The sequence below is a fragment of the Zosterops lateralis genome (assembly GCF_965231275.1).
Source record: "Zosterops lateralis genome assembly, chromosome: 6".
Taxonomy (NCBI): domain Eukaryota; kingdom Metazoa; phylum Chordata; class Aves; order Passeriformes; family Zosteropidae; genus Zosterops; species Zosterops lateralis.
The window spans coordinates 55,592,005-56,079,370 of NC_139761.1; the positions used below are offsets into that span (position 1 = coordinate 55,592,005).

The 487,366-nt window shown below is 41.4% G+C and overlaps 9 protein-coding genes across 23 annotated transcripts; 7 read left to right on the plus strand and 2 right to left on the minus strand.

Annotated features, from left to right (window-relative positions):
• The first annotated feature begins 3,984 nt into the window (after positions 1-3,984).
• Positions 3,985-11,422, plus strand: LMO2 (LIM domain only 2). Its single transcript, XM_083862772.1, has 4 exons — positions 3,985-4,144; positions 4,251-4,428; positions 7,111-7,326; positions 10,465-11,422. The coding sequence occupies exons 1-4, from the start codon at positions 4,138-4,140 to the stop codon at positions 10,682-10,684; spliced, it is 621 nt and encodes a 206-aa protein (XP_083718898.1). The 5' UTR covers positions 3,985-4,137; the 3' UTR covers positions 10,685-11,422.
• An 8,165-nt stretch (positions 11,423-19,587) lies between these two features.
• Positions 19,588-31,233, plus strand: FBXO3 (F-box protein 3). Its single transcript, XM_083862973.1, has 11 exons — positions 19,588-19,744; positions 21,648-21,737; positions 22,189-22,352; positions 23,911-24,025; positions 25,603-25,807; positions 26,100-26,145; positions 27,211-27,295; positions 27,936-28,058; positions 28,455-28,570; positions 28,908-29,098; positions 30,153-31,233. Exons 1-10 carry the CDS (start codon positions 19,635-19,637, stop codon positions 29,093-29,095), a joined length of 1,242 nt encoding a protein of 413 aa, XP_083719099.1. The 5' UTR covers positions 19,588-19,634; the 3' UTR covers positions 29,096-29,098; positions 30,153-31,233.
• Positions 31,234-34,138: 2,905 nt separating this feature from the next.
• LOC310910982 (CD59 glycoprotein-like) lies at positions 34,139-39,474 on the plus strand. The gene is made up of 4 exons (XM_083864131.1): positions 34,139-34,255; positions 36,508-36,580; positions 37,302-37,403; positions 38,921-39,474. The coding sequence occupies exons 2-4, from the start codon at positions 36,517-36,519 to the stop codon at positions 39,112-39,114; spliced, it is 360 nt and encodes a 119-aa protein (XP_083720257.1). The 5' UTR covers positions 34,139-34,255; positions 36,508-36,516; the 3' UTR covers positions 39,115-39,474.
• A 6,254-nt stretch (positions 39,475-45,728) lies between these two features.
• Positions 45,729-80,039, plus strand: LOC310910852 (uncharacterized protein). Of its 3 annotated transcripts, none has more exons than XM_083863897.1 (29): positions 45,729-45,786; positions 48,141-48,198; positions 49,021-49,164; positions 49,913-50,059; positions 51,145-51,267; positions 51,856-52,023; positions 52,251-52,436; positions 52,737-52,859; positions 53,003-53,116; positions 53,228-53,549; positions 53,883-53,992; positions 54,348-54,465; positions 54,558-54,649; positions 55,130-55,280; positions 58,722-58,831; positions 59,639-59,762; positions 60,609-60,739; positions 61,908-62,017; positions 62,266-62,434; positions 62,774-62,878; positions 63,139-73,950; positions 74,226-74,377; positions 74,457-74,616; positions 75,886-76,038; positions 76,569-76,736; positions 77,630-77,727; positions 78,074-78,208; positions 78,826-78,940; positions 79,425-80,039. In XM_083863897.1, exons 2-29 carry the CDS (start codon positions 48,154-48,156, stop codon positions 79,581-79,583), a joined length of 14,544 nt encoding a protein of 4,847 aa, XP_083720023.1. In that variant the 5' UTR covers positions 45,729-45,786; positions 48,141-48,153; the 3' UTR covers positions 79,584-80,039. The 3 variants fall into 3 exon arrangements, with proteins under 3 accessions (XP_083720023.1, XP_083720025.1, XP_083720024.1); XM_083863899.1 differs by having other exon boundaries at positions 63,139-73,833; XM_083863898.1 differs by having other exon boundaries at positions 59,639-59,729.
• A 33,018-nt stretch (positions 80,040-113,057) lies between these two features.
• Positions 113,058-395,151, plus strand: SHANK2 (SH3 and multiple ankyrin repeat domains 2). Of its 5 annotated transcripts, none has more exons than XM_083862692.1 (24): positions 113,058-113,169; positions 120,900-120,991; positions 132,371-132,440; positions 145,188-145,407; positions 151,438-151,641; positions 153,259-153,330; positions 153,454-153,562; positions 153,816-153,967; positions 154,760-154,927; positions 157,012-157,128; positions 161,287-161,364; positions 177,222-177,288; positions 215,769-216,078; positions 220,504-220,673; positions 232,220-232,333; positions 261,325-261,400; positions 278,498-278,580; positions 280,243-280,367; positions 354,832-354,967; positions 356,689-356,769; positions 377,006-377,136; positions 377,618-377,729; positions 378,802-381,199; positions 390,308-395,151. In XM_083862692.1, the coding sequence occupies exons 4-24, from the start codon at positions 145,204-145,206 to the stop codon at positions 390,879-390,881; spliced, it is 5,481 nt and encodes a 1,826-aa protein (XP_083718818.1). In that variant the 5' UTR covers positions 113,058-113,169; positions 120,900-120,991; positions 132,371-132,440; positions 145,188-145,203; the 3' UTR covers positions 390,882-395,151. The 5 variants fall into 5 exon arrangements, with proteins under 5 accessions (XP_083718818.1, XP_083718821.1, XP_083718819.1 ...); XM_083862693.1 differs by lacking the exon at positions 113,058-113,169 and adding an exon at positions 113,200-113,227; XM_083862695.1 differs by lacking the exon at positions 120,900-120,991 and having other exon boundaries at positions 113,111-113,169.
• LOC310910903 (uncharacterized protein) lies at positions 366,747-372,080 on the plus strand (the record flags this gene model as incomplete). Its single annotated transcript, XM_083863976.1, has 2 exons — positions 366,747-366,846; positions 371,221-372,080. Exons 1-2 carry the CDS (start codon positions 366,768-366,770, stop codon positions 372,078-372,080), a joined length of 939 nt encoding a protein of 312 aa, XP_083720102.1. The 5' UTR covers positions 366,747-366,767.
• Positions 395,152-402,628: 7,477 nt separating the features above from the next.
• CTTN (cortactin) lies at positions 402,629-420,369 on the minus strand. 4 transcript variants are annotated; one of them, XM_083863404.1, is made up of 16 exons: positions 420,265-420,369; positions 419,937-420,010; positions 418,550-418,679; positions 415,863-415,973; positions 415,134-415,188; positions 414,514-414,624; positions 413,573-413,683; positions 413,206-413,316; positions 411,856-411,966; positions 410,167-410,222; positions 409,610-409,679; positions 408,956-409,104; positions 405,937-406,026; positions 405,663-405,852; positions 404,724-404,795; positions 402,629-404,446 (listed from the first exon to the last, which is right to left on the minus strand). In XM_083863404.1, the coding sequence occupies exons 1-16, from the start codon at positions 420,346-420,348 to the stop codon at positions 404,310-404,312; spliced, it is 1,662 nt and encodes a 553-aa protein (XP_083719530.1). In that variant the 5' UTR covers positions 420,349-420,369; the 3' UTR covers positions 402,629-404,309. The 4 variants fall into 4 exon arrangements, with proteins under 4 accessions (XP_083719530.1, XP_083719531.1, XP_083719532.1 ...); XM_083863405.1 differs by lacking the exon at positions 414,514-414,624; XM_083863406.1 differs by lacking the exon at positions 411,856-411,966.
• A 3,180-nt stretch (positions 420,370-423,549) lies between these two features.
• Positions 423,550-477,260, minus strand: PPFIA1 (PTPRF interacting protein alpha 1). 6 transcript variants are annotated; one of them, XM_083864479.1, is made up of 30 exons: positions 476,546-477,260; positions 475,202-475,465; positions 456,322-456,423; positions 455,656-455,820; positions 454,719-454,793; positions 454,152-454,253; positions 453,680-453,901; positions 452,830-452,976; positions 452,168-452,302; positions 451,004-451,087; positions 450,374-450,505; positions 448,947-449,009; positions 447,843-447,922; positions 447,492-447,621; positions 446,508-446,731; positions 445,673-445,904; positions 442,302-442,453; positions 441,524-441,696; positions 441,305-441,398; positions 435,240-435,321; positions 434,919-435,119; positions 434,087-434,149; positions 433,503-433,529; positions 431,932-432,107; positions 431,738-431,835; positions 430,708-430,883; positions 430,105-430,173; positions 428,478-428,643; positions 427,159-427,229; positions 423,550-425,970 (listed from the first exon to the last, which is right to left on the minus strand). In XM_083864479.1, exons 2-29 carry the CDS (start codon positions 475,463-475,465, stop codon positions 427,171-427,173), a joined length of 3,693 nt encoding a protein of 1,230 aa, XP_083720605.1. In that variant the 5' UTR covers positions 476,546-477,260; the 3' UTR covers positions 423,550-425,970; positions 427,159-427,170. The 6 variants fall into 6 exon arrangements, with proteins under 6 accessions (XP_083720605.1, XP_083720604.1, XP_083720607.1 ...); XM_083864478.1 differs by having other exon boundaries at positions 447,492-447,624; XM_083864481.1 differs by lacking the exon at positions 434,087-434,149 and having other exon boundaries at positions 447,492-447,624.
• Positions 461,731-464,829, plus strand: LOC310911179 (uncharacterized protein). The gene is made up of 3 exons (XM_083864484.1): positions 461,731-462,075; positions 462,193-462,280; positions 463,443-464,829. The coding sequence occupies exons 1-3, from the start codon at positions 461,971-461,973 to the stop codon at positions 463,679-463,681; spliced, it is 432 nt and encodes a 143-aa protein (XP_083720610.1). The 5' UTR covers positions 461,731-461,970; the 3' UTR covers positions 463,682-464,829.
• Positions 477,261-487,366: the final 10,106 nt, after the last annotated feature.

Sequence of the window (487,366 nt, forward strand, 5' to 3'; positions counted from 1 at the left end):
TTGGTCTTTGAATTATGTGGTGCCCTTCAAGCCATTAATATGACACTGTCACATCAGCATATGAGTAACTGTTGATACAGCATTAGAGATCCCCCAGTTCCAGCCTCCAAATTCCTCCTCAAATATTCTGTGTTCCTGAAGAGAGATCAAGGTTCTTGCTCTGTGGTGTCAAATTTGGGTTCAAAAAACCCAAACCAACCGAAAATTTCCATTACTTCAGAGCCTCATCCCATTGGGGCTGGCAGGTCAAGGCTTCAGTCCAGTATGTGGTGGGAAAGAGGAGATTCTTGCAAATAGGTGGATCGGAGTGGAGTAGTGATTCTATCACCAAATGGTGGCTCAGCAGCAGAAGACAGCCCAAATTACAGAAACCCTGGCTCCTTTATGCCACCTTTTGTGTTAATTGTTCACCCTTAGTCACGGTCTTGACTCTTCTCTCCCACAGAAAGCATTAACAGAAAATCTAGGCCACCGTCACCGAGATTTAATTCTTCCATCTATGCAGAGACTTCAATCTTCATAAACTGCATTTTTAGGCAACCAGCATTACTGGCTATTGAGGGCAGCAAAGTTAATCTTACTGAACACGGACTTCTCTAAATGAGGGTGACCTGAAATAGCTCAATAGTATCCATAAGCTATAGTGGGGATAAAGCTGGGATATACCAAGGGAATAAAGGTAGGAACAACCTGAGGCTGAGTGGTGATGATGATTTTGGCCTTCCAAAAGCAAGCTGAAAATACTCCCTGAGTGCAAGAGAGGATGTTTCTTTGGAAACAGACACATTGAGCTATTTCTTTAGATTACACCACTCATAGAAATGATGCAGCTTTACATTAAATTTCTATTGAGAAACATCTAGAAAAGTCCAGCTGACTTGTTCACGGCACATTATTCCAAGCCCTGAATTCTAAATGTAGTCCCTAACAGTAGATTTGACCTCAGCCATGCTCCAATAATTAGTCTATAGCCTGATCTTTATTAATAAAAGTTAATTGAAACCAAAACTCATCCCTCGGGATTTTCAATCAATGAACACACGCACGCACACACACGCACACATGAAAAAGAGCCACACTAAAGAGCACTGGAAAATCCAGCTTTACAGAGAAAGAAACAATGGAAAGAAAAGCCCTCACTAAAAATAGTGCTGGTCTTTTTGTGCCTGGGCAGGAAATGTCGGCACCACCAATTCCAGCGCTGAATAACGCTTTGTCTTTGGGAACGTTATTCAGCAGGAGGCAAAAGTAAATCAACAGCCAATTCTGCTGAGGAAAGTAAACATTTGCAGATGGGAAAATTGAGGCAAAGAAGTATTAAGGGACTTGCTCAAGGTGAAGAAAAAAAGAAGTCCTTCTTGATGACTTGGTCATCTGTTCTGGTGGGACACAAAGTCCTCAGCTGTAAAGGCCTAATTTCACTGTCCAGAGCAAGAGTTTATTACAGGTAAACCAAATAAATGAAAATGGAATTGTCCCAGAAAGGTGTATGGCTTTGTTCCTCAGAGGTATTTGAAGATGCAGCTCTTGGTCAGCATTCTGAGGACCTTCTTGCTGAGCTTTTTACTGCAAATCCAGCTTTTTTCCCCACTTTTCTTTGCTCATGACTTCGCCTGGAATCTCTCCTTCACAGGACCAAGAGAAAACAAGAAAAAATCTCACAGTTTTAATTACAATTACTTTAGATGAGGAGACAGATGGTGCTTGCAGGCCCATGGAGTGATCCCAGCACTGTCACGAGTTCTGTGCTTAAAGATCTGACAAGAAAAGTTTGTTCTGGATCTGACTGAAAAAATGAAACACATCTAAATTATCCTCTTCATCTTCTACATTGCACATTTCTCCACTGACTTTATGCAGAGAAGCTTTCTGCAGGTGAAGGGATTGATCTTGCAATGCAGGGAATGCTCCTGGTCTCTCCATCAGTGCACGTGCTCAACTATGAATAGGAGAAATATCTCATTATCTGCCACACCTGAGGTGGTCTGAGCAAAGCAAGAAATTGCAAAGCCTTAAAAATAGGGGTTTTTTCCCAATAATGACTGACCACTGTGTATTGTAAGTCTTCATTTTGATGTTGTTTTTCTAAGGAATTAAGTAATTCCTTATGTGCCAATGTTAATACTTTTGTCTCTCACCAAAACTTTTGAACTCTTTTAGATACACAAAGGCACAGAGGTATTAAATATATTAATTTCCTGTGAATTTTGGGAAAATAAATAGAAGGGGGGCAGCAGGCCAGTGAGTCTGCAGTGTGTGCACAACTTCTGAGACCAGAACATTTACTGGCATTATGGAGTTGCTCATATCATTCCATCAGGAGTTTATCCGAATATCAGTACCCCAATCATCAGGGAAATTTTGCCTTTTCTATTTTAGGAGTTTATATTTTATTAAACTTTGAGACACGGGAGAAACCAAGCTCATAGAACACAGAAATGCCTTGGATTTTTTAAAAACACGTTTGATGTCCTTCTGCATGTTTGTGAGACACCTTTAATTCAATTTCTGATTCTTTTTTTAACCAAGTGAAATTCTTGGAAGATTTTTTTTTTGGAGTCTTGCAATAGTTTAATTACTCAGTCTTCTGGCAAGATTTACATTTTACTTTGCTGATCACAGGGTAAACACACCAGAAATTAAATAGTTATCATATAATTCAGTCCTGTCTGCAAAAACCTCACAAAAGAGCCTTTTCCTTCAACTGAAATGAGAGTGACTGTCCTGCTGTAATAGCTTAAAATACATTGGAGATAATGTGCTTAAAGAAAAAGAAAGATGTGTTCTAATGACCACTGATAGCTCTAAAGAATTTCAAGAGCTTGGTTCAAAGCCCCTTGAAAGGAATAACAGTCCTTCTGCTGACATTACTAATCTTGGGATCGGGCTCATTAACGTATTGCAGATATTATATCCCCAGCTGCCAAAAAGCTGAAAAAAGGGGAGAATGTAGTCATAAAAATAGACATCAAATACATTTCTCTGCTGGGAATTAATATAGAAGCGAAATATTGCTGCTATTACTACTCTCTGGGGCTTTATTAGAGATATTTCTTTACTGTTTTTAAAGGCATTAACAGGGCAGGCAGTTCAGAACTCTGCCTCCAGCAAGGGCCAGCGCCTAATGCCACAGAGCCTGGCAAAGGCTCGGCTTGCTGGCAATAGTTTTCACCCCGGCGCTGTAAATCAGTCCTTTCCGGGATGTGCTGTGCTGGTGGACAGGAGGAAGGGTGGGAGGGAGAACAGGCATATTCAGGCAAGACTTTCCTCATCTTCAGCCTCTCTCGGGCTAATTACAGATCGATACTCGGTACTCGCCGGCTTTTATTGGCATCACACGGTGCGGGGTGTAAATTTGTTACACGGCTTGCCAGGAATCCGGGGAGTTGTCTGGACGCCAATGTCCACTCGGGGCTATCTATAAATGAGGCACAACTGGGCCGGCCAGCTCGGGCTCTGGGCGGACAAATGATGCTCGGGATCTCTACCTGTGGCTCTCCCGGTGCCGCACAGCCCCATGTGTGCGTGTGGGCATGTGCACGGCCGTGTCACACAGGGAGAGGGCGAGCACAGGGACGGTGAGTGCCGCTCCTGTGTGTGTGCAGCCGGGGAGGCGGCACAAGCCGGAGCCAGGCGCTCGTTTTCTCTCCAGCTCTTGGGATCGTTCTCGGGTCGCCCACCTGCCTGCCCGCAGAGACAGCCTTAGTAAGGGAATAATAACGGGAGGACGCCCCGGCAGCCCCCAGCCCCGGCTCCGGGGAGCCCCGCTCTGTCTCTTTAAGGAACCCAGCGAGTCGTGATGCTGCTGTTTGTATTGCCGAATCCCCAGGAGTGCAGTTAAGAAACGGGCAGCTGTCTCTTTAAGTGTGATTTCCTTCTATTGTATTTGAATCGTGATCAGGAAAAAGGAAATGAAACCAGAGAGCCGGGGCTGAGCCACGGAGTAATAATAATCGCGGGGATGCGGCCGCCGCCGCTCTCAGCGCTGCCGCCCGGGCGCGGAGCGTGTGCGGGGCTGCCCGAGCGGAGGCTCCGCTGAGCGCCGGGCGCGGATCCGCCGTGGCGGCCGCGGCCACCGCCCCCCGCCCGCCGCGGGAGCGGCCCCGCCGGCCGGGGCGCGGGGGGAGCGCGGCGGGGATGGGAGGTCAGCGCCGGGGGGGCCGTGCGGGGCCGGGGGTGGGGTGCGGGGAGCCGTGCGGGGCCGGAGCGCAGCCCCAGCCCCCGTCTCTCTCTGTGTCTCGGTGCCGCAGGAGGAAATCCTGTGAATGTCATCGCGGGGCGGCGGGGCAGCGCGGCCGGCGACAAGGCTCCGCGAGCAGACGGCCTCTGCGGGGGCGGCGGGGGCAGAGCCCACCAGCGGCACGCCACAAAGGAACCGGCCCTGCCAATGTCATCGGCCATCGAGAGGAAAAGCCTCGATCCTTCCGAGTAAGTGCGCGCTTTTTCTCCCCGCTCCCCTCCGCTCGCCATCGTCCCCGGGAGCCCCGCGGAGCCACCGACCTCCCCGACGGGGCCGGGCGGCTTTGTGTGCCCGGCAGCCTCGGGGGGCTTTGGCCGCAGCCCCCGCCCGCTCCCACCCTCCTTCCCCCGGCCCGGACCCCGGGCTGCCCCGGCCCCGCGGGGATGAGCGTCTGGGGGAGCCTGGGGAGAGCCCCCCGAGTTGTGGAAGGAGCAGCCGGGAGCGGGGAGGCGCAATTCCCCCCGGGCAGGGCACCTCGCACTCCTCATCCCACCGCGGGTGGTGGGGATGCTGGGCGAGAGAGAGAGAGAGAGAGAGCGAGAGAGCATCCCGCTTCCCGAGCTGTCAGGTTTTCCATCGCGAAGGACCCCCTGCCCCGTCCCCGATCTGCCCAACTCTGCGGCCGATCAGTGAAAGGTCAGGGCTGTTATCTGCGGGTGCCCAACTTCCACGTTTTCACAATGCAACTTCCAAGAGCTCGTAGAAAGCTGTGGTGGGGGCTGGGTGTTCTGCCAAGAGCGTGTAGACAGGCTTGATGGACGGGATGGAGGGGATGAGAGTTTCCCTGCCCGGATTCCCCACTCAGGGAAGGGACGGGCTGCCGTGCCCAGGTCCAGGCTTTGTCCCGGGATGTGCTCCCGCCGTCCCGTCCCATCCCTGCTGCACACCTGGGCATGGGAACTCAGCACACACCCAGGGTCACTTCAGCCCCGGACGTGCTAATGAACTGCACTTAGGCTTGTCTGAGATCGCGATAAGAGAGATGAAAACAGAAGTATATTATAAAATCTCCGTGTCCAGATAGTGCTTAAAACATCGCTCTCAGTAAATTGAGTCATTCGTGGTTTGTTTCCTGTGAGATACTAAAAATGCCATCGCTGGGAGCCCGGAGAGAGCACATGGGAACCGCTGCTTTTGGGGGTTAAATCACTTCAGTCCACGATGTTTTACATGTTACATTTTCTTTTAGGCTTTGTTTTGTTTTGTTTTGTTTTGTTTTGTTTTGTTTTTTTAAGAAACGCTAATCCCAGCTCCTAATGAGGTCCAGCTTTCAACTACAAGGTTTTGGGTTTTTTTAATCTTTATTTATTTACCTGCCTTGTGTTCTGGTGGCTTAAGTGCTGGCTTAGAAATGCACGGACATCAAAAGCCTAATGCGTAAACCAGGACTGCTGTTCTGCATAAACATCTGTCGGGGCTGTTCCGGAGCTTAGGGCTCTCACAGAAACCTGGCTTGGGATTCCCAAACACCCCTCAGAGGAAATATTTCGGGGTCCACTCCAGAGTTTCAAGTAATGGATAATAAAGGAAAATAATGTGTGCTTCTTTCTACTGGAAAGCTCTCAGAGGTTGTCAGTGTGGAGCCCATGAGTAAGGAAAGGGAGTATGCCACCCAAAAGGATAAATATGGGGAAAAGTAGGGCCTAATCATGAGTTCCCCAAGATTTTAATGAAAATTCACAGCATGGAGATCTGGCAGGAGGGAGGTGTTACGACATAGCTTGCAGGGCACAGCAGTTTAAACTTAGAAGGGAGAAACCAGAGCAGAATAGAACCAGATAATATCTCAGGGCTCAGCTCGCCTAAATAAAAACTGCAGGATCACTTTCTTAGCCCAGAAGTTCTTGACCAGAGGTCGTTCCTCCCTGCTGAAGAAAGTAATTTTTGCCCAGAAAACTGCTGATCCAGTAAATAAGCAGGAGTAATACAATTTTTTTTTTCCTGTTGCCTGCTGGAAACTGGGAGCAGAGCTTCTTCATCAGTGTAGGTCTCCTCTGCCCCCAGCAGCCCAGGGGAGGACAGGCCAATGACAGAAGCAAATTGCTCAGGGACTGTGCTGCAGCACTCATCCAATAATATGAAAAAATTTACTAGCCACTCTACTGGCCACAGGCTTGAAATGAAGCAATAAGGGGTGGGTCCAGTAGATTTTTTGATTGACTTCTCTGGCATTTGAGTGAAGCCCAAACCATTACAAAACTGAGTTCAGGCACCGTTCTTTTAATATTTTTGCTGTTCTTTTCTTTTTTTTTTTTTTTTTTTTTTTTTAAGTTATGAAATTACTCCAAAAGACACAGAAGTCCTTAAGAAAGTAGGTTTGAAGAAGATTCTCGCTTCTTTTACCAGAACTATCCTAGATCTCCAAGCTTTTTAGAAAAAAAGAACAAAATAAGGTGCATAAACAATCAGTGCTAATATCATAATAAAGATCTGTGCCTTTTTTCACTCATGGATGTGTAAATCTCAGATAATTGAGGTACGTTGGCACAGACCTATCCCAGGGGGTTCACGTCCTTGGCTAAGGGAAAAAAGAAGTCCTGCAGCAACATGAGGCAAAGTACTGGCTTTATTAAAACCAGCGGCGAGACTTAAACCAGCTGGGCAACAGAATCAGCTGTTGTGTTTATTCATTTTGTGCTGTTCTGAGAAGTGACACCGCCAAGCTTAGTCTCCAGATTTCCATTTCCCAACGGAAAGTGTAAAATCCCTTGGGTGCCTTTCTTAGTCCTGGTGAAAATGAGCAAAACCAAGGACACCACCCCTGCTGCCCTAACCCGCCCAGGCTTGTGATTTGTTTCGCTTTTCCTTCTTCTGGCGGGGACGCTCTCAGAGCAGGTTTCCCTCACCCAAAGGCTGTCTCATTCCCCCAGGGAGCCAGTGGATGAGGTGCTGCAGATCCCCCCATCACTGCTGACATGTGGGGGCTGCCAGCAGAACATCGGGGACCGCTATTTCCTGAAGGCCATTGACCAGTACTGGCACGAGGACTGTCTCAGCTGTGACCTGTGCGGCTGCCGCCTCGGCGAGGTGGGCAGGCGCCTCTACTACAAACTGGGCAGGAAGCTCTGCAGGAGGGACTATCTCAGGTAAGCATCTCGCCTCTAACAGCCTTCCTCCCTCCTCCCCGTCTTTTGTTGAGGACAAATGGGAATAAGGAATTCGTTTGGAAAGGCTTTCAAACAGGTGTGACAGCATCTGCCAGCTCAGGTTGGCAGTATGGGCTCCTGTCGTGAGATCCCTGAATTGTTTGGGTTGGGAAGGGACCTTACAGCTCCTCTCCTTTCAGCCCCTCTGCCACCTTCCACTAGGACAGGTTGCTCCAAGTCCCCTCCAACCTGGCCTTCCAGGGATGGGGCATCCACAGCTTCTCTGGGCAGCCTGTGCCAGGGCCTCACCTCAGGGAAGAATTCCTTCCCAATATCCCACCCTCTGTCACTTTAAAGCCATTCTCCATTGTCCCATTCCTCTATCCCTTGTCCAAAGTCCATCTCCAACTCCCCTGGAACCCCTTTAGGCACTGGAAGGGGCTCTAAGGTCTCCTCAGAACCTTCTCCAGAGTGCACAGCCCCAACTCCCTCAGCCTGTCCTCATATTTATGGGATCCCTATGTAGATGCTTTTAGTATTGCTGGGATTCCTCAGTAAATTATAGATAAAATTAGAGATTATCTGTGTTGTTTAGATAAACAACTTGGAGTTGTTTATAGCTAAATTTTTAAAAGTTTTTTGGGGAAAAAAAAAAACAAAAAACAACACATTTTAAATGGAAATGAAAGCAGTGCTACACATTGTGGACAAACCAGAATTATTTGATAGTGTGAAGAATACAGAAAGAGATCCTAGGACTCTCAGTTGTTGGCATCTGTCCTTCTGCACTCACATAACCCCATAGCTCCAGGTGAAGGGTCAGTGTGGCATTCTGGCAAGCAGAAATCGGGAAAAAGGGCTGAATTCCAGCAACCTCCCACTGAGCTGGCAATTAACTGATCCCCCTGAATGGTTTTAAGGAGTTTTCTGCTTCTCCCAGTATTGCCTTGGAGCTCAAAGGTGTTTAAACCCTGGTAAGAGGTGAAAGATCATTTGGGGCTTTGGCATTCTTAAGCCTGGTGCTGAAAAAGCAGGAACCGGCACATTTTGCAGAATCAGATCGTGCAAATACACTTGTTATAGGTATTTTCATCAATAACTCTCTGCCTGCCTGTTCTGCCAAAATTTATAAGTTAAGGATTAATTGGAGACTAAGATATTAAGATATTACACAAAAATTGATAACAAAGGATCTTTACATTCTTGATTAAAATGGATTTATCTTTGCTGTGCTGGTTGTATTTTCTTCTAATGGATCCCTAATATGTCAGGAGCTTTGTGGAACGGAATAATGATATTTGGTATTTTTCCAGCTTTTTTTCTGAAGGCTAATTTACCTGCCAACAAAAATGAAACCAAAATCTCAGTGGACTTCCTAATTATGCTGTCCCTGGGCTTTGCTGATGGGAATTTTGCTGAGGAAAAGTTAAGGACTGAGTTCTGCTAATGGGACCACTTGTGAATCCAGCAGTCATCCAGTGTTAATTACACTTCCCAGATATTCATTTCATCTTAAAATGGAAGCAACAGGAAGTATGGCAATACAATGAATGCATTTTCTTGCCGTGAAATACAATGTTTTTATTTATTTAATAATGCAACAGATAATATCTTCCCTCATTAATGAAAAATTTGGCAGCCTTTGTGTAACCTTAGCGTTACTTTCACTGGGCAGAAGTAAACACTGACATCTCCTGGTAGACAGAAGGAATTATGTTCTTTCTCCTTAAAGGTCTCCTAATTTACCAGACATCCTTTTTCCAATTCAGAAGATGATTTATATCAGGCACAGCACATGCAGGAGATGTGCGGGAGGTAGAAAAACTCTTTCCAGAATTATTATGGAAGTTTAGAAGTCAAACTCAATGAATACATCACCTGTAGCATTCATCCCTTTTAAGAATAAAATATCAATATATTCATGCTTCTTTATTACTGATTCAACTTAATAAACTCTGCAGGGCATTCATTAGAGGCTCTTTTTCATAGACAATATCATGAGGACCTCAGCAGGGTTTCTCCATGTGGATCACAGGATAGTCCACAGCATAAAACTGTCTCATAGGTATCTAGGAGGTCTTAGAATGTGTCCTTCTGAAACCCATCAGGGGTGACCTCGTGGATCAGGAGTGCCTTCATGCATATAGAAATGTTTGAAAGAATTTCCAGTGCGGAGGCACGGACAAAAGGCAGGGGAGCGTTAATGACTCTGTTTTACACCACAGCAACACAGACTTCAAACTTCAGAAGGCTGAAAATTACTCCTTTATTTTTGGGATGTGTCTCTCTTTTATACTATTCTACACAGACCAATTTGACTGGTGAAACAAAGACAAGCTTCTTCAATCACATTGGTCAGACCACAGGGACATCAAGAAGAAGTCCCTCCTAGGAAAAAGAATGAAAACAAAGTTACAAAAACACTTCTCTTGTTTACAGAACATTCCCTGGGAAAAGAATTTCAGAAAACCAAAACATCTCAGGCACAAAACCAGGGCTACACTTTAGACCATGGCTTATCCCAACTCCTTTCCATAAATTACAGTGAAACAGCTTAAGGAATGAAAAAATTATTAACAAAAGGTAATTTCTGTTGATCACAGAAGTGGAAATGTTTATATGGCGCAATTTTATTCAGTGCTCTGGGCATCCTTTGCTCCTCCAATTCAGGATAAGGTCATTGATCAGAGAAGCCAATTATACTGATAGATTTTTGAGTAGAGTTGGATTGGACATTAAGGAAAGAATTCTTCCCTGTGAGGGTGGTGAGGCCCCAGTACAGGTTGCTCCGAGAAGCTGAGCCTGTCCATCCCTGGAAATGTCCAAGGCCAGGTCGGATGGGGCTTGGAGCAACCTGGGCTAATGGCAGGTGTCTTTGCCCATGGCAGAGGGTGGCACAGGATGGACTTCAAATTTCCTTCCAACCCAATCCATTCTGTGATTTTATCCAAGGTGAGCACCTTGGATTTTCTGTTTGTTTGTAGTGTTGCAAAGTTTCCAGTTCTGCCAGGCAGCTTTCAACGTGACCTCTGTCTAACTCTTCACCAGTCCTAATGGATCAAGGGTGCTGTGCTCTGGTTTTGGTCGGGTTTTCCCCATCTGGCCAGCCGTGCTCACCCTTGTGCTGTGTCCCCACAGGCTCTTCGGGCAGGACGGGCTGTGCGCCTCCTGCGAGAAGCGGATCCGTGCCTACGAGATGACCATGCGGGTGAAGGATAAAGTCTATCACCTGGAGTGCTTCAAGTGTGCCGCCTGCCAGAAGCACTTCTGTGTGGGGGACAGGTACCTCCTCATCAACTCGGACATCGTGTGCGAGCAGGACATCTACGAGTGGACTAAGATCAATGGCATGATCTAGCACGGACGTGCCTGGCGCTCTGTGACAGATTCCTCCCAGGCCCAGCCACCCCCAGGAGATCATCCCTTGGGCTGTGGGCTTGGAAATGGGGGGGAACACCACGCAGTCGGCCCCTGGCAGGCAGTGCTATGTAGAATGTAAACTACACCCAGGTGAAGGAGGGAGAGCAAAGCAATAGTAGCTAGACTGACTTGTGTTCACAGTACGGACAGTAACTGACATCGGCTGGCAGCCGGGGACAGACGCAGCACCATAACCCATCCTCCCATCTGGAACAGAGTAGAGGCTTCTGTAAAGAGATGTTATGACGTTGTCACCTGCAGACTAGGATTGTGCAATTCCGTTTTCTTTCTGTCTTGTTTTCATTACTGAGTTTAGTTGACAAGCTCCCACAGTGGGCGTGACGAGGAATACTGGAAAGAAAAGAGTCATCCCTCACATGGTCATTCCATATGGCCTTACACTTTGGGTGGGAGTTATTTTTGCATGGATTTTTTTCTTTTTCTTTTGAGAATGAACAGTGCATCCTCTAGTCCCAAACTCTTCTTTTAAAAAACCCTGCTGAATAGTTGTTTTCGGGCACTGCTGTTTCAAGACAAGATGTTCCCCAGATCATTTCTATACAAATATAAATCTAAAGAGTTGTTCAACTATTTTATTAACTTAGATTATATCAATAAAATATTTGTTGTGTGTAGTAAGACTCTGCAGCTTTAATAAAAATAATGAAAAATTTGAGTGTTGGGGTTTTTTTTTTCTTTTTTTGAATTGTGCTGGATTTTTTTGTATGCATTATTAATTTTAATTTTTTGTAGCAGGATTTCTACTCTTTGTCTACAGCTGGATCCACTTCAGGTTGCATTTCAGAGCACAAATGTGAGAACACCGAGGGCTCAGTAAATCTTGTGCTCTTCATGCTAAGAAATGATTGTGCTGTAGAAGAAATTAGTGTTGTGTGACACCAAGGCCCTTTGGTGTTTATGAGGATGTTTTGAGGCTGGTTCTGGGTGTTTTGCAACAGATTGACTCTATCTGATCTTGGAGATTGTGTAAGATTTGGGTCTTTTAGAAAGGTAGCTCATCTTGATTTTGCTCTGGATCATGGAATCCAGGATAATATCACAAGAGCCAGTAAGTATATTTAGAAATAATTCATTTCAGTCATCTTTAAGGTCCCTTCCAACCCCAACCATTCCATGATTCTGTGATACCATTTTCTCTCCAACTTATTTTTCCTGAAGTGAATAGTCCAAGTTTCTTCTTGCCTGAAAGCTGTTTCATGCCTCTGATAAACTCTTATTTCTCATCTCTGACTCTACATTATTCTTCCTGAGAGTGGGACTACAACTGCAAATTGTGTTGAAGGGCACTAAAAATTAAAGCTTTTCCCACAACTGAGCAAGTCTGGCACCCACCCAGAAGGTGCTTGGCAGGTCTATTCACTCCATCACTACTGACACATCAGCAAAAGCACCTAAACCTGTGGGTATCTACTTGACTACTCTCAATAAACTTGTCACCCGGGGGTTGTCCCAGCCACTGATCAATGACAACGTTCTGCATTTTACAATGGATATTCTGAGAGCTCTTTTCTTTCTTTGCTGTCACAGTAGAGTTGGGGACAGACCCTTTAAATTTTGTTATCAGTGAAATTGGAAACTACACCCAATGAGAACAACTTGGAAAGTGTAGTTGGGGGGCACTGATATGTAGCTGTTTTCTAGTGATATGCTGACCTCTGGAGGCCACAGGCAGCGGGTTATAATTATAATTATTAGCCTGAATTCCTGCCAGCAGGGGCAAGGAAAGGCAAGGAAAACACAGCTGTCAGCTCTCTTTATTCACAGTGGCTCCTTACAAATATTCTGTCCAGCTAGAAACAAAGCCTGAAGTCATTAATGAAGTCATTTCCAAAGCTTGGTGGGTATAGGCAGGATGTTGAGGTAGGGTGGAAGTGCACAGTGGTTCTCAGGTCATGTCTATGTACACAGAGTGTGAACCATAACAAGGCTGATTTTCATGATTTCACCTCACAGAAAACTTTGACTGAAAATTTAGGGCAAGGGGCCTCATTTACATCTGGGCTGAGATCAGGGAAGAGTGCTAATAGCTCAGGGAGATCCTGTAGGTTTGCACTAAGTAGACCAAGACCTATGTTTTGTTCTCACCTCAGAAAGTGACTTTTGGCAAGGTAGTTCAATATTTTGCTTCTCATTTACCCACCTGTAGACTGGAGATGTTCTCACTTAGTCCATTGAAGTTCCTAATGCAAAAGCACTCATTATTTTGTGTCAGGTCTAGTTTACACAGGGAAATGTATTTTTTTTTAGACCTAAATGTATGTATTTGTAAAGGAAGGTTCCACAGTGGGTATTATTTTTTATAAGACCACTAGTTTTATTTAGTCCATGTTACTTCAGAAGGAGCTTAAGCTGAACTGGAAAGTGCCAGAAGAGCCACCACTTGAGCAGCAGTAGTGCTCTCCCCAAATAATAATACCAATCTGTTGCTGGACTTTTCCCTGACAGATTCCCAATTCTTGCTCTCTGAGCCCAGGAGGAGAGAGAGCAGATTTCTCTTGGAATTACTGTAAGCAACACTTAGCCTCATCTTGGTTACGTTCCTTCCAGTAAGGGCTCTCTCCTGCAAAAACAAGAAAATAAAATGTTCCAAAAACAACAGCAAAAAGGAAAGCAAAGCTGATTTAAAGTCCTAAGCAAAAAGCACAAAAATCTGAATACGACTTCATCAGTGATACTCAAATGCGTCGTCCTTTCCATGTTTTCGCTATCAGCAGTATTTTAAAAAGCGTATCATCCGTCAAGATTCCCCTTCTTTGTCCCCATTATTCAGTGTCATGGCAGGAAGATGAGAGCATTACCATCCATATCACTTCTTTAATTCCCTGCCCTTGAATAAGGGCAATAAGAGCCCTGCATAATAGAGTTTTCAGCGGAGAGAGTAAATGGGAATCGGTTGTTAATTCAATACAGGATCCAGAAGCCGTCTCTCCCTTCTCTTTTCTCAAGGTAATACTCTGCCTCCAATTGTCATTATAGCCGAGAATGAAATTATTTGAATTCTGGACACATCAGCACAAAACCCAAGACTCCCTGCCAATTTCGTTGCCTGCTTGGAGGAGAACATCAGAGAGCATCACTCATTTATACGACTGCCAGCCTGAGACTGTAAATTCAGAAAACAAGGAGGCCTCAGGTGCTGCACTTTAACAGGTCTTTCTGCTCCTGAATCTGCCCCCCTCACACACAAGGTAACATTTTATCTCTGAAAGGCAAAGCTTTCAAGCATCTGCCAGAGCACACGCTCTGTACGGCCTGAATGTGAATTGAAAATGAGACTATTAAGTTTATTAATTGGTATCAGTGACTTAAGGCTTTGAAGGAGATTCATGGCACTCGGGAAAATAATCTATAAAGATTTTTGTTGCTCTAAAAAGACAGTGCAGCATCAGCTTATTTCACTTGCAGCAGGTTCATCTCTTTTATGGAGCACATACTGCACTGCAGGCAAAGGGAATTTTAATGGACACTGGAAAAAATTATCTATTCCTCTGCCCCACAACAACTTAGAAAAACATGAAAAAGACACAGAACAGAGAGATTGAGATACGCTATCACGAAACATTTAAGGCGCTATAATTAAATTACGATTCAGAAGTCTGTCAGTGAGATGAAGATTAAACTGGCAGTAAGTTGAACCGTGTTTGAAGCAACTTGTTCCCTCCTGCTGAGGGTTGCTTTGTACCAGGCTAATGAGAAGGCACATCTCAGAAAGGTTCCTAACAAACCAGCAGATCGCTGATGGTAATTAATCAACGTGGTTTGCAGGAGCATACACCATGTGCCATTTTCAAGTGCCTTGCAAGCATTAATTAATGTGTTATTGTATTTCTTGCTCCCATTTTAGGCCACAAGCCCTGCTCCATATCAGGCCGTACATGACAAATTTCGATTTTTTAAAATATTTTCAGGGAAGAGATTTTTCCTTTTTTAGTGAAAAATTGAGTGCACCTTTTGCTAAGTGCTCTGTGATCAGCTCTGCTCTGTATCTTCTGGCGTCTTCTGGTTACATTTGCAGCTTGGCATCAGGCAGCAAAGCTGTAGCCAAGAGGGAATGGATGGCAAGAAGGCTGAATCCTGTGGAGGTGCTGGAACTGAGGAGAGGCAACAAGGAATGTTGTAAAAGGAACTGACTAGGGTGATGGAAAGCTGTTGCTTTGTGGTGGTGAGAGAGAAATAACTTTAGAAAGCCGTGACCCAAGAGAAATAACTCCTTCTGTAGTCCAGTAGCTCTGTACCAGCTATGTTTCATGTGATTCCTGAGATGTTTCCTCTTCGGGGCTGTAACTTCTGGGGTTGGCTGGTAAAACATTCATAGTGTTTTGGTTTTCTCTTCTCCTCAGATGTGTCTTGCATCTCATCTCAGACAACTTTACCAATGTATTTCATAACAGCTGTGAGCTGGTTTTGAGATACAGAAATGCTTCGCTTATTTACTTATATTTAAAAAAAAAACAAAAAAACAACACAATAAAAGTGAAATTCTCCTTCAATAAGGCACATAGTCTTGAGTCTGGCATTGTGACAGCTCCCCAAACCAGCGTTTATCACGTTGCTATCTCATTAAAAAGGTCCAAGACCTGCAATCATCAACCTAAAGATGCTTTGCAACATGGGGAACTCCTATTGGGCTCTAAGATAAGGCTCCACCACAAGGTGGCTGTGATTTTTTGCAGTCCATGGCTGCAAACGAGCGCCTAACGAGCCGTGATGCAGCCGCCCTGGAATTCCTGGAGCCGGCCCAGCAGCGAGTGTGACCCACCATGCAGGAGAAGCGTGCTGTCCAGCTGATAAGGAAACGAGCATCAGCAAATACGGCTTGTTTATCCCGTAAAAACCGCCTTGGAGGAGTGCAAGCAGAAAGAGCCCGGGTCTGCACTGCGCAGATAAGAGCTCTGACCAAAAGGAAGACCAAAGGTCGCACCAGGCCTCCTGGAAACTCCCAAAGAGCAGCTTTCAGTGGGAATGGATGACTAAGGGAATTGCAAAGGGCTTCTGGAGGCTTTTATCTGTGTGCTACCTCTCCAAATCCAGCTCAGCACTTCAGTCAGTTGTTGTTGCATGCTCTGATGAATGTGCTTTGGGCTGGATGAGTTGGTAGCCAGAAATCCTCCCCACCGCAGCCGTGACCGACTGCCCGCCTCGTTAACAATCTCAGCTAATGACCTATGGACAGCGTGTGCAGCTGGAAAGTGAGCTGCTATCTGGGTCATACACATGTGGGGTTTTTTCAGGTCAGGAAAGACTCAATAGCAGTTTTCTCCAGGGATGCCTCATTATTCTCTACGTTCCTCAGGTAAAGGAAGATCTGAGCTCCCACATAAAGCAAGGAGGGTCTTGGCACTTTCCATGGGATCATGAAATATTCCTGCAGCCCCTTTTGGCGTGGTCTTTCACACATCCCTCAGGCCATGAACCACATCATGACACTGGGAATCACAGGCAGTGAAACCACTGGAATTGTGTGAAATTAGAAATACTGCTGAGGCAATAATCATGCCTTTCTATGCCATCCATGCTCTCTACAATGAATAAACTTTGTTTTTTATACTTTCCCAGGTAATGCTTCCATTTGTAGTAGTATCTTCTATTTGATTTATGTGAGAGAATGATATGAATTGAAAACCAACTTGGAGCTAAGCCAGGCTGTGAAATAATAAAACTTGGCTACGCTGCTTTGTGCCAACATGGAATCTTTGATCTGTGGAAAAAAGCGCCGTCTATCAACACTGCTCCCCAAGTGGGATTCCAAGCTCTCCAAACATACATAAATATTTCAGCCCTGTTTTGGAGCTAAGCATCTGAGACAAAAAGATTCACTAATAACCAAAGACAAGCCTGAAGCCACCCTGATACAGAGTGGGGAGGACCAGACATGGCTTTTTGATAACCTCAGGCAACTGATGCAGGCAAACGCATCCATGTGGGAGATGGTCCAGAAGGATGAAAGCTGAGAGCAGACTCCAGGTGCTTTGTAAGCACCAGATGAAGTGCATTGGTTGATTCTTGGAGATTCCCTGGACTTCATTTGACTGCAGAGCTGCCAAGGCTAATTTACCACTGTGTGAGGGTTGGGAGGGGTTTGTTGGTTTTTCCCGGGTCTGCGTGGCTGTAACAAGGCAGGGATTTTTTCAGCTGTTGTTTCATTGTGTCAGGAGGCAGCTCAAAGCTGCGCTCAGTCAGAGATCCCATTTGTTACTAAAATGTCTAACAAGCTCCCGTGCAATACTTAGTTTATTCACGTAGACATTTCCCTGAAGTTGTGGCTCTGCTCCCTCCCTGTCATCTCTCACATCTCATCTGAGATTCACTCTTGTGAAGCCTGAAGATGCGATTTGTTATCAGTTCATATGTAAATCCCCCACTGTTCAAAGGACTGCTGAACTGTCTGTTTGTGTGATTCACCGGAGTCACGGCAGGATCTTACAGCTCCTGTTTTGAATTTTCCTACCCTGCTCTTTATTACGGTCACTCCTTGTGTTCTGGTTAATTTTACATGATCAGATTTCCAAGCCAAGGTCACTGCCCGGTTATTCCTGTGAAGCTCTGACCTTATTGCATCTTTGCTACAGCAAAGAACAAACTCAATAAGAACAGTATAATAACAACAAAAATTTTCTGGACCTCAACTTCTTTCTTGCTACCAATTCCCCAAGCTGTCTCCTCCCCTCAAAGTCTCAGTTTTGCCCATGTGCTGTTGTCCATTTGGAGCACTAAAAAGCTGGTCTTTTGAAGAGCAGACCATTCCCCAAAACCTTAGCACATTAACTGAATTTCCAGAGACACACAGCACCCGGTGGTTAAGATCCCCAGTGTGTCATTTCATTAGATTTTCAAGAAGTAAAAATAAATGAAGGATGCTAAAAGCCTCATCATCTCTCACAGATTAAACATGGGCAGCACGGAGCAATCTGAGCAGTTTTCAGCCGATGAGTACCTCTGATCTATTTGGCCATTTGGGATCCATGGCCCATGATAATGGAAGAAAAATTAGGCTCCATTATTAAACTGGAAAAAAACCCTCTATGTCTAGGCTGAGCTAGGAAAATTCTATGATAACTTACTGGTGTCACTGTTTCTGCAGCTGTCAGTTATTTGATGGAGGATGCAAAGGCTGCTGTGGGTAAAACATTGAAATACCACAATTTTACATGGGTTTATGTTTGCTTTTGGTTCTGTGGGTTTTGTTTGGTTGGTTGCTTTTTGTTTATTTTTTTTTTCCTTCAGTCTCAGCAACAGATATTTCTGTCTTACTATGGTTTTGTTTGTTTGTTTAAATAATTGTTAGGACATCCATTAGGAAAGTAAAATGCCAGCATTTCTATCAATTTTTATAACTAACTCCTATAGCTCCTCCACCTCCATCTTCACCACTGCCTAAGCCCTTGAGATCCAGCTTGGATCTATGCAAGTGCTAGAAGCAAAAGTATCCAGGCTTTTGGCAAAACCTGGAAGATACAAAGAATTACAGACCTTCTCTTGGCTCTGCATTATTAGATTTTCATGGGCCACAAACCCAAGGACAAACACAAGTAATACCATTTTATTTGCATTTTAAAGATACTTTTGCTATTGTATTTTCTTATCTACTGGGAATTTTACAATTATAGAAATTATACAGGACAAAAATTTCCTAGCAATGGTGCTGTCATAAAACACCCATTTCCAGTTCTTATTTGAGCCCTGTTGCTAGGACAATGAATTGTTTCATTAAAATCCTACTGATACCCAAAAAAGAAGAGAGAAAATAATTTCTAGGGTAAAATCATGCAGAAGAAATAATTCCTTCTCTCGTGTAAGAATATTTAACTCACTAAAGGTGAGTGGCATAAAAAGAGTAGCATCTATTTTTTGTAAAGCTGTCACACATTGAGTGGGTTTTTTTTCCTATAAAAAGTGATCCTGACAATGCAACACATTTTTTTTGTTGTTGTTTTGATGATTTTCCACTCAGTAAGTTCATTTTCCCAATCTCAGTTTTGCCCACTTATTACTACTGTCCATTTGGATCACTAAGAAGATGACCTTGTGAAAAGCAGATCATTCCCTGACCAAAACCCCTTGGCACATAAATTGAATTTCAGGGGCCGGCGGGTTCTGAGTTCTGAGGGCCGAATCCTGAGGGCTGAGTTCTCAATTCTAAGGACAGAGTTCTGAGAGTCGAATTTTGAGCTCTGAGGACTGAGGGCTGATTTGGGAGCTCCGAGGGCTGAATTCTGATTTAGGAGTTCTGACGGCTGAATTCACAGTTTTGAGGGCTGATTTTGGGAACTCTGAGGGCCGATTTCAATTCTGAGGACTGATTTCCGAGGCCTGAATTCTGAGGGCTGACTTTAGGAACTCTGAGGGCTGATTTCGGGGTTCTGAGGGCTGAATTCTGAGGGCCGATCAGGATCAGGGAATCCTGAGGGCTGATTTCGGAGTTACGAGAGCTGAATTCTGAGTTCTGATTTAGGAGTTCTGACGGCTAAATTCACAGTTTTGAGGGCTGATTTTGGGAACTCTGAGGGTTGATTTCAATTTTGAGGACTGATTTCCGAGGCCTGAATTCTGAGGGCTGATTTCGGGAACTCTGAGGGCTGATTTCGGAGTTCCGAGGCCTGAATTTTGAGAGCTGATTTCGGCAGCTCCAAGGGCAGATTTGGGAGCTCCGAGGACAGATATGGCAAATCCGAGGGCAAATTTGGCAGCTGCGAGGGCAAATTTGGGAGCTCCGAGGGCAGACATGGCAGCTCCGAGGTCAGATTCGGGAGCTCCGAGGTCAGACCCGGGAGCTCCGAGCAGGGCGCGCCCCCCGCCCCGGAGGCGCCGCTGGGGGGCGCGGAGGGAGGCGGAGCGATGGGCGGCACATCCCGGGGACGTCTCGCAAGATGGCGGCGCCCCCGGACATGGAGCTCTCCCCAGCCCTCAGCCTGGAGCTGCTGCCCACAGACCCGCTGCTGCTCATCCTCAGCTTCCTCGACTACCGGGATCTGGTGAGGTACGGGCGGCCCGGGGGGATGGCGGGGATGGCACGGCTACGGCGGGCGGAGCGCTGCCCGGGCTGTGCGGGGAAAGCGTTTGCCTGAGCAGAGGACACGGCCTGAGCACCCTTCCCCAGCAGCGGCAGCAAGCTTTCCTTATACAGTTCCTTATACATTTCCTTATATATTTCTTTCCCCTCCCTCCTTATACCTTCATATTTCTAACAAAACGAGACGTTCTCTTTTGCTGAGAAGGTGGTGAGGCCCTGGCACAGGCTGCCCAGAGAAGCTGTGGCTGCCCCGTGCCTGGAAGTGTCCAAGGCCAGGCTGGACGGGGTTTGGAGCAGCCTGGGATAGTGGAAGGTTTCACTGCTCATGGCAGGAGAACTGGCTGGTCTTTAAGGTCCCTTCCAACCCAGCCCGTTCAGTGAATCTGTTTTTCTCTCCCCCATTATGTGTTTGTACCTAAATGAAACAGTAAAATTGTGAAATCGGTATTTCCCCAAAGCTTGTGTTTCTGCGGGCAAACAAAGGGTGGTTTTGTTGCTAGTAAATGTATTCCACAATTTGAGGTAAGCCAAACAAAACGAAAGAAGGGGACTTTTCAAGGAGAAGAACTTGGATGGAAGTAGCAGGTGCCTCTCGGTGGCAGAAGGGTTGTGAGTCATACAGTGAAGATGAGAGTGTGGTTTTGGGTAAAACCTCAGCCGTCAAGAGCAAGGTTTGGCAGTGATTGAAACCACAGTGTTTAATCAAAGAGGGAGGGATAGGCGTAAGAAGGAAACAGAGTATTACCAGAAATGTGGGGGTTTGGGGTTTTTTATTGCCCCTAATAAATATTAGTCAAGAATGATAAGGGTATCAGGGAGGATTCTGTTAGGATATCAGCACAAGGAAAAAACTAAAGCCGTTTTTATGGTGGCCCTTAGGTATTTGATCACATGCCAACTTCTCCATTGTTTGTGCAATTAGTGAGAGTGGCTTTATTTGCACTTTTCTCACGTTTGAAGCCACACGTTCCTGTGATGCTGAGGTGACTTACTCCTTTCCAGAAATTACAGACCTGATTGATAAACACCAATGCAACAGATTTCCGCAAGGGCTTTTTGACTTTGGGATATTTCAGTTCCCCACCCCCCAAAAATACAAAAAACCCCCACGTCATGAAAGTTTTGCACAGTCACATGTGGAGGTGTGAAGTGAATGTTGTGGAGATGTGGATGGAAAGGGAATACAGGAGGATCGCTTTGTTGAGATTGATTTTGAGGTACTAATACAATTCTAGTTTAAACAGTTTCTAAAACGCCAAAACTGATAACTGGGACCTTGTTTAGTGCCCTCATTGGGGGTATTTAGATGTTAATCACAGCCTTTGAAAGAAACATAGTGGCACCGTAGAAGGAGCTACCAGAGGAAGTGATGTTGCCACACCTAAACTAATGATGTCTTTTAGATACTTCTTTCAAAGCTTGTTATTCAAACAATTTAAAGTGGGAAGTAAATTTGTAATACTCAAACAGCATGCTTTCTGTGGCTTACTGTGGAAAAGATAAGGCAGAGCCTGACCATCCAGATGAAAAGGGATTTAAATTGTAAGCTAGCCTGTGCTACTGGAAATGCTTTCCACTGGTAGAGTGGAGTCATGCTGGAATCTTTCAGGCACTGTTTACTCTGGTGTAGGTCTGCAGGGTGACCTGCTTTACGAAAGTACTTAATTGCTGCCAGTTCGTTAAGTGTGTGGAAAAGTAGTTCATGACTTACACAACTGTGATGAAGAGCTTTAACCATTGTAAGCATAGCTCTAAAAGGACAGCTAAATCGTTTTCAAACTCTGCATTTATCTCATGAGAGCGTGATGTGTGATACAGCATTTCTCTGTTTGTTTTGCTGCAATCACATTTAATGATTTTATATTTATAGTTGCTGTTATTTGAGTCGAAGATTAAATCAGCTATCAAGCCATGACCCACTGTGGAAAAGACACTGCAAAAAATACTGGCTCATTTCAGAGTAAGCAGGATTGTTTTTAAGCTTTTTTTTTTCCCAATGAAAATGAATTTCTAAGAGATGTTGTTCAGCTGATTTTCAGTCCATCTTACATCCAGCTCATACTCCCAGCTTCTCTATAGCTGAGAAAAGCTGAGCAGTGAAGGATGTGAATTAGCTTTTCACCAGCTCTGAGCTCCACTACCAGACAGAGCTCTGTTCAGAAGGCACTCTGTGTAAAGGCGTATTGTTTCTAAATTTTCCCCTAAGTACCCCAAATGTTTCCTAATTCTGTTCCAACTTGCTGTTGAATAGATGCTGGGATTAATTGAGTTTGTGTAGCTTCACATGGCACACAGTGTTCCTGGGTTAATGTTATTCATCCCGTTCCTGCCAAATAACAAGTCCCAAACTCCCCGGGTTTAGAGGACTCCTGAAGCTGCCGTTTGAACGTGTTTTCTCCGTGTCCCCTCAGCGAGGAGAAAAGCCGCCGGAATCAGGGCTGGAGAGCCATTTTCATCAGCACCTACTCTGACCTGGGGAGGTACATCCACTACTATGCCACGCTGAAGAAAGCCTGGGACGACCTGGAGCAGTACCTGGGGCAGTGGTGTCCGCGCATGATCGGCTCTTTGAAAGGTACCTGGCCCTCCTGGGAGAGGGTTGGCTCACCCAGCCCTGCCTGTTATTAAGCCTCATTCTGCTTTCCTGAAAGGTGTGTGCCTTAATTAGCAGAATCCTGAAAGTCAGGTAGTTGTGCTCTCCCTCCCTTGCAAAAACAGGCAGAGCCCTTGCCCAATTCCTACTGATCCTCAGATTCTCTGAAATCAAGGTGATTTTTTTTTCCTAGTGACCACTCTGTCTTTGTCACACTTTTAGGTTGCTCTGACCTGTTGCTTGTTATTTTTTAGTGTAATAACTCCATTTCTTCAAGGACCTGCTGGTGGGGTTTTATTTGTGAAGTTTTTGTAAGACCTCATTAGAACACTGGCACATGAAAGCAGATGTTTTAGTCTGAAGCCAAACAAAAAGGATCTTGTTGGGTTTTATTTTCTTCTGTAGGTCTTAAAGTGGTCCAGTGCTGGAACAATAGTTTTTCCTTTTTTCTCCCTTCTGAAATTCTATTTTCAGTTTCAGTTTGTATTTTAATACTTGAAGTACTTCCAGTGTTCTAGGTCATAAATCACAGCTACAGTGATTTGGGCTTTTCTGGTATAGGGGACAAAAAGCTTTTGCCTTTTCAGCTGCATTTCAGTTTTCTGTATGAAGTTGACTTTTAGACCATGATGTCTACTTTAACTTGATCTGTGAAATTAAGAGACAAATGATCTCTTAAGAGGCAATATTAAGAGACAGATTATCTCTTTCCTCTTTAAATCTTGCATTTTCTTGGTTCGCTTGGATTCTTACATTTTGCTAAGTGTTTTTTAAGATAGAATGTGAAGCTTTTATTTATGTACAGAAAGACAAAACCAAATTTTTAATTGCCAATTTCCACTCTCACGTAATGATGGCAGATATTAGATAAAATTTAGGCCTTTTTCATACCATTTATAAGGGATATTATTTCAATGAATTGTTAATTTATGTCCTGTTAATGAAACAGATAATAAGTATGAAAAGGGTTTTAAAAAAATGGATTGGAACAGACCACAGAGACCACCCAGCTGATTTTTGTTGGAAGTGAGGATGTTGGAACCCCCCTGAAGTGCACCTGGGAATGCAAGAATAGTTCTCCTTCACCCCTTTGTGTTGTTGATTGGAAAATCCCCCTTTTACAAGCCATTTATTGCTTCAGATTCCAGGTGAATGGGGGCTGCAGGCAGCATTTCTGTGTCACTGATTGAACTGGAAACTGAAAGAAGCAACCCTTAGGGTGATGAAAGAGTAAAATCAATACTGCCTGAGAGCTGTAACTGGGACTCAGTTATTGGCAGTGTTGTGGGGAAAAGGTTCATTCCACTTTATAAACATTTGCTGCTTTCAGGCCTGTTGAGGTTGCACTGGACTGAGATTATGAAATAATCAATTATAGTCACCATTTTCCTTTCAAATTTATGTGACACTCATTGTGTCACAGCACCCAGCATGCAGTAAAGCCACCAGACACTGACTCGAGTCCCCTTTGGTTGGATGAGGGCATTTACAGATTCCATGCTTTGTGTTTGAAACACCTGAACTATCCTTTCTTTTCCAGAGAGTGTGAGGGAGGAAGACCTGGATGCTGTGGAAGCACAAATCCACTGCAAACTCCCCGATGACTATCGGTGCTCGTTCCGTATCCATAACGGGCAGAAGTTGGTTGTTCCTGGGTAAGGGCTGAAAGCTACCTACCAAATATTAATTCCTTTTGAATTTCTTAGACACTTCACTTACTGAAAGGTGAAATGTCCCCTGAACAAGATAAATTAAGCATTTAAATGTATTGTGACTGAGTCACTGCTTAAGTGACACTTTCAGAATTGGCTGTCTTCTAGTCTTGGAAGTAATTGGGAGCCCAGCGTGGTTTTCTAATTGCTCAAATTACTCTTACACTTCTCCTTTTCCTAGTGAGAACCCTTGTCAGTTTTTTGCAACAACTCTAAACTTCCAGCTGTTAGACTTTTAATCATAGCACTGCAAGTTGCTCCCCTGAAGTCTGGCTTTGTATTACAGAAGTAAATTAGCCCATTGAACCCATCAGGCTTCATTCTTTAATGATTCTTTTATTCTTTAAAATTATTGGAACTTAGAACCGGTTAGTCATATTAAGGTGGAATCAAGTTTTCAGTTCTTCAAATTAAGTTCTCTCAGTAGAAGATTTTGCTATTTCATGCAGTTTCTGAAGTGAAAAACTTCCTTTTACATTAAGGTTAGAAGGCTGATGACCAAAGTTCCTGGTATTTCCACTGTAGAAAAATTGAAGCACCTGATGAAGTGCTGCAAACATAAACAAAAGATGGAAAACTGCAGCAAATCTTTGCAATGTCTGTAGGGAGGAATGCACTCTTATTGTTCTGCCAAAACCTGCCCTCATAAAGAAGGTGCAGCTTTCTCCAATTCGAGTGTTTTATGTGCAGAAGGGTATAGGAAACTGTTTTATGAAACCATAAGGATGATTTCTAGTTCTCTTTTCCAGGAGACACTTTAAAATTCTTTAGACAGGAGATAAGTGCCCTGTTTCTGTAGCTCTCACATGGTGCTCTGCAGGCTGTGTGCTTCCTCTCTTCCCGCTCCCATGAAGCCTCTGCTGTAATGATGTGGCTGTGGAGGGGCTGCAGGGACAGCCACAAGGTTCTGGGGAAGTCTTCCAGCTTGGAGAAAGGCTGCCAAGGGAAGGTGTGGTCCCACTGGTGGGGGATGAATACTGGGAAGATCAGGGGTAGGCAGTGAAAATTTGTACAGCAGAAAGTTTGTTGTTAGATCAGAAACAGAAATGATGTGGGGCTTGTCCTTGTTAGATGCTACAGGTTTCTGTGTTGGGATGTTGGCACTGCTTCTGTAGAATGTCTGGCTTAATTCCAGGCCAGACTTCCTAGGGAGAAAGAGGAATGGAACCTGTTGCCCAGGATGGGATCAGCTTTTAGCATGCTGACATGTGGCAGCTTGAACCTGAGTCACTGTTTTTATAACACCAGTGGAAGCTCAGCATCTGCATGAATTTCCATCTCCTTTGCCTTTCCCTGGTGTTCCCAGCTGGGAGTGTGGGTGTGGAGTGTACACTCAGGTTTGGGTGATGCTTACACAAAGCTTGGATGATGTGAACTAACAGCCGATATTCCACTTGGATTTCACCTCAGTCCGATATGCATCTAGAGCATTGAAAGAAGCAATTTCCAAAAGTTTACCAGCCAGCTTTGCCTTGTGGGTGACACCTCCTGTTGGTGTTCCCTGTTTCTGTTGTTCCCAGTCTGATGGGCAGCATGGCCCTGTCGAACCACTACCGCTCCGAGGACCTGCTGGACATTGACACGGCGGCCGGAGGCTTCCAGCAGAGGCTGGGGCTCAAGCAGTGCCTGCCCCTCACCTTCTGCATCCACACTGGCCTCAGTCAGTACATGGCCCTGGAGAGCGTGGAGGGACGCAATAAATACGAGATCTTCTATCAGTGCCCAGTAAGGAAGACGTGTTCATGTTTCCCTATTGACTTTGGTGCTGATTGGTAGTGCAGGAGCCTTAGTGGAAGTTGGAGCTGTAAATTCAGTGGTCATGGGAGCACTCGTGGGGACAGGAGTGTGAGTTTTACATGTCTGAGGGTCTGAGGGACACGAGGGGACTACAACGATGTGTCAAGCAGCCAGACTTCAGGTTTAGTGAATGTAGGGAAAGTGTTCTATGTGTTATTTAAATTTTAACCTTGGAAGTCCAGTGCTCTCTAATACATCCTTAAACTCCTTTCCCTTTCAGGACCAAATGGCTCGCAATCCATCTGCTATTGTTATGTTCATTACAGGTAACACTCTAGATTAAATATTCAAAATAAAATAGTGTGGGATCATCCAACATATTTAGAAGTATTCCACTTGGCATAATCTTGACTTACCATGAGGTGGAGGGGAAGTTCCATACACAGCATTTCTCTTGGCATTTTGAAGGTGATGGGTACATAGATCCACTTCCTCCATTCAGAGCTACTTTATACAAGGTTTGCATTTTGTGGATTAGTGGTAGAAAGGAGGATAATAAACTTGGAGTCCCTTAGAATCCCAAAAGATCAAAGGACAGCACACACAGCTCATGCTCCAAGGAAGAAGTGGTAAGTACACTTAATCTAGCAGGAGTGGGAGTACTTGATAACACATCAGGGAAGGCAAGGATAATAATTTCTTGGTAGCTGAGCTTCAATCCAGTTTTGAATCATTAATATTGACAAACAGTTTAACTTTCTACTTTTCTGTTGAACTCTAAATTGCAATGCTTGGAAGATTTATGGCTGGGAAGTTCTTGTGCAGAGAGCTGGTATGTGAAACTCTCTTCTTTGAGAATTAAATGTGACAGCGTGAGTGTCTGCAAAGCAATCAAGCTGTTCCAAAATAATGGCTGTGGGTGTATGAAAAGCTGTTCTCAGACAATGGCTGCAAGTGTATAAAACCCCAGAATGACTTACAGTTTTAGTGTTCTGAGGCTGTAGAGGAGTGCAGAGTGTGTCTCTGATTTATCCCTCTTTTAAAGGAGAGGATGTGCTGCAGTGTTCCTTAGAAGCTTTCCATATGGAATCCAGATGATGAAACACAACTGAAGACCCTGATCATAATGTTAAATACTTAGCTAAGAGATTCTTTGTTGGTTGTGTCATTTCTGGAGGATGCACCCCAAACTCTTTAGTTTTTAATTGGTTTCTCCAAATTGTCCTTGTTGGTAGAATAGTCTGGAATGGTGACTGACTCATCTCAGTTAGCCTGAGAGTTTTTTATAAAAATAGTCAAAGCTTTCAACTTTTTCCTTGAAGTATTCACTGTAATGTGCTTAGTGGTAAATTTGCCCATCCTTATGAATGCTTTTTTTCCTTGGCATCTAGGTACATCTTACTTGGAATGGTTTACATCCTATGTAAACAAAGTTGTCACTGGAGGTTATCCTATCATCAGAGACCAGATTTTCAGGTATTGTGACTGGGATTTGTAACCTCAGTGCCAGGTTCTGGTGCTGCTTCTACACATGCTCACCTCGCCCCAAGCAGTTTTGGGTATCTGATACAAAAGCTGGTGGTGGTGGAGGAGAAAGCCCATGAAACTACTGAAAATAAACATGAATGCTTAAAACAACTTTATTTTTAACCAGAATCTTCAGAGCTTGTAACTTTGCATTAATGAGACCAGGATTTTGCATTATAAGTGATCTGAAGTTTAGCAAACAGCATGATACTTCTTCTGTGTACCATGAGTGTGTTTTTGCTGCAGGACTGTTTGGAGTTATTAAAAACCAAATGTTTCAGCTAATTGGTCTCTTGATTATGTAAATAAGCAGGACTTGTTCTGGTGTTTGACTCTTTATACATGTTCAATTTCTTGTAAATATGATCAAGAACCTTAATTCTGTCAAACTGGGCTGCTGTAGAAATCCTTGGATGTGTAAATAAATTTGCCCCTAGAGTTTCTAGGAGTTATTTTAATGACACCTCCCTATTTAAACAAGTTTTTTTATTAATATTAATTATTAAGAATAATTAACCACTTTATGTGTTTAGATTTCTGTACTGAAAGTGCAGATCTGTCTGCAGAGTTAATGCTCTCCTCTCCATAGGTATGTGCACGATAAAGATTGTGTTGCTACCACAGAAGATATCACTGTGTCTGTGTCCACCTCTTTTCTACCTGAACTCAGTTCTGTACATCCACCACATTATTTCTTCACTTACAGAATCAGGTAAAAATAACTGAATTAATTCTTACAATGCGGGACAAACCTGTGGAATGTTCAAAGCAAATTTATGCACAGCATTCAAAAATGTTCTGAAGTGAACGAGACGTGTACAGCATGCTGTGCTTTTTAATAAAATAATCCTAATCATTACTTGGTCAGGTACACAAGGTACCAGTCAAATTAGTAATTGCTAAAATACAGTGATGAGTGGGGGAAAGAAGTTGCAAGCAGCTCTTGTGATTTAGAAAAGAGTAAAGACAGTAAAGCAGGGGGATGGATCCTGGCAACTAATTTGGGTTACCTTAGTGGGTGTTTTCTTTTCCCAGTCTACTTGGTGAACCCAAGGGCACCAAAGCATTTCTTGAAAGGAATGTATTACGTATGTTTTTTGCCTTCTAGAATTGAAATGTCCAAAGATGCCCTTCCTGAGAATGCCTGTCAGCTGGAGAGTCGATACTGGAGAATAACCAATGCCAAAGGTGATGTGGAAGAAGTCCAAGGTCCTGGAGTAGTTGGTAAGTGAAAAATTACTGGAGAGAGTGTTTAATGTTCTTGTTATTAAAATTCTCTTATAACCTGTTGGTCAGTTTGTGGGGTTTGTATCAAAAGTAGAGAAAAAGAGATGTGTCCGTCTGTTTTGGCTTTCAGGTTGTTTTGTAAGGGGTATATGAACATCCTGCTACTTAACGCCTCTCCAGTTTTTTATAATATCAATGATTGCTGAGCATCCATTTATGCATCCACTGGAATCCAAATTGATCTGCCTGAGTCTGTTGTGGAGTGCAAGTCCTTTAGCAACTGCTGAATGGTAGTTCTCCATTAGTCATTACTATTGCAATATTTTACCCACAGGAGAGTTCCCAGTTATCAGTCCAGGGAAAGTCTATGAGTACACCAGCTGTACCACGTTTTCCACCACCTCTGGATACATGGAGGGCTACTACACTTTCCACTGCCTCTACAACAAGGACAGATTCTTTAATGTCACAATCCCGAGGTTTCATATGGTGTGTCCAACATTCAAGGTGTCTACAGCATGAACGGTAAGCAGAGATGTTGGCTGAAACAGCCCCCAAAATTATAAAAATGACAAAAATCAGAGTGCTGAATAGTGTTCATATTGCTGATTCCATACACAATGTGCCCCATGATTCAGAGCTCCTCACTGGTGCCTGCAGACGTGGCATTGCATGAGCTGCTTAGGTTTCAGAGCTCCCTCCTTGGTGGGAGCACACTCAATAATGTATCTGCTCTATTCAGACATGCCCCAGTTAGTGACAGTTTAAAAACTGTAGAGTCTGTGATGTGCATTAGTTCTTGCTGAAAATGCATTTCATTGAGTCACTTAATGACTTTTCAAATCACCAAGGTACTTCACTTGCTGTTAATTATAATGTAATTTTAGTTTGTAGATTGTGTGTTAATTATTTCATTTCTCCCTTTTCTTTGACACATTGAGAGAAGAGCTCTTGATTTATTTTATCCCCAGTTTTTGTGCAAGCACAGAGGAGCTGTGAGCTTTCCTAAGGAGCAGGCAGCTGCTTGCACACTATGGCAGGTTTATCCCAGGATTTCAGATGCTCATTCCTAGTGGCTCTAACAGTAGGTGCCAGCAGATGTCGTGCTTCCAGCAGAAAGTGACATTTCTTGACTCTTGCTCATATTTTTAGGAGTTGTAACTGCCTTCCTTGTCTAACATCCTTCCCTTCAGCTGATTGGACAAATAATTTGCTTTTCTGTGTTGCTCCACCCCTGTTTTAGAAGTAGTAATGACCCTTTTGTTTTTGAGTTACTTCAGTAAAAGACAACCTGAACCACCAAGAAAATGGGTACAGCTGAGCTACTGAACTGTGGCTTTACGTAATTGTAGGTGTGGAATATTGAAACCCAATGGATCTTTAGGGAGTGAAAAGCCAAGTAGTTTAGCAAAATGACCTCTGTTGCAAATTAAACTTGGTTTTAGAACTAGATCCCAATGTCTGCTTCAGCTAATGGGTGTGATAATGCAGCCCAGATTTTTCTAGGCAATTAATAGTGCTTTCTTACAGTTAACTGGAAGAGAAGATTTTAATTAAATCTGGGTGTGTTTTGTATTAGGCAACAAATCCTAATGAATCTGCAGTGGATGAAGACCAAGATTCCACAGGCACTGATGACTCCTGAGATCCACGTAGAGTGTTGGACATTCCTGCACCCTCTGGATGCTGCCCATGGGATTTTTTCCCAAACAAACGGTTTGCATAAGCTTTGGGGCTAATGCATAGGAATATTTCTGACTGTTGTAAATGAACTCTGTTGCACATCAGGGCAACTAGCATGAATGTTGGTGCCAGTTCTCATCTTCATTAGAGTATAACTTCTATTTCCCTGGTTTGGAAGTGGGGGAAGAGGGAGGAAAACGAGGAGGGAGAGGAAGAGGAAGGTGTTTGGGCTTTGTCCACTTTTTTCTGAAGTGTGAAACAGCTTGACAGTCCAAGGTACTCATATCTTACATTTTTAAAGTATTGCCTATTTATTTATGATCATACTGCAAATACGGTGTGGGGCTTTGGTTTTTTACCAAGCATTAAAAGGGTGTATGCTGTTGTCCTTTCTTGGGAGTTTCTGCTCTGGATAACTGCTGCTAAGAATGAAACTTGCAGTTTGATCTGAATATCCCATTTGGATGAGATTAGGTGCTGTCATGCTTTTTTTTTTTTTTTTTTGTCTAATTAACATAGTAAGCAAAAAATTCTGGTCATCAAAATGTATAAATTAGGAGTGAAACTGGCCTTATTTTTAGACAATCTGTCTGTCAGCTGGATTTTATGCTAAGTGACTGACTGGAGAATGCCTCTGGGAATGTAGTGTCCATGCATAATCTGCCACTCATTAAGTAAGGAATTTCTCAATGACTACAGAGTATGGATTTGTAAATACATTTTGGGGTTTTTTTTCTGTTATATGATGTTTGCTATTGTCATAGGTGACAAATTTATGTTATGTATCATGTTTTCCTGAGCCCTGGATGGATTTTTGTAACTGAATAAAAAATAAAAGGAGAAAAAAATAGAGGAGGCTGGCAGAACAGCAGATGACTAGAAAATTTATATTTAAAGAAGTATCTGTTTGCTTTATCATTTTTATTTTGTTTCTGTTGTCATTAATAAACAACTTTACTGCCTCTTTTCTTCTCAAATGCTACATGAGACTGTTTTTGCCAAGACTTGAGCAATAATTTTGTGACCAGCACTGGTATAGTCAGTTCTTTCTTTTGACAGCCAGAATTTATAGGTTTTATGAGGTAAATTGGTATTTGTGATTCCAGCTCAAATTTTCCATTATTGACTAATTTCCAGATTTTTTTTTTTTTTTTTTTTTTTTTTTTGTAAGTCCAGGTATTGGATTCTTCAAGTGCTCAGCTCTCCCTGGTGGATTTTCCACAGTGACACAAGGTAGAAAAATACTGGGTTCAATCCCTACAGCAGTCATTAGGTGGAACATCTCCAGAAACAAAACCAGCCTGTGTTGTCCCTCACAGGAGTCAGAACAGCACTGACTTGCTGGAGTGCTTCCAAAACACGAGGATTTTTGAGGATTGCCGCACTATTACCTGTGAGGGATAAGAAATTTCCACAAAAGTTTTGTCAGGGATCAGTACCAGGGAGTTTTAGTGGAAGTAGAACTTACTGCAGGGCTGTGAGTGTGCTGTATGTTTCTGAGGACAGAGAACCCTCGTGGTGGGAGGCTGTTCTTGGGAAGTTTCCTCCCAGGATCTCTATGTTCTAGTGCAGTGGAATCAGCTCAAGGGCATGGGACTGCACACAACATTGCCAGCCCTTGGCAATTTCACTCGTTCTTAGGGAGTGGTTCTCCCTTGGATTGTTAGAGAGGAGCTGGAATTCTTGCTTTCTGTGGGAGAGGTTGAGATGCAGGACAGGGCTGTGCTCTCAGCCCCTGAGCACTGTGGGGCTGGGGTTTGAGGCCTCAGCTCTGGGCACAGCTGGGGGCAGAGGGCTCTGGAGTGAGGAGGGAACCAGGCAGGGAGCTGAGGGATTGCTGCTCCTGCCATGAGCACAAAGGTGTTTGTAGCAGGCAAAAGGGCGTTTCTTTGCTTCAGGCAGCTATTTTAGCACAGGGTGTGTTGCCTGGAGCTGCCAGCAGTGCTGCAGCTTCTCATGATGTACATTTGAAGATGGACTGAAGCCAGTTGCTCTCCTCACCCCTCCCCAGAGGGGTGAATCACAGAACCATGGAATCCATGTGAAATTAAAAACAAAGGGGTTGGTGATATTTGGCAGCACTGCTGGACTGTAGGAATACTCACTGAGCAGTGGGAGAGGACTGAGGGGAGGTGTCACTGCTGCAGACAGCACCTCGCTGCTCTGGGTGAGCACAGGTGTGGGGCAGGTGCCACTCCAGTGCCTCCAGCTGCCCAGCACTTCCGTGGTCACTGGACTCACTGGAATGTCCTTCCCTTCAGGGCTGTCCTGCAGGCTCAGCCTGAAGCTCTGCCACCTTCTCCTGACTCAGACCTTACTGATGCTTGGTGAGGACTTCACCTGGCCAGGTAAAACCAGCCTCACTGAACACCTTGTGGACAGCTTGTGGTGAAACCCTGGCATATCCAACACAGACATGTACCTGGTCTGCTCCTTTTTCTGCTCCTATGCTGACAGTCTCTTTATAATTGCTCTGTAGGATTCCTTCAACATTTTTGTAGGATTTTGCTGACTGAATGGTTTCATGGAGGGGACCTTTGGCCATGATTGCTTTGCTGTGATTGCATCACAGAGAGAAAAACAAGTGATGTGCCAGACAGTCAAATAAAAAAACGCAACTGAAAGTTCTTTTGCAAGTTATTCCAGTGTTCTGGTGCTGGCTTTATTTTTTTCCTGTCGTTGTTTAATTTCTCAAAATGTATGCAAAGAATTTATGGTGGAAACTCCCGGTCAAGTTTGAAATACCATTTGTATGTGATGATACAGATAAATGTGTGCTCTGTTGGAGCAGCTGCTGCCAGATTTTGAGAAAGGAAAACAGGTCAAATTCAGTTGTGGTTGAAGTTCCTTGTTACCAGTTCCTCATCTAAGTGAATAATTATGGGATTTTTTCCTATCATATTAATTGAGGGGATTCTCATTTAATAATCTGCATCCAGTAATCCACAAGCATCTTACTCTTACATCCCTCTGTTTATTTAGGGCTTAAACAGAGGCAAAATCTTTTAGACAGAAGGTCATATGCTGAGCTGACTGATAATCAACACACCAAGAGAATCTGATGTAAATTCTGAGTGATTTAGGGTTTACTTTAGGTTTTAGTGAGTAAATTGGCACTTTAGGTGGGGTAACAAAAATAAATCTAAGAATGCTTTTCAAATATAACTGGGACTTTTACAGGTATTTCTTATTGTCCTCAAGTCAGCACTGAACTTCTTTTTTTCTAGATAGCATGGATGCAAGTATTAGTAAAATACTTTTGAGGTCCTCATTTCTATTGCTGTTCAATGTTTTCCTGGGTTGTGGATGTTTAAATCTACATCCAGGTACCTCTGGGGGAACATGCCACTTTCCACTCCTGGTTTTTCCTTTGTGTATTCTAAAACTCTTCACTGTGTTCATTAATCCATTAATTCATGCCATGAGGTAATCTGGAGAGACCTTGGAGCCCCTTCCAGTACTTAAAAGGCCCCCAAGAAAGCTGGAGCAGGACCTTGGACAAGGACCTGGAGTGACAGGGCAAAGGGCAATGGGTTTTAAGTGATAGAGGGTGGGTTTAAACGCGATATAGGGAAAGAATTATTTAATCAGAGCAGGGTCAGGCCTTGACCCAGATTTCCCAGAGAAGCTGTGGCTGCCCCATCCCTGCAGTGTCCAAGGCCAGGTTGGACAATTGGAGCAAGTTGGGCTAGTGGAAATTGTCCCTGCCCATGGCACGAACGAGATGGTCTCGAAGTCGCCTTCCACCCCCAGCCATGGCAGGATGTAACCACAGAGCGATGGCCACGGGAGGCCGGAGGGAGGCTGGTACCCGCGTTCCCGAATCCCTCCCGCCCGGTGGGAGCGGGGGCCGCGCACGACCCGCCCCCGCCCGCCCCGCGGCCCCTCCGCGGCTCCCGGCCCCGCCCCGGGGGCGGCACCGCCGGCAGCGACAGCACCGGCCACCGCAGCATCATCGCATCCCCGCGCCCCGCGCACGGCAGGATCTGCCCGGGGAAGGTGAGCGGGACCAGCCCCGAGCGGCGCCGGGAGCCCGGCGGGGCCGAGCGGGGGGAGCGCGCTGGTTCCCCTCTTGGGGGGACAGAAGGGGGCAGAAAGCGGGGAGAAAGGCGCCTTTTCCCGGGAGCCGCCGAGGAGCGGGGAGCAGCGCTGGGGTGGGATGGTGCGCCCGGCCCGCGGCAGATGCGCTCCGGCCACGGCCGTGCCCTGAGTCACGGCGGCCGCACCGCAGTGCGCTGAGCTGAGCCGTGCTGTGCTGGGCTGGGCTGGGCTGAGCCGTGCTGTGCTGTGCTGGGCTGCGCTGAGCTGAGCTGAGCCGTGCTGTGCTGTGCTGCGCTGGGCTGAGCTGTGCTGGGCTGTGCTGCGCGGGCCGGGGCACCGAGCGGCGGGGGAGCGCGGCCAGGAGACACCGGCACCGACACCTGCCCCGCACGGGACCCTGCGCCGTCCCCTTCCCCTGTCCTCTCTCCTTTTCCCCCCCTCACGCTGTCATTTGCGGCGTTTGTCCTGCCCGCCTGCCTTCTCCCCGGTGGGACTGCAGAGAAATCCTGTGTCACAACCGGGCACTGAGCCCTCTCCGCGCTGTAGCAGTTGCTGCTTCTTGTTATTGACATGGGTCGGATGCTTGACTTACAAGATTAATTTAGAAAATCCAGTTTAGGAGATGTTTTCTCCTTTAATTTCTTCTAAGCCATGTTGTGAATTGCTGTTTATATATGTATATATAATAATTGTTTTCCAAAGGTCTGAATTTCCTGCTGTCTCACATGGAAACAGTTATTCATTTTCCCAAAAATAGATGCATTGAATTACTACTGTTTTGCTGGCTCTGATGACTTTTATTCATCTGCCTCACATTTATGCCGGTCATGACTTGGTGTTGCTAAAAGGCAAAGCTGTTTTCGTCTGCTGGCACACGGGTGACTGAGGACTCCTGGAAGCTGGCAATATTCCCAGGGTGGTTCTGTTTGCTATCTGGAAGGGATCTGGCTGTAACCACCAGGCTTAACAGTGCTCCCCTAGAGCCACATCACCGTGGGACGAGCCTCTGGCCTGGAAAGGCAAAGTTGTTTACCCCAGAAAATAAGCTCGTTTTGCACATTATGGTTCTGCTTTTCATAGTTTCCCCTGTTCTCAACAGTAAGTCATACAGAGAGGAGAAAAAAGAGAGAGGGCTGGTTTTTTTAATCATTGGTTTAGGTTCTTTTCTTAAGGTTCTTTTGGATAGGTTAGGGGGTTTTGTTTGATGAGGTTTGGGGTTTTTTGATAGACTTAAGGCTGAGAAGCATTTAAATACTTTTTTGCTGTGAACCCATCTTTCCAAGTACATGGTCACTGTCCTGGGAGGAAAAAGCTCCATGCTCACATGGTTAAGGTCTGCCATGCTAAAATCTTACAGCTGCAGGCAGAATTAAGAGCAGTGACTGTTCCACTACAGTTTTGTCAGATGTAAAACTTGTTATCTGAATACTTTTAATATTTTGGAACTTTGAATGCCACTTGGGCTTTAAAGATAAACAGAAATCATGTCCTGCAAGCACAAGTATGGTCCCTCTCTCCCTCCTGGGTCTGCTTGATGCCTCCTTGGAATATCTGACTCTGCAATAGGTTTTTTTAGTAGGAGCTGTGATTGTGGTTCAGAGTCTGTGTGCAGAAATCTGTCTGAGAACTCCTGTTTTGGAGCTGCCTATGTTTAAAAAATCCCTGACCTTCCCACCTGACTGCTGCCTATGGATTGCAGCAGCCATGGAGACCTGAGCCGCTGCTGCAGGCACTTGGTGAGTTATTGCCTCTGTCCTTTGTCAGTCCCTCTGAGAGGGACAGATTTTGGGAGAGGAGAGGCAAAAGCTCCTGTAGAGTAGCCAAACCTCTTGCAACCCCATGAGAGAGGAGAAAGGAGAGCAGTCTGGCTCCAGGGTTACTGGGGAATTGCTGAAAGAGAAAAAGCATTTGAGACATTTCTTTTTGTTAGGTGCATTTGTAGCTGTAAGAAATTGGGAGGCCTGTTGAATGGTGTAGTCAGAGAGGAGAGAGGAGACCATTCTGAGCCTGTCAGGGCTCAAATGTCAGTTCTGTGAATAAAAATTCTCTCTTGGAAAGTGCAGTTATTTTTCTTTCTTGTGTTTCCCTGTTTCTCCTGGACAGTGCTTTCAGTTTTATACTGTAACAAGTCTTGAAACCTCGGTTCATCACCAGGCACTTTGCTTTTAAACAGAATAAGTTTGTAATACCTCTTTATGCCCTTGAATTAGGGAGAAAGCATGACCAAGATGAACTGCATCCTGCTGACTGCCTGCGTTGTTCTGATTGCTTTTTGTGGCTCTGGTGAGTAGAAAAGAAGGACTTCATGGTTTAATGTTATGACAGAGGTTGAGAAAATCATGGGAAAAAATGCCAGAGGGAGGAATAACAGCTAGAAAAGCTTGGATTATTTAATACCACCATGGGGAATGTCAGTCACCATCGAAGCAGGGCTCAGTTTCTGTTCTGATTGTCTTGGGTCAGGAGAGAGAATCGGGGGCAGGATGTGGTGCTGCTTAACACAACAGAAAACTAGTGTTTTGCTGCTGGAAAATGGGATCCCTCTGGTGTGAATTGGAAGCCAGTGTGTAGTATGAAAGGGAAAGGAGATGGAATTAGGAAAATGGATAGAGTAAAACTCAGCTGCAAGTCTCTGTCATTGCCTGGGAAAGGCAGTCTTCAAGAGTGGATAAAAGGAGCGAACATTTAATACCTTGTTCTGCAGGCGGATAATGGTAAGTGTTTTTAAAAGTGACATAAATACATGCTTCAAGATGTGCCTATCAAAGCTGCCATCCTCAACTGATGCACTGATATAAGCTTGTCAATTTTAACTGAAGCCTTGAGTTTAACAGTTTTAGCAGAAGTCTTGAGCTTAATAACCAGTCGTATGTTTCGTGACAATTAGATGCAGATAAGTGATTCCTCTTCTTTTTTTTTTTTTTTTTCTTCTTCTCCTTTTTAATGCTGCTGCTGCTGTCTCAGTAGTTTATTAGTCAGTGAAGATAAACCCTTGTTGTCTTAGGTTACACCTTAAGATGTTACCACTGTGACAACAGCCCTACCCCGTGCAGGACCAACAGCACCTGCTTACCGACTGAAGACACTTGCTTGCAGTTGAAATTTGGTATGTACAGTGTCCCACAGACCTAAAATAAACCCACTTGGATCAGCTTTCATTGCCTGGACACCTCTAATCTGGCCCTAGCATGCACTTCTCAGCCTCACTCAAAAGGAGCTTGCAAATACTCTTGAAGGTCATGCTTAAATCCAAGCAGTAATGTAATGATTTAGGTGAGTTGTAGCTGCACAAGCATGTACATAGATAGCTGTATATTCAGATTTAAAAAATAAGCAAACAAACAAAAGCCCACACAAGGGAGCTGGAAAAAAAATAAAATAAAGCATTGAATTTAAAATACAGTTTGTAACTCTTTGAAAACAGATAAAGGATGTGTAGCCCACAAAATAAAGCTGCAGATGAATGGCTCAGTCATATGAATTGAAACTATTAAAATAAATTCTCTTTTCCTGAGGATGAAGTGATTTGTGTCTCAGGAAGGACATCTTTAACTAGATCAGATTGCTCAGAGTCTGGCCTTGAGTGTTTCCAGGGATGGGACATCCACCACCCCTCTGGACAATCTGTTCCAGTGTTCTACCACCCTTATCTACTCTTCCAGTAGATTAAATAATCTATTGCTTTCTGCACATTCTTCACTGAGAGCCTTGTCCAGTGCTGGCCCATGGTGCTGAGGGCAGTGCTGGAGTCCCCATTCCTGGAGGGATTTAAAGGCCATTCGGATGTGGCCCCTGGGGACACGGTTAGTGGAGGGCTTGGCAGTGCTGGGGTAAAGATTGGACCTGATGATCTCAGAGGTCTTGTTCAGCCTAAATGATTCTGTGAGTGCAGTCTGAGCTGGCTGGTGATGCCAGGTATCACTCAAGCTCCACCCTGTATTTCCCAGTGGGTGAATTGGATACACACTACTAAATTCCTAGTGAAAGCAAATTTGGAAACCTCTAAACGCTTGAACTTAAAAAACCAAGGACAGGGGTGGAGCAAAAACAAAACTATAGGGCTGATGCTGGGGGCACAAATGTCCCATGAAGTACAGGACACAAGACTTTACAAAAAGTGTCCCTTCTCGGGGTCGGGGGGGTGGGGGGGGCGGGGTGAGAGGCCAAGCCCAGTGATCTGTCCCTGACATCTCATGTTGAATTCTCATTCCCAGTTTGCTATGAAACTGGGGGTACATTTTATACCTCATTAGCCACTGCTAATGGGTGCAGAGTGCTGTGGGTGGGACTGTGGTCAGACCTGCCACTCTGCACAGAGTATTTCTTGGTAGGAGGTTTGTGCTGGGTTTGTGCAACACATTTCTGGGTGTGGGGTCGAAGAACCAGATCATGCAGCTTCTGCCTCCCTCCCTTGGCCCCGATGCCGTGGCAACACAGACCACAAGGCCTCCATCCAATTTCTGTGGTTACACCATGGGCACTGTCACAGATGAAGCTTTGTCTTCTCCTCACTGTTTTACTCTCTGGCAGTCTAAGCTCTGCTTCTCTCTGTGTACCAAAAATGGTGTTACTGTCAGTTCTCTCTTAATATGTTTAATTTTCTTTTGTTTGTTTGTTTCATAGGTAAATTGAGAACTTTCTCCTGCTGGAAGTCATCCCAGTGCAGTGTGAATGAAATTGCTGATTCTTTCTTTTTGGATAATTTTGATTTCTTTTGCTGCGAACACGACCTGTGCAATGAGAGTGCAATTACTGGGGTTAACAAAGCAGCCTTCAGTATTGCTTCTGTAATGGCCGTGTTATGGATGCTCCTGTAATAATCCTGATTTGTAAGCTGTCCCTTTCAAGATGAAGTTACGCAAAACCATTAACTCTTTTTCTATATTGCATATTTTCAGCTCCTGTCCATAGGCAGAAACATTCCCTTGTAATTTTGTTTCTCAAGGTTCTGTCTGTTAAATCACTGTCTCCACTCATGGGAAGGAGATGTGTGTTGTTACCCTACATCTGTCCCCCTGTTAATAGGGAAGATCAGCTCTTGTGCAGTCATGGTATTTTGTGGAGAGCCTGGGCAAACTCCAGTGGCTGATGTGAAGGAGAAGGAACACCACAGCTTTTCTCCTGGAAACTGTCATTTTTTTCCCTGTCCCATAAACTGTCGTTATTTTTGATTGGCATTTCTGTGGGTTATGATTTGTTTTGCTTTGGATCCTCCTTGTCACAAACCAAGCAGTGGATTTGCCCTCAACACAAGAAGTGTTGGATCATAAGTGTACCTTGCTGCAGTCTTTGTGATGAATATGGAAATATTCAGTTTCAAGTCACGTAAACACTTTGTTCCCATCACAGTACCTTTTTCTTTCCTACAAGCCAATGATTTAACCTTGTCAAGTGCTGTTATTTTGGGAGAGAGCATCTACATTTCTTAAACCAAAACCAAAATACTGTTGTAAGTTGTTACAGTTCTGCCTGGTTTATCTCAGCCGAGGTCAGGAGGAAAGACACAGGAAATGTAGAATCGAGTTGGGTTTTGGTTGTTTATTATATTTTATCTATTTACAGTATTTACAGCTTGCACTTTAACTTGCCTGTTAGAGAAACGAGGCAAAATGGAGAGCCTTTAACATACACCAAGGCTATTTAAGAGATGGTTACTCAATACTAAAGTGGCACCTCTATTATTTATGTTTTTGACTCAATAGTGACCATTTCAGGTTTGCAATGCAGACAATCCTTCACCCAGTTACAGAAAGCCACCCAGACCCATGAAGAAGAAGGAAGAGGAAGGTGAGGAAGAAGAACACAGACAACACCCTGAATCCTCCATCTTGGCCCACACACATACTATGTACTAAAAACCCCAAACCTAAGTTTTCACCCTGTGAGATCACACAACACCATTCTAAGTACATACCCACGACCCCTGTGCTATCACACAATCTCGGGAGCCTGTTCCAAAGCCTCAAGTCAAATGTGGTGCCTGCCTGAGGGTGAGCACCCCTCAGCTCAGAAAGCCTGAAAATTTCAGCCTCCAGGGTTCCAACAATAAGTGAGAAAAACTTCTCTCTCTTTTTTAAAAATATATATATTTCTGTGAGCATGTAGACAACATGTGATAGCTTCTTTTTTGATTTTCCTCATACATTATCCATGCTTAGGATTTTAAGTGAGCATGTGCTTTGCACTGAGTATTTACTGGCATACTGAAAATCAATTATAAAATGCTAAGGAGTTGAAATGGCACATGGAGGTTACTTCCCCACCTAGTTAGCTTTTGGGTTTTGTTGAAGACAGTGATGTGTAAACTTAGCCCTTCAAGCTTGCACCTAAGAGTATTAAAATCTTGTAGAACTTTCTTTCCTTAAATGCCAATGCACAGCATAGGTGTGTATTTATATAGCATGAATAAAACCTGCTCCATCTGTAGGTGTGAGAGGTCAAACACTGAAATACTTACATTGCTCTGCTCCATGGTGGAGACAGACCTTGGGACATCTCCAGTACCTGGGGACCGTCTTGGTCAGGTGGGATGCCAGATCCACCTTTTTCTTCTGGGGCTGCTGGCATATCCCTGCAGAGTTGTGTCCGTTGCCAATGGGACATCCTCTTCCTGCAGACTCTCGCTTGTGCTCCTGACACCAGTGACACCAGTGACATCAGTGACACCAGTGACACCAGTGACACCAGTTCACCAGTCACAACAAGGGTATTGTTCCAAATCCCCAATGTATCCCACAATGTACCTTTTGGTTTGAGCTTATTGTAGCTATGAAAGTGTCCTGGGATCTCTCCCATCGTTCGAAATATGGAAGTCATCCTGTCTTTGATTAATAAAAATGTCAAAAAAAGGAAGCACTTGGAGTGTGTGGTGATTTTTTGGTATTTACAGCTGGACAGAACTCCAGTTGTTTCCATGGGAGATGCATCCACGCTTCCCATCCAGAGACTCAGCAAGTTCCAAGCAGACTTCTTCCTTATTTTTCCCACCTGATTAAAAACAGACACTGGAAGACAGCAATTTCTGCACAACCACTTTTTCCATTGCTGCAGCACCATTTGTCAAACTCAGGCTCATTTTAGGTGAAAAAGTACTAAAGGACTGACTCAATATAAATTGGGGGAAGGTTTGTAGCAGAGAGGTATCTTTTGTTGGACAAGGTGATAGATTCTTCATGCTTAAATCATCCTGATGGCAGCAGTTTTTTCTCTATTATATTGTCAATGTCTCTTTTTTGATAGCGATACTTTCAAACTTGTTTCACTGCTGTATGGCCTACATACATAAAATATTCTTTTTTGATAAGTGCAAAAAGAAGCTCTGTATTTTGTGTGTCGAATCCTCAAGCAATCATTTTTACGATTTCTTTTTTGATAGCCTTGAACACTTTGTCTAAATTATCATTTTTTTTTTATTTCATTTCTCTTCTAGAAGCAACCTAAGCAATGAGGCCTTGTGCTTTAATTGTGTTGCTTTCTTTTCGTAAACATCAACCAGAACATGATTTAATTCCTGTAAGGTCTGCATTTTCCGAGTCTGGCTGTGCTGACGGCTGGGCTCTCTCCTGCAGTTTGTTGAGCAGTGAGTGCTCCTTGAGCTTTGCCATTTCTCCCCCTGCTGCTGCTGTGTTATGCCCAGAATTGCTGGCCAGTCCACAAAGAGGACCATGAAAACCAAGAGAGACATTAAAACTTTATTTCAAATATTAAAATATTAAAATCTGTTCAACTCTGAGTCCACCAAGACTCCCAAGTCCTCTGCAAAGCTGTTTTCCCCTTGGTCAGCCCCCAGCCTGTGCTGGTGCCTGGGGTGATTCCCAGCCTGTCACAAAGTGGTGCTTGAAACCCAGGCACTCCTAACTTTGGGCCTCCCTCAGTGGGAATATCAGTCAGATATTTTGTGTGCGGCAGCTGTGTCCTCTTAGGCCCAGGGTGATGCAAGCTAAACTCAGGGTGAGGGGCTGTGCCACTGTGCAGAGGTGTCTGTTGTCCCCTGCAGGGAGTGCTGGGTAACTTGTCACTGTTGCTGGAGTTGTTTTGGTTTTATTTTATTAATTAAAATAATAATTCACTATAAATTTAAAAAATTATTTTAATTGGTTTAATTATCTGAGTGGTTTGCTCTGTTCTGAATTAGTGGCATGACTAAAACCTCATCCCTTGAGTGTGCTTTTTATGCCACTACACATAATTTATGTACTAATGGCCATCTGATCATCCAAGAACATTCTTCCCTACATCTACCTCTCAGCTGCTCTCATAACCAGCAGTCTCTCTTTTTTGGGGGGACACACAAGTTATATAGGAACAAGAAGGAGAAGGTAACAAATGGAAGCTCCAGCAACAGCAGGAATTCATTCTTGTGATCTGTTTTTACCATTAATTCCTTCTCCAAGTCCTCATGTTGGTGACCTTTAACTTGGGCATGGGGAGAGCTTGGAAGCCTCCTGGTCCTGGTAGGAATGTGGGGCTGATACACCTGGTTGAGAAGGATTTGGCTTTATCCTGTTTGAAATCCTTCTCATCAAAGATGAGGTGAGATGTCTCCATGTTATTTCAGGATGCAGGAAATTGTGAAAAGAAACAGATGCACGAGGAAAAGCAGACAGGCAGAGCAAGCAATTTCCTCCCACTGCTTTTTGGTGTGAGAGGAAGGAGGAGGCTGACCGGTGAGCAGCTTCATTTTGTCAAAAGGAGTTGCTAAGATAACAGAATTGTCCCAGCAGGGAGCTGCACGTTAAATAACTTGCTGCTGCACTCACTGGGGTGTCTGGATACCACTATTACATAAATATTAAATGCATTTAAGAACAGCGGTGTTCCTCCAGCTGGAAGAGGGTTGAATGTATCTGAATCTCCCTGTCTCCAAGGGCTTGGATCTCACTGGTAAATACAGGCAGGCCTAAGCTGGAATCACAGCAGAAGAGTGTGGCTATGCCTAAGCATCCAAGAAAGCGTTGTCTGTGAGATCCCCATGTTTACTGAGGCAGAAACAAGCACACTGCACTTTCTGACTCCACACAAGGTGAACACTGCACTAGCAGCACAGTGCTAACACCATCCTGCATTTTAGAGAGTGAGAGGGCAGCGACTGATTGGCTGTGAGATCCCCAAAAGCAGCACCTTGCCATCGACACTCCTGTCTTTCCAAGAATAATTTATACACTGGGATAAAATGAAGACCTGCAGATATTATTTTTATGGGTATAACAACTTACAGCATAGGGGAAGCTGTCCTGGAGCCTAGGAAAGGGCAAATTAAAAATATTTTTTGTTTACTCCTCCTAAGAGGAATGAATTTAAAAAAAAAAGGGGGTTGGAGCAAAGTTTCCCTCCTGAATAACAAAATCTCTGTATGTGATCCAGTATTGGTTCTTTTTAAGGGATAAGCAATCTGGAATTGATTGAGATGCTCCTGAACCCATACCCCAGCACCTTGTGTGTCCAGCTGAGTTACTCATGGCACACCAGCACTGTTCAGGAATGACACCTTCACTGCAGGAGAAGGGAATACAGGTGACCTCACCCCTGCTAAGGAACAGCTGTGTTAATTACCCAGTTCAGCCTCGCCCCGGATGAGTAACAGCTGTATCCAATCAGGATGAGTGAGATAAAAGAGGGGGTTGGCTGATAAGGGAAGGATTATCATGGAGGAGGAACCTTGAGGAGTGTGCAGGAGAGAATTGTGGAGCAGGCTCCTGGGGAGAGAGAATCACTGCTGCGAGGTCTGCAGTCAGAGCCTGTTGTTGGAAACTGCAGCCACAGTCTGGCTGAGTAAAAACCTGTATTCAGTTTGCACACCAATCCCTGCAGTCAGAGGCTGCAAGGGAAACCCACAGCAGGAGCTGCTGCAGCAGAGTCAGGGAATCGTTGGAGTTAAGATGACTAAGCCATGAAGAGGAATAAACCAGAACCCTTTTCATGCTGCTTTAATAAGAAGTCTGTGTCTGGGGTCATTTTTACTCTCTAATAAGAGGGCTGCTGTAACACTTCACCATTCCTCACTGCACAGGGTTGGTTTGATGCTTGATGCAGTTCTAACCAGCCCCCTAAACCATTCTGGTAGATAGGGATGAGGGTGAAGCTCTCTGCACTCCTGTTTTCTCCTCTCTCACAGGTATTCAGAGGTGCTGCTGTGGGGGCAGGATTGGAGAAAAGTTATGGAGACACTGCAGGATGGGGATAAAATCACAAAGGTTACAGGTTGAGAGGATGGATGTTGTGGCCAGATTCACTATGGAATTTGTTCTAGAGGCTGCTGCAAACCACAGAAATCTTATTCTCCAGTGGATTCTCTCTCTGTGCTCTGCACCATGTGCGAACCTGTGGTTCTGGAGTTCTTTCCATGCTCAGACTCCTATTTCCAGAGATGCTAAAGTCTTCCAGGGAACTTCAGGCATCCCTCAGCATCAGCTGTCATGTTCCTAAGTGGTCAGGGCTTGGGTGAGAACATGCACAGTGTCATCATTTAGCTCACATCTGCAATGAGCGATGGGGGGAGTGTTACACCTGGAAAAGATTAAACTGATTAAAATGACAACCACATCCTGAAATCAAATGACTTTTAAAGCCTGATGGGTTTCTTCTTTTCTGCCCGCAGCCATGGTAATGCAGTAGGACCCTGTGAACTGAGGTTTATTCTCTGTGCTGTGGGATGAAGTGATGCTTGTCTGGGGAACGGTGGGGCTGTAGCCCAGTCACAGTCATCTCTAGAAAGCTGCAGTATGCACACAGATAACAGGACTGTCTAAAAGATTCCAAAATGCAAAATAAAAATGCTGCTGCTGTTAGATACAGGCACAGCTTCCTTTTGTACCTGCATGTTTTACCCTATAGCAAGCTGCAGGTGGTGTGCTTTTTTTCTCTTTAGAAAAAGGGTTTTCAGTCCATTCCTCTCCCTGAAAGTGAGATCAATACAACTATTGTAATGAAAATTCCCTTTCCTGACAATCCAGCAGCCAATTTTCCTAGTATGAAATTGTTTTAAACTTTATTTATAAATATCTCTCCATTACATTATACTGCAATGTACTGAGGTGGCGGAATTTTACTGGCGAGTTTAGCATTGCTCATGTGCAAAACAAACTAAAGGACAATCTAACCTGAAATTAAGACCTTTGCCTCGGGGAAATGCCTTTAAATTAAGGGAAGGTGAGGTTAAAGTAGATATAAGGAAGAAATTCTCTCCTGTGAGGGTGGTGGTGAAGCACTGGCACAGGTGAACAGTTAATAAATACGTGGTAATTTGTAGGGAGACTTACCTCTGGCATGTAGATCCCTGCTTGCTCACAGGAAAATGGGAAAAAAGTTTGTTAACGCCAGGAACTCAACAGGCCTCCGGCGGGCGGTCCTCCGCGCCGGCAGGGGGCGCTGCGGCGGGCCCGGGGCCGCTCTGGGCGGGGCTGCGGGGCCGCAGAGGCGGCGGCGACGGGGCCGCGACGGGGCTGAGGCGGCTCGGGGGACTCGGGGGCCGCCCCTCCGCCGCCCCGCAGGTGAGTGCGGACACCGCCCCACCCCTGCCCTCCGCCCGCAGCCCCGGCCGGTGCCGGCCCGCCCCGCGGAGCCCCCGAGGGGGAAGGCGGGGGAGGTGGGGGGTGATGCCCTCCCATTGCCGGGCGGCGGTGGAGCCGGGCAGGAGGGGCTGGGAACGTGGGAAAGGGTGGAAGTGACTCATTGGAGTCGCCTCAATGCACCTGCATTGCTCTGATGTGCTGCTTCTGCACTGGGTGGCTCTTATGAAATAGTGCTTCCCTTGTATTAATATATATATATATATATATGTATTTTTATATATATATATTGGAAAGTAACTAACAATTCATATTAGTATTTTAATATTTGAATGTGGTCAGTGTGACTAAGAGATGGTGTTTATAACAGGTGCAAGTAGCAGTGTCTCGATAAATTTTTACAGAGTGTGTGTGGTTTTGTTAATGCTGCTTCAGTTTGTGGTGTGGGTTGTACGTTCATGCAGATTTTGGCCAAGGTTTTGTCCAGGAGCTTTTAGTTCATATATGGCACAGATCTTTCAAAAGCAAATTTAGTTTGTTCAGCAGAAGAACCAGCATCTTGGGTGGGTAAAAGCAAAAGTGTGCCGGTACTAGGAGAAAGTAATTAAATAAAAATAGTTTTCTTTCATAGGGTGCGTTTCCAACACCAAATTGTTTTGGGGAATGGGTTTAAAATAATATCAGGCTTAGCTGGGTTGTTGCACAGTTTGTTTTCCTGCTCTAGGCCTGTACAAAGAGGAGGGAAGGCACTGCCATCACCTTCCCCAGCAGGGAGAGCTGGAACGAGCTGCTGCCTCAATCTGTCATGTGCCCCTTGTGCTGGGCCCTGTGCTCTCTGACTCAGGGGACTGAGGAGCTGGAAAGTGCCCAGATGAATAATACATGATTAATTTTGGGTTTTTTTTTTTAGCTGGATTTGGCCGTGGCTGTAGGGAATGAGTTAGAAAGGCAAAGCTGCCACTGGGACTTTTCTTTTTGGTGACATCCTGTTGTGATCAGAGCTGAAACCTCAGGTGTGCTTTAAGCATCAGGAGAAAGTTGTTTTATAAGATTAAGCGGCATCTGTTGCATCTCACGGAAGTTGTGGAAGATAAAGAGTTGAGGGATTGCAGCTTTAACTTGCTGTCTGTACCCTAGAAAAAAAAGCAAAGCCCATCCGTGGTTGATTTCATGCCGGGTAGGAAAAGCCTGGTCAGTTTTGTTTCCCAACTTGATTTGGAAAATTCTCAGTGTTTAGTGTCACTGATGTAAATAAATAAAAAACCAAACAAACACCAGGAGGGAGCAGTTGAGGGATTCAGGTAGGAATGCTGGCAGGTGAGACCAGCAAAACGATTCTGTCAGTCAGAGCTGGAATATTTACAAATGCACCTCCATGTTCCATCTGGTGAGTCACTCTGGCCTCTCTGTGCCCGGGTAACCCTTTAGTGTGTCTGGAGGTGAGCTTTTCCCTGGGAGCAGGTTTGATGTTGCAGCTCTGCAATAGTTAAGAGAGGAGGGCTTTACTTACAGGTTCTGCAATTCCCATCCCCACACCCATGGCTTGTTTGCTGATTTGAATGTTACCGAGGATCCAGTCTGGTCTTGTAGGTGATATGTGGGCCATAGGTTGCAGTCTGTGATTCCTGGGTTGAGCTTTGAAGTGGTGAACTGCTGTAAAAGCAGCCTCTGCTGTCAGGCTGCATTCTTTCCAAGATAAGCTGAGTGCTAATGCTTGCTGTAAACTGCTTTCCAAATTCAGGCCTGCTCTGTGGATGTGTACTTCAGAAATCTGTAACACAGGATGGAAAGCACACGTGGTTTCCCTCTGGGTGTTGCTAGTTGGGAGTGACAATTACTGGGCAGGTGCAGTGCTGGTTGTACTTTTCAGATAAGCAGCAGTCACAGCAATTCAAGCAGTTTGATGTTATTTAATGGTTTTATCCTTAATGTGTGATTTTTTTAGCAATCTGTGTTGGTGTAATCCCTGCTCTCCTGCAGTGACAGGCGGTGTGTAGGGTCAGGTTAAATATTAGCAAACTGTATGTGGTTTGTGTCTTCTATTTATATGCTGGAGAGGCAGCTGTGCTGAATAATACTCCGTGGCATTTACTCTTCTCTGGATTATTTTTGGAAGTATTGGCAGTTTTTAGAAAAGGCATGTTATGCATATTTTGTACATAATGAGGAGTGTTATTCCTCAACAACTGGTGGTGTAGTGGAGATCAGACATGCTGTCAGAACTGAGCAAATCACTCTCAAGCATTTTACAACGAGCTACACAGAAGTATGAATTAATTGCAGTTATTGGAGTCCCTGATACTTACTGTGGTATTATTTCATTTGTGTTTCCCTAGCCATCGTGGAATTATGTGGAAATGGGGCAGTGGAGATGATTCTCCTTCCAAAACAGCAGTAAGTACTGAGCTACCATTCATATCTTTTTAACACTCTCTGACACAGAGAATCTGTCATTTCTCATATGCTAACCATATATATTTTCTCTTTCATAAAGCAGTTGTTTGACTAGTTTTACCATGACAGTTTTATGGCTGTAAAAGTCAGGCTGTGTCGTTGTTTCTTATCTCCTTGATATTTAATCTCTCATGCCTGCCACAGCTGCTGTGCTTGTCCTCATTCTGCTTATCCTGCCTTAAGGAAACATCTGTAGGAGTTACATAAGCTCCATCCCCGGGGTGTCTTTGGGTAGAGTAGGTTCAATATCAATATTTTATGGGTATTTATTTTATTTAGCAGCACTTCTGGCTGTCACAACACAAATCCAGTGGATGAGGAGGTTCAGGTGCTCATACCTACAATGCTCGGATGGTTTTGCTGTATTCCAAGCCAATATTGTTAAAGCAGTTGATAAGGTTTAGAATTCCATGTGACTTGGTGTAAAGCAGCCTGCTATGAGTATATGTAATCCATGGAAGTTTTAGTATTGCATTTGCTGACTGTTGTAATAAACTGAGACACCAAGGGCAGGCATTTGAGGAGCAGTGCTGTGTGCCCCATTTGGCTGTTTGAAAGCACCCAGGATCTCCCCGGGCCGAGCGTTCTCCTGGATCTCCCCGGGCCGAGCGTTCCCCAGGATCTCCCCGGGCCGAGCGTTCCCCAGGATCTCCCTGGGATAAGTGTTCCCCAGATCTCCCCGGGCCGAGTGTTCCCCGAATCTCCCCAGGCTGAGCATTCCTCTGGATCTCCCCAGGCTGAGTGTTCCCTGTATCTCCCCAGGCTGCAGGCTCCAGGGACGTGGGAAGCGCATCAGTGACGGATCTGACGGAGCAGCTGACGAGCACTGAGCAGCTGCTGGCACAGCTAAAGGAGCTTGTCAGGGAGAAGGATGCTGAGCTCCGGAGCAAAGATCTTCAGTTAAAGGTACTCTATGTGTGTGTTCATGTCAAAATCACTGTTTAAAATCTCCCTTCAGTCCTTTTGGTCTTGTTTTACAGGCTTCTAGTCTGTTACAGCGGCTTTAGGATGGTCACAAGGAGCTATTCTGGGCTCTGGACATTGCTGCTTATTCCCAGCACGTGTTCTGTTCCAGGATTGAACTAGAAGGAATTTATATCTAATATCCTGCAGGCTTTTTTGGGGCTTGTTACTCTTTTAAAAAATAATAAGGTTGATTTCTTCCCAAGGCTGATTTCTTTCTGCCCTTTTTATCTGTGGATGTGAATAGCCAAATGTTAAAATACTGCGTGTTTTAAAACTCACTGTATATCGAGTTCTCTTTAAACAAAATGAAATAAGCTTTTACACTATCATGAAGGTGTCTGTCTTACTGTATTTTTTGATGGAAAAATAATTCATTATTCTTGTTAAAAAGTCAAGCCTAAGATTTGTGTTGCTATTAAAAAAATAGGGAAATTTATATCATAAGGTTTTGAACTCTGTACAGTAATAATCACCATGTGCTGAAAGCTTAAATAAAGAAGAGAAAATTGAAAAAAAATAAATAATTTTTAAAAAATTAATGAAAATGAAACATTGTAATGTCTCTTCAGGGAAGATACTTTTTGTTAATAATTTAGATTTCTGCCTCTCTATTTTTTTTTTAATGGAGGAATGGAAGCAGGCTGTTGTCCGTAGCTAATTTAGTCTGTCATGATTTTGATGTTTGTAGGAGGAGAAGGAATCTGCTGATGCCAAGCTTTCCAAGCTGAAGCTGCAGAACAAAGCCAAGGTTGCATCATTAACCTCGCAGCTGGAAGAACTTAAGAAGCAGTTACCAGTGGCAGGAGGCTTAGAGGCCAAAGCAGAACCAAAAAAGGTAAGATGTTCTCACATTTGAAAGCAGATACAATTCCTAGAATTGCTGTAGGCTGTTTTCCATGTTGGACTCAATGGGGAAATTAAAATTTTGGGCTGAGTCAGGTTAGGATCAGAGTAGACTGAGTGGGTGCTGTCAGTTCATCTCTGTTTCTATTTAATTCTTTAATTTTTCAATAGAAATTCAGAAAATTTCACATTCCATTCAAATTGTTTTAGTAAAAATTTCTCACTCCTTTATCCTGTTAGCAGCTGGAAGTTTTGACACATGTGAATCAGGCAGATAAGGTTTGGAGAAGAAGTGAAAACAAAGCCTGTCTCGTTCCTTAGGAAATGTAAAACTGTCCTTATTAGCAAAGTGTAAATTAGGTGTTGGTAAGGGACAGGTGTTTTACTGTTAACAAGAGTCTCAGATCTGTTTGTAGTAACACAGTTGTCCAAGTAGACTTGTATTTCTTTAGAGTAGGACTTCATGCAGCTTCTAAAACAACTTTAGTGAGGATTTAGTTTTTCAGGGGGATTTGTATTTTAAAGCTGTGCTGGAAGGGAATGGTAGCAGTTTGTTGCAGTCCTCAGTTTTCCTCAAAAAGTGCAGTAACTATTTATTCTTCTGATCTTTTTTTTTGGCTAACAAAACATGCCTAGCAATTGCACTTGATTTCTTGTAGTGGCAGATAATTTCTATAAAATGGCAATTACAGGTGTGGAAATCGTGATTAAAAACATGCTTAGGAATGGTTGAGTTTACATTTTGTCCCCCAGTAGTCCTGTTTTCCCTCTGATATATATGGGCTACACTTGCCAGATTATTTGAGTTTCAATTGCCAGAGGAAGTGAATCTCCTTGCTGCACATTCCAGTCCACTTTTTAGCAGTAATTATAATGGATAATTTTTAAATACAAAGACTTTTATAACCTTAATACAAATTCTGTGCCAACTTCTACATGGAATATGAAATATATAAGAGAACTGAAATACTGTCTATGAGTGAAGTCTGCTTTTTTCATCAATATTATCAGACTAGGGAGAGGTACAGAAGCCAGGAGTTACCTGTTCATGGAATGCAAACCTCCCTGTTTTTGCAGGCATCAAAAGATGGAGACCAGGAAAATGCTGCTGCAAATCGAGGGAAAATATTAGTGCTGAGAAGGAGAATTGAAGAGCTGGAATCTCAGATCACACAAAAAAATGAAGAGTTACAGAAAAAGGTGGTGTTTTATATGACATGACTTTTCACCTTTGTGGTGTAGGATTATGTTTGAATATGTTTATTTAAATATATTTTTAATTCTGTGCTACTGAACAGCCATTCTGGGAGTTTTGTTGAGGAATTGTTGTTACAGCCTCAGCAAGGGCAGTGGGAATTCTCTCATTGTGGCCTCAGTGGACAGGGAATCCTGCATGAATGGAGTAGGATATACAAAGATGAGCTCTGTGGGTCAATGTTGTATTTAAATCTTGCATTTTGAATAAAAATACTGATTTGCTTCAATTTTCCTCATGGAAAAAATAGGTCATAACAGGAATAAATGTAGGCAAGGGCTGATTTCATGTTGTGGTGTTTTGTGGCCATAACTTCCCGTGGTTATGGGATGGTGGCAGGGATGGGAATGCTGCAGAGTTTGAGAGAGAAGAGTCCAGTAAATGATGATTACACTTCAAACAGAACCAGTTATACTTCTGACTGTAATTTTTGGAGTACTCTAACACAGGTAGCCAGGGAATGATGCCAGCTATTCTCCTGTGCTGGAGATGGAAGCACAGACTATAGACAATTGTGCCTTTCCCCTCCTCAGGATGCTGAGCTGGAGGCGCAGCGCAGCCGTGGGGCCGACATGGATGCCATGCTGGCAGAGAAGGAGAAGAGGCTGGCAGAAAGGGATGCTTACATCAGGGATTTGCAGGTGGCCTGTGGATCTGGTGATGCTGCCAATGAAATACTCCTGCCCAATGAAGAGCTGAAGGTGTGTTAGCATCTCAATTATGAAATCTCTTAGATTTCAGTGAGTTCTGATGTGTTATGTAGAGTCCATCCCTCTCTGAAACACAGTTAATTCATGTGAATAAAAATTTCTTTACTGACTATCTTCATTTATACGTATTTACTTACTTATTTTGTCCTTACCAGGGAAAAGCTTCATGACTGCTGTATCATTTTTCTGCTAATTGTCTTTTGGTTTGCATTGTAAAGAATCAGCTGGCAGCTAAAGAGTCATCCCTGCAAAGCATGGAGATTCTGGTGCAGAACCTTACCAAGAAGGTGGGAGACAGTGAAGAAAAATGCAGCTTGTTCCAGGAGCAGATAGAGAGTCTGAAAAATATTCAAAACAAGGAAAGAGAACATTTCCAAGGAAAAGAAGCTAAATACATGGAAAATGTAAGTAAATGCAGGATTCCAAAAGATATATCTGGTTCTTAGGAAAATGGTAAGAGAGCTACAAATCACCTTGGGAATAGAATACAGGTGCTTGAGGAGGAGACTGCCATTTGGGCTTAGTTGATAGAAACTTGTTAGGAATGAACATAAGTGACTGATTAGTGTATTTCATGTTACTGGAAGCAAAATTCAGACTTAATTTGGAATCCATTATCTTGCTGTACCTTTAGTTAGATAGTTCAGTGTGATTTCACTATAGTTTGTGGACTGGTTTCATATTTGTTTTCTTTGTGGGTTTAGGTACGTTTGTTTCAAAATATTATCCAGGAAAAGGAAAAGGAGCTGGAAACACAGAGAGAAAAACATGAGCAGGAGCTTTTTAGATTAGCTGCTAAATCTGATGCAAGTGCTGACCTAGAACAGGTACGTTGCTCTGGAAACTCAGCAGCTTGAATTGGGAATCATGTAATTACTAAACTCTGTGACACAGTTCAAGTGTCTGGTTGGGAGAATAAAAATAAGTCTTTCATAGATTGCTTGATTATTACACTTTTTCTTTTTGGTAGCTACTGAAGGCTTTGAAACAGAAGCTCCATGAAAAGGAGGAAGTCATGCTGGGAAGAACACAGGTGATCGATGTCTTGCAGAAAGAGCTGGATGCCAAGGACCAGCAATTGAAAGTAAGAAATGCCATAAGTGGGAGTACAGGTATAGTGTTTGACAGTGGTAGGAAAAATACTTTGCATTGAAATTATAAATATTTTTTTGTACTGTGCTTTTTTTTTTAACAGGAGATTAATGAAAACCTGAAACGTCTTCTGTCTGAAAAAGAAAACCTCCAGTCTAAACTGGATGCTGAGAAACATGTAATGAGAGCCCAATTAAAAGACATGATGGAGAAACATGAGCTTGAAATGACAAAAGTTAAGGAGAAATACAATGCTGAACTGCATGAAATTCAAGAGAAACATGAAACTGAGCTGCAAGAGAAAGACCAGGCCCTGGTTCTGCTTCAGAAACAAGTGGCAGAGTTGAGTGGTGGTGGACAGAGTGAATCCAAAGAAGTCAAAGATGTGGAATCTATAACCAAAGAGAAAATGGAAGATTTGGAAGGTATCCTGTTTAAGCCATTGTCACTGACAATATTAAAGGTTTCTTTGCCCCAGACTTGTACGTATTTTGAGCCAGTCCAATACCTACTGCAATTAGAAGTACATGAAACTTGATGGAATATTATTGCCACAGTAATAAAAGTGATTAAGTACTGTAATAATGAGGGTTGGAGGACTACCAGGATAAACACATGAACTATAAATTTCTAATTCTTATGTTTTCCTGTAAATGCTGTTGTCTTGTGTAACTTCCAGTTGCTAAAGGAATTACACACAAGTTTTGTACTAATAATCTCTCTACAGTTTTAAATAATTCCTGCTTCTTGTTTCGTAGTCCAAGTGAAATTGAAAACAGAAGAGGCCAGCAAATCTGAAGCCAAGTTTTTGAAAATGAAGGCTTGGTCTAAATCAAGAATCAAACAGCTGGAGGATGAACTGAAAAATGTATGTGTGGCTTTGTGTTTAAGGCTTTGTGTCTTCCTCCAGCTATTGTGCTTGGAGATTTGATTGGGAAAAAGTGAACTGTGGGATAAATGGAATATTAAAATAGTTCACTTTATGAATTGAATATGAAAATGGAATGGACATAAAGTGTTGATACAAGATGTAGTTTAAATAAAAAAGTAGTACAAATTGTGTTACCGGCATTCAGGAGTAAATCTGTTAGAGATGAGCTGCTGTATTGCACTTTAAATATTAGAAAAACAGTTATTGTAGATACTACTAAAGAATAAGAAAAAAAAAGACTTTGCTATGATTTTGCTGTGTTTGAAACCCCCATAACTATGTTTTCTTTCAGTTGTCCTCAAAGAACAATGATGTATCTGATTTAAGCAATCGTGTGTCAGAATTAGAAGTTGAAAATGAAGAACTACAGTCAAAACTGCAGTCATTGCATGAAATCAGGACTCAAAATGGTAAAAGAAAATCTTTTGCAGATGATCCAAAGTAAAGAGACAGAAGTAAATTATTTGGGTCCTCATGAGACAAATTTATTATGTTTTTGTAGAAGAACTGCTGAAAAAGCTGGAGCTCTATGAAGAGCAGCAGAGGAAGCTGCAGGCTGACCTCGACCAAGTTACAAAGAGAGCAGCTTCACAGGTTGACTTGACAATTGATTTGCATGAGTTATTGATAATTGGTGCTAATTAGACTTTGAAAAGTGTATCAGCTGGATTTTGGAGCTGAGAATTAATTTATTGATGGGTGGAATTGTCAGTGGCTGTTCAACTGAAGAGCAAAGTGACAGGTTTCGTATTACTCAAAAAGATTGACTTCCGCCTACTTCTTGCACACAATTTAAATTACATTTTTCCAAGCAGTTTGCTATTTGTTCAGTTGTGTTTAACATGAGTCATCAAAGTGCCACTGTTATTTTGTAGACAAAATATTTTTAATATTTTATGAAGTCGTGGGACTTGTTTTTCACATAATCTACAATATCTACAGTCTACACTTACCAATTTCATAGATTTTTATTTATGTAAAGTGGTGAATTACGATGGTTTGCCAACTTACAATGCATTTGCATTTGCAGAGGGGTGTGGTAAATTTATTTTAACACAGAATTTCTCTTGTTAGGCCAGTGAATCAGGTAGTGTGGATGAATTGCAGAGTCAGCTCTTGGAATGGCAGGAAAATGTCCCGGAGTCAGAGGAGTCCCGGGATCAAGCCCGAGAAGAGAAATCTGCCATGGCCTTGAGAATGGCTCAGATTGAGGAGGAGAGAGAAGGTGATTTGCTTTATTTCCAGTACAACAATCCTGTTTTTATGGATCTGTGTGTGTCTGTTGTGCTTCAGACCGAATTGATAGCACACCACCGTGGCTCATCTCGTAGTCATAAAGGATATGTAGTTAGTGAAATTGCTGAAATTTGCAATTTCTGCTTTTTCTTGTTCCCTCGAGTTTGTTTTTCATACGTTCATCTTGTTTTATATGATTTTTAGTAGATGTGCTGTTCTGTTTGCCATTTGAGCTGCTGCTCTGTAAGACTGCTTGAAAGGCTTATTGTCTGCATATGATAAATGATAAAAATGATTTAAAAATCATATTTTATCAATGATAAATAGTTCCCCATTGAAGTAGTAAAGCTACCTGCCTAGAAAACTGGTGAAAGTGTGGGGGACTGTAGCATTGGTTTGAATTAGAGGAATCAAGGTGGTGCTTAAGCAAAATGTACCTGACTTGGAGTTTCTCTTTAGGAAGTTTCTCATTAATTCTGTTTAGGATATTTAGTGATCTGTTATTAGGTGCCACCTGTATAGGCCAGCTGAATAATGCTCACTGGCAGTGGCTTGGAGGTGCCTAAAAATATCAAATTACCTACAGAAAATAGCATTTCAGGTAATGTTCGGTTTTAGGGCTTGCTAAATTATTAATTAATCAGCTGATGAGAAGCTGAAGTGGCTTCTATTAGAACTTATAAAAGTCTGGTTAAATCTTAGATAGCTTTTACTGCTCTTTCCGTGACATCTGAACTAAATTACAGTTTTTGACCCCTCTGTTAGCCACGTGGGGAATAATGGCGAATTTTAATGCACAGGACCTACCATCATAATTAATCCAATTAGTTCATTTGAGCTTTCTCTTTTCAATCTGTGACTAAATTATTTTTCACTTCCATGATCCATTTGAAAGCTCAGTGTGTAAGCACAGAAATGTTTTAAGGATCACGTCTCTTCTTTTTTGAAGGATTTATGCTTTGGTATTGAAAGGGAATAATACCCCTCCATTAAATCTACCTGTTAGCTGGCCACAGAGCCACATGCAATATTAATAACACTTGTAAAATTTCCTCTGCCTCAGTCCAGGTTTAATTTTGCTTTTTTTTTTTGTCCCTTGGGAGTAGCATGACCTTTCTGTTTCTTTTTTTTCCTGCCGTTCCACCTGGTGAGCCCTGAGCGTCCCTTCCCCCTCCACTCCTACCCTCCACTGCGATTTGGGCAGCCAGGGAGAGCAGTTTCCCATCAGTTTTGTGCATGCAGGTTCCTGCAGCAATGGCCCCTTGCAATGTACTGTTGCTGATTTCTCCTGCTCTTGCTTCTGGTGGAGAAAATCGCCAGCAGTACCTTGCCAGGCCTGCCATTGGTGCTTTGTGGTTTTTAGCAGTACGTGTAACAACTGCTGGGTTTTAACTTGAGTTTCTCCTGCCTTGCAATACCTGTTTCTTCTTTTATATTAATGAAATCATCCTCATTTTCTTCACTGTAGTAACAGCTGACTCCATATTTATGTTCTATCTGGAGACAAATGTGTAGGCTTGCCAGAAGTGGTTGTGATGAAATAAAAATCAAATTCATTCTTAGTACCACCTGAAATTCAGTGGTATTTTTAAAAAAAATAATAGTCCAGCCCATAAATTGCTGAACTTTGCATGCATTAATATTAGCTACCAATATTTTAAGCCATATCTAAGTAATATGTAGCATCAGTAGTGACTGAAGGAAGTATAGACAGTACATACAAACAGTTTGTTTGTATGCAGTGCCTATCTGAAAAAAGGTGTTCTGGGAAGTTTTTCAGGTTTTTATGTTAGATAATTGCAAATGAAAAGCTTCCTAAGCTGCTGTAAAACATTAGAAAATATATTTACTTACTAATTGTTGTTAAAGCAATGCTCAGTTTAACTGGAAGTGTTTTAACACTTGTCTGAGTGTGCTAAATCATTCTAAAGCTCCAATTTTTATACTTCTGTTATTCTTGTGATAACGGTAATTTCATTGTTTTTTCATGATCAGATACTTAGGAGCCTAAATATATTGGGTTCTTACATTACAGTGTCAGAGGAGGGGCTAAATTTTTACCTAGAATAGATCTTGCTCTTTGAACTCCTTAACTGGCAGTTCCTGTAAACGGAGCTTTAAGCCCTGTCATCAAATTTAGTATTTAGTTTTACAGCCTTGAAAAAGTATGTATAATGATAAAAAATATGTATAAAATCTAGAGAATACACAAAGGTGTTTAAAACACGAATTGACAGTGCAAGAAGCCAAAGTGTAATTGAAATCAGAAGTATAATCCAGTTTATCAATCCCACTTGAAAAGGGTAATTATTTTTTTCTTTGGCTTTTTTACCCACTAATCTTTTCTGACAAGACATTAGGTGCGTAATTTTGAAATATTACAGGAAGAATTTAAATCTAGCAGGTGCTACAGAATTGTGAGTTAAGGAAGTCTGTGGTATAATAATCCTTGGCCAAGTCAGATGAAAGCAGACTATTCTCTATAGGGCCGAATCTCCAAATAGTTCCTGGTGTTGACCTCACAGATGTATTGACATCAATTCTCTGAGTTTGTGGTTAAACTGAAAGTCAAATTTGGAATTACCCAATTAATGTAACTTTCAATTAAAGTATGGAGCCACCTTTACTTTCCCTCCCTTTCCCTGGCTGTGCTGTTGTGTCTGCTTTGCATGGGACGTGTTGTTTCCTAATCTTTACCCTGAATGTGTTTTGTTGTATCACAAAACAGATGGGAATGCACTTCAGATGACAGATCATTTCTAACAATGAACAGGATGCATACCTAAGCTTTCATATTCTCAGTTTATTCAGTGTGTTTATTTACTAGTGATTCTGTATTTGTCCTGGAAAGATTGGTGTTACTAATTCATGATAAGATGGTTTGATGCCAGTTTGCAGTGTAACACATGCTTGTGACTTCCTCAAATGATCTGGCTTTAGAGCTCATACTAAAATCAAAAGTTTTTGTAAAAATGAATGTGATTGTTGAGATTAAAAAAGCATCAGCTGAAAAAGCTGTGGTTTTCATCATACAAATCAGTTATATTTGAACCTGGTAAATTGAACTGAGATGTAATTTGGCATTTTAATTGATTTACTTTCATTCTTAGTATGGTATAACCTCACCCTTTCCACCCTCCTGTAAAAAGTCTTCCTTTAGAGCTGATGAAGAAGTGAAATTAGACTGTGGTTTGCTTCTTCTTAGTGAGATACTCAGACTTTATGTTCTACACAGCAATGTTGGAGGGAAATCACAAGGTGAACGCAGTGGATTTTAATCTTTAATCTTGTTCCTGTCAGTCATTGGTAGGGACTTCACCCTGTCTCTGGTCTCTTTTCATGTAGTAGTGTCTGATATAAATGTAAATGCTTTCCTGTGGCACAAAACTGATTGAGGATGACTGGTTCTTTCCTGGCTGCTCCGATCCAGCCATAGTCTCAGGGCAGCAGGAGCTGGAGGAGGAACTGGCCACAGTTCAAGGAGTGGGCAGGCTGCAGCAGGCAAGAAGAAAAGGCAGTCAGACCAGCAGGAAGCTGCAGGTGGGTTCAAAGAGATATGAGTTTATTTTTACCTGTCTGTTAATAAAAACGTGGGAAGTACTGTTACATATGTGGTGCTTTAGTCTTTAAAATATTAGGCGCTTAAGAACATAGATTGGAACTGAAAACATTGATAAATTTAATGATCATGTACATAGCCAGAAGATGAAAAATTCCAATGGCATCACACCTCTTCCTCCTTTCCTCTGAAAAATCGCAAGGTTCTCTCTGGAGTAATTCCCATGCCTGGAGCCACATGCATGCTTCAGATGTTAAAGCCATTTTTGGCTTCAATGAAATCTTTACAAATCTTTTTGCTGGTGGAGCTTTACTGAATAATTAGTGCCACTTAATTCAGGTACACTTCTAGGTAGGTGGTGCTGTATCTTGCATGAAAATTCTATAAGAATTAGGATGTCATTGTCACGTTAACAGACCGTTGGAAGAATATAATTAGTTAACTGATACTTCAGAGACTCTTAACTTCAGAAATCAGGCACTAATTAAGATATCCAAACATTGTTATCCATTACCTTCTCAGAGAGCTGAGGGTATTTTTAAAGGCTTGCAGATGTCTTAAAAAACCTGTGGGAGACTTGGTTTTCCTGGAAGTAATAGCTGGAAGCTGGGCAGGCCAATCTAGGCCACAGCAATCCCACATACTTGCATTTAAAATCCCTTGCATTTAAATACCCAGTGTTGAGTTTTGGTATTTTTGATGGAAACTGTGGTTTTAGTAGCAGAATTATCTTAGCCCTGCTCACTTCTTTCTTTAAGTTAAACTTTGTTCTCCTGTTTTGTGTGTAGGAAGAATTCCCTTTTGATGGCAAACAGTCCTTCCAAGAGCTGAATGTCCCCTTGGATGGCACTGACTCAGCTGAAGGAGAAAACATGGGAGGTTGGTGGCCAGAGTACCCTTCACCCAATGCAGGTGTGACAGCGACCTAGACAGTTGATGAAAGCATGCACACAGCATCTGCATTTTGTGTCTATTTTTGTTTTCAAATTCAGCTAACAGCCCATTTGTGGTGTATTCTAATCTTTGTTGGATTTTTTTGGCTTGTGTTTCCTTCCTTTTCATTTCCAAGCATGTGCGTGCTGGATGAACTGCCTAGTTCTGGCTCACAAGTGGAGCATCAGTATGGCTGAGCACTGGAATTGGATGAGCTGTGATGCCCATCAATATCCCATGTGGCAAGATCATGTGTTTGTTTTAAGTTATGGAGTCTTGTTCCTGTGAACGTGTTCCCAGTGTATATCACAGTTATGTTGCAATCCAGAATTCCATTCCACTGCTGCTTAATTTAAAAATACAATTCTCAGTTTTTAATGCTGATGTTCTTATATCAGTGGTAAATTTTGCAAATACATCCTATTGTTAAGATGGAATGGGCTCAGTTGCAAATTGTCAATCCAGACCAGTTTATTAATAATTACTTAAGATACCCTGCAAGCCTACATCAACTTGTGGTTAATGTAGGAAGAGCCACACTATTGTTTGAGCCATAATAGTGGTGGCTCAATATTAGAAAGTTTCTCCCAGGTCCCCCGAGTTCATGAGCTCTGCAACTTTATTTTGGTCTTCCAGCAGTTAAGAGTACTTTTGCTCTCTTAATTTTGGGGATGTAGTGCCTCAGGCATTTCCACTGGAAATGGGTGAGATTTGTTTTTGCCCAACACTGATGAGAACTTTAAATAAAGAGCTGCAACCATTTCTAGACTTCAGAAATTTTGATGGACTTCTCTTGAAAGAATTTTCCTTCTTTGACCTGAGTAGGTTTACGGAGTGTGGTTGAAGAGTTGGAATTGGAAAGAAACCAACTACAGGAACAAATACTTTTTCTGGAAGAGCGTTGTCAGGACTTGGAAGACAGATTTCAGCTTCAAGGTAGAATGGAGGCTCTCCAGGTGAGCTTTGGAGATATGTAAACCTGATGATGCAAGAGAATCATTCTCTGTTTATGTTCTTTATATCACAGCCTACAGTAAGCCAAAACCATCAATTTGCAGCTGACAAAAAATGGCTGAAACCTAATTTACACTCATTAATTATGTTGTCAGAGAGTGTGCACATCCTATATTATGCTTTGAGGTTGAAGCTTGTTGCTTTTCTTCAGCACACGGAGAATTATGATTAGGATTAAACTTTATTTATTCTAGAAACATAATAAAAAGACAACATGATTTTCATAATTCTTTGTGGAGGTCTTTGCCAGAAGGTCCATAATCAGATTTGGTTATGACTCGTTTGAATTTCCCAGTTGAGGGATTTATATCCCTCAAGTTTCTTTTCTGTAAGAGTGTGTGTGTATTTAATTTTTCATATATATATATGTGCACATATTTAGCGAAGAAACTGCTTATAGAAGAATGATTCATAATTTTATATAAATACATACATGTGCAGTCTGAACCCCAGACATTAGCTAGACACATAGTTATGTTTTAAAACCATTCACTGAAGGCCCCACAGAGAACACTTGAGTTCTTTTAAAAGGAAAAGGTTTTTTTAGTGTTGCCTGACTGACAAATTACTGTGATAATTTGTGAACCATATTGTCACCAAGTGACACAACCGATTTTGTACTCAAACTCTTGGTGCATTACTCATAGTTCTTCATCTGTTAAGTTGCATGTGTGTAAAAAAGAATGACTGGTTTTAAGATGAGAGACAAGCTTACATTAATTACTGAGACTCTTGTAACAAAGCCTTTCAATACAGGTAACGTTTGGTGTAGAGGAAGAAGGGCAGCTATTGAGGGCGGTGCAGGTGTGTTCTGCCTCCTCCAAAATGCCACCTTCTGTTCATGAATGGTGACAAGTTTGCCACGTTTGTCCTACTTGCTGTTGATTCTGGATGTGTTTTGCTTTTGGTTGCTGTTGTACCTTTTTTTTTTTTTTTTTTTTTTTGTGGTTTTATTTTTGAATTGGTGCAGTGGATCTGACTAGAGTAGGAGATTTGTACTGTGTTTGAAACCCCCAAAAAGCTGTGTGAACAAAGCTTGCTTCCTTTTTGCTCCAGTTCTCTCGTGCTTCTCTGGGTGTGATAATGCTCTTCATTGTTACTTTGTTGCAGAATGAAAATGAGCGTTTTCAAACTCAACTCACCCAGCTGCGCAACCAACAAATGCGAGATGTGGAAAAGAATCAAATTCTGATCTCTGGCTTGAATGAGCAGCTTAAAGGGTAAAAAGAAGGTTCTTTACAACTCCACACACCATTGGCTTTCTCTGCTTTAAACTTCAACTTCTTGTGAGGAGTATAATCTCTCAAAACCTTAGTCATGTTTCTGTTTGCAGTTGTGTTGTTTTCATACTTGGAAGTTTAAGTGGAAAGTGTAAAAATAATGATTCTCTTAATTTGGGGTTAGTATGTTTAGAAAGCTTAATGTAAGCTTTGTTTTCAAAATGTCTAAATACGTATTTTCCTTTCAGATTAAGTGACAGAAATAGTTTCCTTGAAAATTCACTTGGAGAAAGAGAGCAAAAACTGGTGAGCACGACAGAAAAACTGGAACAAATTGAAACTTTGAGGAAACTGCTTCAAGAAAAGGATATTCTGAACAAAGAGCTTGGGGAAAAGTTTGTGCATGCTGAGCAAAAAGTAAGTTAAACTTATAGTTAGTATTTCACTTATTAGAACTGATGAGCTTTTTTTCATTTGTGTCCCAAGAGAATTATTGCTGTTTTCCCAGTCTGAAAGTTTTTACTGTCTTTACAGTTTTGTTCATTTAATTGCTTTGCTTTAAGTTTGGTGTAAGGATTTATTAGACCAAACACAGCTTTGCATAGAAGTATTTACATTTTATTGGAGTGATAAGTTATTGTTTATTAATATCAAAGTATAAACTTCACTGTTGTATAAACTCAATATTATAACTGGTAGCATCACAATTTTAATAGAATTCTATGTATTTCTGTCACATGAACTTCTACTTTTAAGTTGAATGAAGCCTTAAAGAAATGCAGTGTGTATGAAGTGGAGAATGTTGAACAGAAAACAGCCATCAGTGATCTCACGGAAAGAGTCGCTACACTGAAAGAAAAGGTAATTCATAAAAATAATGTAAGAGAAGAAATCCATTTTTCACGGTCCATTTAAATGTCAGCAAAAGTGACAGCATGAGCTGCTTTAAATTTCATACACTGAGCTTTCTGTTTGCTAAAGCAATCTAAAGAAGAACATCTTATGACTTTACATTGGGTACAGGCTGATTACCTTAAATGCTTGTTCTATGTATGGGGTTTAACTTCTCCCTCTAACAGGTATTTGGAGTGTTCTTGTAACATTATTTTCTTGCTGTTTAGACTTTGAAACAAGACAGCGTGGTGGAGTCCATGCAGCTGGACCTGGACCAGACCAATGAAGAGCTTGACAAGTTGAATTCAAGCCATTTGGAGGAGAGGTCTCAACTCATTCAGGATCTGCAGAAACGTGAAAGAGAAATTGATAATCTGAAAGAAGCACTGGCAGAAAAAGACAGGGAGATGTCTGTCCTGTCTCTGAACATGACAGAATATTCTGAGCAGGTTATGATCCTGAAGCATCAAGTGCAATGCAAAGAGGAGGAGATGCGAGGTTTGGAAGAGGCTTTATCAAAGTCTGAAAGGGAAATGCATTTGCTGAAGGAAGTACAGACAGCTGATGTGAGAGATGCCAGCGTGACGATCTCTGCCCTTTCTGAGCAGAGTGACACCATGAGAATGGAGCTGGAGAGAGTTAGAGCTGAGAATGAAGCTAAAACCAAAGAAAACGAGGAATTAATAAGGCAGAGCACTGAGAACAGCGTGACAATTAAGGATCTCCGTTCCGAAATCCAGGCCAGCAACGTCGCCTACCATAACAAGCTCACGGAGTGTGAGTCACAAATTACTCTGCTGAAAGAGCAAATCACTAGATCATCTGAAAAACTGCAAGAAACAGAGGATAAACAAAGAAAAGAAATGGAATATTTGAAATCTCAGCTTGAGGAAAACAATGCCCTGAAGGAAAAATGGAACAGTTTGCTTAAAGAGAAAGAGAGCAAAGCACAGGCATTGGAAAATGAGTTAAAGTCAATTAAAGATTCATACAACAAGCTGGTTTTGGAAAATGCTAAAAAAGATGAGGAGTTGGCTGAGTTATCCTTAAGGCTCACAGAACATACTGATCATGAGGAAAGAGCTAAAAAAGAGTTGCAAGAGAAACAAGAGCTCATTATTTCATTAGAGCAGAAACTTGGGGCTTTGGAGAAGCAGAATGAGGAGACTAAACTTAAATTAATTGGGGATCTGGAAGCCAAAGAGGCACATTGCAAAGAACTTAATGACCAATTAAATGAAATACATAAACAAATTAAAAAATGGGAGATGGAGGCACAGGAGAAAGCTTCAGCTAATAGCAAATTGCAGGCAGATCTTGAAGGGAAACAAGAAAAATTGGCAGAGCAAGTAAAAGCAAATGAATATCTGAAACAAAATATAGATACAATGGAAAAAGAGAAGGAACAGCTCATCAGAGAAAATGAGAATTTGTCCAAACTCCTGGATGTAAAAGAGTCTGAGTTGTTAAAGAAAACCCAGGCTGTGGCAGAATTGGAGAATAAGTTATCTGTTAGCACTGCTGAGTACGAAAATACTCTTTCAGTACTAAATTGTGATAAAAACACTCTGGCAAAAGAGATGGAACAACTGTCAGTAGCTGCCAAGCAAAAGGAAAGTTCAGTTGCAGAACAGCTGGGGGAGAAAACAAAGGAGTGTAATGTGCTGGCTGAGCAGTTGTCTGAAAGCAAGGAACAGACCCAACAGTTGCATGAACAAGTGCAATCACTGCTCATTCAGCTGAAGGAGATCAGAGATGAGGAAATAAAGAAAGAAGAAATGTTAAATAATAAATTATCTGAATGCAATGGTTTAATCCAAGAGCTCAGCCATAGCAAGGAAAAGAATTTACTCCTGCAGGAACAAATTCAAAGCATAACTTTGAATTTTGAAACTGCAAACAGGTCTCTAGAAGAGAAAAATCTTCAAAATGATTCATTACGTAAGGAAATGGAAGAAAGTAAGCTTTGTGTTGTAGAGTTGCAGGATGAAATAAAAAATCTTAAAGATGAAAAAACTAAATTAATTCAGTTGGTAGAGGAAAGAGACCTGGCTGTGAAAAGTCAGGGTTCAGAACTTGAGAAGTTTCAGAGTCAAATTTCTGAAAAAATGGAAGAAAATACAGTGTTAAATAATCAGCTACAGCTATTAGGCAAAGAAGTGGAGGTGCTTAGGCATGAAAAGGAGGACTTTTCAAGGTTATTGAGTGAGAAGTCGCATGAATGTAAATGTCTCCAGTCTGAAATTGCTTCAGCAAGGCACCAAGTGCAAACAGCAGCTCTAGAAAATGAAAAATTGAAAGCAGATATAGAGACAGTTAATGTTACAGTAATCAAAAAGTCAGAGGAAATAGCTGCCTTAACTTCACACCTGTCCCAACAAAGTCATCATATTTTAGATTTGAAGGACCAAATTGACAGCCTGATGATGGAGAAAGAAAACTTAAAAATTACCTTTGAGGAAAAAGAAACTCTCCTTTCTGAAAAGGAGGCTTTGATTCAGGAAGTGAAAGATAAAGTGGCAGGAGAGGAGCGATATGTGGAATTCATTGCGGATCTGCGGCACCAAATACAAGCCCTGAACTTCGAAACCGATGACCTCAGACGTGCAATGCAGGAAAAAGAAAGTGAATTTAAGTTATTAAAAGATAAATCTGAGGAGTCTGATGTGCTTAGGGTTCAACTGTCTGAGAATATGGAGGTTATTTCTAACCTTCAGAGTCAGCTTAAAAACATGACAGAACAATTGTCCCGGTTGAATGATTCAATTGTAGAGAAAGATGGATCTTTAAAACAAAAGGTACATGAATGCAACAGTTTAAAAGCACAACTTTCTGAGGTACAGGATTCTTGTGTTGTGCAAGAGAAACAGTTACAGCTTTTAGCCTCTGAAGCAGAACAGTTAAAAGTACTTGTTTCAGAAAAAGAAGCAGCCATCAACAGTATTTCAATATTCAGTGAGAATTTAAAGATGCAACTTCAGGACAAAGAGACTGAGTGTGATGTCTTAAAGAAACAACTAGTGGAGCTGCAGGAAATGAAAGAGAATTTCCAAAAAGAAGTAGAGCATCAGAAGAATGTAATAATTGAGATGGACCAGTCCTTATCAGAGAAGGAATCATCTCTTACAGAAAACAAAAGTCTCCTCGAAACTCTGAAGGAGAAAGCAAGGAAAGATGAAGAGAAGACACATTTAATTTCTCAGCTCCAAAGTCAGGTCCATGAGCTAACACAAGAACTACAAAACTCTAAAGAGCTCGTCCATGAGAAAGAAAATGCCTTTTTATCTCTTCAGGAGAAAATTGCAACACAATATGAGCTGAGAACTGAGTTGAACGTGGCTCTTGGGCACAAAGATGAAGTTATTGCTGGACTGCTTAATTCCTTAAAGGAGAAAGATGCCAGTGTGCAGTTGGCAGAGAGCAATGTTAATGCTCTTTCTAGTGAGATTGACATTCTCAGATCAAAATTAGAAGAAAGTGGAACAGCCATGAAAAAACTGACTGAGGAATTTCAGGAAAAGGACGAGAAGCTCGATAATCATCAGAAAAAAATCCATTCTTTGACTGTTGAGCTTGACTCTCTTAAAAATGAGCACCAGAAAGCACTAGACCAAATAAATACCCGGGAACAAGAACTGCAGCAGAAAGACTTGGCTGTGGAGTCTCTGCGTGTGACATGCACTGAACAGGCTGAGAACTTGGAAAGCTTGAAGTTGGAGTTGAACAGTGTAAATTCCAAATCATCTCAAGACTGCCACGACAATGCACTTTTAATAAATAGTCTGCAGTGTCAGGTGGAGTCTTTAGAGAAAGAAAAAAAACTGTTGCAAGATGATGTTGGTAAACTGATGGCTGAAAACACACAACTTACTGCATCTCAGACTGATTTGCAAAAGAAATTGGAAGACCTCCGGGAAATCCATGAAAAACTAGAAACCAGTGAGAATTATTCAAGGATGCAGATAGATGCTGTCAAACTGCAGATGAAGACTGAAAAAGAGAAGTTACAGATGCAGGTTAGTGTGAAGGGTGAAGAGCTTTCTAAATTAGAACTTAAATGTCAAACTCTAGAACAAAGTCTGCTTGAGTCAGAAAACAAATGGGTGACAGAACTTGATAGGGCGAATTCACAAAATAATGATCTTACTGAGCAATTGAGCAGTTTAGAAAGTGAAATGAAATCAAAAGATAGCAAAATCCAGTCTTTGCAGCAAGAGCTGGATCTTATAAAAGAGAAATTAACTCGGAGCTTATCTCCATTACTTAGTAGTAGGCTTTTATGTAAAGAAATGAAGGCACAGATTTCAGATTCTGAACTGCAGCCAATTGATAGTAAAACTCAGTTGGAAAAATTCTCCAGTCTGGTAACTGCTATTCTGAGCAAAGAAACAGAAGGAGAACGTTTGCAACTGGCACTTTTAGAAAAACAGAAAGAAATAGACACCATGAAAGATGAATTAAGAAGTATGGAGTCGCTTGAGAAGCAAAAGGAAGTGCTGCAGAGTGACATCGAAAAGATGAAGGGCAAATACACATCTGAAATGGAATGTCTGTCAAAAGAGATGGTCTCACTCAAGGAAACACTAGGTGAACAAGAGTGTCTCCTGAAAGAAAGGGAGGAATCTTTGGCAGAAATAAAGAAGCAGATGGAATTTCTTCGAGGCAAGATGAATGAATCAGAAGAAATGGTAAGAACTAGTCAAGAAAAGCTGCAGGCTGAAGGTAAAAAAGTAGCAAGTCTCCTTGAAGAAATGGGGGAAAAAGATCACCTCATCAAAAACTTAACATCCCAGGTCAATCAGCAGAAGGATTTAATTTCTGGTCTAAGCCAGCAAATGAAAGAAAAAGACTCTTCTGTTACCCAGGTCATGGAGTCATTGTCTAATGAAATGCTGAATTTTTCTGAAGAGAGGAGTACATTAAATGCAAAACTGCAAGATCTTGAAGCTGTTCATAATAGTTCAGTGGCAGAGCTAAACCGAGTATTGCAGGAACTTGGGGATTGTAAGAAAGAACTGGAACATAACCAGGTTATGTTAAGCAGTAGAGAAGCTGAGTTTAAAGATTTAATGAATGAAAAAGAGGAGATGAAGTGTAATCTTGAGAAAATGGGAAAGGAAAAAGAGAATCTGAAAAAGAAGCTTCAAGCAGCGTTGATAGTAAGAAGAGATCTAATGCAAAAAGTTGGGAAATTAGAAAAGAGTGGACAGGAAGAAATAGAAAAAGAGCAGAAAAAAGCAGAGGCGTTGTCAAAGCAAGTTAATGAGTTAACAGACAAACTGAAACTAATTGAAGGACAAAATAATGATTTTGAGTCTCATCTTGGAGCTTTGAATCAACAACTTGTAGAAAAAGATGCCAAGATAAGTGATCTGACCAAAACCTTATCTTCAAGAGCATCTTATTTAGAGGAACTTCAGCAAAGTATCACAAAACTGAATGATGCCATAGCTGAAAAACAAAATGTTTGTGAGCAGAACCTAAAGTCTTTAGAGGAGAAGGACTCTATGCTTGCTCATCTGCAATCTGTGCTTAATGAAAGAGCAAGGGCATATCAAGAGGAACGTTCTCAGTTGCTCTTGACTCTTGAAGAAGTGAAGTCTGAACTTAAAAAGAAGGAAGAATTGTTTAAAAAATCTAGTTTAGAAGAGGCTGGTTCAACTGCTGGAGACAGGAATGAGTGTCTGAATCCCAACAATGACATTAATGCTATGAATCAATTACAAAAAGAAAAAGAAGCTTTACAGAGGCAGCTTTTGGTCATGAAAGAAGATACAAAAAAATTCCAGCAAGAAAGGGAAGAGCACATGAAACTGGCAGTTGATTTTGATGAGCAAAAAACCCACCTTGATCAGCTCAGGCAAGAACATAAAGCACTCCAGGAAGTTCTCCAAACAAAATGTAAAGAGCTGGGCTTTAACCAGTTAGAAGAGAAGGAGCTGGTTCTACCCAAGGCACTGCTGGGAGAAGAACAAGCTGACCCAAGGAATTTGGAGTCAGACAAATCAAGAAACAAGGTTCAGGTTGCACTCTTGAAAGAGTCAGAAAACATGGTCACTGCAGTGCCAAGTGAAGACATTAAGCTAAAAGAACTAAGAAATGATTATGCAAAACTTCATGAGGAAAGAGAGATGTTAAAGAAAGAGTTGAGAACAATACTGGCTGAATTTGGTGATGATAAAGAAGAAGCAATCAGCTTAAAGTCTTTGAGGCAGCAGGAGCAATGTCAGGACAGCTTGTTGGAGGACATAAAGCATCTACAGATAAAGCTGAAAGCACATAAGACTGAAACTGTAGAGCTCAAGGCAGTGCTTGAACATGTGAATAATGAGAAAAAAGCACTTACTCAAAAAAGTGAAGAGGATTACAGGATGAGCCAGGAGGAACTGCAGAGGTCAAGAATTGAAGCTAAGCAGGAGGTTGCAGGAAAGAATGAGGAAATTGAAGCACTGAAATGTTCACTTACGGATTTAAAAGATAAACTTGGTCTGGAAAAAGAATTACTGAACAAAGCCATAAAGGAGGGCCAGGAAGAAGCCCACCATTACAAAACAGCATTTGAAGACATGAAGAGTGAAAAAGAGGAACTTCTCAGCTCTCTGGAAAAGTCCAATTTGGAACTAATTAAGATGAAAAAGGAGGTAGAACATTTCAGGGAAGAAAACAAAAATCTCGTGGCAGAGCTGCGTTTGCTGCGTGAGAAGGCAGAGATGAGTAAACCTGTGGTGTTGGGCAAAGAACTTAAGGAAGAAAATGGGACTGAAAAGGAATTGAGAGAGGTTGGTTCAGAAAGTAATTCCCTTCAAGGGAATTTGGAAGGAAAAGTCACTGCTTTTCAACTATCAGAAGCTGATTACTCTGGGAAAACTAAACTGAGGGAAGCAATAGAATGTGAAAGCCAGAAACAAATGCAAACAATGGAGGAGCCACTGGCAAAACCTGCAAATTTAAATGATTCCAAAGCCCAAGAGCAAAGAGCTGTAACAGAAGAGAAATCCAGAGAGCGCCTCCAAAGGAAACTGCAGGCGGCTTTAATATCGCGTAAAGAAGCCCTGAGAGAAAATAGATGTCTGAAGGAAAAGATTGATCAGCTAATGATGGAAAGAGAAGAACTGGTGAACAAGACAGGAATGCTGGAGCACTTGCTAGAGCTTGACAGAGAAAAGCAGAGTTCAAGTGCTGCAGCTTCGTTGTCCGGAGAGGAGAGCCTTGCTTCGGAGAATGCGAGGCTGCTGACTGAGAATGAAAACCTCTCTGCGGCGTGTGAAAGTCTGAAATCCACCATGGAGTCCATAGTTCAGGAAAAAGAGGCCTTTTCTTTCCAATTAAATACCTTAAAAGATTCTCAGACAGTTGAATTGACAGGATGGAAGGCTAAACATAGCGAATTAAAGCAGGAGTATGAATCGCTTCTTCAGGCGTATGAGAATATCAGTAGTAAAGTGGCAGATATGAGGCAAGTCATTGATCTCAGTAGGAAAGAGAAGCAAGAGGCTGTTCAAAGACTCAGGGAAGCACAGTCTGAAAAGGAGGCTCTGCAGAAGCATTTACAAAATCTCCTTGATGAAAATGAGGTTATTAAGAACCAACTGAAACAACTCGGTGAATCCAAGAAAATGGAGGTGGAGGAGTTACAGAGCAAAGCAGAAAGGCAGATCTGTGAGCAGGAGGCCAGGATGCAGGAACACCAGGATCGCCTGTGTGAGCTCACTGAGCAGAACCATCAGCTGATGGAGGAGAACGAGCAGCTGAAACAAACCTCTGAAAACCTAAAACAGGCATTAGAGAAAATTCAGAATGAGAATGATGTTCTTCATAATAATATCACTGTAACTAAAGCAACCTTGGGAGAACTGCAGGTTCAAATGGAAGTGTACCAAAACGATACACAATCCAAAATCAGTGATGCATTACGTGAGAATGAATCACTGTTAAAGGACATTAATGTATTAAAGGATAAATTCTCTGAAAAAGAAGAGGCTGTACTTGTCCTAGAACAAGAAAAAAAGTTTATTTCTGAAAAAGCACAAGAAACTGAGAAATCTTTACTCCACAAAACTCATTGTCTAACAAAGCTGGACATGGAATGTAGAAGTCTAACACAAGAAATTGTTAGTCTAAATGAAAAAGTTAAGATTTTAGAGGATGACAAATGTCTGTTACAGGAAGAATTAGAAAATGTACAAGAAAGTTCGTACAAAGTGAAGAGTGAGAAAGAATTTCTTGAGACAGAATTGCTTAACCATGTTAAAAAAGTTGATCATCTTACTGATAGGATGAAATCAGTACAGGTACAGAATAACTTGCTGTTGCAGCAGTTGGAAGAGTTAAAGGCAGAAAAATCTAATGTGGTTAGAGAAAAGGAAGAGCAGCAACTCCATCTTGTAAAGATCTTTGAGGAGAAGGTGAAAAGTGCTCAGAGGGATAATAATGGGACTAAAAACAAAACAAAAGAATTGCAAGAACTTTTAAAGGAGAAACAGCAGGAGATCAACCAATTGCAGAAGGATTCTATCAAGTTCCAGGAGCTGATCCTGGATTTGGAAAGATCTGTGAAATTGTCACAGTCAAAAAATGAAAAATTTGAAAAGGATTTAAGTAATGCATCAGAAAAGCTGGCAGAATCAAATGATAAAATACTTCATCTCAAGGAAGAGCTTTCTGCACAGAGGAACCTGTTGGATCAGTCAAAGAGGGAAGTGGACAGGCTTAAAGACGAGAATCTAAACTGGAGGAAAGAACTTCAGAAGAAGGGAGATGAACTGCAGCTTCAAAGGAGAGGATATGAGAGAGAATTGGAATTTCACCTCCAGCAGCTGAAATTGCATCACAAAAGTGAAATTTCGAACCTGGAGGAAAGACATGGTGCTCTTGAAAGAGAAAAGGATCGGGTGATGAGTGAGGTTCAGGGTTTGCAGGAGGAAATCAGCACAAAGGACTCTCAGAACAAGCAGCTGCAGGCAGACCTGAACGCAGCTCTGGCACGATTGGCTGCTTTCACAAAGTGCATGTCCTCCCTGCAGGATGACAGGGACAGGGTCATCACCGAGATGAAAACCTGGGAAATGCAGTTCAAAGAGGCCATTCAAAACAAGGAGAAACAGCTGGAAGACAGTAACAAAAGAATAGCAGCCTTGCAAGATGAATTGAAAGATAAAATTACTCAGATTCAAGAACTAAATATCAAATATTCTGTGGTAGAGGAAACAAAGGATGAACTGTACTTGAGGCAAAAATCTGTTGATATGCAGCGCTATGAAGAGCTCTGCAGGATAAAGGAGGAAAATACCTTCTTTTTTAACAGACAGCAAGAGCTGGAGAGTGTTCTTCAGTCTAAAGAAGAGGCTTTGCAAGCACTCCTGAAAGAAAATAATTCTCTTAATCATCTCATAGAGAATAGTAAGAGTGCAGGAAGAGAGATAAAAGCTCTGGAAAATAATTTTACAAGACAGGAGCAAGAATTGCAAGAGATTCTAGCAGAGAAGGAAAAAATGAGTGCTGAATTGCAAAAGCAGATGACCATTTCTGAGCAAATGAAGATCATGCTAAATAATAAAGACAAAGAAATTTCCTTACTCATTTCTTCAAAAGGGGATGAAATTTCAGATTATCTGACTCAGGTACAGACTCAACATAGGAATCAGATCAAAGAGTATGAACTTCAGGTAAGAGCTTTGCAGATGGAGAGACAACAAGCTGAGGAGTCCCGCCAGAGGCTGGAAGACAAGCTGCGAAATCTCCAGGTGGAAGCAGAAAAAGCAGGTCAGGATAAGGCTGCGATTGCCAGTGAAGTGGATGCCTTTAAAAAGTCCATGTCATCTCTCCAGAACGACCGGGATAATCTTTTCACCAGATACAAGGAGCTGGAACATCTTCACCAGGATGTCATAAACCAGAGGGACAGTCTTCTAGTTGGTAGTGCAAGTGAGACTAATGCTCTGAAACAGGAGATAAGGGTCCTCCTCAATAGGATCGATGATCTGCATTCTGAAAATGCAATGCTGAGTGCACAGCTGATAAAATACAGGGAAGATCTTAACCAGGTTTTATCTCTGAAAGACCATCAGCTGAAGGACTTACTTAAGCAGAAACTGGAGTGTATTAAAAGCCTTGAGCATGAAAAATACGATCTTCAAAAACAAATAAAAGAGATGCAGCTTTCCAGTGAACTGCAGAAGGGGGCTGCTGTGGCTTTGGAACATGAGAATAAAAAATTGGCATCTAAAGTAAGTGATTTAGAATCTCTGATTGCATCACTAAACAAAGAGAAGCTTGTTTCTGAATCTGGAGAGAAGCTGCTAAGTAGTGAGAGTATTCAGAAAAAAGAATCCAATGGGCAGCATGGAGAAAAGCTTCAGAAAAAGGTTCAGGAACTCTGGAAATCCAGAGGCAAAAATGCAGATGAGGAGTACAGTGGGACTGTTTTGAAACTTGAAGATGGAGATAAACCTGATGCTTCTGCAGAGATGTTGCTAGAAGTTCAGTCTCAAAACAGTGAGTTGAGATCCCAAAATGAGGCCTTTGGGAAGGCAATGACTGCTCTGCAGAACGACAGAGATCGAATCATAGAGGACTTCAAAGTTCTTCAGGGCAAGTACACCTCTGAGCTCAAGACTGAAAGAAAAAAAGGAGATGAACTCGCAGCTGAATTGGAGGGGTTTAAATCCCATCTCCTGAATATCCTCAAAGAAAACTCTCTTCTGCATGGGGCTGGCCTTGATGCTGCAGATCAGGTTACCCTGGCTCAGGTGGCTGATGGGATTGGAGGTGTCTGTAGGACTTTAGTCAGTCGGGAGCTGGAGGTGAGCAGGCTCTCAGCCGAGTGTGAGAATTATGTCCAGCAGATTGACGCCTTTGCCAAGGCTATGGCCAGTCTCCAGGATGACCGAGACAAACTGCTGCAGGAGCTCAGCCATCAGAAGGTAACTCCTGAAGCCAAGCAGGGCACGGCTTCAGTTCCCATTGATTGCAGCAGCATCAATGAGAGAAATTCTTTTAAAAGTAGTTTGGATGTGCCTCAGAACAATGGGGAAACTTTGGTAAGTTGTAATTAGCCACATGGCTCTGTAATTTTATTCTTTGTGAAGGGAATGCTCAGAGACATGATAGATTCTGATGATTGACTTTGTGTGAGTGCTAAGATAGCGCTGTGTGCCCAGAGTAAGTGTGTTTACAGTTTTGGGAGTTCAGGTAATTACCCTGTTAAACAAAGCAGATGGGGAAAACCTTAGTCTGTAATTAGAATTCTAGCACTAATCAAACTTCACCCATCTAGTTTTCATTCCAGTTCACTAATGATGTTTATTAAACCTAGGCTAAAGAAGGAGCCAGCCTTGCAGCTGTTGAAATATCCAAACTGAAGACCAAGGTTGATGATTTGGAGAAGGCTTTGCATCAGACAAAAGTCTTCCAGGCAGAAACTGAGAGAGAGATCACATCATACCAGAACGAGCTGGCTGGATTAAGGTATAACAGTAGAGCATTATCCTCTTCATTGATTTGTATAGAATATGGAATTACTTAACATCTGATGTTCTATGTTCAGAATGGAAAAAAAACTCCTCCTTTCCGAGTCCCAGGCACTGAGGAATCAGTGTCAGATCACAGTGGCTGAGAAAGACCGGCAGATTGCAGAGCTCCAGAGGCTGCAGCAAGACCTGATTGGGAAGAAGTCACTCCCTGCTGGCAGCAGTTATCCCGTCAAGGTAAAAAAAATGGAATGTAGCTGAATGTAAAGTGGAAGATAGCAGTTTACTGGCTGAAATTTACAGCCTGCTTCTCAAAAGAGTATAGTAATCCTGTAAGTTACTATCTTAAATTGGTTAAATCCAGAATATAAAAGGAAGAAGTTGAAAAGAAATTAAATAAGTTTATTCCATTCAGATTTATTATGGCTCTAACTCATTTTCAGGGACAGGCTTTTTAAGGGGATCAAAAACGAGCTTGGTGGTTTACATGGACAGCAGGTTTCACAGTTTGTGTAGCTGATGCAGAGAGTTTTTAAACACCTAATGAAGTTCATTCTTTAGAGCCTAAATCTGTGTCTAGTTACTGCAGATTGGACTATGACTGGGAGAGAAAGGGGCATGGAAGTGTTCTTGTCTTTCCCCTGAAGCAGCTGGAGCTGGTTTCTGCCAGCAACAAAATCCTGGATTTAGAAAGGCAGCAGCTGACACCCAGGCTGGCAAATGCTGGTTTGTAGATTGTCATGAAAGATTCAAGGAAAGTGCTATTATAGAATAATATTCTTACTTACGTTTTCTGTGCCAAAGAAAGGAAGCAGTGTTCGTTTTAATTTCATTAAAACCAGAACTTTAGTTGCTGAAGTTTGTATGCTGTTCATTTTCTGTGATTACAGTCATGAATAAGAGCTATTGACCAGTAATGTCTGTGGGTAATGGAGTGTTTTATGTGGTAAAAACCATTTATTTCACGATTGTATGGGGGAATAGAGTCCATAAAGCATTAGAGATGGCACATATCCCTCCTTTATTGGAGATAAATATCAAAGTGTTGAGCTGCCAGAGATAAAGAAGGCCAAAGCTTTGAATTGGTAACAATTTTTTTCATTTCAAAATGGGTTATTTTGGCTTTCAATTAATATTTACAAAACAGCTGTTTTAAAAGTTATGAATACAAGACTTTATTAGCTTGAAAATAATTTTGAAAGATGTTTTATATTAATCCTTTGTGATTTTCTCCCCTTTTTTCTGCTTCACATTCACATTGCCAATTAAAAATTAAGTTGGGTTGCCTTTTTATGGTAACTTTTTGTTATTTTTTAATGCAAGTATTAATACTATATATGTATTTTAAAAATCTTGTCTTTAAAGCGTCTTTCAAATGTGGTATTAAGTTGTGAGAAGAATATAATCTTGTGAAAAGGGAATTCTGTAGGGTATGTTTAGTGTTGGGGTTGTGGGTTATTTAGAGAACTCCGTACCATTTACCCTTGATATCCTGCTATTTTTAAGGCTTTGGAAACTGCCTCCCTTGCTAGAAGTGCAGATGGAGCAGAGGAAATCCAACGTGTCCTGGCTGAGAAGAACCAGCTGCAGGCAGAGCTGCAGCGCTGCCTCCAGGAGCTGCAGCAGAAGGATCTGCACTTCCAGCAGATTAATTCCAAGGTAGCTTGGAACAACAGCTCTGATCCTGAAAAGCTCACCTGAATCTGGGCTGGCCTCACATTGGAATATTGCTGAATATTAGTGGTGTCTTGCATGACTGAATGGTTTTTTAGTTTGAAACCTAGATGTTTCAAAAGAACTCAGCCTGGACATTCAAATTAAGTGTTAGTTTTCTTTCTGCCAGGCTTTCCTGAGTTGGTATTTGTCTGAGAGGTTTATTTCATGCTGCATTCTGAAGACATTGATGAACCTCTGAACTTCTACTCACAGTAAAATATCTTTCATTATAGACAGAAACAGGTGTCTGTCTTAGCTGGAACAAGATTTCAGCTTCTGGTTTGGATGTACTGATGGCAGGGGAAATCACTGCTCAGCTTTCATTATTTCCTCTGCTCATAAAGCATTTTTAAATCCCAACCTAACTGTCACCTTGCCAAAAAGTGGATGCAATTTTGAAACAGCAGGTCTCAAATCTGCAGGGATTTCCTGGGAGAGCTAATTTTAATGACTTCAACGTGAATTTCTGTCAGGTTGTGCAGTCAGCAGAAGAGAATGCTGTCCTGTCTGCCCAGCTGAAGACTCTTTCCCAGACTCTGAGGGACAACCAGCTTCATTACACTGATCTGCAAAATCGTTACTTAAGGCTGGAGAGGGAATATCAGGCAATGCAGGTGACATCTTTCCAAGGCTCAGTCCAGGTAACCAGATACATGGAAGGATTTTTAGGTTTCTTCCTTCTGTGCTTACACTTTTTTTTTTTTTTTTTTTTTTTTTTTTTTTTTTTTTTTTTTTTTTTTTCTAAAAATGAAATAAAGTACTTTTTGTTGTAGTGACCCAGTACTTTTGCTGGCCCATGGCTGAAGATAGCTGTCTCTATTGTTGTTAAGCTAGTCTAATTTGACTTTTCATTTAAGGAAGCTGTTTTACATATGTTTTTGTTTTGAAACATCTTTTTTGAGTTGGTCTGTAGCTGACAGAGAGAACTGGATGATCACTGCTCAATGGATCAGGAAACTTAGAGATAATTTCATATCAGTTGTGGATCATTTTACAATGCTTGAGTAATATTTTTGGAAGTGAGATCTATATCACCAGTTCAGCATTTCAGTACCCTTTGCCAAGCTCTCATACACTCCTTAAGATTATTATTTGGGGTTGGGACTTCATCATCTTTAAGGTCCCTTCTAACCCAGTCCTTTATGATTCATCATCATTCCTTTATTTTTAAAAAGCTTTCCTGTACTGCCTTGGTTATTGATTAACAATCATTAATAGAACACCCTGAAATAGCAGCATACGGATACATATAGAAAACAACCCTTGCTCTTCCATAAATGGAAATAAATCCAAACAAGAATTGTAAATTAAAAATAAATCAATAGCTGCCTTGCTTCTGGAATTGTGGATTTGTAGATGCATTTCTTTCCCCTCAGACATTGCTGAGAGATGGAAATGAAAACATTAAGTGGCACAAAGAATTATTTGTTCCACTGTTTTGCGGTGCTTATGGTTTCTGTAATTGAAATAATTTTGGCAAGTAGAAAAATAGTCACTTGTTTGGTGGTTTTTTTTCCCCCTTAATATCTTCTAGGATGAAACCAGAGCAGAAGTTCCCCCTGGAGCGCCACGGGAGCGATCTGGGATTATTGTGGAGATAGACAATATGGAGCTAAATGAGCTCAGGAAAAGGTCAGGACTCAGAGCATGTATTAGCAATATTATTTTCCTGACAGCTGTGTCGTGAGTGTGAAAGTAATGCTTTTCTATCCCTCTGAGGCATTTGTGTGGAGAAGGGGAAGGAGTGGATTTACAGTGGATTACAGCAATCATAAGCCATATTCTTGAATTGTTGTCATCTGCTAATACTTGTGGTTTGTATGTATGTACTGATTATTGCTGACTTTATCTCAGTATTTAAGATAAAACATCTCATTATAATTAAGTCCGTCGCAAAAAGGAAAATTTCCTAATAAAAAAAGAACAAGTAATTCTTTGAGTCCATAAAATACTGATTTCAGATTTTATTTTGTCCCAGGCTTGCAGAGAGTGAGCAGCAGTATGAAACACTGCAGCAGGGTCTCTCCCAGCTCACAGAAACACTGGCAGAGGAGAAGAGGAGGAGAGAAGCTGCAGAAGAAGCTCTTGGACTCTCTGAGGAGAGAAGTAACAGGTAAAACACAGATTATTTGTTTGCCTTTTATTTTTAGTGAGATTTAGTAGATTTCCCTGTGGGTCTTAGATTTGAGATGCTACTACTTGTAATAATAATAATAATAATAATAATAATAAACTCGTGTGTAAACCCACAGTGCCCAAAGTAGTGGAAATCCATATGTTAAAAAGCTTGATTAAGTTAAACACTTAATCAAGAAAGTATTACAGGCTTTGGGATTTTTTTTTTCTTTAATTTAATCTGTTAGACTTGCTAGTCAGTGCTATTTCTTTTTTTCCAGGTTAGGAAAAAACATTCCCATATAATAACTTTAGCAGAACCCCTGGTTAGATTGAAAATATCATTATGCACCTGCCTGAATAAAGTGTCCCTCATTACCATTGCCCGAAAATCAGTGTTCAGTCAGCTGGTAATGATGGGGATTAATTCTGAATAAATGAAACACCTTGAGAGTAGATTGTAAATAGAGCCTGAAAAAGACCTGGCAACATAAAGTGAGTCAGCTTTTTGTGGGGACCTTCCCTCAGTCATTTTAAGTATGCAAAATGATGATTTTTGTGTCAATTCAGTCCTTAAAAGAGGAGATAATTCTCTTTCCTTGAATTTTTCTGTAGATTTGAAGCAGGCAGTTACAGGTCTGTCCCCAGTGACTACACTGTCCAGATGGAAGCTGAGGAGGAGAGGGAAGCCTTAATCATCAATCCCAGTGAACATGTTGTTGTGAGAAAGGTAAGAGAATGAAGGCCTTTAAAAACCCTGAATTATCAGCTTCTTAAAAGTGGTACAAAAACGTCCTTCATTTCTTTCTGTTGGGGCTGTGAGTCCAAGACCAGCAGCTGTATAAACTGTGCCAGGAAACACACTGCATATGTCCAGGTTAAAAAATGTATGTAATCATATTTATGCTACATGTGTGGCCATTAAATAAAACTGTCTGCATTTAATTATGCATGCCCAAAATGCAATATGCATATTTACGTGTGGGGAGTTGCATAATGCACAGCTTGGATTCCTTCCTTTCCCCTCTCATTAATGCTGGGTTTGGGGCCTTTAAATCATTGATGCTTCGGTGTTTGGGATGGGTTGTGTTTTGTGGGCAGTTGCCATGTCAGAGGCAAAAGGTTTGTAGTGCCTGAGAAACACAGGCTGCAGTGGAACTGTTCCTGGTTTGTGTTCCTGATCCTTGCTCTGATAAGTTTTGTCTCTTCCTCAGATGAAAGGAGGAGCCCTCTCCTTGCGCCGCTGGCTCCGGGGGCGAAGCCTTTACTGCTCCAAGCTGCTGACGGCCCGAGCCAAATCCCGCTATTTATTCCTCACCTACCTGGTCACACTACACCTCCTTGTTCTCCTGTGCCTCACTGGTGTGCTCTGAACCCACTGCACCCCCTGGGGGGGCTCCTTTCCCTGCAGGAGTGCCAGTCCCAGCCCAGAGACTCCTCACACGCTGCTGTTCCGCTGTGCACTGGACACAAATCCCTGGGACACTCTGCACGGAATCTTGAGCTTCTCCCGTGAAATTCGTGCATATCACACTTGCTCCAAAGTTGACTTGAATTGCTCTTTAACAGTGGGATATTATATTTGCTAAGGAGAAAATATTTCCCTCTGCCCTCTAAGGAAACTGCTGCATACAAGTTATTTAATATTGTTTGTGGGTACATAATGGTTGATTACTACTGAATGGGTTGTAAATGATATCTTTTCTATACAAATTTTATTTTAAGAGTTAAACTATAAATTCTAAAGGAATATCACGCTATTACTGTATATTGGCTTCTTGATTATAGCAAGAAGTTTTATGGAGTGCAATAAAGGAAGAACTACTGGATTTTTGATTTTCTTTGGTTGGTTGGGTGGTTTTTTTGTTTATTTTTTTGGCTGAAAATAAAAGAGTTACAAAGGTTCTTCTTTCCCATTTAGTTTGTAAAGAAATCAAGATGCACAGATCTGTGTGACAGTGAGGTAAGGTGATGATTAAAGATTCAGTAACGATTCACATTTGAGATGACATAAATATCTCCAGCTTCTTTTATTCTTTTTGTAATATTTTCTTTCTGTAACTTGTGGTGGTTTGGTATTTTTTAAATTTCCTTGCACTTTTCTTGGTGGGGCTTAGTTACTCCCTGTCTTGGAGATAAAATGTTCCTCAGCTGCAGAACACATGAAATTCAAGCTTCTAAAGACACAACCTTACAAATTTTACATGTTTCAGCTTCGAGATATGATTCAATAAATTCAGCTAAGAATTTTGTGGGAAAAGGAAAATCCAGGGAGTGTGGAAAAGGAAGGATTCCATCGGTTTTACTGATGAACAGAGACAAGGTTGACTTGGAGATACTTTAATGAAGTGATTTATCTGCTTAAGAGGTAGTTACTGCTGCAGGTAAATACTGTAAACCACCCTCTTTTAATGATCTTTAACAGTTTTTAGTCCGGTGAAGGTCTGGATTTTTATATAAATCAAATATATTCTGCTATAATTCATTTTTTTGAAAAAAATAGTGATGGTTCATCTCCTTTGAGTTGCTGATGCAGTCCCTGTGTTTAGGTCTGGTGCCACCCAAATATTGAGATAATTCATAAACACCAGGTACAGTGGGAAGAGGAGTACTGGTGATGCTGACTTTTCCCTTCCCAGCCTGAAAATGGGTGTTAACAGAATGATAATGAGCTTTTCTTAGCTAATTATGTTATAATGAAGCAGAACATTTTCCAAAGGCAACAATGGCCCTTCCGTCCTTCCAGTCTCACTTATTCAGTGTGAGGAATTTTCGACCTGGGAGGAGAGAAAACGCCCCTCTGTCCTGAGGCTCAGTGGGTGGGAAAGGATCCAGAGGTGTTTGAAAGTCTGTCCTGCTTTCTCCAGAGCTTTGTGCTGTCACTGTAAAAAGAACAAGCTGGGAAAAAAAAATTCAAATGGCTTGACATGTAGATATCCTGTGAACTCCATTCCAGAGGCTGCTAAAAATGTTTTGGGAGGTGAGCTCATGTCATTTAGGAAGCAGCTTTTCCTGGATAAGTATTGCCCTGAAAGTGTGTTCATGTTACAGTTCATGATTTAAATGCTTGCCTTCATTTGGTCTGAGGTCAAGCAAATTGAGGAAATTTGTTTAAAATTCTCTACCTTCAAATTCCGGTGTCTCAGCTGATGTAATTCCTGATGTATTTAAGAACCAAATTTCCCTCTGGTTTGTAGTGTTGGAGCCAGAGTCTGGGTGCCCTGCTGTAATGCTGCATACTGCTGGTAGTTGTTTTATTGCAGTCCAAAGCCTTTTCCTGAGGGTTTGGGGAGAAAATAATTCATGGTCATAAGAATGAATGTTCAAAACCACCAGCTACTAGAGCTAAGGGATAAGCATTCCCACATTAAAGCTCTTTCCAAATTTATGTGATAAAATCCATTTTTGCCTTGTTATGGACAAGAACTTTGCTGGACAAGTGCTGTTTTTCATTCCTTTCCCATTTCTGAAGTGCCTTTCTTTACTCAGTTACTCAGTGAAGTTGCCAAAGAAGGAAAAATAGAATCTTTCCCTCATATCAACTGCCTAAAAAGGCAGTTTTCCAGTCCTAAAAATAACCCAGGGATCCATAACTGGGTCTGCCCTTGGTGAGGGTTTTGCCATGAATTTGACCAGGACTTTGAGGTGTTGGCAGCTCCTGAAGCTGAGCTGGTCCTGGGCAGTTGTGCCAGCTGCCTCTTGTTCTTTTTCCCAGAACAGCCCCTTCCTCGAAGTGTTTGCCACTTACAAATATAGAATAGGTCCTGGAGTGAGCTCTCCACATCACAGAGTGGCTGCCACTTAAAAACACCCAGCAAATACTTCCCTGAAACTTGTATTTTTATAAAATTGTTATTTTTAGTTGTTTGAGATTGATGATCACCCTTGAAAAGAAAAAGTGAATTTCAGCTTTCCATGAGGGAAAAACTGTAGTCTTTGAAGTAATGGATGTTTTTGGTGGTTTATTTACCATTAACTACTAATGTTACAGCTGGTATGTGCAGACAATCAATTTTAAGCAAAAGAACTTTCTAGAAGATAATTTCCCCTTGGAAGAGGTGAGTTATGCTTAAGTCCCAGTAGAGCCAAGTGTGTGTCCTGTAGCTGAGCTTGCCCATGGCCATGAGGCCAATTAACAGGATCACAGGACCCTGGAGGCTGCAGCAGAAGATTTCTCCTCTGGAAGAAACAAAAGGCTGTAAATATCATGATTAATTTGCTTTGTGAAATCCTGTACAAGTGGGAATTTATGTGGATACTTCACATGCTTGGTAAGATCCGCTGACTTTGCTGGTTAGGTTTATTCTGTCCCCAAAATACTGTGTTTTAATGATATGAAGGTGTCTTATGGAAGAAAAGCCCCACCTGTTGGAATGTGTTCATTTCATGAGTCAGTTTCTGATTTTTCTGGGCTGTCAAAACTCTGCCCTGAAGTTCTGTGTTATGAATAACATTTTACCTGGTATGTTGTGATATTATTTGGGGCAATCATGACAGACTTCCTAAGGCAAATGTGATAAACCTAATAAAATCAATACTTAATAAGGGATTTTTATTTTAGAAGATCTGCCTCTGCTTTGTATCAATCAATGAGTTTTTTAAAACCATTTGACTTCCAGCAAGGGGAAACCTCACTGTTTAAAGGCAAAATAGTGGAACTGCTTAGACAGAGAGCAACCAAATAAGTGAATCTAGAGCAGTCATAGATTATAGTTATATAAATTATAGTAATTAGTGCTGTAACTCTTTTCCACCTCTAATTCCTTCCCTTTATTCCTTTGTGCAATGACAGAGGATCCGTTCCTTGTGGAGATCCATGAGTTTGTTGTTGCTCACCTTGGCTGAGCTCCTGTGTGAGCATTAGCAGCACTTCCACTTTTGAATCTGCCTTGGTCTTTCTGGGGGCTTTATGAGAGGAATTATAACAAAGTGATTACCCACAAATTCACATTTTAGTTCCTTGCATGTTTTGGGAGTGCATTCTGTGAGGGCAGGAACAGAATTTCACAGGAAGTTTTAACTTAAAAATTGTATTTTGTCCCTGATGTTCCTGACAAACTGCACTAATATTGGAATAACGTCCTTTGCAGGGTGTTATGGTTGGAATGGGTCAAAAATACAGCAATGTAGGGGATGAAACACAAAGTAAAAGAAGGATCCTGGCACTGGAACATCCCACTGAGCGTGGAATCATCACTAAGTGGGGTGACGTGGGAAAGGTGGGTGTTGTATTTTATTTTATATTTACACATGCTAGTCAGTCATGAAGTTCCTACTGAGGCCAAACGTTTGACAATGATAGAAAGGAGCTAAAGTTAAAAAAAAAAAAACAAACCTAAACTGGTTGCAACTTATCAGAGGTGAATTGGAGAAATACTAAACTACTGAAATTGGGAGCAAAACCTGTGATGTGCAGGAGGGGGATTTTCTCTCCTCAGTACTGGCCTGCATGAACGAGAGGATGGATGGTGCCCACATCTCACATTCCATGTGGCATTCTCACATCCAGAGGAAAGGACACACTGGGGCTTCCTATCCCTATACTGATCCTTTGAGAGGGGGTTTTAATTTATTTTTTTTTTCCTGAAGCATGTTTTTCTGTCACCAAAAGTTAGCTTTTCATGTCTGGGTAGTCAGAAGGCATCTTTGTTCCACATCCAGCACCACTTCCTTGGCATTGTGCAATGAGCATTGCGGGAAATGTGGGACTATCAGTTCCAGGATGTCCCAGGTGCAAGCAACAAGGTGTGCTCGTGGAAGAAGCTGCTAAATTTCTTAAATAACCCAAGTGTCCCACTCTCTTTGGGAAGTATCTGGGCCTGTATGTGGAGAATACTGTACTGTCTGGGGGAGATGCTGCACAGGGAAGTGCTCCTGGTACTGTTTTTCTGTGAAAAATGCTGATGTGAAAGGGACATACAGGAATTGTTGTGTATTCTCTTTTTACCAGGATGAAGTGCAGTTATAATCCATATATCTGAACTCAGTTACTGTGCCATATCCATAGACCCAAGCTGTTCCAGATGGACAGACCAAAGTTGATCCAGGAGCAGTGGGAGTTTCCTCAGTTGATATTTGGAAATAAATTGCCCACCTACTCCTCTAGATGGAAGCACAGTACTTGGATTTCATTCTCTCCCTGCTTTGTTGCAAACACACTTTTCTAACTACATCCCATGATGTTTTTCTACCTCTGTATTTTCCTGCTGCCTGCATTCAGCAAGAAATAACATTTTCCTGTAGGAAAAAAAAAAATCAAATTGTAGGCCCATATTTTATGTTCCCTCATGTGCATCTGGCAATTGTCCTGTGAACAGCACACACTGGTGCATGTTCCTTCTCTGGATGCAAGAGCAGACAGACTGAAATTGAGTTAGAAGAAGGAATTAAGGAAGGTGAAAAAGGTGGGATATGCTTTCCTGTAGTGTGATTATTTTTTAGGCTGTATCATGATGGAGGCCTCAGGCAGTGCTGTACCTCAGACAATGGTCAGGTACTAAATGGGCTCTTGCAGCTTAAGCTTTCCTTGTTTTTGTCTCTTGGATACAGGAATTACTTGTGGAAGTGGCTCCCTAGCCCAAGCTGGTAGGGAAGAGACAAGTGCTTGGAAATCCTACTCCTGAAAGCACCAGGATGTGGAGGAAACAAGAGAATTCCTGGGTAATGTGCCAAAAACGGGACAAAAGCCCAGCAGTGCAGTGCCCAGCCATCCACAGGATACAAAAGGGGGGTCCCAAAGGCTGAGGGTGGGTGTGTGAGGGGGAAGCAGCAGTGGGAATGATGTGGGATGCACAGGGGGCCATGGGAGCAGAGGAGAAGCACAGGCAGCCATGGAATGGAACATTCCAGCTCTCCCATGCTTCAATTCACAATATTCCAACTGGAAAATACCACGGGCCATTGCCCATCCCATGGCATTTGTTCCCAGGAGCCGACCTGACAATGGATGGAAGGGAAGCCATCAGGACCCAGCATTTTCTGGCCCTGGTGACAACATAAATGTTTAATAGAAATGCTGGGATAATTTGGGATAATTCCTCCTCAGTAATCTCTCTTTGCTAGTGAACTTGCTGCTCACATTTAATTCTCATGACCTATGAAATCAACGCTGGATTGTTTTGGTTCTTGTAGAGCATCTCTGTTAACATTGTGGTTATCATCAGGTCAAGTTTAATGGGCTATGCAGGGCCTGATAGTGCCTGGTTTTGAGGGAAAACCTGGGAACTGCCACAGATTTGGGAAGGCTCCTGTTTTAGGAGTCCAGGTTTGTTCCTCACTGCTGAAACCACCAGTGCTTTGGGAGTTATGTAAGCACAGAGGTTTCCTTCTCTTCCCTTATTTCTTTCTTGTTTGAAGTAGCAGTAATTTTCTTCTTACATTGGATTTTATATATATATATATATATAAACTTCTACATAATTGCTTTCTGGTTTATTCAACTTCTCCCTATGTTTGTATTCCAAACCTTCAAATGAGGGACAGCCTGGCATTCCAAAGCCCAGTTCTGGAAACATCTGATTATTTCTTTTTCTTAGAAGGTTGATGCAGAATTAAATTGTTTTAAACAGCTGGTGATTTTAATGAATAACTCCAGCTCTGGACAGATGTTGATATTGTAGTGCTTCAAATTTAGAGAGGATCTCTTTTCCATTTAAGTTTGTTTTTGAGCATAATAATACTTGTTTCTAGGATGTAATACTTGTTTTTAGGATATTCCTCAAATAAATTTACCCATGAAACTATCCTGATGTTTTGTGTTATGTCAGGAAAAAATGAGCTAAAAAGAGAATAAACACCCAGCCCAGTGAATTTGGTCGAATTTGGTGGATAGATATGAGTTTGGCAGATTTGCTCTTGCACGCTTTCTGTCTACTTTAGTATGATTGTAAAAATATGAATAAAATTTAAAAAAAGCAATTATTTATATTATATGAAATATATTCAATGTATTTAAAAGATATTATTATTATTTAATATAATTTAATGTATTACTTACTGAAAGTAATATAATAAAAATACATTACTCAGGCTGTATTTGAAAAACTTATGGCTTTTGGCCAGAAGTCCACATTGTAAATTTAGCCAGGGCTAAAATAAGTGTGATTTAAATACAGAATATAGGTACAGAATCACCTGGGGAAAAGGAGATGTGACTCTACACTTCCCTTGAGGCCCACTTTTGGTAGTTATTTAATGGGAAGATTATGCATCCATTTAGCAACAGTGTAAATAAATTAATTAAGTTGTGAGCTTGACAGCAGGAATGACTGGGAGAGAATACAGCTGGGAGATAAAAACCACCAGCAGACCACCAGAACAGCCCAGTTTCTAACAACCAGGAGGTAGAGCTCCTACCGGAGACGTGTCTAGGGCTGTTTCTCTGTCATTACACTGGGATGATAAATTTGGGTTTCAAGATTGTTTAAAGGCTTGTTGTTTATTACTGATGGCATTAAATTCATTACAGTAATTATGAATTATTGGTAATTTGTGTGGTCTGTAATTGAAAGCATACTTTTCATTAAAAGTTGACTTTATTGGTGAAGGCAGTAACTTCTGAAGTTCAAAGCTGGAGTTTGTGTGTGTGTTTCTGTATATGTATAAACCTTAGATTGCTGCACTGTTCCAGCCCTGCCATCAGTGTAAAAAAAAATAGCCCAAAGTGTCATCTCCAATTAATATTGTCAGTAAAAACCTGATCTTGGTTAATGGAAAGCTGTCCACTGGCTTGGGTGATTTTCCTTTTAAATGAAATCCCAAAGAAAGCATGACACACTGTTCACAGGAGAATCACAGTTCAGGAGGGGACCCAGGAGTAGTAACTGTCAGTATTCATTAAAAAAAAGTAAAAATTGTCTGTCCCTTCAGTTCATGTTAAGTGTAGATCCTAAAGTTTTTCCAACTCTTCTTCCAGATCCTTTTGGAGACGTTCCATGTGCCAGCCATGTATGTTGAAAATCCAACTATTTGTATGCAGGCTTGGTATCAAAAATGCCTCATTCACTTGGAGTGGAAAACATGCTCTTCATTTTCTGTGGCACTGGATTTGGAAAATGAAGCAGCAGTTGCTGCTTCCTCCTCCTCTTCCTCCTCCTCCTCCTCCTCCTCTCTTGAAAAGGGCATGGAGCTTCCTGATGGACAAGGGAAGGAATTCATGGTTGGGAATGAACAATGCTGATGGCCAGGAGTATTTTGCTTGTAAAATTACTATGCTGAGGTTACAGAGGAGGTGAGTGGAAGGTGCTGTCCTTGTCCTTGCTCTCCTAGCCTCACACAGCTGTTTTTTTCCTGGAGTTTTTTTAGGGACACAGCTTGGACTAGTGAGTCTTCCTCTCATTTTAACAGTAGGAAAAAGAAGGGGATGAAGAGAGAAGTAATGTGTTGAAACTTCTTTCCACTCAGGGCTGGAATCCCCAGGTACCCACAAAACCACTTAAAACAGTATTGTTGAATGTGATTTTGACTTCCATAAAGATCTCTGTGGGAAAATCATTCTCTCTGGAGGAACCACTGTGTATCGTGGAGTTTGGGATCATATGCAGAAGGAGAGGACAGCTTTGCCTCCAAGTACTATGAAGATTAAGGTGATTTTAAACAACCTTACCTTTCCAGTTCCATCTTGAGGCGATTTTTCCTTATTCAAATGGTTTCTTAATGGTAAAAGCTGCAAAATCTGTCAAAAAAGGATTTTTCAAAGTTCTGCTCTAGCTACCTAAAAGTGAGAGGGGTTGATCTTACCTTCATTCCCACTTTTGAACATCAGTCAGCTCAAATTCCCAGTATCCATGTCTTCTCAAGCAAATGGAAATCATAAATTCCTCAGCCTCTGAGTGAATTTTACTTTATTATTCTGAGTTCAATTTGTATGACTGCTCGGGTTGATAATAAATCACCTTTACGTGTAGGAATAGCTCTATTAACTGGCCTTATCACCTGCCTGAGCAACACAAGTTACATTTCAATATTGACCTCTTGTAGGTGTGATGGTCAAGAGCACCAACCTTGCTCCTCAGATCTCTGCAACCAAGTTACACTTGCACTCCCCATGGGATCAAAGCAAAATTCCATTCAGTTTGCCAAGAATTTACCTGCCCTTGTTTACTATTAATGGTGAAGGATGTTATTTAGGTTTTCAATTTTTAATTTTGCTTTGATACAAACTTTTTTTTTATTTCCACAGTTGCTTCTTTTTAGTTTGGTAATAAACTTCCATTAATTCTCAGAATTGCTTTAACAACGAGTAATTGTCACCATCATTTAAGTGTTATTCTTTCTAAAGGGAAGAAAATCTATCCAATACAAGCAGAAACAGGCATTCCCCTGCACACATTTTTGTTTCCAAGGGGAAATGCCTTCTCTTCTTAGGAGTAAATTGTAGAGGGAGACATTCATCCGCATGAAGGTTACCTTACATATGACCCAGCCCAGGTGCAATGGCTTCTGGGGGTGCAATTTATTAAATCCACTGAGGATTTGACACTGAGATTTTAAATGGGAGTTTTGAAAGTGATTGCTGAGCCTTCAGCCTCCTCTAATTCTGCAATTCAATTCTGCATTTCCCATCAGGGATGTTTTCCTGGTAAGTGGTATGAGCTCTGAGGGAGGCACTTGTCATCAGTTATGTCACAGGTCTTGATGCTCACTCACAAAATGCAAAGAGCAATTTGAAAGTTTCTTCTGGGGAAGTTTCCCTCCATTTTTCCTTCCAAGTTAGATGTTCCATCTGTTGTGAAATTTTCTTGGAGTTAGTGAACTCTGTATTAGAGCTTTGCTGACATTATAAGAATCTCTAAATGAAAGAAAATACATTTTTTAAAAAGCAGCAGTGTTTTTGAGACACAAAATGGAAAGGGAAAATCCTGAAACTAATCATTAAAATATTTGCTGGTCATGTTAATTGGAGGTTATGGGCTTCAAAGAAGAAATGACATCTGCTTTACCTCATGTGTACTGAACAGGGAGGAAAGAGAGAAAAATATATAGTGGTGAAAGCAAATCACTTTGGTGGAAAACTTCTTGGGGTCACTGAGGACACCATGCTTGGGATAAACTGACCCTTTTTCCATCTAGCAAGCTTTTAATGAAAGAGGGGAAGGACCTGGTGATCTTTTGCTGCAGAGGTTAATAATGGATGATCCTGATGAGCATTTCATGTAAAAAGCAAAGCCTGCAGATCTCATTACCTGGGCCTCCCAATTGTGCATTCCCATCCAACTAGAGGAGAGGAAAATACACTTGACACAATTAAGAGGTTATAGTGGGCAGCATTCACATTTCTGATTCCACTCCCAGTGCACTTCCCTTCTTAATAGGGATAGAAGAGTTCATCCAGGCTCCCTTCCCTCACTGCTGGCTGAGACACGTGCCTGAATGGCAAGGTGAGAGCAACATTTGGGTCCCAGTTAATTGATTAGTAGTTGCTGTAACTCTGAATTGCTAAAATTCTGTTTTGCCTGCATTGATTTTTGATAAAGCTCTTGATTTCTCTCCAAATCTACAGCCAGAAACTCTGGGCAGAGGTGCTGAACTTTGTCTAGAATGTCACAGTGTGGCTGAGTCTCCTGACCAGAGTGCAAAGCACAGAGTAGTGAACGCCACCCAAATTCCACATCCCCCTGTGCTGGTTTAACAGGACACTCCAGAAAACAACAGTCTTGACACAAAGAAGACCAGAACTGTGACATGGTGACAGCAGACAATGAAAGGTGCAAGCTTTGAGGTGAATTAAATTTGCCAAGGTGGAAGCCGAGCCCAGCGACGTGAGAAGCTGCTGTGGAGGAGAATGAGATTAACAGGGTGAAATATCTCCTGTTTAAGGCTGGCCTTGGGCAAGAATGAGTTTGTCAGTGTAATATGTTGTTGAATTTTAATATGGAAATGTCTCCTGGCATGTATTTCAAACACACTACAAATAGTGATATTGATCTAACCTTCAATTAATGGGAGAGGTCCTCTGTGCAAATCGGATCTGGGTTTGAATGGCAAATAGCTTTAATATTCTGAGGACAGTGGATCATTTGCACAGCTCAGTAAGAGACTATAAATCACCAGGATTAGGGCTTTTTTTTTATTATTATCATTTTAATGCAGGCTTGCTTTCCCTGGAGCAAGGGACCAGGAGTGTGGTAAATCATTAAAAAATCATGGAGACAGTGTCAGTAGGTATGAACAACAGATAATCTTGTGCTAAATGGAATTATTTGAAATCCATTCATTCCTGCTCTCAGTTGGTGTGTTTTTTAGATATCTGCTCCCTTTTGGGATAGAATGAACACTCTTCCTTTATCTTTTACACAATCCATGGGTGTCTTTCCATATTTGGTCCTCACAGAGCATCCATCCTAAAGGCCATTTTTAGAGCAGTCTAAGACAGAACCAAAGCTGATTATTCCTTGAGATGGGAGTATCCAGATTATTCCTCATGGCTTCTTCCAGCTGTGTCTTCTGTACATTTTATGTGTATATGTTTTTATAAACCTTAGATTGCTTCATTGTTGTAGCCCTGCAGCAAAAAGAAAAAAAAAAAAAAAAAAAAAAAGAAAAAAAAAAAAAAAAAAAAGAAAAAAAAAAAAGAAAAAAAGAAAAAAAAAAGAATGCTGTTGGCAAATAACAACCCTTCTTAGCCAAGAAGTAACACATGGTTTCACTGAAGTTGATGCTGATATTGAGCAGTTTTCTAGAGAGCTGCTCATGATCAGGCTGTGCATTTAGCAAGTTTACTCTTAATTGATTTCCTATCTGGCCCAGAGAAACTTATGTTCTTAAAGGACTTGGAAGCCTCTAATTAAACCAGAGAAGAATTTCAACCAGTCCTGGCTCCCACTGCTCTGTGAAATGGCCAAGACAAGAGATCGACTTGAATATGTGCAATTCCCTGTCCAGCCAGCCTCTGCTAGGGACTGTCAGGCAGGATTTCCTTCTGGAAGCTCCTTCACTCTGGCTGTCCTGTAAAGAGCATTTTGCTCTGCAGGTTGCTCCCTAAATCAGCTGCTTGGCTCTCCCCCAGAGCTGCTGAATTAACGTGATGTGACCCAGGGATGCAAAGGGATTTCTTTTATTATTGGGGCCGGGATGCTCGGGAGAACACAGAGATGGGTTTCCTAGACAACAGCTGATGTCACTGGCAACTGGGAGAAAGTGCAGAGGCTGAGAGGGGAGTTTATAAGGAGCAGGGCTCAATTTAGGGAAAAAGAATTCTGAATAGCAAAGTTACAGATTTTTACAAAATATAAAACTCAGCAGAGAGACCTGTTTCTGAAGTCTGGGAAACAGCTCTTGGGGCGTGAGAAATAAGAATCCCTCACAAAGAAATGCAGTTTAAACCACAAGTCCATCACCTCCTCAAGTCTCTACATGCTGCAGCTTCAAGGTCACAATCTTCATTGAGCTTTTTCCCCAAAATAAAACAATTCAGAATGATAATCCTGCTGGAATAAACCCAGATGGCACCAGGGACATGATTTCATTTGGATGAAGTTTTACTTCAAATTCCATGCAGGATAAATAAACCATCTCTCCCCTGCTCTGGATGTGCTCATGGTAGGAAGGCTGCTGCAGAATTCTGGTTAATATTTAAGTGGCATTCCTGACAGCAGGGTTCTGTGCATCAGCTTGACAAACCAGCTTTTGTCTAGCCCTGTGGTTCACATCTGAAAAACAGGTTAGAAACTTGGATGCATCATTCATTTGCATCAGCAGCTAGAGGAGGATTAAATTTTCCTCCTCTGACCATTTTTAGATGATTTAAAATATTATTTTTCTGTCCTTAAAACAGTAGGCCTTTGGGCTAACAACTGCTTTAGAGAACAATTTTGGGATCCTAAAGGTTTTGAGGCTGCAGTTTCTCAGACTTCCAAGCTGATCTGTTGGCTTGTTGCCATCAGCCAGGCAGGGGCTTTTCCTCCCCCTTCAGTAGTTCTCCTGACATTCCTTTTGCCTGCTCTGGCCCAACAAAAGGTCTGCTTTTGCTCTGTGTTGACCAATTAGCTCCCAGATGGGTTAGTGAGTGGGATTGTCTCATGGATGGTCCTGGCAGCCATCACAGCTGATGCCAAGCAAAGTGGGAGAGCAGGGGGGTGTTGGCTGCCCCTTCCATTGGCAGGATTTAATTGCATTGTCCTCCTGTTTCACGGAGCTTCAGCATCAGGGGAGGGAATGTGGCGTGTGCTGAGGAACAGCAGTTCTCGTCTGTGCCCAAAATTCAGTAATGACTCTTTCTGTAGTCTTGGACTAGGACATTGCATCATTCACCTGAGGACTTTGTAATCTTTTACAATAAATTCTTGTGATTTAACTAATGTGACAGGAAAAAGAAGGATAGGAACCACAGGTCAGGCAGCCGTTTCTCAGTCCTTAGGAATATCATGGAGCAGTTCCTCATGAAAACTCTTTACTGGCACACGAGGAACATGAACTCCAAAGGCCTCTTCCACTCTAATTTTTTCCTCATCTGTCATCGCTTTGCCTCTTTTACAAATGTAAAGTAACTTTGACCAGTGCTGCTTTCAGATCTGTTTATTAGAAAAAGGAGAAATACCAGTAAACACCTCTGACTTTTTTGTTTGCTTTGGATTACATCTTTTTCTCTCTCCAAACTATTTCTTAGGCAAATATCACTCTGAGGCTCACGTTGGACAAATACGTTGGTAAAGTTTGTTGGAATAAGAACTTACATAAATTCAGAGCTCCAGGACACTGCAGTTTATTGAGCTGCTTGCTGGATCAATTTTCCTCTCCATTACCTGCCAGAGGATGTCACACTTACACAAAAATGGTGCAGCAATAAATGAGCCAAATTTCTACTTCTTGCAATAAAAAAAGTGTTCTTGCATTAAATCTTTACAGTCTCCTCCGAGAAAGCTTTGACTTCAGCAAGAGGGTAGCCTGAGGAAGGAAGCAAAATTCAGCCTAGACTGTGTATTCAGTGAGGATTTATTTTGTGCTTTATGAACCTGGACTGAAGGCTTCCTAACAGATGTGAGAGATTTTATTGGAAGGAATTGTCAAATCTCCGTGAGAAAAGCTCTCTCCCTGGTTTTATTAGTGACCTGTATCCCTGCAAGGGAATTCTGTTGTAAATAGGGCTAAAAATGGGTGTCACAGTAACAGTTTCATCATGACTTTATTATCAGGCCAATGCACTCTTGGCATTTGCTTCTAATTCTTTTCATTGTGACTTTCTGTGCTCTGTCCCAGCAAAACATAAAGGCAGTGAGGTGCTGCTGCTCCTGGGCTTCTGTGCCCTGGCAAAAGCGCTGTCAAGGTTATTGTGGGAGTTGTATTTAAATTGGGAAGCATTTCAAAATGAGCACTGCTTCAAATGGTGCTCCCTGCAAAAAGTGAAGTGTCCAAAAGCAGCTTCCAAAGACACTTCTGAGTGCTGGAGAGATTATTGCCATTCCCCAAGGCACTTAAGAGGCTTAACCAAAAACTGCAGGAGTTCATTGTGAGAACCCTGGGCTGCTGCCAGGAAAACGGAGCCATTTTTCTTTCTTTTTTTCTTTTCTTTTTTTTTTTTTTTTTTTTTTATTTCATTGCTGAAATCTCATGGCTAAAAAAACCCCCAAACAACCAACCAAAAAGAAACAAAAAACCCCAAGCACAAAAGAATTAGTGGCTAAATGATTTCTATTGACTTTGTGTCCAAGATCCACACTTGGAAACTGATTGTCAGAAGCTAAAATTAGATTGGCATCATATTTAAAGCCCTGGGATTTGTCTTGGTCAGTAGAATTGAAATAAAAACAGTTGGCAGCAACCTTTCTTTCCTACAGGAAGTATCATGTTAAAGTCTACTCAATTATATGTGATTTATAAATCATTCTGGTGTCATAGTTATTAATTAATTGCTAGGTTTAGTCAGACTAAACTTTATACCTCTCCAAAAAAGAGCTCTTTTATTATAACAAAAATCAATCCCACTTGTTAAACTTCAGCATTAAAATGTAGAAACTTCTCTGGTGTTTTTGTTTTTCCTCCTAGTACAGTTCAGCATTAACTAATACAGATGTTAATTAATTAATCACGCTTGCATAGTTCTCTGTTAAATTGCCAGCCTACTAAAATTCATCCCTTCTGTTCCCTAAGGGTATTTGGTATTTCAGCAAGGTCTTCTGTTAATTTTCTCTTTTCCACAGCATGTTTAACCTTCTTTTGCTTTCATTTAAAGGCATTATTATCTCAGTTATCCTCTCTTGAACCTCCTGTGTTGTCCATTTTTTTTCCCTTGCTCTAACCAGAGCTGTGTAGTTGTCCCAGATTCCCTTCTGATTAAGTGTAAAACATCAGGAAAAAAACCTGAATCAGGGTTAACTCTACTAGAAGTTAGATTGTAGAATTCAGACCTGACTTCTGGTTTATATTAAGATGCAATTGCTTTGATTGGCATTTATTTTTAATAAGATTTATCACTGTGTGGGATTAGGCATTGGCTAGTAAATTGTGTCTATTTTATGTGGAGAGAAAAAACCCCAAAACTTTGAAAGATTAGGAAAAAAAAAGATTTCAGAAATTATTTGGAATCTCAAAATCATAATCAGTAAGGAGAAACTAAAGAAGTCCAGCCTAGTCCAAGAAAAGGGAACTTGGAGAAAAGCTGTACAACCTTCAGGGAGAGGATTGTAGAGAGCTCTGAAATCAAGCAAAATGCAACAAATCTCAGAGTTTGAGAGCTGGAGACAGAGTTCAGGGTACATTTCAGACTGACTGAGTAATTAACCATCAGAACAATTAACTTAGGGACAGCATCAATTTGTTGAAGTACTTCAATTGACATGAAGTGTTTTTCCTAGATATGTGCTTGTGCACCCAGGAATTACTGGGTGAGATTCCTTGGCACTTCCTCCTGTGTGAAGTCAGGATAATTCATCACAGACTCTTTCAGCCTTGAAATTTAGAGCTCCAAATGTCATCTGCTCAAAACCTAATTTTATTTTATTTTTTTTTTCTTTCTAAACATTTGAAGGGAAACACAAAACATCTTCTCTCTTGGGATTCTTGCCTCCACACATTCCCAGCTGTTTTCCTGGGAATAGGGCAGAGTATGCCTTGTGATTCAAGACTCCTGCCCTGTAATGTAAAATATCTTCTAATTTATTCCTGGTTTATGCTATTACACTGGCTGGAGTTTGATGGTGGTGATTGCTCCCCTCTTGATGTTTCATTTCCAGCTGGTTTTATATACATATAGCTATAAATATGTATGTAAATAACAATGTTTCCTGCAGGCCATGTAATTATACCTGCAGGTTTCCTCTCTGCCAAACCTTTCCTGTTATTGCTGCTTCCTCAGTGAGGCAGTGGGAGATTTGTTAGGCCAGCTCTCTGTGGGTAAACCCATGCTGCAATTTAGGTATCATTTGCTAAGTGTTCCAAGCCAACTATCTCCTGCTATTTTTATTATTCAAATCATGCTTGTAGAGCTGTCTGGTTTCTTTTTTTTTCTCTCTCTCTCTCTCTTTTTTTTTTTTTTTTTTTTCCTTTTCCTGTTCTTCTTGATCTCTGTAATAAATGTAACACAGGTGTCATCCTACTGTTCTGTCAATCCCAAGGAATCCCTTCCTGCTGTTCCAGCTGCACAGCCTTGGCTGATTTCTGCCAAGTCAGAACTTGAGGTGCCATTTCTTTGCCTTTCCTCCCCCTTGGTTTTGTGAGCAGCCTCTCCTCGCTCTCCTTGTGTAAACCAAGTGAAGGATGATAAAGTTTTATGCCTCGTAGGACAACTTTCTTCCATTTCTACCTCTTTTTTGTCTGGTTTATTTATCCACAAACCTGCTTTTTTCATCCACCTGTTGCTCCTTGCCTGGAAGCACATCCTGTGTGGCATTTGGCCTTCACCTTGATTGCTCAAATCCCCTTCTCTCCAGTGTCCTTGCTATAAAACAGTGTTTTAGAGCTGCCCGTGCAGACAAACAGTGCCCACCCAGGGATGAAGTGCTCTGGCACTGAGCAGCTTGTAGCTGTTCCCTGCACCTCTGTGCTCAAAGTGTAACATCTCTTCAAGGAAAGGATGTTGTAGCTTCTTGCTAAGGCACTGATGACCCATTTTTGTTTTTCCCTCGTGCTGTTCAAAGACAAAAGAAGGTGAGCCGATCCGAGGGAATTCTCATGATTAATTGCTCTCTGCTACCTGTCCCAGAATGCAGATTGGAACTGGAACGCGCCGGCTCCCCAAGCTGAATTCACAGAAAGCAGCTGGGGGCTTTTCTAATGAACAGCAGCAACACACACCTGCCACTAAATGCCTGAATGGTCTTTGGAATACCGGCTTGTTTCAACCGAATGGAAGCAGCTCTGGCTTCAGATGCAGTTATTTAAGCCCATTTGCATCCCCTCCCTCATTGTCTGTGCCAGCCAGAGAGAGGCACTTTAAGAAGGATGTTTTCCTGTGTGATACATTCATGTTTCAGTTTAAAGCCACGGGAGGTGCCTGATTTCCATTCTTCTGCCTGCATCCTCCCTGATGAACTGATCCTTTGGCGCGTTAAGAACAGGGACTCAAGCTGCAGTACTTGTGCCATCATTGTGGTGCTTCAGCAAGCCACTGCCACGTGGGAATTTGTTTTCCAATACTTAGGAAGCGACAAAAGTGACACCCCCTTGACATCAATGGGGAACAGCAGCGCGGAGATGGGGAAATGCATCTGTGTCCCTGGAAAAAGGAACATTGGAATCAGCAGGCCTCCTCACAGCAGGCAAATTTAGCATTCAGATGAGTGTTGGGAGAAATCAGAGGAGAACAAGCTACATTTGCAGCCCAAGAACATAAAAAAGATTTGGACAGACGGGAAAGGGATCTCCAGAGCCACTTCCAAGGCCCCGTGGCCTTGTCTCACTTAAAAGGAGACTAAGTGGGAGAAGGGGCAATAGGAGATAGGGAATAATTAACTGGCCCTTTTGAAGTCTTTGAAAACATGGTCAGTAATTTGGTTGAAAAATACTTCGCAGTGACTTAATCTGCTCTAAAATGAGCCTGTTTGTTGATCCTTGTTTATGGGTTTGCTTCTGGGACGGGTGGGTAATGTAGGGCTCCTGATGGCACTTTTAAGGCACTTTTACTTTTTTTGAAGCTTCCAAGCACATAATGTGTGGTCATGCTCCACGAGCGTCACCAGGTTAGCAGATGTTGGCATTTGCAGCACATTGACTCGGGTCTTGCTGGAAATAACTGGGTTATGCTTTCCCTCAAAGCCTGAGGCTTTATCATGCCTGTGTTGCTTTTATGCCTGGAGGAAACTTAACTTCAAGTCAGAAGTGCTGGGTCACCAGGCTTAAAGTTCTTTATTTGCATGGAGGAGTTGTGCCTACAGGAGCAGGCTTTTGTTTTGGGACAGATTGCCCAAATTGCTCAATCCTTATCCCATGATGGGTGACTGAGTCAGAATTCCATCCTTGCCACCGTTCACAGCACTAGGAAGCAACTGATATCCACATTCCAGCCCTCTCTTTGAGGATGTGAAAGTGGAGACGCTTAATTATTTAAGGGTATGAAGTGTTCCAGGGGTCCAACCTGGCAGTACAAAGCCTTTCCTTGTTTTCAAATAGGTGCAATAAATAGGAAAGCATAAGACAATATAATATATATATAATAGATATATTCACAGAATCGTTTAAGTTGCAAAAGCCCTATAAAATCAGCAAGACAAGGCATTCCCACAGCACTGCCAAGCCATGTCCCCAAGTGCCACAATCACATGGATTTTAAATCCCTCCAGGCATGGGGACACCAGGAGTGCCCTGGGCAGCTTGTTCCAATGCCTGGATATCCAGATATTCAAATACATATATATAAAATATACATATGGCATTTCAGTAACTGCAGGTGGTGGAGAAGTGTGCCACAGTGGTACAGAAGACACCTGAAACAGTCAACACCTGGTTTAAAATCCCAGCATCAGGACAGAAGGGGTGAGTGCGGTGAAGGCTGTGGTGAGCACAAATAACACACTGATGCCTTGGGAAGGCTGACCTGGAACAGAGACTGGACAGAGCTGGAGAATAAAGTAGGGATTTATTGAAAGGCCTTTAGGGTACACCTTGGGCAGGACAGGAGCCTGACCGGGACTACACCCAAGGTGGGCCCAAAACGGTCACAAAATGGACAAACGGTCACAAGGTCTCACATTTTTATAAGTTTTGGTCCATTTGCATATTGGAGTTTAATTGTCCAATTCCAGCTGCAGGTTGTGAGGTCCCATCCTTTTTCCTCCCTTCAGCCCACCCTTGTTTGTGCTTTTGGGGTGAAAGTTGTCCTTGGTGTTCAGCAGGAAAAGGATTTGTTTTGTCTCCCTGCTCTGTAAAGTGAGCTCACCAGCACTTAATGTGAGGCTCAGAACTGTACACCTAGGCAGTACCGAATCTGAAAAACATGGAAGCTAAAACTAAAGGCATCACATCATGATGATGTTGTATATGGCTGGGGCTGTGTCAAACCCTGGGGAAACCCAATCTGGTACAGCCCTTCCAGAGACTTCTGTGCCACTGCTCATAAATTCATGTTATCTTTAACGCTGCTGGTGATACTCAGCACTCCTGGGGCCCATTGAGGATCAAAGGTGCATCAAATGCTTCCCATATTTCCTCCAGAGCTCATCCAGCCCATACCCTGTCCCTGTAGTACAACCCAGCTGCTGTCAGGAGTGTGGGGATGGCAATCAAGGGGAGTGTTTAGCTTCTTATTTCTGGGTTATCATGAAATGAGCTGTTCTGCCCTGCAATCCACAGACAGACAATCTGGGACAACAAGGCACGTAACATCATTTTGATATTTTGAGAAACAGGGACAAAAGAATTAGAACAGTCTTGTTGGCTGCCTGCCTTCAAAATTTCTTTGTGGCAGCCAGTAAGAATTTTTCAGTAGGGAAAAAAATTCTAAGCTTTTTAACTGTGATTTTTTTTTTGGAGCAAAAAGACTATTTATTGACATTTTTAGCAGTAAATGCAGCTATTAAAAAGAACTCCAAATTGAAAAAAGGTACTCTGAGCCCTCTAGCAATCAAACCATATGATTGCATTTCCCTCGTCACTATAATTTACTGCAAGGACAATGTTGATGAAAATTAGACAAGATTTTAAATTTTCTGTCATGCTGATAGGAATTTAGTGTCAGTTTTAATGGTATCACACATCCCAGTTTTATAACACAAATTTAACTGTAGAACTTGAAATCCCTGTTGGATCTAACACATGTAAAACTAATAAACAGATACAATTCAGTTTGACTTAATGAGTGACTTGATATCCTGTACAACAAATTGTGGATTATAGAAACAAACACCACTCTTATGGAATTTTTTTTTCTGCTGCTTTTGCTTTTAATCCACTTCACTGTTATTAACTTCTACCAATATATAAAACCTTATGAGCAGCATGAAAACCATACATCCCATGCAGGCCTAAGCTGTCTTTACAGCACAATTTAAAAAATAAATGATTACTTTAAAACAGGCAGAAAGCTGGACTCTGCTGTGCTGGTGATGAAGGAAAACTCTGAGAGGAGATCATAACTAAGATTTGAGGCTTTAGAACTGAGGCTTGAGTAACTTTGGTGATGGAGGAGGTTGGATGTGTCCTGTTCTCATTGGAACTGTGACCCTAAAAACCCCAGCTGGTATGAATAAAACTCTCCCAGACTCTTCAAGAACCTGGCAACATGCACAAAATGAATGCCACGGTAAATGAAACTGCATTTGGTTTCTTCCTATGAACAACTGTACAAGTTTTATCCTGGGATTTTGTGTGAAGACCTGCAAGAAGAAACTTGAGGTTAAGACCAAAATGCCCTGCTTTGCTGCTACCTATATGTGAGACCCAGCATTGACCATCCCATAAATTCTCTCAATTAAATGCTGTATCTGTCAGTCGGGATAAAACAGGTGTTCAGGATAATAACAACATGATTTATAAAGGAATATGTGTAACTCAGGAGAATTTTCAAGACAGCTGGATTAAATTGACTAATGGAATATTTTTACATACCTGAACATCACCATATTTTACTTGGGCAAGCACTTGGGCAAATAAACATCTGGTGAGGCATAGAAATACTCCCAGTTGGGTTTTCAGGATGCTTTTTCAGTTTGTTACTTATAGGCCAATTTGAATGTGAACTGCAAGTTGTCCTTAAAATCTGATTTTAGACCCTTAAAGAGTGCAAGGGAGATGCTTCATTGGCTTTAACAGAATTAATTTCTGCTTGATTTAGCTGTCTGTGATGCCAAGATACTTCCTTGGTGACCAGATTTCCTTTCTTCATTGCCTCCCTTACAGATTTCAGCTGGAGATTTCAAGAGTTAGTCAGTCAGTCAGTTAAAACCTTTCAGATCAAAAGCAACATTGAACTGTTATAATTATTTTTTAATGGCTAACTTAGTTTTATCTTCTATATCCCTGAAACAAGTCAAAGCACATTTTCAAGCTGTTCACAACAATCTGCAGTGGGCAATGACAAAAAAAAAAAAAAAAGAAGAAAAAAAAAAAAAAAGAAAAAAAAGAAAAAAAAGATTAGGAGTGAAAAAGAGAATTAAATAAGAAATGAATGTTTCTAGTCTAAAACTCAGCTTATTCTGAAGGAAGCATAGTGGGAATGTTGTGGTTTGAAAACACAAACCCCAGTATTTTGAAATTATTGTTTATAATTTTGTAATGGAAATGGAATCCCTGTGAATCTCTACTCAGTTTTAGGCAACCCCTAAAGAGGGGAAAGCTTTAAAGCTGGGCATACACTTATATATAACTCTATACTTTTATTTACTGACCTATTACTGTCCTTTATTGGGAAGATACTGCAAGTTACTTTTAATTAAGGTAGTGGTCCCTAGGGAAGGGACAGGGATAGAGGGAAATTCCACTGCTTGGGAGCCTGAAGTGAGGGAAAGGGCAGTTAGTTGTTAAATTTGGATTGCAAATAGCGAATCAGAGAAATTCTGCAGTGTAGAAAACTCTGACTCTGGAAGTTACATATCATTTCTCCCTGCTGAATTTTCTTGCTCCTTACAGAACTGCTCTGAAATGGATTCTGTAATTTTTTTTCAACGTCATGATTATTCATTAGTCATGAATATTCAAAATTTGAGCTATTATTTGAATGCAGTTGGCCAGATACATTGTATGTGCTGCCTGCTTCTTGATTGGAGAAAAACAGCAATTCTTTGTTCAAATATTTGCATCCACACATTTTCCATTTGTTTTTAAACAATAGTCACACATTTGAATTTAAAGTGGTCCTGACATAGCCCGATACTCAGCTAGGAATAAAATTCCCTGGAAGGATAACTTGAGTGTTGAACTTGGAGAGCAGATTCATAAATGACACAATTACAGGTGATGAGTTGCAGTGTCTGGTTTGTCTTTAAGCTCCTAATTCATAGACTCATTTAGGTTGGAAAAGACCTCAAAAATTATCAAATCCTACCACCAACCCAGCAGTGCCAAGGCACCATTAAACCATGTCCCCAAGGACCACATCCACAGGGATTTTAATTCTCTCCAGGAATGGCAACCCCATTGCTGCCCTGGACAGCTGTGCCAGGGCTGGAAAGTCCTTTTGATCAAGAAATTCCTGGAAGAATGAAAGGGGAAAACAGAAATAAGATCATTGCCTATGGAGACTATGGCAGAGAAGTTCTACCAACACCAGGACTCCTAAAGCAAAATAAGAAATTTCCTAAAAAATGAAGCTCCCTATTTCTATGTATATGTGCAGTGCTGGCCTTGCAGAGGTGAGGGCTACTCTTCTTATATTTTTTCCTTCTTTAATATTGAGCATTTGGGGTAACTTCTTGTTTCAGTAGTTGTTTTGGGGTTTCATTCCCTTCTTCCCTGGATATTTTGGTAATACATGTCTTGCTCCCAGTACATCGCTTTGGTGCTGAGGGAAGGAACACCCACAGAGTGTGACAGCCTGTTTGTGCCTCCCCAGTTAGGGACAAGACTGCACTTTCAGCTTGGATGAGCTGGTAAGGGGAAATTCAGGGGCTCAGGAGGTGAAATGGCCCTGGAAATCACCTGGCACTTCATTAGTCACGCTTGGATCAATTCCTGCCGGTGCCACCGGAATTTCCCATCTCTCCAGGCAAGATCCTGGTCCTTCCCTGAAGTGTCATGGCCTTGTGGGGTTTCTGCTGTCCTCCAAAATCTCTTTGGAGCTGTCCCACAAATCTCCTTGGTCCTGGAGGGCAGAGTAGGTGCACAGGCTGTGTGTGTCCATCCCTGTGCTCACCTCACCCCAGGGAGATCCAGCTATGGATCTCTGCTCTCCAGGGAATCCTCTCTGCAGCAATCCCTTGGCTGTCCTTGCTCCAAGGGCCTAGCAGGGGGCTGAGGCTCCCCAAAAAACCTGATGAATGCTCAGCATCACAGAATATTCATGGCTTCTGCAGTTTGTGACAAGCCAGGTTGCTCCTAGTGTGATGTAAAATGATCCCATGCTCAAGTTCGAGTTTTCTTCCTCAGCTTTCCTTCTTTTTCTAGTGACCCAGTGCATTCCTAAAGGGAAAGGGAAATCAGTCTGCACTGTCGGTTCTAGTACAGCCAATAACAGGATCGTTTTTGTTTTTTTTTCTGGGGGAAATAAAAACTGTATGAGATTGCAAAAGGTTTATGCATGTTTTATAGCAAGAGCACCCATCAGAGCAAAACTACATTGTTTTCCTCTTTCATGCTCCCTTTCTGCTTTCAGACCACATCACTGTGAAGTCAGGCAGGAGGTTCTTCAGCTTCACAACATGACTCAGGGAAAAAAAAATCAGCAGTAATGTTATGTATTTATGCAGCGGCATTAAGCAGGTTGTAAATGTTATAAATCAAACAAATAGGAGGTTAGGTATGTTAATGCAGAATGTTTCCCATCCAGATCCCCTAATCAAGCAGGAAACTCAAGGTGTAAAATATCTGGTGGAATTCACTAAAGTCAAAGGCTGGTCTTTGCCAGGTTTCCCTGGGTGGGTTCCACAGCTCACTCACTCCATCTTATTTACAGGACAACAGGATTTTCAGCAATTGTAGAACAGTTCAGATTGGAAAAGACCTCTAAGATCACAAAGTCCAACTGTTAACCCAGCACTGCCATGAAATGTAAAATTACACTCTGAAAATGCTCAGTGACAAGCCCAGAGACGGCATAAAGCGATTCAGATGGAGTTATGCAAGTTCCATGTCACTGCCATTATGGATGAGTGGTGGAAAAGCACAAAAGCTTAATCCCCCTGAATGTGTTGGTCGTGTGCTTTGTTTGGCTTCTTGCTGGAAACATTGCCAGGGAGAACTGATGTATGCTTTTGTCAAGGAATAGTGAAAGGATTTGCAAAATGCTGGGGCTGCCCGTGTTTTGTGTATGTTTTTTTCTGTTAGCACATGTTGTGGATCTCTCAGATTAGAGGTGTTGCTGATAAGTGCAGACAAGTTTTGATAGCAGGCAATTTTCCAGTTCCCAATTCTTCTGGAAGACTGGTAGGCTTTTGGTGCTGAGAAATCCTCTGTCAACTGCTCCTTCTCTGTTTCCTGAAGCCTGGATTGACTCCTGTACTCCCTAAAGGTAGGGTCAGAGGCAGGAGTGGAATGTGTGATTATGCAAAAGATATAAAAGTTAAGAAATATATAAAAGTTAAGAGCAAATCAACTGCTTCCTCCCCTTAAAAAATAAAAAATTAAATAACAGGATTTTTGGTAAAAACAAAACCCCACAAAGAATTGGCTGCATCACTGGCTCAAAGGATTGATGTCATGTAAATAAATCCCCATGGGAAGCTGTAAATGTTACTCTGCTCTACATCAGTTTGTCCTCAGATGGCCTCTGACAGAAGGAATATTTTTCCTATCACTGAAGTCACCTGGTATGGGAAATTAAAAGCCAAACTAAACTTGAGGCCTCTCCCTGTCCCTGAAACAAATACTGTAATAATTTACCTTTCCTTTAATACCCTAATAGTTGCAATTCAGTTTAAATGCTAATTAGCATCAAAGTACTCATTAATATTGGCATTTTCCATCAGAGACTAAAACATAATGGGTTCCTGCAAGTCAGTGTTGAATTCTACGGAAAACTGAGACTCTGCAGTGGCTGATCATCTTCTGTGACAAAACTAGGGAAAAAAATAAATCCATAAAACACTAGCATGCCCATTTTTCTTGTACCAGTTCCCAGGAGTTCAATGACACCCAAACCACTCTGTTACTCTGTTCTGTTCTGGGATACTTTGAATATGGGCAGTATTGAATTGGTGTTCTGATGCTTTGATAGTTTCAGGTTCATCCTGTGCTGGCCCTCCTCCTATGTGTTTTTTTAAACAGTAGTAAATCACTCTTTAGGACTGTAAAATAAACATTAAGAGGTCAATTCATTTACAGCTTGCTCTTTTGGAAATATTCTTACACAGGTCCATTACTTCGCTGTATTATGGAATAAGATCCTTAGCAGTCCCCGTCATAACCTTGGTTTTAGCATTGTTTGTCCTTCCAGCCTCCTCTGGGACTTTCTTTTTCCCGAAAAAGAGAAATATTCTCTATAGATAATTAAGCAAAACCTTTGGGTCCATGGGTGGTTGCTGAACTTGATACAAATCCATTCTACAGCCAGTTGTGGCATCAAAATTTCCCTGCTATGGCAAATAGCTTTAATTTCTGATAAACTTGAGAATTGTCCCATTCCCAGAGCAGCCCTGGAGCGTGTGACACCTGGGTTTGTGTTTCACAGCTCTGAAACCCAGCTGACATGACCAAAATGCTGTATGGACCTGAAAGCTTGTACTTCAACTCTGCATGTTCCAGGGGAAACTCGTTTGTAAATAATAAATAAAATAATTCATTTCACTTCAGTGTTTCTACTGTCAAAACTACAAAATCACTGACCAAGTTGGCCTTGCCTGTAGTTCAGATGTACCAATTTCATCCCTTTGGGATAGTCCCAGGACCCTGAGTGTCACAGAAAATAAAGTTTTTAGCAGTTTCTCATCCTGACTTCTTCATTTCTTAAATATTTTAGTTTCTCACTGCCTGCAGTTGGAGTTTTATTTTGTCATTGCCGTTGTCGTGGGTGTTTTCCTGGAAATATGAGCCAAGCTGAAATTGTGGGGCTGTTGCTCCTGGAATTTTTCAGTGCAGACTTTTGATTCTCTTTAGACACCCCCGTATTTTCTGCCAGTATAGGACTGTTCATGTTATGTACAAGCACTTGTATTAGCAGGAAATGCATGAAGTGCAGAAAACTAACTTTTTTTATTGTTGTTTTCAGTCATTTCACCCCCAGAGATTTATTTTGACACCGGGTGATTTTGCTCTTTCTTTACATTACCTTGGAAAAATAAGTTATTAAATGATGATTTGTCTTAACCTGCTGCTGGAGCCAGGAGCTGGCAGAGGTTGTCAAGGTGTCTCCAGGAGATGGTTGGTGACATTTTGAAGCTGGCACGTGTGGGAGTTGAGTTTCAGAGGGCACAGAGCCCTGTGAGCAGCTGCAACTTTGCTCTTTTAAGCTGCCTTTTACTTGCTTGAATAACTGTGGTTTTGATGAAACCAAGGAAAAGCAGTGGTGAAGGGAATTAGATGCAATGGCTGTAAAAAGAAGTGAAGGGGAAAGGGGCCGTCCACGGCCTCAGTGTAACTTATCTTTGACAAGCTGATCTGTTATTTCTCACTGATGGAAAGGTTAAATCCATTAACTGGTGGTCTTCCACTGAGGACAGGGAGCTGACAAGGCATGAAGGGCTTGGGCCAGCCAGACCACAAAGTACTTGATCTTTGAATGCAGGGCTTTTATTGTCAGCAGCAGAGACGACTTGACTTTCACATGTTCCCCCTACATGTGAGGAAGTGAACATAAATTAATAGCTACAGTAATTTCCTCTGGGTAAATCTATCTAAATGATCTGAAATACCAGGATGCTGAAAGGCTAATGCCTTCCCTGCCTGACATGATGAACATCTACAGCTGTTTGTGGAGCCAAAGGCTGGTCTGGGTGCTTGCTGTCTTTCAGAATCAGGTCACAGCACCAATCACGTCTTTCTGCACAAAATCCACTCGATTTCAGTAAAATTTACATGAACTGGATGACAGCCTGATGCACTGATGCTGTTTCTGACTTTCTAAATATTACAAGGCTTGGAAATGACTGCTCTGTTTGCCTTCTGAGAGATGTGGGACTGCAGGTGGAGTGCTTTTATTCCCAGCTGTTGAATGTGTCACTGTTTTGCACTTTTACCTATGCAACAGCCTGCAGTCAGATAATCAAAGCAACAAATTACCCAATCTGAGGGACTTGCTGCCCGTTAATGGTTGCACACATCCAGCCTTGCCCAGCAACAAATAAAATAGATTAGCTATAAAGTTCTAATTGTACACTTAATACATGGCTATTTAAATTAATGAGTTTACCTGCCCCTTTACTGAGCTGTGTAAGCATGTGTGAGTTCCTCCACCACTGCAGTGAGAAGAAGAGGTTCCTGTGATCTCCCAGCCCTTGTAATCCACAGACAGGACTCTTGCTCAGTGATTTGCTACTGTGGCATGTGTTTTCAATTCAAATGAAGGACAAAAAAAAAAATCAAGAGAGAAAAAAAAGGTTTGTGTCCTTTCGTTTTGCCCTGGGTCTCTCTGGTGACGTGGCAGCCATCAGACAGTACTCACATATATTTCATTTTTTGAAATTGATTTGCAGTTTGCAAGAGGCTGAGAAGCAATAAAGTCTAAGCTTCCCTAACACCTGGTAGCATTAACTACAGTTCAGAAACTTCCAACTAATATAAGAGAGAACATAATTTGGATTTAGCAAGAAGCAGGATTTATGAATTCTTCATTCACTGTGACTAACTCATGCCCTTGGGAAAGTTTCTCCATCTCTATTTTACCAGATCCATGTGGAAAGTGAACTTAGCACTGAAAGTATTTATGAACTTTGGAAATTCTATGTAAATAAACCCAAGTAGTCAATGATTGGTAAATACATTTAACCTTAAAATAATATTTTATCTGCTCTTGTTTAGCAAAGGTTGCTGAGATGTCCCTGAGGTCCTGGTAGGTGAATGCTGACCAGAAGAGGGTAGTGCTTTGCTTCGTTTACAAAGTGGAGATGATATTCCTGCATGATAAAAGCTGGCTTTAGCAGGGAGCATCTCTTCCCCTTGTTGAGCAGTCTCCTCTTTTGGCAGAGACAAGCTCCATGAAGATCAAGTGCATGTTCAGCTTGACAGCAGAGAGCCCTCATGGGTTTGATGAACTCCATCTTTTAACAACAAACTTCAATAAACTCTAATTTTTAAAGACGTGGAGTTCACATAGTCCCCACCTTGTATAATTCAGCTCTGTCATAATCTCATTGTGTAACTTTCAAGCAAACGCCAGCCTTAGCAAATGGGTATTTATGGCTGTGAGCGGTTAAATATGGCATATTCCTGATCCTGAGGAGTAAGTTTTGAGACAGAAAACCTTAACATGAAAAGAAATAATGTGAGTAAATATTCCTATTGGCAGGAAAAGGAGAACATCTGCTCAAGTCACTAGTGGTTTGTTGCCTGAGTTAGCAGCAGGGCAGCCTACAGCTAATTAGCTATGGCTTGATAGGAAAACAGGAGTGCAGTGGATAAAAATGTTTGTCATCTGAAGTTGCTTGAAATCCTTCTAAAAGCATTAAAACCATGACACTTGACTTTACTTTTAAATTCTTTCCTTGGTATCTTTGGAAGTTGCTGCAATGACTGCTTAGTTATGAGTGCAAACCCCACTGAAACCTCTGTGCATGAAATGCCCTGATTTGATCTGATTTTCATTAAAGCATTTCAGTAAGCACTTGTCCATTCCTACCCAGGAATTTGCACATTTGCACATGCAAAGCACTGAGCACATCTCCCAAACTCCAGTTTAAACACAGATTTTCCCACATATGCTGGGGCAACAGTGAGATCAGCCAGAATATGGAATTTGCATTCTTTTGAGCTTTCATTGTGGGTCTGGTCTTGAGAGCAGCAGAGCCAGGCTGAATTTGGGACCACAGGCTCCAAACACCTCTCCTGCTTTTTTCCTAAACTCACCTTGTGCAGGGATCTCTCAGGTTCAAAAGGGATCTTTCCATTCCAGCACCTTTGAATCTCAGATATCTTCAGCTGGCTTTGGTGTAAGAGTGAGGTAATTGTGGATGCCAACATAATTAACCTTGTACGTCAGTTATGGTAATTCCTAAGACAGGCCTGCTAATGTGTGGAAACAGGAATAATCTCCAGTATGTTTCACTCTTTTCCTCAGATCCCTGCAGTCTAACTCTGTAATTTATATTTTATATATGATGCTGCATTTTAGCATAGCTCCTGTGAGAGTTAAATGCTAAATTCCCTTGAGAAGAATATATATATATATATAAAGATACCTATTTTTATAGGCAGAAAAACTCCTTACATTTGAACAAGGTGAGTAATACTTGTTTTCCATTGTGTTTGTGACTGACACACACCTCTGATGAATCTTCTTTGGTCATCTGCACTCACTCAGCTTTGTCCTCAGTCAAAAGTGTGGTAAATGAGCTGCTTCTCTGATTATTTCTGAGTGCAGGGATGACTGCTGTCTTCCAGTTTTATTACTGCCCAGATACAGTAAAGAGCAGAAGTAAGTTGGGGAACATTGAGCAAAAGCCTGAGCTACCATATTTTAACCCCAGTTTTCCTTTGCTGTGTTCTGTTTTATTGTTCTCATTGATTTCAATTAGTTCAGACAGGAAATCTCATTGATTAGAGGCTTTCAGAGGATGTGGGATCCGAGTGAAGCAGAGGCATTGGAGCACAACATCTGCTGCACACAACAATAGAAGTGAGGAGATTATTTAAAAACTGCATTTATAGCTGGAGGAGGCTGTGCTGATGGGGAGGGATGGTTGGGATGGCTGAAGTGCAGCTGCTCTGGCCTGGGCTCAGGAGGGAGCTCCAGGGAAGAGGAGGAGGAGGAGGGAGGCCCAGTTCTGGATTAAACCACACTCTTCCTCCAGGGCTTCAGATGGAGCAAGGTGCCTTTGACACTGGCGTGTAAAATTCTCAGATTGCTCTACACACATTGCAAAGCCAATCCTGTTTCTGTGGCTCATTGTCCCTGGAAAAGGAGTGGCAGTGGAGCAACCAAGGCACTGTGGGCACTGAGAGGGACCAGGGGTCTGGGGGGTGGTGGTGATGTCCAACAGGACAGGCCAAGCTCTTAAAATAAACCATTGTGCCTCTGTGTCATTGGGCTTGTAACCTGATGAGGAAATGAATTAACCATGGAAATCAGAAGAGCCAAATCACAAAACCATCAGAAGAAAAAAAGAAAGGCACCCAAACTTTGGGTACAGGAAATGGAGATGATTTGTTGATTAATTTTTGCTGCATAGTAAAAATTTTTTTGCTTTTATACTAATTTGTAGAAGAATTATTTTATTCAATGTAAACAAGGTGAGAGGAAGTTAGGGAAGCCTTTGATTTTCTTTTTTAAATAGCCAGAAACTTGCAACAAATGACTCAATGGTGTTTTATCTGTAGTGGAATAGGAACAGATTTCTTTCCTTGTCAGTCATTAATTTTAAAAAGTATTTTATCTTGGAGAGCAAGGAACCTAGTACAACTTGACACAAAGTTTTTTATATTTAAATGCCAAATTATCTTAAAGGTCACAATAATCTCACATCAGGTGACATTCATGTATTTAACACCTCTTCCAGATCTGTGTCTAACTAGTGCTTTTAATGACTTCTATTATTCTCGAAGAACATTAAGAACTGCTGGAGGAATCTATTCACAGCCACAGGAGAAAAAGAAAGTCTGCATTAATTTAACTTTATATTGGTTTAAGCTTAATAAACTGGCTTACTAAGGCCAACTGATAAACCATATCTGAATAGAAGGGAAAATTACTGAAGAAGTATGGAAGCAGAGTACAATAATGGGATAAAGATGTCAACACATCTCTCCTAAAAAGAGCTTGGGAAGTCAGAGAGTGTTAAACAGACCATAGAAAAGGATTGGGAATTCAGTGGTGAAGGTCATATGGGCCTTAAGAGTGAGATGGTTGAGACCCTGTCGTGTGAGCCAAAGCATTCTTCAAAATTATTTGAAAGATTTAATTTGACCATGAGAGTACTTTCTGTGGGGTTCAGAAAAGGCGCATAAAAAGCTAAATAAAATTCCCAGCTAATTTATACACCTATATCTTCTATAAGATTTCATAAGTTTGGAAACAATGAAATGCCAAGGAATATGTAGGTGGTATTTTTTTAAAACAAAATATTTAACTTTTTATTTCTTGTACAAGAAATCTGAGTTTAGTCAGGCACATTACTGCTTTAGTCCTGCCTCAATTTCTTGTCAATCAGCTGATGCTGTTTGACAGTTTTAAAAAATCTTGTAATAAGATTAATGCTGGACTTGCACTTGAAATTACCAGAATGCACTGAAACCAGGTCATTAATCTGAAACAATGAGAGGTTGAAAGGTCGTTGAAACTTCCTTTGCTATCCCACCTGCCTCTCTCAGCCTACAAAATGTTCATTCTCCAGGCTGGTATAATTAATAATCAACTGTACCCATGGAAGGAAGTTCCCTGGAGCTGCACAGTTGTGTAATTCCTATGAAATATGGAGATTTGCTCTTGCTCCACCTCCTTTTTCTGAAGGATGAAATGTCACAGACAAAATTTCCTAATAGCACGTCCAGACTTTCCAAGTTTTTCAGGAGGTTGTAGTTGGGGGTGGCTGCTTTGCCCTGGTTTTCTTGGCTCAAGAAGCTTCTGAGGATCACCATAATGTTTTTTAAAAGACCTAAACCTCTGGAAATGGAAAATTTATTTAATTATAGATAAAGCTTCGGCAGGACTTAACAAGGAAAAGTTTTAGACATAACAGTCAAAATTTAGGGGATGTAGATCTGCGCTTCCAGCAGTATTTAGAATGTACTGGAAGGATGCTGAGTTTCTCTTGCATCTCAGGCATGGCAAAGATATGTGCTGTTTAGTTTGGTCATTCTTTGAGGCTATTCATGTGGAGTTTGATGAATTAGATGTCAATAAAAATATTTTTTGTTTCCACTTTCTGTACACTGGTCATGGGCTACAATATTGAGTTTTAAATGAAAGCATAAAAATTAATGAAAAACTGTTGTTTGTATGGTTTTTTCCCCCTCTTTTGTTGCTGCTCACTGTTTTCAAGTTTTTAATTGTAAAAGATGCTGGAGATGAAATTTTTCTCCTTAGCACTGCTGTCCTATTTTCCCCGTGATATCCCCGGGGGATCTAACATGAGTTTAAGTAAGTCCATTTTTTCTCGACTGACAGAGCAAATGTTCAGATGCTTTAAAATTTAAAGAGCAAAAAGTAGGCATGGGTAAATCAGCTCTGAAGAGGTAGGAAATTCCCATTCAAGCCAAATAGTCTTCTTTGGGGTTTTTTTGCTTGCCTAATTCTCCTCGGTTTTGTTTGGTTTTGATTTCCCATAAGGATGTTGCATTTTGAGAGCTTGGCATCCCCAATATCCTTCACTATCTCTAAAATCTCCATATTTCACCAGGGACTTGCAACCAGAAGGGAGAATGATGTGTGAACTTTGCCAGTGAATGCACCTATGTGCACAGGTCCTCTTGCATGAAAATTATTTTCTTGGCTGAATGTTCATTAATATTCATGAGGTAACATAGTTGCTCTGTCTATATTAAAGAATATTCCCCTTTTCAAGGACATTTCTTATTTGGAAAAGAGCTACCATAGTAAAAAAAAGTTTGGTAGCTGTACAAAGCAGTTCAGGAAGTCCAAGAGTGAGTTACTGAAGATATTTATGTGCATTTTCTGTTCTGTGCAGTTGGAAATGGCTTATGTGGAAAAAACTGTAGTGAGGGTCATTGTGCCTATGGATTGACACCTTCGAGTAGTCTGAAATCCATGTTCTTGTGTGGAGTAACCTGAGATTTGCTCTAAATGCCATTTTGATTCAAAGCTCGAGTCCTTTGAGGATAAAAAGAGTCCAGGATGTTTTGAGGACGACCTTTTGCCCTGGTCCTAACTCTGTTGCATCCAGCAAGGACTCGGGCCGTGGTCCTCGCGTCTCCCAGAGCTTCCAGTGGCAGGCAGAGATCGTGGCTGGGAATGTGAGCTCCAGCCCGTGCCGGGACAGCCCGCGGCGCCTTTGGGCTGCCCTGGCAGCAGGTGCGGGGCGGCGGGGGAGATGTGCGGGGACAGCAGCGGCAGCAGGAGCGGCGCAGTGGGAGGTGCGGGACCAGCACATCCCTGCCCGCATCCCCAGCCGGGATCGCCGGGATCCGCTCCACAGCCGCGCTCCCCGCGCCCTCCGCACGCCCGGGCTGAGCCTGGCGCCTCCCGTTCCTTGGGAAACCGGCGCGGCGGGAGAAGTTTCTGACGGAGCCGTTCTACCCCAGCAGCAGCAGCAGCAGCAGCAGCGGAGCCTCCGGACAGCCGCCCCGCGCCGGGATGCGCGGGATGCTCCCGCCCAGCTGAGGAGCGCCCTCGGGCCGGTCCCGGGGCAGCAGGAGTAAAGAACCCAAAAGACAACAAGCCCAAGAAGCGGAGTGCTTGGGGAGCGGCGCTGTCGGAGGGCCGAGCCGGGCCAGCCCCGGTAGGTCCGCGCGGCGCCGGGCGCGGAGCGGGCACGGCCGGGGCCGGGGCGGGGGCGCGGCGGGGCGGGAGCGGCGGGGGGCGGCCCGGGCGGCGAGGCGGGCACTGCCGGGGCCAGCCGGGGGGCGGCTCCCGCTCCGGCCCCCCGGGAAACGCGGCCCCGGCCAGCCCGGGCCAGCCGCGGGAGGAGGAGGCGGCGGTAGCCGGTGCCGGGGGCGTCGCGGCGCTGCCCCGTCCGAGGGACCGGCGCTGGGCTCCCCTTGCAGGTGAACCGGGGCGTCAGGGCGGGGCGGCGGCCGCCGGACCCCCAAAGGCTCCCCTGAGCTCGGCGGAGGAGTTTGGGAGGCGCATCCCCAGCCCGCGGCTGTGGCGGGAGGTCCGGCTGCTCCTTCCAGGTAAGCGGCACCTCCTGCCCCGGCTGCCGGCGGGGAGGGGGCGTGAGGGGATGGGCAGGTGGAGATGAGGGCACGGGCAGGGGGCGGTGAGGGGATGGGGTGGTGAGGAGATGGGCAGGTGGAGATGTGGGATAGGGAGGGGGCTGTGAGGGGATGAAGAGGACGCGGTGAAGGGACGAGGAGGGGGCGGTGAGGAGATGGGAGAGCGGCGGTGAGGGGATGGGCAGGTGGAAAAGAGGGGATGGGCAGGTGGAGATGAGGGATGGGGAGGGGGCGGTGAGAAGATGGGAAAGCGGCAGTAAGGAGATGGGGCAGGTGGAAGTGAGGAGATGGGGCAGGTGGAAATGAGGATATGGGGCAGGTGGAAGTGAGGGGATGGGCAGGTGGAGATGAGGGATGGGGAGGGGGCGGTGAGGGGATGGGCAGGGGGCGATGAAGGGGTAGGAGGAGGCGCGGCGGGGGCCGCACGGGCCGGTGCAGGTGGAGCCGGCGCTCACGGAAAGGCTAAGGGGGGGCACAAGGGTGTCCCGGCTCCTTCTCACCGAGGGGAGAGGGCAGGAGATACGCGAGGATGTGAGGAAGGATAAATCCTCGCTCGAAAGCAGAGCGAGCTCCCCTCTCGCTGTTTGTAGGAAGGACCGTGAGCGGCAGGGCGAGGTAGGAGAGGGGAATGTGAGTGTGGATATCGGGAAAGTGCTTCCTGAGGGCTTCCCACAGTAGGAAAAGCAGTGGGAGATTGAATCAGGCCTTGCTCTTTAACACAGGAGAAGTTATACAAGCTCCCTGCGAGTGAGTGAATGTGCTGGTGAATGGATTCTTCTCCTGAAAGTTTTTACATCCTTGCCTTTCTTCTATCTTCCCTTCCTCCTGTGGCCTTGGCTCTGTGTTAGTCCTCTCAGAATAACCTGCCTTGTTGAAGGGATTCTCTGTCAGGGGAGGAAAAAAAGAAGTCTTTGGAAACAAACGGTATCTTTGTTTAAAGCTATTTGTGGATCAAGGTTGTGACTTAACTGTGCAAGAGAATGGCTCTGCCTTGCTTACATTAAAAACACAGTAACACATTAGAACAATCCCAGTCTGGGGAGGTAACTGGGGGCTGAAATGCAATTCAACAGCAAGACCTTAATGCAGGTTTTACAGTACCTCAACTCTCTGGTGAATAAATAGGTAATTAGTGGTGGGGCTTTTCTTTTTGTGTGTTGTTTGAAGAAATGCTTCAGGGCAGAGGTGGTAATTGATAATATTTTTAATCTCTCTCACTTTCTTCCTGAGGTCTGTAGCTATGATCTTTAAAGTCCTTTTCAACCCAGACCATTCTGTAATTCTGTGATGCACAGGTTTAGATGGTAAGACAGGTGCACAGGTAAGACAGCAAGAAAAGGGTGAGATATGGATTCACACTTTCCAAGTTCCTGTGCTGTTTAAAAGTTGCAGCTACACTCGGTGAGCTGGAATACCTGCTGGTAAATATTTGGATTTATTGCTGGATGTCACCACTTGTTCCCAGTCTCAAATCTGATGACCCATATGATCTTACATTGATCAGGTATAAGCACTTACATATAACAGGTATTTGCAATAATTTTGTACAGGGAGGTACAGAAAATCCAAACTACAGGGCAGCTTTGGCGTTTCTTCTCTAGCCACAGTGGGCTGGCCTGGAAAGATTAAAGTTTGCAAAAAGTTGCAGCTGAATTCAGGTAGGAAGGCCTGAACACTGGCCACATCTTTTCTAGGTGTCCTGCTGTAAACCAGAATTAAGAGCCCATGAAAATACCTCTGAGGGAGGGGTCCTGCAGTGTCTGTCAGGGGAAGGCTGGGAATGGTTGTGCTCCTTCCCCAGCCCAGCCAGGAGCGCTCCAAAGAAAGTGAATTATGCAAGAGGCTCCCCTGGCTCGATCAAATGTCTGTCTTCAGTTTCTTTGGCAGGGTTGAGTTTCACAGCTCCTGAGGTCGGCCTGTTCTGCTGGGGGCTGGAGGAGAGTTCTCAGTCCGAGAGAACTCTGAGTTTCCAGAGAAGCCCCTCAGAGCCCCAGCGTGACGTAGGTCTTCTCATCAAACTAGTTTTCCATTAATTAAAAAAGTAGGCACCCTAGATAGTGTGAACTCCTTGGTGAGGACAGTGGAGAGAAGTTGTCTTCAGCCTTTTAATCCTTTCCTTTTTGTGACCTTTGCTTATTTTGTCTGTGTTAGTTATTCACGTCTCTGGCAGACCTGGAACAGCTTTGCTGAGACCTACAGGAGGATCACTGCTCTATTTTCTAACTTCTCAATCTTGTCCTAATCAAAAATGTAAATACATGCATAATGATTTGCATGTTATTAACTTCCAAAAAACGCCCTCATGCTAAAATCAATGTTTTTTGAAACTCAATTTTCCTGCCTGCCTGAGAAGTTACACCTGGAATTCACAAACCACGAATTCTGAGAACATAAACTGCTTTCAGCACTGCTGTTTGCTTTCTGCTTTGTTTTTTGTTTTCCATTCCATCCAGGGAAAGAAAAATAAGTTAAAAAATACGTTGATAGTGATTTTTCTAATCAGTTTCTTTCTTCAGTCTTCTTTCTTCAACAGAAAGTTTCAAAGGTAAAAATGAACTTGGTGTGTACTCACTGTACACTCATTTTGCCACCACTGAACTCATCATTACCATTTATGAATAGAGCTTCTAACACATTCCAGAAATTCCAGGGAAGTGTGGATAGGAGGTTGCACATTTCCAGGAATACAGAGAAAGCAGGAGAAAATAGTGTCCTTTGGAGCTAGGCTGGCATTGTAGCTGCCCCTGGATTTTGGTTTCCCTGGCACAGAGCTGTGTAACTGCCTGTGGATTTTGGTTTTCCTGGCACAGAGCTGTGTAGCTGCCCCTGGATTTTGGTTTCCCTGGCACAGAGCTGTGTAACTGCCCCTGGATTTTGGTTTTCCTGGCACAGAGCTGTGTAACTGCCCCTGGATTTTGGTTTCCCTGGCACAGAGCTGTGTAACTGCCCCTGGATTTCGGTTTCCCTGGCACAGAGCTGTGTAGCTGCCCCTGGATTTTGGTTTCCCTGGCACAGAGCTGTGTAACTGCCCCTGGATTTCAGTTTCCCTGGCACAGAGCTGTGTAGCTGCCCCTGGATTTTGGTTTCCCTGGCACAGAGCTGTGTAACTGCCTGTGGATTTTGGTTTTCCTGGCACAGAGCTGTGTAGCCGCCCCTGGATTTTGGTTTCCCTGGCACAGAGCTGTGTAACTGCCCCTGGATTTTAGTTTCCCTGGCACAGAGCTGTGTAACTGCCCCTGGATTTTGGTTTCCCTGGCACAGAGCTGTGTAGCTGCCCCTGGATTTTGGTTTCCCTGGCACAGAGCTGTGTAACTGCCCCTGGATTTTGGTTTCCCTGGCACAGAGCTGTGTAGCTGCCCCTGGATTTCGGTTTCCCTGGCACAGAGCTGTGTGTGTGAGCCGAAGGATCCGGCTGGCAGTGTCTGTGTGGAGCAATCAGCAGCCCGGGATACGGCCCGGGCGCGCTGCCAGCAGTTCAGAGGAGCGTGTTTTTGCCGGATGTTGGAGATGCTGGAGCGGGAGTTCCCGGGCTGTGGAGGGGACTGTCACTGTCACTGTCACTGCCATCTCGGAGAGCCGAGTGCCTGTTTGACGGAGGAGTCGCTGCACGTTTTAAGGATGAGCAGATGAGGTTGAATTCCCGTTAAAAACCCACGGTCTGGAATGTGCCTTTGCCACGCATGGCTTGCCCAGAACTCGGGGATTGTTTTAATAGGCTGCCTTCAAGTCAGTGAGTCTGAGAGCCAGCACAGGGTTACCCTGGATCAGATGCCAGAGCGTGTAAGGGCTCTCCCACTCTGGAAAAGCTTTGGAAACAGGATTAACAGCAGTGCTGCAAACCCCGTGTGCTGCGGGATGCGTTACACTGTGGTTACAAACACAAAATCCCTTGGGAGCAAACAGAAAAGTGCCACTGCCATTCAGTGTAGCAGCTTTAACATGTCCCTTCTTTCAGGCAGGCAGGGAAAACAGCGTGCAGCAGTTCTCTTGATACAAATAAAAGATTTGAATAGCAAGATAAAACGTATGGCAGACTTGGGATCAGCTTGAGGTTCTGGTGATATTTGAAAAAGCATTTTGGTTTCTCTGCTAGGACACAAGCAGCTCTCTGATGCCTGAGATAGATTTCACACTCAGCACTGCTTCTAATGAATTTTTGTGTTAAAAGCCAAAGGTGTACGATCTCCCACGTAGAAACTAGGTTTTTTTAGAAACAGTTAGGAAGGACACTGTGATGAGAAGAAGCAGGAGAGCACCCGTGCTCATTCCTGAGCATGGATTCTCCTGCTGTAGCATGTGAGGAATGTGCATTGTGCTCAGGACACTGGGAGCACCCAGGAGGATCCTGGTAGCTGTGCATGGTTGAGCAATGGGATGCTTAACGAGGGGGTGCTGAGCTGTGCAGTCAGCCTTGTGCCAGCACCACCTCACAGGCACCAGAGACTCCACAACTCACTAAAATAGGCCAGTGCCTCTGCTGCATCCCCAGGGCCAAAAGGCACAGCTCCCTCCCACGTGCTGAGCTTGCTGCTCTCCAAAACAGGGTGTGACTGACCAGGCTGGCTGTGTCCAGAAAAGGAGTGGGACTGACCAGGCTGGCAGTGTCCAGAAAGAGACTGGGACTGACCAGGCTGGCAGTGTCCAGAAAAGGAGTGGGACTGACCAGGCTGGCAGTGTCCAGAAAAAGAGTGGGACTGACTAGGCTGGCTCCTTCTAAAATGGACTGGGAGTGACCAGACTTGCTGTCAGTAATGGAGCCTTTAAATTCCTGTATTTGGATTCTGAATGTCTCTGATCTGGGTTTTGGTAGCACTGTTACACTTCACCTTGTACACCAGCTCATCACTGCAATTTCAGAAGCACAGTGCACGAGTGCTTTTGTTTAATTAAACTTTACTGGCAAAATATCAGCAGCGACAACATGAGAGAATTGTAGTGAAGATGCAGTTGGAAATACACTTCTGGGACTAATCCTGTCAATTACAGAGGATGTTTACTTTGTCTGAGTAAATTTTGAAAGTTAGAAAAGCAGTTAGTTAAACTCTCAAGCTGCGAAACCAGCATCTTAAACTTTAAATTTAAAGTTCAATCACCAGAGTGTAACAGAGAACACATTCAATAGTCCTTAATCTGATGTCTTATCAAGATATTACTCCTTTAATTTGCATTATTGCTTCAATATAAATATTTCAAATCATCCAGCCACTCCACTGTAATGAACTTTACCTGAGGATGTGAGAAGAGACTCTGCATCTTGAATAGTCTGAATTCTGCAGATAATACTTTCACATTGCTGTGTCTGGTAGGGAGATCTGCTCCTGGTTCATGTCTCATGGCTGGTGGTAGCAGCTGGAAAGAAGCCCAACCAGAGTATGGAGGGAAAAATGTAGGGGAGGAAAAGGGAGAAAGAGGTCAGATATTAAAGAAAAAGGGAAATAGAGATGGAGGGAAATGACCAAGAGTTACTCATAAACAGGGAAAAAGTGTTTGCAGTGGAAAAGGCAACCAATATTAGAAGTCCTTAAAATGCCACATATTTAATCCTACTGGTAAAAGAATCTCTTTTTCTAGTGAAAAACTGATATCTCTGTTTCTTAAGCATGTAACAAATATAAAATGCTTTCCCAAATTTAGCTTTACTCCAAATACAACCTTTTGGCTTCCTGCCTTTCTGATTGAACTGGTGCTCTCTTCCTTCATTAAGCTGTAAAAGTCAGTTAGTTTGCCACTAAAAATCTCTGTTGTTGCCTTAAGCATAAAAGATTCTTCCCTTCTTGGAGAATATTTTAAAAGTCTTGTCTCAGAATTTTTTACTAAGAAAGCTGGACCTATGTTTTGGTAGCTTGAGGTATCATTGATGATGTGTTTATATACCACCTCCAACTTCATTTTTTGTAGGAGAAGGAAACACAGGTGACCTTGCCCCTGCTAAGGAACAGCTGTGTTAATTACCCAGTTCAGCCTTGCCCCTGATGAGTCACAGCTGTATCCAATAAAGATAAGTGAGATAAAAGGGAGTGGGTTGGCTGGAGTGGGGAGAATCATGATGGAATCTTAAGGAAGAGGGAGTGAGAGGATCAAGAAAGATCCTGGAGAGAGAGACTGTCCCTGCTGTGAGGTTAGTCTGGGGCTGCAGTCACAGTCTAGCTGAGTAAAAGCTGCAGTCAGAGTTCAGCAGGAAATATCCAGCAGTCAGAAACTGCAAGGGAAACCCACAGCAGGAGCTGCTGCAGCCAGAGCCAGTGAATGGCTGGTGTTAAGATGACTAAGCCTGTGAACAGGAATAAACCAAGGGCCTTTTCATGCTGTAATAAACAAGAAGTCTGTGTCTGGGCTCATTTCTACCCTCTAACAAGAGGTCTGCTGCAGCATTTTTTATCCAAAATCTTCAATTAAACAAGATATGAAATATGACTTTTCTGGGTACAAGGAGAAGCTTTAGTGATGAGAAAAGCCTGAGCACAGATCCCATGAAAGCAATATTAAATGAGAGCTGATGGCAGAAACTGTGATGTGCAATGGCCTGGTATTGAATCATGCTGATGTTCCTCATATATTTTGAAAGCAGCTTTTCCAGGGTAAGAGAGTGATGTGGATAGGGTGTGTTGCTGGGAACCATGCTGAGTTTTGGTTAAATCACATTTTGGTTAAGATTTATGTGTACCAACACTTTTCCATCTTCCTGCTGTTTTAAAATGTTTTACTGTCACGCATGGAGATGTTTTTCAATTGATTGAAATCCAGTGCACTGAGTTCCATCACCACAGAGCATTCCCACCTGTGTCTTTCCCAATGCCACACTGTAGATGGGGAACAATGGGACACCTGCCTCTACTAGTCACCTCCTCTCTGGATCTGATAAAAAAATGAGGCGTATTAAAGCCTGTGCCACTTGGCAGCCTCTAGATTACTCCTAGGATGAGTTCTTACAGCTTAGGTATTTCCAGGAAGAGTAGATTTTAACCTGGCAGGTGAGTGGCCTGTGGAAATATTCCAGCAGGAGTTTCAGACCAGCTGCTTTGCTCTTGGAGCCTCCCAGAGCCTGGCATTGCTGGAGCAAGCTCAGCACTTTGGCCCCTTAATTTAGCCTGGTGTGTGTTGATGTCTGTGGCCGCTGCTGCTGACAGCAGATTCTGAAGCAACTCTAAAGGACCCTGGCTGTATGGAAACATCCTGGCTTCTGGGATGATCTCTATCCAACTGGACAGTGTTCTCATATGAACATACACAGGACTGGCTGTAGCACATGGCTATGAGTTTTGTTTCTGTGCATTACTTTAATGATGCTGCTGTCAGTGCAGTGGACTGGACAATTTCTGTCTCCTGCAGGAAATACTGGGGTATTTCTGACGCATGCTATAGCCTGAAAAACACATAATCCAGATCATGCCCATTCCTGCTGTTGCTGACCTACCCTTTGTTACCTTCTTTGGGTCAGACCTGGCAAAAATGAAAGGTTTCAAGTGGAATGGCAGTTTTTTAGTAGACAGGCTTGTCTCCCTGTCTGCTGCAGGTTTTAAGGATGTAACTCCTATTAGGACAAGCACAGTGTGCCAGCTGTGGGTTCCTGAGGGAAGGAATGGAGCTGTTCTCCTTGCCATCATCATCTCTCTGAAATGGGCCTGAAAACTGCTTGGGGAATCTTCAGTTCACAGAAATGTAATGCTTTCCCTGCTTCTTGCTTCCAGCCCTGTTCCATCCCCTTGGATCTGTTCTCTGCCCATTGGAAGGCACCATCCCATCAGGACAGACGAGCAGACTGGTCCTCGTGGGTGCAGAGGTGAGGTCACAGAGGCTTCTCACAGGGAGGAAGAGCCATTTCAGGGTCAGCACTGTGTGCCCCTCCTGGCCTTTCACCCCACAGGACTTGTCTCACACCTGTGGATGCTGGATTTTCCCTGTTTTCTGCAAAACTGAACTGAGCTCACCATTTTTCGTGCGTTGTAGAGGGCAAACATGCACCACTTTGCCATCAACATAGTGTTTAGCTGATAGTAAAGATCACCTTAAATGAATATTTGAAAATGTTATCAGGAGCATCTTAACTTCTGGCAAATTCAGCTTTTTTCCTCTGACCTTTGCACTTGTACAGTAAGGTCTGAAAAGTGTGAATGCCACTTTGCCTGTCAGTCAGGGAAACCAAACGTGCAGGATAAAGCCAGGTGAACTTTTTTACACTTCAGAACCCAGGGAAAACATTTGAGGAATGAAAGTGTTTGTTTTCCCTACTTGGAGGTCCTCAGCTGGTGTCAGCAGCTCTGCTCAAGTTGATTATTTATGCCAATATTCAGACTTCAAAACTGCAAGTGTTAATGCAGAGAGCTGCCCTTAAATGCCACATGGAAGAAATATATGTCAAGGTCCCTAAAAGATTCATACCACAAAAAAGCAGTCCAAGGCAATATTCTGTTTTTTCTTCTTCTTTTTTTCTGTTCTCTCCCTATGGTATCTCAATAATTCCTGTATTCCCTGTTTTTCTCCTGAGGAGAGTGATATTTCCCACACAGCTGTGTGATGTCATTGCAGTGCCTGATATCCCATGGAGCTGGATTCTTTATTTTCCAGGGATTATATTTTTAATCCCAAATGTCTGTACATCACAGTGTTGATGACTGGTGGCTTGTGCACTTCCACTGCTATAGAGGACGTGATCGTCATCTTTAATGAGTTCCCAAAATAAACACCTTCTTATGTTTCAAAGCACAGAAGAGAAAAAGGAGCCTTTTTCAAAGTTCAACTGAAAACTTAAACATTTCCTTGAAATTTTCTCTCCTGTGGTATTCCACCTGTTTGATATGATTTTCTCTTTCATTAACAAAGCTGGGCTAAAACTTTGAGGATTACTGTGAAACTTTCCGCCCATGAGACTTCAGATTGACAAAGAAGGTATAAAACTTCACAAAATTAAGCTCATCAAATTATGTTTTGTTCCCTTACTTGCCAAATCAGATGGGACAAAATACAGTGCAAATTATGCTGAATGCAGCAGTTTGACTCTCAGTAATACCTTTTTAAGAGAAAATGCAAATTGATTGTTTTGGTACAGTTTGCTCATGCTTGAGACTTTTATTCAGAGTGGCAGAATATTGTGTAGTACAAAATGACATATGCAGTAGTATATTCATTTAATTGCTATTTATTGATACTAAGAGTCTATAATTTTTAACATAAACTGAAAATAATATCCTACTGAGACCTTCAGATTAGCCACATTTTCTTACTGGTCAGCTGGAAGTGTGAAATGGTCCCATGAAGTGTAATCTAAATAAAAACTTCTCATAATTTATACTCCTTATCAGTGTAATCATTTACCCAAGCCTTGCTCCAAAATGTTGCTGCAATTGTTGTTTTTATTTGTTTCCTTCCTAGCCCTCTTAGCACTTGGCTGCAGCTGAATTGTTCATGAAATTGCTGATCAGTATTTCAGCTCCTCTCCAGTCTGTCAACTTCTGCTTTGAAAATTACTTTGTCTCTTTAAAATTAAAAACCTGCTTGACCTATGTGGTAGTTTTAGCTTTTCATTTGGAAATCTGGATTTTTAAAAATTTTCTCTTTTTTTTGTAAACAGTTTATTCTATTGTAATCTCTCAGTAAGTAACTATTTATGATAAATTTCAGTAAGTAACTATTTATGATAAATTTTATTATGGCAAAAAAAATATTTAAGTTAGGCTTTAGTTTGTTGTACCCACAGCACTGATATGCTGGGAAAAACCCCAACCCATGTCCACTGCTTTTTAAAAAGTGTAGTCAATATGAGTGAAAATTGTTCTGTTTTGTTTATTTTTTTAAAGTCTATATTGGACGAGTAGCTGATGCTTAAGGAAAGACTTTTCCAATAGGACAGATATGCTGCAATATCATGAAGGTGCCGGATTATGTTTGGAACCATTGTTTATTGGTCTCTGCATCATGAGAGAAGTAAGCTGGACTCTGTTGTTGAAATTTGGGTTTAAAAATTGGTTTAGAACAGATAAAGGACATTTTTGCACAGTGGGTGTTGTACTGTGTGGGCTTTGCAGAATGTGACTACAAAGACACAGCTTTTAACAAGGGTAAGAGTCTTCTTGGAACAGCACAAAGATTCCCACTGCTGCTCTGAGCAGACTGGGGTAAGCCCAGACCACTACACCCAGTGCTTCTGATCTGGGGAGTGTGCCCTCCTCAGCCTTGCTCTGCTCACTGTGGGGAAAAAACTTCAGTAAAGCTGGCAACAAAGCACTGCCAGCACAATGGCTGTTGGAAGGCTCTTAGGATTTGGGCTTTTTTCTGGGGAAAAGAGAAAGAGAATTTATTTTCTAAAATATTCTCTCTATGAAATGATGTCTTGATGGATGCCAGCTTGTCAGAGCTTCTAGGAACTCCAAAAATTAACCTCAGTGCATTATGGTAAGCTCTTAATTGAAAATATTACATCTCAGGTGGGACTTCTGCTGATAAGGCTTTATTCTAATCTGCTCAAAATATTGTTTGCAAATTGAACGATGGATAATGAGCAGGAATATCCAGTTTGCTAATTGTGCTGCTAATAGGTTATTAACACCTGATCCTGTTTGCACTAAGGGATGATACTTGTTTCAGGTTACTTCCTATTGTGTTTAGCAGAATTAATGAGACACACAAGGTGCTCGTGCAATCTGAAAGATCTCCCAGCGTGTCTGGGGTTGGTAATGCCACCAGGCTCACAGTGCCAATAGGAAAATTATAAGGATATGGCTGGTAGGAGCTGAGGTACTCTGGAGATGCAGCCACTCACACCACTCTGCTGTGCAGACAGGGAAAGAGTAGATTTAATATCTTAGACTTTGTTCTTTATTTCTTCCCCAATATCCCAGTTATTCCTGTGAATGCAGCATGGAAAACTGACATTTGCACAACACTGTCTTTTTTGCATTGGGAATAATCAGCTCCATTTCCAGTGCTGTGTGTTTGGAATTGGTTTTGCCCAATTCACTTCATGTGTCACTTCATGTTAAATCAGCTTCCTATTCAAATTGCCTTTTCCTTGCCCAGTCATCTTTCCCCTGCTGCTCCCTGTTGCCAGCTTCTCTCCTCCCTTCAGACTTCTTGCAAACCTTGCTGAAAGTTAGGCTGGAAATGCTCAGAGTGTGATGCAAGTTTTGCTATTTGCTGCAGCTCCACAGACAATTCCTGTTGTCCTGTTTCCCTGTAGGAAACAGGACCCAGAGCTGTTCTTGGAGGAAGGGCACTGGTGGGAATCCCCCAGGATAGCTCAGGATGGTTGGGCTGCTCAGATCTAACTCTGGATTATTGCCAATAATGGCTTTTGAAGCTATTCTGTGCTCCCTGCTGTTCCTTCTTTCTTTCACATAACCAGGAAAGCATTCTCTTTTCACCTGGAGATTAAAGAATTGCTTTAATGGAAGCCTTATACATCTTTCAGCAAATGAGTGATTTTGTGTTTCACACACACAAATGTGCTCTTTGAAGTTGCAGGGACTTTCTCTCTCTTTTATTTTTTATTTTTTTCCTGTGGTGCACCTTGCAATTGTGTCTCAGGTCAGGGTGACATGGTGCACATTAGTTTTGCTTTGTTCCTGATAGACACACACCTTGTCTTTTCAGGGCAAGGAAGGGAAGGGCTGTTTCTCTCTGAGGCTGCATTTGAATAAAAGCACTCTGTTTCTCAAGGTAATGATCACTCAGAGGCTGCAGCTACCCTGTGTATATTGAATATTAGAATTCACTTATCAGGCTGCATGGCCATATATTGCCATATAGGGACATATTAACATTCATTTTTTTTCAGCATGGAAGGTCAGTTCTCCATACAGCAATTTCCATATTTGTATAGCTGCTCTGTAATAGCTGAGTGTCTTTTTACAGGTGTGTGTTACTTCTTCAATACCTTGATTTTGGGGCATAAATTTTCTTAGTATTATATTAGTTCATAGTTTTTATGGGGTTAAACAAACATCTTTGTGGATAACAAAACTAAGTTACAAGGGCAAGACTGACTAACCTGGGCCAGGGAAGGGAAGGGAACAAACTGAATAGAAGAAACACATGACTAAAGACAGAGTGACCCATATCTGAAAGTGAGAGAAAAATGCATGTGCTTTAATTTTGTTTACACTTTGTGTACTCCAGGCAGTGCCAAGTTTGTGCAAATGGAAGACCTTAAGTTATATTGATACAATAAGTAGGGATGCAGTGCTAGATAAACCCCCTGTGGAAAGAATAGGTGGTGTTCTGTGCAGTGGATCTTTACTGGAAAATCCAAACAAATAAATCGATGCCTGGCAGAATTCTGCTGCAATGTGTTATGAGAGCAAGGAGTTTGTATCTGTGACTTAGATTATCTGATATTAGTGAGTTAATTTTCACTCTGGTGGTTCAGAGAATGGACAGTGTTCTTCACTTCTCCCCAGAGCCCAAGGCAGCAGACCTTAAATTCAGTACCCAGAGCCAGTACAACAAAGAGCCCCAGTGCAGGGGGAAGCCAGGGCAGGGCTGACACACTGGTGCCAAGCTCATGTCACAGCACTGGGGATGTCACAGCAGCACGGGTGACACTCTTAGGAGGATGATGTGCTCAGTGAGGGACAGTTGGCATCACACAGCCATGTCTCTCTGGAGTGGCTGCTACACTGGAGACAGCTGGAGTCAAGTGTCCTTTGTGTGAAATGTCAGGAGCTGCGTTCTTGAGGGTTTCTTTTCCAGCTGTAATTCTCCTGTAATGAGCATTTCAGTGTGTTTTCAGCAAAAGTAAATAAGCGTTGCATAATTTGCTTGACTGGCGTGGGTTTTATTGGTCCAGCTTGAGCTCTCCACTGAGGTTTGGGTACATCTGTCAGATTTATTCTCTTTTTTCCCATGCCTTTATCAGGGATGTATTTGCCTGGCAGCAGTGGCTTCCCTGGGGATGGTGGGTTGTTAAGGAGACTCAAAATTTATACCTGGTTGTTTTAAACCAAAATCGTTGTCTTAATGCATTGTTTGCATGTGGCTGTCCAAAATGCTCATGAATTTCTAAGTTGTGAAAGGCTTTATATTATTCCATTTGTTGTGCTTCCAGTTTCCTTGAACCTTGGTTGTTGCTGTCTCTGCTCCTGAGGGAAAGAACAGAATCCTATTTCAGTTTGGACTGGATTAGGGGGTCCATGTTCAGATCATGTTGATCTGGGAGAAGCTGAACAACCTGTATTCTGACAACCAACCTACACAATTTTTGTGTGGCTTTCCCTTTTTTTAACTTGTTTTGCTTGTAATTTTCTCCATGGAGAGCCTGCGAACCATCAGCTTAATTAGCCCTGATGAATTTCTTGAGATCACACGGCTGCAGCTCTTAACCTTTGTGGCTTGTTATGTGCATGGTGGTTTCCTTACTAGACCTTCACCAAGTTTTAGATTAGCACAGATGTTTTCCTTATTATTGAGATGACTGTCATAGTAGTTTTAGTAAGAACAGTTTAATATTTCAGGAGAGATTGATATACTTATTTGAAAATTATTTAATATATTGCACTTTGGAGTGCAATATATTGCGCTTCACCTTGCATGTCTCTTTCATTTAAATACTGCTAGTGATATAAACTGGTTTTGAACCCAATACCCCCCAAACTAACAATCCTGTCCACTTTCACCAACCTAAACATGTTGCAAAGAAACTGAACAGGATGGGGCTGGGTTGACCTGTGTCTTCCAGTGGAGCTGCAGGCAAGACCTGGCAGGTGAATAATGCATTTGTGAGCAGGGCTGTCCTTGCACGAGTCAGTCACGATGCTGGGCTCTCTCCCTCTCATTACTCCATCTTTCATCTCTCTCCACTTAGCATAGCTCAGCCAGCAAAGTTAATAGATTCCCATCTTTCACTGAAATCCCTGTCTTGAAGGGGATGACAAAGAAGCAGAGGCTGTAGCCGCCCTTGGTGATTTGTGATTTATAACTGAGGGGAGAGATCTCCCTCCTGTTGTTATAACAGTGACAAGTGTTGCCACAGTGCAGCAGTGGTTGTTTAGATGGGACATGTAAATGAAACAGAGCCATCTGGACTGCTAAAACTACAGCAAACACAGAATTCTGCTACTGGGAGTGAGTTCAGGCCGTTTCCTCCCTTTTAGGTGATCAAAATCTGTGGGTTTCATTCACTTCTTGGAAGTATTTTTTTCTTCTTGGTCAGCAGCTGGTCACATTTACGAGCCTTGGAAAGTGCTGAAGTCTAAAAAGCCACCAGCCTGCCTTTTTTGGTGCATACAATCAACAGGTTTTCCTTTGAGCTAAGGCTCAACATCCAGTTTCAGGATAGGTAGGAAATGGGTAGAAGTTTTCCTGTGAATCTGAATTTCAAAGTTCTCCACCTTCTCACAGAACAAAAGACCAGAAAATGTTCTGTGCAAAATTAAGGATTGAATTTTCTGAGTTGGACAGAGCTGAGGAGTTACATGAAAAATTATGTCCAAGCTGAGCATCTTCTGGCTCTTTAGAGAGCTTTTACTATTCAGCAGTTATCAGGGATTTTTGCAGTATTTGGGAAATGAAATCATTATGAGCCATGAACTGAGGGCACATTTTTTTTTCATCACTGATTGCTGATAATTTGCAGTAGTCCACACTACTTTAAATATATTGCCATTTTATATTTAGATAAGCAAAGGAGGGAGGGATTTTTCTTTTCATATCTGACATTTTTTAAACCTACTGTGATCAGGCAGCCAAAATGCAGGATCTGATGCTAGACTTATCTGGAATTATATTATTCTTTAAATGATGTGGCTTTAAGTGCCTTCAAAGAAGCAAGAGGTTTTTTGTCTTTAGTGTACACGAAATTAGGAGTGAATATTTATATTGTTGAGATTTGGACAGGAATTACATTTTGGTATTGACTTCTTTGCTGCTATCATGAATGCACTGCCATAAGCAGTGAATAATCTGAAGGCTCAAAGCATCTGTTGTTTCTGAGCATCATTCTTTGCTGCCACACAGCATACAAGCATTTAGGCCATTATGTTTAGGCTGCTGAAGAAAAAAAAAAAGATTAGAGTAGTGGAGCATAGAAAAAACACCAAAGAGAGACACAAATGTGTGAGTTCATTCCAGCAAGTGTTTGAGCAGCTGTAGACTTCATATTTAGTTCTGAAAAGGTCCATGTGGAATTCTATTCAGAATTTTAAATATGTGCCCAAATATGGTTCCTCCTGATAAAAAAATGAACTATCCTTGAACAGTTTTCCTGATTCTGTTTGCGTTTCCACCTTGTGACCAGGCTTTGTTTGCTCTGGCTTCATATAATGGCAGGATTAGCTGAGAGTAGCCTCCCAAAATCTCAGGTAGCCCTTCCCTTGCTACACTTATTTTTCAGCTCCTTGCCTCCTTCTTTGCTGAGCTGGAATCACACCAGGTTTGGTTATTACATCTCTCCTGGGCAGGATTTGAATCCGTCATGTGCTGGAGACACAAGCCTTGGTCTTGGTGCTTCCCTCAGTATTTGATCTCTCAGATTAACTTGGGGAAAAGTGGAGAGTTCAGTGTGTGTGTGTTTGGGGTCTATTAGTGCTAAAGACATCTGGGAGTCTCTGAGAATTGCTAAACTAATGGACTGCCTGCAGTCTGACAGTGCAAAGTGCCTTCAGCTCCCTATAAATTACATGAGGTTTTTTGTTAAAGCAGCAGTCTGGACTTCCATGCCTCAGAACTGGCCTGCTTTAGCAGGTTTTTAACTAAAATGGGTCGTGTCAAGTGTTCTGTACTCAAATGAACTCTGCTGGGATTCACATTTGTAGACATCAGGTATAAATCACCTTTGATTTCAGAGGCTGCTAGGAAAAACATAAGCCTATGTGGGCCTAAAAGGGTCTTCAAGCCAGATGACATTTTTATGTACCTGACAACAGGGAAAAGAGGATGCTGTGACAGTGCTTGTGTTCAGAAAAGTCAGGGTTAAATGGATGCAATGTGTCATTTGAGGTTGTATTAATTTAGGCATGCTCATCCTGTCATTGAATGCTCCCAAGTGCTTCATTTTTGTGTGTTTCAGTGTATCCCTTTTCTGTGCCATCCTCATAAATGAACAGGGAAGGATGTTTCTCTGTGGCTGTGCAGGCATCTGTGCAGATAAGCTGGCTGGTCAGCTGGGAGCCAGCTCAGCAACAGAACCTGGGAATTCTCTGGCATTGGAAGAGAATTAAGAAGTTAGGCAGAAATATTCCACTTGAGATTGCTGATAGGGTTGTATGGTCTTTGTTGACTTGTTTGTGCAAGTCAGAAGAAATGAATGCTTGTAGTTGAATTTATTTTTGGTTAGTAACTTTTACTTTCCTAGGTATTCCCTAGAGGTACACCCCCAAACAAGATTACCTTCTTGTGTGCAAATTTCCTCGAACTGTGATAAAAGGAATGGGAAAACCTTGACTTTTTCATCCCGCTTGCTAAAATTCACACAATTCTTGGAATGTTTTCTCGTTTTGGCAGAACTGAGGGAAGGTTTGCCCTGTGTCAGATCTTTAGGGAATGTTCCCTGTGCAGCACAGTGAAACAGCAAGGGCTTTCTTCCAGCAGTGGCAGCAGCTGGGCTTGGGAGGCTTCATCCCGGCTGATTTGCCAGGGGGAAGAGAGCAGGGAGGAGGAGCTGGGGAGAGAAGGCTATAAATACTGCATAGCTGCAACTCTGCTGCTCCCTGAACCGAGTTACTGCTGCTACAGTGCACTCTGCAAAAATGTCACATCCCTTCACTGCTCAGCACTGAACCGGGTGGAAATCACCAACTGCACCCTTGGCTTGGAGTCACCCCGGCATTTTTTAGAGATGGGTTTCATCAGGGAAGTGGCTTGTGTGACTGTGCTGTCAGCCTTTCCTCCCTGCCTTATCCATCTCCCTCCACTTTCCAAGTGGCTCTGGAATTTTTTGCTCAACTTCAGCAAAATTTTTAAAGGATCAGAAATCCCTGAAGGTGTTACATTCCTACGAACATGTTAGAAATGGGTGGTTAGGTGCAGGGGAGAGACCCCCACTGGAGCTCCCACAGAGGAAAAGCACCTTGCATGTCGTGATTGGTGTTTTTTCAGAGGAATGAGCCTGGGCATGGCCCTGCTCTCTTGTCTGGCCACACATGGAAGTGATGTCTGGAAGGGAAAGCAGGAGGAAGTGCTGGGGATGTGCAGTAACCGAGGCTTTCACAGCACAGATTTATTTAGGGGTGCATCAGAGGCACTGAGACAAAGAGGAGCTTCTGCTCCACTGATCCTGTGCTTGAGGAGAGGGAAAAGAAGGATCTGGGAGGGGACTTGGTTTTTGTCTGCCAGTGGATGTTAAGGGAATCCTTCTGCAGAAACAACAGAGAAGGCAGTTGTTCACTCTTCCAGTGACAGTGCCTTTCTCCACTTTGTAATGTATCCAGTCTCATAAAGCAGTCAGGATTGGCACCATTTATTTTTGTTTTCCTTTGAATTTTCAGTATATAAATACTCCCATTTAAAGAGCTTTCCCCACCTCTTGGCAAGCCATGGGCTTACAAGTTCTTTTGCTTATCCTTAGGGTTAGCTCTGGACAGCAGAGTGAAAAATAAGTCAACATGCAAAATGCAAAGTGGAATCATGCTGCTGGGTAACTTTTTTGTAAACAGAAGAATGGCTTCCACATAGAACCAGCTTCTGGCATTCCTCTCTCTTCTACAATCAAGTGCCAGCTTTTGCTGTGGTCTTACCTTAATTCAGTTGTAAAACTTTCCTAAAAGTTGAAATCTTTCCTAAAGGCAGCAAAGCCTGGTCTTGGAATATATTGAGCTGATGTGTCAGCTTTTGAGAGCAGTTTTGGAAAGTTTTCTCTCTGATATATCCAGTCCCAGGTTATTCATCCTCTCTCTCTGGATCAATTTAGAAACTGAAACCTGGTGTGTGTAAAAGAGAGAGTTCAAATGTAGAAGTGGTTTATCCCATCTCAGATTAAGAAACCTGTTAGGTCAGTTTATTTTCCTTTCCTTTCAACCTGCTGACTTCTTTCCTTGCATAGATTCTGGTTTTTGCCTTGTGAGAAACAGCTGCTGAACTTTTTATCTGCCTTTTCTGTAGCCCCAGTGATCATGGAGATCACATTTTTATCTCCCACCCTAAAAAAGCTAAACCTCAGGCTTAACCTCAAATACAGCTGATGCTGGTAGAAAATACAGTAGTTCAGTGTGGGAAATGTCCTTCAATAGTTTCTTTTGTTGCTGCTGAAAGAGCAGAATTACACAGGTGCTGCAGACAGATATGCAACTATTTTCTTCCTACTCAGGACATTTTGGATAGGAACTTTTTTTTTGGTGAAATATGTCAATGTCTATCTTTAAAATAAAGAATTGGCTTAAACACACTGAAATTATAATAATTCAGGAGTATTTTCTGATGGAGAAACATGCAGCAGAATATAACGCCAAGTAAAGTTAGTCAAACTTGCTGTTTCAATGGAAATACCTGGATTTTCCCTTCCATTTGTATCTGTAAAAAGAGGAAAATATGTAACAGGAAAGAATTTTGTTGAGCATGAGCTTCTAACCATCAATGAAGGCAATGAAATTTGAGTCCAGTCTTGCACACTTGGGAGCACAGCTGGATATGAACACCTGGATACATGCTGTGCCCAGAGCTGGACTGGGATGCTCAGCACGTTTGCTGATTTGGGGAATCCCTCTGGGGGCCTGCAGATAGCAGACCCTAATTTCAGGATCTCAGGTGGACTTTGGGAGGCAAAAAAAAGCAGTTTGCTGCTGCTACTTGGGCTGTTCAGCAGATACACATTCCTGGGATGCTCAGAGGTTTGGGAAGACTTAAGTGAAGGAAGATATTTGTGGGAAACAGCAGAGCAGAACCTTTCACCTTCTGTCAGATCTAGCCTGAAATGATGTCTTTCTTGATAAACAGAAGAGCCTATTTTTGTCTCAGTGCTGACTTCATGCTGCCAGAAGCACTCTGGAGTGAGTGAAGCCATGGCAGGCTCTGTCTTTGCCAAGCTGTGTACAATATTTATGTTACGGTATGAGGAATACTTTGGAAATGTGCAATGTAGTAAAATTCCTCTCTCCTTCTCCTATCAAAATCTCCTTTGTGGAAAAAAAATCTCCTTGAGCATTTCTGCTTTATAGCATTTAAAAAGGGTGGCCATTGGGTCACTTAATTTCTTTCTACAGCTATAAATTTTTATATCTTTTTGTGTTTTGTTCAGGAATCTGAGATGAAAGAGAACTAAATTCTGATGATCGTCTTGACACTGTTGCTGTCACCTGTGTTGACAGGTAAGTGTGCCAAGCTGGTTTTGGAGAGAAAATGTTTGAGTTATTTGTGTCAGATAGGCAAAGCTACTGCTACAGCCCAGGACCTCAACTGTGGGTTGTGCTGGACTCTGCAAAGGTGAGTTTTTCAACAAACAGGTGGTCAAAAGTGCTTCCAAAAGCTTCTTGATCTCCAGAAAAGGAAACTGTTCCTCCTGCTTTATGGTGATGGGTGGGTTACAAAAATGATCTCAGAGCAGAGGAATTTGCAGTTGAATTGCAGCCTGGAGTGAAGGTGGCTGGAAGATCTTGTTGACTTTTATCCTCCTCCCCGAAGTATCTGAAATATTAACTAGCAGGAGGCTGAAGTTATCATACTTCTTGTGTTAGATATTATAACCCCTGTTTTTATCTAGGAGCAATTTATCAATGAGATCCCTACAAATTTGCAGTTGATGTTAAGATTGGATGAAGAATTTCTTGGATTGTGTACAGTTGAGTGAGAACTGATGGACACTTGAGGCCCTTGTGATACAGCAAAATCATATTTCTTTTATCTCTTATCTTACCTAAAAGCTCCATTTTCAGTGTTTTCTATTAATAAAGAACTTCAAGTCCCTACTTTTACTATAAATATCTTTATCTTTGCTTTTCTCTGGGTCTTTCAAAATCCAGTCCAAAGAGTTTTGGCAGCGCTCTGGAGATGACTTAGAACTTCTTATGCAGAACAATTTCTTGAAGTAACATCCTCACTTTCTTGTCTTCCAGTTCAATTGTTACAAAATAAATTGAAACAGGAAACCCAGAAGACTAAAACAAAAAGGACACTGATTGAAACTTAGGTTTCCTTTGGTGAAGCATGGTGCTTCTGTATGATCTGAAAACTAAAAAACTCATTTTCTCTGTGCTCAGAGGAACTGAAGGTGCCTTTTCTTGCACTGGCCACTGCAGGTGTCTGTGTCCATGTGCATTTATGAGCACAGATCAAGGATTAGATTAGGCCCTGACAGTGCCTTTGGATGAGCAATGGAAGGAGAATGAAAATACAAAAATTATGTAAAATGTGTCAGATGGATTGCTGTAAAGTGTGTGGTTACATGAAGCAGTATAATTTGGATCAGTAGTCTGCAAAAATGGAAAAAGGAGAAAGATTTAAAAAAATATGTGTGCCTCAAAGCTCAGCCCAACGAATTTCCAGCTTATCAAGGCATTCAATAATTGACTGTTTGCTTGGTAGGGCCACTATCAAAGATAAGCACACCAGTCTAAAGAGAGAGGTGCAGAAACAGGTGTGCAAATTTGGGTTTTGTGTGTTGTGTTTGACAATGTGTTGAGTTGATGGGAATAGCTGTGTTCTATTGGCTGAAATGCTTAAGTTTGCAGGGACACCTTCCACTATCCCAGGGTGCTCCAAGTCCTGTCCAACCTCACCTTAGACACTTCCAGGGATCCAAGGGCAGCCACAGCTTCTCTAGGCACCCTGTGCCAGGCCATCACCAGCTCCTGAGTAAAGAATTTCTTCCTGATCTAAATCTCCTCTCTTTCAGTTTAAAAGAATTCCCCCTTGTCCTGTCATTATCTGCATGTGGAAAAAGTCAGTCTCCTTCTATTTTATAAACCCCCTTTAAGAAGCATGTAAGCAAATTCAGCTGATATCCAGAAATGGTCACTCTCCATGTGTGACTGAAAAAACAAGTGGAGAAGTGTGGATCTATTAAGAACTGTAAAAAACTTTTGAGGTGAGGCAGCCAGTGCTGGCAAGTGTGGAAAAAAACCCCCAAAACCAGCTGTGAGGGAGGCTACATAAAAGCTGTGGGAGAACACTAAGCAGACATAAAACCTAACAGCAAATCTCTTTTTAAAGCTTCTTTTTTTTTTTCAAAGTATGAAGAAAAAGTATTTCTGGTTCTATGTTAGTGCTGAAAAGGGCTTTTCTCCTGCCGGCTCTGCCTCCTTCGTTCCTTCAAAGGGCAAAGCAGAGAGAGGGTTTTGTAAATCTCATTAATGGGTATGTCCTGAGGGGCTTGGTTCACATGATGGGCTTAATTATTGCCTTCCCTGCTCAGCTGCATTACAGGGAAAGCAGAGCTGCCTGGATGCTGTTCCTCCCCTCTGACCAGGTGCAGGCACAGGTAGCTCTGGCAGCATCAGGAAATGAGCTTTGCATCACAATTGTTCCCACCAGCAACCCCCCTGGGGGCACTGGAGCACCAAAGTGAGGGGTGCCTCTTACAGGGTCACCCCAGCCGCCAGTTTCATAGAAACCCAGGAGTCCTTCCAAGCACAATGTTCCTGGGCATCACTGCTTGTCATTCCTAGTCGTGGTCACACATGGGTGTCCTTCACAAAGGTTCTGGTCAAATCCTCTCTCAGCAGCAGCTTCTTTGGAACATCTGATAAAATCTTTTCCTAAAGACTTGCTCTGTGGCAGAAACTGGTAGTGGTATGCCTGGAGTGCAAGTGATGCTGGCTTTCTTATTAGGATTATTTTCTATCCTGATTCAATCAAGTTGGAGCTTTTTTGTAAGTGCTTTTATATTCAGTTTGCATATCTTGATTAGACTGTGATAATTTCCATGGCTGGAATCTCCAAAGTGTGCTGTCAAGAAATTATAAATGGTAATGAATTCACTTAATCAGGACTTCCAGGAGTACAATCAACATGAAATCTAGTCAATTAGAAATAAATCTGTTTAAAGTATTTCTGGTCCTCCAATGGCCTCATTTGAGGCCTTAAGTTACCTGAGGCTGAATTAAGAGACCTACACAGACAGGTAGAAAATATGCACTTTGGAAGAAATCACTGTAAAGGGGTAAAAATGTATCCAGAAATTCAGGTGATGCTGAAATTTGCCTGAATCTTTATTATAAACTAAGTTGCACAGGCACCAGCTGGAGAAAAATTTTGGTACCAGCTGTGACTTGGCACTCTGCAGACCACATCTTGCACCTTGTGTCCAGTTTTGGACCCACCACAGCACAGGAAAGGTAGGGACAAAGTGGGGCAGAGTCTGTGGAGAGCCACCAAGAAGAAGGGGGCTGGAGCATTGTCCTGCAAGGAGAGGGTGAGGAAAGCCTGGAAAAGAGCTGGCTTCAGTAAGATTTTCCAGGCAAGCCTGGATGAAAGCATGGGCAAACCAAGCAGATCTCATTGCTGGACCTGCTCTGAGCAAGAGGTTGAAATAAAGTCCTTGGGAGACCCCTGTGACCCAAATGACTTGGTGATTCTCTAAGTCTAAGGCACAGCAAAGAATCCAAGTCCTTGTGTTCAGGGAGACTGATTTTATTTTGATTCTGCACTGAGAGAGGGATACTTCAGAAAAACAGCCTTGTTGGTATCCTAACCTGTCTCTAAATTAAAGGTATTGTGAGCAGTTAGCCCAGGGTGATTTAGCATGTTATTTATTTTTAATATTAAATTCCAAAGTAAACCTGGAATTTAAATAGTAAAAGCTGGAAGCGTTTATGAATCTGTATTTTCACACAATAACATTCTTTCTGTTTTTTGTTTCCTTTCTTTTGCCTAATGGTTACAAACATGGATCTCATTCTGTTTTCTTCTTGCCTAAAAAGTGATATTTTATTTCTCAAGCTGTTTACTGAAGGTAATAATTAAGCCTTGCTAATCAATGAGGAAACTGGCTCTTTTAATCCATTTAATTGGGTTGATTGCCTAATTTTTGGCTGGCTATAATTTGGTAAAAATGAGTTTCTTATCTGTAAAGTGAATTGAATAAAAAATCTCAAAGGTCAGGAAAATAATTTATTTCTCAGGTATTCTACAGAGTCACTGTGCTGCCTGGGTCACTTTGGCAGATCACTTAACCTTTCTGAGCCTGCAGATATTTTCTCCAGTCTGCCATCATCAACCTTCACTTACAAAACCCTAAAGTGTGTCCTTGGTTGTGCCATGAGCACAGCTGGAGTATTAATTAAAGCCCAACATATGCTTACCTTGGGTTACTTTAGAAAATAGTTGGGGAAGATGCAGGTAAAAGGTCAGCAGAGTTCCTTTTTCAAAATTACCTTTGAAAAAAAAATATCAGGGAAGTTTTTCTGCAATTAAGAAAAGCCTGGAGACCATCTGTCCCTGGGAAACAGGAGTATTTGCTGCAGACAGACACAGATGGGCAGAGGGATGGGGAGGACAAGGCACGTGGCTGTGCTTGCACTGGAGTTTAGATAAACCAAGGGCTGCTCACCTGCCCTGCTCCTCCTCCATCCTTTCTGGGTCACCATTTGTTTGTTGTTTCCCCCTGGATTAAGGAAAGGAACAAAGTTGGTGTGAAGGCCGGGGAAAATCTCCCCCTACAGGCTCTTTGGCAGGGGACTGGCCCAGAATTGCTGACCAGGAGAGTCTGAGCTCTGTGCCCCCAAATCCCACCTGTAGACACTTGGTGTCCTCTGCAAAGCTCAAGGGGTGTTTCCTGCTGAAATAGAAATGAGTTTGTTGAAGCTAAATGAGAAAAAAACCCCAACATGTGGAAGGAGAAAGGGTAATTGATTTTATTTGTTCTACCAGCTCTCAACCAAAGATAACTCATCCTTTTATAAGAAAAACAGAGCATCTATTTGAGAGGACACAGTCTTAAGCTGCACCAAGGGAAATATAGTTTGGATATTAGGAAAGAGTTTTTTTTATGGAAAGAGTGATAAAGAACTGGAATGGTCTGCCCAGGGAGGTGGTGGAGTCACCATCCCTGGATGTGTTTAAGGAAAGACTGGACGTGGCACTCAGTGCCAGGGTTTAGTTGAGGTGTTGGGGCATGGGTTGAACTCAATGAACTGGAAGGTCTCTTCCAACCTGGTCATTCTGTGGTATTTGAAGCTTTGCTTTTTTTTATCTGGCATGTTATTCCATTGATTAAATTAAAGCAAACAATAAGACTGTTTTGGTCAACACAGCAAATAAAATGACATAGCAGCCCCCACCAGGATCGCACCTGAGGAAAATTCAGGTTAAACTTCATAGCAAACTCTAAACTCTAACCTGTGTGCAAGGAGGAGAGGGAAGCTGCTTTATCTACTTTCAGGGCTTGATCTAATCTACATAACAAGACACCAGCAGTGCTTCTCTGTTAACATTTATTTCTGTTTGTATTTGAATTATCAGAAAAAAAATGTTTTATGAGTAAAGAGGAAAGAGGTTGATAAGCATCAAATGCAAATTAAAAAGCAACAAAGCTGCTTTGTCCATCAGAGACGTGAAACCAAGTTAAACATGTTCAACAAGCTTTGCTTTTTTTTCAGACTCTTGTTGTAAATCTTTTTAAATTCTCTTATGTCCTTTCCCTTCCAACATATCATAATCTTTTTGATATTTACGTAGCTAAGTGCAAGCAGAGGCTGGGAGCAGAAGGGCTGGAAGATAAAATGCCTTGCCCTACATGCTTCTGTTTGGTAAGGAAATTTGGTGGGCACCCCAAAATGGCCATTTTATCAATCTCTTTAGAAACAGACAGTGACCATTAAAAATGGAAGTGGTGTAATACTTCAGCATTACTTCAAGAACATGTCATAGCTACTCACATTGTAGCATTCTTGGTTTGGATGACTGAAGGGGAATATTTTCTTTCAGTCAGTGCATCTGCAATTTATTTCTTCATAGAAAATTTCCAGGATGGGGCACCCCCAGCTGCTCTGGGCAACCAGTGCCTCCCCAGCTTCACAGTAAAGAATTTCTTTGTAATGTTTAATGTAAAAGCTGTCATGCTATGAAGAAATGCCTTTCTGGATCTGGAACTGAATTAAACTGGATAAACTTTTCCATGTTTCGTGTTGGCTTTTCATATCTTGGCTGTTGTTTTGATCATTAATGCAATGTTGAGTCCAAGAAGACATCTCAGTTTTTGGATGCAGGTCGTGTATCTGGGACAATGTGCTTGGTGCATTTCCTAAAACATTTTGTTGTTTTCCACCCTATTTGAATGAATTATTTTGCTGCTACTTTTGTTGTTGTTGTTGTTTTGTTTTGTTTTGTTCATCTGTTAAAAGTGGCTTAGAATTCTGGATCAATACATACTAAACAGGTGAATTTTCAAACTGTTGCTTTTACAACTAAATGCTTGCAATTCCTGTAAGGATCTCATTTAATACTTCAAAGTGGTTATCATTTTGCCATAAGTAAACTGTAGTTTCAACTGCAAGGAGTATTTAAAGATTGCCTTAGGAGCACTGTTCTCTGTCTATTGGAGAACAGAAGTTCTAATAAATGTGAAAACTAGAGGCCATGCTAAAAGCAACTGTAGAAATGAACTGTAGAATGGAAGATACCTCTGTGAGGCTCATGGGGCTGGGCCTAATTCCTTGTCTAGAAGAAGGACCTTTAAATAAAGGTCAGTCAGAATTGCTCTGGAAACTTGCAGGGGCTTAAAAGAAGCCACTTAAGAACTTATATTGCCACTGGGAGTTGGCCTTTACTGCAAACTTCCCTCTGCTGGTTAACATTTATAAATACTTGCTATGTTTCCCCCTATTAATATGTTTGAATGATTTTTTAAAAACATTTTTAACCATTCTAACCAATTTTACTGCTCCACCCTGTGCTGAATCTTTATACCTGCTTCCTCTTCCTGCCAGCAGGTTCTGTTTTCTCATGTTGAAATCCTGCTTCAGATATTTTTTCATGTTGAAATTCCACTTCAGACATTCAAAAGCTTTTTCTACGTCTGCTTCTCTGCCTGTCTTCCAGCCTTCCTCATTCAGCAGAGGAAGTTGCTTGTGTCGTGTATTTGTTGTATCTATCCTTCCCCAAAATGTCTCTTTACATCTGCCTGGCTGAACTTCAGCCTTTCCGTGGGGATACCATGACCAGCTGAATAGTTTGCAGGGAAAATAAATGCTAAGTAGAAGAGACAGGGAACAAAGGAGAAACTCAGCATCCAAAGCTGCTTGGTAATGAAAGAAATTAAAAAAAAACTACTCTCTATTTGCAGAAATAGGCTGCTGGTGTAGATTTTGTGTGTGTGCAGCAGTGATAATAGCGAAGTGCCTATGTTTAAAAAAACAACAAAAAAAATCTGCCTAAAGACCCACTTTAATCATATGATGTTGGCATTTAAGACTCTAAATATCAAAAGTTAATGGGGCTTAGCCTCTTCTTGGCAGGTCTGTGCAAATATACAGGAACAAGAGAACTCAGAAATAAGTGTCAGGTTCAACATTTAATTTTCTTCACACAATTTTCTTTTTTGTTCCCTTAAAAAAAAAAAAAGGTGGGATGAAGTCTCACTCTTGAGCCCTTTTGCCAAACAATTTGACACTTGTGCTGATCACTTGTGCAAGGAAATCAAGGGCTGCATAAACCTGGTCTTTAACAGAGCAGTAAAAACAATTTCCTGGTGGTGCTGATGAGAACCAATGGATCTGACCATTGACTATGAATATTGATTTCCAATCAATAATTCAGTTTGGAAGCACGAGATGCCACACTGAGGAGCAACAGCTTCAGAGAAAAGCACAGGAGGAATTTTTGCTCGTCATTCTGGTACTGTGGTATTTGTGTCAGCACTCATAATCTAAAATATTTATCTGGGTGTTTCAGATAAATATTTTAAAAGAATAGTTATTTAACTGGAAGATCAAATATACATCACCAGGAAGTGAATTTAAGTGAGGGACTGGTGAATGGGGAATAAAGCTGTAACCAGGGGGGTTGGTGTCCCTGTCTGGTGGAGCTGTGAGAACAGGGAATCTCCAAGTGCCTTGCCTCCCCTGTGGTTTTGCTGTGGATTGTTTAGCACTCCTTGTGCATGTGTTGGCTTTCTTCTTGTAGATATTTTCTTTTAGGTTTTGCATTTGCCTGGCTGGGTTTTGTGTCTGTGGCTTTCAGCCCTACCCTGGTTGGAGTTGTGGAATTTGGGTGCTGATAACATTTCCGTGGGGGTTAATCAGATGGCTCTGCTTATGGGGATCTCTTTCCTGCCCCTGGGGCAGTGGTGTCTCAGACCCACTCCGTGCTGGCAAACATTAATGCTGCCTTTGGATGAAGTGCTTCTGCCCTTTTCAAGCCCTGGCAGTTCACTTCTGGCCCTGTGCCATCTTTCTCCTGCTGCTTCTGCAAACATTTGCATAGTGATCCAGTTCAGAGGCATGATGGATGTTGAAATTGACCTCCCAAAAGAAAAAAAAAGCTGGCATTTGACCTGGATCAGTGCTTTGTTTTGCTTCACTGTTCATGTTAAAGCAGTCTGGGGACAAGGGTGGAGTGCTCTTGGGTGAGAAGGAGGATGGGCTTGCTTTTTTGGGAGGCAATGCTGGTTACTGCCACCTTTAAAGTTGGAATGCAGAGGGAGCTTGAACCCATCAAATTGCAATTGCCCTTTGGAGTTGGTCTTCAATTCAAATTTTCCTCTGCATGGCCTTTTCTGCCCAGCCATGGGGAGATATGGAAAGCATGCCGTGCTGGGACTCAACTCCCCACCTTCAGCTCTGTCTGAAGTGCATTTTTACTTTAATATTATTATAATTAGAAAAGAAAATGCTTGATCTTCTCCAGAATTTTAATTTAGTACCTCATCAAGCTGGTTCTTGAGCTGATATGTGTAATCCTGAATAAAGCCACAGAATCCGAGTGTTGGGAGCTCTGACAGGTTTTACACAGAAATCCCTTTCCTGAATAGTTTTCCTTCAGAGTTAATTACTAAATACCTCTTTCTGGCAGTGACTGCTCCTCTCCCAGCAAACTTTTCTCCCAGTCTGGTTCATGGCATTACTCAGCCTGTGACAATGCCCACTCTGTATCCCAGATACTCCCACAGGTAGGTTTGTAACTGGCCTGACAGCAGCAGTCTGGAGGGCTTCTCCCTGCAGCCAACAGGGCTGCTATTGTGCAAACAGTGTTTATATAAAAATACATTGGTCTTATCTTGACTAGGAGCCTGTGACCCCTGAATCTGAAACCTTGCTCTGACACCTGCCCTTGGTGGCCTTGGACAAGATATTTGGTGTTTGTGCCTCAGGTGTATTTTAGGGACAAACAAGACCAGGAGGGTTTGGTACTTGGCAGGGTCAACAAAAACCACACAGAGCCATAATGAAACTGAAGCTTTTTCAAATGTGTTTTTTATAGTGGGTTTATCTGATAATAAATATGGGTGTTCAATGAAGATCCCTTGTCCAGTGTGTCTCCCCTATTGATGATTTCATACCCTTTCACATCAAGCTTACAATATCTAAGGCATAAATAAATGTAAACATATGTATTTATTAAATTCTTTTTGTGGGATGTTTAACAACCTTAAGGCTCCAAAGAACAGATTAATATGTTGCTGCTCTCTGTTTTTCCCTTGCTGTGTCTGTTTGCACTCGCTGGAGCACACCTTTCACCCTGAGAGGGAACTATGGGAGTTGAATTTTTTTCCTGCTTCATAACCTGTGCACTGTTAATTCCAGCGTTTTACAATGTTCTTGTAGGGTTTTTTAAAATTATTTTTTTAGAAAAAGGCAGTTTGATGGTCGTGGTTTGGTTTCCAACTCTCCTTAATGGTGTGGTGGCAACAAATGGCAGAATAAGAAATTCTGGTGGATTTTGTGAAGGCTGTGGGGTGGACTGGAGGAAAAAAAATATCTAAAAATAGGATCTGTAAAGGGAAGGCAGCAGTCTGAGCTCTGCTTCTTTCATCTGGTCTGTTGGTCTGAGAACCATCACCTGGCCATAGCCCCAGAGGTTGGGTGCACATCCTGCTGCTCCCACTGAGCTAAGGTGCAAGGTGCTGGGGGAAAAGCCCAATAGTAGGGGGAGCACAAAGCAATCCTTTCACTCTCTCATCTTCCTGCTTTTTTGTGGCCTTCCTGTGTCAAAAGGGGTGTATAACCAGCTGCAGCTCAAGCTTGCTTTGCTTAGGGGATGTGCAGAGGCCAGGGAAGGACAGTGCCTGGAGCTGGTACACACTTGGTGTCTAGAAGTTGAGAAATGTGGACAGAGGACATGAGGTGGAACAAACCCTGTTGGCATGACACTTTTCATTGTGTGTTTATTGCCAAGATGATAATGACATCTGTTTTTATTAATTTACAGCGAATCTTGTCAGCACCTATCACTTCTCTACACCAAAAGCAGCCACAGACAAAACACACGACCAGTTTAATTGTAGGAATCCTGTGATCTGTTGGGTTTTTGGGGTTTTGTTAAGAAAAGGAAAAAAAGCATCCCAGACAACCATGATAAACCTAATCTGTGTTTCTGCTGTATTGAACCAATGATTTGCCAGCTAGGAATTAGGAACTTGGGATGCAATATTTTCATGGGTTATGCAAGTATTAATCAGTAAGCCAGGCAACCTGCCTTGTTTTCCTGATGTATTAACTTTGGTTTCAGAAAATTTTTTTGGAATATCCTTGGGACAAAAGTGAAACAGTTCCTAAAAGATAACATTTTCCCTTTGGGAGCAGTGATAGACAGTGGCTCTGGTTAACAAATGGTGGGATCTCCCATCTCCACACAACTTGAGCCAAACAAATTGCAGTTTCCTCAGTATTCAAATAGTCCAGTTTCAAAAATGGTGTTTAAATGATCTGTTTCTCCAATGTGCCAGTGGGGCCCATATCCTGTTTGTTTTGCCACTGTAGATACAGACTTCCATTATCCTTTCCATGCTTGTGCATTATTTTCCAGAAGATTAGGTGTCTTGTTGATGAGTCCCCAAGGAGTTCTTTGTCCCACTATTTATTAAACTTAAAGGCTTGATTCCTGGGAGATACTTCTTCAGCTGGAGATTTCTCTTTCTTATTCTAGAATGGGATATTCCTGGGCAGTTTTTGCATGAAAGTCCACTTGCTAAAACCTGGGGAAGTTTTTTCCTTCCAACTCAACTCTTTATTTGGCTGCTGTATAACTGCAGTTTACTGCTTTCTGTCAAATCCACTGCCCTGGAGTATGTTGCACTCTCAGATGGCTTTAGGGACAGACAAGCCATGTGGTGGTCTTTGTCTTTCTGCTCACACTCACTGGCCTGTACCTCCCATGCCCTTAAATTCTGTGTATTGCCCTGCTGTATTTTGGCTTCACATGTTTTAGCAGTGGCAGATAAATAGAGAAGCCACAGAAATGTTTATGCTTTTTATTGACTTAAGGTGCTTTGGAGAGCAGCATTAATCTACAGTTCAGTGAAGCAGCAAAAAAATGAAATACTCCCTGCAGAGTTTTCCTTTGTAAATAGAGCCTTGCATTAAGCTGCTGTGAACTGGCTTGCTTTCAGATTTCTGAATGCACTGGTTTTGTCTTCATTAGTAATTATAGCTGAGGGTAAAAACACTGGAATTATCCTTCATGAGGAACAACAATAAGGCTTGATGATGTGGGGATGTGATGTGCTGTGGGGGTGCTTGTCCTTGACCTGCAGCCTCAGGCCTGACTCACCACTGCCCAGCCAACCTATGGGTGCCTTAAAATAGGAAATGACAGTGGCAGCCTTTGGTCCCTGCTCTGGAGTCACTGCTGGGACAGTGACAAGGGAATAACTTCAACTAAATTGGCTTAAACTAAAGTGTTAGACACAGCAGTAAAAATGTTCTTTTATCCCTTGCTGTTGTTGACTTTATTTACTTGGGCTGATCTGGCTGAGAGGTCAGTATAGAAAACCAGTATGTGGGTGCCTCATACAATCACCAGGTTTATAAGTGGTGATCTTGGTCAAGTCACTTCACCCTTCTGAACTTCACTTTTGCTTTACTGTCTCTTTTTAAATGTAAGCTGACAGTGAAATTGCTTGTTTGGTTCTTCATGTATTTATTTACTTATTTTATTTTTCTTTTAACTGTTTTTTAAAATTTTGCATTAAAAAGCAGAGGAATTGTCTTGGAAGATTACTCACAGGAAAAATAGAAAAAATAATAATACATTTTTTCTGGCCTTCTAAATCTGAAAAATTATATGATGTCCAAGCACTGCAGAGCTTATTATTGGTCTTTTCAATTTTTTCCACAATAAATGTTTTCCTCCATTTTTCCATACAATAATAATTTTTATATCCTGGAGCAGCTTTGAGTTTGTGGGACAAAAAAAATTTCTTTTGCTCTTGTAGGTGGAAAAACCCAGAAGGAAAATGTTCTGCTGTTCTTAGTGTGAGACCCCTGATTACAAATGTCTTTAGTCTGGAATAAACATGACACTCATTTTAGCCTAAGCTACATCACAGATTAACTGCTTCCAAACTCTGAGTATGTATAATGGACAGATTTGGGTGCTGTTGGTTTAAAATGAAGTTGTGTGAGCCACAAACCACAGAGCAGCATCTGTGTCTGTCTGGCTCCCTGTAGGTTTTCATTTTTTGGTTGGTTCCACTATTTGGGAATACTGACTTTTATGAAAGCCTCACCTGTGCAGATTCTTAATGTACAGGATGATGTTAGTTTAGCATTTATGTTAATTCCCTGAAATGACTTTTCACTGGGAGGAGGAGACTTCAAAGGCAAACCCAGCTCTTAGTCCAGTTTACAGCAGTGCTGGTTAGCACAGGACTGGGTAATTGTGCTGTTTTTTCTGGATCCTTTGGGAGGTTGGGTGTGCCTGGGAAGGATGGTCATCTTTTTTTATTACTCTTTTTTCCTTCTCCTGCCTTTCCTCTTCTCTAGTAAATTGGTAGCTAGATTCATTTCCTTTACATTCTGCCTACCCACATAATTGACAGAAAGAAATAAAAGGAGGATAAACTATAAAACTTCCTTGTTAAATGCATGTTATTTCCAAGAAGAAAAAAAAAATTGTAGCTGATTCATTTTGAAGACTTGAACAGTAACTTACTTCTTTCTTTTTCTCCTTTGTATTGGCAGGATAAAGAACTTTACCATGCCTCGTAGCCCTACATCAAGTGAAGATGAAATGGCACAAAGCTTCTCTGACTATTCTGTTGAGTCTGAATCAGACAGCTCCAAAGAGGAAACTATTTATGACACAATCAGAGCAACTGCAGAAAAGCCAAGCAGCAGAATGGAAGACAGTCAGAGCAACACTTTAGTGATTCGAATTATCATACCTGACCTGCAGCAAACGGTAAGGCAGAGTGCACTGCAATTAAACAGAGTGAAATTAATGATTAGCTTTGCTGGCTTCAGTCTGCAGTACATCTGTTCCATTTTCTTACTTTCTTTTTTGACATATTACAGGCAAAATTAATGTTTTATTTTAATATCTATGCTTTGTACCCCAGTAGTTTATATGACTGGTTGCCTCAACTAAAGGTGCCATCTCTTCCAAGAGAGTGGGTTTAGTGTGTTAACCTGATGAAAGCCATGCTCATAAAGCAAAATATTTCTCTGATCTGCATTCAGAGATTTTGGGTAAAAGAAGGAGACTTAGGAATCCATAACCTCATCAGAAGATGAAGATTGAATCAAAAAATTACATGTTAACCCTATTAAAGCCTCATATATATATATATATGTATATATATATATATATATATGGCTTCTCTAGTTCCTCTTCTCATGAGATAGTTTGTGATTGACACTAGACTGGGGTCCTGCAAGGTGTCATCAAATTCTCTCTCTTCACTATATTTGTTGTCTTTCTCTGTCACCCTGCCACACAAAAGACATCTTTTAGAGAGTCTGTGGCTTTTAGAGTGTAAAGATGAGGAAAGAGAAGCATAAAGAAACCTTTTCCTTCCTCCTTTGCTGCTGTGCCTTTACTACATTGTGTTGTTTCTGAACTTCCAGCCAGAGAAACCAACACTAGTGCTGTGATAGGATTAACAGTGTCATGCTGGGAAAGGTCTTGGGAGGGACTGATTCCACCTAGAACCACAATTTGAGTTTGTTATTAATTATCTGAATTACCCCGGGTCTCCTTGAATGCTGTTTTCGGGATTTTCATTGGTGGCACCAGCCTTTTGAAATTCCCAAGCTGATTATAAAAACACATCCATTTTATGGATGTGAGCCACATACATCATTCTGTGCTGACATCTAAGAGCTACATCATACCCTGCTGCCATAGAAGATCTATCTCAGATGAAACTCTTTCTTTCTTCTTAATTAAGTTCATTTTTAGAATGATAGAGATGGGCTGGCTGCAGCCTGACAGGGAAGAGCTGTTTTGACATTGTGCCCTCAGGTGTGGATCTGGAGCTTTTTTTTTTATGATCTTACCAGCTTGCTCTATCTGTGACCCTGCCAATGAATAGATCCATGGAAATGGAATGGAAATACCAGTTTTTCTTGCTATGTTTACTCTGCTGTTAAAACCACAGGGATAGTAGCTTCCTGAAGCCTCTTATTAAATTACTCTGGTTTTTAGATCAATAATAAGTTATTTATTGACTCTATGGAGACAATTTTTAAAATTAATTTTATAATTTGTTCATTTTTATTACTTTTTCCTTTTCAATAAACTCTACATGAAAAGTAACTGAATTGTTTTAAGCAGTTCTAAGGCAGCTGATGTATTTCTTATTTAATTTATCAGCCCACAAACTCTTGGTGCAGGAAAGTGAAACCTGGGTTGAGGTCAGCAAACAGGAATATATTGGTGGATTAAATGTAGTGGAGCAAACTGTGGAGAAGATCAGAGTTTGAGCTTTTGTACAGCTACAAGCAGAGCAAACATAGGCCCCATTTCCTGTATAATTATAATTAATTTAACATATGAGGTGTTTAAAATTAGTCTGTTTAATCAAAGAAGCATGAAATAACATAATTTAGTTTTCTGCCTTTTTTTTGGTTTTTGGAGAGTATGAGCAAGACTATATTTGTTCTAAGGAAGACAAGTTTAGGGGGTTAGATAAAATTCAGCCCACTGGGAAGTTTTAAAGTCTTAGCCAAACTCCCAAAGAATAAAGTTTACTCCTCTGCAGTGGCTGTGGTACAAACTGCCTTTATTTCACTGTGGATGTGAGATAAGCACCAAGCACCACGAGTAGGATGTGCTGCCATGGAAAACTTTATAAATTACCACTTATGGTAGGAAGTCTGTCTTGTTGCTCTTTTATTCTCATTTGAAACTTAGTAGACAATGTGAGCCTTGACACAGTTCATACAGAGCTCTTAAGAACAATTGCTTTTCAGTTCTTATATCAATTATTTTTTTGTCTCCTTCTCAGTTCAGGTGATAAGCCAATTTACTGAAACATTTCTTGGTATTAATGGTCATTTCTTATTGTCTCTCTGCATGACCTGTATTCAGTGTGTGTCATCCTTCTCACAGGAGAGTGGAGAATATTTAAATGAGCAACTCAAAGATTTCCTGAGCTCAGTGAAATTCCTGAGGGAATGGAGAGCATGGGAAGCCCTCCACAGTCACAAGGAGAGTGGGTAAAAAAACTGTATTAGTGGCATATATTATTTAGTCTGAATCCAGGCCCAGTCACCTTGTATCCATTTCCTTTTCCAGCCCATGTAGGAACAAATCCCAAGTGATGCTGCCTATAAGTGAGATCAGTCTGGCTCTTCAGGAGCTGTTGTCAAGAAAATCTCCTTTAGCTTGACATTCTGACAGCCATGGTGTTTTGTGCTTAGAATTGCTCTTTGCTACAGACACAGAACAGTTCTGTCAGCCAGTTGTTTTAAGGAATGTTTTCATCATTTTGTTATCAACACATGGTGCTTGTTCCACTCTTTTGTTTTACCCTGTACTTATGTGCTCCCTCTGGGTTATGTTTAAAGTCAAAAGGCTCAAAATGCTCCATACATTTTATTAAATTCTGAGGCTGAGATGGATTTGGGTCTACTGAAGTCTTTTCTGAGACTCTTTCTGGCCATTTGTTTTGCTGCTCCACTGCAATAATGAGCATTTACTGATTCCTCCCTCCCCTGGTTTTTGGAGATTTTAAAATTACATTGGACTTTCCATGCAAAATATCGTTTGGTAAGTGGCAGTTTGGTATAGCAACAGCTTAAATAGGTGCCAGTTTTGGGTGTTCTGTTTCTGCATGGCTTTTTTTTAAACTTTTATATCCTTTCTTTACTTTTTTATTATGTGTTGGTTTTTAGGATTATGAATCTCTTCCTTTAGTGCTTTTGCTTCTCAGATAAAACACTTTGTTTACTTTGTGCAATTTTTACCTTAGAAAAGTAGGAACCCAGTTGTCACAACTGTAGCTCAAGTCCCATTTTTCCTTGGGGTGGCTCCATTTTCACTTGTTTTCCAGTCTGTGCTGTCTCATAGATACTCCAGGTTTTCTTTTGCAGCTTTTCCCAAGTATTCTTCTGTATCCCACTTTGTGCCTGATTGTTCCTTGCTGCTTTCTGTTTGCTCGTCCTCCTTTAATCTTCAGTTTGAAAAGAGAAGTATTGTGCTGCTTGTATCAGTTGACATGCCCTTGATCTGGGCAGGTTATCTGCTGTCAGCCTGGCCAGACTGGTTTTTCTGACCTGTCCCTGATGAATTCTGTATTTCCTGAGTGCAGTCTGATGCAGGAGAGGAGTGTTTCAGCAGAGAATGAGGCTGAACACAGCACAAACCAAAATGAGGGACTTGCTCCCTTTTCTTTCCGTGATGCCAAGCTCTCATTTGTGTTTCCCACTTTTTGGCTGTCACGTCTTTCATATTAACATCTCCCATTGAAAGGAATAACTCATATTTTGATATCCTGGCAATCATATTTTTGGAGGCAGCTCTACAAACAATTTTGTCATGTCCCTCAGTCACAGCACAGTTTGAGTGATTGACAGCTGAGCAGAAAGATGTGTTTGCTGATTGATTTTAAGCAGATAAATATTATCCCTTAGACAATCTGTATCATGAGCATTATTCCTACTGAATTAATATCTTCCCTTGAGCTGGGAGGGTGTTGTATTTTCCCTGGCTTCCCATCCTGCCCTTCACTCAGTGACTTGCTCTCACCAGCATGCAGGAATGCAAGATTATAATTGACCGTGTCTCCTTGATCCAAGGAGCTTTCACATCCCAAACACAGGCCTTGCATCTCAGCAGCCAGTGCTGACGTGCTGTCTTGCTGCTACCACTTGCATTTTGAGGGGCCTGGTGTGGTTTTGACAGTGACTTTGAGCAACTCAGGGTTTTTTTTCAGCTGTTCTTTTTGGTTTTTTACAGTGAATGTATCTGTCAGTCCAAAACATCTTTGTTTCATGTGTTTCTATAGTTCCTTGTCACTCAACTATCCCTATTCTTTAATTTTTCCCTTGTCATTGAAGATTAGAAAAAGTTGTCCATCTTTTTGGCTCTGCTGCTGCCTCCTTTCCTTGTGGTCACCAGGCCATGTGTGCCTAGTGAGTTGTTCCTTATTTCATAACTAGAGCAGGCTGTGTGCAGGTCCTGCTGTGATGCAGCTGATGTCCCTCAGGGTGCAGAGTGTGGCAGTAAGTAATGACTTCTCTGCAGGATAGAGGGGGTGGCTGTGGTGCTCCCTGCCTGGAGGGCTGCCAGGGGGACACAGAAGCAGCACAGTGGAGTTGATCCAGGGACAGGCTGATGGAAAATGCACCTTAGGCAGCATCTGAGTGCTCCTTTTTATCCTCTTGGTCAGCACCTGCCTCTGAGAGTGTGGTAACAGCCCCACTTCTTTCCTGCCTGGCTTCATGGAAAGCATAAATAATCACCATTCTCACTAGTTTCATTTTTCTCAGTCTGAAACGTTTTGGTAGCAAGAATTTCTCCAGTTATTCATTACTTTTTACATAACTGGTCTTATTTAATTCTAAATTGCTAATGGGACCAGCTTTTTTTTTTTTTTTCAATAAGCCCACTTTTGTTTCTTAGGAATAACTAGAAGAGCTGGGGGTCTCACTGAATTAGTTTGTGAAATATTTGCCTGCCATCAAGAAGAGAGAGAACACAAGAACAGACTGAACAAAATTGAGCATGTTGGATTCTCCAAGTGCATTAAAAACCAGCAGACTTAATTACACTGTGATAAGAAGTAACTGCTTTGTATTTTTAAAATCAAAACAGTGTCAAACAAGTCCAAAATTAGTTTGTTTCATGTAAGAAAGACATTCCTGGGAGAAAAAAAAAATATATGTAATTTCAAAATTATCTTCCTATTTGAATAACACTCATTGTAATCTTTCAGGATGTGTGGATAATGTTAGGAGTTAAGCTCATTACACACCTTGTAACTGACAGTTGCTGAAAAGTGCTGATATTTGAGTCTGAATCTTGTATTGAAATTTGAACCTGTGCAGGAGTCATGGGGCAAATGAGGGTCAGAAGGAACATAGGGATTTCAAACAGATTTGCCTTGCTGCTAGGTCAGTACTGTAATTACTGTGATGTTTGGGAAGGAAAATACTTGTTATAATCTACTCTGAGTCCCTCTCTCCTTCCCTCCCACATGTAAAACCCCCAAACTTTTCACAAAACATCTTGAATTATAAAATAAGTAAGGAAAATGAAAGCTGCTTCCTAGCCAGCCTTACTTGTGACAAAGTCTAACATCTCATTTTACATTGAAGACTGTAAAGGATTAAAGCAGAAAACAGCATCGTGTGTTCAGGATGCACATCAGAGGCACCAAATTGCTTTCTAGGCATTGCCATCTGCTGGTACCTTGGAACCAGTGACTGCAGTGTGGGAAAAATCCCTAAACTCCTCAAGTCCCTGAATTCCAGCTTGGTAAGAAGCAGAGAACTGGAAAAATGTTGTCAAGGATTTCAAGTCTTTTGCTTCACATTGTATCATTCCTCTCATAAACTTACCTTCAGATAAATGTAGCTAAAAAGGAAGTAGAATTCTTGCCTGAGTACCATTTTTTGGTGAATTCCTTGTGGATCTAACTGATATTAGGACAGCCAAGGATCAGGTGGATGGCTAAACTCCTTGTAACATCCCTTTTGAACAGGTTTTCCATGACGATGCTCTCTCTCACAGAGGAAGGATGTGTCTGTAGCCTGATGTTTGTGAAAGGACTTGAAATGTCCTGTGTTTTCACAGTACTTGTGCATTAGGTATTATCAATGCACATCTGAAATACAGTTCTTGTTGAGCAATGTTTTGTCATGGAATTAGTATGTTTATTGTATGTATTCCTAGTTGCTCATGCCATTTGTAAACTTTAGAATATAAGATGCTGTTTAAATTTTTTTTTCCACTAATGAGGTTCCTTAAAATAATTTCTCTTTGCAGAAATGCATTCGATTTAACCCAGAAGCTTCAGTGTGGGTTGCAAAGCAGCGGATCTTGTGCACTTTGAACCAGAGTTTGAAAGACGTCCTGAATTATGGACTGTTCCAGCCTGCAAGCAATGGGAGAGATGGGAAGTTTCTGGATGAGGAGCGACTTCTGAGGGAATACCCACAGCCAGTCAATAAAGGAGTCCCTTCACTCGAGGTATTTTTAGATCTAACATCTGAAGTGTTTCTATTCTGATACAAACTGTGCAGAAAGCTGGATTGGAGGTGTCTGAATGTGCCTGAATTGCACCTGGGAAATGCTTATCTGCAAGTCTGAGTTTGAACCCGTGCTCACAGAAGTGCTGGCAATCCTTGCTTATGGAACTTCTCCATCGCCAAAAGTTGCAAAGAGTCAGCCCTTCTGAGACAGCAGATTTTGGAGTTTTTCTTTGCTGAGGACACAGGACATGTATCTTATTCAGTGAGTTAATAAAGAAATGTAAAGTTCTAGGTGAAGCTGTTTGATCTGTGATTAGGTTTGCAATAGCAATGTAGCAGTTGCTGGATGACAAGCCTTTGCTTTCTCCCAAAGGGAACTTGCTATCTCTGTCAAGCTTTTTTAAACCCCCACCTAGTTCCCTCTGTGCCATCCTTCAGAGTGCACAGGTTGCCTCTGTCGGTCTCCTGGGAAAATAGTGAGGGAGGGAAGGGTGTGTGCTGGGATTTCCCCCTCTCTGTTGCTCCTGCAGAGGCCCTGCAGTTGAAGATAAGCTGGGCAGAACTTTTATGGCACTGGAGAAACTTGGAGCACAGCCAGATCACGCAATATAGCAGGAAACTGGGGCATGAAACTGGCATTTAATTAATTTTGGTATTGCCTGTATGGTGGCAGATCAACCATTAATAATGTGCAGTTAATAGACTTACTCTACTATAACACAAATCCAAGAGAAAAGAACCAGAGTCCTGAGAAGGCTTCAGGTCTTCCCTTTTCTAGGAGTTGATTTCAGAGTTTCAGTCACTGATGATCACATTGCAGCTATAAGCAAATTAAACAGCCACTTTATTTTGTTTCTGTCACTTTTCATGAATGCTTACTGCAGCAATTGAGGTGTTAAAAGTGATCTTGTGGAAAGCTGGTGTTAAAGGTTCATTCAGTGCACTCCCTTGTCCAACAGACAGGCCGCATTCCTGGAATTCTGCATGGGACAATGAGAGAATAATAAATTATAGCTATGGAATCCCCCATGATTTTCGCTACAGACCTTGCTACTGCACCCAAGCTGTTCAGGATAAAATGTGACTGAGTTTCAGTCAAAAAGAGAGGCAATCCTCAGAACCTCATTCACAAAACCAGTCCTGTTCAACATCAGGAAAACTATTCCCATGTGCAAGTTCCTCTTCCTTTGACTAAGGGATTTTCATGTGTCCTTTTTTTTGTTTGTTTTCATATTTCAGATGTGCTAAGCTGCAATTTTGAAATGGATATATATTTTTTATTTAATATGCCTTCCCATCTCTTTTTGCCTGAGACTATAAATGATAGTGCGCAGAAATCCTTGGGGAAAAGCTCTTTTCAGTGTAATTCTTTCTTATTTCCGTAGATTCTAGAGCCTGATCTCATTTCCCACACATCTCCACTGATCTCAGTGTATTAGTACAAAATATGAATTTCACTTGAATGATATAAAGCTGTATGAAACACTGAGGCTATTTCTAAAATTTTAAAATTTTTGCTGAAATCTACCAACACTGTGGATGATACTTCCTGGTAAGGTCAGCAAATGATATTCTGAGTTTTAAGTTTAAAATTTCTCTTTTTTTCCTCCCTCAGTTTCGCTACAAGAAAAGAGTGTACAGACAGTTCAACCTGGATGAAAAGCAGGTGGCCAAGCTTCACACCAAGGTATCCCCATTTCCTGCAGGAGTTAGTAATTACCTACAGTGGGTCTTGACAGAGTGCTTCATTTTTAGACAAAATTTTATTTTTGAAATCACTGGATGATTCATTTTTCACTCTTTGTTTCAGGCCAATTTGAAAAAATTTATGGATCATGTCCACCATCTCTCTGTGGAAAAAATGACCAAGATGTTGGACCGAGGACTGGACCCAAACTATCATGACTTAGAAAGTGGAGGTCAGAACAACAAAACTAAGCAGCATAAAGGAGTACCTTGAGTTAGTTAAACTTAAATTGATTAACAGGGTGAATCTCACACATTCCTTCACAACTCTGAGCCACTGGAATCTGTAGGGCTTTGCTGTCCAAAGGAGATAATTGATAATTTTATGCTTTTCTTTGAACAGTATTTTTAACATTATTTTATGAAGTAACTTTATTTTATAATTCTGCTCACCTTTTTCCAAGTGCATTCTATTCTCTTCTGTAGAAACACCCCTAACTTTGGCAGCTCAGCTTGACAACACAGTAGAAGTGATAAAAGCCCTGAAAAATGGAGGAGCACATTTAGACTTCAGAGCCAAAGACGGAATGACAGCTCTGCACAAAGCAGCCAGAGCCAAGAACCAAGTAGCCCTCAAGGTAAACACTTTCAGGAGCAAATTACATGTTATCTTATTAAAAAAAAATGCATAAAGGAGACTGTTTTCAGTAAATTATTTTATTGTCCTTCACAGATCCTTTAACATGTGTTTGTTCTGGTACTTTCTTGTGGTTTTCAAATCTTACCATTTGCTTTCAATAGAGAGCCTTTTAATTTCTGATTAATCTTTACCTGGTAGGAAGAAAAGTGGTGAAATTTAAGCTTATTCATTGATACACTGAGGTCTATCTGAGGAAATAGGAGTTATTGTCATTTACCTCTTTGAAAGCAGATTTCAGTGGCATGGATTGCACATTGTCTTATCACAGTGTCTTCTGTTTTCTTTTGTATTTTAACAGGTATTCTTAAATCACACTGATGGTCTAGATTAGGTCTTAGGTTTATGGCTTTTGCTGATTCCCTTTTGACTGATACTCAAATTGCATGACATTTTTGATAAAGCACCTTGGAATTGAAGAGGTGAATGTGTTGCAAAGGTGATGCAGCATTTTCAGAGCTGGCATTTCTGAACCTAGTGAGAGGATGGAAGCTGGACATTCCCACTCCTTCTTTCTGTGCCATCCCCATAGATTCCTTTAGATCCTAATTCTTCCAAGGTAATTTCTTGCCAAATTTAGTCTATGCTGTGGCCCACTCCTACCAGCTGGTAAATAGGTGAGGAAAAAATGTTATGTCAAGTATCAGCCTCATTCATACCCTTTCAGGTAAAGACCCTTTCTAGGTGGAAGTCCCTCCCAAATGTATTTTTCACAGTCTGTGGTTGCTTTCAGACCCTTTTAGAGCTGGGAGCATCTCCCAACTACAAGGACAGCTGTGGCCTGACCCCGCTGTACCACACAGCTGTGGTGGGAGGGGACCCTTTCTGCTGTGAGCTCTTACTCCATGAACATGCTACAGTCAGCTGCAAGGATGAAAATGGATGGCAAGAAATTCACCAGGTAGGAAAGATTTGCTTTTTGTTGGACTTGCATGAGGAAATGTGCCATGATTGTTCTTGGGTTAAGCACTATTTTGAAGTCCCTGCACATTCAAGGAGGAAATTTCTTCCTTTTTCTGTCTGCTCTTTCTACTTCTTTTTATTTATTCACCTTGCATCCTGCTGTGGTGACTTAGAAGTAGAAAATTGTTCCAGTGGTGTTTCATAACTTTGAAATCATCTGGTTACTGTGGATTTTGCTGCAGAAATTGCACTGTTCACATTTATGTTGTGGACTCTTGTAAGTTAAGATTCCTGTTTGTGGCACTTGAGTAGGAAAATGTAGCTCATTCTTTTGGCTAGATGTCAGTGTCCTTGGTAATGCTCCTTGTATGTTTGTCAGGGTGCTTTCCCCTAGTCTCTGCTGAACTTTACAGGAAGATTCAGGTTCAGGATGCTGCTGCTGGGATCCATCGGCCTCTCACTGTCCTCTCCAGAAATGCCTGAATGTTATCCAGCAGCTGTGTAAAAATGCTTTATTGATTTCCCTTTGCAAATGATACATTCAGTGATATACAGAGTTTAAAGATTCTAACAGTCCCAATGTCATTGCAGCTACTTTGCCATTTCTCTGTATGGATGAATTTGAATAATTACAAAAATTGGAACTGCTGTAGTATGAGATAAATAAAGACACCGGTAATCAGCCTTACAGGTCTGCCTGGGTCATCTTGACTCACTTTATTTTCTATGCACTAAATTCTTTAGTACACAGATTTTTTTTTCTTCTTTTCTGGGAAAGAAGTGGGAGGCACATTTGGCACCCACATTTGGGCAGGAATCTGAGCTTTTCACTAAGTGGGTCCAGGTCAAGGTTGTTTGGATCCATCTCTGGAGTAGGAGAAAAGAATAATTGTATTACCATATTTTCTGAGGCTGTGGAGGAAATAGATTGTCTAGATAAAAGTATTACCCCATCCCTGAAAATACGGAGAAAATGCCCCTCTTTTTAAACCCCAGCCTCATACACATAAAGTTATTATTTCTCATAATGAAATAGAGCTTTCCAAACTCCCTCTATTGGTTGTAATCCTAAATAAATCAATGTTTATGCCTGGGTTAGGAACAATCTGTTTTGACTAATCAATAATTCAAGCATTCCTCAATGAATTAAGAAGGACGGGGATTTAATTTGTGCACTGAGCGGTCCACTTAACTTTTCTCTTCCAAAGTGTAGATAAACCAGATGTGTCAGTCTGTACCTCCCATTGAATTCAGGAGTGATGAGGTACCTCAGAAAGACTGAATGGATTTCTATATCTGTATCTCTTACCTTAAATTCTGATTTATGTAGGAATGATGCTGATCTGAGATACCACAAAGTTCAAAACATCAGAAATTGGGAGGTGCTTTGTCAGTGGGCCACAGAGGAGAAGGAAGTCAAATAAAAGAGGCTGAGGACTAGAATTACTGTGTTTTTTCTGAAGCTTATTTGCTAATCAGGAAAGTTTCTAAGCCTCTATGAAGAAGATTCATAGAAATTGTTTCCAAAAATCTAGGGTCTAACCTTTTATTTGTGTGACAGAGAAAGTAACTCTTGAAGATTTCTGTCTGTTTTGGAGCAGTGCCCTGTGTATGCTGTGTGTCTCCTTGACATCACAGAACCAAGATTTACTTGGATTTTGGCCAGATTTTCCTTCTAAGGCTTGTAAGCAGTTTGGGAAAAAGCTCTGGCAGTCTGATCATCTTCAGTGCCATCTGGTGGGCAGCGTTCTGGAGTGTAGCAGGACAAAACACTTGTCACATCTGAGTCATGAGCAGTAGTGGATAAAAAGTTCCAAGGCGGCATTTTCTTGATCCCTTAGGCTGCCATTCCCCAAATGATCAGATGGTTAGACTCAAGGGCAGGATTGCTGTACCTGAAGTGCCCACATTGGAGTTGGTGCAGGAATGCACATCTGGGTGTCTGTGCGATCATCAGAGAACCAGGCGTGGTTCTAAAAATTAGACCATTAGTAAAAACAGCACCTTCTCTGCTGAAAACCTTTCCCTGGAGCTCTTGCCTGGGCTGTGTAATAACCAAACTCTTGATGCATCCCTGGCCAGGCCTGCAGGTACGGGCACGTGCAGCACCTGGAGCACCTGCTGTTCTACGGGGCCGACATGTGCGCGCAGAACGCCTCGGGGAACACCGCCCTGCACATCTGTGCCCTCTACAACCAGGTGAGAGCCTGCCCTGGCACCCCGCCCTGCTGGGCCCCTGCAGGAGCTGGGAGCTCACACAGCCATGGGATGGGTTGGCTGGGAAGGGTATTGAGGATCATCCAGATCCAATCCCCTTCCACAACACCTCGTTGCTCGAAGCCCTGTCCAGCCTAGCCTTGAACATTCCAGGGGTGGGCCACCCACAACTTCCCCAGGCCCTCACCACCCTCTCAGGGAGGAGTTCTTTCCCAATATCTGATCTAAATTTGTTCTCTTTCAATTTGAAGTCTTTCCTCTTCATCCTTTCACTGCATAATTTAATATGCAATGAAGTATTTCAGGTTTTAGGAATTTCCCAATATCTGATCTAAACTTGCTCTCTTTCAATTTGAAGCCTTTCCCCTTCATCCTATCACTACATAATTTTATATGCAATGAAGTATTTCAGGTTTTAGAACGGGTCTTAGAAACTGGAAAGAACATAATTAAATTATTCCATTGGTGTTTCATTCAGTGATTACAAATAAGGCTGCTTGCTCATTGTAGGTAGCAAGAGTATGGATATTAGAAAATAAAACATTATGCTTTACCAGCTTTTTTGGGTTTGATTAGTATCTAAATATTTTTTCCTTTTAACAGAATTTATTGCTGTTATTCTATAATTTAATTTCGAATTAAGTAAGAAAGAGTTGAAAAATACTGTGGAAATGTCCCTATGCAGAAGATACTGGATTCTTTGCTGTTTACAACTTGTGTAGTCATTTTCAAGTAGTAGAACCCTTTGATTTGATAGTATTTTATACTCTCTTTGCAGGGATGGAATGGGGAGGGGATGAGTTTTACAACTACGTTAAAATTCAGCACATAAAATACTACATTGAATTCGGAAAGCATGAGATGTGACTGTAAACAGTGAAACATCTGTTAAAGCATCTGCTTCTTAATTAATTACCATCTTAAAGTCTTGTCAAAACAGATTCCTAAATTAGGTCTAAAATACCCTCAGCTTTAAAAAAAATAAAAAAAATTTTGGAGATAATCTGACATTTTTCAAGACTATACACTTTTAACAAAGTGTGAGGTGGGAATTAGAGTAATCCTGTAGAATGACAGTGTTTTTCATGCAGAGATGTGTTTTTCTGACCTCTGTAGAAGAAGTTATTCTGCAGGAGACTTAAAGACTCTAACTGAAACTGCATCTATAATTTTTCAAATATTTACACAGTCACTAAGCTTGGCTTGGTGAATGGAACTTAAACATCTTCTGCCTGCACTGTCATCCTGTTGTTTTCCTTCATCCACTGCATGTGGAAATTCAAAGTTTCCCTCGGGGTGCTGTGAACCTTAACCTGTGCTGATTTTGCCAGTGAATTTTTTAATGGAAAGTTGTTATTGGTCCGTGTGGAAGGAACGTTGCTGCCTCTTCCATCTGGAGAGGATGGGAGACAGCAGTACCCTTGTTACCTCCAGATTCCTGTAGATGGAGTCGTTACCCGTTTGATCTTCCCTTCCAGTCTTCCCTGGGGAATTTTCTTGGGTTACTTTCTGAAGTTGGTAAATTTGTTTTCCTGGATGTCAGCGAAGTCCTGATCTGAATAAACTCTTAGTTTTGAAAGTTATTCCATGGCCATGCAGTAAGTCTGTTTTTTTGCTGGGGTGAAATGTGCCCTCTTTCCCTGGGAGGATTGGATCTGAGATGAAAGCTGTTGTAGTATTAAAATTGAATATAATCTGACAGATGGGGAGGAAACAAAAAGGAGCAAATGTGAAGTTAAAAATGCTTCTGTTTGCTTCAAAAGACAATAAATAAATAAACGAATGCAGTACTTAAATAAATTTTCTTAGATTTTTAAAATGTTGAACAGCTTTTTGACAGCTTTTGGCAAAACTTTTTTAATCACAACCACTTAATCAATAAATCCCTTTGCATGCTTTTGTTACACTGCAGACGGCTCAGTTAAATTTGTAGACAGTTTTTAAATGTATGATTCTTTTGGTGTTGTGATGTTGGATGACTTATTCTGATAAACAAATGAATAATTACCCAATAAATACAGTATGGTTTTCAATATAATTCTTTATATCCTCAAGTTCTTGATTAAAATTGGGCATTGATCAATTGTTTAGAAATAGAGAGAATGCAACTAAAGTGCAGATTGCAGTGCAAGCAAATGAGACTATCTCAGTTAATTGCATATCATTAAAAATCATAATCTAAGAGATAATTGTTAATTTACCATCTTGATCCATTCTGTTGTTTTTCAGTTGAGGAAAAAGTAGGATAACCTTCTTTCCAGATACACTTAGGGCAGCCCTGTGATGGGGAGACTTAATGGGACCAAGAATCTACTGTGAGAAATTAGAAAACACAATGACAAATTATTTTCAATCATGATTTCTGCAAATCAACCTGTGACTCAGAGTCTAGTAAATAAGCTTCATTTCTGTCACTAAAATGCCTCAATTATGCATTTTGTCTTCTCTGACTGCAAATTTACTGTTCAAAGTGAAAGGTAACACATCCAAATACCTCATTAGGTAGAACTCCATAGCACAGCATATCAAGACAACCCAGAAAGCACAACAAAATTAAAAACAATATTTATGATGAGGGAATATAAAACCCTCTTGAAATGTGAATTGATTTGCATAAGACCTTAAGATGAACATTAAAGATGACAAGTAAGAAACAGAGTCCATGCAGGAATCATCAAAAATTCTGAGGATCCATGCAGAAGCTCCAAGAATTTCTACCAGATTGTGGTCATTCATATTTAACATCCATGGAGAGTAATGATTTGACCAATGCACTGTATTGGCCAAAATAATTATTTTTAAGAGATTTCCTTTGCAGATTTTCTCAGTTTGGAGGTTCTGGAGTGAAATTTTCCTCCTTGTGCTGTAACTGCTAGCATTTTTTAGGGAAAAAGATGTAGGAGAAGGGAACATAGGTGACCTTGCCCCTGCTAAGGAACAGCTGTGTTAATTACCCAATTCAGCCTTGCCCCTGATGAGTCACAGCTGTATCCAATAAAGATGAGTGAGATAAAAAGGAGTGGGCCAGCTGGGGAGAGGGGAATCATAAAGAAGGAGGAATCGTGAGGAAGAGGGAACCATGAAGAAGGAGGATCCTGGGGCGAGAGGATTCCTACTGTGAGGTCAGTCAGAGCCTGTTGTTGGAACCTGTAGTCACATCTGGCTGGGTAAAAGCTGCTGCAGTCACAGTCTCACACCAACCCCTGCAGTCACATCTGGCTGGGTAAAAGCTGCTGCAGTCACAGTCTCACACCAATCCCTGCAGTCACAGTCTGGCTGGGTAAAAGCTGCAGTCACAGTCTCACACCAATCCCTGCAGTCACAGTCTGGCTGGGTAAAAGCTGCAGTCACAGTCTCACACCAATCCCTGCAGTCACAGTCTGGCTGGGTAAAAGCTGCAGTCACAGTCTCACACCAATCCCTGCAGTCACAGTCTGGCTGGGTAAAAGCTGCAGTCACAGTCTGCACACCAATCCCTGCAGTCAGAGTTCAGCAGGGAATAACCAGCAGTCAGAGGCTGCAAGGCAAACCCACAGCAGGAGCTGCTGCATCCAGAGTCAGGGAATGGTTGGGGTCAGGATGGCTGAGCTGTGAAGAGGAATAAACCAGGACCCTTTTCATGCTGTGATAAACAAGGAGTCTGTGTCTGGGCTCGTTTCTACCCTGTAACAAGAGGGCTGGTCATTGCAGTGTGTATTGACAGCTCAAATGATTTCATGCTAAATCTGCTTTGTTTAATTTTTAGCAGGAAGGAAGGGTATCATTCATCCCAGTTCTATGAACAGTACTGTTTTTTCTACAAAATAGGCAAAGAACTCATATGGGAGTCAAATTTCTGTAAAATCTGATTTGTCAAATATGGAACTTAGTCGGTACAGTGGCTTAAAAATTTACTGAGGTATTTGCTTCTTGCATTCCTGTGTGTTTCTTTACACTTGCCTAGTGTTTCTAATACACTGCAAGCACATGAAGCCCTGTCATTTTTAAAATGCTCTTTTAATATTTTAAGTTCTCAGGTCATTTATTTTTTTTTTTTAATCATGAAAATATAGACCAAACACCTCATAACCTCTTAGCAGTCACAATCTCTTTAGTGCCAAAGGATCCTTTTGAACAAGTTTCCTTTTCCATCATTTTCAGGAGAGCTGTGCAAGGGTCCTGCTATTCCGGGGAGCCAACAAGGAGATCAAGAATTACAACAGCCAGTCTCCATTTCAGGTAAAAAAGGAAATGCTTCTTCCCCCTGAAATATTGGGAAGAAAATACCACATGAACTTGGGTTTGGGGAGAAGTCACACCGTACAAGGCTGAACACAGGTGTGGAGTGAGTGAGTGAAAACTTTGGCTTTTATCTAATTCACTAAGTGAAGATGTCCTGGAATAGTTAGGAATGAGAGGAAAACATCCTCTGGTGACACTGTTAATGAGTCTGAGAGTTCTGTGAGCTGTTGGTGACAAAAGATGAAATTCTTGGTGTTCTGCAGTCAGATATGCCTTGCTCTGTGCTGATCTCCAGTCTCATGTAAGTCTGATCCAAGGATTGTCTGGGAACTTTGGTTTGCTTGGCCCCTCTTGATTTAGCCAAAAAGAAGCTCTCCCTTCTTTGGATGTGAGGCCAAAGAGCTGGGCTAAGTTTCAGGGATGGGATTGACTTAATGCGCCGTCAGCTTTCAAGGCTGAAACTGCCATCTGTTATCTCCAAAAGAAAATGGAAGCCTTGCTTTGGATTAGTCAAAATTTTGTCCCCATTTTCTGATGTGGAAGCACTTCCAGTAAGCTTAATTAAAAATCCAAATGGAAGAGAACTGGTTGTCCAAAGGGGTGTCAGGTATGGCTGACAACCTCGAGCCCTTATTTCTGAAGCAGGCTTAATTAGCCTGGATGTCAGAGAAACATTCCTAATGCAAAGTGACACATGAGAAATAGAGATGGAAACTGCAATATTTAAAAAAAAAAAAAAAAAAGAAAAGAAAAAAACAAACCCAAAACAAACCAGAAGATTTTTTTTCCAAGTTACAAAATCAGTGCTTCTGGAAGAATGATGGTACAGTGCCAGTCACAGGAACTGTGCTGTGCTGAAACAGGAAGGGGCTGTTTCCCCAAACCAAGGAGTTTTTCAACTAAAAGAAATCCTGATTTATCTTTCCTTGGTGTGTCTTCCCCGTTACCTTTCTAATGCCATTTGGATAATGCTGGCAGAGGATTCAAGGACAGATGCTTTGACAGGTGAAACAGTTGGATTTTTTGCTGGATCCATGTGGGTCTCTGAGGTAACTTCTCCAAGTTTACATGTAGTTACAGGACTTTCTAAAAAGAAACTCAGCCAAATATTTCTGTATCAGTTTAACTCCCTCCATGTTTTGAAGGTTTTCTAGGCCTAAATTGTGCATCTCAAGAGCTTAAGAGTTCTGCTTGCAAATCCCAGCCATACTGTTGTTTACTTTTGGGACCATTTTCCTCAAATTGGGGAAATGGTGCATTAATAATTTAAGTTTAGGCACCATTTTCAGACTGCTAATAATTTTCCATCTAAATACATGCTAAGCACAAATTCACCAAGTACTGGCTAATACTTTTCTCTGCACCTCAAGAATTAAGAAATTATCAAAAAATAGAGCAAGAGGAAACCCTAATTATGGGAGGGGTGTGTTCCAAGGGTAATCTCTTGGATCAGATTATTTTGTTACTTGATGTCTTTGAGGTTAACTTTCCTTTTTGTTTTAGGATTTTGAGGGGGAGGGTAAATGTCACACAGAAGAGTTTTCATTTGTCTTCCTCTTTGTGCTGACAGCTCCAACATTCTTGTTCTTGCTCTTAGAACAGAAGAAGGTGTAGGGAATGTAGAAGAAGTTCTGTGTTATCTGAGTGGAGTGAGTAGAGGAAACCCTGACGCCAGCATTGCAATAAAGCAGCCTTAGAATGAATTCTTTGCCATCTGTCTGTTGCTGACCCAGTCGATCAACCACCACAAGTGGAGCTGTTATAAAATTATGCAGAATCCCCTTGAGTTAATAGAATTTTGCATACTAAAAATGTTTGCTCATGTAATCAGCAGGCAGGAACATTGAGGCATCTCATATGTACATAATGAGAGTTGTAGCTGCAGCATCTATTCCTTTGAGTCACCTCCATTATGTCCCTTTCTCAGCAACCTTAAAGGGATGATTCTTTGGAGGTGCTGCTCAGAAAATTGATGATGTGAAAACTGTGCTATTCTGTAAAAACAACAGGATCCAGTCATGGAGAATTTTGTGTGCTGCTTTCAAGGTGTGCCAAGGCTTTATTTCTTTTGATGAAAATGAGCAGCAGAGTTTGTATCAGGCATCAGTGTCCAATGAATGTGGTGTGATTTTGCCACCAAAAGAATAAATGTGCACGTGCTCACTTCTCACCAAATCCCAGGGCTTGTTAAAGCAAGCATAGATTTACCAGACTGCAGGAAGGAAAACTAATCTGGCCTGAATTCTGTGCCACTCAATTCAGAGATCTCACACCTGAGATCTAGGTGTCCTTTTTGCCTTTTCAGTGTTCAGCAGATTTAGTTGGAATGGCATTGCCAGGTGCTTAGGGCACATAAAAGCTTGGCTGTATTTTTCAGTTAAGCACCTAACTTTGCAGTAGGTGCCTTTGCTGGAATGTTTCATCCTGACCCATTCCTGGGGTGCATTGAGTCAGCAATTGGTGTTGGGTACAGCTGATGTCACCCACTGCAGAAAGTCTGCACAACGTGGGGTCAGCAGAAATTTTCCTGTATATTATTTTTAGGAATTTGAGGTGAGATCAAACCTGTGCCATATCATTCTAGTATATTGCCAGTTCTGTTTATTAATTGCTTACCCAGCTCATCTTGGCTGGGCCATCTAAGTAACTTACATGCTATTTTATTAGTTTTTATTTTATTAAAAATTTTATTTTATTAAAACCTCCAGAAATATCCTTTCAGAAAAGTCATAGTGTCCTATCACTGTCCACAGCTACTTGGTTTTCCACGCATTTCTTGTGCTTCAAGGTTAACATAAAATAATTCATTGCCTATCTAGCAAATATTAATCCAATAGCTAAGAAATCTGAGTTTTGCAGTGTTTACAAGCTGTTGAAATGAAGTGTAAGTTAAAATGAACATATACCTTGTTTATCAGGTCTTTCTCTTTTAGTAATCAGCAGCTCCATATGAATAATTCAAATGGCCAATAAGGCACTATTTTAGCTAATAGTGCTAATAATTAGTCAATGTTTTTAGAACAAATGTGTTTGAATGTACAGAACATCTATTCTGAGGTGGCATTCAGTGCCAACTTTTAACAGCAGAGTTCTACCTGAGAATGGTTTGTGTCTCAGGCATCCCTAATGACTGCCCTTTGCTGTCCTGGATAATCTGTGTGCCTACATCCCATGGATTGCAGGAGGGGCAGCAATCTTCCAGCTGCACTGCAGGTAGAATTGCTCCTTTCAGTGTGTTGGCCCTGCCTCTATTTTCAATTGCTCACATTTTTTTTTTTTTTTGCCAGATTTGAATCATTTGAACTGAAATTTTCCATGCCTGGCATCTCTGTTGTTCAGAAAAACAAAATGATTCAGCTCTTTTGGAGTCTGGGTGAGGGAAAACATGTGTTGTTTTCCTCACACTGAAAAAACTCTGCTGACCCACCCCTCCTTGTCCTCTCCTCCCCCGTTGTGTTATGTTGTGGTATTTAGTTTTATTTTCTTTAATTGCCCTGTGTGCTGATCTCCACATTAATGAACTGGTTTCCAGACTGACTCAGAAACAGGGGCTCCAAAACCAGTAGTAGGAACTAAACCCATGGATTTGGCAGTTGAGCTGGGGGGAACGCAGACACAACTGGGCATATCCAACATCACACTAAAATGGCTTCCCGAAGCCCAGTTTAGATTTAGGTTATTGACATTTTTAATTTCCCTCTTTTGGATGAAATTTACAGGCAAAGGACAAGTAGTTCTTCTCAGTTGTGATTTTTTTTTTTTTTTTTTTTTTTTTTTTTTTTTTTTTTTTGGAAGGGGTGTTAAAGCTAATTTTAAACCCCAAATCTCTATCAGGTGCCTCAGAAAGGCATCTTCACAAATATAAAATAATGCCTCCTGTCATGATGTTAAAATATGGAACCATTGTGTTCATGGAGCATATGAATTACAGAAAGACTTTGTTTTTTCCATCTATTTATTTTCATCCTAATTCCTTTCCTGAAGCACCTGTGTGAACAATGAATCACTGAATATTGGGTATAGTTGGCAAAAAATACAGCTATGAGCTCATGATGCATTCTGCCTTTAGTCAGACTTCAAGCTTTTTCCAGCTTTTCTCCTGATTTCAGTCAAATAATGGAACTTATTCATACTTAAAAAAAAAAAAAAATCTCTATACAAGTGACCATTCCAGAACAAACTATGAATTTTTCCCTTTAAAAATCAAAAATGTAGGTGAGTCTCTGTATATGTAGGCACACTCAGCACAATTTCTTTGAAAGGCATAATTAAAATTAAAATAATAATAATAGTTAAAAGGAAGGGGATTAACTAAAAGGGGAGGAATTGATATTGGGGGAAGTGGTGGCAAATGAAATATTCCTGAGACTATTAGGAGATACAGGAACAGAAAAATACATACAGATACAAAATGGAGCTAAATTGATTTCTCCTGACTCATGGATGGTTTTCTTTGTGCTGGCTGGTCCCTCCTGACCTTGGTTTTAACCCTGTGATTTTTCAGAAAAGCAGCCAAATGGAAGTAAAGCATAAAAGAATTAAATTATATGATTACCTTTTATTGCCATGCTTGGAGATGCTAAAAATTCTTAACTGCAGGATGTGTCTTCATTTTTTTTTTTTTTAACCAAAAGCAAACTTATGGAGGAGTCTCCATGTGACCATCTGTTGTGTTGTGTTCCATGTAAATGATCCAAGACCCCTTTTTTCCCCTTTTCCCCATTTTCTCCATGCTCAGATAGGGCTGTCCATCTGACATGCCTCAGGTGTTGCCACAGGCAGTTCAATTCCCTTGGAAAAAGTGGCCTCTCTGAGGTAGATAGAAGTCAATCTGTTTGTTCTTCCACCAGAAAAAAAGCTCAGAAGTTATAAAAGGGAACAAATTAAGCAAAGTAAATTGTAAGGGTCACATTGTAAGGTTGCCTTAAAGTAAGAAAGATTTGAGTGTGATTCAAACACAACTAGTTGTTGTGGGTGAAGTTCCAAGAGGCAGTGGGGATTTGTGTAATCCTAATTTAAACCATGCTGTTTTGAGATGTTAACACCATTTAGTTTGTCTGGGAGATAAAATAACCTGTGAGTGGGACTCGTGGGCACTGCAGAAATGGATTCATGGAGTTATGATGGTTGACTGCTGTGTGGCATCAGATCTTGCTTTTGCATTTCAAAACAGGCTACTCAGCATTATCTTCTGGCTGTATCCAAGTTCTTGCTCCTTATAAAAATGTAGGATCTGTGCCTGTAGGACAGACTTAGCATCTTCTTCCACTGCCATTTGGAGGGAGCATTCCTGGCATGCAGTTGGCAATCCCATCTCCATCAGACTATGTTATTGGCATGGACTATTGCTAGACTGCTGTTTCCAAAGGTTTTATTGTAGTTAACCCACAGAGTTTGGAGTGGAGCCACCAAATGTATTAGGTAAAATAATCACAGTGTCTTATTCACCGATGCATTTTATCCTAAGGGCTTTCCAAAAGGATTTTCAGCCTTTTGGTTTAGCAGTTGAAGCAACACTATGTTATTAAGTGTTTGCAAAACTGAATTCCCAAAAGTTTCTGCTGTGAAATAGTGGGAAGTGTCTGTCTACTGTGAGTAGGAAGACTTTTTTTTCTGGAAGTGTTTGGGGAAGAAGCTGCTGACGTGCTGGGTTTTGGCTTTTCCATGAAGTAAGGCTGCCTGGAGAGGTGGAAGATTTCACCCTACAGCAGCACAGATCCGTAAACCCTTGAGCCGAATTCTCTGCACAGCCCAACGCTTCCTGCAGCGCCAAGGAAAACAAAACCTAGCAAAGAGCACATGTTCTCAGCCTTTTTCTAGGAGAGTTCAGCTGGAGAAGATTGCCTTTCGTGGCTTTTCAATTTAGCATATTGTCGGAGGGGACGAAGAAAATTAAGTCAATTTTGTTGCTGGCTGTTGAATCTTACCTGATTCATCTGATGCTGCAACCTGGCTTTATTTGCTTTCAGTAACTACTCCTTTGGAACCTCTGCTCACCCATGTAGCAGTAATAAGGGTTATGTAATAACTGGCTTTTGATGGCTCTTTCCAGCTTGAGCTAGATTTTCCTGAGGAATGAGTCTGTAATTGTAAATGTGTGTGCGTATCACACTTGGTTTTTTCAGCTTTGTTTTAATTATTAAAACACGAGTGTAGAAAAATGCATCTTGCTTGAGGATAACTTGCTAGATGGCATTTCAGCAGAGAAGCAGGAAGAAGATGGAAGGTTTTCTCCTCTACTTTTACAATAGATAGAATCATAAAATTTTCCAGCAGATGCAGTGACCATGCGGAGGACTCAATACAGCCTGTACAAAGTGGGATAACTTAATCTGAGTTACTTCTCCTTGCAAGAAACAGGAGGAAATAAAACAACGTTGTGAAGCAGTGATATTGTGCCTGGGATGGATTTGCCTTGCATGTTCCTTTATAGGCTTCCTGACATGTTTCCTTGTAACTCTGCTCGACTTGCTGGTGTATTCAGTTCAACACTTCCTGTCAAGCTGGTTCTTGCATAACAACGACTCCTTTTGTCCTAGGAGTTAAGTTTGCATTTCAAAGCCTAGGGAGGAGATGATTTAGAAGTGATTTGCCCCCGTGTTGTGAGGCAAGGACTTACATTTTTTATCTTGATGTCCACGCAGGTTTAGTTTAATCTGGAGATACTGAGTCGTGGCTAATTCTTGAATAAGAGTGATTAGATTTTAAGAATGCAGTTGTGTGTGTTCTTGAAGGAACAGTGGAGAATAAAACACAGGTCTGCCTTTTAAACCTTAGTTAGGAAGACTGGAAAAAGAACAAAGGTGCCTGCAGGCGTTTTAGGTGTTGTCCAGTCCTACTAAGACAGTACTGCAGGACCTAAGAGGGACAGAAAAGAGGTCATTCAGAGTGATTGTCTTCCTCAAATTCTGCCTGAAATTCGCTCAGCCCTGGCACACTTCATGGCTACTGAGTGTATTCCGGAAGACCCATGGGGGCTGTCAAATCTCTTGCAAGTGAACCCAGCATTTTAGCAAGGGAAATGTGCCAGCACTGTTATGCTTGCAGCATGCCTTTTTTTGATGAAGTCCAGCTGTATTTGGCTGCACGTTGTTGTGTGTTTGCTTGTTTTTAAAATATTAATTGCTGAAAAGTATTTAGGGTAAAATCTCAGTTCCTTTGAAGTGCATGAAATCCCACTGATTTTGCTGGGGTGGAAGTGTGTTCCTCACACTTGAGACAGTTCCAAAGCCATGCTATCAACTCTTCCTATATAATGTATTCTGCTGAATATGATTATTTTTAATTAACATTTCCTGTTCCTGTTTAATTAACATTTTTAGTACGGCACTATTCTTTTAAGTTGTACAGAATTGCGCAGCATGTTGCCACGAATAACTTGGCTTATGCAAAGCCTTTGCTTCTAAGAGTTAATTTGCTGCAGCTGAGAAGAAGACGCTGTATTTTCTGAGGGCAAGCTTGGTAAGAGTTTTGGGAGGCAAAAGCAGTGCTTGGGAGTCTGTGGTTGTAAATTTTCCTCCTTTGTCTTCACCCAGCTGGGACATTGACCTTGTCCCACCTATCGTGGGATGCTCCCCATGAGCCTGAGGCTTCCGAGGGTGTGAAGAACACTGGGATCTTGGAGCTTGAGATTCTAGTCTTGGATTACTACTAAAAACAGGCTGAGTAGCAGTGTGAGGTGGTCCTCACCAGGGAAGCCTGGGATTGCTCGGAGGGTTGCGTAAGCGGAGCTGCCATTTGGAAAAGCGGGAATGCTTTGCCCTCAATACCGAGGCGAAGCACTCGTGGCGAGCCTTTGTTTAAACAGTGCTAAAATGATCCAGGGAATGCTGAGGAGCCTCACAGAAATATTGGCCCTCTCCCCATAATTTATATTTTCAGATGCTAAAACTAGTTGTTGAGCAAATGTAAGGTGCCTATTTTAGGATGCTGCATGTCAATATCTGACTACAGATGGCTCCGTGAATCATAGTTGGAAGAAGGGAAATGTTAGACACTAAGATATTGTTGCTAAGAGATTTTAGTACACAGTATGCTAACATGTGCTGGCAAATTTGGGAACAGTAGCAGCAGAATGCTCTTGGAGGAAAAAAAAATTCAGTGGTGAAGAAACTGTCTTCAAAGGACTATTTAAAGGATAGTAACATTATTGTGCTTTGTTGTATCGAGACCTGACGAAGATGAAATTGGCTTTCAAGCAGATAATAGACAGAAAACATCTAAAAGGTAAAGCTAATCCTGCTCTCCAATGAAATAGAAAGTGGATATTGGAAACAAAAAGAAAAAAATTACTTTGGGGTTTGAATGAATCAAGTGCCAAGATTAAAGGTGGTGGTTGCTGATATTTTGCCATCTACTGGACATGAGTTATATTAATATACACAGTTAGTTCCTTTCAAAATGCATAATATTGAGCTTGTATTACATTATATAATTAAAAAAAAAAGGGTAAGAGTTCTCTTCTGTCCAGGAAAGAAGCATGCAAGAAAATGCTGAATATGAATTTTTTACTTGTAATTCTTCATAACATTACTATAAAGTAATTTAGGAAAATTGTCAGCATTTTCTTATCCTGATAGAGAATGTGGGTTATTTCTGCAATTAATATAAACCTTTGCTGGCTATTATTTAAAGAAAATAAATTCAATTTTACTGCTTTACTTTATTCTGTCTTGCCTTATTTCAGTGAGTTTTGCCAAAACTTAAAAATGTTACATGAAATGTTACATGTTAAGTGTTCTGAAAGGAAGCTTCAAATTGATAAAATTAATTTTATTTTATAAAATAAAACCTTTCAGTTCTGATCTTTTTTCAACAAAAACATTATTGTTTTTTTAAATGTACAAAATACTGTACAACCATAAACTTCCTGAAGTAGTGATTTGCTTCTGACATATTTCTAAATAGATGTATTACATCTCAACTTGAGAATTGATTATTTTTGAATGAAGTTTTGGAGTGTAAATGTGTGTCTCCATAATGCAAGTATATGTATCTCCTTGAGGTCATGTTTTATGTCATCCATACTCTATGTATTCAGCAGCACTGCTAGATAAAGACAGGGAATTGGTGATATTAATAGAATATTAATTAAGCATTTGGTTGGGTTTTTTTTAATGAGGTGAACCAAGATGCTTCCGCTACTTTTATTTTGCTGCGTGTAGCCTTAGAGTCAAAAATCATCTGCAGTCCATGGAACTAAAAAATGTGGCGTGAAACTTTGTCCTTTGATTTTTGCAAAGCGAAATAAGCAATTCATGATTGTCCAGCAGTTCTGCATTAGATTATAGGGCTGTGGCAATTGTGTAGGATTTTCCACCTGGTTCAGAGAAAACCCATTTGGAATTCTTAACATTCTGATGGGAAACATCTGAAGTCTGGATTGTGATTTGAGGTCATAACGATGTTTGCTACATTGTCAAGTTTTTCTCAGGCATTAGGAGAGAATGCCTTTCCTAAGGAATCTGAGTTCCAGGTACTTGTGGGTGCCCTTTGAATCAATAAACATCTCTTCAAGTGCAGGCTCCTGGAATTGCATAAGGAACCAACAGCGGGTGATCGATACATTTCCATCCCACACCTATGGAAAAGAAATTCGGAACACAGATTGCTTCCTGCTTTTCCAAACTGAACTCCATCTGTCCCGCCGAGGAGAGTTATAAAATCCGCATGCTACATGAGAGCAGCTAATGCAGATCCATTTAGGATGGGATTTGTTTGAATCTGCTGAGCGTGCTGGGTGATTTTGTGTCACCATTTATCAGAGATGGAGCCTCCTGCTGCTGTGTCCGACATAGCCACACATGGGAACAGGGTCTTGGCACTTAATAACTTAAATTTAACTTCCTGATGTCCTTTGAGATGACTGCTGTGGGCTTGATGGTGTGCTGGGACTAAATTTAAAGTGGCTTTAGGCTCCGAGTACCTCTGTGTTTTATTAGGGAGAGCTTTTATTTCCAGAGGACACAGCAGAAAATAAATACGTTGAAGTTTAGCTATATTCTGTTTCATTGCCCCATGGTAAACACCATTGGATTTTTGTATTGAATTAAAGAGGTGTCAATCTCCAAAAGCTGTGGTTATTGGAATGTGGTTGTATATTTTTAATACTAAGCAAACACATCCTGATTATGATACGTGGAAGAGCATTTCTGAAAATCTTTTACTTAAGGAAGTGATCCCAACCCTTCCTTCTAAATTCTCTTGTGGTAATTTCTCAGGTGCCTCTGCTGGTAGTGAATCCTGTTGTGTGATGGTTGTGACTGCTTGAGTGATGTTTTTCATCATTTTTATTTCATTAAAATAATAGAGTCCTTAGTGGAATGAGAAATAATTTGTGATTTTGTGAGCCTGTGGTTTAGGTGGAAGTCAGTTTCTGGAATCTTATGGCTACAGTCTCATTCACAGGGTTGTGTGACCTCTTTCTTGTAGTTCCTACTGAAGATGGGAACCTGTAGGAAAGATTTACCTCAGTATCCTGTCTGTCCACCTGCATTTGCAGTGACATAATTCACATTTTGTGCTGGGCTGGAGTTACCTCCTTTAATGTACAGCACCATGCCTGAACTTACTGCCAGTCCAAGCTTTCTGGAAAAGCCATCACTCAATAAGCACTGCTGGCTGGCGGAGACAAGAGAAATGTGAAACGTCAACCCTGAAAGAAAGAATAATGAAATGCACTTTCCTCAGGAAAGGGAAATTGTCTGGAAGAGAAGAGCAGGGGGAGAAAAAGCAGGCGGGGAGTGGTGATGTTTTATGTGCTCACTGTAAATAGCAGCTGCAACCTCTGCTCCCTCCAAAAGCTTTGTGTTTCACAGCTTTGGGTCCCTCAAATGTAAGCATGAGCTGCAGAGATGCACAAGCCTGGACTGATGGAACACGAATGGACTAAGAGGCTCTCTTCAGTTCCAGGAGAAAGTTTGTCACAGTTCATTGACTTAAGAGGGGACAGCTTCAGTTTCTGTCTCTTTTCTGTTGTTCCTCCTTGGGTGGAGCAGTTTGTTTCCAAGAGTGGTAATGTAATTTAACTGTGGTGTTTGCCTTTCAGGGACTAGCTCATAAAGCTCTAACATTGTATTTGTTAACAGGCTACAAAATCATGCTGTAATTTAATATAATCACTACCTCTGATACATTTCAAGAGCAGGAAAAAATCAATTGTGAAAGGTTAGTGCCAGGTAAAGTGTAAATACAACTTCTAGTTTCCTGAAAGGAATAAAAAACTGCATTAATCCCCATAAAAATGTAAATACTTGAGTGTAAGTAAATTGATATCTTTAGAACTGCATTTATGGAGCTAAACAGAAGATGGTGGTGAGTCAGTGCTACTTCTGTGTGATGCAGAGTCTGAAAACACTGTGAAACTCTGTCACACTGAAACCTGTAACAGGACATCTGGCCAGTTTCACTGTTTACACAAGGTACTTTTGTTTGTCCTTATTTAAACTAAGTTTCTTTGGGGAACATGATTCAGAAAAAAAAGCAGAACTAACCTGATGCTTCAAATATTTAATTTCTGAATTGACTCCTGAAAGGCAACTTAAACAGTGCCTATATCCAGAGGGAACGTTTCTGACTGTGAATATCAAAAAGCCAGGGGTGAGGATCCGTCAGGAGGAAGAGACCCACCTGTGAAGGTGCCAGTGTTGAGGGTGTTGCTCCTTGCCCAGTGCTGAGATGCTCCCACCTCCTGCCTGCTCCCTCCCAGTGCCTCCCTTGCAGCTGCTTCATTCATTCGGGTTTCCACTCGGCTGAGCTGTCCCCTGGTTACCACCCGCAGCAACTCGCCAAGTGTCGATTGAACTCCCTCCCTGCCTCCCTTGGCGTGGCAGCAGAGCATCTGGCACTGCCTGCCATGGCAAACAGCGAGGCCTTGGAAGCAGTTACATTGTTTGAAAGAAACATCTGTCTGTGAGACAGCGAGTGAGACACCGGGGTGACTGTGACAGCTCTGCTGCTCCCGAGGCAGAGGAAATATCTGTGTAAACACAACCTTTCTGGTCGTGCTCCCTGTTCCACCCCCTGAGTGACAGCCAGCTCCTGGCTCTGCTCCAGTGAGTTGTTCATCCCTTTCTGCTTCAGGGTGTCCCAGCTGGGATCTGTTTTGGACACTCCATTAGGTCTTGTTACACTGGAGACAGATCATCTGGGAATAGGAGGAGGTACCACTGTCCAGCTGCATGGTTTTATCATCTCTTTTTATTTTATGTGAGTTGCCTCCGACCAAGATCCATCTTCCTGCTTAGCTTTACTCTCTGCTTGCTTCCCTGTGGCAGACTTACCCAGGCCAGACGGGTGTTATCAAAGGTAATTAGGTAATAATTAGGTGCCCATGTTAACAGCCTTAGTGGGGGTCAATTAAGCTTGGGAGGGAGCTGATAAGTGATTCACTTTGGTTACTGTCATTAATATAAAATTGCCTCTAATGCTGATTAAAAAAAAACCCCAACAAGATAATTTCTACTCTCTGTACAGTAGAATGTGGCAGGGCTCCCAAGCAAATGTCTGCAGCAGACAAAGATCCTGGTTTGGGTTTCAAAGCACTGAATTACTGAGTCAGGTTTTTCCGCTGGGCTTTGATTGACACCGTGCTGGGACCCTGCAGGTGAGCTCTTTCTGATTCTGGATGCAAAGTAACGACACCCTTTAAAAACAGGGCAAAACACATAGCAGCCGTCAGTGGAAATTGTGTGTGTGAATGATGGTTTTTGTTTTGTACAACGTGCAGAACCAGATTTTATCATGTTTGCAGAATTAACGTGACTGAGGACACGCAGACTTTTGATGTGAGATCAATGTCAAAAGGACAACATGAAAGGACGTTTGCTGCAGGAATGAAAGTACCTGAATTATGGCAAGACTGCTGCATATGCACTTTTAGAAAAGCTGCAATTTTTGAGGCTTCAGCATAACAGAGTCAGTGGATAGCCTCTAGTTGTAAAGTGCTACCTCCAGCCTTTCATGGTGATATTTCATGTCTGTAAACATGCACGTGATGCATTTTGATGACTGGAATCCAGTTCCTACTGGAATTGGAAGCAAACTTTCGCTGCAGTTTTGCTGGCTGTGCTACTTTTTCACTGCCAAGAGGAGATGTCTAGTGATCAAAAGAAACCTCAAACAAAACCTTCTTTCCTGCCATAACCTCTTAATTTTAAATCTAGCACTTGTCTACAGAACATCCTGAAAAGCAAACTATGGCTATTTAAAATCATGTAAATTATGAAGCATGGAGAGAATCAAAATCTAGTATTTTCTGCCAAGGCACTACATTACTATTTTATTCCAAAGTACAAAGAAATTTAGTACAAATATAGAATTTTAGTCAGTCTCTGATTTAGGTACTTGATCAAGGAGAGAATTTCCACCATCTTCATTTGGTTCCAGCTCTGGATCTTGTGAAGACCATTCACTTGTCCTAATGTATTCACATTTATATTTTCATGTGAACTCACTATAATTTTGGTTTAAGACATGTTTGGATGGAAAAAGGGCTGAGGTTGCTGTGCTTTGTAGTTTGCAACTGTAGGAATTGAATGAGAATAATTTTGTGTCTCTCTGATTTTGCTCTGACTTCACTTTCTCCCACACATTTTACCCATCAAATTCAAGTGAAGTGCATTGATGTTATGCCAAGAAATATTTCTACTTTTTAACTTTTCCTTGCTTTCCTTAGATCTTAACATATCTTTCCTTCATTTTGCTGTAAGGATTTTACATACTTTTTTTAGTGCATCAAAGTGAATTAAATCAAGAAAAATGGTTCCTTGAGCTTCCTGAATCTACTGCTTGGTTCCGAAGCAAATATGGGAACAATTCCCTGTCAAACTGTCTCTTAGTTATCTGGAAATATATATATATATATATATATTTATTTTTTTTCCCAAGTAATAAAATGTGTTTATCACTTGAAGAGCATGTTTATACTTGAGGTTTAAAATCTGCTCGATATCAAAAATTCTTTCAATTTGAGTACCATGGCTGCTGTCTAGCAAGCTGCCTGTCACTGCTGAATTCCCCCCCCCCCCCTTGCTGGAATTTTACTGCTAATTAGGGGTAATATCAGAGAGAACTATCACTTTTATTATTGCTTATCACTATTATGGTGGCTTACAATGCAGAGAAAAACTCATAGCTGCACACAAATGTTGCTGTTATGAACCTGGAGCCAGCCAGGCTGCAGAACTGGAAGTTAAAGAGAGAGGGTTAGTACAGCTCTGCTGTTGCTTTCCTAGTGCCATTTACAAGGGAGAATCATGAGCTGCACTTTAGGGCTGCACAAAGGAGGCTGGGGGCCAGATTCTGATGTGTTCATCTATGCTGAGATGATGTTTCTTTCTGGAGAGGCTTCTGAAATAAAGGTTGGCTTACCAGTGTTTAAAATAGTAATTTTCAAATGGATGGATGGTGTTTGGGTGTCAGCGCATCAACCTGCTTGTGTCCAACCTCCCTGATCGCAGAATCCCAGAATGGTTTGGGTTGGGAGGGACCTTGAAGTCACCCAGATCCACTCCTTGCCATGGGCAGGGACACCTTCCACTATCCCAGGGTGCTCCAAGCCCCGTCCAACCTGGCCTTGGACACTGCAGGGATGGGGCAGCCACAGCTTGGGTGTAAAGTCTTCAGTTTCAGGGATTTCCATATTAGTTTGGTTTGTTTACTAATAATAAAGTTGTCCATTCAATTTCCTAGGCTGAGTGCAGAAATAAGATCTTATGCTTGTTACATTTGAAGGTACTGCTGACATTAACTGTACTTCATACACTCCCCAAGACCATTTCAGCATTTATGTCTTCTTTTGCATCGTTCTTCATAAGTGGAGAGGCACAAACCAGCAAATAATTTTTTTTTTGGTCATCAGCTCAGAAATTACGTTGGGTTTTTAATAATTTCTTATGTTTGACTCTCTTGGATACTGTCCTATATCCTAAAGAATCCTAAAGCAAGATTTTTAATTTTTTTTTAACCTGCACCCTGTAGATGCAGAAGAGAAACATAAGCCCAACTTATGCCTTGCACATACATCAGGAAAGCCACAGTGCCATTAGAGAACAGGATCTGTCAGAGCTGCAAAATGGGGCCAGAAAAGATAAGTCCTTGATATTCAGGGCCAAAAGAGGAGAAGAAGAAAAAGGGAGAAATCAGCAATGGCAAAACTGAATTGCTTCCCTCACACCCATTGGAGATCTTTTTCTTTTTAAGTCCATTTATATCAGAATTCAGATCTGTGTTCAACAACCAGGAAATAAATGAAGAAGAAAATGGTTATTTTAGAACTTGATGTATTTACACATTATAAACTCTATACATATGCATACACTTGACCAGTCTTTCTTTCAGTGTGTTTTTTGGTGCCTTAGTGGTACCTGAATACTGGTAGCTCTTGGTCCTGGTTCTCTCATGTACTCTGCATTTCAGCTCCTGTTTTTATTGCTCAGGTAAGGAGCGAGGCAGGAGCAATTAAAGGGAGATAATATCTTCAGTGTCTCTCCTGCAGCATTCCCCACACACCCATCCAGCTCCCAGAGCTTTGGGGATGCTGTGCTTAATGTTCACTGCTGCCTTGGACCACCACCACGTGAAGAGCAGCAGCTCTTCCAGCAGCATCCTGAGACTGCCACCATCACAGCATTCCTGGGAAATGGGCAGCTGGGGGCCTGGCAGTGCTCTTACAAACAGATTAACATCTCATTTCTTCCTGGCGTTTCAGATACCTATTGCAGAATGAAAGTAATAGAATTACTCCACTTTGTGAAATGAAAATACGTTTGCCTGATGTATGGCAGTGATGTAACGTTTTCCTTCTTAGCAAGTGATGGCAACATATTAATTGTGCCTGTTTTCCAATCCTTTAGGTGGCTATAATAGCGGGAAATTTTGAGCTTGCTGAATACATCAAGAATCACAGGGAAGCTGATATCGGTAAGCAAAATATTTACAGACGCTGAAAATAAGTTTTGCTTGTTTGTGCCAGGATTTTGCAAAGATGTTAAAACTGATTCTATGTGAGATACACAACCACAGGGCTGGTGACATTTCAGGGAGGTTTGAAAAGTAACTCTTTAAAAAAAAATGCAGATGGGGAAAAAGCTGAAGCACTTTCAAAAATATACTCTGAAAAGGAAAATGTGATAAGTGTAGGTGCTTTCTAAGTATAAATCAGTCTGTTTGTAATAGATTAAATACACATCCACTTACCTGGAAGAGCCAGATTGGCTCTTGCAGGTTGTTTTGGCCTCGCCTAAAGCTGCTCTCAAATGGGAATAATTGATCAGAAGATGAAAATGATGATTCTCTGTAATTAAATTAATATGTTGCAGAAGCCAACTCCTCTTATCCATGAAAGCATCCCCTCTCACTGAGTTTGGTGGGAATGAGAGTAGTGGCAGGCCTCAAGGGCCCCTGACAAAAAAACCTGGACGCTCTTTCAAGATCTTTTTAGCTAGAGAGATTTGCCATTAAAATAAAAGCCAGTTTGATACAAGTGATGCCTAATACAGTTCAATAAAATGGGTTTCAATGCTTTAATTCAAGTTAATTCAAGTCCCAGAGAAACATCCTGAAGTTGAACAAAAAAAGCATTTTGTTTGCAGCAGGAGGCTCCGTGTAGTCACCTGCACTGATTTAACTGATTTGAGAGAGGCAAATCTCTGACTTGAGTATTTCCTTTATATGGGAAATCAGGTCAGCTCACATGAAATATAAAACTAAGGATGTGGATTAAGGACTACTTTCCCTTTCCCTTCCTGGTTGCGTATGATCTGCAGGGATATGGTTGAAAGTTCTGTGGTAATGTGAGTTCTTGTAGCATCTCAGCTCTTGCAGTGTGCATTGAGAAAACTGAGGGCAAAATGTACCAAAGTCACAACTTCTTCATGAAAGTTCAGAGACTGGAAGGTTTTTTTTTTTTTCCTCTGGGATAATAGGATAGTTCCTTTCCATGTAAGAATTCTTCATCCTTCTGTATTTATTAGTAATCTGTAACACGTGAACTAAAAATGAACATGTTATTCTTATTAGGTCAAGCATCTTATTGTTGTTTATATTTATGTATGGGTAATGTTTGGTTTGGTTTTTTTTGCTGACTTGTAGGATTTGGTGATTTCTAGAAAAATGCTTAGAAAATACTTTTGACGGGAAGATTCTCCAAATTTTTCTGACGCCTTCATTTTTGCCACTGAAAAATAGAAATATTGATACTTCCATTATTCACTTGCAGTTTTTTGCAAGATGGTGGATTGAGCATGACTATTTAAATTAATAGATTTGTCTTAGAATAAACATTGCATTCTGTTATTCCCCCCAATTTAATTGAGCTGGACATTTGTCCTTTTAGTTTTATTACTTATGAAAAATGAAGTAGTTGAACTGTCCATGTTTGGAGTGTCTCCCAGTGGTGGGGGGAAAAAAAAAAAAAAAAAGAAAAAAAAAAAAAAAGAGTAAATTAAAGAACCAAATCCTGAGCAGAAAACCTGAGAGCTTCTGTGATGATGGATGTGCAGAATGGTGTCAGCATTTCAGCTTCAGCAAGTTGGCTTTTGCTTCTCGTGCTTGTCTGGTTATCCACTGTGTTCCTGTAGTTTTGGATGTATTCCAACATTTGTCATTTGAGTGATGCACCTCCTTTGAGGCAGCAGAGGGGGAAGGAATACAGAAGAGCTTGGGAAGTATCCTCAGGAAGATGAGGACAATTCATACTACCAAGTCTCTTGAGAAACTTCCAATCACTCATCTCTCAGAAAGTGTATTTTTGGTTAGATTCTGAATTATGATACCAAACCTGTTCATTAAACCTTGTTATTATTTTAGGTTCATTTAATAATCCCAATCTCTTTGCACTTTGTAGTTATTTTAGAATCTACTTCAGAAGTGAAGTAGAAAATTCTGATTTACCACAGAGCCAGTAAATCTTTGTCCTACAGATCAAATCCCTCTGAGATTGTTCTTCCTTCTTTAATTTAATTGTAAAGCGCCTACATTAAGCAGATGTGAAAATTAGGCATATATAAAATAAGCTTCTTTGCAATAATCATAGGACTTCCAACTGTTCTGGAAAAAGAAAAAAAAAATTGATTTTAGAGCCAAAAAAAGGTGAGAATAATGTCCCATGGAGTAATGTGAACAAACCTGTAAAGAAAAAGCCTTGTATTGAATTCCTGTAGCTTTAGTCCAATAAAACCCACCTAGGTTTCTACCAGGAAACTTCTTACTCCAGACTGGGATGAGGCAGTTCTGTAAGACTGAATCAAACAGAAAAGATAAAGGAATCCAAGGACAGAAAAAAAAGATACCCATAAAGGATTAAAGACAAGATCCAGATTTCCTTGTATTTATGTCTTTTGTGAGGGAATCCCTTTTGTTTTCTTGGCAGATGTTTGAAAGGTGAATGGAAATTGCCGTATCATTTAAAGAGTAATCCTATTTAAAACAAATTACAATAGTATTTTTCATAAAGCAAGAAACCCTATTACCATAAGGTACTTAGAAACTTGTTTTACAAGCAGTATGAAATGCTCAATGGCTTCCCAGATTTTTTCAATTCATCATGCCCCCTAATTTTTTTTTTTTTTTTTTTTTTTTTTTTTTTTTGAGGAATAATAACAGCACCAGAGTAGCTTATTTTAATTATTGGTTATTTTGGAAGTCTTTGGGACCCAGAAGTGTATCCCAGCTCAGTGACTATTGTTGCATCTTCTTTTCTGCTTTGAGGAAGACCTTACACATACCCCTGATGTGCAGCAGTTGCACACCATCAAAAATAATTAGCAAAAAATATAATAATAGTGTCCATTTAAAACTTTTTCTTAACTAGCCATAGCACATATATGATTTATTTAACTTTATGCATTTATTTATTACAAACTAAGAGAAAGCAATGGATTAAAAGATGTGATGAATAGAAAAGTTAATCCCTGATTGTTTTCATCCAGCCTGCAGCTGTCTGTGAGTAAATGAGCACAGCAGATTTAGGAAGCATTTGCTGTACAGAATTTACTATGGCTTCTATAGGATGGAGGTACAAAACCCAATCATATATGTAAGAATTTTGAAGCTTTCATTAGATACAGATATGCAGATATTAAGTATGTTGCAAGCTGATAATCCTTTGGCTTGGATAACCTATTTTTAAATCTCTCTTTTGCCTTGGTTCTTTGTGATGGGATGAATTTTCAGACGGACTAAATGACATGGGTTGTTCTTCTTCAAGTGAACAAGGTTTGTTTTCTATTGTGCATCTCGTCCTTCAGCAGCTCTGGAGCTAGGAGTGATAGGATTCTTTTGTCTGGTTTTTTGTTTCCTTTAGGAAAATGAAGCACATTGAGCTGGTGTGCGAGTTTTTGGTAGTTGATTAGCAGACTAACTAATACTTGGATACTGTTGCTAGGCTTCAAGTCAGAGTTCCTGTATTCCTCTATAATTATGCAGAGAGATGTGTGTGTGATGGTTTGTCTGTGCTTTCACATGGGTGTTTTTATTTTGATAATTTTGAAAATCTGCTAATACAGTCTGTAGATGTATTCCACATAGAGAAATTGCTTTGAAATTAAACATTTTTCGTTTATGAATAAAAATGTGGGGCTTTTAACTGGCATTGTGACTGTAAACATAAGGAATGTGTATTTTATTGTAGAATAAGCAGAACAGGTATTTCAGAACACGAGGATATTAGCTGGTTTGTGGTAGAATTGCTTTTCTAGCTATTTTTTTTTTTAATTAGATGAGAGTGATTGAGGTCAGCAATGTTGGTTTTTCAGCTGCAAGTGTTGCTATTAAACGCTGGCCAGCTCAAGGAATATTCTGTTTGTTTACTTATTTATTTGGGTTTGGGGAACGGTTCAGTAAGTTTGATTTTCATCAATCAAATGCCTGCAGAATATTCCTCAAGCTGGGGGAAATCAGATTGAGACAGATAAGAGCAGAAAGAGGAAAAGGCAGCAAAGCAAAAGGAAAATCTACAAAACTGTCGGCAGCGTGCAGTGACTTGTTCTATTTTTATCACTTGTGATTTAATAGAAGCAAAAGGGACAGAAACATCTATTGTAGCCCTATGCAGTTGTCATTTGGGAGTAACATTGCCTGTTTCAAATGTTAGTGAGCATTTAACATGGAAAAAGGATGATATACATTACCTGTTTGGAACGTTAATGAGCATTTAACGTGGAAAAAGGATGTTATCTGTGTAATCCAGATGGCAAAACCACCAAGATGTGAATTCCCACATTTTAAATGCGTATTATGTGGTACGATATCATAATCCTGTGTTCCTTTTGCAATTTCTTTCAAATATCTCTGCTAAACTAATAATTACTTCCTGTGTCCAGAGAAAAAGACCCCTTTGCATTAATGATGTTTAGGCTGGGTTAGAAGCAAACAAATACTGGTTGGTATAGAAATAAATCTGTTGCTATTATTTCTCTGTTTTCCTCTGAATGGTTGCAAGAAATAGAATTTCCTGTGCTCAGTCTTGCTATGTGGCAGCAAACAAATTGGAAAACTGGGTACTGTGTGTTAATGTAATTACATACTGAAATGTAGGGCAGAGCTTGAAAAACTTACTGTGGTTTTCCTTTTCCCTTTGATCACAAGTTAGTTATTTCTGTGTACGCACTGGTGCACAATCATACAGTAATTCGCTTTATTTCAAAGTTTGAACTTCATTTTCAGAAGCTGGTTGCTCTTGGCCTTTGAACTTGGATGTATTCTGTGCATATAACAAGGAGTGCAGGCTGAGGTGTGCAAGTTGTGTGGTGTGTGGCCATTTCTTACTTGAAATTCTGAGCAGGAAGGCGAGGAGAGAGCTGGTGCCGTGTGTGAGTGCTGCTGTAAGTGCAGCTGATTGCAGAATGCTCTGGCCTGGTTTTGGAAACCAGCCTGCAGTGTGTCCCTGCCACTTGCCAGGTAGGCACCCACTGCCACAGCTACTCCTCCTAGCTTGGTTTATTTTACAGACTGAACCAGAAGAGCCTGGCACTTGAGCCAAAAATAACCCACTGGAGGGATCCCGGACTGCTCCCAGTGCCCTTGAGCTAGTTTTGGTCTCAGGCAGAGCTCTGGGCTGAGCAGTGGCTGCAGGTCAGGCTGGCACATCCCCTGGAGATGCCTGGGCGGGTGGCAGGGGCAAGGAAGGGAGGAATTGCTCCATGTTTGAGCCTTGCCCCAAGTTTTACACCCAGATCCAAACGGCTGGAAGCATTTGCAGGGCTTGGAGCTCCCACCTCCCCCAAATGTGGCTTCCAGCCAGCTGCCAGTCCAGGGGCTCCTCCTCAGCAGAAATGTCTCTCACCTTCTCTACACCTTCCAGGCTGGGACCATTGTATCCAGCAGTTGCAAAAACTGTGCTGTTTTTGGCAACATTCCTGTCATCAGAGCTGTTTCCTCAGAGTTGGGTCAGAAACCTTTCCCAAGCCTTTCAAGGATTTTGGCTGCTCTAAGATGTGATCTTTTCACCAGTAAGGGCTTTTTTGCCTTTGGTGTTTGTTTTTTTTTAATAACTTTCTCTCCTGCTGAGGGACTATACAGGGGAATAAAATAAGAGGCCATGTACAGAACTAGTCCAAGTCATGGTATTAAAAAAAAGAAAGAAAGCCATAAAACACAAATAGAATAAGTGATTTGAGGATGCCAGGGTCAGTGGCTCTGACAGGGACAAAAATGGAGTGTACTTTTGTATACCAAACAGGTTATCAAATGAATAAGGTTAATTTCTTGCTTTACAAAAAATAATTTAGTGGGTTATACAGTCCTCAAAATTCTGGTGAAATCCATAAAAATGTAATGCTATTGAGCTCAATATGCAGGCCAAAGGTCAAGCTGGGAGCAGACAGCAGGGCAAGTACCCCATACCCCTCAAATGCTGCAATTCTGAAGTAATATTTCAGCCAAACTGGAACTTCCAGTCACGATTTTCACTTACTCCCTGTAAGTGAAACTCCCAGTGTTGTTCAGCCTGGTGGTTGGACCCTTCTGACCCCTGTAGCTTCCCTTGGAGGCACTGAAAATGGTCAGCAGATGACCCATCCCTCAGGATTCTGCTTTCTGATTCAGCCTGGTGCCTGATACTACACCAGGATGTCTTTGGGGCACAAGGGAAGCTACTAGAATTAGTTAAGGAGTTGCATTTGGCTGAAGGGATGTAAAAAGAAAACAGTACTTTTGAGTTTATCTGTGACCTGAAATTTGTTCAGTCACCTCTGATTCAGTTTTATAGGTCACAGATCACAAAACTGGAAGGAGTTTATGTGATCATGCTGTCTGACCTTCTCACAGGGCAGATTGCAGCTTTTGTATTAACTAACTCCTGTTTGAACTGGATCAGAACCAGGAAAACCATTTTGCCCTGTTAAAGACGTGCAATACTGTAAGTGGGATTTGGAAAACTGTGTCCTGGTCTTGTGATCTGATGGGGCCAGATCATTTTGTTTTAGTTGTTCTGGAATTGATCACCCCTTCTTTGAACAGGCGTTTATTGTTTCTTAAATCCCTCTGGCTGCTGCAGCTGGACCCTGAGTGTGCCTGAGGCTCCTGAACTCCTGTGTCAGTGCCACATTTTCCTTCCTGGGCAACTCAGAGCTGGCATATTGGAGAGGAAAAACTCTGAGGTTTAAATCAGATCTAGGAAAGCACCACATTTATGGGATTTATTTCTACTGCAGTTTGATCAGCATTATCTGAGGCACCCTCTGCTAACTTTTCTCAGGCTCCACTAAAATCAGTATCCTTAAGTTTACTGTAATTGTGCCTTTTTTTTCAGAGGTTGTGCCCATAGGAAGTATGTGATCTGTGCATTTCAATCATGATTATATATATGTGTGTATATATATATGTATTTCTAGGTCTCAGTGTAATGAAACAGTGGGGTTTGGATGGCCACACCAATATTAGGATGTGAGGAGACCAAGGGTTTCTGAGATAAGGGATGTGTCAATGCAGCTCTGAGATATCAGGCTGCCCAGTAAAGGATGCTACAGAAGGAAAACTGTTTGAAGAGCCTCCCAGAGTGTTCTGGTATTCCTCAAAAGTTAATGCGTTTTCTTTCAATCATTTTTTCCACGTGAGCCTCAAGAGCTCTCTAAGATTGTGTCAAATGCCACGTGGGATTTCTATCAGGGGAACAGAAGAGCCAGGTCAAAAATAGAGGTAGGATGAGTGGGGAAAGAGATATGTGCAGGCTCCCAGGGCTCTCTATTCCTTCAGTTTACAATGGTGAGAACACAGGAAAAAGAGATGAAAGCACATGAAATAAATGCTAGATTAAAAAAAAAAAAAAAAAAAGGGTAAAATAGAGATTGTTAAAAATAGTCAGGAATGATTCCTGAAGAAAATTCCTGTGTTTCCCAAAGTAAATGTAGAGATGAATTAAAGCACCTAGCGAACAAACTTCTCACCAAAAAACCCCAAATCCCTTCCCAAAACCCACCCCAAAAATCCAAAAGCCCCAAAGGAGAAAAGGAAGAGAAGGAAAAATAAAACCCCATGAAACTCTGAGTGTAATGTAGGTCCTTATGCTGAGCACTTCATCACAAACCTTTTTATGCATCCAATAATTTCCTTTCTGTAATTAGGCTACAAGTAGCCCACAAAGTTAAGACTGGTGGCACAGGATTGGGTTTGTAACTTGTGATTACGTGGATTTTTATGTGCCATTATTGCTTTGTGGAAAAAAAAATTAGGTTCAATATAACTCCCATTTGGGGAAGGGAGAAACATCCATGGACTAATTGGATCTGGATGAGGAAAGCCCTCCAAATACAGATGTAATTTTATTAATTCTCAAATTGTATGAAACAAATATTTGTATTTTAAAAAATCTTCCTATGAATATAAAACTAAATATTTGCATGATTTCAAGGCTACCCATCTCACTTTTAGATTAATTCAAATAAGCTTGAAAAGGGTTAAATTGGACTATTCAGTTGCTAATATTGGACTATATAATTGCTAATCTCTGTTTTCATTTATTTATATTACATTACATCGACTCCCTTAGTTGCAACTCCTCTTTCTATTATGCTGAATTTATATTGACACCATTTTTAACAGCTCAACATAGCAGTTTTCAGTCAAACTCCATTATTTATAGAAATGAAGTTACTGTTGTGTTTTCTGTTCAATATACAATGGTTTGACAATTTAAGAAGTGAAACTTCATTGAAGAAATTTGTTTTAACGCCTTATGAATACTCTGATTTTAATAACAAGATACTACTGTCACAACTTGGTGAAAATTCATCTGGTAATATTCAACCTCTTTGAAAGGAAATAGTGTCATCCCAGAACCTGTTTGTTTGTGGGAGGATGGATTGTAAGAGGATAGGGGTAGCACTGAAGACAATCTCCCCCAGTGAATTGCAGCTGTATAAGACTGGGAACAGCCTCACCTTTCCTGAGCTCACAGGCTAGATCCAAGTGTTATAAAAGTTATAAAAAAAGGTGTCATATAAATGGGTTGGCTGCTCGAGGGTCAGCTGGGGTCTGCTGGCTGTGCTGTGAGTAGGAAGGGTCAGGTGTGGTGCAAGGGGCAGGTCAGGCAGGATGGGACAGGAGGAAAAAACAGGATTAGGGAGTCGTGTAAGGGGTAGGAAGGAGTTAGCCAGTCCTGCAGAGGGAGGACTTAGGAAAGGGGGCAGAGTAGGAGTCTGTGCTGTGGGAGCTGCCCATGGGCAGGGTACAGACGAAAGGTCAGTGCACTGAGAGGTCACTAACTGGCTGATGCTTGGAGCCTTCTTCAGTGTCAGTCGTATCCCCACCGTCATTTGTCAAATTAGAGATGAGGCTTGATAAGGGGACAGGCTCTAGAGCACAGGGCTTTGTAATGAGTGTAATATTTCACACTGTACTTCACACTGCTCACAATATTTCACGCTGGTGCTGTCACTCCGTTTATATCTCAATCTCCTGGGCTGGCTCTGAGTCTTCCCTGTGGAGTTCAGGGTAAGATGCAGCATCTTTGCAAGGTCTTGTCACACCGTGGAAGGCATTTGCAGAGTAAACACTTCAAGTATTTATATCAGGGCTCCTTAGGATCTTGGACAGAGATTTCAGAGAATCCAAACCTAATGATGCTACTTGAACCTTTTCTGTTATTCCCTCTCCCTTTTAATGAGCTGGTGTTTGGAGATTTTTATTTCTCCCAACTTTTTTTCATTGCTGGATGCCCTGCATGGCCTGGGAGATTTCATGGTGTCCAACAAGGTTGTTTCCTTAACAAATCTCCATTCTGCTTTGAGTTTTTTTGTTGGTGGTTTGTTGTTTTTTTTTTGTTTTTTTTTTTTTTTTTTACTTTCCATTCTATGTATCTTGATAATTTCAGATTTTGAAGTCAAAAGCCTGTTTTCCATTTTCTAGGCAGTTTCATTGAAGTAATTGTTGATAAAAGAGAGAATTGTGATGCCATCTTGATTCAGAAAAACTTGCAGAGTAAATATTATCCAGCCAAGTGGCTCTAATTGAGTAAAATCCCTCCTGAATGAAAACAACAAACAATTTATTGAATTGAAGATTTACAACATTAAGATTTTATTATCTGTGAATATGTGAGATATCTCTGGTTTCTGTTTTCTGCTGGCTCCAGAAGTCCAGATTTTGTTCCTCTTCCTATCTGTTTTCTTACCAAAAACCCCATTACTTGATAAACTTCCCTTCTCTCTGCATAATCTTTCACATTATAGCATTTTCATCTTGGGAAACAGCCTCTTCCATCTCTTTGGAACATCTGAGGTAGCAAAATTTAACATAAATTCTGTGATGCGCTTTCAGTTTTAAATGTGCCTCATCAAATCTGTAATTCAACACAGATTGGTTATTTATCCTGAAGAATTTATTTGTTGCTCCTGAAAAAGACCTCCCAAGTGCAGGCTTGCTGGTTAGTCCTTTGAGTCCCTTTTCCTTTCTTTTGGCTTCCCCCTCAGCCACGAGCACTCCTGGGATTGCAGGCACCGGGGTGTATTTGTAATTTACCCCCTGGGATTATGACAGGCTGAAATTAATGTTTTCATGTGTGTTGCTTGTCCTCTTCCTGCATTTCCCAACTATGGGAAGCCCAGTCCTTCTGCTTGTCCAGATGCCTGAGGTCACACCTTGCAAAAAACCAAAGGAGACTTTTTGTGTTTAGTTGAGATTTATCCTTCTTTTGAGGCCTAAGCTTTTTATTTTGGGTCAAAGCCTGGCTTATCTTGCCAGCTTCATTACCACTCTTGAGAATGCCAGGTGCTAAAGAGCTCTATTTTTGCTGTGCAGATCAAGTGTGTCTGGTTTCTCGTGGCCTATTTTTACATAATTCTTCATTCCATGGCTTGGAAAAGCTGTGAAGGGAATGAAGAGATTGTAAATAGCTAGAGAAAACTGCTATGATATTATTACAGGAGAATAAAGGGGAAGATCTGTCTGTGAGATTGCATTTCTTAGAGGGCATGGAATTAAAATTAAAGGCAGGAAATGATGCATATAAAACCAAATAAAATAACAAGTGAAACAGTACATTTTGTTAGCTATATTTCAGAAGTCAATTGACTATTTCCAGATAATTCCATGAAAAATGCCTTGGAATAAAGGATTCTCAAGTACCAGTGGCTCAGAAACGTCCCCCCTTATCCACAGGTGTTCCAGGGCAATTTTATTTAGCATTCAGTATTAAGCAGTTACCTGAAGAATGTGAGATGCTGAGAAGCCTGATGCCTTTTTCTCCTTTATCTGCTCAGAGGGGATGTGCTTAAACCCTGTGATCCCCTGTCTTAAAAATGAGCAGGAGGTAGGGGTCTTGGAGGGAGGAAAGGAGATGCTCTGGTCCTTTGTGACCCATGCAGGGACTGCAGGGGTGGGCACTGAGGTCCTGCTCCGTGGCACAGTTGATTTTTCTGGGGTGGAAACCCAAAAAATCAGCCAAGAACCACTTGGAATGACTTGCAGTGTAGCAAAAAGGCAAGAAAAGCTCCTTGAGCTGGGAGCAAGAAAAAATTTGAGGGCAATACCGGAAGTATTTTTCACATGCTCAGAAGGCAGCACCTGGGAGGCCACAGCCTGGGAGCCCTGAGCTGAGTTTTGGAGTGTGTTTAATTCTGAAAGCTTCGCAGCAGGGAGCTTGTTGGTGTAGCCTGACAGCACCAGTGTGACTTGGGCAATGCTTGGGATGAGGTCTGCCCCAGAAACCATGATCAGTCTGTGATCAGCTGTAACCTCCAGAGCCTTTTATTCAGCACCTTGCACTCAAATCCTGGATTGGATTTGTCTAACTACTAATTTCAGCCCAAATAAAGATATGATCATTTTTTCAGCTGATAGCATCTTGCCTGTTTTGGATCACTTTGCCATTTAATTGTGTTTTCTTTCCTATTTCTTTCTTTTCTTGTCACCTTTCCTCATTTTTCTTTCACTTCTGTCAGTGCCAGCTCTGTTCTGTATGGAACCTCTGTGCTCTCCCAGTTCTTTGCTGGGTTATTCAGCTTCTGTTCCTCTCTAAGATACAACCCTTTCTTGCATCTGAGGAAGCTGCAATGATTTCTGCATATGTTGGTTTTTGCTTCCCTCAGGCAATTCTGTATAAAACTGGAAGATAATTGGGATAAGGAGAATCATTTCCTCATCCTAAAAGAGAGCAAGGCTGAATTCCAGCCCTGTGCAGAGCAATCTTTTCCACCTTTTCAGAAACTGTCTGATCCAAAGCTAAAGTTCTTTCTCCTTTGCAAACATTTCTTTGATTGGATCCAGGAACTTACACATTTTGCGAGGTCTGTGACATTGAGATTGGAGTTTAGGAGTTAAAAGTAGTTAAAAGGGATCTTGGGAGTCTGGTAACTTTATTCCTTTCCACTCCGTACTTAGGACAGAATATTTTTGATCTTTTGATCCATTAGAATAGCAATGTTTATTCAGACATCTTCATAAGCAACAGAGGAACATTCTTGCGTGTGAAGTTAACCGAGAGAGACAAAAAAAAAAAAAAAAGGAATTAATCTGATATTGTTTATTTCAACTAAATGAAAGCAAATTTCATTAGCTAGATTGCTAATATAGGACACGCTTTAGTTTTTTAACACAGGACTATGTTTTCCTTTTTGTCACCTTTTTGTGTGGGGGGCTTCATTGCTGCTTTGGCTTTGTGTAGTGGGAGGACAGAAATTTTCTCATGATGGTGGGAGGGAGAAGGTTTTCCCTTTCATCATCTCTCCTGACAAAAACTGAAGCTTGAAGCCACTCTACCTCCAAAGGTGGTGGAGCTTTGTCTCCACATGCCTGCACTGAAGGATTTTTTGTGGTGTTTTTCTTTTAAGTAAGAGAAGATCTAGTTGAGTCCAAATCCCTGTGGACTAACACTGCTTCTCATACTTCTGTGGAGTCCAGGCTCTTCTCTTAGAAAGTACATTTCAAAGTTATGAACTGGCAGAAATTTTATGCAGTTAAACATAATTTTTGGCATGTGCAGGGATTTGGAGGGAATAGTGCTCGGGGAGAACTTTTTGGTCACATGGTGGACTTAACAAAATTTGGGATTTGTTTGTTGTTTTACTTTTATTTTCTTATTTCTGAAAAAGCCCCCCACTGTGGGATCATCCAAATACAGTTTGTGTTTTTGTCCACCCGTGGCTGTGTTCAAATCACCAGTTGCAGTTTGTTCTGTGCCAGCTGAGGAGGGAGAAAGTTCAAATGGCAGGAGGAGTTTTTCTGGTGCCTTAACTCTGTTATGCAAGTGACAAATCGAGTTCTGCATTAAAGAAGTGTAAATCTGGTTAAAGCCACTGAAATTATTGCGGATTTAGGCTAGGGCCTTATCTTAGGGTGTGTTTGGGTTTTTTGTTGGAGAAGAAAAAACATGAAATCTTTTCTTTTTATTCCTGGCAGCTGCTGGACTGTGTCCTATGCCATCTGAAAGATAATTTTAAAAATCTGCTTCTCTTCTGGTCTTCTGTCCAAATGAAAAAAAAATTGACTAAGCTGGGTGTAAGGAGTTGTTAAAAACCCATTTATTTATATTTATTATTTGGTAACAGCATGTTCTTGACACAGGAAGATGAACTCTAATGGGCTTCTGATATCCAGATATTGGTGCTGATGTGGAGCTGCACGTGAATCAAAATGTAAAATTTGGGGATTATTTCTGCCATAGCTGCTTTCTGAGGGAGCAAGTTGCAATGACATAAGCTTTGCATCCAGTTTGCCTGTGTAACACCAGCATATGGCTCAGACACTTTGCTCCCATCCTCAACAAAAAGGGCTCCAATTTTAGAACGTCCTTTACTGCATCGCCACCTTTTCTTTTTTTTTTCTTAATACTTCAAATTTTTGGATTTTTTTTTTATTTGCAGTATTTTAATAATAATGCTCAAGTCCATTAAGCTTTGTGGGAACTAGAAAGAAATAGGAAAACAATGAGTCATTAAAATACATAATGTGGAGGATTAAATTCCCCATTCTGGTTGAATTCCTCCCAGGCAATGAGGGAAGGTCAGGCGAGTATCATATGGTGAAAACATCTCAGAATTCTAGCAAGCGGTTTTTGCTGGGGGGGGGGGGGGGCGGTTTGGTCAATATGCCTAAAATTTGACTTTGAGAATGCAAGGTCACCTGTGCTGGATGTCCTTTCTTTTCAAATAGCTTTGGTATGGTGGTAAATAACATTTTAGAGTTACTTACTTCTGAGGTGGCAAGATGGGAATGGGTGGCTTTTTTACAGTGATAAATCCAGATCAGTCTTTTCTCATTAGATGAAGAATCTTTTCTGCAAAGGTGAATATCTTTTAATAACTGAACACAGAGTCAGGATTTACTTGTGTATAAAATAAAGTCATTAGGGCTACCTTTTTGTGTTGTTTTGTTTTCCCTGCAAACATTTTGGAAAAAAATCAGTGTAATTAGCACTGACCCACATTAAGCTTGAAATCAAAGTCAGATCTCTGTCTATTGATACTCAAGTTTTTCACTTTTATTGTGTGAAATTCAGGATAAGGTCATTTTAGTTGAAATGTGAAGAGAGTTCTGAAGTATTTGCAAAATACTCGAGTGCATATTTCATCTCCTTCATTTCTGGGATGCCACTGCTTTGTATCCTGGGTCAGCAATTGAAGCAGAGGAGATTTTTAATTATTCAACCTAAATGAATAATCAGTTTAATTTTAAGGATGTGTTTACAATGTGCCAGTGACATAAATAGCTTATTGCAAAGGATTTTTTTAAGCTTTTGGTTGATCTGAAATTTCAGGGTAATCTTTGGGAAGGAAATGCCCCCAGTCTGTGGAATATTTACTCTAACTGTGTAGTGAGAGCATCACCTCTGAAGGACCAAATTAGAGATAACATTCTGTGGGGACGTGTTTGGGCTTCCTGGGGAAAAGTGGAGATCTCTGTGGAAATCTTGCAAAAGGCCCCGTGGCAGTTTTGGTCGGGATTGTATGACCCAAAATGTCTTGGTTACTGTCCACAAAGAAGGGCCCAGCCCTGTTCTCTCTGCCCTGGGCTCCTCTTTCCCTTGGCTGAGCGATGTCTGTTGCTGCAGAATTGCTACAACACAGGGAATTTAACTCAAAATCCATGAAGGGAAATACAACTGAACTCACCAAAATGTCGCTGGAGCAATTCTTCATCACAAATTCTGTGTGTAGGAACATGTTTTTTCTCATTGTACCTGGAATGTCTGAAATTTACGGATTTTCTTTTTCTTTAGGCTTTCTGATAGCCGAATATATTTCTGAAAAGTCTACAAAAATATATAATCCTAATGGATATTTTTGTTACCTGGAGTGAGACCTATTTGATTTTTTTATTCTTTATTTTACACTTTATAGTTTTATGGTTATGACAGGAATGTTTTCTGCTTTCTGCATTTTGTAATTTCATTAAATCAGGTCTAGAGTAGTCAATTCCATCCAATTCCATTGAATTGAAAACTTTGCTGTGGAAGATGTGTGGGGAAAAGTGAAACACAAACAAAACTGTAATGATTTTCCTTAAAACTGGAAGGGTTAAAACTATTAAATTCTGATTAAGAAAACATTAATGAGTTTACAACCACCTGAGTGTTTACAACCACCTCAGTGATAATAAATTCAGGCACATGGAAACACTTCATAATATAAGATTTATGTAGATTTCACGGAGAATTTATCCAGAGTAATTTGTATAAACTTACAAGAATTATGCATCCCTCTCCTGTTCACATTAGCCTGTAAATAATGGTGGATAACTCCAAAATAGCTGACTGGGATGGAGGCAAAAAATTAATTTCTTCTTTCTGATCTTCATGTATATTCCTAAAGATAATAAAATAATTGCTGTCAATCATGGCCCAAGATATTTCCCATTAAATCTCAGTACTGAAAATGAAAGCGGTGACAGTAATAACCTCTTCCCTCGCTGGAGATTTTGTGTTATATAACTTTATTTTTCATGCCCAAAGTTTCACAAGTCAGGTAAAGAGTGGAGAGGGTTGTAGCCAGTGCTAGAATGATCATGGGAGGATAATTAATTAATAATAATAATAATCCAGACTTTCTCAGGTGTGTGCCCAAGGACCCACCTTCATTGACAAGGAGTGAGAATCTGTTTGAATAAAATCTGAGCAGGTTCCTATTCCCAAGCACGGCCACAGCTCTGTGCTGGTGCCCCCAGGACAAAAGAGGCCAATTCCCAGGCACAGCCGCCGGGATGGGGGCTGTAATGATTTGGCTGCTCCCACGGGAGGCTCCAGCCTTGTGGAGGAGTGTCAGGAATTGTGAATGATCCTCGTTCTCAACTGCTTTCCCTTGATTTGCATTTGCTTCCGAACTGCTTAACCACGGGTAGATTATTTCAATTTTCCTGGTGAATAATGCATGAGGATGTATAAGTGGATGTTCCTTGGCTGAGTGGGCTGCAGATTAGAAGTGTCAGCTCCTTTGCAGCATTAATGTGCATTTTTTTCTCAGGTTAAAGCTGGAGAGAACCTAGATATGCTTTTTTTGGAGAACTCCTACAAGTGCCAAAATATTGGCAATGTTTTCTTTTTCTCTTCTTTTCCCCTTGACTACCTGTTATTTGAATGAAAAAGCCAGTTGCCAATTTTCCAGCACAAGCTTATTTTCCTTGAGACTCCCCCTCAAGATTTCAGTGCCACGTTGTTGTACCTGCTGCTTGAGCTTCCTGGAAACTCAGGAACAGGAGGGTTTTTTTATTTATTTCTCTGTCACTCCTGTCAGCAGAGAATGCTGATTCCTTCTGACTCCTTATTCTTGCTCTCCAGTATGTCCCAGAGGGATAATTTGGAGTATCCTTCCCTGCTCTAGCGCCTTGGGGCACAGACAGAGGCAATTCTTTTGTGTAACATGTGGAATGTTTCATGGAGGTAGAGCTAGACACATTAAATGCTGTAATAGTTGAAATAACACTTCAACCCACCATGATCCACTTGTTAGAAGAACCTCCTCAAAGTTTTCCTTTATTAATTTATTAAGGGACATTTCAGTATCTTACTGTACTCTTGTTTCAGTCCTGGATTGTGCAGATATTTTCTTCCTTTTCAGCTTATTGAAGAAATACCCTTTGGTGCTCCAGATTTCTAGAAAATTAAAGCACAACAGTTGTCCTTGTTTGCTTGTGGTTACTCTTGTATTTATAGGGCATTTATTCAAGATCATAATTGGATCCCTAAAATATCAAAACTCTGAAACTTATGGACCTTTCTAAACAAAATATTTAATTGGAATGGTGAAATGTGAAACCTTCCAGTGCTGCTTTTAAACATAATAAGTACATTAGATAATGGTGTTCAATATGAGAGTCCTGTGGGAGTGTGGTTAAAAAGAGCTTCCTAAAATATGGAATCATGCCACTGAACAAAACAGCCTTCTAAACCAGAACTCTTCCAAACTCCCCAACTGTAACAATATTCCTTGGAATTACAGACATCCAGACGTGAACTGTAGCAAAGTATGTTGTAAAATAACGCTTTCAAACTCAGCTTAGCCTGATGTTTTATAAGGTAAGAGATTGAAGACGAGTGAAACTGTATGGGCTGCTTAGTAAACAAGGCATTGAGTTGTGCAGCTGCTTGAAAAGCAGATACAGATTGATAGCTACAATAACAGAATGCAATAAATATTTAAAACCAGTCCAACAAGTATTTGTGGACTTCTTACGGTGTTTGATGCTGAAAATCGCAGAGAAAATACTCGGGCTGTTTTCAGGTTGTAAATTACAGATTCTCCAAACCCAACCTAAGAATAACAGAAAGGAAGCAGAGGGAAATCATGTTGAGGTTGTGATTTAAGTTTGAAATAATTCCAGCACGTGCTTTGCGAGCTCTTGTTGTGCCAGTGTCGCTGCATTTCCAGGGCAGGGGTGGTGGTGGTGTCTTGTCCCCCACTGCAGATGTTGGTCCCTGACCTGCACATTTGTCGCTCAAAGCAGCGTTTATTTGCTCCAGGTATATCACTAAGATATTCCAGGCTTCTAAGTCCTGTGCCACCTTCCTGTGCCGGCCTTTATCCCATTGAATGCTCTTCCAGTCCCTCATTATCATTTCCTCATTTCATGCTCAGAGTGACAATGACAGCAGAGCAGGAGGAACTAAAAGGAAGTGAAGTTTCTTCCTCATCTCCTCTAAATGTTTGTTCTGTCCACTTCCTCATTTTCAAGTCATGCCATCAGAAGAGCTTTGCTTTTATGGCTTTCTGCTTTCAAATTCTCCCCTTAAGATGGAATTCTGACACCTAACCTTTTTGATGTTGCCTTCATTCCTTTGCCCTTCTTAAAGGATCCAGCTTCCCATACCCAAGTAGAAGTCCCTGGAATCCGTTGCTGTCAGGTAAGGGTTAAACCACGGTCATTTCTCTGTTTGGGGGCAATAGTAGAAAGGTCTGATTTTGGTGCTCTTGTTCCTGGTAAAGGTAAAACAAAGACACATGGAATACTTCAGGAGCACAGCTTTCCCAAAAGTAAAGGCTTCACAGACCCATAATCTGTTGACTTGAGCTGAACTCGGTGGTAAGTAAAGAGAATTTCTAGGAAGAAATTCCTCCCTGCAAGCGTGCTGAGGCCCTGGCACAGGGTGCCCAGAGAAGCTGTGACTGTCCTTGGATCCCTGGAAGTGTCCAAGGCCAGCTTGGATGGAGCTTGGAGCAGCCTGGACTTGTTGAAGATGTCCCTGCCCATGGCAGATGGATGGAACAAGATGATCTTGAAGATTCCTTCCAACCCAAGCCATTCTATGATTCTATTAAAAATTTCAGGCTGAGAATGACTCCAAACTCCACATTTGGCCTTGAGAACCTTGACAAGATGGATGGAATAAAGTGGGTTTAGTATATTCATCATAATTAATAGAATAATCTTCCTAAGATGTTTTATATTGCACCAATACATACAAAATAATTAATCTCAAGAAGGGATTAAGTGCTGCAAGACCCCAGTCCCTGTGCCGAAAGGACTGTGACTTCTTGAGATGTTTGAGAGTAAACACTCTCTTATTTTCAAAGTGGTGTTACTGTGAGGAGTACTGGATAGGTTGTCAAGGAAAAATAATGCAGTTGAGCACCTCATCTCCCAGTTTTTTTGCAGATGATATTTCAGCAAGGATTCTGTGTGCAGGTAGGCTGCTCCACGTGGTCCTACCTTCCTTTCTATCTGGGAAAATCAGTAAATGTGCAGCAGAAAAAGGACAGCTGTGGTTAGAAAACTTCTGCATAAAATAGGGTATGTTTTATTTCCATGAATACAATAGGATTTTTTTCCAGGTTCTTTTAATGGAAATGGTTATAGCCTAATATACAGATTTATTTTACATTGTTTCAGTGTATTGATGTTTTAATGTGATTTGCAATGACTCCAGATTTCACTGAACACTGTAGGTTGGAATTCTTTTTCATTCTTAGAAAAACCCTCCTTATTTTTTCCTCAAAGTCAACAGAATTTGGGCATTTATATCCTTTTGATCGTCCCAGCTTTGGAATTTAATTGAGCCAATGGTCTTGATGCTGCTCTGGCTTTTGCAAGGTGCCTGCACGAGCCATGCAGAATTCCAGGGAGGATGGCTGTAGAATGTACAGACTCAGATTTATTCCTGTAAAATGTTTATCAAGAACAGTTTAGAAGAGGAAAGCTTACATAAAGAATTCCTGTGGTATGCCTACAGCAAGCCCACTTTTCCATGGACATGTGTCTGGACATCTGGGAATGTACATATCCATTTTTCATGGTGCAGTGAGTGACAGAAGCCATTTTAGAGTAATTAAGTTCTCAAAACTTGGAAGAAAATCCTTCCAATTCTCTAGAAAAGAACAGGAAATCTGAGATTTTTCGGGGTGCTGAGTATTATTGAAATCATAAAGGGAATATTAAACATTGTGTTGGTTTAGAGGTATTTGCGCTTCTGACACTTTAAATCTACTTTATCACTTTGTGGATCTGAGTTCCAGAAGTGAATGGGAATGAGTGTTTGATTCTGGATCAAAGGAATTCTTTCCAGAATTTAAATGCAGGTTGGAGCATCAAAAGCCCCACTCAGAGTTCTCTTAAAACCCAAATAAACTTTTAAAAGCAGCAGGGATGGATTAGCCAGCAGGTGTTCCATCATGAGTGTAGGACATGATTCAAGTTCCTTGTTTCCCTTGGTGCTTGTACAGTATATTTTAGAGGAATAAATCATAGGAGATAACTGTTGTGTATTATAGTTTAATTTGCTTCTCTATTCTTTGGAGATAAGTCACTTAAACTGGGGAGAGACATTCAGTTAGAAAAAAAATGAATTATTACCACTTGTGATGATTATGCCTGAAAGAAAGAAATAATTTCTCAGTGTGTAGTTCGATGTTGCTATAGGAAATTGTCAGGATGTGGATTCCTTTGGACTGGTGTTCATGAAAAGTGACAGTGCCTGGAAACTCCACTATTGATAGGGCTGACAGCTTTTAATTTGCCTCTGCAGCCTTGACCCACTCAAAGCTGTTTAGATATTTCCAATAACACCTTTCTTGATTTTGGAGAAGGTGAGGACAGTCTGGAGAAGAGTTCAGTGAAGTCAGTGTTTTAATGAAAGTATTTGAGTTTGTCCCTCCTCTGCTCTTTGTCCAAGGTGGAAGGCTATTGTCCATGCTGGAGTCCCCAATCTCCTGCCGTTGTGTGCTCATGGTTCCCCTTAGAACTTCCTTCTCCAGTCCTCCTCAATGTATTCTCAATGCATTTAATGTTATTTCAGCCAAAGTGGTGCTGTGCTGTAACAGGAATGTTTGAAGCTTTGCCTCCGAGGCCCACCTAAGTTGAAGGAAGTTTTTGATGCTGTTTGATTAGGTTTTGTGTTTCTTGGTTTAAAATTATAATGCAGTGGCATTGGAGATTTTTAAAAAATTTTATTCAAACTGTGGCGTAATGAAGAATTACAGGTTGTCAGAATCAAATTGTGCTGCTTTTCCTACCATGGTTACAGGCTTTGTAAAGGAATGTATAGGTGTACCTGCTCTGGTTTATTAGAAGCTGGAAATTATCTTGAGGACTGCTTAGCTCTGCTTAGTTTTATGACATTTTTCTGTTCTTGTCAGAAGCTGCCATGGCAATTGCTTAACAAGGAATTAAAATCTCAGGGGTTCCTAATTCTGCTCCATCTTTAACGGATAAATTGTTCATAAACACACAGTATGTGGCATCACCTTTCATCTATAAAAAAGGGCATTGAGAGCTGATCAAATTCTTAAAAGGGTGAATGTGCAGAGGAATTCATACAAAATATTGAAAATGAAAAACGCAAACAAGTTAGAGAACCAATCTGCAAAACTGCTAGTCCTGCTTCCACTAATGGAAATTTGTTTGGCAGCTTTGGGCTGGTCTAGGCTTGGCTTGTCTGTTGGTTTAGCCGTTCTCTGAGCCCAGCCAAGCTCTTAGATGAGCCCTCCCTGTCTCAGGACACACAGTGATGAGCTGTGCCCCTGTCCCAGGCATCCCTGACTGATGGAATGTGAGACCCTCCTGGGGGGGCTCTGGTTTAATTAGTGCAGCTTTCAGTCAGCCCCCAAAGGAAGGAGCACAGCACTTGCCTGAAGTGGATTTTGTCCCCTTCTTTTTCCGTGCCCATGTGCCAGGAGTTGTAACAAATGGAAGGAGAAGGATGAGCCTGGCAGGAACCAATGGAGGCAGAGTTTCATAACGCAGCGTTTGGCCCCACTGAGGCTGGGTAGTCACAAATCTTGCTCAGTTATTGAAAACAAGTGACAACTTTCCAGTAACGGCTTCCAAGCTGTGAGGAGCCTCCTGCATTTTCAGGAGCTTCACCCTGGGAGTGAGGGAGGTTACACCAGGACACATCTTGTGATATCCTGTGACATTATGCAATGCACCCATCACGTTGCATCATCATTGAAATGCTGTTTGGATCATGCCTTTGCCTTGCATTAAAGCTTAATGACAAAACATTTGAAATTGTACCATGAGAACAAACTGATTCCTACCAGCCTTCCTTCTGTACTGGTTTGAAGAGCTTGGCTAAATAGAGATGGACAAGTTTCATCTTGGCTTTTTTTTTACCTTTTTAATCTTCTCGGTGTTTATTTTTCAGAATTTAGGTGGAGAAATAAGATTTCCTAAAGAGCTGGAGTAGTACAACAGCCAGTTGAATCTTATTTTTCTTTCTTACTCTCATCTTACAGAGTTTTGCGGGGGTGTTTGCATCCTGTTTAGCCTTCCATCTCTCATTTCAGTTTTCCTTTGGGAGACTTTCTGCACATTACAGTGCCCCTCATTGTTTAAGCTCTAAATCAGTAACATTTTGATGCCATGGAAATATGAAATAGGATTACCAAATTAAATTAAAAAATTAAAATTTTAAATATTTTTTCATGGTAGTACTTTTATGCTTAAATGGAGATAACATTCAGGACAGCACCCAAGTTCCCAGGTGATCACAACAAGTCACAGGGTGCCTTGGTAAAATTCTGCTTCCGTGGATTTTTTTTTTTTTTTTTTTTTTGCCACTGCTTTGGTGGCTTTTTACTCCACTCTGTGTTTCTCTCCATGTTAGCTTCTGTGTAATGCCTGTGGGGAATTTCAGGAGTGACTTGCACAGTGAAACAGCATCAGTGAATTATTTAAAATAGGTATAGTCACTTTAGTGTGATTTAATAATTAAAAAACCCTTTTAAAGACAAAGTCAGCTCCACAGGGAGCTGGGGTAAAGAACTGAGAACCTTTGTTGGAGAGCTGGTGGCTGTGGCCAGGAGCCCTGAATTTTGTGGATTACCACAAAATTGTCACTTCTGACAGCTACAGGAAGATCCTCTCAAGTGGCTTGAAAGTCTCTGGTGGCTTGTTTACTTTCTTATTACTCAGCAAATTCAGACATAAGTTATCATTGCACCTTCAGACTGTTAAAACAATACCCCTTTCTTCTTTCCATTGCTCTCTTCCAGATAATTGTTTAATGATGTAAATTAATAACTTGAACTTGTAATTTTAAATAAGGAAATGTTGTTAAAAACCTAGGCTTTCTATATAAAATGTGGAATTTTCTTGCTGTGGACGTGCACATATATAGAGCTAGAAAAGCCTCTGGCTAGCATTTTATTTTCCACATCCATAGGTATAAATCCCTGAGAAAACCAGTGTAAATTGGGATGTTAGCTTTGGATTACAAACAGCTTCATTTAGGGAACCATGCAGAGAAAGGTATTGCCGGAGGAGGTGAAAATATTTTATTTCCCTGAGAAAACAAAGTGGTTGCTATGGGACAGAAAATGATCTAATGATGGCTTTCACAAAGACATGACACTGGACAGAATTAGAATATTCAAACCAGAGTGGCCAGAATGTTGATTTTTCCAGGATTTATTTGTGGAAGATTTTTCTTAGTGTAGATCTGGATACTTTGAAGAAAAATAAAGAAGTGGGTATTTTTCCATAAGGTACAACTTATTGGTTTGTTTTTGTTTTTTTTTGTTTTTTTTTTTTTTCTTTCCAGTCCTCCTACAATATTCTGCAAATGAAACATTTTTATTTAGTCCAACTGCTTTTAAACACACATGGAGAGAATCCCAGTCCTTTTGTGTGCTGAATGATGATGTTTTGAGGGGTCACCAAGCACAAATAACGTGGAGGGTTTCGTGTGTGTAGCAATATAGTGAAAAATCTAAGCAATGAATAAAACTAATGAATTTAACTACAATTAAGTACCATGTGATGAGGGGCATAGAAATGCCAGATCTGTACAAGTAGTTGGTGCCTAATGCTGTAAAAAGGTACATTTTAAAATGTTTGGGGAATTTTAAACTGTTTTTACACCTGTGCTGCAGTGAAGTTTATCTTTCAGAATTCAATTAAATGGACTTAGAAAATGCCTTCAGTGGTGAATCCAGAAATCACACATGAGCCATGTTCCTTTTTGCTCCTTGGTCTGGGAATACACACAACTGTGCTCGCTGGATTTTGCTCTAGCACAAAAGTGCTTTTGTTACTTACATGAATTACTTACCACTTGTACTCTTCTAAATATTTTAATGTCCTTCCCAGGTTATTAAGGACACTAATTTTTAATGCCTGTAGATTAGTAATGAGTAAGTGCCTTCCTAAAAAATTACTCTGTTCTTGAAGGAAACAAAACCTAGAGTTGTTTTATAATACTTGTTCTCATTCCTTTCATCACTTTATTCCCCATACTGGCTTGAGGACCTTAGAGGTCTTTATTATCCAAAGAAATTTCTGCTGTGGTCATGCTTGAAAGTCCCACTAGTTGTGTGTGCCTTGCATGACTGCATGCAAAAATTGCTGCTTTAGATCATCTTGCTTTTGGCATGAATAGCTGAGGATGTCATCTTGCAGTGTGATCAGCCTGCTGGGATCCTCCCAAATTCCCTGGGAATTCCTAGCATGTAGTGTCAAGCTAGGTAAGTCCTCCATGTGCTAGTTAAGAGCTTTTCCTCAATGTCCTGTGTTTGGAAAAGTTCCTGAAGCCCACAGACCAGGGACAGGGACCATTTGCTGTTGGGCACAGTGGTGATTTCTGTCCCTGATATGTGCCTGTGCCTGTTTGCTCAGCAATACCCATCTGTGATTATCACCATCAGTATTGAATTGCTGCCTTGTTTGGATTTCCTATCTCCTTTTCCATTTATTTTTGTGTTGTTCAAAATTGTTCTCTAAATTTTGTCTCATACCAAGTCTTAGATTCCTGTTCAACTACTTCAGCCCCTCCCTCACAATGTCCTCCCTCAGGTCCTTCATTTCTGCACAATGGTGTCATTTTCTACCAGGCAGTGTCCTGAACTTTATGCCCAGTCTAACTGCCTTTGCATGCAGTTAAATGTTTATGGGGTCTGTTCATCACTGCTAACACCGTCCCTAGACCTTGGGGCTTCTTTTCTCCTCTGCTTTTCTCCTCTATGTGTTTGCATGTCCTTTCTTTATAGAGCTCCCTGTTAGTGAAGATGTTTCTCACCTGGCATTAGCAGTGCTGTGTTGGGAGGTTTATTCTGTCCCTGACTTTAGGCACCACCTGCTCTGGGTACGTACTGAAAATGCAGAATACTGAGAGATGTCAAGGTGTAAAAGCCAAGAAAAGGATCCTAATTAGGAGACAGCTCCTTCCCCCTCTCCTTTTTCCTGTAGTGGAGAGTGGCAGAAGAAATAAGAAAGATCAGTTGGAATTACAAAGATTTTCCCAGCCATAATAGTGCATAGCAACAAAATCCCTGAGAGTTCACTCTTTGAGGAACACGAATGAAGGTTAAAATTGGTCAGGGAGGCTTGGTTAGTGAGATTTGAAACCCAAATCTGCACTGAGGCAGAGTAAGGTGTTGGTAAAGGGAAAGAATCTGGGGTTTGTTTCAGATGTTATTTAGCACGCAGCAACACCTATTTGCAGACAGGGCTGTCCACTCCTGGCAGTTTATGGTAGAAAGTCTCCTGTAGTCTCTTCCAATTATCCTACAAAGGTCTATTTCTCTGGTTCTGGAGCAGTCCTGGCTTGCATCATTCATATTGTTCTTTATTTCCTGACTGAAATTTCAGTCCTTTTAGAGTCCAGAGTAAAAAAATAAACCACCTTTACTGGGGCTGGGATTTAAACAGCTGTGTCTTTCCCTTTATTCATTACTTAACAACCCATAGAATCAGAGGTGCCTCTGTCCCGGTGTCAGAACTCTGTGACTCTCACTGAATCCTCACAGCCTTTCCTTTTCCTCATCTCTCCTACAGAAATGTAAATCATGGCTTACTCCTGCATCCTCACTATTTCCTGCATTGCTTTTGGCTGCTGAATGGTTTGATTAACCCTTAAATTAGTGCCTGATGTTCAGACCTTGAGTGAGATTTCAGGGGTTGTGCTTCCCTCCCTGGTGCAGCACCAGGGTGTTGGCTGCCTCCTGCCTTGTGTACTCCTGACATGCTCTTCCCTGAGTCAGGGAGCAGCTGACAGCAGTGACCCATCTGCACTTGCTCCATTGGAAGCTCCTCCAGATTAGAGCTCCCAGATTTGCTGGGAACCACTGGAGTTTTAGTGGATTTTCTTCCCGCCTTCCAGTCCTTCCACCTCCACTTCCACTTTATTTCTTGATCTCAGATGTGTCCTGTAAGCCCTCTTTATTTCTTCTCCTTTTGTGCTAATAATTGCTTTGATGTTCCTTCCCAACATAAAATGAAGCATGGTCTTATCCAGGGGGACTCCGGGTGAGTCATCTCTAAATTCCTTGCCAAATTCTTGGCCAGGAAAGATATGTTAAAACTCTGTGGAAAACTTGCTTGAGAGGATTCTACAGAAGTATCCTTCAGCTTTTAAATTTCCATATATTCTGTTTCATCACCCTCCATCTGTCATCACCCAGCTGAGGGAGTGCCTTTAGGCTTTTCATGACCCCCACTGGGAACTTGACACAGGGAATGAGAATAATCTCTGACTGTGTTTCTGTTCCTTGTTGTAACAGAGGTGTCCTGGGGACTGTGGTCACTTCTCTTGTTTCTAGCAGTGGTTCCTCAGAAGCCAGAGCTGCTGGGAATGCCTGCAGGATTGTTCCCAGTGAAACTCTCTGATGTCCACTGGTGGAGCTGAGGGCTGGGTATTTCCTTTGGTTTAAGTCTCCAGTAAACAAAATATATTGCAAGTGATTTGAATTCACTTCTAAGCTGAAGCTTCCTAATGTAATATCTGAAATGCATATTTGATGTCACCTTGTTTTATGTTTTCTGTCCTATCCACTTTTTTTTCTCTGGATATACAGTGTATTCTTCATGCACTTATTTTTGTTTATAAAGATGCACAGTTTATTCCTGAAACATTTCATGCCTGAATTGTGCCTTGAATTTGTGAGTGCAGTCATCATCTTAATTTAGATGTGCTTCTGTAGATGGCCACAGACTGGATCCTAGGTGGCTGATGCCAAATGATCCTTCCTCCAATGAAAGTGCTGCAGGACACGTGGAATAGCCACACACATGTCACCAGTGTACAGGTGACACCAAAGTGAGAATGATTCCTCTCCTAAACACACTCTGCAGCTACTCAGAAACATCAAAAATCTGCATCTGAGACGCCATGACTTAGTGGAGAGCAACATAATGCAGTTCCCATATTCATACAGTTCCTCTCCTTTCCCTGATCCCATTCTTTTCTAGGGATGTGCATTAGCACTATTTGCATCACTTCTTGTCGGGAAGAAAACAGAGTTATTTTGAAACTTGAACACGGAAGTCAAATTTCATTGTAGTAGTCATGATGTCCGGGGGTGGGACTGCCAAATAATATCCAGAACTCTTCTCTTTTCTTAGTAATGTCTTGGATGTCAGCCATGCATTTTCCACTGAATTAATGAACATCAGATCTATGCCAGGAACATAAGAATAGATGGCACTGCTTCTGAAATAGTTTGTACATAAAATTACTTTTCGATGATGGGTTTAAAGCCTGCACCTTCTTTATTCTTTCAATTGATCTTGTTTACCTGCTCTGACTTACTAACCTATTTAACAACAGTCCTTTTTTTGTATTCTTGTTACATAAAATCTAAACCCAGCTGTCAGCACAAACTGTAATCTGCTGGAAGCATCAAGAAACAGGATGGGGGAAAAGAAGTCTTCCCTCAGCATCTTCAAATATCGTAAAACACACGTGATGTCATGAAGCAGAAGTAGGGATAGTATTGTGGCATCACTTAAATCATTAATCCACCTCTAAACCCCTTCAGTGAGCAAGCTTTCCTTTCTCAATGGGACTCAGCACTGAGAACATTATAAATGCTGCAGACACCTACATATTTGTACAGAGATAACCCCCTGCTTCAGCGGATACAGGCTTTTTTTATCCTTTCTTACTTATACCAGCATGATTCATTAGCAGTTATTTTTGAGATGAAGAAATGTAGGCTACTAATACAATTTAAAATACTGTTATTTTAATGAATAAGTCAGCAATGTTTTAGTTTCTATTTAACACCAAATGTCTAAATGGAGCTAAGGATAGCGAGACAATTATCAGCTTAAATTATTGGGTTTTATTGTTTAAAGATCCTGCTTAATAACATGACTTTGGATAGAGCTTGCAATCCCCTGTTTAGGAGAGAAGATATTTTGTGGGGTGAATGGTTGTGTATCTCCCATCTTCAGCAGAAAAGACAACTGGAAATTTGCAGTGGGAGAATCTCTGCTCAGGTAACCCAAATGTGCCTTTTCTTAGAAGTGTTAGTGTAGTGTGAATTATTTGGTTCTTAGGTCCATCTTGGAACTGAGATGATGAGAATAAGAGCAGAGGAAAAATTCTTGAAAGTCACTTAGGTAAGAGGGGAATAACTGTGCTCAGGATAACATGGGGTACCAAAATGATGGGTCTCACTAGCTCCACGTTTGAGAAGCAAAATCTACAATCACAGAAATGCTTTTTGCTTTCTACACTCACAACCCCCACCAGGATTCTCTCCCTAAATTCTCTTCTCACTCCTTGCAGATTCCTGGGCTTCAGGGAGGCTGCAGAGTCAATAATTCAGTTCTCTTGGTGCTTAGTTTCTGGCTTACCAATGCTTCTGCCAGGATAAAAATGGGCTCTGCTGTAAAATGAGAATGAAAGTGGCAATGCAGGTTTTTGTCATTAAATACCTCATAAAGTGGCAGTACTTGTGGGAAGCCAGCCAGCAAAGGAGAAAGCTCCTAGAGTTTAAATTCCTTTGCTGACATCTCAAGCGCAGTTCTGTCTCCTCAGTAAAATGCTGTATTCTTTACTCAGTGAAAGGATTCCCCTCAAAGGGCAATAAGCCAGTAAAATTTTACAGTAATGTTGTATTTACTGCTTGATTGTTCCCTCCTCTCTTTACAATTAAACTTTGGGTTATTTCCACTATTGTGATGCATTTGAATATTGCAACCTCCCATGAATCTTCCTCTTATAGATGCTGTTTTCTTGTGTGCAGCTCCTCTTCTATCCCCATCTTGGTTGCCAGTTTTATGTAACTTTGCCATGACGTGGTATCTTCTAGAAATTCTCTTTCCTGGCCTACTCTTACATGCTATTTATTTCCTGTTGAATCTGGGTGGCAGGAAGATTATCCTTAGGGAATTGATGAGGGAAGCAGTGAAAGGCAACTTGTAGCAATGAGAAGAAGGGAAAATGAGATTGAAAAATGGCAGTGAAGGACTTAGATTTAGAAGCTAGAGAGGAAGGAGGAACTGAAGCTAAAAGAAAATATTCTGAATTTCTTTCTTTGCTATTTTCTTACCCTACCTGCCTTCATCTCACACTCATGCATGAACTTTAACATCTGACCAGTTACCTATTTTGAAACTTCTGCAAGAGTCCAGTCTTTTTTTTTTTCTTTTCCCCCATTGAGAGCAATATACACTTTTCAGTTATGAAAATGGTGTTATTCTAAATAAAACTGACATGATCCACCAACACTTTCAGAAGCACAGATGCTTTGTCCCACTATTTACTAAAGAGGTTCACACTTAGATTAAAGCAGTGAAATCAAATCACTGAATAAAGCCCAGAACAACATAATGGTTTAAGGAATTCATGGAGAGCTTCTGGTAGGAAGAAAGTTACACCAAGGCAAAATTAGATTGTTTTCTGTCCAGCACCCAGGACAAGGATGCACCATGCAGCCCAATATTGGTGCAGTTGTTTTGCTGAGCATCTTGTGTGCTTTCATTTGTCCTTGTTCTCCTCTGCAACCACAAATTCAGGTGCTGCATCCGAGGCCCATCAGTGTCAGACTTAGCAGAAGAGTTTTTGTTACAGGAGCCACCAGCCATGAAATTCTCTCTCTGAATGACACAGCTTTGTTATTATTTCTTTTTCCAGCATAAACTACGTGGGTTGGGATATGCACAGCCCCCTGATGTTAGGTGATATTTTTTCCCAACTCAATGTATACATAATGCCAAGAATGAAATTAATTTGTTGTGTACTTCAGTCCTTCTGAGTGCTGCTGCATCAGGACAAGATTTCCCGGTGTTGTTAGTGGGGAAAATTGCACCGTCCTTTCACCAGCTTGTTTAGAGAGCAGAAGAATTTGTAGTGGGATATAATTATATTTGATTCCTATTTTCTCTCTTGTTGTTGGAAGTAAAAGAATGCAGCTTCGGGGGTTCACACTTGACTGCTTTCAGTTCAAGTTGATATTCTGAGCTAAATGAATCCTTTTGTCCAAATACTGTACAAGTTGTTAATATCTTGCTTCAATGACACTTGTGAGGAGCTGGTTACTCAGAGTTTGCTGCTGTGTAAAGAGATACTGCTCTGGAAGAGTTCTACTTGCTGATGAAAACACACCTTGAAATAAGCCCAGTTCATATTTAAAGAAATCAATTACGACAAGTAGTTTTGTGTTTTATTGACTACAAATCACCCATTGCCTTTTTCTGAAAGAGTTCACAGGAACTATTTACTACTTAAAAGATTTTGTTTTGCCTTGTCTTCATGGCCAGCCAGCAGAGAAAACACTTTGTTATCAGGGTGCACAAATGGATGGAGGATAGGCACAAATATTTATTGTAGTTATTTGTATTATTCAGAGTAAGAGTGGATGTTACTTTCAACCCAAACAGGAATAACAGAAATTGAAGGGCTGTGAGTGCTCTTGGGAGTATAAACCCTTGAGAAAGCCTTGTCAGAGCTGGCCTTCCCATTCCAGGGAGAATGTTCTCCCCAGCCAGAATACAGAAAATACACAGCTGTATTTGGATAAGTTGCTTCTTTCATAGCAATGTACCTGTTAGAATGAAAGCCAGCCAGCTATATTTTATTCAGAGAAGCTGCTTGCTTGCACATTGCTGAGAGATTTCAGTCATGTTTTGAAATTCCCCTTCAGCTATTGGAGCTTTCTCTCATTGCTTTTGCTTTTCTCTCTCTCTTCAAGCTGCTGCTTGCAAGACATTTCCCTCATTATTGGGCATTGTTTCCTCCTCCATTCCAGCCTTTCACAGACAATTGGAGGGTTTCATTTCCCCACCTTTTAACCTTCTATTGTTCTGCACCCCTGACCCAGATTCTTCACACAAAGCCACGTCTCATCCTTGGGGACAGAGGTTTTATTTCTGTTCTCAGGTAAATTCTGATCTATGTATCTGTATTGCTGCAGGCAGAGCTTCAGATATTTGCAGCTATTGCCACATTGAGCCTGGTAGTTTTTCTTTTTGAATCTTATTCAAGCTCTTCTGGATCATATTTTCTCCACTGAGTACCTTCCAACCTCTCAGAGAGATGTCAGACATTTGCTCTGACATGTGGCAAGTTTTGAAGCAATAGTTAGCAATTTTTAAATGTGATCTAACCAGAAGATCCTCTGTCTCTCCCTGATGTGTAAGTAAAGCCCTGAGGTGAACTGGTCTCCCTTCTCAGGCACATGCAGCTCTTTGAGTGCTTTCCTTGCATTGCTGCTGCAATCTTAGTGAGGGCTAATTTATAATCATCTGAATATGAAAAAAAAAAAAAAAAAAGGATTGATTTTCACTTCCTGTGATTTTAATTTAATTTATGTGTGGCAACTGTGGATTCATCAACTTTTAGATTCCTTTGGGATGTGCCATCAAACACATACACCTCCTATGCTTTGAGTAAGTGCAGTATAAAATGAGTAAAGTGTCTTCTGCTGAACTCTGTGGTCAGAATAAATACATCTCCATCTCCAGCACACGAGAAATTGCCTCTGCTGAAGCCATCCCCAGAGCTGTAGCCGAGCCCATAGCCTTTCCAAATCCTTGTTGTTGGTTTTCCAGGAAGTTCTGTGGAGGTTCTGGGTTCCTTGGCCCTTGTCACAGTGAGCCGAGCCTGGGAACGGCAGTGCCGGGTGACGGAAGGGCTGTCTGGCACATGCCTCTGCAACTCCCACTGCTATTTTTTGCTTTCTTTTCTAATTGATAACTCCTGCCATCTGTTCCCGAGCCATCCCTCTGCTGTCCTTTCCTACACACAGTCTTCTGCCCCTGTTCCACCCTTAGCTCGGGCTGAGTGCCCCAAGGCTAGTGCCAAGAGCTGGTTGATACCAGGGGTAGCTGGGTGCTAAGATGCTCCTGACAGAGATGTGACCTCAGGTCAGCCCAGGCTGGGCTCTCCCAGCAGTGTTTCAGTGGGCTCAGATGCTTCCCTCTCTGTGCTGCTTTAACTGCAGCTCTCTGAGCAAACTCCACAGATTTTTTTTTTGTTCAGCAAAATAAAAAAAACCCCAACCAAACCCTTTGCTTTATAAAATCGGTGTAATTGTTGCTCTGAGGTGGAGTCCTTTTGAATCTGTCACATCTGCCTGGGTTCATGACCACCTTGTGGCTTTCTAGAATAAGTCAGTAATCTAGAAGCAGTGTAGCAGCCTAGGTTGTTGTGGGTTTTTTGGTTTTTTTTTCCCCCAAGAGCCTTTATGTTCTTTCCAGTCTATATTTGAATCTCTCTTTTCTTGTCTAACTCTCCATTTGGTGGCTTAGCATATGGGAAGCCTGTTTTATAGTGCAGAGAAATGCATTTCTACATGCTAAGGACTGAATTTTTAACAAGAACCTAGATGTATGTACCAGCTAGAGGGATTTTTCTGACAGGAGCTCCAAAATGGACAAAATCAAGAAAGAATAAATCATGGTAATCATAGCTGTGGTCAACAATTACCTAAGAAGCCTAGGACCTTCAAGGTGTGTTGGAGGAATGATTAAATAAGAACTTTGGGTATATAAGTGCCTAAAAATAGCTCCTCAAGTGTGTAAGTCACTGACTTCCTTAGCTTTCTAATGGGGGTTATGGATTTGAACACCCATAAAAATTGGTGTTACAAACTCACAAGAAATGTCATCCTGATTAACCTGAGAACCCTTGTTTTGATTTCTGTTTGAGGTGGCCTTTTCCTCTCAGAGACATCCCCACGTGGAGCTCCAACACGTTTTTCTGAGTACCTACCAAAGGAGCAGGGAAATGAGGGTTTGCCTCACCTCTGTTTGGAATGTTCCCCATGATTTTTAGATTAAGGATGTTAATGGCTTAGAGGTTATATTATGCTTAGACTTAGGCACAGTCAAATTATTAAGTTTCTGTCCTGAGGTGATAATACTGAGGCTACAGTTATGAGGCAGAAAATCTTTCAGGAAGGAGTGGAAGCTGCTGGAATATTTTCTTGTTTAATTTCCCAGCGCCGAAACTTCTGTTCAAATAAACAAATCCTAATAAGCTATTAGTGAAAATGAGAGAAGCTCAAAAACTGCAGCTGCAAGTGTTCACTGACTTCCTTGATTGTCACATTTTCCCATTGTACAATAGTGGTTATTGCAGGAGGCTCTGCCTTGTAGGAAGAAATTATATTTCCTGCACTGGGGGAAAGACAGTTAAATGGAATAAAATGATCACTCATCAGGTGATCTCTCTGATGGTGTAGGTCTGAAAGAGTTCCCACCACTTCCACAAAACTTAATAATTTCAAGTGACTTTCATATTTTGGATGCTTTTATAACACTGATTAGAAACCTCCAGATGATGAAATGTTACAGCTCCAGCAAGAATCTAATAAAAATTCCCCCTGGGATTGATTTTGATTGACTACAGTTGCCTGTCTGTTTTTATTTTACTGTATATGAACAGACAGGAATGAACAGGGTTGAGTTAACCCTTCCCTGGCCTAATTCCTGTCCTTGGGGGCCTGGGCTTTGCTGCTTTACACCACTGACACCCAGAGAGAGGAAAAAGCAGTTTAAGGATACCATTAACACTCACAGTTCCTTTGTGTTTTGTAGCTCCAAATATAATCGGGGCCTTGGATGAAGATATTAGGAAATGGAACCCACACAGGGTGATAATTAGTGGCACAGACCTGGTAGAGCAGTTCTTGTTCTGGAACTTATATTGATTCTTCTGTGCAGCTAATTAATGCACGTATTTATAAGTTAATGGATAAAAGTTCAAAGAGTTGTTCTTTAGGAAGCCTTGCATCTGTTAGGATTCAAGAAGAAGGTTTTTTCCAGTCAAATAAAGATGTTTAATGCTGCACATGTGCTGTGTCCATTTCCTCTGGTAAGAGTTCCACCTGCTAAGGATTGTTGCTTTCAAAAATAAATTGAACCAAAAAATAAAATTATATTAGGGAAATAGCTTTTCTTTGTAAATTAAACACTGGGATGTTAAATTAAGTTTAAACTGTTCAATTTATTTATGTTTAGTAATTCCTTTCAGTGCTATGTAACTGTGAGATCACTATGCACACAGGCATTAAATCTATTTAAGTAATTTATTTTCTGTCTTTCTTGAAGCAGTTTTCTCAGTAAGAAACCCCTTGATTTTCCAAATAGATGCATTAGTGATCAGTGGAGAAGCCTGAAATGGAATAAATATTTATTACCTGTTATATAGTTATACTATTAGAAGACAATTTTTTAATGTAGGTTACTTTTTTTTTTTTTTTTTTTAGGCTGTGAATTTCCTATCCTTTGGAATTTTGTGTCTCAGATTTAAGAAGATCTGCTTAAAATTTTTGTGATTTTTAGCACCTCCCCCTCCTTCCTATGTGCCTGTTTCAGTTATTATTCAGCTCTTCCTCTGAAGGCATGTTTGCACTGGCAAGCATGGTTTCTTTTTATTTCAGAATTGCGACTTTCCAAACTTCTCTGGTTACATCTTGTATTTCCTGGCACCTGCATTGAATTTACCAAAACGAGCTTGGTCAATTCTTTTTGGTATTCTTACTCTGTCCAAAAAAGAAATTCTCTTCTATTCCAGCGTGATGGAAGGGGAGGGGAGAATAACTGTGCTTGTATCATCCCCTCTGTTTTAATAACTGGAATACAGGAATGTAGGTTAGAGATTCTGTGCAGTGGCAGCTTTGGCTCCATCCTCGACGTGGTCATTGCGTGAAGCTTGGGGTGATTTGTCCTTCTCCTCAGATTGGTTCTTTGCAAGAAGGAAAGAAAGATGGAAAAGGGAATAAATAGCAAAAAGTGAAGAGCAGAAGAGGAAAGCAATAGGGAAAAGGAAAAAGATGGGGGAAAGGAAATAGGGGAAAAGAAATAGATAGGGGAAACTAAATAAATAGCAGAAAGTGAGTAAACAGCAGCAAGCGAATAAGCAGTGGGATGATGCTCGGTGCACCGAGAGGCAGCTGTGCGAGTTGAGAGCCAGAGGCAGGTCTCCGGCAGCAGCTCCCAGCCCTGGCCGGGCTCTCCCACCCGGCCAAGGGGGATTTGGGCCCCCGGAGCCGGCGGGTTGGGGAGCGGGAGCAGCGTCTGCCCTGCGGGGCTGTGCCGGCGGCAGCTCCACATGACTAATGCTGGGAGAGATAGCGGGAGCGCTGGGTTTTTTTTTTTTTTGAGCAGCTCCAGTCTGTGCACAGTTGGCTCCCAGCTGACAGACAGAATGTGGGGTGGGCTTTGTCACCAGAACGCTGGGTACTGCATGCCCAGCTATGCTCGCAATTCCACAGTGCCCAGAAACCTGCTGCTTATGTCAGGGTGCAGCCAGCCTGAACACATAGAAATTGGGTAGCTTCATTGTTGGGGTTTTTTTAATTATTATTATTATTTTTAATATTTTTATTTTTATTTTTATTTTTTTTTTTTGCCTCTTTCTTCCCTGCAAAGGTTATATAATGAGGGGATTGCTGCTAGAGTAAAAAGGGAAAATGAAGTCTTTGTTAAATGCCTTCACAAAGAAAGAAGGTAAGCGATGAAAGCAGAACACTTTGATGTTTCAGACTGGTGTTTTCTTGTGTACATTTAATATGATGGGCTTAGCGACTCTATAATTAATCAGTTGCTGCGATTTCTTTTTCAAAATTATTTGATGTTAGTCCATTTAGGCAAGTGGTTATTAAAGCTGGATGTGACTTTATTCTTTTTAGGATTTTCTCTGAAGAATCAAGTAGTTATAAAAATGTTTTTGTTCCCTAAGTAATGCATTTGGAGATCCGGGAGCATTTTCCTAGGTGAATTTTGTCAGTGAATGGTGCTGAATTGTCCCTTCAGATGTATGAAGTGCCAGGAATAGAATTGAGAGAGCTGGAGGAAGGATTATGTGGTACTTTCAAGTATGCTTTTAGGGATGATAAATTTAAACTTTTGGGGCATGGAATTAGTTTAGGCATTTTCATGTCATTTTATATCAAGTGGGTTTTTTTCCCAAACAAGTTTTGCCACAGTTATTCTTGCAGTTCTGAAACGTGGTGAAATATTAGGGAAAAGCAGAGTCCAACAGGGACTTAAGTAGGGACATTTGCATTTCATAATTTTGTGTTGTAGTTCTGTTTTTTAATTGTGAAAATAATATAAATAATGCTGATAAGAAGCAGCTAAAAAAATAACCACCCACTTACAGTTTGCAGATTGCTGGGGAAAAGAAACAGTTGGGTGGAATATTAATCACTTCAGGCACAGAAATGCTTATTTTTAACTCTTTCTATAAAAGATTTGTGTTAGACATGCATCAATTGGTGTCATTAGCTGTCCCCTTCCCTGTTTATTTCCTGTAGTAAAAGCTAATTTTGCTCGTAATTCTCTCCTTGAGAATAGAACGTTAATAGCAAAACAAAAAGCTAAACTCTTAAATGGGCTCGTAAAATGCTCCTGAGGTGTGTAAGGGAAAAAGAATCCCTTTCCTCCGGTGCCTGGAGGGTGTTTTCTCCAATCTGCCAGTCCAGATGTGCCCTGCAGCTCTCTGTCCGTGCCGTCACCGTGCTGTCACTGTGCTGTCACCCTGTCCTTGTCCTCCCTCCCCTTCCCACCAGCAGAGACCCCACCAGCCTCTCCAGAGTCCCAGCAAACATCCCCAAAACACCAGCAAGATTTGGTTTTCTCAGCTTGTGGCTGGAAGGGCTGGGCAGGCTGCTTTCAGGTTCATGAGAAATTAAAATGTGAGGGTCAGACACAATTTTTACTAAATCCAAGGCAAACTTTGGTGACCTGGGGGAACAGCATTAGCCCTTCAGGCAGCAAGCCTGAGGGGGCCAAACATCCCCTGGATTTGGTTTGTGTGTTTTCTCCTTGACTGAATTCTGCTTTATTGTACCTGGGAAAGATTCCCATCTTCAATGAAGTGATTTCTGGAGCTGTTATTCCAAATGTCAAAAATGAAGGAATGCAGAAACGTTGCATCTCTGTCCCACACATTGACCTGAGGGTCTGTCTGTGCCAGTTTTGAAGATAAATGCTGTGAGTTTGCTGGAAGTTACACTAACTGGGGCTTTCACTGTGACATCTGAAGCACCAAGGTGCTCTCATGACACCCTCGGCTGCTTTGAAACCTTAAAGAAATACGGAATGGGAAAAGATTGAAGTGTCAGGAAAATTACCCAGAGTTTCTGGCAGTTTCTTGCATAAGCATTGGACTTCTGGGCTTTCTCCCCTTTAACAGCTTTTAAAGGCTATTTACCTTATTCCAAAGGAAACATGGAAATGAGTTGAAGCCCTTTCTGTGCACGCTGTTCCCATGTTTGGTTGTTCTGATTTTGTCGAGTTGTTTACTAGAGAAAGTTTCAGCTCACTGGAAATACAAAGGATGTTATTGTAAAATATTCAGAATTGTAGCTAATCATAAACTGACTCTGGTGAAAATGATACAAACCATTCTTTTACTCGTAGTTCCATCTCTATTTTATGCTATAAATATGCTCTCAGTTTTGCACTGAAACCTTAAATTTTGCTTTGTTCTCTCAATTAAGGGCTCTATTTCAAGGCAGGACAGATTGATTCTTATCTATATTCATATTTATGTGAATTTATTTACTTGCACAGTATGACAGACATTCTTATTCTGTTTTTTGTGTGGTTTTGAAGGGTATTGAATGAGTAGACATTTCTGGCTCTTTATAAATGGCACTTACTGGCACTTTAGACATGTAGGATGATATTTTGTGAGGTTTCTTTCCCAATTTAAGTATGATTTTTTTTTTTCTTTGAGAATTACAACAGCTCATTGAAGCCCTCAGGATAATGCCTGGCTGCCTTTTGCTGGTTATGCCACTGTGACTTTTTGGATGTAAATCTGTGCACTTTGGCTCAGGTCCAGTGACCCCGGGAGCTCCACCGAGAGACATTAATGAGGCCAGTTGCAATAATGGGGATCAAGGCCAGCATGAGGTTTTGGGGTCAATTCCTTTATGACAGGCCAGGAAATTCCATCACATCTGCTGATAACTGGGTGCTTTTTTATTAGGGAATTTGCCTTCTAAGTTGCACTTGGGACAAACCGACCTACTAGAGTGGGGAAAAGGAGATCTGGTAAATTGTATGAACACTTGTGTGTGCTAGGAGCACACGTGGAGGGCTGGCCCCTCTGCTCTGAGTCAGATTTGTGATGTGCTTGCTTTGTTTTGTGTTGGGGCTCTTTCATTAAGGAGTTTCTGGGAGCCTTTGGATACTGTGGCATTCCCTCCAGGACGCAGCACGTGATGGAGCCGGTGTATTACCCTGGGGTAATCTGCTCCATATACCATAGTAATGGATGTGGTAGGAGTGCCAGGATTAGAAAGAGGGGAATGCCTGGGGATTGCAGCAGTGTAATAGAGTTCTGCCAGGACAGGAAGCCGTGTCCTCGATTTTTAACCTGCAAGGTGGGGATAAGGTGACTGTTCACAGATTTCAGGTTAGGCCTGAACATGAGGTGGACCAGTTTGGGTGCCAGCTGGGGGATGGAAGCTGCAAGTCCATGCGTCAGGAATTCTGTTGGGCAGCTGTGTTCTGTGCCTTTCTGACTGAATGTGACAACACAGCAGAAAAATGAACTTTCTGAGCCTCAAACTTGGCAATAAGGAGGTGTTTCCCACTTCCTAGAGCACAGTTCAGAGTGTTCAGCAGGCTCATGGCACTGGTGTTGCCTCACCATGTATTCAAGCCAACAAACAGGTTAATGTTGCTCTGTTGTTTTTGATTTAATGGTGTTCTAAAGATAATTTGATCAGCTCTGCTGGCAAGGTGGAGTTTCTGTCTCTGCAGAAGAAACAATGCCATATGTTGCATGTGGTGGTAAACACACATGAATGTGAAATCATCTGAGCTCACCCTCCATGTCTGTCTTTGCACAGTGCCCTTTAGGGAGGCTCCCACCTACTCCAACAGGAGGAGGAGGCCTCCCAGCACCTTGGCAGCCCCCCGGATCCTGCTCCGCTCCAACAGCGACAACAACCTGAACATCAACAACCTCCCCGAGTGGTCAGCCTCCTCCTCCGCCTCTTCACACCGCAGCCTTTCCCCTCACCTGCTCCAACAGATGCAGAGTAATCCCAATGGAACTGTAAAAACCGTGGGGAGTTACACTCCGTCCTCCCGGAGCCGCTCGCCCTCCCTCAACAGGCTGGGAGAGGATGTCAAGAGGCAGCAGCACAGGCACATCAGGTGAGTTTTGGCTGTTTCACCCCTGAAGGCACTGTGCTGGCCTGCCACGTTCCTTTATGCTATTTGCACTCTTTGGATTGTATAGTTGTTTGTCCTCAGCACGGTGGACCGTGCCCAAGTGTGAATATTTTAATTGGAAGCACCAAAGCCAGCTGTTTCCTCACAGAGCTCCAGCAGCCAGACTTTCAAGTTCAGCAGTGACTTAACACAGAATTTGCACCTCCGGCTCAAGGTGCTGGCTCTGCACATCTTCCCATAGTTGAAATAAGGATGGTATTTAACAGCAAGGCAAACTGTTCTTGGGATACCTGGTCCCTTCATTGAACTGTTGGTCATGCCTGGCACCTGTGTTGGAGCTGCTCAGGGGTGATGGAGCAGAGGCTGTTTAAGTTCTCTCTTCTGTAGGTGTGTGCTGAACCAAAGAGTGAAATAGAGGGAGTAGTGTGATCTAGGAGGCATTCTGGGCAAATATCCTGCAGCTCTGTCCCACTGGAGAGCAAATCCTGACTAATTAGAGTCATGTAGATATTGCAAGCCATGGAATAAAGTGGAGGGCTGGGGCTAAGTTTTCATCATGGCTGGAGGCTGCAGCTTTGAGAAGCCACTGCCCCTGGACTCAGGAACTCCTGTCCAATGTGAAAGAGATGGAGCTGCACCAGGACAAGGGGTTAAAGTGCTGCAAAAAGGCAGGGAGGCATCAGGGCTGAGCACTGCTGGAGAGAACCAGAGCTCACATGTTTTGGCCAAACACATTTAACTCACTACTCACTTGAAAGTCAGGCTTTGTCTGTCCTGTTTCATGATCTATCTATCTATCTATAAATCTGTATCTCTGCTCTTCAGAGTAGAAAAGGACTTGGGCATTGTCAGGAAATGCAGCTGTTGGTTTCACTCTGCTGTTGGTAGGTGTAAGTGGAGTTTTCATGTCAGTAAAACAAAATGTCATGTAGCTGACACTGCCTCTGTTACCTTGCCTGTTCCTCTGCTCTCCCTGGCCCTAGGCACCCAAACTGCCAGGAACTGTTTGTGATGGAAACAATACTGCTGGACAGGGGAGATCTGATGAATTGTGAGACAAAGTTGTCTGGAATGCAAGAAGGAGTGAAATTAAAGGGAAAGAAGGGGATACAGATTCCATACACCAGTGGTTTCATGTAGCAAAGCAAGCTCATCTTGCTTTGTCATATGTTACAATAATGGCAAAAGCTGATTTGGGTATAATTTGGGTGGCATTTCCTCACAGAGCCCAGTATCAGCTTAAGATCAGCCTATAATGAGGCTTCAACTGGATGAGGAGTTGAAGTGAGGAGGCTGTAAGGTTCTTTTCAGAGAATGAATGTGCTCATGTTCCACTGGATTCTGCTCATGCCACCAGAGAGAGAGGTTCTACCTTAGCCAGTGGTTATTTTAGCTGAATGGAATGAAAGGTGCCTTTTCATCCATGTTCCTGGGATAACTCACTTCAAATTCTAGAAGTATGAACAATCCTTTGAGCTGGAGGTATCAATTAGAATTTTTTTTTTGGACTGAGCAACCATTTACTTGCTTTGACTTTGTTCAGCTGCTTTCCTCTTCACTTTCTGAAAAGTAGCTCAGGTGATAGTGGGAACCAATTAAATGCCTGGGAGTTTGTGGATGTAAAATTTTGGTCTTTCTCTTAGTGATGCATCAGCATCACAGCTACTGAAACTGCTACCCAGCTGCAGAGTTCCTTCTGTGCCACCAAGACTTGTTACAGAGAAGTCCAGAGTATGTGCAAGTACTGAGAAGAGAGCTGGAGGCTCTCTAAATGTAACAACTAAAAGGATTTTATATATAATTTTTCCCGCAAATAATGTCTTTTCTTGCCACAGGCCCGTTTTGCAGCCAGGAATGGCACCTTATGTGACACTTTCCTCACAGATTTTGTTTAACTGTGTGACCACCTACTTACTGTCAGCTAAATGTGGGAATTGTTGCTGTCTCTGCTTATTATTTGCAAATAATAACAGTCACCATGAAGCTGTCAGTCCCCTGAGATGGAAAAGCCCTTTTTGTCAGAACAGAAGATTGGATTGTAGAGCAGAAGCAGCCAGAAGGGGCAGGGTGATGGAGAAGGTCAGACTGTGACAAAGGGTTAATGAGGTTTGTGAGATGTGTGTTGTGGAGAGGGGCTGGAAAGCCATGCTGGGAAGGGGTTCATGTGACCTTTGCAGCCTGTGTGGCTCAGGTGTTCTGTCTTATCAAACTGAAAGGGGAGAGATTTAGATTGGATATTTGGAAGAAATTCTTCCCTGAGAGGGTGGCGAGTCACTGGAACAGACTTCCCAGAGAAGCTGTGGCTGCCTCGTCCCTTGAAGTGTCCAAGGCCAGGCTAGAATGACCTGGCCCAGTGCAAGGTGTCCCTGCCCATGGCTGGGGATGGCACTGGATGGTCTTAAAGGTCCCTTGCAAGCCAAAGTGTTCTTGGTTCTCATGAGGCTGTTGTTTCCACAGCAGAGTGGTTGAGGCAGGAAGCTGGGAATGCATGGGAAGGGACAGCCTTCCTGTGGGACCTACCCCACAGAAATCAGTGAGTGAGGTGCCAACACAGCCTCAGTCAGGGCTGAGCTGCCAGGGATGGCCACCTTCTTCTGGCTGAGAGGGAAACATGTCCACACCTCTCTTGAAATCTCTGCATCCTCCTCCTGCTCCTTCCTGGCATGGCACTTGCTGGGCTTGGAGCCCACGCTGGGGACAAGCAAGGGAGAGGAAAGATCTCTTCTTAAAAAGTCCTGCACCCCACATTGCAGCCCTGATTTCCATCAGTGAGCTTGTTGCCTGAGAAGTTCTGCATTCCTTGTGTGGGTTTAATGTGCCATTTCCCTTTTTTCTTTCAGTGAGAGAGAAAATGAATGTATCTTCCGTGCTGAAGATAACACTGGGAATAGCTGCCACCAGACTAGGCAGAAACACAGCTTGATACAAGTGGAAATCAGATGTGTAGCTATAGTTTATAGATCTGAGAGTTTTTTTATGGTGATGACTGTTCCTTCACTTACAAGGAAAAAGGAATGGAGCAAAAGAACTGAAATGTGAACGTCATCTTTCCCTGGCTTTCCTTAAACAACTGTGAGAGTTGGCTGAGGTGTCTGGTGCAGACTCCATCATAGACATTCAACCAGAACTCGCTTTTGAACTCCTGAGTGTGGCTCACCATGAGCTGCACCCCTTCACAGTAATAGAACAGAACAAGGTGAAAGGGGCATGCAATTCCAAATGGTGAACAAGTAACTGCAGAAAAATGAGAGTGTTCCTGATACCAAAGATCCATTAGGTGTGAGTTTTTACCAGACTTCTGCACCTATTGACTTACTGGCTTGGTAGGAGACTGGTTAAAAAAAAAAAAATAAAAAAAATAAAAAAAAAGGAGAAAAAGAAAACCCAGCAGACCCCAGCCCTTGCATTTCATTTTGCTTAAAGCAGTTTGAGATACTCTCTTACACAAAGGCAGGCAGAGTGTTACATGCTAAACCACCACTAAATCACCCTTCTTCCTTAGGTCAGGGAAGATTTTTTCCCTACAAATCTCTATTAATATTACTCTTGGGACTATTTTCCTTTTCTAGACTTCGATTAAGACTGCAAGTTCTTTTGCTTTGGGTTTTTCTTTAAGTTGACTGGAAGTGTATTGTAAGTTTGTTATGATACATCCTGTAGCTTTCCCACTCTCTTTAATATTTGCCTCTTTTCTTATCATGTCTTTTTGACAGTTCACTTATTTTGAGAGTGATATTACGCATTGTTCATTACCTTTCAACAATTCCTTTTTTACACACCATGAGTAAACTCTGAGTTGGTGGTGACCTGTGGCTTTCCTGGGCACATTCTGGAGTCACTGAGTGAGCTGGTGATTGCCATCCAGAAGAAGTGATCATTTAGAAAATGTTAACCACAAGCACTGGGCTTTGTGCAGATCTAAATTTAACCTCAGGCCTTGGAGTGATGAAGTAACTTGATTATTCAGTCCATTTAGTTAATAATTCAGTGATCTCACTTGTTCACTCTGTGTTACAAAGATATCCATTTCCAAGAATTGTAAATACAGATATTTTCAAGTCCCTCTGACAAATTGACATGCTGGGAAATGTATGATGGGCATATAAATTTTGAATTTAATTAGGGCCTGGGAATGTGCAAGTTTAATTTGCAGAATAACTAAAAGCTTTAATGTTGTGTGTTTTCTGTTCCAGGCCATTATGGTCAGGTGAATATTGATCATGTTTCATATTGAAAGATTTCAACCCTTAAAAGCTCCTGTTTGGTATTTTTTTCTGCAGGGTTAGGTGTCTTACTGGGAGACAGTTTTGTTATTCACTGCTTAATTTAATCCTGCTAATGTGATGGTAAATTATTAACTCTCTCCTTTTGAATAAGCTGTTAATGATTTTTCATTTCAATTTGCAGTGCCGTTTACAGTCCCAGTGCCAACAAGGATACTCTGTCCGCCTTGGATTATCAGGGTCCCAAAAGGAAGCTCTACAGTGCTGTCCCTGGGAGACTTTTTATTGTAGTAAAGCCATATCAACCTCAAGGGGAAGGGGAAATTCACCTGCACAAAGGAGATAGAGTCAAAGGTGAGCACCTAATTCATTTGGAATAAACCTTTTCTCCTGCTAGGTGGGAATTTGGTGTTAAAATTCACTTTTACAGGAGTGGAAATAATCCATATGGCGACAGTGCTTTTATGCACTTGTTTCTTTGCAGGGTATTTTGCTCCTGGCTCTGTTTTGTAACCAATGCATATTTAGCTGCCACTTTAACTCCAACTGACTTCAAAGTGCTGCCACAACTCACAGCTATGTGCAGTAATAACACCTTTGTCTCTTACCCAGGGCACAGAATTTGCTGCTGGAGCCATTCCAGAGGCACCACTCCAGGCTTTAAGAGGTTATAAACATGTCAGCTATCTAAACAGCTCAGGAGGGGAAAAGGGGTAGGGTCAGCTCTGCTTCGGGCCCTTTCCTCAGGGAACATTTAGTTGGTTAGGTAGAAAATGTCCCTTCACGGGATTTGGGATAAGTGGGTAGGGAGACCTCCTGTAAATATAATTTTGGAGAAATTTCTGTTCATTGCTGCACTTCCCTGCTAAGACCAAGTTTAAATCAAGGCCAAGATTTGTTATTGCTTCAAAGGCAGTAAATGCATTCCAGGTACAGCTGAAAAAATGGGAGATAGGGTGTACAGGACTGGCATTCCCAGAGTGAGGTGTGAGTCTGTGGTTTTGCACATCCTGGTAAAACAGAATAAGAGACTTTGTGTTGGACTCATACAAATCAAACACAGTTATGGAAATCAAACAAAAGGGAATAAATTTCAGTGTCCTAAATAAAAGTGTTAAGCAGCTGCAAATTTTCTTGTGAAGGGAACTACTTATCTCACAAAGGAAGACTTCAAATACCTCCTCCCTTGAGCCTGCAAACAGTAGCTGGAAAAAAAAAATAGGGAGCCATTAGAAGGTATTTTTGCATTTTTATTTTTGGATGTACTGATTCTGAAGAGTTTGTGGGTTTAATAATTTTTGTTAACTCCAGCCCTCTGAAGGTGTAGGACAGAAATCTGAAGGGTGCTGTACTTAAAGGTAAAACATGCAAAGTTAATTTGAAATGCAAGGATGAAGGGAGAAGGTTAAACTTAGAGTCTGTAGGGCTGAAAAGATAATTTTTGCAGTTCTCAAGGTTGTTCCCTGATCAGGTAGGAAGCAGTGATTGTGATCTCATGGTGCACGAGAACTGAGATGAAATTTTGGGGGTAATAAATAACTTTCTCCACTCAGTGTTCACAGAGATCTGACAGGTGGCAGTGAACAAAGAAATGAGTGGCTGTTCCATGGCAGGTGTTGGACACAGAGATATTCAGTTGTCTTGTGGGATTTAAGGATGCAGGAATATTCTGTTTATGTAGAGGATGGGATGGCAACAACACAGGCTCTTGTCACCAGAATAAGACAACTCTGGGCAGTTCTGGGAAAAGACAAGACAGAAATTGTGTTTCCTGGCAAAAGAGGAAACACTGCAACAGGTTGCCTGGAATGCTGAATATTTTACAGGCATCCACTATCTGGCAGGTGGTTTACATTAGATTTTGAGACTATTATATGCAAAAATAATCTCAGAAAAAAGGGTTTAAATTTCAATGAAGTGTTTAATGTTTTTGAAAAATTAATTTAGGAGCCCCTGGTTCTAAGTTATTATGGCAGTCACTGGAAAACATTGCAGGAAGGAATTAGTCCACTTTTCATTTTTTCATATAATGGTGCAGTCTAAATATGAGACCAGTGATTTGGAGGAGTCACTCTAAATGCTGAAATAAAAAATGGCTGGAATTATGGCTGGATTTTTTTTTTTTTGTGGGGGAAATATAAGTTTACTGAAAATAACACATTAATAATTACTGTCATTAAAAGAGGGACGTCCCATCCCGCAGCAAATAATTCCTGCAGGGATTATTTTTTCAGCGTCAAGAATCTGATTTGCATGTTAAATTGAAATCTGGCAGAGTTTTTCCAGGTCCATTTGTTTTAAAGCATTTCAGAGAACTTTGCTGCACCAAAGTCTGGCGAGGTTTCTATACATGACAGCCTGCTTTTGGAGAGGGCTGGGGAAAAGAACAAGTGTACATAGGGATTGTCAGTGATACTCCCAAGGATGAAACCTTGTGAAATGTCATTTAAGGCTGTTTGCATGGCAGGGTTGGAACAGTGTGTGACAGGCTCCCAGAGCTAATCAAAGGGAAAACTTCCAGAACAAGATCAAATCCTATTTCGTGTTACCATGTCAATGGTTCCTCAGCTGCAGCAAAAAATATGTCAGAATGAACACGGCAAGGTCATGGAGAGAACAAAGAGTGCAGGGAAAAGACTGTGGTGCTTTAAAGAGGTCTCTGTTGTGTAACAGGGTTGAAGAAGCTGCTCAAACTTTTTGTGCCAAAAATCCAGGTCCAATTAAATCTGGATTCCCGTCCCTGTTTCAGTTGAAATGTAATTATTGCTAGGGAATAAGTATAGTGGTAGGACAAGGAGCAATGGCTTTGAACTGAAAGATGGTAGATTTGAGGAAGGAATTCTTCCCTGGGAAGGGGTGAGGCCCTGGCACGGGTGGCCCAGAGAAGCTGTGGCTGCCCCATCCCTAGAAGTGTCCAAGGCTGGACAGAGCTTGGAGCAATCTGGGATAGTGGGAGGTGTCCCTTTCACTGGGAGAAGTTTGGAACAAGATGATCTTGAGGGTCCCTTCCAACCTAAACTATTCCAGGATTCTGTGATGTTTAAAAAAAATGACTCCATGTGAGCAGGATGGGCTCCCTCTCCATTCTCAAAAAGCACAGGCAGTAGGACTCAGAGTCCTCAGTGCTGTTGGAGTGCCAGAACTGCTGATTGTAAGGAGATCCTGCTTTTTTTCCTCTTTCTGAGCAGTTCTGGGTACTGGATGTATTTTCTGTCTTTTACAGACTTAGCAAGACCATGGCCCAGTCAGCCTGTTTGGGGGTTAGCAGCTTGCTCTGTGAAGTGCTCGGAGGAAATGGGAGAATATTAAACCCTATGGAATTGATTTTTTCCTTTACTCTGGAAACATCTTAGGCTCACTGAGAAATGAAAAAGCTTTGTCTTGGCCCCTCTCCTCTGCCAGCTGGGTGACTGCACTGTTCTGTGTAAGACACTGATGCCCAAGTCCTGGCTCTTGGATTGCTCTGGGGAGTTCAAAGGTGGCCTGGCACTGGCTGTGGGATTGTGCCCCTGTTCAACCTGACCCCGGGGAGATGCTCATCACGAGTACATCCCATGAGACTAATCACAGCAAAGATGTAGCAAGGCATTTATTGCAGGGATAAAAACCCAGAACAACATATTAGAGAAAGGGATTACTTGGGAAATGTTTTTATGGATTTTCTTTTTTAACTTGGCAGAATTAGAAGGGTCACGGAGAGGGATGAATTCCTAAACTCTTGATGAAAAGTGTTTTCATCAGATGGAGATGGAGCGGGGTTGTTTTTTTTTTTCTTTCTAAAACTGGTAGAAGTGCACGAGTGACAACAGTTCATCATGTGTGATACAAGGAAATTGCTCAAAGAAATCTGTGAATGGGCAAGGTTCAAAGGAAATGTAAACGAAACAAAATGGTCTTGTATTAATAGGATATTACGTAGCCTGTACAAAAATACCTGCTGTATTTTTAGTTGTTAGTCATACACACTGACATCACTTGTGTGTCTGCCACTCATGAGTGAAGAGCCATGGCTGCTTGCAGAAATAAATCTGATATCTTTCTTTGTACCAGAACTGTCCTAATCTTTTGTTTTCACATAAATGAAGGAGAGCTAGTTTGATTCCTCACTGAAACACTTCGAATATTATGGTTTTATATATTTTGTTTCTTTCTTCTGTATCTAAAAGTCCATAGCAATAAATCTGCCACAATCCAAATGCACACAAACGTGTGCAAATTCACTGTAGGGTAAATTTGAACCACCTTTTGAGTTCCTAAATTGAATTCTTGCACTGGAAGTTAATGCAATGCTCAAAAATTCTTTTTGAGCAAATTAGCAGTTTTCTTGGACACGAAAATAAAGCGATAGAGGAGGTTTTTGGGAAGGTAACAGGTCTGAGTTCCAGGTGCAGACAGGCTCTGGTCACTTGAAAACTAAACAATCAGAATTGTTTTCAGAACCTGGGTTATATTAAAACATATCTAAAATACATATGAACTATCCTTCACAGAAAGAAAAAACCCAGCTGATTCAAATACTTTGAGAGCTTTTGAAGTCTCACCCTGCTCACAGTTTTGTTTCTCATGGTCTCCCCACCCAGATCCTTCGTTTTTCCAGGCTGCCCTCCTCCAACTCTCTCACCCTTTTCTAGTGCCCAGTGTATGGAAAAACAGGGAGTTATTTCAGTATCTCAATGGTTCCAGCAAACATTTCCATGAGCCCTCCGAGATGTCCCTGGTGCAGGCACAGTGTGCACATCACAGAAGGGTTGTGGTAAACTCAAATGCAGCTCTCAGCTCCATTCCTGGGGGTCAGAGGAGCAGAAGTCACTCAGCAGCAGCAGCAGCTCAAGCATCTGCTCTGGGCAGGAAGTCAGTAGTTCTGTGCATCAGAAATACTGACCCTTGTGACTCTGCTTTTATTTCAGTGTGATCTCAGCCAGCAGGGCAATCCAAATATATCACTAACATTTTCATTTCTTGTGAAATCCACTTGTAAGTCATTTTGAAAAAGAAAGATTATTAAACCCCTGCTGTGCTCCAAGATATTGCCAACAGACAGTGCTTGTGGGCAGAAGGAAAGTTGTTCTCCAGGGCTTTTGCACTTGTTAGATTTGTAAACAAAATACTGGTGAGGGAAGAGCCTCAGAAAAGCTGTTCTGTTTCTTCAAGAGCATTTTGTACCTTGTGTGGGTAAGTGTGGCAGCAAAATTGAACCTAAGAGGTTTGCAAGGTATTGTTCAGCTGCTCTTTCCCATGAAGGATGAAATGAATGTGAAATGGAATATTAATCTTACCCAGGTTTGCTGGTTTGTTCTGGTTTTTTTCTGTCTCCTGATTTGAATGGCTTGGTTTCAGTTCTTAACATGATAAACTATGGCTCATCACAGGTCCTATCCTAACTCATTACTTCAAGCTGCTTGTGCCTCAAGAGCAGGACAGAGTGGTGCTATCAAAATGTAACAAAGACCTGGACTTGCTCCCACTCCAGCAGGAGAGTTGCCTTTGCTGTCAGAGGTTGTGGGAAGGGGTCAGGATGTAAAAGCATCTACAAATCCCCACTGCCATAGTGCTTGGCTACTTTAACACATCCTTTCTTGAGTAGTCAGCAACTGGCCTAGAATATTCAGGGGACAAGAGATCACCAGGAGTCAGAGAGGAGCTGTGAGTGCACCAGTGTGGTGCAACACAACATACAGGCTCTGTGTCTAGCTTGGCTTGGGGCCTCTTCTCCATTAATTCTCTCTGAATTCCCCTGATTTCAAGTTTGGGCATCACTGTGGAGAAGACTCAAGCAAACTTGACTCTGACTGCACCTTCCTCCACAGAGCTGGGGATCAGAGGGTGGATTTTTGCAATGTTTGATTTCTGACCAAAACTCAAATCAGTGCAGATTGATTTCTCACACTGTTTTCATCTCTCCCTCCCTCCCTTTCTCAAAACTATTTCATAGACACCTAAATAACAGGGAAGAGGTGATCTTCATAGAAGATCCTGTTTGGCAAGGAGAAAAAGCTCCCACAGAGGGCCGAGTGTCGAACAGCACAGCTCTCTCAGTTCTGTTTCAGCTGAGCCATGTTTCCTCAGATTTAGAGGATTACGTGCAGCTTATTGTATTTGGAGGTTTGACGTAGAGAGTGGTTGCTCTGTTAGTAGCCCCAGTCATCTTCTCACCCTGAGGTTCTTTTCCTGAAGTGCTTGTTTGCACTGTTTCTTTCCTGGAAAGCAGAGGTGAGAAAAGGTGAAGAGGTGTTTTTAAGTCAGGACCTCTGAGTTACCTCCGTAATTTGGTCAGCTCCCATAACTCAGGCTGAGAAAGAGCTGCTGCATCTCATTCTGCACCACAAGAAATGTCTGCAGGGCCACAGTCCAGTCTGAGTGCTCGGTCAATTAGCCAGGATCATGAACTGCAGGTACAGGAGGCTTCCCCTCCAGGCTGTTGGTGGAGTGCACAGGAGGGTTTGGGTGGCAGCTGGGGCTCAGTCACTCGTGTGTGTGCTGGAGCCCTCCCTGTGCCTGGCAGCAGCCTGAGGGGCACTGAGTCCTCCCCACTCCTGCTGCTCTGAGTTCAGGTTCTGTCAGCCTCTCTCCAGGAGGTCTTTGGCAGGCAGAACCAGCCTGCCCATAAGGCAGAACAGCCACATCCTGCTCAGCATCCCTCATGGGGAGGGAGGGAGGGATTGCTGCCAGGAGGGGCAGAGAAACAGTCAGGAAAAATCACTGTCTTTAACAGATTAGGTTGTAACTCGTGCTGACCTTCATTTATGTTGTATGTAAAGTTTGTTGTCAACAAAGAATCATGGAATCATAGGATGCTTTTAGGGGTTGGGATGGACCTTAAGGAGCATCCAGTCCTAATCTTTGGCTTTGGACACATCCAGGGATGAGACACCATAGCCTCCAATAAGTACTCCTGCATAGATTGTCTGTCATTTGGAAGCTCTCCTGCCAAAGACAAATAATTTTGAAAATTTGCATCAGACATTTCAGCAGGGGAAAAGCCTAAATTACAATGTTAATTATTTCTGAGAGAAAAAAGTTAGGCTTCTACCAATTACAAATTAAAAATCTCCTGTATTTCAAAGAAGAAAACCTAGATGATTTTAACCTCAGGACACAAACCCAGAGTTCTTATATCAGCACAGGCTGGTTCAGCTGTTAATTTTTTTTAAAAATGGATTTCCAACTTCATGCTTTATTGTCATTCTGTTGATTTTTCTTTTTTTTTTTTTTTCCCTGCTGGTTGCAGAAAAGTTCTTTTTCCCCAGAACATGGTCTCTCATTCCCAATCCACAAGATTATTTATTTTCCCAATAAAGAAGAATGCAGTTTATCCAAGCACTAAAAATTGATTTAGATATTACAAAGACATTTTAGGTACATCCTGTAACAGCTGTAAAGACGTTGGCCTGAATTTGGCTTTAAATTTCCTTGACATTTTTGCAAATAAGGCTGCCTGGAATAATTCACTCCTGGGCATTTCAGGATCACAAGGAATTTAGAAATAGTAGTCACCATTATTTGTTGGGAAAAAATACTTTCATTTCTTGTTGGGGCACAGAGGGAGTTGTAATGTGGGAGGATACAAATTCTACATTCTTTTGATTAAAATTATTTTTATGGTATATTGAGTAATTAATCTCTTTGAGATTAGGGTGTTATATTAATATCAGTTACAATAGATACATTGCCAATAGATTTAAATTTGCAAGGGACAAAGAATTCTATGCTCTATTCTCATAATTCTTTATAATACTGTAAAATATTTGATATATATGGTTTTCTGGCAGAATCTCATTGATTTTAATTATAATGCTTTAAAGGCATTAAAATACAAGCTCCTGACTGCCTATCCATGTTTTCCTGTTACCCAATTGTTTGGTGCTTATCCAATTTTGTTTTGCAGTTTTGTTCATATAATTGGACACAACTCCTTTTTTGAACCACACTTTTTGTTGTGAAAAGATGTCCAGGATTCCTGATGTTACAAGAACCTTTATTTCCCTTTTACATCAGATTCCTTTTGTAATCCAGGTTGTGTGTGAAGAACCTCTGACCTGCTCTTGCCATAGCAACCACACCTTCTGATTTTACCAAAGGAAAAGGGAAAAACCACTGGAAATTAGAAAGCCTTATTATTAATTTTGGGAAAGTTATCCTTTGATTTACCATTGTTCTGTCCTTCAGCAGGGAAAACATTGATTAGAAAACCCCTTGCTGGTAACAAATTATCTGTTACAGTGAGTCTCTTAAACACTATTGGGAGAAGAAAGATAGAAATTGAGGCCTCATTCTAAAAAGAGCATTCATGGGTACAATAGATAAATTACATTTTTCTATTTATCATTTAAGTTCTCCACATTGGAGTGAGTGAAGTGTTGCCTGTTTTTTATAGATCTGTAGTTTATTATGGCCTTGGCTCCTGCTGCAGAATTTCCTATTAATGGCACCACATGAGGAGGATGAAGATCATTTCAAGGTTTTAGGGGATACAGAACCATGTAGAACTCAACTTCTGTGTTGGAATATGAACTTGTCCCCCATATCCCCAACCATTTGTCTGTCTCTGCACATCAGCTGAACTCAGGGCTGTCCCTTGTTTGCCTCTTGTGCCATCTTTGTGCCTGTTGCAGCTCCAGCAGGTTTTCCTTCTTCCTTCTTTTCCCAGAATGCTGAAGGCTGCCTGCATTCCAGCAGCACTCATTTCACCCTTCCACCTCTTTTCCATGGATGTTATGTCTTCAGGCAGGACTACACGTGTTTTTCCTTTGCTCTGGCTATTAGTGATGGCTGGTGCTCAATAATTCATGTAATAATGGGCTAAAGTGGATCTGGTTCTGCTCTGTAGGAATCCCTTTTCACTCTGCACTCACAGGCTTCCAAGGCAAATCTCTTTTCCCAAAAGTGTTGATTTGCATCAGCTGCTACTGCCACAAACACATGAAATCACTCCATGGGTTTGAAATACCCAACTTCCTCCTTACAGTGCCTCTGTCTTTCTGGAGCTGGAAATATCTGTGCAGTTTGGAGTGTCAGCGGATCTGACAGATTAATAAAATTCCAAATTCGGGAAAGTCTGTCTCAAAATTGAAGTGGTTTTTGTTCAGAGCATCTTGCCAGTTTGTGGAGTGAAACCAGGACTGAGATTAGTGCTGAAAACTTCCTTCAAATTAAAAGAAAAAAAAAAGGAAAAAAAAACCAAAAAAAAAACCAAAAAAAAAAGGCAGCTAATTACTGGCAATAGGACCCCTTCACCATCTCACATTTGGAAATTTCTTTTGGCTGGAGTCCTGCACTCTCTTTTATGACTGAAATTAAATCAACATGCAGTAGGATTCTACAATAATTCTGATATATGTCTATAGGTTACTAAGTTTTCCTGGTTCCTTATATCTAAGAAATGGATTCTTATGTGAGCAGAGGTTGCATTGTTAAAAAATGTGTTGGAAGCTGCTGAATTCCCCATTTATATTGGATGGATGATCAGGGAATGTTTTATGAAGCACTGAATTATCATATGGACAATGTGTGTTAGTTAATGTGCACAGGCTTTACACATTCTCAACAACACCTGGAATCCAGCAACATATTTTTTCATTAATTATGCCCTATGTTTATATCTTTTCAAAAAAGATATGCTAACCCTTTTCTTCTATTCAGCTCAATTTTCAGTGTAGAATTGTTGGTGTCATCCAAGTTCAGGGCCATCCTCCAGTATAACTCACTAGGTTTGTAGGAGTTACAGGTTGTAGGTTCCCTCATATATGTCAGAAAGGTGCTTGACAAATTGTGCATTTGAGAGCCATCCAGGTGTAGGATTTTTCCTTAATGGATGTTTCCTGGGAACTTAATGTGCAGTGGTGTGTAAATGTGCAGTTCATGGAATCTGTCTCTTGGAATATACCACATTAAAAGGCTTAAAAGTGACGTATTTATAAACATTTTGCTGTCAAATGTCTCTGTTAATAGATGACCATGCTCTGTAAGTGATACTACAAATAGCTTAGCGTTGCATTAATAAAAACCTTGGTAAACATTTACTTTCAAATGCAGTTTTACAAATCCTGATGTCTCAAAACAGACTGCTTTTACATTACCAAGAATTTTAGGGTTTTTAAACTTTTTTTTGGGCTCTGATTTATTTGATTTTCATTCTGCTAGTGCAAATGAAGTTCAGCCTCTGTGCCACTGAGTCACAGCAGCTGCACTGATCCCAAGTTCAATTGCAGCCAGGGTTTTAAAGTCTGGCAAGGTTTGAACAGCGCCAAAAGTGCTGTGATTGGAGACCATCAAAGCAGCTCTCCCTCCTGCACTGAAATACCCTGCAGAGGCAGTGTCCCAGGGGCTGGAATCCCTTAGCAGAGAGATAGGTTTAGGCTAATTAGCTTTGATTTTCAGCAGGGGCACTTGGGGCTGAGCTGGCACTCAGAGGATGGAGCTGGGCTGATTTTTGGGAAGCTCTGAGTGCCTGTGCTGTGTGTCTGATCCATATTCCCAATCAGCCTGGTTTTGTTGATATATCACCTTTATTTCAATATCAATGTACAACACCTTTCTAGCAGTACATTTATAGTCTTCTAATATATAGCAAAGGTACAGTGGTTTACAGAAACTTCTGTAATACTAATTTAAACACCATAGCAAGTATTTAGGGTCCTTCCATCACCATAATTCACCTCCAGTTGCTTACTAATAAAACTGTTGCTCTGCAGGCCTTTGTCACAATCCTTGCTGAGTCCTAGAATTAATATCAAGATAATTAGAAGTGCCAGATAAAAGCCTTTTCTCCTATTGACAAATCATTCTCCTCCATATTGTTGTTTCCTTCTATTCAGCAAAAAACTCATTGAAATGTTTCAAAAGGCATCTCCATTGTGGATCTCACCTCTGGGAGGTTCAAGTGTTTGCTGTGTATTCAAACTCTTAAATCATATTACTCAACCTACATTGCAAATTGCTGAAGCTACCCACTAAATCAAATAACATGTTTCCTTAGGAGGCAGAAAAAGCAGGAGATATCAATTTATGTATTATTAAAATCCATTTCAGTGTGGGTACTGTTTGACAATGAGTTCAGCACTTCATTTGAGCAGACAAGACAGTGGTTTTTTGGTAGTGGTATTACCATGTATTTATCTTTGTTTAATCCAGCAGTGAGAACACTGAAAATAGAAACAACTGTGTGAAGGCCAAGGAAACTTGTGGTAAAAAAGAATTTGGGGAATGGTTACAAAGACTGAGTAGGGATGGTCCTGCCTAGAGGTTACTCTGTGCCCATTTTGGGGGTGGCAGCATTAGTTATTGCAGAATGTTTGCTTGTTTTCAGTGATTACTGGGTGTGTAATGCAATAATTGTGTGTTTGTGTTGATAGCATAGGGTTAAAATGTTTCTAAAACTCATGGGAATTGTATACAATAGATACAGGGGAGGTGGAAAGAAAGGTTGGGCCTGGATAGGCCTGGGAAGGGAACCAAAACTACACAGGCCCTGGAAAGAAAGGTTAGGTTTTGTCTTTACTAGATCATGTACAGAAGAAACTGCACCTGCATAATCATCCTGATATGATTATTAAATGTAATGATTGTTTGGTACTTGAATGTGATTATTGTTTAAGAATCATGAGAAATTATATTTGGGGTGGCTGATGAAGACTACAAGAATTCCTGCTTGGATAAGATGAATATGTTCAATAGAACAATATGAGTTTAGTAATTAATATGTAGTTATATAACAAAAGGGTATAAAACCACGTCCATTTCAAATCCATGTTGGAGTCAGATTTGGGTCTGTACCCTGTACTGCTGATTCCCAGAGCTGATTCAATAAAAACACCTGCATATAACCATTCTGTGATTATGTTTTTCAACGCTGACAGTGTGAGGAGGCAAAGTGTAACTGTGCCTGTGTGTGCCCTGTTTAGTGCTGAGCATCGGAGAAGGCGGATTCTGGGAAGGCAGCACCCGCGGACACATCGGCTGGTTTCCTGCTGAGTGCGTGGAGGAAGTTCAGAGCAAACCAAATGAAAGCAAACCAGGTAATCACATCACACTCCTGTTGAACCCTAATGTGACAAATGCCACGTGTCTGTCCCAAGAGAGACATCAGGGCCTTTTGGGCACTGCTAGAAATGGGAGAGTTGGATAAAGCTGAGCTGCTGAGTTAAAAAATACAGGTGGGTTTATTGATTGGATTTTACTGTCCAAGCAAACACACTTTCTCATGAGGAACTACGCTGGGAAGTACCAAAGCTTTTACACAGAACTGTATTTTGTATAGGATTATGTTGGTTGTTTATTTTCCAAAGTGTGGGAGAATGTCTAATGAGACAATTAAATAAGGGAGGAAAAACTGGCCAGTCATCTCCCAATCTGAGGGAGTTGTACAATGCATTTAGCTCTTGTTCACAGCCCTGTTGCCCTTTTCCTGAATGCTAGAGGAGTCATCCTTTAATAGGATGTCCCATACCCATCCATACTGATGACAAAGGATATGGAATCCTCCTTTATCAGACACGTGTATTGCCACCAGGGACTTTAAGCAAGGAGCCTTTATAGTCCTGGTATAATAAAAAAAAGAGAAATTTACATTAAGGCAGGTTATTTTAAGAATTACCTACCATCTCATAATTTCTCTGCTTTTAAGAATTAAGATGTGAGGACATCATCCCTAATTAAAATCTCATTATAAATGAGTTCTGAGAATATAATTAATGTTCTCCAGGAGTGAATGTGGTTTGAAATCAGCTATTGATGTGTTTTTAGATCTCTGTTGTATTGATTAAGAACTTCTGGGATCACACAGATGATACACTAAAACTTATGCATGGTATAATTTATTTACAGATGTTCTTCTTTTATGCATGTCATTATAAAATGCAAGATATATATACATTTTTTTTCCCTGTTTTGAGAGGTTGTGCTTCCTTTTTTTATTTCACTTTTGAGAGGTGAAAAGAGGAGGAGGCAAAACTAGATCTAGTATTTGGAGAGAATAGATCCAGGTTCTGAGAACAGAGAGAGAACAGTTGTGTAGTTCTTCAAAGGACTTGAGACAAGTCAGAATTTATAGATGGAGGTGTATTAAACAAGAGGAAGATTGAGGCTGGAGTTGCCCAGTGTAGGAATGGTAACCCTGCATTAAATCTGAGCTGTCCATTTCTCTCCAAATCTGAAGAGAATTCTGAGGAGGGCATTAAGTGAAGTTCTAAAATGAGAAAGAAGTTTTGCATATTTTTAGTGATTTTGAAGAGAGAGTAACCCCAAACCTGTTTGTTACAAACCCTTAAAGACTTCATTGAGAATTACTTTAGGAGGTCAATTCAGTATGTGATGGGATTGTCTCAATAGATCGTGATTGTTTTTTGAGCAAGAATTTCTTTGATCATTCAAAGAAACGCAAAAATTAAGAAAAGAATTGTCATAAGAGCTCCAAAAGGATTAGTAAAACTGGAAGCAAGGAAAGAATACAAACGGAGGCATGTTACAAATTTTCTGACATGAAATTATGAAGACTTATGCCATGTGTCTGGCAAAGCACCAGACATTTACTGTAATTTACAACTATTGCCTTCTTTCTGATTGTTCTCCTGTTTGCTCATGGTACAGTGGGAATAATAATGTTAACATAGCTTAAGGCTTTGAATATGCCATTCTTCTTCTCTAAAAAGGATGAAAATGTAATTAAATAGGAACAAAAGGGACACATTTTCTCTGGCAGTGAACTTCTGCACTTCCATATTTTGCTGGGCTGTCTCAAAAAATGTCCTGCACCCAGAATGAGGTTCTGTGAGTAGTGTGATAGAGTTTGGAGTTGGGAAGGAAATGAAATATATGGAATGCACACTATGTGCCATATTATTATTGAAATACGGCGTGGAGTGAAAGCAGCTGATCACAGAATTGCTCTGTGCATTCCCTCTGCATAGGAAACAATGGGAATGAAAGGGGAAAGCTTTATAAGCAAAAATCAGCCAGTATTCCCTCTGAGTACAAATGCAGAAGTAATTTAGAAAAATGTGTTAGGCATGGTGAAATGATTAGAAATTAAATTAGGTCTGCTGGGATTGCTGAAAGAACATCAGCTGAGAAACATCACAAACTTGTGCCACTTGCAAGAATTTGCATCGTGGTCTTTGCAAAGCAGCAGAACTTCTTATGATAATGATTCAGAAAGTAGATCATTTCAATGTGGAGGAAATGAAGCTCAGACTCAGCCTTTTCCACACCAGCACCACAGCAACAGTTCTTTTCCCTCAACGAGATTTAGGAGCATTTCTTCCAGCAGCTTCCCTTTGCTATTAAGTTTGAACAATTGCGTTTAATAGAGGCTTGTCATTTGCACACCCTGAGAGAAGGGAAGAGGAATAGTTCTTGGAGAAAACAAACTCCAATTAAACACTCCAGGCCCAGTAAAACTGCTGGGCAGGTGTTTCATGTCAGGCTGATGTATAATCACCCTTCTAAGGAAAGTTCAATTTTTAGGGAACTTTATTGCAATCCCGACTGTTCTCTGGAAGTGGAACAACACCTGGTTCCTGTGCTCTCTTCAAAGATACTGTGCCAGCTTGGCAGGTTCTGTTTTCAAAAAAAAAAATCATACTGACTGGCATTAATTCTACATCCCTTCTTTAATCCTTCATTAGCTGAGACTTGTAGGAATTGCTCCATTATTTTGCTAGGGCTGATGCCAGGACTGTGGGCTCCTAATTATCCAGGTTGTTTCATTTGCCCTTTAATAGCACCAGCATAGGACCTGCTGCTTTCCAGTCTAAAGAAGTTCCCTTGACATTTTGAGATACAATGGAAGAAGAACAACAAAGAAAATCATTACTGTGGTTTGCTAAATCCTTTTGCCTGCTTTTAAAAAATGCTTGCAAACAAAAACTTTGTGCTATCTCATTTTAAAAAGTGTAGCCTTTGTAGCCAGTTTTTAACATTCTCCAGAATTATTCTGAGAGTAGAAGTATTGCCTCAGATGAGGTTGGCACATCATCTTGCATTTTACCTGCTCAAACACAGAATGCAAATGTCACGTATTTACTCTTTCTGCATTGACAGTTATCTTGTGTTATTCAGTAATGAGCCAATTCCATTCTGAAATCTCTTTCTATTCCAAAATATGTTAAAATATATATTTTTTTTTTTTTTGCTAAAATGTTCTGGGTGAGTTGAAAAAAGTTTCTCCTGCTTTAATTTAGATGTTTCTGTTTGCTTTCCTTCCATCATAAGGTATTACATGAACTTGAGAGACTTTCTACATAAATGCTTTCTATTACACTTGTGATTTTATGCTCCACATCCTTCAGAATTCAGGCCTATCTGATTGCCCACAACTGAGGTGAAGTATTCATTTTCAGGCAGGAACTTATCTTTAACTACACTCCAACTTTATCATGTATTATTCCTCCCTCCCTAAAGTGCCTGGAGAACTCCTAGATCTTACAGATGATACTCAAAGGAAGGCAGACTCAGCGTGTCTGAGTGGTTCTTGCTGTCTTTCAACTCTTGGCCTCCTCAGTGCACCTTTTCTTGAGTTCCAGCCTCATTTTTAATATTGCCTTAGGATGATTTTTCATTTTATAACCTCCTTTGTACCCTTTTCTATCCCGTGGCTGTGGGATACACCTTATTAGTAGCTGTAGGAATGCTGGGAGTTTATTTCATTCTGCCATCTGATGCGGGCACGTGGCTGCAGAGACCGTTAGTGCTGGGATTCTAGAAACTTGGATTTGGGGATTTTAATATATAGTAATGTGTGTGAGTCAAGATGGAGGATTTGGGGTGTTGTCTAAGTCCTTCTTCTTCACCTTCTTCTTCCCGGGTTTGGGTGGTTCTCTGTAACTGGGTGAGAAAGGTCTGCATTATGGGCCTTGGGTGGTCATTATTGGGTCAAAAGTATAAATAATACAGGTGTCACCTCGTTATTGGGTAATTATCTCTTAAATAACCTTGGAAAGAGTTAGAAACAGTCCATTTTACCTTCCTTTTCTAACTTGCTAGTTGCAGCTCACGGTTCCTGAGACTGTACATAGGTAAGAAACAATAAACATCCAAGTCCAAACAGGACTTCTGCATTTCCCGTGTCTTAATCCTGACCTCGGCAGAGACATAGAAACCAGAGCTGTACCACATCAGCAGTGCTCCCGAGCTCGTTTTTCCAGGGAAGGATCTGAGCTGTGCCAGTCCTGGGGGCTGTGGCACACAGTGTTTCACAGCCCTGGCAGGGCATATTCCTGGTCCTGCAGTGCTCATGGAGCTGTGCCCGTGCTGACCTCTAGTGTCACTGGAGCATCCTCTGCCAGGCCTCTGAACTGGCATTTCCCCTCCATGTGGCACAGAGGCACGGAATATCTGGGCAAGGAAAGACCTCAGGGAGCACCGAGACCACCCTGTCCGGCAGACTGAGTGCCATGTCCAGTCCTGTCCTGAGCACAGTGCCTGTGCTCTTGTGTGGTATCCCTTATTCCTGAGTTTCCAGCAACTTGAGAACACAGTGACAGATTATCCAGGAATAGCAGAGTTCCCTTGCAATTTATTTTTTACCTATGTAACCTTACATTTCTGCAGCAGAAGCTGCAGCAATCCTTATCCAGCATTCCCTCTCAATCCCAGAAGTTACAGAGCCAGTCCAAGCTGTGTTAATAAAACACATCCTTTTGCTGTTTCTGCAGCACAGAACTTTCTGTTTTCCACATTCTTAGTTTTTAACACCCTGTGCATTCAGTAAAACCAGATTTGTTCCTCATTTCCACCATCCCTTTTTTATAATTAGCACAACACCTTCCCAGGCAATCGAGTCAGCCAGGCTGCTAGAAATGGATTTGCCTTCCTGCAAAAAGGGAAGATGCTTTACTGGGGATTGAGAAGGTGACATCTGTACTGGCCTTCCAGAAGAACAGGAGCCTTGGTTTCCCAAATTTGCTGTCTGGACATAATAGATAGCCATATGTAAAACCAGTGCCTTAGCCCATATAATTGATTCTATGATCTCATGTTAAATACAGCAGTGGAGGGGGAGAAAAAACAGAAGACAAAAAACCTCTTCATCCAGCCTAAATGACCCAGCTTTTATAAATGACCCAGATTAGCAAAATCCTTTTTAACAATTTTCCCCTGATTTGTTATGAGCAGTTCTGGCTAATTTTTAGCTAGAAAGGCAACTGAAGAATAAATAGAAACATTGTGATGATTATTAGAACTCTGAAAAATTCTATGCACAAATAACTTTGGAAACCACTAGAAAGTGGATTTCAATGAGACAGAGGAGATGGTATCTCGCCAAATGAGCACCTCAAGGGTTTTGATAATGAGTTTATCAAATTCTCCTTCCACAAGATTTCACCTTGAGTAGAAGGTACCTCTGTAGCTGTGACAGAATTATTGTGCAACCTAAACTGTTTGGCATGAGCAGCAGCAGTTAAGGACAAAACATTGCTGCAGATGGAAGGACTAAATGGAGGAATATAAAATAAATTTATATATGTGAGGGAAAGACATTTTTGTTGGGAAAGTTAATCACAAACATTGTCATGGCAGTAGTGTAAGGAGCTAAGAAGTTGTGAGAGCTGGGAAACGTGTTCTGACTCAACAGTGCAGGCTGGACTCAATATGGCCAAGAGAACGTAAACCCAAATTAAAATCAAATTTAAAAGGCAAGGTCGCCTCAGATGTAGTGGAAAAAGTGTGCTGTGATGCAAAGGCAGACATTTCAAATGGGTTGAAAACTTGAGATATGACTATTACACCTTCATTATATATATAATTAATATATATATAATTAATATATATTAATATATTAATATATACATTAATATATCTTTGTAATCCCAGTCAGGCTCCTGAACGTGGAATCCCATGGTAACCTGTAGTAAAGCATCTCCTACACCCCCAGCAGGTGTTTCCAAATAGGGAAAGAGTTTCAGTTTAGCTTTACACATATTAGGAAGTTTACCGGGATTCTTCCATTCCCTCCTGAGAAGGATTGACTCAGTGCCAGCACAGGGGCATGGATTGGGCTCTGAGAGTGTAACTCAAACCCCCTTGGTGATCCTGTTGGCTGCAAGTCAGGTTATCCTTCCTGGAACAGTCCATATTTAGGAAGGAGCACTAAGGAAGTGAGAGGCTTTTTGGGGTGTCTTAGCAAGGTGCAAGAGGTTTTCTCAGGCACTTGTGTGCGGCTTTTCATTTGTTCTCTGTAACGTTTGTTATTTTGGTATTTTTACTTATTAAACCTTATGATTTACGAAACACCTTCGAGGAGCAGCCTCGCTCAAATTAATTGTAGCCACTTTTCTGCCAGGCTGGCCCTCAGAGTGTGGGTCAAACCCACGGTAACCCTGGTACCCAGAGCCCAGGCTGACAGATCAGACACTCTCAGTCAGTCCCCCTGCCATGGAGGATGTTGCCCAAAGCTCTGACCTCTGAAATATTCCTTCTTGCCTCCTATTGTGTTTTGCACAACCAACCACTTGGCTTCACAGGATTCTGAACAATTTCATCTTTTGAGGAGTGAATTTTCTGCCACATAATATTTCCCATGGATAAATCTGTCATTAAAAAAGGGAATGGATGTCAACTCTCAACACAGCGATGGTTCACAAAGATATTCTGTGTCTGATTTATGCTTTAGAAAGATCAGGAATATGCCATATACCATATTTTTGCTTAAACTGCATTCTCCTCCATCAATCAGTGGGAAAACTATACTGGAACAAAACAAAACAAAAAAAAAAAAAAAAGAGAGAGAGGAAAAAAAAAAAGAATCAATGCAAAGAGCTGGATGTGAGGTACTGGCAAACCAGCCCACAAAGCCCAGCTGACACAGGAGCTTGGTGCAGCAATAATCAACTAATTCTGACAACTCTCTATAGCTGAGGATGTAAATCAACCCCACTTTTTGGTCTCAAGTAATGGAAATTCAAAGAATGAACCTCAGCAAGTTTCTGCACTTTAGCTTTGCTGAGCGAGGCATTTGTGTTCCCAGTAATGATAAACAGCAGTTTGGGAAAAGGCTCTGAAATGAATCATCACTCAATAATAATGGGAATTGGGAGGCAGAGGTAACTGGGGAGCTGGTTTTATCTGCAGGCTGGCTATGGAAGGGAGCCATCTGCTTCCCACACAGCCTGCAGCCTGTCCTCTCTGGCCAAAGGTGCCTTCTCCCAGTCTTGATCTTCTGGGCAAGATGCAATAGAGATCTCCCACTCTAACGTGAGTGTTTGTTAGAAATCCATGGGAAGGTTGGGCCTACCAACCCATTTCCGAAATGATGGTACAGGTCTGGTTTGTAGGAAGAGTAAAATGAAAGATTCCATGCTAATAATTTCATCATTTGTCCAGGTTTTGAGGCCTGCAGAAAGACAAAACATCAAAAAATTATTCAAATTAAAAAAAAAAAAGAAAGAAAGTCAAGCCCATGTCTAGAGCTTGTAGAGAATGTAAGCCTGTCTGCATGCTTATCTCTGAATAAGTAATTTTTAATTCATAATATTTTACTGTCTGGGCTTCACAGCTGACATGTACTTCATCCCTTTCACTCCCATTTCCATGCTTGCTAAGAGCCACTTAGGAATAACTCTAATCAGCTGGAAAGGAGCAGCACAACTCTCCAAAGCATTGAAATAGGCTAAAAATAAATTGCATAGCAATATAAAATGAGAGTTACGTGGTAGGAAACTCAACATTTCCAGTGCATCTGGGATTGCTGCTGTGTGAAATTGGACATGCAGGTGGGGAGTTTTTCCTCTTCTGGTTCTTTTTCGCATTTTTTTCCCCCTCAAGAAATCATCTGTTGTACCACAGAGGATCAAAGAAGTGCAAACTCTGAGGGATGTCTCAAGAAAGGAGTTACTGTGATGGTTTATTCCTTTTACTTTCAGTGATGCATTCCCATTTTCTGTTCAAAATCACAGCCCGTGGAAGGTTTTCAAGTCTGAGAGCAGATAGAGACATCAGAGATGTCTAATGTTACAAATTACTGTAGAAGCACCAAAAAGTCGAAGCTATGAAGTGAATGATGTATGAAGTGATGGAGCCTCCTGTGGAATTTAAGGCCAATTATTGGTTTAAGAGAGAATACTTCAGTATGTGGCAGGATTTGAGCAGCCCTGTTCTGCAACATGCTAAAAACCTGGGAGTAATACCTAATTTTGTGATTCCCAGTTCTGATGGAAAATACTCATATAACATGTTTTTTTCAACCCATGAAAATCTGCTTTGAGCTACTCAAATTTTACCAAACCTGGCAGATCCTAATGACTGTTACTAGACAAGACTCTGTAGCTTTCACCTCCTGGAATTCTGGAGCATTTCAAATTTCATCAAAGAATATATATTTTAATGCCAACATCTCTATACTAATTGCTTTCTTTTGTTATGTTTTAAATTAGTGATACTTTGTAATATCTTACAAACCTATGATCAATAACAGTTGATCTTTTTGCTTTCTCTAAGTATCTTAAATAACAGTAGCAATAGCTTTTACTTTGATTTAACATCCATTTTTTTCTCCCTGAAATTCTGTTTAACCAAGATTCTCTGATGCACCTGTGTAAATATTATTTGTATCAGAACCTGACTTCTGTTGAAATCATTCTGGCTATCTATCAGGATTAAATAAAATGGAGTAATTAATCTAACTCATTACATTTAGCCTGAACTGACACTTTTAAAAGCAACTTTGGGGAAAAAAAAAAAAAAAAGGCAAGCCTTAGATCTGTATCTATTCCAAAAGTGTTGATCAGTCATCTTTTTGTGCTGTACTAAATGACACATTGGGGCTTTTTTTCCCTTCTGATTTTTAATGGCTCAGATAAAAGGCTTGACAACAGAGGCTGAAAACTCTTTGAAACACTCCCTAGTTACTTGAGATAAAATTCTTCTTAATTTAAGAAAGAGGATGGAGCGGCTGCTTAAAGTATGGCAGTACTGGAAGTGATCAGGACAATGATGCCTAAACAGAGCAACTGTCACATAATCCATATTCTGTTCTGAAATCAGCTCATTTTATTATGGGTCAGTACTAAAGGGGCACTCTGGGGTCAGAAATAGATTATTTGTCTTCAGGTAAAACAGACAGACCTGAGTGAATGTCCCCAACTGTGAACTCCCAAAATGGATTGAATTTTAAATGGCAGTGTAAGCTGGTTGTGTTATTTACACACAAAAGTGTGTTTGTGTTTGCAGCTGAGTTTGAAACTTGGGCTTTGCATTCTGAACTGAAATGGAAAGATTCCCATCAACTTTCTCCACCCTCCAGTCAGTCCACAAGGCACAAGCATAAAATATGGCTGTGGAAGTCAAGCTGATTTTTTGGGTGATTTACAAGCAAAAAGCACTTCAATTTTTTTTTTTTTTTTTTTTTTTTTTTTCTTATTTTTTTTCTTTTTTTGCCAAGAGTTCAACTCTAATTATCAACAATCACTGAGTCTTTTCTCCTTGCTTGCAGTAATGTTTTGCACACATCAAGAATTAGTTTAGTGCTGTCTAGAGAGACATTGGAAATAGTTCTTTATTTTGGCTGCTCTCCTGAAAATAATAAATGTAATTATATTGAATACACTGTACAATACATTAGTAATTTGAGCAAATGAAATATAACATATCTTTATCTCATATTTCTGGGAAGTTATAAAGCTATTTTTTAATGATATATTAACATATGCTAGTCAAGGCTTTAAAAAGAAGGAAACTAGTTACATTCCTGACTATAAATCCTTAGAGATGATACTTTTCCTTTCATTTTGCCAGGATCAAACCTCTCCTTTGGGTTGATCTCATAGGGGACTTTGAGGTCCTAGGCCACTTTTTGAAAGAAAATGCAAATATAGATGGGGAAAATCCAAGACACTTCCCCAAAAACCCCAAGTTTTCACGCTAAGATTTTATTATCCAAGGACAAGACACAGCTACATGCAGCAAACAAAAGACTGTCAGAAGAAATAATGCCAGAACTGGTTTAAGAAGCAGAGGATGTGTCTAATGTTACAGATTTTTGCAAAGAGCTTGCCCCAGAGCAGGACAAATTAAAGATTCTTCTTTCATTTTTAGAAAACAAATTTTAAGGGTGTAGTTTGTTTTCAGATGGACACTTGAACTCCTTATATTAGTCTTCCTCATTTGTTTTAATGTTTTGATTATAAATGAATTACCATTTTCAGGGTGAGCTGGTGAGGTATCACCTTTATTCTGGGCAGCAGGCGGACAGCTGAAAAAAGAAAATTATTATCTTCCTGCAAATGTCTTGTGCACTGGGGGCAAGGGCAGAGTCTGTAGGAAAACTGGGAGGTGGAAATGATTGTCAGAGGGGTGACACACCATTGCTCTGGTGGGCAATCCCACTTTTTGTGTTCTCAGAGCAGCCCAAAGTTCTCCTCTTTGTGTGTGTTTGTAGCTGTGCTTTTAATTCCACCACTAAGCTGGGGAATATATACATATTTTTAGTTTAGTTTGTGTGCAAAACTTTCTGTAAATTGCTCCTAAAATAGTGACTACAAGTCTGAGTAACCTTGAACCCAATTTTGTATTTAATCAGGCTCTGTCTGGGAAGAGAACTGTTAAATATTACTGAACTTCTCCTCATTAAACAGGTGTTGAGTTTATTAGCATATGTCTTATTAGCTGTCTAATAAATGCAGGTGATACTGATTATTTAATGAGAAGCTTCACCTCTACCAAGATGTTTTTAAGAATTCATTTTGATAGATGTTTTAGGGTTCAGTTCAGAAAATAAAAAATACTGAAGTTGAACTATAATGAGCTACACCATAATTCCTGGATTTGGAGATTCAGTGAGGTTTCACCCTGTTGATAGAGCTGGAAGACTGAAATGTATCATAAATATTCTTGTTCAAAAGTAAATCTTTAGAATTTTTTGAAGTCCTGACCTGACTTTGGAGGATGCTGCAACTCATGACATTTAAAAGTGAAGTGGAAATATTTAAGTTAATCAGCCAAACACTTCAGAAAGTTCTTGCAAGGCTGTTTTCATCCAATTTAAGATGTATTACTGAATCTTTTAAAAGTAAAAATCAGTAAATAGTTGCTTATCCTCCTTTTGGATTGACCTGAGTGTCAAATAAGGCAACATGTAAAATCTGCTACCAGATCTGCTCAAAATCAAAAGATATTAAGAATTTTCCTTGACAAACACTGTCCATTTTCTTAGGTTGTCCCATATGGAAACAATATTGATGAAGTATTTCTCATATGTCATTAAGCACATGCAATTTTGGAATTCTCCCAGTGTTTTCCAGCATAACTATAAACAGGGATAAATTTGAAGCTGTGGTGTTATTTATGAGGGACAAGCTTGGAAAAGCCTCCAGTACTCCAAGATGTTGGCAGAATAGAAGGAAAACAGTTGGCAGCAGGATCACAGGTACTGCCGTGCACACAGGGAACAGGATCTGGGCTTTCTAACAGGATTCACCCTGACAAGGATTTCCCCTTAATAATCCTCCTGTTTCAGATAGCTCAAACAGATTACTCGGGCACTGAAATGGGAAGGCTTAAAATCCCACTTATCCCTGATTGCTGGAATCTTGTTCTGGGGAGCATCTGGGAGAACAGCGGTTGTTTTGGGTTTTAAACCAGAACTTGCAGCTTAACTCTGAAAAAACCTTTTATGGTCCAGGCTCTGGAGGATGCAACCTGTCACTAAGTGGCAGATTTATGGTTTGACTTTCAGCTCTCATTTCAAAGCACAGAGAAACTCCACTAACCACAAGAACAGATAGTTCTGGATGGAAATCAATCAGCTTAAAGTGATTATTGCCTGAATATTACTGAATTCCCAGTCTGGCATGTCTACACCCAGCCCTACCCTCTGCTCAGGTCTGGCAGACACAGACTGGGATAACCAAGACTATTGGGTCACTAAAGGGCTGTGAGTGGCTGGAAAAGTAGTTTGAACTGCAGGTGTGAATTTAAATTGCCACAATCCCTGTCATTCTGATTTAATTTTTTTTTAATCCATTCTAACTTCATACCTTTAGATTATATTAGATTTGCCCATGTAGTCTCCTGTAGTCAAGCTTTAAAGTAAAGGATATTTGCACCTATGTCACTTGAAGGAGCATGAAAATAAGAAACCCATTTCACCTCACCCCTAAAAAACATAAAGAGTGGCTTTAATGTTTTCCCAAACACATATGAAGAATTATGATTTAACATTATTGCCATTCATAAATGTGAGAGGCCAATGAATTCTGAAAACTAGTTGTTTTTCTGGAGGTAAACTGCATTTTTCTTGAAATGTGGCTGATACAAAGCATTAGGACACCTGAAAATTGCATCATTGCTGATAAAAGATATTTTACAGCTTTAGTTTTAAATCTATGCTGTTTATAAAGTAGTTTGGGCTTGTTTGTATTATTTTGAGGAAAGTCTTTATCTTGCAAAGATACATTTTAAATGTTTTTTTCTGAATGCTGCACTGTGTATTGTGTCTTTCCCTCCTATGATGTGTGTAAAGACCATATATATTTCAAGCACTCATTTTTGATGCCCTAAATCAGGTTTTGCCTGGTTTTGCAATACTTGTTTTGCTTACATGATCAGACTTTCATGGGAATATGAAAACACCGGTGATTTGTATTGACTTTTCTCTTCCTTGTTGGTTTTTCTTGTAGTTTTCTTGCTGAGCTATTCTAAAGTAAAAAAAAAAAAAAAAAAAAAAAAAAAAAAAAGTCCAAAGATACCCTATAGACCATCTTCCAAATGTGCATAATACATGACCTGATGCTTAATGTTTTTCAGCATCTTGGAAGCAAGAACGTATTCTGAATTTTTATTCTGTGCATTTGATGAGCTATCTAATGGTTTGAGGGCAATATTTAAGTCAGGGTTTCTTGAAGTTAATATATTGTATTACACAAATCAATTCATTCCATTAGTATCCTAAAATCTGAAGCATCTGTTTGGGAGCTCAATAAATTGGACTGTTCTGGTATCTTTATCTGGGATATCAATATTCAAAAGCCTCCCTACATCCTGAACGTGCTGATTGCACCTTTTTCCTTACAGAAAATCAATTACCCTGCTCTACAGTAGCAGAATTTTAAATAGATACAATCCAAACTTGAATTTCACTCTCTGATTTGACTTCTGGATGCTCCGTGTGTGTGTGCAGCTCTTCTGTGGCCCTTGTTTAAATTCAGGATAAGGTCACCAGTGTGCACCTGATACTGTGCAAAAGCTTTTCATTATACTTTTAAACAGCCTGATATCATCAAGGGTGGGAGGGCTTTGAAGGAGTTTCTCTTGGCTGTCACACTGAACTCAAGTTTTCCAAGGAGCCGTCCATAGTGAGTTTTTTTCTTTGACTTAGTCCCACATTCCTGGCTCACCAAAATTTGGGATTAGCGTCCTTCTCTCTCAGCCTGTGTTCTGAGTGCTCTGATCCTGCAGGCTGCCATCCAAAAATTACTTTTTTTCCAAGCAAAGTCAAAATCACCATGTGTGTGGGTAGCAAGAGCAGACAGGACCTTTCCTGGCTGGGAAATGGTGGGGAACAGGGAATGAAAAGCCGCAGCCTTGTGCAGTTTGTGGATGCACAGAGGACAAGAGGCTGCCAGGAACGTTCCCTGAGACAGAAGCTCCGTTCCGGATGGAGCCATTAGAGCACGGAAGGAGTGACAGATGTGCCAAGGGATGTCCTTGAAAAAAAACACCCTGGCTGAGGACTTAACCCTTCTGCTCCTCACACACACACATGCACAGAGGGATGGAAATGCCCCTTGCAGTTAATGTGTGCTCTGGGCTGCGTTTTCAGGAGCAGCCCCTGCATTCAGTAGATGGTCACTAGATGGCATCTTTGGGTACCGAATTTAGGGGAAAATCATCTCGAACCTTTCGTTTGTGCTCAGCCTCGTTTCAGTTCATTTTCATTTCTGCCTGGATATGAAAACTTAAGAAAGGACAAGCCAAGGCAGCAGGAGACAGGGGAGAAGGAAGCATTTTTCTGTATTTTTTTTTTTTTTTTTTTTTTTGTACTTTCTGAGCAGTGGGGTTGATCTTGAGTTCTAATAATTATGTGTAAACATTTTGGAATACTTTTCTAGGTAATATCTGTGGAAAAATTTTTGATTATGTAGGAATGCAGATCTAGGTATCTGTCATTTGTGGGGTTTTTTCCACATTCCTTACAGATGATAGTCAGTGACTAGGAAATATTCCAGATAAAATCACATCTTCAAAGCGCTTAAAACTGAAAGCAACCAGTCAGCAGTTACCAGCAAGGATTTCCAGGTTAGCACCAAAACAACTTCTGCAGTAAAGATGTCCAGCCCTCTAATCCTTACAAATTAAGATTTTTTTTTTTTTTTTTTGTATTTTGATATAGAAATACATAAGAGCTGCTGTCCAAATTCTCTTGATTTGAAAGTAATGTTGATCTTTCCTAAAACCAGCTGAAGGTGAGGTTAACTCAGTAGGTGGCAGTCCTCTTAAACTAAAGAAGAAACAGTGTGACTATCAGAGAGTGGGATTTGAATGCAATGAAGTGTTTATTAAACATTTCCATGTCGTCCAAAGTCAGTGTGGCTTGCATCTTCTCTTTAGAATCCTCCAAGCTATTGACACTTTCTTTTCCCTGTCTGGAGCTGTTCTGTAAAATCATGATAATAACCCTCTAAATGTATTTGAGAAAAGTTCTTGCAGACTTCTCCTAAATGCCTGTCTGTGTGTCTAGAACTTGTTTTGGTGGGCTTTTTTTCTTTATTTTTTTTTTTTACTTCTCACACAACAAGAAGGATCTGTCACTCACAGATTACCCAGTGTTTTCATCTGAATTTCTTACAGGATGACCCTTAGAACAGGGATCACTGTTCTCACCCAATAAATAGCCTGTGCTGTTAAAAATCTCCTCTTGCACTCTTCCCACAGAAGTTGAATCCTTTGGGAATTGTGTCAGCTGCCTGTTTCTCTTTCACCCTGTGGCAAAGGTGGTCTGCAATGGACTTTTATCCATGATGCTGTATGATCCATCACCCAAGTTGTGTCCTTGTTGTCAGCAGCACGAGGGACCTCTCTTTGATTCAGTCCTCTTGGTTGCCATGGCAGGGAACAGATGCTGGTTTTTTTAATCTTATCTACACAATAGATTTATTACCCCAGCAGTATGCAAACTATTTGAAAAGTAATAGCACAAAAATACACTCCTTTAAAATAAAATAAGCCAGAGCTCTAACGGTGTAGAGCAGTGTGAGTTCTGAAGCTGTTAAATATAACTCCTGTTGCCTTCATCCCCCTGTGTGTTTGCTTCACTCCCAGCCCCTTTCAAGGAGCCTACAATCACTCCCCCTTGTGTGAAAGCAGTGCACTCAGAGATGCTTTAAAATAAAGCCAAGGGAGTTGCTTGTTTTCCTGAGACACGGGAGGTGTAGGTGTCAGAGGCAAAAAGCCCTGAGAAGCTGCTCAAGCTGCTCTAACAGTGTTGGTGGACACACGGGTGGCTCAGCCATGAGCAGGTTGAAGGCAGGTTTTGATAACATTCAGAAATTTTTGACAGTGGCTGTTGAAAATTGTCCTTCTCCCACGTGTTTGACCAGATGTAGAGTGTGGGGAGAAAATGTGGCAAAAATATAAATATTGCCGAGGAGGTCGCTTGAGAAGATGAGGCCAAAGGATGTCTTGAGAGAAATAAATAAGTGTTGAATAAATGTCTTATACATTTAGGAGATGGTGTAAAAGTGAAAATTCACATGAACTTTGCTGCTGCAGTTGTTTCCAACAGCTTCTGTGTGTGAAGGTGTGAGGGGATGACTTCTGTGGGTTTTGCCAGGTACAGATTGTAGATGTGTGATAAATCATGGGAGAGATATTCAGAGAAAACTGTTGTGTCCTGGGAAGCACTCGGAGCAAATCTGTATTGTGGTGGTCTAAAACAAACAGTTGTGTGTTATTTTTTATAGTCCTGTCCACCAGGAATAAATATGTTTTTAAACGTAGTAGGATCCCATCACTTTACATAATGTACTGGAAATACAGTCAGTGGAGTAGAAATAATTAAATGAAAAGAGAGTGGTTGATGGTCCTTTAATCTTTTTATGTGCAACATAAATGCCAAAGTAAAGTACACAACCCTAATAGCTACTTAATGGCCATGCAGGATGTTGTGCAGTGGGCGAAATAACTCTGCAAATGAAGAACTGCTGCAGAAATCCTTTAGAAAAGTGTGGAAAGGAAGCGACACAAACTTTGACTGGGTGGAACGATGAAACAGATTGGAATGGGACACCATTGTCACTACCGTGCTTGAGTGGACAGAAATAACACAAAATCACTCTCTGTAATCTTGGGAAAGTCTTTGAGATCTCTGGGGATCAAAGGCATCATTTGGAACTTTCCAGTGTCTGTAACCTCGCTTGTGATAAGGGGAGGAATCACATTCTGAAGTTGTGTCCGTGGCTGCAGCTTCAAAGTGCAGAGCTGAATAAATCTTGGGCTGAACTCTGTTTCTAGATTGATGTGTGGATATGACAGGAGATCTCATCCTCTCTAATTGCTGTTGCTTATTCCAAGTGGTTCTTGCTGCTTCAGGATGTTGAAAATGCCAAAAGTTAGGTCTGCTAGGTAGTTTTCTAAAATGTCTTTAGTAAATGCCTCTTACAGAGGTGGGCAGCTTGAAATGTTGATTTGTGCAGTGGAGCAAAAAGTCCAGCGAGCAAAATTTCAATCAAATTTAGTTTGGAAATGTATTTATTAGCTCTGATAATGGAGGGAAAGAAAATAGATCCATAAGTGCAGTTTCTAAAATAGAACCAAAATGAATCGGGAGAGGCTTTGGCCTGGGAAGTGTCCTCTGGGATTTTTCATCAATCGAAAGAAAGCTTTTAAATTGCACTCAATTTATAAAATTTAGAGGGCATTTTTCTCCTGTCCATATTTTGTACTTTCCACACAGCTGATGAGACTTTTTCATTTCTTCTTCTGATTTCTAATCTCCTGATTTTTTTGGGTAAAGAAGTCCATTTCATTAGATCTCTAATTATGTATTCAGGAAACTCCTCATTTCTCTGGGTTTTTTTTTGGCTAATGACCACTCTGCTTCACCTTATCTCAAAGCAAAATGTGTGATGGCTTTTATTTTTTCAGGAATAAAGCAGATGGCATTCAGCACAACATCTGGGGGGGAAAAAACTCCTCAGATCTCTGAAGTGTTTTTAGTAAAGTAAACACTGTTAAAATAAAATGATGGATTGCTGGCTTTACCTAGAATATCCCTGAATGGAAGGCAGGTTGTCTTAGTGCCTACATATTTTGAGTGTTTTGTATCTAGAGACAGGATTAGAAATTGATATGTTCCAGCAGTATTTCAGTTTATGACATTTTGTGGAGGAAAATCTTTAAAAAATCAGTGCTATTACTACTTTTGGTTTTGGGAGGAACACCTGATTCCCAGTCCTGAAAACACCTCAGTGGAGCTGGGCTGCTGCTGTCAACGCACAACATTGCAATTGATTTTTGTGATTACAGGCCAACAAAACAAATCAAAATGTATCTAAAGCTGGCAGAAACTGCAGTTAACTCTAAATCCCACAGTGTGAATAGCAAATCTACCTTTATCTGCCTCATTCCCATTTCTAGATGAGGCTTCTTCTTTTAAACAATATTATAACCTTAAAATGTTGACATCATAATGTTCTTGATGTGCCAAATTGTCAGCTTCAGGTTATGTGATGAGGAAAGAGATTATCTAAAAGCAGTTATTTGTCCATTTTCTCCTGCAATGCTGGTGCTGTTTGGCAATAAGTTGAGGTGCCCTAGCAGTCCTGTGAAGAGTAATTAGACAGTGATGCATGAAAAAGTGATTGTTTAACCAGCTGGATCTTTCTGAGTGTCAAAAGAACTCTTCAAGCTGTGCAAATCATTGTCACTGTGAGGTGATTATGTCTTGTGCTGTCTGTGTGCAGGATTAGGGTAAATAATGGAATGGGATTTTTTTATGATATATTTGGAGGATTAGATTTGCGTGGCCTCTTTGTGGATTAAGTTTGGATATTCTGAGATGCAATTTATATGTGAGAAGGAGATAAAGAAGAGGGAGCAGGGGGAGAAGGTGGGAGTGTGATTATCAAGCACAGAGAGATGGCTAATCCAGGTGGGCTTAACACACTCAATTACATTTTTACAAAGGAATAAACCTACTAAGTAGAGATCTCAATTAAGTGCATCCCATCTTTGAGACACCACTGCAAACCAAAAAAACCAGAAATTCAAAATCTCTCCCACTTCTCTTAATTTGCCTTTTTCCATTCAAATTTGAGAGGTCGCAAAATCCACAATATAAAAGTTCCTAAGAGGTCAAGGCTGCATTTTCACATTGCATTTTCAGAGTGGTTTTGGGAGGTTTGGGGAGTTGAGAGGTTCAAGCTTTTTACATCATTTCTCTTTAAGAAATACCCAGACTATTTGATTTCTTCAGTTCTAACATTTTACAAATCTCATAACTAAAAATCTTGTGAGCACAAAGATGCAACATAATTCCTTTTTTCTTATTAGTTTATAGGCATCAAGCAGGATACATAATGGAGTTTCAGGAATATGTCAGTCTGAGGAGAATTCATTTCCATATCACTGCTTGCTTCCAAGAATTAGTAATTTAGGCTTGCAGAAAACATCTGGAAATTGCAAGTTTATTTTGCCATTCCTGCTTTTGTAACCTTTGGGCACCTTGGAAATGAGTTTTGACATTTCTGTAACAATCAAACAAATGGACATTTTTATCATTAAATTTACAAGCTTAAAGCTCAGGTGCTTTTTCAGCTGCACAACTTTAAACCAGGTTTATTGCCTGCCTGTGGTGTTTGCTGTGGTCTCTGGCTGTTTGCACTCCCTGTGCCTCAGGTACCTCATTCTCTAAATTGCAAAGCTTTCCTTAGGAGAAACTTCATGAATGTTGACCCACAGCAATAAGCTGGTTTTTTATGTTATCCATTTCAGGGATGATTTTCACTTCTATTTAGACTATTTCATCCTAATTGCATTATCTGAATTATGTTATATTTGATTTTTGTAATATTTGTATTACAAGTATTTATCCTACAATTGCACATTCAGATGTTATTCCAAATTTGTGTAAAATTGTGCACTTTTTTCAACCTTCACTGGATTTTGGGGAAAACTGGACAAACCACTCTTCAAGTTAACCAGTGCATAATTAATAGCCATCTAATTTTCTAGTGATCCATTCATGGGGGTTTCAAAGTGTGTTTTGAATAAAACTTCTTCAGTTTCTGTCACAGAAGGACTCAAACATCTTAACTTCGAAAACAATTTTACTGTCACATTTAAAAGAAATTCTTAATCTAGATTCAACTAACTGGTGAAAAATGAAACTTGAAAGGGTCTGGCTTGAGGTGTAGATAAAAGATTGTCAGATTTGAAAAGGAAGACCTACTTTCTGCTCCTTTTTGTGAAGACTTCAGCAGATGAAGAAAAGGCATTAAGTGAAGTTGTAAGAATTAATGAGCCAAAAGCTAACAGAAAGGATAATATATATATATATAGCAAGCTGATTTTTAGTATGATATTTTGGTGTTCTCCATGTATACTTATGCCCCTTCTCCTTTTTTTCCCCCCTCATTCTGGTTTTTACATTCTATAATTTTGAATCTAATTAATTAGACTTTATTCCCAGTGGTGGCTTGGTGTCAGCAAGGAGAACCCCAAGCAGGTAAAAACCCCAGTTCTCTGTCTCCTGACTGCTTCCTTCAGTGGATGTTCCCAGTATAGATGAAGAGTGCTCAGCTGCGGTGTAGAAATACCACATTAATCATTTGAGAGGCCTTTTCCTGCACAAGTGTGGTTCCTCCTCCTCAGTTCCTCCTGTTTGAAGTCTAATTGCAATGTTTATTGGCAGAAATTGCATTAATTTCAAGTAGATTTGGCACGGGGACTGCAGGCTGCTGGTGTACACACAGGTAGCACAGACAACCCATCTCCAGCCTGTGCTCCAGCATTGTTTATTCACTCCCCTCACTTTTTTACAGAATGACAACCACTTGGGAGACATTTTCTGCAAAATGTGACACAGACAAGCAGAACTTGACAAAATTGTCATTCGAATTTGAAAGCTATTTTTTTCAGTGTTTTATCAGCTCATTCTTCAAGAGTAAAGGGAATTGGAAAAATAACAGGGTAGTAACATTAGGTTCAGATAGTCTGAAATCACTCTCAAAACATTTGTTCAGAAGCGCCTGCACAGTCCCTGTTCCACAGTTTTTGAAGTTTTCCTGTGGGACATGAAGTAGGAGCAGGATGAAGTCCAAAGCTGTGGGAACAGGGCTTGGGAAGGGTCTGGAGTATCAGAGGTGTCTGAGGGAGCTGGATGGGCTTGGTTCAAGCTGGGGAAAAGGAGGCTCCAGGAGGACCCTGTGGCTCCCCACGATTCCCTGACAGGAGGAGGCAGCCAGTTGGGGTCGGGCTCTGCTCCCAGGGAACAGGGACAGGACAAGAGGAAACAGCCTCAAGTAGTGCCAGGAGAGGTTCAGGTTGGCTATTAGGGAGAATTTCTTCATGGAAAGAGTTGCCAGGCGTTGGAACATTGGCACTGGAGCCTGAGGTATTTAAAAGCCATGTGGATGTGGCACTTGGGGACATGGGTTAGTGGTGGCCTTGGCAGGGCTGGGGGAACATTTGGACTCAGTGACCTCAGAGGGCTTTTCCGACCTTAATAATTCCATGATCCTATAGCTCTGTGGTCAGTAGAGACCCAGCTGTGCCTGAGCTGTGTGCTGTGCTTGCACATGGATGTTTAGTATTGAATTGATCAGAAATTATATTTATATCAATTGTTTTAAGGCTCATTAGCCCTTTAATGCAGATCAAAGCTTTCACTGTCTTATTACTCATCAAAATGACTCAAGTGAAGTCTCTTTGACCAGAGAGAAGTTTTCAGGTCCTGTGAATTTTCATGGCAAAAGAAACGTGTGGCATCAACTCCATCTGTGTTTTGCAACAGTTACTATCTGACTTCACTGTGTTCTCGTTACGTGAGAAGTATTTTTATTGTATTTTCTTTTTTTTTTCTCCCTCTCATAAGCAGCAAAGGAGTGGGTTTTTAAAAAAATATAAAGCAGTATTGTTTTTAGAACGCTGCAACAAAATATAGAAGTGATAGCTGTGGCACATTTCTAATAGCTGGGCTGAATCATCTTCTGTTCCCCTAATGGCATGCGTAATTGCTCCAGGTTTTCAGGCGTCCTTCAGCCGCACTTATTTAGATTAGTGACTGATGCATTTCCATGGAAACCTGCAGCAAGGAAAAAAAAAAAAAAACCACCTCTTGGTACAGCGTGGAACTGAAGGGACGTGGGCTTTGAGCCTCATGTAAAATAAGGGTTCTCAGTTGTGGTCAGCCTGGTTTGGGGTTTTTCTTGTAGCTGCTCTCTGCGAAGGAAGAGGAGTTGCCAGCAGCATTTTGTGTAGCAGTGTGGAACACTTGTCAAATCCTACATCCCTTTATAAGCTTCAGCTTTTTGAGCATAGTTGAAGGAGTACATTTTGAAATGAAATGTCTGGGGTGTTTTTCTCTGTGAGGATGCAGAAGCACCCAAACCCCAGGTAAGCTGGTGAGAAACTGGCTGGACGGTCAAGGTCCAAGAATGGAGTTGGTTTTGGAGGTGTTGTGTGGAGCTTTAATGAAGTTTTGAAGTGCTAGTGGCAGGAATGGAAAAGTTTTACATGACCTCCATCATTAAAATGTGGAAAATAGAACTACTTTTAAAAAACTTTGCACAATATTGTTGTTTTTCTCAATATCTGGTACAATCTTTGTATGCATTACGTAACATATAATATCTGACTTTTTAGTGCTTTCTTAGAAAACTTGATTCTCAGCATTTTCAGCAATTTGTTCTAATTTCCAGGAGTGTTTAAGGTTGCAACATAGATTTTCAAATGTGTTCATTTCAAGTAATTGCCCTTATGTGTCTACACAATGCTGTAAGGGCAAGTACCTTCAATACAATTTAAAAAGTAGGAATATTTTTGGATTTAGATCCTTTCCTGCTATAATCATCCTAATCATTTGGAATACCACTGTAGGTTATCTAGGAGTAAGCTCAAACCAGTAGTGATAGTTTCTCCTATTTGAAAACTAATTATCCCATGGTCTGGCTCAGAATCCTGTGTTACTTAGCAGTCATCAATGCAAAGTATCTCTAACCATATCTAGACATGATTTGATATTCTATATATGTTATGTATTATATCTATACATAGCCATATCTATACATTCTGATACAGCACCACAAGTTCAGTTGCTAAGGTCTGGTACTCCTTTTAAAAGTGATGTGGTGTAAATAACTTTTCTTTTGTGTTTTTGAGTTTGTAGTTGAATGTTGTATTTTAGACACATACAGCAACGTGGCAAGGCAGGAGTTCTTCCTGGTGAGCAGGGAACTTCCACATCCACAGCTCCTTGTTCCACCTTCATCTTCCCCTCCCTGGTCCTGGGTAAACCTAGGCACCACACTGCTTAGCAACATCCTGCTCTGAGCTATTTGTTTGCTCTGACTGGTGTTATAGCATTAAATTAGAAGTCATTCTGAGGCTCTTATGGTGGAAGTTGCAACGTGTTCCTCTGTTGGGTTTGGGTCATGTTTTATCCACAGTGAAAATCAGACCTGAGAATCCACAGGCACAATCAAGGCAGAGGGAATGCTGTGGTGAAAAAGATCGTGAGGTTGTAGCAAACTTCCCACGTATCTCCCATGCTCAGCAGCTTCTTAGGTATTCAAAATTTTATCTATTATTGAAGGCAGAGAATTTGACAGATCATTGATCCTGAGTACAGCTGGTGAAGATTTAGACTTGAATGAAGCTTCTTGTAAGGGAGGAAATTGAGGGAAACATTTGTATCACCATTGATGATGAAAGTCCATAATAACTCTTGTTGAAACTTGCTGTACATGAAAATTAATGATTTTTGAAATGGAATATAGAAGAATGGCTTTCCAGGGCCTGTTTTTCCTTACTCAGCCCAAAATAATTCCCCATCTGTTCTTTCCAACTCTGAGTGCACAACGACCTTCTCCCAAGCAGTTGGTTGCCTTTGTGGGGCTGTAAACATGTCTCAGGTAGGAACAATCCCTGTCATGCTGAGCAGACAACAGCTCCTGCCACACAAGCAAATGCAGAGTTCCTTCATAAACCTCTGATGGAATTTCCCTAAATTTAATGCAAAGTCACTGCGTTGAGGCAAAGTCATTAAGTCAGGTTTCACCTGGCACCTGCCCTTTGCTACAGGCCACCAGTTTGGGTGATGCTGCTGCCATCAGTGAGAGCACTGATACTTGCAGGAAATATTTGAACTGCTTGCTGGGAGGATGAAAAAATGTGAAATAAGGTGTTATGATTAAAAACATTCGTACCCTGAGTCAGTTCTAAAGATCTGGAACATTACACCACCTGAGCTTTGAAAGCGAACAAAGCATCCTGACCTTCAGGATAAATAACATTTACAACAGATGATAGTGCCAGCAGGCAGCTCATCAAGACTTCTTTGTTCTCCCTGAATTTGAAAAACAAGATGCCTTTATTTATGTGTGGAGGAGCACTTTGGGATTGACACGGAGAGCTGGTTTTTATGAGGCAGACATACATATTGTCAGGCCACAATTAAAGGTTAGGCAAAGTGCTAAACCGAAGTTGCTTTGTTTTGGCCTGACTGTAAAAGCTGGGTATTTCAGCAAGGATCAAACTGGGTGCACATGGAGCAAAGCCATGTTCAGCTGCTAGAAACTCTGAGGCCAACATCCAGCTTTTTACAAGCTCTTCACTCTTTTGCTTTAAGATGCATTTCACTCTGTAAAGCAAGAGGGGTAAAAGTAAAAAAATCTTTCCTCTCCCAATTAATTTTCTTTGATGAGATCACCCAGCGCTGTGTCTGTGCCTGTCCCAGACACTGAGTGCCTTAATCCTCTGCATCAGCTGAGGCCATGGACACAGAGCTGCCACGGATGGCTTGGAAATGAGGGGCAGAGGGAATGGAGACCCTCAGAAACCCAACGGGAGAACTTAAGGAAAAATCAAGTGTCCATTAGCACATTTTGAAAATATTCTGCAAATGAGGGAAGAGCTGGAGAATTCCAGAATTGTACAAAGAGCTGGTGAAGTTGTTGGGACAGTAAGAAGCAAATGCTTCCACAATTCCTTGCTGGGGTTTTATTTTTCAGGTGTAAGTAAGCTTTTTGTGCAATTACAGGGAAAAGTGATGACATGGGGAACACTGCTCCTCCAAAACTGCCTCTCCAGTGGGTCCAAGTCGCATATTTCAGTTATTAAGGTTTCTCTTGCAAACAAACTTGCTGATTCATTCCATTGATCAGCCAGTTCAGCATCCTTTGTGGGTAAAGGAATTCACTCTATTCCAGCTAATCTTCCTCTGAGAATGAAGATGGGAATCAACACTCAGTCTTTCTGTCTTTTTCTGAAAATAAGAATTAGTAGGGAAAAAAAAAAAAAAAAAAAAGGAAAGGTAAGAGGACATCCAAGGATTTGCTATTCCAGTCAAGTTGTCCCTGAGACATTTTTATGCTTATTCTCAAATCTGAAAAACTTCAAAAACCATACAAGATTTGCTATTTCTCAGCTTTAACTGAAAGGAGAAATGGTTGAGAGCATCACATCAACTGAACACTGGGACTTAAAAAAACCAAAAAATCATCCACAAACTGATACAGAAGAAAGTGAACCATATATTAAAGGTTTTCATTAATTTACCATTTATAATGCCTTATCATCTTTTCTCTTGATCCTCACAGTTTATCCCCTTCAAATGAAGCATCAATGTTTTTACCTCAGATTTGCAAAGATATGAAAAACATAATTGTAGTTTCTTCTGAATTCTTGGGTGGTGCATACCTGCAGATTTCACTTTCATGAGGTTTTATAACCCTTTATCAGAATCAATGATCACTTAATAGAGAAGATTTCAATTTCTATTTCTTCATCTCATTTTTTGTACATTTTTTAGAATCCATAATCCTACTGTGTGTAATTTGGAGGATCCCTGAACTTCATCTTTCCTATGGCTCAAATGAAATGCTCAAAGAAAGCAATAAGAAATGTCATGTTAAACAATTGTATCATAGGGCTGAAAAGACTTCTCACTTATCACCCTTTTAATGTACCATATTTTAATAGACAATCCAGTTTTGATGAATCTCCATTTTCTAAGTGTGGAAAGGGAATAAGTAAAATAAGTTACTGAGGCTTCACAGTTTGTGGTATGAAGAATATTTTTATCTTTTAATGTGATTATTTTCTGAAGCATCATTTGGTATGGCAGATATTTTGGATATACTTGGGACAGAAAAAATGCATGCCCTTCTTAGTGATGTTTTCAATCCCATGAACTTTTCCTCAACTTTCTCTTATGGCCAAATTTGGATCAATTTAAGAAAAAGTTCATTAGATAGGAGCCCTGTCTTGTTGCAAACCAGCACAAGTGTCCTTGAGTTGTGAATTTCTGCTGATTTTATTATCAAACTGTTTTTCTCAGTTTTGAATAACTTCTGGTGTAACCCTACACAAAAATGTTCAGGAAAGGGTTTTTCCCCCAGGGAGGGGAAGGTGCAGAGGGAAGGCCTTGACCTCTGCCATTGTTTGGGATCTTGCCCCTGCAGAGAGCTGTACCTGAACTGCTGTGACAAAGAACATCCATAAATGTGTGTTGGGAGTGAAACATCTCCCAGGGCTGTCTCTGGGGAACAGGGAGGGAAGGAGGAAAAGCTGCATGTTTTGGGTTGGGGGGTGAAACCCACCTTTACCTACCAGTGATATCTGGGGGGAGCCTGCTGCTCTCTGTTGCCTCCCAGTATCACAGCACAAATCCTGCAGTCCTATTTCCTCTGCTCATCCCGTGGACGTGCTGGTGGCTCTGAACCTTTCCTGGAGTGCTGGCAGGCCTCTGACAACATCCCTGCTGGCACAGCATTCCCGTGCAGTTTCCTTGGAAACACAGAAATGCCCTGTGAGGAGCGGCACGGAGGAGAGCAGGAATGGAGACAGTTGCTTTGGGATTTTTTTTCCCCCTCCTAGTTCTTTACCCTCCAGAGCAATAGCAGATATGTAAGCAACCTACTCCGAGCAGGAGCGTCAGGGTGGGAATTGGGCTGGCTGCTGGAACAGGGCACCAGTGGCCTAATCTGTGTAGTTTGGAGACCAAAATTTATTTCTTGCTTTTCATGGCAGTGACCTTTCAGGTTTTGATAATGTCTGCAAGATTTCTTGGAGTCCTGTGGTCACTCGTGAGACTGAGACAGAGAATCTCTAGGAATTTCTGTGTTTGTTTGGAGGAAAGCCCTCACCACTCCTGAGGTGCAGGAAGGAGGAAATGTTTGTCACCTACACTTTCTCAGTGCTCACCCCTCTTTGAACCCTATAAATTAAGTTCTGAAAGGGCAGGGTTTGAGCCTGTTGCTCACTGAGATGTCTGCAACAATAAATGATTCTAATAAAGGGAACAGCTGGGGCTTTATTATTTGGGTTGCCACTATTGCCCAGGGCACACAGCTTATTTCTGCTGTGGCTCTGCTGGCTTCAGTGGAAAATGGACCAGGAAAAAGTTGTCGTGTTCTTATGGTATTTTCTCTGGTAAAATATGGGCTTCTTAAGAGATCTAGAAATTTCAAGTGATATCCCAATGTTTCTCTCTTCTATCAAGGTAAAGGAAACTGGACCATTTTTGCAAACCCTGACATTCTGTTCTACCTCTTAGAAAGAATTTTTAAACTGATCCAACTTGATGTAGAGAGTTTTCATCTGTGGTGACAGATGTTCCTCTCAGTAAGAATGCAATAATAATAAAGTAATTATCTTTATTAAAATAAAACTGCTAAATAATGCTCTTCTAGACATTCTCGTCTGTATGTTCTTGCTGCTCTTTCTAATCTCTCTGCAACCAAGTTTAAGAAATGCTCAAAAGATTCTGTGGATAAAAGCTTTTTAAATAATGATGGGGTTGTTAGTCTTAGGTGGTCCTAACTTACTGCAAAGCATTTTGATAAAGAGTGCTGGCCTTGAGAAAATCTGGGACATAAGAATGGGTACACATCCAGGGAAACCTGGAGCTAACCCCATGGTGCTAATATACCTATAACAGTGCTGCTGTGCTATATTTGGCTTGAATTCAGAGCAGCATTTGTTAGGCATCTGCCTATGGGTTCTTTGTGCTCTTTTGTCAAGTCAGAGAATGAATCCTTTTCCTTTTTCAGCCCCCAGTTCATTCTGATGGCAGATTCCTGGTGCTCCCCCCCTGCTCCTGGGTGTGTGTTCCTGGGCTGTGCAATAGGGCAGCCTGGAATCTGAGTCGGAGCTGAGGGGAACAGGGTAATTAGAGAACTTAACACAGCAGCCTGGGAAACTGCCACTTAGCCTCGAGTTCAGCGCCTTGCAAGGCTTCTGTTTTCCCAAATAATCCCTGAGTGCCCACAGAGGAGAGGGGTGGCAGAGCTGGGGAGCAGATCCAAGCTGCAGCTGAGGAGCGCTGGCTCTGCAGTCCTGGGGAGCTGAACAAAGCTCTCTGTCTTGCTGTGCCTTCCCATCCCTCCCACCCACTTTGTATTCCTTATAGCACTGAAATATCACGCTATAGAAAACAGATTCTGCAGGAGGAACATCTGGCTCCTTAAGGCTCAAGCAGTTGCTTTAAGATTTCAAAATATTTTTCAGCGTAATTTATTTCTTGTAATCATTTCTGAGGGACTTCCGAGAACAGGTCAGGGGGAAACTCAGAGTGGGCTCCAGGTTTATGATTTTCTATGTTTCTTCTGTTTATGTCTCTTGGTATGAGCCTGATTTTTAGAATGGCATGAAAAAAGAATGTTGCTTGATGGGGAACAGACTGCAATTTGTGCAGTAGGAGCAGGAATTTTGGCTAAAGGAAAGGCCTTTTAGGCAGAAAATACAGGTTGTTGGTGAGTGACAAAGGGACAAAATAAACTAAACTATCAAGTAGAGTTCATATTATAGTAGGGATTTCCTCCCTCTTTGGCCATCCTGTAGGATGGAGGCTTGGCTGGTCTCCACAAAATATATACAAATGTAAATATTTCTGGTTTTTCCAAGCAGTGCTTTTCTTGGACATTGCCAATTGGTGCACAGCTCTGAAAAAAAGAACTTTCTTACTCTTTTAGCCAGCTGCAACCTTCACGTATGTTTCCAGCTGGAATTTCTCTCTATTATGGATGTCGTTGTATTTATGCCTCCAGCTGGGGGCATGATCCAGTTACGTGTCAGCTGCACTGGTTAAAGCAAGGAAAATAAGCATTTTTGCCACCCTTCTTCCCAAAGTCTGCCTCCCAGACTTTCTCCTGCTCCTTGGCTGTGTCCAAAGCCCTTCCATCCTGCTCTTTTTCTCTCTGCAGACTTGCCCTTGGTCATTTGACAGCACCAATCTCTCAGTCATTTGTACCATCCTTAACAGCTGTGCCACGGAGGTGCTGTGCCTTGAGGGCTCTGTCTGGCTTGGGGAATTAATGAAATCTGTTGAATTGTGTCAGGCTGTCCTTCCATGGAAAGGCCCCCAGCTGTGCAGATGAGACTTCCATTGTGGTAATCTAAACCAGAAACTTTTTCATCTGATTTTTGATGTCTCTTAGCCAAACCAAAGGTGATTCCATAGGAGGACCAGCCTGTAGTTAGGAAAAAAAAATATTGATTTGCATATTCTGGCTATTTTCCCAACCTTTCTGATATCTGTTGCAGATTTTTCTTTCTTTCTTCTTCTATTCTGCCTCTTATCTATAAAAGAACCAAATATTGGACACAAAAGTTTTTACCACGGAAATTACGAATGGAACTTTAAAACTTGTGAATGATGCAATTCATGATCTCCAAGAAGTTCTCCCTATTCACTTGATGTGTCTAATCTGATAAAAGAATATCTCCAAAGCCAACATTTTTTTCCCCGAAATGCCTTGAAACTACGAGTTCATTCACTGCAAGGGAATATAAACAAATGCTTCAGCACTTGATTAAGGAATACAGAAGTATTGAAAATTCTTTTTTCTCTGTGCAGAAACACGAATAGATAGAACAAAGAAGCTGTTTAGACACTACACAGTTGGATCCTATGACAGCTTTGATGCTTCAAGGTAAGAATTTTTCCTTTTGGTTGCAATCTGTTTACAAAACCTTCCTGGGTTTTATTTAATTGTTACTTTTGGTTTAGGCTTTGGAGGGGAAGAGGGAAGCAGATCACTAATCAGAGCTTCCATTTAACTTCAAAATTGTTTTTTATTGCAGTTTACTTTGTTCATATGGGATGGGTGTAGAGAATTTGGGAGCTGTGAAGTCATGAGTTTCACTGTTTTGTTTTGGGAGTGGTGAAAGAGATTTGTTGTTCTGAACAGTAACTTTGGAACCTGAGTAGGACTGAAGCTGCTGGAAATGAGAAATAAGATTATTTATTTGTGGAGAATTCAAGATTTTTTAGCAGAGTCTTCTCCCCCATGGATATACCTTGAACATACAGCTGACTGCTGGTAGAAAGGATGACGCTTAAAACACAGAACCTCAGTTAGCTTTTGGTGTCTTCTTGAGGAAATTTTGGTGGCACACTGGAATTATTATGCTTTTCTCCTGAATGTCCAGTTGCAGCTTGGGTTTGGTGGGGGTTTTCTGATTGTTTTTGCTTTTTGTTTTGTATTTTTTTTTTTGGGTGGTTGGTTGGTTGGTTGGTTGGTTGGTCGGTCGGTCGGGTTTTTTTCTGGGTTTTTGTTTGTTTTGTTTTTGTTGGTTTTGTTTGTTTGTTTGTTTTCAAGGGAACCACATTTATTGTAGAAGAAAAACTCTGAAATGTGTAAAGCAATGGCAACGTTTCATGTAGCACAATATTTTTTAAAAAATGGTAACTGTTGGTTTTATTCTGTGATCTTAGATTTTGTTCTCAGGTTCAGGCATAGTTTCTATGTGAGTTGAACAATTTGGGAAGGGAGTTTCCAGCTGGACATGGTGTGATTGACTGTGGGAGTCTGATGATGATAAAGTGGTCAAAAGAAGCTGTGAGTCCATACTCTGAGACAAGCTCTGCAGAGCAGACTCACTGGTTACTGGGGATGTTTGCAGTGGGAAGGGTTGGCTTTTTTCAAGGTTCTTTGAGTGATCATTAGTCCACAAAATCTATATCCTTGTCTTTATATTTCAGTGTGAATGGATAGGGTTGTTTCTGCAAAAGAGAGAAACTGTGTCTGCTGGGTGTTGCCTCAGAGATATCAAATAATTCCACTTGGAAACCTCCTGCTGCTTTCTAACAACCGATTTTTTTCATTAGGAAGTGTCAATTCCATCAAAACCTTCCTTTCCACCACCCCACCCCCTTTTTTTTTTTTTTAAGGTTGTTGGTTTATTTCTCTATTGTTTTGATGTTTTTTCCTAAAGGTATTGGGTTTGTGCAGTGCAATAGTGAAGCTCTCAAAAATGTACATTACCTGATTCAGGACTGAGCAGGAGAGATAATCAGGAAAAAATGAACTTTTGTACTGCCTTACATAAATTAGTTATGAAGTGTGTATGCAGTTGATATCTATTAATTGTCTTGAGTAGAGAGAGGGAAAGCAACTGAGTTCTGACGAGGTTTGGAAGAAAAATCTCCCTGAGTTTCCTCAGGGAATCCAAGACCCGGTAGATCCATTTGGAAGGGGAATAGTGGAAATTGAGAGGAAAAGGTAAGAGGAGGCAGAATTAATGTGAAAGTCCAAGAAATACAGTGGAAAGGTAGACTTGCTTAACACATTTTTTTCAGTGAAGTATGATAAATCTAGAATTTTTGTAAAGTGAGATCAGGAATACTAAAAAACCAATAACATGCCAAGTTGTGTTTCAGGTACTCGACTGAGGCTGGAAATCAGCTTTTTATACCTCTGAACGGTGACTTCACTGGTGCCTGCATATTGCTGCTAAAGCAAAAAGAATTTGCATTTCAGAACCTGTCTGGAGATTAATGTCTCTTGGTGGTACATCCAGATGTAATTCCTCACAAGGGCTTCTTCAGGGAGGGGAATTATTCAAAGAGGCAAACAACGTGTGAAAGTGAGAGCAATTCTTGATATTGCCAGATTTGTATTGCTTTGATTACTTTGTTATCATTTCGTATCAAAGTCGGGAAAGAATGCATTAGAACAGTTTTAACGCTGGCAGCAAAGGTTTCATAAACATTTGTCAGAAGGCAATTGTGCCTCAGTGCTAAGAACAGCTCTGAATCCAAAGTATTAACAAAGCTGATCCAGTTCCTTTCTGGAGATGATGTGGGGGAGTGAGGGGAAGTGTCTGCTCCCTTCTCTCTTTCCTTCTCCCTCCCAAAGGGCAAAAATTGCTGAGTAGAAACACTCTGTTCAGAAATCTATATTAATGGGCTTATTCACATGCAGGAAAATACATTGTACATGGCATTTTTCATCTTGAGGAAAATGTGCAGCTTGAGTAATGGAGGTTCATTAAATCCTATTTCAGCTTTGCATAAGAGATCAGTTACCCATACATTAACTTTGGGAAAATGGGGAGGATGCTTACTAATGTGGAGAAAGGCACTGAGACTTGCTTGCCCATGCAAATAGTCACTAAATATCATCCAAATGCAATATAATATTTGAAACTACCAGGTCTGATGTATTGTCTGCTTTAAATGCTGATGACATCCCCTCAACAGGGGAGAATTTCTTCTTAATGTCTATCCTCTTTCAGTTTAAATCCCCACTCGCAGTCCTAAAGAGCAGATACACCACTAAAACTGCAAGAAGATAATGCAAGACTGCTCTGCCACTTCTCTGTAATTTTCTGGATTTGTTAGCAGCTAATTCATATGAAATTATTTGTAGAGCGTAAATGAGTTAATTCATCAAGGTTGAATTCCAGTTCAATAACAGAAAGTATTGCTAAGGCATAGAATGGACGTTAAAATAAAAAAAAATATATTTTTAAAAACTTCAAGCTAAGGTAAACCTTTAGAAATGACCATTTTTTATTTGCTTCTGAACTGAAGTGAGGGAATTGATTAATTCTTTCAAGATGGGACAGTGGGTTGTTCGGTCAGGAAAATATGTGGGATTAATTAGTTGTTTAATTTCAAGTGTAAAATGTTATCACCCTTTTAAATGGAATGAGACTGATAATACAGTGATAACTTAGTTTTATACTCTGGAGACATAAATTATATGAGACAGTGGGGTGCTATGTAAAAATTATAAACTTGGTGTGGTGGAAAACATGATCCATTGCCTCCATGAATTTGGGAACTTTAAGACATGACAGAGGAAACTTTTCCTACTGCATTCATTACATCATCTCCCACCCCCAGCAGAACAGGGCAGCAGCAAAAGTCAATAGCACAATTGAATGCCAGCCTCAGTGCAATCAAATGTGCACATAAAGGGGAGGTCTGCTACGTAATTCTGTGTCTTTCTTCCCAGAATTATCGACTTTCACACGGGGGTTTTTCTCCAGGCAGTTTAACTGGTTCCAATCCCTGCATGGGAGAAGTTTTCCTTGTGCCTTTCCTTGACATCCCATGGCTCCAGCAGTATTAAGGAGCTTGCAGGAGAGGATGTCATGACAAATAACCTTTTCCAAAGGCTGATTGCCACCACATTAATGACAGGATCAAATTGATTTGCCTTATGATTTTTGTTCTGTTTTTCTGGAGGAAGACAAAGAAAAAAATAGGATGGTGTGATCTGTAAGAAAACTTAATTAAAATCTGAATTCATTAACCCTGCTGTCTCTACTTGGAGTCAGGTAGCAACATCCGTGTCCCACGAGTGTAGGAGCTGACAAGAGCAACTCTTCAAAAGCCAATTTGCATACAAACACCCGATAAAAAATGGAGAGATTCTTCTCAGATGTTCTTTCCAGGCCATTCTCTGTTGCTGTTGTCATCTGCACTGTCGGCTAGAGCAGCCTAAGCTTTAATCCTGAGCAGCTCAGAGGGACTCCTTGGCACAGCTGAGGTTGTCTGCCCCTGTAACTCAGCATGCTGTGGAGAGCTTGGCTGTATTTTGAATTTTTTAGCCCTCAGAATGTGCCTGTTGGATACCTTTGTCCCCAAGTGGTGATGTAAGTGGTGCTGTCTTGGCAGTTTAAGCATTAGGTGGGTTACACACCTTTTTATATTGGCAGCTCTCAGTCTGATGCAAAAATACATCCTTCTGGTTTGAGATCTGGTTTCATGTGGATATTTCACATAAATAATCCTCCCTCTGGAGAAATGCAGTTGCTCACCTCTTTAAATATGGATTTTAAAATAATAAAATATAGATTTAAAGCAGATGTAAAGTTTTGGTGGAATTTGGGCCATTACAAGTGGTGAGGAATGTAAAACTGACAGGGAGCAAAGGGATTTTCTCCTGGTCATGGTGGCCCCGTGTCCCTGGGGTGGGGAATCTGGCATATGTGCTTGCTGAGTGCTGCTTGCCTGGCAGCAATCCACTAAATCCTGGCAAATGGATCCTTGCAAAAATTGAGGGAAGGTGTAAGAGCTGTTGTTATATTTTATATCCTGCTAACCACATTTTCATGTTGGTTCTGCCCGAGCGGAACAGTGAGAGAAGTGTTGTTACACAGAGAATAGATTGGATTTTCTGAATTGGGGCAGGAACTGGATGATCTTTAAGGTCCTTTTCACCCCAAACCATTCCAGGATTCTGTGAACTGCTCTTTTGTTTGTTTGTTTTCTGTTGGATATCACCAGTTCCACTGTACTAATGTTTCCTGGGAAGTGTGTACTGTTCAGGTGATCTCTTGAAGGAAATGGGAGTAAGGAGATTAAAATGGTGCTGTGCACTCTTAACAAGAAATCCACAATCTGGGATTGACACATTCCTAATAAGTGGAAAGTGATTTTACAGCTGTTCTTACCTGCAGGCATATATTTTAAACATAATCCTTGGTTTCCTCTGGTGGAAACAAGTAAAACCAGCAGCATTTTAAGTTTTTTACCTATACACATAGCTCAGTTTTTGCCTAGAAGATGGTAACAAAAATATCTGAGTATCCTCATCACTGTAATTAAATATAACCCTGTGAGATAGTGATGTGGTTACATCTGAAAGCTCTCTGAGATTTTAGTGATTTTAGATCTCTGCAGATGTGATACTGGGGTTCTTTTGGGCACAGAGAACAGTCAGCACCAGCCAAATTGTGGAAAAGAAAAAGTATGTCAAATGTTTTGTGTGCATGTAATCTCACCTGATGTCTAAAGTTATTTTGCTGGACTTGCCTGTTGAATGCTCTGAATTAATTAATTAACTGTCTGATGGCACTGAGCTGCTCTTAATGTGAGGCAGAAAGGCAAGGGTAGCTCAGTTTTAATACCATGTGCCTCATTAACTTGAAGAGCATAATTTGATGCAATTTGAAGGATTGCATATGTACTTAAGCAATAATTAACACATTGTAGCCTCTGTGGAGCAGGTGGAGATGTAAAATGTGAAGTTTTTCAGTTCCAGTTATTCCATTTCTAGTGGAAATTCCTTTGGTTGCTGATAAACAACTCTGCACTTTGCCTCCCCTGCTGTTGTGTGATGCCACGATGGAGCTTTTTGTGCTGGGGACTACAGCAAATATTGAAAGGAATTGCTGAAATAGGAGGTAAAAAGAGAGTGTGTGTATGTGTGTGTGTATCTGAATTGTGGTGCCTCTCCATCTAAACCTGTACTGTAATTGCTCTATTAAGGTCTAATACAATTATGGTATGATGCAAAATTCCATTGCGAGTGATAAAAGTTTCCATTAGCTTCTAGGTGCATTTTTAAGTTGTTTGCCGCCTTGACAGTGAAGTTTGCTCAACCCATTTCAGTCAGATTTCAGCTTTTAGCAACTAATGGTTTGGTAACTAATGACTAAAATGTGTCAGGCATTTTCTGGGCTAGATGTTTGCCTAAATTTTTAGTGATAAGTGTTAGCAGAGAGAGATCAAGAGCAGAAAAAAAATTATACAGCCTTTTCCAAATTTAGAATTACAATGCTTCTTCTGAAAAACTTTTAGGATCTACCTCTAGTGCTAGTCCAGACTTAACTGTGTCTGGGGTAGAGAAGCTGCTGCTTGCAAGGGCTGGGATTTGGGGGCTGTGCCATTTCCTGCACAGCAATTGGTACTCCCAGGCTCAGCAGGATTTCCTCTGCAACTCCTCCGGCCGGATGCTGGAGGACAGCGTGGATTTAAATGTCACCACTGAAAGCAGCAGCCTGTGTCCTGTGCATGGTGGGGGAATAAAGTGGGTTTTTTCCTTTAAATTAGAATTGAGGAAATGAAAAAAAGAAAAGAAAAAGGAGTGGAGATGCAGAAAGAAGTTTGTGAGGGTGTGGCACCAGATGGGTTAGAAACAAGAGCCAGATAATTAGAGCAGAGGAAAACAGGAGATTCAAATGGGATTTTTTGGGGAGCGGGGGAGAAAGGAGAATGATTAGCTTTCTAATAATTAGTGTTTTCCATTCCTGCATCCCAGCCCCTTTGATGATTTAATTCCCTGCCCCAGGGCAACTTTGGCTGCCGTGCTGTCACCTCATCACCAGATGAGCAAAGCCTCCATATGGTGCCTCTGGTTGGGAGTGATGCACTTGGAAGTTTTGGCAGCCCCAAATGGAACAAATAACTGGTGAGCTCGCACTGTGGGCTTGCCTCCAGTGGGAGTGACTTAAACCACTCTTCCCCTCCATCCCCACCCCCTCCTTCCAGGCAGATTTTCACAAATATTTGTTGCATTTGGAGAATTTGATCTATGAGGCAAAATTCTCAGGGTGGCTGGCAGGCAACGTACGCCTTTTGTTCCTCTGAAAAGCTGAAATGATCCAAAATCGGGAGGGGGTGGATTTTCATGCTCGGTCTGTTCTGTGGTGCAGAAGGAAGGTGGTGGGAGGAGAGTGCCTTGTTTGTCCTGGGACAAACCAGATGTGCTGGAGCTGTGTTTCTTTAAGAAATGGAGTCCAACCCAACAAAGGGAGCAGCTAAAGAGCGAACAATAGCTGGTGGTGGAGCATCCACCTGGACTAAAGGAGGTCTGGGCTTGAGTCCTGTGTGTGTCAGACTTCAACCCACAACCTGAGCTGCTGCTGCATGCCAGGAACCTGCTGGACAGAGCAGGGCTTTATCCAAGCCCTTGGAAAGTGTCGCTCTTCCCCTGAGCCAAGAGGCAGATGCTCTCTCCATTCTCGTGGATGTTACGGGGTGCTCCACGGGAATGATTGGCACATGCACCGATTGAGTCGCTGGTGATGCTGCTGGGGCTCCCTGCTCTCTCTGACACAAAATGTCAGCCTGCTTTCAGAGAGATGATGTCTGACGAGCACTAAAATGTACCAACAAAATAAATGTCACAGAAAAAACGAGTTCAGGGCGAGATTCTGAGCAGAGGAATAGCGAGTGTTAAATGTGTGCACTAAGAAAAAGTGGCAACTGCATTTTTAGGGGAAAAAGAAAAGTCTGTTACCCATGTGTCTTCTAATTTCTCTAATTTTTTTATAGGGGCCCAGATAATAGAATTAAGAGTTAGGTGTTCCAGTTGAAAACCATCATTGAGTAGGTTGTGGGATCCTTTAGACCAGCGTGTGCAAACCTGGGGCAGTTGCACCTATGGCAGAGGTGGTTTATACCTCTACTGCAAACAGTTGTGGCACCAGAAATTCTGAAATACATTCAGATCTATGCATCTGAACTGACTTGAAATGATAAACCAACATTTTTACCCTGTCTCCACGACACAGAAAATGAAAGCTCCATATTCCCAGAAATTCCACATTAGTGCAACCAATGAGCCAAATGTGAAAGGCAAGGGGGCAATAAAGACAGGTTCCAGTTCAACATTCACAGAATTAAGAGAAGTCATGGCCAATTTAAATTAAATTGTAAAGTCAGTGATTTTTTCACTGCTATCAACATTTTGGGCTAAACTGGCCATGCTTTGACAGAACTGCTGAAAATGATGATGCTGGTAGGCAGGAGAGCTGTTAAGATGGACACTTTGTCTTGCAGGTAAGCAAAATTTGGAGTACACTTAAAATAACTCAAGGGCTTAGTGCAATTAGAGAAATGGAGAGGGAGAATATATTTCAGAAAAGAAGGTAGAGTTGCCACTTCCTTTCTGATGTTAATGAGACTGTGAAAAAACATGATTTGTCAGGAATTTTAAAGGGATATGAGCAAATTTAACCGTCATTCACATCACCTTTACAGCTCTTTTGTGCAAAATCCTAGAAAATCAAAGTTTCTCACTGTATTTTTAAAGGTCTTGGAGAAGAATAAAGATGTTTTCAGAAAAACTCGATGCCTTTGGTGAGGCCTCATTTGTTTTGAGACAACTTTAAACTTACTTGTAAGTTATACACTAAAGGCATAAGACTTTTTGTCATAAAAATTTGCAGCGTGTTTAACACTGATTTAAGCACTGTACTCTTCTGTACAATGCAGTCTTGTAAGTGAAATACTTCCATGTGTAAAGCTGAACTGAACAGTCAAGGCTACTCAGTTGTGATTTATTTTCCAAGGAATGCAGGACAGGAGGATGATAATTCCTCCTGCAATTGTAGCAAACAGGATGTGATGGAAAACCTGAGGGATCCCTTAAAACTAATCTGAAACTCATGTTTATCACCAGCCCTGAAATCACCTGTTTCTTTCCTCTATTCCTTAGTTTATTTTTATTTAGACTCTCTTGGAGCAAGTGGAGTTATGATACCAAAATGCACTGCGAGTTTAATAATAATTTTAAAGACTTGCAAGGTCAGACTGCTACCTTAAAGGGCTTGTAACACATATAAAAAAGTGTTAATAAAACACTTTCTGTTTGTTTTCTTTTAAACCCAAGGCGTGACTGAAGTTCCTTCCCTTGTTCTGCCTTTGTTACTTGTCCTGTTTGATAACCCTGAACATGTTCATCTCCGTGGTGCTGAGGTTGTCTGTGATAATAATGACCAATTTTAGCAAAAACAGCAGGAAAATTACTATTTAAAAAAAAAAATCCCCTATATAAAAATCCAGTGGGTTTAACATCTATGATTATTATTCCTTTTATCTAAATACTATATATGTCAAGATGATTAGGGAGAAAATTCCTATTTCTCTGTGATTTGGTGGCAACATCAGCAGCTGGTTTGGGGTAGGAAAATACAAACCTAAACAGTAAAGTGTTTATTAGATAATTATTCTGGTTACCTAAACATATGTGAGTGTTTGGACAGCCTGTTTGCTCAAGGCTCATCGTATTAGCAATGAATATTAATATTTTTGCAGTCCAGGCACAGACTGCTCAAATGCTTGATAATTAAAACTGAAAATTGCTGATAAGTATCAGGTGCAGGTGGTGTGTGCTGGAGCCCAAAATATTCCTGCTGGTGGAACATCAGTGGGAAGGAGCTGGAAGGACTTTGGGCTATAAAACTCTCCTGTTCCATTGCAGAAGGACTCCTGCCTGCAGGTCTCATGGTTTTCACTTTGTCATGAGTGCTGTTTGAAATGACTGTTCGTTTTTTAAAAGACAAATTAAATTAATTAATACAGAGGAATTAAGTTTTTATTTTTCAGCTCATTCAAGCTCATTTTGCCACTCTCCTCACCCCCAATGATTTTTTGTTTTCTCTCTGCAGTGCAGATGTGAAAGAATAATGATATTTCTCTTAAGAAAGGCTAAAATACTCTTTTTTTTGTGAATGCGTACAAATATATTCATACATGGGTGTCAATATATCCCTGCATATGGTGCATATATACCCTATATATATATTTGCTTAGGATTTTGAACTTAGAACTGACTTTTTTATATCCTTCTTATCCTGATATTCCTACATAATACAGAATCAGACTTTTACTGGATGGTTTCTCTTTCCAGGAAGTTGACTTCCTGGTTTGCTGTATCAGTATTTTACTTTAGTTGTTGCAGTTTCAGCAACGTAAGGTGGAAACAGAAAAAAAACCCTACAAGTACCAATAGCCAAATCAATTTATTTGAAAAGCATTACTTTAGATGGGCTACTCCCTTTTACACACCAAAAAATAAGTGCAATTAAAAGCTGAATAAAGGGATGTGGACTGAGGGGGAGAGAGAGACAAAGAGACAAAGTTTCTCCTTGGTTCTACATAAAGAAATTGTACAACTACTTTGTGGTTCTGTTGGAAAATTTAATATTTGTCTTTTAAAATTGTATTTTGGGTAAAGCTTTATAGCATACACCCACTGAAGTGTTCAGCACTGTTACTCTCTTTAAGATAGGTTGTTTCTTTGTAAGGATGGTTGATTTTTTTGGGCACCTCTGCTGATCACAGGCTGGAAAAAGTGGCACTATCTTTCTGACTTCCTAATTCTTCCTGAATCCCTCATGGCTGATATTAGTGTGAGTTTAGGGACTTAGTGAGGAACGGTTCTTTTTTCACCCAGGGTATTGAGTATTCAAAATCTAATAAAGATGGCTTGATTCCTTGTTTAGAAGTGTGAATGAAACACCTTCTTTGGGGTGGAAGATGTGATGTGCCCTGTCAGGTTTTACTGGAGCCTGTGATTCCCTTGCTGTGGAGTACAGATCCAGAACAGGAGAAGGTCTCCATGTCTTTTAAAACAGCCAAAGTTTGACATATCCCTCTTTCATCAGCAGATTTCAAAGCAAAATCTGCAGCCTTGCTGTTCTCATGATCAAAGAGCTCCACAAGATGTTTAATAACTCTGGAGAAAGAGCACCGATACAGGAGATTGGAAAGACAAATATATGAATATGGGGAGGTTACAGGAGTATTGCTGGAGCCTCCTTTCTTATTTTCCTGTTCCTTTATCTGCCTTGAACACAGCCAGCAGAGGAAGACACAGCTATGCCAAGTTTATCATGGAGAAATTAGAGCATGTCCTTTCTGATGCAATTAGAAATTGTTTGCCACAAATTATAAAGTCAGAGAGGAAAACAGTGCAAGCAGAGGTAACGGCAGTCTTGGTGATCTGTCTGTCTTTGGGGTTTATTTTTATTTGAGTGCCAGCCAAGCACTGACCCATGACCAGTTACCTATGCCAGTAAAGATTCTGTTCCTGGATTTCCTTGAGAGCATCTCAGAGAGGAAGAAGCTGGCATCCATAGGTAGTACTAAGCATTTGAGTCTGTGCTGCACTTCCACATGCAGCCCTGATTTTCCAATTTATTTTTTTAATGAACTAGCAGAATGACTTGGAGATTTTTTAGTTCTACGTAATTCTCTTCATCCCTTCTCCCTCTGTCGTGGTTTGAAAGCAAAACGAGTGAGAGGCTCCAAGTCAGAAATACAATTTAATAGGAAAAAAGGTAAAAATAAAATAAAATAAATGCAATAACACAAAGAATCACTGACAGAGTCAGAATACAACCTGAGCAGGATGGTGGAAGCAGTCCAGGTGAGGTGCTCTTCCTAAAGCAGTGATCCTGTAGAAAGGTCTGGTAGCTCTGCTCCTCTGGGAATCCAGTAGGTAAGGGCTGCTTGCACTGTCCCAAATCCCAGCTTATATCCAGGTGAGAATGCTTGGCTCCTCCCCCTGGGCAGAGCATCTCACAATGGGATGATGAGTGTGAAGTGGGTCCTTGATGGCCCATTAAACAGAGATAACTCCTGGAGGGAGTTACCTGTGAGTCATGGGCCAGGCGTTAATGGGCCATTAGCAGAAGAGCCCAAAGGCAGGGGCTTGGGAACACTAGAACATTGCCCCAGTTGGTTTAACAGTTCATGAAGATGGTGATAGAATAAATACTTTGTGTACATCCTACACTACAACCCAGGATACCCTCATATTTTAGTTATTGTACCACAGTCATACTCCTTGGACTTGTATCTTCAGCTGCATAGCAAGGAATTTATCACTTCAAAGTTCACTGCTCTCCAGTATTTCTATTATTTTGCTAGGTTCTATCTGCCCTGAGGAAAGTGCTGAGGTACTGACCCATCCGTTTGAAAATATTTTTTTCCTCCTCCAGGTTATAATTTGTTATAAACTTCCAGATAAAAAAAAATGTTCTAAAGGAAAATCATTTAGCCTTGTCATATATGACATTAGGATTGCTCAGCTGTATGGAGTGAGCCAACCCCACCCATTCTGGGATCCTGGGATTCTGTGAAGGGAGAGGTCACTGTGAGTTTGGATATAGGGTTGACTACATCCCACTGTTTCTGTTTGGGTTGCCAGTGGTTTTTTTAGGGTCAGCCTGTGTATTTTCCTCTCTGCTGTGCACAGAACCTGCTCACTGCTGTAGCTGTGCCTCTTGAACAAGTGATTGCTGTTGTGCCTGACATAGGAGAGCTGTGGGAGCTCTTCTGTGAGACCTCAAAGTGGATGATCAATGCCTGAGAAACTTGAACAATCACAAAAAGAGTCTTCATTAATCCTGAAGGCCTTAATTAGCAGGATTAGCCAATTTTCCTGAAGCCAGTAAAGTAGTTGACTATAAATTGTAAGGTTGACCCCTTCCAGCAGTAACAGGAAATGTTTTCCCACTGAAAGTTTGCTGTATCCTACAATAAGGTTTGCTGTAGACATAATTTCCATTTTATGTGGTATCAGGACAGGCTACTTCCCGAAAAAAGGGAATATTTTTGATGTTTGACTTTAACAGGGATTGACTGTTGGATAATGCACAAAGGGCTCCTCCCGTTGAACAGATTTCCCAAATGCCCTTCTCTGGCTTGAGCATAACCACCATAAATTGGCCATTTTATCCTGAAAGGAATTAGTGTGACTGCTTCCAGACATTGCATATAAATTTATGGAATGATTTAGATATCATTTTATTGCACCTGGCAGAGCACTTGTTTCTTCTAGGATGTATCTAGCTGTGAACTCAGTAGATCTTTCCAAAAGATTGTAATTGCAGGAGTGCTGAGGAGAGGAAAAAGGGCTAATGAAGAGATTTAGATTTATTTGGCCAACTGAAAGGAGTGAACCGGGAGAGAGCCAGGTTCTCTTCTCACTCAAGAGGAGAGCAAGTCTTGACTGAAGAGCTTGTGGACTCCGGGGCCTCTGAAGCTGGAAAGGTTGGGTTGTGTTTCTAAGGGATGCATGACTGCAGAGAATCAAGAGAATAATTCCTTTTTCTGTTCCTTTTTTCCTCTGCCTTGGAGAGAGACTGACAATATACCAAATAGCCACTTTTGTTTCCAGATAATGGTGATAATTTTCAGTGGAGTGTCCTCTATGTGCTGCTTTTCGGATTGAAATCAGCCATGAAACACTTGATACAAACTTGCCTAAACACATCCTGTGTCCTGATAGTCTCAACCTCTGCAATTTAGTATTTCAACTTGTGGAATAAGTCGTGCCTTAAGATAGGGTGTAGTTATCCTTGATGGGAACAGGACGCCAGGTTTTGTGGGCCTGCCTCCAGCAGGAGCCTGCACTCCAACCTTTATTTTCTTCATACAGGTCTTTATAAAAGACTTGACATTTCTCCTTCCTCCCTCAAATATTATCCTAATGGGCTGTTAGCAAAGCAGAAATTCCTGCTCTTTTGAAAAGCCCACACAAATGATGGTTGCTATGTGGAACAGTGCTGAGTTCAAAACTCACATATCGGTCTAACTGTGGACAAATCCTTGTATTTCCCTTTCTCCATTGGTCAGTCTGTGAAATTAAGGAAATTGTAACAGCTCTGCACAGTTCTTGGGCCTTAAGTTGTTAAGGAAATTGCATGAGCTGATGAACAAGTATGTTTTGTAATATCTACTGCTTGAGTAAAGCAGAGATTTACATTGACTGTTATTTTGGCCTGAAGTTTTTATGACTGTGCTCCACACAGAAATATCCTGCACTTGATAGGATGTCTTTTGCATTTAACTTTGCCTGCAATGAATCTTGGCCTTACACAGCCCAAAGTCAAAGCAGTGTGTGCCCTATTTAAGTAATGAGCTATTGATTTTAGAATTACTCATTTTATTGCCATCATATGGAACTGGTCATGTTCTGAGACTCGTCTCTGAAATGGAAGCTGTTTAATTTCAGTTTGGGATGGGGTAGAAATGGACTTCAGGGATTTTACCTATTGAAATTTGGCATATCACAGATAACAGGGGCTGTCTGGCCTCACACAGAGCTGTGCATTCTACCTAAAGAGCCTGGGGAGAAATTCCTCTCCTTGCTTGAGCTCAGGCCTCTGAGCAGGCTCCTAATGTAATGCCACCTTCATTTGTCACTGGTTGCCGTACCCTGTGTTCTGCTGCTGAGTATTTACAACACCTCCAGGATCAAAGAGACGCTGCCAAGAAGGCTCATGGGGAGAAATTTTGACCTACTTTTACATTTGGCACCACTTTGGCTGCCAGGAGCAGGTGGACTGTGAACAGACCTTCAGTGGAGGGTCCACCCTGACTGGCACAGAGAGCCCTGGCGTGGCAAAGCAAGCAAAAAGCGGCACCGCAAACAGTCAGAGGTTCAGCCCTGCACCTCTTCTGCCCCCTTTCATTGAGAATGCAAACTTTTCTAGGAGAAAGGATGTGGAAGTTGCAAATTCAGTTCATTTTTTTTTTTGTGTGTGCCTGCTTGTCTTCCTCCCTTTTCCTGCTGCTGGTTCTTCATTCTGCAGCACTGGGCTGTGTGTGGAGAATCAATTTACTTTCTGTGGTTGCTTGAACAAGTTTAAGTTACTCAAGCCATAGGATTTTTGCAGGTTCCCTGCTCCTAGGGAGCATAAAAGAGAAGAAATGCTACACATCTGATTTTTTCAAGGCTACATTTTTACTTTCCAGGCTGTAGTGCTGTTTTCTTTATGGCTGCAACTGTATATTAGAAAGCTGTATTTGTCAAATAATAGAGATCAGTTTGTGTGTTTTCTCACCAAAAATCACGTTGTGCTTTTCCTTCCCTTCCCTCTCACCTCCCCCTTGCATGTCAAATTCTCAAATATTGGTAATTTGGTATCCCCACTTTCAGTATGTGAACTGGAGTATAAAACTGGGTAGTTTATGGAATAGATGAGAAGAAAATCAGAGGTGTTTTTTATAACTTTACCTGTACATTAGGATCAAGTGAGCCTGACTTGACAATGCTCATCCATTTCATTAGCTGGCTCTGGAAGGACCCTGCCTATTTTTTAATTTTTTTTTTTTTTTTTTTTTTTTGGATGTAGACCAGGTGAATTGATCTGAATTGATCCTGAGTTTGCTGAGCTGATAAACTTCTGAATTCTGTATGGAAATGAACTGACACGAAAGTGGGATTTGGGGAGGGCACACGAGGGAGTTCTTTGAAGCAAACTCTTGCTATAATTAGGATCTCAGAAGTTGCCTCCTAACCTCTCAGAAGTTGCCTTCTAAGCTCTATTAAGCTATTGATTGGCTACAAGGAAACTTGAAGGAAATGGGTTTTATTAATTTGACCAAGTATTAAGAATAATAACGCTGTTGACTCTTCAGTGGGTAAGCACAGGGATCCACTTTGGGGATGTGGTGGTGAAATGAGGGAAATAAGCCAAAGCACCGGCAGGAGCAGTCGGCTTCTAGAACATCAGGATGTTGATGGAGAGCTTCACTGGGCTTTGAGAGTTGCATATTCCATCCCACCTTGATATCCCTGAGCAGGAGAGTGTTGGGCTTTCTCAAGAAGCAGAAGTTTTTTTTAGTGTAAGAGGAGGAAATGTCTGAATGACACAGTAAATAACAATAAGCTGAGAGGTGGAAGAGCTGTTGGTGCTGATGGAGACCATCTCCTGCCCACAAAGTCACCTCTGTGGCAGTTGAATTCATGTGTGGTGTAAAACACTCTGCAATTTGGAAGACAACCTTACATCATCGCTTCAGCAGCCATGGGAAGTTTCATCCCGCAGAGTTGGAAAGGCACCAAAAGGATGGTCTGTGATGCACGAAAAATCTGGAGTTTGGAAGCTGTCCATTGGTGTCCTGATATCATCATCCCTCTCTTTGTTCAGAGCTTTAAATAAAAAGGTCACAACAATTTCTCTTTATTTAGTTTCCCCCTCCCCCTGGGGTTTATTAATGGCCCTGAGGCAGATCCAGTCCCTCCTTGCATTCCCTGCTTTGGGGACTGGATTCTCTGTGAGACCAGTGGGAACAGAAATTGGCCAGTAAAAAATTAGGGAAAGCAAACTTGCTTATACTCCTTTCTATCCAAACTAGTTCTGTAGGTATTTTAAAGCAGCATAGTTTTCAGTGCTGACAATTCATGAACTTAACCCCTGCAACTCGTGCTGTGAAATGCTGTGGTACCTAAAAGAGCATTCAAAATTTTATCCTTTTTTTTTTTTTTTTTCCATTTGAGCTTATTTTTAGTAACTTCATGCTTAATGAAAGATACTAAATGCCTTAAAGCTTTTACAGATAGTTCCCTGTATCTGAAAGGTCCCATTTTAATGTGTATTTTGTGCATTTTCTTCATCTCCCTTATACTTTTATCTTAGCCAATGACAGTGAGATTCCTAAGGCTACTTTCTCTTTAAGGGAATACAGCTTACATAAATAGTCCTTTACACCATCTCCTTGTTTTATAATATTAATTGTTTATCAGGAGACAGGAAATATTCCTTAGAAAATGTGTTTTCCTGCTTGTGCATGCCTTGTTACTATTTCAATTATGCAGATTCTTGATGCTGTGGAAATTTGTGCTTGATGACGCCAAGGCAGCTGCACGTTGTTAGCATTGTAGGCTGTCAGATGATCATGTGGGATTCTTGCAGCATGCAACATTCAATAGGATTGAAAAAGGGCTTTTGATGCAAGGCATAGCTTTCAGAATATATTTGTGCCTTTTAGTTAGCTAATAGAAAATCATAATTTATTATCTTTAAATTTAAAATGCTGCCTCATTTTTCTTCTGGTTGGTTTCATTTTGGCTTCACTAGAAGATGCATCTGGTACATCCACGATTGAGGAGTTTATTAATGATACTGTCGTTCAGTTCACTTACTTTTTTTCCTTTTAGAGTCCTAGCTAGCCCACAGATTACATGATCACATGTTCATCCAGTCATTCATATAGAACACAAACCACCATGCATGATTTCTTCTTCTTTCTTTTTCCTCTCTGCCTTTTTTATTCCTTTTAAGTTGCTTTGTCATGTTCTCTTTTACCATCCAGCTTAGTCTTTGTCTTCCCCTCGCTGCTATTTTTTCTATGTTTTCCCATGCTTGGTTACTGCAATATTATTTGATTAACGGGCTGTGATGATGATGAACCTGCACACTGGAGGAGCAGCTACTACAGTGGTGATGAAGGGATGTAATAATGGTCGCTATCCTCGGAATTCTCTCTACAGTGACTGCATAATAGAAGAAAAGGCAGTGGTCCTGCAGAAAAAAGACAATGAAGGATTTGGATTTGTGCTCAGAGGGGCAAAAGGTATGTGCTTCTGTGTGTGTGCGTGTGAGTGTGTGTGTGTGTGATGTGCAGTGGCATGAAGAAATTTATACATCTCAGAATATAAGCAGGAATTATTCTTGGTGCACTTGGTTGCTAGACAACAGGATTCTCTGTATGCTATACTACTCCGATGGATTTCGGTGCCTTCTCTCCAAAGCAGTTTGCATTTTTACATAGGAGAAGCACTGCATAATCTTATGTTCTGGGGGGAGAAAGTTTTGCCTGTATTTTTCTCATGCCGGTGGATGTAGTATTTTGCCATTAATCTGTTCTGCTGTGCAGTTTACTTAACTATGGGAAACCTGCTTTCCTCATAAAAAACTGCTGCTTTATTTCAAATGCCAGCCTGGTTAAACAGGGCTGTGAATAGGAGTAGACAAGAGAGGGACGTTTTGTTTAAAATAGGTGTGGATCTTCTGCAAGGTGACATTGGTGCAGTTTTAGTATGAAAATACGATCTTTTTTTATATCTTGAGAAGCTGCACGTATGTTGCATGGCCTGTAGTGTGCTCATTTTTAAAGCTGTTCACATGTGAAGCTGCACTGCACTTCTCTGTAGGCTAAAATCTATCACGGTGGCATTCCCACAAGTGAAAAAAGCCATTCTATTTAATACTTTGCTTTTTAACTTTCAGTGCAGTTTGCTCCCTTTATATTTAAAAAAAAAAATATATATATATATATGTGATGGTATGTCCCATCTCTTGCTCCCCCTCATTTCACATGGGTTCTCCCTTGCCTTGCTTGAGCATGAAAATTATTCCATGTCTTCCTTCTTGGGACGTGGCTTTTGCTCTCCCTGTTCCCCACCCCTAAACCTGAACCGGTGCCACCGTGGATTTGCAGGGCTGGGAAAGCTTTGCAGGTTTTAAGCCAAATGAAATGTTTGGAGCTGAAGCAGGAAAGCCCAAGGCACTGCCTTATCTCTGGGCACTGGTGTGGGTTAGCAGTGCTTTGAGCAGGGCTCACTCCCTCTGGGTGAGCCCAGCAGTTTCCCCCAGGTTTTCTCTGTAGCAGCAGGGGCACCTCAGGTGAAAGACCCAAGGACTTTTCTGCCCGTGTGTGTACGTGACACAGAGGGGCAGGCAGGGCTGTCACAGGCCAGCTGTGCCTCCTGTCCTGAAAAGTGATTTCTTCTGCTCTCTTCTTTGTTATGCACATCTAAATTTAGGAAGGGGAAAAAAAAAAATCTGGTTGATCTTTTTCATCCTTTGCCACCCACCCCATCCCCCCCTAGTTTGGCCAGATGCTCTCTCCTGGCTCCAGCACATAATTCATTTTTAGGTGGATGTTGCCAGAGTTACAGCATTCTGCCAGGCACAAAAAAAAAAAAGGGTTATTTGAGCCAATAGTGAATATCCTGGAATATCAGAACCTATTTCCTGGTGCAGCTTGATTTGGTTTGTGTCACGAAGGGAACAGGTATTTCCCCCTCTGGAAAGAGGACCTGTGGATTGCTATTGCAGAGGGGTTGCACTCTGTCCCCAGCACCCTGATCTCCCATCAGGCACATCCCTCTCACTTCCAGCACCCACCATTTTTTAACCCTAAATTGGAATGGCCAATGATAGGCCTGTAGTCAAGTGGTATTTGCAAGCACTCCATAACTTTCTTTTTTTAATGTGGTATTTATTTTTAAAGCTGACACACCAATTGAAGAATTCACCCCAACTCCAGCCTTTCCTGCTTTGCAGTACTTGGAATCTGTGGATGAAGGGGGAGTAGCATGGCAAGCTGGCCTGAGAACTGGAGACTTTTTGATCGAGGTAGGAGATCCTGAAATTTGATTCTCAGTGCTCTGTTGGGGAGAGAGTGATGTTCCCGTTGGAGAATTGACTCTGGAAAAAGGTGTGGGCTGCCTCTGAGCAGCAAGTTCTGTGGGCTAACACCAGTAATGTGCTTCACTTGATCAACTGAAAACTTCATGCAGCATTCAGGCAGTGACAGAGAACAGTGGTCAGGCTGGCTGGGAATTTTCTGGTCGTTCTTTTTGTCCTTTGGGAATTCACTCGCAGAGATATTTGGGAGGTCGTAGTCTTCTTTCAGTTATTGAAATTGAGATGAATTTCAATATTTTTTGTGGGCTATCGGTTCTGGTTCCTTCTAAGTATTTTCAGGGAGTAACCAAAATTAATGTTTTTTTTATGCAACTATTTCTGCACTCAGAGATGTCCATGGTCTAGTGGCGTTTAGTAACCATGGAGAATAAAGCAAATTACTTTGGCTTGAAATTGAATTTTTCCAACACCACACTGTAAATACAAAAAAATAAGCAATGGATGTTATTGCAATATAAATTACTTTATAAAAAGGGTATATTTAAATGCTGTGTTCATTTATGCCAAAAATATCTTCATGTTTGATATTCTGGAGGATTATTTTGTTGGTATTTTAGGTTTTGTTTAAATAGTTGCTTCTCCTTTTGAGTGTTGCTGGGCAGTTTGCAGCAAAATCATGATTTGGGATTTTTCTTCCTCTTCCCCCCACAACCTTTTCATGACCAAGAAAGGGATGCTGTGGTTCTGTGAACCCGGATATTGAAAATAGGGCTTTTGGGATGGATTGATCAAGTCTTGTCTGTAAGATTTATTGATTTTACATTATTTGATGTGTCCTTCTTCAGGCTCATGCATGGTTTGGTAAAATACTTTCTGGTGTTACAATGGTTTTTTCTGCAGAGCTGGCTTTTGCATGCGGGAGAGGGTACAACACGCAGCTTTTTTTGGAGTGTGCCTTGAACTCCCATGGTGATTGCATTTAAATAGTTGCAGCACTTCCTCACACTGTAGCCGTGAAAGAACAGCCTTTGCAGGCTTCTAAAGTAAATAGATGTGCATTTTTATCTCTGTCTTCAAGCACATTTTCCCTTGCTGTTTGTTTACTTAAGAAGAAGCGTTTAGCGTTTAGCATTAAAGACCAGCTTACAAATGGAACTGCTGCGTTCCCTGGGCAGGGATCCTTCCAAAGATCTCCCTGTTCCTCTTAGGTGGGGCTTTGAAACAAGGTTATATTTTTAGAGGTTGGTTTCTTGTTAGACTTTTAATCCATGGGAAGTATGAAGAGTCTGTGCTGGCAGATTGCACAGACAGAATTGGTGGTGAACAATGTGCAATTTAATTCATTATGGAATGACAAATATGCCCATGGATTTTTTTAAGATCTCTGGAGGGGTGGAGGGAGGCTGGGTGACTGATTCTGCACAAAGCTTTTCTCTTTTTTTTGGCAAATGAGAGAAGAATTAGAATTAATTGTCTAGACAATTTACTCCTAGCCTTAGCTTAGAAGAGCAGCTAAACATGCACATACAGTGCTGAATCAGGAGGACGTTAATCCATACTCCAGCATATTTGTAATTAATTCTGAAAGAAGCCATTATTACATGCAAATCAAATCCATTTCTGTGTAATTTATGTTCATCGGGGTTATTCCGTTCTGAATTTTGCAACTTAATTAAGAGGATATGATAATCCTGAGAAATGACAACTTGGCTGTTACAGGGGACTTTTCTGTTGGAGAAAGGCAGAATTTTTTTTCCTGTTTTATGGCCAACAGGCAGTGCACAGCCCTGGCTGGGTGGAGAAAGCCATCTTTAGAGATACTTACAGTGATGCAAAAGACTGTTGAAATACAAGTCCACCTGCACTTCTAGGAATGCCAAGCTGCTTTATCTTTTGTGTTGGATGAGAAGATTTAAATTTCCACACCAGCAAGTAGTTGTCAGCCCTGGTGTAGTCAGCCTGCCTTGCTGCTAAATGATTTCTCCCATGACTCTGAAGTTTATGCCTCTGTGTGTAAGTGCCACCTCAACCATTTGTAAGTAATATCAGGCATTTATCATAAATGTCACATGAATAATAAAAGAGTTAATGGGCAACCAGGATCCTAATTAGGGCTATTTATAACACCCGTGGCAGGCACCAGGCGTTAGGGGAGGGAGAGTCCAGTTTGGCAAGGAGCAAAATGAGAGGCAGAGCAGATGTTTCATTCCTGCTTGAGGAGGTTTGGCGGCTTGGGGTTGTGGAGATGAGGGGAACCTCACAAAGACAGGTTTGACAGGAAGATAGGTCCTTTCCTTGGAGAGCACAAGGTGGGAGAAGACAGGGCATCATTTTTTTGTGTACAGTTATGGTCTGGAATCTTCTGAAGCAGGGAAAACTTCAATATCAGCTGTGAGGCATTATAATAATTCATGTTTGGAGTTGATATATGTGGAGCAGAACAAATAAAAGATCTGTATAAAAAAGGAAGGAAAGGTGCTGTGTTGTTCCAGCAGATAAATGGAGTAGGGATTACCTGGAACAGCTGGCATTCTATCATATGACTGAGTTTTTATTAAGTGTGCAGTTCCTGATTTGTCCAACCTGTACAATTAATTTTAACATGAGACTTCAGAGATGAACATTACACTTGCCCTTGGAAACAGCTCACAGAGTCTCCATGGAAATTTCTGACAGTGTGTGGTTTGTCTCCTCCTTGCTTCAAACCCAGCCGTGGTTTTTTGTGATAAAAATTGTAAAGTGTGTAGTGGCTTTCCTGGAGAGAGCACAGGGCTAATGTACTGGAAAAGTGCAGGAGTAGTTTTAGAGCTGAAGAAGTGAGGTAGAGGCAGCTGTCAGTAGATGTGGATTTTCATATGCAATTCAAGAGATGCCAATTCAATGTGATTTTTTTTTTCTTAGCTTTGATGAACAATCAGAAAACAAGGATGGGTATGATTTGGTTGATATACCAGAGATTTTTACAGCTTGCCCTATGTGGGTTTTTTCACTATTTTAGTTGATGTTTTCTTGAATCTTGATCTCAGCCTGATAAAAAGATAGATAAAAGTAAAGCAACATATTGGGCCAAGTGCTAAATATTACAGTCTCCATTAGAAAGGGGTTAAAAAACTACAACCATCACTAATCCCTTTGTAGGTCATTAATAACTCATCAATGACTGGATTTGAATGCTATAACTGCTCAAGTGTGGAAAAAATCAGAGAGTTCTGCCTTGAGACATGACTTCAAGGATTCTTAAAGGTGGGGTTGTGTTGGAGATTTTCTTTGATGACATAAACAAGTCTAACCATCTTTGAGTAAAGAAATCCATTAAACTGGAAGGCCTACTTTAACTCAGAATAGAGGGTTTTTGAGGGTTTTAGTGTGGTAGGATATAGATTGTCTTTTAAAGTGAAACCCCAGTGGATTATTAACTATTTGTTCTTGTTGTCCCCATGAGTGTACAGATGTTCTGCAGGTGTTGGCTGATGTGGCTCGTGGGGATTTTCCCTGTCACACAAACAATAATGTTACAATATCAATACTCAGAAAGCCGAGTTAATTCTGCAATATTTTACAAGAACAATGCATTTGTTCTCTAAATGAGGCATTGCAGTTTGCATTATTGTGCCATAAAATCTCTTATTTTTCCAGATAAATTGAAATGTTATTGTCTTCGGAATAGCATGGCTGCTTATTTACATTCCAGTTAATATGCAAACTAGATAAACGTGGTGAATTATTCATTTCAAAAATAAAAACAAAAGGGCAAAATTCAAGGTTTAATTTGAGGATCAAAACCAGAGATGGTAATAAAAGAAGTGTCATCATTTTGCTCCAGAACTCTTCAGGTGGTGCTTGTACTAAAACATGCAAAATATCTGCCTGTATTTCTTCATTCTCAAAAGCTTGTACAATTTACTACTAGGAACTTTCCTTTAACTGGTTTTGGGTGAAAAGTGAACATTTTATTACAGGCAGCATTATTTTATCATTGTACTAAAGGTATCTGTCCTCTGACTGCATGTAAGAAGTAGTAGTAAGAATTTAGGAAAACATTTTAAAAATCTGAAATATTAAAAAAACCCAAAAAAATCCCTCACCTTCATACACAAATGAAGGGTAATATTTAACAGTAGACTACTAGTTTTATTCCAGTAAGCACTTTATACAGACTTGAAAACTGCTGTGGGAAGCAAACTTTGGACTTTATTGTTGTAGCTTAGACTCTAGTTATTATGAATATTTTTAGCAGTGTTATGCCTTACATTGGTGTTCAATGACTGGGTGATTTAGTGGTTTTACAAAGCCAGCCATTACTGATTCCAGTCCTTTTAGCAATAAAGAAACCTTCCCATCCTTTGATAATATTTATTAATTACCCCGTGGCTGCGTTTTCTCTTATTTCTAGTGTGAACTCTGCTCACTTCTGCCACCAAATAGAGATCAATTTTTTTTTTTTTTCTTTTTCCTTGGGAACCATGATGCTTTTTTCTCTCTTGGAAATAAGTGGAGGCTTTGTTAATGGCTTTGTATGAGCAGGGGTTCTCACGTGGCAGGTTAAAGTTTGCTCCTCTCCTCCCAGCAGCGTGGACACCAGCTCCATGCAGTGCTTAATGAGAGTGCAGTGTGTAGGAGGAGGAAAGCAAACCCAACATTCTCAGAACATTTCTGGGGGCTGGATTTAGCTCTCACTCTTAGACCTTTCTGAGGGACCAGCAGAGTCAGGTCCACATTAGTTCAGTGTCTTGCAGGAGGGTTTTCTGTTGCCAGCTTGGCTGCTGCTCCTGCCCAGCCAGGGAGCCTCCTGTTTGGCAGGAGGACAGCCAGGCTGGGAGCTGCTCTGTTCCTAGACAGCACCTACTTTGGGTTTGGATCAGCTCTACAAACGTCTTTTTAATGATGAGGGGTTTGCCAAAGCTGCAGCAGCACTGCAGTGTTGGAGCTTCTGGAGAGGGAGTTCCTGGCCAGAGCAGGGACTTGGAACTGGATGGTTTTTGGTTCCTTCCAACAAAAACCATTCTGGGATTTTTTTATATATGAACACAGCACCGATCTGGGCACCACTATTTTTAAACCTGTATATTTGATTGGCACATAGTTTAATTTAGAGGAAAAAGCTTATTTCTATTAACCAGTTACTCATCATCCTCTTGGTGACATTTGTAAATTATGTCTATTAAGCACAAGCAGGCCTCTGACACTGCTTAAAATGCAAGCTCTCAGAGTCCAAAGAAAACTTTCTTCCTGTTTTGCTTTTGGAATTCTCCTGCTGAAGTGTAGCTACAGATGTACTGGAGGGTTGGGACAATGGGCTCTTGGAAAAAGAGCAGCTGTGGTACAAGAGTGGCACGGCCTGGTGTGTTTGGGCAGCATCTGACTGAGGGAATTAATTTTTCACTTGATGGAGAAGTGCTTTACTTTCTCTCCACCTAAACTCGGTAACTGAGGCTTTGGGTTTGTTTAGGTTTTTATCTTAGTTTTTGTTTTTTGTGGATGGTGGCAGCTGAGTGAAATTATTGTGCCCTCAGAGTACTTTGGATGTGCACAAAACCCCTCTGTACATAACTGTTCCTGATTGTTCTTTTTATCTCTTTTTCACATGTATCCTCTAATCCGTAGGAAGTGATGGTGTTCCAAATGTGCCAGTGTGATCATGAAAAGGAGGAACAAATCCTGGTTAATTTTTAAAATACATTATTAAGCCCGTTTCCTTTTTGACGTCGATGAGAATGGGCAGAGAAATAATAGTTTGGTTCTTAGATGAGCTCAGTTATTCACACATAAGCAAGTAATATGCTTTAAAATAAGAATGAAAGCACTTTGCTTTCCAGGCTGTGAGCAGAGCTGGGAAGCATTTTCCTTTAGCCTTCACTCTCCATGAGGTGCACACTGGGCTTCTGGTTCCCCAGAATTTAACAAGTAGCTCTTTGAAACTCAGAGCTGATTTTTATGCTTCTTTGAGAGGACAATTTGCAAGGAATTGTGATGATAACAGCAGCAACAGCCAGAATTAGCTCTGTGTCCATTTGGTTCTCCATTTTCAGCTTTAAGGCATTTTGGCTTGGATGCTATAGTATTTTAGGAGAATTTCCTGACATTCCTATCCTATCCCTAGAGGGATTCTGCCAAGGCTTGTGGGACTGCTTGTGGAGTGTGGAGATATCCACAGGGAGCTCTCTGACTCCTAGTGAGCATGAAAACCACTCTTTCCCCGAATTCCTACTACAAAACCCTCTCAAAACAGCAAATTTGTATAAAGGTAAGCTGCTTAGTATAAATGGCCAGTTCTTAGCCACCTAGAAGCCCTCCAGTGGCATCCAGCCACCTTGGCCATCCTGTGATTAGCATAAAGCCCAGCTCTGGATGGTCTTCACTCGTGCAGAAATCTTTCCAGCCTCTTTTTAAATAACACAGGAATAATGCATCTCTTCCATTTCCAGCTCTCAGGTGTTGGGGTTAAGTATTAAAACTAACACAAAATAAATAAATGCCATTTTTGTGGTGTGGCTGGGCAATTACCACAAGACAGTCTATTAAAATTAATTTCCCTGAAGCCCGTTGGCTTTTTTTAGTCTCTGGATACTATGGAAACCTGGTTGCTGGATTGGAGCTATATGAAAAACACTACTTGTGCCTGGTATTTAAAGGGAGAAAATACCATTTCTTTTAATTGCAGGATGTTGCTACAAACCTGCAGGTGAGGGAAAGCAGACGAGTTGTTTCAAATGATGGAGAAGGAACTGGCAAACTCCTATTGCTGAGGACAGAGCTAATCTAAAAATCTGGAATTTTTCCTTCTTTATTTTCTTCCTTTTTCCTTTTTTTGGGGGGTGGTGCAAGCATCAAGCAGGAGAAATACTATAATGGGCAGTTACATATGTGTGTCATGATTTCTTCATTAATTTATGAACAGTTTTCTTTTACCTATTCTGAGACTGCCAGTCAGTTTGTGTGACACTGAAATGCTCAGTTCACCTGCTGGTTGCGTTTCATGAATCACTAGTCTGTGAGGAGGTTAAAAGGAAGACTAGGATCATCTGATCATCATATGCTTCATGAGCAGTAACCTTCCCCTCTCTCCCTATACCAAAAATTCAAGTTTTCTGAAAAAATAGCTTCACTCGTGGACCCCCACTAGGCAAATATATCTTTGCTATTATCTCCAAATCTGAAAAAGCAAATGAGAGCTCTGTAGGTGGACACATACTGTATTCATTTAGGGGTTTTTGGTAGGGTTTCCTCAGTGTCACTCCCTTTTAACCTTTAGAGTGGAACAAGGTTCCTAAACTGTTCTTGAGGTTTCTGAGGGGTTAAATAAATCCCTCCATGTTGGTACACACAGCAGGCTCCCCACTGCTTCTGTGTGGGTGCTAAGAACTGCAGAAACACTTGATTTGAAGATATTCTGAACTTTTAGGTCTGATCTAGCAGAAGCTCTGCATTCCTTTCATTAATATTCCTTTTATATCCAATCTCTAGCATGTGTCCTCTACAGAAGAGTGGATTCATATTTAATCCATTAATTGCTTTTAAAAAGCAAGAGAAGGCTTCCTTCCCCATTGCTATTCTCCTGCTAAGCTGGCTGATGGTAAATACATGGGAATATTCAGTGTTGGAGTGACCCTGATAAATGGTGGCCATCCCACTCTGAAATTGCTGTGCAGCTCTGCAGGACCCCAGTGAGGGAGAAGGTGGCTTTCCAAGGAGTCCCTGCCTAGGTTTTTTTCTCTACCTTCAAAGCATTTCCCGTGGCTTGTGACTGTGGGGATCAGCAAATTCATCTAATAAGCAAATTGAAATGTACTTTAAATCAATCAGATTAGAAATAACATTTTTACATCCTGTTGTGCCACTGATAGAAATCTTCAGAGACTCTTGTATACAACAATGAAGGATAATAATCCTTTATCACTACCTCATTTTTGCCTCATATATTCTGGCAGCTGTTTGGGGAGCTGGATTTCTTGTCCTCCTCATCTTGTGGTACAAAATTTTCACTTGTTAGAAAAACATCGTTTCTCCATTGTCAAAATAGGATCTCCTGTGTTATCTTCATAGCCAAGTGGTGACTCCTGTTTTGGGTTCTGGATGTGGCTGGACTTGAAGGTCCCTGAGGGCTTTGCTGATCAGAGCACTGGAAATTGTCCTAGCAAATACATGGGAGTTTCTCAAGAATGGGTGTATAGGATGACAGGATAAGAGTAGGTAGCCAAGTGTTCCTTTATTTGCTGATGAAGAGAAAATTTGAAAGCATAGAAGTACATAAAAAGAAGTCATGGAAGAGTTTATTTACAGCCTGTTACAAAAAGGGTTGGTTCTGGACAAATATCATACAAAAATCTAGGGAGCACATACCAGTCTTGTGCTGATTATGTTGCATTTTATTAGAAAAAAATAGAAGCAGCAAAATTATAGAATTCTTTTTTATTTCACCACACCAATCTCCCTGGTATTTTTTATTGCAATTCCTTCTTCCAGAACTGTTCTCCAGACAACTGCTGCTGTTTTTAATGGACTCAACCTGTGACTTTTCAGCTCCAGACAGATTTGTGAGAAGCTGTGGTCATTGCTGACAGGCTTGTGGGTTGTTGACTGCATCTGGTGTATTTATTTACACTGGAGATGGTTATGGCTCACTTTAGCCCCTAAATTAAAGAGGAAATTGTTTTAAATCACCAGCAAAACATCCATTGTAATTATTTTGCAAAACTTTCTTGGATTTTTTTATATCTAAATATGCCTTGTTGACTGTACCTCTTTTGGAGCTGGTTTGTATGAAAACAGATAGATTGGGAATGGAATTGAAGATGGATTTTGTCTGGGAGTGGCTCTTTGGTGCCCGTAATTCCTGTGCATTTTCAGAATACTTTGGAGATATTTAATAGAAATCATGTGCACACTTAAAAAAAGTCTGGTGGTTCTTCAGAGCTGGAAATGATGTAGGCAGCTGTTATCCAAGACTCAGAGACTGGGAATATTCATCTCCAACTCTCCTTTTCCTACATTTTTTTTTTTCCTGTTTCTTTTCTGTATCCCAAGCAAACCTCTGCAGAAGTGCTGTTCAGAACTTTGGCCCTTTTCCTCCTTTCTCTTGGTATGAGCCCAAACTTGGGTGCTTGAACTTGTTCCTATTTGGTCTTCCCAAGGGATTGATCCAGGTGCTTTTCTCTGGATGAGTCTCATTCCACGTGTAAAGCTGTGAAAACCTCAGGTCTGAGACCTGGTGTTTCTCTCAGGCAGCTCTGAAGGTAAAGAAACTTGCCCATGCCTTGAATGGTAGCAAATAATGCAAAATTGGGCAATTGTTGCTATTTTAAGGCCACGAGGGCCTCTGCCTCTTCTCCCGAGAAACAAGACAAGAGGAGGCGGCCTCAAGTTGGACCAGAGGAAGTTTAGATTGGATATTAGGCAAAATATCTTCCCAGAAAGAAGGGCCTGGAACAGACTGCCCAGGGCAGTGGTGGAGCCACCATTGCTGGAGGGATTTAAAAGCTGTGTGGAGGTGGCAGATGGGGACATGGGTCAGTGGTGGCCTTGGCAGGGCTGGGTTAGTGCTTGGACTCAGTGATCTTTGAAGGTTTTTCAAGCCTAAACCATTCTCTGGTTCAATCCTTGCAAAGAAGTTGGGATGACTTGCAGAGTTTCAGGATTCTGTGAGGCAGTTCCAGCTTTCTGCAGTTGCCTTATCCAAGTGCTCACATTTCAGCTGCTTCACTGGGACTGGAAACACGGGATTCAGAACATTCCCGTGGTGGATGAATCCTCCATGTGGTGGCCAGATCCTCTCTGAACTATGCAAATGCTCCTGAAGCAGCTGCATTAAATCTTGTCATTCAGGCACTGACTTTTTCCTTGTCCTTTTTCAAGGCAGATTGAAATGAGGGTTTGGTTCATTTTGGGCAGATTAGGATCTGTTAATGTTAATATTAACCTTCACTGGAAAAGAGAGATTGTATGGGTAGTTTTTTCCATCTCTGAGGGGATTATGTAGTGGGTAAATTTTTGTCATTAACCTTAGAAAACAGGGAAGGGTTTGGAACAGAAAAATGGAACTGGTACAATATTTGACATTGCTGTTAAAAGCCACCAAGAATATGCTTTTCACACAGGAATATTGCCACCTTCCTGACATTACAGAGGAATTTTTAATGAGTGAAATTCCTCCTTCATTTACATACTAACCCATATCTAATTGCTGGATTACTATTGAAGCTTCAGCCTAACTCTCTGAGTATTAAAAAACATTTGATATCTTAAGTAGTTTTATATTTTCTGTTTTGCTGCTTTTAATGTACAAATGAATGTCATTAATCCAATTTACATATTTCTAAAGGCCTTTTGATGTAGTAAGATGTAAAAGTTTTTTTTTTTTTTTTTTTTTGGTTTTTTTTTTTTTTTTTTTTTTTTTTTTTTTTTTTTTTTTGTGCCAATCTTATATGCAAAAGTGCTGCTGCCAGGCAATTATTCACCCAGATAGTTTTAACACAGTTGCACATAATCAGCACAGATCAGTGACATGACAGCAGTTTTTGGGAGATATATGACCTGTTCTAAGCATTAACTTTCAGATATATCGGCATGAATGTGCAAGTCCACATTTTAGAAAACTCTAATTTATTTGTCTCCATGGGAGAATATCAGGGGTTTGTTGTTTTTTGCTTTTTGGTCTTTGTTTTATTGTTTTGGCTTTTGGGGTGGTTTTTTTTCCCCTTCTAATATCTCAATTTTATCATATTCTATAGACAAGGAACATTTTTTTCCCCGCTTTGGATTTTGGTTTCCATTCCATAGGGATCTGAATAAAGAAGTGCTGCCTTCAATAAAATATGCCATGTTTGCACAGCAATTTCTTTATTGTTCTGCAGTAATGTCTTTGGGAGAAGTGTCTCTTTTGAATTATTATTTTAATTAGTTTTGATTCACGTTGGTTCCTGTTCTCTCCTGTGCACACTGAGAACTCTCTCACCACAAAGTTTACTCTGAAAACTGCCCTGTTCCAATGACAGACATTAAAAAATTACTTGGTCTGTAGCTGTGGGAAGGTTCCTGGCCATCTGGTCCTTCACATACTAACTATAAAATGAGATCTTCAGTCTGCAGACTTGAGAATTTGCTTAATGTGGAGTTTGGAGTGATGTGTGCAAGCTTAGGCTCAATAACCCATTCCCAAAGGATGCTCCTGCTCTCTGCAAGCCCCGTCTGCTTCTAGCACAAGAAGGGCTTGATTTTATTTGATGCTTTCAGTATAGATAATCTGTATTTACAAGGTTTTGTAAGATCCAGCCTTGCTGCCCTCTGCTCATTTTTGGTAAGTTAAACTTTGAGTGTTTCACTCTGATTTGGAGTAAGATCCTCCAAGTAGTGGATGAGCTGCTATCAGATGGGCAGAGAGACCAAAAATAGATAAAATGTAATCCCAGCATAGTTCTCTTTGTTTGTCAATCTTCTTCCTAATGAGGAAAAATAAGTCAGGAAGGAAAACTCTTACAAATGTAATCCCACAAGTTGAGAGAGACCAGGAGAAAACAAGAAAGTGGGGAAAAAAGTGATTACAAATTGTTTTATTTCTATCAGCCCACTGAGACATCTTGATCCAATGGTTTAACAGACTGTGAGGTGTTTAGTGATGCAGAATAAAGCTTTAAGATATCAACCTGAGGATCAACTTTGTATTTGCAAGTTAACACCTTTGCTGAATGGCTCCGTCGGGATTTCAGGATATATTAGGAGTGGTTGAAGGAAGAAGGTTATGCTTAGACTTGGAATTACAGAACCTCATTTAAAATGTAGTGTTTACTAAACTTACTGTGCAAGGTAGAAAGCACACAGCAACTTATTTCCAGGAGGAATAAAGACTAAGAGCTATGCAAATCAAAAGAAAATAGTGGGGTTTTTCTTCAAAAATTATGTAGAAATTATTTCTTTCTTAAGGACTTCAGACTACAGCTGGGCACTAAAGAAGGGCCTAGTTGTCCCAGTTTAGGGACACAAATGCAGGCAGAAATGTAAGCTGAGCTGGATAAATCCAGTCCATGTGTTTCCACATAAATACCGGTAGGAAGGCAATTGGCAGTACATGTTTTGAAAAATTAAACATTTGAAAATTGTCAGATTTACAGCTTTGTATCAAGGCACAAATGAATCACTCCAAGATTATCAACAGTAAAATATGGGAGTTAGGCTGGTGACATATTGTTTATACGTGGAAAAAAGCATAAATCCAGCACTTTCTAACATCTGGAAAGCCTGGCCAGTCTTTAAGAAATTATTTTGGTTACCTAAATTCCACGTGTTTGGAGGAATTCTTAAAAAGGTGAAATTATTGATTGTACTCTCGTTGCTCCATGTCTTGTCATCCTGATGTTAGTGCCAGATGTGCCAGATGTCCCCTGAGAGTTCTCTGTCAGGGACTGGAGATAACCCCGTGGTTCCAGCAGAGATGTCCAAACTGTGTGCCTCATTTCAATCCCAAAATAAACTTCAGAACCCAGTAACACTGAGAGAGCTGGGATGGAACAATGCCAGTCCAGCTCCCTGAAGGGCTGTCACATTTCCAGGCGTTCCTGGGGCCGTGGGGTCCGGAGAGATCCCTTTTCTCTGAGCATTCCTCATGGCAGTGGTAGCCTGAGCTGGATGGAGCTGCCTCAGCCACCATATGTATCCATCTCTTCAGGCTGTTCATGTTTTGTGGCAGCTTTGGCAGCCTGCCGGGGTTTTTCTGACTAATGCAAGTGCTGGGGAATGATGATAATAATAATACTGTTAACCCTTGGGTTTCTCAGCCAGCCAGGAGGGGGGCTTGGGGGAGCAGAGCCTCCCCTGCCCCCCCTTTCCCTGTTCCCCTCCAAAAATGCACCAGTGAGTATGTGTTAGGAAGCCCAAATAGGGACAGGGATATGAATAAGCTTTCTAAGGAGGTGAGAGTATAAAAAAGGAAGATGATATGATTCTCCCTCTGACAATTTTTTTCCAGCAGTTTGAAAAATATGAGGAGTGATTCGTTGTTTTCCCCTGTTCCCCTTCACTCCCAAGGTCAGATAAGAATAGCAGCCATGGTGGTTAATGCTGACAACCTTTCCCCATCCTTGTCTGGCTTCTACAAGGGAGAGATTTGCAGTGGCAATATAATACAGCACTGTGAGCTTTTTCCCTTGGCTGAGGCAAAAGCTTCCCAACTTCTGCATGGAGTGATTTCCAGAGGACACTAATCCTGCACTGAGAACTGGGGGCTGGGGACAGCTGAGTTATGGTAACATTATTAAAATATTGACAGCACATCACTGCCATGGGGATAGGATGACTGTATTTTGATAAAGGCAGGGCAGATGAAGGAGGAATAAACTGTTCTAATGCAGGGAAATGAAGAAGAAAGGAGAAGCATCTGGGATTGATCTTCCAGGGAAATGAACAGAAGACCACAGACACTGATTTACTGACACTGCTGATATGCAAATCAGCTCTATCACATTATGAGAATCTTCATCAGATTCTTGGTCTGGTGGAAAGTGTCTCTGGTCTAGTGGACTTGTCTCCCTTATGGGGAGTTGGAATTAAATGACCTTTAAGGTTCCTTCCATCCCAAACCATTCTATGATCCCTTGAGATCTCTCCATAGGCCCAGACAATTTTGCCCAATCTCCTTTGTCTGGAAGATGCAGATTTTTTGCTGGGAAATGCAGATTTTAGGCTGAGCTGCTGCTGACTGTGCTCAGTGTGGGAAAGGCAGGTCCCTGCTGCTGCTGTGCTGCCACCTGCCAGGGCCTGGTGAGGATCAGTCCCCCAGCCCTTCATGTCCTGGGGCTGGTTAATGAGCTTCCCTGGGCTTCCTGCCTGGCAGCAAACAATCCCACTTCACCAGCCCTCGAGCCACCACTAATTGAAGCAGCACAATTATCAAATCCTTGGCCTCGTTCCACATCTGAAATAAAGCAGCTGTGTTATAATGTTACCATCAAATTCTTTCTCTGTTATATGACCTAATAAATTAACGGTTGGGAATGGTGCATTTGTGACTCAGTTTGTCACTAAAATATCCTAATTCCATCAATGCTCTTTTGGATAAATTTTGCTGAGTTTGCTTGGTCTGAAAAGAAATTTGGCTGCTCCAAGTCATCTGTTCTGGAGGACTGAGTTGGTAGACTCTGGGCTACAGAAAAGTAGCAAAAAAATTAGAAATTAATGAAATATTTCTGCAAAGAATTGGCTTCACAGAGAAGTGCTGCCTCATCAGTTTAGTGAGAGACACAGGTCAGCTCCTGAGAGCTCTCAAAATTGTCCTGGGTTGATGTCCAAGGAGCTGTCTGGATACACTTTATGTGGATTGATGGCTCTGCAGAAAGCCTGACCCAGCATGTGGCAGGATAACCCTTGCTGCAACAAGCTCAAGGGTGAAAAATTTAACAATTCCAGAGCAATACCTGGATTGCAAAATTAAAACATTCTTCTGCATTAAGCTAAACAGGATTTCTCTTTGGCTCTCCAAGTATTTTTATTTGCTCTGAGGCTGGAAATTTAGCATTCTTCTACAGAGATTTGCCTACCTTAGACAGCTTTTAAAACAAAAGATATCTGAATTTATTTTTTTTCTTTCCTTCCTGATTTTTTGGTCTATTAGGAGTGCAGCCACCAAAAAAGACAGTGTTGTTAGATGGCTTCTAAATGGTGTCACTAAGAATTAGGAAACCTTAGTTTAAAACTGGAAATATGAACAAGGGAGAAAAGACTTGAAACCCTGCAGAGTTAAAACTCTGTTGTGTGGTTCACCAAAATAGATTTCGAGGAAGAAGTAGCCAAAGGCATAAAAATCTGATGATAGATGTTTTTCCCCCAAATGTGCCAGAAAAAGGAAGGTCTGCCAGAGGTCAGCAGACCTGAAGGATGATGGACCTTTAAAAGGCAGCACTGTCGAAAGAGAATGTTATTGATGGAAACCTCAGAGAGTTCTTAGTCACAGTCCAGCTGTGGAGGAGTTTGGGATACAGCTGCTTCCTCAGGACACTTAGGGTGACAACCTGAGGACTGAGTAAGGAATGTTCCCACAGCTGGAGAGCTGATGCCAGTGTCAGAAAGATTAGAATTGCTAGAACAGGGATTTAAAAACCCACCAGCCTTCAGGAGCCATAATTTAGCATTTCATTATATGGTTCAGGGGCATGGCAGTGTTCAGCCAAAGGCTGGATGATCTTGGAGGTCTTTTCCAACCTTAGTCATTCCAAAATGGGAAGTCATGTTTTTGGAAGAAATTGGTGGTTGTACAAATAACTGCCTTGGCAGTCTCAGCTTTCATTTGGGAAAGCTTGAAAACCAGCTTATTGTGTAGTAAGAGAAAATGACCTCCTGGGGTAAGAAACAAAGGGTAGAGATAAATGGACTGATTTAAAAATCCAGGGAAAAGGAGCCCAGTTTTTGAGTGTGCCGTGCTCTGTGAGCTGTCCTGTTAAATTTGTACAATGATCAGGTATAGGAACTTAGGCACAATTCAAAAGCAGTAAAGTATTTGGAGCTTAACTGAAAGAGCAGTTGATGCCAATAGCAGAGATGAGCATAAGCATGGATGCCAGTGTTGAGTATGTCAAAGGAAGTGTACCTGGGGAGGAATCCCCCCAAGCACCAGGACGTGCTGGGGATGACCAGCTGGAGAGCAGCTTTGCAGAGGACTCAGGAATCCTGCTGTTTCTGCTTTCTGTTCATTAAATGTATCTGTGCCTCTATTTCATGGTTGGCTTAAAATATGTGCATGCAAAGTGCAGAAGATGTCAGAAATAAGAGTGAGGGTAAGCTGCTAAGGGACAGAAAGAGTGGCAGTAAATTAAATTCTTCATGTTTCATGTTGGGTAGCTCTGACACACGGTATAGATTCACATGCATAAGAAGGGAATGTATTTCATATATCCTAATGCTGAGCAAGAACGAAATTCAGCTACTAATTTGTAAAATGTGTCTTTTATTTATTGAACAAGTGTATGAAATATTTCCCTCGTCTTGTATAATGACAATCTCCACGTTTTTTTGTACAACTGGAATAATACTGTGAGCAAAATTCAACGCTGGGAAACGATTAGTGCAATTGCAGAAGGTTTAATTTGATATTAAACGTGGATCACAAACGTATCAGTGAGGGCAGAAACCTTCCTAAGTCGTTCCCTCCTAAATACCTAAATCTCTGCATCTTTAAGAGCAAGCAGAGAGCCCTGAGCAGACAGCAAGTACAAGATCCCCCTTGACAGAGTATCACCAATCTGTGCCCGTGGTGCTATTTTACAGCTCCAGTTGACTTGTAACACAGCAACTGTCTCCAAGCAACTGTGAGAAATGCCGGGATGTACAACCGGGATACAGAGCCCGGCGGGGACAGGGCTGGGCAGACAGCTCTTGCACCCCTCCCCAGCCAGCCCTGGCTCTGCCTCCCACTGGAAAAGGCTCCTGCTGCCCTGGAGGTGGCCCTTGCCCCGGGAAGCAGCAATCCCTGCGGGTGGGAGATGGGACTGGGCCGGCAGCTGCCCACGTCAGTCATTTGGCCAAAATAACTCTGCACGTATTAATCGATTCAGCTCCTTGTCTGTGCCACTGGGGCTTGGCAAAATGGTATTTTTGCAGCCAACTGACTCCAAACGAGCTCTCAAAACCAAAACAAAATAGCTGTAGATTTAATCTAATTCACTACAATCAATATACAACAAAGAAAGAAAATTTATATGTTTAATATCATTTCTCCCCAGCTGCTTTATCAAATTGCACAACTAGAAATATATGTAGGAAACATCTTCTTTTAAAAGGTAATAATGTACATTTGCAATCCTTGTCCTTCTGAGAAAGCTCATCATTTTGTTATTTGCTGTATTATGTTTCATTTAGGACCCATTCCAACTATTTAAAAGCTGCAGGAATGTAGCAATCCACTTCCCCCAGTTTAATTCCAGCAGAATATTTGGAACCCTTTGTGGAAGGGAATTGTAATCTATGAAATACTTGCTACAGAACCTAGTAACAAAAGAGGATTTTTTATTTTTATGGTACAATTTGTGTAATCATTCGTGTGACTGTTGATTTGGGGTATTATAATTTTGAAGAAGTGTTTTGAGATTAAAAGCTTGAGCCTTTTCTTAGGGGGAGTGAAGAGCTAGAGAGGGAAAGGAAAGGAAAGGAAAGGAAAGGAAAGGAAAGGAAAGGAAAGGAAAGGAAAGGAAAGGAAAGGAAAGGAAAGGAAAGGAAAGGAAAGGAAAGGAAAGGAAAGGAAAGGAAAGGAAAGGAAAGGAAAGGAAAGGAAAGGAAAGGAAAGGAAAGGAAAGGAAAGGAAAGGGGAAAGGAGAAGAAAAAACATGAGCTTGCTTTTTGGTTGTTAGTTTACCGTTGTTTCTTTTCTCCAGGCCTAAACTGTCAGGCTTGTAACTTGCACTGTAAGGTTTGCCTTGCTTTTCCTCATTTATTCCCTTTTATTCTCTTCCTAAATTCTAAAAAGCCTACAGTGAATGAGTTCTGTTAGTGACCACACGTTAATAGCAGAGGACTCCACTCCCATTTTACAGACACTTTCTGTACTGTCACTCATCAGTGCTATTCAAACCAGAGGTACTGCTTTAGTGATCTGAATAACTCAACCCAACGAATTCACTGAAACATGTTCATATCACAGATTTCATTGCCTTTTCCAGCTACAATTTTTTAAAAGGAAGTAAGAGCTTCGGGGCAGGAGAATGTGGCAGATCATGCTGCAGAAACATCAATGCGCTGACAGCCCTTCCTGAGTACTAACTCCTGTGATCAGCCTCTTTCAGGCCATAATTAATATTATTATTCAGTACAGATGTATTATTATCATTATTATTATTATCATCATTATTATTATGTTCATTATGTTCATGATGTTCATTTTTTATTGTAACATAAATGGGACACAGTCAGCATTTGGTGTACACCCAATACCTTGGAATCATCCATGTTTTCAAGATGGTCCCATCACATTTGAGAGGAAATGGCCTCAACTTGTTCCAGGAGAAGTTTAGGTTGGATATTAGGAAAATTTTCATCACTAAAAAGATGGTCCAGCCCTGGTCCAGTCTGCCCAGGGCAGTGCTGGAGTCCCCATGCTTGGAGGGATTTAAAAGCTGTGTGGATGTGGCACCTGGGGACATGGGTTACTGGTGGGGTGCTGGGGAGTGGTTGGACTTGGGGATATTTTTCCAACCTGAATGGTTCTATAATTCTATGAATATATATATATACATATATATATATATATATTTTGGTTTCTGCTTGACAAAGAGATTTGAACTGCATCCCACCCATTCCACGATTAGATCTCCATCCTGAGAATATGAGATATATATATATATATTCTCTTTCTGTGAATACAGATGAAGCTGCTGGGTTTCTCCTTTTCTTCCTCTAGAATATTTTCTGTGTACTGAGGGAAAAAAAGGCAGTTCATTCTCTCTGGCTCTGGGTAGCAGCAGGAGAGGGAAAGCTGCTGGCTCCTCAGGCTGCCTGGGGTGCCCCAAACTTTGCTGTGAGGGATCAGGAGAGCTTTAGGAGCCCCTCCAGGGCTGGCACTGCAGGGAGCAGCGAGGAAGCCCAAAGGTGCTCCTTTCCTGCCCTGGGAGAGATGGAAAATGTGCTGCCCATCTGGAGCTCTGTGGTCCACTCCTTCCCTTCTCCTCCTCCTGCTCCACCCCCACACTGGCACTGGGAATAAAGCTGTCACCAAATGGATGAGTGTCCCTCGAGTGACAGGCTCGGAGGGAGCTGAGCTTGTTCACCCTGAAGAGGGGACAGCTCCAGGGAGACAGGGAGACCCTGCTGTGGCCTTCTGATACTTAAAGGGAGCTTGGGAGAAAGATGGGGACAGATTTTTCAGCAGGGGGACAAGGACAAATGGCTTTAGACTAAAAGAGGGTCAATTCAGAGTGAATTCAGTGAGGGAGAAAGGTTTTGCTGAGAAGGTGCTGAGGCCCTGGGATGGATTTCCCAGAGAAGCTGTGGCTGCCCCTGGATCCCTGGAGTGTCTCAGGCCAGGTTGGACAGGGCTTGGAGCACCCTGGGATAGTGGAAGGTGTCCCTGCCCATGGTGGAGGTGGGGCTGGATGAGCTTCAAAGGTCTCCCCCAACCCAAATCATCCTGTGATTCTGTGATTTCATTTTGGACTCTCAGCTTTCACCACCAGTTTCATAAAAAACACTGATTTTTTCCCACACAGGCTGCTTATTTTAGTGGTACATGATATAGTCAAATTCTGATGATTTTACTCTTCTACTGACTGAGTTTCTATTTATTAGCAAAAATTTCTCAGCTTTTTGGAGACATACTTTTGGTTTCAAGGTACTTCCCAAATGTCTCCTCCTTTAATTAATCATTTATGAAATTAAATCATTTGTCAAAATTCAAAAACACCCTCAAAAACTAATATCTTAAAATGTAGGCTTATCTGTATAGCATCTATAACGATTTTCATGTATTTTTTTTCCCAAAACAGATCTAGGTTAATGCCAAGTTCAGCTTCCTGCTATAATTTAAATTTTCCTAGTGTGTTTTTTAAAGACTGCACCTGATAGCCATCTTTTACTGAGAGAGCACCAGTTTTGCAATTGAGTGAAAATGTGAAATGCAGAGTGAACTGTTATTACTGAGGTCATATTAGCTGTGAAGATACTATTTCTCATTGAAAGCATTTAAAAGTAATATTTTTTAGAAAATACTACTATGGATAAAAAAACCTTAAGTTATTAAACTTAATTAATAAGCAATATCCTACCCCATAAATGATAACTACAAGACACCCGCTTGAATTCTGTGGTTGGCAAGGATACTTTATCAGAAGTGTAGATATCTGGTAAAATAATATTTTTTCAGGATTTTTAATGTTAAATACCATTTCTTTTGCAGTTTTAATGCAATTCTTCGGTGGCACAGTGTTGCCTCAGTTTTTATCTCACTCATAGATATTGGTGACTAGAAATATTCTAGAAATACTTGTTCTGTGGCATTTGCTTTGACTACTCCAATTACCATCTCTTTCCCACTTTTCTACACTCAGCTTTTTCTGTTTCGACATCAGAAATTCAGAAGGCAAAGTTGTCCCATTAATTCAATTAAGCTCCTTGCTGTATGAACTTTATTGGCTTTAAGTGGCTCATTTTGGAGTTTACATGCATGTGTGTGCTTTGTCTGCTTAGATCTTTTAAAAGAAATAAAATCAGATGTATCCTGAACTTATAAGGCTTTTCTTTTATGGTTTTCCATGTAAAAGGAACTGAAGAAGAAAAAAATTTATTCATTTAACTGCATAATTAGCTGGGCAAAGGGGCCAATAGTATTATTTCAGAGCTCTGAGGTTTGTATGTTGGTTGCTTTTGGTCTGTGACAAGAACAGGACAGATATTTCATTTGTAAATGAGGTCATCAGCACAACTTTGGAGTGGAATAACCACTTTTAGACAGGCAGTGTAGTAACAACTTTATTTACCCTGTTTTACCTCATACAGCTTCTTGTGGGATGAGATAGAAATTTCTCACTAGAACCTACATTTTTGTATCTGCACATCGGAGGAGGCAAAGACCACAAAAGTTCACGGTGTATTTTGAAAGTTTTACTTTATCAAAGTACATTTGGGTAATTTTACTCTCTCAGTGAACAGCAGTTGAAGTGGGAACTGCTGACAACAAGGTGACAGGAGGCCCACAGCCACTGAAGAATTGAGAAGAAGATCTTGGGGTAGCAAATGTGGGATCTTAGGCCAAAAAGTGGTTGTAGCCTGAAGTGAAAGAGACAACATCTCTGGGAAGTGTTGATAGCCAAGCCCAGCTGAAGAAATCCGTTTGAAGTCCTTTATAAGCTCTTACATACATGACCTATCCATAAAGTCACTTACAAGATCTGAAATTAGCCTGCACTTAATGAACAAGTGGGATTTATTGCTGGTTCTCTGTGTGCAGCATGTTATTTAGTATCTAGTGCCTTAATTTTTAGAAAGTTTCCCTCCCACACTTGTAACACCTCTGGGAAGGCTGCACCTTTCGCTTTGTGTTCCAGCTTGGCACTGGGGTAATGTGACAGGAACGAGGCTGTTTGTCTTCTTCTCCCTTCCACCTCCCCAGAGCCCTGTCAGCTGCTGTGCGGAGGGTGCCCAGGACCTTGCCATGGATCTTTGCTGTGTTTTTTCTTCTTCTTTTTTCTAGAGTCAGGATTAAATGCTCGAGACTTCTTGTTTGGACTCAGATGTTTATTAATTCTTACCTCATTACAGTCTCACAAACTGTGACTTCTACAGCACCTCTGGCTAACAAACTAAAAATGGCCCCCTTCTCTACAAGGCCTTTTAAGGATAAATTGTCCACTTAAGAAATGACACCTCAATTATTTTTATTTTTAACCCAATAGCCAACCACCCATGGCCCACAATGGGGACTTTTCAATCCAATTACAAAACATCACCCAAACCATGAAGGAGAAGGTGAAAAAGAAGGACTGGCCTCTGCCCTAAAACCTCCATCTTGCTTTATATATCTATTACTATATTCTAAACCCTTAAACTCTAAGTTTTCCACCCTGTGATATCACACACTTCTATTCAAACTCCACACCCACAATCCCAGTGCCATCACTCTATTTTGGGAGCCTTGTTCAGCCTCAGGTCCAATGCAGTGTTTGCTTGGGGGTCAGTGCCTGTCAGCACAGAAAGCCTGAAATTCTCAGTGCCCAGGGTTCCAACAGGTCTTGTCCATAATTCCCTCACAACCACAGTGCTTGGTCACGCTGGCTGCTAAGAGACTGAACAGGCTGGATTTTTAACACACTTACTCCATAATTTTAATATCTTCTAGCACACAGATTTTTAAGGATTATTATGCTATGTAAATCCTGGCCATGCTTGGGATTATATAGGATCTGAGTTTTCCATGTTGATAAGCCTTTTTATTTTTGTTTTCTTCCTGAAAATGGAATGCAGTCCAGGAGCTGATGAATACAGCCTTTATTCAATATCCATCATATCATAGCAGCAGGAACTAAACTCAGATAAATATTATTTGAATGAGTTTAGACTTTATTTTTGTTTGCTAATCTGATCAAATATCCAGAGGTTTAATTGCATTCTCCTGATCAGTAATGCTAATAATTATTTTAGTTTTATCATATTATTAGCCACTATCAGAAGAAGCTCATATGATTATTGCATTATATATAGTTATAAGTGAGCTGGAGAAAGTAGTAAAGTTCAACAGAAGCCTGATTTGACAGTATTTTTCCTCATAAATATCAAATAATCTTTTTATTAGATTGAACATGCACAAGGAAAAAAAAAACTCTAAAAAGTGTTAGATTTTGGGAGGATCAGGTGAAGCAGCCAGAACTCACAATGAAGTTCTGCTTCTCATGTAAAAGAATACTTGTTGGGAATAGTGTAAGGTATTATTTTTAATCTGTGATCAACACATAGAGCTGCCAAGGACCATGGTTATTTAAAATTCTATACGACTTGTTGTTTTGGGGTATTTTTCCCACATAAACATATTGCTGAGATTTACATGCCTGTAATTTTTATTTTCTGCTTGTACTCTGTTAAATGCACAATGCAAATTCCAGCCTCCTGGTCACTCCAAACAAGTTTTTTACATAGTGAAAAGTTATTTTGCACAGGTGGCTCAGTTTGATTTACCTTGTAACTCCTGGATTAAGCTTCTTTTGCAGACCAGATGTGCCCTCTTAAAAGGCAGAGTTCCCAGTGTTCTGCTTGGGTTACCTGAGGAATTAGATTTTCCATGAGAACCTGGAGTGCAGGAGCATCCTATATTTTCTTTCCAAAACAGAGCACCGTCCTACCCAGCAGGATTTTATTTGCCTGCCTGTGGTCCAATGCCTGCTCTGTTTTAATGCATTTCATGTTGAGATTCACTAAGGTGGAAGCAAGCAGCAAAAGGGGCTCTCTTAGAATGTGTCTCAAGCCATATTTGAAATTGGATTAAGGTGAGAATTGTGCTTTCCTTGGAGAATCCCAAGGAAAGAATCCCTTGGAGAGTTGTGCTCCCTTGATTGTGTCTATGCCAAGAGCTGATGGTCACTCGGTGCTCAAGCCTTAACCCCCCATGAGGGGAACAAAGCACAGAGTGTTTGACACCCTCTCCTCCTGAGCCTCCCCTCTCACTGAGGATAACTCCTGATTGTGAGCTGGAGCAAGGGTGGCACTCTGAGGTGTGTGAGTACTCCTGTGGTGGATTTCCCTGGGAGAACCTGGAGATGTTCCTGCGGTTTGACACGGCCACGGGTCCAGGCTGGGGACTAGGGTGTGTGACAGGCTCTTGGTCATCCATGAAGCTGCTACAGCAGGCAGGGAGAGAAGGGGGAACTGAGCAGGGATGTGTCCCTCAGGCCTATGTCACACCAGTGTGTCAGGAGAGATCTGGGATCCCTCTTCTTGTCCTTGGAGCTGGGGTTGGGTTGGAGCGTGCTCCCCTGCTGGTCCCAGCACTCCCCTGCCCCTCTGCCTGAGCTCTTTTTGCTTTACTCTTTGATGTTTGCAACTAGGTTATTACCCAGTGCTTGCTGGCCTTCGCAGCTGTAATTAGTTTTTGGTGATCCTGATGCTTTTTTCTATATATTTTTAAAATTTTTGCCTAACTGCAGTGACAACCCAGATGCTCCAGCTATTTTCCATGTTAACTTACTGATAGAACTTGGAACTGCAATAATGCAAAATCCTCTTTGTCATCTTTCAACAAGAGAGTTCTTTTTAGTCATTAAATCTGCTAAATGGATGGTTATCTATTTAAATCTGTTGCCAAAGTAATTAACCCTGAAAAGTAATTCCCCTGCCAAATCAAATCAGGGTTGGTTTATTCTGAAATTCTTTTTAAAAGACAGTAATTCCTGCCACTAAAGACCAGGGTCCTTGAGAGAATTCTCAAAGGGATTTTAGAGTTGTGCCAATTTCCTTCTTTCAGGCTCAGTGGTAGAAGCAATTGAGTCACTTTTCTTAGTGTTGATATCCCCAGCAATCAGGGCAAGAGACTGTGTCATGATAAAGGTGTAAATGGGAAAACAACTCTTGTTGGATAGAGAACTTGTCCCACCCCACATCTCAGCAAGGCACTGATACATTTCTTAAAAGAAAAATGAAATAGGGAGCTATAAATACAGATGAGTATGGTATTGTGGGTTTTTTTCTTTTTTTTTTTTTTTTCCCAAAGGTTCCTAGCTCAGCTCTGAAGCAAAAACAGTACAGGGGTGGCACATTGCAACAGAAGATGAGGGGGCAAGATGGCAAAGCAGGAGGTCAGTGAGGGCAGAATATCTGGAGACAGATGTTTTTGGATCCTGTTAAGGTTTTTTCTCTGGTTATGCACATTAAAATACCATTTTTCAGAACTGTGGCTCAGTCAGGGATTTTTGAGTACGGAAATTTCCTGCTGTTTGTTTCTACTGTGTTCCCAGGAAATACAGCTTCACTCATTGCTTTTGTAAATAGGCAAGGTGATAGCAAATGATTGTTCCAAACAGAATAGCTGATGAATTGCTGATAGCTGACCATAAATATTTTCTTAAAGCCCTCAGGATTAACTGCTCACCTGCAGGAGAGTGCTCAGGCACTAATGGAAAGATGTCCTGAGCCTTCAGGACAATGTTGATGGCCTCAGTAGGCACAAGTTTTTCTTAAGTTCTCTAGTGAGTCCTGGGCTTAGGAATGTAATAAAAATTTTAACACTAGAGCTGTGGTTTTGCACTTTAAAAAATCACAAACCCTTCTGTTTTCCTAGAACACAAATGTGGAGTCCTGCTGGCTAATTGGAGGAATTCTCTCTAAACTTTTGCCTTTTTTTTTAATTAACATTTTTAAATTATAGCAGCCGAAGTCTAAAACTGCAATAGTTTTCAGATTATTTTCAGACTTGGGGGAATAAAAAAAAATCTTCTCTGGTTTTCTTTTTTCCTCTTAATTTGCCCACAGGCAGGATGACATTCCCAAGGGAATTTTGTGCTTTTACTGCAATATGCAGCACAACCGCTAAAAGTGCCACGGATTTAATCATGTGTGCCTTTGGAAGGACACCAGCCCCGGATCATTGCCCTCCAAAAGAGACAAAAAAGGAGGAATAGCACAGGATTGCTCCTTTCCCTCTGGCTGCTCTCTGTGCTCTGGCTTGGCTGGAGAACTCTCCCTCTCCCTGACTGTGTGTGGCTGGAGACCACTTAGAGAACAGGCAGCTGCAGTGTCAGCTCGTGCTGACATTTGCACTGACAAAGGGCCTCGTGCATTGATCTGGTGTTGATCTCACTCACAGTGACTCAGGCTAAGCGAAATCCTCGGGTTCAGTTCAGCTTCTCAAACCAGGCCTGAATTCCCTTCACGGTGTTAATACTGCAAAAGCTTTAAAGCTTTGAGCCTTGTTGAGCTTCAACCCTGTATGTCCTCAAAGGGCTGGGGCTGGATCGTCTAGAGGGTCACTTCCAACCCCACCTATTCTGTGATTCTAAATGCTTTAGCTAAAGGATTTGGAATTAGGAGCATGGGTTTGGGTTTTTTTCTGGAATGCAGGAAATCCGAGTCACTCACTGACTTCACGGCACAGATAACCCAGGTCAGGGCCTTGCTGGGAGCAGCACAGGTGGCAGGACAGCTCTGGGATGTGTTGGCTCTGTAACCAGGGAATGATGTGCTCAGCAGGGCAGACACTCTGCAGGCTCCAGTTTTGTTTTTGTGCTTGCTTCAATCCACTTATCCACATCATACGAGCCCTCTGATGACTGCAGGGGCCAGGATCACAAGCTTGGAAAACGTAAAAGGGGAGACAGGTCCACTGGTGAATCTCAAGACTGGTTTGAGTGCAACCCCTGGAACAATCAGTGACTCCAGACTGACACTGCACAAGGGGGAGACCACTGAAAAAGAAGTCCAAGGGAGATGGGATGGAGCTCTGGCTCCTCGTGGTGATTTCTACAAATCTTGCTAACTCATTGCTAGCTCAAGCACGTAGACCATGGTCTCTTGAGAGACAATGACTTACCTTCAGGCTTCTGAACTCTTTCCCTTTTCTTCCCCCAAACTGGAGTGCTTCGCCATTTTATGCAGATGTTTTTCCTTATTCTTTGAAGTTATGTAACAGAACAACTGGTTACATCTGGTACTGTTCAATTAAGCTTTTTAGGTCACTTTCCGAGGCCAGCAGTGCCTTTCCAGAGTACTGAATCCATTGACTCAAACCTAAAAAGGGCATTTCACCATTTGGTGTGGCTGTAATTACTATTCCATACAAAAGTATACAAAACTGACACATGATTCTTTGCTAGGCTGCCCGTTCCCCTGATCTTTGTGATTATGACTTTACAGTGCATAAACACCCAAAAATCAAGTTAAAAGAATATAAAGGCTGCCTTTTGCTGCATTCGGCAACAAAGAACTTAATTGAGCAGGTGGTTTAAGGAAATACAAATTGTAACTTGTTTTTATAGATATTAGTGTGAGCTGCCATCTATGCCTGGAGTGAGATTTATTCATGAAGATCTTGACTTCTACCAAATGTCTTCTAGTGGCCTAAAAACACGTTATTTAACTTTGGGATTTAATGTGATTTCCTTTATCCACATCCAGCACAGAACACAAAGAATAACTTCCCACCTTTGGTGTGAATGCAGTTCTTTCCTTGAGTATTGACTTTGGCCTTATCCCAACCTAATAAGATCACCAAAGAAATAGAAATGAAAGGTGTCACCCTTGGTAAACTACACATGTACAGGCAGTTTTAACTTGTGATTTCCATAGTTGTTAGCCCCTGGTTTTGACATTATTTTAGGCTGTCTTTATTTAAGGAATAACAGCCCTTCAAAATATGTCACATTTAAAACATGGGTGACAAAAGAGTTTCTATTTCTAGAAAAAGAAATGTTGGATTTTTTAGGTTTTTCTGCACCAAAAAAAAAATAAATCATATAATGTTAAATCTTGCATGTCCCAAGCTGTGATTTAGGGGTATCTCATTTGTTTTCACTGGCTTGTTTGGAAGGAGAAAGGAAAGTCTTCTGGATTCTATTTTAAACATTAGAATGCTATTGTGAGTCTTGCATTTAATTCACTACCTGGTGGGAAAAACACTGATTTTTTTTCCCTGTTACTGTAGTATATCAAGCTTTTAAATGCATTTCTTTGGTGCTCTCCTACCTAGAGATGTTTGATAAAATGTGGATGGGTTGATAGACAGACAGACCAAGGGGTTGATTTATTTGGGTGTAAACATAATTTGTAGAGGTCTGTAGGTACACTCCTATCTCCATATGTGCATACATATATATCAGAGAAAGCAACACATTTTGTAGACAGCACAAATTGCAGGGTTTAAGTTCTTCTAGAATTGTAGGAAGGCATTTTTGCTTTTTGATGGTGGTCTGACAGCATCCCAATCTCCAGGATGTCAAATTTTCAGGAGAGAACGTGCATGTTCCTGGAGACAGCTGGTGGGATCTAATAATGTTTTGAGGGCTAAAAATCTGAGTCTACTTAACAGCCTTCCCGGTTTGCTTCTATCCCCATTCCCAGGGTGTAAATAGCATTTTAGCATTCTGATGCTGACGATAATTTGTGCTGATGTTACTATTTTACAATTAAAAAGGTGATGATTATGTTCTTCTGCTCTCTAGTTTTACCTGTGCCTAAGCAGAAATGTCATTGGATTGCTTCATTTTTGTCAGGACATTCTAGAGATGATGATGTATTCAAGCACAGCCTCAGCTGCATTTCTAAACTAACCATATGTCCATTGAAGACTTGCATATGTTTAGCTAAGCTTGGTTGATTTGATCCTTAAGCAAACCTCAGCAGCAGTTTATAGTAGAGTTTTAAATGGATTAAATGTGGGGAGATGCAGATAGTGGCTAAAATTGTTGATAGTAGCTAGCTGGGGATGGAAGGAGCTGACCCCAAGGACCTGCCTTTCAAGTCTTGCTGGGGATTGGAATGTGCAGCTTGACAGAGTGAGAAGACACTTTGAATATTCCCAGTTTGGAGGAGTAGGATGGTACCTAGTGGAGGTGGTTCTAGACTGCACATATTTTAGCTATAGCAACGCAGATTTTTGTCTCTTTACTCCTACTTCTAGTATTTTCTGAATACTCTCTAAATGCCTGTGCAGCAGCAGTGAACCTTGATTAAGTGATGGAACATAATTGAAGAAATTAATAGTAATCCAGTGTACAAATGCCTGACCTAAAGCTGAAGTTAACAGCAAATAAATTATTATTGTTTCCAGAGTGTGTTTTCATTGTAGGTGTGGAATAAAGTGGGTATTCTGGATGTGGATATTGACAGGGGAAACTTTTGATCTGCCACATCTTTATCAAACAAGCTGGAAGGGAAAGCTGTTTTCAAAGCTGGCAGGCTTTATGGCTGCCATAGTTAACCTGAAGCTTGCTAGACACAACCTGCTTCATTTTAACACTAAGTTTACAAGTATTGTGTTTCCTACTAATTGCTACAGGAGCAAAACCACTTTTCTGTAAACCTAGGCCTTTCCATGGTTATCTGTAACTGACTAAGAGAATTCTGAAAAAGAGGTAGCACTGTAATTTTATCTGTGATGAGCTGCTTTCAGGGAAGGTTTTACATTCTGTTCATGCACAGAGTGTTTCGCATGTGGAGGTTGCAGAATGTTTCTGTTGTCATTCCTTATAAAAATCCCCTTGTTTTCCAAATGGAATGTGCAAAGGCCTTAATTTAGACTACTAAATACAAATGATTGAGTACATCTTGAACATGAGAAAATAACTCTGGCAGCATCAACTCTTCCCTCACTGGCACTGCTAGTGATCATCCTGCTACCTGGTTTATGTTATGACTCAACAGAAAATCTGGGCTGATATTTCTTGCAATAGATCCTCTGCAGGTCAGAGATGTACCGTAGAGGCTGCAAAATTATTTTCCTTGGGGAAAGATTTATGTTACTCATGGCTTAGAAACATCTCTTTCAATGGGTGGAAAGAGCGGCCTTTGCTTTGCAAGGAAACAAAAATTTCAGCCAGAGCAGAATTTTTAGGATTGGAATCTTCAGGCTCCATGCATCACCTGGCACAGCAGCAACAGGGAATGTCAGGACATTGGTCTGGAGCTTGGACTTCGGGGAACTGTTAATTTATTTGCTGTATTGAAGCTGTGGGTATTTATTTCATTGCAGCTTTTGAGCCTCATATTTTTCCATAGGGAAGGGAACTGTGTTGGAACCTTAAACTGGCAGCTTTTACTTTCAGCAGTCAGAGGCAGGTTTGAATTTCACTGCTGCGTTTTTTTGGGTTGATTTAACTGTTCCCTGAGGCAGGTGTGGTCTGTGTTCAAGGGTCTTGTCTTTTCTAACATTTTGCGGAGTGTTCAGAGAAAACAACTTGTCTCTACGTCCTGGAGTGAGATATTTGGAGCAAAAAGGAAAGGATGGAGGAAACAGAGGCATCTGGGACAAGTTTCTTCACTGCTGTATGAAAGAAATCAGGCTTGTTCATTCTTTGGGGATATCTATTAAGGTGAAGGTTGGTTTTGCAGTGATTTTATTGATAAAAGCCAGATAGGCATGAAGCTGCAGAGGAACATACAGACCATCCCTAAAGCAGGTTTCTAATCTTGGAAAAGGAATCAAAAACGTTCCTTCATGTGTCAAGTACTTCAGACTTCCCAAAGCTGAAGCTGACAACGAAATGCTTACTTCTAATATCCATTTCTTGGAACCTGCCTGCTACTGTGGCAGTAGTTCCACTCAGCTGCCTAATTTCATGTGACTTCTCTGGAATATTATAGCTTTGATTTTGAAGCTAAGAGCTCTGTTTCTCCTATTACCAAGCAGCCTGACTTAAATCATTTCACAGGAACAGAAAGCTTTTTCTCTAGAACTGAATCTACAAGTCCAAGCACATTAGAACCCTGATAGAAAAAGGGTGGGGGGAATTTTAACAGTTATTTCCAGAATACCTATTTTCCTAGGAAAGTACCTTACAGACATTTCCTTGAATCCTGGAGATTCTATTTAGTATTGGTTTACATTTTAACATATTTTCTTGATCTTTTCATGAGGAACTTGATATTATTTTTGTTTCCCACAATTATTTGCCATTTTATGAGAAATGGAGAGGTAAAGGACCTTAATAAAATGCATATCTCTTAATGGATTATGGCATTTCTGCACGTCAGTGGAAAAGCCTGGATGGCTTTTTGCTTTAGTCCAGTGACCACTCTAGTAGCTTAAAAGAAAGTAGTTAAGAACTTTTTTTTGGAATAAACAGCATTCCCAAGTGGCTGAGGTTTGGATTGTTCATGTGGTCTTGTTAGAACCCCAGACTCTTCCACACATCTAAGACATTTGTAAAATTGTTGTGTCATTAGACTGAGCTCCAAACCTTGTTTTTCAGTGAGTGTAGAAACGCCAGCACTAATACTTGGGTGAGCTTCGAATCTGAATAGAAAACTCCTGCTGATGCTGTGATGTTCCTGCTCCTGTGCCCGTTGTGATGTTAAAGGTGTTCCACAGAATAGATTCAGTGTTTTCTCCTCTGTCCTGCAGCATCCTCCAGCTGTGGTCACAGCAGCCCCACAGGGACAGCTCTGCCCCTCTTTTGACATTGGTACATTTTCTGACGTGAAGGAGCTTTTGTTTGCTCAGTGAGTGTGAGCTGTTTGCTCAGGGATGCTGCTCTGGAGGCAGCAGAAAAGCTCCTCTGATCAGCATTTCCCATCTCCCTGCTGGAGGGGCTGTGCTGACGCAGCTCTGGCGCTGTGAACCCTGCGATGGAGCGCACGCAAAATTAAACTGGAAATTAGAGGATAATGGTAGAATTTTTAGGGAGAGTGCAGCTCAGTGGTAGATTCGAGTCTCTGCTCCATGCTGCTGTTCTGGTAGGTTTAACAGAGATTCGTGTTTCTATCTCTGTGCAGGAAGTAATGGAGCATACAGGAAAACAGGAAAGCCTCCCCTGAACTCAAAATTGCTTTTTTTTTTTTTTTTTTTTTTTTTTTTTTTTTTTTTTTTTTGTGGGAAAGGATGAGGGCAGGAAAAGCTTGGAAGTGTCAGGAAAAGCTTAAAAGTGTAAGAACCAAGTGGTGAATTGGAAGGTCTCATATGAAGCAGTCTTTATTTTCATACCATTGAGTTTATAAATAAATGATGAAAAGAATTATTGTAGGTGTAGAGGAAAGGATTACAGGTGACCTTGCCCCTGACAAGTCACAGCTGTGCTAATTACCAAAGGAAAGGAACAGCCTTGCCCTTAATGGGTCACAGCTGTGACTGATAAAGATAAGTGTGATAAGGGGTGGCTTGGCTGCTCAGAGGGAGAACTTTAAAGAAGGATGTACTGAAGGAGGACCTGGTGTAAGAGGAGCTCTGAAGAACAAGGGATGGAACACAAAGAATGAAACCAGAAGAGAGTTGCTGTGTAAAAGGTGTGCTGTGAGGTCAGTCTGGGTCTGGTGGGGTTGGAGCCTGCAGTCATAGCCTGGCTGGGTAAAAGCCTGCAGTCAGAGGCAGTAAGGAAATAGTTGCAGTCATATTCCAGCAGGAAATAACCAGCAGTCAGTCTGCAGTTGGACCCCACAGCAGGAGCTGCTGCAGCTAGAGTCAGGGAGTGGTTGGAGTCAGGATGACTGAATTGTAGAGAGGAATAAACCAAAACCTTTCCACATTGTTAAATGAGAGTCTGTGTCTCAGCTCACTTCTACCGCTAATGAGAGGGCTGCAACAAATTATCTGAAGCTCTGCTCATATCTGGACAATAACTTGTTCATTTGTATCTGCATTACTAAGGGTTTGTAAAGTTCTTAGATGACTTATTGGTCATATTATACTTTTTTTGGTATTTTTTCAGAACACAAGTAGGCAGTAGAGATTCCAAATTGGAGCTGCAAACAGGGGTTTCACTATGAAAGCTCAATTTCTGGTCCTGGTGGATGGCAAAAAAAGCCTCGCTTATGGTGAATTGAGCTCAGCATGTGTGAGCTGGTTCTTCTCTGCTCATGTGACATAATCACGGGTATTTTGAATACACTTGGGATGTGATCTGTGTGTGTTTCAGATCATGCTACTTTCCACAAAGCCTATTTGCTTGGTATGAAATATTTACACATCATTCTACACAAAGATTTGTTAGTCATACATAATGCAGAGTGTTGAGTCTTTGGCTGTGTTAGCATCTGCCATCTTAGCTAGCAGTAGGCTTGCTAATTTAAATATTTTAATGAATGAGTCATAACCTTTGTGTAAGAGCACCAGAATTATAATTGTCATCTTATTGTATCCACTGATGTATTTTTATCAAAACCCCCCTGATTTTAGTGATCATTGTGAGGCATTCAGCATTGTTTCATGTAGGACCCAGCTTGTAAACCAGTGGAATTCACTTTAATAAATGTGTGGGACAGATATATTAGATAATAAATACCCTTGTACTGTATTTTCTTCAAATATATTAAATTTTCTGCTTTATCATTTGACCTTTGGATGGGGTTGCAAATTGCTGATGGGTGAGATTTGAAATCCTTCCTATCTAGATCTCATGTGTACAGTGGCCTTTTATTCAGAGGACATTTTTCTCTCTGTCACACACGGGAATCAAGGAAAATTTTACTTCCAAATGCAGCAATCATCCTTTTAAGCCTCCTGAGCCTTAGAGGTGCCACCAGAAAATTTGCTATAGTTGTAAATAGGTACAGCAAAGCCTTCACCATGATTAGCATGGATTCAACTGGAAGGGATTTGTACAACTCTCTGTTATTTAGGACTAGTGATGTAAGAAAAAATACTTGTCCCAGTCACTATCTTACAGCTGAACAGCAGAAGAGCCAACAAGTAGCACCTGGAGAATAACCAAAATTTTAGGAAGTGCCTTTTATGTTGAATAGTCAGGTTTTAATGGCTTGAGCCATGGCATCTCAAGGGTTTTTCCAAAAGATAGTTTGTCTCATTTGTGTTGCACAAGTATGGAAGAAGCCTGTTTGTCTGGGAGCATCAACGGTTTGTTCCGAAGGGTGCTTGCTGCTTAATTGGTTTCCTTATGTTCTGATGCATAATTATTCCCTCATACCCCAATAGGTTTTGATGCCCCACTTAGTTTAATTGTGAAGTACCACAGGCATTGCATAAATAAATATCCAAAGGCAATTTATAAATGCATCCTTACCCTTAGTCTGCATGAGATTTGGGTGTCTTGGAATTCTCAGGCGAAACATAGTTAGAAATCCTGCTCTCAGCAGAACAGTCAGGCTGTTTCATAATAAAATGATTCAGTGAATCAAAAAATATTGTGTTGTTGCAACACAAACCTATGCAATATTGAGGAATGCAACTAAAATTTGTTTCTGTCCTTTTTTTTTTTTCCTAATGGACAGGCAAAGTATGAGCAATGGCTCTGCTTAGAGCCATAAATAAAATTCCTCCTTTGCAAACGCGTGTCCAGCAGGGAGATCAGACCTGAAGGAAAATGTGGACCATGTAAAGAAAATTTCCATTTTATTTATTTATTGAGTTGTTCCTTTTACCATGTGGCAGCAGGTTTGATGATAATATGTGTTCTGAAGACTAAGCTTAATTAGCTTCTGAAATTATGTTCCCTTGGTAGCTACTTTTTTTTTTTTTTCTTTTTTTGATGCTGGGAGAAGAAAGATTCTGGCCTTGTTGCCTACCAAAGAATGCCAGCAGGAAAAGATAAGGGTTTTATTTGCAAGTGCTTTTTCTGGGAGATAACTGGCTCAGACTCCAGACATCTGCTACAGAGTCAAAGTGAAGAGGGGTTGGTGCCCTGTGACTTGAGTTCCCCCATTTCTGGAAGGAAAGTTTGCAAACCCTCATGGCTTTTATATCTGAGTAGGTCACTGTGTTAGAATTCTATGGGAAGGAGGAAAAAAGATGTGTTTAAGGAGTAGGAAAGGAGCTGCTGAGGAGGATGAGTGCATGGTGGCCTTCACTTCTTCACTGGTTTCTCCTCTTTTCCCTGCCTGACCTGCTTTGGTTCAGTGGAGGGGGGTTTGGATGTTTGCTTTTGTGATGTGGGGCTCATTTCTGCAGGAGTCTGAAAAGGCTCAGTGCTGGAGAAGTGCCCAAAGTAGGCTCAGAATGTGTGCACTGGGCCGTGCTGGCAATTAAATAAACTCAGTGGTGGGATTGAGACACTCTGCCTATCTCTAGATCTTTGTCTTTTGTTTAACATGAAATCCTGCTTCAGGTCCCATTTGTCTCTATTACTCCTGTAAAGAATTGCTTTGCCACATCTGAGGGCTTAAACTATTTCTTATGAACAAACTCACTAATTTTTTATGTTGGTGAAGTGATATTTATGTTACAGGGCATATGACTGTAGGAAATGCACTGCACTTGGGGCTCATCACAGATATTCATCAACTGAACCTTAGGTTGAAGGTTTTGTGAGAGTGATGGTTAGTAAATGAGAAGATTATTGTTAACCTAGCAGGTGAATTTAGCTGTGTGTAGCATCTGTCCTGAGGAGTCACAGTTTCCTCTTATACAGGCTTAGTGTTGTACATCTCATTTTAAAGACGATTTTTCTACCTTCTATATTTACATCTCTTCGTCAGTATGATTTTCACTGGACAGAAACAGTTTGTGGCATGGTACCAAACATGTGTGAGATGTGTGAGAGGGTGGCATTCCCCCTCCTGTTCCAAGTACAGGCTTCCTGCAGCCCAGAATCTGTGATTTAGCAGAGGAAATTGCTGGCCAGTGGGATTATTGCTTCATATGCTTACAAGAGTAAAAGCAAAGGGTGAGAAAGAAGAGGCTGGGAATTTAAACTACCTCCTATTTGCTTGGAGATGAGAGGGAGGAAAAAGGGAGAAGTAAACCCTTAAGTTCATATTTTAAGTGATGCCTCCTTGCCACTCCTACATGGGTTTCTATGGAAACAAGCAGAAACTGGGCCATTGGCAGCCAAGAATCCATTTACACTTTAAATTTACTGCTTGAGCAGCCATGCAGTTTTCTTGTCCAAATTAAATCATAATGGAGTAACACATACTAAGTAAATTTGGGGTAAGATGAAAACAGCAAATATTTAATATCTTCCATGGTTATGCCAAAAACTCTTCCACCTTTTTTTCTGAAAGATCATCAAGTGACAGGTCAGATTATGTTTTATAAAGAAGCTACTTTCTTGTGGCTTCACAAATATGCATTGGAAGTCTATTAAGCAGGTAATTATGTTCTCTCCATTAATTAGGGATGTGGTTTACTCTCTCAGGCAAGGTGGCTGTTTCAGTGCTTGGGATGCAGGGAAAAAAACCCCAAGTTGCACTTTCCTTACTGCTCATGCTCTAATAATTTCTGTGGTGAGATTCTCAGGCACTGATATAGCTCATGGATGTTGTGCAATCATAAGTGATACTTATTTAAGCCTGATTAAATAAGCACAATTCTATGATAGGGTCCTGAGCGACCTGGGCTGGTGGGTGACATCCCTGCCTGTGCTGGGGGGTTTGGGACTTGATGATCTCAAAGGGCCCTTCCAACTTAAATCATTCTGTAATTTATTTATAAAAATGCTTCTACTGCTTGGGATAAAACTGTTGTCAGATACTTGCTGCTGTTAGAAACTTTGCTCAAGTTTTTTAGCACTTGGTGAAGCTGTTTGAATTGGTTTTCTTCTTTTTTTGTTGATTTTTTTTTAAATTCTGATGAGCTTTGATTAGAAAAATGATAGTGCTCCTGTGCTTTTGAGAAAGAAGTTTTCTTTTGAAAACATACCCAAATTACATGTTAGAGAGCTGTTTGTCAGTTCTCTAACTGCACTTGCTCCCTCAGCTGACTTTCTGAAGTCTGGTGGAAATCCCAGACATTTTTCTCCAGTGCTACCAAAGCCGGATGGTGGGTACACCAGGAGTCGGGGGGGCAGGCTGGGCTGAACCGTGGCCTTAGGAACAGCCATGGGAGAGGGAACCGGAGAGAAACAGGGATAATCCAGGAAATGCACCTGGATGGAGGGAGGAATTTAGGAAGGAGAGAGCCTGAATGAGGGGAAGAAATAGGAAGAATGGATAAAGAGAAATGGGATACATCATGAGGAGTAGAGCAGGTGAACTGCTGAAATAACAAAGAAAAGGATGTAAGGATGAGTGTAGAAGATAAGTAGGACTGAGGATAGACTGGGACTGGCAGAAGATGGGGCCTAAGCCTGTGCTCCAAAGTCTGAGGAATGGAGAATTGGCAAGGAATATGATTCTAGAATGAGAAACTGCCTGGGATAAAGTTTGGTATGAAGTATCTTCAGGGGCTGAAATGGCAGCTAAGAGAAGTGCCAGGGAGCAGTTTAGTCTGTATTTGGGATCTCTCCCAGCCTCTTGCCATGTTTTCCCTGGGGGCTGCACCAAGAGAGAGCTGCAGTCCCCGCAGGGCTCTTCCCTCAGCCCTCTGACAGGGCTTCCAGAAGGACACCAGCACCATGGATTGCCTGCATGGGCCTCAGCATGATGGTGAACTACAAGATGTTGTTTTGCCTTTGTGAGCCTCATTTCCATTCATACTTTATTTTTTTATTTTTTTTTTTTTCCCCGAGCAGTTGGTGGCTTTTGGGTCTCACTGACACCAGTGAAATATGCCAGTCGTGAAGGTAGCAAGTGCTGGCAGGCAGAGCAACTGTTTTGACAGACCAGGAGATGTGCAAAGAAAGTGTTCCTCCATTTTCTCCTGCTCCTGGTCAGGGATAAAAACAGGGAGATTCCGTTGTGTGGGAATTCCAGAGCTGCTGCTGCTGTGGTTGGTTGGTTGTGGAGCACAGGAACAGTCCTGCTCTTAGAAAAAATGAGAGGGAAAAGCCAGAAGCACCTAAAGGGTGGAAGGAAGGAAAGACCAATCCATGGAGGTGAGAAGAGGTAACTCACTAAATATCTCCAGCAACAGAGTCAGAGTGAGTTAGAAATGTTTTGAGGGATGAAAGGCGAGGATCGCTTTCCAGGCTTAGAGCCACCTGAGAGAGCTGAGTCGGTGGGGGCTTGTGGCAAGGGTAGATAGATTTGTTAGGAGAAAATCTATAAAGCAGTGTTGACAGCTGAAGGAGGCAATACAAGCCTGTGTTTGAGGAATAGAAAAGAGGCAATTTATTGTTATTACTGCTGGAACAAGTGGTACAGCCAGAGTCTTGCTGAAACAGGTATGACACGGTGTGAAAAATGCTGCAAGCCATTGCAGCTTAGGTGAACTTCAGTGGGATTCCTCTGGAGAAATAACTCAAGAGTCATGAAATGGTTTTGAATGTAGTTTTAAAAGAATGATAGTGCTAGCAGGACTTAGGATATTTTATTTTTTGAGGATGAGATGGCACCTTTCTGTGGGGACTGAATATTGCCCAGATATCTGCACAACTATCAGCCGTCAAAATTAAATGTGAAAAGCACATTTAAATTTAGAAAGTCAACAAAGGAAACTGTGGAGATCTGCAGGATTTGGAGGGAAATTAAAATATATGTTCATTCCTGTTGATATTTGGGGTACATATAACACATTCCTAGCTCTCCCAAGCACTTGTTCTTTGAGTCTGGAGAGAAAAAGGAGTGCTTTGTGCCAGGGTTCTGTGGGTGATCAGGTGCCTGCTGAAAATGAGCCTGGCAGTCAGGCACAGGGCTGGTAAACAGCTTGGATTTCACAGGAGTCAGAGTATAGGCCAGCAGGAAAGATGTGTGGTGAACATGACATCTGTGCTCAGAAAATGTGAGGCAGCTGCTGGTTTTCTGATGGACAATTCTGTGGGAAGTTTTAATCCAGAATTTAAAAAAGATAGGTGGGAACTTGAAAGTGAATGGCAACTGGTATAAATGGATTTTTTTTTTTTTCCATGGTGGTTTGGGAAGACTAATGGCCAAGATCAGCTGGGTTTTTAAACAAGATTAATGCAGGAGAGTCAATCTGTTTGGTTTGAAACAAAATATTGCTTTAGCATTCCACAGGAAATGATTATTGAAGGTGGAAAGGAATTGACTAGGAAGATGGCTAAGGGGTCAACTACATGCAGCTGTGAACAAAATACAATTTTCAGGATGGATAGAGATTAATGATTTTGTGCCATGATTAGAAGACATTATTAGATGTTTGCTCATTAAATTTTGGCTAATGTGAGACTGAGAGGGTTTTGCTCAGATGGAGGAAAAACTCATCATGCAGGGCAAATACAAAGGAATTGCCAGCTGGATAGGTGGATATGGAAAAGTTACAGGGCACTGGCCAAAGTTGTGCCCCAGTGATGAGGATGATAAACTGGGGGTGGTGGGGATGTTTTGGAGTTGGAGATACTGGGCTGTGAGGGGGGGCTGCAGCCACAGAATCTGGGAAGCAGCAATTCCTCATTAAAACAGCTCAGTTTCTGCCCTGCCTGATGCCCTCTTTTTCTCAGTCTGGATTCTGAGAAAAGGCCCATGAGTTGCTTGGTCTGTGCTATAAAGGAACTTCTTTCTTTGCTCGTTTTCCTTTTTTTTTTTTTTTTTTAAATATGCTTTAAACTTAAGCAACACTAACCCCCCAAGTCCTCAGAGCATTGTTGTGTTCCTGAAAGGGCTTTCAGGTCCCTCCTGCTGCCAGCGGGGGCCTCCCCACACTCTAGAACTCACCAATAGACATATTTCACTTGTGATCATCTATTTACCTATCAGCAATGGAAGTAGAGATTTTTAGGCATGTTTCCTTTTCATTTAGAAGCTCAGCTGCCACGGAATGCAAAATGTGAGCAGAAGGACGTGTGTGCAGTGAAGCCCAGACCTCCTTTGGGCTGAGCGTTGTCCCCTGTTCCCACAGAGGAAAATTTCCCTGCTCTCAGACTGGGAATTCACTTTTAGGCTCCTCTTGGAGTTTCAGCAAGCTGAAGAAGCTGTGACTAAGAGTGATTGTCTGCTCTGGTGGTTTGCCCCTCTCACTGAGGCTGTCTGATTCCCACTGGGGATGTGTGTGAGGCATTGAACTTTCTCCCAAGGCTCTGAACGGGGCAACTCATCCCTCCCCTTTTCTCTGCTCCTTAACCAGGTTCTGCTTCACCTCGTGCTCCAACAGTCTTTGCACAGAGCTTGTCAAGAGGGTTTTAAACTCTGAGTATAAACTGTCAGGGAGGTGCAGTAATCTAAATTTCCCTCTACTCTTCTCCAGGGTTGGAGTAGACGCGCGATGGGGTTTTTCTTTTCCGAGGATGCAGCTGCGCATCTAAGCATGGATTTATTCTTAATTATTTTAATCAGTTTTCTGGTCCCAGGTGAAGCAGAGTGGACTGAATGCTGAGGGTGGAGGCAAGTACTTTAAGCTGGAAAAGACCCTGGAGTGAGGCAGAATTTTAATCCATGCATATTTTTATTATCTTTATTCCTGCGTATTTCAACAGACTTTCACTTCTTGCTTCCCTGGCTAGAAATGCTCTACACTGTATACATTGGAATGGAGGAAATACAGACCATAAAAATGTATTCCTTGTGTTCAAAACAATTTCTGATCCTCATCTTTGCATCTCAACAGAAATATATATATACACACATCTTTTTAGGTTTAGGACTGGTTTTTTTTGATTGGTTTTTTAAAGCAAAAAAAAATAAGCACAATTCTATGAAGATGAGACACAGGAACACATTAATTTGATTCCATCTGCTGAATAATTTTTGTGAATTTAATTGCACCCCGGTTCTTCCCAACACATGAAGACATATGTTCCTAAACTAATTGAATATAGCTTCTGGTCTTGGCTGGGGTCCAGTACACTGTTGAATCAACAACAGTATTAAGAATTATTTCAGTTGTAATATGTTAAATGATCTCTTCACCATTTTCAATTTGGAAAATCCTGTGTCAAAATGAAATATAGGCTCATAAAAAGCTGGCTAAATACCCCAAAATAGATACTAGTTGCCAAGAAGCTTTCTGATTGAAATGGTATTGGGTTTTTTGCCATTTTTGTGTTTTAGCTGTAAATTTTATATTGCAGCTCCTTTCAGGTGCTTTTATTAGGTTGATAAATGTGGCTGGTGTGGCCTTAAAGTCCTCTTGTATTTCTAAATCAAAAATATTTAAATGTCATAAGATTTCTTATCGGTGATATTATTGAGCTGGTCATCCAAAAGTGCTGAAAATCTGCTTCTAAGCCCTGATCCTGATAAAATTTACCAGCTCAAGGATATCCTATCCACACAGAATGCTTTATTTTCCTTTTTTTTTTTTTTTTTTTTTTTTCCCCTCTGGTGTTCACCTCCTCAGTCCTTCAGGCAACCAGCTGAGTCTTGTGGCTGTTGACTCTTCCTGGACCTGTGTGGTCTGATGAGACTGACAGCAGCATGGGCTTGCCTGGAGTAAACCAGGAAGATGCAGAGTGGGAATTTGCAGGATCCCTGATCTTTCCCAGCAGGTTAATTTTGGTCCCTGTGCAATTACAAGTGTGTGGGATCAGCAGGAGAGGCTGAGACCAAGCCAGCCTGTGTTCTTTCTACTGCTGTGGTGAGGAATTTCAATCATCTGTCCCAGAACTGCATTATGCAGATGCAAGTGTGGTATTGAAAGGGAAGAAATAGAAGTAATTGCTTCCTGCCTCTGAGAGGGGATGCACATCTGAAAGTCGAGGCACGTGTTCTGGATTTGTGGTGAAGTTGCAGGAATTTTGTTCAGTCGGTGCCACTGCCTGCTCCAAGCTCAAAGTTGGAGAAGTGCAGCCCAGTGCTTTGCATATCATGAAACTGAAAAATCATATAAATGCAGCTGGGGTGGTTTTTTTTGTGTGGGGGGGGGGTTGTTTTTTTGTTTGTTTGTTTGTTTTTATTTTTGTGGGTTTTTTTTCCTCTGTGCTGACTCTCAGCCCAGTGTTAAGTTAGCTTGAATAAACATATTAAAAACTGCTATTAAATATTGGTATTTAAAGGCTGGGAGGTCCTTTTAGTGCTTGGTCACTTCACAGGGTTGGTGAAGGTACAAAAAATGTCCTGTGTTGTGTTTATCTGCCTAAATGCTTATGGACTGGGTTGTTTTCAGAACAGATTTAAATAATTCATCAGGTCTATCTTTTGCTTATGAGTTAATAATCCTTCCTTGCACAGAATCACAATGCCTGTTGAAAAATTTCCTTCTGGAACTAGGAAAAATGCCTTAAAACTTCCCTGAGAGGACATGCTGGAACTCACCTGTGCCTTTTTACTTGTAGTCAGTAGGCACAGAATTGTGGTTCAGTGCTGGGTTAATGGTTGGATTCCATGATCTTAGAGGGCTTTTCCAACCTAAATGATTCTGGTGAAACTTCTGTGAACCCACTCCTGCTTTTCACTGATTTAATTACCTTGGTTGAGGAGTATTACTAATTCCCAATATTACTAATTCCATGTGACAGTTTCCAACCCAAAAGGGAAGAAAGAATTGCAGACTAATTCCGAGCTTTTTTTTGTGGATGTCAGAGAGGTAGCCAGTTGTGCTCTCTTGCCCCAAGAAAGGATGAAACTGTACCTAATGAAACAACTTGGCATGAAAATGAACTGAAAGCCTTGAAGAAGGGCTTGAAGCTCAGGCCCTGAGGTGTGTGGATGTGTTCACATACTAGAAATAATATATGGAATATAACTTCAAAGTAGCATCTCCGAGGGAAGAGGGAGGGAGGAAGAGTAATACACTAATAATTCTCTTTATTTGAAGGTTAAAAGGATGGTGAAGCAGAAATTGCAGTGTTCAGTGCATCCTGTTAAATGACAAATAACCTCTTCTGTGTCCCAGGTTTTTCCTTTATAACCAACCTTTCCTTTCTCCTCCTATTAGAAGTGTGGCTGTAATTCACATGTTATGTGAGTAGAAGCAAGAGTATATGATAGGCAAATACTGAATCCAGGGTCCCCTTTTTAACACAGCTTCAGGTTTATGGGAGTTTGCACTGATTTTTATTTTTCCTTAAGTCTGAGCGAGAGGAAGATACAACAGGAGGGGACACAAGCACATTTATTCTCAGCTCTTTCAGATGAGACCTTAAAGGAATCCTCTCTTAGGTATCTGTGGTACAGTGCTCATCAAATCTCCCCAAAAAATCAGGCTTGAAGGTGTCTCACTGCCCTGTTTGGTATAAACTTCCGGAGGGAAGGTTGAGAAAAGAGCCTTTTCCTTCTCAGTGCTGTGTGTTTCAGTCCAGCAGTTGTAGTAAAACTCAATGCTGCAGGTTTTGATGCTCCCCCTCAAAACAGTTTTAAAAGCAGATCTTTTTAATTTGAAAAGTGCATTTTGCAGCACCAGCACAGCCAAGTGGTTGAGTTCATGGGAGGCAATTGGCACGAGCGTTGTCTGTGTACAGATGCTGTCCCTGAGTGCTTTGAGCCAAGATCATTTCCAAATTAAAAGGGAATTTTAGAATTTTAGCTAAAAAGCACCTGCATGCTGCTTCTCAAATCAGCAGCAGCTGCAATCTCTTTGTGTTATGTTTCCCTGCATCTGGCTTGGCCTGGTATTGCTCTACATGTTGATTCCTTTAACCAGTCCTAATAACAATAAATAATGTACATTTGGAGTGGTGTGTGCATGTCTTTCCTTCCTATCTGAAGAAATGTGACCTTTGTCAGCCACACTGATACCACCACTCATTTCTCTTGTCAGGTTCTGTGATAGCTGTTACAATTTAGAAATGCTTTATCTTGGTTTTCCAGCAGCTTAAAAACTGACCTATTGTGCAAGAGGAGTGTTAAACCCAGAGATGGTTGTACCCTTTTTATTAAATATGGGATAAAACCAATCTAACTCCAGAAGGCAGAATTTGTAGAGATCACTTTGATATTTTTCCTGTCTTTGGTGAATTTTAAAGCTCTGGTCTCTTACCAATGCAGCCAGATTATTCTGAGTAAAAGAGCACAGAGAGCACAACAACTTCCCTTTAACAGTCCTGATGCTGCCAAACCAGAATGGGAGTTCCAGGCTCAGATTCAGGGTGGTTGCCTCCCAAGCAGTGTCTGTTACCTGCCAATCCAGGGGCCAGAGTTTGCTGACAATATTTATTTGGTCTCACCTGGTGCCTTGGGCTTATTGTTTTAAAATCACACTGCTTTGAATGGATTCACAGATTAATTGTGTATATTTAATTCACAAAAAAAATTTGAGTCCTGTGATTTTTTTTTTTTTTTTTTTTTTTTTTTTTGCCTAGCTTGACTAGATGGATGATGATAACTAGATAAAAACAAAAAGAGGCCATTGTTACCATGCTACAGCTCCTACACTACATGGAAACTGTTCAATTTTGCTTTGCATTTAAAAAAAAGCAGTGTTTAAAGTCTTTTCCAGCTGCAGAATGTTTATTCAGCATCTAAAGGTTTCTGCATTGAATATGCATTAATAAGGCACAAGAATTAATAATTTACAATAGAATACAGATAAAATGATTTGGCTTCTACTCAGCTGCATGCAAATTTAGCTTACTTCATCTGCATGAGCAAAATAAAAAGGAAAGAGGCTGCAAGACAAATCTAAGAACTACACAGGGATTGGCTCCATCCATCTTTACTCTTTGTGGTTCTGGAGGAAAGAGATAAAGAGGAAAAGCCACCAGGAAAAAAAATTAGATTCTCTTGGTTTTGGGGGAAAAAAATACAGGACTTTTTTAGAAAACAATTTTTAATAAATATTGCTGTTAGTTACAAGTGTACAGAGCATCTAATTGTCTGTGTGCATTTTCTGTGCCAGGAAGTTAATGGAATTAAATACATAACTAGATTTTGAACTGAACCAGATTTAATTTATGGCCCTTAATATTAGAAAATTTAACTGTGCTAAAATGGCAACCTGAAAATCTAATCCTTTGAAGTATGAATTCAATTCTGGAGAAACCAGTTAATGGCAAGTCTACATAGATAGGGCCAAGTGCTTAATATCACCTACAAAAATGTGCTATTTTTGGCCACACTTCTGTAGGTACCTTTTAAATTTCTGTCCCTGAGACACTACTTAAATCCCTTTTCCATGCCAAGAACAGACCATCTCACAGTTTTCTTTCTCAGTCACAGGTAATCAGCAGGAGAAAAATTTTCAGTAGCACACCCCCCTTCTGTCCTTCCTCAAACTGATCTGAACTAATGTGGATTTTATCACCCACTTTTGGAGAGAAGTTTCCATAGTTTGGTGACTCCTCTTTTAAATTTGGGGTCAAATTGCTGACTAAGGATTTTTTTTGATGCTTAGAATTCCAAGTAGTAATAATAATAATTAAAATTTAACAGCTATGTAATCCAAACCCAATTTTCAACCTGATTTTGAATATATAATGATGGATCTCAAATATTTGAGGTCTACCAACCCCTTCACAGGGAGAGATGGAGGTAAAAAGTTGTGCTTCTGAGTGCTGAAGAAATCTGGCAGATTACAGACTACTGAGTATTTATATCGTGGCATTTTGCTAAAAAATTCCATTGACACAAACTGTGTCTCAGACATTCAGGGAAATCTCCCCAAATCTCCACGTAGTTCCTACTTGCAGCAAGTAGCATTTTCATTGCCTTGTCTCCTGTGGGGAAAAGGCTCATTAAAACTCCATTTAATTTGGTGTTAACGATGCTGTTAGCTCCTCCACATGTTTCGTGTGAGTCCTCCCCCACATCTGCATTCTTTCTCCCAGTTTTCCACCACTCACATTTTCTGTCCCCAGAGTCTCTCCTGGTGTGTTAATAAACACCAGGCAGGACCAAGAGTGTCTTTTATAGGTTGAGGAAATGGTAAGATGTGGGCACTGAAAAGTGGGGGGTTTTGTGTCATTTGTCACATGGAGACCTTGGGAAAACAGCCTTCCATCACAGGAGTGCTCTGGTGAGCAAATCACCTTGGAGAAAGAGGCTCCAATGTTCAGTTCTGTGCACAGAAAGTCTCTTGCTCTGCTTCCCGTCTAAATTTTTAATGCCTGAGATCCCTCATGCAAAAAGAGTCTGCTTTTTATCCAGGCTTATTGAGGATGCCTACAGAGTATTATTTATTTATTTATATGCTTCCACTTCTTTGTTTTGTTTTTGTTAAAGCATCAATATTGGAATTTATGTCATTTAGATAAAATTTTAGTTGAGTTAAATTAGAATTGCAATTTCACAGGTAGAGACTCAGATACTCTGAATGACCAGTTTTGACTTGAGCTTAAAGCCCTTTTCCAACTTTCACAATTCCGTGCTTGTAGGAACAAATAAAAGGCAGGTAAATGCACAGCCAGGATTTGCTGCTAAGTGGAAAACCATTTTCTCCATCACAAGTCCTGTGCCCTGCATCCCAAACGTGTTTTTCCACCTCCAGTAATCTCCACCCGCTCTCCCAAGTGCAATTGCACTGCAGCAGTTTCTTCAGCGGCGTACAGATTTCCCATTTCCATCTGTGTCCTACTTTGGTGGAGAAAGGATTTAGGATGCACCGTGTCAGACGCTCTGTACAGTGAGGAAGGGTGGCAAGGCTCATAAATAGCAGGTTGGTTTAATTCCTGCTGACATGGAACTGCTGTAATTTGAACTTTGTTTGCTCGCACGCTTCGACTCAGGAGTTGTTGCCTGCTCTGGAGGGAAATGGTTGCCAGAGAAATTTAAAATAAATTGATTGTTCAACCCCGTTGATGGGGTTTTTTTATTATTTTTAGCCTGGCTTCCTGGGGGACAAATTTTACAGTCTCCATGTCTGCCTGCTCAGCCATTTATCACTACCCAACCTCCTCCTCGGCTTTCAACACATTGGTTAATTTAATGCAAATGTGACAGAGCCAGAAGTCATTAGATCTAATCGTTAGTCATAAGATCTAGTCATTATATTTAAGTCATTAGTCATAAGATCATCATTCCTACAAATTTAATAAAAACTGGTGGTTGGTTTGATGATGGAGACCCAAAGTACTCCATTCTCTTGGGGGGGAAAGACGGGCAGCAGCCACTTGGCCTCTCTGTCTGCATCATTTTGGGGCTGACACGTGGAAATATTTTACTGTGCATTGCTTCCTGTAACAGCCAAAGATCCTTACTTTTCTTAGTCTTCCTATTGGTAGGAATGCTAGGCTTTCCAATTCCCTTTTGATGCTTGTCCTCACTGTTCATAAGCACTGTTCCTAGCAGGTTCCTCAGGGAATAAACAAGTCCTTGCAAAATTTCAATAGCAACTGGCCTTTGAGTAAATTTTCTTTCCCAATCAGTCTGATTTTGGTTATTTTGCTGGGTTTTATTTCTTGCCATGACAAAAAAAAAAAAAAAAAAAGGGTAATCAAGTGAATATAGTTATGAAAAGAAAGCAAATTTTGGTTTTCTCAATGTAATGTAACAAGGTATTTCTAGGCAGACGTGACAGTGAGGTTCATCATTGCCCTAATTATCTTTTCACCTGTCAGCTTCTGCTGGCTCTGACTATCAATACTGCGAGGTAATCAATGCAGTTTATGTTTGCCCTTCTGTGCCATAATAGTCTGTGATAAACCACAATGAGTGTATAAATTCAAATAGCTGGAGTACTAACCCAGCAAAAGAGAGGAAAGGAATTTCTGATGGGTTTGGCTCTTTTTATTGTGTGCTGGCACACACTGAGAAAGTATTTGGGATCATAAAATGTTAAATTCTCTATTTAGCTCCACTGGAGGTATTCCTGCAGATTGTTTAGAAACTTTTAGCAGAAAGTTCAGGAAAAAAACACAGTATTTTTTCAGTCTATACAGCTCCTTTAGGATATATGGGGCTTTATATCAAGAAATGCCTGGTGACTCCTTCTGGATTTTCCAGGTGTAGCTTCTTTGTAGAATGCTTTCTGTCCAAGTCTTTTTTCCCTGACTTTCCTTGTCTCTCTCCCCATTGTTTCAACAAAGTGAGTAAGTCTGTGGGCTGACTGTCAGTGCTTCACAAGCACCCTGTGCTAATAAATGTAAATACCAGCCTTTTTTTGCTGTGCACCTTGCTTTAAAGCCTTGCTTTTTGTCCTAGGACAAATAACACAGTCAGTGATGCCTTTTTAAAAGTTGTTATCCAAACTCCTTTTTGCTTCCTTCTTCCATCTTTTAGTGAATGTATCTTAATTGTGCCATGCTGATGATATGCATAGAGGAAAATTTTGCTAGAAATCAAATTCATCTTTCAAATTCTTCATTCCTGTGTGAGTGTAGGGTGATTAGTGACAAAATCATCCTCAGTTCATCCCTTTTAATGGTTCTTTACCCAATTAAATCTGTGGCCCCTGGGTTAATACCTGTCACTGAAAAAGCAGACATGGGATCCTGGCTCCACAGAAGTCAGGGTGTGACAGACAAAGTGAATTTTGCATGTTCGTTAATTTTTGCATTTAGTGCGTCGGATTTTTCTCTCGTTCTCAGGTATTCATTATGGCTGTACTTAGATTATCAAACAAAGTCAATTCACAGTTTGTTTATAACCCACTAACCTCTTTTTGCTCTTAGTCTGTCACATATCCACAGAGTTATTAGCAGGAAATCTGTAAATTGACATTGAAGGAACTGGAATTGTTCCATGCACAGACTGGCCTTGTCTTTCAGAGACTTCAGGCAGCCTGATTTATTATTTATTCTTTTAGATTTTTCTGTCAGATCATCCTATACATAAAAGAAAGGAAGTTCTTACTGCCCTCAAAATGGACTGACTCTTGTAATGGAGCTGTGAGGAGAAGAGGGAAGGTATGGAGAAATGAAGATCCCAGTTCCATTGCAAGGCTCTGGAATGTGAGCTGAAAACAATTTGTTCAGACCACCTGCCGTGTTAAACAATGAAATATATGTGGCTGATTTAATTAGCCATTGATGTGTACCATAGAACTACAGTGTCACACATGTCCTGCTTTTGGTGCAAAAAATAAGTGCAAAATAAGAGTTTCTTTTTAAAATTTGCCTTCTGGAAGGCAAAGATTTGTTAAAAACATGAACAAAGCTTATAAATCATATAGAACACACGCTCTTGGGATCAGATTTATACAATTTTCAGAGTTGATCTGGCACAGCTCTGAAAGAAAGCTGTATCCACTTAACCTGGGGTTCAGCTTCGGCAGTAAGATGTGAGAAAGCATAATATTTGCAGCTTCTGTGAGCTTGGGAGACATAATGAATAGAAAACTGTAATTCTCCTATTTGGAATCTTTGAGAGTCCTTTCAGGATGCATCACGGTTTATCCCAGTTAAAGCCCATAAATGATCTAATAGAATGTTTTGGCTTTTTATGTAAATAACAAAAAAAGACAGCTCACGCCTTAATTCTTCTATTCTGAGACAAAGTAGCCCTTTTGGATTTGTTGTGAATTTCCAGGGATTACAGGGAATTTTCAGGTTAAATATTAACTTCACGAGAGGGGTTTGAATTACTCACCCTGTGCTATTCTTGGCAAAACAAGGTTCCTATGCAGGCTTGGTCAAATAATGAGGTGTAATCAAAGGTGCTTTGCTTGTACTGAAACTCAGCTTCAGGCTCCCATCTGAGCTGTGATAATCCAAACCCTGAGTTTCATTTGTGCCCCTGTTTGGGGATCTTGACTAAACCAACCATGGGATTTTTTCTCTTTTTGTGAAGGTGAGCCCTTTGAGGCATCATGTAGCCCCGAGCTTAAAAGAAATCCCAGTGTCAGCCTGAAAGCCAGGCAGGGTGTTCAGTGACAGGTCAGTGTTTGAGGGGAGGCTGAGGAACAGCTTCAATCTTTTTATTGAAAGGGATATGAGGGGCAAAAAAGCTGAAAAAAGTAAAACCTAGATTGATTTTTCTGGGGGGTTGAACTCTCCATGTTCTGTGTAGGATTTTTCTGATGGGGCAAGAGAGATTTCCCTCCTGTAAGGGCAATGCAGACCTAACAAGAGCAGCAGAGCTTTTAATAGGGCTGAACCCCAAGTGATCATCAGGTGTGCATTCAACAGGTGCCAGTGAAGCAGCTGAGACAAATCTGGAATTTCACAATGCAGTGTGTGCTGTGGAGGACTGTGACATGATTCACTGCTAACTTACATTTCATGGGGAATATTCAGACTGTCTCTTCCATCCCAGTAAAAGATCTGTGGCATGAAAGGCACAGAAAATAAGGCCACAATCTGTTTGTCCAGGTAATTAAAGGGACAGTGGAAACCGGTGTTGGGACTCAAGGGATGAAATTAATTATTCCTATTAGCAAAGCAGGAATGATTGCTGCTCTCCTAAGTGGATGTGATGGAGACAACAGGGATAAATTGTTAACTGCCTGTGTGGGCTGCAGAGTGATGTGGTTTGTGTAGTGATTGTCATAGAGATGCAAGGCTGAGCTGGAGAAAGAGAGAGCAGCACAAGAGATGAAACAGAACATTAAATATTTCCTTGCTATTGAGCAACATTCAATTGTTCACTGTTGCTGGAGCTGTAAATAAACAAGTTTATTGTTGTACTCTGCTTTTGCTTCAGGTTTTAGAGAGCAGAATTGTGAGAAGATCTTAACAGTGCTGCTCAGAGTTGTTAAGAGCATGAAGTTGTCACTGAGGTGGGGTTTTCTCCATCTCCATGGCACGTGGGACATTAGGCCTGAACTGCACTTCCTAAAACAGTAACAGCAGCACACAAAAATAGAAACCTCTTTGGTTTTTCTTGGGGTCTTGATATACTTCTTAAAAATTGAATCCCATTCTTTTACTGTGGGTGCTTAACTTGAATGGGCCTAAAATACATTTTGAGCCTGTAAGCAGGAGGTGCAGTCTAATGAGTTTAATCCCAAGCATTACCTGCCTCTCCAAACTCATTTCTAATTGAGCCACTGAGGATGGTTCATCCTTGATGGGCTCCTCTGGCTTGGTCCAGGCAAAAGTCCTGCAGCAGAGGAGGAACCCCTGGAAAAGCCAGTCAGGGCAGCAGCTGAAGTATGAGGTGCCTATACTTGTGCTGGAAAAAATTAGACTGCAAGAGGAACTGCAATCAATAAATAGTGGAGGTAAAGGAATATTTTTATTGAATATTTCTAGAGAAGAAATTTTATTTCCTGGTGTTGCTAGGAATTGGAAGGGCTGAGTGTTCTCTCTTCAGAAAAACTCTGGCTGGGATGGATAGTGGGGCTTTTCCACTTTTCCATGTGTGACTAATTCACAGGTTCATTTTTAGAGGGCTTTTTAATGGCTTGTATCTCTATGATTTTACTGAAGGAAAATAAAAATTATTTTACTACAAATCCCAGGATCATAGAATATACTAAATTGGGAAGGGATCCATCAGGATCATGGAATGCAGCTGAAATGGATGTTGTACTGAAGACCTCACCCTTTCTGAGGTGAAAAGTAACTCTAAAAAAGACCCGTTTGCATTGAGAGAGCAATTGTTCTCTCTCCCCCTTTCTTAGATTGTGTTTTAAGTGCTCTTCAGACAGTCTGGTGATTTCAGGGGTAATAAAAACAGTGAAATTTATGTGAACTGCTTATGATTACAGCAGAGGAGTTGAAGTGCTCGCTAATGTTCTGTGGCATTTTTTTATCTCTGATTTTAAGGAATTCCCCATGATCCCCTCCTAACAACCCAAGAGTCCTGAATGAGAGCAAACTCTGCTGATCAGGAGCTCTGGGAACCAGGGGGAAATGTTTAATCTGGTGGTGGTGTTGCTGGAGAGCTGGAGTTCATTGCTTGGCAGGAAATGAGACCAGGATATTTTTCATTTGTTCCAGACATCAGATGGTTTTTTTCAGGCATGCGGCATATTCTGGGGGATTAAAGAACCTTCAGTTATCAGACACAGTCATGTCAACATGAAATGAAATGCTCTGAATTCTGTTTTACAGATACCATGGTGTCAGCAACAGGAATATGAATTGCTTTCAGTACAGAGGGAATTTGGGAAGGAAAATAGGACCCCCAAGTATTTTATCATATTACCATGGTGCTTTCCAGCTCCAACAGGCAAGAGGACTCAATAAAAAATGTACTTATATTATTTTGTGGTTTTTTTCCAACACAAATTAAGATGTTTTGAAGTCTTCATAGGTACAGATAGCAATAGGAATGATGAAAATTCCATATATCTAGAGTAAATATATCTGTATTTACTGCTGGAAACTGGTTTTGTGCATCAGGCCTTTTGTTATTAGACTCATCTCTAAGTGAATTTACCAGGCTCTAGGCATCAGATAAAATAATGTTATATGCAGCAGCATTGGCAAAGGAAAAATAGGAAAATAGCAGCTTTGGGAAAGGATCTGTGAGACTTTGCATGGAATATTAAATGTAGATAGTAGGGAGAGCTGACCTCAAAGGAGAAACTCCCCTTCAGACCCTGTGGGTTTCTATATAAGTGAATTTAGATATAGACTCCTAGAACTCTCCTGCTAAGATGATGAATAGGGGAATCGTTGGATTTAGGAGAGAAAGTCACAGTCCTAAAAATAGATTGCCCATCTCAAAAACTAAAATGGCTTTGGTCATTCTGTATGGATTTGCCTTTTTAGAGAGGTTCTTGTTTAAATCAACTAAGGACAAAGATGTCCATGGGTGATGGAGGGATTGACAGCATAGGCTGTTATAACCCATTTCCCAAATTTACCTGGAGTGATGCCGATAGAAATTTATGGCACACTATTCTATATTCCAAATGTTTTTCTGTAGATCTGGATTTGATAAGTTAGTGCTGAGTTCGTGCCAAAATACCACTAAATCACTGCCTTGCAGCTCTCTAGTATTTTACCTTGACCTTAATCTTGGCAAAGATCTAATTTATTCCATTTAATAAATGAATGCAGTTTGAAATGTGTTCATTACACCAGGGTTCAAGAAACCAATGCTGTGTGCCACATGGACTTAAAGCATTTTTTGCTTTTCCTCTAAAGATCAATGTCTTGTGACCAACAGTATTAATTTAATAATATTCAGGGGGAAAAAAAATCAATGTCAGTAATGAAAGACGTAATTGCTGCTTGAATCTCCTCCATTTCAGTGTGTCTTTTTTACACCTATGTTTTCTGCTGGTGTTTACTCTTTGCTTTATTGACATCTCTGAAATAATTCACATTCTGCAGTTACAGAATAATATTCAATTTTGCCTTTGTCATTTGGATTGAATCCTCACTTGGGAAGATGCAATCAGTTTCCCACTGCAAACTGAATGTGTCTTTTGTCTTTTTCTTCAAGTAATTCTGTGTGTCGTCAATATTTTTGTCCTGATAACTCTGTTCTTTCATTCACATCCAACCAACACCTTTGTTTTCCACCTCTAAATATCCAGAAATCTTCTCTTTTATCTTTCATATTTTCTAGCCCTTGACTCGTATCCAGAATGAACAGTTGTGGCTTTACATTATTTTCAAAGGTTAGCTGTCTCTTTGTCCTCCATCTCTGTGATAAATTCCTGTGGCCAGATCAGTGCTGATCCTTGGGCAGCAGCACAGCTCAGCTCTGCTGCTCAGGGTTCTGCTGAACACAGCTCAATCCCTGGGTCGCTTCAGAGCTCTCCTGCCTCTGTCTGTGCATTTCTGCTTTGTCCTCTGAGCAACCTTCAGCTTTTATCAGTTCTCTGAGTATTTTTCACTCGTGGCCATCTGTGTTTTTGCATTCTGTCTCTTATGCTGCCCTTTCCCTTGTGCTGAGTGACCTCTGTTTTCTCTCTCAGATCTGCTGCTTGCAGCACTGGTGTGTTGACAGTGCCAGGTGAGGCTCCTTCCTTGGACTTGTCTTATCTCAGAAGTAGTTTTTTGTTGGAACCTTGGGCACTGAGAATTTCAGACTTTGTGTTGATAAGCACTGACCCCCAAGCAAACACTGCATTGACTGGGGCTGTGGAAAAGGCTTCCAAAACTGAGTGACAGCACTGGGATTATGGATGTGTGGTTTGAGTAGAAGTGTGTGATATCACAGGGTGGAAAACTTAGAGTTTAAGGGTTTAGAATATAGTAATACATATATAAAAAGCAAGATGAAGGTTTTAGGGCGGAGGCCAGTCCTTTTTCACCTTCTCCTTCATGGCTCTGGGTGGTGTTTTGTAATTGGATAGAAAAATCCACATTGCAGGCCAGGGGTGGTTGGTTATTGGGTTAAAAGTAAAAATAATTGAGGTGTCATTTCTTAATTGGACAGTTTATCCTTAAAAGCCTTGTAGAGAGATACAGACAGCCATTTTTACTTTGTTAGCTAGAACTCTCAGCTTGTGAGACTGTGACATAGTCTCTCTCAATTAATAAACATCTGAGTCCAAACATGAAACAATGTCTCTCAAGCATTTAATTTTGACTCTAACAGAAAAGAAAATAAAAACCCAGTAGTTTTTGGGTGGAAAACTGAGGGTTTTTTTCCTTGCCAGTGTGTTGAAAAATGACCTGAGGAGGTTCTTCTGGAGAAGCCAGTGCATCTAAAATGACTGAACTCCACATTTTGAGAAAAACAGAGAGAATATTTGTGCTAGGTTAATGTTTGGACTCGATCTTGAGGTCTTTTCCAGCCTAAGTGATTCCATGATTCTCCAAGACTTTTTGTAACACTTTTTGGGTAATGGCAGTTTTTTAAAATCTGTGTTATCAGAGAAACACTCTGGCTTATGTGAGGGGTAATTTCAAACCCACACAGGGGGATCCAGAGATCTGTGCCATTAACTATTGATGGATTTGAAAGGAAACTTGGAAGAGTTTATCCCTGTGGTCCCGGGTCACAGTCTCCCAGGAGAATAGTGAGGAATCATTGTGGTTTGGGGAATCAGCTGCTGGATTTTCCAGCTTTTCCTGGAAAATGCTAAATGGTGAGGAGCTCCAGTTGTCTGACCCCCATTCTGACCACTACTGAAGGAAACTGTGGTGTGTTGTGACAAGGATGAGCATTTCCATTTTTCCGTGGTTTTACTGTTTGGTCTGTTTGCTCTAATTAACAGCATTCAGCAGGGGATTATTTTGCTGATAGCAGTAGCTAATAGCTGGTTGCTTCAGGCTTCAGTCATGCAGTTAGCATTTGTTTTCCATACTAGTTTTAACTTTTTCCTGACTACAGACAGAGAAAAGAATAATTACTGAATATTGTCATCATCCTCTTGGAATGCTGATATATATTATAAATATAAGTGGAAATTAGTGGAGCTTTAAGCTCCCTTCAAACCCCAGCCATCCCATGGTTCTGTGATGTAGCCATATGAATTCTGTAATTTACATAAGATAAAAATTGGCAAAATTTGGAGGTTTTTCTAATAGAGATTATAGGTACATGGTTATCAAAGAAGCATTGAGCAAGCCAAGCTTATTCTCTGTTCCTCAATGAAAATGGATAATCAAAATACACCAGCTGGGTTCTTTGCTCTGCTGAAATACAATCAGTCTGCAACAGTCCATGCTGAAAGTGAACCCAGGGCTATTTGGCCACATACTGGTTTTGGCTTATGACCCACAAAAATGCTGATTTATTCAATGTTTTTCCACACACCTGCATCAGCATGAACATAAATAAATCATTGCCGAAGTTTTTGCTGTTAGATTATTTTTAGCTCTTATTGACTCTTTCTTACCGTCAGTCATTAATTTTGGATTAGTTATAGAAAGAGGATTAACAAACTTCAGCTCACAAGAGAATGATCAGCTTCTAATGACTACCTAACATATTGATAACTGTGTGAGTTTTCTTACATAAAAAATAATTATAATTCAGGTCTGTATGCTGAAGTTATTGTGTATTCAGTAAGCTTAAAATCCACATTTTGGTGCTTGCACAGGAGGGTTCCCTTTGTGCAAATCCTGCTGGTTATTTGCATTTCTGTCAATTTATTCAGCAGAATATCTCTGACTTTATTTATCAGCATGGGAAAGTTCCAGTTTTTTGTTCCTTCCTTAGCAGAGTTTAATAAATGTAGCTTTACTGTATCACTGTAGGCCAAGTAAATCTAGCTAGACTAGGTTATGTTGTTGCTTTTATTTTTAAGAATTCATTGTCTGAAAAAACCTCAACAAAACTCTTTTGATTATCATTTCATTATGATTTTTATTTTCAAGGTACTCATAATTTCAAACAAGCTAATGAATTATTTACTTAATATACTGCAAGAAATTGTGAAATAAATTCATTCTCTGACTTGATTCTGAGTGAATTTGTCTCTAAAAACATTCTCTTGATGTTTTTTCTGACCTCGTTCCTTGAATGCTGAACTGAAGTAGGTGTCAGATATTTGAAAACAGTAATAGACAAATGCACACACCATATAATTGACCACTGAGATAGGTCAGGGTTCTTCCCATCAAAAGAGTTGTCACCTGGACGTTTTCTGGATTTCCATGGAGGTCTGGACTCGCTCGTGCCTCTTGGAAAATCAAAGTTGTTGTGGTCCAAGGCGCATTTTGCATAATCCTGGTCTCAAAAGTTTCCAGCTTGGTAAATGGAGAATTATCTGCAAAGAGGATTAAGTCATATTCTGGAAGAAGATGAAACAAAGCTGGAAATTATTTCTGTTACTTCCTGAGTCAGTACCACGGGGACTTCAGTCTTCTTTTAATCTGTTGTAAATGACACCTTCACTTTCCTGTGGTGGAAGTTGATGTAGCCAAGTGGATGTGATATGCTTTGCTGTAGCTGTTATTATTAATTGCTAATTAAAGTGGGGTTTAACAGGTCAAACCTGCTGTAATGGGAAACAAAGACTGGTCTGTAATAATATTCGAGAAATGGGGTACAAATAAATACATGCTATTTTATATTCTGCAGACTTGTTTTGATCCACTTGAACAAGTGTTTTCTTATTCACATTTCCTCCTAATGTGATAGCAGTCAGAATCAGATCTCTGACACTTCCAGAAAATCTGTATTTCTATCCAGTTTTTTTTATTCCTGCACAGACACTAATTGGATTAACAGACTTCAATTTTTTTTCAATGTGCTTTGTCCATCAAAACTTTTCATTGCTCCTGTAGGAAGAGGTTGCTGTACTTCTGACATCCTGATCCCCATTGTGTTTCTGGGAAATAAGTTGAGTTTTATGCTCACAATTTACAGATTAAGTATATCTGTATATATATATATCTTATATTTTATCTGTATATTTTTCTTATATCTTATCTGTATATTTTAAGGGCTGGATTTTCAAAAAGTACACAGATGCTTGAAGTTCAACATCAGTAATAATTTTGATATCCCCTTTAGCCTCTTCTACTTCAAAGTCTGGGGAACTGAAAGAGAAATAACTTTAAAGAATTTTCAACGTTTTGTAGAAAATTTCTAGTTTTTTAGGGTTTTTTTTTCCCAAAAATGAGGACCAGATTTAGAAGAAAAGTTAGATCACAAGGGTGTAAAAATGATATAGGCAGACGGAATGTAGGGATGATGTTGTGGCTGAGTTATTCATGAAGTTATCTCACTGCTCCAGATGAAAGGAGCACCATCATTCACATTATTAGGGCAGGCAGGATCACCAATTAAAATCAGGTCAGAAATAGCTGAAGGTTTTGATCAGATGGTTCCATGTGATGCAAGATAAGCAGGACAAGCAGAAAAAGGCTGATAAATCCTTCTGGATCCACAACAAGCTTTACATCAGTGAGGTCCAACCTGGCCTTGGACACTTCCAGGGAGCCAGGGGCAGCCACAGTTTCTCTGGGCAGCTCCTCCACCCTCACAGGGAAGGATTTCTTCCCAATATACCATCTAAACCTACCCAATGTCAGCCTGAAGCCATTTCCCCTTAACCATCTCGACATCTCAAGATGTTCTTCTGGAATGGATGATCTCTTACATGGTTTTCACCTTTCAGAGCCACAGACTTCACAAAATTGCAGATGAATACTTCAGAGGGATAGGTATTTTTATTATTTTTTCATGGATTATACACATTCTGTTAGTTCTTCGACTCCAGAGGCTTCTAATAGGGATAATAATTGTCAGAGATGGAGGTTAAAAATGGATTATTGATAATCTGTGCCTTCCTCAGTGTAAAATGTCAGAGCCTTTTATCACTGGGTCAGCAAAAAAATCTTAAGGAAGTTTAGGAAATGGTCTAATGGAAGCTGTCATCTTTGGTTTAGGAGTTACGGGGAGTGTGGAGAAAAGGGTGTATCTGAGGAAAGAGCTATTAAAAATAATTGCTGAGGAAAGACAATATTTCAATTTCTACTACTTGTTTGTTGTTCTCAGAGGGATATAAGACTTTGCTGTTCCTTTCCATGTTTTTCACTTGACTTCCATCTGTTCTTCCAGAAAAGAGCTGGAAAAGAGGTCAAATAGCACCAGCAAAATTTCAGATGACAATAGAAGGAGGCAGAAATCTGCATTACAAATTTTGCTCTCTTTTTCTACCATCTACCAATGGAATTTTTACTTACATTCCAACAGATTTGTGGGGTTTTTTTTTCCTGAAGTGCAGCTTTCAATTCATGTGCATGAGGAAATCTAGAGGTCCTTTTGTGCTCCATTTGGGGCAGTACATCAGGGGAAGCTCTTGTCTTGATGGCTTATTCCTCTGAGATTTTTCAGCTCTTGCTTGCACCTCTGTTGGACACCTTGGGTCGTGATCTTCTCAAGCTCCACCTCCAAATGCAGTAGGATTTGAGCAGAGTTCCAGAGGGAAGTGTTTCCAGGATCCCATTCATCTCTCCTAAGATGTTCTATGCAGCACTAATCTGACCCCACACCCAGGGAGGGAGTGAATGGATATTGTTCATCACAATCTCGTGTTGTGGCAGTAGAGAAGTGCCCAGGAGGGCAAGGTAGACAGTGATGCCTCAAAAGAATAAAGCAAAGAAAGAGAACTGGAGAGGCCCTGATGGGGGGTTGTTTCAGCTGTTGGGATGTTATAAATTTTTTTCCCTCCAAAAATGTTAGTGGGCCATGTGTTTGCTCCTTTAAAGGTCAAGGATCACTGTAGCTCATGTTATGGTAATGCAGGCTGCAGCTCTGAGCAAAACCAACCCTCCAAAGTTGTGCCTGGTGTCACGAGAGCAAAGCTGTGTTTAAAATGTCATTTGTGTACAGATAATTATTTCAATGGAATGAGACAGTCCTGGAGCACTGGATCCAAAGGAAGGAATTCAGAGCTGCTGCTGATTCCAAGTGCTCATCACCATCCCTGCACACATCTTAAATTAACTCCCTTTCCCCCAATTTTGTTTTTGGCTCTTACTTCTCCCTCCCTATTTTACAAAGATATGAGCTGTCCAGGCCCTCAGAAATCTGGGCTTGGGGAATTAATGAACCCTTTAAGCATCCATCTGGAATATTGTGTGTGAAACATATGGTGTGCTGGGAGAGCCATTTGGGTAGGCAGGGCCAGGAAGACAATCCCCACTCCTTTCTGCCATGCAGGTGCCTCCCTGCCAGCAGACCTGGGAGTGCCCTGCTGGAATAATGTCCTTTGATCCAAGCTCATATCGTGAAAAAGTTTCTAATAATCTATTAATTCACTACACTGACTTATTTCATTAATTTAGGAGAATAAAGTTTTATGTAAATATATGGAAACTTGGAATGCTTTCTATATGTGGGGGGAGTGTGAGCATGGTTTAAAGGCTACAAAGAAACTGCTCCTGCTGCCAGGACTATTCACTTTGTAATCTCAATGGCTTCTCTTTGCCAGAAAAAAAATTTAGAAGTGCCCAAGAAACAAGGTTGAGTTCCTTTGGTGTCTGATAAAACACAAATGACATATGTTCCTAATGTGAGAGGACTGTGAGAGCCACGGAAGAATCTGTTGTTGTTTGGCCTTTCCAAGTTTGGCTAAATAATTAGAAGAACTTCACAGAGGAAATGAGAAGCTAAATGGAGTTTTTAAGTCTTGGAGAAGCCACTGACAATGTTTTTCTAATAGGAGCCAGTCTTGGTTGTCAGTTTTGAAGGACAATATTCAGTGACCTGACAGTTTGAGGCTTGTAAATGAAAGATCAGTTGTGTTGAACCTGCAGGGCATTCTCTTGTTTTTTCTAAAAATTGCTCTCCCCCTTAAATAATTATTAAATGTGCTTAAAAAAATTATCATTCTGACCATCTTGAAATAAGAGCTCTACTGCAGAGGTGGGTTCTAACTGGGATAAATCATCCCTGTACAGAGGGCAGGCTGATCCAACCCAGAAAAAGTGATTGCTTCCTGTCCATAACGTCTTCAAGGATAACCACCAAGATATCAGACTCATTGTTAACTGCTCAGATTAAATAACAGGAGGTGATTGTTGTTATGGAGAAGTTGGAGGGCTTGACAGCACCTGAAAACTATTTAATTCCAGGGAAGCATAAATCCAGGGCAGTTGTCTGGGGGACATTCAAGCAAGAAGACCCTGTCTGTTGGGATAAGTGGGAAGAGTTCCTCATGGTCCAGTTATAACTCAGGGAAGTTTTCCTTTCCATGGGTTCATTGAGCTTTGCTGTGCTGTGGAAGGATTTTTTTCTTTGGCTGCTGTTCCCTGGGTAGTGTTCTGCACTTGACAAATATCCTCTATTTGAATTTTCTGTGTAAAAATACTGGAGATGGTTAAACTCCGTCCTACCCAATGACACCTGAAAGACATATAATAGTTTAATAGTTTCCTCAAAGTGTCAAAATATAATTCATGTGTTTATTATGGGATGCATACATTGAAAATATTTTCTCTTTGTACAGAATAGTTCACAGACGTGATTTATGTTTTAGGAATAGGAAGTGTGCCTGTTTTCTAGTCAGAAATGGAGCTTCCCTTTGGTATCAGTGGCATGCAGGGTTCATGGGTGTACCAGTGTTTAAAGGAGAGAATATACCCCAACAGGCTCCTGGGCTGAGATAAAGACAGTGAGAGATCACTCACCAGCTACTGTCACTGGCAAAACAGACGTGATTTAGAGAACAATTAATTTGATTTATAACAGCTCAAGTTGGGGCAATGAGAAATATTAAACAGATCTTAAAACACTTCCCCTCCACCCTTCCCTCCTTGCCAGGCTCATCTTCCTCCTGCTTTTTCCCCACTGTGGCACACTGGGATGGGGACTGGGGACATGGTCAGTCCATCACATGTGGTCATTGGTGCTGCTTGCTCCCCAGTGACTGGACTCCTCACACCCTTTCCCTGCTCCAGAGAGGGGATGAGTGAGAATCCTCCATGAACTTCTCCAGCATCAGTCCTTCCCATGAGCTGCAGTTCTTCCCAAACTGCCCCAGTGTGGGTCCCTTCCATGGGGTGAGTCCTTCAGGAGCCGATTACACCAGTGTGGGTGTCCTGCAGGATCACAGCCCCCTGTGCCAGTACAGCCTCCCTGTGGGGTCACAGCCTCCCTTGGACATCCTGCTCCTCCAGGGGCTGCAGGTGGATCTCTGCTTCCCTGTGAACCTCCATGGGATGCAGGGACACAGTGCCTCTGGCATCTGGAGCACCTCCTGCCTCTCCTCCTCCCCAGACCTCAGGGCCTGCAGAGCTCTTTCTCTCACATTTTCTCACTCGAGATGCTCCCACCATTGCTGGGAGGGCTTGGCCATGGCCAGCATCAAGTCCATCCTGGAACTGGCTCCATCAGACCCGGCAGAACCTTCCAGCAGCTTCCTACAGCAGCCACCCCCACAGCCCTCCCTGCTGCCAAACAGTGCCACACAAACCCAGAGCAAGTGTCTGCTGTGAATTGTCTGTTTTGATACCATCAGATCAGGAAGGTGCAAGCAGCAGAGGCAGGATTCATCCCTGAGCGTGCTCTGCTCCATACTACTGCTTTAGTAAGAGAGTAGTTTCCAGTGGGGAGGACTAAAGATGTAGCAGCTATTATTAGCAAGGCTGCCTCCAAGAAGGTGTTTATTTTAGTCTTGCATGACTCATCCTTATTCTTACATAAAAGACAAGACAAAGTGCAGTTCACTGACTTTGGTCACTAATCAAAATACTGGCAAACCCTCAAAGTGCCTGACTTCCCCGTGCCTGTCTTTCTAAACTGTGTCTTGCTGTATGACAAAGGGAAGGAAATAAGTAAGCAGAGTTTATTCTTTCTGTGACTAAGTATTATCTAGGAAGCTTTTAACTAATCCAGCTTTTACAGTGGAAGTTCTGCACCTATATAATTCAGAGTGAGGTTTTTTTTGTGGTTTGCTGCTTCTCGCCGCTGTCACGGCGCGGGATGAAATCATTGCTCTCGGCCACATTACATCTCCTGCAACCTTCCAGATGGGCCGCAGCTATGTCAAACAAAATTCTTCATCTCTTCTTGATAAATTATGTGATAACCCCAGGGTGAGGCCAAAAAAAAAAAAAAAAAAAAAAAAAAAAATGGAGAAATAAATCCAGTTATGCATAGTTAAGTGAGGGCATCTTCATTAACCCAAGGTGGGGATGCTGCAGTAGCAGGGGGTGAGAGGCTGCCCATGAGCTTTGTAAAGAGGTGGGCCTCATTTTCAAATGCATGAAGAGGAAAAACTAAAAGCAGCACATACTCCAAGGCAAAATGAACATTACTTTTCCACGGAAAGCAAAAACAGGAGCAAAGAAGACCACTGAAGCCACAGCTGAGAATTAGGATTTCCCAATGGAAATATTTAAGAGGACTTTGCTAATGTTTTGGTAGGAGCTGTCATGAGTTTAGTACTTTAGACTTTAATAAAAAAATTAAAATTCTACTTCATTTCCTGCTTAGAAAGCAAAGCAAGAAGTAAAAACATAAAATATATGACTTGGACCACTCTGGTTTGAAAAGTGAAAGATTACTTTGTCTTTTCCAGAAGGAGGAAACTAACCTTGATTTCCTATCACAACCTGCAACCCATCCTTCCTTTCTATTCTTGGTTTGTAAAATTTATCCATTTTGCTCTCTTGTTTGGACATGTGCCTTCTTGGATGAAGAAAACGGGCTCTGTCCTAGCTCTAAGTGATGCTTTGTTAGTGGCTTAACTCCTCAGTGTTATCAGAAACTTTTTCCATAGTTAAGGGATGAATTTGATCCGAATTCTTGTTCCATATCTGTTTCCCTGATTATTTAGTTGATCTTACTGACGTTGGTGGGAAAGATTGATATTTGTCATGGTAAGGGTGATGTAGAATTTGTAAAATGTTTTGGTGAAGAGAAGCTGAGCCACCCTCAGTGGGAATAGACTTTAAGGGCACTGAATTTAGGCTCTGATGAAACACTCTTAGAGCTCAGAATTCAAGCAGACAGGAATTTATTTCCCATGCATAGCAGGAGCTGTGTTATCAAAATAAAATAAAGGTTTAGGTGATTGATTTGTCGCTGAGAACATCACAGCTGCACTGTCAGGAAGGAAAGCTTCAAGGTATAATCACAAAAGGTGCTTTTAGGCCTCCTTTGGGTTCTGAAAGAGAAGTTTCAATTGCTTAGCAACTGACCCCAAGATCCTGCCTATTCTGGAGCTATGATCAGTTTAATCTTGGTGCAGATAGGTAATGATACAGTTCTAAGATGCAATCTTGGCTTAGTCTCTAAAGTTCCAATAAATTTGCTTCATCTTATGTGCAACAGAGACATTTATTTGCCTATGTTCTAAGGTTTGGGTTTATGGGAAGGAACTCATCCTACTGAAGGATGTCTATGCCCGGGGCAGGAGGACTTGGACTCTAAAGGTTTCTTCCAACCCAAACCATTTTATGGTGCTGGAATTTTATAATAAAATCACTTATTTTTGAGCAATGATGGAAATATATTAGATGGTAACTTGAGAATCTGATGCTATAAGGAGGCTGCATCCTGTTTTTTAGGTCTTTGATCTCTAACCAAAGTGACAAAATGTCCGTTTTTAGAGTTCTTGCATCCACACAACTTCCTACACGTGCCTATGCCATAGATGCAGGAAAACTTTCCAGAGAGTTGCTGCTGCTTTCTTCCATATCCTCAATTTCTGAGTACTACTCTGTGTGACACACTCTTCTGAGTACTACTCTGTGTGACACACTCTTCTTTTCTCTTTGAAAATAACACTGGACCAGAATGTCCATAGAGATCAGGTATTCCCAAACTAACAGCCACCAGGCCCACAGGAATAGCACAGAAAATCAGGAAACCCGAATTATTTGCACTAACTTTGGCATATGAACCCCGGTGAATTTCACAAATTAGTTTTTCCAGTTTTGGATGCAGCTAATTCCTGAATTAAACAATGAGATTGAGTTTCTCTAGGAGGATTAAACTGGCAGCTCTTTGCTTCTGAGCAAGAATGCTGGGAAAGAAGTGCCATGTAAACATAAGCAAAATGGCTTTACAGCTTTCTGCTGAGGAAACGTTTGAACTGTAGTCAATTTGTGCTTAAAAAGACGATTTTCCCAGTCCTTTGTCCTTTTGTTTTATTTTTAAGCAGCACTTGCCTGTTGTACCAACATTGGCCATTTGATGGAGTCGGTAAAGCCTCTATCAGATTAGAGCTGCTCTTCCCCACTTAGAAATTAGAAGGACTAATTAATGGCATCTTTTTGTCTGCCTGATTGATTGATTGATTTGTTTTTAAAGTGCTGCCTCGGAACCCCCCTGCTTTTTGCTGTTCCCCTGCCTTTTAGCAGAGTTATTTCCAGCGCCTCTCGTGCACACACCTACATTTCCCTCCATTCCTCTGGCCCAAACTGTGCTCCCTCAGTAAGGAATGTGCTTTGGGTGATAAGCGTGCATTATGTATGTGTATGAAAGGAGCTATGTATTAGCAACAATGGCTCACTTAACTATTTCAGACAGCGTGTATTTAGGGTGAATAAAAATAGTTGTAAATTCAGGGACTCTGGGGAGTTTTGGTCGCGGCTCAGGCATTCCTTGTGTTCTGCAGGAAGATGTTCTGGAAACAGTCATGCAGCAATCAAAGCCAGGGGCAGAAGATATTTGTGCAATTGTACCTCAGATCTGTGCAATTCCAGCAGGGCTGCCCGTGCAGGATTTGGGGGACACAGGAGTAAGAGTGAGTAGCACACTCTGAGGTTGCTTTTTACAACATTTCCTATAGCTGAAGCTTTTATGTTGCCTCAGTCAGAATTCAGAATCTAAATCATGTCTTTCATGGCTGGTCTTCCTTGTAGTCTAAAAATAAACCCACCTAGAAATCAATAAAAAGCATATTAGGATGCACTGAAATTGTCCCTTTACCATTGCCAGACTTGTCAATGCCAGTAACTGGGACAGAGCTGATTTAGGTCAAGGTATTTGGAGAGAAATCAGATGTGATGCTACTGCAATTTGGGCAATTAGGCAAAGAGCTCAGAGGCTGGAATAAAATAGAGGATGGCACTCAAGGAGAATCAATCACCACCATAAAGTCATCTAAAATTTATACATTAGAGCTGTGAGTGCCTCCTTCTCACAGTTCTGTCTCCATGTGAGGTGAGAAAGCCATGTGAGCAACGTGGCACTGAAGGACTTGTCCCTGGTAGCTATGAAATGAAATTGCCAACTTCCTGCAGGGTTACCTGGTGCATGTTTGGCAAAATGCAAAGTTCTTTTTCCCAGGTTTATCTGCAGCATGTAAAATTCACATAGGCTGGGAAATTCAAGCACTCCACATTCTCTGGGATGTGTGGCTGCTGGCAGGGAGCAATGTGCTGTCGCACAGGTGGAGTCAGGCTCCAAAGCAAGGCGCTTCTGCCCATTCAGTCCCTGGAAATGGTCCCCAGCCCTTGCTGCTTCCCAAATTCTGTGGTGGGAGTGCCCTTGGAGGTGCTGGCCAAGCAGAGGGGCAGTGCTCAGGAGGGGTTGGATGAGGTGGGTGACATTCCATCTGCATTGCTGTCCCTGGCCCTTCCCAGGATGAGGATTTAGGATTAAGTTTTGGCACATCAGGCGCTCACAGGAGTCATTCCGACACCTTGGGTGGTTTTATTTCCTGTGCAGGGGGATGCAGGTTGCTGAGCACCTCGGGAGTTTGAACTCCTGAGTCTTCCTGAACTTGTCCATCAAGGGCAGTATCCGAATCTCCCTGACACAGCTTTTGGCAATTCCAACTTTGTGGGAAATACTAGCTCTTTCCACAGTGCCTCCAAGTTTGCCTAAGAGCTTGGTTAACATTTAAACTCCATTCTACAACACCCAGATACAAATTTAATTTGAATTATAAGGGATTTGCACACTATTTGGTGTTTAAATCAATGTTTCCCTTCCTTAATTTTGGAAGCACACAGCATTTCTGCCCTTCAGTGTGGGGCAGCACCAACTCTTTCTGTTCTTCTTAACAAGCAAAGTTCCTTTTCTGGTCTTTCCTTGTGTGCTTAAGACTTAGTTCACCTCCCAAAATATTTACCATAGACCCAAACTCAGTGGGGCTTTGCTGTTTGTTAATTTTGGGAGTTGGGTTGCAGAGAAAATTTAGGTGCCAGTAGAACAAGTCTGCAAAACTGTGATTTTGGACATCTTTTCTAGTGATTCTAAAATTACTGTTGGTACAAATGAAGCTGCTGCTTTCTGGTTGAAAATCCTGTTACATTCTTGTTGCTTGGGGCTGTGTTTGTCATTCGTGCTTCGTCTCCCTCTCTTTGGTGCCTTTGGTGTTCAGGTTTGGGGCATGCTTCTCTCCACAAGGCTCTTCTGCTGAGCTGCTGTGTTGGCACGAGGTTGTGCAGCTCTTCAGAGCGTTGCTGAAATGTCAGTGTGTAACAGCACTGATTCACCCCCGGCATCAGATGGTGCTGAAAGGGAGGAGGCGGCAGGTTTGGCTCCCTTCTGGCCACTAGAAGGCAGGAAGTGTCTCCAAAGGTGTTTCCAAAGCTCTGTTTGGATACAGATTGGGACTGTATCCAAACCAAAGGAGAGGCTGCAGCATCTCTGGCTGCTGTGGGCACCCTCTGACTGGGAGCAGAGCAGAAGGCAAAGCCTTGCTCCACTGGTTCTACCTTTTGCTGGGAGGGTGTTCCCTCGAGACTGACGCTCTCTGTAGCCAAGGTGGAGCCTCCTGAAAGGCCAGGAGATTGCCTCGTGCTCTGTGACTCACCAGATCGTCCCAAAATAGATTTTTATTTCCAAACTATTTACAAATAAAATCAAACTTAATGAAAGGTTTGTTGGTGATTCTTATTCGCTGTGACAAAATGCTCTGAGGAATCCGCCGTTATCCTCCTCTGATGCTTGTTCACTCACCAAAAAAAAAATCACTCCTTCTTAACAGAGGAGCTTTTTGCACTTGTACTCTTGGTTGAGATGATAAAAAGTGGTTATTCCGTGTGGAGAGTAAGTAAATTAGAACGTCGCTTCTTTGAAGTGGTAACAAAAAGCCTCATTATGAATTAATGAAGTTGCTCTTCTAAACAAGTTTGTTTTCTTTAAAAAGAGCTGCAAACGTTGTCTTTGGTTGCTTTTGTCGAGTTAATGTTGTATAACACAGTATTTGTGGCTCGTGTCTGTTTCACATTACCGTTGTGCCTATAGATTTGGATGTTGTTTTAAATTAAATATTTCCGTGTTGGTAACTATGCTGTGCAATGACTCCATCACTGATATCTCTTTTTGAGGCTTATCTTCAATTTGGGAAGTCTGGCATGAAACACGCACAAAAGCTGCAGTATGGTTAGTGCAATCAGTAATTTTCTAAATTAAAATAGGACACTCACACATCACCAGCTGACTGATGGGTAATTCTTCATTCTGTTCTAACACAGAAAGCATCTTTTACATGAGTTTGATTATTCTGCATGTCCTTAGACACTCCTCAGGCCCCAACTTCAGTCCTCATTCCCATGGCCTCCAAATTAAACTTCCAAGGGATTCCAAGTTTAAGGCAGCCTTGATAAAACTAACATGGCTTTAAGGAAGAATTATCTCCATCTGCTCTAAGATTGGGCTTTCCTGCATAAAGAGGGATGCATGAGCAATAGGATTTTTTTAATATTGTTCTTAGAGCAGATGCATTTTCTGGAAAGTGACTGTATGTGGGAGGAGGAAATATAGATTATCAACACATGATGACAACACTTTCTGTCAATATATCTGTGTAATCTCTGGGAAGGTTTTAAGAGAAAATCATTGAAATGTACAGAACCAGGCAGTTTACATCCCATGTACAGGGTTTAATTTTAAATTGTGCTTACCTAATAATGGGTGCTTACCTAATGTAAATTAATATTGGGCCATATTATTAATGCTCATAAAGAGATCTATATTTTGATCCATATTTTAGAATTCTCTGCCTGGTGGCCTTTAGTGTAGGTATGCACAGCTTTAAAAATAGAAGGGCTCAGCCTGCGAGCTTCTACCTCCTGTAAATACTTATCAAGTGGTTCATTCAGAATTCAAATAAAGATCCATTGTCCTCCCAGTGCTTGCATAATAGCACTCCAATTCCCCATTTGAAAAAATATGATATTTTTAGGGTGGAACACAGACTCCTGTTTTCCTCCAGGGAATTGTTTAATTGGGGTGTGAAGCCCTTCATCCCTTTAGGAGGCAGGGTGTGCAGGTGGGTGCTGTTCCAGGGGCACAGCAGGGATGGGAATGCTGCCTCAGCTCCCTCTGCTCCCTGTTCCTGTCCCACACAGCAGCACAGGAGGAAGCTGGAGCTGGCTCCAGGGAGAGGCCTGGCTTGGAAATGCCCAAAGGGGCTCCTGGTCCTCATGCTGCCTGCAGGAGCTGTCCTGGAGGAGCACAGGGCTGCCAAGAGGAGACTCGTCCAAAACTCACCAGAACAGACCAGCTCCACCCTCTGTGCTGCCCAGAGCTGGCCCAGCACTCAGATCAGTGCTAGTCCATGACCCAGAGCAAAATTAACCTTTTAATTTTTGAATATTCTTTTTCCTCTGGAGTCAGTTTCTCAGAAGGGCCTCGTGGAGCATCAGTGACTCCGCCGAGGGAGCGGCAGACTGGGATGTGGGTGACTGGGCAGCAGAGGAGCAGGGAGGGAGGAGAGTTTGTTATCCCACTGCTCCAGTGAGCAGCTTGGGGTGAATTCTTTTTTCCTTTTTCCCACCAAGGAGCAACCCCTAGCAGAGGAGGATGACTGTGGATATGCCAGGGAAATTAGGTGGAAGGAGCTCTGGTTGCAGTGCTCAAGCAGTTTTAGATTTTCATGTAGGCTTTCATCTGTTAAGGGCAGATGTGCTAGAGAGGTTTCTTTACTATATGGGTGACCTCTAGTTTGCTTTTTTGGCACCTTATTTTTGGTCCTGTCTCTGTACCATAATTTATAGGCTATGAGAACAAATTCAATATAAGAGGCATGTTCATAAAATGAATAATGTTAAGGTACTCTGTTGCACTTCAGACTTCATTTTAATTTCACTGAATTTTAAACTAGTACATATATTTTTGAGCATTGGAATGTGGAAAACAAAATTAGTTACTGGCTTATCTTCAGTGAGTTTTTTTAAGGAAAAAAAGAAGCAAAACAGATGAGCGCAGTTCACTGGATATTTTTTTTTTTCCTGAGAGAAGCTAAAACATGAGAAGCTGCCACCTCTTGCACCTGGCAGACGTCAGACAAATTCATCTTAAGTGCCACTTAATTGATTGCGGAACACTGCAGTTCAATCAACTGCAATAAAGTTAATTGAACCTCTCCAATGAAATATGTGACTTAAACCAAAGGATTCAAAATAGGAGCAGGTACTAATTAATGGAGGCCATTTTTTTATTTATTAGGACAGGGTCCAAGTAATTGAGTGATGTTTAAGTGTTCTGTGTGGTCTCTTGAGGATGGGAGTCACTTGCAACAGCTTTCAGGTTAGATACAAGTATGCAAAATGCAAAATTTTAGATTGAATTGCTAATTTAATGTGGTTTTGCATTTTAAATAGTGCCATGGGTAAGAGATGAAAAGCAGCCTTTAACCCTGCTGGTTTTTTGGGGCATCAGCTTTGATCCCAAGTTAATCCAGTGAGTTTGTTCTTACTGGAAGAAAACAAATTGTGCATTTCCCTTGAGGGAGGTCAGACACTGGCATGGGGCCAGTCTTAGCTGGGTGAAACACAGATGAATGTATGACCATCTTTATAGGCTAGTTTGACTAAAGTTAGACACATTAAAAAAAATTCAAAAGGTCTTTGAAGGACTTAGAGATGCTATGCTCCATTCAGGTTTTCAACTTGGTCATATTACTACATTACGTTTTTAACCAAGGTAGGACATTAGTCCTACATGATATGTTTGTAGAATGCTGGGAAAGTAAGGGGAAAATAAAGGCTATTTATGCTTTTGGTAGTTTGACACAGAAAAAAAAAATAATATAAACTGGTTACACCTAGGACAGAAATTAGAAAAAATACCAGTTCTTCTCAGGGGTTCTGGGCCTAACAGGAATAGCAGGGATGAGAAATCTGAGAAGTTCCAAGATGGAGCTTGGCTAAATGTTAAGAAACAAATTTTGTGATGCAGTTGTCATGACAACCAAGGAGTCTGGAGTTTATGATCTGAGATGCCTCTTCCTCCCAATGCCTCTCTCAGAAATAGATGTTCCTGAGTGCAGCTGAAGCTTTGGAGCAGCTCAGGGGATGAGGCGCTGCCGGCTGAGCCCATCCTCGCCAGCTCTGCCATCTCCAGGCAGGGACCACATCCACAGGACAGCGGTTTGGCCACTGCTGAACCAGCCCAGGGAAAGGTCTTTGCCTGGCTGGAGCAGCCCTGCACATCCCAGGCATCACCAGGCTCCAGCCTGTCCTGCTGCCCTTGCCCAGAGCAAGCATCAGGCAGGAACATCTCCCTCTGCCATGGGAGCTGCAGCAGGAAAGGCACAGTGTCCCCCATGTGCAAACACAGGAAATGTGGTGACAGGGCAGAATCCAGAACCTCAGGACATTGTCTCTCCACAGGCTGTTTTTCTTTAGGCATCTTACATCTTGTTTGTGTGCCCCAATATTTGAGTTTATGCCAAGAAATTTATACTGTAGCAAGGTTATGAATGATTTTGATTTTTTCCCTTAATTCATCCGTGGTTTTTTCCTGAAAGGCTGTCAAATAATTCCTTATAATATTTCTTCTTCTGGAGAAACTCCATAAATGACAGAATTCAGGTGGGAAGTTGCCTCCTTTGATCACCAAGACCAATTCCTTGGTCTTCACTAGCTTCCTCTTTACATCATCCCATGGCAGTAAGGCCACCAGGTCAGGCAAATCTGTGAGCAAGTGGATTACTGCAAAAACATCATTAATGCAAGATGTCAGCTGGAGTTTCCACATCTTTGTATCCCTGCTTCTGTGAAGCTTTTTCTTTTTTTTTTTTCTTTCTTTTGAATAGCACCTTTTAGATCAGCAGAGTGCATGAAGCCTCTGAAGCATCTTTTACACCAAAGTAGAATAAATGGGATATGTGATGGGAATCAGTGATGTTTGTGTGGGAGATCAGAATGTAAACAAACTTCCCATTTGTATTAGAAAGTCTCCAGCAATTTTCCAGAGACTGTTTAAGGCCTGATTTGGAAACTGTTGAAATAAATGAATAGTTGGAGCCCAGTGACTGGAGCCATTTGCTTTTGTCTGTTTAAGCTTCTGTGGTGTGATGGGAATAATTGGGTTCCTAGAGACAAAGTCATAAATTAATTTCTATTATGGGACTCATTTATATATTATACTATATTATTACTTTCTATTTTCATCTAAGACACAGGTTAAAATCATGTGTTAGCTTTTTGACACAGTGAATCTTGATATCGTTTGTGGTGAAATGCATTTTGTAAGCATGTAAAACGTCATTACACCAAAGTATCTTTTGGCTTTGGACCTTTAACTTGCCTCCTCATTTGGGTGTGTGGTCATTTTTGCATTCAGGCCTTTCCTGGGATGCTCAGGGAGAAGTAATGCTGCCAAGAGAATTCGTTCAAATTTGCTTTCACAGAAGCCTTTCTGGATTCACTGTGTACCCCTGTGCTGTCCATGAGCCTATTAAATCCAGCTTTTAGAATTAATTTAGAGGACAAAATAATAAGATTTTTGACACTAAATTTGCTTGTGAGGTGCAGATCTGGGGCATTTGTGCTGGTCTGTGCTAAATGCTGCTCCAGCCCATCCCAGTATGGCCACAGACACCACAACCCGTTGCTGGTTTTCAGTGGGTGCCCCCTGGGTTGGCACCGTGGGTTTACTGAGAGCACAAATAACTTCCCCAGAAGTGTCTGGGTCACTGTGTCTTTCTTCCTCTCACATCTTAGTCTCCAGATGGGAAACTCTTACTGGCTGCTGACAGGCAGAGCCACGTGCACAGCTCCGTGGCTGCTTGAGATGCAGGAGCATCATTTGAGCCTGCAAAATCACTTGTGGGCTATTTATTTTCCCTGGTACAAATCATCATTGGGTTTGTGTGTGTGAAATATTTATCGAAAAGGGTGAATTTTAAAAAACGTGTGGGCAGGGGGTTGTAAGTGTGTGTAACGGGTTTGAGGGTTTGGTGGGGTTTTTTTCAAGTAGTTCAGTGGATAAGGAAGAGCTGCTGAGAAGCTTCTCCTGGGAGGATGTGAGTTCCTAACTTCCACCATTCCACCAATGGGCATTTCAAGCATAATGATGGAGTTCTATCTACTTAATTACTGTAAAAAATGATTGACTGCCTTTTCCACTGAGAGAATGTTTTGGTAATGGAAGGATTAGGATGATGCATTGAAAAAAATCAATTTTTTTTAAAAAAAATTTTAATTTATTTTTATTTTTATTAATAGAACAAAGTCTGCAGAGGTCTCTTTCTCTGAGAGTTGTTTTTTTTTTTTTTTTCCTTTTGCACCTTCCTACGGGAAGGCTGCTGTGGTGAATGTGCTCCAGCTCGTGCATCTGCCAGCTTACAATGCACAGGTTATTTTACTATTGTATTATTTTATATTGTATTATATTATATTGTATTGTATTACATTAAATTGCATTATATTATTTTTCAACCCATTGCATAACTGTGCATTTCAGGGAAAAAAAAAAAAAAAAAAAAAAGAAGCTTTTATCCAGCCTCTTTAGACTATTTTTAAAGACAGTCTATGAGATCATATTACTTCATAAATTAATTCTCTCAAATTCTCTCCATCCCACTGCCCAGTAACCAGATAATAATGAAGGATGATTTTCAAAAATACAGAATTCCGAGGCTTTTCCCAAGGTCCAAAGTGGATAGAGGAGAGTTGTTGAAACTGTGGGCTGTCCCAAGGGACACCTTTCCTTACACTTACTTAATTGGATGACCAGATTTCATTGATGTAGCATAGACCCAGCCTCCACACCTGTCTATTTCTATTATCTGTTTTCACTTATCTATGAAGAACATGGGAGAAAGATCTTGGTGCAGGAATGTTTTGTGGAATAGTAGAAGGAAAATAAGAACCTCAGGTTTTGCAGTGAAAGATTGCAGAAAATACGTGGAAAGACTGGGTTGAAGAAGAGAGAAAGACACAAATTTGTGCCTACAAAACAGCTTTTCTCTTTGTTTCTTGAGCTCTCTTCCAAACACTTAGCTGCTAAAACAGAAATTAGTTTTTGAGTGTTTTAAAGAGAACACCGGTGATTATGAAATGAATTGGCACAGTTGGAATAAATATCTGCTTTACTGGTTTACAAACTCCCCTCAGCCAAAGCCTGAAGTGGAAGTTGAGAGGGATTTGCCTCAAATTATTCACACCTGGAAAAGTTTTGCTGAATAATATCAAACTAAAACCGCCAGACAAACCTGCTTGAACTCTGCTGTCTCACAGCTTAACGACCCTTCCTGCAGTCATTTGACTTCTGGATGAAATATTGAAGAAGGGTAAAAGAAATAGTGTCACTGAAATCCTTATAAGCTATTGACAATTCCCAAGTTATTGCCTTGTAATCATGCTCCAGTTTTGCCCCCTGAGGTGCTGAAGACTGTGAAGATGAGGTTCTGCTCTGGTGGTTTCACGATTCTTTTATTCTCTAGTATTTCCGTACGACTCCGAGTTAAATAACCTCCAGCTCTCCCATCAATATTTTTATTTTATTTATCTTCGAATGAATCCTTTCAGTCCCAGCTTTTCTAACTGCGCCTTTTCAACAAAGCTGCTATAAACAGTCATTTACAGGTTCTGTTTCTGAGGCAGCTTTTAAAAAAATGTGTTGTATATATTTGCTCCTGCTCTAAATGTTAAATATCATTGCACAGAACGATGGGAACAGATGGGATGGTGCATAAGCTGTTTATCATATTACACATTTATCACTTTACACTAGTGAAGTGTACATGTGTTTGATTAATATTGACTTTTGATTTATTTGGAGGGCTCTATTTTTTGACAGCATTAGGGATTACATTGTAATCCTTACTGGCTTCCAAGCTTGAAATTTAATTCCAGTAAAAATAGAGTGGATGCATTCCATAATTCTTAATTACATGATTTATTTTTTTTTCCTGTGGAAAAGAATTACCTGGTTGAGGCTTTAATACTGGAAGAAATCCAGAAGTAAATGGACAATGCTGTTTGCTTCAATATTTTAGACAGATTGAATTTAGATGCTGTCGGTCCAGCTAAATAAATATCTCTTGGAATTAAATACCAGATGCTAAGGAGGTGTAAAATAAAGCAAACCAGCAAGAGTCCTATTTAAATCAATATTCTTTTATACCCTCCACCTACAGAACAAGAGAAGTTAGTCTTTGCCTGCTCAACAGGTCTGGATGTTCAGCATGTGTTCCACCTACCTCACAGTACGTGGAACCAAAAAAGCCTCTCCAGAAGCACCTCGAGCTCAGGCACAGAGCTCACAGCTCGGCCCTCAGGCTCCCCACTGCAGCACTGCCTTGGAAAGATGCTTTACCAGTGCCCTGCTTCATTAAAATGTATTTTGGCTCAGCTGAAGCCTGGAAAAAGGGAAGGTTTTCCTTCCAGACAATGGATGGAAAAATGATTTTGAGTTGGAGTGGGGCGGCTTGTGCTGTTTGTTCTGCTAAACAGCAATAATATTTAATGAGAGATTCTGCTCTAAACTGTAAATCCTTTAGAGTGTGAGATGCCCAGCCTGTCAGAATGAAGAGAGGAGGCTAAAAACACTTTGGAAATGACTGTTCATTTTGGAAGGCATTGAGCGATCTCAGTGAAATATTACTGAGTCAGTGGAATTTTGGAGAGAGATCAACTTCCCAGCATGTATCCTGGCAGCAGCTCTTCCTCCATTCCTCAATATCTTTTATGTTCAAATAGCACAGGCAGCAATTCAGTCTTACATGCTGTCATCATTCAAATTTCAGATAACTTTCAGTGACTCCTTATAGATTGAATGAATAAATAAATTACTTTTAGCCATGTTTATTTACAGATTTTTGTGCCTCTGCCTTCTTCTATGTCTATTAATTGATATTATAGAAAGACATATCCAGAAAAAAGGATGATTTAGCACTAGGAATTACTAGAGAGTACATATATATATATTTATTTTTTTTCCCCTTAAGCTGAGTGTTGCAGTGCAGTTTGAAGTTTAATTGGCATGTCCACACTTAGCTGCTTGGGGCTTCATGTGTTTAACTCTTCTTTTTCCATGGACACTCTTTGGACCAGCTATGGCTCTGTTCCCTTTGCTTCCAGGAAAAGAGATCCTTCCAGGAACTTGCAGAAGGAAAACTAGTTGTTGTAAATAAAATATCTGAAGAGCAGGATTTAGTTGAATTTATTTAGGTGTGCATTTACCAAAGGAGTAGCTTTGTTTTCTGGTCATCATGTCAGCTGTGCACTGTTCCTTAAATACATATTTTCATTAAAAGGCACTAACTAGAAATTCTGTTTTGACAGAATTCCTTCCACGTTCTGTTTATAGAAACGATAGAACAAAAAAAAAAAAAAATCTGCATTTTGGTCTAAATGGCTCCTTCCTTTCTGTGCAGGTTAATAATGAAAATGTAGTGAAAGTTGGCCACAGGCAGGTGGTGAACATGATTCGACAGGGGGGCAATCACCTCGTGCTGAAGGTTGTCACAGTAACCAGGAATCTTGATCCGGATGACACAGCAAGGAAGAAAGGTACCTTTTTCTCCCTTCCTAGTGGGCTCTCCTGCTCTTCCTTCACAGAGAACCAAGTGTGGGCATGAAATTGCTCTTTTCTAAATTCTGATTTATTAGACTTTGCTTCTAAAATTTGAAATGCCCTGTTCTTGTTTAATTTGGAGTGATTTAATTCTGTTGGGTTAGACATTACATGTGGCTAAAAGAGCAATATTCTCTCATCATGCTTGGCATTAAAGTTCATATTTTTTGGGTTTTTTGCATGTATATATTTGAGGATCTTGTAGGAAAATTTCTTGCAGTAGTGAGAGAGGAAAAACACTTAAGAACAGATGATATTTTATTAATTTCCAGTGTCCTTGAGATGGAGGTAGTTCAGCAGAGTGTTTCTCACCCACCCATCCAAAAAGCCACCATGAAAACATCATCTCCCAAAAAAAGAGGAAACAAAAAGGGAATTTACACTGTTTCCTTCACCTTAGATGCCCCTGAGTTTGGTTTCCTAGCTGTGCTGGGAAGTCATTAGGCCCTCATAATTATAATTAAGCAGGAAAGATTGCTGCTGTTCACTGATGTTCCTGTCCCAGCCCTGTGAGTTTTCACTCACACACACCTGGCTCTTCAACTGAGGAGCAGCTGAGGAGCTGCCACTCCTGGACTCCCTCCTGCTCCATGAAACTAAAACTGTGTCTATGCTGTGGAAGTGTTTTTCACCTCCACTGCCTATTAAAAGTAATAATAATTAAAAAGAAAAAGAGTGAGACCAGCTTGTGGGGTGGAGGGGAAAGGCTGTATTAAACTAAATCACATCCCAGCATGGTCCTGCATTATTTTTGGCTTAATGGAATTACTGTTCACACAATTTAAACAAACTTTTTTTCCTCTGCCTTTTGGTATACATCATATTGACCTTAAATTTAGTGGCAGGACAAGGGGCAATGCTTTAAACTGAAAGGCAGCAGGTTTAGACTAAATATTAGTGGGAATTTTTTTATTGTGGTGGTGCGGCCTGGAACAGGTTGCCCAGAGAAGCTGAGGCTGCCCCATCCCTGGAAGTGTCCAGGGCCAGGATGGATGGGGCTTGGAGAGACCTGGGATAGTGGAAGGTGTCCCTGCCTGTGGTAGAGGGGTTGGAATGAGATGATCTTTTTTGACCACCAGAAATATTTAACAGGATACTAAAGCATAGATTGCAGTTTCTGTGCTAGATTATTGCCTTGATATTTGAAGACCTTCTATATTCTGAGGATCACCTGTTTCCCATAGAGTCACCTTAACAGCTCAGATACATTTGAATGTTCTTTGCTGTATTTCTCAGATTGAACAGTTTCTCCAAAGATTAAATTAATCTGCCAGGGATTGGCTGGTGCCCAGGAGGCTTTTAGCCCCGCATATTCCTCAGAAGGGGCACCACTGCTGTGAGGTCCTTTCTCCAGAAAGCCCTTTTCCTGCTGGGAAACAGAAGTGCACAGTTATTTAGCTTTAAATGTTTCTATGTATCCTGTTACATAAAAGCTTGCGGATGTGTCAAGCAACCTACGCTAGAGCCAGAAACAGTGGAGAAATTCAGTCCATGAAAAGCATCTCAGGGCTTTTTCCTCCGCATGTAGGTATTTATTCTCGCCTTATCGCATGGAGCTTATTCTTTTAAATGGATATGGAATTGTGGCTGTGAGCATAGGGCTTCCAGAGGGTGTGTTTTGGTTGACAATTTGTGTGTTTTTCTGTTCCATGCACAGCCCCACCACCTCCTAAGCGAGCTCCAACCACTGCACTGACCCTGCGGTCTAAGTCCATGACCTCAGAGCTTGAAGAGCTTGGTAAGAAAGTGTTTTTTGGCGAGCATGCTGGCTTGGTGGAGATGTAAATATCTATTCTATATGTCTCGATATGTGAAATTGATGGAGGGAGCTGCACTGTGTACAGTGTCTAGAGCAGAGGAGGTTTTTAAGAATGCTGCATCTTTGGAGAGTTCAAAACGTGCATGACTCGCATGAATGATTTTTGTGGAGACTTGTGCCTTTACTGCTGCGCAAGGGAATGTTGATACATTTTATGCATCATCAAAGTTTGGCACATTTACCAAAAAAAAAAAAAAAAAAAAAAAAAAAAAGAAAAAAAAAGAAAAAAAAAGAAAATAATGCTGTATCATGTTTTGTTAGCTTTGCTTTCTAAATTTTCAGTTCATCTAATACTGTTTTATTTTAAATTTCTGTGGCCTCTCATTAGTGGATAAAGGTAAGCTGCCAGAAGCTGTTGTTAAAAGCTGACAGTGTTAAAGCAGCTTCAACTTCAACTTGTTTCATTTGATCTGAAAAAGTGCATATTATGATATCACTTTGACTTCTGTGCATGATATAAACTTAGATCCTCTCACTATTGGTAATAAAAAATTACTGAGCATTCAGTCTTTTATTTGCTAATTTTGAGAAATGTGGTTGTAGATTCTTTTGCTTGATCATCCACATTCTAGATATGCATAATTCTTCAGGAATTTGTATTCATTTTCTAGAAATGAGGAAGGTAATTGTTCTTTTCTTCCTGGTTTTAATCTGTTAGGTCATTAAAAGGTAGAGTTTCTGCAGCTAGACGAAGACATGGAAATAGGAATAAATCATATATAAAAAGAGAAAAGCCCAGTGCATATTTCTATGTGGCTATAACAGTAAAACACTGTGTTTAGCAAGTGAGAAATGAGTATAAAACCAAACCACATCCCTCACTGCAGAGTAATAGATGATAATAATCCACACAATAAAACCATTTTTCCATGAAATTCTACAATGATTTAAATACTGAATTTTATAATCTTAGGGTTTTCCTGACATGGACTCATCTGAAGGCCAGCTGGAAGTAATCATAGCTTTGTGGCCCCTTTTTTTTCCCTTGTAAGTCAGTCTTTTCTGGGGCAGGTGGACCCCATCCATCCTTTAGTGAGTCAAGTCACGTAGCTCCAGTGGGAAGTCTCCCAGCAAAGTGGTGCTGATGTGGGTAGTGTCTTCTCTATAGTCTAACAACCAAATGAAGACCAAAAAAACCCACCCCACTCTGATTTTTTAGCTCTAGCAGGTCTCAGAAATTTTGGTTTTTATGTGCAAGGAAGTTTAGGAGCTTAACTCAAGGTATCAATAGCTTGTGAATGCTCCATCATTTTCCTTCCAGGATTAAAATGTAAAATATTATTTCTGGAGCACACTTTGTGGGTCTGGGTGTTTTTCATTTGCTTTTCTTTCATGGAGTACTGAGAGCTTGTAAAACTTGGCTGGTTTATCAACCACCTTTCCCAAGGGGACAGCAATACTTCGGTACCATTCCTGCCCCTTCGTTATCCTCTTCTGCCAATTGCTTTCAAGTTGAGGATATTCTTCTATTTCTCTGACTTTTCCATCTTCCACAGGAGATACTGGTCTTAAAGCAGAAGCAGCACTTCCCTAGGGGAGAATAGCTTGTTAATAGTAATGTCCCCAGAGGAGACTCTCATATTTTAGCTTTCCCACCCCCTGCTCAGGTTGTGGCCCTTGCTCTGCTGTTTGTCCTCACCAAGTGGCAGAATCCAATGCAACTCCTTTGACAAGCAGCCACATATTTCCATTTTTAAGCACATTTCCCATTCATACCTTTATCCAGATGGGGCAGACATTGCAGTGGCAGGAGTTTTCTGTTCTGAGGAATAGTTCTGCACCATGTTCCAGAGGTGTTTGTCCCCTAGGAAAGCTGTAGTAGTGGCAGAAATTTGCTTTCTTCTTAAAAAAGCCTGTAAATGCCACTTCTGTGACACTCTGAACATTTGCCACCCTAGCAAACAATGTGACTGCTGTTCCAAATAACATCTGTAGTCTACCTATTTTCATATTTGTCCTGGAAAAGGGCTGTTACCGGAAAGGACAAGAATTCTTAAATTGCACAGCAACTGAACAAAGCTTCCACAGGGAAAATGTTCTCCCTATCATCAGCTAAAAGTTGTCTCCTGACATAAAACGCAGCTTGTATGTGTGTATTTATCTATAATTTATATATCCCTCTATGTATTTGTCTATATACTGGGCATCTGTGAGAGCTATGAGAACACCCACATTTTTACAGGCATTGAACTCTCTAATGAACGAGCATTTCTTTCATGCCATATATGTGCAAACCAAATAGGAAGTGCCTATAAATGAGCACTGTGGATGTTCTCATCAATACCCATGTGTAACCCCTTTTCCTGAACTGGAGAAGCTCATAGTCTCAATAATGTCTCGTGACAAAGAATCCCACAGGCTGATTATGTGCTGTGTACAGATGTATTTCCTTTTTATTGGTTTTGAATGTGATGCCTTTAATTTTATTGAATGTCCCTTGTTATGTAATAGAAGAAAAAGGGAAATAGAAACTCCCCCCTTGTTTTCCCTTAGAGTGCATAGTTTTGTAATGTCTTCTAGCTAAGTTAAACATAATTTTTAAAAAAACCGCAGTTATCCATCTTGCAGTCATTACAGTCACTTCCTTTGCCTGGCTCTGAATCCTACCTATAGTTTTACTGACATGTTTTGAGCTATGCTATTCTTCGTAATGCAGAGCAGACCGTCTGAGCTGTTCTCTTTTAAATTAATTACTCCAAAAGATGCCAGTGTGCTAATGATTCCTTTCCATTTCAATCTGCAAAGATTTGGAAATGCCTGATGTTGTTTGTCATAGTCAGACAGCCCTGGTATCAGTAAGTTGCCCCAATTACTGTTTTTAAAAAAGAAGTTAGGAAAAAAAATTTCTGCATGTATCCCTAATACCTGCAAGGGAGAAATTCCTCATAGTTATCATAAACCCTGATAAATAGCTTGGCAAAAGCAGATTTTATCTAATGTGGTTTGAGAGATGCCTGTTTAGCAGAGGTGAGCAGGGAGAGACTGACATCTTAGAGGGAAGGATAATGTTTGAGCTCAAAATGACAGACAAGGATTTAGCATATAAAAAGTTACCTTCAGAATTGATTCACAGTTCATTCCCTTTCTATTTCCAAGCTTCAGTACGGAAGAAGAAGGGTAAGGGGAAGCATTTTGTCTCTTGTTTAACCTGTTTCTCACCTTTCCATAGTGAAGGATAATAACAATGTTAATGTTGGCATATGGTCCAGTTTATTTTATGGTGTCAAATGTACATTAATTATTGTATATGTTTTTTTAGTTATTTAGTTAATAAATTGCAAACACACTAAGAAACTCAAACAGAAGACCACATTCGAAAATATCCCCCACATTTCTTCCTTTTGTCTCCTTTCCTTCACCTTGCCTTTTTTTTCCTTCTCTGTACCCGCCTCTCCTCCAATCCTTTCCATCTCATCTCCTCACAGTTCCTGTGCTGACTGGCAGCCACAGAGGGTTAGTGGCCAGTGACACCCAGTGCAGTCCCACGTTAGGGGTCCCGCTTGTCCCGAATGGCCACACGTTCTCCTGTGCCCACACTGTGTCTGTCTCAGGAATCAGGGATCTTGCACACCACACCTGAGCTTCCCACCCGCAGGAATGCTGCTCTGTCCCGTAGAATATCTTCCACACTGTCCTGTATGCATGGAGTGCCCTCCCTGGACTGATTCATGAGGCCACCCACCACTTTCTCCTTGAAATCTCTCCCAAAGACCCACCTTCCCTAGATCCCCACTGAGCAATCATTCCAGTGCTGATGGCGAGGCAGGGGGGCAGGTAGAAATAGCAGTGCTATTTTAATAGCTTTCATAAATGTGTTTTTGTGTACAGAGAGGTTTTTTGTGTAGAGCTGTACTTTCTCCATGCTCCTGTACGTCATTTTTGCTTCCCTAGATTGTGAGCTCTCCCGAGCAGGGGCTGTTCATTTCCACGTTCTCATGGAGTCTGGCCCAAGGAAGAGTCTCCCACTTCCCTGAGCCCCCCTGGGTGGTAGCTGGGTAAAAACAGGCTGTGTCCTGCTCTTGGAAGAGGTTCAGTGTTCCTTCAGAAAGGAAATCTAGGCTGTAGGCAGTGTGTTCTCTCAGCAGGGAAGCTTTTTCTCTTTGACATTTGATAGGACCGAATTGGGTTATTTTCCACTCTTTATTTTCCTGCTCTTTCCTGACCTCCTTTCAGGTGGTTCCAGCTAGGGATATTTGCCATTCTCCATTCAGAGAATATGACAGAATAAACCACATTGCTACTGAAAAATACGTTTTGGCAGCATACAAAAAAAAAAAAAATCTTAGTGTTGTTGTGTAGAGTCTTCTGTCAACCAAAAATTCAGTTTTCTGGGTCAGAGATGAGGGAGACATTAAGATAAAAATAATGGCTTCTGTGGTTCTGTCTGACTGGTCTCATTGGTTATCTCTGGAGATGGGTTCTGGTTCATTGGGAGAGCAGGGGAAAGGAAGGCAGGACAGGACATAGGTTGTATTTTTTGATATTCAGGATAGAAAACAGGGTATTTGTGTCTAAACAGATGATAAAATCCTTAGGTTTGGATTAGTATGGCATGGGCAGTTCTGTCATTTTACTGCACTTACAAAGCATGAATTACTAAAATTCAACTTCATCTGTGCCACTGACGTTTTTGCTTGCAATAGCTGCCTCACTCAGAGGTGGCTTCCAACCTTGTAACGTGTGTGTGGAGGGGTTGTGTTTCCAAACTGCTTTCTGATTTTTGGGATACCTGAGATAGGGGAGAGGTATTCTTCTTTCATGTGCCTTGTAGTTTTCCAAAGAGCCATTGTATGAGTAAGTTATGGCAACGTGTAAACCAAGAGTTGTGTAGCAGCAACTTTTTGGAGGCAGCACTTAAAATGTGATTCCGTTAATACTGAAGAATAACTAGGATATTCGTGTAGCAAATTGAAATGAAGTTTTGAAACATGCTCTGAAAAGGAAAGATTAAGGGAAAAATTTGAGGTCGTAATATTCATCATCATGATGGGAAAATAGGTATCATTAGAGCTTCAAAATTAATATTTTAAAACTTTAAATTTGACTCTGTTCATAATAAGTTTATGCAGCTGGTGGAGGGCTTGGTTCTAAATGGCTTTTCCTTCAGTTTTTGTTTTGACTCATGAATAACTCAATGTGGAGGGAGAATTTTAAAATTATATGATCCTTAAGGAACACATCCATAAGCTAAGATCTGTAAACACCTAGATACATGATTTAAAAATTTCCCACTCCTCAGCTTTTCTTTGCTGCCAGGACATGGGTTTGATTTAGTGAGTAATCTGGGATTTTCAGTGAAAGCTGAGGTGGACAGTGTTGAATTTTAAAATACCTAATGTAAAGTCCTCTAAGAGAAGGGACAAAATGAAGAACGGAGCAGGTTAAATTTCCACAGTGAAATGGGAATTACAAGATAAATAATCCTTCTGCATTAACAAGTGATCTGCTGGCAGTGTCACATGGGTGTCAGTTGTGAGCTGGGGTGGTGCTTTGTCTGTTCATAGATTTGATATGGTAATCAATATAAAATATTGATACATACCATATACTGATAAAGTATGTGTGTTGGTCCTGGTCTTTGGGGTTTGGTGCAGGCTGCAGCACCGACTACAAATAAAGGATTTTCTCCTTTGGAGGGTTTAGATTCTATCACCACCTCACAGATACAGAATAATAACTGTGATATCATCAACACAGAATATTGTTACCTGGCATCGAGTCTGACTGGCATTTGAATAGAAAAATATCAGTTGATGGCATTCAAAAGACATATTATTAGCTCTGTCTGCAATAAGCATTCCCACTTCATCCCATTCTTGTCGTCCATTGTTTCAAAGGTGGCACCTTCCAAAGGCATCTGAAACAATGAAATTGCAGAGCAAATATATATAAATGAATGCCAAGCAGTGGATTAGCTCACAGTGTTCTGTTCTCTTTGAAGAGACCACTCTCAAAGCTGTCTGGGTTCAAAACTCATTTTTTTAATTTCACTGTGGTGGAGTTGATGATGGAGGTTTGTCTGCAGGGAACAATGGGAATACCACCAAAGCAACTTTTACAGCACTCACCATGGCAGCTCCTGAGACAGCTCCCAGCACCTGCAGTGCTTCTCTGCAGGAAGAAGGTTTTCAGATCTTCACCAGACATTATTTCAGAAGATGAGAGCAAAAGGCATCAGGCTTCGTGAAGAATTCTTGAAAGTTATCCCTTGTAAGTAATTGATTCACATTACTTATTTGAAATTCTAATGAGGTGCCAGTGTAGTAATGAGGAAGAGGTTGTCATCGGGTTGTCATTTATCTCAAGCAGGAAGCAGTGACTCTGGGTGAAATTTGTCAAGCCTGTGTGAAGAAATGCCAGCCCCCATTTGTGGTTGGTGCAGCGAGGTTGCAGATTTTATGGCTTGTAGTGTAACATGGGAGAGTCCACAGCAGTGCAAGTGTAGGATTAGGACCGTGGCTACAACATAAGTACTTGTAAAACACTTTGTGCGAGAAAAGTATTGAAAATTGGCATGTTTCAAAAGGGGAACAATGCTAAACCTGTGTTTTCCACGAAAAGTAACTTGGCAATGTGCTCATTAGCAACTTGTGCTGCAGAATCCAAACTTTACAGGCAACTCCTGGTACTAAAGACTTCTTTACACCAGGATTTACCTTTCATGAGATTCTTTAACATTTTGGAAACACTGGGAATCCTGAATAGAGGCTGCTTGAGTCTGTGTGGGTGTTCTCATCTACACTGTTATTATTTTGAATTTATCAGCTTATTCTCCAGGATGTAGCGCCCTGTCATGATACTTGTTTTTCTTTACTACAGGACTGTAATTGGAAAGGTTTTCAAAACCTTTCTGCCTCAGCCAAACAAGACAATGGTATAAAAGAAGTTGGAAAAGGAATTGTAAGTGTTACAGAAAATGTGGGGTTTGTAGCATTTGCAAAGAGACACGTTAAATACGTTGGTTTATGCGAGTGTGACTGTGCTCAGATATTATCAATTTAATATCTAAGCACATATTCAAAATCATGAGGGCTTGAGGAACAGTTAAAATTGCATGCATTTCCCAACATGGCACAGTTAGGGCAGTGGAAAATTCTTTCAGCACTTTTAATGTGTTCTCTCTCTTTTTCAGGAGCCAGGGAGATGAAGGACTTATCTCCCTCATCTCAAAACTCCCTTTGCTGCTATTTCTTTTTTTTTTTTTTTTTTCCTTCAAATGTTCACATACCCATGTTAATTAATTTCTAATCTAATTAAAAATAAATGGTTTTAGATAATTCCTCATAGTTTGTTTGGTTTTTCCCCTCGGTGTGGAAGCGTGAGAGTTAAGTGTAAGACCAGAGAAGGCTGCAAGTGTCTTAGATCCTCCACTTTCTTTTTGGTTTCTTAGATTTGATTGCCTTTCTTTTGTGACTAGGCCAAATTTTCAAATGCTGTCTCTTAAACAGAACATCAAATTGCCACTTAAATTCCACCTGGCTTGCAGGGTAGGAGTGGGTATTGACTATATTCTCTGCTTTGTTTTTGTTCTTGAACAGAAACCACTGTTAGACAATGACCATTCCTCTTTCAAGGTAGGCTGAATTGCAAGGCTTCAGCATTGCAGGTGTATTCTAAATGCCTGTATCATTATTTCTTTAATAATGAACATGCTGTTAAAGAGCTGGTACTTGAAAATTGTAACTCTAGAAAGGAATTTGAACATATCCATTTTCTGCCTTCCTTAAAAATCACTTTTGATGGTGTGGTTATAATGTGTAAATGTGACTTGTGTGTAATAATGTGAAGCTATTTTCAGCCCTAGAAACACAAATAAGGCTTTCCTTCAAGAAAGTTTTGGGAGCTCTTTATTGTGAATACCTACCAAGCATTTTCATAAATCATGTAATGGTATTTATAGATATTCAATGTTAAATGATTAAGTTTAGTTACTAAAGTTTTTTATGTTTTATTGATTTATTTTATATATTTTCACTATTTTATTTTATTTTAGAGTACTTTGTAGAATTTACAGTATCCCAGAGGGCAGACAAGTATTTTTAGTTGATTTTCATAGAAGGAAAGTGTTTCAAGTGCCTTTTGTGTTTGACTGCATTGCAAAGCGCTTTTATTATTTCCTCATTATGCTGACTGCTAAAATAATATTCTCTGCCTGTTGTTTGCAGTATGGTAAATGTGTGGTTTGGGCATGGTGATTCAAGCACAATCCTGCAAATTGCTAATTTGGGGTGGGGCTGGAAGAAGGTAATTCCAGATTAAAATGTAGTGGTGGCAGATTGACGAGGATTAGCCTAATTGTCCACATGAAAACTCAGGTCATTCTATTGCTGTATATTTTTTACTATACATTTACAGGACATAACTGTAGGCTGAACTTGTTGTTTCTTTCCTCTAATTTTGATCATAAACAACAAATCTGGATTTGGAACTTAACCTTTAATGTTCTTACTCTGAATCCATGCTTTAGCTAAGGCTAGTCTTTAAAAGCTCAGTGGTATTTTGAAAGCTTTGTTATACTTTACCTACTTTTGGTCTTTGATGAATTTTTACACATCTGATCCTGCTTGAAGAGCTGAAAAGAAAGCCATTTGTTCTCAGAGGGCACAGATCCATTTTTGACCATTTTAACCAAACAGGAGTCACCTATTTTTCCCCCAGGGGCACTGTCAGGCCAAATTGCTTCTGTGCCAAGCAAGGCTATCAGATGAGCTCCTGTGGTCTGACCAAGCTCTCTTTTGAAATCAGTAGGTTCTCACCTGCCCATTAGGATTGGGAAGATGGTCTAGAATTTTTGTTCATTTGCTTCCTTGAAAGCCTTGCCCGGATCCCCAGACCCACTGTTTGTCCAAATTGTCCTTTACTAGCTCTCCCACCCACAGACGTTTTTATCCAGTTACTTCCCAGCTATTCTTTTACAAATTAAGCAGGGCAAAGCCTTTGGCATATATATGGGAAGTGCCAAAAACCTAAAAGGAATGCAGTGCAAATAATTGCACCTACTTGGTTTAGATGCTGCCTTTTTTTTTTTTTTTTTTTTTCTTCCCCCAGACATGGAAACTTAATTACATGCATAATCACTCCTGGTCTTCATGCTAAAAACAAGCTACTTGTAGTTAAAAATAAAAGAAGTTGGGGAAAAAATTGAACCCATAAGATGAAAAACAACACCACAACCATATTTTCCTGTAGTTTAAGAGAACTTCTATGCATTTTGAACGGGCGCACATGAAGACCACCCTTTAGTTTTGGTGCTGCTTCTGTAACCCATTTTTGCAGATTGTTGACAAGGAAGCAAATTTGATCGGCTAACGAAGGAAATTAAACTAAACCTGCAAACTCATATTTAGGGAAGGCGATGGATCAAAACTCTTGCATGTGCAGTGCCTGACACTAAGGGCTGTGTGCCCAAACCTGTTGCCACCAAGGAAGAATGAATGTCCTGTGTTCCCATCACTTTTCCAAAGGAAAAATGCATGTGCCCAGTATTTGCCTGCAGATGCTGGACCAGGTGGGTGATCCTACAGCACCGAGGTGCCATTGGCATTGTCTGAAGTGTTGCATAATGCGCCTGGTACAGTTTCTGTCTGTATCTATCTTAGGTATTTACAAGGCACCTATCACCTTGGTACCTAAGCAGTTTGAGAAATGCACCCACCCCAGGAGGGATGATGAGATACAGACAGAGGCCCAGGCCCAGAGCAGCAGAGGCAGGGCCCGGGAAGCTCCCCCGCTGTGTTCCCGCTGTTGTGGAGCTCCTGGCCCGCTTGTTGTGGCCAAGGGACATCTCCACCCACCTGTCTGTCAGCAGGAAGAGACGGTGCCCCAGCCCTCCCTCCCGTGCAGCTCCGCTGGTGGGCAGTCTGAAAAAGGAAAGATAATGGAAAAGGCAACGATCCGGTAGCAGAGGTGAAACAGGAATGGTGGGATTTCAAAAGGAGGGCTTCTTAAAGAGCAGCACATCTCAGGGGAGGGATCAGCTGCCAGTCCAAGTGGCAGGTAAGGCACAACACAGGCATAAATCTCAAATGTTCTTCAGTGACCAAAAGTTAAAGAAATACTTCTGATGTTTCTAAAGTTTATGTATATCCAAAGCCCTGCTCTGTTCTTGGCCTCTGTCTCAGTCCTCTACCCCTGCAGCTGAACCAACCATTCAGTAGTTCTCTGTGTATCTCAACCCAGTAATTGCTACAATCCTAAAAATGCCTAATGACCAAGACAAAGGACTGTCAGTGGTAATGAATGTTGTGGTGCAAGGAGACCGCACGGAATAGCAGTGCTCCAAAATAATGGACATATTCATGAACCTAAAGGCTGGAATAAACTTGGCTTTGATCAGCATGCTCAGGGCAGGATGGGGCAAACCACAGCTCTCCCCTGCAGGCCCACCTGGAGCAGTTCTCCTGTGGCCTCCAGGAGTACCTGCTGATGCACCAGGTCAGATCAGACTCTGTGTCAGCCCAGGGAAACACCTGGATAAGCAGCAGGAACAGAGAATCTGTCTGGCAGATTCTGCTCCTCTGCAGAAACAGAGAACCTGTCCAACAGGGGAGGAAGGGACATAGCCAGTACTTTAGTGGAGGCTCACCAGTTCCTATTGCATGAACCCCCTCAACACCAGATCACTTTTATTCCTTAAACACAGCAGAGTCACTGAGATAAAACAAAAAACAGCCTTCAGAAACCTGTGAATCCCAGGAGGCTTTTGGAAATAGCTGCATGGTACCCACAGTGAACAAACACTAAAGCTGAAGTGCAGTAGGTCACTGATTTCCAGGTGTTTCTGCTCCCTGTAGCCCATTTGCACGATCCTTCCTGTGTCCTTTCCTTGGCCATTTAGGGATGGAGGTGGAAGTCCTGCCCCAGCAGAGGAAGGGACATGAGGTTAGGAATGTGACCCTTGGAGGCTGCAGATTTAGTGGCTCATATCACTTGGTATAAAGAGATCTGTAAAAGACAGAAGTGACCTACTTTGCCCGTAAGTCGTATCTATCACTGTGAGCAAAATGCTGCATGTAGGAATGGTGTGTCAGGTGGAAATTGCTAGAAAGATCAGGGAATACGACCTCTTCCCTTTGCTTCACACCCAAGGAAGCCAGCTGTGCTTCTTTGTACCCACTCTAAAGCTTAAAAAGAAAGAGATTTCTTTTTGTTAAAGCATATTAACAAGGAAGTGAGGTCAGCCATGTTGGTGCATGGTTTGATCCATGGCCAATTTTGACTTCACAGTTGTAGTGGCCTCTCTCTTTCTCTTTTTTTGGAAGTGATCCCTTTTCCACGGAGTAAAAGGCAGTTAGTTGAGGTGACTGTGTCAGCTGTTCAAACATAAGGAAAGATTCTGGCTGAACCCAGTTTTGCAGTGCCCCTGCGCTCTCTCCCACAGCCCCAGCCTGGGCACTGGTGCAACCAACCTGACCAAGATCCACCCAGAACTTAGGGCGACTTTTGGTCTGGAAGGAATGGATTTCTTGGGCAGAGACTCACATCTTCATCTAGGTGGTGTCAGCCAGTGGCCTCCAGGTGATTTTCCCATGATTTCTCCTTAGTGAAGGAAAGTTTGTGGAAGGCCATGCCTGTAACACACCCTCGGTTCCCCATGTCCCATGGCAATGCTTCCCAAAGCTTCCAGAAACAGGAGCTGCTGAGAGATGCTGAACACCTTGTTACAAATAATAACGATGGTTATTCCTCCTTCCCATTGCCAGCCAAGTTTACCAACCTAACCTAAAGCCTGTGCATGTATTCATTATTCAGAAGTATTCGCCGAGAGTTTCCGCAATTAACCTTCTGCCCAGGGGTTTTCACAGACTCTTTGCTCTTTGTCATTTGTGTCATTGGTCACCGATTGCCAGATGCTGCTCTTTCAGCTCTGAAAGGCTGAAAAGACTGACTGGGAGAATGGCAAGTGGTAACATATCATAGGACATAAGGAATTTTGCAAAAATTTCTTAAATAAATTACCGCGCTTTTTCAAAGAAATTTTTCTTCATGAGCCTCTGGCAAATGTGTAGACATGCACAAATAACAAAGGTGTTCTGGTCCCCCTGAATCTGAACAAACTAGACACAGTGATACCATTTACAGAAGTATTCATAAATCAGTGTGGAGTTTGGAGGTTTTTGATTTAGTTTTGCTTGTTTTTGACTTCCAGTATAGTTTGGTTCTACTACTTACCAGTTGTTAGGTGGGCTCTGTTTAAAACACTTACCAGCTAAATGGGGTTTTCTAATATGGGGAATTTTCTGTTGACATGTCAAAAGAAATGCCAAGACATTCAGTATGACCAGTGGCTCTGCCAGAATGAGTATTTATGATCCCTTACCTCACTCCAATTCCATAGACTTTAACTGAAGTGTGTGTTTGCTTTGTGTGGTAAAAGTAGGTCCCCTGTTTTTTTGTTCTTTTTTTTTTTTTTCATGTGTACTCAAATAGGAAAATACTGAGAAATAATTTCATGTTCCTACAATGTAGTTGTTAAGAGAGCTTTGCTAATGAAAGATTGCAGCTATGGCTGTATTAGAAAAAGCAAGAGAAGAATTTCTAAGGAAGAAGCAGTTCTTAGTTAGGTTGATATATAGTCCCTTTCAAATCTCCATGGAGTGGAAGAGTCAATGATTGCATGACAGTTTGTCCCTAAAATTCATTTTCATAAGGAGCTCATGCCTTTTTACAAATACAATTTCATCCTCACTTTCCATAAAACATGCAACTGGACAGTCCAGCCAGACGCAGAGAGAACATGAATACTTTGAATGTGAATACTTTGAAGTAGTGAATATGCTAAATGCACGAATAATATCCATTATTTTAGCACTTAAAAGTCATTGTTCAATGAAGTCACACAGAATCCCTTTTAGAGCACCATAATATTGCAGGCACACGGGTGTAGAAATAATGAGTACCACATTGTGGTAGACAGGGATTGAGATATAGGAGGAGGGATCCTTGGGTCTGTCAGAAAGAGCTTTTCATTTCATTGTATTTCACATAAAATATTTTTAAAGAAATTGAACAAAACCCTGCCCTGATTCATAAACAGAACCAAAAGTATGGTTTTAGCATGATCTCAGCAACACCTTGCAGATAGAAGCTTACAGCTTCCACTGAGGTCTGAAGAGCAGTATTTCAAAAAGCAGAAATTAATCCTCTAAAAAAACCCAGAAATCTTTTTTCAAGGCTGGGATGCCAGAGAGTAGGCACAGCCCTGATCTGGCACTCAGGCCACTGCGGTGTGAGCAGCAGCAGCAGCAGTCTGGTCAGATCACAGTCCCACTGACAGCAGTGCTTCTCTCAGCCATCCCTTGCCTGAGCGTGGGGAATGCAGGGCTTTGGGCTGCCTCCTTCAGCCACTGCCCCAGGGTGATTGCTCCTGACCAAATTGTCCCCTCTCTCAAAAAAAAAAAAAAAAAAAAAAAAAAAAAAAAAAAAAAAAGTGGACTCATTATTTTAATCTGAAGTAACAGAAAGTGTACAGAGTCCCAGCCACAGCCTCACATAATGCAGAGCAGTACAGGACAGAGCTGGGCAAATCAGGCTCCATTGTGAACAAGTGATTCCTGTGGGTGCAAAATCCTGAGCCTTTCCTACTCTTGGAGAGGGCATTTTTCTCTAGAGTTGCCATGGGGAAGTGCTTGCACCCAGATTTCCACCACACACCCTCAGGCAAGCAAAGAGTTAGCCAGGGGAGGGCAAAACTCAGTTCATTTCCAGGAGACAAAGAGATCCCGGTGAGCAATGCCCTCAGATAGCATTTCCTACTGTTTGGAGAAGAGAGCAAGGAAAATCTGGCAAATGTTGGGGAGGGCATTGCTCACGGGATAGCCCTGTGGACGGACGGCCACCGTCGCGCTGCAGCACTGATTTGAGAGAGATTTTGGGTGGGGATGACGTGAGACGTCGGACAAAAGTGAAGATAGCCAGCAGTGCTTCAGAGCAACAAAGGGCTGCCCTCAGCCAGTGGTGGAGCACATCTGGCACCCCAGGAAGCTCAATTGGACCCTTGGCCCCTGAGCTCGTCCCAGGGATTTCTGACTGACACCACTGCAGTGCATAGGTGAGCTTCTCGCTAGGTTCACTGACATTTCCTGTCACAGTCACGCTGAGGGGAATTTGGTAGCTCCTGCCTTGGGATGCAGCATGGCTGTGTGTGTTCTGGGTACAGGACAGTGTGCATTGAGACCAAAAGTGCTTTATGACGCCAATTGCCACGTGCCCAATGCAGTCACTAAACTTTAGTCTGCCCTTCTGTTTGCCCAAACACATACACTCTGGCTTCCCAACTGGCTTCTTTCTATGTGTTGTCCAATGCATGTAGATACCTCCATCTGCCTGGCCTCAGATACAGTGGTTGTTGCTCCTCTATTTGATTGCCAGATGTCACTGGGGAGCAAGATGGGGAGGTTCCTGGATCCTCGGGGCAAGCCAGCCATCACCGAGGGAGCTCGCTGTCCACGCCGGCTGAAGAACAGGAATCCTCGGTGCCTGCCTCTGACGAAGACTCGCCAGCCAGGACCACAGAGAGCTGGCAGTGGCCGCTGTCCTCGTCTGAAACGCACAGCAACGTTGGGGAGGATTTTGAGGGATTTCAAACGCCGGCGCGGACTCCGGAGTGCACCATGGACATACAGTCTCCCGGGGATCAGTCACTCAGTAGGACTCCTCAGTTTGAAAGTGACTCTCCTGAGGAGGAGGGAAATGATGAGATGAATGAAGAGCGCTGCGGTGTTGAGCCTGTCCCTAGGGATCGGGGTTGGAGAGGGCAGCCCCAGCTAACAGAGGGAGAGAAGCTGTTGATGGAAACCAACAGTAGGATTGTGCAGCTGCTGGAAAATATCAAGAGGGAGCATGCACAGTCCATGGGTCTCATGTCCCAGTCCATGGGCCGTATGGAGCTGCAGCTGGGCATTGTGGCTACCTCCACAAGAGCCATCCATAACTACCTGTCAGAGATTTTAGCTTTCCTCAAGCAGCCGAGGACGCAGGTCCTCGAAACGCGCATCTCCCAAAGAGCCACCCCCCATGTCGAGTTGACGTGTGCCTCGACATGGACTGGTGAGGACGCAGTGGCATCCTCCACTGTGTGCTTACCAGGGGCCGAGGGGACGAGCGACTCTCGCGACCCGCCGCAGGCCACCCTGCCTTGTCGCAGTGGCCGGCTGCAGAGAGCCATAACCGAGAGGGCCTCGCTGCCCATGCCTCCACGCCAGGCAAAAGGGGGAGGGAAGAAAAAATAACCACTCCATAGGGTTTTTAGAGGTTTTTTTAATGTGCCTGTCCTTTTAATTCTTAGCCATAAGGCCATCGGTGGCAGAGTTCAACCATTTTCCTACATTGGCTAACATTGTATTCTGGCTGACTAGATTAGTCTAACATTTTGTAGTTTATATTTGCACTGTTAACGATGTGTGCTGCTGGTATTTGAAGGACATTTGCCTCTGTTCTTTCACTTTAACTTCATACGAGCATTTTTTTACTCTGTGCCAGGCATTCATTGCTTTTCTTACAAATACAAGTCATTTCTTGAGGCAGCTGTTTTTTGAGTTTTCTTTCTCCATTATCCCACCCCCTCTGAGCAAGCACTCGGGACTCGGTGGTAAGTATAGAGGTCTTGGCAATACTCGCCTCCCAAACTGTGTTCGATCAGTCTTTGCCTGGTGTTTCTGGCATGCCAGCCTGAGGTGTTGGGGTATAGCCTGTACTGAATTCATGACCATTCTTATCCTCTGTGGGTCTCACCAGCTCACTTCCTAAGACCCTCGGTGGAGCTAATCCACATGTCTTGGCTATGTCGTACAATAAGTAATGTTGCCAGGATCATACCTCATATTTCTCTTTTTGGGGGCTGTGTAGTGATGTGTCACCAGATCTATCTGGGCACCTGACTCTCGTTTCCAAAGTTCATTTGATGATGGATCTGGTGGCTTGATGGGCAGCATTATACTTTTTCCTCTGAGAGAGTCTGGGGATTCGGAACAGGGTTCACTAAGCAATGTGTTCTATGGGGATAAGAGCCATCTCCTGCAACAAATCTATTAGGAGGAGACTGTCCCCTGTAATTATCACAGATATTAATTATTTAAGAAAAAGATTTTTTTAAAAAAAAGCGACTTGCCTAGCAGCCAGACCTCTTGAGAACGTAAAAGTCATGACATGCTGTTGGGTACTGTGCTACTCTGTCTGTGATTAAGAGCTTTTCATCAGAGACAAGACCTACATCTTGATAAAACACAACTACTTTCTGTGCCTTTAGGCCATCCAATTTCCTGAGGGCTGGCACCCTGAGCAGGGCACGGGTCCCATTGGTAACCCAGTAGGGCAGATGGAAACGCACTCTGGCAATAAATTAATTTATATCTGTTGGTGCTGCCTCTCTCGGGGGAATTTAATATAGTGGCACTCAAATTGCTATATGCATGCAGAGGCATCAGACTGGCTTTTACATGTGGTATCCCTGACAGTTCTCTGGAAGGATGCTGCTCCCAGGAGCCCCTGGAACAATGGGGACAGGTTCTCACAGGTGTAGCATGGCTCCTGTGTTTGACTCTCAACATGCCGTTGTGACTTCTCGGGAAGGTGCAGAGCAGTTTCTGTGGAAAATGCCAGGGAATAATCGTAGGCCTAAAAATCCTCTTCTGTGACTACAGCCGAGCCCTGCTTTCTGGCCAGTGAGACGTAGGCTCTTCTTCCCTGTCTCCCAGCAAGGCTGAGGTTATCCAGAGCAAAGCAGATCAGAGTTTGTTACTCTACCAGCCGGCCACAAACTGCTCCTGTGAAAGTGTGTGTGCGTGTGTGCTTGTGGCTGTACTCTGCTAAAGAACTGGTTCAAGGAGGAAATGCAGCTGGTATGGCCAACCTCCAGTGCAGGCTTTTCCCACATTTCTTCCTTTTGACCTTCACCCAGCTGCATTCCTTTTAAAAATCCCATTGGAAGCAGGCTTCTTTGGGCCACTCTGTCAACGCACCTCACATCAGGTGCCAATTTTTGCATCCGTTTGGTGGCTTTTTTCTCTCTCTTCTGTCAGGGTTATTTTGTCAAGTTATCCTTAGACAATTTCCAACATGAGCTTGTGAGCTTCCCCTCCCATTGGTATGAGGAGTGCATGCTGCAGAGTATTTGAGGTCACAGGGAGGCTGGGAGGAGAGCTAATTAGTGAGCCTGACAAATTATTCCACTAGGAGTATATTTGGAACGTGTGGTTTGGGCGCAGGAGGGGTTCGCACCCTGGTGCTGTGGAGACAAACAGCTCGAGGCAAGTGAAGGTTTGGCCCCACACATCTTCTTTCTCTGGGATGAGCCTGAGTGAGGCTGACTGCAGTTCAGCCAGTCCATTTCCCTGGCCTGAGGGACACGTTTGATAATGCAGTGAGGATGTTTTTGTTTCACGTTGTGCTTTCACTCCAGCAGGGTGGGGCAGGCGTTCAGATTCTGACATTTCCCGTAGGACCCGCCATGTAGCTGCTGCCATTTAGGATCAATCTCCACGTGCTGGCTGCTTCTGTGGCCTCACTTTTTTTGTTGTAGTAGCTCCAAAATGACAACCTCCACTCTATCTTTGCTTTCTGATCCGAGGGCAGTAGAGCAAGAGAAGATGTGCAGTGCTGCTGTTGGAAGTGACACGCGAGAAAGCCCTAAAGAGTTCTTTGCAAAGCAGCTCGAGTTTTAACCCACCCTCCTCTCCCATCTCTGAGTGCTTTGGCTAAATGTGGCAAATGGGAGCAGCCATAGGGTGAAAAGGACTGAAAAACCTCTTTACAGGCAAGAAACCTGCCATAAACTCACACAAAACCAAGGCTTTTTTTCCCCACTTGGAAATAGTAGATGGTTTTAAGAATCGGTGCCAACTGATATTTTGGTCAGATCCAAAACTAGAATCTGACTTCTAGGACTGTCTAGCAAAATCAGTGCAGTTGGAGGGTATGTTTGTTTCATCCCCAAGAAATATTTTCATGCTTTTCCAAGTGTCTGTCATGGCCTCATCACTCTTTCCCTGCAGCTTTTTGTTGTCTGAATGGGTATCTGGTTACATGTGTCTGTTCAAAATAGAGGGGATCACTTCTTACATGGTATATTTCTATTTCTCATGTGCAGATTTTGAGTGCTTCAGTTTCCAAGGCTTCCTTCTTTCTGTATCCCAAAGATTAGTTGTTTGTCTTCTGGGATGAGAACAAGGGTGGGAGAGCCTTAAGAGGAGATCTCTGCCCAGTTGAAGCTCTTGGTGATAGATCCCCTGAGTACCATTCTGCAGTCCAGCCATATTTTTGCTGTGTAGGGTAAATGTTCATGGTTACACCGTTGCTTTCTGATGCCTTTTGCTGAGCAGAAGTGCAGATATTTTTCTTTCAGAAGTTTGTATTACAGAGCCTTATGAAATATGACGTGAAGTTGGTTTTTATTTTTGAATACATGTGACAACTTTAAGAATTTTTTTTCCTTTTCTCCTTCCACTGGACGATTTAAACCCCACAAAAAAAATAATAAATTAAGCAGACCAATGAAAAGACTTAAATGCTAACTTCAATTGAAAAGAAACAGCAACACTACTCTTGTGAGACAGTTTTTGGCAGTGTTCAACTTACTGGTCCTGCTCAGCCTTTCCTTTCCTGCCTGCTCCCTGACCCTCTGTGACACTGAAATATCCACTTCTAGGACAACCTTCTTCCTAACCTGAAGGCTAAAAGTTCTTCCTTCTCTTCTTCTCCCATCTAAAATATCATCCTTGCATCAGCCAGATCTACTGTATAAAGAGATCAAAAGCTCTTTTCCTTCTGCCTTATCCCCATCCATATCAATATCCAGAGCCCTGAGTGCACTGCTCTCCAGTGAGGTAAAATTTAAATCCCTAAATGCAATACTTGTGGTAGTAACGCCAGCTCTAGATCACCTTAAAAACCTGGGATTATTTTAAGTCTATAGTATCCTGGTGAAGTAACTATCCTTGTTTGACAAATAATCAGTTACTTGAGAGATGAAGCCAGTTGCTGAAAAGTAGCTCTGACTTGTGTTGTGGAAGCCTAAGAACCAGGCTGAGGTGTTCCACTCACAGAAATGCCATAGGCTATGCAACTAATCCTAGTTTTGGTGAAACTTCAAAGGAAAAGACACTAAGTTAATGTGATAGAGGCAAGCAAATGCAGTGGAAGGCATAGTAAGGAAAGTTGTTGGAGTGATTCCAGTTTTGATTCTAGTGGAGATTCCAAACTCAAACTCTCCTGGTGACTTGGGCTAGTGATTAAATTTCTCTGTGGCTTCGTTTTGTAGCAGTAGAAGGGGCAAAAAGGGGAGCTGTCAGGCAATGATTAGTTGATTATATTGTACTTTGAGGTCTTCAGTGTGAGGGAGTAACATTTTGTATTAAATGCTGATGAACCTTGTTTCAGTTGGAGACAGGGCTAACACCAGCACTCAGCTTTGGAATATCCTGATTAAACTTTTCCCTGTATTTTACCATCACATCATGCAGTAGATCAGAGTCCAATATCCAAACGTTGAAGTTCTCATTCAGATTTGGACTTTGCCTATTTTTGGTCTGATTCTGACCACAACTAAGTACACTCCCAAACTGTCCAGTTATTAAAAGAAATTTAAAAGAAATAAAATACAAAAAACCCCAAGAATGCACATAAAAGTTTCATTTAAACAAAGGATGCAGTTAGCAGTGCCAGCGTACAAGTCCAAGAGTGTGAACAAATCAGGATGTGATTACTTAAGGAGAATAGGCATAAAAGAGCACTTCTGGAGTACTTGTTATTGTCCAAAATATCACTGAAATTCTGATGACTAAGTACAGTCTGCTTATCTCTATTTGAAACAGTGCTGTACGGATTCACTATTTCTAAAGGTCTTCTTTCCATTTCTATATAGATATTCTCCCTTCACATTTTGAAGGTTTGAAGAAGAGGATTGTTTTTCGAGTCACACTAAGTAAACATTAAATGCATGCAGGCTTAAAACTAAAGCATGCATGTTATGTAGCAGCAATAAAAAGTGCTCGGCTTGCACGACTTATGATGCTCAAGCGTTGCCTTGTTAAAATGCCAAAAAAACTTTTTCTTTGCATTTTTTTGAAAAGTAAATCTCTTCCTTTGACCTTGCAATAATTAACCTTTCCATTTTTTGGGACGAGTGATATTTATTTTACTGAATGCTTTTATATTACAGATAAGGTGGATGAAATAGTGCCAGTTTCCAAGCCATCAAGAATTGCAGACAATGCAACTGTGGACTCCAGAGTGGCAACTATAAAACAGCGGCCTTCTAGTAGATGTTTTCCCTCAGCTACAGATATGAATGTGAGTGGGGGCCCCGAAGCACTGCCTTATTCCCACTAATTTATCTAATTCCTTGATTAAATAGTGCCCAAGGCTTTGTAAGGGAAGAATTGACATTAATACTATATCACGTATTAAAAATTAAACGCCAGAACTCTGAAATTGCATCATTCAAGTGCAGAATTTAATCTTACAAAACTTTGCGGGTAAAAAAGATAATTGGTTTTATTGCATTTTGGACGTACTTTTCCATTACCCACCTTAAGCTGTTGCCTTGTAAATAATATCAACAAACTCCACTTACAGCTGCTCTCCTTTCATGAGCGCCTAAACAAAGTCCAGCCTTCCCTTTCTCTCCCCCTCCTCCCCAAAAAATAACCCCAGATTTATTATTTTTCCATAAGAATTCTCAGGGAAAGGGGTAATGGATGAGGCATTATTTCCATATGGGAGAGACTTTCATATTTTAATGCTGTTGGGGTTTCTGTTTGTTCTTTTGTAGTCCATGTATGAGAGACAGGGTATTGCTGTGATGACACCCACTGTCCCAGGGAGCCCTCAAGGTCCTTTTCTGGGTATACCTCGGGGTACAATGAGAAGACAAAAATCTATAGGTAAAATGCCTCTCTTGTATGGTGTTGTTCATTAATAACATACTTTGAGTAACTTTGCTTCTTTCCTAAAGTGTGTTTCTCCGACATCATTACCCCAGCGAGTGGCTGTTTAATCTTTATACAAACCTCATGAGAAAAGAAGTTTGTATGTAAGGTGGTGTCATATCCACATTCTGCTTGGCAAGTACAGAATTAAGATTTGGTTATTTTCTTTAGAATGTGCCCTCTAACAAGGACAAAAAAACCCCAAACAACTATACAAGCCTTTTGAAAAACATTAGGGCAAAAAATTATCTTTTTTTCCCTTGTTATTGAGGTGAAAGCATTTGTAATGCTGTGTAGTTTACAAAGAAATCCTGTTGATCAAATAGGCTAAAATTCACCCCTTTTTTTCTTATTTCAAATGATGTTTTTACAACAAAGAAACAAAGAGCAGACCAAATTTGGGCTTTTTTGTTCTTGCTAGTAATCTTAGCAGCGACTTTTATCAATTTAGAAACGCATTATGCTGATGTAAAATTAGCATCCAAATTATCCCAGTATTACCCAGTTTATTTATGTTAAAAGCCGTATTTGTAATGATATAATGTCATCTTTTGAAATGCAACATTATGGGTTTTTTTCCCCAATAGGATCTTCACAGTCCCTTTGCTAAATTTCAATTGCATCTTAAAAATTCATTAGGTTTCTGATTTTTTTATTATGTGCGTTTGTAGAATGCTGGAGCAAGGCAGAAGCAGCTCCTCTGCACAGAATGACTTCCCTGTGCAATATTTTCAAAGAAAATGTGCTTTTCTACAGCCACCTTGATGATACAGAAACCCCAAATATTTGCCTACACGTCAGTTTAATTAAAATTTTGCAGCATCCTTTTCAATCCTGGCACCTCGCATGTCCAATAGGAAAGAATGATTATGGTGGGAATCAACCTAAAGGCCTCTTTTGGAATTTTACATACTCCTCATGCCCTGGGGAATGCACCCTGGCATTTTGGGTTGGATGGAGAAATAGTCCAGCGTGAGGGATCTCAGTGGATGTGGCAGTGTCTTAAATGCACTCTCTGATTTTTCAGGAATTACGGAGGAAGAGCGTCAGTTTCTGGCCCCTCCTATGCTGAAGTTTACCAGGAGTCTTTCAATGCCTGACACCTCTGAAGATATCCCACCGCCACCACAGTCCTTACCCCCCTCACCGCCGCCACCTTCTCCCTCTCTGTACAACTCCCCCAAATCCCTGACGTCCCGGAGCTACGGAACGATCAAGCCTCCATTTAACCAGAATTCAGGTGCAAAAATCTCTTTGGTTAGGCCCGAGAGCGTGGGGACGATGATAAGGGACAAAGGGATCTATTACCGGCGGGAGTTGGACCGGTACTCCCTGGACTCAGAAGACCTTTACAACCGGGCTCAGGCGGCTCAGGCGAATTTCAGGAGCAAGAGGGGCCAGATGCCTGAAAACCCCTACTCCGAGGTCGGTAAGATCGCCAGCAAAGCAGTTTACGTGCCGGCCAAGCCAGCCAGGCGGAAGGGGATGCTGGTGAAACAATCCAACGTGGAGGACAGTCCAGAGAAGACCTGCTCTATTCCAATCCCAACCATCATCGTCAAAGAGCCATCCACCAGCAGCAGCGGGAAAAGTAGCCAAGGGAGCAGCATGGAGATCGATCCTCAGTCTTCAGAGCAGCCCGGACAGCTCCGGCCCGACGACAGCCTGGGAGTCAGCAGTCCGTTTGCAGCAGCCATCGCAGGGGCCGTGAGGGACAGGGAGAAGAGGCTGGAAGCCAGGCGCAACTCCCCGGCCTTCCTCTCCACAGACCTGGGAGACGAGGACGTTGGATTAACCCCACCGACACCGCGGATGAGGCAGTCCAAGTTCACCGAGGAGGCCATGTTCAGCAGCGAGGATGGTTTCAGACAGCTCATGTCGCCATCACCAATCCCCGCCCCCAGAGAGCCCGAAAACCTTTTTAACAGCAACGAACCCAGCAGCCAGAGCGACTCAAGGACATTGAATGCTCCGTCCAAAACGAAAGGTACTGACAACAGTACGGCAGCAGCCAAGCCCACGAGCGCTCCCGGCTCAGATAGCTACGTCCACCCGGTCACAGGGAAGCTGTTGGATCCGAACTCACCACTCGCCCTCGCGCTCTCTGCCAGGGACAGAGCCATGAAAGAGCAGACACAGCAGATTCCAGGCAAAGGGGACGCCGTCAAAACCGACCTTAACAAACCGCTTTACATCGACACCAAGCTGAGACCCAACATGGAAACGACTTTTCCTGTTACTGCCACTGTCACCAGGCAAAATACCCGTGGCCTCCTGAGGCGGCAGGAGACTGAGAACAAGTACGAGTTGGATGCAGGGAAAGAAAAGAAAGCTGAAGAGAAGAAGAACATGTTGATAAACATCGTGGATACCTCGCAGCAAAAATCAGCCGGCTTGTTGATGGTACACACAGTGGACACGGCAAAGTCGGATGATATGCCCGAGGATGAGGAGGAGAAGGGAGCTGAGATGGAGCCAAGCCCTGAAAACTCCCCGCCGGAGAGGCCGGAGGGCAGCGAGGAAGTGGAGAGCGAGCTGAGCGTCCCCGCTGCATCCGAGCCCCCGGCTTCTCCCTGCAAAACCATCGTGGCCGCCAGCTCCGTGGACGACCCCGTCATCCTGCCTTTCCGCATCCCCCCGCCGCCCCTGGCCTCCGTGGACATCGACGAGGAGTTCCTGTTCACCGAGCCACTGCCCCCACCCTTGGAGTTTGCCAACAGCTTCGACATCCCCGACGACCGCCTGGCGCCCGGCACGGCGCTGACAGACCTGATGGCGCAGAGGAAGAATGGAGCCCCTTCGCCCAGCCAGCCTGCAAACTCCTTGGACAGCAAAAAGCCAGCGGGTCTCTCAAACTGTTTGCCTGCCTCCTTCCTGCCACCCCCCGACAGCTTCGACAACGTCGCCGACTCTGGGATCGAGGAGGTCGACAGCCGGAGCAGCAGCGACCATCACCTAGAGACAACCAGCACTATCTCAACAGTGTCCAGCATCTCTACCTTATCCTCGGAAGGGGGGGAGAACGTGGATACTTGTACAGTCTATGCAGATGGGCAAACATTTCTGGTGGACAAACCCCCAGTACCTCCTAAGCCAAAAATGAAGCCCATAATCAACAAAAGCAATGCACTTTACAAGGACGCGCTGATCGAGGAAACTGTAGACAGCTTTGTTATCCCTCCTCCTGCTCCGCCCCCGCCTCCCATCAGTGCCCAGCCCAACCTGGCAAAAGTTGTCCCCCAAAGGACATCCAAGCTATGGGGGGACGTGCCGGAGGTGAAAAGCCCAATTCTCTCAGGCCCCAAGGCTAATGTCATTAGTGAATTGAACTCAATACTCCAGCAAATGAACAGAGAGAAATCCTCAAAGCCAGGGGAGGGATTGGAGTCGCCGACTGGAACGAAAACTGCGAGTCTCAGTACAAGGTAAAAGTAATTAACCAAATCATTTTCTAAAAAGGCTTGATTTTTCTTTTTCTTTGCCATCTCTTTGCTAACTTCTCCTGTAAATCACAGAGATTAAAGAAGAGTGTGCTCCCTATTTGCTTTATGAATAGTCTGTATCAAACAAGAATTTCTTACACTGTCAATATTGTGTTGCCTACATGATAGGACAGGAGCTTTCTCAGCCTTCGATTTCAAGCTTTGCACAAACCTTTCAGGTGTTTTGATGTGAATTTCTTGGATTTCTCTTTTTTTTTTTCCTCTTTAATTTTTTTCTCTTCAGTGTCTTTCATTTTTAAAGGGGTGATAATTTAATTTTTCTTCAGTCCCATGAGGTATTTTGGCTTCAAAGGGGTAAAAAGTGTTTTTTTTGCCAAGGGTTGCTTTGCATTCACTGTGTGGTGTCATTTGATTCATGCTGAGACCTCTCCTAATCTATTTAATCATAAAGTATTTCAGAGATTTTCTGATTAAAATCACTTTGCACTGTCCATGTTATTACTAAACCGCATCTGTACAGAACGTGGATGTAAGATCATGAAATCCACAGCTATGAAGAAAAGAAAGGTAATTTTGTACGTTTTATTAGGAGACTGAGTTATTTCTTTTTGCAAAAGCACCATGCTGGTTTTGTTTTTCTTAAAAAAAGATGCCACCTAAGTCAATTTTATTAGAATTATTCTGGTGGTGAATAAATAGCTCAGCCTTTGGAAAGCTGCAGTACTTTGCAAGCATGAAGATCATTTGTTTATAAGGGAAGGGTGTCTCTGCTGATTGCAAAGATTGCTCATTCAGAAAACAGTGTGATCCACAGCCTCAGCATTACAGTCAGATATTACTTCCTGCAGGATGGAAGTCATCAAACTGGTGACAGTGAGGGAATTCAATTTTTAGAATTGAGAAATGGGAATAAAACACAGAAATTCTGGAATTCCTCTCAGTGGCACTTGACCAAACAGAGCAGAAATTGCGTTGGCTCTGCAAGAAAAGCCTTCATACATGCAAAAAACCCACATTATTTTTGCTAGATGTTGATCATGCTTCTTGTTAAGCCCCATGAACATGCTGTCTGTATGTCATGTGTACAACATTATTTATCAGCTTTTATTTTAAAATTGAAAGGTATTTCCAGGTTACAGTGGAGATCTTTAGCATCCGTGTTTTATTGGAAAATAACCGAGGCTACCAACTACAATGCACTGTAAATATGTCGAAGTACTCTCATTACTGAGAGCAAAATGATAAGTAGAAGTAAAGAGATTTTTTTTTTTTTTGGTGAAAATACATTTTTAAAGGTATAAAGGGTGGAGAAAATTTGAAAAACTATGGCACTTCATTGGAAAAAAAAGCAAACTGTTATGTAAGCAGAAGTAGCCCCATATGTTACCTTTTAGAGGAAGATCTGACTTAGTGACTTAGTGTTACAAATTTATGTTGCTTTTTTTCCCTCTCCTTGAGGTTTTTTAATTTTTCTGACTCAGCTTTGGCAAATTACTACATCTTCATTATAGAATACAGAGGCTTGATTGGGGGGGGGGGTGGAATTCCAATGGGACTGAAATCTTGCTTCTTCCCTGAAAAGTAAACACAAACGCTCATCTTTGCAAACTGGGGAGAGGATCCTGGGATGAACCAGTGCCAAAAGAGCTATGAGGGAATAAATGGGATAAGTTGGCAGCGGCAAAGAGCAGCAAAACTCTTGGCTGTCATTTGGCTGCAGGAGAAAATGACACCTCTACAGCATTCCTGGTGGGAACAGGAGACGGGAGGGCTGGCTTTTGATTTTTCCTGCCATTTTCCAAACTTGATGTGATTACTTCTTAATTATGAGCTGGATTGAAGCTGCTAAAACCGCCAGGAAAGGTTGCTAAGGATTTCTTTTTTAAGCAAATAATAATCCAGGAGACAGCAGAAGAGAGCCAGCAAGCTGCAGACACTGGAAGTGTGTTTGAAAAGGTGCTGCAGGCAGTGTCTTTTCATCTCAGCAAGGGTAAGGCAGGGAGATGGAAATGGGCACGTTCACTTGTGGAACCAGAAGTCCTGTGTTTTTTTTTTTTTTTCCACTGCTTTTACTCCTGCTTTATCTCTCTAAAAGTTAAATAAATTACAGCCTTTCTAGCCCAACTGCACGACTGACACAATTTTTTTACAAAGCTGTCAAATATTATGACCAAGGAACACCATCTTGTGAAAATTTCAAGTGTAAAAGCTAATGCTTAAATTGCAGGGGTAAAATTCCTGGAGTTCCTTGGTATTTTTTTTCCCCCTAATACTCTAAAGCTTATGACAACCAATTGTTGAGCTTGCAGCCCTTCCCTGTGAGGCAGCATTAGAAAGGGACCAAGGAATTTTGTCTCGCAAAAAGCAGGGATTCTGCGGAATTAAAGAGCAACTCGTTAGCTCTGTGAACAGAGCAGTGATAATAAATGAGCCTGTTCCTATCCTTCAGCCAAGGAGAGGGATTGGGAAGAGTTATAAATAGGAGCAGTGTTCACAGGCTCGCTTGGGCGGTGCTCGCAGCACAGGCAGCCTGATGAAATTAAAAATATGTATCTGCTTATGGAGCCACACGTGAAACTACGGACCAGATTGGAATCCTAAATCCCACTAAGAATTCTCTTTTCACAGGCAGTAGATGTAAAACAGGGGTTCACTCAAGGCAATTGCCCTGTTAGGGGGGCACAAGGGTAAATTAAACTGCAGATAGTTGGGTAATGGCTGGCTGCAGTAACCCATTTCACCCAAACACCCTCTTTGTGTGCTTTTGATAAATGAGGATTAGGAAGAGATCATTCTATGCTCCTGAACAGCATTTCTCATTGATTACATTCAAACCACCCTAAACTTGCTTTTATTCTCTGCACCTTGGTTTAGCAATCATTTTCCATGGTGTATTTACAGTTCTCCTATGGTTCTTATGGAGACACTGAGCTTCAAGATTTTTAAATAGAGCATGGAAATGCTTGGCTGGAAACCATCTGCTCCTCAGTGGCAGTGACCAGCCTGTGGGATAGGAAAAGGGAGCCCAGCAGGAGAAGGGAAAGGAGGAAGAAGTGAGAGGATGTGCTTGCTTACTTTGTACTAATTAAAGTGTAATTAAAGAGTTTGATCGCAAGGTTCAGGAGGAGAGCTCCAGATCCCACTCCCAATTTTGGCCACCATTTACTTTGAGGAATTATGACCATCAGCTGTGGTGACAGATGTTTTAATCTGGTTTGTCCATGTCCTTCTATGGGCGAGAATTGTATTTTCAGACTCTGTGCTGCCCAGGGCTGCAGTTCTGAGCTCACAGTCAGTGTCACTCAGCTCTGCACAGAGCAGGGACACAAAACAAATCCTTTTCCTGCTGAAAACCAAGGACAACTTTCAGTCCCAAAAGCACAAACAAGGATGGGCTGGAGGGAGGAACAAGAAGGATGGGACCTCCCAACCTGGAGCTGGAATTGGACAATCAAACCCCAATATGCAAATGGACCAAAACTTATAGAAGTGTAAAATCTTGTGACTGGTCGATCATTTTGTGACCATTCTTAGTCCACCCTGGGTGTAGCCCTGGTCAGGCTCTTGTCCTGCCCAAGGTGGATCCTGGAGGCCTTTCAATAAATCCCTACTTTATTCTCTGGCTCGGTCCAGTCTCTGTTCCAGGTTAACCTTCCAAAGGCATCAACAGGATGTGTCAGCCAACAATGCCATAAATATATATGCCATATGCATATGCCAATATATGCCATAATTATAGCAGGGCTATAAATCCACTTGAGAGGCCCCTGGCTTTTATAGGGAGCTGATGAGAGGACTGGGAGAAGAGCAGAGCAGGGCTTTCCCTGGGAGAGAGGAGGAGTGTTTGCACTGTATGTGACCTGGCAGTTGTGTAGCACCACAACCATCAGGTGCCAGCCTGAGATCCAGGGGCTAAAGGCAGCGTGGCTGAGGCAGGATAAACCCAGGGGCTGCCAGGAACAGACAGCTCAGCCCCCAGGGAATACAGCATCCTCCCTCCTTCCATGCCTCTGGAGCACTTATAAGGAATTATGAACAGCATCAAAATGATCCATGGCTTTGCCGGAGGGTGAAACACTTTCAGTGTTTCTGTGTTTGTCCAGCAGTGTTTGCACAATCCCATGGCCTCTGGGGCACATTGGCATCACTGCTGGTGGTGGGAAATACTCATGGTAAGTGTGGGAGTTATGGAGGATGCTGTGGAATTGAGTCTTCTAGGAAGAATAACCTGCACTGTGCTGGAATAACAAGTCATAAAAGGGAAACTGGCCAGTGGACCATCAATGAATTAGGTTTTTTCATGAGTACCTGGAAAAGTTCCTTTTTTTTTTCCACAAACAGGTAAGGCAGAACAGAACTCAGTCATGAGTCCTTTATAGGGACTGACCCTACGTTTGGTTTATTGTTAAAGATATCTGTGTTTGGCAGAGGATGAAATAAGTGCCTTGATTTTTCACTTGCTGCTCTCCCATTAGACTCATTTCACGTCGTTAACTGTTTGCCAGCCGATTTCACAGGACTGCTTGCTTTGTCAGTGATTTCTGCAGTGTTTCAGTCATTCCATTTTGTCATTTTTATTTGCTGTCATGACTGCTGTTGTCAGAGGAGAGCCATGCTGAAGTGCTATGAAGTAAGTGCCAACCATAAAGCATGGACTATTCTATGTTGTGCATTCTGCTGCTTTTTAATGCTCACTCATTGTTATTGCATTTCAGTGACTTTGGTGGTGACTGTGTTTCTCACAGTGCAGTGTGGATTAGACCATCCTAATCCAGAAATGGTAGCCATCCTAAAATGGGACCTAGGATGTCATCTCAAGGTGAAATATTAGCCACATTCATCAGAGGAGTACTCAGAAAATATGTTGGTAACATGAGCACAGAAGACCAGATTCCTGAATGTGTCTGAGCACCTAAACAAGGGGCAGGACTTTTCAGATATGGCCCCATTCTGCCAGATTCTGGGAGTTGGAAGGGTGGGGAGGGATGATTAATTCAGTTTTACACTTCTCTGTGAGGCTAAAAGTAAAGACAAACCAGCCCTTGTGGTCATCTTTTGTCCTTGAAAGCTTCAGGTTCCCCCTGTTCTCCTTCCAGCTTCCCTTTTCCCCGCAGTTCTCCAAGCAGAGAGGGCTGAGGCTGCCTCCTGGCCCAGCACCATCCCCTTCCTGCTGCTTTCCAGACATTTCACATGGAAACTCCTGCTCCTGCACAGACAGACTCCCACAGACCTTCACGATTGCTCCTCACTGGCAGCAGACACTGAGCATCTCTCAATTCTTCTCCCCAAAATAACAGCGTTGTGAGGAGCTCTGGATCCTGCCAGTCATCACGTCAGCTCTTGTTCTTCACCTGCCCCCAAAAGAGACAATTCTTGGCTTACTTTCCTGCCCTGCAATTTGCCTCTGACAACAAAGTAAAAATACTAAGAGGTGAAGGCAAAGTCTGGGGGTTGTGCCTGCAAGATCCATACGAATTTAATTTCTTGCAGCACCCCTATACAGGGACTCCACTTGTTGCTCCTCTTGGTTTTTATGATGCTTTCCTTTGATACAATGGAAAAGCTGTGTCAGAACCAGCAAGTCTTCTGGAAAGTTCTAGAGTAAAACAGCTCCCAGGAGCTGAGACTAATGTGGGAGTTTTATTTTTCCATGGGAGCTGCTGCATTGATTTGCTTCTGATATTAAGTTAACAGTAAATCTGAATCTTGCAAATATAATTTAAAATTTAAAAGAATTTCTTGCCTACAAGCTGTGCTGGTGGCTTTCATACTTGGAGGCCACATGGTTGTGACATATAGGTTATATATTTTGATTTTAATGTGAGGCAACATAATGGGCATTGCAGGCTCACAGCAGCAAATGTTTATAAATTACCACCATATGCTGATTCTAATGCAGCAAATTTTATTTAAAATAATTATCAGACTTTTCACCCTTTTTAAAATGAAATTTGGGGCTGGGCAGGTTTAATATGGATTTAACATGCTTAGGATAACAGATGATCAAATAAGACATAAGAAATCGCTCTGATTAAAAATCTGGAAACCCCATAAGACAACAAACCTGCCTGCTCTCCAGCTGGAATGTGCTTGCTCCTTATTTACCAGGGTACCAATCAACCATAAAATGCAAGACAGATGATGGTTTCAAGGCTGTGCCTGCACCCCAGATCATATGGGAGATGTCATAAATTATAATTTAGGATGCACAGGAGTTACATAAATATCCTTGGTTTTTTTTCCTCTTGGATTACAATTACAGTGCAGCATGAAAGAATGGAGTTGATATGGCAGGTGGAAAAGGGGGGAAAGAACATGGGAAAATAATCTTGGAGTGAAAAGCATGGAATTGAAAGCCTGGAAGTGCTTCAGGAGACTTCCCTGGGCTTCACCAGGACTGTGCCCATGCCATGAGAGCTGAGTTATGAACTGAGCTGGTTATGAACTGAGCTGGTGTTGAAACCTCTGCACGCAGCTAAAATTAAAAAAAAATATTCTTATCACTATCCCAGAGTTTAGTGGTAATAATCAACAGCCCTGAACCTCTGGCTTGGAAAAAGCAAGATGCTCTCAGACCTTGCTGCTGCTGCTGCTTGCAGCCATGTGAAGCCAATGCTTTGATCCAGGCTGACAGAAGGCAAAGGACCAGGATGCCTGGGATGCTTTGCTCCCTCTGGGTATTCCTGCCCATGGGGCTGGGACAGTCAGGGAACACCAGCCAAGGAATACTTCGAATGAGAGCACAGAGCTTACTTTTGGGGGGGTTGTTTCACTTTCTTACCATCCTTTATTTAAAGGAAGAGTGACAGTAATTTCCTGAACAAGGCTGGGCAGGGAGCCTTTAAGAGGAGCAGTCTGGAGGAGAAGCAGCAAAAGCGAGTTGCAAAGCACTGAGCCTGGAGCTGTCAGTCAAGCAGTAGAAATTATCTTTCATCACCTGCAATAAAAGAAGGTGGATTTTCATCATCCATTTGATCTTGCCACAATGGGTGTAAATACAAAACCCTAATTTCTAGTATTTGCAAAAGAGGAAAGTTAAGTAGAAGGGTGATTGCAGGTAAAGATCAGGGATTCATTTCCCTATTTATACAAAGCTCATTCTTGCCATCACTAGGATAGCACTACCCCAACCTTTTTCAAACCAGCTTTTTTGTTGGTTTTAAATTATATCGTGCCTTAGTAATGAGCGTGAGACTCCTAATGCTGAGGTAAAGAAGGTGGAAATAACTTGCTCCCCTTGGTTAGGAGAATTTAATAGTCTCTTGCCACAGACTTTTTATTTGTAAGAATGCTCAGCTCCAGCCCTGGAAGACAATAAGAGCCATTAGGTGCCAAAAACATCACAGGAAACACTCAAAACCTTGCCAAGTGTTCCCTTTCTTTGTTAAATTACAAAGCCATAAGTGCTGGAAGCGTTGTTCCTACTGGGTTTTAAGTGAAGTACCAATCTTGCAAAGAGATCCCCCTGTTCCCATTGAAATACATGGAGCAGCCTGTGGGAAATCAGTGGGAATATTGGTGTGAATTAGATGTGTGCTCTCCCAAAAGTTATTCCCGGTGCTCTTCTCCTGACAGGGAGCTTTATTTGAATGGCACCTGCTGAGAATGTTGGTATGGCAAAGCTGCACTTCCCTGGGCTCTGGGTTGCTGGTGAAGTCCCAAAGCCCCAGTTGTGATTCAGGGAACACTCTCGGGGCTCTCCAAAGCCAGCAGCCAGCCAGGGAATCACTGTCTCCAGCTCAGGGCTGCAGTGGGGGAGAAAGGGATGGATAACCCTTGTTATTGCCACATATTGCTATTACCCTGCTTTTCCTTCAGCTCCTTGAGATCTTTTCTGCACAGCAGTGAATCTGCTGGATTAATGAAAGCATTTCCATCTGACATCATGCACCCAAGACATCCTCAGTTCTGCCCAGGCAGGCCAGGCCTGGGGACAGTGTGGAGCTCAGAAACAGAGGGCTTCTGTCAGGGTCTGTGCTGGAAATCTCAGTACAGCATCAGCCACATCATCCTCTGAACTCCATGGCATTGCTTCCAGGATAAATAAACCCTTCCATTGGTCTGCAAGTGCTTTAAATGAGTTGTCTCAAGGTTTCCCCAGTTGACAGGTTATTTCTGAAGTGAAGAACTCTGGAGCTCCAGGCATCCAAGGGCTCTGTGGAGCATCCTGAACTGCGAGCGCTGACTGGCAGGGTCTTCCCATGGGAGTGAGGGCTGTGGGGTCAAGCCTTTGATGACACAAACAGACCCAAACCTTCTAAATTTGCTTCTGTAGCCAGCAGGCAGAAGCAGAGGGTTGTGTTCCTTCACCCACCCTGTCAAGCTGGGTATCAGAGCGAGTCTCTCGGTGAGGATTGTGCCTGCTTCCTTCGTAATCTGAAACTCATTTTCTTTAGGCAGAACTTGATCCCAGCCACATCACCTCCAGTCATGCACAGGAACAAGAATTTTGTCTCCTTAATTTTGTAGTGAAACTGCCAGAGCGTAATTTCTCTGTGGAAGGAAATAGACACGGAGACATTTTAGGCACCTTAGAAGGACTGTTTTATGTTTAAAGCATGGATAGAAAGGGAAATAAGAGCAGCTTGTGCTATAAACAAACAGTACTACAAACATTCTGCAAAATCCACTGAGTGAAGCCCAAAGATCCAGTGCTCCTGAAGCTTTGAACAACTACTATTATTAGCTATGTTATGTGTAAAGCCAGGACTGAAGGATTCCAACCCTCCACTTGGCAAAGGGAAGATCAAATCCTGGTCATGCTTCAAGGGAAGCACAAAGTACTCGTGTGCTTGTTCCACTCAGCATTTCTCATTTAACCAGGAGTTAATTTGGGAACATGTATTAAAAAGGGAGAGAATGTGCTCTGGAAGGTGTTTTTTCCTGGACTGCTCATAAGCAAAGGTTTTGTCTTTAACTATGGCTTACCATTGGTGGTGTTTTTCTGGGAAAGATTTAATGATCCAATTTTTGTACTTTTAGTTAAAATGTGAAACTACCCAAGCATTCCCGTGCCATAATTACCGTGTGCTGATGGGGCCATCCTGGTGGCCAACAGCTCTAACTGTGCCTGTCTGTTTGCACTTGCAGGAGCACGGAAGTCATGAGTACTGTCTCAGGTACACGAAGTACAACAATCACTTTCACTGTCCGACCCGGAGCCAGCCAGCCGATCTCACTGCAGAGCAGGTCCCCAGACTATGACAGCAGGACCTCAGGAGCAAGGCACGCTCCCAGCCCTGTGGTTTCACCAACAGAGATTAATAAAGACATCCTGCCTGCTCCTCTGACTGCTTCTGCTTCAGCCTCATCTCCTTCTCCAACTCTGTCCGATGTATTTAGCCTACCCAGCCAGCCCCCTTCTGGGGACTTATTTGGCTTGACCACAGGGCGCAGCAGGTCTCCTTCTCCCTCAATATTACAACAGCCAATCTCAAATAAGCCTTTTACAACTAAGCCTGTCCACCTGTGGACTAAACCAGATGTGGCAGATTGGTTGGAAAGTCTAAACTTAGGTGAACATAAAGAAACATTTATGGACAATGAAATAGATGGCACACATTTACCAAATCTACAGAAGGAAGATCTGATAGACCTTGGAGTGACTAGAGTTGGGCACAGAATGAACATAGAAAGAGCTTTGAAGCAGCTGCTGGACAGATAAGAATAGCTATTTTGCCTCACAAACTTCTGTTGATAACTAGAGATGGGCTGGTACTGACATACCCCAAATGCCTTGTCTGTCTGCGAGTGCCAGCAAAATTGGGGGGGAGGGGGAAAACAGATGAATTCCTGGTACTCAGGTGATGCAGACTGTCTGCTACATGCCCAAACACAAACCTAAAGATGCTAAAGAAGTGGGGCCATTTTATTTCAAAGCTGTGGGGAGATGTGAGAGAGAGACAATTGTTAACTTTAAAACTTGTGATACTGCCCTTAGCTGGGACTGTCGCGTGATGATTTTCTTTTAAAATTGCAAACATTTCAGGGTTTCTTTTACTGAAAGAAGAAAAAAAATGCATTTTATTTTATTCTCATCTTGACATTCAGTCTCCAAGCAGGCTTCCTTCCCCAGCCCTTGGTTCATTTTAAGAGGACAGGTTGCTCCATTACCACTCAAGCCCAGTTTTATCAGTAGTGGGGATATTGAGGTGGGCACAGGAGTTCATATTCCTCTTGTTTTTTTACTGGCATAGCTCCCTGATCTGTTGGCAGTGAAGCTGGTTGTTCTGCTGGAGTCAGTCCAAAGGTAACCTTGCTCTGTTTTACCTGGTATTTCTTTATTTCTGCAGTGGTATTAAGCACTCTTCCAAGGTGGCAGAACAAGTTCAGTGCCCGCTCCATTGACGTAGGATGGTGCAGTAAAGGGACCATACTTAGAGGTACAGCAAAGTGAAGCTTGTTTGAACCTGAGACCCCCTAGTTCCCAACCAGCTCAGCTGCTGCTGAGTCAAAATATGAACTCCACAAGCCAGGACAAACTTTGGCTTTGGTACTTGCCAGGGAGACACTGAGAGAGGCTGAGCCCTGAGAGGTGCTGTTTAATTCAGTGAGTGGTAAGTGCCTGGGTATTTTGAACAGCAGGCAGTGAAGGAAGGAAGAAGAGAGATGAATGTTCCCATTGAAGTCAATGGGAAGTGTGCCAGGATCTGAAGTGAGAGAGGGATTTCAGCCTGTTAGGAATGGAAATGCTTTAGTTCGTTGAGAGGAGGCAGAGAGGTGATGCCAAGATGGAAAGAGCTGTCGAGTGTCTCGGGGTGTGTGCGTTCCGAGAGCCAGGAGGGCTGGGGAGGGATCCAGGCTCTGCTTTTATCACTGCTGGCAGGAGCTGCCTCTGGACCAGGACAGAGGGCTGGGCACTGGCCCCCAGCCCATTCCTTGGCACGAGAGGTGGGAGCACCCTGCCAGAATCCAGGGCAGGATTGAGAACCCAGAGAGAACTCTCCGGGAGACTTCTGTCAGCAGGGGAGAAGCACCCACAGCTGGTTCACACGGCTTTGTTTTCAAAAAAAACCCAAAAATGATGGGTTTTTTCAACTTTCAAGTTAACAAGTCTCTCTCTGCATGTTTGAACTCCCCCTTGTAATTAACACCTCTGAATATCTGTGAGTAGGACTTTCTGGACAGAATATTCAAGATGTCCGAGGTGGGTAAATTGGGTGTGGATGGCTAAACTGCCTCCCTACCAAACTTTCAGGTTCCCTTACATTTTGCAAGGTACCTGAACTTTCTTTCCTTGATATGGTCCTTGATATGGTCCAGCCTATCTCTAATTTTTTTATTATTGTGATTATTTTTTGCTCACAAACAAGTGTCTAATTAGGTCTGCAACAGCCCTAGTATGAGTACATAAAGTTTAGCATTTTAAATATCTTTCTTTACTGCAAGTTTAAATAGTTGTACAGATAGTTTATAAGCACAATATTTTAAGAAAATAAGTGGCTGGTCTACTGGGCAGCCTTTGTGCCACTTCAGTGCTAGGAAGTTAAAAACAGAAAAAAAAAAAAAAAAAAAAAAACCAAAAAAAACACACAAAAAAAAAAAAAAGAGAAAAAGAAACTTTTTGTGGTTTACTACTATTTCTGTGGAATAATTATAAAGTCTTGACCTTTTTAAAATCAACCTCATTTGGATGCATCTGAACCAGCAGAGCTGTGTTATATTTTCTATCTTTGCTAGAACTTCTACAGAGGAGGATGAATATTTCTTCAAAAATGGTTACAGTTACCAACGCATTGGAAACTCATAAAAAATCAACTTATTTAAGCCTCCTGCCCCCTTTATGGAACAGCAAATCTGTTGACTTAACATCTGTTACTGCGCTCTGTTTGTATTTGGGGAGTTCCAGGGAACCTTGTAACAATAAAAACAAAGCACCGAGGCGTTTCGCTGTCGGGGAGTGCTGAGTTTTTCCATGGGAGGTGTAGAAAATGGCAGTTCCACTCAGACAGGTCGATGCAGGCAACTTGAGGCCATCACACACTTTAACGAGTGAAAAAAAAAAGAGAAAAAAAAAAAGAGAAAAGGTAATTTAGCCATCGTTTGTCTTCCATTTGGTGATACGACAGAATTCAGTAAATAAACCACTGATGCCATGCTCTCTTCTTTTTTTTTATTTTTTTTTTGTTTGTTTTTGTTTGTTTGTTTCTTTGGGTACAGTTGCTATTACCTCTATAACATGTGCCAGAAATACGTTAGGAAATAAATACAGTAGTAAAAAGGGAGAACGTAGAAGTTGACTTTTAAAGCTGCTTTTTTTGGATCACAACCTTCCTGTTGGTTGAACTTGCCCTGGGCAAGGGCTGACACACCCAGTAAGTCCCAGGGGAGCTCGTCCCTTCCTCACACAGGTGTGGCTCCTGCTCCTGCATCTCTTCAGCTGCTCCAGGGGCAGGTGCAGAGCGAGCAGGTGAAAGAGCTGTAAGGGAATAGTTTCATTTTTTCACGTTGTGTCCTGTGAAGCAAAAAGGTAAGGAGACCTGAGGGGACCTACTTGGACCACCAGAATGCACCTCTGCCAAGTCGAGTTGGGTCTCCAGCTCCGAGGGGTGGTTTGCAACACACACACAAAAAATAAATAAAAAAAAAAAAAAAATAAAAAAAAAAAAGAAAGCAATAGTAACAGATAACGCCGTGGCCTCCAAGTATTTTCACCAGGGGGGAGGAGAGAAGACCCATTTCTTTCATGCTACTCTGATAGTGAAAAACAAAGTCGTTAAGAGATCTATGATATTCTGGGTTTTAGGATCAACTTTTGTTTATATACTGTAATTTAAATAAATTGCATTTACATGCCTAGTTTCTGTAATATTTGTGTATACAATACCAAAATCTTACAAGATGTAAATTGTGTATAACTGCACAGACTCCTTACCCTAGGTGTCTGAGAACATTTTAAGTTGAATTCATATATTATAAAATGACTAGATGTGACTGTTGATTTACAGAATTTACATATCACAAAGAAGTTAATTATTTGTGGTACTTAAGTTAATAAAAAAATAGTGATTTTTTTTTTCTTCTTTTCCTCTCAGTTCTTAAAAAGCATTACCCAGTTGATCTGGCGATGATTATGTGTATGAGCCACAAATATTGATAATTTCTCCATTACATTTTTTTCTTTTCTTTTCTAGATATTAATATGTTTCTCGCTATAGTTTGTGTAACAACTTGTGTTCACGTTATCTATGTTGCTGTAATTTTTGTGCTTTAATTCCTCTTATTTCGACTGATTAAAAAAAAAAAAAATCAAGCTCCTGTAACTTGCACTTTTCCCCAATCCTTAATACTCTTGTATGGCAACCAAAATTACTGTAAGAAATAAATATAATATTGCACTAAGGGTGTGGTTCTGATTGCAAACAGAGAACACTGTCTGGATTTTTATTAAAAAAAAGAAAAAAAATAAGTTGCCAAAAAAAGTTGCAATTTGTTATTCAAAATGCATAAAATGCTTTAACAAAATGTAGGTAGAACTAAGGGACAATTATTAATTTATTGTTGGGAAAAGCATTTCCTGTTTATTACTTTTTTTTTCTTTTTTTTTTTTCTTTTTTTTTTTTTTTTTGGTTAAAGCATTCCTTATGCCGAATGTTCCGTTCATTTACCGAATTTCAGGGGCCACGCTCGAAATCTGGAAAAGCAGGAAACTTTGGCGGGGAGAGGTAGAAAACTGCATTACCTGATTTTTTGTGTTTGTTTGTTTGTTTGTTTGTTTGTTTTTTGCCTTAAGGTGGAATTCCGGGATGTGTGGGATGTTCTTTTTGCAGGGGTGGGTTGGGGAGCACTGAAATGTGGGAGTTCGGGGTTTTTATTTCACCAGGGAGCTTGAGTTCCTCTGGGGGCAGAGCAGGGGAGGAGGGAACAGCACTCCTTGTCCGACTTTGTGCATCTTGTGACTTTAAAATCTGTACCAGTGGGCTCTGTTTGTACTGTGAATAAACAAGGCTGCGAATGGGAAAAAAAAAACCAAAACAAAACAAATCAACCAAACAAAAAAAACCCAAAACCAAAACAAAACAAAAAACAAGGAAACAATTCGCATCTTCTTTTGGCTTAGGTTAAAGATTTGTTTTTCTGTCTTTAAATGGTGATGCAATTAAGAGGTTTTTTATTTTTATTTTCTAAGATATTGGAATAAATGCCTAGAACCATTGCCATTTGGTTTCATATGTTCCTTAACTACAATTCTCTTCTCAGCTGTCCTTCTAGCTCATCATTTTTGTAGTCCCCTGTTATTATTTCTCTCATGATTTCCCAACAACAATTACTTGGCAGCTTTGTTTTGTTAAAAACATAACCTAGAACCAGGCTGTTTGGTTTGTCTTTTTTCAATTACTTATTTCAGGTATTGTGGCAAACTTCTTTGTATCCAAATAAAGTCAGGTATTTCCAGTGCAAAACAAAGGATGCTTTGCAATTGTCACTGCTCGTTGGCCAAAGAAATGAGAAGAGTTGATCATTGCTGTCGTTGTGTACATTGTATCAATGTGTTCTGCTTTATTCTTTGGTTTCTGTATTTTTTTTCTGTATTATTTTTCCCCCCCTGTATTTTCCTGCATTTCTTGGACTTTCATCCCCTCTGTCCTTGGCTGGGCCACCTGGAGTAGCACGATTGTAACAACGCTTCAGAATGTGTGGTTTTTACAAAAACAAAACAAAACAACAAAAAAAAATATTGTACGTGCCTTATAATTTTCCACCTGGATCAGCTACACTGTATTTCACATAAAAAGCTTTATCTTCAAGGTGTTCAGTACCTGACAGACAGAGAGTGCTGGGCTTGGAGTGAGCTCCGTGTCACTGCTTTAGGACACACTGAGGAGCTGCAGTGATTCAGACCTTATCTCGCCACATTTTTGGCAATGCAAGCCTGATTTCAAGTCTTCTATTCAAATCGAGCAAGAGGGGGGAAAAAGAATGAGATGAGACTGTTATTTTGGGTTCAGTTCACTGCCATAAATCCTGGGGGGTTGGTACAGTTGACGTGGGCTGTGTTTCGCAGACGAGGTAACGATGATAAATAAATAAACCAAGTGGACCTGATGCCATTAAGTCTGCCACAAACTGGTTCTGTGCCACTGACATCTAGTGGAACCTGATGGACACTGTCTCAGAGCAATATCAGACCTTTAAAAATATTTATTTACTTATTTACTTTCAACTACTTTGTCATTCTTTCTACAAGAAGCTGTTTTAGAAAATTTTGTATTGTTATTAATTAGGTTGGCCTGAGTATTTAAGTCACGGAAAGGCTCATTGTATAATTACACAAATTATACACGAATGAGAAGTCTTTAATGTGTTTTCTGGTCTCTCTGTGCTTATGTTTTCTCAGTTTTCTGTTTTGAACATCAGCATTTCCATGTGATACTTCATCTGCATCTGGCATGGTTTTTAATGGGAATATAGGTTTTGTCTCCAGTACTGTAAACCTCGGACTGTTTTGAACCATTTCCAACACTACAACCTGATGAACAACAGCCTGTTCAGCTCCAAATTGTGAAAAAAAAAGAAATTAAAAAAAAAAAAAAAAAAAAAAAAGTGAGTTTTGAGGTTGGGAAGCAGTTCAGAACAGCTGGGGTGGAGGGAGGATTTCCCTGCTGCACTTGCAGTGCTGAAGTTCGGTTTCTCCAGTAAAATTCCAGTTGTTTTTTTTTTCCTCAGGACTGATGCCAGGAGGAATCCGTGCACGTGTGTGTGAGTTCTTGTACGCTTTCAATGTAAAGGTCCTTGGGCAGCCTTAGAAAACAATGTACAGATAGGACACCAGTGTTGCATGTGCTTAAACCTGTACTGGAATCAATGTCGCCGTGTACCTGTTTGCTTTGGAAATCTGAAGAGAATACAATATACAGAAACCTCAAAATCTACCTCATGTTTTAATGGGTTCTTTTCCACTGGTGCTCTCCTGTCGCCCCAATGTCTCTGGGTTCAGGGAATGGCCAAGCCTGGCTCTCCCCACCCAACCCGCCCCTGGAAAATCCTCAGTGAGGAACTGCTGAGGCTGTGTCGTTCTGTCCTTTTGTTGTGACCCCGTGGTGAAGCTTGGGGTCTCCTTTGGGGTCAGACCTGCAGTGGCAAGGGTGAGGTGAGGGCTCCAAGAGATCAGACAGAAAGGGGGATGGGACAGAACTCACTTATCATTTTCTCATTTTTGTTATTGATATATTCATCATTTACCATTTCCTTGTCACGGTGCTGACAAGTGAACAACAATCATTTCATTTTTATCCGGGCATAGTCAAATAGTGCAAAGAAATGCTATGGTATTTAGATTTTTATTTTTCAAACTGTGCTGCATCCCCTGCTCTCCGTTTGCTCTGTCTCAGCAATTTTCTTGCTATTCAAAGGAGTGGGTGTCACCTTTAGCGTGCGCAGCATTCTGTAGGCTCAGCTGGCTCACCTGTGAGACCTTTAGTGCCACAATAAGAGCCATTCACAGGTGTACACCTCACCTGAGGTGACTCAAAATCTCCAAAAACGCTCATTTCCTGCATCGCAGAGAAGGCACAAAGCAAGGGCAGGTGACTCCCTGAAGCTACTTTTCAGTTTTTAGGACAGGAGTTTTCATCCAGAGGCCAGTTCCTCCCCTCTCTGTGCAGCATCCATGGACACGCCTTTGGCTCTGTCCCGTGGGCACATCCCCGCTCCAGCCGCTGGCCTTGGTGCTGCTCTGCCACCCTTGGGAACACAGCCACCCCTGGGCAGCACAGCTCATCCTCTGGGTGCTGCTGCCCAGGCTGCTTTATCCCGGGGAAAATCACCTGGAAAGGCCTGAGCTGCAGGAATAGGGAGAATTCCCTCGTAGCATACGCACTGAGTGGAGAATCCCACCAGGAATTCCACGGGACTGCTCTGTCGGAGGGAAGAGGAGAAATTTGGCTTGGCAAAGACGTGCACAATTCCCAGCCACCAAAAAAAAAAAAAAAAAAAAAAAAAAAAAAAAGGGCCAGGAATAAATAAAGAATAAATCCTTACTGATGTCAGTGGCTGGGGGGCGTTCACAGGAGCTCAGCAGCAGCGAGACCAGCAGGATCAGGGTGGGAATCAGCTGGGAAAGACTCACACTCTGTTTAAGCAGAAAATGGGAGGCTTGAAAGAGGTGGTTTTTTGGTGGGTTTTTTTCTGTTTTGGTTTGGTTTTTTTTTTCCCCTCATGTGAGGGATGAACTGCCAGGGAAGGGCAGTGACTGAGGGGAATGTTGGTGCTGGAATGAACTGTCACCAGTTGGGGATGGATTCAGGCTGGAAACCGGAAGGGAGCCCAAATGGGGAGGAGAATGGAGCTGAGCTGGGGTGTCCTGCAGGATACAGCCTGGGATTCATTCCTCATGGCACACAATTTATCCTGGGGCACCTCTTTGTGAACTCTTCTGCCAGAGCTGTGGGCTGAGAAAAATGGGCTGGAGGGATCCAAAAGCCTTTCCTGGAGCAGCCTGGGCTGGTGGAAAGTGTCCCTGCCATGGCAGGGAAGGGGAATGAGATGGGTTTTAAGGTCCCTCCCAACTCAGACCATTCCAGGGTTTTATGACTCTGTTGAAAACTGTTAATTAGATTAATGTTGAAGCACCAGACAAAGCTCTGGAGCAAAAAAAAGAAAACCTAGGATATTGCCCCTAAAAGATGCCAGAGCTAAAGCCTGGCTGCAGCATTAATGAACTCCAGGGAAAAGGGGCAAAATTTGTTCAGGAAAGATAAAATTTCCACCTCTGCACAGCTCTGCATCCTCTTGTCAGCAGAAAATAGGTGCAATAAAACAAAACAAATGAAATAGTCATCTGCAGCTCCTTAGGGATTAAATTCAAGGTTGCACAAGGCCCAATGTTCCTGCTAACAAGAGCCATTTAGTCCTTACCTTCAGGTTCTGTTTGTTTCCATGGCTTGTTTTGATCTTTTTTTTTTTTTTTTAGGAAAAAAAAAACAGCTAAAGATCATCGGGGGATTTATTTAACTTGTCTGCAAGGACAGCACAAATTTTATAGCAGATTCTGTAAAATCTTCAGCAAAGCATATGCATTTCCTTTTTTATTTGCATTATTAAATAACAGATAAAGGAAAAAAATTCTGAAGTAAGGATGCTCCATCAGATTGGAAAAAACCATCTAATTAACCACAGTAAGAAACCCTGTGAGAAATTTCAGAGATTTGAAAGGCAAAACCAATATTCATTAAAAAAAAAAAAAAAAAAAAGTGTGGTTATAGATGAATCAGTGTCTCCTAAAGGGCAGCAGGGCCACCTGTCAGGACATTAATGGACTGTGCCAAATATTTCATTATATTGCTCGCTCACACTACTGAAAACACAAGTTTTATCTCATTATTTGAGGTTATTTGGTTTATTGCAAGGCTCAGTTTGATCCTTGCTCTGTAAATGGAGGCTCAAATAAAACCTCCCACAGAAATAAGCCCTGGCTTGTCTGGAGTTTAAGTCTGAGAACTGCTGAGTATTTTTGCCGTATCACTACCTTATTATTTCTTTTTTTTGTAATACTCAGGATATCTTCTTTTTCCTGACTGATCTCTTGTTCTTCCTGGATAGATAAAATTCCATATTTTCCCTCACATGATATCCAATCTGGACACAAGAACATTTTGATTTGTTTGCAGTTGTCGGCTACAAAAGCCAAAGGCCAAGAAAAGGTGGGAAAAGGTGATAGCAGTGCAAATCAGCAGCAATGCAATTTTAAAAGCAGCAGAACTTAGAATGAACTCACTGGAGGATCTGTTTCCAGACTGCACTGGAAATAACACCCAACATTCAGCAGAGAAATCTTGTTATCAACCTGCAATACTCCCAGGCTGTGTTTGAGTCTGAGATTTTGATGGCCTTTATTTTTATCAGTGCACGTAAAAGCTTTCTGCACTTCTGTGCAAACACAAGGGAGGCAGAGCCATAAGAGGTTTGGTCAATGAGGAATTTTAATCTACTTCACAGCTGCCATACAGTTGAATTCAGGGTAAGATGGCAGCTTGTATTTTTCCAGGAACTCTAGTAGCAGTTTGTGTGCCTGAGAATAATCAGAAAATTGTTTAGGTTGGAAAAGTCCACTAAGATCATCCATTCCCCCAAGTGCTGCTGAGCCCTCCATGAAACCACATCCCCAAGTGCCACATCTGTGTGGCTTTTAAATAATTGAATAATCCTACACAATTCCAATAATAATTGAACTCGAGCTGCTCCCCAGGCTGGGCTGTGCCAGTGCCCAGGGCTGCCTGTCACAGAGGAGCAGGGATGCTGCACCAACACCAACATGGGGCAGGAGCAGGACAAGGGTAAGTGAGCACCTGGTTAAATGAGCACGCACTGCTGAGGGGAATGAGCAAGGAAAGGACAGCCAGCATCTGGAAAAGGACACCTGACCCTCCTGCCTCTCTCCCTTGGCTGACCTTGCCCACAGAGGCTGTTCCCCTGGTTTTTTTGGGGTGACCTGGCTCTCCCTGGCCCTGGTGTGGAACACAAGAGCTCTGAGTGGTGCTGGGGAGGGTAACCCCCTCCCAGGGAACAAAGAGCTGCTCCCATCTCTGGATCCAGCAGGGAACAGCTCCCTCCCCTCCAAAGCTTCAGCCAAGGCTGATCCCTGACCAAGATCCAACAAAAGGCTGTGTTGGCAATGTCTTTGTACTCCTGCTGACCTACCCATGGTCACTCTGCCTGTGCTGTGCTTTCAAAGCAAGGCAAATAATTACTGGTGGCAATAATTACGGCACTGGGGAGGCAGGACAAAACACAGAATTTCTCCAAAGCTTCTTGAGGCCTTCCAGACCTCCTAAAAGAAAATCCAAATAAATGGGATTCCCAGCAATGCCCCAGCTCCTCTCAGCTGTTAACCTGATGTTTACTCCTCACTTGAACTCCTCCTCATGCAGTGGAGTTTGCAGGCCAGAGAATGAACAAATCTCATTTAGCTTCCAATTTCAGTATTTCAATTTCAGTATCTCTGTCACAGCATTTTTGCTGCACTGCCTGAAACTTCCAGAAGCCAAAACCTGGCATGGGGAACTGCAAACACTGGCCTGGAAGGTCATGTGGGCCCAACTCTTTAAGGATAATTTTCCTTTTTTTTTTTTAAGTGGGAATTATGCTAGAAATAGTTGGAGCAGATGATTTTAAATTTTTGGCCACTTAAAAGTAATTACTTAATCAATTTTGCCTGACTCCACATGGCCATTAGACCCTATTTTTGGGGAAGCTATAGCAGAGCACCACACTCCTCCTTTCAGGGTTCCCTTGCTGTGTGTGAGGCACTCCCCAGGCAGTGGAAGATGTAGTGCTTCTTTTTCTGTCCCAGTTTCCCGGATCCTGGGACAAATCTATCAAGTGAAGCCACTTTGATCAACCCAAATTCCCTTTTTGGAAGCAATCCAGGGCAGTACTCTGCACTTGGCTTCAAGGTTGATCAATTCTTGCTCTTTTCCTTTGCCCGTGGATTAATGTCTCACTTTCACTTTCACCCAGGGGCTTTGCAGCAGCTCCTGTAGAAATGTGCTCAACGTGAGAGGAAATTGAAGCAGCTTCTTCAATTTTAGTACAAATCCAGCACCACGCCATGAGCATCCTGTTGATAGCTATGGATATTACTGCAGCCTGAGTTTTGGAGGCTCCACAACTCTTTCTAACAAGGAAAAGCCTGCAGCAAGGGAAAGAGCTCTTGAACTTCACCCCAGCAGGAGCTGACCTGGAGTACAGGCTGGATTGTCTCAGAAAATCACAGGTGGCTTCAAGTCTGTGTTTGTAAAGGCCAAGTAGCTCCCTGTGCTTCACTTGGTGATTTCCCATGACTCCCGCTCCTCTTCCCTGGTTAAAAGTAAAAAACAAAACAAAAAGATCCAACAAACCAAAAACAAACAAACAAACAAACAAACAAAACCAAAAAAAACCCCAAACAAACCAAAAAAAGAAACCCAGCTTGGTTGATTCTTGCTATTGAGAATCTACTTAAATTAAAAGGCAACAGCCAAAAGCAGATTGGACAGCCATGGGTCCATGACTGAGAATTTCTCTGCTCCATGAAGCCTTCTCCACGAGGTGAGGCAATCCATGGATAACAAGCAGCTCCTCAAGGACCAGATTCCCAGAGAAGTTCAGGGCTGGAACTGTAAAATCTGGACAGCAAGGCAGGACTGAGAGGAGCAAAGCCTTGGGAATGACCCACCCTGCCACGAACAAGAGCAGAACAGCCTGAAAGGGATGGAAAAGTTTATTTGATGTAACCCACGGCTGTGCTTGCAGAAGCACTCAGTGCCCTGCTGCCACCAGCATTCCCAAAATCCAGGAGCAGCCACAAACCCTGCAGCCCACTGGTGTTTTTAGCTGAAGTAACAGGCACATAAAACAAAAGACAAAAAGCTGAGCCTGCTGCTGAGACTTTTCAAAAGAAAATTATATATATATTAAAAAAAAATCCATGGAAATGGTTCAAAAAGTTTATTGAATATTTAATTTACAAAAATCATATCCCTATGAGGTGTTCTATGCAAAATTGGATAAAATAAACTGCATATAAAACCCAACCCTAGTAATGCAAATACAACACAGATATGAGACCATGGAAAGGAAGAAAAAAATAGTAATAATAATAATAATAATCATGACACACATGTGACATTCATGAAGGATTGTCCCAACCATCCAAGAACTGGTTCAACATGATGCCTTCTCCCTTGATACTCTGTACATTTCATCATTTTGTACAGGCCTTCCATATCCCATTGGTCCAAATTTACAGTTGATAAGAAGTCTTTGCCTTCTTTCTTGGCTGCTGCACCAGATTTGCCCTTTTCCTTTTGATCAGAAGGTGGAAACAGACAGTACAGACACTGAACACGTGCACTATTGGATGCAACTTGCTATCTTTGGTAGGGACCCTAAATCTGCAGTGGTCAGCTTTCTAGAGCAACAGAAATTTCAGTTTTGGCAAAAAAAAAAAAACCTACCCCAAAACCAAACAGGTTTAACTGTGTTGTTTAGTAGAACAGTACTGGCAGTTTCTATTGAACATACAAAAAAAAAAAAATCTGGTTTAAAAATGGAGATCATTTACATGGGATTCAAATCCAATGATTAACATTCCTTGACTGGAAAATGGTTCCACAGAATGTCACTGCTGCACAGCAGGCCCTCCCTTGTGTGAGCAGGGATGCACTGTACACAGAACACAACTGCAACCCCACCCCTCCTGCCTTCTCCTCCCATTTAAAGCAATGGGAATATTCCTGCAGACCTGGATGCCAGTTTCCTTCTGAACAAGCAGGAATCTCCTTAGGTGACTTAACACTTGCACAGTAACTTTTCCAAGTTTCCCTGGAAAAGAGGAGGGTGAAGCAAAAACAAAAGAGTGAAGGAATTTGGGACAATTAGTGCTAGAGAGTTTGCAGCCGTCCTCTGGGATAACGTGTGCAGGAGGAGCGGGACCAAGAAAAAAATAATTACAAAAGAGGAAAAAAAATTAATTCAAGAGCCAAGGAACTCCTAAAAGAGAAGGAAAAAGTACCAGACTGTTTCCTTCATAACATCAATATTCCATAAATATTGGACAGTACTTGATTAACTGCCATTAGCTATAACTTTCAAACATTTTCTTTGCTTTTTTTTTTTTAAGCACTATCTGGAAAATAAAAGAAAAGAAGAAAATAAAAAAAAAAAGGAAAAAAACCCCAACTCTGCGCCTCCCCAATCCTTCCTGCTCAGTGGAAATGCAAACAGCCTGCATAGCCATGACTTTCTCAGCTGCAAATGCTTAGTGGAAGACTAACTAGACCTTGAACATTTGACTAAATCTGCTCGCTTAGGAGTAAAACATGCAATATTACAGCAGACAGCTACCTGTCCTCCAAAAGGCTTGGCTAATTTGGCAGAGAAGAAACGTTTCCAGACAAAAATAAACCCCAAGAGCCTCGGTGAAAGACGGAGTAGTTACAATATATCAGCGATTTCTGTGGCGTAAATGTTTTAAAAAGCGTCAGCAAAGTATTAAATAGAAAAGCCATATGCATATACCCCCTCCATCCTCGGGAAAGCCTCGTGGTCTGTCTGTAGTGTGAGAAGTGGTGTGTGGGCTGGGGAATTAAGGCAGGAGCAGCAGGGGGTGGCCCTACTGCCGGAGTTCCACGTAGTTGGCGGGGAAGAGGCCGTAGCGGCCCTTGCAGACCCCTCGCCACCAGCCGTCGTCGATCATCTCGATGTTGGTGATGATGTCGTCGGGGTCGAAGGAGATCTCGTCATCACCCGCTGCAGGGAGAGCCCGACAGGGTCAGCACTCACACGGCCAAGGGCTCACAACAGCCCCCAGCACTTGGGGGAAAAGAGCTTTTGGGAAACTCCCACCACCCCCACAAACAGCACCCGGTGATTTTCAATCCGCACCCGGTGAATTTCACTCCACGCTCTCGTTACAACCCCAAATTCCCAACTTTCCATTTGCCACCACAAGAGGCATAAAAAGGCAAAGGAAAAAGCCAGATTTATCTCATGCAGCCAAAGGGTGAAAACAAAGAGCTTTGCTCACCAGCTTGGTAGTCGTAAAGGGCTATGGCTGTGATCCCAAGTTCATTTTCATACTCATCATAGGCATTTTCTTCTGAAGAGAGAAGAACAATGAAAACAAGAAGTGCATTATCACCCTCAGTTCTCTTCTGTGGTGCTTCTCCTTCAATTGCACGGCTAATCCACACAGGAAGCAGGCAACACACCATGCTAGGTTTCAGCAGTCCTGCCATTCCTTCTGCATGGACTTTATTCCCTCAATCACACACAACTGAAGCATGAAAAGAAGCATTTACAAGAGACACTGAGTACAGGACTCCATAAAACCAATCAGCCCTGTCCTGCTTCTGCAAAATGTGACAGGACAGCTGAGCCCAAGATCACTGTGTAAGAGAATAATTAATACAAGTGGTGCATGCTGGGGGGGCAAAAAGGGGCCTGTTTAAAATTCCCAGATTTTTGTACCTTCACAGCTCATTTAGTAACCAGAAGAGGTGAGAAAAAAACAGGAAATCAAAACAATCTTACTCTTGCAGTTTCATAGATCCCTACTCCACTCCCTCACAGGCACAGAACCCAAAGCATCAAACTCCAAGAACTGTTGATTGGATTTTTTTTTGCTAGTGCAGCACACATTTAATCTCCAGCTCGGTGCTTTCTTCTCATGTTGAGTTACATTCCAAGGGGTGGGAATGGTTATCCCTGAATTTCTTTTTGAACTGAGACCCTGGAGAGCACTGTAATTACTCCAACATCATCTCACAAAAGTTAACTAACTTCAACACCTTGCTGCATCCACTTATTCATTTCCTAATTAAAGCCTGTTGGTGGGGAATGTAGGAAGTCTCATCAGACTGAGACTTTAGCAAACGAGGACAGTGTGCTATCAGCACAGCTGCTCATTAAGCTCCTGCACAAGGAAATAATCCTCACCCTAAAGGGTTTGCTGAGAGACACAAACCTGCTTGGTAGTGGTCTGCTGCTCCTGCCACCTCATAGACAGTCTCTGGCTCGTACTCTGCCTCCCGCTGGCTCACGGCTTCCTGGTAGTCCGGCTGCGCCGCTTTGTAGCCAGCCTCTGGCTCCTGGGCAGCAGGGAAGGATGGGCTGGAGCTCTTGTAGGCTGACCCCGCCTCGTAGGAAGCTGCATCCTGCAGGAAGACAGGGGAGCTCTGTCAGGGCTCTGTGAGGCTCCCAGGATCTCAGCCCACACCCCAAAGGGGATCCCAACAAACCTCGTAGACCGGGCTGGAGGGCGCCTTCTGCTCTGCCACCTGTGTGACAGGAGAGGGTGGAGGGCTCTGCTTCTTGGCTTTGGCTTGCTCCTAAACCCAAGAGAAAGGGAAACTTCAGTGCAGCTCAGTCACCGCTGAGGTAACTGAGACACAACCCTCCAGAAGGACAGGCAGCATATCCTGCAGGGAACTGCTGCAGCCACAGGAGGACTGGGCCGAGCAGAGCACCAGAAACGCAGCACAGCAGAAGAGAAAACAGGCAAGAAACAAAACCCACATGGCACATACACATGCCTGTGTTTAAAAACAGAGCCCCAGGGTTGTCTGGCCTATCTCCAGAGGTTTTGGTGCTCAGTGTATTAATTCTGCTCATCAGCTGGCTGGGCCTCATGTCCCATTTCAGCCTGAGTTTAAAGAACCTGGAGCCCACATGTGTTCTGGGTGCACAACTGATGAACTGCCTGGGATGAGAAATGGCTGTGCAAGCTCTGGCAGGTCTGCAAAACATCCCACCAAGGCAAAGGACTGAACAGCTCAGACAAAAGTGGGTCCTATACAGTGAAAGCCAGGACTCCAATGTTTAGAGGAGCTAAGAGATGTGGGAGAAATAAAAGCAGTATTGCTTCTGTGTTCCATGGCACAAAGAACATGGATCTGTTCTGGCACTCAAGTGCTTCAGGTTGTGCCATCCCACCTGTGAAGCACAGGGCAATTCCATAATCACTGGAAAGCCACTCATTAGGGAGCCAGGACACTGAAGTGCAGGAAGTACTGTGCTGCTCACATGACACAAAACTAGGTAACTAGTTCAATAGGTAACTTTCATTTTGCCTCTCTTTACCACAGGGGAAAAGAAAACCATGAATCCAGGGCCAAACTGTCTTATTCGCTGAAAAAAGGAGGAGAGGATGTGTGCAATGGGAATCTGTGCACTCCAACAAGCTGTAACATCCCAGAGGATTCTCAGGAGAAATGGCAGTACAGAGATGTAGTGGTAGGATTCTGTTGCAAAAAATTCTTCCTTTCCTTTGCTTGTCACAGGGCAGAAAAAAATACATCTAACAAAGAAAGCAAAGCGTGTCTCGAGAGCAGAGCCAGCTTTGAAGACAATTCAAAGCTTAGTGCTGTGCTTTCTGGAAAAAGTCTCTCCTTACGCAAACCCTTCCCCACTTTTAACTCCAGTGCTACAGATAAAGATAAAAAGGCCCCAGCAAAGTGATTATTAGAAGTCAAACCTAAGTTTGGGGACAAATTAAGCAGTATCAATCCATTAGTGATGGCAAACATGGCAGCAGTTTGACTAATTTGTCCTAGGAAATGGGTCTGCAATCCAGATCATACTTTAGGATAGACACAACATAATTGCCATGAAAAATTTAAATTGCATGGTTCCCCTCAGGCTGGGTTTTGTCCCACAGTGAAATAAATGCTCCATGTGAAAGAGCATCCTGCCTTTTGTGGCAAGGCAGCAGAGCACAGTGAAATCATGAGGCAGCATTGACTCAACCCAGGCATCAAAGAGGAGCTCCCTGAGCACTCCCTGGCTGTGTGACATTTGTGAGAAGCAAACCAGAATGAGGATTACCAGTAACCAGGGCTCTGGAAGGAATGCAGTCCATATGTACATTCCCATTGTGGGAGTGTGTATGCCCACATATCCTCTGGAAGTGAGCCTTTATCCTTTTGTGACAGAAATAAAGTTCACTCCAGTCAGAGTCCACCCCTGCCCTTTGCACTCTCTGTGGATGGGGTGGATTAATCCCTGCCCTTCCCCTGCTCAGCTTGGAGCAAGGGGCAGTGCCAGCAGAGCCATTTCAGTTCCCCTCAGCCTCACCCCCCCCTCTCTCTGTGTCTGTAGAATCCCACAATTAACCATGGAGATGTTCAGGCTGTAAGAACATTAATCATCTGGTTAAGGGGAAATTTAAATACCAGCTTTGGGGGGAAAAAAGACTTCAAATGTGTCCAGGCAACAGAATCTTTGATGAAGCACAAGAAAAATCCAACAAAATGGGTTGGATTTAACCCACACTTACGGCAAAAATACCAGTAGAGAAATAATGTAATTTCTGAGATAATAAAGTAATAATAATTTTTAAAAAGACAGAAATTAAGGTCCCTTCCAATCCAAACCACTCCATGACCTCTTCCTCTCCCAGCTTTTCTCCAGCACAGTAAAGAAACCCCAGGAGTGTCAGGGGGAAGGTATTAAAAGTCCATGTGGAGGAAAGGCAGCATTAGAAGGATGCACAGAAGATGAGCTCCCATTCAGCTCGTGATTCATTTCTGCACTGAACATATGCTCACACTGCACATCGTGATGCCACAAGGCAAAATAGGTGATAAGCTGAGAGAAAAGGGGGAAACAAGGAAAAATAAAAGCCATCACTTGAGAGGAAGAGAGCCTACCAGGCACTCTTCTGTACTCTTGAAGCAAATTAATTACCTCTAGCTTTAGTCTCCTCTAATACAAACTAATACAAACAAAAATGCAAATTCCATAAAGCAGATAAGATGCAGTTTCCAACTAAACATGTCCTGGAATTATCTTGCTTAGGAATAGCACAAAAATCACGAAGCTTTCACCCATGCCAATGTAAAGTCAGTTTTTTAAATTCCCTAACTAAGATTCAATTACCATTTGGAAGATTATCTTCCCCTAATCTCCTGGCTGTGTGCTATATCACCTCCACCTCCCAAAACATCAATCCCAAAGGAACAGCATCACCAGCTCTCACCATGGGGTTAAACTCCTTGAACATGCAAGGCCTCTTGGGGACCACAGAGCTCTCCCCACAGGAGCTCCTCTGTGCCCAAAGGGAATGTGGGACTGCAAAAAGGCAGAAGGACAGGAGAAAAAAACCAGGCTAGAGTCAAACACAGCTGAAGCACAGGCACAAACACACACTTGGAGCTTGAAAGGACAGCTGGAAAGAAGAAACCTTTTCTCAAAGATTCCCTTTTCTCCCAGCACTGCACTGAAACCAGGGTGCTCCAGTGGGATTTGAGTCTCACTGACCTCCAGTTTCCTCCGAGCCTCCTCCTGCTCCTGCTTCTCCCTGGCCATTCTTTGGGCCCTCTCAGCTTCTGCCTTCCTTCGGTCTTCCTGCTCCTTCTCCTTGGCCAGGTTCTCAAAGTTAGCTCGGATGCTGCTTGTTTTATTGGCAACTGTAACATGGAAAAGAACTCAAGTCAAATCATATCTCAGGTTCCATATAAAAGTAGCCTTTTAATGAGTTTTTGCTACAAATTTTTGCTTTTCCATCCTCTGAGCTTATAGCTCAGTCAAGGAAATCCTTCTATTCCTCTTTCCTCCTCCCTCTTCCCAGCTCAAACCTCTTGTGCACCTTATTCCTCTTCCCAAAAACCTGTGTAATGCTCCTCCCTCCCCTCCTTCATGGTACAGCTCCCACCACTACCCTACACAGTTTATTCTCCCTTACTCCTTCCTTATTCTCCCCTTCTTAACTCTGATGAGCCTCAAGAGAAAAAAACCAAACTGGAACAAAGCAAAACAATCTCTAAAGGAGAGAGGGAGAGTATCTGAGGCTGCTAAAGAACTGCAAATACAGCAGTTCTCTCTGCATGACCCTTACTCAACACTACAACATCAATATCCCAGGATTTTGGACCTTATCACCTCCAAAGAAAGGATTTGGGGCCAGTGGCTTACCAGCTTCTACTGGCTTGGTCTTCTGATAAGTTGATGTGGGTTTCTCAATGTCTTCAAAAGTTGCTGCATTCTATGAGTAGGGACAAAAAGGATACATGTAAAAACCTCCACTAATTCACGCAGACATTCACACAAGACTCAATCTGAGATATTTTACTGTGATACTGTCCCCAAGGCTTTTAGCAGAACATCAAGACCAAATCAGGAAGGATCAAAACTCTGCAAACAGAATGATCATTTCTACAAGTCAAGCTAGAAGAAATTAATCTTCAGGGGCAGTTCTAAACACATCAAAATCCTACTAATTAAAAATAGAAAAGTTTGAGTGACTCATCAGAACTAAAAATCAAGGCAATAAACATACATTGTGTAGCTGTTGCTGTTCTAATCCACATAAGCTAGCATCAGCTCTGTATGTATATATTTGCTTTTTAAAGGTTTAGAAAAGCACAAAATTCGGCCCTTAGGCTGGAGAAGTGTCCAGAAATAAAGAGATGAGCAGTGCAGATCTAACCAGGCTGTTCTGCACAGGCAGAAGTCATGGCTTGACAACTTACCTTGTCCATTCGATCTTTCTGGACTCCGTACTTCCCTCCAAATCCTTTGGAATAATCTAAAAGCAGGACCAAAAGAAGGTCAGAGCAGGGAGCTGGGTGCCCATCCCGCCTTGCAAACAGCCACCTCAGGTGCAAAGAGCCATTTCAGCTGCATGCAGAGCACAGTGACAGCCACCAGAGGAAATGCAACTGAGCTTTGATGCAGAGAGGACACAGACGGCCAGGAGCCCTGAGGAACACCAGCAGATGACAGATGTGGGCCACATGCATCCCCTGAGGAAACAGGAAGCTGAGGATTGAACAGGTATCAAGCAAGGAGTAACGGAGGAGCCCTCTTGATGCATCACTTCTGTTACACAGCCTTTGACAGCACCAATTCTGAGCCCTGTGCAGGATCACGGAGCCTGAGCCACTTTGCTTTGCTCAAAGGAGTCTTCAGTGACCACAGAGGTGTTTTGGTTTGGGTTTGGTTTTTTTTTCCTCTTTGTGAATGGCAGGAAAATGTAAAAAATTTCTCATTCCAGTGGGTTTGGTTGTGAATATAAAAGCCAGTGAATATTAAAACCACTGGTGGTAGCTCCTGCTCTACAAACGGCAAGGGGCAATTGCACAGGCCAGCTTTAGCTGCCTAAAGCAACTCGCCAGCACGGAAATGGGGTGGGTGTGCTAATCCCACACCAGCCCTGAGCTGCACACTCTTCCTCCCAGCTGGTGCTGCCCTCAGCACTTGTCACACTCCCAAATTCACTCACCAGTGACATGGATAAACACAGGCAAACCCACACAGGAGGGGGTTTCTGCTCTCATGGGAATGTCTGAGGAGCACCAGAGCAGCACAACAGCAGCAGCAAGAGTGTGTGGCTGGAAAAACAACTCTCTGTGGTGGCAGTGAGCTGTAGGAATGTGTCCTTACACTGTCCATGTCTCCTGTCCATCCCTGGAATACAAGCCCTTCTCCTCTCAGCCCCCAAACCACTGGCTCTCCCTGCCAGCCATTGCAGTGCTTGCACTCGGGCTCTGAAAGTCTGAGTGTGTGTCACTACAGCACAGGAAAATGCCAGCTATCAATGAACAACCTCGTTTTCTTCAGCTCTGTATGTATTTTCAGCCAGAACAAACATACTACACTTACATTTTCCTGCTCCAGACTCCTCACTTTAAGGGAAAACCAGGAGTTCATGGGTTGTACCCCAACTATGTCACAATGAACAAACAGAGCATTATAACAGCATCTGCTCACCCAAGAACCACAAACATTTCCTGCTTCTTTCAAAGACTACAATCATTTTTAAATGATCATGCCACAGCCCATTGCCTGTTGATGGTTACATGCATGGTCGTTTTCTGAATGTTTTTCCACCAATTTACCTGGGCAAAACTTTACAGTTAGTCTCTAAAACTGACTTCATTAACATCATACTAACACTAATGTTATCATCACACGGCATGTACAGCTGTGAACTAATTCAGGATTCTGTAGAGCTGTTGACTGAACACTGGGTGTTTCCTGAGCACAGGCTTGCTTTAGAATATTTTAAGGGTAAAATGAAGAAAACTGCTGGATCGTGGAAGAATAGGAAGCGCAAGAAAGTGTCTGCACATTCCTGGCAATTGATCTACTCAGAAAAGTATTTCAGACTGTGTGAGAAGTGGCTGCACTGGTAAGAAAGTAACAAGTGAAAACAGTGCCTTGTTGAGATTCATGCTTGGCTAGTTTCTCCTTGTAATCAAACCCCACAGCAGATGGGTCCTGCCTTTCTGTCTGTACACCAAATTTCCCTCCGAAACCACTCTTATAGTCTGAAAAAGCCACATGGGAAACGTTAAAACCAAGGCAGGGAAATAAAGAAGTTTAGTCAGAGACAATCAATTTTTTTTGCAATATTTTCAATTATCAGCAATTCTGGATAGTGAAAAAAAAAAGAATATCTTTCTATCTTCACTTCTGTGAAACCAAATTGAAAATAGTCTCAACTTGACATGATTTATAGATATAAGAACACCATTCTGAAGTCACAGAAAAAAAAGCATTTCTCATCATTTTTCATCCATACTGCATAATGCGCTTGCATTCGATCAAAGATATGAACACAGGCACACAGGTAATTTGTTCACCAAAACAAAACAACAAAAGATACAAGAGAATAAACAAAATAAACACCAAAACATACAAGAGAATCAAATGAGCCTCATTGTTTATATTTGTACAGAGAGTTGACTTTTAAAGAGATGTAAAGATGGGCTCCACAGAGACCACCCTCCAGATATTCCTTAAAGGAAGCAGGAATATTCCTGCTGCCACACAGCTTGAGGGAGAAAAGGTTTCATCTAAAAGCTCATCATTCCATACTGCTGCCTAGGGAGCACCCACTTACATATATATATTTATGGATATAAATATATATGTGTGTTAGAAAATGAGGGATGGCACAGAAAAAAAGGTCTTCAGGTAATTCTCTCACAGCAAATCTGCTGGAGCACCCAACAGAACAATTTTTGGAGGAACAGTTTAAATTTCATTCCTTTAAAAATATTAATTTCCTTAAGTCAAGAGCGGTGCCAGGCAGAGGGCTGAGGAGCCACAGCTGCATTTTATGGGAAGCTGTTTTTTTACTGGGCACCAAGTATTTCACAGGAATAGGAACCCCACAGGCCAGGGGGAGGACTGCATTTGGTTTTAGACTCTCCCTGCATGAAAACCAGGGATACACACAACAGAATCCAGAAGGGGAAAATTATTTGTGGAAAGTAAAAAGGAATTCCTGACCTCTGGTTTGCACAACTCAACTGAGAAAGGAAAATAATCCAGCACATAATTTCAGGCTCATAAAGGGAGAATTTAGCCCTGAGCCTGGACTTTGAGGGGCTGGGTGTCTCTGCAGCCACCAGTTCAACCAGTGACAGCAAACCCCAGACACAGGAAAGGAGCCTGAGGGCAGCCCCTGGCAGGCTGTGCCCAAAGACACCAGGGCAGGGCTCACACGGGCAACAGGAGGGCAAAATGAGCCAAGAACAGCAAGGCACTGAGAGCTGCCCTACCTTTCTGGGACTCGTGCAGCTGCACCTTCTCCTGGTGGTCCCAGCCGAGGGCACATTTGTCCTGTCTGTCTGTCTGCACGCCAAACTTGCCTCCAAAGCCCTTCACATAATCTGGGAAGTTTTCAGAAAATGTCATTGCAATTTGTAGCTGGAAGTCACATTTAATTTAAAAAACAGGAATATGTTCTGGGAGGAGAAGCTGCCCTGTTAATAATACTTTCACTCCTTTAAGGGGGTCCAAAATCTGCACACATTTACCACAAAAAAAAAACCAACCCAAAAACTCCCACTCCCAAAAAAAACCCTGAAGTATTTTTCCAGGTTTAAAAGGGTCTGAGCTAGTATTTTTAAAGAAGAGAATAAAAACCTTTCTGTGATTCATGTTTTTCCGTTTTGCCTTGATATTCAAAGCCAACAGCACTTTTATCCACTTTGTCCTTGTCGACACCGTATTTACCACCAAAGCCCTTGGAATAATCTAGAGATAAGAGGGAAGAGTTTTGTTTGTAAGTGTTCAGCAGCAAAATCATCACCTTGAGAAACTGTGATAATCAGGGCTGCTAGCATTGCATCACATTTTAAAAGAAGCACTGACATCCTCAGCTAAGCTTGATTTCAGACACTGAAGTCAGAAATCCTTCCGGACACATTCTCCAGGATGGAAAATAAAACAGCATTTTGCTGGGCAATACCAGCAGCTCAGCTGCCTGACTCCTTGGTAAAATTCTGAAGACGCTTATGGCGAAGTGAACTTCAAATTCAAAATTTCAGAAACAGCCTGGATGCTTTTAAACACCTCCTGCTCCTTGTCAGCATTTCTAGAGTGCAAACATTTCTTTGGGATAAGCAGAAAACAGATGGCAAAAATGTCACCATTTTTCAATAAAAAGTCGATTTTTGATCAGATATGCCTGGAAACTTGAGCAGCAACACACTATTAACTCTAAACACTACTAAGTGTTTTAATCCACAAACAGCTGATTATTTTAGAAGCAGCACTTCTCTGTGGTGGTTAAGCTGCTCACAGGCTGAGTATTCTGATTTACAGATTTTCAAAACGAGCTGTAAAAACCCTCCAGACAAACCCTATGTGGCCTGGATCATCCCTTAAAACCAGGCAGAATTATTTTTTAGGTTTCTTTTTTTCAGAAGTTGAGGTTTTCAGCAATGTAAACTTTACGCAGCGTTACCTTTCAGCAGGTTAGGAGTGCAAGAGGTGTAAAACATGAGTATTTTACAACATGGCCTATGGGCAGTGCCTACAGCCCCAGGGAAGGAGCCTGCTAACACGTGTGTGTGTCTATTCACCCTTCTGGGAGTCGTGTTTCTCAGTTTTCCCCTGGTAATCAAACCCCACTGCACTCTTGTCCACTCTGTCAGCCTGTACTCCGTATTTTCCACCAAAACCACTTGAGTAGTCTGCATTGAGAGTAAAGCACAATAAAAACAGCGTGAGGGCAACTTGTCATGGATATACAGCATAGCCTAGCAATTGAGGGCAAAAGCAAGTTATTTCAGAACTGAAGTATTATGACTACTTTAGCACATAAAATTCAGTTTAATTTTAAACACAAGATAAGCAACAGTCCTATAGCTTATGATGGTTCCCTTTAAATTTTCTCCCTATTTCCAACAGGGTGCAATATAGCAAAGAGCAAATCCCAGTCTTCCTGACATGTCCTTGAACCTCACTTTAGAAAAATAAGACACCTGACAACCCACTATTTCCTTGTCGTAAAACCTCATCAGCTCATGAAACTGCTGGGAAATTCCTTTTTTCCTCCTCTGTTCCACCAAACCCACCATTTGATTAATTGAGAATGTCATGCAGAGGTCCCATTAAAGGAGGTACTTCCCATACAGTGAAAGAATCTACTCTATTTTTAATAGCAAATGTGCCCACCGAGGTGACCACCTCCCCACTTTACCTTTTTGGGAGGGATGCTTCTCAGTTTTGCCCTGATATTCAAACCCAACAGCTGACTGGAAGAGAAATAAAATGACAAGTGTGACAGAGTTAGGCATTAGGAGAAAAACTGCACACACTTCAGGGGACACAGAGCATGGCGAGTTCCTGTGTCTTTCCACACTGCTCTGACCTTCTGGACTGGGACATAAATACCTCTTTAACTTATGGGCCACCTTCATTTACATGGTAATTCAGTGCCTGGGTTCACGGCCGGGGTTTTGTGCTCCCTTGCCAAGGCAAATTGTACCAGCAGCACACTCCAGCCTGGCCTTGCCAGGTCCAGCAATTCAGTATGACAGAAATCCAGCATTTCCATGCAGGAACAGTCAGGCAGTCTTGGAACAGGACATCAATTATCCTGCCCAGCAGCTCATGTCATGATACAGGACAAACCATCCCCAAATATTCTACAGTATTCACACTGACCTTGTCAAAGAACACAAAAAAGTAGGATTTTAACATCTCTTTTCAGCTTTCTTTCCAACTCATCTCAACTTCCCATGAGGGTTTTTTTCTACTCTGCTTTAAACAGTAATTTATCTCCCTAACAGTCAGGGTTGGCTTCTGCTAAACTTCAGAAAGAGCAGCCCACACCAGCACCCCAAGGCACTGGAATTCTACAGGTTTATATACAAAATGAAGAAATAAACCCCTGTGGGTGGCTGCAGGAGGAGATGAAATCACTCACCTGGTCAACTCTGTCGGTTTGTACTCCAAACTTGCCTCCAAACCCCTTCACTGAATCCACTTGGGAGCAATGCTTAGAAAGTTTGGATTGATATTCATGTCCAACAGCTGACTGGAAGAAATTGGTGAAGGTCAGAGACAGCAGTTCTACACTACACAGCCCTGTGTGTCAGACAAAACACTGCACCAAGCAACCTGAGGGTGAGTTTTGTTACCAACATGCATCACTGCCACTCCTCCTGTTGAAACCAACTTCCTTGGAAATTCCTACTCACTTGGGAAGTCTGCACAAGGCTGCTGCCATGCTACCAATCCAGCCTAGGCAAGGGAAGTGACTGCATTTGATGGGGACTGTTTTATGCCCTGCATTTGCACTTCAAAAGCACAGGAATGAAAACAAGACAGGTACAGAGGGAGCCTTGATGGTGCTCATGCAGAATCTGAAGTGAGTTCCAGGTGAAACACACAGCCTTGTGTTTATTCAGGGATCTGTTTCAGCTGACAGGGGACTGCAACAAATACAGCAGTATTGTTGCACAACAATACAGATACAACCGAAGCCAGCTGCCACTGGTTTAGGGAGGCACCCGAGTCTCCCCCATAAATCACAATTAAGCATCTTCCTCACATGCACAATGGTACTGAACATGAGGAGATGCATGTGCCACACCTGTGCCAGAGGTATCCCAGCCCTGCATCCTGGCCCTGGAACCTGAGCTGAACAGAAGCTGAGCTCCACCCATCCCACAACAAGCGGCAGGACACAGGGAGATGTAATTCCACACCTGGAAGTGCCTTCACACAGCCCTTGCTAGTGTTACACTGACCTAGTGCTAGGGAGCCCTTCCAGCTCCTGGAATTGATGCTGGAGCCTCACACCTCCAGCAAAAATGCTTTTTCCTTGTCCAGTGCCAACACTGGGAACTGGCCAGAGCAACCTGCGACTCACCAGCAATCCAACATTGGACAATCCTGGGCCAGGCAGCTGGACCAAGGTGAACTAATTTGAGGACACAAGATGTCTGCTCACCTAAGTACTTTGGATTGTACAGTGTTTGCTCTTTTTCTTCCCCACAAGGGCTGGAGGGAATACTCCCAGCAGGCAGAGAAGTCATTGCCAGGTAACAGATCAAGGAGATCAAAGATGGCAATATCAGGGCACTACTTTAACTCAAAGGCATTACAAAAGCTCCCTTTTTTCCTGACTGGAACAATCACACTCCTGTTCATTTTGCAGGCGTTCTGTAGCACAGTATCTGTGAAATGTGACAGAAAAGGCTCCCACCTCCTTTAATTCTTCCCATTGCATTTGTGGAAAACATGAAGCTCTGATAATTTTAGGTTCTATGTGATTCTATCTGACTTCCCTTTTGTTACACCAGCTGAGGTACAAGTGTGGTGTTTTCTTGGTGGCACCAGGACTTTCTGCATTTCACCAAATACCAAGCATTACAACAAAACCCCCTTTAGAAAAGACTTAGAAAAAAAAATATTTTTTTTGGCAACCTGTATTTCAGAGACAAATATCCTCATCACTTTCCTGTACATTTTATACCAGCTCAGGAGGAATGGCACACAGAGTGATGGAAACGCTCACTTTAACTCAGCACCACGGTTTTGCCCTAAATGCAGCAAAACCCTGCACCACGACAGCACTGCAGGGACCCTGAATGGCCAAGCCTCAAAGCCAAGCTTTAGCAGCAGCACACCTGCACAGATACCTGCCAAGGAGACATCTCAGCCACAAGGCCTCAGAACTACAGTCACAAGGGAGAAAGGTTTATTACAGACAGAAATCACGAGCACCTCCTGTCACCAGCATCACTCATCACGTGTTTTTCCTCATGATTAATTCTGGCCTATGGGAAACACTGCTGACTTTGTTTCCTTTCCTCTTTCCCACGGACACAGGTGAGGGATAAGCTGCTGACACTAGAGAGCAGCAGCACAACAGGCCTGGTGGTTCAATCTGCTCAGCATTCCTTTTCTCTAATCCAAAGGCTGGCCTACTTCAAAGGCCCATTGAGAACTGGACAGCAATTAACTCTGGAATATCAGATTCCAGCAAAACTTTAAGGCTGTCAAGTTACCAATACAGAAAGCAAATAAAGTAAGAAAACTTTCTTGTTTAGAAATGTTTTGATTCTGATTCTAGCAGAACTCATGAAAGAAAGCAGCCAGAAGTTGACATGCCTATTTATCACATGGCTAAAGGAATTATACTAAGAATTATCATTTTTTTAACAGCAGCCATCAACTCCTTATATAAAAAACAACCATCTGGCTGAAGTACAGTATTTTAAATACTTGCATTATTTGTCACAGTTTGTTCACAAGAGCTGCACCCTGATTTTAATGCAGCAGCACATCCTTTTTTCATTTTCTGGCAGTCTCTATCTATATGCACAGAAGAGCTGGCCCAGCATCCAAATAAAAAGATCATATTGAATTTATTAATGCACCAAGCCCTTTACTCATTCAGAAACATAAATTCAAAAAACTTGCATCCTGACTCCAGGGGGATGCTCTCCAGACTTGGCATCAATCAAAACCACGTGGGGCCACTGCAGACCCCAGAGCAAAGCTGGAAGAAGCTCAGCTCCCAGGCAGGGCTGTGCTGGCCAGGCTGATCATTGTCACCTCACTGATCACTTCATCCCGGGGAAGCCCCATCCAAGGCACACTTACTTTATCCATGCGATCCTGCTCCACGCCAAACTTCCCTCCATAGCCATGGGAGGCCTTTGGTCCTGTTTGCAGCTCCCTCTCTTTGAGGTTCTGGTGCTCTTGGAATACATTCTCCCTCAGCTGGTGAATGCTTTAAAAGACAACAAAGCAGCAACTTTTACTGAGGAGGTTTCAGCAAACAACTTTTTATGAAGATGCAAAATATAAAGCTGACAAAACTATCATCTCAGTTAGAAGTTGGATCACTTGTATTTTTCCAAGCCCTTTCCATTTTTTCAGTGTACCAAACTTTTCCTCATATTCTGAGACACTGGATCTGTCCCACTGCAAAATGTTGTTTAAGAAAAGGAACTGTTTTCGTTTTAAGGAAAATATGGAAGGAATCTTGCTATTTTTGCAATCTTTTATCTAGAACTGATTTGTGCCTAAAACATTTTTTTTTTCCCTCATGTCCTAATTTAAATTCTTCCCAACACTTTCTATTTAGATGGCAACTTTTCAGAACAGGGATCATCTCCCATCACACAGTGCCTGTGGTATCAGGGCTAATTCTAACAGAGCACTCTGGACAGCACTGCACTGCAAAATAAAGATGTAAAGAAACTTGCACCTCCTCTTCCCAACTGGCAGGAATTGAACTTAAGGCAGTGCAGGCTATGAAAAGAAGGGTAACCTAAGGTGAAATCTGTACTTTAAGCACTTCCCACCTGAGTTTTAAGCTTCCTCAGGTGTAATTTAGCCAGCAGGAGTCCCCACTGGCCTCAGAATAGAGCAGAGTAACACTGATCCCTGAAGTAACCAGAGTTCAGTCTCCCCCTGTTTGCAACATCACACATTTCCTAAAGCTGCTTTAAAGTTCTGTCCTAGACACTTTTTGCAAGAAACACAGAATTCATAATTTCTGTTTCACATATCCCTCTGTGAGGCACTCATCTGCTTTTTCATCAGAGAGCTCAGTTTGTTACTTTGCCAGGGTTTTTATGAGTTTGGTGGTAGCAGTGCTGTAAACAAAGTGCAAGAATTAAGGGGACAAATATTTCCTTGAAATACCACACTGGGGCTGCTCAGATCCCTCAGCTTCTCTCCCAGCACTACTGGCTCTTGCACCAAAACACACAAAAAAACCCTCCTTTTCAGATACAGAGGCAGGAAAAATCATATTTCCAGTGACAAAGAAAGATTTAAGGGTCCCTACACTGTCTTTCTGCTCTTAATTCCAGCTCTGAAGACACTGACAGATTTAAAAGACTAGCAGTCTGGCAAATAATCAATCTTCTAGAGGGACTCTTGTTTTAATTATGAAGACACAAGTAACTGAGATCATGAGCTGATTAGAAGTCGCCTGGGACTGTGCCTATTAATACATTTCACAAGAGAGCTGCTTTACTTGATGTGCTCTTGGTGGCCGGACCCATTCACGGTTTTAGCTCCCCAGCGCTGCTCCTTCTCACTCACATCATTCTGTGAAGGACACACAGGAAAAGAGTTAAAACCCCAAAGAAATCACTAGTGCCACACATTTCAGAGCTCACAGCAAAAGCTTCCAGCAGTCCCTGAGACCACAAGTGTGAGAAAAGCAGCTTCACTTCCCCTCCACTGCAGGGACATGCTCCTGACAGTTTATTTGGCCAAGACACGTCCCCCACCCCACAGAGCTCCTCTGGAACTGTCCCAGAACATGCTCCAGGTGGATCAGGGAGCCCCAAAAGCCATACCACAAAGTCTGGATCCGTCTCCCAGTCGTCAGCTCCGTCGTCCTGGCTGACAGACACCGTGTGGCCTGCTGAAGCCTTCCACATCTGCAACAGCAGCAGGACAAGCAGGGTCACGCTCCACTCATGTTCCAGCTCCTTTGATTTGTGCAGGAGCTGAACCCAAAATTCCCAATAAAGTACGTTGTTTAACCACATCACCAAATGCTGTGCTCGCAGTGAAAACGGGTTTGACCATTGGTGTCTTCTCAAGCTGGCTTACAAACCTGTCAAACCTTACAACTCTCCCATTTGCACCGTAAAAAGATTAGGAGCAATTGCTGTTTCAAAGAGAACAAAGTCACCTTTCTTTGCTCAGATTAATGTGTGCCTTTTTGTGGAGTCACTGCACTCAAAGACTTCTGCTCACACAGGTTTCCAAGCCAACACTCACTTCCAAAGAGTGCTGCTAATTCTGGATCCCATGCACACAACTGAAGTGTAGAAATAGGTGATTTTTTCCCACGACATTGTTCTTCATCTGTATTACACGTGCACAACCTCCTCTGCCGTGCAGGGAGTTCCAGCACAGTGACAGGAATCCCAACAGCTCTGAGAATTTGCAGACACAGACATTGCTCCAACAACAGAGAACAGGAGTGTCTGTGCCCCTCGGGCAGTCCCTGGTGACACACAGTGCACACAGACCCAGCACCTCCTCTGGCCTCCAGGAGAAACAAAGGGTGACTGCAGGAAGCAGGACTCATAAAAAGGCAAACAATGTTCTAGGAACAACACCCAGCACTTTCAAGAGGTTAATGATTTGGGGCCTCTGACTTTCTGGAAACTTTATCCCCCTTGGAGTATCAAGTTGGATGCTTTTAATTAACAGTGCTGAATGCAACTTGTTGGCAGAATTCCTGATCTTCCTGGTGCTAGTGGCTGCATTTTACACCCCCGTTCTATACATAAATCAAAACAAACACATTCTAGAAAGCAAAACTAAAACATCATCAAACTACAAGCTGCCTGTTCTCCCAGCTTTTCCAGAATACACCTCAGAGAAAGGATTTAATTTTTTCTTTGCTATTCGACCAGAGCTCAGTTTTTTAACATACCATCACTCTGTCCACTTACCTTTATCCTTCTAATTAAGAAAAGATTACGAGGCTAATTATCACAAGCTATTTAATCCACGCAAAGCATAATTCAGTGGGCGGGATGCAAACTCACTCCCCTCTATAAATGCATTAACTAATAATCCCTGGGTAAAGTCCACAGCAAGGGCCTGGGCCTAGGGGCGAGCTGCGGGCAGCGGCTCCCGGGCCAGCCGGGAGCCGCTGCCCGCAGCTCGTCCCTAGGCCTGGAGTTGTGGGGAAACCCCCCCCCCGCTGCTGAGTTGATTTTTTATTTTTATTTTTTTTTTAATAAATAAATAATTAAAGAAAGAGAGAGCGAGGCGCGACGCCCCGCCGGCTCTGCCTTGCGCTGTTCCCCCTCCCCTCAGACCCGCCGCGCTTACTCTGCCCCTGCCGCCTCCTTCTCCTCCTCGGCCGCTGCTTCCCGGGCTTGGCGGCGGCTCCTGCGGATTCTGGTGCGGCTGCTGCTGCTGCTGCAATTTCCGCTTCTCCCGAGCTCCCACTTCCTCTTCCCGGCTCCAGGTGGGAGCGGGACAGGCTCCGCTCCGCCCCGGCGGGAGGGGCTGGGCTGGGCCGGCTGCGGGATCGCCGCCTCCTCCGCCTCTGGGGCCTGAGGGGCTGCGGGCCGCTCCACAGCCATCAATACTTATTTCTGCTCCGTCCAGCCGCTCAAAAAAACCCCCGCACCATCAGTAGTTCTAAAATGGCCACAGGGGAGTTGCTTGGTGGGATTTTGAACTTTTTTTTTTTTTTTTTTTTTTTTTTTTTTTTTTTTTTTTTTTATACTCGCTTTTGCACCGTCATGTTTTGGCAGTGGCGTCAGCTCCGTGCCCGGGGGGGTTCCATCGCTTTTTGTCAGCGAGGGGAAAAGGCTCTCCCGGGGCTGGGAGCCCGCAGAATCCCAGATGAAACGCAGATCCCGCACGTAAACGATGCCACAATGGAAACTACGGAGTTTTAAAAGCCTCTGGTAGGAGCTACTGGCTTGTCCGCTGTGTCGTTCTTTCCGCAATGGAAACTAGGGGGTTTTAAACCCTCTGGCAGGAGGTTCTGGCGTGCCCGCTGTCTCCTAGAGTCTAGGAGGGGAGGACCCCAAGGAACGCCACTGCCAGTGGAAAAAAACACATTACAGATAAACACACACAAATTCAAGCTGTTCTAGAGGGCAGGATGATAAAAAAATCCAGGTGAACACAAGAACGACTAAATTCCAAATGTAGCCAGTTCATGTTATAAGTAGGCTCAGTTACTTTTTTCTGGATTACATAGAGCAATTTACCCCATAAAGTGAATACAGTGTATTTGAAAAACTGGGCTGAACTTCTCAAAAAGCTGTCTGCTAGAGGAGAACACACATACAGAGAACCTCAGTCCTTTAGGTGTTAATTCTGTCTGTTCTGTGTCCTTTTGGAGTCTGCACCTGTCCCTCCACGTACAGGTAGGAATACCAAGTACATTTATATATCACTTTTCATCCATCTGTTCCAACATTGCATATAAAAATGAAAGGTACTGCTGCCTAAGTCAACTACAATTGCCCCTTTCCTCCCTACTATTAACAAACAATGAAATTAATAAAGTGTAGAATAACTTGTGCGCTAAAGCTACAATCCTGACAGTGGGAAGTGAAAAACTTTCCTTTTAAAGGCAAAGTAACTCTTTAGTTTCTTTAAAAAGTACCACCCCCAAACAAAAAAGTGTCATTTTTTGTGTATCTGAAAATTAATTTTGCTGCCCCTCCCTCTTAATCTTTAGTCTACTGAGTTCCAGAAATAAAATTCTGCTTTGAACTAATTTACCTGTTCTCCAAATCTTGGCATGATAAATCACTACTGTCCACAAGACACTGCTACAGCAGTTCGAAAGACAGAATTAAAACATCTGTTTTCAGAGTCCCTGTCCTTCAAATGTGCAAAAATTGCAAGTTTAAAATTCACTCAGATAATTCTGCAGTTTAATTTTTACAGCCCTCATTCCAGCTAAAGCCTTTAAAGACATTTGGCAATTTCCAAAATGTCCTATTTCATCAGGTATTATCTGAAGATCACTCTAAGAGACCCAGGTGCTTTTTCCACATGCAGTTTGCTGTCAGCAGGATGTGTGGGAGTTATGAAAACTGAGCAAGACACGTTTTTCTGGATCAGAAGGAAGTCACCACACACAGTTCGGCCAGTTTGTGAAAGCTTTCGCCATTTCACTCATTTATTCTACCTCTCATGTCAGTTCCATTGTTCCATAACAGTTAAGGTTTTACAGCCTCAAAATAATAATAAACGCATTTCTGTTCACATTTTACAAGTCTATCCCGCATTGGTTTCACTTTTGAGAAGCAACAATACATGACTTTGAACACCTACTATCACATCAGTGACCAGCAACGCCTAGGCAAGGTTTCTCTAAACAGCAAAGTTTAGCTGAGCAGTGAGTCAGGATTTCCTTCTGTAGGTTCCATTTTAGTTTTGTTTTTTTTCTAAAAAGATAGATTCTCTGAGAATATAAAAGAGACTGCAAATGAACAGACAGCAACTCGTACAGACAAGCCAGACAAACAGATGCATCACTGAACGAGGTTTAGAGCATCCATGGCAGTGTTTCTCCAGGCATTCCACATCCTGCTCTTGATCTGGAGGACATGATGAAATATGCTTCCATTATTCTGCAACTTTATCCTTCTGTCTTCTACTCAATGAAATGGTTTACAAATGTATCAAAAATTGACATGAACAGCCCTACTGTGAGCCCATTTTGCACTGGTTCCCTCAACTCCTGTTTCTCCCCAAATGTCACTATGGCCATGATCTCCTTCTATTACCAAAGCAACTGTAGCTGCTGTCTGGGACAGCGTTTCCATTCTTCACCCTGTGGACCAGAATACACTGAAGTTGTGTGACAGGTCAGGTTTGTTATTTCAAAAAGCAAATCATAGCTCTAACTATGAGGAGAAGTAGGCAATAAAGCAGTTTTTTTTTTTCCAGAAAACTGATATTAATGCGTGTGAACTTGAACAATTCCAAAGAAAATGTCACATGTAATGGAAAATTTTTGCTACTGGAGAAAGGTCATCATTTGAAACCAGATCTACAGGGCAGCAAACAATCATGAAGATGCTTTATTGACAATACCCACTCACTGCAAAAGTTTCTGCCTGCATACAATTAGATCTTAGCTTTTCCATAGTGTTTTATTGGCAGTGGAAAATGCATCAGTACTTTATTGAAAGCAATAAATAATACTGTGATAAAAATAGTTCAAAAGTAGACTGTACATATTGTTACATAATCTGAAAATACACAAAAGATTAATAGAAAAACAGAACAATAACAATGAATTTCAGTTTTACAAGCAAGTTAAAAGTGGAAAACAAAATAAGAAAAAAAAGACATGCTATATATATTGTTGCATAATAAATAATGCACCATCTGAACAGATTCTTGCTGGCTTTTTAATATGCCATTTGCAAGTGTCAGATACATTTTCTACTCATACAGTCCAAAATGGCTACAACCATCCAAAGAGAAGTCCAGACAAGTCTTTAGAACAAGTTTACAAAACACATAGGATGACTTACATAAGAAAAGTAAGGCCTTTATTAGAAGATGCACTGCTCTGGTTTTCAGCCCATTTGTACCTTCATCTTTCACTACTCGTTTGACAGGAGGCTGCAGTGCTTTAGGATTGGTCCGTTAAAACTGGTTCCACCAGCATCTTTCCACCAAGTGTTTTCAAGCAAAAAGGTCTAGGACAAAAAAAACCAACAACCTCTCTGTGGCCTGTGGCTCACGACCAGGAATCATTACGAAGTCTTATCTTCCCCAGGGAAGGAAAAGCAAAAAAATAAAACCAGTCCTGGGTTTATGGCTTGTTTTCAGTCACTGTGGAGAGTCGCTACAAACACAGCAGAGGGTGTTAGGGCTGAGGCAATCGCTCCTACAACGTGTCCCGCAGGGTTCAGAGTTCCTCCCAGCTTTTCAAACCACTTCTACTTTAAATAAAGACAAATTGCCACTACTTGACACGTCCTCTGTGTGCGGAGAGGTACAGCTCTGAGAAGAACAACGCTCCTGTACCGTCCCTCCTACGTCAACAAACGCTCACCCGAAAAAAAGCTGGACTTGTTTTCAGATCTAAGCTAAGAGCTCCAAAAGACAAAATATATACTGCTCGGTGTCATGATACTTTTACAAAGGTATTAAAATCCTTTTCACCTTCAGTTTCATTATTAAAAAACAATGATAATTACAGTAACTGCATAATTTACAAAAACCCTATATTGCTCATAGGGACATATACATACAAGCATTACAGTACATTCAGTTGGAAAGACTAAAATTAGAATAAAAAATCAGCAATGATTTGATTGGTAGACTGAATAGAAACAGAAGAAGTAAGTAACTATATAAATGAGAAGTCACATAAATATAAGAAACATTTAGATTCTAAAATATTTTCTCTATAGTACTCATGAATTTATTTGCTAATCAAAAACTCTGTAATAAAATATCTCAAAGTGTCCATTTAACAAGTATTAACAGGTTAAGGGTTCCAAATGTTCAAAATGCTGCATATCACCGGTAGAAATAGTGTGGGTAAACTGCAAAAACAACAAACAAAAACAACACACAAAAAGAAAAAAAAAACACAGAAGATTCCATTAGCAGGTTTGAACCACCATTTCATTCCAAGACTGTCACAAACAGCTCAGCAGTGCAGCAGTGATGGTGCACTGAATTACTGCCATGCCACACTGGATATCATTTTATTGCCTCCTGCAATCTCCAGCTGCAATGCAAATAAAGCAATGAGGGCAAATGTTTCTGCCTCGAGGATTTCTATCCCACGTCATCTGACTACAGAAAATCCTCAGCCAGGGAGGGGAATCTGGGGGAGAGGAGACTTAAAACTTCAGCTCCTTGCAACTAAAAATACTTTAAGAGAGCCCCTGAGATTATGAGCTGACACACTCATATAGTCTGAGTTACTGTGTGCAAGAGTTTCCTCTCTCAGCATTTTATATGGAAGGACTCTTTAGAACTCAACTCATACATGCAAAAAGGTTCTGAATTTGAGGAAGCAAAAGAGAGACTATTTACAGTCCATGAAAGTCCCCCTGAAGATCCACTGAATTGAATTTTAAAAATTCATTGTAGTACAAATTATTTTTTTTTAAAAAAGAATTCATTTTCAGACTTGCTTGCAAAATGAGAGAAGCACTGTGCCATGAGAAAACACAGCAGAGGCTGCTGCAGAAACATTCCAGACCCTGGAGAAAGACAGGACTACAGATCTTTCACAAGCCAGAATACATGGATTTTGAGGTACAGCACATCAAGCTGCCTTTTATCAGCAGCACTGCTCCCAGCTCCCCAAATGGAGGCAACTCTGGGACAACTCTGACCAATCAAAGACTTTGAGGGATCAACAATCTGAGCTGCAGTGCCACACACTGGATTATTTTCTTTCCATTCCTAATTTATTCTCCTCCCCCACTCCCACTAGCTGTGCCTCATCCAACCTTTGATTTCAACACTTTCTACAGAGCAATATAGCACAGGTCCTTTTTGAGGCTGTTTAAAAAACCTCAGAGGAACACAGTCCTGACAAAACCCAGTGTTCCAACACTCAGTCTTTGCTGTAGGAAATAAACTTGGGATTTCCAGTACAACGACCTACCCTGAAAACCTGGACTGTTTTCTCAGTGTGTAAAAGCACTGTAGGAAAATCCCTGCTGTTTTATTTCATAATTAGCTGCTTCAGTGTCATTCCTCTCAGCTTTACTCACCAGGAGAAGGCTTTAACAGGAGTAGGTCCTTACTGTAGCAGAATCCAATCTTTGTGTTCCTGATACACTGCCTATTCCAAGAAGCATGGGAAGACATGCAGAACACAGCATGCATGTTAGTTTTCAAAATAAAAAAAAAAAAAACCCTCCACAGCAATGGTGATTACAGCTTTGGTACTCAACCAACTCTAAGGTTACAAGTTAGAAAAGCAGAATTTATTTTACAGTTTGTATATGAACCACTTCTTGTTCCAGGGGTTAACAAAAAGAATTCTAAAAAACCTGCTTGCCAACTAGCACAGAGAAACTGGCAAAGGTGATTTTTTAAGTAATTTACTACTTTATGTAGTTTGTAAATATCTAGTATTTCAAAAGGAAAGTGGTTTTACATGGTAAAGACTTAACTTACTTTCATTTACGGAATTTTCTGCATGAATTCTGGTAAATACTTTGTGCTAGTGACAGTATATAAATTTGGAAGAGCTTACTGAGAGTAGCATCAGATGCAAAAATTGGTTTTTTGAGCTTTATGAATAAATGAGAGTTTTCAGAACCTGAGGCAACTCCAACAGATTGTGTTCTCACCCTGACTGTTCCAATAAAAAAACATTTCATATTTGTTTCTATGTGTCTTTTGTAAACTAAATTCAAGTCAAAGTTTATTCTTATGCTGCTACAGATATGGTTTTAAAACAGACAAGATCCCTCATGTGACAGGTGACCCACTTCCAGATGGGATTTTTGGGGTCTGCTTTTATTGGTTTGGGATTTTTAATTCATATCTGTGTGTGCACACATATACCCAAAGATAATTAAGTACACAGCAATGAATGAAACAGAGATTTCAAGTATGGTCATCACTGAAGTGACCACTGCAGTGGGAGTAATGGTAATGCACCTGGTTACTGAAATTTTACTCATCTCAAAATTATCTGAGGGGGTTTACGCACATCATTTTTGAATGCATTTTAGAGCATTTCAGAAGAGGGACTCATATTGGTCTAATTGCTGCTAATCAGAAATTATGCACCATGTGATTAAAAGACTCCTACTAAGCTGTCATTTTACTTTCCTAAATTACATTTACTTCTAGCTATGATTCTCATTTTGTTACTCCAGTGATGTAAAAAAGAAACTCCACCTCTAGTACAGCTTCCTGAAATGACAAAGCACCCCATGGTTAAACACAGTGTTATAAATACAACCATGCACAAGGCAGATGCTTTTATGCAGCAAAAAGGTCATTTGGACTTAATTGCCCTGGAATCTCAGACAAAAAAAAAAAGCACATCATGCTTAAAATTATACAAAATCAATACCATCAATCTGCATCTTCTTTGGCTGCATAGAGGGTGAAGACATCGAGGTTGTAACTCTGAAATTTGCAGGAAGAGTCTCTGCTGATCCAGCAGCTAAACCTCTTATGTCCTTTGGTCTAAACTTCTTTCTCCACGAAGGTGCTCTCCTAAAGCTCTTATCATCATCCTGTCATATTGACAAACAACATTAGCAGTGCAAAAAGTGTGGGATTGTTACTGACATTAAAAGGATTACTGACAAACTCAAGTAAATGTATCACCACTGAAGGAGGTAATGGTGAGGAAATAAAATTTAAGTGTAATAAATACTGCATTGCCAAGCAGGGTTTTCCTTAGGCACTTGGGTAAATGTAACTTAATTACCCAAGTGCATTTTCCTTCCCCCATTAATATATCTGCATCTTTCAAGCAATAGTCCCACCTCAGAAATATAATGCTGCACGAGCTAAATACAGTTTCAGTCCCACCTCCAAAAACATCTTTGGCAGAGAAAGTATTGTGTCAATGCAAATATACCCACTGGGCAGCTCCATTTGCCAACCTCCCATTTAGAAACAGTTCAATCTTTGAATGCTGTTTTACCTCAGATTTATTCCCTTGTACAATTAGGAGGTAAGGGTCTACATTATTGGAAGAGATCTTCATGACTGAACTGCCCTGTGCCACTAGAACACAGCAAACATCTGCTCCCTCAAAGCTCCTTTTGCAGTTTGCAATCTCCAAGGAAAATACTTTAGTAAGCCATCAATGCTCTCTGATGGGTTGTTAAAACCTTGGTAGAGATGCACATGAGAACAGAGCTGTCAGGAGCTTCCCCTTCCCCTGTCTGCTTCCTCATCCCAGGACCAATGGTTTTAAGATTGGTTTCCTGAGCTGGTTAACCACAGAAGGGTTTTGTCACTTCAGCCTTAATCTGGAACACTTTTGCCTATATGGGCTACCATATCAAATCCCATCAGCACCAAAGATGAGGCAGCACAGAACTAATTAAGGCTCTCCTGAGGAAGTAACACCAGCTTGAATCTGTCCACTGAGCAACTTACAAGATGTTGAAGATGGAACACTCTCTCCTCTGTGCTGCGGGTGCACAGAACAGCCTCACACTTAGAGAGTTTTACACTCATCTCAGTGCAGTTCATACAATAAGATCACAGGCTGCCCAACAGAAATTACTTTCATGTGTAAATACACCTGGTGGTCTTCTGCATCAGCATGAATCAAAATTAACATGAGATTTCTTAAAAACCCCACAAAGCTCTTTGAAATACTGCTCTTTAGGATAAAGTGCCTTTCTCTATCACAGCTCATTCATTGCAATGCTGGTCACTAATTTTCCCGTATTTTAGATAAGGAGGATTCAACCCCAAGTGCTGCTATTAGACATTAATGATGTGAGCTAGAAAACCAAACTTGCAGATCTTCCCAATACTTTCATATTCAAAGTCATCTCACCAAAATACACAAACCCTGCTGTATTTAGAAACCCTCAGAGACAAGGAGTTTCAAGTTAAGGCTTCTGTCACTATTCTGTCAAAAGCTTGAAGAGGCTTAGGCTAAATTCTTTCACTGAGCAGTTCTGATCAAGTTTCCAGCACCATAAAATGGGTCAACATCTTGAGTAACTTACTTCATCAAGTCTTCTGTCAGTGCCCATAGCAAGAAGATTATTGAATTCCCTCTCCAGAACAGCACGAGCCTGAAGTTTGTGGTATGAAAGAAATGGAAGTTAATTCCAAAAGATAAGTAACCTATTATGATTTAAAAAACTTAATAGGACCCAAATTGTTTAGTGCTTTCTTATCAGGTTAATAAACATACTTCATACTTGAAGGGTCAGTACTTGAAAAGTTACAATTTAATTTGTAACTTATTAAAAATTTAAGGAAGACCTAACAGCTCTCCTCTAGTTGTGACATAAAAGTTCATGATTCTGCCTCAAACTTAATTATTTCAGAGTTAAAACTAGCAAACAACAAAAATCATGAGTTCCACACTACTGTTGTGAAGATGGACTATGAGGAAAATATTCTATTTTTTCTCAAGCAAATTTACCAATGAGAATTGTTATTAACAACTAGAAAACCATTATAAAAACATGATCTTTTTATCTTGTGTGACAATGGACAACTTTGCATCGCTAAAGTTTCTAGATGCTCTTAACTGGGAAAAAAACCAATCAGCTCCATTTTTAACCTTCCTAGGAGGCCTGAAGTGCCTCGTCCTTGCTTACCTGTGTGTTTTGAGTGGGGATTTGCAGCAGGAGAGCTAATGCATTGTAATCAAAGGATTCATCTAAGGCCACGAGTGCACCGTGAACTCCGCTCTCAAGCAGGTTGTTCGCGTATTCCTTAAGGCCGATGGACACAACCCAGTGGATCATCCTCTCGTTGCTCCACACGAGGACATCTGGGGAGGCAAGAACACAGTGCCACACTCATCACAACACCACTTCTCTGAACCACATCAGCCACAGTCACAAACTGGAAGTAAACATATTTAGAAGTCTGCTGGGAGATGTTGCAGACTATAACCTAAATATTCTGAGGATCACCTCTCTAGAGGCAAGAGATGCACCCAACTCCATCTGGGAATCTAAAAACAACCAACCAGCTACAATGCTGGCGTGGTTGCTGCCAGTTACTGGTGACTCCTGGGAATGATCTCAGGTACAATTAGCAAGTTAACCACCAAGAGGTACCAATGCTTTAAAAGGAAAGGGAAAAGAGCAGGCACAGAACCTTCTAAGTGAGTTTTTAGTCTCAGATATCAGAGAATACTTTTGGTATTAGGCAGCAAACAAAACTTCTATGGGAAATCTTGGGAAACTGTAAATTCCCACCCTGCTTTCTCTCTTGGAATAACCAAACGATAATCACCATGAATCTGGAAGATATAAATATCTAAGTCACTTGAATATTTTTTCATCAATTGCTGGGCAATAAAAGTTACCAGCCACAAGCAACAATAAAATCATGCAGATGTAAAGTTATGTCAAAACGGGGAGAAGAAGAAAATAAGGACAAGCCACCCCCCCCAGCATGTTCTTAACTCTCACTCTCCTAAAACATTTAGTTTCAAACTTCAGAGCAGTATGAGTTTCAAAACTGTTCACATTTGTAGCATAAGTAAATGATTTGATTATGTGTTTTATTCTTCAGTGCTCAGAGCCTACATCCAGACACACCCTTATGCATTTCGCACTTCATATTTTATAAATGGTTCACCTCAGAATCAGACTGAGGTGAAGACAACACACTAACCCTTAATTTCCTTCTGACTTTCTTCTCTTTTCCTTTCCAGTTCTTTTCGATCGTAATTCAGTCTTCGGAGGCACATAATTCCACACTGAAAACTGTTTCTGTTTGGAGCGGAGAAAAAAAAAAATTGTTAAAAATATTTAGAGATAATGCAAACACTTAACTGTGGGTGAGGCCTCCAGCTTCAAGCCCCTTACCTGTGAAAGCTGTCCACCATTTTCAGCTGCCCACGCAGGTCTTTTTTCGTTAAGTGATCCAGCATACGAGCATCCACCAGGCATTCCATGAAGTAGCTGCGGTACTGAGGGAGCCCCAGGCTGGGCAGCCACTCATTGCCAATCCACTCGTGGTTCATGTCACCATAGGCTAAAGTCTGGTTTGAAAAAAACATTAAGAGACAAGCTTATTGAAATGGAAATGAGAAATGAATAAAGAAAAGCTATTTTAGACAGCCTACTTTAAAGAAATTGCTTATTGAATTCTTAGCTGGTAAAGATAAGCACATCAGAATACTGAGTACTACGTGTGTTTTCTCCAAAGAAGCCACTCTCATGGAGGAAAACAAGTTCAGACATTCCCATCAGCAAGTAAAACTGCCTTGATTTATATCAAGAAATAGCATGGCAAAATACGCAAGAGCTAATAAAATTTTAAAAAAGGACTAATCTACATGGTTGGCTAGCAAAAGGCAGAGAATTTCAGTGGGTTGAGATGTTGCAAATACTCTCTCTCTTGAAAACTGGGGGGGAAATCTTGTTTTTCATGTCACTTTATAAATAAAAGATATCAGAAAAATAACTGCAGGCCTTTTTAAATACTGTTTGCTGTTTTCAGAAACTGATAAAACCCTGCTACTGAAGAACAAGCCATTCTATAAATGCTAGTCCTTATCCTTAAAGAGACTTCTCTCATTAGAGTTTTGACCTGCAAGTCACCAGGCAGTTTTTTAGAGAAAACATCTATAAAGATTATCTAATCATTCCTTAAGCAACAAACCCCAGAAGCTCCTTTTTTCAAAAGCATAGTAATTCAGATTTTTCTGTTTAAAGTCAAAAGCTTTATTTCTCCTCTAGAGGAAGCATCTTCCAGAAAGGAGCAAGGCCACAGGGAAATGCACCTCTCCAAGCCATCAGAAGGTGGAAGAATGAAAGAGCTCCTTACTCTGGGCTTGTTATCACTGACAATCAACAAATGAGTAGCTGAGATGTAGTTAATGGGACTTAAACCAGGTTTAAGCTGGAGGGCAGCCAAGCAAGAGGACCCCATACTGTCCAAAGATCATGATCCAAAGATGGATCATGGGTAAATCCCAAGTTTTGCTTCTATCCCTGGATAAATACTCAGCTACATCAATGCCTGAAAATACAATTAGGATTTGCCACCACTTTAAGGCAAAACAATCAATCAAGGGGGATTACAGAATTAGTGCATAGAAATCCACTTAACCATCCAGGCCCAGGGTATCTTGTGGCACCTGGGATGGTGGCTGGGTTGGACAAGGACCCTCTGCACAGAGCAGATATCCATCTTGGAATTCTGGCATCCTCAGAGACCCAGCCCCCACCAAAACATTCAAATATTTAAATCACATTGTATTTCCCAAGTGTGCATTTTAGGGAGATAAATCTGCACCTTCCCCCTCTCCCAAACCCCAGGTCACACCCAGAATCATTGAAAGATGCTGGCCTAAAGCAAAAACAGATTCTTTCACGTTCTAATGATTGTGACAATTTACATACAGTCTGTAATATTAGATAAAGTTTCCAACCTGAGCCCAGCTTCCCTCCTCATCTTCCTGTTAGGTGGTTAGGAAGGCAAAAGAACACACACATATTAGTGGTTAAGTTTAGTAAGGAGGTCAAAGTTAATGGTGCACTGCAAGACTAAATCTACTGCATACCAAAAAAATCTACATAAAGCAAGCATCATGCAATGTAAAAAAATATACACAAGGCACTTATTTTTGTATGAGAAGTTGCAAACCCCATCTACTGATTAAGTTTTCTGGAGAGAAGAAATTCTGCACCAATAATTCAATTTGTCTATTTGTCAATCAAGTCAGAGCTCCATTTTACAAATTAGAGTTTTGTTTACAATCTTACCAATGTTGATTTTTTTTCCCCCTCCCTTCTGGAAAAAAAAGCTATCAAGATGCAGATTGCAAAGTTAATCATTAGAAGAAGCAATGATCCAGAATTTTAGTGTGTTAATTTGAAGGAAAAAAAAAAAGAAAAAAAAAAAAAGGAAAAAAAAGAAGAACAAAAATAAAAAGGCCAAAAGGTACTTGATTCAAATGCTCAAGAAGTGGGAAAAGCACTCTAAGGAAGAGAAGTGGCAACACTGTAAACTGACCGTTTGTTGAGTGGCTGTAAGATTTTCCATCTCTTCATGTGTTACCCAGACATTTCCCGTGGTCTAATTTGAGCCCACAGGGAAGCAATCCCATCCAGTGAAAGGAAAGCAGTAACAAAGAGGAGAGGTTGCAGAACAGATAAGCAATCGGTACATGTAAGGAGCAGGCATGGGCAAAGCAATGGTCTCTAGTCAGGTACAGCTACTGACAGTCATGGCATGCAATAAAAGCCTACTCACAGGGATCAGCTTCCTTCAGACATTAACAAAACTGAGCAGCACAAACAGCTGACAGGATTTAATTAATGGGTAATCACCCAGCTCTGCTCTAATCCGAAAAATACATTTGGAGTCTAGCACATAACCCCAGGAATAACTGTAGACTGCAGGGCAGACAGACTCATGAGATAAAATTCCCACTAAGTGCCTAATTTTACTATAGAGAAACAGGTGACTCCTAGATCATGGAGTCTGAACTATCTGGACTTAATGGCTTTATAGCTGCATTAAAAGAGCCTCCAACTATCCTACAAATTTCCATACACACTTGTCTACTTCATCTGTATTTTAAATTCTCTGGAGGCCAAAAGATGAGGCCAAGAACACATGATACTCTAAATACTTTGGATTACATACTTTGACTGAAATAAACTTCTGTTTTCCTCGAGAACAAAAACTGCAGTTATTCCTTTAGTTAATTTCCATGAAAGGAAGGAACAGCCTGTATTTAAATAACGTGTTCCTTTCCAGAAATTCTTAGTAGAAGTTCAGTTCTAAGTTCACAGTCAAATGTGGGGAAACTAAGTGTTTAAGGCTGCAGGAGTTTCCTTACCGTCCTTGAGGTGGGAGGGGCAGAGGGGCTGGTGAGGGACATGATTTCCTGGATGGCCAGGCGGAGCTTGAGCCTGTGCAGGGGGTTGCTGATGCCGATCTCCCGCTGGATTTCCGTGTCAGACAGCGCTGACATGATAGCACCGCTTTTCACATTGGCTCGGCAGGCGGCCACGTACCAGGCTGGCATCCCCACCCACAGCTGGAACAGAGAGAAGGAAGTAAACAGGATGTGGAAAACATTCCTGCCTACAAACCCACACAGTCTTTACAAGCCTCTGTGGTGAGGGGGGGTTTTATGCATTTTGGGAGGACCACTCACCTCCAGCCACACCACCACAGTGGGCCCGTCCCACTGTGCAAAAGGCAAACCTTGTCTTCTGGCTTCCTCCAGCAACTCGTGCCTGCAATTACAGAAACAGTCATTAGTTATAATGGATGTGACAATTCCATCACTGCACTCACTTCACTTCTTTCCAATAATTAACTTATTCCTTTCCCAGCCAGCCTTGTATGATACAGCCCCTCAGGCAGGTACAACACAAGCACATGGACTACAAAGGGATGAAAGCTGAGCTGGGCAGGAAATCTGAGAGCAGCAGAGATGTGGATCTTGCCTTTCAGGACCCAGTGTCTGAAGCCACTACTGACACTCCAGCCAAAACTCCCAACCCAAAGTGGAGTTGTCAGGCTTATTTGGCAATCAGATTCTGAGCTGCTCCGTTTTCTGCCCAGCAAAGCTGAACCAAAGCAGTCATTTCCCCTCAGCGTGTGCAGATCTGAATCCTGTGGCAACACGTGAGCACATCAGACACGCCTGTCCATCAGCTGTCAGGGCTGGACACTGACAGTGACCATTTCACTGGTGAGCCCCAGGCACAGCTTCACACACCCAGAGTTGTGTTTGGCAGCTCTATCCTGACAGGCTGTGTACTGAAACTCAGCTTTCATCTCCCCTGATGACACCATTTCCTTTGTTGTTCTGAAACAGAAGCGCCTGAAGTTTCATGTTGACAATTCAGCTGCCAGAGACAATGGAAGCTCACAAGGTCCTTATAAATAGCTGCCAAAAATGTTTGATAAACCAAAGAACAAAAACTAGCACTGTGGTTATAAGCATGCAGTGCTGCTTGGATATGCCTGACTGAAAATGTGGAGAAAGCCTAAAAAAGCATTTTTACACTGCCTTTGAAAGCCAGTTGTATGTGGTTAAATCTCCACTCTTTCTCCTTCAAAAATCAGAAACAACAACTTCACCTAATTAGACTGATCTTACTGTTCTTTATTCATGCCTGCAAATGTAGAATTAAGATGCACAGCAATACTACAGATTCAAGATCCTACATTATGTATTTACCATTTTCTTGCTATCTAAATCAAATAAAATCTCCTTGCCTTTTGAACTCTCTCACTGGATAGATCTAAAATGACATTTTTAGAAGTTATAGGTATTAAAATACACAAGGCACCTTGAAGAGTGATTACTGACGGACAAGAAGCTTTTTTGCTACTACTACAAAATGGAAATTCAGCATTCAGCTCTTTCAGACATATCTGGGATCCTCATGTTATATTGGTAGGTAACTAAATATTAAAAAGCAATCAATGAAGCAATAAATACACCAGCAACTGCTTTATCAGTAGATAGCACTTCTCCACCTGCACACCAATGAATTCCTATTGCTCTGGAAGAACCTCCCAGTAATTTGTCCTAAGTTAATGTGCTACCCAGGAATGGGAAAAGGAGAGGAAGGAAGGCACTGCCAGACAACTGGCTACAGATAATCATTCTAGGTACCATTCTGGGATCCATCCAGTAAGATGGAACAGTGTTCAGCAGTCAGCAGCTCGACACTGCTGCATTTCACTACCAAAGAAGACTGTAAAAGCTTAGACATATTTGTATACTTCAAAAAGATACATATATTTCTAAATTGGGAATAAAAGATTAGCTATTTCCTTGCTACTGTGGAACACTTTACATTCATACCACAATTAATTAGCCCTGAACACATTTAGTTCTGCTTGTCTTTGTTGAAGATTTAAAAATTAGAAAAATAAACTAATAAGATCATATGAAACATTGTTAAGAACAGAATAAATTGCTTAATACTGTATTTGTCACAAAGGAACACAGTTTTTCCCAAATACTTGAGCTTCCAAATTAGTGTCTATGCCTTCCTTTTTGGTGGTTGTACTGTGTGGAGTTCAGAGAATATCAGTGTCATTTCTGGTTGTTTTGTAAGTCTCATTGTATATATACTTCATGGTAACCATGGAAGAGTGAATCCTTTGGAGTAGAATACAAGGAATACATCAAAAAATGTAAGGAGAGGTTGTGATGCCAACTTGAAACTCACGGTGGTATTGTAGGCAGAAAATAATTGTGTGATGGAGGAAAACACATAAAAATAGAAACAAACAAAAAATGTTCATGAGATGACTTTATGCAGAAACTACTCAATGGATCCAAAGAGGAAAGCAACCATGAAGTGGAAAATTAATTGCAGAATTTGTTCATGTGCAGTAAGAGATAAACTTGCTTGCATAAGAAATCATAAACCCCTAAACTCAAGATGAAGCCCAGGCCCAAAACATCTCATAGGAAGAATTCAGAAGCAGTTGCTGTTTCATCTGCAAATAATGCATTGATGTTTTTTTTCCTATAGCAGAGAACTTCCCTTTTCCAACTATTCCCTTCAAACTCCACCAAGACACTCACTGTAAAGTACAAATTCCAGTAAAAGGTGATCAGATCCCTGAAGGATCTCAACTGCCAGGCCAACTGAGTCTCACAGCAAAACCATTATACCAGTCAGGAAATAGGTGCAAAATCCAGCCCCATATCTTTGTGAGGAAAAAATATTGCAGTGGTGTCAGCAGTGTTAACAGGTGGTACAAACCTGGCCCTGTGAAGGCTAAAAGAGTGCCAAAAGAGTAGCTAGCTACTGGAATAACTCCTGGGTGACAAAACCAAGGGAGAGGTGTCTGGAGACTTAATAAAAAACCTGGCTGAGCCTCCCTTGGAACAGGAGCCCAAGCACGCTGCTGCAAGGGAAGGTTTGTTGTTAGACACATTCCAGAGCCATCTCTCAGCAGCTGGGGAGGACAAAAGCTGTGGTCACAGGGAGTGAGAAATGATGTCCAGGCTGCAGGTGGTGCCTGATGCAGCAGAGAGTGCAAAGGACCCTCTAGAGACCCTGTCAAAGATCTGTGCTCAGAAGGGCTCTTGGCAGAGAGCACACACCCAGCCCACAGGGCAAATAAAGCAGCCTGGAGCAACCTCACTTTGTCACTGGATTGAGACAGCATGGGGACAGATCAAGCAGAGCTCATAGCCAGAGGGGAACGCTGTACCCCAGAGTTCTTGGATGGAAATGAAGAGGACTGATTTGGAAGAGGTTCAGAACACAACAAACACTGCAGTGTGGGGAAGAGAGTGATACTGATGAAAGTGACAGAGCTCCAGGGTGTAAAAACTGAGAAGCAACAGTTGTAAAACATGAGATGGAAATAGGCAGAGCATCAGGGGAAAGTTAATATCCTTATTCTAGACTGAGTTTGGGGATGTAGTAAGTGGTTGGTGTGTGAGAGTTATCTTAAATTTAGGGTTGCCTTCCTTTTTGATGAATACAGTACTAAGTTGGCTGTGCTGTACACAGAAAAGCACAAACACAGTTGTGGCAAACACTGGCACTACCACAGCTCACACAGCAGATGAACACAGCACTATAAACGACTTAGGTTTAGTAAATACCAAACAACACTTTTACAGACACACATCTACCTTGGAAACACAAATACCTACTACTGCTAAACAACTTTCAAATCCCACATTACAAAACTAATCTAAGAGGGTTTAGTATTTCCACTATAAAAGCTCACACCATGCAAGTTAAGATGAGACACTGAACCAGCTTTCACACTCAACTAGGTGACACTGGATTTATTTCAGCAACACATTTCCATAATATATTCTTTTGAATCTAGTATTTCCTCTCATGATCAGACTTTTGGAAGAAAAGATAGTTTTTAATATATTGCTAAAAAATCCAAACGAGTCTTATCATACTTGCACAACAATCCTAATAAAAATAAATACAAACTTACCCTGATTTTGCACTACCACATCAAATGGTAAACAAAAGGAAAATAAAACAATGAAGGACAAATATAAAACTAGGATTAAACTGAACTCAAAGGCATACAAAACCAGACAAATACTGAGTACTGTAATTTAATTCTGTAACTATAAATAGGTTTTTTTGTTAGCAGACGCTGAACGCTGCCCTCAGCCTGTTTGTGCACATGCAAGCAGAAATCAGAAAGATAAATGAGCAAATAGGGATTAGAGACAGCTATAAATAGAATGAACTGTTGTTGTTCCAAGCATTCAGGTAGCTGGAATTCTTTTTGCTGAATACAAGGATTGGTAAGCAAACAGTCAGTCAGATTTGTTTTAACCCACCATGCTCCAGTATCAGAGAGAAAAGCAATTCAGAGCAGCTTAACCACTTTTTCTTTTTGATAAGGAGCTCAAGAAGGCAGCAAGGGATCTTTGACCCCCTTGCTTCCCATGTTCAGAACACCCCTCAGGATTCTGAGCAGTTGTATGAAAGCATCTTGCTTGGATTTTTAAAATGGCAGATTTAGGCTGTATTAATTTCATTGAGTGATAGAGAACAGAAGGGTCCAGGGAGACCTTACAGCCCCTTCCAGTACCTAAAGGGGCTGTGGAAGAGATGGAGGGGGGCTTTGGAAGAGCTAGGGAAGGCAATTCCAAACTAAAAGTTTTCATTTGTTTAAAAGAGACAGCTGCCTTTTAAGCAATCTGCATCATGGAGCCATAAATTATACTTTAAGTAATACTAGTAAATTTTTGAAAAGCAGAATGTTTACAAGAAAAGCCATGATTTATCTGCAACTGCACTTCTTGCATTTCTTAAAGCAAGAGAGTATGGATTGTTTCACTTGAGAATGAAACTTGTGGCTGGTATTGAGAAATACCTATACTGCTCAAAGAGCAGACCTTACCACTCTTTAGATATGACCAGACTAAAACTATTTATTCAACCAAGATGTGGTATGGTCTTTAAAGCACTGTAGAAAAGGGAAAATACCACATCATAATAATATATGATTGCCTTCAGAGCAGCAGTCTGAAGAAAAACAGCTGAGCCTTCTGTTATCCAAACAAACCCACATTCCATTCCAACTTTTCAAACCAACACGCTGCTGGTTTTCATTAGCAGCCACCAGGCATTATTTTTATTAGTTAATAGAACTTAGGTACTGCAGGAAATCCCTCTCAAAGGGAAGATTAGCACCCTTTCTTTTCAACATTTAATGTCTGTCTTCAGAAGGCAAAGTCTGATCTTCATCTTTTTTTTGACAGCTGAACACAACAGAAGCAGAAGTTTAAGGTATATGGCTCAGCATAGGAGGAAAAAATGCAAGGAATGCCTGAGCCTACTTATAGAAATATGAGTGTCTCCTGTATTACCATATAAGCATCAAGTCAGGATTTCTACCAGTAGCAGTATCTGTTTTTCACCTATGATTAGTCTTTGCTTCATCTGTTTCAAGTCTGGAAACCACAAAGCATGCAAACAGACACTCCAAAGGTGAACAGTAAACTAAAGATTTTCTGGGACAGGGTGAAAAAATTCTCATGACTAGGAAAAGGTAACTGCATATAAGATGCCATAACAGTCCCAATTGATTAAAAAAACCTGAAGAAACCAGGGCTATATGGTGCAGAGAAAAAGATTTCAGCAGACAATCTTAAACAGAAGTGAAAAAATTAGTGAAGAGAGAAGCTGGCAGCAGCTGCAACACAAAGGGACAGAGAAAGGAGCCACCAAATTCATACTCAGGGATGTTTGCACACAGCATCTCGTGCTTCCCTTCTGTCAATTCTTTCACACTCCGGAGCAAATAACGGCCAAGCCAATTTTGAAAAATCTCCCATTTGAATTTAAGCTATTTATACTTATTATATTTAATACCTCCCAAAGAAGATGTGAAATATAATAAATTTAGGGGGATTTTGGTAAGAGTCCACATCTATCTGCAAATTTCTTTATTACAGCAGTCCAACTACAAGTTTTTAGCTTAAATTCCTTTCAAACTTACTATGACCTATACTGCTATTAATGTTCTGGAAAAATAGCTAAAAAAAAAAAACAAACCACAAACCAAAACCAAAAAACAAAACAAAGAGAACAACAACAACTCCAAAAAAAACCCCCCAAAACTACAGGGGCTTATTAGCCATAGCACTATATTAGGTAAAAATACCCCAAAACCAAACTAAAAAATAAACCAAACATTTTTAAACAAACCAATACATGAACAACACAGGATTAAAAATATTTGATAACTTACTTTTTCTGCATTTTCCTGTTTTTCTCTGCCTGACCTCCAAGTTTGCTGAGACCTAATGCATCTTGAGAGGAACCATCTGCTTCTCCCATGCCACCTACAAAAAAAACCCCAAACTCAAGTCACTCTCAATTTAATCCTTTGTAGTATTACTGACCAAGAATGTGTCAAACAAAACCCCCAAGGCCATATTTCCCCCTGAGTAAGAAAAAGCAAACTAACCTTGTCCTAGAGCTTCCTTGCTTCCTTGTCCAGGTCGTCCCTTTTCCTTCTTGCCAAACAGGCGGCCAATGGAGGATTTGATCCCCTTCTTTTTGGGGGCTTTGTGAAGGGAATCTTGGCTGCTGTTACTGCTACTAGGATTACTTGTTTGCCCATCTTGTGAACCTGTTGAACTGTACCAAAAAAAAAAAAGTCATAAATGAGCCCACGTACAACAAATTTACCAGAGATAAGTTCAGGGTTCTGTGCAAGTTAATCGAAGTCTAGTAACTCACTAATGAGATTTAAATTTCAGCTTTTATGAGTTATGAAAAGAAATGTTGACAGCACAAACTTCTGACTTAAAGGGGCAGACAAAATTTGAAATACTTGAGTGGAATCCATCTCAAGCATTGAAAAGATTAACTCTGGAAAGAGCAACTGTCAATCAAAGCAATGGCAATTTTGCAAGTAATTTCTCAATTTATAGCTAAATAACAACTTAAAGAGTTAAAAATTACATTTTTCATATCCCAAGCATGAAGCAAACTTAATGCACACTTTGAGTACCAACAGAATTTCCATAAAGCCATTTTTAAGCATTAGCAAAACCTACATTCCTAATGTTTATGTAACACAGTCACCCATTTCTGTGCTCACACTCATGACTTTTGAGAAACACTTTAACACTCAGACTGAAATCCTACAGGCTGAACAGCTCTGCAGTTTGGGGTTTTACTCTGATGCTGTGAACACTGAATTCCTGGCAGGTCTGAGTGATTGACTGCCAGCTACTTACTTCCTAATGTCCCTGATATCCTCATGGCTCACAGTGTGCAGAGCTCCTTTCTGGACCCTGTCCAGACGCAAGGACCGAGGTGAGGAGGGTGGGGATGTCTCACATTTTATGGTGGTTTTGTCATCTCGTACCTCTTCTCTGGAAGCTGGAGACTGATGGAAAAGGAAGGAAAAAACTTCAGAGGTGATGCCAAAACATGAAGGCAATGCAATACTACACAAAATAGTGAAAGGAAGAATCTTATTTCAGTGTTAAAGGATCACTCCTGTCCTTACCATTCTGCAGCTGCCTATTTTTTGCTTGGTTTCTTTCTGAATTTCTTGTTACCTTCAGTAACAAACCACTAAATTCAGCCTTAGCTACTGAAACGAGAGAGCAGCACTTCTCTTTTACTCATTTTTAGGGCTAAGAACTAAAGTAATGCCTTCAGCACCATAAAATGAATATACCTGTCCCCAGTTTAAGCAAGTGCAAAGACAGAAAAATTAAAGAGACCCATGGAAAGAATTATTAGCAAGATCATTGACTCTGTGATGTCAGTTTCTACACACCTGTGCCTACAAAAGTTTGAGTAACAGAAAAAAAACTTATTTGTGTGTGCACTGACAGCTTTTAAAATGAAGCATTGATGCATGAAGACTGCAAAGCAGTGGTTGCAAACAGAAAGCAGCACGACAGTCCTCCACACCAGCAAAAAACAGGCAAACAAAGACAAAAACCCACAAAACAAACCCACACTTAGGCTAAAATGATAAACCATAATCTTGTTTTATTACAGAGCTACAATGTAAATGCTTCCTGTTATCCACTAATGGGTTTGGGGACAGGGAGGGAGATCAAAGTGCACACCATGAAATAAACTAAAGGTTTTTACCTTTCTACGGTGTTTCCTTAAATCACTAGGCTGACAGATGCATGCAAAGAAAAGAAATTTGGAAAAGCTGTATTTATTGTAAACTGTAGCACAGACTGAGACAACTAATACAGACAAAACATTTTAGGGAGAATATAAACAACAATTACAACAATGGCACAGATAGATACTGGGTATGAAGTACTCCTTAAATCACAGATTACTTAAATGTATCCCTGAAGTGAGGAAAAGGAAGCAAAAAATAAACACTTAAGAGTTGGTTATCTACCAAAGTGCCAGAGATGTTTGAGTGTATTGGGACCATCTGCCAATTAGCACAAAGTAAGTGCAGAAAAAAACCCCCAATAAAGCGTATGGGGGTGCAAGGTGTTGCTTTGAAAAGGTGAGGACCTGCCTTGAACTCCAGGTCAGCCACACCTGCCTCAATAAATCATCTGCATTCGTCCCTCCTCACAACCCAGGGATTCCTGCAGTTGTTCCCCACACTGCGCAAAAAGCAGCCAAGACTTCAATAATGTCCAAGAGTGCCAACAATGGCCCGTTTCTATACAGTAACAGGATTCTGCTCTTTTCACAGCTTTCAAGTGCTGGAATGTTTGAGCAGGAATTCACCACCACTTTTATTTTATCCTCCATCCACTGGCCCTCACTGCCCAGGGAGTGCTCACCTCTGCCAGTGCACAGAGCAAAAGTTACACAAACAGCTCATTCAGACTGATGCTGACAAAAGTTAAATTTAGATGATTTGTTTAATAGCCCTCATTATTTAAAATGGTTGCAACCAAAAATAAAGTTGGTCCCTTTTGAAGTGGGACAGGGGGAGGGCTGTTGTTTCCCTCCCACTAAGGATAACTTGTAATTGTTTTTGATTTAGAATACATGTAAATTTTGCAGCATTAATATGGAAAGTTTTGTTCAATCTGACTGTAGAGTACTACATTAATAAGTCATAAGTTCACTGAATCATAGAAGGGACCTTTAAAGATGATCTAGTTCCTCCTCAAGCTCTTGACAAAGCACTGCAGCCTCATTTTACCATTACTGGATCTTTCATCTATTAAATCCGATGAGCATAAAAATGAAAATGTGCACCACATGGAATGAACTGCCCACAAGGACTGCTCAAGAGAGGTGTAGGCTTCACCATTTATCATCTTGATGCTTTTTAATCAAGAGGGGCTTTCAGCTGACTGAGCTGCATAACCACTGGCATTAGGCTAATTTGCCTACATGATCAAAACCTAATGCAACTCTCCATTAAAACATTGGAAGACACAGCAGAACTCAGTCTAATAGTTCATGACAGCTCTTCCTAAAGTTTCTAGAAAGCTCTTGTTCTCTAATTCTTGATTTCAAGCTTTCACAAATCAGTCGCCAGGTATAAAACCCATCAAATACAACTGCAAACACCAGATCAAGTGATTTCAATGCACAAATAGGATCTGAAGTGAACTTCATTACATTTTTCTTCAACTTCACTGGATTTCAGACAAGACACATTCTCCTGATCTTTTGGGGAAAAGAGCTACTTAAATTTGTATATGGTTTTCTGCATGAGAAGTATTTGGCTTAACTAATTATTGTGAAATGTTAGAAGACAAAGCACTCCACAATCTAAATTTTTATAGTTTTTTTTTTTTCTAGAAGAAGACTGCTTGACCTTGGATATATATGGCTAGAGGTAGTACAATGATTTTTATTTTAATTTAAAGAAGGCAAAATGATTCCTTTTTATGAAAACTATAGACTTTTTGGTGTATGTAGACATATATTTTAAAAAGCCAGCAAATCACTTAGCTAAAATACTTCGTTTTAACTGCTCATTTCATTTAATATTTACATAAAAACAAGAAAGGGGGAAATTTGTATCTTAATTTTACAGATGTGTTTACATGCATAAAGCAGCTCCATGAAGGATTCATCTTCCTCATCAGTCATAGGAATGTCAAAAGAAGGAAAACATCTTTCTCTGCTCTCTGAACTCCTAAGACTAAACTACTTTATGACCCAAAAGGTCTAACAGATAGGTAAAAGAAATATCAGGCTTTAACAGCCTAAAACAAGACACTAGCACTCATTAATATTCAAACACCAGTGATACCACCCCAATCTTCAAGATTAATATGCAAATCACTTTTTAGCTGAGTGTTTAGTGGAACAGTGGGCTGCTAAAAATAAAGTTTAAAGCAGAGGGAGAGAGCGGTTGAAAAGAAAACATCATTTCTTCTAGAAAGAGGAGTCTGAAGAGAGACCATAACAACAGAAGGAATAAATACTTAGGCATGAGATGTTGACCAAATAATAGACTCGAGCTCTGAACGTTTTTCCTAATCATTATGTATCTTACACTTTTTATAGAAGTTGAAAGGAAGCAGTAGCAAAACCTAGAGAAAGGAAAAACACAGCCGAGTAAGCGGGAGAGGAACGGGGCAAGCGAACAACCTAGAGAGAAGGCTGTTTCCTTGTGCCAAGGCGGCCGCGGGCGCCGGGTACCCACCAGGGTCATGACAGCCAGCCTGTCCACCTCCCTGGCGGGGCTGTGGGGGCCGCGGCGGGGCGTGGAGCGGCCGCTGCCGGGTGGGGAGGAGCCGGCCAGGGCCGCACCGTACGGGGCCGCCACAGAGCCCAGTGAGCGGAACCGGCCCGGAGCCTCCAGGCTGCCGCTGCCCACGCGGCTCTCGATCTCCTCCGCGCGCTGCTCCGTGTTCTCCTTCTCCTCCTGGATCAGCCTGAGCGGGGAGAAAAGAGGTCAGGGGAATGGGATGTTCTGACGAGTGTAAGGGTTTTTTTGGGCTTTTGGCTTCTGGTCTTCTCTGACAAGGTCAGGATGGATAACACGGGAAACCAAAATGTTGAAATGTTTATTATTTCTTATCTATTTACAGACTTTGCAGGCTCACGAGCCGTGAGCTTAACTAGCAAGTCAGGGAAACGAGGTAAATTGGAGAGCATCTAACTCTTTCCAAGGTCTTTTAAGTGATAATTACCCAATACCAAGGTGACACCTGTATTATTTATGGTTTTGACCCAATAATGACCACCCAAGGCCCACAATGCTGATCTTTTCCACCCAGTTCCAGAAAACCACCCAAATCCATGAAGAAGACAGAAGAAGAAAGTGAAGGAGGACTCAAACACTCAAAGCCCTCTATCTTGTCTCCCATGTATTACTATATACTAAAATCTTAGATTTAAGTTTCTAGCATTCCAACATCAAGGACCATGCAAACGGAATGCGGCATTGAAAGAAGCAGCACTTAGCAGGAAAACTTGGAAAAATTATCATGTTCCAACACGTTTTTATCAAAATCTCCACAACAGACAGGCCGTACCTGATCTCTTTGTTGATTGCATCCAACTGCTCCTGCAGCATTATGGCCAAAGTCTGAGCATCAGCCTGACCACTTGGTGACAGCAGATCAACTGAGCTGAAAATGGTCTCCCTGTCATCCTCCACGTCAGACACATCCACATCGCTCTCAAATGCCTGTGCCACATTTGCCAACACACTGGCTTGCTGGGCCCGCTCCCAGTCCTGCTCATTTAGGGTCTGAACCTGCAAAAATCCATTAAAGAAATAAATCCAAGCTCAAATGGGAAAAACATGACATCTCCACTGCTTATCAAGATGTTTAAAATAAATTATGTCAGGTCACTTACATGCTGAATGCATCCATCAAGACAGCAATGTTTAGAAAAATGTAAAAAGAAAAAGCTATAATGTAGAAAACTTTAAATTCCATTTAACTGCACGATGCAGAACAGGCTTATTGAATCAATTATAGCACCACATATTTTGGCAATACACACTTTTAATTATAGTAAAATTTTGCTATCAATTTCATGGGAACTAAGGAATCAGTTTTATGTAATGAGGACTCGCGTCCTGAAAGAAAATGGAAATTGGTTGCAGAACAGTAACGTGTTAGATTAGAGACACAAAATTAGGACTGTTTCAAATTGTGCTTTACAATTACAATTGCACTGTTACAATTTTATCAAAATTAAAAAACACAACCAAAAATTCAAACAAACAAAAAACCAAACAAAACACCAAGCCAAAGCAAAAAACAAAAAATCCAATAAAAACTCCCCAACAAAACAAAATTGGAGTTCCAAACCATAATCTTGCAACTATTTGCTAACAATTAAAAGAACCAGCAGCTGTTCATGACTTGGTAACACAGAATCTATAAAATCCAGGAGTTTATTGCCAGGTCCTCCCAATTCCAAGGCCTCCTTGTACCTGATCATCCTCCTGCACTGCACCAATCTGTTTTGGTGTCCCAGTGTAATTTGTCTTTTCCCCCCCTTACCTTTGAAGGCTCATCCCTGAGGGCAGCCAGACGTCCCTTCTGGGGCCGCCTGAGCACGGAGGAGGTGCTGTAGGAGTCTGTGTGACTGTCCCCCACAGAGGAGGGGGGCACAGGGAATCTGAAATCTGCTCTGCTGCAACACAAAACAAACATTTCATCCTTACAAAGGGAGAAACAAACAAAGTCACCTGAAGGATTCCTCTTGTTTTAAAGCAGTGTCAAAATTGCTTTATATGCTCTATAAAAATGAACTTTATAGCTATGACTAAAATATTTTTGTTTGAAATATAAAAATTGTACTTAGCATAGTGACCTTAAAGAAAATAGGAAAAAACAAACTACTGCTGGTACCTATGATGAAGTGATGTGGCTCTGAGCCTCACTTGGTCGTTTTCAGCCCTTAATGCATCAACATTTAATACAAGTTGATCCTGGAAAAATAAACAGAAAAAACCATATAATATGCTTTTTTAAAAAATGAGTGTCAAATAGAAATTTATAAACTAACATTTACGGTTTTTATCCCATTCCTCTGAAACTTGGAAATAACAGATTTTAAGATATACCCTTCAACTGCAAAAACATTGTTTTTGCTACACACAATACAGCACTGTCACAAAAGGGCATCCCAGAATAACTCTGTTGCCTCTCTACCCTGACGCCAGTAATGAAAAATTTAAATTTAAGTTTAAAATTTAAATTTTAAAAATGGCTATTTGTTCACATTCTACTATGTTTATTATAATTAAGTGATGATAAGAAACAAGAAGATGTGTTCAAGCTCCCTGCACAAAAGGAACTAAAAGCACTCACTTTTATCTTGGATATTTTTACATGCTCTCGAAACCCTGAATTTAACAGGGGAGAAATACAATGAATGAGAAAACAACGAAAGCCTAAATAAAATAGAAAGTGGCTGATAATGAACATCTGTAAGGAGGGACCTTGTCATTTCCAGGACAAGCAGAACACCAGGCAGCTGTTATTGCTAAGGAGCAGCCAAGTCTAATAAATATTTCTCCCTCTGCTCCCCAGTTCTTAAAACTTGAAAAAAAAAAAAAAGTTACCAGTTACACAAGCATTACATGATATTCAATGCCTTGAGAAAACCTTATGGAAAAATGCCCAACATGAAAAGTATTTCTTGTTTGGTTTTGCTGTTCAAGGTCATATGTACAACAGCATAAAAATTCTACACAAGCTCCAAACTTTGGCCAATTGCCAACAGGCACTTCACATATTCAAAAGTGTATTAAGTCTTGGACTAAAAAGTTATGTATTACCTATAAAATCCTCCTAAAACTGTGGCACACAATGCCATAAAATGGCAATAACAGCTCCTCTCTTAAACAGAGCAGGAAATGTTAAGTTTTATGAAGAATTAGAATCTGATCCTGATATGTAACAAGGCAGCAATTAAATTCCAAGATAATATTTCAGAAATGCAGAGTTTACCTTTTCATGCTGAAGTTCTTCTATTTGTTTTTTCGCATTTTCAATTTCTCGAAGAAGTGAATTCTGAAATTAAAGGCATCACAAATTAAGTCACTCATAAGCTTTACACTTTTAAACCATAACTATGAGGAACGTAAAAAAAAATGCAGCCAACACTACACAAATTCATCTTAAATTACAGATTCTTGATTGCTTCCATCATTTCACTTTGATTATAGTTGAAGGTTTATCCTTCCAGGTGTACAGCCCTCTAAATAATGGATTTAGTAATACTACTGGTTCCATAAATCTTTAATAGCAATAGCAGCCTTTTAAAGCTCCATTTCACAGTCTAACTAGTAAAAAAGGGAATAAATATGGAATAATTCAAAGTAATTCAAGAAAGACCATGTGATCAGAACAAAGTCTTAAAATGTTACCTGCACATTTCTTCCCAAGTTAGCATAAAAGAATGAGCTGGAAGCCTCAATAAGAACACTCTCATAGAGGCTGTTAACTACACTAAAGGATAAGTAGATTTTCCTCATTATTTGCAAACATAGTTATGGTTTGGAAGATAAGAGGGAGTCAGGGTCACCCTCAGACATCACCCATTATTCAAACATTATGCATGAATGCAAGAGGAAGCAAACATTCAGTAAGAGTCTGGAAACACCATCTGCGTTCCAAAGCGTTTTATTGCCATGACTTTAAAACCAAAGACACTCAGCCTTTCCTGAAACATTTCCCCAGATGATCATTTTCACCCTCTAGTAAAATAAACCAAATATATTTTAATCCAAGACCAAGCAATTCAAAATCAGCATCAAGCAAAGTGCCACTTTAGAAGACATTGCTTTCCTGGATGCAGAAAAAAAGGATCTAACTTCAAGCTGCAAATGGAAGAATAATCCATAAGGACCTGGATCCAAAAGCAGAAGGGAAGAAAAGGAGTAAAAAGTGTCAGAAGAGATGAACTAAGTGCAGGGGAAAGCTCCAAGATGTGCACTGACAATGCAGGAACAGCCCACTTACACTCATATTAACAAGTCTCAAAATGAAGTACCTGAGAAGAAAAGCAAATTGCAGGAATCCCACAATGACTCAGGAGAACTGGCACAGCCAAAAGCAGTGGGAAACAAAGGAAACTGAACTGGAAAGGTCAAAGTTCCAGTGCTTTAGGCTTCCTGTATTACACTGGATGAGCCTATTTATGCAATCTGCACCAGTCAAGTAAAAAAGGATAAAGCTTCTTAAATCAACACCACAGTGCAGGGCCCAAGGATAACCCCAAAAATGATTTTTAGGAGCATATTTTCATAATCCACACTAAAAAAGAGCCTTAACAGCAACTACTTATTAATGAGAGCCTTGTGTTTATTTGCTGAAGTTACAGACAGGCTGCAAAAGGCACAAATCATTACAGGATTTGGAATGTGACTCGTTACCTTATCTTCCAGGGCAGCCATCCTCTCCTTGAGATGAAGCTGGAGCCGTTCATTGGATTCAGACAGGAGCTTATCAACAGTTTCTGACAAACGTTTGTTGTGCTCTTCATTCATCTTCTCTCTCTGTCTAGCCTGAGATACAAAGAAGCTACTGAAAAAACTTCAGATTTGCAATATCCCTAAGAATTTGCAGGTTATGAAGGCAGCAAGCTTTCTTTAACCTAAATGCATTTTCTTTAACAGAAATGTTTTTCCACAGAGGAACACTGCATGTGCCTCCAGGGCTCTGTTAAGGGAATCCAAAGGAATCTAATCTTAAGTCATTAATAAGTGATCCAAGATCAGAAGTTTAAAAGTCTAAGCCTACATTTAAAAAATTTCTACAATTCAGAATGGATTCCGTTATTTATAACCCAGGAACCAGTTTTTCCATAGTCATTTAATTCAGCAAGTTCCTTCAGACTTCCATTGGAGCCTTTCAGCACATTTTCCTTGAGATTTAAGGTCAGCCACAGTACAGTGACTCACTATCAGCCAGCCTAAACTCTGGCTTTATTTGAAAGCTGAGAAATAAAGAGGATTAGGTTCGTTCTTTCAGCTTTTTATCTTTGTCAAAATGATGTGCAGTACCCTTTGCAGTTCTTGATTCTTCTCTTCAAGCTGTGCCTCCATCTGTCTCAGTCGCTCCTCAATATTGCCGTGTCTCTCCTCAGCCTGTCAATTTGAGAGTAAAATTAGAATTTGGGTGGGTTTTTTAGGCTTCAAAAGCACAGAGACACTGAGGCACAGGAATATTTCTAACATGCTTTGCACAACTGCCATTTATGGTAAAGGACAATGCAGAACAGATGCTTTTTCTGTCACCATAAGGACCTTGCGAGAGTTCAGATGGGAAGTGGCAAAACGATGAAACCTCTCACCCCTAAGTACCATGAATCAACTACTATTTGCAAACGAGCTTGCAACAGCAAAGTTCATTCATATCCCCAAGAAACAAAACCAAAAAAACAAATAAAAGTAAAGACTGAGTGCATTTTCCTCGCTAGCCTGGACGATGGGACCTTTTGTTAGTAATCATGGCAAAGCAAAAAGCAGCAAGCAGAGACAAGGACTAAGATACAAATTCTACCTTCCTAAGCTTGGAGGCAAGTTCCAAAACTTTAGCATCTTTAGCAGCAGAGCTCCCAGGAGACAAAAGGTCAGACTACAGAGCCAGTTAGGGACAGGAAAGATAACAGGGAAAGAAATGAAACTAAGGCTTTGAAAGAAAACATGCACACATATACTTGAAAAGGCTCATTTGGTAGTTAACTAAATATAATTCTTCAGGTTTCATTACTCCATTTGCAGCCCTCTAAGAATCTTGGTATTTGGTAGTACCACAACTTCTTTTGCTCCCCACATGCTTCAGTTAGCTAGCAGTGGAAGCAATTTAGGTTTCCCTTCTAGAAACAGTTCATGTTTAGAAGACTTTATGTCTATTATTGAGTAATGTTATTTTAAAAAAACCCAAAATAATAATTCAGAGAGATATTTTTATGATGTAGGAGAGTTAACAGAAAATGTGCTCAAGTTGCAAAGAGCAGAAACTAAAGATTTAAAAAAGAAAAAAAAGAATAGAAAGAGTAAATCAGAGTGCCTTCAGAGAGATGAATAGAAAAAAAATAGGTAGTAAACATAAATATTTTCTGAGTTATTTGTGGGAAGACTGGAACCCAAATGTAACCAAACCAACAGCAGGAACAGATTTCCTGCAGCGGGACACCAATGGAGGACACGGTGCCACCACCTCACCTTTGTAAGTGCTGCCACTCTCTGTGCCAGCTCAGCCTCCACCTCTGGCAAAGTCTCAGCTTTTCTCAGGGTCTGCTGCAGCTTTTGCTCAGCCAGTTCCAGTCGCTCCTGCAGCTGCCTGTTCTTATCTTCACTCTGCACAGGGTTATGGTTGAGGGTTAAAGGAGTGAGCAGTTAGAGAGTGGTTGGCTAAACAACCATTTCTGGCTTATAGAGTCAGACTGTTTCATGACAAGCACTTGTCAAACTTCCTCTCTCACTAAGGCAATAGCCAGTAAAAATCACTACATGCTCTTAAATCTTTGAAGTTTGGCTCAGAATGAGTAATTCTCACCCACAAAACTAAAGATGCCTGGATACGCATACAGTAACTTAAAAGTCCATAATTAATAGAGACAACACCCTTGCTGCCCCAGGATGAAGTGCACTGAATTTCTCAAAACCATTTCCCCTTCCCAGTAAAGCTGTCTCATCTTTGTTCCCAGGGTAAAAATCTCTACAATGTACGACTCCAGCTCCTGAAAAACAATCACTAATAACAGCACATTACAGCTGATATTTATCTTCCTAAAAGCAAAGTGCTTCAGCATGGCATGAACATTAATTATCTCCATTAGCTTTAAGCTGAGCAAAATGTACTTCATCTCATTTGAAACCACAACCTGTCGGTGCATGGAGTCTTTAGTGGCAATTTCATTTTCAAGTTTATCATTGAGGTCGTGCACGGATGTAGCTTCACGTTGTGCAGCGAGGTAGCGTTTCTCCAGAGTGGTGATCCTCTCCTCCATGTCCTCCTTCTGGGCCAGAGTCTGGGCAGGACACAGGAAACAAGCCAGAATGTGAGAAATTATTATTTAGTGATCAAATAAAAAATTAAAAATAATAATAAAAAAAAATCTGGTTATTTTTCTCAGTAGAAAATGAAGTAGAAAGAAATGGCTTTTTAAGACAGTGAACAATTAAAAAACACTGGTCTTTATTACATTACGCCATAGATCTGCTACTTTCCTTTCCAGTGGTATGCACACAGCAAATCTTGACTTGCTGGAGATGGTCAGAGAATGTTCTGGGATTTAAATAAGCTCCCTTTCTATCTAATAGGGATATGTGGGACCCTGGAGATTAGGGATTCAGCAGTGACAGAACCATCAACCACACCACTGAAATTAAAGGGATTCTTCAACCAAGAGCATCTCATAAAAAAGGAAGCATCAGGAATAAGCTGAGCATGTATGACAAGATCAAGCATCTCTTCCAGAACATGCTGAAGTTGGCAATGCTAGACCTCCAGTCTATTAATGAAATATCTAGTTAGACATAGATTTACCCCAAAGACAAATTTTCTTTTAAACAAAAGCCAGACATCCATCAAGCCCTAAAAAAACATTTTCTTCTCATCTATCAAACCAAAGACTTCTAAAAACATAAAGGTGCAACCGAGCACCAGTGAGATTAAAATTTTATAAAGTAATGGCATTGTGACTCCCCAAATCCTGACAGTTCCTTCCTCACCTCTCGTACATCCCTCTGTAACTTTGTGTTCATTTCCTCAGATTTTATTAAGTCTTTCCTTGCTGTGTCAAGATCTTCTTCCAGCTCTGTTACTCTGCTGGACAAAGCAGTGAGGCGTTCTTTCATTTGTGTCTGCTCTTTGTTTTGCTTATCTATGATGTCTTGTAGTTCAATCACTTTAGCAAGGTTTTCATCGTGGCATAATGAACCATCAGAGGATCTCTATAGAACAGGAAAAAAAAGCGTATTAGCATGATGCAAATAAGACTGAAAAACAAATTGTTACTCACCTGTAAACATTCCTCCTCAATGATAATTTTATTATTGGATAGACTGCAAAAGCTGAAATTTCCATAACTAAGACTTTTTAATTAGATGATCACTCAAAAATATTTTAACATGGCTTAAAATTAAAATGTTATTGTTAATGATTAAAAACCAGATGTCAGCTAAGCAAAGTAAATAGCTGTACCTTCCCATTTGTAGTTGGTGTATTTTCTTGTTCATGATTTATATCCAGCATCCCATCTGGAAGTGTTTTCTTCTGATTATTTTGCTCTTTCAGAATCATTAACTAAAAGAAAAGTTTACAGACACATGTTTCAAGTCAATTCCTTTCTCAGTAATAATATAAGGAACAGCTGCAAAAGCAAAGGAGCAAAATAACAATTACTGATTCTACTGCCAGGTATGTATTAATACAATCTGGCACAGGCACTCAAATACCTTATGCCACTGCAAACCCTTATTTTAAAGGCACAGGAACTCTTTTCCTTGGTTTGGTTGGGTTTTTTTTGGTTCAGTTTTTTGGGGTTTTTTTTTGGGGGGGGGAGGGCAGAGAAACTGCCAGGAGGTTGAAGCTTGCTTTTTTCTTTTCCTGCTCTTTCAAAGCAGCTAAGTTAAAAATTAACAGTTATTCCATTTGGCAAGAAATCAAAAGGAAGAAGTGAAAGTGAAATGCAATAAATTACTCTGTACAAACATCAGCTGAAACACCCACAATGGACACATGAAGCCTTCTTTTAAGACAGGAACTTACCTCTTTATGTGTAGTACCTAGTTCTTCTTCCAATAAGCTACATCTTTCAAGTGCTACTCGTAACCTCTCCCTTACCTGAAAGGGTAATTTCAAATAATTTGAATTTATTCCAATCGAAAAGAAATCAATTTCACTTGCTGCCATGCCTTTACAGATAATAAATGACACAGTTTCCATTATACTTAGAAACCTTCTTATAATCAGGAATCAGTACTAATTACAACACATGCTACCAAAAAATTAGCTAAATAATGTGTATCTTCAAATCTAGCTTTTCCTTTTTTGTCATAAGCAACATGACCTGTACATTCAGACACTAAAGAATTAAACATACCCAGAATTTGCTTGTCCTTCTGCAAGGCAGAGACTGCCTTTGCTTTTGCTGATTTACAAAACGGAAGAACAGGAAGAACAACCCACCTAAATTCATTTGCCAGATTTTATATACGAGGGTTGATGCCTCTCAAGGCATCAGGGTCACAAAGGCAGGTAAACTGCAAACTGGCAACAAAATTCACAGTGAACTTTAGCAGTTGCATATCTTGCTGCTATTATCAGGCACAACTGAAGGGAGGAGCTCTTTTAATTCAGATTTTTATCCCAGTGTAAGCAGATTCCCCTCCTCCTCTTCCCTCTAGTCCATTTCTTGCATTAGATAATCAAATGGATAAATCCTGATGTCATACAGGTAAGCAGATGTGTGCATTCCTACAGCAAATATATTGCTCCTGAGCCATGCTGAGTTTACATTAACACAGTTAATGAAGAGCTTGAATAAACCACAGCACCCTCCTTTAGTTAAGTGCAGCATCTTAATTTAGGAGAGCAGTTACTAATGTAGTTACACCACAGAGATTTCTACAACTTCAGTGCAGAAGCTGCCTGGCCCACACAAAGGAAATAGGATGAAAAGGTGTTAGGTACAATACTTCATTACCTTTTCATCAAGGGCTTTGTGGTGCTCAAATAAAGACTTTAGTGCTTTGAGAACTTCTACTTCACTAGAAACTCCTGCTGGAGACTGAGCTTGCCTCTTCACAACAGTCATCCTGAGGGATCGCTCATGCCTGGAGACAAGACACTCCAAATGTTCCAGTAATAGCTAAAGCAGAAGGAAAAAAAGAGGAACAATGTTTATTCCTGCAGAAAACAGCTGCAGCAAACTTTGCCTCCTAGAACATCAGGTTTAGAGTTCTAAACTTCAGATTTCAGAGACAAAGGATATTGTATTGAGTGTAAGGACTCGTTTTTAATATTTCAGCTGTATTAGTAGTTAAGCTGCTCAAACAGATCACCACAACCAGCCCACTCTGCTCCTCTGCTCCCAGAGCTGCAGGATTACAAAACTTTAACAAGAAATCTGGATGGCAGATAGCAGTGCAGTCTTACAAGCTTTTCCTGATTCTGCACAGCAGCATTTGGAGAAGGTTTGGCAGCTTGTGCACAGCTCTATCAACACACACACATTTGCACTTCCATGGGGATTCATGTACAAGTATCAGGGAAAAAAAAATGCCTTTAGCTTTTTAAATTCAACATTTGTTTTTCTCCCTGTAGCTGGATGCTTTAACAATGGTGAGCTTGGAGAAGAGAAGGAACTGACCCTCGTATTATTTCTTTCTGCCTTCAGCTCAGCAATTTCTTCTTCCCTTTCCAGCAGCTGCTCCCTGCATACATTCAGCTCTTTTGTGAGCGCTGCAAATTCCTGGAACAAACCAGACAGAAATATAAGCACATCAAATATCAGGACACAGTGAGAGTGGACTCATATGAACACTTGACAGTTCCTTGAAGCATTCACTTCAGATGTGCAAAGTTAATACAACTGTATAGTCATGCTGAGCCAGCTTCAGTTCAAACACTTAAAACCTTTATGCTGCCAACTGTAAAGACAAAAGATGTTTGACCAGGACTTTGAAAAGTTATTTGTGTCTCAAGGCCATCATATGAGTTGGGGTTTCCCTGGTAAGCAAAGGGGAAAACATTCATAACACACTTTGTTATGGTTTCAAAGAGCTGTTGGTTTCACGTGTTTTGGTTTGTTGGCCCTTTTTAAGAGCTGCTGAGGGATACATGAAGAAACAGAGCCCTAAGCACAGCAAAATAAGGAAACCAACAAAGATGACAAATTTCAAGACAGTATTTAATTGTGAGCAAGGATGCATAATTCTGACATGTACCAGAATACAGCTAAATACAGGGATTTCATTCATGCCTTCCTTCATATCTCACAAAAGGGAATGAAGCAGCCCTTTCCCTACAGTCCTGCTAGAAATCTCTGAGGATTAGAATCAGAATTTTCTGAAAGCTGAGCCTGGGGGCTCAAAGCCCCCACAAGGCTCACCCTTCAAATTCAATAAAGACTTCACCAAACCAAACCCAACCAATGTGAAGTAGTAACAGAGTGAAGTGTCACCAGGGAACAGGAGCTGAGCTAACTCACATCACACGCTGCATGCTTATTACTGCAGTGACCACAGTCAATATGAAAGAATATCCTCCTATAGTTTGGGTTTCTGTCAGGAAATGATTGTATTAATATCTGCAACAGGCACTGCAGCCTAAACCATTTCCCCCCCTCTATCAACAGCCTCACTAAAAATACTTAATACAACAGACATTTAAATATTCTATCAACTCAGGGAGCACACTCTGAATAGAAGAAAAGGTACAACTATGCACCACATTTAGAAGCAAACATAAAGCATAACTTTATTTACCTTGGCAAAATTTCAGTTCTAGTCTGAACTGCACTGGAAATGAGAATTGACAGTGAGAATGTGAACAAGTCCATCCTTTAGAAAAGAGCCTTGCAAGAAAGCAACCCTCATGTCTTGTCAATGCAACTTGTAACGTGAAAATAAATATCCCTCAGTCACTCCAGTGGCCACTGAACACGTCAGGAGCACTTGGATAAGAAAACATTGAAAAGCTACTAAACACTCCTTTCTGTTGTCCTAAACAAGGAAAATACTCACAAACAAGAGCTTTGCCTAACAAACAATGGATCTGTACAGCTGACCTGGTGATTAGCAGGACAAGGTGAACACAAATAGCCAGCAAAGTGGAGACACAATTGCTGCTTCTCTGCTTTTCCCAAACTCCGCAAGACACAGCAGCTGCATATCAAGTGAAAGCTTAAGATGGAGCTGTTTTGCAGCAAAATTCAAAGTGGCAGAATGCACATGCTTAAAAAGAAAAGGCCACATCAACCAATTAATTATACTAAGCACATCTGCAAATTCTAACATGCAGCTAAAATAAGCAGACACGGTCAAAAGACACGGCCATTTCCAATATTCATTTGGTAAACTTTATTCTAAAATACACACAAAAGACAAAAACTATGTTGCACAATATACACCTGGAGTGAACTCTGGAATTACTAAGGTATCAGGCTTTTAAAAGTTGCCATGAAAAAGACAGCAGTACCACCACAACAGATGCAGAATCCATCCCTACAATCCCTCTTCCTAAATCAAAACCTGCTCATTGGAAAAAAGCTTGTCCCCCTGCTTGAGCAGCAAAAAACTGCAAAACACCTTAATTTATTTCCTTTCTCAACTGCTAAATTATTTGATTTCTTTAACCCACTTAATAATTACATTCATATAAATATTTTACTTCAGTATTTCATTTGCATTCTTAAAAAAAAAAAAAAAAAAAAAAAAAAAAAAAAAAAAAAAAAAGAATGACCAGGAAATACTTCTGAAACACCTTGGTCTGTAAATGCAGCTACCAGAACTTTTACACACACAAAACAAATTACAAAAGGGTCCTGAGTGCAAGGTAAACCAAGAGAGGAAAATCCCACTTCAAGCTTCTCTGGAGCTGACAGAAATACTGACTCTACCATGAGCTTTCCCAACAGAATGTTCCTTCATGTCCAAGCCTTCCCTGCACCTTCAACGTCCCACCTGTGGGAGCTTCCAAGACTCCCAGGGAACTGGCAGCACACTCTCCTTTTGCTCTCACCTGTGCTCAGGTAAACCAGAAACCAAAGTTGCCATTTTTCACTGGCAATCCCTGCTTATCTCTACAGATTAGATAATTATGTACTATTGAGAAGAGCTTGGTAGGAGCTTATTTTCTTGGTATGTTTCCCCTTCAAGATCAATAATAACCTAAGAGTAATTTTAAAAACCCTAAAAAGCCAACATCAGTATTTAGAAACATCAGTATTGCCCAATTCCCCAGATGACAGTGGCCTGACCTGGAAAGTTTTCCATTTTTCCAGCCTGTATCTCAAGTCTTGAGAACAGGATGAAGAACAGCGCAGGGACTACCCAGACATTGTCTCATCGTCCTATTTCAACTTCAAATCACTGCATACCATCAATATATCTTTTTATCTATATGAGCTTCCCCACGTGAAAACCAGCTGTATATTTGAAAGGAAGAAGAGTAATCATCACTCTTCTGATGATTACAGGACAGAGAGTTCCAGTCCATTGCATACTCCTGTGTAAATATAAAATGTAGCACAAATAGATCCCAATTGTGACACGAACCATCACACTGTCAGATGACCCAGAGCAAGAGTGCACACAGGAATTTATATTGCTGCTGCATAAACACCGACAGGGATTGCTGGCATTGCATAACACCTCCACTGCTGTTTGTTTTGACAAAACTGAGTTGCTTCGAGTGCTGTGAGATGCCTAAGAAAGAACACTTGAACGTCCTTAGTTTCAGTTGACACTGCCAAAAGACATGTCCTTTCTAGTTTTAATACTTACCTTTAATGGGAGACAATTTGTGATTTCCTTAAGCAGTTCAAAAGCAGAGAAACTATTTGCAGCTTTATAATCTCAAAAAATTTCTATTTGTCACACAATTTCTTCCTTGGCATTAGACATGTACAGAAAGAATTAAAAGAAAAAGGAAAGAACCCTAAGAAACTTTCCCACTGGTGCAGAAGGCTGTGTTACTTTTCTGTAATTAAGAAGACTGAGAGCAACAGAATGAAGTTCTGCTCTGTTTCTGGCTGCCATCAAAATAATAAATACACAGTGCTGGGGACTGACAAGAATGGAACTCACAATAGGCACTTTAGAGCACTCACATGAATCAGTGGGAGAGGGCTGAATTTACCAGGGAATATTCCCTGCTGATTAGAGCATTTTGGCAAACACCCATACTCTACACTAAACTGAAATGTTTACTGAAGAAAGTAACTTTCTGACCCAACTGAATCATTCCAAACACGTCACTCTTGCTGCCAAAAATAAATATTCTCAACAAATGCCACATTGAGCAAGTAAGTTGGTTCTCCTTCAGTAATAATTTTTTTTTTTTTTTTTTTTGTTCCCAAGCTCCAGGATTTTTTAAAGCAAGAGCATTTCTTCTACCTCAACCATCAGAGCTGACCTTCAGCCTTCAGTATTTAGATGCCGCAATATAAACATCCTTCCAAAAGCTGGATCCATTAGTGCTGAGCTGACACACTTGGGAACTTCCAAGATCCCAGTCCAGGAACTTTGCAGCTTTCAGGGAACAGGTTCCCTTCATGTTCATCACAAACCTAATCCATGGGTCTCACAGAGAGCACAATAAATGCTCGGTGACAGGAAGATAGTATTGTGCCTAGGGGAAACAGTTGAAAGAACAGAGGTAATTCCTGAAAGTCTGTTAATATAAGTTGTGTATTAGGGATGCTCTACAAATAACTAAGTTTGGAATTGGATCAAGCAAAAAAACCTTATTCCACAAGAAAATGCAACACCACTTGAGTGCACAAGTAATCATTAATCACAAGCAACCACATGGCCAGAAGATTTATATAAATGATGAAAATACATGTAATAAAAGAAAAACATTTTAAGTTAATTGAATATTATTAAATATTGTAAAGTACTAACTTCAGGTAATAGAAAGATAAAGTTGTGACTGTTGCATCTTTAGGAACATCTCTGACTGAAATATATGACTGGAATTTCTGTGTTTAATCTCCAAGTGATATTTTGGTTTACTGTTATCATTCTGGTCTGCAGACTGAATATCAAGCAAACCATTGTAAATGTGGGCAGCTGAAGAGAGCAGGAAAAGAACGATTGGGGAAAGTGCAGGACATCAGGGGTGAAAACCAATGGGATCTGAGATAAATTTCCATCATGATGCTTGTATAAACCATAATTATTCCAAATCATGGCTGCATGGAAACAGCAAATATACAGTCTAAAACAAAACAAGCAAAGAAAACTTAAATAACTAGATTTCTTTCTAGGGTATTTCAGAGTCACTTCACTTTAAACCTAAGGAGTTTAAGTATCCCCAATATATCTGAGAGTTAAAATTAAGAACTGACTTGTTTTCACCATTAAATCCAGCCTTTGGAAAAAAGCATAGTTACACACAAACACAGACTGTGCTTTGCCTGTTCCATGTAGTAAAACACACTGATTTCAACCTTTCCATATCTCTGGCATGTGCTAATGGGAAAGAGAAAAATCAGCCTAGAGTGAGCAAGGAAAAATATTTTCCTTTTCACCTCATGAAAATAATTTCCAGTAAGTATCCAGCAGCCTGAATAGACTAAGCTAGAAACATAAAACTTATTTCAAACATTAATAGAATCAATTCTATGAAACAAGTTTATCTTTTGTTCTCAAAATCCCAGAACTTAAAAGGGAGTGTAAGAGAATACTTCAAATAATGCTAAAACATGGATATGTCAAATTCTTGTGTTTCAGAACACTGAAAGGCTTTTCATGCTCAAAGTAGCTGTTTTTCCAAGTGGAGCTAACAACCCACCAGAGTGAGAACACACTGGAGCTCATTACATAATTAGTGTATTGGCCTCCTTTCCTATTCCTGTGTATGCATAAGATGTTTTATAACTGAAAAGACAAGCACCAAAACAGAGGTGCAGATTTCTTTACTGTCAAGAAGTTTTTCCCCTTCCAACGGGGGGCACTGAGATATAGAAAAGGTTTAATAGCACCTTTGGTTAACTCTTAAAAATCTGCAATTTTTTTTGGAAAAAAATCACAGGGTTTTTTTCTCCCTCTATCAAAACATGAAAAAAAAAACTGCATGAAAACACTGAAGTGAATATTGCTGCCAGCTGCCAGTCAGTGATCAATACTAAACCTGAGCCACTTCTTATCATTCCAGCCCTTTTTGCTAGCAGGTCTCCTTCAAGTGTCCGTCTTGGACTGACCTATCTAGGCTTTGTCATTAACGCCGCTCAATCCTAAACAGGCAATTAAGTTTTAACGTGTTTACAGTTGCATAATGTTATTGCTCTGGAATGAAACTCTCGCTGTTCCCAGTCCACTTGGGAGCTGGAAGCAGAATCAACTGCCCGGGATTTGACAAGCTGAGAGCCAAAGGACTCCTCTCTCACAGCCAGCAGGTACCAAACATATGCCCAAGAGCAAAATGGAAGAGCTTATAGCAAAGCCCAAGTCTCCATGGCAATAAGTAGGTTTCCAGTTACCATCCTGAGCGAGTTGCCTAAATTTATGCACAGCGTTCCCTGAGCCTGAACTACAAAGCACAAAATCCAGACTCCAGCGCCGGCAGCTTCCGGGAGCGCAGGGAAACACAAATGGAGAAAGGTAGGATTTGGCAGCTTGGCAGAAGGAATGCAGGAGCTGCAGGGAAAGGGAGGTGAAAACATCAGCTCCCTGCTCTCCCCCTGTAACTTCCCTGATCTAACACACATTTCAGACATGTCCTGTTTGGGGTGCAGGGGGTAAAAGTAGCAGAACCCAAACCTGGATCCAGCCTCTTGCTCCTCCGGGAATGAAGGGTTTTCCTTCCACCACATGATCCCTGCTCAGACCTCACACATACACACACACAGCAGCAAAGTGCACAGAGTACTGGAATCATTAACCACAGCCTGGCCAAACTTGGACTAGCAGAACCCTTCCTGCATTTCATCTTCCCTGAACCCAGGATGGAGCTGTTGTGTACACAAGGACAGGGGCAAAGCCTCGTGCAAAGGCAGATCTTTGTGCATCACTGGAGAGGCAGCATTCCCTGATCACACAGCGTGCTCTGCACTGAAGGGACACAGGGCAGCCTTCCAGGCTCCTGTTCCAGCCAGACCTCCATCCATCCATCCATCCATCCATCGTGGCGATCACAGGTCACACATGAGACACAACACACGGTCCCTACAAGCCTGTTTGCAGCTACTGTGCTGCCAGGCAAAACCAAGCCACAGCTGCATCCTACAACTGCTCTGCAGTCTGAGAAAATAAGGAGAGAGAACATGAGGTTGTTTGAACAAGTCAGAAAATCTCACCCAGTCACTCCTATTACAACCTGCAGTTTGCTCTGCATCTTCTGTAGAGTAACCAGCCTTGGGATCATCCAAACAATTCTGAATCCCTTATTTCTCTAGATAGTTTGTTAATCTTTTCACCAGCCTTAACAAATCGACACAGCCTGATCAAAGCAGGGTAGATCACACAGGGTGATCAATTAACCCAGAGCAGACACAACCCATTTTTTATGCCAGCCTTTTAAACCCTTTTTAAAAGCCACAGATGTGTATCAAATCAAACAGTGGAAAACTCTACCAAAGTACTTGGTTTTCCCCCTGAGGCTTTCTCCAAATACTCAACTGAGGGGGCAAAGCTTGCAAGTTAGCAGAATGCACAGAGGATTAACAAGAAATGAACATACTGAGCACGAACTTGAAATACCAGTTTTAAGTTATTTTCTTCACTTCTCTTTGTAAAAATCTTATGAAATGTTGCCTCTTTTCAGGCAACACCGTGGATCTTCTGAGTAAGGAAGTTCAAAAGCTGAAGAATTACGAGAACAAGCACAGGAAATGCAGAAGCAGCCTTCAGACTTGCATGAAACTTGGCATCTATTCATATGCCATGGCAGCAGAAAACCTTCTTCCAATCACTTCACTGTGGTGTGGCTATGCAAAGAGCTCCACCTTAGCTGCTGCTCAGCGCACAGGAATACGCCCCCTGAAAGGGCAGATAAGGCACTAAAGTATTCAGAACCATACCCAGCTTGTTTTTCTTGGAAAAATGTCCAAATCAGCTAAAATATGCATCAGGAAAAGTTTAGTCATCGTTGAAAAACAGGCTTTTCAACTTGGGATGGCTACTTTGTGCAGAGCAGTAACTGTTGAGAACAGCTGATAACAAAGTAATCCTTTCCAATACTGTACCAACTCCAACCACCAGGATTCCAGAGAAACACCTTAATTTAAGGCAAAGTAAGGCTACAATACTTGGGGGCTGTTAGAAAAACAACTGCCTCCCAGTGACACTTTGAATCAGTGAATTCTAAGGGTTTCACAATCGGAGTTGTTGCCACATTCTTGCACCCCCAGCCTGGTCTATTTTGATGAGGAACTAATACAGTAAAGTAGCAGCACAACTTCTTAGGTGTAGCTTTAGGCATCTCCATTTTTGGAGTCCCTGTCAGTGAAGAAACCTACCCACACCCATACCCACCATGGCAAAAGGAGAATACACTTGTACTTAATTAAAGAGCAAGAATCTTGCATTACCAGTTTGTCAAGGTATGGGACAAAACCAGTCTCCATCTTTAATATGGCAGTAGAGAGATTTCACTGAAGTTTTTCCTCTCCTCACACAAAGATGGTCAAGATTTCCTGGGATTCCATGCTGGACAGCACAGCATGCAATCCTCCTTGTTCTACAGATGCCAAACTGTAGAACAACTGCAAGATGTGCTGAGAAGATTTAAGAAGCTCTGTTATTTTTGGGACCCCCATTCTGGAGACTAAGCAGCTGTAGCAAGATCCTTTAAGTTGTAAACAACATTGAATTGTAAGTTTACTTGGGCAAGAAAAAAAAAAAATCTTTCTGCACATCAATTCTAAACATACTGCACTCACAAGAAACAACACAATTCTGGCTCATCTGGCATTAAATATTAAATTCCTATAACTTTTATGAATTAAAAAATATTTAACCCTACATACTACATATTCTGGTCATCTTACACGACTAATACTGCATAGTTTTTTACAAACAGACCCAGGACAAGACCCATCATGCACAACTATTTCAGTGACAAGATACTCCTGCTTGCAAAAACGGTGAGTAGCAGCTGAGGCCCTGCCCTGCCCTATTCTAATCGTTCATCTTGGCCTCTGGTTGCCAGCTTCAGTTCTGTGGCTAGCAGCTGAAAAGTACATTTTTCACACTCTCTTAAGAGGGAATGCTTGGGAATACCTGAATAAGGCTGGCCAAGCCACCCTCATTAAACAAGCACCAGCATGTACCTCCCCCTCAGAGCTCTCCTATTATATATATATGTATTTATTATTTTTGCCAAGTGATGAACGCTCCAGTCTTATAATTTCAAACTTGTTTAAGCAAGTAATACTCACTGAGGACAGATACGTGCCTTCAGCAGGAAATTCAACTTACTAGCTCTTCACATTTTGTTTTTCCTACTCCTCTGTACTCTATCACCCTGGTTCACAGGCTGAATGGATTTACTGGGCTAACTGAAGCTAAATATGTCCAAATCTGTGATATTCTAAATACATTCTACTGGACCATTCCACTGAAAAGTTGCTCCATTTTAGCAAACACTCCAAACCAAAGCAATTCCAAAGTCCACACAAAAAAAGCACATTCAGGTCCTACATCAGACATGTCTGCTATCTAAACACAGAAAAAACTAGGGAAAAAATCAGCAACATAGATTAAACATTGAAGAGCTTTTTTAGGTGGAGGGTTAAAGCTTTTCTAATGTTCAAAGTAATTTTTTTTTCTGCCACACACAAAAAAAAACAAAAAAAAAAAAAAAAAACAAAAAAAAAACAAAAAAAAAAAAAAAAAAAAACAAAACCCCCCCCCAAAAAAAAAAAAAACCCACAAAAAAAAAACCACAAAAAAAAAAAACAAAAAACACAAAAAAAAAACCACAAAAAAAAAAAAAAAAAAAATCCATAATGAACAGTTCTAAACTTGACTACCTGAACCCAGACAGCAGAAGAAAACCAGGAAGATAAGTAAGGCTATAATGCAAAGAACTATTAAAAAAAAAAATAAAATAAACCAATGAATGATAAATAAATGAAAAATAATTAAATGAATAAAAGACAGAGGCAGGATGTCAATATGGTGTTAACACTAACAAATGCTGAAGTGAGAGATGGGTTGGTGGGGAACCTGTGAAGCTCCTATTCCACATGGACTGAAAATGAGGGAAAGATGATGCAACAGGGAAGCCCTGCAGCCTCCTTCTCCATTGAGACAAAAGAAATGCTCGGCCCATTTCTCCTCCTCTGCTTCCCAGGACTTGATCTTTTATAGCCACTGTACAAAATTCAGGGGAGGGTGATGCAGTCCCCACAAACTGCAGCCCCAATGGGTTCACAGTTACGCCAATGTCAGTATCAGCATTAAAGAGACCCTGGGAGGGGAAAAGGACAGGCAAAACCCTAAAAAGCTGTTCCATTTCCACTTTACATGAAGCAAAGTAATTCCAGATCTCTTGAGACAAAGACTCAGCTTTTGGAAGATAATGGTGTGGAACCACACCCCCCAAAGACATTCTGAAAACTCGAGCTGCATGTTTCAAAAACTAAATTACTGGATGCACCTGCCTCGTGCTCTTTAACATAAGGCTAAAAGAATGTTATGACCTTCCAAGCATTTTCCCATGAACTACAAAAAGGTGGTCATGCTGTATGAAAAATACATTACCCAAGAATAACAAGAAGATTCACAGTGGTATCCCCAAGGCATCCCTGAAATTATCTAACCCAAACTTTTAATCATTCCCTCAAATGTACTAGAGTAAATGGAGAGAGCTTTGAAGGGATAATCTGAAATTAGGAGTTTACCTAACACAGGCATAAACATGTGGAAAGCCCAGGCAGATCCACCCACACATCCAGTATCACCCTCCACACGAGCTCTGCTCTGCCAGCCTTGGGTCTCCTGGGTGCAACATCATTCTTTACATTCAAATTAGATTAACTGAGGAACTCTAAAGAGAATCCCATTTATTAATTTTTAATTTGGATCAGAAGTTTCTTTTACTTCTGGGTTTCCAAAGCAGCCCATGCCTTAAATCCCAGCAGAAGAACAAGAGGTTAAAGTGTGAGATGCATCCAGGACTTTAAATACCCTACACAACAGAACCTTAAAGTATATAAAATTACAGAGTCCAGCTTCCCACTGGGAACAGCAATTCCACAAGTGCAAGACACAGTGAAAAGCAGAGCAAAAACCAGAATTTAGGTCTGGTGCTATTGGTTCAGCAAGGTTAACAGAGTCCCCCGACTCCCTGCATGTTCAGCTCACAGATTTCCCAATTACAGATAGGAATGCAAAGAAAATGAGAGTTTTGATTCCAACATTCTACTGGTAAAAGTATATATTGCTAAATAATTGTGACAGGCTCACATAGGACAATTGAGAATCCACAACTCAAACCCACAAATCCACAGTTTAAATCCTGCCACTGATCAAGACAGCAGTCCCTTCAGATATGTACAAAACTCCCTTTTTGCCCAATTTTTGGTTTTTAAGGCAATTTGGGGTTGCACACTGAAAACTTCCAAATCAAGCATTCTGTAAAGCAAATGAGGAGTTCCACTTTGAGATCTCTCCCTCCCTTTTCATGACTGCGCGTGAAAATTCAGAAGCAGTTTAATAAAAGTGCTCACTATTTATGGAGATAGCCATGGATATAGTCTCAATAAAGAAACAGGAATTTACGATCCTCTTTATTAAGTGAACCATCTCCACATTGAAGAACGTTCAGCTTTTACAACAAGGATTTTGGTCAAAATTCCTTTTCAAATAATTCAAAATAAAGCCCATTTCTCAGCACTGGACACTGTGAGTGTTGAAGACAATGATCAACAGACTTCATCAAATGCAAGGTAGTTTCTTTATACGAACTTTCATGGATCTTTCAACCATACATCAAGCCAGTCTCAACTCTGTACAGGCCAACATAGAAATTCTTTGTTGAAACTGCACATCTTAAGGTGGCTTTGTTTTGTTTGGCTTTTTTAACTATGCAAATTACTCAGCTCCATAGGCTTATATAATGAAATCCTTATACTGTGCACTGTAAATTTGAGGTAGGAAAAGAAAATCTCACTTCTCTCAACAGTATAGTGTTTAACAATCTTCATGCTCTATTCATTTTTACCAGATCATCTACCCTGCCATTCTATATGAAAGGTAAATATGCCTCTAAAAACAATGTTTTATGTGTATAGAACCAAATTTTATATGCATTTCTGTGAGAAGTAGGATAAAAAAAATGCAAGCACTGTGTGCTTTAGAGTATTTCTCTACAACTGGATCCCCAACTCTACTATGTACTAGCAACAGGAGTAAAGCAAAACACAGCATGGCTCAGACCATACTCAAAGAGACTAATGTTCTACAGAGAGGAAAAAAGCAAAAAAGAAAAAAATGTTAATTAAATTAAAAAATAAAATCAAGAGCTGCCCATTTTCCTACCACAACAAAGAAAAATGGTTATTTTCTAAAGAGAAGCTCTTTTTTCTCCTTAACAAAACACAAAAGATCACAAATCAAAGTTTTCCAGCTTTTTTCCAAGTGGCCCTTTAAACAAGTCCTTGTTTAAAATCTGTCCTGAAGATACCTGATTATGCTCAATACTGCTTGTGTGAGGATCTTTTCATTAAGGAATCACAGAATCCTGGAACAGTTTGGGTTGGAAGGACCTTAAAGTTCACCTTTGCCATGACACCTTCTACTAGACCAGCTTGCTCAGAGCTCCATCCAGCCTGGACTTGAACCTTGGTGCCCTTCATAGAATTTGTAAAACAAAAGACTAACTCTAGATATTTATCTTTCTGGAAACATAACCAGAAGACAGATGAATTTCAGGAATATGTTGACTGTTCTTATTCATATGTATCCATCAATAGCCATGGCATATTTCAGACCCAACCAAAATTATGTTTCTGTTCAGATCTCCACTACCATCCTCAAAAGCCATATCCTCAGTAGACAGGGGCATAAACACATGACCAAAGTTCAAGGCCACTGTGGAATAGCAAAAGAGAAGATTAAGCAACAAAGCTTCTCTTTTGAAGAATGCTGCAGCCACTGCAGGAACAGGCCACAGAGCCCTGTCAGGCTGATCAGAAGAGAAGAGCTGATTTTCAGTAAAGCTCACATGAAACCAAAGGTCAAGTCTGAAACAGATAAAGGTCACAGGAAAAAACCAAGGGAACCAACTACTCACATCAGCTTAGAGGAAAACAACACATCAGAATGAGAGTGAGCATTAACTTGGACTTGTAATCACACTCCTCCAATTCTAAACATCCAAACTCCCAGAGCAACCTCCTCAAGTGACCTACAGATATGGATTGAGCTCCCTACACAATCTTCTAGAGTTTCCAAAATGTGGAAACATTATTTCTCTGTGTCTCTGTGAAAAAGTCAAGTTGAATAAAAAACTCACTCCATTCAGTAGCAAAATAATATTCTTCTTTCAGCCCAGAGAATGTGAAAACATTTTTCCTGGCAAGAATTGCATTACATTTACACTTGGGGAACCCACTGGCGGGATTACAAAATAAAGGACACTTGGAAAGTTATGAGCATCCAGATTACCTGACACACACAACACAAATTTATCTCTTCTCAGTATTTGTAGCTTGAGATGTATATACACAAGAGATTATGGTATTTTCTAATACATGTCAACAGATACCAGTCAGCCTTAGACTTTAAGTGACTTAAGCTGCCTAAATTGCCACAAGCAGCTTACACAAAGATCTCTATCATATTCTTTAAAAATGGGAAACTAAAAAATAAATCCCCCAATTCAATTATGAAGTCTATTCACATAGCTCTGAGATGCAATGCTAACTTAGGGAGAGGAAAACAAAAATAACTAACAGACGTTTAGAACACTGTTTCCAAAACTTCAAGGTCTCTGACAACACTCTTAACTCTAAGGGACCTGCACATATTGAAACACGTGTCCTCCTAATTCTATGATCAAAATCTAGAGTGAATAAAACCAACATTCAACTCTCCTAAATATATTACAGGAAGGATGAAACAAAGTCTCGGACCAGTTGATATTAAAATTAAGACTAAGAATTTGTAAGGGGGTAGAGAGTCGTGTTCCTAATTGGTATTTATCTTAAAAAAAAAAAAAAAAAGCCAAGGGATTTGATTTTTTTCCTGGAATTGCAATTATGTAATTGCACATTGAATTTTCAAGTCTTCCTACTAAACATCTTCAAAGCACTTTTTAGTTACACTCTTAGAAAAAAATGGAGGAAAAAAATAAAAGGTAACAGAGGAAGAATTCTCTAAATACCAAAAGACAGACACTACCTGTTGCACCAGAGGCTACAGGCAAGCTAGCACTGATGAGAGTATCCATGTGATGTTCACCTGGTTCTAAATACATATTTTAAATACTTTGGTTTGATTACAGCTCTTTTCACTGTATATACAGCCTGTTTTTAGGCTGCAGGTTAGACTAGAGCACCCCAAGCATTAATAAACCCACTGTCAGACATCTGTCCAGAGCAGCACAAGGGTAGGGAAAAATAATCACTAGCTCCTGTTTCAGGGCCTCATCCACCACCAAAAACAAATAAAAAGCATTTCTGTGCAGTCACCAAAACATTCTTCCTACAAATAAACTGAGGGAAATAAAAACAATAGCTTCAGACTTCACCAAATCTGCTTATTAAGGGGATGGATGGGACATCATTCAGCAGTAAATTTCACCCCAAATTTAACAGCAGTAAATTTCACTCTCAAATACAAGGAAACTCAAAGCAAACTCCAAATTTAATCTAGCTAAAAGGTCTATTTATAATCAAGCAAATCTTATATTAAAAGCACAGTATAAACAGCAAGTTGCTAACAATAGGCAAACAGATGTCTGCTGGGCAGGGGTGGATGTTTCAATAAACAAACCCAAACATATCCACATGAGAAACCAAGACAGAACCAGTGCTGGACACTCAGTATACTCCATTGCATTATTTAAGTGTAGCTGCTCCTTTTGCCCAAACATAGAGCATTATTTCAGATAAATTCATACTTTGAAGGTTTGGAGCAAAAGGTGTCAGTTTCTGTGTCTTGAAAAGAAAGAAATGTTAGGGAAGCTGAGGTTTATTGATAATCACTGAAGAATTCTGAATGTTAACTCCTCTAACTGACTTAAACTAGTGTAAAGCCAAATCAGTTCAGTAATTTGCTAACAGTAAGGGCCAAGTAAGATTTAGGAACTGGAAGTCAACACAGATGTCTGAAAATGCAACAGGAAGAGTCCTGTTCATCTCTGCTGTCAGAACAGGGCAGGAGCAGGGGAGGATGTGCCTGCTCTGACCTGAAACCCTCTGGCAGCTCCAGGATTCCTGGGCACTCTGTGAGATTAGTGGCTGTTACTCAGAAGTCAGCACTGCTGCTGCCAGAGCAAGAAGCGCAAGCTCTGGCACCTCGGGGCTGAACATCTGGGAGTGCTGGAAACGGAGCTGCACTTCTGAGGAAAGCGCCGAGGGAATTTCAGCTGCTGCACAGTCTGGCAAGGCCTTTGTTTAATGTGTTTTCTGCCACTGTGTTCTTAGTATTAGGTACAATGCAAAACCTCATTTCTACATCTATGACATCCTGTATTAGTCAAAACTTGTCTGGAGGAAATCCAAATACCACTATTCATAAAATGGCAATGAAATCCTTGAGTCCATCACTTGAAAACAACACCAGGGCAGTCTTTGGGCCAGGTGTTTTGATATTTCTTACATGTAAGGCATTGAGTATTTCTGAGATTGTCAGAGGAACATCACTCTATAGGGACATACCTGAACTTCACTGAATACAAATATGAACTGACACACACCATTTTTAACTGAAGTGCGAAGTAGCAAGAAAATATTTATTATGGACAGAAAACAACTTTTACTTTAACCTTCTATTTTGCTTACCTTGTACAAAAAAAAAAAAAAAAAAAAAAAAAATAAATAAATAAATAAAAAAAAAAAAAAAAAAAAATAAGGCACGATAAACTTAAGACCAAAAGATCAGAGGTGCAAGATTAGGATGGATCTTAATACATGTTGCTTCATATTGGTATTGCATTTATCAGCTTATAAAATTAACACACACATTAAAATTTTCATCCTGATAACAACTGCTGTGAATTCACAGATTGTGTTTTAATTTGTGACAGGTACCAGTGTCACTGGAGGCTAAACCCTGGTCTTCACCATCCAAAACAAGCATCATTTACAGAAAACATCTACATGAAACTCTATCAGCAAAAGGAACCTTGGCCTGCAACACTAATAGCAAAAACTGTAGTAACTTGAGCCTCATCTACCTGGGGTTCAAAATTTAAAGGTTAAATACAGTTTTGCAGATTAATTTATAAATTTGAAGTACACAAATCTCAAATTTTGTAGAATGCACTCTGAAAGGCATTTAAAGGGCCTAATTAAATCCACTAAGGCCCCAATTAGAATCATAACTGAATGTGTTTACATCATAAAGCCCTTTAAGTAAAAAGTTAATGCCCTTTTTTTTCCTGTGAAAAATTCTAGGAAGAATAAAAATTAAGTTCTAGCACAGCACTTTGATTTCCTCAAGCTCATTTTCCAAGGTCAGAGTACAGTTTGACTGGGGTAATCTGTAATAGAAGGAAACTCCCAGAAAACAAAGAGCATTGCCAAGAATCCAGTTATTTTATCAAGGCAGTGGTGATGTATTTCACTTCCAGCTGTCCACACTAAAATCCCATAAAAAGTCAGCTTTGCTTTGAGTAAATGTAACAGATAAAGCACACCTATGCAAGACTAAAATGCTCTCCTCTCAGTGAATTGGACATCCACAAAAGCTGCCTTACCCTAAATAGCTGTCCCAGGTCTATGGGGCTACAACTGATGCCTTAAATTCCCAGCTGCCCACCACACTAAGTGTGTGCTTCTCTGTGGCCCCAAAATCTGCACCACTGCTGCAGGAAAAACTGTGTTTGCCTGTAGAATCTAAGAGGTGCAAATACTGATTTGCTATTTTGAAATTAATTATAAACACACCAGTGTCAGCCTCTCTCTTATACAGAGAGAACTCAGTGAATGAAAGGAATTATGCACAGGGATGCCATCAGACACTATCTTCATAGCAAAACCAGAAGAGTAATTCTAGTATAGAAAAAAATCCATCTGGTATTCTTGGTTTTATACCAGGATTTTCCATCAGCCATCGGAATGGTCTAAAACTGGCTAGTTCAGCTCAAGATCTAAAACAGGAAGAGTACACATTGAAACAATTCAATTCAATGTTAAGATAAAGTAGTCTCAAATCAACTACAAAGACTTGTTACAAGCCAAGTCTGAGAAAGAAATAATACTTTGGTTACGGAATGATTTAGTAATTCATGATGAAATTACACCAGTTTCTGTACAATTAATTAAATTAACCTTGCAGATCTACTAAATTGAAAATTACCATGATAAAAAATTAAAAATCTATACTACTCTTCTTTACTGAAAAAATATAACACAGTTATTTTATTAAATTTAAAGATATCCTGACTTTACCCTGCTTGAAATCCACAACTTAACAACAGGTCACTTGAGGCAGTAGTTCCAAAAGAATGCTCAGCTTGAAATAATTAACAAAAAAGCTTGAATAGTTTCAAATATTAGTTACCATAAAGTTTTGACAGTGAACACGTGCTAGAATTTAAAAAATAAAAATTGCTTCACCTCATCAAAAAATTTACACCCATGAAGGAACTGACTCTACCATAACAACCAAAAAACCTGCCCAATACAGAAGCTATTTCTGATGTAGCAACAATACTGAAAATACTTCTGGTTTTTGAAAATACCACAATCACTTGAGCTTTTTGAGGACAAAAATAGCAGTTCCACAGCATGAAAACAGTATTTTCTAACAGCAATCTACAAAAATCCATACACTGCTGTATGTTTATATAAAATTGCAGTAAAGTTTCTCCCTCAACTGACTTGCTTTTCCAACAGATTTCACATGAAACCATGCAATAATGGCACTCTTGAAAAGGGGAACTGCCTATTAATCTTTCAGAAATGTTTAGAAAGTGATGTTTACATGCAAGTAGCCTCCTAGATTTAGGAAGGAAAGCTGAGAACTGAAAAGGAAAAAGGGGAAGAGCAGAGTTGAGAGCTGGGATGATTCTGCTCAGGCACCAACTCAGGTCTAACACTCTGCAGGTCATGCAAGTGCTTAATGGCCTCCATTAATGTAGCAAACCTGACACAGAGGATGAGGAGAAGCCACAATTATTACAACAAAAAAAACAAAGAACGATTTTTGCCTGCAGCACACAATTTAACACGGGCAGCAGCAAAGGTTGGAAATTTCTCCTTTCTGATTTTCATCGTTGTAACAGAACTAGATTAACACGTGTAACATTTCTGTTCCTGGCCCTCGGTAATTACCAGCGCCAATTACCACAGCCAGAGTCGTACAGTGATTACACTCTAATGAGAGCAGTGAAACAGAAGGATTTAACACCACTGTCTGAAAGGGAATAAACAGTAACTACAATATTTAAGGCTATTAAAGGGAACATTTCTGAAGTCACAGCATCATTGTGCCACGCTTGGGACAAGCTCCACCCTGCCAGGAAGCTCAAGGCTGTCAACAGTTAACCCGCACCTGAAAGCAGCCCCTGCTTTGCCTAGAACCAAATGCTTCTCAACACGTTCAAAGTCCACTTGTATTATTTTTAACTGGAATGGATAAGGCCCAAAGAGTTCTGCAGGCACCAATCACCTTTCCTAACTGTGCTCCTTACGTAACAAACCTGGCACTGCAGGCCACGTGCATCCTCCACAAGGCACTAATTAGGAACTCCGAGCAGGACCAAGAAAAAAACCACCAAAAAATCTCAAAAAACTAAAATCCAAACTTTCCAAAAGTAACTAAACAGGTTAAACAAAACGCTCAGAACTTCTATAGTGCCATGACAACTCAGCATGCATTCACAAGGTAGAAGTCCTCAAGTTTTTAAATCAAAGCCTGTAACAGTGTCAGAACGGTCTGTGTGGAATTCACAGAATCGTCTGGGTTGGCAGGGACCTTAAAGACCATCCAGTTCCAACCTCCTGCCATGAGTAGGGACACTTCCCAAGAGACTGGGTCTTAATTCTTAAGTACATGAATGCACCAGGCAATTAAGAAATAGCATTTTGAAAGTACTAGCTGCAGAAAAAGTCCATCAAGTTCTATTAAACAAAAGGATGTAGGTACCATTCCCCATTTATGGTAAGCAAGGAAATTCCAGAACCTGGGAAAACAGACTGGAGGGAAAGGGCTGCTCTTCCCTGCTTTCCTTGCTCTTTGCATCTTTCTCAAAGTGAGCAAGCACCAACAAACAGATTCTTCAGGAGAGATTCATCTCCCCCTAAGACAACCTGACCCTTCAGTAAATCAAACACACACAAAGCCAACACCACACTACAAGGAGCACAAAAACCATGGAAAAATCCCTTCCTCCCCAGAGGTCCATACCTGTGGAAGGGCAGTGTTGAGCTGCCTCTGCAAGGAATCCCTCTCATGGCCAACCTCATGCAGCTTGCCCTGGGTGAGAGCGAGCGTCTCTTGAGTTTCCCGGAGCGTTTCCAGCAGGCGATCCCGCTCCTCCAGCATGGACACCATCAGCTGCTCGAAGTGGGAATCGGCGTCTGACTGCAGCGGGGAACCTGAACCGTGGCCTCCATTTCCCCCGGCGGGAATCTCGGCCTCACTGATGGTTGGCATCACCTCACACATCATCTTTGAGACAAAACCAGACACGACAAAGGCCACAAATTTCGGTCAGACAGATCTAAACAGGAACTGCCCATAACACCCACTCAGCTCTCCCCAGGATAAATCGAGAGAAGGTTGGCAGCACCTTGGTGTCCGCCACTGTTTCATTAAGAGCAGAGAAAAGGTACACGGTCAACTTAATCAAGGCTCGGCTCCATAATGAGCATCTCGTGACTCCTTGCAAAACCAGATTTTTGCAGCTCCGTCTCAAACTGTGACCTCATTTTAATGGATTTATGTTTTTGTGAGGAGTAAACTGCTGCCGAGATCTTAAAAAAAAAAAAAAACCAAAGATAAGGCATGCAGCCTGACACCAAGAATTACACACTTCACCCGCTAACTGATTACATTGCACATTTTGGGACTCATTATCTGCTTCTTCCACTGCTTCAAATGTACAAAGATCGTATCTACAGCAGCACTCGGAGCTTGTGTTGGCTGTAGAAGGTTTATGGTGGTGAAAGTGATGTATGGTAAATGAGTGACAAATCCTAACAGTCCAACTCGCGAGATAAAAACACATAAAGGAAGATAAAAAGCAAAAAATCATTATGAAGTAGCAGCGGCTGTCAATGCGGACAGCAAAAACAAAACTAAGCAAAAATAATGATGAATACAGTTAACAATGCAGATGGGAGCACTGCACTGCTGGAAGTGAGCACACTGTACACTGGGAGCAGCTTTGAGAAACCCTAACAGATCCCTAAGACACCAAAGTTTTAAAAAGCATGGGAAAAACCCATTCGTGTAACTCCTGCACACTGAACCACCAAGGAAGTTCTTCAGGCAACCTCGCTCACAAGAGCAAACCTATTTAAGGCAAAATCAGGAAAAGCAGCTCCCCCAACCTTTCAGGTACCACAAACTCTGTTCTCAGCCTTTAGCATCACGCTCACATCCGAAAATTTCAAAAGAACAATTCATTCTGAGTCCCACTGTGAGTTCTCTCAGCCCTTTGAAAGATTTGGAACAGCCTGAAGTGCTTTGTAACATTTTCACGCAGGATTACGACAAGCCCTGAATTTTCACCACTGCATTATTTACCTTGCTCAATAAAACGAAAAGGCTTGGCAAACAGGCCCCAGGTTTCCTGCAGCACCAGTTCTTCTCTGTTTTAGCAGTTTTCTGTTATCCCCCCAAACCTTTTGGATCGCAAAGCACCCATCCAGCTCCAGTCCAATGACTGTTTAATCGAAACACGTGGTAGGAAAAAAAAAAATAAAATAAACCCGCCGAGGAAAGAGCAGATCCAGTAAAAAGCAGCAGCTCAGCTAACTCGCCAAGTCCCCGGCACAGAAGAATGTGAAAATAAACTGTCTCAGCTTCCCATCCCTCTATTACTGGCCCACAGGTCCTGCAACAGCTGGGATGAAGGAATCATGTGCCGACGAAAAAACAAAACAAAACAAAAAATGTAGTCCGATGCAGAGGTGCCACAAGCTTCAACAGTTCATCGCTCATAAATTCCACTCAGGTCACAATCGCATTATTAAACAGAGTACGGACAGCAGGGGAAAACAGCACGAGCTTTCTTGTGGAGGATTTGGAAAAGCCTCCCTTCTTTTCTCTTCTGTTAATTCCAACGGGAAGCTCTCCTTCCAGTTCCCCGGGTCTTAGTTCAAACATTTATAATCCCAAGAGCAAGGCGCTGCTGGCGTCGCTTTGGAAGGCGAGCAGGGAGCGAGACCTGTTGTTTCCCCCGCGCCAGTCCCGCAGACGATGCTCCGCAGGCGAGAGCGGGGAAAGAAAGGCCCCGGCGGCTCGGGGGCACCGGCCCGGTCCCGCCGCCGGGCGAACAAAGCTGCGGGCGGAGGACGCGGGGCTCCCCGCTCCCCCCGCCCGTCTCGGGGCGCACCGGGCCGGGCCTCGCTCCTCGCCCGCCTGGCTCCCCGCCGGAGGCCGCAGCGGCGCCGGGAGCGCGGCCGGGCCCCGCGCAGCCCCCGCGGAGCGGAGCAGCCCGCCCTGGCTCCGGCCCCTACCGAGCGCGGGACGGTCCCCTCGGCCCGGGCCCGGCTCCGCCCGCCGCCGCCGCCTCCACGTCCGTGGTGACCGGCGCGGGGTCGGCTGAGGCCGGGTGGGTGGCGCCGGCCGCCCGGCGGTGCCGCCACGGCCTCAGGGGGCGCGGGAAGCGCTGCGCGCCCGGAGAGCCGCGATCGCCGCCGCGGCCCCGCCGCTCCCGGCCCCGCTGGCCGCCGCCTCCCGCCGCTCCCGGCGCGCTCCGCGGCCCCGCATAAATCAGTGCGGGCCCACAATGCACCGCGCGGGGCGGCGCGGCCGCTCCTGCTCCGCTCCCGCCGCCGGGGACCCGGGTTCGAGACCAGCTCGGCGCCGACCGCCCCGTGTGAGCGATACCGCCGCCGCCCACGCCGCCCGCCCCGAAGGAAAGGACGGGAGAGCCGCAGCGGAGCCCCGGGGCGGAAGGCGTGTGCTCCCTGAGGACTGGGAACAGGGCAGGGCCGGAGGGGCCCCGCAGCCCGTGCCGGGGCCTGCGTGTGGCGGCGGGACCCGGCCGGGATGGTCTCTTTTCCCAGACAAGACAAGAGGACATAGTCTTGAGCTGCCAAGGGATGCTTAGGATGGACATCGGGAAGAATTTCTCCACAGAAAGGGCGGTCAGACATCGGGATGAGCTGCCCAGGCGGGTGCTGGAATCACCGTCCCTGGAGGAGTCTGAGGAAAGACTGGACGTGGCACTCACTGCCATGGCCTGGTGACACCGTGGTGTTGGGTCACAGACTGGACTCAATGACCCCAGAGGTGTTTTCCAACCTAATCCATTCTGTGATTCTGTGCAGCAGAGCCACCAGGTCCCCAGCACAGCCAGGGGTGGCTTCACTGACACAGCCTGTTCTCCATAGGAAACTGGGTTTGGCTACATTGACTATTATTTTTCCAAAACACCATAGAAATGTTTTTCCACTTGCATTTCTATAGCGCTTACTCTCTTCCCAGAGCCTTCACCATGCCCATGAGTTGAAAGTTGAAGTCTGCAGGCAAAGCTTAAAAAACTCTTTCCTCTCTTCACGTTTGCATTACCACCCTGAATAAGGTATTTGCATTTTGGACCCTGTTGTTGTTTTTACAGTGGAAAGCTTTAAAAGGCATCAAGTTAGCCAGACAGAGGCAAGTCATGCCAAAAAGTGGCAGTCCCTGCCCAGAAGGTTCTACAGATCTATGGCTGGATTACGTGGATTAATTTGTAAATACACATCTTGACACCTAGCACTGGATAGAAAGGATCACTAACAAGTCAATCTTCCTTTCCCCACATCTGAAATTCTTTATAAGTTTACTACATTTGTGCTCCTTCCCTTTGGTATCTGAGCCTTTAGAGTGCATTCAAGTCACATTTTTAAGCTTCCCCCCTGTACAGCCATGAGGTCTAAATTACTTTTTTTCCCCTCCTGAAGTTTCTAATGTAATCCCATGACTCTGGGAGCAGGAACTTTGAGGAAAAAGCCAAATATGATGAGGCACATTCAAATAATGAATTCTTTGAAATATTGATCAGCACAGCATTAAGGCTGAATATTTGAATAACTGAGGTCTGACTCCTCAATGTAGGAAGAGTAGCAAAAAAATTCCAAAATGAATTGTTATGAATTAACCTGTACATAGGTAAATGCTTTTATTTACAAGCTTTGATCCAAATTTTCGGTGGATGAATGAAGAAGACTTCGGGCTAAGCAGCTGCCAGGACAGCATCTTCAAAATAACCTGTTCCAGCAATGCCAAAACAAGGCTGGAAAATAAAGTACAATTTATGGCCATGTGAACAAACACCATTCCACCTCAACTCATCACACATAAAAAACGAGAATTAATAATGTTGGTAGGAAGACTGATTTCGCCTGATTTGATTTGTGTTGAACAAAAGGTTAAAGACTGTAATGGGCACAGAGTTGATAATCTCTCTCAAACTGGACACTGCAATGCATCCAGCCAGATTAACTGATCTCAGAGCCAGGTCATGTGGAATAAATTAATAAGTGAACCTCAGTATTCATGTAGATCCTAAAACATGAATTTTCCCTCAGTCTGGGATGCCTTGGAATGTGTGTTTTTCTTTTAGAACTAAGTTTTGTTTTGTCCTTAAATGGTTAAAACCAGAAAATGAAGATTTGTACCATGCCATAATCCAGCTTCATTATGAAAGCAAAGGACCTACCACACAATCCTAAACTGAGAATAAATATGGATGAACTCCGGACATTAATTTTCACTTCACCCGGTTTGGTAATAAGGCACAGACAGTCACATGCAGTTTGCTCAGCTCCTCACATCCGTGGTGGGATTTCCCATCTAAGAGGCAGGAAGTTTTACCTGCAGACCCTCCTCAGCCTCAAGGAGTTGTGACTTTATCTCTGTCACCTTCAAATCACTCTGTACACAAGTTTGAGAGGAGGGTGGAAATGCCAGTGGTTAGGCACTTTCTTGAGAAATGGGTTTCAGCCTCAGGTGGGAACAGAGTTCCCATAGCATATAAATGTCTGCTATATGAGGAGGAGGCACTGTAACGAGCCAGGTATTTATTCATGCCCAAAAGGATGGCCTAGTCCAGGAGGGAACCTACATCCAGAATGTCCTAGCTAAGGAATATGCCTCCCACGTGGCATACTGCAAATACCTTCCTCAGGCACCACGCTCTGTGAATGCCGCAGAGCCCAGACTCTGGGTACAGCACAGTTTCTGAGGTGCTCCAAAAATACTTGAAAGCCTTGACTTTAAAGCCAGTTCCTACTCCCATGTGCAGCCCACCAAAGCTGGGACCACATCAGTGGGGAAGGCCAGGACTTGAAATTCTAGAGGAAAATAGTGAATAACCAGATCTTTGCACAATGCTCTGCGCTGCACAAAATACACATGGAATGATATAGTCAGAACTCCCAGGCTCTACAAATATCCAAATATTTCCCAGTCCTATTTACTTTGTAGTACAATGAAACCAGTTTCTTTCTTTTTCTTCCTCCTGGGCATGGAACCCGGGATATACCATCCAACATGAAGAGCACCAGCAGCTCGGATCTTTTTAATTAAATGAGTGCGATGTCTCTTTTGTAAGTTCAGCAAGAGGCCTGGCTCCCTGTCCATGTCACTTAGTGAGATGTAACACTTTGTGGATGTGTCTGGAAAGAGCCCCCACATACATCAGCTGACAGCAAAGCAATCAGTCCAGAGACCCGGGTTAAATCTCTCTCCACTCTTTGCACCTCAAAAACCACACGCTGAAATTCAAACAAAGGCTGTTAAAAGCACAGACGAGGGAAAAAAAAAAAAAAAAAAAAAAAAAAAAAAAAAAAAAAAAAAAAAAAAGGGTTTTCTTTCCTGTCACATGATAAATTAGATCCTAATGTTTATCCAAGCCCAGCAGAGCAGGCGGCTCTTCCTGCCCGGCAGCGCTGGGGTGAGGATGGGGTCGGGCCGGAGCTGCCCTGCCCTGGGCTCTGAGGACAAACACCTGCTGACAAACACCGGGGCTGCCCAGCGCTGCTCCCGGCTCGCCCGGCCCGCCGCCTTCTCTGCCCGCTCCGGGCTTCACGCTTCGTTTGTGCCGAAATTTCCTTTGTGAGCCTCAGAGCCACCCCACGCCAGCACAAAACCTCTGCTGAAAATAGTCCAAGATCGCCAACGCAGTTTCCCCCCCCTCGCCCGCCCCCAGTCGAGCTGATGGTACCTTATTTACTCCTTGTCCTTTACAGATGACTTAATGACTTAGCAGCAAAGTGCATTTTGAACACATTTCAGGCATTTTGTACCGAAATGAATTGATGCAAGAACAGGATTTTTGCCAGCAGCACTAATTATCCTTTTGTCGGTAGATAGACGTGACCTGGACCATTCTGTTGCCATAAGAAAATGTCTCCAGAGGTTGCTAGACAGTGGAGACACTTTGCCTGGGGGAGAAGGAATGAGAGGGAGGAGGCTGGAAGGTGGCCTGTGGAGAAGAGGACGGAGGTAATTAATGGTTATGCCCATGTATAAAGATAAGTGCACCAGTAAATGTGTCAGCCCTTGGGCAATGGAAGCCACGACTTCTACAAACCCCGACACAGTCCTTGACATCGACATTTTATTTATATAATAATTCTTTATATAATGTGGGTCTATGTGGATCTATGCCAGATTCAGGCAGGTGTAAATCAATGGGAATGGGCTGCTCTGAAACTGAAGAAGGTTTTTGACCTGGACTTAGGAAGAAAAGTCTCTACAGAGCAACTGGGGACTGGAGAGGACTCTTAAAAGACCGGATGAACTTACACAATTTATTTTAGTGGGAATCATACCTATGTCAAGACTATAAATGTTCTTCAAATTTAGCTGCAACCAAAACCACATATTCTCACTCAAGTACAAACCTGTTGAACTCGAAAAGACTTTCAGCTTAGTTTCAGCTTCAGTTGTGCAATTTGCAGTTCAGAATTATTGCACCTGCTGTCTTTTTTGTATGGATTTACAGCAGCAGAAATCCCCTTGAGCTAGAAAGAATTTCTAAAGCCAAGTATCATTTATTTCAATCAGAAATTAAATACGCCCCTAATATCCAATTCAAACATAGTCCATTCCCTCAGTGTAGACTGAGTTCAGCACATCTTCAGATAGTTTATAGCTATAAGGAAAGGTATTGAGCTAAAAGTGCATTCAGTTGCAAGTTCAGGGCAATAGAGTTGCACATTATCTAGTTAAGCATTTTTAAAAAGATAATATTTTTCGGAAAGGCCATATTCATGTGACGTGGCTGTGAATAACATTGGAAGAACTGAAGGATTCAGAAGGAGCTGTGATAATGCAGCTCCTGCGTGACTGGAGCAGGTCTGGATACATTCCACCTGGCTGACCACCTACAGCACAAACCCATTTACCCTTGGCTTGCCTCTGTAATCAGTGGAGCAAGAGAGCCACTCCACGGGAGGAGTGATTCAGACCTTTGGTGTGGTCCATGAATCACCTGCTCCAGGTGCCTGTCTGTTCCCATTGGCTCCAGAGGGAGCCCAGGGCAGCTGGACTCTTGCCGTGGGAGCTGTGCTCGGATGTCTAAAGCACCATGAGATGAACCTGGGGGTTGGATATACGTGGGATCAGCACAGCTTGTTGCTGTAGGAAAGCCAGGGAAGTGGATGTGATTGTCCACAGAAATGAGCTGGGCTGTTCCTGCTGTGAGTTTAGCAGCCCATGGTTTGTCTGTCTTGGTAATTTTAACTGGTCTGCAATTCAATTACTGTATTTGCAAGACTGGAGCCTGGAGCTTTAGAGCCATGGTGGCCTCTCAGGGTGGAGAATCATAAAAACAGAATGGTTTGGGTCAGAAGGGACCTTAAAGATGGTCCAGTTCCAACCCCCTGCCATGGGCAGGGACACCTCCCACTATGCCAGGCTGCTCCAAGCCCTGTCCAGCCTGGTCTTGAGCACCTCCAGGGATGGGGAGTCCATAACCTCTCTGGGTAACCCCTGCCAGTGCCTTACCATCCTCTCAGCAAAGAATTTATTTCTTATATCTAATCTAAATCTACCCTCCTCCAGCTTAAGGCCATTCCCTCTTGTCACTCCATGCCCTTGCCCAAAGTCTCTCTCCATCTCCCTTGTAGCCCTTTTAGGGCCCTCTAAGGTCCCCCCGCAGAGCCTTTTCTTCTCCAGGATGAGCAGTCCCAACTCCCTCAGCCTGTCTTCGTTCCAAGAGAAAAGAACAATGTTATTTTTATTCCAAACCCCCTGTATACAGACAGATTGAGCCCAGAGTGAAGTCTACAGATATTGAGCCTTTCACCTCTTTTCTTCTCCAGAGAGCAATTGGGTTCTGCCTGGATCACTTCAATGTTGAGGCTTCAGCTTTTAGAATGTTTTAAGAAGAGAAAAATAAAAGATTGTATTATTTTTATAATATATTTAATAAACTTTATAATTAGTCCAACTACAGGAAAACAAAAAGGATTTGCATGTGAACTAACACTTCTGTTCCTGTGAATCAGTGTTTGAAGGAAAAAGGATTTTTTTTCCTGCTTTGTCTGCTATGCAAAGGCTCCTATTGTTTCAAGTGGCTTTGGAGTGGGCACTAAGCAAAGTGGACCACGATTTCTGTGTACTCAGTGTCCTCTACTATTAGCCCTTCATACTGTAGTGAAATAAATAAAAGCATTTGAAAAATAAAGTGACCTCAAATAGCACTTAAGCCTATTTTTAATCCTTACCTGACTAGATTTCAAGTGATAACGTACCTTGCATTATGTGCAGATTGCCTGCATGAAATTGTTTGCAGCAATCACCACCTTCATAATTCAGATACACTGAATTAAAGCATTAACTTGTGTGTGTGTGAAGATAATAATGCTGGGAAGGTGTTAGTCCCAAATCATGCGTGTGATAAGGCTGAAGGATTTTTCTGTGCAACCAGCTTCAGCTTACAGGCAAATCAGAATGTAAGTAACACTTTCAGTGAATCACCAGTTTATGCATGAGTTAAAATGTTTGTTTTCCCCATTTTAGAACTCCCCACTGTCTTCACAATATTTACTAGGAATATTAATTTGCTAAAATGAATTGGCTGAGATGGTGACTAAAAACCAAGATGGCTTCAAAATGAAGTCATAAAGCAATCTGCAACAGATAAAAATTATAAAAACTATGGACACTTGAAATGGCAACAGTGTGTTTGGCAAAAAACCATCTCCAGTTTCGAGGTGAACCTAAGGCTCAGATGAAACTGTCTGCCAATACTCGTGGTGTATTAAAGTGCTGTCAAAGTTCAGTTCCCAATATTATTTCCTGTTCTGACTAGTAGCAATTCTGCATAGACGACCAGGTGATTTCAGACTAAATCTCACCTTTGGCATTTGGAAAAGAAGGTTACTGGGTCAGGATCCAACACGGAAAATGAGTATAGGTAAAAGCCAGCTAATGGTAACCATTCAGCTCAGACCACCTACCAGCAGCCTCAAGCAGCAGAGTGACATTTAAAAGCAATCAGAGTCTGAAAAAACCTTCAGGGAAAAAAGACCATATTTCAGAAAAAGCAGTTCTATATTCGCCAGGGGTAAAAAAACCCAAGACCTTTGGGAACAGTGCTCAAGTCGACTTGAAATAAATATCAAGAAAAATAATGGAAATATAGAAAATGGGGCTTCTTTTTGTCCTTACCCAGTATTATCCCTGTGTTGTGAGTGGTCTCATCCTTGGCTTTTGAGGAAAACACTGTAACTTTGAGTAAATTCCCTGCAAATTCATAAACCCAGAGCACACAGCACTTGGCCTGGGTGAGCCATGCTGTGGAGAGGAGATCCTCATGGAGCAGACAAGATCCTCTCTAATGCAAAGGAGCAGGAGCTGCTTTTGCCCTGCCTTGCTCATATGGGTTGTCCCTACTGCTGGACTCACAGTGCCCTAAAGTAAGGCAGTTTTAGGATTCCTGTCTGAAATTTTCATTTCAGTGCTGCCATATCCTAGTTTTGAGATTAATATTTTAGGGATGCTTAAGTCCTTATGGAACCATCTGTTATTGTAATAATGAATAAAAGCACAGTGAAGCCTCACATCCCTTCTTGGCTGGCAGAGTGTCTGTTATTAATCTGGCCCAATTTACCTTTCCTCTACACAGAAATCTCCTCTATAAAATTTCTGGTCAGCTCACACTGCCTCCTCCAGTTGGAGTCAGGCTTTGTTTGTGCAGCTTGTGCTGCTCAGCCCATCCCCGTGGGTCACTCCGGGTTCAGGCCCTTACAGGAATGTCTTTATCTGCACCTGAGGTTTCATCCAGTGTGTCCTCAGCTGCCATCCAGGTCTCCACATGTCGTCTTTTGACTCAGCTACCAACAAAAGGTTTGTCCCTGCCTTGTTCCAGATAACACTCTTAGTCACTCGAGTGTTCCTTTTCCCTTTTTCTGTTTGCCTGAATGCCTTGTTCCTTTGCACAGAGGTATTTACACAGCTTTTGTCAAATTACAATTAATTAAGGCTGGCTGTTGCTAAATAAAAAGTCATTTACTATCTAGCTGCTGAAGCTAAGGTGGCATGGCGTGTAACTTGGGGAAAAAAAACCGAGAAAAAGGTATGAAAGGTTGTCCTCTCCCTGCTCTTGGTTAGGAATCATCATTTCTAGGAAGGTGAACAACAGCTGAACAAACCTGGTCATTGTCTTACACTAATCCTTAAATGAAGTGAGAAGAACACATGTAAGATATAAAAGGGAATAACTCGGAAGAAACCAGCAGCCCTGATATTGTTCATCTGTGCTGCAACAAGCAGGGGAACTGATCTGATTTATTTCGAAGCTGAATTCCCTGTTCTCCTGAACGCAGTTCATATTAAAGACCCTTTGACCACACCATCTGTTTGCATTGTAATCCACATGTAAAAGAGTCAACAGAAGTATTGACTCACGAGCTGGTTCTAGCTTAGGCCTGCGAGTTAAGCTCCCACAACACACATAAGCTTTTGCACAAAGAGCTACAGGAACACTCCTCACCTTTTCCTTTTGTGCTACATCAATCATCCAGCGCTCCAAACAAAGGTCAGGTCCTCCCCCAAATGCAAACAACGCCTTCCCTTTGTCTCTCAGACAACTTTAAATAACAATGCCTAAAACTTCCAGGAATCATTAGCTTTTCTTGGTGCACAAATGGGAAATACTAAGTCTAGCCAAGGTGAGATTGATCTGGCAGTTTCAGACTGGTGAAGTGCTGCCCTCCCCACAGAAGCCATCGAGGAACTTGGCACTACCTTGCTCTTTGTACTTTATACTTGGGAAAACAAAGGCTGAAGTGGCAGGGACTCACCTGCCTGGTGCTGGAATCATTTATGGGACTGGAAAAGCACAAGCAGAGCCAGAGAAGGACTCTTCCTTTTACTTTATGTATAATTTCTAATTTTTTTCTGTTGGATAATTTTGTCGGTGTCTCCAGTTGCAAAAGCAGAAGCAACGGGGGAAGAGAATAGGAGGTTAATTTCAGCATCATGGGTTTTGTATTGACCCAAAACACTAGACTGCAGGAAAATGCTCCAGAAACTGCTCCAGTGTACACCAGGAATTAAGCCAATTCTTGCATTTAAACCTGTGAGAATAAAACAATGGCTCAAAATCACTCCTGCTCTGGCTGATCCTGGAGATGCAGCAGCTGGCTCTGAATTTGTACTTACTATAATGAGTTGGCTCAGAAATACCAATACTTTGTTTCTAACAGAATTAGGCTGCTCTTGGATCCCTCTTGCACAGGGATATATTTCCTTACAGAAATATAAGTTATAGAGCATATAAGGGACAGACAGAAGTTGGAGAAGGAGTATTGAGAAATAGCCCTGTCAGGAAATTCTTGTTTTCCAGATTACATCAAATAACTTTACTGAAGGGTGTGTGTGCATATGGAAACACACACTGTACACACAGAGATATGTGGATATGCACACACACAGGCATATCAGGATTTGGGAGGCACGTAATTTTCACGTCCAATACTTTCTTTCTCTCCTGTAATTAAATGTGCAGTTTTCTTTCACCAAAATAGCATGGCACCAGTTTGATTTTAATATATCTTTAAGCCATGTACAAACAGTGAGGTTCCTTGCATGAATATTCAGCATTTATCTGCCACATGCCCATAGATATTTAGCAAATAAAGGAATATTCAGGCATAAGTGATACAACAAATAGTTCTGCAGTACCAGATTTTTGCTGTCAACAGAATCAACAAATTTTATGCCAGCTAAAACAGTGATAATTTAAATTTTTATCTGTCAAATCCAGCAGTGCTTTGCTGGATTGGGTTGTTTTATTCTGTCAAGGTCAGAATGTTTAGTGACAGCAATGGGGACGGTTCCTGACTCCCAGTTTCCAGTGCTCATGGAGATAGCATGTCTCAGTTACAGCCAAAATGCTGCAGA

Excerpts from the sequence above, each read along its gene's own strand:
- LMO2 (XM_083862772.1), top strand. Across the intron at positions 4,429-7,110 it reads AAAAGCCTCGATCCTTCCGA|GGAGCCAGTGGATGAGGTGC; the intron begins GTAAGTGCGCGC and ends TCATTCCCCCAG. Across the intron at positions 7,327-10,464 it reads TGCAGGAGGGACTATCTCAG|GCTCTTCGGGCAGGACGGGC; the intron begins GTAAGCATCTCG and ends GTGTCCCCACAG.
- FBXO3 (XM_083862973.1), top strand. The coding sequence starts at position 19,635 with ATGGCGGCGCCCCCGGACATGGAGCTCTCCCCAGCCCTCAGCCTGGAG. Across the intron at positions 24,026-25,602 it reads CAGAAGTTGGTTGTTCCTGG|TCTGATGGGCAGCATGGCCC; the intron begins GTAAGGGCTGAA and ends TGTTGTTCCCAG. Across the intron at positions 28,059-28,454 it reads TTCTTCACTTACAGAATCAG|AATTGAAATGTCCAAAGATG; the intron begins GTAAAAATAACT and ends TTTGCCTTCTAG.
- LOC310910982 (XM_083864131.1), top strand. The coding sequence starts at position 36,517 with ATGACCAAGATGAACTGCATCCTGCTGACTGCCTGCGTTGTTCTGATT. Across the intron at positions 36,581-37,301 it reads GATTGCTTTTTGTGGCTCTG|GTTACACCTTAAGATGTTAC; the intron begins GTGAGTAGAAAA and ends TTGTTGTCTTAG. Across the intron at positions 37,404-38,920 it reads TTGCTTGCAGTTGAAATTTG|GTAAATTGAGAACTTTCTCC; the intron begins GTATGTACAGTG and ends TTTGTTTCATAG.
- LOC310910852 (XM_083863897.1), top strand. The coding sequence starts at position 48,154 with ATGTGGAAATGGGGCAGTGGAGATGATTCTCCTTCCAAAACAGCA. Across the intron at positions 52,437-52,736 it reads AAGCTAAATACATGGAAAAT|GTACGTTTGTTTCAAAATAT; the intron begins GTAAGTAAATGC and ends TTGTGGGTTTAG. Across the intron at positions 76,039-76,568 it reads TCCAGCAGATTAATTCCAAG|GTTGTGCAGTCAGCAGAAGA; the intron begins GTAGCTTGGAAC and ends AATTTCTGTCAG.
- SHANK2 (XM_083862692.1), top strand. The coding sequence starts at position 145,204 with ATGCCTCGTAGCCCTACATCAAGTGAAGATGAAATGGCACAAAGCTTC. Across the intron at positions 161,365-177,221 it reads ACAGCCAGTCTCCATTTCAG|GTGGCTATAATAGCGGGAAA; the intron begins GTAAAAAAGGAA and ends CCAATCCTTTAG. Across the intron at positions 278,581-280,242 it reads TGTGCTCAGAGGGGCAAAAG|CTGACACACCAATTGAAGAA; the intron begins GTATGTGCTTCT and ends TTATTTTTAAAG.
- CTTN (XM_083863404.1), bottom strand. The coding sequence starts at position 420,348 with ATGTGGAAGGCTTCAGCAGGCCACACGGTGTCTGTCAGCCAGGACGAC. Across the intron at positions 409,680-410,166 it reads AGAAAGATCGAATGGACAAG|AATGCAGCAACTTTTGAAGA; the intron begins GTAAGTTGTCAA and ends CCCTACTCATAG. Across the intron at positions 406,027-408,955 it reads AGGCTCGGAGGAAACTGGAG|GAGCAAGCCAAAGCCAAGAA; the intron begins GTCAGTGAGACT and ends TCTTGGGTTTAG.
- LOC310911179 (XM_083864484.1), top strand. The coding sequence starts at position 461,971 with ATGAAACTCTCGCTGTTCCCAGTCCACTTGGGAGCTGGAAGCAGAATC. Across the intron at positions 462,076-462,192 it reads TCCTCTCTCACAGCCAGCAG|CGTTCCCTGAGCCTGAACTA; the intron begins GTACCAAACATA and ends ATTTATGCACAG. Across the intron at positions 462,281-463,442 it reads GGAAACACAAATGGAGAAAG|GCAACACCGTGGATCTTCTG; the intron begins GTAGGATTTGGC and ends GCCTCTTTTCAG.
- PPFIA1 (XM_083864478.1), bottom strand. The coding sequence starts at position 475,465 with ATGATGTGTGAGGTGATGCCAACCATCAGTGAGGCCGAGATTCCCGCC. Across the intron at positions 452,977-453,679 it reads TACAGAGGGATGTACGAGAG|ACTCTGGCCCAGAAGGAGGA; the intron begins GTGAGGAAGGAA and ends TGTCCTGCCCAG. Across the intron at positions 431,836-431,931 it reads ATGGTGGACAGCTTTCACAG|AAACAGTTTTCAGTGTGGAA; the intron begins GTAAGGGGCTTG and ends CGCTCCAAACAG.